The 479,685-nt window shown below is 42.3% G+C and overlaps 10 protein-coding genes and 1 non-coding gene across 19 annotated transcripts in view; 4 read left to right on the top strand and 7 right to left on the bottom strand.

Moving 5' to 3' along the window:
* Window positions 1–73,088, top strand: part of STAB2 (stabilin 2) — a 176,736-nt gene extending 103,648 nt beyond the window's left edge. Inside the window, exons 34-69 of the mRNA XM_013964034.2 lie at window positions 9–140; window positions 3,169–3,297; window positions 5,897–5,953; window positions 6,964–7,059; window positions 8,518–8,713; window positions 10,752–10,847; window positions 16,805–16,850; window positions 17,723–17,799; window positions 21,237–21,362; window positions 21,947–22,020; window positions 23,036–23,107; window positions 24,956–25,075; window positions 27,317–27,364; window positions 28,306–28,389; window positions 28,893–29,039; window positions 30,267–30,407; window positions 32,412–32,471; window positions 33,768–33,944; window positions 35,734–35,823; window positions 38,749–38,895; window positions 40,177–40,233; window positions 41,377–41,503; window positions 44,964–45,113; window positions 46,775–46,879; window positions 49,398–49,505; window positions 51,889–52,082; window positions 53,135–53,276; window positions 57,729–57,862; window positions 59,949–60,114; window positions 60,260–60,366; window positions 62,543–62,662; window positions 63,437–63,577; window positions 67,235–67,333; window positions 68,155–68,283; window positions 69,202–69,318; window positions 72,554–73,088. Of these exons, the coding sequence (XP_013819488.2) occupies window positions 9–140; window positions 3,169–3,297; window positions 5,897–5,953; window positions 6,964–7,059; window positions 8,518–8,713; window positions 10,752–10,847; window positions 16,805–16,850; window positions 17,723–17,799; window positions 21,237–21,362; window positions 21,947–22,020; window positions 23,036–23,107; window positions 24,956–25,075; window positions 27,317–27,364; window positions 28,306–28,389; window positions 28,893–29,039; window positions 30,267–30,407; window positions 32,412–32,471; window positions 33,768–33,944; window positions 35,734–35,823; window positions 38,749–38,895; window positions 40,177–40,233; window positions 41,377–41,503; window positions 44,964–45,113; window positions 46,775–46,879; window positions 49,398–49,505; window positions 51,889–52,082; window positions 53,135–53,276; window positions 57,729–57,862; window positions 59,949–60,114; window positions 60,260–60,366; window positions 62,543–62,662; window positions 63,437–63,577; window positions 67,235–67,333; window positions 68,155–68,283; window positions 69,202–69,318; window positions 72,554–72,604 (4,062 nt within the window). The 3' untranslated portion in view covers window positions 72,605–73,088. The remainder of the gene's footprint in view (window positions 1–8; window positions 141–3,168; window positions 3,298–5,896; window positions 5,954–6,963; window positions 7,060–8,517; window positions 8,714–10,751; window positions 10,848–16,804; window positions 16,851–17,722; window positions 17,800–21,236; window positions 21,363–21,946; window positions 22,021–23,035; window positions 23,108–24,955; window positions 25,076–27,316; window positions 27,365–28,305; window positions 28,390–28,892; window positions 29,040–30,266; window positions 30,408–32,411; window positions 32,472–33,767; window positions 33,945–35,733; window positions 35,824–38,748; window positions 38,896–40,176; window positions 40,234–41,376; window positions 41,504–44,963; window positions 45,114–46,774; window positions 46,880–49,397; window positions 49,506–51,888; window positions 52,083–53,134; window positions 53,277–57,728; window positions 57,863–59,948; window positions 60,115–60,259; window positions 60,367–62,542; window positions 62,663–63,436; window positions 63,578–67,234; window positions 67,334–68,154; window positions 68,284–69,201; window positions 69,319–72,553) is intronic.
* Window positions 78,999–142,407, bottom strand: NT5DC3 (5'-nucleotidase domain containing 3). The gene is made up of 14 exons (XM_018048183.1): window positions 142,109–142,407; window positions 116,281–116,465; window positions 109,932–110,006; window positions 109,392–109,447; window positions 103,822–103,912; window positions 102,736–102,870; window positions 100,593–100,653; window positions 99,754–99,856; window positions 99,514–99,615; window positions 96,779–96,860; window positions 95,544–95,630; window positions 91,348–91,488; window positions 85,864–85,928; window positions 78,999–80,821 (listed from the first exon to the last, which is right to left on the bottom strand). Exons 1-14 carry the CDS (start codon window positions 142,308–142,310, stop codon window positions 80,569–80,571), a joined length of 1,638 nt encoding a protein of 545 aa, XP_017903672.1. The 5' UTR covers window positions 142,311–142,407; the 3' UTR covers window positions 78,999–80,568.
* Window positions 144,206–226,346, bottom strand: LOC102179170 (putative tetratricopeptide repeat protein 41). The gene is given in 17 exon segments (XM_005680542.3): window positions 144,206–144,235; window positions 144,237–144,882; window positions 144,974–145,103; window positions 162,700–162,833; window positions 166,844–166,996; window positions 167,901–168,048; window positions 172,854–173,025; window positions 178,655–178,794; window positions 188,168–188,346; window positions 189,519–189,717; window positions 195,237–195,476; window positions 198,483–198,924; window positions 202,637–202,797; window positions 209,480–209,694; window positions 211,768–211,948; window positions 215,839–216,838; window positions 225,756–226,346. Coding segments are annotated over 16 exon segments (4,098 nt in total). The 5' UTR covers window positions 216,767–216,838; window positions 225,756–226,346.
* HSP90B1 (heat shock protein 90 beta family member 1) lies at window positions 226,432–244,919 on the top strand. The gene is made up of 18 exons (XM_018048184.1): window positions 226,432–226,661; window positions 227,640–227,742; window positions 228,428–228,569; window positions 229,334–229,450; window positions 230,495–230,826; window positions 235,588–235,699; window positions 235,927–236,046; window positions 237,419–237,535; window positions 239,534–239,671; window positions 239,761–239,838; window positions 239,972–240,037; window positions 240,340–240,609; window positions 240,875–241,120; window positions 241,613–241,749; window positions 243,071–243,149; window positions 243,237–243,392; window positions 243,667–243,789; window positions 244,616–244,919. The coding sequence occupies exons 1-18, from the start codon at window positions 226,613–226,615 to the stop codon at window positions 244,643–244,645; spliced, it is 2,415 nt and encodes an 804-aa protein (XP_017903673.1). The 5' UTR covers window positions 226,432–226,612; the 3' UTR covers window positions 244,646–244,919.
* On the bottom strand, window positions 249,103–262,217 carry C5H12orf73 (chromosome 5 C12orf73 homolog). Of its 4 annotated transcripts, none has more exons than XM_005680546.3 (3): window positions 262,159–262,217; window positions 255,183–255,300; window positions 249,103–249,498 (listed from the first exon to the last, which is right to left on the bottom strand). In XM_005680546.3, the coding sequence occupies exons 2-3, from the start codon at window positions 255,288–255,290 to the stop codon at window positions 249,391–249,393; spliced, it is 216 nt and encodes a 71-aa protein (XP_005680603.1). In that variant the 5' UTR covers window positions 255,291–255,300; window positions 262,159–262,217; the 3' UTR covers window positions 249,103–249,390. The 4 variants fall into 4 exon arrangements, with proteins under 4 accessions (XP_005680603.1, XP_005680602.1, XP_005680604.1 ...); XM_005680545.3 differs by having other exon boundaries at window positions 262,076–262,182; XM_005680547.3 differs by lacking the exon at window positions 262,159–262,217 and adding an exon at window positions 262,080–262,156.
* On the bottom strand, window positions 258,447–258,518 carry TRNAW-CCA. The gene has a single exon. It is a non-coding gene; the product is annotated as a tRNA-Trp (tRNA).
* On the top strand, window positions 262,324–283,487 carry TDG (thymine DNA glycosylase). Its single transcript, XM_018048185.1, has 10 exons — window positions 262,324–262,549; window positions 272,615–272,757; window positions 274,699–274,943; window positions 275,837–275,906; window positions 277,218–277,353; window positions 277,558–277,640; window positions 277,721–277,815; window positions 280,182–280,353; window positions 280,766–280,891; window positions 281,522–283,487. Exons 1-10 carry the CDS (start codon window positions 262,527–262,529, stop codon window positions 281,650–281,652), a joined length of 1,224 nt encoding a protein of 407 aa, XP_017903674.1. The 5' UTR covers window positions 262,324–262,526; the 3' UTR covers window positions 281,653–283,487.
* On the bottom strand, window positions 283,819–320,654 carry GLT8D2 (glycosyltransferase 8 domain containing 2). Of its 3 annotated transcripts, none has more exons than XM_005680550.3 (10): window positions 320,383–320,654; window positions 302,942–302,988; window positions 301,511–301,603; window positions 298,173–298,344; window positions 293,508–293,625; window positions 291,846–291,930; window positions 291,139–291,251; window positions 288,699–288,865; window positions 287,585–287,697; window positions 283,819–284,186 (listed from the first exon to the last, which is right to left on the bottom strand). In XM_005680550.3, exons 2-10 carry the CDS (start codon window positions 302,958–302,960, stop codon window positions 284,014–284,016), a joined length of 1,053 nt encoding a protein of 350 aa, XP_005680607.1. In that variant the 5' UTR covers window positions 302,961–302,988; window positions 320,383–320,654; the 3' UTR covers window positions 283,819–284,013. The 3 variants fall into 3 exon arrangements, with proteins under 3 accessions (XP_005680607.1, XP_005680608.1, XP_013819495.1); XM_005680551.3 differs by lacking the exon at window positions 320,383–320,654 and adding an exon at window positions 316,547–316,715; XM_013964041.2 differs by lacking the exon at window positions 302,942–302,988 and having other exon boundaries at window positions 320,383–320,653.
* HCFC2 (host cell factor C2) lies at window positions 335,807–386,462 on the top strand. 2 transcript variants are annotated; one of them, XM_018048188.1, is made up of 16 exons: window positions 335,807–336,036; window positions 337,721–337,869; window positions 339,266–339,426; window positions 350,388–350,596; window positions 351,344–351,428; window positions 353,506–353,612; window positions 353,721–353,909; window positions 360,302–360,469; window positions 360,989–361,041; window positions 366,596–366,773; window positions 369,624–369,827; window positions 370,375–370,448; window positions 372,332–372,469; window positions 373,966–374,151; window positions 377,990–378,275; window positions 384,399–386,462. In XM_018048188.1, exons 1-16 carry the CDS (start codon window positions 335,874–335,876, stop codon window positions 384,413–384,415), a joined length of 2,367 nt encoding a protein of 788 aa, XP_017903677.1. In that variant the 5' UTR covers window positions 335,807–335,873; the 3' UTR covers window positions 384,416–386,462. The 2 variants fall into 2 exon arrangements, with proteins under 2 accessions (XP_017903677.1, XP_017903676.1); XM_018048187.1 differs by lacking the exon at window positions 384,399–386,462 and having other exon boundaries at window positions 377,990–381,186.
* On the bottom strand, window positions 376,440–376,853 carry LOC102169908 (60S ribosomal protein L35a). The gene has a single exon (XM_005680552.3). It carries the CDS (start codon window positions 376,802–376,804, stop codon window positions 376,472–376,474), a length of 333 nt encoding a protein of 110 aa, XP_005680609.2. The 5' UTR covers window positions 376,805–376,853; the 3' UTR covers window positions 376,440–376,471.
* NFYB (nuclear transcription factor Y subunit beta) lies at window positions 392,619–411,678 on the bottom strand. 3 transcript variants are annotated; one of them, XM_018048189.1, is made up of 8 exons: window positions 411,562–411,678; window positions 408,886–408,973; window positions 401,381–401,474; window positions 399,243–399,373; window positions 397,093–397,290; window positions 395,777–395,858; window positions 395,004–395,083; window positions 392,619–394,398 (listed from the first exon to the last, which is right to left on the bottom strand). In XM_018048189.1, exons 2-8 carry the CDS (start codon window positions 408,889–408,891, stop codon window positions 394,366–394,368), a joined length of 624 nt encoding a protein of 207 aa, XP_017903678.1. In that variant the 5' UTR covers window positions 408,892–408,973; window positions 411,562–411,678; the 3' UTR covers window positions 392,619–394,365. The 3 variants fall into 3 exon arrangements, with proteins under 3 accessions (XP_017903678.1, XP_017903681.1, XP_017903680.1); XM_018048192.1 differs by lacking the exon at window positions 411,562–411,678 and adding an exon at window positions 410,728–410,899; XM_018048191.1 differs by lacking the exon at window positions 411,562–411,678 and adding an exon at window positions 410,414–410,708.

The raw sequence follows: 479,685 nt of genomic DNA on the forward strand, positions 1-479,685 counted from the left end.
TCATCCAGGAGGAAGACATACTCAGGTATCACGTGGTCTTGGAGGAGAAGCTGCTGAGGAATGACCTGCACCACGGCATGCACCGGGAGACCATGCTGGGCTTCTCCTACCTCCTCGGCTTCTTCCTCCGTGATGGCCAGGTGCGATCCTTCCCGTGAACACACAATAGGCATCCTAGCTCTGTCATCCACCATCACTTCCGCATTGGATAATCTTCACCACCACTTCCTCAGCCTTATCCACAGCGGACAGCTGTCTGTGTTCCACCATAAAGTAATGGCTGGGCCAGACTGGGAAGCTCCCTCTTGTCCACCCCATCACCAGCCCTCAGACCATCAGTGTGGTCTGACTGGTCTTGGGATTGAATCCCAACAGTTACAGGGCACTTCAGTTCTGCTTCCTAATAACAGACAGTCCCCAAGCAGGTGGCAGGGAACCTGGCAGCCAAACGTAACCCCCCAAAGTGGCATGGCCTCAGGGTGTAAGGAGCCACCTGACATGTGAAGGAAGGATCCAGCAGCCAAATGAATGAACATTATTACCACTGCTTGTTCATACAGACTGCAGACCTAGGGCCAACTGCCCCCACCCCAGTATCCTAGTATTAATCTCACACAATCTCGAAGCACTTTAAGTGTTTAGAATTTGTAAAAAGAATTGAGGCTAAATACATATTTTAAACATTTCAGTATGCAATTCTATGTACCTATCTCAAATAGCCAGTGAAACAGTCAATCTGAAAATTCAATAAGAACTTCACTACGTGACTCTGGTATAAATTCTCACAAGAAAAGGTAATCAAAACTAATGATTATTTAGGAGAAACTAAGCACTATATTCAGAGAAGGCAATGGCACCCCACTCCAGCACTCTTGCCTGGAAAATCCTGTGGACGGAGGAGCCTGGTGGGCTGCAATCCATGGAGTCGCTAGGAGTTGGACACGACTGAGTGACTTCACTTTCACTTTTCACTTTTATGCACTGGAGAAGGAAATGGCAGCCCACTCCAGTGTTCTTGCCTAGAGAATCCCAGGGACGGGGGAGCCTGTCGGGCTGCCATCTATGGGGTCGCACAGAGTCGGACACGACTGAAGCGACTTAGCAGCAGCAGCAGCAAGCACTGTATTAAAATGATGAAAATTTAGTCCCAAATTTTTAAGCGGTAATATTGTTCCCTGTAAAAAAAAGTGCATTTTTTTAAAAAAGCACAATTTTAAAAACAATATTCTCAGTGTTATCATCATTGAAACCCAGGTGAATTTTGTGTAACAGTTGCTTTTTTTTTTAACATGCTCAGGTTTGGGGTTTGTGTTTTTTTTTCTAAGTCTTTCTGGTTTTTCATTACTTAGAGAATAATCTAACACCAAATATTTCCCTCTGTTATATCTTACCTATTGGGTAATAATTTTGAGGAGATCCTTTTAAATACATTTTCTTTTTTTTCCAGGTAAGGCAACTTTTGTTGATAAGGGCCTTCTATTTTGTTTATCTTTGTTATCTTTTATTTCACCATGTAGAAATGAATATTCTGGTTAGTTGGATCAGTTTTGATCTGTCATGTTTATTTTCCATGTGTTTGAAAAGTCTCTAATCTAGAGCTTTTTTTTTTCTTTTTCAATAGAGACTTTATCTTAAATAGTTCTATCTTACAATAGAGGTTTTGCTTTTATTGATAACTCATTCACTCTCAGAACAACAGAGATGTGGGAAAATGCTGTCTAAATGAAGAGACTTGTGTTCAGATCAAAATTCTAATGCAGCTTGTAATTCTTCAAGTAAATCTCATAATAAAAATGATTCAGTTTTTTTATGCCAAATAAACAGTGTTACAACATCAGAAGTTCTGACATTTTGATATTTTAAATCAGCTCAGCCTCTTGGAATTCTGCAGATTTATTTTGTGATCACCATTTGACATCACAAGTGAGGCCCCTGCTGCTTCTCCAAACCTACACAGGCCCTGGACCACTTCTGTGGACCTCAGTCATGATTCAGCCCAACATCCCATGGAAATTCACTTGAGTCCAAGTAAATCGTCAGGGACTTTAACATTCAGTGGAAGTTCAAATTTAAACACTTAATAGAGTCACTTCACTCTTGATGCATTGGGGAGTTTGGGAGATGTTAATCGTTTTTAAAAGCTCATTAGATATGAAGTTGACATCTGTTTAGTACAACAAAGAATTTCCTCTTCTCCCAACCTCTGCCCTGCTACACCTATACACACACATATGACCCCCCAGTTTTTCAAACAGCCATTTGTTTTCAGTTATATTAGTTATACTCAGGAATGAATTAATGGCTTTACTTATTTTACACTAAACAATCATTAAGATATCCTCCCATTTTAAAAAATCAAAACCAAACAAGTTATAACTCAAAGTTGAATTTAAGTTAGAAATTTAGTTCCCATGTCTTACACGCTTACTGACACACTAGGCAAAGACAGCACAAACAAAGACAATACAAATGTACTACGAACACCAGAGAAGCCCCAAGGAAAACATGATATGGTTAATGAGACCTCTGAGCAGTCTCCACACCCTGGAAAGTGATCTGTCAGGTAGGTAGATCTATCAGGTAGAACACATTTTTGCAAACTCTAAAGCACTCAAATATTATTTTTATTCTTGTAGAATGGTAATTTAGTCTTACTGAGGGGTGGTTGCAAGTTAACCAGGAAGCAGAGATATGCTAAAAGGATGCTAAGTTTCATTCTCTATGTCTTGGCTGTGGAAGGTAGCCACACCTCTGAGGCCACCAATAACTAGCACAGCTGAGCACATCCTTGGAGACATGTTATCAATGGCATTAACATAGTGATTGTGATTCAGAATTTTTTGAACAGTGAAAACCGATCATTTAGATGATGGAGAGAAAACTTAGAGATTATCAGGAACAACCTCTTCTTTTTACAAAGGAGGAAATTGAGGTTCAAAGAGGAAAAGCAACTGGCCCAAGGTCACACAGATAGAAGGTACCAGGTCCAGAACTGTCACTCAGCTCTCCTAGGGCAGAGCTGTCTCCAGCACAATGTGCTACACCTGCCAGGTGAATATTGCAGTATCTCCTAGCCTAGTACCATGTTGACATCCTCCAATCCCTATCGTCCTTATTTCCCTTAAAATCACTGGAGTACAGATTGACAGTTAACCTTCCTGTTCACAGCTCTACGTAAATGAGGCTCCGATAAACTACACCAATGTAGCCACTGACAAGGGAGTGATCCATGGCTTGGGGAAAGTGCTGGAAATTCAGAAGAATAGATGCGACATTAACGACACCACTATCGTACGAGTAAGTTCTATCCAAGACCAGTGATGTAACTAAAGAGTGTTGACTTATTTTTTATAATTTTGAAAGCCTGGGACTCGTCTATTAGATTATCTCAATTCAGTTCAAAACACCACTTCAGGAACATCTCCAAGTGCCAAGGAACGTACTTGGTTGTGGCTCTATAGAAATAAATATGACATGACCCTTGCCCTCAATGGGCTCACAGTCTAGTGCCTTGTATGCCTTGGAAAGGCTGCGTGAAGGGTTGTGTTGAGCAGGATTTCAAAGCCATGGTCTTCCTCAAGGGGAAAATGTGTCATGCCCAGCATAGCCATAGGGAAGGAGCCCTGTACACCCACTGGCAGGGTTGGGCCCACCATCGTCTACCAGGAGAGAAAATAAGGAAATGATCATTTCAGTATAATATAGGAAAGTAATTGAGACTTTTTACTCCATGAGGTGGTATAGGTTCTCTCAGTAATAATGATAGCTGTTAACATCTGTTGGGCACTTTTTATGTGCTAAGCACTGCTCTAAACATTTTACATGTATTAACCCATGGAATCCTCACAACATCCTACAGAGTAAGCACTATCAGTCTGCCCATTTTGAAGATGGGGAAAATGAGCCCTAGGGAGATTAAGTGACACCCCCAGGTTCACAGAGCTAGCAAGTGGCAAAGGAGTTCAAGTCCAGGCAGTCTGGCCCCAGAGCGAGAGCTGTGAATGGCCAAGCTATACCATCCATAGGCGCCAAGTTAAGAACTAGTCACACTGGCCTCCTCCTGTTTTGGAACAGGCTGGCACTTTTATTTTAGTTTAGTTTAGTTTTAGTTTTTTATTTTTTTAATTTTAAAATCTTTAATTCTTACATGTGTTCCCAAACATGAACCCCCCTCCCACCTCCCTTCCCATAACATCTCTGTGGGTCATCCCCATGCACCAGCTCCAAGCATGCTGTATCCTGCGTCAGACATAGACTGGCGATTCAATTCTTACATGATAGTATACATGTTAGAATGCCATTCTCCCAAATCATCCCACCCTCTCCCTCTCCCTCTGAGTCCAAAAGTCCGTTATACACAGCTGTGTCTTTTTTCCTGTCTTGCATACAGGGTCATCATTGCCATCTTTCTAAATTCCATATATGTGTGTTAGTATACTGTATTGGTGTTTTTCTTTCTGGCTTACTTCACTCTGTATGATCGGCTCCAGTTTCATCCATCTCATCAGAACTGATTCAAATGAATTCTTTTTAATGGCTGAGTAATACTCCATTGTGTATATGTACCACAGCTTTCTTATCCATTCATCTGCTGATGGACATCTAGGTTGTTTCCATATCCTGGCTATTATAAACAGTGCTGCGATGAACATTGGGGTACATGTGTCTCTTTCAATTCTGGTTTCCTTGGTGTGTATGCCCAGCAGTGGGATTGCTGGGTCATAAGGTAGTTCTATTTGCAATTTTTTAAGGAATCTCCACACTGTTCTCCATAGTGGCTGTACTAGTTTGCATTCCCACCAACAGTGTAGGAGGGTTCCCTTTTCTCCATACCCTCTCCAGCATTTATTGCTTGCAGATTTTTGGATCGCAGCCATTCTGACTGGTGTGAAGTGGTACCTCATTGTGGTTTTGATTTGCATTTCTCTGATAATGAGTGATGTTGAGCATCTTTTCATGTGTTTGTTAGCCATCCGTATGTCTTCTTTGGAGAAATGTCTATTTAGTTCTTTGGCCCATTTTTTGATTGGGTCGTTTATTTTTCTGGAATTGAGCTGCATAAGTTGCTTGTATATTTTTGAGATTAGTTCTTTGTCAGTTGCTTCATTTGCTATTATTTTCTCCCATTCAGAAGGCTGTCTTTTCACCTTGCTTATATTTTCCTTTGTTGTGCAGAAGCTTTTAATTTTAATTAGATCCCACTTGTTTATTTTTGCTTTTATTTCCAGAATTCTGGGAGGTGGATCATAGAGGATCCTGCTGTGATTTATGTCGGAGAGTGTTTTGCCTATGTTCTCCTCTAGGAGTTTTATAGTTTCTGGTCTTACATTTAGATCTTTAATCCATTTTGAGTTTATTTTTGTGTGCGGTGTTAGAAAGTGATCTAGTTTCATTCTTTTACAAGTGGTTGACCAGTTTTCCAGGCTGGCACTTTTAAATGTCTGTCCTTCTTCACTTGTGAATCTTTGTCTCATGACAGTGGGTATTATCTCCATGCTGACCTCTCAGTTGGACAGTGTGCCCCTAGGGCTGAGGGCACTGTAGGTGATGCATTCTTTAATCTCATAGTCTGGCCCAATTCACTAAACAGTAGGTTTTCAACAAATGAGAGTTGGTGTTAGAGGAATTAGGATTTAACTGAGTTAAGATTCGCACAGTTTACAAGGTTACACGCTTCTGAAATGTATAGTGGAGAAAGTGATGCTCCAATGTCCATGACCCGAAGTAGCTGAAGTGTTTGGCTCAAAGGACATGAAAGAGGTTAGCCAGATGAGCTTCTGATTGGCAGTTCTGTAGCCTGAAACCTTCAGTCTCAAGTCTGGAAAATATTTGCAGCCTTGTTTTGATTCAAAGTAATAACCATGAAATGCTCTCTTTGCCTCTGTGTTTTACCAAGGGAAAGTGTGGAAAGTGTCCCCAGGCGCCCATCTGCCCATTTGGAACTAAACCGCTAGTAAGTATTTCTTTGATATCTTCTTTGATAAAACTGTTTCTGGATCACAGGAAGGTCTGAATTAGAAAGTGAGTCTCCAGCACACCTCATTTCACTGCCCTCCTTCCTTCACTGGGTTTTAATTTAATCTCACCTTCTTAATCTTGTATGCATCTTTCTAAAATCTTGAATCCATTTTTTTCAACCAAAGCAAAATTTTGATTAATAAATAAATAGAAACAGGAGCTCATCTCTATCAACGCCCTGTGGAAGAAGGGATTTTTCAGTTTCTGCATCTTCCATATCCCAGTAGCTGGTTGAGGACAGGAGCAGGAAATGGACTTCACAGTAACACTGTTTCAAGCCTTGAGGAGTCCCACCTTCCTGATTCCCTCTATGGTTGAAGTTAGTTATCCACATGACAGACTTGGGGTGTCATACACTTATCTCTGAATGAATGACCTGTCTATGTTTCTTTTAGCTGTTTATAGGGAAAAAGTGCTTCAGAGGATACTCCAACAATTACAAAGAATCAACACACATGCACCTTCCATGGCACAGTAGCCATTTATGACAATAACAATGCTGACTCTTCTCACTTGAATTTGCATTTACTCTTGTATAACTCTTTGTAAACAGCCTTAATCCCGCCTCAGACCAGGCAACCATCAACCAATAAGTAAAAAGAAACCAAGTCTCAGTTCAATGTCAAGTGTTGGGAAGATGCTTTTATCCGAGATACTCTATAATTCTTCCTAACTTGAACTCATCTTCTAAAGAAAAGTTCTCTTTATGGAGTATCACTTTAAGGGATAATTATCTGCATTTTGCCACCTAGTATTCTGGCAGCCAACATTTCAATGTTGCATTTTCTTTTTTATGAAGCAGCTCCAAGAAGCCAACCCCCTCCCTTTCCAGAACATTTCAATTCGAGAGACAGCAATGTATCACCCACCCCCTTGCTTTCAGAGATTGGAAAGCTTTGTCCTAACTGAAAAGCTGATATTAAGATAATTGCTGTTATTTCATAGGGCCAAGAGACGAGGAGATGTCTCTATACCATTTATTTCATGGGCAGGCGATCCCCGGTCTTTGGGTGCCAGCCAAAGTGTGTGAAAACCGTCATTGTGAGTATAACAATTTAATAAGCCTTCTAACAGTGGCAGTAATATTGAGAAATATAATCATATGCTATACTTTTCAAAGTGCCTTTGCATGGATTCTTTCTGCCATCTTGCCTTCCTTCTCAGTTTTAAATATTTATTTGTTTAGCTGCATCAGGCCTTAGTTGCAGCATATGAGAGCTTCACTGCATCATGCAGGATCTTTCATTGTGGTACATGGGCTCTCTAGTTCTGGTGCATGGGCTGAGTTGCCCCATGATATGTGGGATCTTAGTTCCCCAACCAGGGCTTAAACCCACATGCCCTGCATTACAAGGCGGATTCTTAACCAGTGGACCACCAGGGAAGTCCCCTCATTATCTCCATTACAGTTGTCACTCAAAATAGCCAGAGTAGCACTAAAACTGAGGACAGCCCTACAAGTCAGTACACTGGTGACAGCTGCAATTTGCAGTCTCATGATGAAGAAATAGAGGGACCAGGAGGCTAAGAGGATCTTCCTGTTCTCACAAGAAAGGGAAAGAGACAGGAAATGGGCAACCCCCTAAAGCAAGAACAGGGGTGCCTGGTCATCTAGAAAAGTGGAACCCCAGGGCTAGGGACCTCTCAGCTGTGGCTTTGGAATCTGCAGGAAAATTCTCTATAACATCCTGTCCTGCTCCTTTCACACAAGACACAGCCTCTGCCAATCCTAGAAGCCAGTGATTCAGCTCTTAAGTTGTGGAGCGTGCAGCTGCAGGAGACGTGTTTTAGTGCAGTCAAGAATAAAAGCAGGCCCAAACAAATAGATAATCCTGCAGGGCTTCCTGGAAATAAGACAGTCATCATAGAGCATCAGAGGTCTCACCTGCCTCCCAGCCTTCAGTACCAGATGAAATAACACAACACACAGGGGCCAGGTTTGGGGATGACCAGGGCCCCTCCCAGGTGGCTCAGTGGTAAAGAATCCGCCTGCACTGCAGGAGACATGGGTTCCATCCCTGGGCCGGGAAGATCCCTTGCAGAAGGAAATGGCAACCCACTCCAGTTTCTTGCCTGGGAAATCCCATGGACAGAGGAGTCTGGCAGACTACAGTCTATGGAGTCACAAAGAGTCGGAGACCACTTAGTGACTAAACAACAACAGGGCCCATCTGGCATCACCTACATGACTCTTTCTTCCTGCTGCCCCTCCTCCCCTCTCACTTTTCTTCACCCTCTCCTCCTGCTTGTGTTTTTCCTTCCGGTCCTTCCTAGCTCTTCAGCAGAAGCCTCCATGCTGATGCTGGCACCCCTGGAAATTGCATGCCCCCTGCCCCTTTCTTGGGGGATGCTGTCCCCGTCCCTTATAACCATTCCACATGGGGTCAAGGCTACGGGCACACATCAGTCCCGCCTGCAAGATGTCCACACTGTGGTTGGCCACATCCAAAGGACAGCTGCATGGCCCTGTCCCCACCCAGCCTGGCCCTTCTGTTTCAGACAAGAGAATGCTGTGCGGGCTACTTTGGCCCCCAGTGCCAGCCTTGCCCAGGGAAACCTGAGAACGTCTGCTTCGGAAATGGGATCTGCTTGGATGGAGCCAACGGCACAGGCTCGTGTGAGTGTGGGCGGGGCTTCAGCGGGACGGCCTGTGAGACCTGCGCTGAGGGCAAGTACGGCGTGCACTGCGACCAAGGTGCGTACCCCACCACCAGCAGCGGGCTCCCCAAGCCAGCCGGAAATGCAGGAGGAGAGAGTCTAAATACGTGCTCCCTAACCAGCTGGTGTCCAGGGCAGGCTGGAATCCACCCCCCACCACCTCGCCCCACCGCCATTACCATGTGAATGACGAGAACTTCTGTGCTGTGTAATTTGCACCGGACAGCAAGGGCAGCAACGCCAAACATTTATAGTAGTGACCAACCTGCACCTACCAGCCCACTCCCATCTGCTCACTGACATTGCCCAACCCACCCGTGTTTCTGTGTTAGTCTGTGGGCCCTGGTCTCTGTGGTTGCACTCAGTTTTGGACATTGTGTGATTGTTTGAAAAGCAGATCTGTGCACATTATCTCCTTTAATCCACACGGGAACCATATATACTGGAGTGTTCATGCCCCCTTTTTACAAATGAAGACTTAAGGCAAAGAGGGTGAATGACTTCCCCCAAGGTCACACCTGGTGAATTTGAATGCACACCCTGCTCCCTCCAAAGCCTTGTTCTTGAATCAGGCCCTTTACGTGATGGTCACTCTATAGGTCCACACAGCCAGCCACATGCCTTGTGCTGTTTTTACGAAAATTGTGATCTGTTTTAGCTAAGTCACCTGCCGTCTCTCACCCTGACTTTCTTGTGCCCAGGGGCACACACTTATGAGTGGGCTGACAGGAAAAAAGGGGTTTTCTAATCCAGGATGGGAAAACAAAGCATTTTTTCTACCTTCTATTGAGAGTCATGCATGTGATCTGGCTATCACTATTTTCTCATCAGCCAGTCCAAGCCAGACAAAAATCAATATATAATTGAGTCATTATAATTGGGCTGTATAATATGTAATTGGCATTACTGTGCTGACTTTTTCTGTGTTATATGGAAGAATTATATACCTGCATATATGCAGGATTTCCTAACCTAGGATCCACAGATGATCCTCACAGGGTCCAGCAAACCCCCAAGGCTGAATGCTTTTTTCTGAGAAAGGCATCCTCAGCTTTCATCCAGTTCCTAAAAACACTCACCACACTGCTGCATAACAAAGGAATCAGCATTTCTTTTTTTTTTTTTTTTTGGTGATTTTTTTTTTTTAACTTTCTTTTACTTTACAATACTGTATTGGTTTTGCCATACATTGACATGAATCCACCACGGGTGTACATGCCTTCCCAAACATGAACCCCCCTCCCACCTCCCTCCCCATAACATCTCTCTGGGTCATCCCTGTGCACCAGCCCCAAGCATCCTGTATCCTGCATCGGACATAGACTGGCGATTTGTTTCTTACATGATAGTAGACATGTTTCAATGCCATTCTCCCAAATCATCCCACCCTCTCCCTCTCCCTCTGAGTCCAAAAGTCCGCTCTACACATCTGTGTCTCTTTTGCTGTCTTGCATACAGGGTCATCATTGCCATCTTTCTAAATTCCATATATATGTGTTAGTATACTGTATTGGTGTTTTTCTTTCTGGCTTACTTCACTCTGTATAATCGGCTCCAGTTTCAGCATTTCTATGTAGTCAATGAAGGCAGTGCCCCACCAGGTTTATGGGATCCTAGAGGACTTCTCTCTGAAACCTACTCTTAGGGAATAAACATGGTTCCATCCCAAGTGATCCCACATAACCTTGGCTCCTCTGATAACCTGAGCCAAGGACGCTCTCACGCTGCTTGGGTCACTGCCCCGCAGTGCTACACAGTCCCCAGAGGGTGGTCTTTGTTGAAACACAACCTGTTTCACCATTTAGCCTACTTCTATACCCCTGCCCTTCCTGGGAATCCAAACCCTTCCCCCACCCACCCATTAGTGACACTAATTATCTGGAAGTGGACTGGAGAATTTAAATGCACAGAAGTATAATCAATACAGTATTGTAAAGTAAAATAAAGTAAAAATAAAAAATTTTTTTAAAAAAGATAGAAGTTTAAATGCACAGAAGTGAAACTTTGTAGTAAATGAAAAGTGAGTTGTTGAACACAGGTCAAAAATCTGACAGTGTGTGGCTGTTTCCACTTAGAGTGTACTTGTGTCCACGGGAGATGCAGTCAAGGACCCTTGGGTGACGGTGCCTGCGACTGTGATGTGGGCTGGCGAGGAGTGAAGTGTGACAGTGGTAAGAGCTAACCTTCTGGTACTTGTGATCTGTTCTCTCTTTTTTCCTCCTAAAATAGAAATGGCATCTTCGTTTCTTTCTTTGGCAATAATTCCTACTTGCAGCAAAAATAGTTTGTAAAATAAAAGCATTAAAAAGAAAATGAAAATTATTCATACTCCCAAGGCAGGGAGAAAACTATCATTAGTATTTCATATTGGCCTTCCAGCCTTTTTCCAGGTATAGACATGTGTATGGGACCATGCTCTGCACACAGTTTTGTGAGTCTCTCACTTCACATAATACATATGATCAATATCTTTTCATGTGAATAAATACATAGAGAAATATCTTTTTTAAATTTCTATATAATATCCAATTATCAGACCGTGTTAGTGGCTCAGTCGTGTCTGACTCTTTGTGACCCCATCGACTGTAGCCCACCAGGCTCCTCTGTCCATGGAATCTTCCAGGCAAGAATACTGGAGTGGGTAGCCATTCTCTTTACCATGTTCTTAAAATTAGTTTTCTTCTATAATAAACAATGCTGCAAAGGTTATTTCATTCATATATATGTATATATTCATGCATATGTGTGTATATATTCATATATATTTGGTTTATCTTATTAATCCATTTGGTTAGTTTTCTTGAGATGGAATTTCTGAGTTAGCAGTTGGTACTTTGGGGGAAAAGTTTGCTACTTATTGCCAAGAGATTATGTCAGTTTACTCCCCGCTCTCAGTAGGGTCTGAGCCGGTCCATTTTCCTGCACCCTGCCCCCTCCTACTGCACTGATGATTCCTTATGTGTCCCTATGAGAGTGATGAGAGGAGAGAAAATTTCACACAGAAAGAAGCTTTGGAAAAGCCCAAAGATGTAGGGGACCTCTGCACATCTACAGAACCACAGGATTGCAGGATGAGAGGAATATAGGGGCAAAGAGGAACGTGGAATGAGAACAGGCTAGATGTGGGCAGGAGTCAGGTCATGGAAGCCTAAGGGTGGCAGACCTTCTGCTGAAGCTTCCTGTTGGGAAGCCGTTCAAGGGTTTTGAGCAAGTCAGCAGTATGATGTGATCTGTGTTTTAGAAAGGTCATTCTGACACTGGACTGGAGAAATTACCCCCTAGAAGGAGGTATTCAGAAAGTCCCCCTCTTCTGGGGCGGGAGCTGGAGAGGAGTCACAGGTGCCTGACAGCCCAATGAGAGCTCCAGGGATATGAGTTATCAGAAGGAGTATCTTTACCCAAAACTCCAGGTGATGCTAAAAATCAGGGTAACACAGATTTCATTGAAAAGCTAAAGTTGGAAGTGTAAATGGTCTCAAGCCAAGGAGATACCCTAGAGCAGATGTAAAATGCTGGTGTGCCAAGCAAGAGTTTAGAGGGTCTGGGATAGGAAAGTAGGGAGCAATGGGGTCACATAAACAGGAAGACAGCCTGGGGGAATCCCTGAAATAGAGCAAGACAGAAGTGACAGCCAAGGATAATCAGGAGGTCATCTGTTGTATCATAGACTACCCTCGTGTGCACAGGAGGACCAACCACATTTAAAGGGACAGGGAGCAACCTGGAGGCTGCACAGGTTTTCAGGAGGCAGTTAACAAAAATCTGAACCAAGGTGGTGGCCTGACTGTGGCAGGGAAAACAAAGACACTTAATTGTCAAATGAGTTAAAATCAAGAGCACAAGGCAACTAGAGATACAGAAGAAAGGAAGAGGGAGGGAGGGCTGCACTGTGTAGATGCTGGGTCAGTTCTAGAAGAGTCCAGCTTAGGGGCATGGTGCAAGAGGTAGCATGGTTTGCAGGCGGGTAGGTTTGAGGGGCGGGAGAACACCCAGGTGGAGATTCCCAGGAGGTATTAGCTCACTCATTCATTCATCAGACACTTGGAGCTCCTGCCGGAGGACATGGCAACGAGCAGTGTGTGGTCCCTGCCCCAGCAGCCAGCAGTCTGGGGAAGATGAGGAAGGTTTCCAGACAGTCAGAGTAGAGCAGGTGTGAGTGTGTGGGTGGAAGTCTCAAGACTGAGGCCAAGGCTGGAGACATACGTGTCATTAAGCAGGCAGAGGTGTATTTGTGCCATGAGGGGAAGAAAGCGGGGCCAACGATGAACCACCAGATTCATCTTCTTCCTGCTTTCTCTACTGTGGAAAAAGACCCCAGTCCACCCCCACCTGCTCACCCAGTTTGGAGCCACCCTCTCAGCCTCCCCCTGCCCTGTCCCTAGTACCGTAGGTGAACTGTTTCAGCTCCTTCCTCCTGCTGCTCCTCTCACCAGCGCCCTTGTGATCCATCTCTTCGCCTTCTGTCACATTTTCCTCCATTTCATTCTTCACGCTGCTGCCACACAGAACCGTCTAAAGCATAGATGTCTTGGTCTGCTCAGGCTATAACAAAGTACCATAGACTGGCTTATAAACAACAGAAAGTTATTTTGTTCTGGAGGCTAGCATTCAGAATCATGGCTGGGTTCTGGTGACAGCCCTCTTCTGGGTTGCAGAGGGCTGTCTTCTCACGTGGTGGCAGAAGGGGCAAGGGAACTCTCCAGGGTCTCATTTATAAGGACATTAGTTTCATTCATGAAGATTCCACACTCATGAGCTAATCACCTGGGTCCCCACCTTCAAGTACCAACATATTGCAGATTGCATTTCAAAGTGTGGACGGGGGGAGGGGACAGAAACATCTGGACCACAGCAGTATTGCTTCCCACGCGCGCCCCAGGACTTAGTGACCTGCTGTTATTCTCCGTTGCTTGCAGGAGGAGAATTTCATTGCCTATAGGAAAAACACCTTAGGAGAGTGTTCAGTTCAGTCGCTCAGTCATGTCCAACTCTTTGCAACCCCATGGACTGCAGCACGCCAGACCTCCCTGTCCATCACCAACTCCCAGAGCTTACTCAAACTCATGTCCATCGAGTCAGTGATGCCATCCAACCGTCTCATCCTCTGTTGTCCTCTTCTCCTCCCACCTTCCATCTTTCCCAGCATCAGGGTCTTTTCCAATGAGTCAGTTCCTCACATCAGGTCGCCAAAGTATTGGCATTTCAGCTTCAGCATCAGTCCTTCCAATGAATATTCAGGACTGATTTCCTTTAGGATGGACTGGTTGGATCTCCTTGCAGTCCAAGGGACACTCAACAGTCCTCTTCAACACCACAGTTCAAAAGCATCAATTCTTTGGCTCTCAGATTTCTTTATAATCCAATTCTCACATCCATACATGACTACTGGAAAAATCATAGCTTTAACTAGATGGATCTTTGTCGGCAAAGTAATGTCTCTGCCTTTTAATATGCTGTCTAGGTTGGTCATAACTTTCCTTCCAAGGAGCAAGTGTCTTAATTTCATGGCTGCAGTTACCATCCACAGTGATTTTGGAGCCCCCAAAAAATAAAGTCTGTCACTGTTTCCATTGTTTCTCCATCTGTTTGCCATGAAGTGATGGGACTGGATGCCATGATCTTAGTTTTCTGAATGTTGAGTTTTAAGCCAACTTTTTCACTCTCTTTCACTCACTTTCTGCCATAAGGGCGGTATCATCTGCATATCTGAGGTTACTGATATTTCTCTCAGCAATCTTGATTCCAGCTTGTGCTCCATCCAGCCCAGCATTTCTCATGATGTACTCTGTCTGCATATAGGTTAAATAAGCAGGGTGACAGTATACAGCCTTGACGTACTCCTTTCCCAATCTGGAGCCAGTCTGTTGTTCCATGTCCAATTCTAACTGTTGCTTCTTGACCTGCATACAGATTTCTCAGGAGACAGGTCAGGTGGTCTGGTATTCCCATCTCTTGAAGAATTTTCCACAGTTTCTTGTGATCCACACAGTCAAAGGCTTTGGTGTAGTCAATAAAACAGAAAATAGATGTTTTTCTGGAACTCTCTTGGTTTTTCAACAACCAATGGATGTTGGCAATGTGATCTCTGGTTCCTCTGCCTTTTCTAAATCCAGCTTGAACATCTGGAAGTTCATGGTTCACATACTGTTGAAGCCTGGCTTGGAGAATTTTGAGCATTACTTTACTAGCATGTGAGATGAGTGCAATTGTGCAGTAGTTTGAGCATTCTTTGGCATTGCCTTTCTTTAGGATTTGAATGAAAACTGACCTTTTCCAGTCCTGTGGCCACTACTGAGTTTTCCAAATTTGCTGGCATATTGAGTGCAGCTCTTTCACAACATCATCTTTCAGGATTTGAAACAGCTCAAGTGGAATTCCATCACCTCCACTAGCTTTGTTCTTAGTGATGCTTCCTAAGGTCCACTTGACTTTGCATTCCAGGATGTCTGGCTCTAGGTGAGTGATCACACCATCGTGGTTATCTGGGTCATAAAGATCTTTTTTGTATAGTTCTTCTGTGTATTTTTACCACTTCTTCTTAATATCTTTTTCTTCTGTTAGGAGAGTGTAGTACAAAGCTATTTGCCAGTTGGCACTTGCCCAGTTTTCCAAAACAGTCTGTACAAGGAGCACAATCTGTACAAGGAGCTTCAGCCTAGTAATGTAAATAAATGTTCAGTCATATTCAAAAAATTGTGATATAAGAGTGCAGAGTAAAGCGCCTCTCCACCAGACTAGGTTATTCTTTGTTCGCATGCAAATCCCCCACTCCCGAGTCATGTCAGACATCGTTAATTGATCACTGCACTCTTCCCTCTGAGGTCAGATAGGGGCCCACATCCTTCTCAAAAGAGCACACCAACGTGGTCTCTATCAATTAACTGAATCAAATGTCTAGAGCAGATTCCAGAGAGGGAGCCCTAAAAGGTGGCTGGGATTTCAGAAGCAGAACAGAGAGAAAGAGATTTCCAGACTCAGGGACTAGCACACGTAAAGGCACAGAATGGCACTGCATCTACTCAGCTCATCGGAATCTATAAATGTTCCCTCTCACAGAAAACACGACCACTCTCACAGCCAGGCCTCTGTTTCAGGACCTTCTGTATAACTTGGCCAGACCTAACAAGATTTCTTTCCCAGAGGCTCTTAGCCTGAGCGACCAGCCCAGTGGGTACTTTTGCATCATCTCTAACAATTTCTTGCCAGATCCTCCCCTGCCAGGAAGTATCTGTTAGCTGGGCATCCAAGAATAAGAACATAATATTGTTCCAGGAAATTTAGGAATTAATTCAGCAAAGAGGTAGTGAGTACCTGCTGCATGCCAGGCTCTGGGCTATTTTTGCACATGCAAAACAACAACAACAGTAACTTAATTATAATTAGGTATTTGCTTATTTGGGCTTCCCTGGTGGCTCAGCAGTAACGAATACACTTTGCAGTGGTGACGGGGGTTGTGGGTTTGATCCCTGGATTGGGAATATCCCCTAGAGAAGGAAATGGCAACCCACTCCAGTATTCTTGCCTGAGAAATCCCATAGATTGAGGAGCCTGGGGGGCTATACAGTCCGTGGGGGTCACAAAAGAGTAGGACACATCTTAGTGACTAAACAACAACAACAAAATTTGCTTGTCTATATCACTCTGTAGCAAAATGATGAAAAAACAGAATAAGGAAAATAGAAAGTATAAATATTGGGTTGGCCAAAAAATTCATTTGGGACCTTCCATAAGCTCTTACAAAAACTTTACATGAACTTTTACAAAAGCTCTTACATGAACTTTGTGGCCAACCCAATAAAATAGGAAATTAAACCCCAGGGAGTAGTGTGCAGCCTCACCACCTAGCATGGACCTGGCACACAGGAGACACTCCATCGGTGTATTTGACCTTCAGATTTGTCTCTGAGCTTCCTAGAAACCAAGGTAAAAAAGAATTTACATGGTCACATAGTTCCCATGATGTGTACCAGTTAACTTGTGAGGAACTAAATCATTTCCTATCACCAAGTACTAAAAGAATATTAACTTGTGAGGAACTAAATCATTTCCTATCACCAAGTATTAAAAGAATATTCTTGAGTGAGATTTATTAAAGAAAGGCTGACAGCATTTGGTTCTCTTGTTTCAGAGATCACGAAAGACAACTGCAACGGGACCTGCCACACCAGCGCCAAGTAGGTGCCCTCTGGCCACCTTTGGGAATGATGCAAAGGGGATTTTTCCTAATAGTGTGTGTCCACCAGACCCCATCTTTAGGGAAGCAGCTTCCTGAGACCTTTTCTGAGGATTCATGATAGATTTAAGTACAAAACTAAAAATGATGCCACCATCAGTTTGCCAGATCCAGCCTTTTGAACAAGCTGTCCCCTGAGCTACCTGACATGTTGGCAGAGTGCCAGTTGTTACCCCCATTCAAGCCACAGGGACCCTTTCACAGAAGCAGAGGGAGCCTGGTGGGCCTCAATTTCATCAAATCTTACTTGCAATTCACAGCCAAGCCTTCCGTCTTCATAAGTGAACTTCATATTCATAACACCCAGAGGAGCTTAATGGGTTAATTCATTAAGAATTCAGAAGCTGGAGTTAGACTTGAATCAGCCTCTGTCATTTCCATTGATTGTATAACCCTGAGTCACTTATTTAATGCCTCTAAGCCTTGCTCTCCTCATCTGTAAAATGGGAAGAATGATAGACCTACCTGTTAGGGCTACTGGATATTGTGTAGGTTATGTGAAGTAATGTGTAAAGTATAGGTTTGAGCACATAGGATGCTCTCTGAAGATGGGCGGCTGCCCTCCGTATCCTTGGACCAATACCTCCATATTCACACTCTGTTGTTTACCTGATAAGTGACTTCAGTTTTAGCTGCCCGTGGCAGGGTTGTGCTAGGGATCAACTCTTCTCCCAAGCCTTAGGGAGAACCTCTGAGTGCCTCATGGGGCAGGAGCTAGGATCCTAGGGGGAAGTGTATTGTGAGTCCCATCCAGGCGGGAGGCAGGATGTTGTGCATTTTTCTGCAAACACCACTTGCCCTTTCTCTTGGCAGCTGTCTTCTCAATCCGGATGGCACAGCCTTGTGCAAATGTGCAGCAGGGTTCCAGGGGAATGGGACTGTCTGCACAGGTAAGTAGAGAAGGAATTTGCTAGGTGGAGGGTAACCCAAGCTATTGAGAGATCTGTGTTTCTGCAGACTAAATGGGCAGCTGCAGGAGTTCCCTGGTGGTCCTGTGGTTAAGACTTCATGCTGCCAATGCAGGGGGTGTGGATTCGATCCCTGGTCAGGGAGCTAAGATCCCACATGCCATGTGATGAGGCCAAAAATAAATAAATGGACAGCTGCTACCAAACAGTGATGGGGAACTGGATGTGGTAGGGTAGCTAATCTCATTCAGGGGCAGGACACCTACTATTCACGGATGAGATGTGTTAGTTTTGGAACGTCCGGGGCCACTGCCCTGGTTCTCTTCTCTAAGTCTTGGCCACAATTGGAATCACCTGGAGAGCTTTAAAAATCATGGATTTGGCTGACCAAGGGTGTGGCCTGGGCATGGGGACTCTGAAATGGGACACAAAGAGGCTTGAGCCCTGGTTCTTTTTCCCACTCCCCACATGGCCTTGGGTGGTCTCCAAACAACCCTTAAAGTAAACATAAAACAATGTCCCTTGTAGAGCAATTTGGGATGAAATGACCTCTCCACGTACAACAACAGAATGAGACAGCTGTCCAAAACAGCCCCGATGTTAGACTCCTTGGGTTCAAATCCATGTTCTTACAGTTTATGTTACCTGGGGACAGCTGCTTGACTGCTCTTTGCATCGTTTTGTCATCTGTAAGTTGTAGGTCATAAGAGAATCTTGCTCAATGGATTGTTGGATGGCAGCATGATCTTAATACCTGTGAACATTCCTGGCACAGAGCACTCGATAAATATGAGCTAACACTCTTATGGTGACCAATACATACTCAGTGCTAGAAAAAAAATGGAAACAGCATCATTTTCTCTTGACGCTGTGTCCACGAAGGCTTCAGTCCAGATTGTGGTGGAGCTAGACAATGATCGCACCAGTTTGCTTTCTTTTTTTAATTAATTGATTAAATTTGGGCTTGCATTAGCTTTTTCTGGTTGTGGTGAGTGGGAGGTGCACAGGTTTCTCATTGTGGTGGCTTCTCTTGTTGCAGAGCATGGGCTGTAGCACATGCGGGCTTCAGTACTTGTGGCACACGGGCTTAGTTGCCCTGCAGCACATGCAATCTTTCCAGAGCAGGGATTGGACCCATGTCCCTTGCTTTATAAAGTAGGTGGACTCTTAACCACTGGATCACCAGGGAAGTTCTCACCAATTTGCGTTCTAGACCATCTGACCCTGGGGATTGTCTCAGGTGTTCCCTGAAGTAGGATGTGTTCAACATACCAGCGGAAACAGTGGAAAGACAAATAACTGTAGTGTTTCTCTTTCCCCCTGTTTTGGGGGGAGATAGCAAAATGGGAGCTGTTATAAACAGTCCTGTCGTTAGACTCCCTGGGTTTAAATCTATGTTCTTATAGTGTATGTTACCTGGGGACAGCTGCTTGACTTCTCTTTGCATCATTTTGTCATCTGTAAGTTAATATAATGCTCAATATTTCTATAAAACTTTCATATACATTATCCAAACCTGCACATAAGCTTGTATGGGTGTGCCCCAGAATTCATACTAATTAAGTCGTTTGTCTAAAGTCACATGGTGAATGAAGGGCAAGCCAGGACTCATACGCACACCTTGGGACTCCAGATCTTGGATCCACTTTGAATTGATTTCTGTATACGTGCCTGTGTCCTCAGTTGCTTCAGTCTGTCCGACTCTGTGCAACCCTATGGACTGTAGCCCGCCAGGCTCCTCAGTCCATGGGATTCTCCAGACAAGAACACTGGAGTAGGTTGTCATGCCCTCCTCCAGGGATCATCCCCACCCGGGGATCGAACCTGTGTCTCCTGCTTTACAGGTGGATTCTTTACCGCTGAGCCATCAGAGAAGCTCTTTTGTATATATAGTGAGGTCCAAATTCATTCTTTCACATATGGATATCTAATTGTCTCAGTATCAATTTTTGAAAAGATCATTCTTCCTGTGATGGAAATAACATATTGGCACCTTTGTGGTAAATCAGTTGACCACAGATGTTTGAGTTTATTTCTAGACTCTTAATTCCATATGGATCCTTCTGCTAGTTCCACCCTGTCTTTATTACTGAAGCTTTGTAGTAAGTTTTGAAATTAGGGAGTGTGAGTCCTCCAACTCTGCTCTTTTTTTTTTAAAGATTGTTTTGACTGTTCTGGGCCCTTTGAATTTATATACGAGTTTTAGGATAATCTTGTCAGTTTATGCAAAAAATCAACTGGGATTTTCACAGATTGCCTTTAATCTGTAGATCAAACATAAGGAGTAATGCCACCTTAACAATATTAATTATCTCCATCAATGAACATGGAAGGTCTTTCTATTATTTAGGTCATCTTTTATTTCTTTCCACAATGTTTGTAGTTTTCAGAGTGTTTTATAGTTTGTTAATCGAGTCCATCTTTTGATGCTATTGTAAGTGGAATTGTTTTCTTAATTTCATTTTCAGTTTGCTCATTGCTATGGTCTAGGAGTACAATTGATTTTTGACTGTTGATCCTGTGGCCTACGATATTGTCGAATTTAATGATTCGCTCTAATTCTTTTTAGTGGGTTCTTCAGGACTTTCCATAGCACATCATGTTACCTGCAGACAGAAATGCCTTCACATCTTTTCTAATCTGAATGCCTTTTATTTCTTTCTTGCCTGATTGCCCTGACCAGAACCTTCATCCAACATAGTGTTGAACAGGAGTGGTAAGAGCAGGCCTACTTGCCTTATTCCCAATCAGGGGAGAAAGCGTCTAGTCTGCCATCACTAAGCGTGACCTTAGCTGTGGGCTTTTCATAGGTGAAAAATGTCCTTTATCAGGGTAAGGAAGTTGCCTTCTATTCCTAGTCTGTTGAGTGTTTTTATCATTAACAATATTGAATTTTGACCAGAGGCTCCGCTCCTTATACCAGGATGATTGTGTTTTTGTCTTTCATTCTGTTACTGTGCTCTATTACCTTCATTGACTTGGGGGATGTTAAACAATTGTATTCCTATATTAGTACCTCTTTCTTACAGTAAGTAATCACATTTATATATTTCTAAATTTGACCTACAAGTATTTTCTTGAGGATATTGAATCTATATTCATGAAGGATATTAGTCTATAGTTGTTTTGTGATAGTTTTACCTGGTTTTGGTATCAGAGTAATACTGGCCTCATAGAATGAATTGAGAAGTCTTCCCTCCTCTTTCAGTTTTTAGGAGAGCATGTGAAATTTTGGTATTTATTAAATGTTTGATAGAATTCACCAGTGACATCTGGTGCTTTGCATTCTTTTGAATTATCTGTGTTTAATCCAATGCCTGCCAGTTTGAAGTAACTTCTATTTCTCAGTCACTCAAGTAAAAACACATCAATTTTCCCCCTCCTCCTCTACTGCTCTGTGTCGTCTTTCTCTTCTATAGCAATCAATGCCTGTGAGATCAGCAATGGAGGTTGCTCTGCCAAGGCTATCTGCAAAAGAACCACCCCAGGAAGCCGGGTGTGTGTGTGCAAGGCAGGCTATACTGGCGATGGCATCGTGTGCATAGGTAGGTACCACCTCTCACCTGCGATTTCCAACTGCCTTTAGTTTTGACGCCTCGGTCAAGGTGCTGTCTGATCCCTCCACTTGTTTTCCATTTACTTGTTTTCCCTTGGCTGCTTAAAAGCAATCGGCTAGGAAACGCTTTCACACCAAGCAGACATCCTGCTTGCCATCAAAATGTCCTCCTAAATTGAGCATCTACTGATGATTCTTCTCTGAGCCAATTACACTGTGATGGTTACAAATGTGTTTTTTTTTAATTCCTACATCCCTTCATTCATAACATGCTGAATTAGACTCCAAAATTCTATTATTTCAAGTCCTTGGCTGCAAACACTCATATTCATTCAATAGAGGGACAGAGTCAAGCCTGCAGATACGCCTCTGCTGGCACAGTCCCGTCCCAGGGGAGGCAGTTTTGAGAAACCACAGCCAGCACCCTCCCTGTTGGGTTATTTCAGCCACAGAGTTGCCAAGAAAACTGGCTCACGCCTTGACACCTGCTCTGCTTGGTTGGATCCATCAAGATGCCTTTACTTAGAAATCAGGCTCAGTTCTCATGCCAGGTGTGGGACTTTTGTTTTAAAGAGATCAACCCCTGCTTGGAGAGCCATGGCGGCTGCCACAGGCATGCAGAGTGCACACAGACTGGACCCAACCAGGTGAGCTCTGCCTCTCTGGGGGCTACATTTTCCTAGGAGCAAATTCCTGCAGATTCAGACCCAGGCCTGAGGGAGAGGGGCTGAGAACAGGCCTCTAGGGAGCGACAGGATGAAATCAATACATTAGAGGAAATTCTGAAACAATTCCCCTAGAGATGGTTGTTTTGGAAAGAAGAGGAAGGTGGGAGGAGCAGGGAACAAAGGGTTCGTGGGGGAAAGGCCTTTCCTACAGTGGGGATTCCCTGGTAGCTCAGCTGGTAAAAAATTCACCTGTCATGCAGGAGCCCCCGGTTCAGTTCCTGGGTCAGGAAGATCCCCTGGAGAAGGGTTAGACTACCCACTCCAGTATTCTTGGGCTTCCCGAGTAGCTCAGACGGTAAAGAATCCTCCTGTAATGTGGGAGACCTGGGTTAGGAAGATCCCCTGAAGGAGGGCTTGGCAACCCACTCCAGTATTCTTGCCTAGAGAATCCCTATGGACAAGAGGAGCCTGATGGGCTACAGTCCATGGGGTCACAAAGAGTTGGACCCAACTGAGCGACTAACACAGCACAGTGCAGTGGGAAGAAGTGGGCATGTGCCAACACCGGATGGCTCCAGAAACATGAAGTTCTCCAGCCATGCTCTCCTTTCCTTCAGCTTTCTGATGCCCAGAATCTTACCATTTTTCTTGGGCTTGAGCCTCTGAAATACATGTACAACAGCAGAAGATAATGGTTTTAAGCCCTCTCTCAGTCACATACTCCCCAGCGCTGTGGCTGATGCATTGCCTCCCTAGGGAGAAGGTTAGGGGAGGCAGGAGCATGTGAGGACTCCACATAAAGAAGGGGAGGGGTTGAGGGGCGAAAAGACTCAGGTGGGGAAGCTGGAGGCTCAGGAACCCGACTCTGCCTCCCTCAGTCCCTGTCACACTGTGAGCAAGCAGGAAACGGTGCATCAGAAACTGGATGGGTGATGGAGTGAGAGCCAGCAGGACCTGTCTGTGAAATGCCCCGTTCTGCCTTCTTCCTGGACAGGCCGTCTGTAACTGTTTGCCAAAGTACACTGGAGATGGGAAGGTCTGCACCCTCATCAACGTCTGCTTGACCGTGAGTACAGCCCCCTCCCTGCATCTAGGGTGCGGTGTTGAGGCAGCCTCCATCAGAGCTGCTTCTGGGCCATTTCTTCCTCGTGTCCCAGTTGCAGAGTGGGAGACACTGCAGTCTCTGCCTCCGTCTTCATGTGGCCTCACCTCTGTGTCTGGGTTTCCTCTTCCAGTGAGGACGCTAGTGAACTTAAGACCCCCTGGTTAATCTAGGACATTGCATCTCCGAGATCCTTCATTGCATCTGCAAAGACTCTTTTTTCTAAATAAGGTCCCATTCACAGAGACCAGGGCTTAGGATGTAGACATAGCTTAGGGGGGCACATAATTCAGCCCACCCCAGAGCGGGAGGAGAAGGGGTATCTGGCCCCAGTCACAGAACGAGCGCATGGCAGAGTCAGAACTTGAGGCCCTGTCTGTCTGACTCACAGGCCACACCCTTGACCACCTCTTGTGCTTGTTCCTCCACGAGGCTCTGATCCCCAGCAGAGGCCCAGCTCATACACCTTCCCTCCTCATCCACATCTCTGCCCACCTGAGAGCCTCCTGCAAGCATGAAAACGGCACAGATACTCCATAATTAAAGCCCCTTCTCTCCAGGCGAGGTCCCTACTGTCCCCCGTGATGGTCTGTCTGTTTTACACCAACTGCCTTCTGGCCGGTGACTATTACTTTTCCATCATGGATTAGAGTTTAGCTTTCAGCTGAGAAGTGTCAAACAAGATCGATGCCTTTCTAGTTAACTCCTGGGTGCTGATAAACTTCCCATTTGGCAACTCTGGACTGATCTCTTCAGTCCAGAGATCTGCTGAGATGGACTTGCCATCTTGAGATATGGGCACACCTCAGAGACATTGTGGCTTTGGTTCCACACCACCAAAATACAGTGACTGTTACAAGAAAGCAAGTCACAAGAATTTTTGGTGTCCCAATACATATAAAATTTATATTTACACTATATTGAAATCTGTTAAGTATGCAATAACATTATGTCTTAAAAATACAATGTATGTAAGCCAACCATACTTCAATTTTAAAAAGAAGACATTAAGAGTTAAATAAATAAATAATATAGTGGGTTGCCCAGAAAGTTCATTTGGATTCACTTGTGACATCTTATGGAAAAGCCCAAACGAACTTTTTGGCAAACTCAATACACACCTTAATTTAAAAAAACACTTCATTACTAAACATTGATAACCATCATCCAACAACACAAAGTCATCACAAACCTCCAATCTGTAAAAATCACAGTACCTGCAGAGTTCAGTAAAATGAGACATGTCTGTGTAAGGCTGGGTCAGTAGGATGACTCTTACAACTTTAGGAAGATGGAACACAGATTCAGGAAAAAGGGCAAATTATGCAAACCAGTCAGTTCAGTCGCTCAGTCATGTTCAACTCTTTGCGACTCCATGGACTGCAGCACGCTAGGCTTCTCTGTCCATCACCAACTTCCGGAGCTTACTCAAACCCATGTCCATCGAGTTGGTGATGCCATCCAACCATCTCATCCTCTGTTATCCCTTTCTCCTGCCTTCAGTCGTTCCCAGCATCAGGGTCTCTTTTCCAATGAGTCAGTTCTTCGCATCAGGTGGCCAAACTATTGAAGCTTCAGCATCAGTCCTCCCAATGAATATTCAGGACTGATTTCCCTTAGGATTGATTGGTTTGATCTCCTTGCTGTCCAAGGGACTCTCAAGAGTCTTCTCCAACACCACGGTTCAAAAGAAACCAGTCAGAGTGTAAGATAAAAAGTGAATGTCAATACAGAATTGCTTTGTGAGCATTGGCAGGGCTGGCAAGCTAACTGGTCTGATTTCTATCCCCCACTCCTTGGAAATTTTACCAGAATAATGGCGGCTGTAGTGAATTTGCTGTCTGCAACCACACTGGACAAGACGAAAGGACTTGTACTTGCAAACCAAACTACATTGGGGATGGGTTTACCTGCCGTGGCAACATCCATCAGGTAATGCAAGGCATGTTTCTGTAAAGGGAACTCCACTTTCCTCCTTGTGTGAAGAATCTAAGGCACTGAGAAGGGTGCAAGAGTTTTGTTCCATATAAAACTAAAATGTGAGGGAGGTCCCTGGAGGGACCTGGAGGTCCAGTGGTTAAGACTTTGCACTTCCATCACAGGGTTTGATCCCTGGTCTGGGAACTAAGACCCCACATGCCACACAGTTCATTTCAGTCACTCAGTCGTGTCTGACTCTTTGCAACCCCATGGACTACAGCACGCCAGGCCTCCCTGTCCATCGCCAGCTCCCGGAGTTTATTCAAACTCATGTCCATTGAGTCAGTGATGCCATCCAACCGTCTCATCCTCTGTCTCCTCCTGCCTTCAATCTTTCCCAGCATCAGGGTCTTTTCCAATGAGTCAGTTCTTTGTATCAGGTGGCCAAAGTATTGGAGTTTGAGCATCAGTCCTTCAAATGAATATTCAGGACTGATTTCCTTTAGGCTGGACTGGTTGGATCTCCTTGCAGTCCAAGGGACTCTCAACAGTCTTCTTCAACAACACAGTTCAAAAGCATCAATTCTTCGGTGCTCAACTTTCCTTATAGTCCAGCTCTCACATCCATACATGACTACTGGAAAAACCATAGCTTTGACTAGATAGACCTTTGTTGGCAAAGTAATGTTTCTGCTTTTTAATATGCTGTCTAGGTTAGTCATAACTTTTCTTCCAAGGAGCAAGCGTCTTTTAATTTCATGGCTGCAGTCACCATCTGCAGTGATTTTGGAGCCCAAAAAATAGTCCATCACTGTTTCCATTGTTTCCCCATCTATTTGCCATGAAGTGATGGGGCCAGATTCCATGATGTTAGTATTCTTAATGTTGAGATTTAAGCCAACTTTTTCACTCTCATCTTTCACTTTCATCAAGAGGCTCTTTAGTTCTTCTCTTTCTGCCATAAGGGTGGTATCATCTGTGTATCTGAGGTTACTGATATTTCTCCAGGCAATCTTGATTCTAGCTTGTGCTTCATTCAGCCCAGCGTTTCTCATGATGTACTCTGCATAAAAGTTAATTAAGCAGGGAGACAATATACAACCTTGACGTACTCCTTTTCCTATTTGGAACCAGTCTGTTGTGCCATGTCCACTTCTACATGTTCCCTGTCCACACAGCATGGCCAAAATGTAAAACAAACAAACAAAACTATAAAACATGGAAACTTTATCTTCCCATGAGAATTCACTTGATCTGGCATGCAATGATTCAGATTAACTGTTCTCAAGTCAGAAAATGCCTGGGTATGAATTCAGCTCAGCCAGTTATTATGGTAATGTGGTTTTAGGTAGATTATATCACCTCTTTGTGATATACCTGTTTTCTAGCCTTTAAAAGAAAATAATGGTAGCATTCCCAGCGAGTTGTTATAAGATTTCAATAAGACAACGTGTGTAGCAGGCACAGAGTACACAGTAACTCAAACGCATGGCCATGATGTAGGCTGTTGTTGGTGTGTGTGTGTGTGTGTGTGTGTGTGTGTGTGTGTGTGTGAACATACCTGAGCATCTGTACTTGGTTCAGAGATGCTTGGATGTGATACCTGTCGATGTCTATCTATTATAAAGTGAACATCCTGTTATTTGGTTTAAAGAGGGATCAGAGCATTCTGGCTGATTCAAATATTCTTGTTAGTAGAGAAAATAAATCTGCCATAAACCTATGACAGATTTTTCTGATACTTGAACTTTCAGAAATGCTCTTAAAGCTCAGGTACTTCTACAACTGGCTGAACCTTTTCATGGTAAATCAGATGGTGACTCCAGGAAGCTTTGAGAACTCACAGTATATCCACACTGTCATTCTGAACATCAGTCGCGAGCCTACAGGTGAGACTTGTTTAAGAGGCCTGCCCTGGCAGTGCATTCGCGCATGTTCAGTCACTCAGTTATGTCAGACTGTTTGCGACCCCATGGACTGTAGCCCATAAGCAGGCTCCTCTGTTCATGGGATTTCCCAGGCAAGAATACTGAAGTAGGTTGCCATTTCCTACTCCAAGGTATCTTCCCAACCCAGGGATCAAATCCACATCTCCTGCATTGGCAGGCAAAGTCTTTACCACTGAGCCACCTGTTAAGCTCTAAAAAGATGGTAGATTCTCTCAATCTTGGAGAAATTGCCTTGTGATAACCCTCTATTGTTCTTGTGTTTGATTCACAGCCATTAAGTGGACCTTTTTGTCTTTGTTTCCAGGAGCTTCCCAAGAATCCAAAAACATCTCAGTTTTACTTCCAGTTGCTGGTAAGAATGTGTATGTATGTCAAACTAGAAGAATTGAGTCTCAAACCCCTGATATGGGTTAAAGATATGAGATTAAATCTGTAACCTCTGGAGTAGGTAAAGATAGAAGATAGTCCTGGAAACTACATTTCTGCAATACTGTCTGTGTTGGTCATCTGTGAATTTCTCAGGCCCCAGGTGGACAGCACACGAGTGGAATAAAGGTTGCCTTTGCCTGTTGCACATGTGAGAATGTATTTTATGAAAAAACTGCCATCCAACCCGTTGAGACAAGAAGCTTTACTAGGGCAATCAGCTAACTCTTTGGGTGAAAATATTAAGTTAAATCTTTCTGCTTCTCATACATCAGAATACAGTCCAGAGATATTGAAGAAAAAGAATAAAAATCTATAAGAGTAAAATCTAGAAGAAAATATAAGTAACCATAGGTCCTTAGCCTTGGCAAGAACACAGAACAGTTGAGTAAATTGTCATATTACTTACATTTGCAATCTTATTTCAACCATAGAAAACATTTAGTGTGTGAAAGAGACAGACTGGCAAAAAGTTATCTGGAAATAACAGGCATCTTTCTAGGTGGTGGGATTATGGGTAGTTATTTTCTTTTTTATACTATATTTTCAAATCTTTCATACCAGTCAACATATGTCATTCTACAACCAGATGAAAATGAACATTATTTTCATGTCTAAGGAAGTGGGTGATTCTGAATGTAAGGCTAAATGAAACACAAGTCTCCCCATTCAGTTTTTCTCTCCCCTCTGCCATCGTGTACTCTCTCTCTCTGTTATTTTCCTGAGCCCCTGCCTTTACTTATGTTAGGTATTGGGTTGGCCGAAAAGTTCATTTGGGTTTTTCCATACAACAGTACAAAAAAGCTTGAATGAACTTTTTGGCCAACCCAATACATGGCATGTGGCCCCCACTTGCCTTCCCCACAGGAACATTCTGTGCGAGACCTGATTGGCCCTGGCCCCTTCACTGTCCTGGCACCTTTATCTGCAGCCTTTGATGAGGAATCCCAGGTAAGCATGAAGCTAGAGGCAGGTAGGTAGAAGAGCTTTGGGACTGGAACACAATCTTTGGGCATTACCCTGGAACCAACACGAAAGACATTTCTAAGCAGGAGATTTAGAATCAGCTGGAGGTGGCTAGCAATGAAAGGGGTTGCCTGTCAGTGTGGGAACCCCCATCAGGAGAAGCATTCAAGGGGATTTGGGGTCACCACTAGCAGAGACTTCTAGAGGACATCCCTAAATAGGGTAGGAGGTTGGGAAAGACCAACCATTCTTAAATAATTTAAACCCTGATAGACACCCCTCCAAAAAAAAAAAAAAGGAATGCTAGATTAATGGGATAGAAATAGGTTCTTTTCTTGCAGAATTTATCAGAGGCTTTAATGTCTAACATTCACTTGGACTCTTCATGCTGGATTATCCATTAATATGTAATAATGTAGCAAGCATTTATTGAATGTTTCCAACCAGAGGGCTGCTAGCTCTGGCTGGAACCCTTGGATCTATTGCAGATTAAGGACTGGGACAAAGGGGGCCTGATGCCCCAGATTCTTCGGTATCACGTGATCGCCTGCCACCAGCTGCTTCTGGAAAACCTGAAATTGACCCCAAATGCTACTTCTCTCCAAGGGGAGTCACTTGTCATCTCCGTGTCTCAGGTAGGAGAAGCCACTTCAGGAAGGTGCTCATTTTCCTTGGGCCCTCTCTCCTTCCTCTTCCTTAGAGCAATAAGAGTAATAATAATAATAACAACTACGCATGTGGGAATGACTGCTCTATGCTGGCTACTATCCTAAGTGTCTGATGTGTGTGTGCTAAGTCACTTCAGTCGTGTCCGACTCTTTGAGACACACGGACTGTAGCCTGCCAGACTCCTCTGTCCATGCGATTTTCCAGGCAGCAATACTGGAGTGGGTTGCCATGCCCTCCTCCAGGGGATGTTCCCACCCAAGAATCAAACCTGTGTCTCCTATGACTCCTGCACTGCAGACAGATTCTTTATCCCTGAGCCACTGGGGATATGTACTAACTGATTTAATCCTCAGAATCCCATAATGTAGATATTATTATTTTCCTCAATTTAAAAATTAGGAAACTGAACTCAGGTTAAGTAGCTTTTCCAAGGTCACACAGCAAGTAAATATTAATATTAGAGCTGGAATTGAAACTCAGAGGCAAGGCAGCTTCAGGTGGTCAAGAGAACTGCTTTCAGCAGTAGCTGGGGAGGGATGAAAGCTTTTGTTCAAATCCTTGACCATACTGATGCCTTTCCCTCACCACAAAAAGAAACACATGGTGACTATGGGATTCATGACAAAGGGGAAAAGTATGTGGTGGGGTCAGAAGAGGGGTTGCTAGAGAAGACATCTGAAAGAGAAGCCGATTTTGATCAGCTTATTATTTCATATTAGAGAATCACAGTGAAATAACTGTTTTGGTTAATTATTCAGTCGCTGAGTTGTGTCTGACTCTTTGCAACCCCATGGATTGCAGTATGCCAGGCTTCCCTGTCCTTCACTGTCTCCCAGAGTTTGCTCAGACTCATGTCCTTTGAGTTGGTGATGCCATCCAACCATCTCATCCCATCACCCACTTCTCTTCCTGCCCTCCATCTTTCCCAGCATCATGGTCTTTTCCAATGAGTTGGCTCTTCGCATCAGGTGGCCAAAGTACTGGAGATTATTTGCTATTAACTTCTCCAGGTGAAAATTATATTCTTGATATATGCTTAAGTAATTTGGATCTTCAGATTTTGCTCACAGCTCTATTTGAACAGTCACTGTCATGATGATTTAATATGTTCACAGAATATTTTGCAAGAAGTGATTTTGTGTCTATTTCTCTTTGTGCTCATTTCCTCTTTTTTCTTTTTTGGTTGATTTCAGGACATGGTGTTGATAAATAATAAAGCCAGGATCATATCCAGTGATATCATCTGTACAAACGGAATCATCCACGTCATAGATAAACTGCTGTCTCCCCAAAACTTGCTTATCACCCCTAGAGATGCCTCTGGAACAATTCTGGTGGGTGAACTCATTGTCAGATTCTCAGCATGGAGTGACTCATAAGATGTAATTTATTATCTCAATTCTGCTTTTGAGGCATTGTTCAAGACAGTTAAATTTTGCTGCTTCAGTCTCAAGTTACTATTAAAAACCTCACTGGGGCTTCCTTGGCAGTTTAGTGGTTAAGACTCTGCACTTTCACAGAAGGAGATGCTGGCTTCGATCCCTAGTCAGAGAAATAAGATCCCACAAGCCACATGTCACGCTACCCCCCCAAAAAACAAAACCTCATTAATACTGTTCTTGCGTGCATGCTAAGTCACTTCAGTCATATCCGACTCTTTGCAACCCTATGAACTGTAGCCCGCCAGGCTCCTCTGTCCATTGGATTCTCCAGGCAAGAATTCTGGAGTGGGTTGCCATGCCCTCCTCCAGGGGATCTTCTCAAACCAGGAATCGAACCTGAGTCTTTTATGTCTCCTGCATTGGCAGGCAGGTTCTTTACCAGTAGAGTCACCTGAGAAGCCCATAAGAAATACTATTCCTCAGTTCAGTTCAGGCGCTCAGTCGTGTCCGATTCTTTGCAACCCCATGAATCGCAGCACACCAGGCCTCCCTGTCCATCATCAACTCCCGGAGTTCACTCAAACTCACGTCCATTGAGTCCATGATACCATCCAGCCATCTGATTCTCTGTCATCCCCTTCTCCTCCTGCCCCCAATCCCTCGCAGCATCAGAGTCTTTTCCAATGACTCAACTCTTCGCATGAGGTGGCCAAAGTGTTGGAGTTTCAGCTTTAGCATCATTCCCTCCAAAGAACACCCAGGACTGATCTCCTTTAGGATGGACTGGTTGGATCTCCTTGCAGTCCCAGGGACTCTCAAGAGTCTTCTCCAACACCACAGTTCAAAAGCATCGATTCTTTGGCTCTCAGCTTTATTCACAGTACTATTCCTAGTAAGAAGTAAATAGGTGAAAGACTATTTTAAATAGTTGAATGGATTTTGTAAATTATTCCTTAGTTTCCACAAGGGCAGGTTGTGTATAGATTTGGAAGATGGAGAAATTACATAGATGGGTGATAACAATGATGAGAGAGATGATAGATAGATGATCCACAGGTAGGTAGGCACATAGGTAGACAGACAGATAGATGGACAGATACCATTAAAACTAAGAAAGTGAAAGTGAAGTCGCTTAGTCGTGCCCGACTCTTTGTGACCCCATGGACAGTGGCCTGCACCAAGCTCCTCCGTTCATGGGATTCTCCAGGCAAGAGTACTGGAGTGGGTTGCCATTTCCTTCTCCAGGGAATCTTCCCGACCCAGGGATCGAACCCAGGTCTCCCGCATTGTAGAGAGACGCTTTACCATCTGAGCCACCAGGGAAGTAAACATCTTCTCAATGGACAGAAAAGACACTTTCAACTTTTTCGTTACTTATTAGTGTTGGGTTCTCATTGCAGACAGCCGAATCCACTGTATCTCATTTAAATAAAAAGGAGTTTCTAAGGATGTTAAGTATATCACCAAATCTCTTGGAAAGCAAGAGAGCCTAATTCAGACACTACACAGCTGGGGACAAAGCAGCCGGGGCACTTGTGAAGGGAGGACACCTGACTCCCCCACAGGGCCGTTCAGAACCAGCTCTGCCCGTGCCCTCTGTCTCCGGCCCCATCACTAGGAGACGAGTCTGCACACCACATGCCTCCAGCCCTGTGACCATCAGAAGATCTAATAACCCTGCTAGCAGCCACCACCTCCTCGTGTCGTGTCTTTCTGCCTATGTTTTGCACAAGCACTTCTGCTTGGGGGATCCCATACCACATGTGGGACTCTAGCTGCGGGGCAGTCTGGGAAAACGTAGCATAGCCATCCAGCCCCTGTGATACGGAAAGGCAGGCGTACAACCTACAGAGCCTCCTGTTATCTTCCCCTCATTTCATTCAGTTGAGCTTTTGTTAAAGTGCTTTGTGAACTGTATGAATAAAAGTTTCATTCCCATTCTTACTGTCTTTGCAGCAAAATCTTACGACAGTGGCCATGAACCACGGCTATGGCAAATTTAGCAACTTGGTTCAGGTAAAAGCCTGGGAGAAAGGTTGCCTCGGAGGGTGCAGCCTCCCTAACGGGGTTTGGTTTTTTGTCTGCTACGCAGTTTTTGTTTGGGGCACTAGCCAGCTGCTGTGCGGTTTTAAGGAAGTCTCATGTTCTGGAGAACAAAGCCATGCTCTGCCACCCCATCCCCCAAATGTTTCCTCGCTGAGTTAGAAGTTAAAGTATTTGAGGCTAGAGGGAGGGAAAGGAATTAGGATGTGCCCATTCCTAAAGTAGGGGCTTCATGTCTGGAATGATCACTCCCTTTACTGAGATGGGGAAGCTGAGAGGCAAAGATGGGAAATCTCTGCCCATTAGACAGGCAGAAATTACATTTCAAACCACATTTTTCTGACAGAGACAAGTCCCACGAATTGTGTAGAGAAACTTCTTGTTCAAAGATTTCAGAGAATAATCAGGAAGGAGCAGGTTCTTCCACGACCTCCTCCACCACCTACCCCAGCAGTCTCAGGAGGTCTCTAAGAACCCTAGGGTCCCCATAGCACAGACTGCAAACCTCTGTGCAGACCAGCAATTTCCAAAGGGGTCTGGGGCTTGGACTCTCTGGGGAGCTTTTTAGAAAAGGAGATTGCAAGGTGCTCATAATAAGACTCTCCAGTGGTGTTACAGACCAGTATCTTTGCCTACCCACCCACTCCCTAAACCTTCTAGTGCCCCCACCCCTGGGCATCGGGTCTGCTTGAACACAAGCTTTTATAGCAAGTTAAAAGGCTCTCTGTGTCTCAAAAAGAGGGACTCATAACGCACTTCATAGGGTCATTGGGAAAACTACAAGGAAAAATGTATATGATGTACAAGAAAAAATGTAGAAGATTCTCAGAGTGATTCTTTGCCAGTCACCTGGCAATTTCTTTTTTGAGTCTATGTGATCTAGAAATCCTCGAAATATATACAAGTATCTCAATATTGTGTAGGTTTCACATTGTTAAAGGAAATATGGGGAAAGTGCTACGTGGGTCTTCCAGAAATTAAAACGTTTGGACGAGAGTAGTGGCAAAAAAAGTGTGTTTCCCTATTAACAAAGCCCAGAATTGGCTTTTCTGTTTTACTTTCTAAGAAAATCAGAGTCAGAATGACAGGAGTGTGAAGAAGGCCTCCAGTTTCAGGCTGAATCTCGCTTAAACTAGCCAAAGGCCTGAGAAGCCCCATGGCGGGCGCAGAGAGGGCCCCAGGCTGGCTTTTGCTCTGGCCCTTGGGTTCCAGAGCCAGGGCTTCTTGGCTGGGCTTTGGGGCGCACCTGACCAACTCCTTGTGTTTCAGGACTCTGGCTTGCTGAGCGTCATCACAAACCCCATCCACACCCCAGTCACACTTTTCTGGCCCAGTGACCAAGCTCTCCAAGCCCTGCCCCGTGAACAACAGGATTTCCTGTTCAACCAAGACAACCAGGACAAGCTGAAGGAGTACTTGAAGTTCCATGTGATCCGAGATGCCAAGGTATTCTGTTTTCACACAGACGGGAATGGCAAGGTTGCCCTCGAGGTGATCAAATCCAGGAATTGTCTTTACCTCTCAGTCCCCGTGGTGTTGGGAGGTCTGAGCATCCCCTGCCCCCGCTGTGTCCTCCTCTGGCTGGCTGTGGGGAATTGACCACAAGAGTATAGCTCATCTGGTTCTCTTTCTGCCCCACCATTGTTTTATTTCCCCTAACTTTAACCAATACTCAAAAGCATCCTTCCCCTCTTCTACTGCAGACCAGCTCCCTCCCTTCCCTAGTTCACAAGGCAGAGTGTCTCTTGACAGTTCCCAAGTTTCTCCCAGATGGACTCTTTCTCCCCCAATTCCAGAGTTTCTAGGCAAAGGACGGATTCATCCAGCTGCGACCAGTTGTTGGCTCATGTACCGATCTACTGAGATTAGGAAAGCAGGATTCTGTAGGAACATGGCAGCTCTTGCTAAAACCCTGTCCCTCTGAATCCTCCGCCAGGACCGTTGCACCCGAGGAGTAAGACATCTAATCCAAGAGGGCCTGCTGTCCTCACTTGGGTTAATTTGTAGGTCCTGTGTTAGTTTCCTAGGCTGCCATAACCAATGACCACAAACTGGGTGACTTGAAACGGTAGAAATAAATCCCCTCAGAGTTCTGGGGACTGGAAGTCTGAGATCAAGGTGTTGACAAGGTTGTTTCTGCTGGAATTCCTGAGGGAGAGGCTGTTGCCTGCCTTCTTCCCGGCTTCTGGTGGTGTCCAGACATCCTCGGCACCCCAGGCTTGTAGCTACATCCCTCCAGTCTCTGCTTCTGTTGTCACATGGCTGGCTGTCCTCTCCCCGTGTGTTTCTGTGTCTTCACATGGCACTCTCCTCTTCTCTCTTCTTCTTAAGATGACATCAATCTTTTTGGATTAAGGGCCCACCCTACTCTGGTGGCTCAGAGGTTAAAGCGTCTGCCTCCAATGCAGGAGACCTGGGTTCTATTCTTGGGTTGGGAAGATCCCCTGGAGAAGGAAATGGCAACCCACTCCAGTATTCTTGCCTGGAGAATCCCCTGGACAGAGGAGCCTGGTGGGCTACAGTCCACGGGGTAACAAAGAGTTGGACACGACTGAGCGACTTCAACTCAACTACTCTGGTATGGGCTTCCCTGGTGGCTCAGACATTAAAGAATCTGCCTGTAATGCAGGAGATCTGGGTTCAATCCCTGGATCAAGAAGATCCCCTGGAGAAGGGAATGGCTACCCACTCCAGTATTCTTGCCTGGAGAATTCCAGGGACATAGAAGCCTGGCAGGCTACAGTCCATGGGGCCGCAGAGAGTCGGACACGACTGAGTGACTAACACTCTCTCTACTTTAATGTGACCTCATCTCAACCAATTACATCTGCAATGATCTCATTTCCAAGGAAGATCACATTTGAGGTAATGGGGACCTAGCTTCAGTGAAACTTTTGAGGGGTCACAATTCAACCCATCACGGAGCCCTAATGCAATTTCCCTAACCCTGGTCTGCCGCAGGCTTCATGCAGCAACACAGCATCTTCCATGGACTCCTGAACACAGAAGGGGAAGGAAGGGTAACTGAAACAAGCTGGAGACTTTCCTACAGAAAAAAGGCCAACTTCCTAGAGAATCCATACTTATTCTTCCTTTTGATTCTGTCTACTGTCATTTTGAAGCTGGAATTATTAGAACTCAGAAAAAAAAATCTTGCATCTAAATTTGGTTTGTTAGCAAAGCTCCTTCTTCAACCCAGATTCAGGGTGTTAATGTGATCCCATCACTCCTACAGGTCTTGGCAGTGGATCTCCCCAGATCTGCTACCTGGAAGACCCTGCAAGGTTCTGAGCTGAGTGTGAAGTGTGGAGCTGGCAGTGACATCGTGAGTATTGTCACCCAGAGCGGGGGCAGGGGCAGAGAATGCATGCCCCAACCATTGCCACTTCCAGGAGATGTTTCACGTTTTCCCACATTGGTAGCAAGTTCTTTCTCTCACTGCTTTCATGACTATATCCCCTGAATAAGTGGATATGAAACCCTGATGAATCCTGGCCAGCCCAAGCCCTCACCAGGTGTCAGGAAGCCCCCCTTACACTTGTAGAAAGTAGCTTCTGGTTGATTTTTCAGAAGATTTATTTTCCAGTGTGAGATACTTCCCTGAAACAAGAAAGAACGCAGTCATTGCTTTCCCTTCCTTCCTGGCCCCTCTGCAGCCTCCCCTCCAGCCCTCTCTTGGCAGTCAGGGCCAGCTCTGGGCCATATCTACCTAGATCAGCAAACAGAGAGAAAATTTGCAATTTTCACCTTCTTTGGCTAGTTCCTGACAATATTACCTTCCTGTAATTCCACATGATAAGTAGATTTGGTGGGATAATAGTAGCTACACCCTGTATCTTATATTTAATGGAAAATGACAGTGGCTTAAATATATAAGGGTTTAGCTCTCTTTAAAAAAAAGACTACAAGTAGCCAATCCAGAGTTAGTATGATAGCTCACTGAGGGAGCTCCTTCTGTCTTTCTGCTCTGTAGCATGTATTTCTAGTCTCACAGTCACCTCAAGGTCCAACATGACTGCTGGAGGTCCAGCCATCACACTTACTTTCTAAGCAGGAGAAAGTGAAAAAGTGATTTACCTCCAAACTGAGTCGGTTACCTTCAGGGAGCCTTCAGAGAAGTCTCAGACAACATTTTGTTTACATCTTCTGACAAGCAAGAATCCCTCTTGATGATTGGATTGGAATGGCATTAAATTTGTTCCTGAATCCAAAGAGTGTTAACATCTTTACACCCCAACTTCTGGAAAGTTATCCCAATGTACTTATACTCTTGAGATCAGCTACACTATCTCCATAGGAACTGGGCACTTATCAAAAGAAGAATGTCAACTGTTCATCCTGAGTGCTCGGAGAAGGTGATGGCACCCCACTCCAGTACTCTTGCCTGGAAAATCCCACGGACCAGGAGCCTGGTAGGCTGCTGTTCATGGAGTTGCTATGAGTCGGACATGACTGAACGACTTCACTTTCATTTTTCACTTTCATGCATTGGAGAAGGAAATGGCAACCCACTCCAGTATTCTTGCCTGGAGAATCCCCGGGACAGGGGAGCCTTGTGGGTACACAGAGTCAGACATGACTGAAGCGACTTAGCAGCATTCTGAGTGCTAATAAGGCTTTCAGAGCACTTTGCATTCAGAGTACCATTTAGTTAAACTTTATATGCAATGTAATCACTAATCCTATCCACCTGGTGAAAAGTTACCCCTCAGTGAAGTTTAGGGACTGACTCGTATAGTGCAAGAGTGAAAGTGCGAGGATTCACCTACAGTTTTCGAGTGTTCTTCCCACTGAATCACACTGTGTGCGTCCTATCAAACACTACTGAGATGTCTTTTTCTTTTCATGGAACTTTCTAAAAGCATTTTGCTTCCTATTGAGGGGTGGGGGTGGGGAATATATCCATCAATTTACTAGCTGTGTGGACTTTAGGAAGGGATGCTCAAAGATTGTTGCAAGAATTAAACAAAATAATGTATCTAGAGCATGATTTAGACAATGTCTTCTTGTTCAGTCAATAAGTTGTGTGACTCTTTGAGATCCCATGGACTGCAGCACGCTAGGCTCCTTTATCCTTCACTATTTCCCAGAATTTTCTCAAACTCATGTTCATTGTGTCAGTGATGCCATCCAACCATCTCATCCTCTGTTGCCCACTTCTCCTGCCCTCAATCTTTCCCAGCATCAGGGTATTTCCAATGAGTTGGCTCTTTGCATCAGGTGGCCAAAATATTAGAGCTTCAGCATCAGTCCTTCTAATGAATGTTCAGGGTTGATTTCCTTTAGGATTAACTGGTTTGATCCCCTTGTAGTCCAAGGGACTCTCAAGAATCTTCTCCAGCAGTACAATTCAAAAGCATCAATGCCTGCTGCTGCTGCTAAGTCGCTTCAGTCGTGTCTGACTCTGTGCGACCCCATAGACGGCAGCCCACCAGGCTCCCCCATCCCTGGGATTCTCCAGGCAAGAACACTGGAGTGGGTTGCCATTTCCTTCTCCAATGCATGAAAGTAAAAAATGAAAGTGAAGACGTTCAGTCGTGTCCGACCCTTAGTAACCCCATGGACTGCAGCCTACCAGGCTCCTGTGTCCATGGGATTCTCCAGGCAAGAGTACTGGAGTGGGGTGCCATTGCCTTCTCCTAGTGCATGTGAAAGAGAAGTTGCTGTCATTATAAGGTTAAAGCCCGTCACTGTATATTTTGGAAAGGAAGTGGTACTGGAGCTTTGCTAGGTGCTGGCACTAAATAAGAAAACTGGGTAACTGCCTGTGAAGTGGCCGTGTCAACCAAGTTTATCCTGAGCCAGGGTCAGGCCACATCTGCTCCACCTTGTCACCCCCACCACTACCATCTATACTTTGATGGAGCAGTATTGCTGAGTGGCCAGGAGTGGGGCGCTGAGACTGCCATCCTGGGCGTGAATATCCACACCACCACCTACTGGACGTGTGCCCTTGGTGAGTTGCCTAACCACTCACTGCCTCAGTTTCCTCCTCTGTAAATGAGAACACCAGCAATAGTAGCCACATTGTAGGGTGGCTGTGAGGACTGAAGGAACTTACATAGATAAAGCACAAAGAACAGTGCTTGGGAATAATAATACATTCTGAGCATTTGTGATGCAGACGCTGATATCAATACGTATCAGTTCTTTCTGACTCTGGTAGGTTCTGGCCACATTCCATGGCCTGAGAAGAGGAGAAGTCTGAGGATCACTGACTGTTCACCCTCTCTCTCTCCCTGTCTCGCAGGGCGACCTCTTCCTGAACAGCCAAACCTGCAGAATTGTGCAGCGGGAGCTCTTATTTGACTTGGGTGTGGCCTATGGTATCGACTGTCTACTGATTGACCCCACCCTGGGGGGCCGTTGCGACACTTTTACCACTTTTGATGTCTCGGTCAGTCCTGGAAACACTACTGTAGAAAGAGACCTTGGGCCAACAAACAGCCCTTGTGACCTAGCGTGGACCCTGCTGTGAAGACTCAGAGGGCTGGTCCCCAGCGGACATGGGAACCAGGGGATCAGGAGGCCACAGGACAGGGCTTTTCAGATTCACCATCAACAAGCATCTATTCAGTCCTGTACAGGCCTTGCCCATTCTCATTTATCCACCCACCCATTCATCCCCTCACCATTAAGTGAGCAGCTGTTGGGGACCAACAGTATGCCCTGTTCTGCCAGTCATTTTCAAACCCACCCATCTACTCAGTCATTCACTTATCCATTCAACAAGCAGTTTTTGAGCCTCTGCCAGAATAAACCATGTGAAACTGCCATGTTTGACAGAGTATGACTACAAAAATGGCCGTGTCATATGGTTCTAATATCTAATATATGCTGCCCATACTTCCATTCACTTGTTCATGCACTAACGCTGATTGAGCCTCTGTCCTGGGCCCTGCACTGTGTGAGGCACATGTGCATTTCACACTCGTTCATCCATGCAGTACCATTTATTGAGTATAACCTTTGAGCCTACTGTTCTGCTCAATGCCCATCTTACCCCTATCCAATGGTAGAAGCAGTGATCATCAACTCCATTCTGTCAATTTGGAAACTGAGTCTCAAAGAGATGAAGTGACTTAAATGGCAAGGTCTGTGACCAGTTGATTTCTATACCAGGTGACTTATAGGATTCGATAAATACCTAGATTACTAGAATACCAATCAGCCAAAGTAAGAGATGAAAAAACAGTTGTTAACTTCTTAACTTCCAAAGTATATATACACACATTTTTTTTTCAGGTAATCATTTTTCCTCACAAATCCCCTGAAAATCAATAGCAAGAATTAGTATCCCTATTTTATAGATTAGAAGACTAAGGATCAAAGAATGTGATTCGCAAACATTTCGAAGCTGATCTCTAAGGAAACTGACACTTCTATCCACATTCCCCATGGCTGCTGTGCTGGGTGCCGTGTGACCCTGCCCTGGTGCCCTTTCATCTGATAGGGAACTTATCACCTCAAAGAACTAAACCAAGGAGCTGAGATCCAAGACAGACCTTCAGAATTCTCTATGGCAAAATTGTAGCGCACTTGTTTTTATATTCTTAATCATAGCTTGAATCTTAACCAAGATTAAGTTCTTAGTCAAATAATCATAGCAACAACCAGGGGCATTTGCTTTGTTTCCTAATATTCTGGATTTTTAAGTGTTTCTTTTCTTGCATACTAGGGGAGTTGTGGAAACTGTATCTCTCCTCCCAGTTGCCCCAAGTGGACTAAACCAAAGGTAACTATGAACACAGTGATAATGTTTGGAGAGTGATAGGTTTGTTTCTTTATTAGACCCCAGTTTCCTTATAGGTATGGATGTGCACACATCTGTGTGCGTCTGTGGGTGTGTTATAACTGTGTGTAACTAATTCATGTCTTTCTTTCAACAGTCAGGCCAATGGGATGAGAGTGTAAACATTCTGAGCCCAGGGAAACTGTCAGCCCACTTTTAAAATCTAGAAGAGTCATGAGATTAAAGACCTAGAAGGAGTTACAAAAATAATGCTAATTATGAAAATAATAGTTGCCTTTAGTTGGTTGCTGCTTATGTCCCTGGCTCTGTGTTGGACTCTTTGTTTTGACATTATCCTCTGTTCCCATTATAATACAGGAAAATAATTACTACAGTTTATGACAAATGAGTCTCAGAGAGGGTAAGCAATCAGCCCAAGACCACACAGCTATAAGAAACAAAGCTAGGCTTAGAGCCTAAAATACAATGTAAGAGTAATGGTTAAGACAATGAAATTCGGAGTCCACAGTTATGGGGTCAAATTCCAGCGGGTGATCTTTGACAAGTCACTTAATCTATATGCTTTTGCCCCTGCACAATGGAGCTAATAATAGTTCTGTGTGTGATTATTAGGAAAGTAAGTTTTCAAATGTGCGTACAGAGCCTGGCACATAGTAAGTACTAGTTAAATATTGGTTTAAGCGCTTACTCCAAAGTCAAGCTCTTTCTACCCTACTAGTAACCCCTCTAACAGAAACACCCCTACAAAAATGAACTGTAACCCCATACCCTCTCTACTGATGATCTTGGGGGCTTGCCAGACCTCTCTCTGGATAGAAAGCTACGTCTTCCCCACTTTCTCCCCAGGTAAACTCGTCTTTTTCAAACAGCTCTAAAGGCCCCCAAGTCCTTTGTCTTAAAATGGGGCAAACACTTTTGTCCGTGGACTCCACCTCTGCCCCCTGCCCCATTCATCTGCCTCTCTATGCCCCTGAGAAAAGAATTCCCTGCACAGGGCTCTTGGCCATTTGAGGCCCATTTTCTACTTGGGCAGTACCTAGGATCTTCCACTAGACGGCAGACTAGAGCCCAAGAGTTCAAGTACAGGGATGGAATGTGGAGGGATGGTTGGATCTCTTCCTTTAGGGCCAGAAGCAGAAGTGTCTGTACGACTTGCCCTTCAAGAGGAACCTGGAAGGCTGCAGACAACTTTGCACTCTGGTGATACAGCTCCCCAAGTGCTGCAAGGGCTACTTCTGGCCAGACTGTCAGGGTAAGAGTGCCTCTTATTATCTTGTGATTCTGAAATGATTGCACAATCACTGTGGAGCCTTTGAAAGTACCAGAAGTATAAAGTGGAAGGTGGGGGTGGGGGAGCAAAGGACTATATTCTTCTTAATGATTCTACTAAGAAAAGATCCAAAAGCAGTTATTCTGAAGAGCTGTGTAGCTTTCCTTCTCCATTTTTTTTTCTTATCATATTTGGTTTTTACAGAGTTGAGATTCTGCTGTGCAAAGGTTGTAAATCATGTGTTTTCTGCTTAATGTTATAGAATAAGACATTTCCCATGGTGCTAGAAACCCTATGTTTTATTTTTGAGATGGTGCTGATTCCAGTCTATGATACTGATTAAGCACACTAGTTTAAATGCATCTAAGGACATCCACCTCGGCAGGGTGCTATATCAATGTGGTATGTGTGGGCCATTATGTCCCGAAAACTCCCCTGTTATAAGATGTGTAACATCACCCTTCCTCCCTAGCCTCGCCCTTTCAGGAAAGGGCTCCTGAAACCCCTGGGTCTAGATACAACTTCTAGCTAATAATGCAGCAGCGACAGCATGGCAAGAGCCATGGAACTTCCTGTCCACCGTGCACTGTTTTAAATGAACACATGTATTGAGTGCTACCCCCATATAGGGCTTCCCTGGTGGCTCAGTGGTGAAGAATCTTCCTGCCAGTGGAGGAGACGCAGGTTTGATCCCTGGGTCAGGACGATCCCCTGGAGAAGGAAATGGCAATCCACTCCAGTATTCTTGCCTGGGAAATCCCATGGACAGAGAAGCCTGACAGGCTAGTCTAGTCAGTCGACTTAATGACCAAAGAACAAAACAATTTCCCATATATGGCAATACATCTGAACCTCTCAACAAGCCCTAAGAAGCAGCTTCCATTGTCACTCCCATTTTACAGATGAGAAAATGGAGGTACACATTGGATAAGAAGCAAGTCCAAGTTCCCCCATTGTGTCTCCAGGAGCCATGATTTTCGGTACAATGGGCTTTCCTGGTGTCTCAGTGGTAAAGAATCCATCTGTTATACAAGAGACATAAGAATTCAGTTCAGTTCAGTCACTCAGTCATGTTCGACTCTTTGCGACCCCATGGACTGCAGCACGCCAGGCCTGCCTGTCCATCACCAACTCCCGGAGTTCACTCAAACTCATGTCCATTGAGTCAGTGATGCCATCCAGCCATCTCATCCTCTGTCATCCCCTTCTCCTCCTGCCTTCAATCTTTCCCAGCATCAGGGTCTTTTCCAGTGAGTCAGTTCTTCACATCAGGTGGCCAAAGTATTGGAGTTTCAGCTTCAACATCAGTCCTTCCAATAAATCAGTTCAGTTCAGTTCAGTCGCTCAGTCGTGTCCAACTCTTTGCGACCCCGTGAATTGCAGCACGCCAGGCCTCCCTGTCCATCACCATCTCCCGGAGTTCACTCAGACTCACGTCCATCGAGTCAGTGATGCCATCCAGCCATCTCATCCTCGGTCGTCCCCTTCTTCTCCTGCCTCCAATCCCTCCCAGCATCAGAGTCTTTTCCAATGAGTCAACTCTTCGCATGAGGTGGCCAAAGTACTGGAGTTTCAGCTTTAGCACCATTCCTTCCAAAGAAATCCCAGGGTTGATCTCTTTCCAAATGGACTGCTTGGATCTCCTTGCAGACCAAGGGACCCTCAGGAGTCTTCTCCAACACCACAGTTCAAAAGCATCAATTCTTCAGTGCTCAGCCTTCTTCACCGTCCAACTCTCACATCCATACATGACCACAGGAAAAACCATAGCCTTGACTAGGCAGACATTAGTCAGCAAAGTAATGTCTCTGCTTTTGAATATATTCAGGACTGATTCCCTTTAGGATGGAATGGTTGGATCTCCTTGCAGTCCAAGGGACTCTCAACAGTCCTCTTCAACACCACAGTTTGAAAGCATCAATTCTTTGGCTCTCAGCTTTCTTTATAGTCCAGTTCTCACATCCATACATGACTACTGGAAAAACCATAGCTTTGACTAGATGGAACTTTGTTGGTAAAGTAATGCCTCTGCTTTTAATATGCTGTCTAGGTTGGTCATAACTTTTCTTCCAAGTAGCAAGTGTCTTTTAATTTCATGGCTGCAGTCACTATCTGCAGTGGTTTTCGAGCCCCCAAAAATAAAGTCTCTCATTGTTTCTACTGTTTCCCCATCTGTTTGCCATGAAGTGATGGGACCAGATGCCATGATCTTCGTTTTCTTAATGTTGAGTTTTAAGCCAACTTTTTAACTCTCATCTTTCACTTTCATCAAGAGACTCTTAAGTTCTTCACTTTTTGCCATAAGGGTGGTGTCATCTGCATATCTGAGATGATTGATATTTCTCCCAGCAATCTTGATTCCAGCTTGTGCTTCATCCAGCCCAGCTTTCTCATGATGTACTCTGCATAGAAGTTAAATAAGCAGGGTAACAATATACAGCCTTGACATACTCCTTTTCCTATTTGGAGCCAGTCTGTTGCTCCATGTCCAGTTCTAACTGTTGCTTCCTGACCTGCATACAGACATAGAAGATGTGGGCTCAGTCTCTGGATGGGGGAAGATCCCTGGGGGAAGATGGCAATCCACTCCAGTGTTCTTGCCTGGGATATCCCATAAACAGGCTACAGTCCATGGGGTTGCAAAGAGTTGGACTCAACTTAGCAACTAAATCACCACCATACTTATTTATCATGATCCAGTTGAGAAAATTCTGGGCTGAGAGTCTACACAATTATTCAACCTTCACTCCCTTCTCCATCACTAAAGCATAGACCATTCACCAAAGTCGGTGCCATCCCATATGTTTGTTCAGTGCTTTATATTTTCAAATGCTGCCAGTTACAGTATCTCATTTGATCCTCATAGTCACAACATGGAATAGGGCAAGTGGGCATCATCCCCAGCCTCTAGAGTTAAGAGAACTGACGCTCAGAGCAAGTTCATTATTCAGCCCAGACCAGCAAGCCCAAGTCCCCGTGTGTGCTCAGTCACTTCGAATGTGTCCGACTCTTTGCAACCCCATGGACTGTGTAGCACACCAGGCTCCCATCCTGGAGATTCTCCAGGCAAGAATACTCGGATGCGTTGCCATTTCCTTCTCCAGGGGATCATCCTGACCCAGGGATCAAATCCACGTCTCTGATGTCTCCTGCATTGGCAGGCGGTTTCTTTGCCAAATCCAGGTCTCCTGACCGCCAAATACAGCACACAGTTCAATACATCACCCTTCCAGTCCTATCAGATACATTTAAACTCTCAGCCAGTGGATTACCGTAAACATCCAGTGACACTATATGGATGTGTCCCCAGGACAGCGGACCTCCTAGACTACTGGAGGACAGAACCCACAGCTGAGGTCAGGTTAGCAGCACATTTACAAAGGCACTGAGCTGCTCTGGGCCTGGGGAGACTGTTCAGTCACTGCTGTTTCATCTCTTCCAGCCTGCCCTGGAGGCCCAGATACCCCGTGTAATAACCGGGGTGTCTGCCTGGATCAGTACTCGCCCAGCAGACAGTGTAAATGCAACAGCGGCTTCAACGGGACAGCATGTGAGCTGTGCTGGCCGGGGAGATTCGGGCCTGACTGTCAGCGTACGTGGCATCCCCTCCACTGAGTTTTCACCTGTCATCAGCCGGGCGTGCATCCTTCCCTGATGCATGCCATCCACCTGACCTAGAAGCATCCGTCCTCTTTTTCCCAGCCTCCCATTTGCCTGCTATTTTTTCCTCCTTGGATATTTCCCCAATTTCCATCCACTGAAAGAGCCTCATCCATAAAATTGAAAGTCACATCCCCAGCAGCCACCCAGGCAAGCTGTAGCCAGCCAATGCTCATTCAGTCATTCGACTACCATGTATATGCTGAGTCTTTACTAGTATCAGTAGCTCACATGTATGGAGTGCCTGCCGTGTGCCAGGCAGGTATGTTGTAGCATCTCATCCTCACAACAAGCCTTCAAAGTGGGAGCTATTATTATCTCTCCTTAAAAGATGGAGAAGCTGAGGCACAAAGAGCCTAAAGCCAGGAATAGTCCTAAATTGTAGGGGTACAGGGTATGAGAAGGGGATAGCATCTCAGCTTTCAAGGAGTTGCACTCAAAGGGAAGAGACAAAAGTAGACATAAAGGTGCAAAGAGAAAGAAGCAGGTGAAGGGGATCGAGAAAGAAAGGAAATACTCCTCCAGAAAACATCTCACGAAATATTTGAGTAGAGACCTAGCAGAGATGAGGGGGCCAGGTGTGGGGCTATCAATAATAGCTCTGTCCAGTCGGATTTCCGTGATGCTGGAAATGCCGCCTAACTCTGCCATGGGGAAGCCACTAGCCATGTGTGGATATCAAGCACACAGAATCTGTGACTGAGGGGCTGATTTTTGCCAACTTTAATTAGGTTGTATTTAAATAGCCACGGATGACTGGCTGCTCTGTGGGACAGTGCAGACTGAAGGGATGACTTTCTGGGAAGAGAGGCACGTGCAAAGGCCCTGGGGAAGGACAAGTTTCAGCATGCAAGGCCCAGCCAAGCGGCCGAGGTAGCTGAGCAGAGTGGGCAAAGAAGAGAGAGAGAACGCAGAGATGGGCTCAGAAGGTGGCCAGGGGCCAGATGATAATGGGGGCTGCTTGGCCAGAGACAGATCTTCAGCATCTCATCTAACTGCAGTGGCAGCCAGTGAAGGATTGTGGAGGGTAGGGGTGTCCTAAACAGAAAGGGCCACCCCAGCTGCCCTGTGCAGAGAGTAAAAGAAGGGCCAGCTTTGGGGACGCTACTGCCCCAATCCAGGTGGGAGATGGCGGTGCCTTGGGCTAAGGTGTTGGTGCTGGAGGTGGTCAGAAGCAGAAGGAATGTTTCTTGAAGCTTTGACTTTTAAACTGACTTCTGTTAGGAGGCCCAGATAAGGTTCCCTTCCCTTTCTGTTCTATTTCATACCTCATGACACCCTCTACTTCTGTAATTTACAACACTCAACATATTTATCATTACATGTTCAATAGCCCATTACCCCTAGACTGTAAGCTCCCTGAGAATAGGGACCTTGTGTCTTATGTTTTCCGCTGTAACCTCATTGCCTGGTAGCCTGTGCCTCATGGTAGCCACTGAGTATGTTTATTTTTTGTAAGTTTGAATGAGTGACTGTGGATAAGCATGGGGCCTCCCACACTGAGCACACAGCCAGCACATGGCCAGTGAGCTGGCAGATTGGACTTCAATCCCGGATCCCTGCTAACTGACCACACTCCAACTTGCTCTACAGCTTGCGGCTGCTCGGACCATGGACAGTGCGATGACGGGATCACAGGCTCCGGGGAGTGCCTCTGCGAGACGGGGTGGACGGGCCGCTTCTGTGACTCCCAGACAGGTCTGTTGTGAGGGTGGTCGGCCGCCAGCAGCCCCTCGCTGCAGCAGACCTTGCCAAGAGCAGCCGACTGAAGGTGGGGGTCTGAGCGACATCTGAAAAAAACAGCTGAGCAGGGGTTCAGTTATCCACGAGGAAAGATGGCTATGCGGCCCCGGGGTCAGGAGGTCTGGGGACCCAGAGGAAACTAGATGAAAAGATTGAACTCAAACCCAGGAAATCAACCTGCAGTCCTGTCAGTCATAGAAGGACCCACCTCAAGCAAAGGACTGTTGGGCAGGAGTGGTCCTCAGGATCACTGCCCAGGTCTGGTTGTGTGTGGACACAGAGTTGGAGGGTTTCATGGAAAATACAGTATTCCGTGGAGGCCAGGATCTGACCCTGAACTCTGCTACGTGCTAGACAAATGGCCTCAGCAAAGCCACCCTCTCGGAATCTTGATATACTCGTCCGTAAACAGAGAGCTTCTTGCACGGCTTGTAGGGAAGGATTGTTGTGAGGGCAGGGTCATGGGTTTGGAGCACCAGTGCATGTGGGCACTCAGGAACAGTAGCTGCCAGTATCATCGTCAGTTACTGCCATCTTTGTCATGACCTCAATCCTTACTGAGCTGTCAGTTTTCTGAGTTCTCCCTTGCACCCTGAGCCCTGTGTTTCAGTCAAAAGGTCTCAGGTGTGAAGGTTGATGAGCAAGTTGTCACTTCATCGTCCCTGGGGGGCAGAAGGGCATGACCAAGCTCTTCTTATGAGTAATAGCAACCCAAAGTGCCAGAATCCTGGCAGTCCTCATAGCTTCAGTCCCTCCCCCTCCTTCCCTCCCTGCTTCTCCCCATCCTCCTCCCACTTCTTCCTCCGCTTTCCTGCCTCTCTTTCTCTCCTAACCATCCCATGGCTTCATGCTGCCTCTGGATACTGCAGCCCCTTTCAATCACCAAAGCCCCAGATTAGTGGTACCCTAAGAAGGCTCTTGAAATTCCAGATGTTCAAGCTGGATTTAGAAAAGGCAGAGGAACCAGAGTTAGAATTGCCAACATCCATTGGAGCATAGAAAAATAAAAGAATTCCAGAAAAATATCTACTTGTGCTTCATTAACTACACTAATGCCTTTGACTGTGTGGATCACAACAAACTGGAAACTTCTTAAAGAGATGGGAATACCAGACCACCTTACCTGCCTCCTGAGAAATCTGTATGCAGGTCAGGAAGCCACAGTTAGAATTCGACATGGAATATTGGACTGGTTCCAAATCGGGAAAGGAGTAAATCAAGGCTGTATAGTGTCACCCTGCTTATTTAACTTCTATGCATAGTGCATCAGGCAAAATGCTGGGCTGAATCAAGCGCAAGAGGGAATCAAGATTGCCAGGAGAAATATCAATAACCTCAGATACGCAGATGACACACCCTTATGGCAGAAAGCAAAGAAGAACTAAAGAGCCTCTTAATGGAGGTGAAAGAGGAAAGTAAAAAAGTTGGCTTAAAACTCAACATTCAAAAGATGAAGATCATGGCATCCAGTCCCATCACTTCATGGCAAAGAGATGGGGAAACAATGGAAACAGTGAGAGACTTTATTTTCTTGGGCTCCAAAATCACTGCAGATGGCAACTGCAGCCATAAAATTAAAAGACACTTGCTCCTTGGAAGAAAAGCTATGAGCAACTTAGCATGTTAAAAAGCAGAGACATTACTTTGCCAACAAAGGTCTGTATTGTCAGAGCTGTGGTTTTTCCAGTAGTCATGTGTGGATGTGAGAGTTGGACCATAAAGAAGGCTGAAGGCCGAAGAATTGATGTTTTTGAACTGTGGTGTTGGAGAAGACTCTTGAGAGCCCCTTGGACTGCAAGGAGACCAAACCAGTCAGTCTTAAAGGAAATCAATCCTGAATATTCTTTGGAAGGACTGATGCTGGAGCTGAAGCTCTAATACTTTGGCCACCTGATGTGAAGAGCTGATTCACTGGAAAAGACACTGATGCTGGGAAATACTGAAGGCAGGAGGAAAAGGCGGTGACAGAGGATGAGATGGTTGAATAGCATCACCCACTCAATAGATATGTGTTTAAGGAAACTCCAGGAGATAGTGAAGGACACGGAAGCCTGGCGTGCTGCAGTCCATGACATCACAAAGAGTTGGAGACAACATCAAAGAAGACCCTGGAATTTCTGCTCCAATTTTTAACCATCTCTTCTGGAACCCCATGCTCTCAGGGCCAAAGAGCTAGTCTGCAAAATTCATCCTTGATGGCAGACTTTGAGGTATAAAGTTTTCACTGGTTGCCCCTAAGGTTAACATCTTTGCATTTTGATCTGGATAACATGGCAGAAATAAAGTCTTAATACAAAAGAATAATTCTGGAATCTCAGAATCCCAGGCTGGGAGGGACCTTAGTAAATCACCCCGTTACCACCCATCTTGCAGCTATAAGGGGGCAACCAGATGGCATCTCAGAAGATGCCTTAGCTGGATCCCAACACCTCACATCACAGTGGGAGATGAATTATGACTTCTTTCTTTGCAGCTTTGCCTCCCGTGTGCATGCCTCCTTGTTCTGCTCACGCTACCTGTAAGACCAACAATACATGCGAATGTGACCTGAACTATGAAGGAGACGGAATAACGTGCACAGGTAAGTCCCGTCTGTGCGTGGGTGGAACAGCAGCGGGGTGCACGGCCGCATGGAACTCAGTCCGGGGACCTGGGCTCCGTCCCAGCCCTTCTGCTTCCTGCTTGGACCGCTTCAGCAATACCCACCCTCTCTGTGATGGCTTTGCTCATGCCTAACCTGCCCACTTCCCAGGCCGTGACTTTGAACTTGCTTTGCAAACTGCAATGCACTTTGTTTTACGGTGTTTTTGTAACTTTACAAATAATCCAGTTGTATGTCAAAAAATTGAGAAAATATTCTATAGTAGCTTAAGACAGTGCTTCCCTCAGATACAACTTAGCAACTAAACAGCAATTTTTAAATATAAATGTATTTATTTTAATTGGAGGTTAATTACTTTACAGTATTGTATTGGCTTTGCCATACATCAACATGAATCCGCCACGGGTGTACACGATGCATGATACTGGATGCTTGGGGCTGGTGCACTGAGACAACCCAGAGGGATAGTACGGGGAGGGAAGAGGGAGAAGGGTTCAGGATGGGGAACACGTGTAAACAGCAATTTTAAAACAACAGTGAAACCTACACTTACTCTTACCACTCAGTGAGAATCACTTTGAACACAGATATGTCTCTGTCTCTAGTAATTAGGATATAGGTTCAGCCACACAGAGATCCAAATAAACAATGGCATAAACAAGGCAGATATTTAGGTATTTATTTTTATCTTGTTTAGTACTTTGGATGGAGGTACCCAGAGCTAACATAGGGCTTCTCTGTGAAAGTCTGGGGCCCAGACTCCTTCTGTCTTGTTGCTCTGCCATCGTTCACTCACCTGGCCTGGGATGGCCTTGACCAAAAGCACATCCCACGAAGCAGAAGGAAAGAAAGTCGGGGTGGGGGGGAAGCAAACCTCATTCCCTTTAAGGACATACCTAGGGCTTCCCACATGGCATGGCGCTAGTGGTAAAGAACCCACCTGCCGATGCAGAAGACACGGTTCAGTCCCTGGGTCAGGAAGATCCCCTGGAGGAGGAAATGGTAACCCACTCCAGGATTCTTGCCTGGAGAGTCTCATGGACAGGGCAGCCAGGTGGGCTATAGTCCATGGTGTCACAAAGAGTCAGACACGACTGAAGCAACTTAGCACACACAGAAGTTGCTAAACTCCTGTCTGCCCCATCACATTGTCTAGAACCTCATTCTCTGTCACACCTGGGACAAAGGAACCTGAGAAATGGAGTCTTCAGTTGGTCAACCATGAGCTAAGCTATAAATCTCAGATAGAAAAAGCAGACAGGAGATATTAGGGGAAAACTAGCAGTCTCAGACACATGTACCTTCTGTTTTCATAAACGCTCATGAAAACATGAATGTCCCTGTTCATATAGGGACAGATACTTTCTTTACAGAACTGAGATCTTGCTATTCCCGCTACTTTATAATCTGCCACAAGGCAGTCCAGAATTGGCTCAGCATCCTCAGTGGCAGCAAAGACCCAGGTTCTGTCTGTCTGCTCTGCCAGCCTTGGGCCTTCTGTCTTCATGTTCATGCTCTCAGCCAGAAAGGCAGAGGAGAGAAATCAGAGGGCTTTCCAGCTACTCCTGGGCCTGGAGCTAATCTATTAGTCAGTTGAAATTTGGGGAATTGTGAAAACAAAGGTTAAGAGGCAACACAGAAGAGTGGGGGAAATGTGGGCTTTGGAATCAAACCACCCTGGGTTTAAAACCAACCCCTCCACGTTGTAGCTAGTTTGCCTTTGATGGTCAGTTAAGCTCTGAGTTTCAGTTTCTTCATCTGTAGAATGGGGGTAACAGTGTCTGTGTCACAGGTGCTCAGTAGTGCCTTAGCCCTACACACACACACATGCGCGTGCGCACACACACCCACACACCCACACACACACACCCAACTATGTCCTAACATTAAAAACCCAAACTCATTAGAAAACTACTATCAAAGTGGAGCCTAGAAGTTTGTGATTAAAAAGGGCAGAGGTGGACAGATATCCCCAGGCCTAGTCTATTAGGGCGGGGTCCCCAACCTCCAGAATCTTAACACCTGATGATCTAAGGTGGAACTGATGTAATAATAACAGAAATAAGGTGCATAATAAATGTAATGAGCTTGAATCACCCTGAAACCAACCCCTGGCCCCTGGGAAGATTGTCTTCCATGGAACCAGTCCCTGGTGCCAAAAAGTTTGGGGACCGCAGTATTAGGGTGTTAGCCGCAGGACACTAGCGTTGGCAGAGGTAGCACAGAGGCCACCAGGCACCAGGAGAGGAGGCACTGACGTGTTGGGTCCCATTTCCTTGCCCGGTGTGCCTGGTCCTGGGGTGACCCACACCCTGATCTGAAGCCCTTGTTACACGGAGTCTACCTTCCTCTGCTCTTGCAGTTGTGGATTTCTGCAAACAGAACAACGGCGGGTGTGCAAAGGTTGCCAAGTGCTCCCAGAAGGGCACGAAGGTCTCCTGCAGCTGTCAGAAAGGCTACCAGGGGGATGGCCACAGCTGCACGGCGATTGACCCCTGTGCAGACGGCCTCAATGGCAGGTGTCACGAGCATGCCACCTGCAAGATGACCGGCCCGGTGAGTCTCTGTCCCAGGGGAAATGGGGGGTGGGGTACCACCTGTGCCTCCCCCAGCCTGGTTTCTCCACTCAGGTCACCACTGGCCTCTTTCTAAGCCTTCTTACCACCCAAGTCTATTTCTCTATTTCTTGATAAGTCAACAAGCTAAATACAAAGTGGAACCCGATGCAGGAAAAGGACCTTACTGGAAAAACTGGTTAGGTCCACTTAAAGTCTATTGTTTAGTTAATAGTAACACATCAACACTAGTTTTTTAATTTTGACAATGAACTCTGGTTAGGTAAAATGTTAACATTAGGAAAGACTGGGTGGAGAATATAAGGGGACTCTCTGCATCTTTTCTATAAATCTAAAATTATTCAAAATACAAACCAAAAAAGTTAGTAAGAAGTGGCAGGAAAAGTGCACTCACTTACACCTTTTTAGGCAGTCAGTGCCCTGTTGCTCCTTTCTCTGATGGGAAGGGAAGATGGTGGGAGATAATGTCCATTACGGCTACAAATGTGAACTCAACAGTCAGGCAGCCTCTGAGTCTTGGCTCCTGGCCTGATTTGCTGTGCAGTCTGGGGCTGGCTGCTTAACCTCTCTGAGCCTCAGTTTCCTTAGCCACAAATTACGAGCCTTATAATAATGCAGACCTCACAGGATCGTTCATGGGGACTAAAGGAGCTCATTCATTGGCTCGACAAATGGTCATCAAGTACCTACTATGTGCTGTTGTAGCTGTCAGGGATGTAGTGATCAAAAGTTTATACATGATAGAAGGAAGAGGCATGCTCAGTTCTGAAATCAGGCCAGTGTGATAAAAGGGATCAGGAGACAGGGAGGGTCTCTCTGAGGAAGTGACGACTGAGCTGAGATGTAAAGGAGGACACTCCATCCTGAGTCTGGATGAAAGCAAGACAGAGCAGTAACTCAACTCTCACTGGACAGGAGAGGCATGTTGCTCACCCTTCTGAGCATCTCCTATGCTGGATGGTAGCCATGGAGCACGTGGGATCCTGGGGGCCCAGAGAAGAGGCTTTTTCATCTTTCCTGCTCTCCCCCTAGGGCAAGCACAAATGTGAATGTAAAAGTCATTACGTGGGAGACGGGCTGGACTGTGAGCCAGAGCAGCTACCCCTCGACCGCTGCCTGCAGGACAACGGGCAGTGCCATGCCAATGCCGACTGTGCTGACCTCCACTTTCAAGGTCAGAGTGATCTTGACCCAAAGCGCGTGATCTTCAGGGTTGGGGAAAGAAGCTCTGTAGGAGCAAAAGGGAAAAGTCTTAAACTGGGACCAAACAGCCCATGCATTGCCCAGGAAGTAGTGGGCTTCTGCATTCCAGAGACACTCCCTGTCTCCTGATCCCTTTCATCAGAGTATGCTCAGAACTGGACTGTGAGTGTTAGAACCAGGAGGGAGCTTGCAGGTCAGCTACTATACTCACTCTTCCCTGGTTGCTTAGCAACCCTTGCCACTGTGGATTGGAATTGAATCTGAGGAGCATAGTTTAAGATATTAAATAACAAAGAGATAGTGCCTGCCACAAGCAGAGCAGCAGTTTCTTAGAAGTTGTTTTAATAATAGCACATCAATCAGCATATATGCATTCACTTCCATGAATGATTTGATTGGCTTATCATAAACCCACAGGTAGAATCACGCTAAGAATCATAACACACAATAAAAAGCCAGGTAGCACTGCAGAGATGTGGGTGGTGGGGCATCTTGACCCCACTAGTGGGGTTCTGAGCCTGGGGCAAGGAGTGACCGCAGTGGTCCAGAAAGCGATTTAGAGCACCGTGCATTTTGGCCAATCAGGATTTGCTGTTTGTTTTCTAGACATGGTAATGTTAGTGGCGCAGCTTTCTGACATCTGAATAATAACTGTTGACTTAACACCTGCTATGCACTGGCTTGGTCTGTTTGGGCTGCTGCAATAAAGCCCAGGTGGCATATAAACAACAGAAATTTATTTCTCAGCTCTGGAGGCTGGAAACCTGAGATCAGGGTGCCTGCGTGGTGGGGTTCTGCTGAGGACTGTCTTCCAGGTTGCAGACTACTGACTTCTAGTGTCTGCACAAGCAGAAGGAACAGGGAGCTCTCTGGGGTCCCTTTTATAAGGGCTCTGCCCACTCATTGTGGTTCCAACCTCCTTACCTAATAATCTCCCCAAGGCCCCACCTTCTGACATCATTGTTAGCAAATCAGGTCTCACTGCTCACCACTTAAAAAATCAATATTCACAAACGCAGGTAGAAAGGAAAGGCACCAGCAATCTGGGGAGGTGGTGGACTCAGTGTCCCCTTCCCCAAACCAACTTCCAAAGATTCTGCTCGGCCATGAAAGCTTTTAAAGGGAAACAGGGATGTAATCTCAGTTAATCATTGCAATGAGGGCGGACAGAGTTGTCACTATGCCCCACTGTGTGCAGGTCGACTTCTTATGATTTTTCTTTAGATGCTCTCTTGTGCACACAGTCGGTTCATGAAATGACTGAAGGGGAAGCTAGGGAAGAGATCTGGTCATCTGTTAATTACTTATTCTTCATTTCTACTTCTTCAATCTACAGAAGAAACCAACACATTAGGCAAGGTATTATGTGATCAAAAGATTTGAAAGCTGGACTAGGGTTGGAGGTGGGTAGAACATGGGGATGTTGGGTTTAAGGTTAATGACAAGATAAGGGGACCTCCTGCAGAGAGCTCTGCCTGCCAAAAGCTGCTTGCTTACATGAGACAAATTGCTGTCATCTGTCTTACTACTTTTCTTTCCCCAGTTTTATTAATCTTAAAAAGGCCTCAACTACATTGGGAACCTCCTTTAAAAAAGAGACAGTGTCATATATTGTCATATATCCTATGTATTTCTGCTGCTTATATACCCTCTATTTCATCCCCCAAATGAGTTGGAGGTGTCTTAGGACTTAATACATATTATGGACTAAATGTTTGTGTTCCTCACAAATTCGTGTATTGAAATTCTAACCCTCAGTGTAATGATATAAGCAGTCCTCGGCAGGAAACAGCTCCCTGGGGGCTACAGTGGAGGCTTAAAAGATGCTTGAGCTGATTAAGCAGAGAGGAGCTGGCAAGGCATTTCTGCTGAGAGGACTCGTGGACAGCAGAGAATTATCAAGGGTAGCTGGAAAGGATAAGGCAATGAGGAGGTATGGTGTATTATCAAGCCTATAACCCCAAGGTAACAGGGTCTCTACTGGGAAGAGGAATGATACCAGGGAGAGAAGGGCACTCTGTAGACATGGAGAGTGAAGAAAAGGGAAGGATCCACCAGAATGTAAGGTTTCCGTCTCAAGAGGCCAATTCGATGGTGGTATTAAAGCAATCTGGGAGAAGGGGACCCAAGAACTTGGAAAGCTTGGTTGGGGACATTCTATGTTCAAGGTGATTGTGGATCTTCCAAGTTCTATCACAAGGTGATGGTAGGACTTCAAAGCAGAGATTCTGTAGGCAGTTGCTATGTAGGATGGGGTCAAGAATGATCAGCTGGAATAAGAGACGTTGATTCACGAGTCATTTGCCAGGAGGAATGTAGAATTAAGAGATACTTGGGTTTTTTCTTTAGAACACAGTTCATTTAGCCAGTCCTGCCTGTTCCCACAGCTCACAGAATCTATTCATTGCCTAGAGCATCACCCATCTTCTCCCGGGGGCTTCACCCTTCTACTTTATTATGAACACCAAGAAAATTATGGTAGTGATACTAAGTGACCAAGAGTCACATTTGGATCCACCTTCTGTTGTAGGTGAGTGGTTACCCTTAGCAAGACAAGACGGCATTGGGATAATGGCCCAGCCATCCTGGTGGGCAGGTCGCAGAGTCATCCCACACTCAGGGGGACATGCCTAGTCTCACGTAGTTCAGAGGAGGGCAAACCAGCATAGCCTTGAGGCAACCAGTTTGGCAATGTGTACAGAAAGCAATGCAATAATTCATGCCAAGACACATAGCACCATTTCAAGGGACATATCCTATAGGAATAATCTAAGAATTGAATAAAGTTAACCTGGTGGCTCAGACAGTAAAGTATCTGCCTGCAGTGCAGGAGACCTGGATTTGAACCCTGGGTCAGGAAGATCCCCTGGAGAAGGGAATGACAACCCACTTCAGTATTCTTGCCAGGAGAATTCCGTGGATAGAGGAGCCTGGCATGCTACAGTCCATGGGGTCACAAGAAGTCAGACACTACTGAGCAACTAACACTTTCACTTCACACCACCCCAGTATTACCTAACATCACAAAAAATGAGAAATAACAAATTAGTAAATGATGATCGAATATACTGTTATATCCTCTCAAAGATACAATTAAGAATTGTGTTGTCATGGCGAGGATACGAGGCTAAACACCTATCCATTCCTCCCCAAGCTGTTCTGTTGGTGAGTGTTTATGTTCCAGATCTGGCTGACAATATTATATGGCCTGTGGAATGAATATACTATTGGCTATGGTCACAGAAGAAAATCTTGTGCATTTCCTGTTGGTAAAGAATCTGCTGTCAATGTAGGAGACCCCGGTTCAATTCCTGGGTTGGGAAGATCTCCTGGAGAAAGGATAGGCTACCCACTCCAGTATTCTTGGGCTTCCCTTGTGGCTCAGATAGTAAAGAATCTGCCTGCAGTGCGGGAGACCTGGGTTCAGTCCCTGGGTTGGGAAGATCCCCAGGAGAAGGGAAAAGCTACCCACTCCAGTATTCTGGCCTGAAGAATTCCATGGGGTGACAAAAAATCAGACATAACTAAGTGATTTCACTTTCACTGGTTTGGACTCCACACTTCCCCTGCAGGGGCATAGGTTTGATCCCTAGTCAGGGAACAAAGATCCCACAGGCAGAGCAGCCAAAAAGAATAAAGAAAACCTTAATCTTAGCTCTTTTGGAGGGTAGAATGTACCCTCTTAGTGGCATCTGATAATAAACTTGACAATATAAAAATGTGACTTGGTTCTTGATCTATTTCTGATCTCTGCATTAATTGGTTTAAAAGAGATATCATATATTTTAAAGTTATGAATATTTTCTATTATCTAAGGGGAAAATGGCTAGAAAACTTTTTTAAAGGTATAATGGCAATCATGGGTGCCTTGGCAGAAATTCATTTTAACGTATTTTTTTTTCATGGCTGTGAAGTTCACAAAAAGTGTTCAACTAAAAGTATCAAGGTAAAATCATGTTGTCAGAGAAAATGTATAATATTGGGAAAGAATCCTCAGAAAGAATGTTGTAAGAAAGACTTCTAAAAACTATACATGCAGCATACTGCCGTATTTGTGACATATATGACCCTCAAATGAATAGAAAAAAGACTGAAAGGGTGAAATTACATCAAAATTAAAAGTTACAAACATAAAAATTCTGGACGGAAGTACATCAAAATGTCAGCCATGGAGTAATGATTATTTCCAGAGAGCAGGAAGGTGGGTGATTTTTATTTCTTTTCTGTCTGGCCCACATTTCCACCTTGAACAGGTGCTACTTGCATAGTTAGAAAAGAAATAAGTATTTTAAATGACATCTCAAAGGAAAGTGGCATCCCAAGAAACCCTGGGATGTGGCCAGCATTCCACTTTGAGAATCTCTGCTGGGAGAACTGCCAGCCGAGGTGTGGGGCTGAACAATTCCTCTCCTCCCGCTTCTAGATACCACCGTCGGAGTGTTCCATCTACGCTCCCCGCTCGGCCAGTACAAGCTGACCTTTGACAAAGCCAGAGAGGCCTGTGCTCAGGAAGCTGCAACCATGGCAACCTACAACCAGCTCTCCTATGCCCAGAAGGTGGGTTGCCAGTCTGTGGGTGCCATGCAGGCAGGGTCTTCTGGGTGTCACGGTGGGGTTGTTGCTTCCTCTTAACACAGGAGGCTTTGGCTGTTGCCTTCCTGGAGGGGAGAGTTCAGGGAGCTCCCGAGCATGTCCACTGGGGGTCTGTCACGTGTCAGCACAGAGTGGGTGCTTCACTGACATTATTGTCCATTCTTACAACATCCCTGGAGGTAGGTGTTCCTACTGCCATCTTACAGATAGGGCAACTGAGGTTCGGAAAGGTAACGTGCCCAAAGTCACCCAACCAAGAAGTGGCAGATCCAGGACTCAACAAGTCTGCTCCCGATCATGACATTTAACCACCAAGGCAGAGGTACTGACTGGAAGCGTGCACCTCACGGCTGGAAACCAGAAGGAGATCAGTTACCCACAAGCCTAGGGTGCCTCTGAGCCCAAAGGCAGCCAAGTGTCTCTGGAATAGCCCAGGTTCTCTATGCCTGGGGGCATTGCAAAGGGTGTACAGAGAAATTGCCCAAGCTGTCAGCCAGGTAGGAAATGAAGCTCTGGCCAAGGTAACTCTCTCAGCCTCCAACATCAGAAGCCCAGCCCATTTGGAAAGGAGCAGCCTACTAGTGAGTGCTCACGAGATCACTGCCCATCCTCGTGATTTTACTGCCCTTCCTGCAACCTCCATCATGACCAGATCTTCAGACCTGACATTTCTTGACAAGGAACAAAGCCCTTGATGCCAGGATCCAGCATCTTGGAGGGTCAGAAATTCTTGTTTCTCCTTCTTGCTTGAGCTTCCAAGGTGGCTCAGCAATAAGAATCCGCCTGCCAGTGCAGGAGCTGCAGGAGACTTGGGTTCAGTCCCTGGGGTGGGAAGATCCTCTGGAGGAGGAAATGGCAGCCTGCTCCAGTATTCTTGCTGGGATAATCCCATGGACAGAGGAGCCTGGCAGGCTACAGTCCGTGGGGTTGCAAAGAGTCGGACACGACTGAGCATGTGTACGCGTGCCTGCTTGTTCGTTGTGTGACCTCAATCAAGGCACTGAAACCCCAGTCCCACCTGGCATGTTTATAAAGGCCTAAAGGTAATAAGCCACACAAGGGCTGCCCTTGTGACTCAGCTGGCAAAGAATCCACCTACAATGTGGGAGACCTGGGTTCAGTACCTGGGTTGGGAAGATCCTAGGGAGAATGGAAAAGCTATGCACTCCAGTATTCTGGCTTAGAGAATTCCATGGACTGTGTAGTCCACAAAGTCGCAAAGAGTTGGACACAGCTGAGCAACTTTCACCTCACTTCACTTCAAAGGTAATAAGACAGAGTGACTGACGCACGTGGGAACTCAGGTTTTAAGATTAAGAGCTCTGGAGTAGAGTGCCTGGGTTTGAATCTCAGCTCTGCTACTTGCTGGCTCTATGACTTGGAGCAAGTTACTTAACCCCTTTTGCCTCTGTTTTCTCAATTATAGAGACTTTTTTTTTTAATTTTAAAATCTTTCATTCTTACATGCGTTCCCAAACATGAACCCCCCTCCCACCTCCCTCCCCATAACATCTCTCTGGGTCATCGAGACTTTTTTTTTTTTTAAGGTTCTATCTCAAAGGGTTGATGTAAGTGATAAAGGTTTTAGCACATGAAAAGTGCTTGCAAAAGGACCTGGCCCAGAATAAGCTCTCAGTAAGTGTTATGATGGTGATGCTGGCAATGATGATTCATGAGGATGATGATGGTGAGGATAGTGATGGTGATCAATAGGAGTCCCACTGACCCGTAAGCAGAAGAATTTGCACCTAGGGGTAACTAGCTAATTGTAAATCCCTTTTCAAGAGCAGAGGGAAGAAAAATGGGTATGAAGGACTTGAGCACTTACAGGGAAGAGAAGGCACCACTTTCATCCATCCAGTGGCTCAATCAACAAAAATGTAATGAACACCTACTATGTTTCAGGCACAGGGGTACAATAGGCAAAATGAGCCATAACTCCTGACTCCATGGAGTTTTCGGTCTGATGGGGGAGTCAGCCATTAGCCACAGAACTCCACGACAGATATGAAATCTCAGCCGACCAACATCCACATCTTTCTCTCTACAGGCCAAGTACCACCTCTGCTCAGCAGGTTGGCTAGACAGTGGGCGAGTAGCCTACCCCACATCCTATGCCTCCCAGAACTGCGGCTCTGGTGTCGTCGGGATAGTGGACTACGGACCAAGAAACAACAAGAGCGAGATGTGGGATGTCTTCTGCTACCGGATGAAAGGTAATGGCCCCAACCTCGCTTCAGATTCCAGGCCATGCAGCTGCTAAGCCATCCTCAGCTGGGCTGGCCAACCTCCCAGCGTGAGATGGGGTAGCCAAGACGCCTGCCTCACCAGTGTGAGACTCTATGTGTTTCTGCCTTCCAGATGTGAACTGCACCTGCAAGGTGGGCTACGTGGGAGATGGCTTCTCATGCAGTGGAAATCTGTTGCAGGTCTTAATGTCCTTCCCCTCACTCACAAACTTCCTAAAGGTCTGTACCACATCTGTTTGCTTTCACCTTGGGGTGGAGGGGTAAACTCAAAGCAGATATGAGAGAGTCTAGTCCTTGAGAGAAGGTGGAGGCTCACAGGTCCATCTAGTCCAACAAAGGTCCATCTAGTCAAAGCTATGGTTTTTCCAGTAGTCATGTATGGATGTGAGAGTTGGTCTATAAAGAAAGCTGAGCACCAAAGAATTGATGCTTTTGAACTGTGGTGTTGGAGGATACTCTTGAGAGTCTCTTGGACTGCAAGGAGCTCAAACCAGTCAATCCTAAAAGAAATCAGTCCTGAATATTCATTGGAAGGGCTGATGCTGAACCTGAAACTCCAATACTTTGGCTACCTGATGTGAAGAACTGACTCACTGGAAAAGACCCTGATGCTGGGACAGATGGAGAAGGCAATGGCAACCCACTCCAGTGTTCTTGCCTAGAGAATCCCAGGGACAGGGGAGCCTGGTGGGCTGCAGTCCATGAGGTCGCACAGAGTCAGACACAACTGAAGCGACTTAGCAGCAGCAGCAGCAGCTGGGACAGATTGAAGGTAGGAGGAGAAGGGGATGACAGAGGATGAGATGGTTAGATGGCATCACTGACTCCATGCACATGAGTATATGGAAGCTCCAGGAGTTGGTGATGGACAGGAAAGCCTGGTGTGCTGCAGTCCATGGGGTCACAAAGAGTTAAACACAACTGAGCAACTGAACTGAACTTATCAAAGAACTGAGCTTTGATATTAATAACAGCAATAATAACAATAGTTAACATTTCCTGTGCATTTTCTTCACACAAGGCATTTTCTGAGGCCTTTCAGGTTTCTTTTCACTTGCTTCACAAAACATAAGCTCCATAAGGGAAATTATTTTCTCTGCCTTGTGGCTAGCATATAGTAGGTGCTCAGTAATACTTGTTAGACAGAATAAATCCTTATGCAACCTTATGAAGTCACTTTTGCCATTAATCCCATTTTGCAGATAAAGAAACTGAGGCTTAGCAAGGTCGGGGACACAGCCAAGGAGAGGAATGGAGCATAAGTACAGGGCTTGTAGGAACAGGGCAGAAGCTAGACCAAGGACCCCAAAATAGTGAGTCTTTGTCCACAGACCAAAGGTATCCACTTAACTAGCCTAAAAACTCAGGGTTACTGTACATGTTCTAAAGATGAACACCCAAACCAATGTTTGTGCTGTGTGGGGGTGTGGCTTGTGACAGCATCTCAGAGAAAAAACTTTGTAGAACAAAACCCACTGGCTGTGTGCCCTTCAGCAAATTCTCAGCTTCTCTGGGCAGCAGCAGGGGCTCTCTGTACGATGACAGTGCTGAACTGGGTAGTGAGATTTCTTAAAATCTGTTCAGTGAATATTTATTGAGTGCTTAACAATGTGCTTGAGATATATCAGTGAACAAAACAGACAAGAAACAGAATAAAGAGAATAGTATTGAATGCTAGAAGGTGATCTAGACTGTGGGGGTGGGGAGGGAACCCACAGGGTTCCCATGTTGCCTAGAGCGATGAGAGAAGGCCTTGGTGAGAAGATAAGATGTAAACAAAGCGTGGACAGAAGAGAGGACGTTAGCCATACAGATTTCAAGGAAGAATATTCCAGGCGTAAGGAACAGCCAGGCAAAGGATGAAAGGCAGGACGTTGCTGAGCAAGCCTGAGGAACGTCAAGGAGGCCAGTGTGGCTGGGGCAGGGTGAGCAAGAGGACAGTTGGGTGCAGGGTCAGAGGAGCAAGAGGACAGCTGGGTGCAGGGTCAGAGAAGCAAGAGGACAGCTGGGTGCAGGGTCAGAGGAGCAAGAGTCCAGGTGATTTGGGCCTCATGGGCACTGTAAGGACTTTGGCTTTTCCTCTGGGTGAAGCAGGCGCCTTGCAAATTTTTGGCAAAAGGAGACTCCGGAATTCACTTAAGATTTCAAAGCCTACACAAGCTGCCTTGCTGAGAATGGCCTGTGATCTGGCTGTGTCTTAGGACCATAGGATTTATCAAGGAAAGGAAAAATCCTCCTAATATTTTCCCAAGGGGCAGTCAGGAAGATGAGCAGATGAGTGGCAGCCTGAGCTGGGGTGATCATCAGGAATACTCCCAAAGGGGTGATGCCACCCTCTCCAGCCAGTCCCTGAACACCATGCTGACTCTTCTGACCACCTCCTTCCTATCCCCAGGAAGTGCTGGCGTATTCCAACAGCTCAGCCAGAGGCCGGGCATTCCTGAAACACCTGACTGACCTGTCAATCCGAAGCACCCTCTTTGTGCCCCAGAACAGTGGGCTCAGGGAAAATGAGGTGAGCTGGGTTCCTGGTATCTGTGTTTAGTGCTTCTAGACAGTATCAGTTATCACCTCAACGATGCAATGTCACAAATGACCCCACAATGCTGTAGCTACATTAATGTGGCTCACACAGCTGCAGATCAGCTGGCAGTTCTTCTGGGCTTGGCCAGGCATGCTTACGTGTCTGAGCTGGGCTGGCCATCAGCTGATCTAGCCTGGCCTGTCTGGGACTCTGCTCCACAGGGCTCTCAGGCTCCAGCAGGTTATCTCAGGCATGTTCTTCTGGCAGAAAATGCCAGCACCTTCTAAGACTCTGTCTGGTCTCATTTGCTAACATACCACACACCCAAAAAGTCACATGGCTGAGCCCAAAGCCAGAGTGGGAGGCCCTCAGAGTTATATGGCAAAGGGCAAAGATACAGGGAGTGGTGAAGAACTGGGCCAGGGATGCAACTGATCTACCACACCGACCTCCTTCATGCCAGGGCGCACAGGGACTGGCAGCGTTTATTAAGCCCGCCCACAGGCTCTGCCAGCCCCGAGCCCTCATCCCACTGAGGGCTGAGAGAGTCAATACCTCTGCTCACTGGTTACCCACTCGAGACCCACTCCTCCCAGGACATCACTGGGAAGCTTTGCTTAGACCATTAAAATGACTTTCAAAGTGGAGGCAGAAAAGCCAAGGCCTTCAGAAGTGATTTTTTTTTCTGTGTCATCCTTATCATGAAAATGAAAAAATACTGCTTGACTTTTAAAGACCATTCTTGTGTCTCTCCTCTCCTCTCAGACCCTGTCTGGGCGAGACATAGAGCACCACCTCTCCAACATCAGCATCTTTTTTTACAATGACCTTGTCAATGGTACCATCCTGCACACGAGGCTGGGAAGCCAGCTGCTCATCACCTCCAGCCAGGACCAGCGCCAACTGGTATGAAAAGTCTTCTGGGCTTATTCGGAGAAATGGAGATAATAAATGCAAAGTTTCTAGCATAGCGTAGGCGCTTAAGAGATGGCAATGCTTATAATGTGAAAGAAAACTCTAAAGCTGCAGTAAGATGGTACCAGCTGACGACCAGAACACACCATACTGACGGTCAGGCAGCCCCTACCCGTTGAGAACTAAGCCCCTGGTGACAACCAGCCCCTGAAGCTGATAATGAGGATCTGTAAATGAAACCATTCTAAAGCTGTCTGATTCTCTGCCTTTATTTCTGTCAGATTGTCAGCCAATCCCAGGTGTTAACATGTGAGCCCTGAAGTCAAGTGACCCTAGTATGTCTGCCACCCACTAGCTCTAGGACTTTAGGTAACTTGTCTGAACTTCTCTGGGTCCCAATTTCCTCATCTGAAAGACAGGGATGTTGGTGATGTGTTGATGATGGCAGTAGCAGTGATGATGCTTATGATGGTAACAGTGATATTATTTTGATAATGGTGGTGTTGATTATTTCGATGACGATGGTGGGGATGATGGTGGTGGTTGTGATATTAGAAGTGGTGATCGTGGTGGTGGTAACATGACCATGATGTTCAAATCATAGGCTTTTAAAGTATTCTTTCAACTGAAGTCTAGTTGATTTACATGTTGTACTAGTTTTAGGAGCACAGCAAGAAGATTCAGTTTTTTATAGATATATTCAGGTATATATGTATTTTCAGATTCTTTTCCTATGTAAGTTATTACAAAATATTGACCCTCAGACCAATTGGTGGCTCAGACAATAGCACAGAGAACTATATATTTCCTGTGAAGAAGGAACCTTGGAGAAGGGAATGGCTACCCACTCCAGTATTTTTGCCTGGTGAATTCCATGGACAGAGAAGCCTGGCAGGCTACAGTCTATAGGGTCGCAAAGAGTTGGACACGACTAACACTTTTTTCACATTATGTATGTTAATCCTTTACTCATAATTTATCCCTCCTCCCACCTTTACATTTTGTTAACCATTCAGATCAGTTCAGTCACTCAGTCGTGTCCAACTCTTTGCAACCCCATGAACCACAGCATTCCAGGCTTCTCTGTCCATCACCAACTGCCGGAGTCTACCCATATCCATGTCCATTGAGTCGGTGATGCCATCCAACCATCTCATCCTCTGTCGTCCCCTTCTCCTCCTGCCCTCAATCTTTCCCAACATCAGAGTCTTTTCAAATGAGTCAGCTCTACACATCAGGTGGCCAGAGTATTGGAGTTTCAGCTTCAACATCAGTCCTTCCAATGAACACCCAGGACTGATTTCCTTTAGGATGGACTGATTGGATCTCCTTGCAGTCCAAGGGACTCTCAAGAGTCTTCTCCAACACCACAGTTCAAAAGCATCAATTCTTCAGTGCTCAGCTTTCTTCACAGTCCAACTCTCACATCCATACATGACCACTGGAAAAACCATAGCCTTGACTAGACGGACCTTTGTTGACAAAGTAATGTCTCTGCTTTTTAATATGCTGTCTAATTTTAACCATAAATTTACAGAAATAGTCTATGAGCCTATTTCTGTTTTGGAGACAATTTCGTCTTTTTCTTTTAGATTCCATATATGATACATTCAGAATTTACCTTTCTGACTTATTCAGTAAGGTAATCTAGGTCCATCCATGTTGCTGCTGCTGCTAAGTCACTTCAGTCGTGTCCGACTCTGTGTAATCCCATAGACGGCAGCCCACCAGGCTCCGCCGTCCCTGGGGTTCTCCAGGCAAGAACGCTGGAGAGGGTTGCCATTTCCTTCTCCAATGTATTAAAGTGAAAAGTGAAAGCAAAGTTGCTCAGTCGTGTCACACTCTTCGCGACCCCATGGACTGCAGCCCACCAGGCTCCTCCATCCATGTTGCTGCAAATGGCATTATTTCATTCTTTCTATGGCTGAGTAATATTCCATTGTTTATGTGTACCACATCTTCTTTATTCATTCATCTGTTGATGCTCATTTAGGTTGCTTCCAAGTCTTCACTCCTGTAATAGTGCTACCATAAACATCAGGGTGCATGTATCATTTTGAATTATGGTTTTTCTCTGGCAATTTGCCCAAGAGTGGGATTGCAAGATCATGTGGTTGCTCTAATTTTAGTATTTTGAGGAAACTCCATACTGTTCTCCATAGTTGTTGCACCAATTTATATTCCCACCAGCACTGTAGGAGGGTTCCCTTTTTTGCACACCCTCTCCAGCATTAATAATTATTTGTAGACTTTTTGATGATGGCCATTCTCACTGGTGTGAAGTGATAATTAATTGTGGTTTTGTCAGATCATACGCTTTTATGGAGATTCAGTGATTCAGGGATTTTGATGTGTGATAATGGTATCTGACATGTTCAGTTCAGTTCAGTCGCTCAGTCATGTCTGACTCTTTGTGACCCCATGAATCGCAGCACACCAGGCCTCCCTGTCCATCACCAACTCCCAGAGTTCACTCAGACTCACATCCATCGAGTCCGTGATGCCATCCAGCCATCTCATCCTCGGTCGTCCCCTTCTCCTCCTGCCCCCAATCCCTCCCAGCATCAGAGTCTTTTCCAATGAGTCAACTCTTCGCATGAGGTGGCCAAAGTACTGCAGCTTCAGCTTTATGTAGCAAGGGCTAAATGAATATTTTTTATAAACACTGTATATTTTTAAATTTTATTTAGTTATTTTTGGCTGCACTGGGTCTTCATTGCTGCACATGGGCTTCTCATTGCAGTGGCTTCTCTTGTTGCAGAGCATGGGCTCTGGGGCACACAGGCTTCAGCAATCATGGTGTATGGGCCCAGTAGTTGTGGCCTAGGGCACGGGTTCAGTAATTTTGGCACATGGGTTCAGTTGCTCCAAGGCATGTGGGATCTTCCTGGGCCAGGGATCAAACCAGTGTCCCCTGCACTGGAAGGTGAATGGACTTCTAATCATTGGACCACCAGGAATGAATGAATATGCATTCATTCACCACCTAATGAATATTTTTAATACTTAGCTAATAAATGATCTTTATTATTGAAGATCAGTAGTTTAGACCAGTACTTCTCAAACTTTAACAGGCATGTAAATCACTTATGAGTTTGTTAAAATGCATATTGTAATTCAGCAGTTGGGTTGTGGGGCCCCAGGTTCTGCATTTCTAATCAACTCCTGGGTGTCTGCCCACACCACAAGCCAGTGGATCACACTTTGATTAGCAAGGAATTAGCTCACTTAACATCCCTTTCTTGTGTGGTGTGATGTTCACAGCAGTGGGTCTGCAGTTAAGGCATGGGGTTTGCCACCTACTACCCATGTGATCTTGGTGTGTGTGGTCACGAACTATGTGATCACACCATTTTTCTTCTGACAGACACCTCATCTGTTAAACAAGCAGGCTGGATAGAATGACCTCCTGGGTTCTCAGCATCCCAGAACAGTTTGTTGGCACAAGAACTACTAATGTGCTGTGTTCTGGGCTGTCCAGAGGGCGAGCACAAGCCCCATACTGCTTGTCGGTGAGGATGGGCCTGAAACCCAGGCTCTAGGACCTCAGGGAAACTGGACAACTTTCCTCCATGGAAGGGCTGCCCACATGGAAAGAAAGAATCAGATGGTCAGAGATCTCCGATAGCCCTCTTCTCACTTCCCTAGACCAGGTTTGTCGATGGAAGAGCCATTCTGCAGTGGGACATCTTTGCCTCCAATGGGATTATTCATGTCATTTCCAAGCCTTTAAAAGCTCCCTCAGGGGTGAGTATCCAGAGTTCCTGGTAAGAAGGAGCCTCGATGTCCATTCCCCAAGTAGCAAGCTACTCCTGGAAGCCCTGTCCACCCCATCCATGGCAGCTGGCATCAGGGATGCCCAGCCCCCATCCAGTGTGTTAGTGACATAACACCCGTCACCACCAATATTTGCTGAATGGAAAGGGCAGGGTGTGCCAATGGAGAAACCACTGGAAGGGGAGTGAAAATCCTGAGCCCCTCCACTTTGTAACCATGTGAACTCAGACAAGCCCCAGAAACATCATCAAGCCCCATTTTTTCTTATCTGCAAAATGGAGGTCAAAATTCCTTCTTCCCTGGATTCTTGGGAAGACAAAGAGTTAATGTAAAATAATAAAGACAGTTCCTGGCACATGCTTTATAAGAGTTGGTCAGCTGGCTGTGGTTAGTTGGCGGTGATGTTAGTTTTCTAACTTTGTTCTAAAGTTATGAAGCACCAAAACCAGGCTGGCTTCAAAGCCCACCTCTACCACTCATGGGCTGTGTGACACTGGACAAGTGCTTACCCTCTCTGTGTCTCCATTCTCCCATGTAAAAATGGAAACAGTAGAAACTGTTCTTATCTCTTTGTGTTATTATACATTTAAATGGATTATTTTATGTAAGGGGGCTTAGAACAGACCCTGCAAGTAGTAAGGGCTAGATACATATTGACAGCTTTATCATTATTTTTATCCCAGCCGGCACAAGATGCCTCAGGCAAGCCAGAATGGGGTGGGCTCCAGGAAGCACGCCTCTTTGGGGAGGTCACCAGTTCCGATACCAGCCGCTGCCCTTTCTTTGTCTAGACGTCAGGCCACACCGGCCTGGGAACAGGAGTGTTCTTCGCCATCATCCTGGTCATCGGAGCCATTGCTTTGGCAGCGTACTCCTACTTTCGACTAAACCGGAGAACGATTGGCTTCCAGCATTTTGAGGTGAGACAGAGAAAAACAGGACCATGGGGATGGGGGTTCACTCTGAATCCCAGCCCCGGCTCTGGGCTACTCCAGCAGACTGGCTGCTTCACAGAGCTCGCTGAGTGCTTGGCACATGTTTCCTGTCTCCTGGACGGGGCCTCTGCCCTGAAGAGATCAGCAGTGGCAGCTCCAGGGCCCTCTACCTAGCTGAGTCAGAGGATGGAGGAGGGTGAAGGGCAGCCAGTAGCCCTTCACGCCACAGGTGTGGCTTGGAGCCAGATTCACCAGGGACCAGGAGGCCACTCACCTTGGAGAAATCAGAAGACAAGCTTCAAAGCTGACTCTGAGGGTGGGGACACCGTGGGGGGCCTGCGCAGCCAGAGGCCTCAGGTCACAGCCAGTGAAACACACTGGCCCTATTTGAATGGCTGAGCCCACATCCAGGAGCTCACCATGGGAGACCCTGTGGACCAGATACGGCTGCAGCCGTAGGTCAATTCCTTCTGGCAGATAACCTGTACAAGCATTGTATACATCACATTTAGCAAAAGTGCCACGCTGCACGCTTCCTTTCATATTAAGTTCAAGGACAGGCAAAACCATTCCAGGTGATGGGAGTCAGAAAAGCAGTTACCATAGGCAGGACCAGATATTGGCAGGCAGCGGGTGTAAGGGCACCTCCTGGAGGATGGAGATGCCCTGTGTGCTGATTTGGGTGCTGGTCACACATGGGTGAACATATTTAAGAAGTCATTGAGCTGAACACTTAAGATTGGTGCATGATATTACATCTAAGTCAGATCTCAATAAAAGGACAACAGAAAAGTTCCCAGAGGTGGAGGTGGGGGCGGGGCTTACCTTAGCTTCCGACTTGGCTGCAACACCCCACCTTGGGGACTTTGTGGTGCTCAGCCCTGTGCTTGTCTGTCCGAGCAGTCTGAAGAGGACATTGACGTCGCAGCTCTTGGCAAGCAGCAGCCTGAGAACATCTCGAACCCCATGTACGAGAGCACAACTTCAGCAACCCCAGAACCTTCCTACGACCCCTTCACAGTGAGTTTGTCTTTTCATCTAAAACAGGTTCAGCTGGGAGGCGGCGGGGGGCGGCAGGCAAGGCAATGATGTCTTTCAGCAGACCTGTGGAGAGCACTGTGCCAAGAAATCTCACTTCTAGGACACGTCCAGGCTACAAGCCTAGAAGCAAGTTGGGTGAAGCCCTGTGGTGGTTCTGTGTTCTGAGCTCTCCTGGGCGGATTGTGGATTGCAGAGGCGCCCATCGGTTAGATCTAGAAAAGAACTAGGGGTTGCACAACCCCAACCTTGTGCCCAGGTACGAGGTGACAAGGAGAAGAAATCTGGGGCTGAATTCTGCCACTACCCCTGACGAGGCACAAAGGAAGCCCTAAGACTGCTTCAACATTTACATTGTAGTTCGGGATTCTTCTGCCTGTTGTCAGAGCTGCTTCTTACTTTAGGAGCTACGTCTCTTTGATGAGTTTTTTTTTTTATCTAGGGGCATGGGTTCTGCTCTGGTCTTCCAAGAAAGGGCCACTTGTTTCTAGAATTAGTGACCCTTGAGCTTGGATGGTGCCACCACTGACCTCAGCACCATGGCAGGGAACCCATTCACATCAAATGTGCGAGACACACTCTGCCTATGTTACCAGGTCTGGACTGAGAAGCTAAGAGTGAGATAAAAGAAAACATATTGGTCTTTGCCCTAGAACTCATTAACTCCTCTGATTTCCTAAGTGGTAAGAGTACTAGGGACATCCTTTGTTCTGAGATTCTGGGTTGGCTCCCGTGTGCTTTCTGGATGGGGGCTGGTCACCGGAAAGACCAAACCATGATTCGAAGGCTGGGATTTTTCAGTTCCACTCTTCACTCTCCAGAGGGAGAGAAAGGCTAGAAATGTAGCTGATAGTCGATGTGAAGAAGTCTCCATAAAAACTCCCCCTTTTTAAAAATGTGTATCTATTATAGATTTGTTCATAGTTACCATGAGGTTTTGTTAGAGCAGTGCATATATAAACAAGATTATCTTAAGTTGCTGGTCTTTTAATTTCAAATACATTTCCAACATCCTGCATTTGTGCTCTCCTCTTCTCATGACTGCTGGTTTTGATATCACTTCTGTGTGATATCCATCCTTTACTGGATGTTTGCCTTTACCAGTGAGCTTTTCTAGTCATGATTTTGTTTCTAGTTGTGGCCTTGTCCACTTAAGAGTAGTTCCTTTAGCATTTGTTACAAAGGTGGTCTGGTGGTGCTGAATTCTTGGCTTTTGCTTGTCTGCAAAGCTTTTGATTTCTCTGTTAAATCTGAATGAAAGCCTTACTTGTAATTTTGGTGTTTTCGTAAGAGGTGAGCTCACATCCTTCTATTCCATCATCATCCATAAATCCCAATGGTAGGGGGTTCAGAGAGCTTCCAGGGTGGTGAACATATCCACACTGGGAGGGTGATGCACCTGAAGTCCATGGGGCAGTGGTTATACTGAATTTTTATAAGTTGGCACTGAAACATTACAGTATTCTGTTGTACCATTTTAAGCTTACAGAATGCAACACTTGTTATTTTTCTAGTGAACCAAACGCAACTATCCCATGGTTCTCAGTGCCTGTGGTAGTAGATTTAATATATTTGCAATACTGAAAAATAATCAGATCATAAATCCTATTGCTTTTTAGTCAAACCCATGTAAAGGTTTCTAGTCCAAACTGCAAGGGCAAGTTCAGTTAAGCTGCATTTATTAACAGTTGATTTCTGTAAGCCTTGTGATATGGAAATTAATCTCATTTTAAAAGCAAGGGGGGAAATTACACATTCTGTTCAGGGCTCTCCATGGCCTCTCAGCTGTCTGGCCTCTTCTCGGGGCCCCATGAGCACTGTCCATGGAATACTCACCTGAGGCAGGTGAGAGTATCCTAAGAGACAGGACTCAGTTCAACCTTCCTAATCAGACCAGGTGGCAAAAATGTTCCAGTTACAGGAATCCTAAGCTGAGGGCACCAGCCCCAAATCTGCTTTATTCTTATGCCTTTTATGTTGGAGGAGCAGGTGTTGCCTCCTTGGAGCCTGGAGCCAATCCACACATTGTGAGCATCCATTATGTGAACGGACAGAGCTGTGGTCTGATCAGAGCCACAGACAGCAGGAGGTTCAGGAGGCCGCCTCTGGACTGTTGCTTCTGATCAGACCCAGTTCAGGATGAACTGTCAACCAGAAAGGATTTTTTTTTTTGTAATCAGAGTAACAGCCATGTTTTGTGGGGTGGTTTTATTTTCCTTAGAGTAGTATCTAACTTAATTCACACACCTCCCTGTCAGGTAAATATTATTAGGCCCCTTAATAGATGAGAAAAACACTGCAGAGGTGAAATGACTTGTTCAGGGCCACATACCTTCAAACAGCCGAGACTGTACCCATGTTCAGGCCACGAGCCACAGGACAGCAGCGTGAAGCCACCCTCACTCTCACTGGATGTGTTCACAAGAGACTGCAGGAAATACAGTGTTTTTAGGCTGAAAGGGAGGAAAACGTTCTCCTTGACCCTCTGATGGTTCGTGGCTGGGCCTGAAAAGTAAACTGGTAGACAGACTCACACAAGAGCATATATATTTTATTGAACATTTATGTGTACGTGGGAGCCTTCATCAGAAAATGAAGACCCAAAGAAGGGACTGGAACAGGAAGCCTTTGCACCTAGAGGTAGTAAATGGTGAAGAAGTCACTAGGAAGATAAGGGTTAGTGAACAAGGTTTGTTTGTACAGGTTTCTTGGCCCCCAGCTCCCCAGAAGTGATGCCTCTTCTTTCCTCTAAAGAAAATTTCATGAGAGAATTTCATTACCCATTTCAGGGGAAAAGGTAGGGGGCAGAGTTAGTCAGAGCGACCTTCCTGATTCTGTCATTTAAAAAAATTCCTGCAGTTTGACATTTAACAAGCCAAGTTACTGTATTGGGGGTAGCATGTCCTAAGGGCTTTCCCCAGGGCTTCAGTGGTAAAGAATTCACCTGCCAGTACAGGAGATACAGGTTCAATCCCTGGGTCGGGAAGATCCCCTGGAGAAGGAAATGGCAAGCCACTCCAGTATTCTTGCTTAGAAAATCGCATGGACAAAGTAGCCAGGTGGGCTAGTCCATGGGGTCACAAAAGAGTTGGACATGACTTAGCAACTAAACAACCAGTGTGTCCTAAACCCGCCAAGGCCACAGACCAGTAGCCAATATTATGCTCAACCTGGAAGGATGCACCTTCTGCCTGGTTCACAGACTTCTCTTTTCCAGGACCCTGGCGACCAGCAGCTGGACAGCAGTGACCCCCTGGGGGCGCTATGAGGGCTGGACCTGCCCCATCCAGACATCACTGCTGCCACCTGGGTCCCCAGAGCCACCTCAGAAAGGCCATCAACTGTGAATCCTCAGCCCCAGTTGACTGTGGGAAACGTAAGCTCCTTTAACATTTCAAATTCTGGAGCACTCAAACAGTACCTCATCTCTTCAGTTGATCCAGGGGATGTTCTGTTTCTATGGGTGAGAGCCCATGTTAAGCCCACCCACCACCCAGGGGACTGCTCCCTCCCTGACCCTCTGCTATCTTCCCCAACCTTCAGTAGCACCTTTTACCTTTTGCCCAGCACTCTAGTGACCTTATTTCCCTGCTAGACTGTAAGCTTCCGAAGGCAGAGACCTTCCTCATTCATCTTTGTACCCTGGCACCTAGCACAGTGTGTGGCATGTGAAATGTGCTCAATTATTGGTTACAGAACAGAAATAAAGTCAGTGGAACAAATCCAGTGTCTGGGGAAACAAATCGACCATTTGCCATCAGTTCAGTCCAGTCGCTCAGTCGTGTCCGACTCTTTGTGACCCCATGAATCGCAGCACACCAGGCCTCCCTGTCCATCACCAACTCCCGGAGTTCACTCAAACTCACGTCCATCGAGTCCGTGATGCCATCCAGCCATCTCATCCTCTGTCGTCCCCTTCTCCTCCTGCCTCCAATCCCTCCCAGCATCAGAGTCTTTTCCAATGAGTCAACTCTTCACATGAGGTGGCCAAAGTATTGGAGTTTCAGCTTTAGCATCATTCCTTCCAAAGAACACCCAGGACCGATCTCCTTTAGAATGGACTGGTTGGATCTCCTTGCAGTCCAAGGGACTCTCAAGAGTCTTCTCCAACACCACAGTTCAAAGGCATCAATTCTTTTTTCAGCTTTCTTCACAGTCCAACTCTCACATCCATACATAACTGCTGGAAAAACCATAGCCTTGACTAGACGGACCTTTGTTGGCAAAGTAATGTCTGCTTTTGAATATGCTATCTAGGTTGGTCATAACTTTCCTTCCAAGGAGTAAGCGTCTTTTAATTTCATGGCTGCAATCACCATCTGCCGCAATTTTGGAGCCCCAAAAAATAAAGTCTGACACTGTTTCCCCATCTATTTCCCATGAAGTGATGGGGTCAAACTCTGAAGGTAAAATCAACTCATCAGGGCTCATTAGGGCTGTTAGTTAGCCAACATCTGCATTAAGAGTGCTTCTTTCTTAATTCTGTTTGGTTTGCTTGTTTGTGTGAATAAGACATAATAACCACAAGGAGATACCACTTCACACCCACAAGGATGGCCGTCCTTAAAAGACAGACAATAACCAGTATCCGCAAGGGTGTGGAGAAACTGGATCCCTTCTACTCTGTTGGTGGGAATGTAAAATTGTGCCCCTACTGTGGAAAACAGTCCAGAGGTTCCTCGAAAAGTTAAACATAGAATTACCACGTGATCCAGAAATTCCACTCCTAGGTACAGACCCAAGAGAAATGAATACATGTCCATACAACAACTTATAGAGGTAGCATTATTAGTATTATTCATAATAGCCAAAACATGGAAACAAACCAAATGTCTACTGACTTACGAATGAATAACCAAACTGCATCTTGCCACACAATGAAATAGCATTCCACCCCAAAACAGAAGTACTAATACATGCGACACCATGGATGAACCTTGAAAACATGATGCTCAGTGAAAGAAGTCAGACACAAAAGACCACATACTGTATGATTCCATTTATATGAAACGTCCAGAATCGGGCCAGTTTTTGTCCATGCAGGACTCTGTGCAAGGCTGGATGTCCACCAGACCCTCAAAAGGCCCAAAGTGGCCTCTCCATCACTGTGACAACCAAGTGCCTCCAGCCCACCCACCACCCTTTTGCAAGCTACCCTGGGGGTAGCACTAGCCAGGCTCGGGAACCCCCTCTGGGAAACGAAGATGGGAAAGGCTGGGATGAACAGATCTCAGAACCTCCTCCATCACCCTCACGGCCCAAACAGCTTTGTTCCAAATCATCAGGGTTTCTGCTGAGCCAAGTCCAAAGTTCAGAAGCCCCTGGAGTCTCAGAAGCTTCCTCACAACTCCAGGAAAGGGAATAAATGCCCATTTCAGGCAGAGACACGATCTACCACCTCCTCTTGGACAATGTGCCATGACGGGGCAATGACGGCACTCCAGGAACTCACTCCCCAAGGGGACCGTGAGATGGATTCACTAGTGAGTCCAACATCAAGGGGACAGAAAGGCACATGATTAAGAGGAAAAACAGCAGGCACCCGCGAGAGGAGTGAAGGAGATGAAGGTCCTGGCACAATGAGAGGTCAAGGATATTAAGTTTAAACACATTCAAACAGTTTAAAAAGGCTCTTCAAAATATAAGTATATCCAAAACCCAGCAGTGAACTGACTTCACAATATGCACTCCTAATTCAGTATTAGTATTTGCTTCCCTTAAAACACTGCTTCCAATTTTCCATTCTCCTGGTACTTTGCACACAGACAGGTGGATCACTGTCTTCTTGTTCTCAAGGAGGGAACTGTCTGTGAGAGACAGAAATTCTAGGTGGGTCAACTGCTGTCCACCTAAGGCCAAATTCACACCCATTTTCCTTCTGTGGCTTCACTACATGGTCTTCAAGCTCTGAGAACAGGCAAGTGTGCTTTCCTGAGGGTGGGGAGACCAAGGTAGTGAGGAAGGAACTATCAACCTTTTGCCCCTTTTCTCAGGGATATTCTTTTTTGGGTACATTAGAATGTGATGCCTTGGCAATGAACAGAGATCATTCTTGTCGTTTTTGAGATTGCATCCAAGTACTGCATTTTGGACTCTCTTGTTGATCATGATGGCTACTCCATTTCTTCTGAGGGATTCCTGCCCACAGTAGTAGATATAATGGTCATCTGAGTTAAATTCACCCATTCCAGTCCATTTTAGTTCGCTGATTCCTAGAATGTCGACGTTCACCTTTGCCATCTCTTAATTTCTTTGGAAGGAATGATGCTAAAGCTGAAACTCCAGTACTTTGGCCACCTCATGAGAAGAGTTGACTCATTGGAAGAGACTCTGATGCTGGGAGGGATTGGGGGCAGGAGAAAAAGGGGACGACCAAGGATGAGATGGCTGGATGGCATCACGGACTCGATGGACGTGAGTCTGAGTGAACTCCGGGAGGACAGTGATGAACACAGAGGCCTGGCGTGCTGCGATTCATGGGGTCACAAACAGACACGACTGAGCGACTGAACTGACTGAGAATGTGATGTGACTTTTGCCACTAACTGAAGCACACAAAAGCAGATGACTGGGAGTAAACTGGACAATACAATTCAAACTTTTATTTGGCAGTAAGTTCGACATCATGTAACATAAAATCAATATTTAGAATAAATAGCAAATTCACATTCAGGATAAATAACAAGTCTACCTAATTTGCATTTACCGTGCCTGAAATTAAACAGGCAACATCTGTCCTTCTACTAAATAATTAGAAAACAGTGTCCTAAGTCAGAGTTCAAGGCTGCAGTGTAGAAAAGTACAGAGCAGTGTTGTGGGTCGGTTCCAGAGAGCAGGCATGAGGTGGGGAGTCTCACACGGGAAGTTTACAGGGAACCTGTCCTTGGGATGCACGCCTGGGAAAAGGGAAGGAGGGCAGGAAGGAGCTGATGGGCCTTCAGAGTTGCTCCAGGGAGGGAGTCTGACCACACCCTCACCCGAGGCAGGACTCTTCAACAGGGGGAAGCTCCCAGAGAGGACCCACAGCTGCACACAGTGAGCCAGCAGCAACTGACCCCCACAGCAGTTGGGGGATAAAGTCCTTCAGGGTAGCCAAGCCCATCACAACGCTACTAGCACAATCACAGATGAGCACAATGAGAGGTACATTCAGTGAGTGCCGAGCTGGCCACTCAGTCACACAACTGACAATCATGCCATGTGCTGGAAACACAGTATGTTACCACTGGCCACATAAGTGAGTATGTCCAGAGAGAAGCTCGTAGGGGAAGATGCGAGCTTGCCTACAGAACTTATTTACACTGGCTGCACACAGTTGTGTTCTGTGGTTGCTTACCATCCTGCACACACACTTTTAGCAAAGTCATCATCTCATCATGGCCACCCACACAGTCTGTCGATGCAGGGGTCGGCAAACCACCACCTGAGGGCCAAATCCAGCCTGCAGCCTGTTTTCAGAGGCCAGGCTGCCCTGGACCATAGGCGAGGCCAGGCTGCACTGGACCATAGGCAGGCCCAGTCCTAGAGGAGGAGCTGCAGGAAACGGCCCGCAAAGCTGTAAGTCTTTACTGTCTGGTCCTTGACAGGGAAAGTGTGCTGAACCTTACATTAGGGAAACTTCACTCCCTTTTTCTTCCTCAATCCACTAGGGTATTAAAAGTAAGCTAAGCTAAACTTGGGGGCTTCCCTGGTGGCTCAGATGGTAAAACATCTGCCTGCAATGTGGGAGGACCCAGGTTCGATCCCTGGGTTGGGAAGATACCCTGGACAAGGAAATGGCAACCCACTCCAGTACTCTTGCCTGGAAAATTCCATGGAGAGAGGAACCTGGTGGGCTACAGTCCATGGGGTCACAAAGAGTCAGACACGACTGAGCAACTTCAGTTTTCACTTAAGCCAGGCTTGGAGCCTAGCTCCCATATGCTAACGGAAAAAAGAAAGGAAATTAGTACAAAAGGAAATCAGTACTAAGCCGGCACATCACAGCTCCCGGGCAGCTGAATGGAGCAATCAAGGAACCCTCCCTGCCTCTGGCCAGACTGAGTCTGAGAGCACATTCCAGACCAGGGCCCCCAAGTGGGTCTTTGGCAACAGATGAGCATTTGGCAGAGCAGATCCAATTCCAATGTTTAGCACACTCTACTGCTTTAGAGGCCTTTGGGGAGGAAAAGGGGCGGGGGAAGCTATTTACTTCATCCAAAGCTAAATTAGCTAGCAGGAAAGAGGACTTTGTATTTCTCCTTGGCACTAATTAAGAGGACCAATGCCTTCAAAGCAACTAGGAATTTAGTCATAGATGGGCCTGAATCAGTAACAGGTGGTTTATGTTAGCTGGCATTAGTGGAGCTGAAGGGAATTTTTAAAAGAAAAAAAAATTTTTAAGGCTATGTTAGGAGGAAAGTGGGAGCTCTAAGCCAAACTCCTAAAATATATTAAAAGCCAGGTTTCATCTACTTAAAAAAAACGATTCTGGAACAAACAGTTGTGCAGGTCCCTTCCCGGACAACTGGCTACAGCTAAGGTGAGCCTTAGGGGCACAGACAGCCCCTGGACTATGCACATCCTTCCGAGAAAATCAGTCTAACTAATGCTAAAAAGGGAAAATATTTTTCAATGTGCAAGATAATTTTATTCTGCTCACTTTCCAAACTGATCGTCTAAGTGGTAGAAAATAGACTCCCTTCCCGTACCCAAATGCGTTCATCAGCGGGCTCGCCAGAGGCTAAACCAGGAGGAACAGAATGCTGTACAGGGTGCTGAATCCCAGCTGAGTCACGACAGTGACAAATTAATACGACGAAGCACAGACAAAGAGAAGCCCTCTGTCCTTCGTACAGAGACAGCAGTTCTGACCGATTACGCTGGCCCCAGCGCGTGTTTGGTGGGTCCTCCGCAGACAGACCTCAGTACCACCACGTGCCATGGCCCACAGTTGTTCATGTCTGACTCTTTGCAACCCCATGGACTGCAGCATGCCAGGCTTCCCTATTCTTCACTATATCCTGGAGTTTGCTCAACCTTAATTGGTGATGTCATTAAAATTCCTTATTCACACCTAGAAAATGTATTTCTTGCCCCAGGCTTGGGTCTCCTAACCCAGACATACATGAAAGCAGTCAGAACAGCTGTCCTGAGTTGTTTCTGAGTAACAATTTTCTTGAGTAAACAAAACATCCTATCACTGGCACGCAGGAGATAGCCAATGAATACCTGATTAGAAAAAGTTTTAAAATACCTACTTCCTCACCAGCTTCTCCAAAGCAGAAACTATCAGCCCAACGCACCAGCATATCCTCTGAGGACCCCAACACTGAGCAGTTCTGGACACCACCTGCACCCCTGAAATGCCAGTCTCCAATACACTCTGATGCTTAAAACCCCCAGGCACTAACAAACAGCCAACAAAGTGCCTCCTGCAGCCTGAAAAAGGAATGGACACCTGTGTTCATAATAAAGGGAAAAAAGAAGGCCAACTGGGCCTATTAGGTCTAGAGTCACCTTCACTATTTTAGTTAAATACAAGAAAAGATCACAGGTGCGCCTGGTGGCTCAGTCAGGAAAGAATCCACCTGCCAATGCAGGAATGCGCGTTCGACACCTGGGTCAGGAAGATCCCCTGGAGGAGGAGGTCACAACCCACTCCAGTATTCCTGGTTGGGAAATCCCATGGACAGAGGAGCCTGGTGGGCTACAGTTCATGGGGTTGCCAAGAGTCAACTAAACAGCAACAGTCCCATTAAAACACACAGCGTCATACAACATGCTATAGAAGTCACCTAATTTCTGCACTCGGGCAGGTAGCCTGTGGCAGGCCACGCTCACATTTCCTCAACAGCTGGCCCCACACAAATCCATTAAAAACGCCAAATAAGCAAGCAGTCTCTCCTCAAGCCCCTTTCCTCCGCCCCTGTATCCTTCAGGTTTAAGGATAGGTGCCACTTGCCTTGTCCTCAGAAATGGGAACACTCACTCAGTGAGGCTACTTCCAACTTTGTTTCTCTCAACTTCAATGTCCTTGATCTGCTCCCACCTTAAACACAGACACTAAAGAAATTCCCAAAACAGACACATAAACATGGCAAGAAAGCAATCTAAAGGGAGAAGGTGGGAGACAGCTAAGCAGAGAGAGCCACCTCCCTCCCTCTGGCTGGATTCAAGCCCCTCTCCTCGGCTGATGAATCAGGAGAGAAGGTATCTGCTCACTGCCCTCCCACGAGGATGGTTTCTGATAACACACAGTTTAACAAGATTGCAAAACACCTAATGGGAGGGCGGCAGGGGGTCACCATACGGCATTAAATTATGAGGACATTTTCTTTCGTTTCATTTTTCATCCTCCAATGAGCAGGTTCAAGCAACACAGGTGTGGTGGTAGTGTCAGGGGCTATAAAGTCCTGGGATACCCACCACAAACGCACTGGGTCCTCTCGCTCGTTCACATGTAGCAGCCTCATTCTACAGTCTGCTCTTCTGGCAGGACATTAAACCAGAAGCTTTTCTCTCCTTGTCCTCCTTTTCTGAAAGAAAAGAATGAACCTGCCCACCGCTTGGGGCACCATGGTCCTTCCCCTGCATGGGGCAAGACACAGGAAATGGATACTGAGACCAATCAAGGCCAAGGACTTGCAACTTCTCCTGTTCTTTCTCACATAAGACCTCCAGGGAGGCTGAGTCTGCTGTCAAAGGAGGCACCAGTGTGCCAGAGCCCTAGTACCAGATGTCTGGGAACCAGCTGCCACCTGGGGTCCATCTCTGCCGCTGACACCATGGTACGCTATCCAAGTGCCCACTAAAGCATCAGCAGTTGACCAGTGGATGCACGTCACCGGGTCCAGCACTGGACGTGTTCAGCATTTTCCACGCACTTTCCGCAGAAGAGTTAAGAAGAGTTTCAAAACGTCACCTGCTGGAATACAGGACATCAAGAAGACTCCCCATCCCAGGAAGTCTGATGCTGGATACAGTACCTTGGGAAACAAGAAGGCTGATCACAGGGTGTTGACAGGAGGCCAGCCGCTGTCCCCACCCCACGTGCATAGGAGGGTGGGCTCTGTGAGCTGTGAGCTCCCTTCTCCACGAGCTGGGGGGTATCTTCCGTAATGTACAAAACAGGTATCACTAAGACTATCTGTATCATTTCCAAAAGGGACGCTCACATCCCTGCAGAGTCTGCCCAGCATGGGGCCATCACCGGTCCTGGTTTTTGGTGCCCAGGGGTGGTGGGGCCGCCAGCTACTTAGCCTGGGCCTCCTGCAGCAGCGGCAGCCGGGCAGCTGGGGGCTGGTCAGACCAGGCGGGCAGCTCGTGCTGCAGTGGGGTCCGCCGGGGGTAGAAGGTGTGGCTGACGTCGTAGTTCAGCAGGCAGCTCAGGGACGCCATGTAGATGTCGGCGAACCGCGACAGGCGCCGCAGGAAGTATGTGGGGTTCTGGTCTGTGCGGAACAAGCTCCCAAACTGGGCATTGAAGAAACCTTTGGTCATTTCTCTGAAGAGGCGAGAGAAGAAAAAAAGCAACAGTGTGACTCCTCCAAGGTCTGCTTTTAGTTACTGACATCAGATGACACCAAGATCGCTGTTTCACAGAGAAGAGATACACGTAGGACCTTCCCGGTGGTCCAGTGGCTAAGAATCTGCCTGCAGCTCCAGGGTATGTGGGTGCGATCCCTGGTCTGAGAAGATTCCACATACTGCTGGGCAACTAAGCCCACGTGCCACAACTACTGAGCCCATGCAATGCAACTCCTGAAGCCAGAGCGCCCCAGAGCCTGTGCTCTGCAACAAGAAAAGCCCACACCCCGCACCTAGAGAAGGCCCACGCGTAGCAACAGAGACCCAGTGCAGCCAAAAGATATTTTTAAAGATACATTATATGTTACACATATATATCTATATAACTGAATCACTTTACTGTACATCTGAAACACACTTTTAATCAATTATACTCCAACATAAAATTAAAAGTTAAAAAAATAAGCTACAAAATCCATAAAATTTTTGAATCACTATGTTGTATACCTGAAACTAATATAATATTGTACATCAACTATACATCAATAAAAAAAATTTTTAATCACTGTTTCATATGCTTCAGTTCAGTTCAGTCGCTCAGTCATGTCTGACTCTTGCAACCCCATGGACTGCAGCACGCCAGGCCTCCTTGTCCATCACCAACTCCCGGAGTCTACTCAAACTCACATCGATTGAGTCAGTGATGCCATCCCACCACCTTATGCTTGGTCGTCCCCTTCTCCTCCCACCTTCAATCTTTCCCAGCATCAGGGTCTTCTCAAATGAGTCAGTTCTTCACATCAGGTGGCCAAAGTATTGGAGTTTCAGCTTCAATATCAGTCCTTTCAATGGATATTCAGGACTGATTTCCTTTAGGATGGACTGGTTGGATTTCCTTGCAGTCCAAGGGACTCTCAAGAGTCTTTTCCAACACCACAGTTCAAAAACATCAATCTTCAGTGCTCAGTTTTCTTTATAGTCCAACCCTGACATCTATATACGACTACTGGAAAAACCACAGCTTTGACTAGACAGACCTTTGTTGGCAAAGTAATGTCTCTGCTTTTTAATATGCTGTCTAGGTTGGTCATAACCTTTCTTCCAAGGAGTAACCATCTTTTAATTTTTGGCTGCAGTGATTTTGGAGCCCCCCAAAATAAAGTCTGCCATTGTTTCTACTGTTTCCCCATCTATTTTCCATGAAGTTATGGGACCAGATGCCATGATCTTAGTTTTCTGAATATTGAGCTTTAAAGCAAACTTTTTCACTCTCCTCTTTCACTTTCATCAAGAGGCTCTTTAGTTCTTAGCTTTCTGCCATAATGGTGGTTTCATCTGCATATCTGAGGTTATTAATATTTCTCCCGGCAATCTTGATTCCAGCTTGTGCTTCATCCAGCCCAGCATTTCTCATGAATATAAGTTAAATAAGTTAATATAAGTTAAATAAGCAGGGTTACAATATACAGCCTTGACGTTCTCCTTTTCCTTTTTGGAACCTGTCTATTGTTTCATGTCCAGTTCTAACTATTGCTTCCTGACCTTTATATAGATTTCTCAAGAGGCAGGTCAGTTGGTCTGGTATTCCCATCTCTTTCAGAATTTCCCACAGTTTCTGGTGATCCACATAGTCAAAGGTTTTGGCATAGTCAATAAACTTTCAATAAATAGATATTTTTCTGGAACTCACGTGCTCTTTTGATGATCCAGTGGATGTTGGTAATTTGATCTCTGGTTCTCCTGCCTTTTCTAAAACCAGCTTGAACATCTGGAAGTTCACAGTTCACGTATTGCTGAAGCCTGGCTTGGAGAATTTTGAGCATTACTTTACTAACGTGTGAAATGAGTGCAATTGTGTAGTAGTTTGACCATTCTTTGCCTTTCTTTGGGATTGGAATGTAAACAAACCTTTTCCGGTCCTGTGGCCACTGCTGAGTTTTCCAAATTTGCTGGCATATTGAGTGTAGCACTTTCACAGCATCATCTTTCAGGATCTGAAATAGCTCAACTGGAATTCCATCACCTCCACCAGCTTTGTTCGTAGTGATGCTTTCTAAGGCCCACTTGACTTCACATTCCAGGATGTCTGGCTCTAGGTGAGTGATCACACCATCGTGATTATCTTGGTTGTGAAGATCTTTTTTGTACAGTTCTTCTGTGTATTCTTGCCACCTCTTCTTAATATCTTCTGCTTCGATTAGGTCCATACCATTTCTGTCCTTTATCGAGCCCATATTTGCATGAAATGTTCCCTTGGTATCTCTAATTTTCTTGAAGAGATCTCTAGTCTTTCCCATTCTGTTGTTTTCCTCTATTTCTTTGCAGTGATCGCTGAGGAAGGCTTTCTTATCTCTTCTTGCTATTCTTAGGAACTCTGCATTCAGATGCTTATACCTTTCCTTTTCTGCTTTGCTTTTTGCTTCTCTTCTTTTCACAGCTATTTGTAAGGCCTCCCCAGACAGCCATTTTGCTTTTTTGCATTTCTTTTCCATGGGCACGGTCTTGATCCCTGTCTCCTGTACAATGTCACGAACCTCAATCCATAGTTCATCAGGCACTCTATCTATCAGATCTAGTCCCTTAAATCTATTTCTCACTTCCACTATATAAGGGATTTGATTTAGGTCATACCTGAATGGTCTAGTGATTTTCCCTACTTTCTTCAGTGTAAGTCTGAATTTGGCAATAAGGAGTTCATGATCTGAGTCACAGTCAGCTCCCAGTCTTGTTTTTGCTGACTGTATAGAGCTACTCCATCTTTGGCTGCAAAGAATATAATCAATCTGATTTCAGTGTTGACCATCTGGTGATGTCCACGTGTAGAGTCTTCTCTTGTGTTGTTGGAAGAGGGTGTTTGCTATGACCAGTGCATTCTCTTGACAGAACTCTATTAGCCTTTGCCCTGCTTCATTCTGTACTCCAACGCCAAATTTGCCTGTTACTCCAGATGTTTCTTAACTTCCTACTTCATATGCACAGGACTCAAATGAGCCTAGAGTAGCCCTGACTTCTCATTGGGAAAACAGTCTGTTCATCCATCAAAATGGTTCTGACCACATTCCCCACTTAGGCCAGTGGACAGAACACGGCTGAAGGCTCCAGAGGCAATGTGTGAGCCCCTAAACATGCACACCCCATTTCCCAAACAAAAATGGAAGGTGAAAGAGCCACTTCTGAAGGTCCACAGAAATGGAGAATATTCTCAGAGTCTCCAAACTTCCCTCATCTACAGGACAGGATCAAGGTCCCCTTCTTGTGAGGTTATAGTGAGAACTACGTAAGGTAAGAGAAATAAGAGTGTATCAAACTCGAAAGTACTTTAAGAGCGTAAGCATTATATTACAGCGATGTAAGCACACCTCTACCATCTAATACAGAGCTTCAAGCACCTCCTTGAAGCCTGCATTATAAGCATATATGCATCATATGCCCATCACCCTCTCATCCAACATTTCATACCAATAATCACATTATAATAACCAATACACTCCCAATAACCAACACGTTGAGAGGGAGGAGGATCAATTCAGTACAGCCGTGGCTTCTGCAGCCCAGAGGAATGGACTCTGCCCACTTTCCAGGCACACCAGTCCCACCAGACTGCCCACTGCTCAGAGGTCAGAACCAGGCAGTGAGCGCTACCTCCAAACCTTAGAGAGAGCTGTGCTACCTGGGAAGGAGGCGTGGGGGGATCACAAGAGCAGAAATGGCCACATCAACACTGTCCACATACACAGCACCCTCTTCTACAGGGAAGCACAACTGTCCACAAGGCCTCTTGAGAATAATTGCTCCTTTAAAATCTTTACCGTCTAGCCTGAATTAAGTGCCAGGTGCTCTGAGCCAAGCCATGGTTCAGATGGTAAAGAATCTCCTTGCAATGCAGGAGATCCAGATTCAATCCCTGGGTCAGGAAGATCCCCTGGAGAAGGGAATGGCTACCCACTCCAGTATTTTTGACTGGAGAATTCCAAGGACAGAGGAACCTGACACACTACAGTCCAAGAGGTCGCAAAGAGTCGGACACGACTGAGCGACTAACACCTTCACTTTCACTTTTCATACACACACACACATATACTAGTCTATTACTCAGCCATAAAAAAAAATGAAACAATGTCATCTGCAGCAACATGGGCAGACCTAGACATTATCACACTAAGTGAAGTAAGTCAGACGGAGAAAGACAAATACCACATATCACTTATACGTGGAATCTAAAAATATAATACAAATGAACTTATTTACAAAACAGAAAGATTCACAGACAGAGAAAACAAATTTATGGGTACAAAAGGGAAAAGAAGAGGGGAAGAGATAAATAAGGAGTGTGAGATGAACAGACACACGCTACTATATAAAATACATACACAAAAAGGATTTACTTACTATATAGAACATGGAACTATATTTGATATCGTTATTCAACATATTCAATCTTTCCTATAACGGAGAAGAATCTGAAGCTGTATACTTGAAACTAACACAACACTGTAAATCAGCTATAGTTTAATAAAAAGCAAAAACAACTTATGCCCTTAAGACAAACACCCATCTGACAGCAGATGGGCTTCCTTCATCAATAAAGCATCATGATTTGAGTGACTGCACATACCTAACACAGCAGTGTTACAAATAAGCACCAGCACTGTAGGAGCCAAGGATTCACTGCGGTTCAGAGCCACCTCCGACACTGTTGCACCGGCCACGCTGGGCTGCTGGCTGCCCAAACGGGGAAGTTAAGTGGGACAGAAAGAGGGATGGATGTGGGGAGGGATGGACAGATAACAAACTCATGGGTGGGCAGAAGGTGGGAGGGAACTCGCTGCCGCCTCGAGGAAATGTCACTCATCACTAATGGCAGCTGGCTCGTTCTGGATCCTGGGGGTCACAGGCACCCCCGGCAGCTAAGTAAGGCTGTTTCGAGTCCCACCTCTGGCCAGCCTTGGGGAAAGTGTGTGGGCTGAGTGCATGGGGCCACGGTGAAGGATTCACTCCGTTCACAACAGACCATCTTACCTCATCTCCTTCCTCTCCTTCTTCCACTCCTGCAAAACCAGCTGTGACTCCGCATCTCTGTGAACCTGCAGGACACAAGCCAATTACTGAGAAGGTTCTGGATACAAATAAACTCATTAGGTCATGAGAATTTTCTAACGGGTGGCTCCTCTGGGAGAAATTTTATTCAGATCTAAGAGATAGGCACTTGCATGAAATAATACATTTTCAGACTTCCCAGCTGCTGCCCTTCTTCACCAAATGTAGACATAATACAATGACGCAATACAGGGATGCAAGGTCCCTGTTACACTAGAGATATTAAAGTATTATAAAGGCTTTGTATGAGCATAATACATATATGTCCACATAAAATGTATGTATTATACATGTGTAATGTATCCGTTACACTTGTTACACATATAAATACACACCTAATACACACTACCTAGCAGACCCATTTATATATATCATAAATATATGTACTATACACACACACATATATAAATAGCAGTGAGTGGAAACAGCAGATTTAACAGGGCATCCACAAATTTCAAGCATGTAGAAACGTGCATTTGGAAATTAACATGAAACTTTTTCTTTAATTTGTTCAAGGGTAACAGAATTATAATTGGCTTAATCTTTTTCCTCAATATCACTTTATTAATACCTTTCAAAGTGTTTAAGAGAAAAAAAAAACTGTTTTTGTAAAAGGCAAGAAGGCAGAACACCTCAACCAGATGGAAACTGGAGATTTCTCCAGATGGACTGAAATGTGAGCAAAAGGCAAAAAGAAAATGACAGCTGTATGCACCTTAACACATGGAATCTCACAAGTCTCTCTCCAAACCTCCTAGGGTTAAACCGAACACACGAACAGAGCCAGAGGTGCGTGTGACCGCAGGGGCCAGGCAGGGTTCCCGCAGTCCACAGTCACAGGGGCAGCCTCAGGACCCGGAGGAAAATGCCAAACGAGCAAACCATCTGCTTTTGACATGGGAGCCAAGGCCCTTCTGTTTATCACGTATGCCCAGATCAAGAGCTTGACCAAGTCACCCGCTACGGGCTGCTGCCACTCAAAACAAAACCCTGAGCTTGTAGTCTCGATTTCCTGCCTGCCACTGTTGTCTACACCAGCAGGAAGCAGCCACCTCTGAATGGCCACTGGATGTGTGTTACTGGAGTACCAGAAGACTGGTCCCTTCTGGTGGTGGCGAGGCAGGTCCTGTGAGTTTGGTTTCAGTGAGCTCTCATATTTTAAGTCAACAAATCACTCACCATCGAATTGAGGCACTACAAAATGTAAGACTAGGCCAAAACTCTGTAGGGCGCCACAGAGAATCTGTTTACATATACGTGAAAGCGAGGCCGCTCAGTTGCATCTGACTCTCTGCGACCCATGGACTGCAGCCCACCAGGCTCCCCCATCCCTGGGATTCTCCAGGCAAGAACACTGGAGTGGGGTGCCATTTCCTTCTCCAAGGTGCCACAAAGAATCTCTCTCTCTCTCTCTCTCTCTCTATATATATATATATATATATATATATATAAACATAAATATACATACACAAGTATGCACGCAAACATACCTATACAGATACACATGCATACATATAGATATACATGTATGCTGCTGCTAAGTCGCTTCAGTCGTGTCTGACTCTGTGCGACCCCACAGACGGCAGCCCACCAGGCTCCCCCGTCCCTGGGATTCTCCAGGCAAGAACACTGGAGTGGGTTGCCATTTCCTTCATACATATATACATATATGCATACATATATACACACAGGTACATATTCAGCACCTCTGTATGGCGAGCACTGTGCTAGATACTGAAGATATAAGAGAATGAGATGGAGACCCTGGCAGAGGGCACACCTAGGTAAGCAGACCAGGGCAAAACAGTGTGACCCTGCACAGAACGGGACATCAGTCTTCCCCCCACCTCTGCCCACTTCTCGGCCCACGAACAGGGCCCCTGTGTCCAGAGTGAAGAAGCAGCTTCTCCCTGAGCTTGCAGGACAGGAGAATTCTCTGACTAGCGACCAGAAGCAAGATACCCAAAGTGCATCTAGTGCTTTCTCCTTTGGGAACCTAGCGGCCATAGGCCACGTGACTGGGCCTCTCCACTCTACCCCCAGCAGGGGCCCCTACCCGAGGGTGGGCTACACAGACATGAAGAGACAGTTCGGGTCTCCAAGTCCATGGCACCTTCTCCAGCCCAGCTTCTCCAGGACAGGGCGGGGCCAGGGATGCGGGATCATCTCCAGCAAAGCCCAAGACTGCTGAAGAGACAAGCGAAGGAGGAAGGCCCCAGAGAGCTGAGCCAGGGAGCACCCCCTCAAGCAGGGGGCACCCGAGCTCTGGGTGTGTGCACCGCAACCCAGCCTCCCCTCACACTCTCCCATCCAAGGCCCACCCACGCCCACCCAGGGCTCCCTCCCACCTGCCCTTTCTTCATCGTTTATCATCTCTCCCATGTGATCAACCTCCTCCCCTGGAGTCTACCCATCAGCATTTAAAGATGCTGAAGGCTCTCCCATTAGAAGTAAAAGCAGTTTCTCCTTGAGCCACCCCTTTCTCCAGCTCGGATCCTCCTACAAGGCTAAACTTTATAAGAGAGCAATCTCAAGAGTCTGATACCTACTTTAAAATACTTCAAAGACTGGGTATGACTTAGCTATAATTAACCTTTAAGTGATACCATGCACTCAAGGGTGGGGAGCTAGCACGGGAAAAGACTAACCAGAAGCCCACACCAGAAGCTGATCCTACAGACACCTCAGCCACCTTCAGCCCCTCTCGTGGATTGGCTCACTCAGCCATTTATGGCTACAATCGATGAAAATATACTGTATGGGCTAGCCCACTCCTGCATGGGCAGAATTATTGCCATCTAGCCAGAAGTCTGATAACCTGTACCAGCGGAGACCAAATCCAGCCCACTGCCCACCTTTCTATCATCCTGAGGAACTCAAGAACGGATTTTCCTTTTGAAGTTGTTGAAAAAAATTCAAAAGAAAAATATCTTCATGATGCAAAAAAATGATATGAAATTAAAATTTCAGTGTCCACCAATAAAATGACAGGGATACAGCTACAACTGGTTGCTCACATGTTTTCCAAGGCTGCTTTCATGCTACCAGCATGGAGTTGAGACCGTACAACCTGCACGACCCACACAATGGCTAGCTGGCTTGTTGCAGAAGTCTGTCCAGCCCAGGCTAAATGTGGCTCTAACATGGTTACCCGAAAGACTTGATACCACCACACCATCCACCAGCATGACCACCATGAACAGTACCACTCAAGAGGGCACTTCAAGGCTAATGAGCAAAAATTCTTCTTTAAGCTACTTCCTTAAATCCAAAAATTAAATACTTGCAGTTAATTCATCAGACCTAGCTCCAGGTAACACTTTTGGCTACCAAAGGAAACAGGAAAAAAAATCACACCCAACTTCAAGGACCAATTTCTCTTCTCAGAAAATAGCGTCCAGAAAATGTGCTATGTGCACATTATCAGAAAAAGAGGAGCTATAGAAACATCTGACACAGGTCACTGGAATAATGTATAGTTTTCCAGGTGAAGACAGGGATCGGGGGAGAGGAGAAAGGGAACAGGAAGCACAGTGAGAAATGCCGCTCATTTGGGTAATTTTTTAATCATCAATCACCTTCCTCTATGTCCTAGAGAATCCACCCAGACAGAAAGCTGGAAAAGGACACCAAAGCTAAACCATCTACCTGCAGGCTGCATCTGTGTATCTGACCAGCTGCCCGCATCACAGAGAGACTGCACCTAAGGCGAGGGCTCTGGCTATATGCGAAAGCTCTAAACCGCCCAGTGAAACAGCACTTCAGTGCAGTGCCCCAAAGCAGGGACCACACAGCCCAGGTTCAAGTCCTTGCTCTGTTGTTTTATGACCTTGGACATGTTACCTAACCTCTCAGACACCCAGTTTCCTCATTCTAAAGTGGAAAATTGTACACAGGACAGCTGGGACGAGTGAAGAGTAATGTTGCAGAGCAAGCGCCCAGCACAATGCCCAGCACCTAGAGAGCAACTATTATTACGTGTGACCTATGCACAGACTTGAAGCTGCAGTAACTCAGAATCCATGCCGTTTATTTTTAGACAATCACCTCACAGACAAGCACAGGAAGGGAAACAGAACCAGCTCTCATCAGAGGCGAGCCAAAGAGCAGCACAGCCAAGACGAGCTGGAAGCAAGGTCCAGGGGACGTGCAGGGCCCCATGCCCTGGAAGGTGTGCGCCCTGGAGTGAGGGCCTGGCGCTCCCTGGATCCCTGCCTGAGCTCGCTGCCAGCTGGGCCAGGCAAGGCGGTTCCCTGCCTGTTTCCAAAACAGGCTGGCGGGCTGTGGGCACCAGGCCATGGCCAGAGGCTGCAGGTGTGTTAGCCAAGAGAGCAGGCATCCATGCCCCTTATCCTAAGAGTAAGCACTCACGCTGAGATGCTGATGGCCAGGACAGCTGAACCAGGTGAGAAAGCAAGGTGTCTCATGAGACTTGGCGAGGGAGAAGGGTGGGGGGTGGGAGTCACAGCTGCAACAGAGGGCATATTCCATGGGCCAGGAAATCACCAAAATGACTTTCCTCACTATCTGCCTAAAACTGGCTATGTAACTCACAGAAAGAAAGAAAACCACCACTGAACACCAGTGAGCCAGCAAACTGATTCAAAGCAGACGGAAGCTGCACGCAGAGATCTCGATTTTTGCTCTGAGACTCTTCCCAGCAAGCCATGGTGTCCGGCCTGAAGTGTTCATTCCCTTTCACAGATGGGGAAACTGAGGCCCAGAAAGAAGTCCCACAGCAGCCTAAAGGCAGCAGCAGGACTGGACCCGAACACTAGGCAGAGGTTCTCGAACCCCACTCCCCACAGAATCTCTCTCAGCGGGGCCTAGGTGGAGCAGTAAGGACTCTGGAATTCCCCATATGGGCCCCACAAAACTCTTTCTCCAAATGGCTTTGGCAGTCATTTTTAAAATTCTCTTTAGGGAAAATGGCAAGATTCTTTCAGGGGCAAAATCACCCCAATGGTTATTCTGCAGGATGACTTCTGCCTCATACTTTAGGACCACAATTGAACAGGAAAATATCTGAAATAACTCTGATCAGTGGACTAACCTCAGGCTTAAAGAAAAAGTAGGGGAGGATTTCCCTGGTGGCCCAGTGGTTAAGAATCCACCTGCCACTGCAGGGGACACAGGTTCAATCCCTGGTCCAGGACAGTCCCACGTGCTGAGGAGGAACTAGGCCCGTGTGCCACAACTAGACTGAGCCTGTGCATACTATAGCCTGTGCTCAACGAGAAAAGCCACCGCAATGAGAAGCCTGTGCACCACAGCTAGAGTAGCCCCCCTTGCCACAACTAGAGAAATTCCACACGCAGCAATGAAGACCTAGCACAGCCAAAACCAAATAAATAATTATTTAAAAAAAAAAAAAAGCAAAAGTAGGAGAGAAAAAGAATTCCAAACCTGCATCTGCTCCAATAACCCAGTCAGGGTCTGTAGCCAGGTCATAGTTTGAATGTACTGCTCCGTGTTCATGATTTTGAGCTCGGATCTTAGTTCTGGGATAATTGCACCCGTTCGCCAGCCATGCTTCAGGGTCAAGTCCTGATTGCAAAGATCACAAAAAGTCAACATTCATCACAACAGAATTGAAACCATTTCATTACCTTTCCCAGACACAACAGGCATTCATTGCATTAATTTTAATTTTAATGGTTGGTCATTAACCAAGCCAAACTCAATGAATTATACTTAATTAAAGCCAATTTAGCCCCAGGCTTTGGCAATTTCCCTCCCCTCCAAAGAAAGTTTCTGTCCCAGAAATAATTGCTTGAGTCACAGCACCCACAGAAACACAGGATCACCAATCATTAACCACAGTCTCTAAAACAACAATTAGGTCAGGGGCAGAAGAAGGGTCAATTGAAATGCTACTGAAGGTTTTTATTCAATCCACCCACAGAACACTGGAGGACACCCATGGCACCCAAAGCCTCCTGGGTTATGGGAAATTTCAGACTTGGAATGATCATTCAGTACCAACCAACATACATGATCGTATCTTCATCCCAAATATTGTACTCCTATGATACGACAATAAGCCAGAATATCTGATATAAGTTATGTCCTGGCAAATCTAAGATATACAATCACCATACTGAATGGCTGTTCATTTTCTCACTTGACAAACATTTATTAAATACTACTGTTTGCCAGGCCCTGTGCTAGAAACTGAGAATAAAATAGTGAACAAAAATAACAAACCTCTGCTCTCATGGGAAATACGGACCAAAAAAATAAGCAAGCAAATACACAATGGCAGGTGGTAAGAAACACAATGGACAAAAATCAAGCAAAATAAGGACTTGCCATCTTACATGGAGTAAGAAGGCCAGGCTAACAAAGGGACATTCAAGCAGAGGTCTGAAGGAAAGGACGGTAAAAGTACGTAAATGTATGGGAGGAGAAAATTCTGGCTGGAAAAAGGGCAAGTGCAAAGACCCCGGGGCAGGAACATGCTGGGAGCAGGGTGTGCTAAGAAACAGCAAGGCAAGGAACCTAGGGCAGAGGAGAGAGAGGGCAGAGGCAGGAGGTGCCTTCAGAGAGGGAGGAGAGGTTGGGGAAACAGAGCTCAAGCACAGCAATTGCGGGAAGCCAGGCTTTTACTCTAAGGGAGAAAGGGATACTTCTAAGGAGAGCACTTTTAAGGACAGAAGTGGTATATAGTTTACTATTTTGAAAATTCACTCTGTTACTCCCCTAAAGCTAGAATCCCTGCTCTGCAAGTCCTAAGGATGCCTATCTTCTTCCATGGTTGAATTTCTTTAAATCTTTCAATAATTCTCTTTCTCCTAAAATATATGAAACCCTACATACAGCACAGTTTTCTAAATATTCCCAGTGGTGGCAAACTTTTCAAGATGGATCTTATTTCTGACAATAGGTAAAAAGTCAACTGGAACACTCCTAAGACTAAAAGTACATGACAATGAATTAATGATAACGAAATTAATTTTCTCCAGTGCCTCAAGCTGGCTCTCAAATATATCCCAAAGGGCGCATCTAAATTTATTTCAAGAAACTGCAGCAACATTGGGAGCATCTACTTTCTCAAGGGATTCCTTTGAAGGGTAATATTCATTACCCACATAAATCTCTGACACGTTAATCAATTCTGGTCTGATCACTTTAAAACTGTGGTTTTCTAACTCTAGGATGGAGCCAAATATATTCTGTCTAACAAGACAATTTATTTTAGATCTAAGAACACACAGAGTTGAAAGTGAAAAGACTAAAAAAAGACATTCCACGCAAATAGTAACCAAAGCAAAAGTGGCTATCCTAGTATCAGGCAAAATAGATTTTGGGTCAAAAATAGTTACAAGACACAAAGAATGACATTACATCATGATAAAAGAGTCAATTCACCAAAAATATATAACAATTAAAAGCACATATGAACCAAACATCAGAGGTCCAAAATATATGACGCAACCATTAACAGAGCTGAAGGGAACAAGAGACAACTTTACAACAATAATAGGGAACATTAATAGCCCACTTTCTATAATGGATAAAATAAGCAGGCAGATCAAACAAGAAATACAGGGCCTGAACACCACCACAGATCAATCAGAACACTCCACCCAACAAAAGTAGAATACAATAGTTTTCTCAAATGCACATGGAGCATTCTCCAGCAGCAGCTGTATTTTAGGCCACAAAACAGGTCTTGATTAGTTTTAGAAGACTGAAATCATACAAAGTATCTTTTCTTATCACTAAAAATGAAACTAGACATCAATAGCAAAAGGAGAAACTGAAAAATTCAGAAATATGTGGAAATTAAAAGACACTCTTCAACAACCAACGGGTCAAAGAAGAAATCACACGGAAAATTAGAAAAATACCGTGGGACAAGTTAAAATGCAAACACAACATACCCAAGTTTATGGGATACAAAAAAAAGCAAGACTAAAATGAAAATTAACACCACCTCTAGCCATTTAGATTGAAAAAGAAAGATCTCAAAACAACAACTTAACTTTATACCTAAAAGAACTAGAAAAAGAACAAACTAAACTGAAAGCTAGCAGCACAAAAAGAAATGAAAGATTGGAGCAGAAATAAATAAAATAGAGAATATAAAAACAACAGAGAAAAATCAATAAAACTAAGAATTGCTTCTTCAAAAAAAAAAATCAACAAAGTTGACAAACCATTAAGTTTGATAAAAAACAAAAAGGCTTAAAATTACTAAAATCAGAAATATAAGTGGTGACATTACCACCAATTCTACAGATTAAAAAAAAGATTATAAAAGAGTACTGTAAACTACTGTATGCCAACAACTGGATAATCTAGATGAAATGGACAAATTCCTAGAAACACACAACCTACCAAGACTGAATCATGAAGAACTGGTAAACCTGAACAGACCTCTTACTAGGAAGAAGACTGAATCAGAAATCAAAAACCTTCCAACAGTGAAAAGTCCAGAACCGGATGGTTTCACTATTAAACATAAAAGAATGAACATCAATCCTTCTCAAACTCTCCCAGAAACTGAGGAAGATGAAACTCTTCCTAACTCATTCCATGAGGCCAGCAACACCGTGACATCAAATTTTGGCGGGGAAAGCTAAGAACAACACTGACGGCTGGGCCCCAACCCCAGAGCTTCTTTATAACTCGGCAGGTCTGGGGTGAGGCCAAGAATTTGCAGTTCGAACAAGTTCCCGGGTGATGCCAGTGTCACAGGGATGACACTGGACAAACAACTGCAACGTGAAGCTTCGCCTAGCACTAAGACCTGTCTCTGTGTAGGGGGATCTCACGGGGCCAGGTACCCACACGCCTCCTGGGTAGCACAGTTATCTCCTCAAGGCCCACAGACCACACAGCAAGAGGTATGTCTTGTGATGCCATGGCACTTGGTCGGACATCCTGGGAGGGCCAGCATCCTGAAAGGAGCACTTTAGGTTTCTACTTTACTAAGCACTTTTGTATACATTCACGTATTTCACTCTTCGTATAAATGAATTTTATTTATATATAAATACATATACATAAATTCATTCCACAAGGAACCAAGGGTGGTAGTAAGTGTGACTCATTCATTCCTGTGCCAGTTATAAATTAAGTCATAATTCAAGTCCTGAGACACTCCAGTCATTCCAAAGGGCACAAAAGCCTCATTTGCACCTAATAGCCATTTCCTAGAAATAGCTATTTTACTTTCTACATTGTGTACTCTTTCAAAATGACTATCAGGCAAAAGAAACCCAGACTGATGTTTACAAGCTTTTACAGACCATTTGTATGTTTCTGATGCTTAACAAAGGAAGGAAAAGGAAACAACATTGTCATTTATTTCCTACCTTTTTAAACGGAAAGATTTTTTTTCTGAGTAAAGATTTTTTTCTGATAACCTGAGAAAATTGTTAATTTCCATCATTTTCCCAAAATTCTTCTATTTCATGACTCTGATCCATTTGGTTTGGTAAAATATGAGACATTAAAAAAAAAAAAGCAGCAAGCAATATGGCCCAGTTCTCATTTTTATGAAAGTATGAAAATAGTCTTAAATAAGAGATAAACTCCTCAATAAGTGGGCCTAAGACTGTACCCAACAAAAAAATAGGAAATAAGTTTCTCACCGCCAGGTCACTATATATATGGTCACCAAAATACAACACTTTGGAGCCCCTCCATCCAGTAAGCTTCAAAAATTCATATAAATTGCCCTGCAATAACAGAAAAATATGGGTGTTATATTGCATTATATGACAGGTAAAAGGCCTGTATACCCCACGGCCCATGATACCTACTTTTTTTTTAAACTTAAAATATTTTTGCTTTTACAGTTTAAGTATCGAAATATTAAGATAAAAGGCATTCATGTGAAGTCTTTCAGTCCTTTCTTCTAAGTCAAATGTACTTTTCAGGAGGGGTTCATATTGTATACCTGTCTAAAGGTCTCTTTTTTACATTTAACATTCTGCCATTTATTGACTATGTCAATAAATATTCGCCTGCCATGTAATTTCAGCAGCTGAGACTACCCATGATTCTCATCAATTATCTGATAACAGACATTTACCTTGCTACCTATTTTGTAAGTAACATCATGATAAACACTCTTTAGCAAAGCTTTAGCTACCTCTTAATAGTTTTCTTCAGCTAGCTACAGCTTAATCATTTTCTTCCGCTAGCTTCCTAGATGGGGAATGGCTGTATCCAAGCTAATCTTCCAGGCCTAGAAAATACACTTAGTGCCAAATCCAGCAGTCTGTTACATATACAACAGGTATGAACCAGTTGGACAGTACATAATACAAGGAATGTACTACACGGTTCAAAAAAAACTATATAGTGCTCTTCTGTAATTTTATGTTATAATTATACAAATGTAAAATGTTTAAAGGATAAAATTTAAAAACCTAATTTCAGTAACACAAAAATGGACAGCGACTCAATCATCTACTCAACATGGGAAAGCTTTACATGAAACCAAAATATATCAAAACTATACATAAAACACAGTTCATCAGGAAATAATTACTAATTGGGGTAAGATGCCATGTGATTAAACACTTCTTAAAGAGAAACTTCTATTTCACAACTGGCATTCTAAATTTTATATCCTACAGAAAAAAATGCTTAAAAATATATTTTTTAAAGCTGCTCAATTTTGAGTTAATTCACACAGAGCACATTAAAAATATATTGACTTTAGCTTAAATTCTGCCACCACGTTATAAACAGTCAATTCAAGCAGAGCCCCCAGGACTGTGCCTGACACACAGTGAGCCTCCGTGAATGTCAGCCGTTACATCATTTATAGCTGATCACAAAGCACAGCGACTAAAAGGACAGATGGGTCACGAGATACCTGCTTGTAAATCTGGCCTTTCTGCAGCTTGTAGATTTTATCCCAGAGTAAGACACCTTTCTCATTCACCTTTCGGAAAGGTCTAACAACAGAAACAGGAAAGGTTACCATGTGTGGTAGCAATGCAGGCTGTGTGCTGGATGAAAAACTCCACGGTTACCCACCCGAAAAGAGAAGCGAGCCCCACAACCCAAACCAAACCCCACCACCACGTTCCCCAGCCTCGTGCAAACCATCCCATGCTGCAGACCACGGGATCCAGGAGGGGTTAGTGAAAAATGAACGCCAGAGTCAGATGAATTTGGAAAATACTGTGCCCTAGATACGTCCCTCTTTAAAAGTTACCGATGGTTCTGAAAAGCCCTCCTACAAAGAAACTTTCTTTAACCCAGATTTTCAAACTTATTCAACCATGCAGAACACGTTTTACCAAAAATAAAGCTTATAGAAATACTGCTTATTACATCCAGCTTTGGATTTAAAATGCAGCCAGTCTAGATACAAGACACATCAGAGAATCGAGCATATTATTTTATGATGAAAAATAGGAAAAACAGAACAAAGGCCTCATTCCTCAACCTGGATGTGCTAGTCCAAAAACACACAAGCTTTATTTGTTCTTTTTCTTTATTTAGGTAACACTTATTTGAACGGCTTTTCTGGTGAGAAAAATACAAACTCACTGCAAAAAACATCTGGAAAATGTAGACAAATACAATAAAGAAAAAGAAAATCATCCATAATTCCAGTACCCAGGTAGAAACACATGAGTTCAGTCCATATCTTTTGGTCTTTATGTATCTGTTCTCTTTCTCTTTTTTATGAATATAAAATGAGGATCATTTCTGGACACTGCTATGTATCTTCTCTTCTCCAAGGCTGTGAGCAATTTCCCATGTGATTCATACATCATTTTTTACAGTCAGGAGATATGTTCACTGCCTTTAAAAAAAAACTTCTCTTTTAATGACTGCATAATATCTTCTTATACAGATGTTCCTTAACCTTCATCATTATAAATAACAGAAGGATGAATACAGGTAGAGGATTTTTAATCCAGACATCTAGAGTGAGAGCGAGTGAGCTGTGCTGGGTTCCTCCAGGGAAATCTACTAATCTAAGGCCCATCCTGCCACTGTGCAAAAACATGACATAGGAGGGAGGTCCATGGGGAAAGGGGAGATGAGGTCCTTCCCCTGACCACCTCCCTGAGATCCAAAAAGAAAAGGCCAGAGAGCATTTTATCACTGACCAAGCAGCCATTCAGTGATTAAGGCTACAGGCACATCTATATATAACTCTAAAACCTACAGATTGAACATTCTCTTAAATTCTCAGTCTCTGCACATTGTTCCTGGTTTTGCCTTTTCTTCCAGGAGCCACTGTGACATTCAGAAAACTAGAATTTAGCATCACAAGAGGAATTTAATCCACTCAACGCTGACTACAGGACATCGAATTATCAAGCTTTAAATCACCTAGCATAGGAACCTCCCTGGCAGTCCAGTGGTTGAGATTTTTGCCTTCCGATGAAGAGGGCAGAGGTTTGAACCCTGCTCAGGAAACTAAGTTCCCACATGCCTTGCAGCCAAAAACCAAAACATAAAACAGAAGCAATATTGTAACAAATCCAAAAAAGATCTTCAAAATGGTCCACATCAAAAAGATCTTGAAAATAGAAGAAAAAAAAAAAGACACACCCCAATACAGTGTTATTGTTAAAAAATAAATCGCCTAGCAGAGCAGGGAAGACTGCATGGTTACCTATTGCAGGACAGAGAAATGTAGGTAAAAATGTTTCAAATGTAGGCCATTACTACACAGATAGGAATCATTCTTATAATCCCAATGCAGTAACTCTCAATGCCATAAACATTTGGGGACAATGACTTCCCTGGTGGCTCAGATGGTGAAGAATCTGCCTGCAATGTGGGAGACCTATGTTTGTTTCTGACTTGGAAGATCCCTAGGTGAAGGGGATGGCTACCCACTCCAGTATTCTTGCCTGGAAAACTCCATGGACAGAGGATCATGGCAGACTGGCCTACAGTCCATGGGTCACAAAGAGTTGGACATGACTGAGCAACTAATACCCTCCCAGTGAACAGGCCAGTCCTGGATGTTAAAGAGACATTGCAGGACACTTGACCCTACCCTCACCCCACCCGCCACTAAATGCTAAGAGCACAACCCAAACTCCCACGCCTCTATTTCCCAAAGCGACCATGGCAGAAAGTCTTTTATCTAAGTCTGGGTAGAGATTTACTCCATTTGATGCAAAACCTGTGTTGCAGAGAAGTTTTGCAAAATCTAGGGACACTTGCTGCACCATTTAGAGTTCTGTTTAAAGAGCTACTCACCAGGTGGTTTGCTGTTGCTGTTTTGTTACACTTCACAATGCATCCACATAGAGAGATCTAATTTACTATGCGATGTTAAGTTTGGATTATAACTAGTCGATCATTTTCTTAAAGACTGACTCATAGGACTGACTAGCCTGAGTTAAATCGAGAACTGCTTCAATAATAAGCTATCTGCTGTGTACACACTCATCCTACCTTTTTCCCAATTACTTGTTAGGAGGTTTGTTAAGTAGCAAAAGCTGTAATGTCAGATGCTTGTGATTTTCCAATTGTATTTCACCAAGACACATTATCACAATATCACCAAGATACAGTTCAGTATTCAGAGCATCAGATGAATAAAATTTGGTCTCTAAAAAGACAGACACCTACCGCCGCTTATCATTAAAGAAGTTGGGCTTCTCAGCCTGAACGATGACCACATCAAACAGGTCCCTCCAGTCTTTTCCAACAATATACCTCATCCCTTTGTCCCTAGAACAACATGGCAGCCAGGTTAGCCTAACATTAAAGGGATTAACTATTGCAATTTTTTATTTCAAATTTTCAACTATTTAAATACACAGAACATCAGAAGTGAGCCAGAAACTAGGCAGGAAACAAAGAACTTACACAAAGCTACTGGGGCTGTTGGTGATAAGAAACATCTTCTTGCCGTGATCAGCCAGCTTGGCCAACACCGCACGGGTCTGCTCAGCATAGCAGATGTACTTTTCTAAAGAGCAAGAGGAAAAAGCACACAGGGTTTCAGGGTGAAGTCAGCCAATCTGCAAGCACTTCCTAAGGCGGGCAGATGGATCCAGCACTGTCTGGGGCCTTCAAGAAGCCTGGTTCTAGTCGGTGTACTGGTGCCCAGTGAATCAGTAACCAAGACCTTGCCTCTTCAGTCTCAGTGGGAAAAACTTCAGTGGTTGTGGCTGCCAACTCCTCTATCTGAGTCAGGATTATGTCAACCACTGAGACAAAGGGGAGGGAGACATGTGAGGTGCAAGGAGGCAAGGTCCCTGCACTGCACTCAGAAGAGGTACTGCGGGGGCTCCCTGGTGGTCCAGTGGTTAGGAATCTGCCGGCCAAGGGGGACACAGGTTCGATCCCTGGTCTGGGAGCTAAAATCCCCCATGCCACAGAGCAACTCAGCCCATGTGCCACAATTACTGAGCCTGCGCTCTACAGCCTGTGAGCCACACTGAATCTTGTGTGCTTTACAGCTCTTGCTCCATAATGAGAAGACACTGCAATGAGAAGCCGTTGAACCCCAACTAGGGTAGCCTCCACTTGCCACAACTAGAGAAAGACTGAACACAGTAATGAAGACCCAGCATAGCCAAAAAAAATTTTTTTTTTTAAAGAAGAGGTACAGACCCTGCTCAGCACCCGCAGTGATAGTAAAATGCCTACATAATTATACAGCAAAAGGAAATGCTGATCTTCACACAACATCTGGTACATACCAATATCTGCTTCAATTGCTCTGTACATGATTCCTTTGGTGTGCACGTCCCGAATTGAATCCTGTCAAAAGACAGGTTTTTAATCAGTCTGAGTATAACTGAGATAGTCTGAGTGAGAGGACAAGCGAAAGGTCATTTAGGATAATGTCTGTCTGCAAAGTCTGGCAACCAAGGCACTAAATGAAATCTAAATTCTGTTCCATTTATCATGGGCAGGAAAAAACTTAAGTTTCCATGGTGACAGCAGCAGGTTCCAGTGCAATTTTCGAAAGAGTCACTTGGAGGAGGCAATTTGTGTGAACAATTCTGAATGAAGTCCCACAGGACAAACAGTCATTTATATGCTGTATGAAGACCAGGTAATTTCAGGTCACCCCGACAAAGGGAAGGACTGCTCCTTTCATCTTTGCACCCTTCTCTGGACCCCAACAACAGATTCTATGACCTAAAAAAAGAGGCAGAGACCAACAGCATAAGATCCTCCTCTCTTCAGTGCTACCAAAAGGCAAGGAACTGTCAAGGAGCTCAGAATGCAGGCAGAGCTTTGATCCAGCAGGCAGACACAAGGAAGAGCCTGGCAGAGTGGCAGCCTGATGCCTGGCAGGTGTCAAAGCACAGCCCTGCTCTTAGCGGGGCTCTGAGCCGATCTACTACATAGGTGGGCATTCCTGGAAGCACAGTGAAACTTTCTGGAGGCTATAATGAGGACTGGGCTGCAGGAAAAGCTGGGCCATAAGAAATCCCATGGAGACAGGAGCCTGGCGGGCTACAATTCACGGGGTTGCAAAAGAGTCAGACATGACTTAGCAACTAAACAAGGACTACAAAACCTCAGAAAACTGATAGGTGCTTACTGTCAGGAACAAGCACCTCCTGATTGTAAACTCAACCTCAGTTACCTTCCGGCAGAGGCCTGTTTCAACTGCACATTGGCAGAAAGCAGTGGTTAAGAGCACGCTGAAGTGCAGCTTCCTGGCCTGAAATCCAGGCTCTGCTACTTACTAACTGGATATCCCTGGGCGACTTACTCAGCCTCTCTGTGCCTCAATCTTTCTATCTGTAAAATGAAGGCGATGATACCTCATGGCATTCTTGTAAGGATTTGATTAATTAATAGGCATATAGCATTCAGAAAAATAGTGCCCAGAACACAGTAACCTCTACACGTGTGTACTCATGCACATGCAGTGGTAGTTCACGCTTCATAGTAAAAACTGAACTTTGCAGTAAACAGCTTTCCTCATGAATGCTAAGGGTTGCATAGCTCCAGTAATTCTTAAAGATCCTTAAAGATGAAGCATCTGTGTGAGCCAAAACAGAGGATGGAAACTAAATATTTAAATTTAGTTAAAACAATACCAAACTGACATTGAGAAACTGTAATTCACCCTGTATTTTCTAAAACCCATGATTTGAGGCAGTCAATATTTAAACCTAGTCATGAACACATAATAAAAACACTGTAGTATGTATATACAGATCTTTTAAAACTCTGCATGCTCAGTCACTCAGTTACGTCCGACCCACTGGGACCCCATGGACTGTAGCCCGCCAGGCGCCTCTGTCCATGGCATTTTCCAGGCAAGAATACCAGAGTAGGTTGCCATTTCCTTCTCCACGGGATTGTCCTGACCCAGGAATTGAACGCTCAAATCTTGAGCCTCCTGTGTGGGCAGGTGGATTTTTTATCACTCCACCACCTGGGAAGCCCCTTTTAAAATGATATTTAAATTATATATATAAAGATGCTTAGAAACGTGCATTAAAAATATATATTAAATAAGCAATATATAAACACATTTTTAAATACTGAAAAAAGCTCAGACAGCTTAAAGAATGCATCTATAAACACACATAAATGTGAACATAAAATACATAAATACAAGATTATTTAAATGATGTGGGTATGTATATGCACACAGAAATCTAGGTAACAAGTACCCTCTTCTTTTAACAAACAATTTGACTCATTTCCAATTCTCCTAACCCCTTTCTTAGGATTTCCAAGGTTAAACGGCAAATAAAAGAGATTCAAGACAAAGGACGACCTCAAACACTCAGCCAACAATGGAAGCCAGAGATTCTATTACTTCTGAGGCACTGGAAGAGGTGCAGCATGGTGACCCCCCCATGTCTACACAACCTTGACATCTTTGTACAGGTGCACAGGTTCATAGTCGATGTTGTTCTTCAGAAAGTACTCATTCACACAGGACAGCAGGGTCATTTCGGGCAGGGAGAAGATGTCCATGAACTGCTTCATGGTGTTTCCGGAACTCTGCAGACAGGGAGGGAGGCTTTAGCAAGGCAGCCAACACCACAGCAGACTTTACATCAACCTGGGGGATCCTGGTCATCAACATCTGGCTCCCTCCCCATAAGGAAAGAAAAATTCTAAAAATAAGTTCACCCTGTTTTTGTCCTTCATGGCAGAGCTGATGTCTCACTCTAAGTGCAAATGGGCTTTCCAAGGAAATGCCCTGACTTCCCCTCAAAAGTCTAGCCAGCCTTCCCTTTCTGTTCTCCTTTGGGTTCCATCCAATTTTCAGCTCACACTCTTTCATCACACACAGAGGAAAGGCAGTAAATTGATTTTTGCCCACGTGAATGACACAAAAAGCCTCTAACTCTCCTGAATTTGAGCACCACCACTCCCACCCCCTCAAAAGCCCACATGGGAGCTTGGAAAAGAGCCTTTCCCTGAACACTTGTGATTTATAAGACTAAGTTTACCAGGTGACTAGGCATCTTCCTTGCATTTTGGTAACACAAAGAGACTGCATCTAACATGACAAGAAGCAAAAATTCTAAGGGCAAAGAAGACCACAAAAGTTAGAAAGGCAGAGGTCTCCCTTAGGCACAGAGCAGCGTGCTGCCCTGCTCTTAATCTCAGGGGAGGCAACAGCTGCTACAGTGACGACCCCAGTGACTCCTCCAGAGAGTGGAGACACGCCTGGGGAGGTGGTGGCAAATAGGGGAGGGCTACAAGGAAGCTGCAAAGAGCCTTCAGCAGGTAGGGAAGAAGGGCCGAGAAAGAACCATGAAAGATCCCAGGAGCGACTCAAACATACTCACCTCTCTCAAATTGAGGGTCTCTCAAAACACAACCTCAATTGCCTTCTTGAGTCCTTGCGAGCAAAGAGTTTAGTAGTTTAAGATCCTAAAGCTACCAGGCCACATTTCGTAAAGGAAAAAGATAGGTTACTTTAAATAAATAATTTCTCATTACCTTCCCATAAAAGTCGCTCATCTGTTCCAAAGGCACGTGGGAACCCTCGTACATTTCAATGACCTCCTCATCGGGGACCACACTGAGGCCTCTGGGAAAATCACAGGCAAGGCAGTTAGCATCAATTAGAGACAGACAGCAGTGATATTCAGACCTCCAGTGACTGCTGAAATTTTTCAACTGAGGTGCAAGACGCTGCTGTCACAAGGAAGCAGGAGGTGGTGCCACTGGTAACTGCTACAAATAACAAGCATGATGCTGCTACTATTACTACTACTATCATCCTACTGGTAATGAGAGCAGGAAAGACAGCAGCCGACACCACACGGTCCTACTGAATGCCAGAAGTGAACTGCACACAGTCATTCACTTCATTCTCAGCAGTCTTAGGAGTGAGGCACTATTATTCTTCCCAATTTCCAGCAGAAGCCACCAAAGCACAGAAAGGTCACAGATCCTGCTCAAGGTCACCAAAGTAGAAAGTGGGGGGTCAGGACTGGCTCCTGGGCTCTGCAACCACCACATCACACTGCCTCCTTTAACGAGGCACACGGTCTCCTAATGACTTGCTTTGGGTGGGTGTGTTGTGTTTTGTTTTTTTTAAATGTTTTTACTACATTAGGGAGAGAGGCTGGTCTGTCCCCATCACTCCCCTGCCCTCCGACGCTCTACCCTAAGAAGATCAGTGCTGACGCAGAAAGAGTCAGGACCAGGCTCAGGTGGACTAACCCCCACGTCAGGATGCTGGACACCACCTCTAGCAGGGAATGATCCCAAATGCTGTATCACAGTGAGGGCCAGGTTCCCCATCTGTAAAAAGCAGAGGTAACATGCACCACCGGCCTGCTTCTGGGGGCTGCACCAGAATCTGTAAATGAATCCAGCTCATCCGAACAGAGGGAACAAACACTATGGCGTGTGAGTGGCCCAGACTCTACCCCTGCCTCTGGCACCTGTGCTGTGAGCAGGTGCTTCCCCCTGCAACTTAATGGTCTCAGACTTCTTCCCCTGAAATCGCCTCGAGAGCCCTGTGGAGGGAAATGCCTGTTCCCCGCCCCCTCTCTAGAGGAGAAGGCTCCTGAGAAGCAGACACCAGTGGTGAGGAAACCACAGAACGAGTGATGGCAATATCAAGCTCTGCTACAGTGGCTGTAAAAATAACTCAGCTCGAATTTCAGTTACTCATACAGCTTATCACATAAAATCACCTGGTCAATATTAAAGTACACATAAAACATAACTTATATTTGACCTGTAACTTTAATGAAAACATCATCTCAGCCTCTTTCCTCCATTCTCCGCTCTTATCTTACTTTTAAAAATATCCAAGGGGATTCACTGATGTTTTGCGTCCGATCTTGATTAACTTGAAACAACTACTGGCCTTTGAAAACAAAAAAGCACTTTGCTTCCCTCCCATCTTTGCTCCAGAAATCAGATAAGACACTGGGACTACACCAGCTTCTTCTAGACAGTGAGCCTGGAAAACCACTCTGGCTAAAGCAGCAGCAGTAAGCAGTACATACCTTGAAGGATCTAACACCTAGAAAGAAACTCAACACAGTGAAAAGGAACTCCGCTGGGTGAATTCCCTTTCTTTCCCCACACTAGGACCACACTTCCAGTCCTTCAGCAGCCACTGCCACCTCCAGGACACATTTCCAGGCATGTGGCCACACAAGCCACATCTTTAAGGTCCACATAACCAAGTATCAGCTCAAAAGATGCACTGAACTCGGTGGGCCACAGTCAGCTGAATTCTGCTGCAGGCAGTACCCACAACATATAGACCTGCTGGAGCCGGGCTCAGACGGCAGCCAACTGCACCTGAATGTGGCCTAAACCAGAGCTGAAGTCACAATGGAAACTACTTTACACCCTGTGTGTTCATGAGAAGTAAAGGGTAGGAGCGCAGATCTGAACGAGGCTGCCCTGGGTTCAAACCCCAGCTCCCTCAGCTGCTGAGGGACCACCTGGACAAGGAACAAGTGATTTAACCTCTTTGGGTCTTAGTGTCATTTTTTAAATGAGCAGCAAAACCAGTACCCACTTCCTGGTGCTGCTGAGATTTAAATGAGTTGCTATAAAGAGAACGGCACCCATTGCTTCGGAAGCGCCATCTAAGTTCCGCGCTATGGCTGCGGTGGGAACAACCCTAGCTTTTCACCAGATTCCTAAAGAGAACTTAAAATGTGGGTGCTAAACAGGCCTGTGGCGGGAAGTCAGTCTCTGTCTCAGCCCAGCAGTGCTCACCTGCACAGCCCACATGCAACCTGAAAGCCACCCAATGGAGGGGGATGCAAGGGCATGGGGCTCAGAGGGGAGCGAGGCTGAGGTGTGAGCACTCTTCCTCTCATTTTGCTCACTCATTATCCCTTCAGAGGGGCGAGAGGAGGAAAGGGACATTTTCCCAGGTGCCACTAGTGGTAAAGAACTCGCCTGCCAATGCAGGAGCTGTAAGAGACCCAGGCTCGATTCCTGGGTAGGGAAGACCCCCTGGAGGAGGAAATAGCAACCCACTCCAGTATCCTTGCCTGGAGAATCCCATGGACAGAGGAGTCTGGTAGGCTACAGTGCACAGGGTTGCAAAGGGTCGGACATCACTGAAGCACCTTAGCACACACGATGTTCCAAGCCTGCTCTAGTCCAAACAACCAGCCGCCCTGAGGTGGGTGTTGGAACCATGCCCATTTTAGAGAGCAATAAACCAAGGCTTTGAAACAGGTGGTCAAGAATGGGCTCACACAGGTGAGCAGTGGGGCTAGGGTTCACACTCAGGAAGTGTGACTCCAGAGCCACACACGCAGCCCTGCTCCCTTGGCTGCCACACCCCTTCTCAGCACTGAGGCCACAGGATGGTGTGGCCCAGAAGAGAGGAGAGAAAGACCATGTCAAGCTGAGAGGGTGAGGAGAGGCCTTGCCACCTGTCAGCCATGCAGAAGGGTGAGTGAGATTTCAAGAAGCAGAGAGGAAGGAAAACCTCATCCTGGAAGAATGCCAGCCTGCACAGATGTGGAGCAGTAAAAAGAAGAACTCAGAGGAAAGGTATTTATCTGCTATTTGCACAAATCTGGCATCCACTCCCTCTGAGACTGGCTGAAACTGTTAGAAAGAATAACTCCCTTTCTCCGCTTAACCTAGAGCTGAGGGTGGAAGCCTGATACTGCCAGGGCTCACCACGCAGAAGGGCCTGCTGTGAGTAAACCCAGAAAGGAGGAGTGTCAAGAGACAGAAAGAGCACTGACAACAACCATTTGGGCCTCTGGAGCCAGCTACACCTGCAACCAGATCTGTCCCTGCACTACACCATTAGTGAGTCCAAACTGAGTTTTTGTTTAAGCCAGCTTGAGTTGTGTCTCAGCCACTTGAAACCAAGACTTTTAACCAATCAACGAAGTGAAGGAGCTGTGTATGGAAGAGGAGAAAGCTAAGGGTTTAGAGAAGGTTGATGGAATATTTAAGAGACCTGGGCTCTATTTCTTAGACAATGGGGAGCCATCCAGGATTCAGAAGGGAGAAGGGGGTTGTTTAAGGCAATGCTTTAGGTAAATCAGTCTAGCAAAACGTCCAGTCTGTGGGCTGTGCTGCAAAAAACCACAGGAGCCCAGGAGAGAAGGGGTAAGTGTCTGAGTCCAAGGAAGGATGGCAGACAGATTCGAAAGATCTGCTGAAGACTGCCAGTTAACTCTCAGACATTCAGAAATGCTGCACATGGGCCAAGAGCACAGTCAGGAGCCAGACTGTCTGGGTCTGAATTCTACTTCCGTGTGGCCTTGGGCAAGTTACTAATGAACATCTTTGGGACCAATAGCAGCAGTACCTACCTTATAAGATTATTTTGAGGATCAAATGAGTTAACTCAAAACCCTTACGGCCGTATCTGTTGCACTGCAAAACTCAATATTGTTGAGTTGCTATTTATTATTGCTACTACTATAATTATTCGCATCATCACCACCACCTGTTCTCCCTCTTGAAACACCATTAAAATGACAGTAAAAGAATAAACTGCTCAAAAGGTCAAAGGAAATGAGAGCAAAGACATCAGCACATAAGACATTTCAACATGTTTTGGGAAAACAGTTGGTGAAAGGAGGCCCCTGACTTAACATCATTGAGAACAGAGCCTGCAATGGGAGCCCAAAGAGAGGAACTGATGAACCATCACAGATCCCCAGAAAGACTCAGCCTTACGAGGCACCAGGAAGCTACTGCAGGATGTGCTCCAGCAAAATGAGGGAGTAAAGTTAGAAAGAGGAAGAGATGAGAGCCAGGAAACAGAGAAAGTAGCAAATTGAAGTCCCTGGATGAGCAATCAGAGCAGATCAGAATAGGAGGCAGTAGTCAAAAAAAAAAAAAAAAATTAACTGAGAAATTATGTAAAGCATTTGAGTTGTGGGGAAATAAATGCCTGCTTGATATCTGTGAAGGAACATTTAGGGAAAAAACTAGATAGCTACATAGGAAACTAAGCAAATAAAAACTGAAGTTATTAGTAAAACCAAATGCTGCCCAAGAAAGAAAACAATGCAGTACTTGCTTAAGAATGAACACGACCTGTGGAATCATAATGCAAACAAGACGGCAAAGCAAGCAGACAGGGATCTTAATGAGGCTAGGGAAAGGAAGCTGGAGATGCGGCTGCATGTGTGCGAGGGCCAAGTCCTCAGTCCTCACAGCAGGGACAACGTCCAGAGTTCATAATTAGGAAGCAGAAGTATGAGCACATCATTTCGGAACAGAAAGAAAATACCAAATATTTATACATATGGTAAAGAACCTGCCTTCACTGTGGGAATCCTGGCTTTGATCCCTGGGTTGGGATGATCCCCTGGAGAAGGGAAAGGCTACTCACTCCAGGATTCTTGCCTGGAGAATCCCATGGACAGAGGAGCCTGGTGGGCTACAGTCCATGGGGTCACAAACAGCCGGATACGACTGAGTGACTAACACTTTCACTTTCACATACCTATCTGTACACACACACAAAAACCACAATCCTCAACAGCATCCCCAAATTTGAGAATTAGAAAAGGCAAAAGCCTTTATTTCAAAGTTACAAAGATCTCTCACTGAGCTCAGTACTTCTACTAATTCTAATAAACAAGAAGAAAAGAGACAATGTCCAAACTACTCAACTATCATGGTGGGAACGACCTGCCCCCACCATCCTTCCCCACCTCCTCTGCAGGACTCTCACTCAGGGGGCCACCATCACCTCTGGAGAGCTCACCCTCCCCAGAGTCCTCCAAAGTGGCCCCTAATGGCCTGAGCACACAGCCATCATAGCCTGGGTCACTGTGGACTGCACTCACTGGTTTTCTTGTGTGGATTCCCACCTACACTCCAAGCACCTTGAGGACACCCTCACAAGCCAAACCATTAGCATCTAACATGGTAGTGGCCCGATCAATGTTCCTGAATGACGGATGGAGCGGGCAAATGAATGAATGCTTTACAGATACACACACTGCAGGCCCCCAACACTAAACAGTCAGGGAGTCTTGAAAGCCAAAGCACTTTGGTTACTTGTGGGGGAGGGGATTAAATTTCCCCCCTCTTACTCTTACCTGTAGACAGTTCCCAGCTGGATATAATGAAAAGCATCAATCTTCATCAAGACCGCCTTCAAAAACACAAGCACATGCACAGGTAAATTAACGCACCACAAATTGCATATTTAATGAAAGTTCCAGGTGTCATTGTGAATCCTATCAACGTTAAGTCGTCATACACAAAGAAACACACTGCATGTTTTTGAAAGGTTTGCTTGCTAAATAAAACACTGTGAAGCCCATTAAGGAAATGACCAGTCTGCAAAAAAATAAAAAAAATAAAAATGACAACCAGCTCCTCCTCAAAACATTGAAATTGACATAAGTAGTATTTGGACATAAGTAGTATTGCCCAGTGGCTAAATGCATTCATTCTCTTCCAATATATAGTCTCCTGGAAAAGACTTCATCCAAAAGTGTTTTGGATAATTTAGTTCTGCAGCCCCAGAGAATATAATTTCAAATCTATTTATGCATGCAGCAAAGAAAAGCACCAAGAATACATTTTATTCCCGAACGTGCTAAACTGTAGAAAAACATGAGAATTATACCTACCCGCTGCACGTCATAATGCAGTCCACGAATTGCAAAGTTTGGGTCATACTCATACTTCCTGATTTCCACAGGATACTAAGAAGGAAGAGAGGAACTGGTTTTAGCTAACGATGTACTAAGGTCAAGGTCAAGATAGCATCCACACTTGGCCTTTGTTAGGAGGCTGAGGCACTGGTGCACCTGGGTAGGAAGCTGTGGTCAGAAGGGACGGACCGCAGCTTGCCTCCTGCTTCAGGCCAAGCGCCTCCAGGCCACAGAGCACCCTCCTCTTTATCTGCCCACACACAGGGAAGGCCTCAGCCCCCCAACCTCCACAGCCTTACCTATTCTCACCTCAGCTACAGGAATCCCTTAGCCATCAGTACAGCCTTCCTCCCCCTGGGGCCAGAGACACCCTCTCTCAGCACATGGTAGCCTGTTATGGCTCCAATGCTGGTTCAGAACACGTGGCCTGGCTCCCCTGCTATTTCCTAGTCATAAACCTGTCCCTCCTACTACACAAAAATCCCAGCCCCTTCTTTATCCACTACTTTCCTCTCTCCCCAGATCTCAGAAGTAGAATACCAGTGACCCCACTGGCAGCAGGCCCCACCATGCCCATTTGACAGAAGGGACCTCAGAGGCTTCGGATGAGACAACCTGCCCAGGCCACACAGCAGGGATGTGCAGAGGCATGGGGGTCAGGGTCTCCCGACTGCCTCTGCACTCACAGCATGGACCTACCAGCCAGAATATCCCCTCCTGAGTCCAGGGAGGCTGTGTCCCCACAATCTGCCAATCATGATGGAATCTGCTTACGTAAAGGCCTAGACAACCATCAACCAGCACGGCAGCCCCTCTGCACTGCCATCTCCTCGTGCACAGCCAAGGTCACGCGTGTGCGAGAACACCTCCTGGAATCACCAGGCTGACCCACACGCAATGAGTAATTCCAGCCAAGCGGCATGAAGCGCTGAGTCAAATGTCACATTTGGGCTCATTTATCTAACACCCTTCATGTGTGCCAAGAAATCACTCAATGCTATTTCCACTCCTGGGCGTTTCCAAGAATCCTGCACACAGTGTATGGTCCTTCATTTTTACTAATACACTTCACACGCAGACACACATACATGGAAACTCTGGTTGGGAACACCGTTAACAGTCACATCTAGTCGAGGAAGTCAAAGACGCCCCCATCAGCCAGGAAGTGACATGTCTCTCCAATGACCTACGGCTAGATTGTCTGGACTCATATAGCCTAGAAAGTGCCCACCAGCCAGAAAAGCATAACTCACCCAATGTGGCATGAAAATGACTGGTGTCCCTGACAGCAGAAGAACTATAAACAATAAAAGACCTTTACTTGGGGTTTTATTAAGACTTCTGATTTGGGCTTTGTATGGGTTTCCTTCAGTTCCTAGATTTGTTCTTATCTGAGTCCAATCTGGACAGGCTAGTGTGTGCAGGCAAAGATCAAAGTTTCCCCTTAAAATGCTACAGAACTGATCTTTACAGCTTTAAGTAAAGTTAATACTAAAATGCTGCAGAGAAACCCAGGAATTCCCTGTGCATAATTTCTAAAATTCTGTAGCCTGTCCACATGGACCCCTTCCTGGATAATCAATCATGGAGCTCTGGACAGAGCTGCGAACCTCCACATTACAGCACTGCCTGTGAGCTCCTGAGGCCCCAGTGCCTATAAATATGATGTATCTGCTTTTCAGAGGCCTCAGTTTGATGTTTAAAGTAACCTAAATTATGAGTCTAATTAGAGGAGAGCAAAAGCATATAGAAACAAAGTTTTCCAAAATCCACACAGAACATGAAGCCGAGACAAAACTACCTGCATCATGATACTCTCTTAACAGGTGAAATTCAACGAGTATGTCAAGTGTTTACTCAGCACGTACTTTGTGCCAAGGCCTGGGAACGCAGTAGTGAACAAAACTGATACCATCAGGACTTCCCTTGCAGTCCAGTGGTTAAGACTCTGAACTTCTGCTGCAGGGGGCATGGGTTGGTCCCTGGTCAGGGAACTAAGATCCTGTATGCTGTGCAGCATGGCCAAAAAAATTAAAACAACAACATTAAAAAAAAGAAAAGAAAACTGACACCATCTCTGCCCCTAAGAAGTTTCCATCCTATGGTGGGCAGGCAAAACAAATCAACACTTGTACAGTGCTTCATGGTGGTAAGTACTGCAGAAAAAATGCACTAAAAGGGTTTGGAAATCTGGGGGGGGAAAAAACTAAAGAGTGAGGCTTCAGATTACTGGGAGCCAGGCAGGACATTCCACCAGAGGAACTGGAAAGCGCAGAGGCCCAAAGGTAGGAGCATGTGTGGCGGTTCAAGGAGTAGCCAGGTGGCTGCTGCGGTTGGAGCGCAGCGAGGGCGGGTGGGAGGAAGCAAGGCAGGTGAGGAAGCCAGGGGTCCAGGAGCATTGGAGGCCTTCAGTGTCACTCCAAGCGTGATGGGAAGGCTCGGGGAGATTCTGAGTCCAAAAGTGAGATGACTAGTGTTTAAAGGTTCACTCTTGCTGCTGAATGGAGAACAGACTAAGGGGCATGAATGAAAGCAAGGAGCCTAGTCTAAGGCTACTGCACCATCGGGTGGGAGGTGATGGTGGCGTGCACCAGGGTGGAGGCAGCGCAGGAGGTGAGAAGTGGATGGAGGCAGGACACATTTCCATTGAATATCTTCTGAACGAGTGAAAGGAGAGCTCACAGCTGCAGAGACTGACTTCCTCTCATACAGTGCAGCACCCGAAGGGAGACTGAGAGTCATCCCTGGTTCAGGAAGATCCCATGTGCCCTGGAGCCACTAGACCTGGGAGCCACAATTACTGAAGCCTACACCCTAGAGTCTGTGCTCCACAACAAGAGAAGTCACTGCAATGGGAAGCCTGCGTCACAACAAAGAGTAGCCCCCCCTACCCCCCAACCCCCTCACTGCAGGGAGAGAGAGCCTGAATGCAGCAATGAAGACCACCACAGCCGAAAAGATAAGTCAATCTTTAAAAAAAACCACCCACTCTCTTTTAACAAAAGACGAGAGAATGGGTAATTATGAAGAGGCTGGAACATTTACATCTGCTTTTAGGGAAGATGCTAAATTGCAAACTTGCTGCTCTGTTACTGTGCATCTCAAAAGCAGATGTCTCTCATCTTCTCAAGTACTTTTAGTCTTTGGCAGAAAAAAAAAAAAAAATGGAACCAAATTCAGTGCTTCCAACAGCATCGTGGAAGAATCATTTTCAGATCCAGAGAAAAATTTGCATAAGCATAATTGCCTCTATTAATATGTCTGATATAATTAGTGTTAGGACATACTTCTTTTATTAAAGCAAGAGACATAATGGGAATGAAATTTCAACTATCTTAAATCAAGAAGCTTTTCGAATCAGAATGAGTATACCTTTCTTTCCCTTATTTCATCTCTCTTTGTTCTCAAATTTCATAAATTTTTAATCTTCATGAATATTTTATTTTCATCTGAACAATAAACCCATAGGATAGAAAGAAAAGGTGTTACTAATCCCACAAGGGCCAATGGGAACAGAAGACAGCATCTGTGCCTTGCAAATAGATTGAAGTTCAAATTCGAGGACTTCCCTGGTGGCCCAGTGGTTAAGACTCCGCCCTTCTAATGCAGGGGGCACAGATTTGATCCCCGGTTAGGGCACTAAGATTCTACAGGCCATGTGGTTTGGCCAAGAAATAAAAAATAAACAAATAAATGAATTTTTTTTGTAAGTTCAAATTCTGGGTCTGCCTTCTTTCTTGTCTTGTGGCTTTGAACTACTAGCTGAACTCTGTAAGTCTCAGTTTGCTCAACTGTAAAACAGAGACACTATCTGCAGGGCTGTCATGCAGATTAGCAATAATAGTAGTAACAGCTAATAACAGTAGTAATAGCTACTTTAATGAGTGTTTTCTATGTGCCAGGCACTTCACATAAATCAACTCCTTTAATTATGACAATAACATTGTGAGGAAAGTACTACTGCTGTGCCCATTTCACAGAGGACAATACTGAGGTCCAGAAGCATTAAGTTACTTAAGATTACATAAAGGATAAGTAGTAAAAGCCAGGATTAAAAATCCAGAAGTCAGGCTCCAGAGCCTGTGCTTTTGGCACCAAGTAGACAACGAACAGACGGGGTGCTGTTAGCATAATGACTTTCGTTTTATAAGTAATATCACAGTAATGATATTTTATTTAATATGTTTTATAAGTAATGTCACAGCAAACACTGCAGATGACCTAGAATTCAAACACCAGCTGCAGTGCAAGACCCCTTCAGCTCACTTTCCAGCAGGGTGTTGGGGAGATGGTGGGGCCAGCTGGCAGACAGGAGAGCAAGGGCAGGACCACCTCACTCTTACTCTGCTGCCATCCTCAAAGTCAAGGGAAAGGTCCTTAGGTTAGACCGAAGAGAAGGGAGTCTTTTGAACAAACGGAGACATGCAGCTGGGTGGAGAATAGCTAGATGAGTTTACCTCTGATCAAGTGGCCATAACTAAAGAGAGCCTGGTGGCTAAGGGAATGTTACTTTGGGCAAGCACCATTTCTGCATTGTGAATAAGGACAGATGACAGACAAAAGCTGAGGGGAATCAGGAAATACACTGCATCAAATGGCAAGGACCCAAACCTTATGGACCCTTTAACAACATTACTGAAGGTCTGCTATCCAGAACCAGGAAGCCGATGATCACCCCCTGTTCCACACTAGTCAGACCCCACCTGCAGGAACAGCTTCAGTTCGGAGCCTCATACTTGAGGGAGATAAACCAGAGCACACACAAAATGATGAAAAAGAAAAGAGGCCAAGGGGGAATGGCTGGGAAAACCAAGAATAATCCAACTGGGAAAAGAGAAGACCTGGAGGGCATAACGGTCCATTATAACACCCAGCCCGTGACTCAAATAGCCAAGTAGAAAACATCCATATTCACAATTTAGGTTTCTAGGCTACTCATGTCCACCCTTGCTCACCTCCAGCCCACCTCTGTGGATAAACTCCTTCCAGACTCCACTGAAATATCACCTTCTCGGCTATTTCCTCAGGCAGGAGGAATTCCTGCAGAGAAATTCCCTTGGGCAGAGAAAACTGCTCAAACCATCCTCCACACAGGTCTAGCTCTCTGTTCAGATGTCTGTAGGGCTCCACCAGGTGGAGACTTCGTAATTTACCTGCCCACAGGACAGACACCTCCACTAGACTGCTGGTTCTCCAAGGGCAGCCCCTGTGTCCTACTCACCTTCACTCTGCCTGCTTCATGACAGCTCAGCACAGAAGAGGCACTGAGTAAAGGATGAAGGAATGAGTGAAGGGATAAATGAAGGAAAAAGAAGGTATCAGTGGAAGACTCTCCCCATGTTCAGAACACCTCTGGGAGTGATGCCCTCCAGTCACCTCTCTTGGAATGCTGTGGGGGGTTTTCAAAGGGCCCCGGTCCAGACAACCTCTGAAGATGCTTCTCATCCTGCTTCCTGAAATGTACTCCAACTAGACTGGAGAAAACCACGTTCAGTTTAGAGTGTTTCTTTCTTCCTTCTTTTTTATAAGCTCTCAGCAATACTAAGCATCAGAAGATATTCACATATTCCTTATCTAAGAATGCAATTCAGTTCAGTGATGAGGGAAACACACTGCCCATGGTTTGAAGGATTCCTTCTAACCAGAAATCAACAGGCTGCCCCTTCATCAGACTTTGGGAGGACCTGTGTCACTTGCTCTGTGAGAGAGCATAGTGCAAATGACCATGGCTGAATCTCCACTAATGAGTAACCTGGCACAGTCTTCTATCAGAGACATCTAAAGATCTTGTTAAACATACAATTACCTTCCAGGTACAAAGTTTCAGTTAGGCAAGATAAATAAGTTCTGGAGATCTGTTGTACAGCATAGTACCTATAGCTAACAATATTGTATTCTGTACTTGAAATCTGCTAAATGCGTGGATCCTAGCTAAGCACTGCACCACACACACATGCGTACACCCAACAATAACAATGAAGGGAGCAGGAGGAAACTTAGGTAAGTGACGGACACTTATGACCTTGATGGTGGTTTATACACTTATCCCAAAACTCAATGAGCTTTATATATGTGTGTGTGTATATACATATGTATATGTATATATATGTAAATATATATAGCTTTTTACATGTCAATCATAACTCAAAAAAGCATTTAAAAAAAAAAACTATTTTCCAGACAGTCATTTGGAATGGAACCACATCTACTCATACATTCAGCAACAATTCTACTGTGCCAGGCCTGAGATCAGGTCAAGCTCAAATCCCCACGGGGGGCGGCGGGGGGGGGGCGCGGGGGAGACTGGAAGTCCCTGTGCTCTTACCCGGTGCTCGTTGATGAGAAGGTCCCGAGCAGCATTAAATATCAGTGTGTGAAGGTGTTTTGAATAAAACACCAAGGTGTAGTCATAGTCAAAGCCATAGATTTCAATGTCTGACAGGCTCATCTCATTGTTCGAGAAGATGGCATCTGGATTTAACAAGTTGTTCATAATTGAAGGAACCAGTTCTAGAAGTAAAGGGGGGAAAAAGACGTTACACCCTATGGTAAACAAAGGTTAGCAATACGTAAACAAGATGAGTAAATTAAAGCACAAGAGTAATTAGCTTTACCTTGAAAACATGATGCTAAGTGAAAGAAGCCAGTCACAAAGAGCTGCATATGGTCGGATTCGATTTAAATGAAATGTCTAGAATAGGCAAACCCCTTGAGACAGAAACTAGATTAAGTGGTTGCCTAGAACCGGCAGGATGGAGAGAAAGAGTGAATGCTAATGGGCATAGAATTTCTTTGGGGGGTGATGAAAATGTTTTAAAGTTGATTGTGGTGATGGCTGAGCAGTGGTTTTGGTGATACTAAAACCCACTGAATGGGAAACTAAGTGAGTGAATTGTATGGTAGGTACATAACATCCCAATAAGACTGTTATAAAAAATAATTTGCTTCAACATCACAAAAAGATTTGTTTTTGTTTATAAAAGAATATATGCCAGTTACAGATTTTAGAAGATAGAGAACCATGTAGATAATTAAGTACCACCCATCATACATCATCCAGGAAAAAACATTGTATGTATTTCCTACCGATATTGTTCTATGTATATACTGTACATAGTTGACCTCACATTGTACACACATCTCTGTATTCCACTCTAATATTCTATCATAATGTATTCTATTATTACAGAGTTTCTGAGAATATAACTTTAAATCATCATATATGATTGATATATTGCTCCAAATCAGCCTTTTACTCATACACATTTATGACTTTTCCTATTTAAGAAATAAAACAAAAGCAAAAAAAACACAAACCCACAGTAATAAGTACCTTCAGATGTTCACCTTTGCCTTTCTGGTGATTTCCTCCAGACAGATTATCAGAAATGTAATTAACCCCGGGATACCATCAGAGTTCCCTGGAGTCAATGTTAGTCTCGAGTTCCTGTTTTAAGCAGTTCTATTTGTAAGGATTGTTATTTCATGACTTGTATTCTTTCTTGCAGATTTTTCAAAAACTCATCTTACTATACAACTTTCATAAGTTCACCACACCCTTTAAAAAATCTAAGATGCAATATGGGAGGTCAGTGATTTTATTTTCCAACATCTTGAAACATTTTGCCATTTTACCACTGCAGGAATCATTTCACCACTGTGAGTAGAGGGTGAGAGGTGTGGCTGGGTGTGTACTCAGTCGCTTAGTCATGTCTGACTCTTTGCAACCTCCTGGACAATACGGCAGGCTTCTTTGTCCATGGGATTTTGCAGGCAAGAATACTGGAGTGGGGTGCCATTTCCTTCTCTAGGGGATCTTCCCGACCCAGAGATTGAACTTGTGTCTCCTACATTGACAGGAGGATTCCTTACAAGTGAGTCACCTGGAAAGCCTATTTCATCATTCAGTTCAGTTCGGTCGCTCAGTCGTGTTCGATTCTTTGCGACAGAATGAATCACAGCACACCAGGCCTCCCTGTCCATCACCAACTCCCAGAGTTCTCTCAGACTCACGTCCATCGAGTCAGTGATGCCATCCAGCCATCTCATCCTCTGTCGTCCCCTTCTCCTCCTGCCCCCAATGCCTCCCAGCATCAGAGTCTTTTCCAATGAGTCAACTCTTTGCATGAGGTGGCCAAAGTATTGGAGTTTCAGCTTCAGCATCATTCCCTCCATTGAAATCCCAGGGCTGATCTCCTTCAAAATGGACTGGTTGGATCTCCTTGCAGTCCAAGGGACTCTCAAGAGTCTTCTCCAATGAGTCAACTCTTTGCATGAGGTGGCCAAAGTATTGGAGTTTCAGCTTCAGCATCATTCCCTCCATTGAAATCCCAGGGCTGATCTCCTTCAAAATGGACTGGTTGGATCTCCTTGCAGTCCAAGGGACTCTCAAGAGTCTTCTCCAACACCACAGTTCAAAAGCATCAATTCTTCAGCACTCAGCTTTCTTCACAGTCCAACTCTCACATCCATACATGACCACAGGAAAAACCATAGCCTTGACTAGACGGACCTTTGTTGGCAAAGTAATGTCTCTGCTTTTCAATATGCTATCTAGGCTGGTCATAACTTTTCTTCCAAGGAGTAAGCATCTTTTAATTTCATGGCTGCAATCACCATCTGCCGTGATTTTGGAGCCCCCAAAAATAAAGTCTGACACTGTTTCCACTGTTTCTCCATCTATTTCCCATGAAATGATGGGACCAGATGCTATGATCTTCGTTTTCTGAATGTTGAGCTTTAAGCCAACTTTTTCACTCTCCTCTTTCATTTTCATCAAGAGGCTCTTTAGTTCTTCTTCACTTTCTGCCATAAGGGTGGTGTCATCTGCATATCTGAGGTTATTGATGTTTCTCCTGGCAATCTTGATTCCAGCTTGTGCTTCTTCCAGCCCAGTGTTTCTCATGATGTACTCTGCATAGAAGTTAAATAAGCAGGGTGACAATATGCAGCCTTGACGTACTCCTTTTCCTATTTGGAACCAGTCTGTTGTTCCATGTCCAGTTCTAACTGTTGCTTCCTGACCTGCATATAGGTTTCTCAAGAGGCAGGTCAGGTGGTCTGGTATTCCCATCTCTTTCAGAATTTTCCACGGTTTATTGTGATCCACACAGTCATTATCTCTCAATTATTCCCAATCATGATTTTTAATCTGCCTGCCAATGCAGAAGACATGCATTCGATCCCTGGGTTGGGAAGATCCCCTGGAGAAAGAAATGGCAACCCACCCCAGTATTCTAGACTGGAAAATTCCATGGACAGAGGAGCCTGAGGGCCCGTCCATGGGGTCGCAGTGTCAGACACAACTGAGCAACTGAGCGTGCACATACACAAGAAAGCAAGAGAATGACAGGAACTTGGCCAAGATATTGCAAAAGCAAAAGAAATTTTCACTACAACATCACCCTTCAGTTTCCTCATCGCCCTGCCTGAGGTATCGCATCATTTTCAGGAAAGTATATCAAAGAAGTCTGAAGATAACATCTTTGCAGTCATTTCCTTAGCTTTCATGAAACACAGTTGAGAATTCACTCTATGGGATTCTATTTTCCACGCAGAGTGGCAAAAAGCGTAAACCTGTCAGAAGAAGGCATTTCACAATTATCAGATGAGTCAAAAGATGAACACAAAGATATAAAAAGCAACTCTCTAGAGTCTAGCAATGATGGAGAAATTAATCACATAAGTGAAACAGACTATGAGTTTTCAATAACCACGTCCCACATGAAATTTAGGATCGGGGGCTGCATACTATATTTTTAAAGACAGGGAAATATGATATTGTCATCCTGTCATTTCACAAGTAGTCATTTAACACAAAGAACCTCCTCATGCAACATTCTGTGACAAGAACACAGACCATCCCATTTTGCTAAAAGGATATGGGACAGCATTCTCTCACTTTTTACAATGCTTATGCACCAAAAATTTACCTGAAGCAGTTCATCAATAGACAAATGCTGAAGACAGGTGCCTTCATGGAAATAGGTACAAAACCACCAACACATACACACAGAAAGTGAACTGTCCACATCTTATGAATGAAATTGAATGGGTGTATTCTACTACTCTTTACATTATTAAGAACCACCTCTGACTCCATCGTAAGAGCTAATACTTATTAAGATCTTATATTTATTAAGATCTTAACCACGTATTAGGGGCTTCCCTGGTAGCTCAGATGGCAAAGAATCTGCCTGCAATGCGGGAGACCTGGGTTCGATCCCTGGGTTGGGAAGGTTCCTTGGAGAAGGTGATGGCAACCCACTCCAATATTCTTGCCTGGAGGATCCCACGAATAGAGGTGCCTGGCGGGCTATAGTCCAAGAGATCGCAAAGAGTTGGACATGACTGAGCGACTTAACTTTCTTTTTCTTTCTTACCATGTATTACATACTCAGAAGCACTTTGTATCACCTCATTTAGTCCTTATGACAACCTTAGCAAGCAAAAGCTCTATCATCCCCATGTAATGTATGAAAACATTGGTGACACACAGAAATTATACAATTTACTGAAGGACACACAGCCACTAAATGGCAGAGGTAGGATGTGAACCTGGGAAGTCTGGTTCAGAATCTACACACTTGATGCTCTTCTGCAAGATTAGGGGAGTCAACAAGCATTTGAGAAGCAAGTATTTATTTTCTAAATAAAACAGAGTCAACTTTTCTTCGTGTTAATGCTTACCATAGAGTCTACAGTGTTCCCTCCTTCCCTCTGCTCACCTTTTTCTCACATTATCCACTTCTAAAGAAATATCCTGAAATATCCAAAAGTACTTACTTTCACAGGGTGACAACTCTAATTAGGGGACCATATGAGCCACAATGACATACTCTGAGCATTTCAGAAAGCTCCTTAACACCTGCGGGGTTGGATCCCTTTGAGAACCTAATAGAACCCGTTGAATTCTCTCCCCTCAGAAAAACACAAACCTTGTGGAAAACTTCAGGGAGCTTGACCCCGAAGCCTTTTCATGGTCACCAAGCAAGATGCCACATTACACTAACTTTAAAACCAAGCCTTCACATCCCCACACAGCACATCCAGGCCAAAGACAGCAAATGAAGGAATGAATGAATGAATGAATGAGTTTCTCTCCCACTGACAACTAGATATGACTGAGTCTACTGAAAATCACAGTCAAGAGTCACCAACGATTTCATTTCTTCATTAGTTTCTTTTGTCAAAATCAATGAGACAATAACCTTGGTCTTATTCTTCTTTTTTACATGTAAGATTCATCTGGAGATAGGGAACACATTTTAAGAAACTTGAAGGCAGACAGTTCACAGGAACTAGTCCTGAGAAAGGGAGAAGCCAGTGGCTCTTCAGCATCCAACACTGAAGAGCATCTGGCCTCACATTATCAACAGGTCACTGCCCAGGATGTCACTTTCCAAATAGGACTGCATGGCACTGTCCAAACGAAGTCAGTGAAACAGGATCACTCACAGAATGACCAAAAGCTCCTCTTTCACAAATGACCTTTCCAAGGGAAGTTCTCACAGCCTGCTGCCATTAGAAGTTTCTATTTAGAACTGGTGCTGGCAGGAAAGCCTCTCTCCCTTTCTGCTACCTGAGAAGAGTATGTGAGGTCCTCAAGGAAACACGACTATGCTGGAACACGGTGCTGACAGTCAGCACATCTCCAGGGGCTGCCCAGGAATGAGTTCTCCACTGGCGGGAAAGCCCGGGGTGTATCCATCACATGAACATCACCAGAAAGCATGCGTGTTTAATTAGTCATCACTTGAAATAAACACCAGGAACACCAGTAGCTTAAAAGGAGCTCAACACCCCATGCAACCACTTCAAGAAAGTGCTAAGAATTAATGCAAGTCATTACAAGGCAAAAGAAAAGAATGCCAACCACTCAGACAGAGAAAAACGGTCTGTCTAAACTGTGGACTCCAAATATAAACAGAAGGGCCCTTGACTAGTCAGTTATGTACTTGCCCAAAGCAGAGACAAAAGTGGGTACGAATTGAGAGAGCAAATTTCCTTTGCACTCAATGGATGATGAGAGCAAGATGCCACAATGAGGACAAAGATGTGGAGAGACAGTTCTGTCACTCTGCCCAAAGCCCCAACCATAGCCAAGTTCCAAGGCAGCCACCCTGAACCAGGAGGTGACCGCCTTTCCTCGGGCAAGGCAGCAAGCTGGACAACCCCTGCACACTCACAGGTTACCCACTTGCTGATCCCATGGAGCACCGGGACACCCAGTGGACCACCTACAAGAGTCATCTGCAAGCTTTCTGAGACTCTGTCTTTGCTTATTTTTATGGTGGTAAAAAAAAAAAGGCATAACATAAAATTTACAATTTTAACCATTTCAGTGTACAGCACAGTGGCACTAAGGTGATTCACATCACCACCACCCATCTCCAGAACTCTTTCATTTTGCAAAACTGAAACTCCACACCCGCTCAACACTAACTCCGCATTCCTCCCCCAGCCCCTGGCAATCACCGTTCTACATTCTGTCTCTAGGAATGTGACTCATATAAGGAGAATCATAGAGCAGCTGTCTTCTGGGGCTGGCTTATTTTATTTAGCATAATATCTATCTTCAAGATTCATTCATGTTGGGGCATGGGTCAGAAGTCTACTCCTTTTTAAGCCTAGGTAATATTCCATTTTATGTATATCTACATTTTGTTTATTCATTCACCCACTGAAGGACATTTAGACTGCTTCCACCCATTGGCTATTGTGAATAATGCTGCTATGCACATGTGTGGACAAATATCTCTTTGAGCCCCTGCTTTCACTTCTTGAGGGTATATATCCAGAAGTGGAATTGCTGGCATATGGTAAACTGGATTGTAATTTTCTGAGGAACCATCATACTGTCTGCCACAGCCGCTGCAGCATTTTCTGTTGTTTGGGGTCCTGGTTTTCTCGTTTGCAAGATCACCACAGAAGAATTCCTTCCTTGCCTTAATTTTATCTTTACTACTGACAGAGAAAATGAATGAAATCACAACTTAGGTACAGAAGTCAGACACTTTCCACCTATTTAAGGAAATATTGTTAAACTGTATAAATATCTAAGTTTGGGAAATACAGTCTTTGCCAAGTACTTCGTGACGGCACTTTTCTGAACCCTGTGATGTTCAGAAATTCTTAAAAGGTCTCCAGCCTAATGAGTAGTGCATGGGAACAGTGCTGAGTAGAAATCTATGGCCTGAGTCACGTCAAGAAATACTCATAATGTCCTCAGAAAGGCAATATGACTGTCCCTCAGCCCTTGAGGACACAACCCTGGGAAGCTCTGAAGGGATCCATTCCCTGTCCTCAGCACCGTCCCAGGAACAAGTCAGATAAAATCAGGAGGATGGGCATAAGGGATGAGCTGAACCAACTGAGGTCCTCGAGGGAGCCTGTGGTGGGCAGTGACAGGGTGCCCTGGCCTTCTGTGCCACCCGGTGTGGCTGGGCCACCTCGTGCTCACTCACATTCTCTCCTTCCAGGCACTTGGGGATTACAACCCTCTCTTCACCCCTTATTCTGGCCACCAACTTCTGCTCTGGCCATCGGGCTGTGGGCAGACGTAAGACACATCACTTCCAGACCACAGCACGCTCCCTCCCGCACTCTATCTATCACAGAATCATGCGTGAGGCTTCCATGACACATACAGCAGGGGATGGAGGAGACCGACAAGCTCAGCAGGCGAGGTCACCACATGGAGCACAGCTGCCCTGGAGAGGAGCCTGAGGCTCCAGAGAACAGTGCAGGAGAGAGAAATAAACTGTGGCTATAGCTGCCTATATTAAGCCACTGAGATGTCCGGCGTCACTGGTCACTGCAGCACGACTGAGTGTAACCTGACTGACACACCTTCTATTTCTCCAGTATGCTCAATTTTCCTGAGAAACTACCCCAAGCCCAGCATTCGGACTGTGTGGTCCCGGGGAGGTTCTGTTTCTAAGAGGAAACATGTGATCCAGACCTGGTCAAAGAGAACCCCAGAGTTACCAACACGGATTCATCTGGGACAGCCACAGAACACCCTCTGGCCAAACATCTTCCTATGTACCCTAAAGCCACAGGCAGCCAACTGAGTCCAATCAAGGAAATTTCTGGATCTATAAGGGAATTTCAAGAAAGAAACATTCGTTTTCCCCAAACATGGACCTAAGAGGATATAAATCTGGAGATATGAGGAGGTCACCTCTAGGAACCTAAAAAAGAGGCCAGTAGGGAAGAAAGCAAGGTCAAGAGACGGAGAGAAGCCACCCGACCACATTATCTGAACTTGGAACAAGTCACTCTTGAAGCTGAACCAACCCACAAAATATGTTTCCAAGTTTCCCTTGTAATTAAATCAGTTTGACCCAGGCTTTTTTTTAAATATTGCCTGTAGCTGAAGGATTCCTAACTAAAGGTTCATTTCAAGGATATTCAGGTTCTCAAACTTCTTACTGCCTACAAATTTCAACTTTTAACGTGGCATCAAAGGCAGTCCCCACTTAGACTTTTATCCGTCTTCCCAATCTGAAATCCTCCTTCATATGCCCTATTTTCAACAAGATGGACCATCTACTAATCTGTGTTTTCCAGAACATACTGTAACTGAATAGCAGCTTGAATAATATTCTCTCTCTTTGCCTAACTAAACAAACACTGCTATGCTGTATGGGAAGGATGTTAAGTAAGATTCTCTTTCATGCTATGCTGTGAAACTAACACCATGTGAATGAGTTATGGTTTTTTAAACCATTAAAATGGTAGGAAAAATATATGGATTACTATCTATTTCATCTAAGAACAGAATATAACTTCCCAATGTAAAAGCAATAGAATAAATCACAAAAGAAAAATACCAACAGATTTACAGTATAAAAATTTTAAACATCTGGGTATCAAAAACAGGGAAGGGTTATATTAGACAAAAAGACAAACAGCAAAAGACTAACATCCTTACGGTAAAAAGAAGTCATACAAATCCAAAAAATAGAAAGATAAGAGTCTCTCTCTTACAGGAAGGGAAATTATGGAGATGCAGACATAAAGAACAGACTTATGGACATGGGCAGTGGGGAGGAAGGAGAGGGTAAGACAAATGGAGAGAGTCGCATGGAAGCGTATACAGTAACACACGTAAAATAGACAGTCAGTGGAAATCTGCTATATGACTCAGGAAACTCAAATCAGGGCTCTGTTACAGTCTACAAGGGTGGCGGTGGGGGGGAGGTCCAAGTGGGAAGGGACATATGTATACCCATGGCTAATTCATGTTGGTGCATGGCAGAAAACAAACCAAACTGTAAAGCAATTATGCTTCAGTTAAAAATGAATAAATTTTTTAAAATGGAAATTAAATGGCTTATAAACATAAATGCTCAACCATTCCAATTATGTTTTAAAGAGCAAATTTAAACAATTGGATAGTTATAAGCTGCTCTCTCTGAAAAGGGATTACAAATGGTTTTAGTGTCTTTACTTCAACATTTTTTTTCCTAAAATAAGCATGTGTTACTTGGTTAAGAAACAAAACTAGGACGCAACTTTTCTCTGATAAGACTGCAGTGGTATTTCTGTTGCTGCTGCTGTTGTTATTTGTATGTGGTTTCTTTTTGTTTTTAATGACAGAACACAGAGTGGGTATTGGTGCTAAGTCTAGGTAGCCTCACTCCTCGCTGTTTAAGGATATAAGCTGGTTCGACCTTTCTGGAAAGAAGGTTGGTGATAAGCACCAAGAACCTTTTAAAAATATTCATACCCTTTGACCTAGTAATTCTCCTTCTAGGGATGCATGCTAAGGACATATTCATACTGACCAAGATTTATATGAAAGATTTCACTGCAGTTATATTAAAAAGCAAAACTTGGAAGAAAACACGCTCTACTTGGAGGTCCAAACATACACATCTCAGATACCCGAACTCAGAAACCAAACATGGCAACACGAAAATGTTCAAAGAGAAAAGCTGAAAAGCATTTGAAAATCCTTGAAGTTCAGTTTTTTGGTAATGCAAAATCCACAATCCCAGAGACATTAAGATGACATTTTTCTTTAACTAATTACTTTTTCTTTAACTAATTACTTTTTCTTTTTGGAATATGCCCTAGACATCAAGCTGGTCTCCTAAAAAAAAATTTAACAAAAAGGAATATAAAGATATGAAGTCTCTTAGGAAGAAAAGGAAAAAGCAAAATGGGAAAAAGAAACAACTTTTTTCATGGAGAATTTTAGAGCTTCAAAAAACAGAAGAAAAGTCTCCATTTTTCCCCATTTACAGTCAGTCTTCCAAATCCTTAGGTTCCACCTTCACAAATTCAACCAAATGCACATAGAAAATATCCCCAAAAGAAAAAATTCCAGAAAGTCCCAAACAGCAAAACTTGAATTTGCCACATGTCAGAAATTATTTGCATAGCCTTTACACTGTATTCACAACTATTTACACAGCATTTACATTGTTTTTACAACTATTGACATAGGATTTATATTTATTAAGTATTACAAATAATCCAGAGATGATCTAATGCATATGTTACAACATGCCAGGTACCATATGGACTTCCCTGGTGGCTCAGTGGTAAAGAATCCGCCTGCCAAGCAGAAGACCCAGGTTCAATCCCTGGGTCAGGAAGAGCCGCTGGAAGAGGAAATGACAACCCTCTCCAGTATTCTTGCCTAGAGAATCCCATGGACAGAGGAGCCTAGCAGGCCAAGTCCATGGGGTCACAGAAGAGTCGGACATGACTTAGCAGCTACACAACAGGCACCGTATGAAGCAGATACATGGACCCCCACTTAACATGAGACACTAGTTATTATCCTCACTTTACAGCAGGAAAATGAAGATGAAACAAGATTACCAGCTTGGGGTCATAATTCATTGCTTGCAACATATCTCTATGCTTCTCCATCGACAAAAGTGAGGGCAAATTTTAAATATTTGTTTTCTCAAATATTAACTTCAGTTTATATTTCATAATACTCCTACATTTCATGAATATTCATAAATGTTCAAAATTAATTACAAATTAGTTGGTATTTACTTAACACAGCTTCAAATTCTTTTAACGTTCACAGGTAGACTGAAAACAAGGGTTCAAATTTTCTTTTTTTTTTTGCATTTTTTTTAATTTTTATTTTTACTTTATTTTACTTTACAATACTGTATTGGTTTTCCCATACATTGACATGAATCCACCACGGGTGTACATGCCTTCCCAAACATGAACCCCCCTCCCACCTCCCTCCCCATAACATCTCTCTGGGTCATTCCCATGCACCAGCCCCAAGCATGCTGTATCCTGCATCGGACATAGACTGGCAATTCGTTTCTTACATGATAGGATACATGTTTCAGTGCCATTCTACCAAATCATCCCACCCTCTCCCTCTCCCTCTGAGTCCAAAAGTCCGCTCTACACATCTGTGTCTCTTTTGCTGTCTTGCATACAGGGTCATCGTTGCCTGTATGTCATCTTTCTAAATTCCATATATATGTGTTAGTAGACTGTATTGGTGTTTTTCTTTCTGGCTTACTTCACTCTGTATAATTGGCTCCAGTTTCATCCATCTCATTAGAACTGATTCAAATGTATTCTTTTTAATGGCTGAGTAATACTCCATCGTGTATATGTACCACAGCTTTCTTATCCATTCATCTGCTGATGGACATCTAGGTTGTTTCCATGTCCTGGCTATTATAAACAGTGCTGTGATGAACACTGGGGTACATGTGTCTCTTTCAATTCTGGTTTCCTCGGTGTGTATGCCCAGTCAAAATTTCTTTTAAAACTATACATACAGATTGAAAACACATTTTAAAAAGTGAAGGGACTTTTTGTTTCTAATGTGAAGCAGTATTTACATCTCCCCCAAATGTTTCCACAAATGAACTCAAGGTTCCATACCCAAATTACAAACACTTAAACTTCTCATCTACAAATGCCAATTAAAAATAACAAGAAAAAGGCAACCCCCACGATAGGTGATTTTCTCTTAGCAAACCACGACATTACAACTTCCTTCTGACAAGTAAGACTTGGATAAGGGCCAGTCAGTTCTGCCACTGACATCTTCACATTCTCTGAAAAATGTTAATTTGTTCTGGTACAACTAATATGTTAGGGAGCAATATGACCATAACAGAAGTTTCACAAGTATCTTTAGAATATGGTTTCCTGTCAACAAATGTTGCTTGATATGTGTTCACTTAACGTGCTTTCTGTTGATACTTTGGCTCCCTGATGCAAAGAACTGACTCGTTTGAAAAGACCCTGATGCTGGGAAAGACTGAAGGCAGGAGGAGAAGGGGACAACAGAGGATGAGATGGTTGGATGGCATCACTGACTCAATGGACATGAGTTTGAGTAAACTCCAGGGAAGCCTGGCGTGCTGCAGTCCATAGGGTCGCAAAGAGTCAGACATGACTGAGCAACCGAACTGAACTATTGATAATTACAGTCAGAGGAATAAAACTGCATGGCAAGTATGACCTGCAATCAGACAATTCATAGGAGCACAATACTATTAGACTTTAGAGATTTTAAAACAACCATTTTTACACAGATGGACAACAGGCATGTAAAAAGATGCTCAACATCACTAATACTGGAGAAATACAAACCAAAACTACAATGAGATACCACCTCACACTGGTCAGAATGACCATCATCAAAAAGTCTACAAGTAACAAATGCTGGAGACGGTGTGGAGAAAAGGGAGCCCTCCTATCCTGTTGGTGGGAATGTAAGCTGGTGCTGTAACTATGGAAAACGGTATGAAGGTTCCTTAGAAAACTAAAAAAAGATTTACGTTATGATCCAGCAAACTCACTCATGGGCATATATCCAGAAAAAAACAGAAACTATAATTCAAAAAGATACATGCACCCCTCTGTTCATAGCAGCACTATTCACAAGAGCCAAGACATGGAGGCAACCTAAATGTCCACAGACAGGCGAATGGATGAGTAAGATGTGGTGCCTCTATATAAAGAAATACTACTTGGCCATAAAAAAGAACAAAATAATACCATTTGCAGCAACTTGGATGCAACGAGAGATTACTAAGTGAAGTAAGAAAGACAAATACCATATGATATCACTTACACATAGAACCTAAAATACAACACAAACAAAGCTATCCACAAAACAGAAACAGACTCACACAGAGAACAGACTGTGGCTACACAGAGAACAGACTGTGGCTGCGCAGAGAGGGGCGGGGGGTGAGGAAGGGATGGAGTGGGAGGTTGGGATTAGCAGATGGTTACAGTAACAAGGTCCAGCAGTAAGGACAGGGAACTGTATTAAATATCCTATGATAAACAATACTGGAAAAGAATATTTTAGAAAAAGAATGTATATATGTATAACTGAATCATTTTTTTTGCACAGCAGAAATCAATATAACCTTGTAAAACAACGACACTTCGAGTTAAAAAATGTTTAATAAAATAAAAAATAAAAACAACTATCTTTTGCCAGAAACTGTTTTCTCCAGTATCTCCACTGGCCATTCAGTTGCGCATCACTTTGACTTCTGCGACAGCCCAATAAAAGACGCCAACACGAAACAAAGTGTCCTGGGCATCCTTTCCACCATGAAGGTGAACTTCCGCGGGGTTCCCTGCCCAGCAAGCCCTAACCCTTAGCTAACAAATGTCCCTTCCCCACCTCTAAACACACACATTCTGGGCTCTTCCGGGACTCTGCCCCATCCCTCCAGCCACAGCTATTCAGGCTAAAACACTTGACTTGTGCTGGGCCACGTCTAGGGTCCCATCTCCAGGAGTGGGGGGTACTTGCCGCAAGCCAGGCTAAACCAGAGTCCTTCCCTTATTTCTCTGTCTTTATGATACAGCTTTTTTTTTTTTGGCCCCGCAGCCTATGAGATGTTAGTCCCCTGATCAGGGATTGAACCTGGGTCCTTGACAGTGGAGCAGAGAGTACCAACCACTAGACCGTCAGGGAATTCCCTGTCTTTATTATATACCTTTACTGAGTCACAAATGAAATATAATAAATTGCACACAGAGCATACAGTGTGATGAGGCTTGACACACATACACAACAATGAAGCCATCATCAAAATAAAGATAATAAGTATATATCTGACATCCCCAAACATTTCCCCTCACCTTTCTGAATCCCACTTCTCCCTCGGTCCCCTGCTATTCTTCTTCTGGTCAGATTCGCTTGCATTTTCTAGAACTTCATATACATGGGATCACCCAGAACGTAACATGTTTGTAAACTGGTTCTCTCACTTACTAAGCACTCAGGAATTTTCTAATAAGCATTTACTCCACAATCGCTATGTGCCAGACACTGTACAGGGCACTGTGTAGGGAATATTAAAAGATAATAATAACGCACAAGCTCTGTAGTAAGCAACATCCCAGGCAGAGGTGGGAGACCAGGAAATATCACGCTGATGGGTAGAGATGAGAGGAACTTAACATGAGGCTGGGCAGGCCCGCAGAGGAGGGCAGTTCAGAAGTCCTTCTACTGCATCTATTCATCTCAAAAGCAGCTTTCATTTTTCCATGAATTTAGGTATTTTGCACTATCTCCAGGGAAAAGTAATTCATGACAAATAGAACGAATCATCTGAATAATTAATAATACACATGACATTTATACTACTCCCACCACAATTTACACCTTATTACTTTGTAAGTAATACCCGTAATTCTGATGGCTCCATAGATATCCATCATGCTTCCTAAAGTCCCAAATATAAAATTATATGCAATGGTACTTGAAATAAAATTATATAGAGTAATGATTTAATGACAACACAATCTTCAAAGTCATTTAATTTTTAAAAAACTGTTCAAAAGAAAAGTACATTTGTTTCAAGGGAAAATATTAGAAAAAGAATATTAATCGTATAAAAAGATCAAACACTAGGCAAGCTATCATGAAATTTTCATCAAAGCACAGAGGAAATAGAAGAAAGTAACTATCAGGGCCTTCCATACGCCATGCATTGCTTCTCTCCAGTCAAACCACACGCGGCCTCTTGCGCTCAGGACCAAGGATCAACAAGGGATGTCAAGAAACTCGAGTACGTGTGAACAAGCGTCCCAGATAATCAAGGCTAAGGGGAGGGCTAGGGCGATGCATGATCACCATCTTCCCATTTAGGCAGCGATCATATGGAAGGGGAACTGGAGTTACATACTCTCTGTGACTCAGGCCATCCAAAATAAATACTGGCAGCATTGGGGTCACATGGCAAACTCGAGCAGATGCCAGGTGGCCACCAGCGAGGGCGATGGAAAAGGGATTTCTTCTCAAAGCAGAGGCCTGGACTCCGTGACCTCCAGAAGGCCTCTGGCTCTCTCCTTTCTTAGGAACTCTTCCTACCTGAAGATGTGAAAATGACGCAACACGTTTCTCTCGTAAGCCCTTTTGCTACTTTTTCCTGTAGCCAAGGATCATCAGTATCACACACCTAAACAAAAGATTTCTTAAGACTGTATCGTGCTGGTATAAGGAGGGAGGTGGGAGGGGGGTCCAGGACTGGGAACACGTGTACACCCGTGGCGGATTCATGTTCATGTATGGCAAAACCAATACAGTATTGTAAAGTAAAATAAAGGAAAATAAAAAAATTAAAAAACTGTATCATGCTATTATTCTAAGATACAAGAAAGGTATAAAAATAAAACAAACCACACCCACGTCCCCCGACCGCCTTGTGCTGTGTGTGCTCAGTCCCTCAGTCGTGTCCAGCTCTTTGCAACCCCGTGGACTGTGGCCCGCCAGGCTCCTCTGTCCACGGGATTCTGTAGGCGAGAATACTGGAGTGGGTGGCCATTCCCTTCTCCAGGGGGTCTTCCTGACCCAGGGATCAAACCCGCGTCAAGACATGATTTACCTTTTTCCGTTCATTCACTCATTAGAGTACAGTTCCCAGAGGCTTAACAGACCTGTGACACTGCAGCAGACTGAAGGCAGAACACACAGATATTCCAGCTGTCTTCTGGTAGGCCCCCATGCAGCTCAGGAAATAAACCCGCTAAGCCCTCGCTGCATTCTCCTCCTGCCAAGGCGGTAACCACTACCCTGAATTAGGTGCTTATCATCCTTCTTCCATTTCTTTAGACTTTGACCACGTACATGTGTACCCCTACAAGTATCTTTTATGTATTTCCAAACCTTTTATAATTAGTACTCATCTGCAACTTGCTGTTTTTTCACTCAGTCTTATTTTGGGGAGACCCATCCATATTGATAAATAAGCACAGCTTTAGTTCAGGAGTCACACTGTGGGCTGTGGAGCCAGAAAGTCTCTGTTGTACCTGCACGACTCTGATATCGCAACACGAAAAGAGCCAAAAGATACATATAGGGAAACAAATGGGTGTGGCTGTGTTCTGATAAAACATAATACACAAAAACAGGAGGCGAGATTTGGTCTGTGAACTGTAATTTGCAGTTCTTCCCATAGTTAACATTATTTCCGTTCGATGCCATTTCAGTAGTTGTCTGATAGTCACACTTGCTGGTTTTCTTTGGTTCACATTTGCCCAAGATGTCTTATCCCATCTCATTAAACGTGAACCTCTTCTACATCTTTTTTCAGGATGGATCTCTTGCAAACAGCATCTAGCTAGATTGTGTTTCTCACATCCGATCTGTTCATCTGAGTTTATCATGATCACCGATATATTTGGAATTACGTCCACTAACATCTTTCATGATACTTGCTGCTTTTTCTCAGTTTCTGTCACCTCTTCTCCTGCTCTCTTTTGGACTGATTTCTGTATTGTCAATATGTGTTTAAATTTACTCAGCGGTCAGTCAATTCCTTTGTTCTTCCTTGGGACCTGGTGTGAAAGTCTATTCATCCAGAAGAGTTTATATTTGCTTCCATCAGGAATTCCAGGAGGCTATCACCCTGGGACCACTTTTAGTTAATTTCTTATCTTGAGGTTACACAAGCAGACCACCCAAGCAGAATAAATTCAAACTCAAACCCATGTGAGGACTAGCGTATGAGTACAAGGTCATGGGCAGACTTTCAGGACACCCTCACCCACACAGGAGCAAGTGTAGAGCAGAAAGCAAGACTGACACATTTCCCTATTGTCTCCGCATGGAAGGCAGCTCCCTGTAGGTCCCAGATTTACTGAACAGTTTCAGACTGTGTATGTCCTCCCAGCAGGACAGAACTCACAGGCATCTCAGTGTATACGTGTGTGTATACACACTCCCTCTTAGCCGGCACAGCCAATAAATCCCAACAAGTGCTCCCAAGACCATAACACCTTTAGCACTGCTCATCAATCTTCATCTTTAGTCCCTGTGATTTCTCTTCAGTTTCTCAGAGCTCAACTGTACATGCAAATAATGTTCTTTGTATTTTTCATTTGAGTGTCAGTGCCCCGTACCATGGGCTTCCCTAGCGGCTCAGTGGTAAAGAACCCACCTGCCAAAGCAGGAGATACAGGTTCGATCCCTGGGTTGGGAAGATCCCCTGGAGAAGGAAATGGCAACCCACTCCAGTATTCCTGCCTGGGAAATCTCATTGACAGAGGAGCCTGGCAGACTATAGTCCACGGGGTCACAAAAGTCAGACACAACTGAGCAACTGAACAACAGCAACATCCTGTACCAAAAGGGTTCTGAGACTGTCAACAACATCTAGTCTACCAAACTGCTGAAAGCCAAAATCCAAAAGAACTTTAAAACGCAGAGCATGTCTGTGTTTGCGCTTGTCTTCAAGAGCTCAACTAAAGATTGGTTTCCAAACCCAGCTTGTAAAAATATAGATTCCCTGGCTCCACACCATCTGAAACAGAATGCCTGGGGCTAGGGCCTCGAAATGTCCATTTTTAACTGAGCTCCCAAATGATTCTGGTATGCCCATCAAGTCTGAGAATTACTGAAACAACAAATATGTTTAATTCTACCTACCTTTGAAGACTGACAATAAAGTTATCTTTTTATCTCTGTTTTGTACTTTATCTCCTTTCACCTCCTAAAGTATTCTTTAGAACCTCTATTTTGGACCATTTCCTCCAAAAAGGGGGTTCTACAGTCAAATTCACTTGGGAAGTACTAAACCTTCATCCTCCTTCTTGGAGAGTTATGTATTTTAAAGGCTCTGATTCACTAGCTCTGATAAGCTTATGTGTAAAGAAGTTCCTTTAACATACATTTTGCACATTTCTTTAATCACATCTCTCGACGGTGGAACCCAGTCTGAGAATCACTGGCCTAATGTTTCAATTATCTTACAGGTATCTCTTTAACCCACTGCAGTTCCTCCAGGGAAGGATTTGCATTTTGTGCTTATTCTATACACACTAAGGTTGCACCATTGAGCTACACCCAGTCCTCACTAAACATCAACCAAGAACTCTGAATAAATCCTTTGACACCCTTTAAGAGCTTACAAATAGAGGAAAACAACAGAATGGAAAAAACTAGAGATCTCTTCAAGAAAATTAGAGATACCAAGGGAACATTTCATGCAAAGATGGGCTCGATAAAGGACAGAAATGGTATGGACCTAACAGAAGCAGAAGATTTTAAGAAGAGGTGGCAAGAATACACAGAAGAACTGTACAGAAAAGATCTTCAAGACCCAGATAATCACGATGGTGTGATCACTCACCTAGAACCAGACATCCTGGAATGTGAAGTCAATTGGGCCTTAGAAAGCATCACTATGAACAAAGGTAGTGGAGGTGATGGAATTCCAGTTGAGCTATTTCAAATCCTGAAAGATGATGTTGTTAAAGTGCAGCACTCAATATGCCAGCAAATTTGGAAATCTCAGCAGTGGTCTCAGGACTGGAAAAGGTCAGTTTTCATTTCAATCCCAAAGAAAGGCAATGCCAAAGAATGCGCAAACTACCACACAATTGCACTCATCTCACATGCTAGTAAAGTAATGCTCAAAATTCTCCAAGCCAGACTTCAGCAATACATGAACCGTGAACTTCCAGATGTTCAAGTTGTTTTTAGAAAAGGCAGAGGAACCAGAGATCAAATTGCCAACATCTGCTGGATCATCGAAAAAGCAAGGGAGCTCCAGAAAAACATCTCTTTTGGCTTTATTGACTATGCCAAAGCCTTTGACTGTGTGGGTCACAACGAACTGTGGAAAATTCTGAAACAGATGGGAATACCAGACCACCTGACCTGCCTCTTGAGAAATCTGTATGCAGGTCAGGAAGCAACAGTTAGAACTAGACATGGAACAACAGACAGGTTTCAAATAGGAATAGGAGTACATCAAGGTTGTATATTGTCACTGAGCCTATTTAACTTGTATGCAGAGTACATCACGAGAAACGCTGGGCTGGATGAAGCACAAGCTGGAATCAAGATTACCAGGAGAAATATCAATAACCTCAGATATGCAGATGACACCACCCTTATGGCCGAAAGTGAAGAACAACTAAAGAGCCTCTTGATGAAAGTGAAGGAGAAGAGTGAAAAAGTTGGCTTAAAGCTCAACATTCAGAAAACTAGGATCATGGCACCTGGTCCCATCACTTCATGGAAAATAGATGGGAAACAGTGAAAACAGTGGCAGACTATTTTTTTGGGCTCCACAATGACTGCAGCTGATGACTGCAGCCATGAAATTAAAAGACATTTACTTCTTGGAAGGAAAGTTATGACCAACCTAGATAGCATATTCAAAAGCAGAGACATTACTTTGCCAACAAAGGTCCCTTTAGTCAAGGCTATGGTTTTTCCAATAGTCATGTATGGATGTGAGAGTTGGACTGTGAAGAAAGCTGAGTGCCAAAGAATTGATGCTTTTGTACTGTGGTGTTGGAGAAGACTCTTGAGATTCCCTTGGACTGCAAGGGGATCCAACCAGTCCATTCTGAAGGAGATCAGTCCTGGGTGTTCATTGGAAGGACTGATGCTAAATCTGAAACTCCAATACTTTGGCCACCTCATGCGAAGAGTTGACTCATTGGAAAAGACCCTGATGCTGGGAGGGATTGGGGGAGGAGAAGGGGACGACAGAGGATGAGATGGCTGGATGGCATCACTGACTCGATGGACATGAGTTTGGGTAAATTCCGAGAGTTGGTGATGGACAGGGAGGCCTGGCGTGCTGCGATTCATGGGGTTGCAAAGAGTCAGACACTACTGAACGAACGACTGAACTGAACTGAAGAGCTTCTTGTAACACTTTGTACTAATCTCCACGCTTCTTTCCACAACTTAATATCCTTCGTAGCCCTGGCCAAGTAGCCAAACATTCTTAAAAGAACCAAGCTCTGAGATGACCTCTGCAGGGGGAAAATCCACCAGGCTACCCAAGTGTACAGCTGGAGTAACTTCTCTTGAAGGCACAGGAACGTTCCATCCTGTACCTAACAGGACAGGATAATTATCTGATCAGCACACAGGGAAGCCCAGGCTTGAGTTCAAAAAGTCACACACAATGTATAAATAAGAGAAAATAACAGACCACACACAAGTATATTCATATCTTTGAATTATAGTCACACAGTGATTTCTCAGACTTTCACCATTTTAGGACAAGGTTTCTCAGTCTTGGCACTATTGAAACCTGAAGCTTGATGATTCCTGGGGGAGGGTGTACTATACTTTGTAGGATGTTTAGCAGCATCTCTGGCCTCCAACCCTCCCTCCCCCTCCCCCCCCACCCTGGCCGGAGGCCAACATCACCCTCTTTCTCCCAGTTGCGACTATTAGAAACGTCTCCTGATACTGTCAAACATCCACTGGGAGTCAAAATCCCCCCTCCCTTGCTGCAGATGAGAGCCATAATTCTATAGGAAATTTTTGCTAAAGGTAACCAAAAAGGAAATAGACTAGCATTTCTTTTCCTAAGAAAGAACCTTTTCTTCGGGCTGAGTTTGACTTCAGATACATAACTATTACATGTCCAGAAATCTCAAGTTTGAAAAAAAAGAGGAACAAATTCCAAGTGAGGGACATTCTACAAGGTATGTGACCACTATTCCTCAAAACTGTCAAGGTCATGGTAAACAGAGAAACTGAGCCGCTGTCACAGCCAAGAGGGGCCCAAGGAGACATGATAAGTAAATGCAGTGTGCTATTCTGGATGGGATCCTGGAGGAGAAAAGGAGACTAGGTTAAACATTGAGGAATTCTCAACTAAACAGGGACTTTGCTTAACACTGATACATACTGACCATGGAGCAGTATTGGTTAACTGTGACAAATGTACCCATTTTATACCCAACTCAGGTGTGGATTTTTTCCCCAGGCCACCAATGCCTGGACACAACAGGGTGTCCTACAAGACAGCTCACTTCTGACACCTCCTGCAGAGAGCATCACACCCTACAGGTTAAAGGCTCAGCCCTCAAGACCACCCCAGCCTAACTTCAATCACGTGCTGGTGGTCACCTGCGCCTCTGACAGGCCAGCGATAGACTGGAGGGTCCACTGACTACCTCCTCAGGTTCAAGTAATTGACTAGAGCGGCTCACAGACCTCGGGGAAACCTTTTACTTTCTAGATCGCTGGTTTACTGTAAAGGGATACAACCCAGACAGAGCCCGATGGAAGAGATGCATAGGGCAAAGTTGGTAGACAGCACGAGGAATTTCCATGTCCTCAGTGGGTGTCCCACTCTCCCCACATGAATCTCCATGGCAGTCCTGTAGGACTGAGCCCTTAACTTGGAGGGTCCGATGCTCTCCCCAGCAGTGGTCAGGAGGAAGTGTCAGTGTGGAAGGACACTCAGATGTGTCCAAGAATTGGTGGCCGGGGGGAAAACGCACATCTGAATTGGGTGCAGAACCTTTTAGACACATTTGTCACCCAGAAGCCCTCAGAACCCGTCCTTCTGGGTTTTTATGGAGACATTTTTGGAGTCGTCTTCATTATGCAGGCATTTATGGAGTCTTTGTTACATGGGCAATGATTGAATCATTGGCCACTGGTGATCCATTCAATCTCCAGCCCCCTCTCCCTCCCCGAGGAGTGGGGGAACCAGAGGACACAAGTGCTAAGTCTCCAATCACAGGGCTGGGTCCCCCTGGCAACCAGGCTCCCCTCCTTGGTTGCCTAGGAGTACTCCAAAAGCCACCTAATTAATATAACAAAGGATACCTTTATCCATCAGGGTACTTGGGAAATTCCAAGAGTTTAGAAGCTCTGTGCCATATTTCTGATTTTAAAAAATCACAATATCACCATCCCATAGTCATGGGGTTTACAGAAACATGCGATTTTCTTGTAAATCTAAAACTGATCTAAACAATAGTCTTTTTTAATTTGGAGGATGGGAGAGAAAGAGTAAGGGTAAAAATCATCTCCTCCCCGAGCAGGCTTCATTCTGGGAGTCTCTTCAAAGAGAAGACACCTGAAAGGATTGTTCCAATTAAGGCAAGAGATCAAACACCAGAAAGCAATAATCAGGAAGGGAGAAAATAAAATTTTGTCCTCTAGTAAACTGGGGGGATGGGGGGGCAGGGGGTAGGTTTTTGTACGAACATCAGTATCTCCTCTGAGTCTTTACTTCTATACACACACAGTGTCAAGCATTTGCTGCATATCCCCTGGAGCCGGTTATTTATTAATATCTTCCCCAAGCTGGACCGACACTTATCTGTTTACCAACCTCCCCATCCGTGCAAATCAGGTCCTTCTCCCTTGGCCCTGGCAGGTGCTCAGCCCCTAAGGGCCCCTTCCACTCAGTCGTGTCCATCTATGAAATCAATAGCTTTTAAGCCCACTGAAAGCGAAAAGTGAAAGTGAAGTTGCTCAGACGTGTCCGACTCTTTGTGACCCCATGGATTGTAGCCCACGGAATTTTCCAGGTAAGAGTACTGGAGTGGGTTGCCATTTCCTTCTCCAGGGGATCTTCCTGACCCAGGGATCAAACCCAGGTCTCCCGCACTGCAGGCAGAGGCTTTATCTCTGAGCCACCAGGAAGCCCTAAGCCCACTGGTAACTGCTTAATAAAAGTCTAGTGAATGCAAATACTTGGTGAATGAACGCAGGTTGGGCACATGTACAGACTTCAGCTAAAGTGGTGGTGCAGACCCAGACAGGGTGAAGGAAGAAAGTCCCTGTGTCCGCTGTGGTGAGACACGGACCACGTGGACACGTGCTGGGAGGTGAGGACAGGACCCCGAACACTGATTCACAGACCTGTAACACTGAAAAAGCTCACATATTATTTACTCCAGGGGCTTCATTCTACAGAAAGACGACTAAAGAGATTAGATGGCTTGTTCAAGGCCACATGTGGTGCTCCGCTAAGCAAAAGGAGACATAGACCCTAGTGCTACTAGTCCATCTCCACAGTTTACTAAGCATGACTAAGACTGAGTTATTTACTAACTAGCCAAAAGAGCTACTATCCCCTGAGTGTCTGCCAAGCCTACTCTAAAAATCCTCGCTTTATCCCCACTCCAGTATTCCTGGGCTTCTCAGCTGGTAAAGAATCTGCCTGCTTTGCAGGAGACCTGGATTCAATCCCTGGGTTGAGAAGATCCCCTGGAGAAGGCAACGGCTACCCCTTCTAGTATTCTGGCTTGGAGAATTCCATGGACTGTATAGTCCATGGGGTCGCAAAGAGTCAGACACAACTGAGCAACTTTCACTGGCAAATGAGAGCTGGAGGGTTGAATGATAAAGATCAGATTCAGGCCAGAGTTGGGCTTTGGTGTGGGATAATCCCACGGGGTTTGGAGTAGGTCAGCTTGAGGAGATTTTGAGATGTGTTAGCTCTGGTGTTAAGTTCCTTTTCTCTGACCTCAGTTTTCCCAAGCAGATTCTTTACCAGATGAGCCATGAGGGAGGCCCAAGATACTGGAGGGGTAGCCTATCCCTTCTCCAGCAGATCTTCCCGACCCAGGAATCAAACCGGGGTCTCCTGCATTGCAGGTGGATTATTTACCAGCTGAGCTGCCAGGGAATTTCATTCACCGGGCACTATTCTAAATACCTTTCATGATGGACGCACTCATTCCTCACCACAACCCTCTGATGTGGGTACAACCAGCATCCATCCCCATTTTACAGATAAGGAAACTGGAGCTTTGTGATGTTCCCAGAGTCACAATCTACAGCAGCAAACCTTGTCTGTAAAATTGGAATGGCAAAAATTTTGCCTGTAGTGTCATATAACGGAGAAGGCAATGGCAACCCACGCCAGTACTCTTGCCTGGAAAATCCCATGGTCAGAGGAGCCTGGTAGGCTGCAGTCCATGGGGTCGCTAAGAGTCGGACACGACTGAGTGACCTCACTTTCACTTTTCCTTTCATGCATTGGAGAAGGAAATGGCAACCCACTCCAGTGTTCTTGCCTGGAGAATCCCAGGGACGGGGGAGCCTGGTGGGCTGCTGTCTGTGGGGTCGCACAGGGTCAGACATGACTGAAGTGACTTAGCAGCAGCAGCAGCAGTGTCATATAAAACACACAACTGCCATTCAACCAAACATTTAGAGAAATGAAAACATCTGTTCACACAAAAACCTGTACATAAAGATTTACAGGAGCTTTATTTACCTGTCATGGTCAAAAACTAGGAGCAACATTGTAGTGAACTGTTCTGTATCTTGACCCATGCTGAATACACGAACCTGCACGTGATAAAACTGTGTAGAACTAAATACACGCTCATAAGTATGAGTAAAACTAGGAGATTCTGAATAAGATCTGTGGGTTGTATCAATGCCAATATACTGGTTGTGATACTGTGCTGTTGTTTTGCAAAATGTTGCCAGTGGGAGAAAGAGGTTAAAGGTTATGCTAGATCTCCCTGTATCAATTCTTACAACTGCACAGGATACAATTATCACAACTGAAAACTTCAATTAAGAAGTCTTGCCTACCCATCACGTTTGATGGTCTTTTTATATTCCTTTCACTTAAGATCTGCAATTCTCAATGTCTCAAAGCCAGTCTTCTTGCCACACACACCACTTCAAAAATCGATGCAAAATTAAACTCTGAGCAAAGGAAAACTAAGACAACAAACCCTATTTCACAGAATTTTGCACTTCCGGTCACTTTGAGTTCCCTCAGAAAATTATTCTAACTGGTGAAAATAAGCCTCTTGTGTTCTTTCATGACTTCTGGACAAAAGATGGAAAATGTGATTCTAAAAAATGTTCTCTCCACTAAATATTTTCTGCCTCTCTCTGCCATCTCCATCAGCACACATTCCCCCCCCAACACACACACACACACAAAATATGAGTACAAAAATTTCTATTCTAAGTCCTCGCTGAAAAAGCAGCACGCATGAATTATCACTGGCCCTTTACACCAATTCCCAAATGATGAGCTGCTACTGGAAGGCAGGCGGGAAACAGGACAATGGGTGTGGGGCTGAGACAGACTCGAGGTGGAGACCACACCTTGGCCAGGCTTCTTGAACTTGAGTCTGGCCTCTCTCATCTATAGGATGAGGATGTGGCAGCTCCTTCCTAGGTATGGGGAAGAATTCCAAGACACAATTTATGTGTCTGATATTAGTATCTACTGGGTCCTCTTTCTAGCCTCCCTGTTTCCCTTACCAACAATCAAATCAAGCTCATTTTCTGGCCACAAAGAGGTCACGCCCTGGAATCCCCTCCTCGCTGAGGTTAGTAGATAACTCGGGACACTCCCAACCTGGACCCCTCTTATTACAAGTACAGCAAATCTTACCCTATCCTCTAAAACAAAGAAGGAAGATAAACCAGCCTCCGGACCCTCGGCACCTGCCCAGCAGCCGGAATCCAGGGTAACCCGCCGCCTGCCGGACTCCGGCGGTTACTATTATTGCTGTTTATTAATAACAATACGTGGCGTGGCGGTGACCGTCTCCCAAAAGATGTCCGTGGAACCCCCCAGGAGGGTCCAAAGCGCTTTCGATGTGGAATTCTGGCCAAACAATCTCAGGAATGTATAAAGAGGCTTTCCCGACAGGAGAAAGGCAAGAGTTGTAAAGTTTCTCTGCAGGCGCATTTTTCCGCGTTTCCAGGAATCGCACTGCAGAGGCGTCGTCGCCCGCGGTTGGGGTTGGGGACGACCGAGGGTGAGGAAGGGGAGGGAGGTCCGGCGGTCCTCAGCGGACCTCGCGGGTCCGAGGGTGCCGGCTTCCCGGATGGCCGCGTGGGACGCGACCTGGCGCCCCAGCCCGGCGGAGAGGGGCCCTACACGTCCAGAAGGCTCGGGAGCCGCAACCCCACTCACCTTCCGTGCTCCTCTTCGCCTCCCTGTAGCGCTCCCATAGATAGCGCTTCATGTCCGGGGCGGTCCCAGGTGCTGTGCACAAGGGCCGTGCGGGGCCAGCAGGCGACCGCCCCCGGACCGCAGTCCGGCAGCCATCCCGCAGGGCCGTCACTGCCCTTGCACCGGCTCCACGAGCCGCCGCTGTTACCGCCGCCGTGGCCATGCCTGCCGCCGCCCGGCCGCGAGTGGCGCCCCGGGGCCGGTGCTCTGCCTGTGCTCTGCCCAGCGGGCGGGCGGTCCCTGCGTCTGAGCACGTGGCGGCGCAGCCCGCCCCATCGGCCGCCGCGGGGGCGGTGCCTTAGGTGGGGCGGAGTCCTGAAGGGGCGGGTCGGAGTTCTGGGGGCGGGGCCTTGGTGGGGCGGAGTCCTGGAGGGGCGGGCTGAGGCGGGGCCTGGAGCAGGACCTATTTCGCCCGGCAGGGCAGCAGCTTCCAGACAGCCGAGACCACGAGCGAAACATGCTACAGTCACTTCTTGATCGTGTGACGCGCAGAGGTGGCTGTGCGGTAGCGTGAACGTCCCATCAGCCGAGGTCACATGAAATGGAGTGACTCTTTGCTGGCCCTCGACCACGAGTCGGGATCCCGGCACCTCACGCCGACCCCGCAGCACCTTCTGTGACTGTCCCCCGACCCTGGCTGTACAGACAGCGCGCCTCTGGCCCTGACTCCAGGAAGCGACCTCTCTGCATTAATGACCTCCACGGCCTGGACCTCCCCTGGATTTCGGGGACGGGTCTGGGAGGTCCCGCGTCCCTGGCTTGGATCCTTCCGGTCCCACCGAGGAGCCAGTATCTGGGCCCAGGTCCCACACGTAGGCCGATGTGCCTGACAGGCACCCCCCACCCCCACCCCACTGCATAGCCTGGCAGGGCAGTGCCCAGCCGCCACAAGATTCCTGGCTCATGAGGGAAGCCCTCGGGACACCAGTCCCTCTGCTCCAGCCCACGCGTACACGGCGCGGTGGACGCGTCTTCTCTCAGACCTACAAGGCTGCACCTATTCTGTGCGTTATGGTTCCACCAAAGCCAAACAAACAGTAAACCTCACGACACGACGTTTCAGTGTCGAATGAATCAGACTTGGCCCCTGGGGGAAAGTCTGATGCGGCCCACCCAGAACCCAGCTGAGAATCCCTGGACTGCGAGGGCTCGCCGAGCTACCCTGGGTTTCAGTGCAGTGCAAAGCAGACCACACCACCACCTGTGACACAGGTGGGGCACGATTTAAGACAAATAACCCAAAGCATTCCTGTATGCTTAAGCTGTGGGCTGAGGGGATCAGATGTTTTCATGGAAAAAGGTGGGCTATGGGTTAGATCATAACAGACAGTAATTACTATTTACTGAAGGCTTGCAATGTGCATTTTCTCATGCAGTCCTCTCAGAAATCCTAAAAAGTTGGCCCTATAATTTCTCCCATCTTTTAAGTGATGAAACTGAGGTTAAGTGTGATAGTGCTGTTAAAGTCGCACAGCTAAGCCCATTCTTTCACTTGGATTCCTAATGTAATAGGTAGGATTTCGCTGGGTGATAAGCAAGAAGGAAGTCAATAATTAATCCTCAGCAGTTAACAGGTAATATCTTACAAATCACTGATAAAATGAGAGGCAATTAAAATGTTTAACACAGATATGGTATCAAATCTGTGGACTCTAGTACTTTAAACTAACTTTATGGTTTTAGTTTATTCCAATTTATGTCTTCCCTTATGTTAAAGAGATGCGGTGATAGCAATTGTAAATTTTGTGTACATAAAACATTAATTCATAAATTCATAGACAAATGATAGTAAAAGTAACACAATTAGAACTTTAGTAACATTATCTCCATATATTTTTAGATATGGAACCCTGTGGTATCAACAGTTTTCTACTTACCACAGAAACATGAATGACTTAAAAAGTGTTCTTTTTAGCTACCGTCAGTTACAATATTTCAAGGGGTTAAAAAATAAAAATAAAATCCCCAGACCTTGATTATCACCAGAATATATCTCATCAAAGAATTCTAAATAATGACAAGTAGAAAAAAGTTACATAGAAGAGCCCATGAAAATCTTTATTTTTTATCAGTATCATATGAGGTCTTCCATCAACTTTGTTTCAAACTGAGATCTTCTCTGCAAAAAACACTTGCGAGAAACTGAACTGTAATCTGGGCTATGAAAAAGCCACTTCTCTGAGATGAGCTCAGATACAGGTTTCCAGGGATTATTTGCGCTAAGAGACTCTACCAGGGGATGCTGGTAATTTGCATTAATTAGGCCCTTTTCACTCTCACTTTTAGCTGACAAAATCCGTTGCCGTGAAAGCTTTACTATACCATCCATTTTACCCAAAGGTAAAGTTTTAGAGGAATAATCTTTCTTTTTCTTCACTGCTTCTTTTTCCGGGCCATTCCATATTTCAACATTACTCTGTGTCTTCCATCGAGTCTTTTCCACAGCCGAAATGGAAACAATGGGTCTCAAGGGCTTTTTTCCTTGTCCTGAAGCGTGTTTTGATTTATCTGAAATTGTCTGAGCCACCAAGTCCAAGCTTTTAGCCCCCTGTAGCTTATCTGCTTTGGTGCACATTGCTGAACTCACCGTGTCTGAACTCTGAGCACTGTAATAGCTTAATTTAAGCAAGTGCTCCAAAAATGAGGCGCCATGCCTAAGACCTTCAGAAGACTGCTGGCTCATACCTTGAGGCCAACATCTCCTACCCCGAGTCCGCTCAATTTCCCTCAGAAGGCTGCAAAGGAATGAAAGTTGTCAAGAGGTCATTTACAGGGCAAGAATAACCCGAAGTATACCTCTTGTTGAGACACAGAACAGAAACTCACTGTAGGATTCCAGGGATCGATGAATGAGAATATCCGAGGTAGGTGGCCCTTAAATCAAGTGATTTGTACAAATAGCCTATTGCCTCCATCATGACTTGATGACAGGAGTCACTTATCAATAACTGACCTGCTGGATATTTGAAAATGAGAATGTTAGAATTTTTAAAAATGACTCCTGGCTTCAGACATTTAAAAGAGAATAAAAAGTATTCTAAAACGTGGCATTGGGACATTACCGATAGTAGTATTTTTGCCAAAAACATTTAACCTGAGTCTAATATCAGAAAACAATCAGATACAAATTCAAGACATTGGGACAGGGAGGGGAGGGTAGAAACTGACCTAGGTTCTTCAAAGATATCAATGTCAATGAAAGGCAAAACAAGTCCTACTAAAATGTTCTTAACTAAAGAAGGCAACCAAATGCTGAAGATCCTCACCAGAATTCTGGATCAAAAAGTAAACAGCTATAAAGAACATTTAATGGGACACTCTGGAATATTTGCATATGAACTGTACGTAAGATAATAGTCTTGTGTAATGGTTTAATTTCCTGTGTTTGAGAATCCCCAGTGGCTCAGCGGGTAAAGAATCTGCCTGCAATACAGCAGACATAGGAGATTCAGGTTTGATCCCTGGGTCAGGAAGATTCCCTGGAGAAGGAAATGGCACCCCACACCAGTATCCTTGCCTTAAAGTCCTATGGACAGAGGAGTCTGGCAGGCTACAGTCCGAAGGGTCTTGGAAGAATAGGACAGGACTGAGCCACTAAGCAAGCAAGAACTTCCTTGGTAGCTCAGACGGGAAAGGATCCACCAGCATGCGGGAGACCTGGGTTTGATCCCTGGGCTGGGAAGATCCCCTGGAAAAGGGAACGGCAACCCACTGCAGTATTCTGGCCTGGAGAATTCCATGGACAGAGGAGCCTGGTGGGCTACAGTCCGTGGGATCACAAAGAGTCAGACACAACTGAGTGACTTTCACTTATGTAGGGGAATGTCCTATTCTCAGAAGACACATGCTGAAGTATTTAGAAATAAAAATGCCACATCTGCAACTAACTTTCAAATAATCCAGCAAATACATATATATTTGTGTGTATGTGAAAGGAAGAACACAAATGTGACCAGAATGTTAACAATTAGTGATCACAGATGAGTATGTAGGTGTTCATTATACAGTGCCCTCTGCCATTGTCAACAATTAATATAATTCTCTAAAATACGTGAAAAGTAAAAAAAAAAAAATTAGTCAATTGCAAGTGGCACTCATTTATTCATTTTACCCAATTACAAGACTGCTTTTAAGGGGCTAAATTGATATTGCTGATTACAATCATAATGTAAGGCCAGTGCCTGTAGGGCATCAATCTGGATACTTGATAAGAGGCTGAAAGTGAAAGTGTTAGTCACTTAGTCATGTCTGACTCTTTGAGACCCCATGGACTGTAGCCTGCCAGGCTCTTCTATCCAAATAATTCTCCAAGCAAGAATACTGGAATGGATAGCCGTTCCCTTCTCCAGGGGATCTCCCTGACCCAGAGATCAAACCCGGGTCTCCTGCATTGCAGACAGATTCTTTACTGTCTGAGTCACCAGGGAAACCTGATACAAGACTGTTGAGTATTTAAGGGTAAAAAATACTGAAAGATGGCCTAGCCAGCATCCCTGTATTAATATTAATAACAATAAACACTGCAATTTATGTAATTACCATCTATCCGGTGTGTGTAATCCTATAAGGTACAAACTATCATCACTTGTCTTTTTGTGTCATTATTAATATTTACTCTCTTTAACAGGACACATATCCACAGGATTCAAAGATGAAAACGTATAAAGATGTGAAATAAAAAGCATCTCTCCCATCTTGGTTCCCATCTGTGCAATCTTCTCCAAAAACCGGTGTTCTTTCAAAGAATATTTTGTGCATGTCACTGGCTTTTAAAGATGGGAAAACTGAAAGAGGTCTAGTCATTCGCTCCAGCTTGTGGTTGAACAGTCTTGGGGTAGCCTCATCCACCAGCCCATGCCCCTGACTCTGTGGGAGGCCCCCTCTCCCCCGCTCCTGAACTGACCTTCTGCATATCTGCGCTGTGACACTGTCTGCAGAGAGGCTCTTTCTGTAGCTCTGCTGCAGGGGTCATAGCACAGATCTCACAGTGCTTCTGCTGCTAATAGGGAGTTTCCGCTGTTGGCTCCGCTTAGCAATCAATGGCTATTTTTCTTCTTTGGGAATTATTTTCATGACCCTCTATGAGGTTCTCAGTTGCCCCCACAAAGCTCAGCAGAAAGCACTTGCAAATTACTCTGCTCAGGATGACCACGTTGTATTGGTCATCCTGTGTGTGAGGGCTAAATCGCTTCAATCCTGTCCGACTCTTTGAGACCCTATGGACCATAGCCTGCCAGGTTCCTCTGTTCATGGGATTCTCCAGGCAAGAACACTGGAGTGGGGAGCCATGCCCTTCTCCAGGCAGTCTTCCCAACCCAGGGATCAAACCTGCATCTCTTCCGTCTCCTGAATTGGCAGGCAGGTTCTGTACCACTAGCGCCACCTGGGTAGAAAAGCACAGAGCTAGAATGTCTCACGTGCTGGCAGCTGAGCAAGAACTCATTCCTGGAGTTCCTGCGGATGCTGATAACCAGGCGCGCAGACTGTTCCTTCTCCCCGAAGGCCCTTTAAGAGGTTCTAACTTGCTGGGAGGTTGAAACTGTCCCCCAAACCAGCTGCTGATGCCCCTAACACACTCTTCATGCCTGTGCTCCCCACACTCCCTTTTGGCCACACACCTTGGCTCCTCAGGCCCCTTTACCCTCATGACCCATCTGGACCTGTATCGACAGCTTTGACCTCAGAACTTTCTTAAACGCAACCTATCTCTTTCTGGCAGCAAGCAGAGTAGTTGCCAGGAGAGGATATTCTTAGCTCAGGCCAAACCGCAGTTCACCCCATCTTCCCTCAGGGGTGGTACCAACTGGACAGCAACTATCCAGCTTGCTCAGTCCTTTCAAGCCAAGTAAGAAAAAAGACCAGGATGAGTTCATTTGCATACAAAAGAGGTCACTGAACCTCCTGCCCACTTCAAATTTCCATTCTGGGGACCTCCCTGGTGGTCCAGTGGCTAAGACTCCAGGCTCTCAATGCAGAGGGACTAGGTTCGATCCCTGGCCAGGGAACTAGATTCCACATGCCACACTAAGAGTTTGCATGCCACTGCAAAGATGGAAGACCCCGAGTGTTGCAACTAAGACTCGGCACAGCCAAATTAACTAATTCATTAATTTTAAAAAATTTTCATTCTGGATGGGGAGGGAACCTAACTTTCATTGCAGACTCTGTTGGTCGTTTTACATACAGCATCTTGTTAAGTCTTCAGAATAACCCTGTGGGCAGAGATGGTCATCCTCTTTCTGCCATTAGAAAATTGAGACTCAGAGCTCATGTCCACAAGCCCAGAAAATAGCAGAACTGGGATTTAAACCCAGGTCCCAAGATCCAATGACCATAACTTCTAGAAATGGGAAAAGAGAACATTCTTCTCCCTCTCACATTGGTTCCTTAGGAGATTTTCTGTAAAACCGCAACCAGGAAGGAAGCATCCATTACCTTTTCCACTGTGTACCTCCCAGCCACATCTGTCCTGTTTCCAAGGGAGAGTGAATTGGGGATGGGAGTGAGGGGCAAGGTCCTAGGACCTAGCTTCCTTGAAAATCTGTTCTTGTATTTTAAACGATAAATTTTCCTAGTTCCCTCACCTTTTTTTCAGTGCTTAATAGCAAAAAATAAAGTAGTATCTTTATTATTTTGGTATTTCCTCTGGAAATACATCTTTAGTATTTTCTCTGGAAAAAGAAAGTAAGATACTTTCTCCAAAGGCAGTCCTCTGTCCTTTTAAGTAATCTTCTAAGGTACAACTTCTTCTAACCTTTAGTCTACTGAAATTTAAGCCTGTTCCTCTTGCTTCATATAATATTTGCTGTCACCTAATAGGCAGATTTTTATACTGCCAGTCCTGTGTTCATTTCCTCCCCAGGGCACACAACTATAATTTAGGTTGCTGTCACCAGGTAACAAGCAAAATTGCAGGTGTTGGTGGAGAGCCTCAGGAAGTTTCCCTGAATGAGTACAGACTATAGACCCTGCCCACAAATGAGCTTCCACACTGTGCTTGGAGCGAATAGTTATGAAGTGGAAATAATCACAGCTTATATTCTCCATCCAGAAGATAGGTTGCCGACATGTAATGAGAAAGGGGAATTATGCAGGATTTCAAGGTTCTCTGTTTAAACTTTCCTTTTGTTTCATAAGTATGACTAGGCACAGTTGGGCCCATGTAAGTATGACTAAAGTTTGTTAGAAGTCTTTCCATTTGAGAAATGAAGCTTGTTTGACTCCTCCTTTCAATAAATGTATGTCTATAAACAGACTAGGGAGGGGGGAAATTGTCGATCATTGTCCCAAATGAAGCAATAAAAGCTTGCAATGGGATGTTTCCTTGCACTGTATTTCCACCCTATAGAAAACAATAAAAGGTTATGGGGATGTGGGGATGGGGGAGGGGACTGGATCTTTCCCTTTACCCCCTCCATTAAGGCCACTGGCTAGTCTGCTCAGAGGGACCTGGAAGCAGATGGCGGGCAGCGCCCTCTGTCTTCTGCCCCAAATACAGTGGGAACTCACTCTACCAATTCAAGGGGCTAGGCCTCTGCAGACCCCATCTGTGGGGAGAAGGAACAGATGCATTGTTCTCTCTTACACAGCTTTTGTTCCTACCACTCTGCCAAAATTGATGGTTCCCTATGACCATTCTGCTGCTAAACGCAATGGTGTGTCTTAGATCTGGTGGTCAGTTCTCAGCCCCCTCCTTTCTTGGCATCCATGATTTTACTGATTCTCCGCTACCTCTAGAGCCATTCCTCATCTCTCGCTACAACACTTTCCTCAGCCCCTTTCTTTCTTTTCCACTTTATTTTTTAATTGAAGGATAATTGCTTTACAGAATTTTGTGGTTTTCTCATTCCAGGGAGCCTAGCCTGCCCCCCTGAAGGCCTGGGGTCTTCTGCTGTCATCTAAAGGTTGTTTTGTAGAAGCTGTTCCATATGTTGAGTTTTTGATGTATCTGTGGGGAGGCTGGTGATCTCTGTCTTACTCCTCTGCCATTTTCTTCCATCTCTTTGGCCCATCTCCTAAGTTCTGTCTCCTGCCACCTTCTTGTCTTATCCTCTTCTTGGCTCTTTCAACTCTTCTACAGGGTTTGGCCATCATCTGTGTACTAAGGACTTCCAAAGGTTTTTCTCCATTTCAGTCTGATGGTTTCTAAGCACCACATTCTGCCTACTGAACATCTCTACTTAGATAAGAGATTCAAGTTCAACAGGCCCCAAATTAGCTCATCATGGCTCCCATTCCACCTCTCAACTTTGTGCTTCCTGCCTTGGAATGCCGACAGCTCCAGCCACCCAGCTGCACTGGCCGTGGATATAGCCATAAACTGGAGAAGGCCTCTGACTAGTCCCTTTCCCTCACCTGCTATATCAAATCAGGCACTGAGCCCTGTAGGATTCACCTACTAAATCACAAATACACTCTTTTCTATTTGTCTTGGCCCTCTCTTAGTGAACACAGGAGAGTTTCCATTCTCCTCTTGACCAATTCCATCCTCTGTTCAGCCTCGAGAGCGCTGGATCTAAAACGCAAAATCTAGGGACTTCCCTGGTGGTCCAGTGACTAAGACTCCAGACTCCCAATGCAAGGGGCTGGGGTTCAATCTCTGGTCAGGGAAATAGATCCCACATGCCACAACTAAGACCCAGCACAGCCAAATAAATAAAAATAAATAAATATTTTTTTAAAAATAGATAAGATTCTTCCCAATAAGACCACAAACTCCCAGAGCCCCAAAATATAGAAAGAGTTCAGAATTTCAGGTCAGGTGCCTGGGTTCCAAGTAATAAATCTACTGCTTACTAACTGCAAAGTTTTGGAATGTCACTTGGTCTTTCTGAGCCTCAGTGATTCTACAATAATATCTAACTGATAGGATGCTCTGATAAGCTGTACTGGGATAAGTCATATGAAATATCTTCTATTTCCTCAGCTTTAAAATTGCTGAGTCATATCTAGAGTCCATTTCAGGTTTAAAAGTTTACGCTTATGAGGGATATTTGACATTCTCTTACAACCAAAAGCATTTACAAATATACAACCAATGTATTGTATAGTCTATAATATGTTATTGTACTCTATAAAAATAATGTTAAAAATCATTCAACATACATAACATGTAAAAAAGAAGCTCTGCTAACAGACATAAACTGGATTGCTGGATTAACCAAGGGCCCTCTATTTCCTCTGCAGAACTTTCCACGTGATGCCCAGGACACATTAAAAGCCTGCATCTACAGGGCTCATCTCCACTGTGCTAGCATGCTTCTGCTCCTAACTGTGCAATTCTAACATGACCAAGACCCAACTGCTTTTGTTAAGTCAGTTCAGTTCAGTTGCTCAGTCATGTCCAACTCTTTGCAATTCCATGGACTGCAGCACACCAGGCTTCTCTGTCCATCAGAAACTCCCAGAGCTTGCTCAAACTCATTTCCATTGAGTCAATGATGCCATCCAACCATCTCATCCTCTGTCCTCCCCTTCTCCTCCTGCCTTTATTCTTTCCCAGCATTACATCTTTTCCAATGAGTCAGTTCTTCACATCAGGTGGCCAAAGTACTGAAGTTTCAGCTTTAGAATCAGTCCTTCCGATGAATACTTAGGATTGATTTCCTTTACGATTGACTGGTTGGATCTCCTTGCACTCCAAGGGACTCTCAAGAGTCTTTTCCAACACCACAGTTCAAAAGCATCAGTTCTTTGGAGCTCAGTTTTCTTTATGGCCCAACTCTCACATCCATACATGACTACTGGAAAAGCCATACCTTTGACTAGATGGACCTTTGTTGGCAAAGTAATGCCTCTGCTTTTTTTTTTTTTTTAATTGAAGGATAATTGCTTTACAGAATGTTGCTGTTTTGTCAAACCTCAACATGAATCAGCCATAGATATACATATATCCTCTCCCTTTTGAACCTCCCTCCCATCTCCCTCCCCATCCCACCCCTCTAGGTTGATACAGAGCCCCTGTTTGAGTTTCCTGAGCCATATAGCAAATTCCCATTGGCTATCTATTTTACATATGGTAATGTAAGTTTCCATGTTATTCTTCCCATACATCTTACCCTCTCCTTCCCTATCCCCATGTCCATAAATCTATTCTCTGTTTCTCCACTCCTGCCCTGTAAATAAATTATTCAGTACCATTTTTCTAGATTCCATATATGTGTGTTAGAATACAGTATTTATCTTTCTCTTTCTGACTCACTTCACTCTGTATAATAGGTTCTAGGTTCATCCACCTTATTATAACCAACTCAAATGTGTTCCTTTTTATGGCTGAGTAATATTGCATTGAGTCTATATACCACAACTTCTTTATCCATTCATCTGTTGATGGACATCTAGTTTGCTTCCATGTTCTAGCTATTGTAAATAGTGCTGCAGTGAACAATGGGATACGTGTGTCTCTTTCAATTTTGGTTTCCTCAGGGTATATGCCTAGGAGTGGGATTGCTGGGTCATATGGCAGTTTTATTCCTAGTTTTTTAAGGAATCTCTATGCTGTCTTCCATAGTGGCTGTATCAGTTTACATTCCCACCAACAGTGCAAGAGCATTCCCTTTTCTCCACACCCTCTCCAGCATTTATTGTTTGTAGACTTTTTGATGATGGCCATTCTGACTGGTGTGAGGTGATATCTCATTGTAGTTTTGATTTGCCTTTCTCTGTTAAAGAACGATGTTGAGCATCTTTTCATGTGTTAGCCATCTGTATGTCTTCTTTGGAGAAATGTCTGTTTAGGTCTTTTTCCCACTTTTTGATTGGGTTGTTTGTTTTTCTGGCATTCAGTTGTATGAGCTGCTTGTATATTTTGGAAATTAATCCTTTTTGTTTCATTTACTATTATTTTCTCCCATTCTGAGAGTTGTCTTTTCACCTTGCTTATAGTTCCCTTTGCTATGCAAAAGCTTTTAAGTTTAATCAGGTCCCACTTGTTTATTTTTGTTTTTATTTCCGTTACTCTAGGAGGTGGGTTGTAGAGGATCTTGCTTTGATTTATGTCATGGAGTGTTCTGCCTATGTTTTCCTCTAACAGTTTTATAGTTTCTGGTCTTACATTTAGGTCTTTAATCCATTTTGAGTTTATCTTTGTGTATGGTATTAGGAAGTATTCTAATTTCATTCTTTTACATGTAGCTGTCCAGTTTTCCCAGCACCATTTATTGAAGAGGCTCTCTTTGCCCCATTGTGTATTTTTGACTCCTTTGTCAAAAATAGCCCATAAATGCAGGAGCTTATTTCTGGGCTTTCTATCTCGTTCCATTGGTCTATATTTCTGCTTTTGTGCCAGTACCACACTGTCTTGATGACTGTAACTTTGTAGTATAACCTGAAGTCAGGAAGCTTGATTCCGCCAGCTTCCTTCCCAAGACTGCTTTGGCTATTCAGGGTCTTTTGTGTTTCTATATGAATTGTGAAATTTTTTGTTCTAGTTCTGTGAAAAATGCCATTGGTAATTTGATAGGGATCACACTGAATCTGCAGATTGCATTTGGTAGTACACTCATTTTCACAATATTGATTCTTCCTACCCAGGAACATGGGCTATCTCTCCATCTGTTTATGTCATCTTTGATTTCTTTCATTAGTATCTTATAATTTTCTGTGTACAGTTCTTTTGTCTCCTTAGGTAAGTTTATTCCTAGATATTTAATTATTTTTGTTGCAATGGTGAATGAAATTGATTCCTTAATTGCTCTTTCTGGTTTTTCATTGTTAGTATATAGAAATGCAAGTGATTTCTGTGTATTGATTTTGTATCCTGCAACTTTGCTAATTCACTGATTAGCTCTAGCAATTTTCTGATATTATCTTTAAGGTTTTCTATGTACAGTATCGTGTCAGCTGCAAACAGTGAGAGCTTTACTTCCTCTTTTCCAATCTGGATTCCTTTTATTTCTTCTCTGACTGCTGTAGCTAGGACTTCCAGAACTATGTTGAATAATAGTGGCAAAAGTGGACACCCTTCTCCTGTTCCTGATCTTAGTGGGAATGCTTTCAGTTTTTCACGATTGAGAATAATGTTTGCTGTAGGCTTATCAAATATGGCCTTTACTCAGTTGAGATAGGTTCCTTCTATACCCATTTTTTGAAGATATCATAAATGGGTGCTGAATTTTGTCAAAGGCTTTTTCTGCATCTATTGAGATGATCATATGGTTTTTATCTTTCAACTTGTTAATATGGTGTATCACATTGATTGATTTGTATATATTGAAAAATCCTTGCATCCCTGGAATAAACCCAAATTGACCATGGTATATGAGCTTTTTGATGTGTTGCTGAATTCTGTTTGCTAAAACTTTGTTGCATCTATGTTCATCAGTGATACTGGCCTGTAGTTCTCTTTTTCTGTCTTGTGTTTGTCTGGTTTTGGTATCAGGGTGATGATGGCTTCATAGTTTGGAAGTGTTCCTCCTTCTGCAATTTTTTGAAAGAGATTTTGAAGGATAGGCATTAGCTCTTCTCTAATTGTTTAATAGAATTCTCCTGTGAAGCAATCTGGTCCTGTACTTTTGTTTAGGGGGAGATTTTTGATCACAGCTTCAATTTCAGAGTTGTTCATAATTTATATTTCTTCCTGCTTCAGTCTTGAAAGATTGAACTTTTCTAAGAATCTGTCCATTTCTTCCAGGTTATCTATTTTATTGCCATCTAATTGTTCATAATAGTCTCATAATCCTTTGTATTTCTGCATTGTCTGTTGTAACCTCTCTTTTTTCATTTCTAATTTTGTTGCTTTGATTCTTCTCTCTTTTTTTCTTGATGAGTCTGGCTAAGGATTTGTCGATTTTGTTTATCTTCTCAAAGAACCAGCTTTTAGAGTTTTATTCATCTTTACTATTGTTTCTTTCATTTCTTTTTTATTTATTTCTGCTAGGATCTTTATGATCTCTTTCCTTCTACTAATTTTGCTTTTTAATATGCTGTCTAGGTTGGTCATAGCTTTTCTTCCAAGGAGCAAGCATCTTTTAGTTTCATGGCTGCCGTCACCACCTACAGTGATTTTGGAGCCCCAGAAAAGAACGTCTATCACCTTTTCCATTGTTTCCCATCTATTTGCCATGAAGTGATGGGACCAGAAACCATGATCTTAGTTTTCTGAATGTTGAGTGTTAAGCCAGCTTTTTCACTCTCCTGTTTCACCTTCATCAAGAGGCTCTTGAGTTCCTCTTCACTTTCTGCCATAAGGGTGGTATCACCCTTATTTGTTAGTCTAATTTTGGTAATTGACCTAAGTATGGTACACACTAGTAACATAAGAGTGTGAAGTGAAAGAGGGCTGTTTTCTATGAAAAATAGTATGAATGTTTTGGAATTATGAACAAGAAAATCATAAAAGATTGAAGGCAGAAAAAGTCAACCATTGAAAGAATCCTGCCCAGAAGTATCACAACTGCCTGAAGTTCTCATCCTCCAGAAACTAAAACTAAAAACTGTGAATGAGGCATTTTGAGAGATATGACATTCAATTCCAATCAGAGGACCCATTAAAAACAGAGATCTAACTTCGAATTTTAAAGTTGATGCAAACAATTACATGTATATGTTTAAGTTAAAATGAAAATGTAAAGTTTGTCTGTATCACTTTCCTGACATTTCTGATTCAGGGACCTCCTGCTAGCAAGAAGGGGACTCTGGCTGAGCCAAGAGTTTTAAAATCAAATGAGGAAAAGAGGACTGACTCACCCCACTGAAAGTCACCCACTAGCGCCTTTGTTTAGGTTCTTCCAAGTGTGACTGAGATACTTGGCATTTCTTCTGTAAAAGATTCCCAGGGAGAGGGGAGTAACAGAATGTTCATCTACCATACCTCATCCAAATTACACAATTCCATATACAACACTCAGCACAACAGAATGGAACATGAAAGCCACAGTTGTTTTTTCCTCCCACTGAAATGATTTCTCAATAGGTGGATTTAAACATTTATAAGAGAAGAAGAATTAAAGATTGGTCTGTGTCAAAGGTGGCAGAGAACAAAATCACAAAAATCCTCTTTCCATGTCTGGGATTGTCTTAACTTTCTAGGATTAGCAGTTTTAGGAGATTAAGGTTTGTTCTTGAAACTGGATCAAAGTGGAGAGGAGAAGAGCTATAAAAGAAATATTGAACATAAAAAGGTTTCATTTTTGAAGAAGTGCTTCATGAAAATGTGATCAGAAGAAGCAATAAACCTCAGGATTATCACCCTCTCAGGAACCCATCATTTTACTATGTCATTTGCATGCTTAGTCACTCAGTCTTGTCCAACTTTCTGCAGCCCCATGGACTGTAGCCCACCAGGCTCCTCTGTCCATGGGATTTCCCAGACAAGAATACTGGAGTGGTTGCCATTTCCTCCTCCAGGGAGTCTTCCCAACCCAGGAATTGAACCTGTGTCTCTCACGTCTCCTACATTGGCAGGTGGGTTCCTTACCACGACTGCCACCTGGGAAGCCAAATTTCTTTTTCAATATGTGCTCAGTATAATCTCATGCATAAAATTGTTGTGAGCATAATTAAAACATGAATGATCATTGCTGGACGCCCACTATTTTTATACCCCTTGAAAGGTTATACTGTAGCCTATTCATTGATTAAATGTAATAAAAGACTAAGGAAGATGCAGGTGCCAAAACTTTCAAGCTAGTAATTATCATCATTAATCTATAATCCAAACTGATATCTAAAATGTCCTCTAAAGATTATTGTTCTCAATAGGCTAAAATACAATTACAGTCACTTCTTTTAATGTTGTTATCCTGGAGCAGAGCCATCACTTCTATCGGAAAGCCAGGCAAATTGTGTAAGCCCCCCAGAAAGAACCTGTTTATCCACTTTCCTCACACTTCCTGCACTAATACATCATAGTGATAGACCTACACAGCTAGCACTCTTTCTGATGCTTTGAAGATACAAAGAATAAATGACAAGACTCTTGCCTCTGGCAGTTCACAGTCTGTTTGAAAGGTCAAAATACTCACAGAAATAGAAATGAGGTCAAAAATGGGTTCTTTGAGCTCCTTCATGACACTGGACATACAAGACAATTTGACCATCTTGTGTGAGAAATCTCTGGTGATGACGATGCTGGAGGAATGCAGGACTCTAGGTTCCTAACACTCCCTGGCTTTGCAAAAACCTTGCAGCTCTTAAGGCAATATCCCAAGTCACTGACCCAGCCCTCAGGGCCTGTGACACCTCTCTGATATCCCCCTAGTGCACCCTCTCTCCTCTCTATTAGTGTCTGCATCCCAGCCCCATTGGTCCTTTTTGTTCCTTCCCAATTTGCAAATTCTGTCCTCACTGTCTAGATGACTCCTTTCCCTTCCACCACTTAACAAGCAAGTCCTCCTCCTCCAGATTCAGTTAAAGCATCACTTCCTAAGAAGCACCCTCTACCCATGCCCCTCCATCTAACAGACTGAGGTCCCCCGTTAGCACTTGTACTTTGCCATGATAGCACTTTGCCAAATTGTAGTTCAACCATTGTGTGTTTAGCTATCCAACTGCCATCTCTATTGTGGCACTTTCCACAATTGCATCCAAACAGTCTTGTATTTATTAATAGTTGTCTGACAGCTTGTTGGCCTCATTGTGAACTCAGTGAAGATACTGTGGGTCTACCTGTCCTTCTCACTGCTCTGTCTCCAGGAATTAAAACAGAGATTGTCACCTAACAATCTCACTGGCCAATCTCACAGGCTCTCTGAGCTTTTTCAACTAGGCTTAACTTTTGGGCTTCTATGTTCATCTCTATAGAGTCTGATTCTTCCAATCAGGAAGAATCCTGCTAAGTAAGTTTAGCCCTCCTCCAACCTGATCACCCTTGGTATCTAGGCAGATTTCTCACCTTCCACCACCAGCCAGGTGATGTCTGAAGCCAAGCCTGGCTTGATGCTTGGATAGAGGAGCCTGCTGGGCTATAGTCCATGGGGTCTCAAAGAGTCGGACACAACTGAAGCGACTTGGCATGCAAGCAAGCATCATATACCATAGTTTCTTTTTTCCTCAATGGAACAACTCTTAAAGAGGATTGCTTTGATGACTAATATTTGGTAACACTTTTACTGCAGAGGCCTCAAGACTTCTTTAAAAATGACTAGTGATGAGTCCCAGCTACATGTGGCTCTGGCTTCCTTCATATTTTATGGAGCCCCTTGGGCATACTCCCTGTAGATAGGCTTTTTCCATTAAAGGTAGCTCAAGGGGATTACTGGGGCTTCCCTGGTGGCTCCAGATGGTAAAGTATCTGCCTGCAATGCAGGAGATCCAGGTTTGATCCCTGGGTTGGGAAGAACTTATGGAGAAGGGAATAGCTACCCAGTCCAGTATTCTTACCTAGAGAATTCCACGGACAGAAGAGCCTGGTGGACTATGGTCCAAAGGGTCACAAAGAGTCAGACACAACTGGGTGACTAACACTTTCACTTTCTCAAGGGGATCACACTATGCCACCCCAAAGTAGGCCATGCTGACATGGGACTTATTATGAGCTGAGTTATTTGAGTTCCTAGGATCCCTTCTGTGCCTGAAACCAGAGCCTGTCACAAGGACTCAAGTGTTGTAAGTCCCCTCCCTGGGGCAACAGGAAGCCAGCACCATACCCAGGCAGACATTGTCACAAACTGGCACATCGTCTATTCTCCTAAGGGTCTATTTATGCTTCCAAAGAGTTATCTGCCCTCCCGTGAGTGCCCTTTCCCCACCTCCCTCTCCCCTAAGTTAGTACACAGATCGCAAGTTCAAGCCACCCCTTGGAGTTGCTCATTCCTGAGTGCGTGTGCAAGTATGATGCACACACAAATAAACTTCTGTTTGATTTTTCTCCTGTTAGTGAATCTTTTAGCTTCCCTGGTGGCTGAGCTGGTAAAGAATCTTCCTGCAGTGCGGGAGACCGGGGTCCGATCCCTGGGTTGGAAAGATCCACTGAAGAAGGGAACGACTACCCACTCCAATATTCTGGCCTGGAGAATTCCATGGACTCTACAGTCCATGGGGTCGCAAAGAGTCAGACACAACTGAGCAACTTTCAGTTCACTTAACCTCAATCAATCTTTTCTGAGGCTAATTTTACAGGGCCCCAGCAGGAGAACCTAGGAGGGTAAAGGAAAAAAAAAATTTTTTTTCTCTTTTAGAGTTTTGGTGACAAAGGTGGAATTCTATCATCCAGGACTCCTTACTAGGTCCAAAAAGCTGCAGCTAAGAGATCCTGGGCCTCTGACAAAAGCCTGCTGAAGATAATATTTCTTATCAAAGTAGGCTCTCAAATTTTTGCCCACAGAGTCAGGTGGAATTGGGGTGGCGAAAGTCAGTCTTTTCAATTTAATTTTCAAGTTCAGCCAGGGACCCTGAGAGGATGGAGGAAATTTTTTCTACCTCCATGTAGGAAAACCAAAAATATGTCAAAGAGCAAATGATTCCAAGGTCTCTATAAACAGTCTATTTCCCTCCCAAGGTCTTCTTCTTCTTGTACTGAAGATACCCATCAGCTCTCACCACCAGGGACTGAAACAAAAGCCCAAGAATCCTGCCTTGACAGCTGACCTAACCACCCACAGTGTTCCTGTAAGCCTGGAGTGCACCTTCTGCAAAATGAATCAACTTCAGTCAACAGTGGGAGAGAAAAATAATAAAATTATGGCGAGAAAGTGCTCCTTACAGAAAAATATTTTCTTGGAACCACATGAACCACACTGAAAATGGACTGCAAAACTGAAACATACCATGAAGACTTATTTAAGACATCACCAAATAGGACAACTGCCATTACAGAGGCCCTGCTGCTGCTGCTGCTGCTCAGTCACTTCAGTCGTGTCTGACTCTGTGCGACCCCATAGATGGCAGCCCACCAGGCTCCCCCGTCCCTGGGATTCTCCAGGCAAGAATACTGGAGTGGGTTGCCATTTCCTTCTCCAATGCAGGAAAGGAAAAGTGAAAGTGAAGTCGCTCAGTCATGTCGGACTCTTAGCGACCCCATGGACTGCAGCCCACCAGGCTCCTCTGTCCATGGGATTTTCCAGGCGAGAGTACTGGAGTGGGGTGCCATAGCCTTCTCCACAGAGGCTCTGTTATCAGAAAGCAAATGAATACATTATACTTTCATCATAGACAAGTCACCAAAACTGAGAACAAAATATAGGTAACTAGATCAGGTAAACTAGTTCCTTTTCCACTAACATGCTCTAGATTGGCATCTGCATTTTCTCTTTACAAACATAAATCTTTCTTTCATGTACTCAGCATGGAAACCCTTACCTAAAAGAAAGAGTATACACACACGGGCACACTCATTCCTAAATCTACAGAGTGAAAACAGAAAATATTCTTTCCCTGCAGATATCAAGAATTTTAAGTCTTTTTTGTCAGCAAATGACTAGGCTGAAAGCAATCCTGTTTTACTGTAATATAGATGCCAATCGTACCTGCTGGGGAAAGTGGTTGGTTTAGATCAGGGTTTCTTTGTCTCAGCACTATTCACACCTTGGACTGGATAATGTTCACTGTGGGGGTGCTTTCCTGGGCACGTATGTTTAGCAACTACTCAGGCCTCCACTGACTAAATGACTAGCACTCTCCACCCCCAGCCATGACATCAAACATTTCTCCAGCTTTTTTGTCCTGAGGGTCAAAATCAGCCTGGGTTGAAAACAACTTTTTAAAGCTGAAGTAGACTGTCCTGTGGTGATGAGATTTCAGGAGCTCTGATAGTATTTCAGAATTTTTCTAGTTGTGGCATTTACAGAAACTGCAATTTTTAGTGTAGCCTGCTGGAAGAAATCAACAAAGCTGCCCAAGGGCGAAGAGATATCTATTTGACCATCATTGAACCCTCCTTCTATGTGAACCTACTCCTTGGAGGCACAAAGGTTGACAAGTGCTATCTGTGGGAATCACATCCCTGACTCCCCCCAGCACACCCTCCTGCGGTGGCCTCTTTCCAGCTAACTACCAACCAGTATTTGCAGCCTCCAATTCAACTCTCATTCTCCTCCATTCTCAGGTTTGGTGGTGATGCTGTAGGAAGATGACAGAATTCAGTGTGTGACTATTTCCAAAACATGGGAATGGGCTACTGAATCCAATAAGTACTGAGGCAGTAAAAGATGTGGTCCTGTTACCCTCATCTCTGGCAACAGCATAGCCCACCAGGAAAACAGGCCCTTTGTCTCAGAGGCTCTCAGTTCTTCAATAGTAGCCCTTAAAATGTAAGCAAATTCCACCTAACTGAGCTAGTAGGGCCTCCCACATGGTGCTAGCGGTTAAGAAACCATCCCTGGGTCAGGAAGGCCCCCTGGAGAATATGGCAACCCACTCCAGTATTCTTGCCTGGAGAATCCCATGGACGGAGGAGCCTGGTGGGCTATACAGTTCATGGGGTCATTTGTTGATGTTGGCAATTTGATCTCTGGTTCCTCTGCCTTTTCTAAATCCAGCTGGAACACCTAGAGGTTCACAGCTCATGTACTGTTGAAGCCTGGCTTGGAGAATTTTGAGCATTACTTTACTAGCATGTGAGATGAGCGCAATTGTGTGGTAGTTTGTACATTTTTTGGCATTGCCTTTCTTAAGGATTAAAATGAAAACTGACCTCTTCCAATCCTGTGGCCACTGCTGAGTTTTCCAAATTTGCTGGCATATTGAGTGCACCACTTTCACATCATCATCTTTTAGGATTTGAAATAGCTCAACTGGAATTTCATCACCTCCACTAGCTTTGTTTGTAGTGATGCTTCCTAAGGCCCCCTTGACTTCACATTCCAGGATGTCTGGCTCTAGGTGAGTGATCACACCATTGTGACTATCTGAGTTATGAAGATCTTTTTTGTATAGTTCTATGTATTCTTGCCACCTCTTCTTAATATCTTCTGCTTCTGTTAGGTCCATACCATTTCTGTCCCTTATTGTGCACATCTTTGCATGAATGGGATTAGTGCCATTATAAAAGAGACCTCCAGAGAGCTCTCAGGCTCTTTCTCCCACTATGTGAGGGCATGCCAAGAAAACAGCTGTCTCTGAACCAGTAGATAGGCCCTTGTGCTCAGTTGCTCAATCCTGTCCAACTGTTTGCAACCTCATGGAAAGCAGCCCACCAGGCTCCTCTGTCCATGGAATTTTCCAGGCAAGAATAGTGAAGTGGGTTGCCATTTCCTACTCCAGAGACTCTTCCCCACCCAGGGATCAAACCCACATCACCTGCATTGGCAGACAGATTCTTTACTACTGTGCCACCTGAGAAGCCCAAGATAGGCACTCACCAGACATTTAATCTGCTGACACCTTGATCTTGGACTTCCCAGGCTCCAGAACTATGAGAGATAAAATTCTGTTGTTTAACCCACCCAGTCTATTCTGTTATAGCAACAGACTAAGACACTTATCTAATGAGGGAAAGTAAATAAGCAGCAAAAAAAAAAAAAAAAAAAAGAGAGAGAGAGAGAGAAAGTTGAAAATAATATAGAACAGGAGTTGCTAACTTCAAAGATGAAGACTGTTTAAAAATAAGCAAAGTATGCAAGTGAGATGGAGGGAAAAGTCATCTGCTTCTAATAGAAATATGTCAAAGCAATTACCTAATTTACACAAGGTATCACTTAGGCTAATGCTCAGTTGATGCCTGACGAGTGGGGAGTTGGCCAGAGTGCCTGCATTTTCCTTTATTTTTATCACTTGTTTATAATATTCAATTGCTTGCTTCCTTTGGAATCTAGAAAAGAGAAAATTAATCAAAGTTTTGCATTGAAGAAGCATGGCGTTCATCCATGTATCCAACAAACATTCATGGAATGCTGGTGCTGGGGCCCAGGTGCAAAGATAATGAAGACTAACCCTTGCCCTCAGAGAGTGTCCCTAGGTAGAAGGAGAGATTGGAGAGTGAAACATAGGACCAACCACTTGTTAAGGGTATTGAGTGTGAACCTAGGAGTTTGGGACTTCAATATTGAAGCTTTTTCATTAAGACTGACGTGGTTCAGGGACTTCCCTGGTGGTCCAGTGGCTAAGTCTCTGTGCTCCTAATGCAGAAGCCCAGGTTCGACCTCTGGTCAGGGAACTAGATCCCACGTGCTGCAACTACAGATCTTGCATGCTGCAAATAAGACCCAGCACAGCTAAATAAATAATAAATTTTTTTTAAAAGAGTGATATAATTAAATTTGCATGTTAGAAACTTCACCTGGGTGCAAGTGAAGTAGCAGATGACAATTTATGCAGTGAGACCAGTTGGTCCAAAGAATGATGAGGGTCTGAGCTAGTGCAGCAGCCACAGATGTGACAGGAGACCTGCTAAGTCTTGGCATCACATGGAAGGTAGTAGGCCTGGTGCCAGGAGCCCTGGCATCCTCTTGGGCAGTAGGATGAAGAGGTTAGGAGCTAGAGCTCTGAAGTCAGGCAGGCTTGGCAGTGACACAGTGGTTAGGCATCAAGGTTCCTAAACCTTGGTTTTCTCATGTTCACAATGAGGTTAACAGACCTGTGGTGAGGATTAAGTGAGAAAATGTATGGAATGGGTTTAGCATGGTGACTGATTATAATAAATATCACCAAGATGAATCATTAAAATGCTGCCCTGGGGTCTGCACTGGGTAACATGGGAGAAGATGCATTTTGTCACAGAGACGGGGTGGATGTGTTCACTGTTGATAACATTCACTATGAACTGCCCTAATATGCTGGCTACCCAAAGGGAGAGGGCCAGTGGATGCACATGTGAGCAGCTGATGATGGAGGTCTGAAGAGGCAGAGACAAGACAAGAAGCCATCGCCTTACTGAATATTGGCTGCAGCCCTAGGCACAGGCAAGGCTGGGCACTGTGACTGAGACATGCAGAGTTCAAGAACTGAACCCAAGAGAACACTGCCATCTGATCGAGAGTTGGGAGAGAAAGAGAAAACCTACGAAAGAACCCGAGAAGGTGTCATCAGAGAAGATGGCCATGATGGAGGGTAGCTCAGAAACCAGGAGAGCACAGTTTCAGGAATGAATGATGCTGTCAAACGCTCCCAGAGCAGAGGACCATCAAGGTCAAAGTGCAAAGACACAGAACTAGGATGTTACTGATGACATTCATAAGGATGGACAAAACAGAGCTGGGTGGAGGGAGAAAGTGAATGACATCAACAGGAAGTGAGGCAGTGGAAACACTTGTCTGTGGAGGGGACACAATGAAAAGACGGCTGCTGGTGAATGGATTCAAAGCTGAGAGACAGCAATGACACCGACTTCACTGAGAATACATCCCTGTTTCTCTTGTGACCCTTTGTTCATCCTTCTCCTTCCTGGGGTACAGGGGCTTACTTTTAACTTTGTGATTTGACCTCATGTATCCATCCCTACCTATCCCCACTCCCCAAGGCCCTCAGGACCCTTGGATTATTTCTGTAGGGCATGAGAGCTGTTTCAGGAGCCCCTAGCCACCAAGAGAAAGGATCTCCATATGTCTGAGAGGTGAGCTGAGTCCCACAGCAAAATATTTCCCGACCTTAACCAATGTGGAAAATGAGGTCACCTAAGGACAACCTTCAGCAAGGAAAAAGGCTTCTCAGTCGTTTCAGAAGGTTGACCAGGGACAAGAGCATCCGGAAAGAAGGATACCAAGTATGGCCGGCTCCTCCGACACAGGGGCCACGCGCGTGGAACAGCAGCGGGGTTCAGGGTCCCGTGAGTCACGAGCCACCAGCCCTGGATTCGAGGTGGGGCAGCCCAGGCCTAGCAATGACTCAGTCAGTATGCTACGTGTTTAGATTTCTCTTTTACGAGGCAATGGTTCTACTGTCAAGCCTTTTGCTTCTCTAAAGAAAGGCCTGTTCTCTGCTCACAGTGCTGGTCTTAAGAGGAACAAAAGGAGGTTTATGTGGTGTCAAGTGCCTCAAAAATTCCCTGCTAGGGAGCAAAATAATAATACTAAGAACTCAATTTATCAACTCGTTCAGTGTGCTCAGCACTTCACACAAAGAGGATCTCTCAGTTCTCAGCATCGTCCTGCGAGGAAGATACTGTCACTGCTCTCATTTTACCAACAAGGAAATGAATGAGACACCAACATGTTAAGTATGTGCCCAGGTTCTCACTGTTACCAGGCAGTAGAAACAAAATTTGAACCCAGGCAACTGAACCCCAGAGCCCAACATTTCAGCACTGCTGTAGAGCACTGGTAACTTGACTCTTAGAAGCACCTTTATTGGAGCTATTCTTTTTTTTGCTTATTGGAGTATAATTGCTTTACAATGTTGTGTTAGTTTCTGCTGACAAGAAAGTGAATCAGTTATGTGTATACATCTCTCCCCTCCCCCTTGAGCCTCCCTCCCCCTCACCCCAATTCTACCCCTCTAAGTCATCACAGAGCTCCGAGCCCAGCTTGCTGTGCTGTCCAGCATTTTCCCATTAGGGACTACTCTTTGAAAGGTAAATACTCTTCGAAAGGGCTTCCCAGGTGGCTCAGTGGTAAAGAATCCACCTGCCAATGCAGGAGATGTAGCAGACATGAGTTCAATCCCCGAGTCAGGAAGATCCCCTGGAGAAGGGAATGGCTACTCACTCCAGTATTCCTGCCTGGGAAATCCCATGGACAGAGGAACCTGGCAGGCTATACAGTCCCTGGGGTCACAGAGAGTCAGATACGATTGTGCATGCACACCACTCTTGGAAAGCGTTAATACTGATCTGCAGTTCAATGCCAGAGATGACTCATGTCATATTCTTCTTGGGAGCAAAAGCCAGAAGAGGTCCTCTCCCTGGTGTAAATAACATGCTCTCCAGGATGGTGGACAGTGAAAAGTGAAAGGCAAGGCAGGGAATAGGGAGGAGAGGGAGGGGCTGCAAAAAAGCAAAACCTCAAAACTTTATAATTTCACTTAGAACATCCCTGACCCTTCAGTCAGCTCACCTGGCTGCAAAACAGTGCAGGCCAGGCTGAAGGAAGGGCGTGATGGACTCCCTGTGGATTCACAGAGAACCTTCACTCACACCAGCCTGTCAAAGGAAGAAGCAGTCTTGCCTGGCAGATCCTAACAGGAATTAGACCCAGAGGGTGATACGTACAACCTGCTTTAAAACACAGGTGCTGAGAGTGTCTCCTGACCAAACTCTACGCAGGCCCTCCCGAGCAATTCCCAACTAGACCTCAACTTCTGGGCTTCTGCGTTCATCTCTGCCTTGGCCAGCTTCAGTGGGGATCCTGCTCAGTCAGTCCAGCCCTGCTTGATATCTGATTACTGTCCTTCTCCAGTCCCCCCCCCTCACTGTCCCACAGTGACCTCTGCCCCCATGGCCTGCCTTAGCAAGAATCCTGTTAGATCAGTTTACCCAGTCTACCCCCACCCCACCCTGATGTCTCCTCTCAGTAACTGTCCATCCAGCAGGCGTGATGCTACAGACCCACAGTCCACAGAGGCCTCAAGCACAACCCCTTTCCTCACAAGACCCAGGAGTGATGCCGGGAGTGTGACGCCGTACTCCTTTTTACTTTTCCTCCTGCCAAAACCTCTACATGGTTTGTGAGCTAAGAGCGCCTTTCAAATTCATGATGGTCAGTGTCCTGCAAATAGTTCAGGGCGAAATCTCAGGCCTGGTGAGTCTCTCATTTTCTGGACAAGGCTGGAGCCAAAGAAGTGAGATACCCCTATGAGTGAGTACAGATCTCCCTGCCAAACGTGGGCGCTTTTTTAGGGGGGAGGGGGGTGGAGACACACAACTTGAAACATTTCATAAAAACTTACCTTTCACTGTGTCTCAGTGGGAAAAACAGTAAATCTGCTAAAAATTCCATAATTTCTCCAACTAGGATGCTTTTCTCGCCAAACAAATTTCTCCTGATATGTAAGCATTCCTGAAGTTTCATTTTTGCAAGACAAGTGTTTCCAGCAGCAAATCTGAAAACAAAATGCACACGTGTGCGCCTTACTGGGCACGATACATGTTGGCTACCTTCGTTGTGCTTCCAAAAACAAATCTCATAAACGTCCTTTGTATTCAAGACACAAAACAGCACAGTAGTTTATTTTAGCAGAGATTTGAGGCTTTCAAAGTGATTGATAAGATGCGCATACATCTTCATGAGAAACTGGGACACTATTTTTCTCCTTCTTCTCGAGCCTCCCTTCCACCACCACCCCAATCCCATCAGTCCAGGTCATCACAGAGCACCGAGCTGAGCTCCCTGTGCAAAACTGCAGGTTCCCGCTAGCTATCTATTTCACACCTGGTAGTGTATACATACATGGATGCACTCTCTCGACTCATCCCACCCTCTCCTTCCCAAACCGTGTCCACAAGTCCATTCTCCACATCTGCATCTCCACTGCTGCCCTGCAAACAGGTTCCTCTCTACCATCTTCTAGATTCCATATATGTGCGTTAACATTCGACATTTGGTTTTTCTCTTTCTGACTTACTTCACTTTGTATGACAGACTCTAGGTTCATCCACATCTCTACTATAGACCTTTCGGGTTGGACAGTTTGTTGTAGAGGGTCCTGTGCAGTATATAATGTTTAGTAGCATTCCTGGCCTGTACCCACTAGCTGCCAGTAGCAATGCCCCCAGTCATGACAAGCTAACATGTCTCCAGACCTTTGCCAAAGGTTCCACAGGGGACAAAATTGCCCATAGTTGAAAACTACTGAACCAGAGGATAGAAATGCTAAAATTCAGCCTTTCTTAACTCAATCAGCCAGGTGGGACATGGATTGGCAAGTATGGATTAAGTAGATTAATTGTAACAATAACAGCTAGTACAGAAAACTAAGACGTTTTTCAAGAAAAACACACGCTTACGTTAAAACACCTTCGGTGTACTTCATGGTAGCCTGGTCACAGGGATTGCTGTCCAGTGAGCTGGACATTTCGGTAGCACATTGCAAAATATGGTTTTCTTTTAAGTACTCCTCAGATGCTGACTTTGCCAGGTTGTTCAGCACTCTGCCTGCAGGGAATACATTTTGGCAAAGAAATGATGCTCAAGGCTTTTTCCTACAGAAGAGTTAAGAAGTCACTAGGCAGAGCATTTGGTAGCATTTCTTCATCGCTGCCAATAGTTGGGGTTTTTTCTTAATAAATCAATTACTGACCGACATTGCATGGGACTTGGTTTTCAAGTAACAAATTTTGTATGTGGGCAGCAGTTATGGGGCCAAGGAACAAAGACAATAGATTGAAACCAAATTCAAGTCTATTTTACAAATGAACAGGTCAGAAATAGAGAATACGGATGTAGTGAGACCAACTATCATGTGGTAACCGAGTTCTACAAAAGGCAGCTGGTACAGCCTTGAATAAGGAACAACGAAACATTAATGCCTTATGACAGAAACACATGAATACGCCACATAAACCTAGTTAATAAATAACGCGCTGTACCTAGATACACATCAAATGTACCCTTTGCAGAGGCCTAAGATTTTGCGAGTTATTTTGAGTTAGATATGCTAACAATAAGAGACTTCTAAAAAGTAGAAAGTTTTATGGTTTTCCAAAGTGAAAATGAAAGTCACTCAGTCATGTCCAACTCTTTGCAACCCCATGAACTATACAGTCCATGGAATTCTCCAGGCCAGAATACTGGAGTGGGTAGCCATTCCCTTCTCCAGGCAATCTTCCCAACCCAGAGATCAAACCCAGGTCTCCCACATTGCATGCAGATTCTTTACCAGCTGAGTCACCAGGGAAGTCCACGATTTTCCAAGCCACACTCTATTATACTGAAATGAAGTCGCTCGGTCATGTCCGACTCTTTGCGACCCCTTGGACTGTAGCCTACCAGGTTCCTCCATCCATGGAATTTTCCAGGTAAGAGTACTGGAGTGGGTTGCCATTTCCTTCTCCAGGGGACCTTCCCGACCCAGGGATCGAACCCAGGTCTCCCACATTGCAGATAGATGCTTTACTGCTTTACCATCTGAGCCACCAGGGAAGCCCACAGTCTATTATGGAGAGAGATAAAACTATAATTATGCTTCTAGAAGGTGTTATTAGAGTATTGATAGCAGTAAACAAGGCAGATTTAACTCCCTATACTATGGAATTCAGCTTTAACCATAAAAGATTACCATTAAATTATCAAAAAAGCATCCCATCATCGATAGCACCTGATTCGTTGCCCAACTGGCTCTAGGAGGCCAGTCCCAGAACCCACAGAAGTATTGCTGGTTTCCACATGGGTTTCCTCTGCTCACCACGGTCCCAGCATGCCTGCAACCAGGCCTGCCTGCATTAGGATGATGACTTAGAAGCCAGCCTCTACATGTGGAGCATTCCGTTCAGTCATGTCCGACTCTTTGTGACCCCATGAATCGCAGCACGCCAGGCCTCCCTGTCCATCACCAACTCCCGGAGTTCACTCAGACTCATGTCCATCAAGTCGGTGATGCCATCCAGCCATCTCATCCTCTGTCGTCCCCTTTTCCTCCTGCTCCCAATCCCTCCCAGCATCAGAGTCTTTTCCAATGAGTCAACTCTTCGCATGAGGTGGCCAAAGTACTGGAGTTTCAGCTTTAGCATTAGAGCTTTATAAAGGCCAACACTAGAAGAGATTCTGCACAGCAACGAGTTGTGCAGACAGGCCTTAGGGCCAGACAGGCCTGGATAAGCAGTCAGATAGGCCTCTCAGACTCGTGGCACCAGAGGTGCCAGCGCTGGGAGCTGACGTACTTTATTTCATCTCTCTGACCTTCAGTTTCCTCATCTCTAAAATGGGAGTAACTGTATATACCACAGGAGGTATACCAGAAGACAAAAGAGATCATGAACATGAAGTGCTTTGTACCTAGTGAGCATGAAACGAATGTTAACTATTACTGTCAAGGTGGATTTACAGGTGAAAGGGTAAAGGGAAGGGATTTACAGGTGAAGGGATTTACAGGCAGAGAGGGTAACTAACTCTCCCAAGGTGACCTTAAATCTTACAGCAGACTGTAAAGATAGCGGTAATTCTCCATGCCAACCTGTCCCCAGCTCTCTCCTTGGTAATGCCACTCTGCACCTCCTCCCATCCAGAGGTCAGAGTCTCTTTCTTGGCCCCAGACTGAAGCCTAGCAACTTGTTGTGACCAATTACATGCAGAGTAAGAGGGTGCTGTGCCAGTTCTCAGTTTAGGCGTAAACGTGTGCTCTCACTCTCAGAATTCTGCAGGCCCCCAGGGGAGCAGGACTGGACTATTTCCTGAACGATGAGCAGCTAGCTCATGCCCAGAACTCTGTTGCCACCAGACATCAGGGTGAGGTGTTCTGAGAGTTGGAGCCCACTGGCCCTGCCAGCTGGGTTGCTTGCATGAGCCCAGCCCAGATGAGGGGGATCCCCTTGGTGGCCCATAGACATGGGCAACAACAAGTGGTTGTTGGTTTTTGACCTGCTGAGTTTCAGGGTGGTTTGCTATACAACAGAAGCTAATTGATATAGCTATTTAAATATGACATAAATCTAGAGTCCTTATTTCTTGTCTGATTGTAAACCTTTCCCAGCATCAGGGTCTTTTCAAATGAGTCAGCTCTTCGCATCAGGTGGCCAAAATATTGGAGTTTCAGCTTCAACATCAGTCCTTCCAATGAACATCCAGTACTGATTTCCTTTAGCATGGACTGGTTGGATCTCCTTGCAGTCCAAGGGACTCTCAAGAGTCTTCTCCAACACCACAATTCAAAAGCATCAATTCTTCTGCGCTCAGCTTTCTTTATAGTCTGACTCTCACATCCATACAAGACCACTGGAAAACCATAGCCTTGACTAGATGGACCTTCGTGAACAAAGTAATGTCTCTGCTTTTGAATATGCTGTCTAGGTTGGTCATAACTTTCCTTCCAAGGAGTAAGTGTCTTTTAATTTCATGGCTGCAGTCACCAGCTGCAGTCATTTTGGAGCCCAAAAAAATAGTCTGTTTTCACTGTTTCCCATCTATTTTCCATGAAGTGATGGGACCAGGTGCCATGATCCTAGTTTTCTGAATGTTGAGCTTTAAGCCAACTTTTTCACTCTTCTCCTTCACTTTCATCAAGAGGCTCTTTAGTTCTTCTTCACTTTCTGCCATAAGGGTGGTGTCATCTGCATATCTGAGGTTATTGATATTTCTCCCAGCAATCTTGATTCCAGCTTGTGCTTCATCCAGCCCAGCATTTCTCGTGATGTACTCTGCATATAAGTTAAATAAGCTTGGTGACAATATACAACCTTGATGTACTCCTTTTCCTATTTGAAACCTGTCTGTTGTTCCATGTCCAGTTCTAACTGTTGCTTTCTGACCTGCATACAGATTTCTCAAGAGGCAGGTCAGGTGGTCTGGTATTCCCATCTCTTTCAGAATTTTCCACAGTTCATTGTGACCCACACAGTCAAAGGCTTTGGCATAGTCAATAAAGCAGAAATAGATGTTTTTCTGGAACTCTCTTGCTTTTTCAATGATCCAGCAGATGCTGACAATTTGATCTCTGGTTCCTCTGCCTTTTCTAAATCCAGCTGGAACATCTTGAAATTCATGGTTCACATATTGCTAAAGCCTGGCTTGGATAATTTTAAGGATTACTTTGCTAGCATGTGAGATGAGTGCAATTGTGCGGTAGTTTGAGCATTCTTTGGCATTGCCTTTCTTTGGGATTGGAATGAAAACGGACCTTTTCCATTCCTGTGGACACTGCTGAGATTTCCAAATTTGCTGGCATATTGAGTGCTGCACTTTCACAGCATCATCTTTTAGGATTTGAAATAGCTCAACTGGAATTCCATCACCTCCACTAGCCTTGTTAGTAGTGATACTTCCTAAGGCCCACTTGACATTACATTCCAGGATGTCTGGCTCTAAGTGAGTGATCACACCATCATGATTATCTGGGTCATGAAGATCTTTTTTGTACTCTTCTGTGTATTCTCACCGCCTCTTCTTAATATCTTCTGCTTCTGTTAAGTCCATACGATTTCTGTCCTTTATTGACCCCATCTTTGTGTGAAATGTTTCCTTAGTATCTCTAATTTTCTTGAAGAGATCTCTATTCTTTCCCATTCTATTGTTTTCCCCTATTTCTTTGCATTGATTATTGAGGAAGACTTATCTCTCCTTGCTATTCTTTAGAACTCTGCATTCAAATGGGTATATTTTTTGTTTTCTCCTTTGTTTTTTACTTCTCTTCTTTTCACAGCTATTTGTAAGGCCTCCTCAGACAGCCGTTTTGCTTTTTTGCATTTCTTTTTCTTGGGGATGGTCTTGATCCCTGTCTCCTCTACAATGTCACAAACCTCCATCCATAGTTCATCAGGCACTCTATCAAATCTAGTCCCTTAAATCTATTCCTCACTTCCACTGTATAATCATAAGGGATTTGATTTAGGTCATACCTGAATGGTGTAATGGTTTCCCCTACTTTCTTCAAGTCTGAGAGTCAAAAAATAAAAACAAACTTAACAAGTAAATAAAAGCAATGAGCCTAAAAATAAAAATAATGGATAAATAAATGAGAGCGAACGACAGAAGTGGAGAGGCAGGATTTGAAGCCAGAAAGGCTGGCTTCACAGCCAGTGGTCCCCTTACTGCTCAAAGCAGTACGAGGTGTGTCACAACAGCCTCCCACATGCTAAAAGGATGGTCTGTCAAAGGAGGTGTGCTCAGGGTTAACCCTCACATGCCCACCAAAAAAATCAAGCAAACAAAGCTCACATGCCCGGTTCCCTGTCTTCATGGTTGGTAAGAGCCCAGGAGTCTGACTCTGAACCACAAGAAGTGATGCCCTCTCCATGCGCCCACCCTACCTTTTTGCTTCACCAAGTCCTGGTTGTCTTTTAAATTTCTGGATGAAAATTCCATCAGGTTGAACCACGCTTTCTGGAAATACTGGAAGCCTTCCTGAGTCATCCCTATTTCCAGACAGAGCTCCCCAATAGCATTCTGTACTCTGGGAAGCATTGTGGTCATGGACTGACTCTACACATAAGGAAAGAGAACACATTCATGAGGGGACACAGCATTAGACCAGGCAGAGCCATCAGATACCCGCCGGAGAAAGCTCATTGCATAATGAACTCGCAAAAGATGGCACACTTCACAGCAGGTCTCGGGGAATTTTAAATACTTACAGAATGATTGTTACAGTCACACGTTTATGGGGAGACACTGCAAACCAAAACTAATCTTTGGAACATGTTTCCACAAGTTGTTAGTTAATGGTAATTTTTTTTGAAGGTGAGACTAACATGCTGATGTCTCACATCTATTAAAGCTCACGGAGGAGGGGTTTAAAATCCAGTCGAACACCTAAAATCACCATCTGTGTGACTCTTGAATTCAACTGTGACCAGAGATCTGCTAACTTTATGGGGGTTTGTTTGGTTTGGGTTTTTTTTTTTTTTTTTTTGCTGAATTGGATCTTAGTTGCCGCATGTAGAGTCTTTCATTGCAGCACATGGACTCTAGTTGTGGTGCGTGGTCTTAGCTGCTCTGGGCAAGTGGAATCTTACCTTCTTGACCAGGAATCAAACCCACATCCCCTGCATTGCAAGGTGGATTCTTAACCACTGGACCACTAGGGAAGTCCCTGCTAACTTCATGTTTGATACATTTTTGCTTAAATACTGAACTTCAATTCTCTTTCCTGGTTTAGCATGTTTGTTTCAGGGATACTTAAACTTCATTACCTTAAATCACATCTCTATCAAAACCTTATCAATACAGAAGAATACACTAGTTGGTTATAATCTTTTAAAAGAGAGCTAGTGATGAGTTATCTTATTATTAATATCTCATTTCAGAAAACTTAATATTAACAAGAGTATCTGTGAATATGTTTGGCAATTAATAGGCCCTATTCAAATAGACAGCAGTACCATTATCAATGGTTATGTAATACTTCATGCTGTACTGAAATGTACTGACTGACTGAGCCTGTCTCCATCATGGGAATTCTTTCTGCTCTCCCGCACCTACTGAATGTTACCTTCTGCAGCTTGACCCAGAGCTTTCCAGTAAGTGTCCTGCAAACAGGTTATAGCTACTCTGAAATGATGACCTCAGTCCTGAAGGCAGCTGGGAGTGGTGTGGAGTCCATGGGCTTATAGACCTGTAGTCTTTTATACTCCCTCATGGCTATCCTTCAAAAAGCCCCCCTTCTCAGCAGCTATCCTAGATCTCAGCCCTAGTGCTCACACTGTCCATCCTCCACTTCAAGATGGCCTGCATGCTGACTTTACTGAGATCAAGACTACTCTGAAAGATTGCCCTCAGATATTGATTAAGATTATGACTGGGTACAAGTAACAGAAATCCCATATTAACAGTGGCTTGATTTCTCTCTAGTGCAACCATCAGGAAGTGGATGACACACCATAATGTCAGAGACATGGTTTCTCTTATCTCTGTTTGACCTTGCCTGACCTCCATTCCCAAGGATGCCTCTTGATCTAAAATGGCTGCTCCATCTCCAGCCATCACATCCACAATCCAAACAGCAGCAAGGAGAAAAGAGGAAAGGGAAGGCACACCCTTCACTTCATGGAGACTTCTCAGAAGTTATCCTCAGCACCTCGATTTAAATCCTATCAGCCAAAACTTAGGCAGGTACTCGTACCTTGCTTCAACAGATGATAGAAGATGTAGTCTTCTTTCCAGTCGTTTGATGAGCAGGGTGGGGACATAACTTACAATGAAAGGGGGACCAGATATTGGGAAATTACAGTCTCTGGTATGCCTCACTTCCCTTTTCTTTTTAATTTAAAATTAGCAGTGCTTTCACCCATTTTCTTCCTTCCTGTCTATTCCAGAGGAAGGGATACCCAATCTCCTTACCAAAGGCTTGCTCCTTCCCTAGCTCTTGGGAGTCATGTCCTCCTCACCACGTCCCCACCAGCATCTCCAATCCACCCCTCTCCCTGGGTCATTTCCTGCTCCACAGAAATAGATATATCCTGGATCAAACCTAACTTGAACCTGGTAATAGCCTGATTGTTCATCTTTTACTGACACTTCTCAAACGGGTATCAATGCATGCACATTCCCATTTCATTATCACACATTCACCTCCTAAGCTCTGCAGATTGGCTCTTCCCACTACACCCCCCTTCCATCTCAGGAGTTACCACTGACTGTCAATCGCCAGGCCCAGGGTCCTTCTTTCAGTCCTCATTTGTCCAGACCTCTAAGCAACAACTGATGCTATTAGCCACTCCCACTTTGATTTAGGGGAACTAGGCTGTCCTGATTCTCTTCCAATATCTCACCCCTATACAGGTTCTTTCCCTTTGCTCCTTTTAAGGGTAATTTCCCAATAACCAAGTCCTACTGTCAATCAGAGATCCTGTTTCCTTTTGTGGTTTCAGCATCCACATGTATGTAGACATCTCTCCAGTCTCTTTCCAGATTTCCAATCCTGCATTTCCCAGCTGGCTTGACACTCCACCTGGATATCTTTCCTGAACTGCAGACTCAGCAGTGTAAATGTTAAAAATTCATCATCATCCCTCCAAAACCAGGTTCCTCTTTGAATTCCCCCAAGTCCATCAACCAGACTCAGATCCTCAGGGTTTCCTTGGCTTCTCTCCATGTCATGGCCATGTTTTCAATCAGTTTGAGTGGGGCAGAACCCCCTAGCCCAGGGACGATGACAGCTCCCAACCCATTACCAGGCCAGGGTGATCCTTTCTCCCTGACCACATTGCCAGAAATACTAATTGGTCAAATGCAGCTATATACTGTCAGCATCTTCTTTATGAAGACATGTCTTTTATTTCCCTCTTGCTCCAGACCATCTGCTCCTTGAGGGCAGAGACCCCGTGGCCCAAGAACTGAGCCTTATGGTTTGTGGGTATTCAGTAAACATTTGTTGATCTGCACAGTGATTGTGAAGCATTCTTGGGCCATGGTCTGTACTGGCTTCCACCTATGGAGCCCTGACCAAGCGAAACTCTCACCATACATGACTTCAGTGGATATCTGCAGAAACCCTAGGAAACGGGGATTATTACTTCTCTCTTACAGGCAGGGAAGCTGAGGCTCAATGAGGTTACATCAATCACCCGAGTTCACATGACTGGCAAACAGGAGAACAAGGGTGTCCAACACAGACCCGCCTGTCTCCAAAGCTCTGCTCTGCACTTTTTCTTAACAACTGGGCCTCTGATGCACAAACAGAGGCCCCTTCACACAAGCATCCTTTAGTTTTCTTGTGGCCCAGTGGACCTACTGTTAAGTACTAAAGAGAGGGTCATGAGACTTAGTTTTTTAGTAAGCATACTTACTACTTTAAATCAGGGTTTCTCAGCTTCAGCACGATTGATTTCTGTGCCATATAATACTTTGCTCTGGGTGGGTGCAGGGTCAGGGGCAGGGCTGGTCTGGGCAGTGTAAAACATATAGAGCATCCCTGGCCTCTACTCACTAGATGCCATTAGCAACCGCCCCTCCCAGGTTGTGACAACCAAAAATGTCTTTAACATCGCCAGTCTTCCTTCAGGAACAAAACTGTCTCCCAGGTGAAAACCCCTGCATCAAAATTTTAAAATAACCTAATGGAAAGAAATTACAAAAGTGGTGTGGTACAGAATGTATATAGCACAAATAACAAGCTCTTTCCCCTCAAAAATATTCAGCACATGTTTCAAAGAAGTTGTTATTGCCAAAAATAGTTTTAGAACTTCTCTTTTGGAAATGTCTTCAGAGCCTAAAAATAATTGTTTTAGTCTCCATGGTAGTTAGTCCTAAAGCACTGTTGCAAAAATATTTTGAGAATAAAATCATAAGATTGATGCCTCCGAAAGGAGTGCTCTGAAGTGGGAAATCCTCTCTGAATGTCTCAGCTTTGTCACACTTCCTGAGCAGCCACCGCCTCCCTTCACCCTACCTACTCCATAGGTTACGCTTCATAACTGATGGAAATGCTGGCAGTGACTTCTAGCTAGACTAGGAGCTCTATGAGGGTAGAAACCTCACCCGCTGCTATCACCCCAACTCCCAGGACAGAGCTCAGCCTGGGCAAGACCCTCAGTGAAGGTTTGGTGAGTGGATGTCTGAGTGACTAGGTGAACAAATAAATGAATGGCCAAGTGAGAGAATGAGTGAGTAAATAAATGAATGGCTAAGTCGACAGATGACTGAATGAATGAGGGAATGAGCGAGTGAGTGAGTGAGTGAGTGGATGAATTAGCAAATGGCTCAGTGAACAAGTAAGGCAATGGCTGGATGAATGAGTAAAGGGGGACTGAGTGAGAAAATGAGCGAGTGGGTGAGTGGGTGACTGAGTGAATGAATGACTAAGTGACTGACTGAGAGAATGGCTGAACTCAGGCCCCCAGTGATGACCTAGTAACATAATTGGTGCTTTCCAAGAAGACACGTCAGGGATGAAAACTTGGACCTCATGAGGAAAAACATTTGGTACAGGGGGAATTCCATAATCATACGATATCAGAGAATCACTGGACTCTACTCTGTCAAAATGCACGAGAAGCCGAGATAGCTCAAATCAAACGCATTGTCTGTAACCTAGGCCTCAGTTACTTTTTAACCCAGGGATGGTAATAAACGGAGCTTAAGACCTCATTATGTGCACACGTTGTGCGAAGCGCTTTGTGCACCTGCTCACTTCACCCTGTTAACAGCTCTTGAGACAGATCTCAGAACCCTCAACAATGAAGAACTCTGAGTCAGAGGTTCACATTCTTGCCAAAGTTGCACAGCATTAAGTGCCAAAGCACTTTAAATTTGGGTCAGTCTGTAAATAGCCCAGGCTCCTGCACTACTCCAATGCTACCTTCTAAGGACACAAAGTATTGCAAATTCAAGTTGGCTCATTGATTCATTTGTCACATTTACTAAGCACTGAAGAGGTTGTAATACAGCATGGAAGATAAATAAGCACAGCCTCTGTAATAAAGGGACTTGCAGATCTAGGGTCTTACACGTCTCTTTAGATGGAATTCCTTTTAGAAAGATGTATGTTGATGGGACACAAACAGACCTTTATGAGAAGGTGAAGGCCTTTGTTTTCGAGCAAAAATAGCTTTGACTTGGGTTATACTACCCTTGGTCCAAAAATTACTAGAATTGGTAAATAGTTTTTAAAGGGCCATTAAATGTCATCCTAAGAACAGTTATAGTTTTAGGTTATGAGTGAAAGTTTCATTGTATTCAACAAGCCCAAAAGTTTCTGTTTTGGGAAATGTAAATCAATAATAGGAACAAGATAATCAACCTTCCCCAACATCTTTCTGAAAACTATAACCAACTCTTTAACTAGTATTTTATTAGTTTATTTCAATCCACTACTCACTTTACCCCTTGTTTTTCAACATTCCTCTTCTCCTCCAAAATGACACCTATTGGTATTCATTCATTCAATCATACCTCCCATCTACTTATTGCTTGTCATCACTAATACACAGTTTGGGGCATGGATTAAAATCAAAGATTCCTCACTGACCAACATAAGTAATCAGTATTTATTATTCATTAGTTCCTCTCCTTCTGGATGAAACTGTAAATGAACAAAGGTAAATGATACCTGAAAATATCTAAAATAAACTGAATAACAATTGAGGATTTAAAAAATTATTTCCCAATTTACCTGCAGTAACATGTTCTCAATGTTCAAGAATAACTCTTCTGCTTCCCTGGTCTTGCCCAGAAGCTTCAGAAATCTTGCAATAAAGAATATTAATCGGCATTTGTCAGCAGCAGTAACCTTAAAAAGCCTGCATTCCAACACTAGAATGGAAAGAAAAGTCAATAATCCTAAAGCATATTTGGAGAGGAACAAAGAGTGCCTATCATTTAATCTTGATAAAAGAGTTAAACATTAAATACTTATCTCTGTTTCACTGTTTCTCTCTCAAAGGATCAGCACACCTGCTTTTATTAATATTAAGGTTTACATATATTACTGAGTATCTTAAACTACGGCAACAAAAACAAGTCAAGGCCTTTGACTAACTTCCATAAGTAAATTTTGAAAACCAAGCAGTCAAAAAAGAGTATCTCTATAGCTCAATCCGTATGTTGTTGTCATTTGTATTTGGGAGTGATTTTCAGGCAATAAATAAAAGGCATTTAAATTTCTTACACAATTCTGCCCTCTGTTGCAAATGTCTTGAATTACTGGCTTTAGCAGAAAGAACAAAATACTAGAAGAACAAAATAGGGAGCATACGTGTGTGTGTGCGCGCGCGCGTCGTGTCTAACCCTTTTGTGACCTCCTGGACTGTAGGCTGCCAGGCTCCTCTGTCCACGGAACTTTCCAGGCAAGAATACTGGTGGGTTGCCATTTCCTATTCCACACCATATCATATACAAATGAAAAAAATACAGAATTTTTGAACTTGAAGACTCACATACATGGTAGCACAGAGTCATCATTTTCAGAAATTCTCTTTCCAAATGTGCCAGTATCTAAATGCTACATTTGTCCATTTGTTACATTTCAAACTGGTGTGCTTAATGTGTCTGGAACAAATAAATTCTTTTTTGCAAACAGACAGATCTTTTATTAAACAGTCAGTGGATAGTACACTCCCAAGACCTGGGACGGGCCAACCCCAAAGGAGAGGCTAAAACAAATATATTCTTATTCCTCATCTGTTCCTCTGGACAAACTGTTGGCCACCCAGACCTTGGGTATCCTCTTGCTTTCTTTCTGCCAACTTTTTGGTGGATTCTCATTCATGCACAGAATAAATGTTAAGTGAGCATCAACATGTCAGGCATCATTCCAGGCTCTGAACACCAAGCACAGCAGACACAGGTGTAGGCCTCAGCGTTGGGAGGCCTCCAGGAGCCTCTGAACCACAGCTCTGGTACCTCGGGCTGGGGAGCAAAACTAAACAGGACCAGGGGAGACAGAGTGCTGAGGGCCAGAGTCCAAGACGCCTGTCTGCAGTGGTCTTCTGAGCAAAGCAGCCTGAGGTGGGTAAGAGAACTGAGGGGTCGAGCTAAGAGACGGGGGAACCCTAAGAACCAGAAGTAGCTGCTCAGAGCAGACAGAAAAGGGCAGTGTGGGGGCTTCCCTGGCGACTTGCTCAGGGGTAGAGAATCCACCTGCCAGTGCAGCAGACATGGGTCTGACCCCTGATCTGGGAAAATCCCACGTCATGGAGCAACTGAGCCTGGGAGCCACAGCCACCGAGCCTGTGCTCCAGAGCCTGTGCTCTGCAACAAGAGAAGCCGCCTCAAGGAGGAGGCACGCGCTGCAACTAGGGCGCGGCCCCTGCTCACCAAAACTAGAGCAAAGCGGTGCGGCAACAAGGACCCAGCACGGTCAATAAAAAAGAAAGTTATAAGTCACCCGCCTCCATCCACTAAAATAAGACCATTTTTAAAACAGGAAAAAAAAAAGAAAAGAGTAGTGTGGACACAACTAAGGGATGAGACCCTGCCCACAAGTGGGGCTCTCACACATTCCAGGGGGTTACTGAGTCCAGGTTCCCGTCAGGAGCTCGGGTTGGGAAGGAGGGTGTCCACCACTAAGCGACTATTCGGCATCTCCATCGTGCTTGGTGCTATTCCAGGCACTGGAGATACAGCAGTGAGCAGGAGAGAGGAGAGCCCTACTCTCCAGGAGCTGCTATTCCAGCAGCTGAAAGGGTGAGAGTCAGGGGAGAGGGGAACAGAGATCCAGGATTAAAAAAGGAAACAAGGCAAACTCTGGCAGCTGTGATAGTTATGCCAAGAATTAAAGCACGCTAACAGAGAATGACCACGTACAATGCTCAACCAGAAGGCCACCCCGAGACGTGACCCTGCGGCTGAGGTCTAAAGAACCAGAAAGAACCGGCACTGCAGTGAGTGGGAGGAACATTCCAGGCAGAGGGAACAGCTGATGCCAAGGCCCAACGGCAGAATGTACTTGAAGGACAGAAAGAAGGCCAAGGAGGCTGGCATCCTGAGGCCCAGGGGAAGAATCACACAAAATGATGCTACCCAGGCATGTGGGGGCCAGGCTGTACCAGGCAGTGTAGGCTAAAGTGAGGTATTTAGATTTTAGTATAAGTTTAACAGCAGGCCAATGGAATTTTCTTAATCTGCCATGTGACATGATCTGGTTTACGTTCCTAAAAACTCATCTTGATGACTATGAAGACAATTGATTTTGTAGGAACAACAGTGAAAGTAGGGATGGGGGGGTTGGGAGGTCCGAGGGGGAGGGGATGTAAGTATATAAATAGCTGATTCTCATCACTGCAGAGACTAACAACATTGTAAAGGAATTATATTCCAATAAAAAACAAAAAATGGAAGTAGGAAGACCAGTTAGGAGACTGTTACAACAGGCCAAGGGAGAGGTGATAGTGACCAAGGCTCACTAGAGTGATCTCATTGTAGACCTGAGGTTAGCATGACCCCTCTAACTTCAACATCATCCTGAGAGTCCCAGCTAGTGCAGTAAGACAGGAAAAGGAAATACAAGATATACACGTTGGGAAGGAAGAAATAAAAGTCTTTCTTTACAAATGATATGATTATCCATGTAGAAAAACCCAAAAAATAAATTTAAATGCTCCCGAAACATATACATTACTATATTAAAATAGACAGCCAGTGGGAATTTGCTGTATGATGCAAGAAACACAAACCTGGTGTTTTGTGACAACTGAGAGGTGTGGAACAGGGTGGGAGGTGGGACGGAGATTCAAGAGGGAGGGGACATATTTATACTCATGGCTGATTCCTGTTGATGTATAGCAGAAACCAACACAATATTGTAACTATCCTCCAATTTAAAAAAAGAAAACAACAAGAAGTAAGTTAATACTTCAGTCAGTTCAGTTCAGTCGCTCAGTCATGTCCAACTCTTTGCGACCCCGTGAATCGCAGCACGCCAGGCCTCCCTGTCCATCACCAACTCCTGGAGTTCACTCAAACTCACATCCATCGAGTCGGTGATGCCATCCAGCCATCTCATCCTCTGTCGTCCCCTTCTCCTCCTGCCCCCAATCCCTCCCAGCATCAGGGTCTTTTCCAATGAGTCAACTCTTCACATGAGGTGGCCAAAGTACTGAAGTTTTAGCTTTAGCATCAGTCCTTCCAAAGAACACCCAGAACTGATCTCCTTTAGAATGGACTGGTTGGATCTCCTTGCAGTCCAAGGGACTCTCAAGAGTCTTCTCCAACACCACAGTTCAAAAGCATCAATTCTTCAGCACTCAGCTTTCTTCACAGTCCAACTCTCACATCCATACTTAGTTGTTGTTTAAAAAAACTTCTGGAGCTAGAAAGCAATTATAGCAAGGTTATAGGATACAAGGTTAATATTCAAAAGTCATTGCTCTCTTATGAAACAGCAATGAACAACTGGAATTAGACATTTAAAACATAATAGCACACCAAAAATGAAGTACTTAGGTATAAATCTAACAAAATATGTATATGATATATATGTATAATACTACTAAATTCTGATGAAAGATATTAAAGAAAATCTAAATAAATAGATGCAGCTTCCCTAATAGCTCAGTTGGTAAAGAATCTACCTGCAATGCAGGAGACTCCAGTTTGATTCCTGGGTTGGGACGATGACCTGGAGAAGGGAAAAAGCTACTCACTCCAGTATTCTGGCCTGGAGAACTCCCTGGACGGTATAGTCCATGGAGTCACAAAGAGTTGGACAGGACTAAGCAACTTTCACTTTCATTTGGGCTTCCCTGGTGGCTCAGACAGTAAAGCATCTGCCTGCAGTGCAGGAGACCCAGGTTCGATCCCTGGGTTGGGAAGATCCCCTGGAGAAGGAAATGGCAATCCATTCCAGTACTCTTGCCTGGAAAATCCCATGGACGGAGGAGCCTGGTAGGCTACAGTCCATGGGGTTGCAAAGAGTCGGACACAACTGAGAGAAAAACAGATACCACCATGTTGATGGATTGGAATACTCAACACTGTTAAGATATTTGACCAATAGATTCAATGCAATCCCATTAAAAATCTTCTATAGACGTCCAACCAACTTTTGACAAAGGAGCAGAAACATTTCAATAGAGATAATTTAATCAACAAATGGTGCTGGAAAGTTTGAACATCCATGTGTAAAAAGAAATTAATCTAGACACAGACATTATACTTTTCACCAAAAATTACTCAAAATGGATAACAGACCTAAATATAAAATGAAATATTAGAAAACATTTAGAAGGAAATGCTGAAGAAAAGCTATGTGACCTTGGATTTGGTGATGACCTTAAACACAACATGAAAAGCACAATTCATAAAAAAACATTGTTAGACTTTATTAAAATTTAAAACTTCTCTGTGAAAAGTACAATTAAGAGACTGAAAAAACAAGCCACATATTTGTGGATAAAATATGTTTTAATAAAATATATATCTGATAAAAGATTTCTATCCAAAATATACAAAACACTCAAACTCAACAATAAGACATGTAAAGATGTTCAACATTGTCATTGCTGCTGCTGCTGCTGCTGCTAAGTTGCTTCAGTCGTGTCCAACTCTGTGCAGCCCCATAGACGGCAGCCCACCAGGCTTCCCCATCCCTGGAATTCTCCAGGCAAGAACACTGGAGTGGGTTGCCATTTCCTTCTTCAATGCATGAAAGTGAAAAGTGAGAGTGAAGTCGCTCAGTCATGTCCAACTCTAGCGACCCCACAGACTGCAGCCTACCAGGCTCCTCCGTCCATGGGATTTGCCAGGCAAGAGTACTGGAGTGGGGTGCCATTGCCTTCTCCGAACATTGTCATTAGGTAATTGCAAATTAAAACAACAATGGAAGGTATCACCACATACTTATTAGAATGTCTAAAATTTAAAAATTGACATACCAAATACTAGCAAGGATACAGAAAAGCAGAAACTCATTCATTGCTAGTGAGTCTGGCAGTTTCTTACAAAGGTAAACACAGTCTTATCATGCAATCCAGCAATCATGTTTCTAGGTATTTACACAACTGATTTAAAAACTTGCATGCAAATGAAAAAAAAATAAAAATGAAAAAAAAAAATAAAAACTTGCATGCAAATGTTTATAGCAAATGTTTGTCCTTCAATAAGTGAACAGGTAAACCGTGGTACATTTGTACCCTGGAATATTATTCAGCATTAAAAAGAAATGAAGTGTCAAGCCATGAAAGGAAACTTAAATGCATATTTGAATCACAATTGTGAGCAGGATTCCTGACAGCTTAGAGAAAGGCAGTGGTGGTAGAGGTGGACATGTTTGAGAAACATTTAGGAATAAAAAACGCCAGGACTCAGTAATAAAATGCATGTGGGGAGAGGAAAAGGAGAGGTAAGTATCAAGGATTACTCCAACGTGGCAAATTGAGAGACAGCCCCTGGAACAGATCCTGTTTTAGAGAGATGTTCATGAGTTCAGTTTTAGATGCGTTGGGTTTGAGGAGCTTTGAAGGCATCAGCCAAGTGGAATTAAGTAGGTAGCTAGATAGATGGATTTGGGACTCAGAGGATAAGCATAGCTGGGCAAGTAAATCTGTGACTCACATGCATATGAACAATCACGAAAGCCATGGACACAGATAATATTCCTCTGGTGAAAACAACGATGAGAGGAAAAGAGCTTTAAGGAATTCTAACAGTTGGGAGCCAGGAAGTAGAGGAGGAACTAACAAAAGAAATAGAAAAGCTGCAGCCAGAGAGATGGAAGATGAACTAGGGGATATATTACCAATAAAACCAAGACCAGAATGTTTACTAGAGGAGGGCCAGGTCAAAAGTGTCCACTGATGCTAACAAGTCAAGTCAGACAAGGACCGAAAACATTCTTTGGATGACCTGTTCATGATTTTCCGTATTTTTATTGAAGTGTTCATTATTTTCTTATTGATTTTAAAAGCATTTTTACATATTAGAAACATTAATCCTTTGCCTGTTGTATATGTTACAAATATTTTTCCCAGTTAGCACTTGTAGTTGTGTTTCTGCTTTTCTCAGAGTTGATTTGTGTTACTTTACACATAGAAACTTCATGTGTTTATGTTGGCAGATTTATCAATTATCTTCTCTTTCATGAGTTACCCTTTTGCTTTCTTGCTTAGACTCATCTACATTTTCTTATAGTGTATAGTTTTCTTAATATAAAACCTCACTTTCTTATATTTAATTCTAATCCTCCTGGAGTTTTTTGGTGCAATGTTTCAGATAACAACTTTTTACCAAATAGTGTATCATTATCACAGCACTATTTATTCCATAATCCATCTAATTTGAAAAGCTTCAATCATTTACTATATTTTTTACATCTGCAACTGAATCTGAGCTTTCTATTTTGTTCCCCTGAGCTAATTTTGCTCCAGGTAGTATTTTAAAAACTATTATTGCTTCATAATACGTTTAAATAACTTGACATGCAAATTGCCCTCATTATTTTAAGCTCTTATTCTTGTATATTTTTTCTCCAAAAACTGTAGAATCACTTTGAAAATTCAGAAATGACTTCATCCCGTTAGGATTTTAGATAAAATCATCTTATGTCTATATGCCTGAGTCAGGAAGATCCCCTGGAGGAGGAAATGGTCATTCCAGTATTCTTGCCTGGAAAATCCCAAGGATAGAGGAGCTTGGTGGGCTACAGTCCACAGGGTTGCAAAGAGTCGGACATGACTGAGCGTGCACACACACACACATCTTCTGTCTATAAATCAATCGAGGAAGAATTGATGATAGCTTTATAACACTGAGTTGTCCTATCCTAGAATATGGTATAGCTCCCTACAGACTGAAATCTTATTTTCTGTAATTCTGAAGCTTTTTTATAAAAATAAAGATTTGCAGATTTCTTATTGAATTTATTCTTAGATATTTCATATTTTCTATGGCCATAGCAAATTGTATCTTTTATACTTTAAATTTTTCTGTAGAGCTATTTTGGCCCACAAAATATTTAGAGATTCTGAAGGTATCAAGGGCAAAGCTTCACACATTAGTCTTGAAAAGCTGATGTTCTCCCATTTACTACAAACTTCTGACAAGATCCAGTAATGTAATGCATTTACCCTTTGCCCTAAAACCCGCCCCTTAAATTTGAAAACATGATGACTCTCCTCACCCTACCCCAGCCACCACCTGGAGAGCATCCAGCCATCTAGTGGTCAAGATGGAGCCAGGCTGGGACTCATCCTTCTGCCGTGTCTTCTCGCCTTTGGCACTGTCCAAAAATGTGACGGCAGCCAGAAACGGGTTTTCTTTACTTTGATGTGACTCAGGACTCCAGCCAAAACCGAAAGTATCATGTCGAAGTTCAGTTCAGTTCAGTTCAGTCGCTCAGTCGTGTCCAACTCTTTGCGACCCCATGAATCGCAGCACGCCAGGCCTCCCTGTCCATCATGTCGAAGAGAACCTATAAAAACTGACCTGACTATAAAAGTTGTCTTTTTGAGTCAAAGACCTCTCTTCCAGCCTATCAATCAGCGATGCAGCTTTTCCAGCCAGCGCCGCGGGGTAGCGGGACCAGGAAGCATCAGCCAAGAAGCGAGTCCCAAACAGGACTGCACATCGTTCCACCAACCCAAGAAATCAGGTGTCTTGTTCTCGTCGCAGCCACCAGGGGGAGCCAAACCACGCGAAAGGGAGGAATAACGAAGAAGCCGGGCTGGCGCTCCTTAATGGACCGACAGCCTGGTGGAGGCAGGAGAGATGTCTTCCGCTCCCAATCAAATTAAAGCCACTGGGCACTCTAAAACTCTCACTTTGTAAGGAACCTACCAGAGGCAGGTCGGGGTCAAAAGTATAAGTAGTCTATTTACCTTCCACATGGAGGATGAGTGGATCAGACAAATTTCAAAATTATATAAATCATACATGGTCATAAGAATAACATCTGGATGTCTAAGGACAAAAAAGGATAAGAGTATCGCCCCAATCCTGGTGCTCAGGGGTAAGGATTCCACCTGCAATGCAGGACCCGCAGGTTTGATCCTTGGGTTGAGAAGATTCCCTAGAGGAGGGCATGGCAACCCACTCCAGTATTCTTGCCTGGAGAATCCCACCCACTGAGGAGCCTGGCAGGCTACAGTCCATGGGGTCACACAGAGTCAGACATGGCTGAAGCGATTTAGCAGGCATGCACGCAACTCCCCAATCCATTCCTAGCTATCTGAGACCTACCTCACCCTCTCTAAGGCTCAGTTCCCTTAACTTCAAGAAAAATATTAATAGTATTATAAAGGTCTTATAAGAATTAAAATAATATATACAATATATTAAACTTATAGCCTGGCATATGAGAAATGCTCAAAATTTGTTCTTATGATCACTAGATGATAAACCCCACGGGGTTTTTTTAGAGCAGGTATTAGTTCTTTTGAACTCGTTTTGAACTAGTTTGCCTTGTTCGCTGCTATGTCAGCAGTGCCCTGTGAGTCCATGTCCCAGGGAAGGCACACAGTTACTATTTGCTGAAAGGATGAATGAAGGTTATTACTGTTTAAGAGTGAGAAAGAGTGAGAGAGAGAGAGAGAGAGAGAGAGAGACAAGAGCAGCCTACTGTGGAGAGCAAAATAAAAAAAGAAGAAAATTAACCAAAGTGTTGTCTAAACCCAAGTCAATAGACAGAAAGTCAAAGAAGAACTGTCCCAGTGTGGACTGAGGCCACACTTGACAGCAACTGCATGTTTCCAGCACTGAGAGATGGAGGGATTAGTGGTAACATCAGTAGACAGAGGGACTACAGAATAAAGGGCAAGCTTGAGGCAGGTCAATCTGAAACAATTTAGGCTTTGCATCTCTTTAATTTGCAGGTCATTCAGGAAAGCCATTGGTCAAGCAACAAAATTATTAGCAGCTCTCGGGAAATGGGGCATGGACCCTGATACTACAAAAGGTCAAAACTCCAAACACAGATAAAAAAGGAAGGTGTCAGGGGTGTGGCTGAAGCCATGAGAAAGTAGAGAGAATACGACTAATGCTTGGAGAAACAGCCACCACAAGATGACAAAAAGGAGCCATTTCAAATTTCATACTAACGCTGCCTATCTTCAGAACTGTGGGTTTAAGTGGTGGGGAGAAGGCTCCGGGGTCTGGTGAACTGATCAGGATGATGTGTGAAAACAGAACAGTAACCCTGGGCCACACTATAGCCCAGCAGAACAGACCATGGAGACATTGGTACTCACTGTACCTGAAAGCGTACATCTCTTCTTCATTTTCTGGCACTGATCTGCTTTGATCTTGGCCGCTGTGAGCAAGTAGGCTTCAGTAGCATCATATCCCATTTCTGATAATACATTCCAGTAGTGGATGAGGTGCAGCCTTGTCCAGAAGCTCGGGCTTTGGGTCTTTGTTATAAAGTCGGTGATACTTGTAACACAACGTATTAGTGGAAGTTGTTTTAGTATTTCATGCCTTGAAGGCAGCTGTTCTGTTTACCATATCCCATTAGCCTCTCTGTAAACTTCTTCGCTAATATGACTTTAGTAGGTCACCAGATAAACATGAGCCTATCACTATTCACCAGCTGAAGCCAATGCCGGTCCTCTGGCCCCTCCTCAGGCCAGGCTCCCTGAATCTGCCAGCAGAGCCAGCCCCTCCCTCTTCTGAGCTCACCTAGATCTGTGTGAAGCCTTTCCCACCATGGATAGCAATTCTCTGGCTCCACACCTTCCCTTCTAGAAGGAGAGCCATAGCTCCTTTACTCCTGAATTCCCAGGGCCTGGAACAGTCTGGGAGACAGCAGGGGTCAGTGAGAGATGTCTGCTGAATGAATGACAAGGAGACAGGGGAGGGAGGGAAGGAAGTGGGGTGGAGGGGAAGAGAAGGAAAGAAACAAGGGAAGGAGGCAGGAGGGCCCAGCAGGAGAGCACGGTCTAGGCTTCATCCTTGCTCAACTCCAGGTCCTCCTCTCCTCGGAAGCCTCTGAACTTTGAGGGGAACCCAGGGGAGTTGAGAGAGGAAAAGAACCCTCTGCAGAGCCAGATGGGGCAACCCCAGGGATCCATAGGCCATAGAAGCAGGTCAAATGATGGTCCCATCCGAATGAATGAACTGGTGTTGAATGAATATATGTGAATGGATGTGTCTTGCTCAAGGGCATCATGGCACCTTAGTGCTGCTGCTGCTGCTTAGTCACTTCAGTCGTGTCCAACTCTGTGTGACCCCATAGACGGCAGCCCACCAGGCTCCCCCGTCCCTGGGATTCATGTACACCCATGATGGATTCATGTCAATGTATGGCAAAACCAATACAGTATTGTAAAGTAAAATAAAGTAAAAAAAAAAAAAAAAGAGTACTAGAGTGGGTTGCCATTTCCTTCTCCAATGCATGAGAGTGAAAAGTGAAAGTGAAGTCGCTCAGTCATGTCCGACTCTTCGCAACCCCATGGACTGCAGCCTACCAGGCTCCTCTGCCCATGGGGTTTTCCAGGCAAGAGTACTGGAGTGGGTTGCCATTGCCTTCTCCGTACCTTAGTGCAGGGCTTAGCAAAAAGAAGAGTGAAATCTGCCAAATGTAACATCAAAACAACGAGACTCACCTGGGACTTGAGAGAAAGCTGCTCAGATCCTCCCAGCAGCCGCTCATCTTCAAGTGCCAGGGCAGCTCCTGATACACTCTCCAGAAATCAGTTTGCCTTTGGAAGTATTTGACCAAGATTCGGTGGAAATGTGTTTTCTTGTGATTCACTGGGTCCTGGAAGCTATATGGACTGCTCTCTCTGACGGGAGTGACGACACCTATTCACAAATCAGTTACAGTCACTCTGCTGTACAGCAGAAATTAACACATTATTTATGAAGTAAATCAACTATACTTCAATTTTTTTAACAACATAAAAATCAGTTACAGTAGAATGCATCTGACTTTTTAAGACTGTGAAAACACTACAGCAAACAGGTAACAGTTCAGTGGCCATATTCAGACAATAAAAGTCAAAGTATCTGGAAAAAGAAAAACTGAAACATCACAAATGTATCCTCTTATAAGGCAATTAAGAATTTACCAAAGAATTAGTTACAGTTATGATCACTGACCTAGATTTTGAGAAACTCTGTGAGCATGTTGACTTTTCATGTTGAGTCTTCCCCCTCCCCCAAGGAAATATTTGTAACCTACTTTGCAGTTTTAAATGTACACCATGGTTACTGCTTAAATGAGCACTTTGAAATATTAGAGGGTATGCATTTTTGGAGAAGTTAATCTCCTGCCTGCAGCTCACATAGGGCAAGGGGTAGCCAAGCAAATTAACTGCAAATTAGATGTTTGAGTCAAGATTATGATACTGAGTTTCCAAAGAGAAAGGGTTCCAATAGACCATACCCGCCCCCCCCCCAAACAAGCTTCTCAAAAACAAAAGGGTTTTGTTTAGTTCAGTCTTGGTGATATATAGCCTTGAAAACTGAAGCAGAAGTATTTTTAATTTTCCGCTTGACACTTTTTCCTGCAAGATAAATGAGACATACAGCTGGATGACACACCAAGCCCAGCTCTTCAGAAGAAATATAACCAAAAAAAGAAGCCCATTGTTCAAGTTATCATCCTGCATTTCTTCTGAAATGAATTCTAGGTCTTCTACCCACTTGGAGAGATGCCATGCTAGCTGGCCTAAAATGTGCTGATGTGCCTAGATGGCATGTGCGATGCTTAAAAGACCCCTGGAAGATAACTCCCCGCCCACACAGGGTGTGGAAAAGGCATTTTTGTGGGTAGGAAATTGGGAAAGTGGCGTGGAGAATGAGAGAAAATGAAAACTAGGACAAATGCCACCCTGAGTCCAAGATTTGGAGTGTTAAACGCAATGCATAAAGTGTGCAAAATGTTTTCCTATCAAACATTGTATTTTATTTTACTCTTTTACAAAATAATCTCTTGAGGAGGATGTGGAAACCCCTGTGCTGGTGAATTTTACATGTTCACTGACAGGGCGAAGGGGAGTCCAGATAGCTGGTGAAACTTTATCTCTGGGTTTGTACTGTGAGGGTGTTTCTGGAAGAGATTAGTGTTTGAATCAGTAGACTGAATAAAAAAGATTGCCAGTCTTCACACCAAAGCAACTGGGATGTGGGCCTGCACAATTTGCTCTCTCTAGAATATCTCCTGCCCTCAGATCTCAGCAGTGCTGGTTCTCAGACCTTTATTCTCTGACCGGGACTTATACCACTGACTCCTCTGGTTCTCAGGCCTTTGGACTTGGACTCCAACTGTATGTACCGGGGGCTTTCCTGGGCCTCTAGCTTGTAGACGACAGATAACAGGAATTCTCAGCCTCCATAATAGCATGAGCCAAGCCTTCCTAACAAATCTCTTTCTATAACTCTACCTATCTATCTATCTCCTGCTGGTGCTGTTTCTCTGGAGAGCCCTGCTAGGGACTTCCCTCATGGTTCAGTGGTTAAGACTCTGTGCTTCCACTGCAGGGCACACAGATTCGATCCCTGATCAGGGAATGAAGATCCCGCATGCTGTGAAGCATGGCAAAAAAAAGAGAGAGAGAGAGAGACAACCCTTGCTAATACAATCCCCATATAATAAACAAAACCTGTTTGAAATCAGAGAGACCAAGTGGCTTGTCCCTGGTCAGCACATGATCTGGGTGAAATAAAATTCATATTTTATGGCAAGACAAGGAAAATTTAAACACAAAAGTTCTCTACCCTCAGGCTTCCTCTCTCCCTGCTCTGTGCATAGTGTGTCTGCATTATGCACCCACCAGACCTCCCCCATCGGCAGGAAAACTGCTCAACCATGAACAGCAACATTCTCCTGGCAACAAGACAACTCCTTAAAAGATAACATTCCTTCTTGATTTTGTAAAGGGGTCACACGGCCCACCACAATGGTGCTTAGATCTGGATTATGTAAACTGTCAATAATATGTCATTTGATACCACTCCAATATTCTTGCCTGGAGAATCCCATGGACAGAGGAGCCTGATAGGCTATGGTCCATAGGGTCGCAAAGAGATGGACACGGCTGAAGCAACTTAGCGCAGCACCCATTCACGCATATATGTGGAATCTAGAAAAATGATACAGATGAGCCTATTTGCAGGGCAGGAAGAGAGATACAGATGTACAGAGCAGACATGTAGACACAGCGGGGGAAGTGGATGGCGGGACGAATTGGGAGAGTAGCACTGACATGCTAACATACACACTCACGCCTGTGCTCAGTCGCTCAGCTGTGTCCGACTCTCCGTGACCCTATCAACTGAAGCCCGCCAGGTTCCTCTGTCCACGAGATTTTACGGGCAAGAATACTAGAGTGGATTGCCGTTCGCTCCTCCAGAGGATCTGCCTGACTGAAGGATTAAACCCGCATCTCCTGCGTCTCCAGCATTGGCAGGTGGTTTTTTACCACTGAGCCACTTGGGAAGCCCATCCTGGGCAGCCCGTATACACATTACCATGTGTGAAACAGACAGCTAGTGGGAAGCTGCTCCACAACACAGGGAGCTCAGCTCAGTGCTCTGCGATGACCTACAGAGGTGGGATGGGGGTGGGCGAGAGGGAAGTTCAAGAGGGAAGGGATATATGCATATGTATAGCTGATTCATTTTGTTGTACGGCAGTTCAGTCATGTCCAACTCTTTATGGCCCCATGCACTGCAGCACGCCAGGCTTCCCTCTCCTTCACCATCTCCTTAAGCTTGCTCAAACTCATGTCCATTAAGTCAGTGATGCCACACAACCATCTCATCCTCTGACATCCCCTTCTCCTCTTGCCTTCAACCTTTCCCACCATCAGGGTCTTTTCCAATGAGTCACTTCCTCCCATCAAGTGGCCAAAATATTGGAGCTTCAGATTGTAAAGAAATTATACTCTAATTTTTAAAAAAATACATCATTTGATGTATAACACTCTGTTTCAAAACACTTATATAACTGTGCCTGGTGATGGACTGGGAAGTCAGGTGTGCTACAGTCCATGGGATCACAAAGAGTCGGACAGGACTGAGTGACTGAACTGAACTGAACAGGTGGAACAGTTCTCAGAGTCTTCTGAGATGCTCTTTCTGGGTTTTAATCCTCAAATTTGACTTGAATAAAAATTTTCAATCCTTTCTTAGACAGACTGATTAATTTTTCATTGACACTTCTAAATGTAGAAGGATTCAAATCTTCTGACTTTATGCCAGTGCTCCTCCAATTACATGTGGGATGTGAGGAATGGCTTGACCATGGGATCATCTGTGTTACAAAGTTCAGTGTAGTTCTCACAGACAGACTAACTGGCTGACATTTACATAGTGCTGTTGTCTCTTACGGGCCTCCCAGGTGGCACAGTGGTCAAGAATCTGCCTGCCAATTCAGGAGACCTGAGAGACACAGGTTCAACTGGGTCCAGAAGATCCCCCAGAGAAGGAAATGGCAACTCGTTCCAGGATTCTTGCCTGGAAAATCCCATGGACAGAGGAGCCTGGTGGGCTGTATAGTTCATGCATTCACAAAGAGTCCGACACAGCTGAGGCTAGATTTCACTGTGTGGATGAACAACCCCCCAAGTCTCAGTGGCTTAAAAGAGCAAAGATTAACCATGTCCATCACATGTTGGCTGGAACCCCAAATCCAGGTGGATCTCCTCACCCCAGGATGGTTGGAGCAGTCGCCATCTTGAACATGGCCAGTCAGCACTTACAACTCACGGGCAGAATTAGCCACAAGCACCACCCAATAAGAGGCAGAGTATTAATTTCAAACAAAAGCAGCCTGCAGGTATATGTGCCTAAGAGACCAGTTTGCCTCAAAATGACTGACATGACGTCTGGACAAAAGACGTTAAAATGTGGCCCTTCACCAAAATATCACAGCAGACAAATGCTGTAGCCCCAGGCTTTGGGATATTTTTCATCCTTTAGGAATAGGCTTGCTTCTTATGCCAAGGCTGCATGGAACTGAATTATTAAAACTACAGTTCCTGGTGCTTCTAACAAAAACTAGTATTCTCAGCCTGATTCTGAAGCAAGAAAACTTGCAGTTTTAACCACAGTGAATAGTGCCAGCAGTGCTTTATTTGGGGGCTCATCTTACAGGGAAGGAGTACAGCATGAACCCACAATTTTACCAGTAACACCATGACCCTTCAGTCCCTAGACCTCCAAGAATGTTACTGTTCTTGGTCAAATGGAGAGATTGAGAGCCTTGTAAACCATCATAAAATGGAATGAATAGAAAAGCTGATGCTACATCCAAGAACATCCCCATTCCTCACCCTGCTCTTCTCTGCGTTATGTAACTTAAGAGATGGTAGGAATGATGTCAATGTGGGAGGGGAAAAATAAAAAGGATTCATGTGGTTTAAAAAAAAAAAAAGTAAAAGAGAACACAGTAAACTGAAAAGGAAATTTAAGCTTAGAGTCTTGCCAGAGGCTGTCATTTAAAGGGTTTTAAAGTCCTGAGACGTGAGGTCCCCTGTGTGAGTGATGCCCAGAGAGTGCTCTAACTCCAGGTAAGGTTCTGTGACTGCTGTTTCTCCAATTCAGATCTGCAGTTCTTTTCAGGAAGGGATAAGAATTTGATTTCAGAACTAAGGCAGAGACTGCTAATTCCTACCCCAAATCCATTTCCCTCCTTTTTCTTAGTGACAGATTCCCACTTTGGTTTAGGGGAGCAATACACCCAGCTGAAACTTCTATCCCCAGATTCCCCTGTAACTGTGTGCTGTGCTTAGTCGCTCAGTTGTGTCCAATTCTTTGTGACCCCATGTAACTAGCTATGGCCAAATGACGAAGTCCTGGGTCAAAGAGACTTAAGTGAAAATGTTGGTGGAAAACTTCTAGGAAAACTCCTTAAAAGAAATGCAAGCCCTTCTCCCACACCAGCCCCTGTCCTTCCTATTGCTTGAAATATGATGGCTGGAGCTCCAGCAGCCATATTATGTCCAGTAGTCACGAACATGAGGTAACCTTGAGAATGCAAACCAGCATAACAGATCGGGGACAGGGAAGGAGCTGGGCTCCAGATGACTCTGAAGAGCCAACAGCATAGGCTTGGACTGCCGACCTCCAGAAGTCTTTCAAATGAGAGAATCGGTCAGTTCAGTTCAGTCGTTCAGTCGTGTCCGATAAACCCTGGTATATTAAGCAATTGAAATCATGGCTCTGTTACAGCCACATACAAATCTTAATTTATGCAACTATTTTAATGCATATTTATAGGCTCATTTCTACTCAAGAAATCCCAGCTATAACTTTCCCTTGGGTGCGACTCTCACCTCCCCTTAGCCAGCAGGTGTCTGCACAGATTCGAGCCTTACCCAGCAGCTTCTGTTCCACGGCGCTTCGCAGGGACTGGTGCCGGAAGTACAGGAGGCCGTTGGGTTTCTCCTGGAGCCAGTGTCTGGTGGCATTGCGGAAGGCAGCCCAGTGCAACGTGGTCACTTTGTAATGCCCCTTGTAGCCCAGCATGTCCAGAAGCTGGTATATCTCGTCCTCGGCCAGCCCAAAGTGCGAGACGCTCAACAAACACAGGGTGTCAGACACCCAGCCGTCCAACCCTGTGCAGACAGCACACTGATGAAGGTGACAAAGGAGGGCTCACACATGCCAGATCATTCTACATGTTGTGTGTGATCAGCCAGCTCATTTCTTTCCATCATCCCCTAGGTGGATACTATAGCTGCCCCATCGTACAAATAAGAAAAATGAAGCACAGAGAGGTTAAGTAACTTACCCCATGTCACACAGAAACCAGGGCAGAACTGGGATTTGAATGTAGACGGTATGGCTACAGAATCCATGTTCTTGACCATTAAATTATCACCTACATTTTCACAACGAATCCATCCGTGTCAGCTATGGTTACCAACTGGCAAGCTTGCCAGTTCTGACACAGCATTTCTCCTGAGCAGTCTTTATTTAAAGATTTCCAACATCAGATTTGCATGTACGGGCATGAGACGCTTTTCTGTCTGGCTGCTGCCTACTGCACATTCATACACACCATACAAGCCAGCCACCAATTACTCACCTGACCCTCTAGATGTTTCCACCGTAGGAGGATCTCCCACTGGATCAACCAACTCTAAAGAGATCCTTAAGACCACGGAGAAAAATGAGAGCAAGGTCTACCATTCGAAATGGATTTCTTATGCTATTAAACAGGACTGCGGAATGAGGCCCCAGATGCCTGCATCGTTTCAGCAGAGGCAGTTGTTCAGACTGATGTGCACAAGCTTCCTCTGAGGTTTGCCCCAGTTCAACTAAGCTCTCCTGGACCTGTGGTTGAACTCAGTGGGCCTGAGTCAGGGTCAGCGGACAGCACTGGGAGGGGGAAAATTGCCTATAAAAGGAGCAGTCCCTATGGGGTGTGGGGTGGGGAGGACCCGGGCTTTCCTGCACAATCCTGGAGACATGGGTCTAGCCAAAGGCACAGCTGTGGGCAGTTTTGTCTGGATGATTCTTCCTGGGGTACAGAGACCTTGTTTTCACCTCCGTGCAGGTCAGGGAGGGCACACTAAACTTGAAGTTAACTTTCTCTGCAGAAATGCAAGCTCTAGACCAAAAAAAAGGGGGGGCAGATAATATGCCGCAGCAACAAACAATGTGCCTTTCATTCCCAGTATCTTCTGCTTCTCTCTCAGAGCTCCACCTCCCCATCCCTGCTCTGTTCTAATTCACTTGAAAGACAGCTGTCACAGCAGAAATGAAGAGAGAAAAACTCAAGTTTCAAGAGACTTTTGAGGCTCACAGTAGAGCCCATGCCTTGTGAGAATAAACTTGGGTTTTTGAAAGCCTGATTGTTGAATATTGAACCACAGATTCCTGGACAACTCTTGGACTATTTTTTTTTTTTTAACCACAAAGAGCCTCAGACAATTACAGGAAGATGTAAAGAGGACATTTTTTTCCCACCCAGGAAGAAAAGAGATTTTGCTGAATTCAGAAAAGTTAAAAAAGAGACAGATCACCTATTCCATTTTTCTAGATGATTCTCTCTGCCTCTCTTTTAACACCTTCCTGAGTTCAGCAAAATTTGCAAAACAGAGACACAGTCATAGAGAACAAATGTGTGGATACCAAGAGGGAAAGGGAGGTAGGTAGGAGGAATTGGGAGACTGGGATTGACATAAATACATTATTGATACTATGTATATGTAGATGACTAATGAGAACCTACTGTTTGGCACAGGGAACTCAGTGCTCTGTGGTGACCTGAATGGGAAGAAAATCCAAAAGGGAGAGAATATATGTATGGCTGATTCATTTGGTTGTACAGTAGAAACTATCACAACATTGTAAAGCAACTATACTCCAATAAAAATTGATTTAAAAAAGAAAGAGAGAGAGAGAGAGAAGAAAGCAATAAAGTTGCTCAAGCAGGTTTATGAGCAGGGGCCAGAGCCCTCCCCGTGAAGCAAATCAGCTTGGAGCAGAGAGAAACCGGCCTCTGGATGCATCTGAGACCAGCCTCTGGATGCATCTGAGACCTGATGGGAGGGAGGACCTGAGCTTCCAAAAGCCTGGAAGGCGGCAGCTCTACAGATTTCCCAGTGCCACAGGAAGAGGTGGAAAGGAGAAATGGCTATGGGAACACTGGGGGAGACCTACAGGCCCCAGACCTCCGAGTGGCGCAGTGCGTGGCCACATTCTCTGTCGGGCATGTGGATACCCACAAGACTGGAGGCTCAAGCAGAGGGAAGGAGTGAGCCGACGATGCCCATGAGGATGAGGGCACGTGGCAGCAGATGGTGGCATACATGGAACCACCCCAGAACAGATGGGAACACAGGCATCCCCGAGGATGCCAAAAACAGGGCACATCAGTGTTGATGGACCATCTGGAGCCACGACCACCTCAGTGGAAGACAGCGGGGACAGGTGACAACCAAGGTCACCCAGCACCAAGGCCTTCAGATCTGAGCTCACCTCAGCAGGGTCACAGCAAGGACACAAACCCTCACACAGCTGAAAAAATCCTGAATCGACTGAAAATACACTAAACGGATGAGCTTAACCAGAATTAACCTAGTTTCTGCCATCAGTGGGACTGTAGGCTCAAAAGAAAGATTAAACTGAATCATAGAAATAATAAAGGCTCATTCCTTAGACCTCTGAGAAATGTGACTAAAATCTATGCTTAATGTATTTCTCCTTATGATCAACACACAGAGCTCCCTGGGTGGGGCTGCCAGATTTAGCAAATAAAAATATAGAGCCTCTAGCTACATCTGAATTCAGGTAAACAATAAATCCATTTTTGGCATAAGTATATTCCAAGAAATATTTGGGATATACTTATATACAAGATTATTTGTTACTTATCTGTAGTTTAAATAATTTTTAGTATATTTCCCATGCAATATCTGGGATATACTACAAGATTATTTGTTGCTACCTGAAATTCAAATTTAACTGGGCAAACTGTACTTTCTCTGACAATCCTCTCCCTCAACCTTCCTGCCTGGAGACGAAGGCAGGTGTGGGGCGGGGGCGGGGGTGGGGGTGTGGGGGGTGATCTTCCTCCCTATGGACTCAGGTGGTTAATACTGCTTAATGCCTACCTTCTCCTGAAGCCACAGTGTCAGAATTTGCCTTTTTTTGTTTCAAAGCCCAACTATAGTCTTCAACCCAGCGTTTCAGAATCAACCCCCAGAGCTCCTGAATCGAGGCCGCCCCCAAGTACTCCTTCAGGCACTGGAACTCGTTTCGGTAGATTCTGCACTCTTGGTATTCATTTGCCAGGATTGTGAGCTTTAAAGGACTCAGGTTGGTTTTTTTCCTCAAGCTGTATCTGCTCTGTCGGAAGGGGTCTCTATTGGAAAAAGAGAGATGCTCTCTAAAGATGCGTAGTTGGACTTCTTTGTCCACTGTGCTGACGAGCTCCACTGTCCTCACATCAGGGCGGGCACACAGCGACTTGTAGGAGAGGCTGGAGGAGATGGTGCTCATGATCAGCTTGCAGTGAGGAGATAGCGAGCCTGGCAGCCAGGAGATGTCTTTCACCTGATGAAAAGAGTCAAAGACGGTTGAAAACTTCACAGCTTTAAAACTACTTTGCTGGTGCAGGTGGTGGAGAAAAAGGAACCCTCTTATGCTGGAGGAACCCCTCTCCACTATGGAGAATAGTATGGAGGTTCTTTAAAAATAAAAAAATAGAGCTACCACATGATCCTGCCCTCCCACTACTGAGCATGTATCTAGAGAAAAACATAATTCAAAAAGATATACACCCCCCCAGTGTTCACAGCAGCACTATTTACAATAGCCAAGACATGGAAGCAACCTAAATGTCCATCAACAAATACAAGGATAAAGAAGGCGTGGTACATATGTACAGCGGAATATTAGTCAGTCAGAGAAAGAGTGAAAAACAGTCATTCGCAGCAACATGGATGGATCTAGAGACGGTCATACGAGTGAAGTAAATCAGAGAGAAAAAGAAACAAAATATTACATCACCACTAACTGGAATCTAAAAAAAGATACAAATAGACTGATTCATAAAACAGAAACAGACAAGATATAGAAAATAAACACAGTTACCAAGGAGGAAGGAGGGAGGGATAAATTAGGAGTTTGGGGTTAAAATATACACACTACTACATATACAATGGAAAACTAACAAGGACCTACTGTATGGCACAGGGAACTATACTCAGTATCTTGTAATAACCTAAAATGGAAGAGAATGCAAAAAAGAATATACATATATATATGTATAACTGAATCACTTTGTTGTACACCTGAAACACATTGTAAATCAACTATATTTCAATTTTTTTAATTTTTAATAGATTCAATGGAATATAGTAAGAAAGTATAGGGTAAGGATTGGGGTTACAGTTATTAACAGCAACCTGGATAGCAAGCAATATGGTGCTAAGACAATACCAGTTCACACTCCATATTGACTGACTCACCTCTCCATTAGGGATCTGATAGCACAAATGCAGACTCTGAAAAGAGGCTCCTACAAGTAAGTACTTTAACAAAATCACAGACTTCTGAAGAATGACCTACAGTGATGGCCAGAGTGCAAACTGAAACATTCAACTGAAAAAGAAGATACTTCCTTGTGCTGAGAACTGTCACTTTGGGTAGCAATACTATCATAAATTAAATGGTTTCATTTTGGAATAAAAGAAACGCCTAATAAAATCTTTCTGGACTCCTTTAATAAACAGCTTTTTCCATCCCTCTTTGCCTAATAATAGCAACAGTCATACCCTGACTGCTTACTCTGAGCCAGGCACTGTGTTAAGTGTGGACCAACTGCACTAGTTACTTACATTTTTAAAATTTTCTGTATCTTACGTTGTTTCCACATCTCTCGGGGGAACTTACAGATCCAGGGAAATTGCTCCTCCCAAGGCCATCCAATTCCTGGGAGCAGTGGACAGCTTGCATGAAACATACCTTCTGTGTGCAGACAAGCCAACCCATGACCACACCCTGACCCATCTTCTTATTCAACTTTCGCTCACAAAGCCAGTACTTCCTCTGCCCTAAATCATCCAACGGTCAGGTGCCAGACAGTGAGGGAAAGCCCCTATGCCCCAAAGTCCACTAGAATTATTCAAACTAGCAATCCAAGACTGTGTCCTCTGCCCTGCCTTGCCTTTCCCATGAAAACCCCCAAAATAATTTTGTTGTATATTCTGATCTGCCTTATCTATATTGATTTTTCCACATATCAAATCCCATTGAGTGGTCGCTATCTTTAGTTTTTCTTCTGTTTGAAGGGATACTGGATCAATGACACCTCTAATGCTTTTTAGTGTCAGTCATTGCTTTGGCCCCTGGCTCCTGTCTTCTGCCTTCTGACACCCTAATATTTCCCCCCGGAGCCCTGCGTGACAAGGCATGTCTTCTCTCCAAAAGTATAAATCATAAATAATTCTTTCAATGCCATTGGTTTCTCCATGCCATCACTCAGTTATCCCCCTATAAATTAAATCCCAGGTATAATTTTATTTCATTAACTCATTCAGTCCCCCAACAACCCTCCAGAAAGGCCAAGGAGGAAACTGAAGCACAGAGGGCCTAAACATTTTATCAAATTCATTATGAGGGTAAGCAGCAGAGCTGGGATTCAAACTAAGGGTCTGGCTGCAGGGGCTGGCCCCTCACCACTGCACTGATGCCTCAGAGAACTGCCTGACAGTCCCTCCTCCTGCAGAGCTCTCCCTGTGCCCCTCTTCCGGAAGCCTTTTCCAAAGGTCCAATGTTTTTGTTAGAGGCCTTCACAATACTAAATACTGATCCCTGCCAGCACTTAGCACAGTTGTCATTTTATATTTATTTATGTGATGATATTACTAACATCTGCCATTCCCTGCTAGAATGAAAGCTCTATTTCTTAGGGACTATGTCTGTCTGCTTACAGTGCTTTTCCCATGGTAAGCGGTCAATAATTATTTGTTGGATGTATGGTGGTCACCATGTATTGAATTAAAAAGCAGATTACAAAATAATATGGTATATAACTTCATTTATATAAGCATATGTATGTGTATACAGCCATCCATAGAAAAAAGAAGGTTTAACAATGGTGAGGCTGTGAGGATATTTAATTTTCTATTTTCTTCTTCTTTGTTATATGTTCTATGAGAAATATACATGAATCACATAATTTATAATTATGCATGTATAAGTTTTAGAGAAAATGCTTCACAAAGTAATGACCAATACTAAAAAGCATTGGAGGTGCCATTGATCCAATATCATTTCAATCAGAAGAAAAACTAAAGATAGCAAACAATTGATAGAATTTGATACATGAAAAATTAAGTATAGATAAGGCAAATCAAAATATATAACCTAAAGAATATAATAGGGACCCAATAAATGTCTGATTGAAGTATAAAATAGCAGGGCAGAACTGTGCAGCAGTAACGGCCAGTTTCTAGAACCAGGCTTCCCATGCTGAAATTCCAAGTCCACCATCTCCTTAGGACCTTCAGCCACTTGTCTAATATCTCCAAGTCCAATCCCAGTTATATAAATAGGGATGATGATCCCAGTCTATCAAGGATTGTTGTGAGAATTCAATGTAAATATCTCTAAAGTTTCTAGAATAGTGCCTGGAACATTGTGTTACGTAAGTATTTGTTTTGTAAAGTATTCAGAAGTAACTAGAAGCAGCATTGGCTATAACTATAGATATGCAATCCAAGGGAATGATATTATGTACATTCTAAATTAAGCCATTTCCCAACAAGGACCTACTGTATAGCACATAGAACTCCACTCAATGTTATGTGGCAGCCTGGAGGAGAGGGGGCTTTAGAGGAGAGCCATATACATGGGGGTTTAGAGGAGAGCCATGTACATGGGGATTTAGAGGAGAGCCATGTACATGGGGGTTTACAGGAGAGCCATATACATGGGGTTTAGAGGAGAGCCATGTACATGGGGGTTTACAGGAGAGCCATATACATGGGGTTTAGAGGAGAGCCATGTACATGGGGGTTTACAGGAGAGCCATATACATGGGGTTTAGAGGAGAGCCATATACATGGGGGTTTAGAGGAGAGCCATATACATGGCTCCATGTATATACATGGCTGAGTCCCTTCTCTGTTCACCTGAAATTATCACAACATTGTTCATTGGCTATACCCCAAAACAAAATAAAAAGTTCAAAAAAATTAATTAAGGGGTTTTCTTTTTATTAAATAATAATAAAATAGATATTATTTTGAAAAGAGATTACCTTCTCTCCTGAAATCCCATAAATGCCAGCCAATTCTTCAATTCCGTCCAGTACAAGTATACATGGCTTTACATTGATGGAAGCAATGAACATGTCTACAAGAAGTGAAAAGGCCGAGATATTTGCATCTTCATTGAGAATATCAGTTTCAAGCTGGGTACCTGCAACATAGAAATGTGCTCAAATCAGGTGAAAATGTTTCCATCGCTGCTAAAATATGTTAATGGGTTGGGGAAGCAGAAGGGGTTGGGAACAATGAGTGCTACTCACAGCTGCATGACACATGCAGATGGCGTAGGATGGCGTGTGCATGCTCAGTCACTCAGTCTTGTCTGACTCTCTGCGACTCCATGGACTGTAACCCACCAAGGTCCTCTGTCCACGGGATTTTCCAGGCAAGAATGCCGGAGTGGGTTGCCATTACCTTCTCCAGGGGATCTTCTCGACCCAGGGATCGAACTCAAGTATCCTGTGTCTCTTGAATTGGCTGGCTCTTTACCAATGAGCCATCTGGGAAGGCCATATGTGTGATTAGCAGTTTCAAAATATTCAGCCCTAAAGGGGTAAAGATATTTACCACCACATGTCTCCTATATATTTTCAGGATTTTATATAAAAAATATTATGTATGATCCAAAGCGCTACTCTCACTTTCCAAAATGCAAAAATTGATCATGTTACAAAGAACTGGATGGGAAGAAAGAGAAGTCAGGCTATGTGATCTGCGAAGCTTCTGCATCCCCTTAAGATCAGTTCCTGTTTGGGGGTCACAGCCACCACTCTGGGGGTCCAGCTGTGTGCACGCACACACACACACACACACACAACATCTCCTACCCACCACCTAGTTTCTTTGGTCCTGGCTCATTTTAAACCTAACACAACTGATCCTAAATTACTCTACCCTTAGTAATGGACCCCAGACCTTGGATTCTAGAAATTACTAGGGAGAATTAAGTTATGAATCAGCAAAGACTAAGGAAGTAATTTGAGAGGACCAACTTGCAGGATGTGATTAAGTGACACACTAGCAGCAACCCAAAATGGTAATCACCTACCTAATATTCTAAGAGCACTTTGTGACAATTTCTGCCTTGCTTTTAATTTTCAAAACTAATATTTTTCAAATAAATTAAGATCTGTTAGGATCTAGAAATCAAGTTATGCAAAGAAACTGGACTGGAGTAAGTTTCTTAAGTATATGAAGATTAATCTATTTAAGAATCCACCTGCCAATGCAGGGGACACAGGTTCGATCCCTGATCCAGGAAGATCCCACATGCCTTGGAGCAGCTAAGCCCATGTGCCCCAACTACTGAGGCTGTGCTCTAGAGCCTTTGAGCCGCAATACTGAGCCCATATGCTGCAACTACTAAAGCCCACGTGCCTGGAGCCTGTGCTCTGCAACAAGAGAAGCCACCGCAATAAGTCCATACGTGGCAACTAGAGAATAGCCCCTGCTCTCCACAACTAGAGAAATCCCTGGGGCAGCAACGAAGACTCAGCACAGCCAAAAATTAATTAATTTTTTAAAGATTTGCTCTATTTTGTCCAAGCAGGGAAAGTAACTGTATTACACAGAAGCATAACTGTGCTAACATCAAGAAAGACCTCTTGGGGAAAAACAATGAGATGTTGATGAAGCCCTCAGCACAGCATCTGGCACCCAGAAAGTCTTTGATAAAAGGAGCTCCTTGTTAGTCAGGGCTGCTGCCAGGGTCCGGAGTAATACAGTGAGGAAACATGAGAAGCGGAAAGGCAGAGGCTCTTCTCTGACCTTCTATGAAGCCTGTCATGAAGGGGACGTCAGCTGCCTAGCAGGCAAGGGCACTTGGGTCAGAGATTTGGCCATGGGTGGCCAGTTCTCCTCTGCTAGATCACTATATCCTGGCCAGCAGGGGTGGGGACGGAGGAGCAGAAATGTCAGCTTCACCCAGGGGAGTTTTAGCATCCCCGTGATGGGGAGGGAGGGCAGGGCTCACAGCCCACACAGGCGCTGCAGCAGCAGACAGCTAAGTTGGGTACGAGAAAATGCTCTCTGCCTGAATCTTCATGTGACCTCTCAGGCCTGGCTGTGCTCTCAGCAGTGGCTCCTTCTCTTTCCACATCCACCTCCCCCAGGTCCAGCTTCCGAGCCAAGGCGGTGATGCTAAACGATGCTGGAGGCAGCCAGCCATGCTCATCCTGGCTTCCCCCAGGCTTCTGTGTAGCATGCATGCATGCTCAGTCGTGTTTGACTCTTTGTGACCCCACGGACTGTAGCCAGCCAGGCTCCCCTGTCCACGGGATTTTCCAGGCAAGAATACTAGAGTGGGTTGCCATTTCCTTCTCCAGGGGATCTTCCTGACCCAGGGATTGAACTCACATCTCCTGCGCTGCAGGCAGATTCTTTACCGTGGAGACACTGAAGAACAGCTACCAACTCTCTTGCTTTCCATCCTCGCTCCCCTTAGTCTAGACAATGAATAGGACTTTCTTGTTTCCCTCAGCTGCCCCCTACTCCCTGCTTCTTTCTCCAGCTCAGTGAGGAATAATAACAAAAGCAATAACAGCAAACTGTGCCAAGGACCCATTTAAGTTCTTTACATGTATCATCTGTTAACCCTGACACAGCTTTCTGTAGGTACTATTATTCCCATCCCCATTTTAGAGGTGAGAAACTGAGGCACAGATTGCTTAAGTGAACTGCCTAAGATCACACAGCTAGTAAATAGCAGAGCCAGAACTGAAAATCTGGGCGGGCCAAGTCCAGAACCACTGCCATCCCATTAACAAGGAGAGGTGTTGCCTGACTGTCAAGTGTTCACAGGCTGCTAATGAATTTATTCTGCTTTGTCAGCTTAAAGATTTGTTTGTTTGAAAGACAGCAACTGTTTTTATTAGGCGCTTTCCATACCTAAAAAGACATTCAAGAAAATAGCAATTTATCTGGGGAATAAAATCATAATTGCATGTGTACAGTTGAGCATCTAATCATCAGCCTTGCCAGAATAAACACCTTTGGGATGAGCCTGAGGGGTACTAGTCGCTCTTTCTTAGAATCAGACACACCTGCTGCTACTGACTTTGACTTTACTCACTTCGAACACTCTGAGAAATGTAGCCACTAAAAACTCACGCCCACGTGTTCACTTTATTTACTCACAGAAACGCCTACACACACACACGCAGAAGGAAGCTCACATATTTGTCCCTTCATCCAGAGATGATCTACACTCATCAAAACTCACCCAGGGCCCCGACGCTCGCTCAGTACCCAGAGGCTCATGTGGGTACAAGCCCCGGGTGAGAAGGGATGAAGTCTCCAAAGCAGGAAGGGTCAGACACATACAAACATGCAAATACACAGAAGGCACCTAATGATGATGATAATATCTAATATCTGCTGGTGCTGTGGTTTCTCTGGTAGCTCAGCCAGTAAAGAATCTGCCTGCAAAGCAGGAGACCCGGGTTCAACTCCTGGGTTGGAAAGATCCCCTGGAGAAGGGATAGGCTACCCACTCCAGTACTCTTGAGTTTCCCTGGTGACTCAGATGGTAAAGAATCCACCTGCAGTGCGGGAGACGTGGGTTCGATCCCTGCAATGGGAAGAGCCCCTGGAGGAGGGCATGGCAACCCACTCTAGTATTCTTGTCTGGAGAATCCCCATAGACAGAGGAGCCTGGCAGGCTACAGTCCATGGGGTCACAGAGTCAGACTGACCGAGAAACTAGGCACAGCACAGCACTATATGCCAAGCATTGTGTTAAGTGTCTTTATTTCTCAGACTTTATCTTAGTTCGTCCTCTCAACTACCTACAAGACATCTTTTTCCTTCCTATCCATATTTTACAGATGGGAAAACTGAGCCAGAGAGAGTTAAAATAACTTGCCCAGGTCTCACAGCTAATAGAAGCCGTCGGGTTCCCCAGCTGCTCCTAGAACAGAGGTGGATCCCATAGGATTGTTCTCTCTGCCCATGTAAGCCTTGCATCTTCAATATCTCCTGACCAAAGCAGAACTCTTGATTACCCTCAAAACCTGCTGCCCCATCAATGTTGTCCCATTTCAGTGAACCACCCTGACCATCCACCTAGTTTCCTTAAGCTGCAAACTAAGAGAATCCGTAATGTCTCCCTATCCTTCAATTCTCACATTCAGTTCCTCAGTGTGTTCCCATCCCTCCCCTTGCTACTCCCCTCCCCCAGGCTATCACCTCTTCCCACTTGGACCACTGTGATGGCCTCTAACAAGTGTCACTGCCACTATGCTGACTTGTCCACACCTATTTCTACACAGGAGACGATTTTGAGCTTTGATAAATACCAACCAAATCATGCCAGTCCCCTGCTCAAAATCCTCCACTGGCCTCCCACTGCACACAGTAGAATCTAACCCAAGTTCCTGTTCTACAAAACTCAGATACAAAGTAGCCCATCCTCTATCTTATCCTGATTCGTCTGGTAGCACTCCCCACATCCCCCACCAGAGTCTGGACACACTGCCTTCTTTCCTTTTCTGACTCACTCCACTTTGTTTCCAGCTTAGGGACCTTAGCTGTCCCTTCTGTCTGGAATGTTCTGATCTCTGCATGGCTGGCTCCTTCTTGTCTCTGAGATCTCCTGAGAGCGTAGCAGAGATGGCGGCCTGTCCTGTGAAAGTTTATGCTCCCCCTCTTAAAGATGGTGGGGGTAGCTTTCCATTCCTACCTGACTCGCAGTGTGGCCATGGGAGCCCAGGGCGGCTGACTTCTTGCCAAAAGAATGGGAGTGGAAGTGACTCGTGTCACAACCTGGCTGAGACTTTTAGGGAAAGGTGTGCCTTTTCCACTCGATTTCCTCTTCCTCTAGCCAAAGGCAGATGACTCTGAGACCCTAGAAGATGACACAGCCTCAAGATGGAAAGAGCCCGCGGCCCCAAACCACCACGTGGGGAAAAGCCACTCATTCTCTAACGAGGAACCCTGAGCTGAACTGTTGCATGAGCTAGAGATGGCACGGATGGTAAAGAATCTGCCTGCAGTGCAGGAGACCTGGGTTCAATCCCTGGGCAGGGAAGATTCCTTGGAGAAGGGACTGGCAACCCACTCCAGTATTCTTGCCTAGAGAATCCCATGGACAGAGGAGCCTGGCAGGCTACAGTCCATGGAAGTCTCAAAGAATACATGAATGAGTGACTAACACAAACACGAGCTAAAATAAACTTCGAGAAGCCACTGAAATGGGATATATAAACAGCAGCCAGAGTTATTCCAACTAATACAGAGATACAGTTCCTGACCACTCAACCTCAACAGCCAGCCCATCATCTCAGCACATCACTCTGCGTGGCATTCATTATTATTTGAAACATCTCTTGATTACTGGTCATCTGCCTTTCTCAACAGAACATTAGACCTATGGGAGTCATGATCTTACTTGCCAGACTCAGTGCTATGTCCCCAGAACCCAAACCAATGACAGGCACAGAACAGGCACCCAATAAATACTTTATAATGAATGAGTGAATAAACATGCTTAGTAGAGAGCTACTGAACTGAACGGGAGGAGCAATGGCTGAAAACAAAGAACTATGGCAGCCTCTTGATGAAAGTGAAAGAGGAGAGTGAAAAAGTTGGCTTAAAGCTCAACATTCAGAAAACTAATATCATGGCATCTGGCCCCATCACTTCAAGGCAAATAGATGGGGAAACAGTGGAAACAGTGGCAGACTTTTTTCAGGGGGGGCTCCAAAATCACTGCAGATGGTGGCTGCAGCCATGAAATTAAAAGCCACTTACGCCTTGGAAAGAAAATTATGACCAACCTAGACAACATATTAAAAAGCAGAGACATTACTTTGCCAACAAAGGTCCATCTAGTGAAGGCTATGGTTTTTCCAGTGGTCATGTATAGGTGTGAGAGTTGGACTATAAAGAAAGTTGAGCATTTAAGAATTGATGCTTTTGAGCTGTGGTGTTGGGGAAGACTCTTGAGAGTCCCTTGGACTGCAAGGAGATCCAACCAGTTCATCCTAAAGGAAATCAGTCCTGAATATTAAGTGGAAGGACTGATGTTGAAGCTGAAACTCTAATACTTTGGCTATCTGATGTGAAGAACTGACACATTTGAAAAGACTCTGATGCTTAGAAAGATTGAAGGTGGGAGAAGGGGGCAACAGAGGATGAGATGGTTGGATGGCGTCACCAACTCAATGGACATGAGTTTGAGTAAACTCTGGGAGTTGGTGTTGGATAGGGAGGCCCGGCGTGCTACAGTCCATGGGGCTGCAAAGAGTCAGACATGACTGAGCAACTGAACTGAACTGAACTGAACCTGAGCAATAGCTGAGAGGCACGTCCTGCCTTGGAGCCCTTGCAACCGTTCCCATTGACTGGAATGTTCTCCCTGAGATAATCTGCCTGGCTCTCTCTTTAAAGTATATATTCAAATACCCCTTTTTCAGTGAAGCTTGCCCAGATGATACCTTTAAAGTCCTGAAATCCTTTATTCTTTCTCTGATTTATTTTTCTTCATAGAACTTAACCGCCTCCAAACATTCTATAATTTTTAGTCATTAACTCTTTGTCCCCTTTGCTCTCCAATAACAGGGAAACCCCATGAGGCTAACGTATTCTGTCCATTTTTTTTCACGGTTGTACCCCCACTGGCATATAAGGCACTCAGTTCACCTTTGGGGAAGGAAAGACGAAAGAAAGGAAGAAAAGAAACAATTCTGAGAGCAGAAGAGGTGGGCGGATACACAGGCAAGACTATATAAAGGTTTAGATTGGAATAAGAGAAAAATAGCCTTATGGGCAGAAGACGGAATGATCACTTTTAAACAAAATTTTTCTGAATGAATTTCAAAGTCTGATTCTATTACCATAGTGTTTGTACTGCAATTCTGTGATGAAGTAATGGATCACAGACATGATGTCACTGCTTTCACAGGTGCTGCCCACGAAATGAGGGATCAGCAACATGTTCGGGTATTTCTTCTTGAAATAGTTCACCCAGTTGGCAAGCAGAGTGGACTTGCCACAGCCACGTTCTCCAGACAACAGCAAAATAGACTTGTAAGCTGGAAGAGGATTTATTCTGAAAAACAAACGGGGGAAACGTAGTCAAGGATAACTACCAAAAAAGAGGGAGGGAGGGAAACTTTTCCTGCATACATTTGTCTCTAAGAGATATGAAATTCTAGTCTCTCTGGGAGGGAGCTTAATGAGGGAGGGCATATATGCATACATATTGCATGTGTGTTCAGTCATGTCCAGCTCTTTGAAACTCCACGAACTGTAGCTCACCAGGCTCCTCTGTCCATGGGATTTCCCAGGCAAGAATACTGGAGCGGGCTGCCATTTCTTTCTCCAGGGATGTATACATACAGCTGATTCATTTCATTGTACAGCAGAAACTAACACAACATTGTAAATCAATTATATTCCAATCTTTTAAAAGTTAAAAGAAATTCCAGTCTCTCCACTGTGAACTCACTTGCTTCCAAACAAGTCATTCTCTCTCTGGGTTCGGCTCTGTCTTATATAAAATTAGGAGAGTGGAAAGATGGTAATCTTGGAAGGCTCCTCCAACTACCATAGACTCTAGGGTTGTCCAACATGAACCTGGAGTTATGTCAAGGGCCCAACCTGCCCAAAGATCCTGGAAGGGAGACTCTGCACCATCAGGAGAGAGAATAAAAAATCAAAACACTCATACGCCAAGGATTCCCATAATCCTGATGACCATGACATTAGAAATGCAACAAAATGACTGCAGTTGTCAGTGACTCACTGAGCAGTAGCCAGCTGCTCCATGGGGGTGTTCTGGCTTGTAATAATGAATAAATATGACTTCTCTGAACTGGCATGAGCACAGTATAACTTGTCTTTCTGCACAGTCTTAGCCACTGGACCACCAGGGAAGTCCCCCAAGCACCATGTTGTTTTAACCAAATAAACTGTCTTCCTCTTGGCTTGGGTTCCAGGAACCATAAGAATGTTGGTAGCTCTGCAGTCACAGTGGGTGCTGAGACTGGGGCAGAGACGGTGGAGCACAGCCCTGAGCCACTGTGGGTTTATCTCAAATCCTGAAACCCTCACAGAATAAATGATACCTGTGCTAAGAACTGGACAATGAGGATAGAAGAAATAAAACAGTCCAAGGAACCTCCCTATTTCTAGGGTTGAAACTGGGAAGGACACCACAGACAACCCCAGGTCTTTCTTCATGCCCCAGCCTCTTCATGCCTGTGGGTGGTGAAGAGAATACGTCACCTCCCAGAAAAGGAAAAGATATGGGGGTCTGAATGAAGAGGACACTGAAAAAAAGTGAAGGAGTGCAAACTTTGGGTGAAGTTAAGTGAAAGTCGCTCGGGCGTGCCCAACTCTTTGTGACCCCATGGACATGGAATTCTCCAGGCCAGAATACTGGAGTGGGTAGCCTTTCCCTTCTCCAGGGGATCTTCCCAACCCAGGGATCGAACCCAGGTCTCCCGCACTGCGGGCAGATTCTTAACCAGCTGAGCCACAAGGGAAGCCCAAGAATACTCGAATGGTTAGCCTATCCCCTCTCCAGGGGATCTTCCCTTCCAAGGAATCAAACCAGGGTCTCCTGCATTGCACGTGGATTCTTTGCCTGAATGAAGAGAACACTGAAAAAAGTGAAGGAGTGCAAACTTTGGGTAAGATAACTCAATTCCTTACACACAAACACAAAGCCATGGCCCATAGTCAGCCATTAACAAGCGTTGGCTGAATATCTTAAAGTAATTAATAACGAGCTGATGATGTATGTGGAAGTTTTTTGTAAATTATGCAATACTGCACAGATGCATTAGTCATGTTTCCTAATCCAACTTTTTCTCCTTAAAATCATTACATCATTGTTAGGAATGACTGAGACAAACTTTGGACTATGGGATTAAAACAGAAGGCAAGCCCTCTGTCCTCCAGGGTTTATAATCTTCTTGAGGAGACTGGAAGAAAGAAACTGAAACAGTCAGGAAAATTTCACAGCTGCAGAGTGAGTTCTGATGAAGAGATTCTAACCCAGGAGTGGCTTTTTTAGGAAGCCAGGGGTAGAAAAGGGGAGGGAAGGAAGATATTCCAAACTGGAGGAGTCTATTCACTAAAGTCAGATTGCTTTGCTTAGGATTTCTTGACGTCGTACCTGAGAACAGAGTCTAAGCTGGAGCATGCTGCAGGACTGTTAAAATCAGATTCCATATCCTTTAAGGCAAATCTTTCCAAGATTTCAAAGATCCTGCTAGACTCCTTGGAAATAACAAATACTTCCTTGCACTTCTCAGTGAACTCTTCATGATAGAAACGTTCAAAGTTGTGCTTAAAGTCTTTAGAGACAAAAAGATACACTTTAATGTCTTAGATTTGTAGTTTAGCATTTTCCATTTCACATGGTTATTTTGAATGCCCAGGAAAGTGCTCTGGGTCCCTATCACCATCTTTCTACGTTAGCACAATATTTCATAACCCACTCTACATTGTAATGCAAGGAAGCTACAGGCAAGCAATGCTACTTGTATCTGAAATCCTGCTTAGGATTCCAAGTTATTTCATGACCTCACAATGAACAGGGCAAAAGAAAAAAAAAAAAAACTGGATTTGCTACATATATCCTCTTGTATTTTTAGATTGTTAGCTAAGTATAAGTTACCTAATTCAATCTCATGGCATATGTGTTTCTACCCAGGGCAATGGCTGGGGGAGGGAGTGGGGTGTATTTTTAGGATAAGATGTCCTAATACAATGATAACCACGAGTACAGTTTCAACTCTGCCATTGGGCAAGTCCCTTAAACTCTCAGGTAAAATAAGTGGCAGCCAGACAACTGGATCTCTGAGATTCCTTCTAGCTTCAATTTACTGTTTCTAAGCTCACTGTTAAAGCCAAGGCATTCTGGACTGCCAAATGTACCCCCATCTCCAGAGATACCTACATCTTCCAGAGTTTGGGAGGGGGTTGTTTTTTAAACGATGTGAGGCAGGAGAATGAACATCTCTGGTTTAACCTGGTAAGGTCTCAAGACATCTTATACTTCCATAGTTAACTGGGCTGCTCTCCGGTTCAGGTTAGGGCAAGAACAGACCTAGAGGACCAACAGTTTGGCCAAGGTCAGCTTCAAATTTCAAGATCTTAAGACAGAATTGGAGACGATCCCACAACCTAATGGGTCCCTTTAGCTCACCACGAACCTCACTCACCAGTCTCAGGTAACTCCAAGGACCTCAGTAGTGCTTCTAAAAGTCAAGAGTGTGAACTGATAGCTCAACATTGCCTTATGATAACCGTCAGCTACCCAAATGGCCTATTTTTACCCCAGCTATGCGATTTTGGAACAATGTGGGCGATTAAAGGGTACTGAAGATCCAAAACAAAAATAATTTAGCCTTCTTTTCTAAAGATTTTTAAATAATTCATACATTCTGTACCTTCTACTGCAGACATGTAGTCCATATATTACATATTCAAAACTAAAGTCTAAAACAAACTAATCTTTCAATAGTAATCAAGACTAAGAAGAAAACTATAGAGAAACAATTTGTCTCTCACCCAAATACACAAAAAGGTTTGATTCTTAAACATGTTAATAAACATTAACTGACGGATGCATTTCACACTGAGACTAGTCAAACGTGAATCTAAGTGAGCTCCGGGAGTTGGTGAAGGACAGGGAGGCCTGGCGTGCTGCGATTCATGGGGTCACAAAGAGTTGGGACACAACTGAGCTACTGAACTGAACTGAACTGAACTATACTTCAGACTTTAGTAAAATATACACTATATTCTCCCAGGACTCATTTTTTCATGATTCATCCCCATTAGCATAATATATGTCAGGCACTGTTTTCGGGTGCTTGCTGCTGCTGCTGCTGCTGCTAAGTCACTTCAGATGTGTCCAACTCTATATGACCCCAGAGACAGCAGCCCACCAGGCTCCTCCATCCCTGGGATTCTCCAGGCAAGAACACTGGGGTGGCTTGCCATTTCCTTCTCCAATGCATGAAAAGTGAAGAGTGAAAGTGAAGTCACTCAGTCGTGTCCGACTCTTAGCGACCCCATGGACTGCAGCCCATCAGGCTCCTCCATCCATGGGATTTTCCAGGCAAGAGTGCTGGAGCGGGGTGCCATTGCCTTCTCCATTTCGGGTGCTTAACATATGTTATTGCTCTCAAGGTGATTAATGCTAACCAGAAATCAGAAGAAGAAACCTAGGCTTACCAATATTATGTCATTTTCCCAAGGTTACATAGCTAAAAACTGAAAAATCTTGGATCTGAGAACATGTCTGTCTTTGGACATTCTAAAACTCCAAGGCTGTAGTGAATACTCAAGATATTTTGGACCGCTCAACACCCTATTGAGCCACAGACTATCATTTCAGGTCCCACCTTGTCTCAACTCTCAATTCATGTTAATGTAGTGGGTCCGTCTCCCTGCACCTCCAGAGGTGGTATAGGACCCAGGATTAGCCAAATCAGAGAATCTCATCATATCAATCACAATACCAGCGATTGAGTCAGATACAAGCATATAGTCCAAGTCCTGCTAATCAGGAACAGAAAGACTTAATGGTAGGACTTTGAGTCATTTACTGCTGGACTTGAACCTGGAGCTGCTACAGCCATCTTCCCTCCATAATGGAGAAGCCAAAGAATTGAGGCAGCATGAGGACAGCAGAGCCATCAGAGAAACAGTGAGAAACAAGGGCCTGGAATCCTCCTTTGAGCAAGTGGATGCAGCTTGAGCTGAACACAGACCTATCTCTAGGCTTTCAAGCTATATAAACTAATAAATTCTCTTTCTCTTGAAGCCAATTTAAGTCATTTGCAACCCAGAGTAATGAGCGATACAATATTCTTTTCTAGGACCCCAAAATGATTTGGTCTGTAGATGGAATCTAGTTTGACCAGCACGGTGGGATTTCACATCTCACCTCCAAAAATGAATGTGAATGACTTTAGGTGGGTCAACTCCCTCCTATTCAGTTGACCACAGATCTGCTCCCTATCATATTACAAGGACTCTACCTGCCTGGTCCCTAAAGCACCTGAGAATGCCCTCATTCCACATTCCCACACTACTTGGGCCCTTACAATGGTAATTCATAATCTTTTTTGTGTCATTAAACCTTTTTGATCAAAGACAGTGTCTTCCTTTGACTGATGTCTTCCTACGGCCCCCAAACACACATATGCATTAAAACATTCTATTTTTCATATAATTTCAGGGCATCGCAGATCCCTCCCAAAGTCTATTCTAGGTGAAGAATCTCCACCCTATTCTGATGTTGTTCTTCCCTTTTTAATCTATACGTGTCTACAAGACACTGCTTTCAAAATAACTATAATCATTTCAATATGATGTCAGGCAGTGCTTTTCAAACTTTGATGCATGTGCAACCCACCTGTCATCTTTATTAAAATGCAAATTCTAATTCAATAGACCCAGAATGCATTTCTAGCAAGTTCCTAGGTGATGCTGAGACTACCAGTCCACGGATTACTGACTCTGAATAGTAAGGGTGAAAGCAAACGAGCATTGTTTTGAAGTCAAAAGGACCTGTGTTCAAATCCTAGAATGATCCCTCACTGGTGAAGTGACATTAGGTAAGTCACTTAACTGCTACACAGCTTTCATTGGTTCATCTGTAAAACAGCGATTATAGCATCTACCTTGCAGGTCTAAATCTTAAAGATTAAAAGTGATAACATGCAAAAATCACTTGACAATAAAAGTTCTCTTCCCTTCAGTTTAGGGTTTCTCAACCTTGGCAATATTGACATTTGAAATTGAAAATTTCTTTATTATGAGGGGCAGTTCTGTGCACTGGAGGATGTGTAACAGTGACCCTGACTTCCACCTGGTAGATATCAGTAGCACACCCCTAACTGTGACACCAAAAATGTCTTCAGATGTAGCCAGAAGTCCCTTTAGGGTAAAGTCATCCTTGGTCTAGAACCTCTGCTCTGGATCTTCACATTAACTGCCAAATATTTTAGGTCTCCCCTGAGCTCCTTGACTTCCTAAATCGTCTTCCATGACCTACTATTTACTCTTAGTTTAAAAAATCTTCACATGAAGTGAATGTTACAGGAATATGCTAACAATTTTAAATGCATAAATAACATTTTTCAACCACTTTAAAATTCCTTTCACAAGGAAGACACACAAAACACATGAACCTATGACAATAGACTTAGCTATCTCCATATTTACTAACCTGTATTTTCTGTCATTACAGTGGCTGGGCAAAGTTTCTCTATCACGACCAACCAGTCCTTGAGAATCAGCTCACCCAATTCATGGAGATCTCTATACAACCTGACAGGGAGCCCTTTGCTAATAATCTTGGCCTTCAGCATTCCGATCTTTAATCTCTCCTCATCATCAGTCAGACAACCTGAAGACAGCATCTCCTCCTTTTCCTCATCCCAAGTCTTCAGCGGCATGGTTCCGCTCCTAAAGTAAAAATACTGAAATTGAGACTCATTCAGAAATGCTGCTTGGATGACCTCTAACTCCATCAGACTGCAGGTGGGATACTCCAGGACCCAAGGATAACCGTTTTTTGCAGCAACATAGAGATTCTGTTCCACTCTGGATAAACTTGACAAGTCAGTTGCCTTGGAGAAGATGACAGGTGAGTAGTTATGGAGAAAGTCCCCGTAAGTCTGACCCAGCAAGCAGATGAAAAAAGGAAAGCAGCTGTTCACGTAGTCGAGACAGAGCTTCAGGTGTTGCGACTGGAGACAAAATTGCTGTCTAAACAGATTGGAGAGTGAGGGTATCTGAGCCTCCAACACTGACGACCTCAGGTCCACAGCTTTGAAATATGTGCCCCGGGTATTGCAGAGTTCATTCAGCTGAGGGAAGATGTAGCTTGCCAAAAAGTCTCTCTCTTCTTCAAAATCACCCAGAGTCGAGCAGATGTAAGGCTGAATGGGTTTCTGTGGCTTTAAAAGGAATTGGGCAGACCTGCCTTCACTCTCATTTGCCTTCATTTCACTTTGCTCAGAGATGATATAACCCTTAAACGGAACAATTTTTGTTCTGGTGCAGCCACCAACCTCCTCTGCTTCTACAACTTTCTCTTCATTATGTTTGCTATAAACAGATTGAAATCTTTCCCCAGAATGTCTTCTTCTCATAGATACTGTAACGTGAGTGATGGCAAACAATGCACAGATCAAACTTGAAAAACAATCGAGTTTAAGTCAGGACTGAAAAAGAATAAACAAAAATTCTTTTTAGGATTCCAGGAAGTTCATTGATCCTCTGTTTCCCCAAAGCTTTTGCTGAAGAGCTGAGATCCACAGATGCTAAGTGGGCACTGAATACAGTTCTCCCTGTTTGCCTCAGCACCCCCCATCCTACCTTTCCAGTGTTCCTGTTGCCACCTGCTCCTTCTGGCCCTCCCTGTTAATTTGGAGTCTATGCAAGGGAACTTGCTAAAGAGTGTGAAAAGGAAGGCAAATGCGGAAAAGGAGCCTAGCATACCTAGCAACAGAATAAGCCAAGACCCATGACTGTGACCAGAAGCAAGAATGAGAATTGTTATGAAGTTGAGGCCAGGAAAGAGGAATAAGTAAAAATAGCAATATAATAAAGCCCAAGACCAATAATGCACCTGGCCATCTGAGACACAAGGAAGTCTGGATCTAAGAACTTTATGGAGTACTGTGATTATTTCTATCTCAAGTTGTGCGGGCTCTTACGACATTCCATTCACCTACATGCGTTGGGAATTCAATTCCACTGAGCTAATGGAAAAACACACACCCTCCAACAATGAGGTAGATATGCTTGCATCTTGCTCAGAAGCAAAAGATTAAATGAAAAGTATCTAGTTTTATGAGCTTTTTCCTGATGCAACTCATTTCCTTACCAAATGTTGCTTCACTGTTTGTTGCTTTCACCTATAGAGAAACATACCGTGTTATCAGGAATAGGGCAATTTTCCATCAAGATCACCTGACAAGAATATAATAATGCATTATCTTTTGAAAAAGTGTTAACCCTTTTGCATTTAATTGTAACAATCATACAATAGATAATATTACCACTCTGCTTCACTGATGAAGAAACAAAAGTTCAGACAAGATAAGAAACATGTCCAAAGTCACTTGGCTAGTAAGTGAAGAGCCAGGATCTAAAAACAAGTCAGCCTGACTCCAGGACACATGCATTATACTGCCTCCATATTATATGGATAAAATTCTAGGTCTTGAAGATACCATAGATCAATGCGTAGAAAACACCTATACAATAAATGATACTGTAATAAATAGGTGACAATTTGAAACAATTAATCTCACACAAACAAAATCTAAAAGATAACTGAAGAGGCATCATGAGCACTTTATTAAAAGACTTGTTGCCTGCCATGTAGGAGGCTAGAATTAGATTATCAGTACTTGAAAATATCCACTTTTTCCTATTTCCAAGTGATCAGAGGTAATTTATATCTTGGTCTCTACCAGGCAGGTCCCAAACAGCCAGCATAAGGACTGGCTCAGAGTAGGTGACAGGTGAATATTTGTTGAACAAAAGAATTTAGTATAATTTTTAAATGAAAAGAAAACATAATTAAATATTAATGAAACTGGGAAAAGATTTCCAAAACTTTTAAGCTATAGAAGAAATCACAAAAGATGTACAAATAATAACCACATTTTTAAAAGACGTAAAGGCAAACAATGGACTGTAAAAAAATTTGCCACAAATAAATTTATCCTTATTCTAAGAAAAATACTGACATCCTAGTAGATATACAAGCAAAAGATATAAATAAGTTAAAAAAATACAAGAATATATCTAAAAGCATATTTAATCCTTCTAGAATTCAAAGAAATCTAAAATGATACAGATATTTGATATCTGTATCAAATTATCAATTATCTATATATTATTATACAGATAATCAATGATAACAGATATTTGAAAGTACGGCTATCGAAACCATGGAGTCGCAAAGAGCTGGACACAGCTTAGTGACTGAACAACAATAACAATCTAAATATTGGTGAAATTCTTATGGATTTGTAAACTGGTAATTCTGGAAAGCTATTAGAAGGTATGTTTGGAAAGTAAATGGCAACGTACTTCAAAATATATTACTACTTTCTGGGAATCACTCCAAGGAACTAATCAAAATAGTGAAAAACTATAACTGTTAGGTATTAATTGCATTGTTTATGATAGAAAAAAATAGAAAAAGAAAGAAAGACTCAATGGACTTCACAAATGACATAACTAAGAGGGTAAAAGTACAGTCACTGATGGCAAGCAATATATATATATATATTAAAAAGAAAATTATGGGCTTCTGCTTCCAGCCATGATAAATAACAGGGATAAGACTTACCTACCTCTCTTCAAAATATTTGAAAACTGGACAAAATATATGAATTAGCTATTTTCAGATATTATACATCAGGCAGTACAAAGTGTGTGATCCTAGAGAAAAGTAAACTAAGGGAGTTATCATCAGAAAAAGTAGACTTCAGAACAAGTGTCACTAGTAATAGAAAGTGACACCACATAATGACAAAGTAGTCCACGAAGAAAGCATAATAATCCTAAGTGTGCATGTACCTAACAACAGAGTTTTAAAACACACAAAGCAAAACTGGTAGAAATGACAGGAGAAATAGATAAACCCATAATACAAGTTAGAGAGTTTAAAACTTGTCTCTTCAGTAACCAATAGTTTAACTAGTCAGATAATCAGCAAAGATGTAGAAGATCTGAAAAACACTATCAAGCAAATTGATTTTGAACATTTCACCCAAAAGCAGCAGAATACAGATTCTTCTCGCGTGCACATAGAACAATCACCAAAATGAACCAGCTTCTAGGCCAAAGTTCAACAAACTACAGCCTAAAGGCCAAGGCCTACCTGTTTCCTGTTTTTATAAAGAACATTTTACTGGAACTCAGCCACTTTCACTTATAGTATTTAATATTACAACAGCAGAGCTGAGTAGTCATGATAGAGATTATTTGGCCCACAAAGCCTGAAATATTTTCTATCTGACGTTTTAAGCAATAAGTTTGCTGAAGTCCATCCTAGGTTATAAACCATCCAAGGTCATAAACCAATACTCTTAACAAATCTGAAAGAACTAACTACATATAAAATCTGTTCTCTAATCACAATGGAATTAAATGTGAAACTGATGACAGAAAGATACCTGAAAAATTGACAAATTTTGGAAATTAAATAATACATTTCTGAATAACTCATGAGTCAAAGAGAAAAGCAAAAAAAAAAAAAAAAAAAAACAGCGAATGGTGACAGAAAATAGACCATTAGTTGCCTGATGGAGGGTGAGGAGAAAATAACTGGGAAGGGAACTCTTTATGGCACCAGCAATGTTTTCTATCATAATCATAGTGGTAGTTAGGTGTAGGCATTCATCAAAACTTAGCAACTGACCACTTAAAATGGGTGCATTTTATATAAATTAGACCAAAAATAGAGCTGATTCCTTAAAAATCAGAGAACTAGGACTTCCCTGGTGGTCCAGTAGCTAAGACTTCATCTTTCCAGTGCAGATGGCCCAAATTTGATTCCTGGTCAAGGAACTAAGATCCCTGTGGTATGGCCAAGTAATAATATTAATAACTCCACAACTGCTAAAAAAGAACCTTCCCAGTTTTTTTAGAAATAGAGGCTTAATGGGGACAGGAGTAGGGAGGTGGACAGAAGTAGAAGTTACCTTGGAGTAGAAAGATAAAAGTAGGATATGATTTTTTTATTTTACTTTAAAACAATATAAGCAAAAAAAATTAACTACAAACTTTTAATGATTACTATAAAGTGCAAAACCCTTATCACACATCACATAGATAGTAGCCATAAAAATAATGCCTTAAAAACCAAACAGTGCTGCTATATTTTAAATGCATAACCAATAAAGATCTACCATATAGCACAGGGAACTCTGCTCAATCTTACCTGGCAGCCTGTGTGGGTGGGGAGTTTGGGGGAGAATGGACACATGTATATGCATGACTGAGTCCCTTCACTGTCCATTTGAAACTATCACATTATTGTTAATTGGTTATACCCCAATACAAAATAAAAAAATTAAAAAAAATTTTAATAGCAAACAGCATTGAATAAATTCTATTAGATACATTCCTCTTTTTATGGAAAAGGTAGACTAATATGTGCTTATCAGAGAGCTATTTAAGACAAACTTGGACCAAACTGACTTTCTCTTGGCATAATCAGAAAGACTAAAACAGAACTGAAAGAGCCCAACAACTGCGCCAGAGAACCAAAGCTACTTAATATCTGTCCCTGGCCTACTTGATAGCAGCAAGTGGCATTAGAGTGGCGCCTTCCACATTGCTGGGGATACAGAGGTTGAGTGTGGGCTCTGGAGTGACATAAACTCCCCCAAGATCTCACTCTGACGGTAGCTCTTGCAGCTGTGAGTCTGAAAACAATGACCACATCCGATATAGCAGGATTAAATGAGACTCTGCATACTAGTCACCTAATAAAACATTTTTTTTTAATTTGTTTTCTTTTAACATCGCAAAGATGAACTTATTAAGAAAGCACATTCCCTAGTAAGCGCTGAGGACTCCTGTTCCAGTGCCCTAGGTGAACATTACTGCCCTGGGTGTCCTGTTGATCCTGAGGCCTGGTGTCTAGCTTTTCCTTCCACTCTATGAACTGCTTCACCATCTCTTCAATAAATTCCCTGTTCTTATTTCCAAAAAGAAATGAAGAGACAAAGAGGGAGGGAGAGAGGGAATGGAGGAAGGAAGGAAGGAAGAACAGCCTTGCCAACAGATTTCTTAAGCAAATCATCGTTTAGTTTACATTTTAGAATCCGCAAGGTATATATAAAGTCCTCAGTCAATGTTTGCTATTCCTACTGCTGTTGTCAGTGTTAACATTACCTCTACAGCAAATGTTTGACTTCAAATTTTGTGATAAAGTAGCCTCAAAGTAGTATCAATCTATTTATCACTGCAAGAGACTATTTACAAACTGGTGAAAATTTCCTCTGCTTTTTATTTTTTCCAGAAATTTCTCTTAATATGCTTAGGCTTAGAAATTTCTATATATAAATAACATGCCCCACCCCCACCCTTCATGATCACAGCATCTAACTTTAGTAATTTTAGTTTGACAGCCCCAAGCTGCAATTTTTCTTTTTTTAAAGCTTTTTATTCTTAAAACATAATTTGGTGGGAATGTAAACTGGTATAGCTTTCCTAGAGTGTAATTTATCAGTATCAAAATCCTTTAAACACAACTCATTTATTATCAAGCATCTCAATTTTAAGAATTTATTATATTTGTCTATAAGGATTTAATTTCAATTTAATTCTTCTCACTAAGTCGTGGCAGACTCTTTGCGACCCCTTTAAAAATGGATGCTCAATCTTACTTAAGGAGGTCTCCCCCATTCCTACTATGTACTCACAGCCTTTCTTATTTTCTCCTAAGCTGGATTTTTTTTTCATATGGTATAAGATAGGAATCAACTTTATTTTTCTTTACATGGATAACCAGTCAAGGCCAGCATCATTTATAAAACAAACCATCCTTTCTCCTCTAAACTGAAACATCTATTTTATCATGTATTAAATTGAAACAATCTATCTCTGGATTCTCTCTTTACCTACATTGTTCTGTTTGTCTATTCAAACATGTAGTGGATACATATCATCCTTTTTCATTGTGCAGCATCTGAATCCTCTTCCTACTTGGGGGGAAATCCCCACTTCTGGCTCTTGCCCCTCCTCCCCCTTTCATGAGCCCATTACTCACAAAAGAAGCTGAAGATGCCAGCTAGAACCTTTCTCAGCTTCTCTTGCAGCTAGGGTATGGTAACAGCCAGCTTGTAACATGGCCCCAGTGACTCCTAGTATTCACCTCTTTACATAATCGCCTCTTTCACTAAGTAGAGTTAATTGTAGAAATGACAGTGTGTGATTTCTGAGGTTAGTTATGAGTTATTACAGCTCCTACCTTGTTTCTGATGTGGATCACTCACTCTGGGGAAAGCCAGCTACCATACTGTGAGCACACTCAAGCAGCCCAAGGGAGAGGGCCAAGCAGTGAGGAACTGAAAACTCCGGTAAATATGTGAGTGAGTCATCACGGAGCAGGTTCTCCAGCCCCAGCCAAGCCTTTGATGTCAGCAGCAGATGCTGACATCTTGATTGCAGCTTCATGAGACCCAGAATCAGGACTACCAAGCTAAGCACTCCTATATTCCCCACAATAGATACTGTGCAAGATAATACATGTTTATTTCTTTAAACTACAGTTTTGGGGTAATTTGTTACACAGCAATAATACCCTATAGGGTATGGCACCAGATTCAACTTCTCCATTCATTTTATATTTTTAATTAAGATTTTACAGTTTTCTTCATGTTGAAGATATGTCTTTCAAGTTTATTCCTAAGTATTTTACGGTTTTGGTCTCTAATATGAATGAAGGTGTTAGAATTTCCATTTCTGTGTTTTCTGCAAGATTAGGGTAAGTCTATTGATGCTTATTTTCCCCCTAGCTAGGGCCTCTTGAATTTTCAGATAGGCAATTATTTCACCAGTGGGAAGGAATTTTAAAGTGAAAGCCCACAACTGTTCTAAAATTAATGCTAACTATGAATTGCAGCCCTCTAGGCTCCTCTGTCTATGCGATTCTCCAGGCAAGAGAGAGTCCTGGAGTGGGTTGCCATCCCGACCCAGGAATTGAACCCAGGTCTCCCACATTGCAGGCAGACATTTTACCGACTGAGCTACGCAGGAAGCCCACTTCATTTTTTTGTCTCAGACACTTTTACACAGTGTGGGACAATACTGACAACTGGGGGCATCTCTGTCTGGTTCCTGCTTCCTACTGAAATGGGTTTTAGTGTTCTTTGTTTTAGATTTTTTTGTTGTTGTTCTTTAAATTAATAGTTGCAATTAGGGTTTTTTGGATTGAGGTATAATTTACATATGACGAAATTCACTCTTTTCAAAGTTTACAGTTTGATGAGTTCCAACCACAACGAAAATCAAGATCAAGAGCATTTCCATCAACACCCCTCAAAATTCCCTCCCATTCTTTTGCATTCTCTTATATCTTTGCTTCAGTTTAAATAAAATGCATGCACTGATGATGTGAATATTTCTTCAAGTTCTGCACAAAGACCATATCTATATTGCTCTCCCTTATACTGCCAGCACTTTGCATAATCCTAGGGACATACCAGGTCTCCAACATTGCTGAATTAATAAATGAAAGAGTGAACCAAAAAATGAACCGAGAAATTCACCCTGGAGCTCAGCTCCTCACATCAGTGCTCTCAGATGCCACCTGCTATCGTGTCTTCATCTCCCCAGTCTGCATTCTCCCTGACTCAGCACTAGACGACCCCTGTCAACCAGGTGAGCTATCCATTGTTCCTAATGACACCCCTGCGCCTGTCTGGTTTTTCTCTCCCAAGTTCAACCACAAAGGAATGTGCTATCTAGTGAAGTTAACTGCGCTCAAGAAAAAGCTTAACAACAGCAACAGTAACAATAACACAAACAACAATGGTAGCCTTTCCAGTAGTATTCGTGGACACTGTCAAAAGGGAAAAACTAAAATTAGGAAGGAAAGGACTCAGATTCAAAGGTCAGGAGCTTAATAACAATCTGAAGTGTAAGTTCTGGAGAAGCTAGTCCAAGATAAGACCTGAGGATCAATCATGGGTCAAGTGGCAGGAGAGGTGGAGACCACAGGGGAGAAACAGAGAGGCTGGAAACAGGGTAAGCTGCCCATCCCTTGGACAGGGTGCACAGCCATGAATCATGTCTTAAAGGGACAGAGTTGAGCCTGACAACAACCAACCATCTTTTTCCGCCAGTCTGTCTTGTGTTCTGTCTTGTGCATTCATTGTTTGCAAAAACATGTGCCCACAAGCAATGGATCTATTTTGGAGGGCCCATCTCACTCTCAGTTTCCTCCAGGTGCAGCACAAGTGACCCACCACTGACCAGTTAAGATGGAGTTTGCAATTTCAGAACTGATTGCTTACTTGTTCAGAACTAGAGAAAAAGGTGAAGCAATGTTATGAAAGGCAGAAAAGTCAAGGCACTCAGCTTTTTCTAAAAACAAAAAATAAGAGTTGAAACACACAAAAACGCAAATATTGAGATTTCTGAATGTACTTCATACCCTAGTATACCCTTAAAAAAAAAAAAAGATGAAAGCACAGAAGCATGACAAAAGCTTTGTAAGCTAAACTTTTCTTACTAACAACAAAGACAGGTAATTTAGGCAGATGTAAATGAAGCATCACCACAATGGGTAAGTGCTGACCACAGATTTAAGACTGGCAAACCTAAATAGGGGAAGTTATAAATAAATATGACAGCCTGTCATTGAAAACTTGCCTTCAGGAATTAGCATGATTATCTGAAAGCAAATTTGAAGTTCAATTACCCTGTAGGAAGCAGTAAGGAAGGCAGTGTTTTTGTCAGAAACTGGGGTATGAGTCAGGGTGGGGGTTATGTAAAGACTAGGTTAAAGGGACAGAGAAAATATTTTCCAAGGCGCAAGCTTAGGGTGAGGGACTTCCCTCACACGAGACACCTGGCCTTTCCGTACTTCTACGAAGTTACAAAGCTGTACTCCCTCTCTCATTTGCAGCCCCACAGGTTTTGCTTTCAAAGATCTGCAGGTGTATCCTCCTGCACGTCAAACTGAAAGTGTTTCTTCTTTTTTGTGCTAGACTGGACTTTACTACCATGCTCGCCACCTGACTTACAGCAGGGACTCTGGGACCACCGGGTCACCGCCTTTGAACTTCATGAGGGAGTCGGGGCATTAAAGTTGCTCGCAATTTCCCTCAAGGGAAGGTGGAGGGAGCCCCGCTACTCTCTTCTGGAAATCGAATCTGGAGGCCTGGGATTCCGGCCGTGAAAGGAGCAGACGCAATAGGGATTCCGGCTGCCCAAGTGACGCACAGGAAGGCAGATTCGGAAAAGGCTTGCGAACGAGCGCGAGGCTGGGGCCAGACTCAGAGAGGCCGCCCCCCAGAACACGGAGGGGTCTCGGCCAAGGCCTTGGGGGCTTTCTAGGCCCGCTTCTAAAGGATGTACACTGGAGAGTCTGGAATACGTACAGACCTCTACGGCAATGGGAACGAGGGGTAACTTCCAAAACACGCGGCGCAGAGTTCCTGCAAAGACACGGGAGGAGAAATGCAGAAGGAAGAGCCAAACTACGCAGCTGATCAAAGACTACGATTCCCAGCAGGCGCTACGGAGTTTCCTCTCTAGTACGTTGCATGCTGGGAACTGTAGTTCCTCATCATCCGAATGGAAAAGTGCTTCGGGGTATTTCCAAATTCTCACGTGTGTCTCTTTACCGAGAAGCACTGCCAAATAGAAAGCTGACTGTGAAAAGTCGCTCTGGAATCATTCCTAACGTGACCCCACGCGTGGACACGGAAAAGGTGGAGAACTCGTTGCCATGGCTACCGCTTCCCCTGGTCACGGAATAAACGCTCTCTAGGATCCGGAAGTGGTTCCCCGCGACCTCTCCGCAAGTGGGTATAAGTTCTGCGCTGACGTTCACTGGACGGTTTCCCTTAGAGGCCAGAACCACCCAAGCAAAGGGGCGGTCCCGAGTGAGAGGGGCCCGCGGAACCATTTGATTGGAGAAAAAGGGCCAGGACTGGCCAATCGGGAGGAGCCACGCTTCGGGCATCGGGCACCGCACCTGGACAGCTCCGATTGGTGAACTGCGGTCCCCCCAACGAGTCCCCATTGGGTACAACGGGTGCGTGGTGCGGCACGATTGGTGGGTTCGTGTTTCCCGTCCCCCGCCCGCGAGAAGTGGGGGTGAAAAGCGGCCGGACCTGCTCGGGGGGTAGTGGGCGGATCGCGCGGCTTGAGGTGTAAGCCTCGGAACTCCGGCGTAGGAGGGGGGCGGAGGCGGCTCCTGAGCTCAAAGGGGACTTGAGACTCACCGGCCGTGCGCCATGAGGGTCCTGTGGGTGCTGGGCCTCTGCTGCGTCCTGCTGACCTTCGGTGAGTGATCCTGGAGGAGCGGGCACCCCGGGACGCCCCCCCCCCCCTCAAGCGCGGCTTCTTCTCGAAGGTTCTGGGGGCGTTGAGCCTGGGAGGAGGGGATAACAGGGTTAGGGTTTGAGCAGATGGGGTGTCCATCGCTCTTCCTCGAAAGAGGTTTGGCGGATTTCCTTTTCTGTCACCTTCTGGAAGCATAAAAGGGGCCCGGAGTCGTTTAAATCCCTTAAGATCTGGTATCCGCTCCTAGCAGTCTCAGCTTCCTCGGGGTGGGGCCTCCCTCGGGCTCGCGCCCCCTAAGAGCATCGCTTGTGCCTTTTCCGGAGGACTTTTGTCAGACGCCGCAACCTTTGATCATCAGAGTTTGAGGGCACCCCCCCCACCCCTAGTCTCCTCGCCAACGCGTTTCCTTTCTTAGCTGCTGGGCTTGGAGCGTGGGGCCCTGGGGCAGCAGACCGGCAGTGTCAGCGATTTGATTCACTTTTACTCTAGCTCCTTAAGGTCCTAAAATCTCTTATCATGTTCCCTTTCTCAGGCCCCTGGGGCCAATTTCAGTTCTCCTCGCTAGAGGTTCCACAAACCCATTTTGCTTTCTGACCTGTGATATTGAAGGCCTAAGTTTTGGCATGGTCAATTTGGAGGCCTTGTCTCGGCCTGCGCGCAACACGTGTGAATGTAGAAAAGACCTGGTATCAAGTCGGCTAAACAGTATTTATAAAGGATCCTGGGGCTACCCTTTTAGAGGTGATGGACGCTTCCATCTCCTGAGGTACCTCAGTGTCTGAACTGAAATAAGAAATATGCCGACTTGGGTTTACATCGGTTATTTAAACTAGTGGATCCGTTCTTCCATCGCCGGCTCCAGTATTTACCAAGTGAATTTTGCAACCCCTATCCTGGCCCTGTTCCATCTTGCCACTTCATGAGAAGTACATGAAGCAACGATGTGTGAAAGTTTTCTGATGTTAAATCTTCCTTCAGGGTCAGTGCGGGCTGACGATGAAGTGGATGTGGATGGGACAGTGGAAGAAGATCTGGGTAAAAGTAGAGAAGGCTCAAGGACAGATGATGAAGTAGTACAGAGGTTTGTGTTCTTCTGAAGCTATACATATAACCCCTTGGGAACCTGGAAGGAAGTAGCTTCTTTGTATCTCTTCTCCAAAGGCCCAGAAGTACTCTGAATTTAAATAGGTGAAAAATAAAGCCCTTAGGGGTAGCAACTGTGTGCATACATAGTATCTCCTGACTTTGCCCCTAAGAATGACTGGTCAGAATAAGATGAATTAATCCCCTTGAAAACTATTTTGATAACTATTTCAGAACACTAGCAGGATAGCCTTGCTAAGATCTTAAAAAAGACTGGTTGTATACTCAGTAAGTGTGTACACTTTGTAATTTAAAAAATTTATGTCTGTTGAGCAATGTTTTCATTCAGCCTTTTAGGGCTTAAAACTTTGTAGACCCTTAGAAGCCAGAGTCTCCCCGGCATGTGTCCCATGTGAGGGGAATAGAAATGTGTGTGACTTTGCTTTATAGCAGAGGAAAGTTGGGTTCACTTTTCTGACAGTTTTAAGCATAGAGTATTTCCAGCTTGGTATTAAAAGTAACCTATCATTGTGGAAAAATAATAGTGAGATGGTAGGCTGGTAATATAAAGGTTTCCTTTTTATCCTTTCAACCCTTAAGACCATTGTGCTTTCATCACAGATGCTGTATTTTTGGAAGGAACTAAGTAATGCAGTATTAGTTGATCAAATTTTTTTCCTCAGAGAGGAAGAAGCTATTCAGTTGGATGGATTAAATGCATCCCAAATAAGAGAACTCAGAGAGAAATCAGAAAAGTTTGCCTTCCAAGCTGAAGTTAACAGAATGATGAAACTCATCATCAATTCATTGTATAAAAATAAAGAGGTAAGCAGCCCGTGGTTATGATGTTATTTTGTTTCTGTATGGGAGCTAACTTGATGACTTTCACAGTTAATGTGCTTTGTTGCTGTTTAATTGTGTAGTCCCTAAGCCATGTGTGACTCTTTGTGACCTACCAGGCTCCTCTGTCCATGGGATTTCCCAGGCAAAAATGCTGGAGTGGGTTGCCATTTCCTTCTCCAGGGAATCTTCCTGACCCAGGAATCAAACCTGTAACTCCTGCCTTGGAGGCAGATTTCTTTACCACTGAACTACCAGGAAAGCCAATAGTTAATATTCTTACGTAATAGTAATTCCAAACAAATAGTTGTCAAAGTTTAAAGACCCAGCATGTGCACGAATGGCTACTAGATACCTATTTGTATTTGTGGGAAGGGGGAGAGACATTTTTCCATCTTTCTCCCTTTCCCCTCCAGTTGTGTTCATGGCCTGCTGAATAGTTGTGAGTCTTAAGGACATTCATACAAACTGAGCCTCAAGTATTGAATACATTAATAAGGTCACTAAGAAGGGAAATAGAGTAGTAACTACTCTAACCAGTTCAAGTGTTCCATATAGTTGTTCCAGTTCTTTGTGTAAAAAACTGTATCTCCTTTTACCAAGAGAGTAAAGCCACCCTTGTACCATAATAAGTCTAGTCCTTAAAGAGAGTTTTTTCAGAGTACAGAGGAGAAATGAATTTGACGTTAAGTTTGATGTCATGTATTTTGAGGCTAATCGAAGTGTGTATTAATCTGGCTTCCATTTAGATTTTCCTGCGAGAACTGATTTCAAATGCTTCTGATGCTTTAGATAAGATAAGACTAATATCACTGACTGATGAAACTGCTCTTGCTGGAAATGAGGAGTTGACAGTTAAAATTAAGGTAAGCTTAGAACAATTTTAAAGTAGAAAGAACTCTTAGAGATAGGGAATCCATTGTCAGTCAAGGTAGACTAGGTTAGGGGCAGTAACGGTTAACTACCAGACTGTCAGGGACTTAAATCAGGGGTCAGTCAAATATGGCCTGTGGGCCAAATCCAACCTGCTGCCTGTTTTTATAGATAAAGTTTTATTGGAACATAGCCATGCCCATTTGTGAAATATCTGTGACTGCTTTTGACAGAGACCATACGGCCTGCAAAGCCTAAGATACTCTCTGGTTCTTTTCCAGAAAAAATTTGCCAACCCCTGGCTTAAGTCATTAATCACAGGCTGCCTTGGGGCCTCTGCTTTGCATCATCCTCACCCTAGGACACAAGCTGATGGAGCAGCTGCCATCTGGAGTGTAGCTGGTTGTCATGGTGCAAAGAAAGCTTGGTGGGTCTCACACCAGTTAAAGGCTCCAGCCTGAAAGCCATGCTTTTGATTCCCACTTGTAACTCATTAGCCAGAACTTGTCACATGGCCTTAACCAACTATCAGTGAGGGAAATACATTCTGGTAATATTTCTGGAAGGCAGAGAGCTGGGAATATTTAGTGAAGAACATTGATTCCCACAGATTACAAAGACAGAAAAGACAGAAATCATTTAAGTTTCAGATCCTTTTATCTTCTATCAGTGAAATAGAGAAAACATAAAATTTTATTTTTCTTGATTTTTTTTTTTTCCCCTTAAATAACTTGTTCTGTTTAGGTCTATCTCTGCCCATTGACATTTAGACTGGTCCTTGCCCTCTTACATTGATCGATACTTTATCAAATACACTAAACTTAAAATTCTTCTCTGTAAAGAAAGATGTTTGTACTTAAGGTGTATGCTTTTTGAAAAGACCATAAAACACTTCTGAAGGAGGGAAGGAGTTCAGGTTTTTTTCTGTATTGGGATTGATGTGCTTCAAAGCTGATAGCTTCTCAGCATATAGCTGAGTGTTTCCTTTCCATATTGTGAGTATTAAGCAAGTATAATTGTCTTGTTCTTGGTTTTAGTGTGATAAGGAGAAGAACCTGCTCCACGTCACAGACACTGGTGTAGGAATGACCCGGGAGGAGTTAGTGAAAAACCTTGGCACCATAGCCAAGTCTGGGACAAGTGAGTTTTTAAACAAAATGACTGAGGCACAAGAAGATGGCCAGTCAACGTCAGAACTGATCGGTCAGTTTGGTGTTGGTTTCTATTCTGCCTTCCTTGTGGCAGATAAAGTTATTGTCACATCGAAACACAACAATGACACTCAGCACATCTGGGAGTCCGACTCCAATGAATTTTCTGTAATCGCTGACCCCAGAGGAAACACTCTCGGACGGGGAACAACCATTACGTGAGTATTACTCACTCCTAATGAGAATTAATAGCCATAGCCAGGCTCTGGACTCTCCCATTCTAGCTCTCTGAGCCAATGGCCTATTCTGAGCCTTAATTTCTTTGCCTGTAAAAATGAGGAATGTGAGACCAGTTCTCATCACATTAAGTGTTTTGAGACCTTGGTAAGGACCAGACCCAGAGTTATGGTGGCTGCTGTCAATGGAGGGCATCAAGTAGGAAGGGTTAGCTCTTCCGGCTGAAGGCACATCAGAGGACTCAGCCAGGTGGCTTCTCCGTTTTCCAGGGAAGCAGGACTCAGAAAAGTGGTGGCAGTCTGAGGAGCATTGTGGATAAGGGCATGGCAATACAATGTGTTGACAAGATTCAAGGGATGCATTTCAGGCAGTGGCAGTTACTCATTGAAATTGTAATGAAGTTTTTAAAGTTTTCTGAAGGTGGTGTGGAGGATGGCAGGGCCAGTTGAGAAGAGACTCTCAGTAACCTGGGTAACTGTTGAAAATATTCAAGATTGTAACTAGGGTTGGGGGCGGTTTAGAGAGAACAGGTACAGATAAAGGACTTGAAAGAGAGTAATGAAAATTCTCTGGAAGAAAATATCTCACTGGAGGATAGTTAGATCTTGCCTGGTGGCTCAGATGGTAAAGAATCTGCCTGCAATGCCGAGACCCTTGTTCATTCCCTGGGTTGGGAAGATCCTCTGGAGAGGGAATGGCTACCCATTCCAGTATTCTTGCCTAGAGAATCCCATGGACCAAGGAGCCAGGCAGGCTGCAGTCCATGAGGTTGCAAAGGGTCAGACATGAGTGAGGAGAGTTACAAGTCATCGAATTTGAAGTGGAATTTAAGTCGCCACCTTTGTGGGACCAGGGGCACTGCATTGAGTTACAAGGGCTTCTCTTATTGTGGAGCACAGGCTCTCAAGCACGTGGGCTCAGTGGTTGCCATGCATGGGCTTCTCTTGTTGCAGTGCATGGGCTTTCTAGTTACTTAGTTGCCCCAAGGCGTTTGGGATCTGATCTGAGTTCCCCGGTTCAGTTCAGTCGCTCAGTCGTGTCTGACCCTCTGCGACCCCATGAATCGCAGCACTCCAGGCCTCCCTGTCCATCACCAACTCCCGGAGTTCACTCAGACTGACATCCATCGAGTCGGTGATGCCATCCAGCCATCTCATCCTCTGTCGTCCCCTTTTCCTCCTGCCCCCAACCAGGGTTCAAACCCGTATCCCCTGCAGTAGAAGCTTGGAGTCTTAATCACTGGGCCTCCAGGGAAATCCCAAGCCAGTAACTATTGTTGGTGTAAACAAGGCAAATCTTAGGCCCAGTATCTCCCGGTGCTTACAGCACTGTGAAGTGTGAAGCAGACAGGAGACAGGACAGCTTTCTTGCTTTTGGTTTTTTTTCTCATTATAGAGATAAAGAAATTCCAATTAGAAGTCAGTTGACTTACCCAGTTCTGCCAACAGCCCTGCTTTTTCCTTTTTTTCTTAATTCAGTTTAAAATTGTCTCAGTATAACTGATTTTTAAATATGCAGGTCGGAAACAAACATATATCTTATCATTTCAACGTTTTCTTCATCCCAGAAGACATTTTTTGCCTTCACTGTCACAAATTTTCCTTTAATAAAAACTAGACAACTGCATTTTAGTATTTTTACTAATTTTTCATTCTAAACTTACTTTTCCCTCCCTTTGTTATTAACATTCACATATCCTGATCTCTTAAGGAGGCATCACTGATGGTTATACCCAAGTGCCCTCTCTGTTAGGTGGTAGGAGAATACAGGTAAATCACATCTCTTAACTAGAAAGATAGAAAATGATGTCCCAAGAGGTGTTCATGTCTTGTGTTGCTAAGAGACAGGTGAGATGTATAGATACAAGTTCCACACGAGCAAACATTTTGTTGATACTCCATTCCCCGTGGCTAATGTATGACTGGCAGATATTTGTATGAATGGATAAGGGTCATCAGGACAGTTTTCATGAAGTAGTATGGATGGTTGGTCAGTAAATGAAACTTTACAACAAGTTCTCCTTTCCTTGGGCAAAATTGCCTTTTTTCTTCAAGGCCTACCCCACCAATTCACTCAGTGGATACTTGCTATTAACTTGCTATTAGCAGTCTATTAACTGCTAGAGTTTAGGGCTGCAGTGGAGAGTAAGACAGTGGCTGTTCCTCCTTTCACATGGCTCATTCAACTAAGAAAGAAAACACATGAAATAATTTCAGAAGAGCAAATGCCAGAAAGGAAGCTAAGGGAAAACCCCCTTATCAGAAGGTCTTTCTGAAATGGTTTTGAGTTAGGGTCAGACGTTCTAGGCAGCAAGCACTGCACATTGGACAGTTTCAGAGGCACATTTGAGGAACTGAAGGTCTAGAATGGCCAAAGGGGAAAGAGCAAAGGCAAAGAAGTAGCAAGGTCAAGATCTTGCCCTACCTACAAGTTACTTCATCTTAATATTGGACCAGTAAAGTGGAGGCTGTCAGACAATTGTTCCCTCCCTACTCCTGTTCTTACCCTTAATGAGCCACCACTTAGGGGAGATTTAGTGAAGCATAAATGAGATCATGAAATCAGCATCTTGTAAATGCTAACATAAAATGGCTTCTGCCCCTCCTCCTATCATGAAGGGCGTATTCTACATTTCTCCCTAAAGCTAGTCACTGCTTCTTATCTGTTGTCTCTCACGCCATCTCCTCAGAGATGAGAGAATTAATTACTAGTGCGTCTTTTAAAGTCAGCCTTTGCTGAACACCTTCCTCTTTGCCATCAAAGTGTAAATGTATTGAAGTCTCTCTAGGAGAAGGAGGGGGCAGGCAGGTGATGCACCATTCTGCTGTCAGGCACGTGCTCTCCCGTTTTCTTTCCTACTGTTGGGTGTTTCGAAAAAGCATACTTGCCTTTGCTGCTACTTCACCTTCTGTTCCCCCCTCAGCCCATGGTATTTTGACTTTATCCACCACTTTTCCATGGAAATAAATTACCAGTATTCCTTGTTGCTAAATCCAGTGGCTTCAGGCTTATTTTAGTTGCTGTGATCCCCAGCAATAGCTTCTCTTTCTCTCTTTTGTTTTTTTTGGAGTTTTTCTTTTGTGTTTTCTACAGAATTTGCATTTTACTGCTCACTCCTTAAGACAATCCACTCAGTACCCAGCATCATTTTTTTTTTTTAATTTCCTTTGCCTGTTTCTTAAATGTTGATGGTCTCTTTTCTTCAGAAGTTCACTTTTAGCCCTCTATATGTCCTGTGTCCATCATGCAGTCTTAACCACTGTTGTGGATTCAGACTCTGGCTCCTTCTCCGGCTTCTCTAATCTATATTTTTAGCCAAGATCAGGAGTCAGCAGACTTTTAATTAAAGAGTCAGCTAGTAAATATTTTCAGCTCATGAACATGTCAGAACTCTCCTATCCATAGTTTGAAAGCAGTCATAGACAGTATATGATGAGGTTGTGTCCTGATGAAATTTCTTGTTGCTGGAAACTCCTATACGCTTTTTGAGGCAAGGAGGGGACCATGGATTCTCCTTTTTTTTTTTTTTTAATTCTCCATTTTTATTGGGAGCACAAATATCAAGATATGGGCTACCCACTGTGTTTGAGAGTATGATGTGGCTGTTATTTTTGGTGGGTGGAGGAGATGTTTGCAGAAAGGGTGGTAAGGAAGAAGAGGAAGCAGTGCTGCAGTTTTCGGTACTAAAATTATAATCTCAGTCAGTGCTGTTCCTGATAGAACTTTCTGTGGTAGACATGGTCGTTCATTACTCCGTCCAGTATGGCAGCTACTTACCACATGTGACTGTTGACTTGGAATGTGGCGATTTAACTAAAGAACTGACTTTAACTGTTATGACTATAACTGACTATAACTGACTTTTAACTATTAACAAATAATCACATGTAACAGGTGGGTGGCTCCTGTTTTGTCTAGTGCAAATAAACAGTAGTTCAGATTAATGTTCTAGCTATTATTTTAAAATAAATTCATTTATTTATTTTTGACTGTGCTGGGTCTTTGTTGCTGCGCAGGCTTTTCTGTAGTTGCGGTGAACAGGGTCTACTAGTCATGGTGCGTGGGCTTCTCATTGCTGTGGCTTCTCTTGTTGTAGAACATGGGCTCTAGGACACGTGGGCTCAGTAGTTGCAGCGCCCAGGCTCTGGAGCACCGGATCAATAGTAGTGATGTACAGGCTTAGTTGTTCCACGGCATGTGGGATCTTCCTGGATCAGGGATCAAAACCATGACTGTTGCGTTGGCATGTGAATTCTTTACTGCGGAGCCATCAGAGATGCCCTCTAGCTTTTTCTTAAGGAACGTGTTTTTATTAGGGGTTAACTGTCTATAGTATGTAATCAGTTGATTTCCAGGGAAGCTAGTAGAATGTGTATGATTCTACTTTTCTCCAGAATATTGCAGCAACTTCCCACCTTCAGCTAGCTTAAGATTTCTGTTCTTCAGATGAAAAAAAATCCAGCACATTGAGGAGGTTGGAAACCTTTTCATTTTTTGCTTATAATGAAGAATGTTTTCCACATGAGGGAGGGAGTGCAAAAAAGATTCTTCCTTTTACTATACCCATATTTGGTATATTTAGCTCACAAACCTTTATTGGTGATAAGAGTTCTTAACATGAATAATGGGGACTTTGTGGGTTATGCACAGTTGGCTATTATAGTCAAATGAATATTTACACAAATTTATAATCAGCACTTTCAAATAATGGCGTGTCTCTAAATGTCTTATTTTCCTTGCAGCCTTGTTTTAAAAGAAGAAGCATCTGATTACCTTGAATTGGATACAATTAAAAACCTCGTGAAAAAATATTCACAGTTCATAAACTTTCCTATTTATGTATGGAGCAGCAAGGTAAATTTATATGAATAAAGTTTATATATCTATATTACCTTGGACATATTTAAATATTTAACACATAAAGAATGAAGATTAAATGTGGTTCTTCTAATGCAGGATACTTAGTATTTTCTTACTGAAGACTATTTTTTTGAGCTGTAATTTTGTTTCATATCCTATAGAATAAAATCAAGAATTATGAAACATTAGCTTAACCATCATTCTATTTTCTACATAAACAGACTGAAACGGTTGAGGAACCTGCCGAAGAAGAAGAAGCAGCAAAAGAAGATAAAGAAGAATCTGATGATGAAGCTGCCGTAGAAGAAGAAGAAGACGAAAAGAAACCAAAAACTAAAAAAGTAAGCCCGGTTCATCCTCCTACTTAAAATATTGTTTAGGTTATAAGGTACCCGATTCCTAGGAAAAGGGGTAAGATTTCTTGTTGCAGGAGAGGGGTTTGGGTTTGAGGAAGGTGGCCAAAAGATACAGACTTCCAGTTATAAATGAGCGCTAGGGATGTAAGATAGTGTGGTGGAGCCAACACTGGTCTGTGATGTATGGAAAAGCTGTCAAGAGTCTTAATTCTGGAGAGTTCTCATTATAAGGAGATTTTTTTTCTTTTGGTCCATTTCTTAAAATTGTTTATTCTTTTATTCTCATCTATATGAGATGATGGAGGTTAGCTTACTATGGTCATCATTTTCACAATATGTGTAAACCTTTATGTTGTACACCTGCAACTCGTATAGTAATGATCTCAATTGTATCTCGATAAAACCGAGGCAGGGGAGCGGGGAGAACAAAGGTGGAAAATGTTTTTTAGATTATGTTAGAAAAAACACAGAAACCCAGGTATGCACAGAGTGATGGAAGCTTCAGTTCTTCATGATCTTATTTTTTCAAGGAGTCTGCAGGCCCAGCTTTTAAAATCCAAGCTGTTTGTGTGTGTTTTCTCTCCCTAGAAAATTTTAAGTAGCAAATGCAAATCATTTTTATGAATAGTTCTCTGACTTCTATATATTGCCCAGGACTGGTGGCTTATGATAAAAGTTTTGAATTTTAAAATCTTGAAATCTTTTTGCATCTTTTGTCACCTAGATATGAACTATTAAATTGATTCTCTGGTCTGTTCAGGTAGCAGAGTAGGTAGAAGTAATGGTGAATTTTGAGAAATATATAAGATGTTGGATTTCTGTACATCATGAAATAGAAATACATAATATGTATATCCTTATAACCTCAAAACATATATTCAAGAAATAACATTTTAGCTAGTTAAAAATAACTGAAAAAAATCTTAATTGGATTGTTACCAATTATTATGATAACCATTTGCCTTTGTTGTATTAAATATCAGTCTTAAATATTTAGAAAGATACTTAAAAACATTTTTTTTTGTTTTGTTTCTACTTTTAAATATTTATTTATTTATTTGGCTGTTATGGGTCTCAGTTGTGGAGCCCAGGCTTAGTTACTTCATGGCATGTGGGATCTTCCCAGACCAGGATCAAACCAGTGTTCCTTGAATTGCAAGGCAGATTCTTAACCACTGGACCACCAGAGAAGCCCTTTAAAAAAAATTTTGATCCATTTGGCAGGAACTATATTATAATAGAGATACCCTATATTAATATTATTTTGAAATGTTCTAAAGCTGTAGTTATTGTAGTATAACTATTGATACCATTGGTGTACCTGTTAGGAGAAACTAATCAAATACTGTAACTTCAGGTTGAAAAAACTGTCTGGGATTGGGAACTGATGAATGATATCAAACCCATATGGCAGAGACCATCGAAAGAAGTAGAGGAGGATGAATACAAAGCTTTCTACAAATCATTTTCAAAGGTAAATGTTATTTTAAAATAATGTGATAAGAAAACATCCCTATATCAAAAATAGGTTTAAAAACAGGTTTATAACTATTTCAGCACAACCAGTTTCCTTTTTAATCCTGTGTGTTTTATATTATGCACTAAAAACTTTACTCTGAGATGAAATTTATAGGCTTCCAGACTGGCACCCCACTCCAGTACTCTTGCCTGGAAAATCCCATGGACGGAGGAGCCTGGTAGGCTGCAGTCCATGGGGTCGCTAGGAGTCGGACACGACTGAGCGACTTCACTTTCACTTTTCACTTTCATACATTGGAGAAGGAAATGGCAGCCTACTCCCGTGTTCTTGCCTGGAGAATACCAGGAATGGGGGAGCCTGATGGGCCGCTGTCTCGGGGGTCGCACAGAGTCGGACATGACTGAAGCAACCTGGCAGCAGCAGCAGCAGACTAGATCACCAAGGGTCTATGCTACAAAAATGATTAAGAACCACTTACGTCAGTAGATGCTTGACTTTCGCTACAGAACCTATAAGGCATAAAATCATGCTATTGAATGGCTTTTATCATAATCTTAAAGGCTTGTTTACAACGTCAAACATTTATTTTGAGGCCATGCCTAGAAATGATGACTGAATCTGTTGCCCTGCCTTTTTTTTTTAAACTGATCATTTCTTATAACTCTTAGAATCTAAAACTAGCTTTGACCAAGATGGTTTCAAGTTAATGTTTTCTCAAACAGCATTTTGTACAAATAGAACAATTTAATGAACTTAGCATGGCTAGAGAAAACTCTGTCCTTCATGCAGTGTTAACCACTGTTGTAGATTCAGGCTCCAGCTCCTTCTCGGGGTTCTCTAATCTATATTTTTAGCCTAGATCAGGAATCAGCAGACCTTTAGTTAAAGAGTCAGCTAGTAAATATTTTCAGCTCATGAACTATAGGATCTGTGACATGTCAGAACTCTCCTATCCGTAGTTTGAAAGCAGCCATAGACAGTATATGATGAGGTTGTGTCCTGATGAAATTTCTTGTGAGTGGCAACCAGAGTTTGCCAACCCCTGGTCTAGATCTCGCTACTGGACTCTGATTGTTCTTTATTCTTTATTCCATCTGCTGATTTGTTACTTAACCTTTGTTTCCCTTACGATAACATCCAACTACTCTTTAAGCTTTACCTCTAAAACCTTTGCCTTGCTTCTGCCTCCTTTTTCATTCTCATGTAACCTAAAATCCTAGCGTATATAGAGGTACTTTCATCTTAACAGCTATATTAGAAATATGTGAGCACTGTGTGATTATAAGTCTTTTAGAGGCTACATTAAAAAAAAAATTGAAACAGGCCAAGTTAACTTTTAATAGTATATATATTTTTTAACCCAGTATATCCAATAGTATTTCAACAGGTAATCAATACAAAAAATTGATCCTTTTTGGTTTTTTGTTTGATAGGGATTTTTTGTGGGATATTTGTTGGTGCTACATTATCAAAGTCTGATGTATGTCTTACACTGACCAACACATCTCAGTGTGGACTAGCTACATTTCAGGTGCTCAGTATGGATAATACAGGAATTTTCTGTCTTTACATACCTCTAGGATCCACTGCTGCAGTCCAAGTTTCTTAGAAGAAATCTGTTGCTGAGTACTTTTTTATTTGAACAGTACACTCACGAAATTTCTTATGTCATTTTGTCATTTAGACAAGATGGTGGTTTTCCTGCCCTATCCTAACACGTGTGTAGAACCTAGACTCAGCCATCCTTCCCAGGGGTAGGCAATAGAGAAACGTTATTGACAGCCACATCAGAAGAGCCGTGTCCAGCCAGTTAGAAGTGCAGTCTTAACTGTTTCTTCTTCCCTCTTTGCCTTCCTCTCCCCTTCACTTTTTTGGTAAAGGAACTTTTTTGTTAGTTGACTATTAAACTGCACGTGTACCACACCCTATGTTGCTTACTTTGCACTGCCTTTTCCTTGTGGCTTTTGAATGACCAAGATACCAACTTTCTAGGAAAGCGATGACCCCATGGCATATATCCACTTTACTGCTGAAGGGGAAGTTACCTTCAAGTCAATTTTATTCGTACCCACATCTGCCCCACGTGGTCTGTTTGATGAATATGGATCCAAGAAGAGCGATTACATTAAGGTGAGTTTTTAAATAGTACAAACTGAGTTTAAAATTTGGAAGCATGATTTCCAGAAAGTGACCTTTGGTTTTTTTGGTCTCCACTTTAGCTGTATGTGCGCCGAGTATTCATCACAGACGATTTCCATGATATGATGCCCAAGTACCTGAATTTTGTCAAGGGTGTTGTAAGTATCTGGAGGTTATTCGGGGAAGAGGGGAGTAGAGTGGGGGTCTGAAAGTGGGGTTTTTTTTGGTCGGTTGGTTGGTTTTGTTTTTCTCTGATGTTTGTATTGCCCGCTGAACTTTTGCTGTCTGCAGGTGGACTCGGATGATCTCCCCTTGAATGTTTCCCGTGAGACTCTTCAGCAACATAAACTGCTTAAGGTGAGTGCCTTAAAAATGTTCAAACATAGAAGTTGAAAGAGCTGTCCAGTGAGCACCCATATATATGTACCATCTGGTCTTAAGTTAGAATATAAACATGAAAGCAATCTTGTAACTGTTGCCACTGACAACTTAAGTTTCCATTCAGTCTGACACAGGAATACTTGGCCATCCCCTGCCCCCTTGATAAATACCAGTGTCTTTGTATCTTTCTCCACTACTCCCCTGCTACCTTACATAGTGTAGGTTCTCAAAAGTTTGTGGTGAAGTTCTCTAATGAGTTATTCTATCGTTTTGTTTAGGTGATTAGAAAGAAGCTTGTCCGTAAAACTCTGGACATGATCAAAAAGATTGCTGATGAAAAATACAATGATACTTTTTGGAAAGAATTTGGTACCAACATCAAGCTTGGTGTGATAGAAGATCACTCAAATCGAACACGTCTTGCCAAACTTCTTAGATTCCAATCTTCTCATCATCCAAGTGACATGACTAGTCTAGACCAGTATGTGGAAAGAATGAAGGAGAAGCAGGACAAAATCTACTTCATGGCTGGGGCCAGCAGGAAAGAGGTGAGAAAACTTCGACTGATCTGCTATGTAGCTAGGGATTGATTTATAGCCAACTCTTGAGAGAGAAAAAAAGGAAAATTTGTAAAATGAAAGAGTTCTGAGACCTGGTCAGTCACTGACAGGAAAAAAGTCATTTATATTCTCTGCATCTCAATTCCCCACCCATAAAACGGGATTGTTGATACTCTGTAAACGTACCTACTTGGATGAAGAAAACATACTAAGGCCAAACTGGAAATTTGTGTTACTTCTTTCAATTTTGTAGGCCGAATCTTCTCCCTTTGTTGAGCGACTTCTGAAAAAGGGCTATGAAGTGATTTATCTCACAGAACCTGTGGACGAATACTGCATTCAGGCTCTTCCCGAGTTCGATGGGAAGAGGTTCCAGAATGTTGCCAAAGAAGGAGTGAAGTTTGATGAAAGTGAGAAAAGTAAGGAGAGTCGTGAAGCAGTTGAGAAAGAATTTGAGCCTCTGCTAAACTGGATGAAAGATAAAGCCCTCAAGGACAAGGTATTCTAGAAATTAGAAACACTGAAAATTTTAGCATCTGTGTATTGTTCTGTTAGCAAATTAAACTTTGTAACTGGTTACTTTTGTAGTCATTAAAAGTTACACAGAACACTTAATACTGTTACATTATTGGGAGGACAAGCTTAAAATTGAGCTGAAGAATTACAGGGATATGTGATTATTCTGTATGTAGGTACTTTTTTTTCCTTTGTAACTGAAAGTTTTTCATAATTTAATATTGTTTTTACAATAGCTTAAAATTTTACAGGTTAAACTTAAGTTTTTGTTTTTGAAAGTTTGTGTTTAAGTATTTGTGACTAAGAAATTCAGTTATGAAATGATAGTTTTCCTAAGAATCTAATGAGAGGTACTTTTCTGATCTGCCTGTTTGTGATCTTAAGTGATGAGTCCGTAAGGAGTTGAAATGCAATTACTTGACAACCTTTACTGTTGATATTTAGAGATAACTAACTTTCGCTTTCTCCTCCAAAGATCGAGAAGGCTGTGGTGTCTCAGCGCCTGACAGAATCTCCATGTGCTCTGGTAGCCAGCCAGTACGGGTGGTCTGGCAACATGGAAAGGATCATGAAAGCCCAGGCATACCAGACAGGCAAGGACATCTCAACCAAGTAAGCATCCTCAGGGAAGACCCTGCCAGGATGTAAGCTCTCGCCCAGCCTCCTATTAGAAGATAACACAGCTTCTGCACAAAGAACTAATGGGTTTTAAGTGTCTACCACCCTCCATTATAGAGAAGTTGACAATATGATCAGATTACTAAAGAAAAGGTTTTGCACTTGTGGTTTATATTTAGTATTTTATATATAGATGGAAATTTTCTTATCTGTTACATATAATGTCTTTCAGCATTAGATTTTCTGCTTGGCCTAGTATCTGGACTGCCTTTTCAAATAATAGTTAAAGATGAAGTTAATGACAGTTATATTTCTTAAATGAGTTAAATCCTTTTTAATTACCCCTTCTACCACCAAGTAGTCTCCACTAAATACAGGGTAGAAGATGCACAACCAGCAATTGAACTCAAGGACCAAGTACTGGAGGTACACTAGGTCTTTGGTACCCTTTATTTTTAAGAAATATGTATTTCAGGTTTATATTTGAATGTAACAACAATAGTTTTGAAAATGACTTCTTCCTTGCTTTTATTCTCTCTTCTACCTGGACTATCTTCTTACTAGCTACCTATTGTCACACTTTTTTTCCCCAAGCATAGCTTAAGGATTCTTCTCCTAAGTGTAGTTTACATTGTCATAATTCTATCCAATAAACATTTGAGCACCTAATGTGTCTATATACTGATGCTCTGCAGTAAACATCACTACTCTTTTTTGCAGTGTTCAGACTAGTCAGGATAGAGAAATCAAGGCATAATTCTGTAAGTCCTGTGTGTATGATAGGTATGCCAAGATGTAGGGAGAAGGGTTCCTTCTGTCCTCAGCCTGCAGCTGTAGGAAGGAGGGCAGTCATGGAGGACAGCTAGGACGCTAACAATGATGAAAGTACACCCAAAATGTATTGCCGCCAAGCTTAGTGAAAAGATGCCATTTTTCTTGGAACCATATTGGTTGAGGCATCATGGAGAAGGTGTTACTTGAGCAGCACCCAGAGCCTGTTCTGTTCCAGAACTCTGGGGAGACACAGCTGCAGTTATGATAGTGAATACATTAAGAGGGGATGAACAGGACATTAAATCAGTTCATCCACTCATCAAAAGACACTTGGGATTCATTAGTAAATAAAGCAGTTCTTCATTGTACTATTTGATCTAACCATGTACATTGCCCTTTAAAAGGGAAAGCATGATTTAACAATATATAAGCGTGTCTTGATTTTTAAAAAGTTATCTGTAATTATATGTTATACTAGAATATGGGAAATGTATGGACCCTCAAATTTGATTCGTTAACGTTCATTTTTACTCTGTAACAGTTATTATGCCAGCCAGAAGAAAACATTTGAAATTAACCCCAGACACCCACTGATTAGAGACATGCTTCGAAGAGTTAAGGTGAGCAATATCACGGCCTTACTCCTTTTAATTTGACTTCTTTGGACCCTTTAGTATTAATAAAGTGTGTGACTCCTTTCATTTCAGGAAGATGAAGATGACAAAACTGTTTTGGATCTTGCTGTAGTTTTGTTTGAAACAGCAACACTGCGGTCAGGGTATCTTTTACCAGACACTAAAGCATATGGAGACAGAATAGAAAGAATGCTTCGCCTCAGCTTAAACATCGACCCTGATGCAAAGGTTTGATGTAACTTACTGAATGTTTGAGTCCCGGTATCAGGCACTGTGCCAAAAATGAATAGAAATTTCCCCTTTTGCATCCATTTTCTTTCCTTGCCTGTCTCCCTTTGTTAGCGTGACTGTTAACTCTAATTATAGGGTTTCCTCTATAGTTTTGTAGTTAACAGAATTAACCGAAGTGAAGTTAATTATGATCTTACACATTTAAATGAACAAAATGAACACAGAGCCAAGGTGTTGGATGCATTGATGGGCTCATAAATGTTGCCCTTAGGTTGAAGAAGAACCCGAAGAAGAACCCGAGGAAACAACAGAGGACACCGCAGAAGACACAGAGCAGGACGAAGAGGAAGAGATGGACGCAGGAACAGATGAGGAAGAGCAGGAAACAGCAGAGGTAGAGCAAACGAAGAGGGGCCTTGCATCTGTAGTTCTTCAAAGTCAGAGCTATGGCCAGAGTCAGGAAATAGGCAAAGTAAAAAGCTGGGACAAATCACTTTTTTATTTAAAGCGTGTATTTTGATCCTCCCCACTGCCTTTACTTCCTTAGTTTAGCCATTCATTCTTTCTATTTTTGAACAGGGAAGGAGCCTAGGGAGGCAGGGACTGGCAGCTGCAACATTATTTAATCTTTTTATTGGCTGTGCTGGGGTTTTGCTGCTGTGCAGACTGTCTCTAGCTGTGGAGAGCAGGCGCTTATTCACCTCATCACAGTGGCTCCTCTTGTTGCACAGCAGGGGCTTCAGTAGTTGCAGCACATGGGCTTAGTAGCTAGGGCTTCTGGGCTCCAAAGCACAGACTCAACAGTTGCAGCTCAGCTGCTCTGTGGCATGTGGGATACTCCCAGCTCAGGAATCAAACCCGTGTCTCCTGCATTGGCAAATGGATTCTTTATTCCTGAACCACCTGGGGAAGCCCAGGCCATCCATTCTTGAGGTGTTTTTAAGCAGATTACTCCTTAGTCCACGGTGCTTCCATGTTCTTTGCCAGTTGCTTCTGCCTTACAGTAACATTAATCTATTTAAAATTTTTGATTGTTCAGGGACTATTGATCTTATTGGATTCTAGGTTATTTTGCAGATTAGCAAGCTGAGATTCTAGCCTATAGATCAGATAATGGAAACAGGCTGGATCTGTTTCCATTTTTTCCATACATGAACCTTCAGTGAGCAAAGGTTTGTTGTGCTAGTTTTTAATGTATTCTGATTTTTCTGTTTTCACAGAAATCTACAGCTGAAAAAGATGAACTGTAAATTATACCCTTGCCATTTGGATCCTGTGTGGAGAGGGAATGTGAAGTTTATTTCTTTTGGGAGAGACTTGTTTTGGATGTGTCCCCCTCCCCTACGCCCTCAGCCCCCTTCTCCTCCGCACTGTAAAATGTTGGGATTGTGGTCACAGGAAGAAGTGGGTTTTTTAGTTGAATTTTTTTTAACATTCCTCATGAATGTAAATTTGTACTATTTAACTGACTATTCTTGGTGTAAAATCTTGTCATGTGTATAAAAATAAAAAAGGTCCCAAATATCCAATGTCTTGCTTGTCTTTTTATAATTAATTGTGTAGAGCTCCCTGATAGTTGATTTTTCTTCCAGTTTTTTGGTGATATACAGCATAATGTCTTGACTTACGTACATCAGGAAATGATACAAGTAGTGAACATCCATCTTCTCATATAGATACAAAATAAAGTAGTTCTTAGATCCTATGTCCTGAGTTTTCTTCTTAGAAAAGTAATGCATACTTTAAAAAAGTGGCTTTTAAAATTACTCTTAAAAATCACTCATAGAAAGAAGGGACATACTCTTCTTTACAGAATTCCAAACAGTACATGTAGATGCTCCCCCTTACAGGAAATGGAGCTGAATCTTTTCCTTTTTGAAGGTAGGCTGAATTTAATGACTGTCTTCTAGAGTGTGGGAAGCGGGAAACAGTAACGCTAGAGCAGAGAACCTCAGCAGATGCTACCCTAATAACCAAGTGATTTCCTATCAGCCAGTGATGCCATGTACCCACTGACGTGTGAAGGAGGGTACTTCACCTCTGGTATTCTTCAAAAACAGCCTAACCTAGAATATGTGAGAAGTACTCCTTCAAACTTTTTAAGGTCAAAACCAAGGAAAGAAGCCTCGCAGGAGGAAACCAAGGAGATATGGCAACTAAATGTCATAGTAACCTGGATGGATGAAAGCTGGGGAAATCCAGAATCAGACCTAGTTCTGGCATGTGTGATCTATACCACGGTCATGTTACATGAGGGCATTCACGGAAATGGAGAGGGATTTGGGAACTCTGCTGTCTTGGCAGTTTTCCTATAAATCTAAACTTACTCCAAAAGAATCCAAACCCTAGAAATACTAACCTCTCACTAAGCACACATGGTCAATGTCATTTGTATTATCAGTTCAGTTGCTCAGTTGTGTCCGATTCTTTGCGACCCCATGAATCGCAGCACGCCAGGCCTCCCTGTCCATCACCAACTCCCAGAGTTCACTCAGACTCACATCCATCGAGTCAGTGATACCATCCAGCCATCTCATCCTCTGTCGTCCCCTTCTGCCCCCAATCCCTCCCAGCATCAAAGTCTTTTCCAATGAGTCAACTCTTCGCATCAGGTGGCCAGAGTACTGGAGTTTCAGCTTTAGCATCATTCCTTCCAAAGAAATCCCAGGGCTGATCTTCAGAATGGACTAGTTGGATCTTGCACTCCAAGGGACTCTCAAGAGTCTTCTCCAACCCCACAGTTCAAAAGCATCAGTTCTTTGGCACTCAGCTTTCTTCACAGTCCAACTCTCACATCCATACATGACTACTGGAAAAACCATAGCCTTGACTAGACGGACATTTGTTGACAAAGTAATGTCTGCTTTGGAATATGCTATCTAGGTTGGTCATAACTTTACTTCCAAGGAGTAAGTGTCTTAATTTCATGGCTGCAGTCACCAGCTGCAGTGATTTTGGAGCCCAAAAAAATAAAGTCTGACACTGTTTCCACTGTTTCCCCATCTATTTCCCATGAAGTGATGGGACCAGATGCCATGATCTTAGTTTTCTGAATGTTGAGCTTTAAGCCAACTTTTTCACTCTCCTCTTTCACTTTCATCAAGAGGCTTTTTAGTTCCTCTTCACTTTCTGCCATAAGGGTGGTGTCATCTGTATATCTGAGGTTATTGATATTTCTCCTGGCAATCTTGATTCCAGCTTGTGCTTCTTCCAGCCCAGCGTTTCTTATGATGTACTCTGCATAGAAGTTAAATAAGCAGGGTGACAATATACAGCCGTGACGTACTCCTTTTCCTATTTGGAACTGGTCTGTTGTTTCATGTCCAGTTGTAACTGTTGCTTCCTGACCTGCATATAGATTTCTCAAGAAGTCTGGTATTCCCATCTCTTTCGGAATTTTCCACAGTTTATTGTGATCCACACAGTCAAAGGCTTTGGCATAGTCAATAAAGCAGAGATAGATGTTTTTCTGGAACTCTCTTGCTTTTTTGATGATCCAGTGGATCTTGGCAATTTGATCTCTGGTTCCTCTGCCTTTTCTAAATCCAGCTTGAACATCTGGAAGTTCATGGTTCATGTATTGTTGAAGCCTGGCTTGGAGAATTTTGAGCATTACTTTACTAGCATGTGAGATGAGTGCAATTGTGTGGTAGTTTGAGCATTCTTTGGCATTGCCTTTCTTTGGGATTGGAATGAAAACTGACCTTTTCCAGTCCTGTGGCCACTGCTAAGTTTTCCAAATTTGCTGGCATACTGAGTGCAGCACTTTCATAGCATCATCTTTCAGGATTTGAAATAGCTCAGCTGCAATGCTATCACCTCCACTAGCTTTGTTCATAGTGATGCTTTCTAAGACCCACTTGCCCTCACATTCCAGGATGTCTGGTTCTAGGTGAGTGATCACCACACCATTGTGATTATCTGTGTCGTGAAGATCTTTTTTGTACAGTTCTTCTGTGTATTCTTGCCACCTCTTCTTAATATCTTCTGCTTCTATTAGGTCCATACCATTTCTGTCCTTTATCGAGCCCATCTTTGCATGAAATGTTCCCTTGGTATCTCTAATTTTCTTGAAGAGATCTCCAGTCTTTCCCATTCTGTTGTTTTCCTTGATTTCTTTGCATTGATCACTGAGGAAGGCTTTCATATCTCTTCTTGCTATTCTTTGGAACTCTGCATTCAGATGCTTATATCTTTCCTTTTCTCCTTTGCTTTTTGCTTCTCTTCTTTTCACAGCTATCTGTAAGGCCTCCCCAGACAGCCATTTTGCTTTTTTGCATTTCTTTTCCGTGGGGATGGTCTTGATCCCTGTCTCCTGTACATTGTCACAAACTTCAGTCCATAGTTCATCAGACACTCTATCTATCAGATCTAGACCCTTAAATCTATTTCTCACTTCTACTATATAATCACAAGGGATTTGATTTAGGTCATACCTGAATGGTCTAGTGGTTTTCCCTACTGTCTTCAATTTAAGTCTGAATTTGGCAATAAGGATTTCATGATCTGAGCCACAGTCAGCTCCTGGTCTTGTTTTTGTTGACTGTATAGAGCTTCTCCAACTTTGGCTGCAAAGATTTCGGTGCTGACCATCTGGTGATGTTTATATATAGAGTCTTGTGTTGTTGGAAGAGGGTGTTTGCTATGACCAGTGCATTTTCTTGGCAAAACTCTATTAGTCTTTGCCCTGCTTCATTCCGCATTCCAAGGCCAAATTTGCCTGTTACTCCAGGTGTTTCTTGACTTCCTACTTTTGCATTCCAGTCCCCTCTAATGAAAAGGACATCTTTTTTGGGTGTTAGTTCTAAAAGGTCTTGTAGGTCTTCACAGAACCATTCAACTTCAGCTTCTTCAGCGTTACTGATTGGGGCATATACTTGGATTACTATGATATTGAATGGTTTGCCTTGGAAACGAACAGAGATCATTCTGTCGTTTTTGAGATTGCATCCAAGAACTGCATTTCGGACTCTTTTGTTGACCATGATGGCTACTCCATTTCTTATAAGGGATTCCTGTCTGCAGTAGTAGATATAATGGTCATTTGAGTTAAATTCACCCATTTCAGTCCATTTTAGTTCGCTGATTCCTAGAATGTCAACGTTCACTCTTGCCATCTGTTGTTTGACCACTTTCAATTTGCCTTGATTCATGGACCTAAGGAGAAATGGCTGCGCTTTGCTGGAGCAGCCGTGAAGAGATACCCCACGTAAGAGAAACCCAAGTAAGATGGTAGGTGTTGTAAGAGGGCATCAGAGGGCAGACACACTGAAACCATACTCACAGAAAACTAGTCAATCTAATCACACTAGGACCACAGCCTTGTCTAACTCAATGAAACTAAGCCATGCCCGTGGGGCCACCCAAGATGGGTGGGTCATGGTGGAGAGGCCTGACAGAATGTGGTCCAGTGGAGAAAGGAATGGCAAACCACTTCAGTATTCTTGCCTTGAGAACCCCATGAACAGTAGGACAAGGCAAAATGATAGGATACTGAAAGAGAAACTCCCCAGGTCAGTAGGTGCCCAACATGCTACTGGAGATCAGTGGAGAAATAACTCCAGAAAGAATGAAGGGATGGAGCCAAAGCAAAAACAATACCCAGCTGTGGATGTGACTGGTGATAGAAGCAAGGTCCGATGCTGTGAAGAGCAATATTGCATAGGAACCTGGAATGTCAGGTCCATGAATCAAGGCAAATTGGAAGTGGTCAGACTTTTATTATAGTTAATTTATAATCCACATTTGCCATTATAGTCAAGCTTATTCAGAGAAATAAGCCAAAGTTACAAGGGCAAGAGACTGAAACTACACTCTGGGTATCTATCAAACTACAGAAGCTGATGATATAAACTGGCAGTTTTCAAGATTACCTGGTCAAACCATAACTAAATCAGTTAACATCTACTGAGCACTTCTCTTGCAGTTTGTATTAGGTGCTTAAACACAAACAATTTCACTCATTAAATTCTAAAAATATATATTTAATTCTCATTCACAGAGTTCTTGGCAGAGTTGAATTTTGATGTTCCTGTTGTCGTTCTTTCAGTCCCAAAAGCTCTGTTTTAAGTTCTCCAGGTTTGGGTGGAATTTCAGGTATTGTCTATAAAATACAAAAATGAAATATACAGAGAGCCGTGCTTTTTTACACTGTGAATGTGACCTGAAAAACATCAAAGAAAGTAAAAAGTAAAAAAGAACAAAAGCTCCCTGCCACTCAATGATAAATATGAGGACCTGCTATTGATCTAAGTTACTTTCTAGTCCTCTGTTTACAGCTATCACCATGGCTACAGCTTAAGTACTAAAGGACTCACAGAAAGTTTGCATCAATATCAATTGACAGTCCACAAATTTGAACAAGGTTTCCCACATTGGGAAATTCTTTCCTGCACTATTTACTGACTTCTCTTACATGCCTAGTCAGAAAACAAGTATTAGGAATCAATTCATTTGTTAAGAAACAGTGCCTACTATGTGCAAAGCATAAAGCAGTAGGGAAAAAAAATTACAACACTGCCTTCAAGAAAGGTGACTTCTCAAAAATTTGTAACAGCTTTAGTAAGATAACAATTCACAAAGCATGGTATGGTTTAAATATTGGTGTGGTATGGTTTAAATACCACCTATTTAAATATTCAATACCTTTGGTATAGCCACAAAGTTGCACATCCACCACTCTAATAAATTTAGAGAACATTTCATCACCCCAAAAAGAAACCCCAAACCCGTTAGCAGTCATCCCCATTTCCACACAACCCTCGCACCACCATCACCATCACCAAGCCACTGCCCTGTCTATAGGCATGCCTCTTCTGAACATTTCATATAAATGTATCACACAACATGCAGTCTTTCATGACTAGTTTTTTTCACTTAGCATGTTTCCAAGATTCATCCATATTGTCACCTATATCAATACTTCCTTTTAGGACCAAAAAATACTCCATTGTATTTATTTATCCACTCACCATGTATCCATTTATTCACATGGATACAAACAAATGGATCCATTTATTTATCCACTCACCAATTAATGGATATTTATTTGGATTGTTTCCACTGTTTGGCTAAAGTGACAATTCAACTTCGATTAAAAGAAAGCACTTATTTACATACTAAATACATAACCAATTTTAATATGATTTTGGCATTAAAAGTTAGCAATGTTGGCACAGGACCTAAATAGCAGTTTTTGTATATATGGCTATTTTTGGAGACAGCCAAAATAAATGCTTTAACAAGGAACTTTGCTCAATAGTATATGGAAAGGAGTTTGGGGGAGAATGGATACATGTAGATATATGGCTGAGTCCCTCTGCTGTCTACCTGAAACTATCACATTGTTAACTGGCTACACTCCAAAACAAAATTAATTAAGATGTCAAAAAAAGAAAATATCATAGTAAGTGGTGTAGAGAAAGGCTTTCAATATTTTAATTCAGAAACGTAAAATTCAAAATGTCTAAAGTGCACTTTACTTAAAATGATTCAGGATGAAAAAAAATTATGATCAACAACAATAAAAAAAAATAGTGCTTTAAAATGAGTCCAGAGACTGTCTTTTGACCTACTATGACTCCAATATTAAACAGATGATAAGTTAAGAAAAACAGAACAAGTAAAAGTAATGCCATGGGAGAAGGAAATGCAAAAGGGAAGCCTGAGGAGAAAACATTCAATTCCAGGAGAGAACATCTGCCTCGAGTCTTTGAATCTGCTCCTGGACTGGACGACTAGGAAAAGGTGCCCTTAAGGCAGCAGTCCCAAACCTTCCTGGCACCAGGGACTGATTCTGTAGAAGACAATTTTTCCACAGCTCAGGGGTGGGGGGTGGGGGGTGGGGGGAGATGATTTCAGGATGATTCAAGCACATTACATTTATTGTGCACCTAATTTCTTAATCGAATGCTGTTGCTGATCTGACGGGAGGTACCGGTACAAAGCCTGGAGCTCAGGGACAACTGCCTTAGAGCTTCTGCCTTAAGACAGCACTGAGCACAAGCCCCAGGCAGCCCTCCTGGTCTCCTCTGCTCTGAAATGCACCCCGACTTCTAGCTGTATAGGCTGAAAGACTCCTGCAAAGGCTGGTGATAGTTACAATAGTGACAATACCTGCTGGAACAATACCAACAGACACAGATAAAAGAACATAAATCCCTTAAGTGTTAGTAAAGCCAACAGCCTCCTACACACAGCCTGCCAGCCCTGGTCATCAAGTCCCTACAGAGGTCCCCCACTGCCGATGTCACCACCCAGTCAGGATGAGGTGGCCTGGGACACGTCAATATGCCCCTTCTAGAGATTCCTGTCCCATGCCACCTCCTCCCAAGGTCCAGGCAGCTGCTGGTAACAATCCTTGAACGTTCTTGCTGATGAGATGGGAGAATGAGGTGTCAACTCCCAGGCATTCCTCTCTTTGTGAAACCTGTTTGATGTCTATTCCTGCACAAGCTAAAGACCAAACAAACTGCTTTTCTGTGGAAGGTTCTTACCCCTTCCTGTCTCTACTAACTATCCTTGATGATTCCCTAAAATTCAAGAGAAGCAGTCTAAAGTGGTAAGAAAGAGCTACTGCCACATTGTTTGCACAAAACCTAGATACCAACTAAATGTCCGCAGAGAATTGAGTAAATAATATATGGAATATCTATACTATGAAATACTATTCAATGACCAGAAAGAAAAAAGCTATTAATATAAACAAATCTAAAAAAAAATAAAAATAAAAAATAAACAAATCTATCCAAACAGTCGTTAACCAAAACAAGGACTCCACAGAGAAACATGTATATGAGTTTCTATTTGTATGAGGAAAAAGCACCCCATAAACTCTGTGTGTGTGTGTAAAAATCTGGACGACTATACCAGCCAACAAATGGTAGTTACACTGGGCAGCAGACCGGAGAAAGGGGGTCGTCAGTGGGGGGATTTTTCACTTTTAGTCTTTGTGTGCTGTACGAAGTTGCTTTCAGTCGTGTCCAACTCTCTGCAACTCTATGTACTGTTGCCCACCAGGCTCCTCTGTCCATGGGATTCTCCAGGTAAGAATACTGGAGTAGGTTGCCATGCCCTCTTCTAGGGAATCCTCCCAACCCAGGTCTCCTGTGTCTCGTGCACGGCAGGTGGATTCTTTACCACTGAGCCACCAGGGAAGCCCACTCACATCCATAGCATAAAACACCAAGCACACTCCTGTAATTATTTGCACTGTACTTCCTTGCCTCCATCTTCCCAGGACTGTAACTCCTCAGAAGTATCTCCAGTTGCCAGTTCTAATCCAAAGAACGCTTATTAAATTCTTCCCTCCTTTGAAGGCCTACATTCACTCCTTCATTCAAGAAATATTTACTGGGCATCTACTACACTCTAAGATCTTTTCTAGATGATTGAGACAGGAGAGCAAACCAGACAGGCAGTCTCCCCACCCTGGAAATTATACTCTACTGGAAGAAACAAAGAACAAGTAAAGAGACAAATGAATAAGATTACTGCAAATTGTGACAAGTGCTCTATCCGAAACGAAGGACTAAGACGGAAGAGCACAAGAGGAATTTTGGGGGGGGGGGGCATACAAAGAACACTCATTGCTGGAGGAGATCAGATCTGAGCAGAGACTTTAAAGTTCTGAAGAAGTAAACCAAAACAAAATCTGGGGGGTGGGGGGGGGGGAAGCATTCCGAGAAGAAAAAGAGCATGACCCTGAGGTGGGGACAGGCTTGATGAATTGGAGAAACAGCAAGGAAGTGTGTGTGGCTGCAACAGAGGGAACAAAGAAGAAAGAGGAGAAGATAAGGTCAGTGGCAGGCAAGTGACAGACCCAGTAAAACCTCAAAACTGCATAAGACTGTTTTAAGAGCAGGCCATGTACTGCTCTAATGGCAACAAGATGCCACTGTAAGGTTTTAGGCCCCAGGCAGATGCAATCCTAATTTCAACATCACTTTTGCAGAGTTCCAAAAATAGCAAGGAGAGATAAGAAAGCCTTCCTAAGTGATCAACACAAAAAAATAGAGGAAAACAATAGAATGGGAAAGACTAGAGATTTCTTCAAGAAAATTAAGAGATACCAAGGGAACATTTCATGCAAAGATGGGCATAATAAAGGACAGAAATGGTAGGGACCTAACAGAAGCAGAAGATATTAAGAAGAGGTGGCAATAATACACAAAAGAACTATACAAAAAAGATCTTAATGACTTACATAACCACGATAGTGTGCTCACTCACCTAGAGCCACACATCCTGGAGTCCGAAGTCAAGTGGGCCTTAGGAAGCATCAGTACAAACAAAGCTAGTGGAGGTGATGGAATTCCAGCTGAGCTATTTCAAATCCTAAAAGATGACGCTGTGAAAGTGCTGCACTCAATATGCCAGCAAATTTGGAAAACTTAGCAGGGGCCACAGGACTGGAAAAGGTCAGTTTTCATTCCAATCCCAAAGAAAGGCAATGCCAAAGAGTGTTTACCGCACAATTGCACTCATCTCACATGCTAGAAAAGTAATGCTCAAAATTCTCCAAACAAGGCTTCAACAGTACATGAACCAAGACCTTCCAGATATTCAAGCTGGATTTAGAAAAGGCAGAGGAACCAGAGATCAAATTGTCAACATCCACTGGATCATAGAAAAAGCAAGTGAGTTCCAGAAAAACATCTATTTCTGCTTTATTGACTATGCCAAAACCTTTGACTGTGTGGATCACAACAATCTGTGGTAAATTCTTCAAGAGATGGGAATACCAGGCCATCTGACCTGCCTCCTAAAAAATCTGTATGCAGGTCAAGAAGCAACAGTTAGAACCAGGCAGGGAACAATGGACTGGTTCCAAATTGGGAAAGGAATATGTCAAGGCAGGATATTGTCACCCTGCTTATTTAACTCATATGCAGAGTACATTATGTGAAATGCAGGGCTGAAGCACAACTGGAATCAAGACTGCCGGGAGAAACATCAATAACCTCAGATACGCTGACAACACCACAGCAGAAAGCAAAGAGGAACTAAAGACCTCTGGATGAAAGTGAAAGAGGAGAGTGAAAAAGCTGGCTTAAAACTCAACATTCAAACAACTCAGATTATGACATCCGGTCCCATCACTTCATGGCAAATAGATGGGGAAACAATGGAAACAGTGAGAGACTTTATTTTCTTGGGCTCCAAAATCACTGCAGATAGTGACTGCAGCCATGAAATTAAAAGACATTTGCTCCTTGAAGAAAAGCTATGAGCAACCTAGCCAGCATATTAAAAAGTAGAGACATACCTTTGCTGAGAAAGGTCCGTCTAGTCAAAGCTATGATTTTTCCAGGAACCATGTATGGATGTGAAAGTTGGATGATAAAGAAAGCTGAGCACCAAAGAACTGATGATTTGAACTGTGGTGCTGGAGAAGACTCTTAAGAGTCCCTTGGATTGCAAGGAGATCAGTCAATCCTAAAGGAAATCAGTCCTGAATATTCACTGGAAGGACTGATGTTGAAGCTGAAACTGCAATACACTGGCCACCTGATGCAAAGAACTCACTGATTGGAAAAGACCCTAATGCTGGGAAAGATTGAAGGTAGGCGAAGGGGATGACAGAGGGTGAGATGGTTGGATGGCATCACCACTTGATGGACATGAGTTTGAGCAAGCTCCTGGAGTTAGTGACGGACAGGGAAGACTGGCGTGCAGCAGTCCATGGGGTCGCAAAGAGTTGGACATGACTGAGCGACTGAACTGAACTTTACCGCTGTTAAAATGAAGTGGTCCAGGAATGAGGGGCAAGGATTCTCCAGCACTCACCAGGTCTGGTCGGTAGTACCTATGCACCACCTCGGCGCCGGCGCACATGGCCAGGAGGCTGGCGGCGAACATTTTCAGGTAAGACGTCCAAGACACACCAGCGGGCATCTTCGGCTAGCTGGACGGGGAGGGAAAGCAGCCGGTGTTTGAAGGTCCTGAGTAAGCCGTGAGAGGAAACGAGCCCGACTGCAGCGCAGCGGCGGAGTCAAAACACCTGGGACCTCAATTATGAAGAGGGCGCTGGGCGCACGAACGCCCCCTAGAGGCGGACGATCAGCCCGCCACGGGGTCGAAGTGTGAGCACCCGGCCTTCGGGGTTCAAAGGCGGCTCTAGCCGAACTAGCGGAAGGCCGCAGCGGGTGGTTCGGCACCAGAGGGTTTACCGCGCCCCTGGAACTCCAGGGAGGAGAAGGACTACAGACCGCACTGCCCAGCCTACAGGTGCGCCCCTGGGGAGACTATACCGCCTGCTGCACGGGCGCTCGGCAGCGGGTCAGAGGACAGCGGAAGGACGCTGGGGAGCCGGACCGAAAGTGCGGGGGATAAGGCCTGCGCCGGACCGGAAAGCAGTGTCACTGCCGGCGCGGGAACGTAACCCGGACGGAAGTGGGGCTTTAGGCCAGAGCATGCGCCTTTTTTTTTTTCCCCAAAGCCATTACCCAAAACCCTTCTGGACCCCAGGATCTGGGCGCCCTCATTATTTTCTATAGAACTGAATTTTCCTTGCAGATGTCGAGTCTTGAGCTGAGCTCTGGCTGGATTGTTGCATCTTGTGTGCTTTCCCACGCACAAAGGAGGTTGCTCCCGTTTCCACCTTTCACGAGTGGGTGGAGAATCACATACTGAGCTATGCGTGCTTAGGTGAGGCCACTCTGGAGCAAATGAAATTAAAAGCATTCTCTGTTGTTCCCTATGAAGGAAAGTTACACGGCTCAAAATAGCCTGGAGTTAAAACTTCCCTCCGGGTCCTCCCCACTATTCTATGCAAAACAGAACTCTCTCACCGGAAGGGAAAAAAAAATGGACATTAAGGTTGATTACACCCAGCTCCCAGCCGGTCCCAGCCTCTGGCTAATCTCCAGAATTCCTTGCCCCAGCCGGTTGAGAGAGAACTAGCCGGAACGACCTTGGAGACGAACAGGCCCCCTTAAGACAGTTAATGTCTACATATATGACTATGTATACTTACTCATTTCTTGGGTTAGTGCTGCTGCTGCTAAGTCACTTCAGTCGTGTCCGACTCTGTGCGACCCCATAGATGGCAGCCCACCAGGCTCCCCCGTCCCTGGGATTCTCCAGGCAAGAACACTGGAGTGGGTTGCCATTTCCTTCTCCAATGCATGAAAGTGAAAGGTGAAAGTGAAGTCGCTCAGTCGTGTCCGACTCTTAGCGACCCCCTCGACTGCAGCCGACCAGGCTCCTTTGTCCATGGGATTGGGTTAGTGCAGCAGCTCACTAATCTCACCTCATTAAAGGTGATCTGTTCCTGTAAAGTGCCCCTCTCGTTCTTTTTCCAAACCTTACCTTCTTGAACTCCCTTACCCTACCCATCGTTTGTTACCTGAAACAGCCACACCGACAGCTATGACATTGTGCCGTGGTGCCACTGGAAAAATGGAAGAATGAAATCAACGTTTAGCCTATGTGTTTTTAAGATTGTGTTTTGCCGACAAAGTAAACAAACTTATGGTTACCAAAAGGGAAAAGGGGTGGGAAGGACGGATAAATTGGGAGTTTGGGATTAACAGACACTACTATACATAAAATAGATAAACAACAGGGACCTACTGTATACCCCGGGGAACTATATTTAGTATCTTGTAATAACCTATAATGGGAAGGATTCTAAAAAAGAATATATATTCTTACATATATTTGAGTTTATCTGAATCAGTTTGCTGTACATCTGAAACTAACACAACATTATAAATCAAGTAAATTTCAAGTAAAACAAAAGATTGTGTTTTGTTTCATTAAGCAGAAGGTTAATGAAAGACAATCCAAAGAATTAACCTTCTATGTATAATATGTATCGTGATATGGTCACATTTTTAAAAACAAGTTTATGGTGGTATATTTGACATTCCGTAAACTGCATATATTTAAAGTGTACAATTTCGATGAGATCTGACATATTTGTACACCTGAGAAACCATTACTAGGATCAAGATTATGAACACATCCATCAGCTTTAAAAGTTTCTTTGCACCTCTAATTCTGCCCACACAACCTCATTTCCTAGGAAACAACTGATCTTATTTTCTGTCACTATAGATTTGTTTGCACTTTCCAGAATGTTAAAGAAATGGAGTCATACAGAATGTACTATTTTTGGTCTGGCTTATTTCATGCAGCACAATTATTTTGAGATTCATCCACACTGTTTCATGTATCAGTTGACTCTTTTGTATTGCTGAGTATGTTTATACGATGATTGGCTTATCCATTCACCTTTGGTGGACATGTGGGTTGTTTCCAGTTTGGCGCTAATATGAATAAAAACTGCTCTGAACAGTGAAGAGTGCCAGAAAAACAAGTACAGATCTATGAATATATGCTTCTGCTTTTTGCATACATTCCTAGGTGTAGAATGGCTGCAGCCAATGTGGGTATGTAGCTTAACTTTTTAAGAAATTGCCAAACTGTTTTCCAAAGTAGTTATATGATTGTACATTCCCATCAACCGTGTATGAGAGTTCTAGTTTCTCCACATACTCTTCAACACAGTGTAGCACTCTTCAGATTTTAGATATTCTAATAGGTGGGTAATGGTATCTCATGAATAACCATGTTGAGAACCATTTGGGGAAGTATAAGTTCAAGTCTTTTGCACATTTTAAAGTTGGGTTCTTTAAATTATGAGTTTTGAATCTCCTTTATACATTATGGATCACTTCAGTTCAGTTGCTCAGTCCTGTCTGACTTTGAAACCCCATGGACTGCAGCACGCCAGGCTTCCCTGTCCAACACCAACTCCCAGAGCTTGCTCAAACTCACGTCCATCAAGTCGGTGATGCCATCCAACCATCTTATTCTCTGTTGTCCCCTTCTCCTCCTGCCTTCAATCTTTCCCAACATCAGGGTCTTCTCCATTGAGTCAGTTCTTTGCATCAAATGGCCAAAATATTATAGTGAAAGTGAAGTCGCTCAGTCGTGTCTGACTCTTTGCGACCCCGTGGACTGTAGCCTACCAGGCTCCTCTGCCCATGAGATTCTCCAGGCAAGAATACTGGAGTGGATTGCCATTTCCTTCTCCAGGGAATCTTCCCAACCCAGGGATCGAACCTGGGTCTCCTGCTTTGGAGTCAGACGCTTTAACCTCTGAGCCACCAGGGAAGCCAAAATATTATAGTATTATAAACTAACAGTGTACTTATAGTGTTGGAGTTATAAGATGGATCTGATCTACAAATACTTTTTCCTAGTCTATATTTTGACTTTTCTTAATAACCTTTTGAAAAACAGAAGTTTTTAATTTTAATGAAGTCCCATTTCCATTTTTCTCTTTAATGGGTCATGTTTTGCTGTTATATCTAAGAAATTCAACCCAAGGTCATACATTTTCTCTTGTATTTTCTCCTAGAAGTTGTATAGATTTGGGATTTCAGTTAGGTCTATGATCCGTTTTGAGCAAAACATTTTGTCTGGTGTGAGGTGTGGGCCCAAGTTTTGTTCTGTTTGCATGTGTGTGCTTAGTCACTCAAGTCCTGTCCAACTCTTTGCGACCCCATGGACTGTAGCCCACCAGGCTCCTCTGTCTGTGAGATTTTCTAGGCAAGAATACTGGAGTGTGTTGCCATGCCCTCCTCCAGGGGATCTTCCCGACCCAGGGTTGAAACCAGAATCTCTTGCACTGTGGGCAGATTCTTTACCACTGAGCCATCTTGGGAAGCCTGTATGCATATGGCTATCCAATTGTTCTAGCACCATTTGTTGAAAAGATGCTAATGCTTTCTCCACTGAATTGCCTTTGTACCTTTGTGGAAAATCTGCTGATTAATTGTCTATGTATGTGTCTTTCTGGATATTTTCCATTGATATACTTTTATCTATTGTGATACCACACTATCTTGATTCCTGTTGCCTTATAATAAAAACCAGGTACTGTAGTCCTCCAGTTTTTTCTTTCTTTTTGCTATATTCACTATTTAGTTCTATTTTTTTAGATTACACACATAAGTGATATTATACAGTTCTTTCTTTATAAAAAACGTTTTGGTTATTCTAAATCTTTGAGTTTCTGTATGACTTAGAATCATCTCATCAATTTCTACAATAAAGGCTGTTAACGATTTTGACTGTCATACTATTGAATCTGTAATCATTTTGACAATATTGTCTTCTGATCTATGAACACAATGTATCTCTCCACTTATTTGGGTCTTACTTATCTCAGCAATATTTTTGTAATTTTGGGGTAACGTTTTTACCAGATTTATCCCTAAGTATTTCATATTTTTTGGTATTATTGTGAATGGTGTTTTTCTGATGATCTGTTGGTAGTATATGGAGTACAACTGATTGTCCTATATTGATCTATCCTACAACTTTAACAAAGCAGATTTCTCTCAATAATGTGAGTGGGCCTTATTCAATCAGTTGATGGCTTGAACAGAAGAAGAAGGAATTCTCAAGCAGATGGCCTTCAGATTTGAACTGGAGCATTGGCTCTTCCTGTTCTCCAGTCTGATAGCCTTCAAATTTGAGCTGTGACTGTTATGCCCAAGTCGCGAAATCTCCCAATGACCACCAGGGAGCTGATATCCGATGCAAAAGCAAGAGAGTTTTTATTACCAAGCTCGAGCTGGGGCTCCCACTGATACCGACACTGCGGCTATAGGGAGGAGCCCCGGGTTTTGGATTACATTGCTTATATAGGGAGTATACATGGAAAAAAATGATTTCTAGGTAGGGGAAGGTCTGATTGGTCACTTTCTTTTGAAGGGTTGTGTGTTGGTTCTTGACTGGTCCCTATCGTCTAGGTAGACCACAAGTTCCTGAGCGTTAAGTCAGGAGATTTTGGTCTGGGGTCCGATTGGCTTGTGGGCGGTGGGGTGAGGTCAAGGGATTTCCAAAGGCTCTTGGATTTCCAAAGGCTCTTTTCCCGGAACCTTACTAAATGGAGTTTTTCTGTTAACAAAATGGAGTAGCTTAGATTCTTCAGTGACATCTGTTCAAGAGTTTCCTCCTGATAATTATAAGGATTAATACACACAAAGCACTTAAAGCAGTACACAGTACAGTCAGTAAATGTATGCTGCTGTTAAGTTCTACCATCATCATTACCACTGTTATCAATATAACTGCTGTCTTTAGTATCCACTCACCCTCCAAGACCCGCCCTATTCCACAGCGACACTGGCACATTTAATCTTCCTCTTTAACACCTGTCAACGGGATCAACTAATAATTTGTAAACCTCAGTTCCAAGTAAAAATGCAGGCCCCTGTTAATGAATAATTTCAAGATGGCAGTAGCAGAACAGTTAAGTCAATTATGGGGCCCTATTCAACTACTCGGGCCTCCCTAGTGGCTCAGTGGTAAAGAATCCACCTGCTAATGCTAATGGATTCAATCCCTGGCTCAGGAGGATCTCCTGGAGAAGGAAATGGCAACCCACTCTAGTGTTCTTGCCTGGAAAATCTCGTGGATAGAGGAGCCTGGCCGGCTACAGTCCATGGGGTCATAAAAGAGTGGGACACAACTTAGCAGCTAGATGACAATAAATTCAACCACACAGATGACACATCCATAAAGCTAGCCCTGCCTGCCAGCATCAGAGATGATCTCCTATCCAAGATGATTAATTCCTACTTCTTGAGCTTCCCATTAAAAACCTGCACTTCTACTTAATTTCCACAATATTCTCACCTAATTCAGGCATTTAAAAATATATTCAGGATGCGGAACTTCCTGGTGGTTTACAGGTTAGCACTCGCATTCCCACTGCAGGGGATATACGGTCCATCCCCATGGGAGAGATAAGATTCCACATGCTGTGGCAGCCAAAAAAAATATAAGAATACCTTAAGAGATGTTGCTTTAAACCTTATCCAGAGCAGTTAGCAAACCCAGAGAGAAAAAGAGGATGGTCTGTTGCTACTTCAGTCACTCAACAGATAGTCACTGAATACAGCCCATAACTCAGGTTCTGAGTGATATCTACCAATAAGCAGAATATTCATGTAAGTTCTGAAGAGTTTAAAAATGTTCGAAGTTTCACTTAAGCAATTCATAATACAAATCAATATTTCTGTATTTACTCATGAAAGTCCTTTTCTGAATCCTAGAATGAAGACAGAAACAGTAGAGCTTCCACCATTTTCCAGCTCGTATATTAATCAATGAGTGACCAAAAAAACCTGCTGTAAACCACTGAGATTTTGGACTCATCTAGTACGACAGCATAACCTATGGAAAGCTAATACAGCAGCCATGTCTCCCATCATGTAAACTAGAGAAACAGCAAAGCCTATTTTCATGCAGAGTTAATGAAGTCCTTATACAAAAACCAGTGATAACTTGAGAACTAATGAAAGAAACACGAGGGGCAAAGTCATCAAGAAATGAAGGGTTAGCCCAGAAGGTTGAAAGGAGGAAGTCATACATGAATGCCATCTACTCTTAGACTTCGAACTTTCATATTTCCATACATTAAAAGTAAAGCAGAGAACAGCTTATGTAAAGTTTCACATTTTACGAAACCCTTTTACAATCACCGTCATTTCACATATTGAGGCCCAATATGGTACAGTGCCCAGGAGTCCCAAGTTTTCTGACTGTAAAGTGTCTTCCTTTAATTACTTGGTAATTAATGCAAAGCACTGTTTTTAATCACAATAGAATGTTGCGTGGAAAGGCCCGGATAGCTTTAACAAGCATAAAATCCGCACCTACACAGCGCCGAGGACTTCACCAACCCGCAAGCACCGCCCTACACGGCCATCACCGAACAGTCAGCAGGACAAAAGCTTACGTCAGCAGAGTGCTTCCCCTCCCAGCCTCTTCATCCTCCACCCTTCCCGAAAGGCCAACTGGCAAGCAGAAGAACCAACGAGAGGAGCGCGAACATGACTGGACGGCCGGGCATCACGTGATAACCACAGGGCGTGGGATTTGGCTCTGAGCAGACGGAAGCACAGCGCTGAGGATGGGGCTGGCCTAGTGTGGGAGGGGGAATTGGAAGCTTGGGGGAGGAGCCTGTGCACCAGCCACTGTCCGAGTTCTGCCAGCAATCGAGTCCGAGTGTCTGGTTATTACTGTACCGCCACTCGTGCGCCGCGGTACTACAGAGTCGCTGGGTTGCCGGGTCCGAGTAGCTGCGCGCGCGAGCGGCAGCAGGGAATGGAAACAGAAAACACGGGCAGGTAAGGCCGGGGCGGAACACCGCCCCTCCCCCCGCGCCCCTTGCCGTGGGGCAGGCCGCGGGCGCGCGCGCGCACACACGCACGCACGCACGCACGCACGCACACACACACGCACGCACGCAGGGGTTCCTTAACGGTGTGGCCCTTGTAGCAAGGTCCGGGCCGCGCATGCGCACTGGCGGCCCGCCAGGCCACTTTTTACCGAGGTCCTTCCGGACACTTCAGTTCAGTTCAGTCGCTCAGCTGTGTCCGACTCTTTGCGACCCCGTGAATCGCAGCACGCCAGGCCTCCCTGTCCATCACCAACTCGCGGAGTTCACTCAGACTCACGTCCATCGAGTCAGTGATGCCATCCAGCCATCTCATCCTCTGTCGTCCCCTTCTCCCCCTGCCCCCAATCCCTCCCAGCATCAGTCTTTTCCAATGAGCCAACTCTTCGCATGAGGTGGCCAAAGTACTGGAGTTTCAACTTCAGCATCATTCCCTCCAAAGAAATCCCAGGGTTGATCTCCTTCAGAATGGACTGGTTGGATCTCCTTGCAGTCCAAGGGACTCTCAAGAGTCTTCTCCAACACCACAGTTCAAAAGCATCAATTCTTCGGCGCTCAGCCTTCTTCACAGTCCAACTCTCACATCCATACATGACCACAGGAAAAACCATAGCCTTGACTAGACGGACCTTAGTCGGCAAAGTAATGTCTCTACTTTCCAGACACTTAGCTGACATTAAAATACAGTCTTAAGCAACCAGCAGTCTCCAATTAATGTTTCTTTCCGGTTACCTTTCTCCTCTACATTTCCCTTCACCCTCTATTATCATGCACAGCTGTAAGGATGAAGTGTTATATGTATCAGTGTGTGTGTGTGTGTGTGTACAGCTGTAAAGAGGAAATGTCACATGTATCAGTGTGTGTGTGTGTGTGTACAGCCGTAAGGAGGAAATGTCACATGTATCTGTGTGTGTGTGTGTGTGTCAGTCGCTCAAGTCCGACTCTTTGTGACCCCACGGACTGTAGCCCACCAGGCTTCTCTGTCCGTGGAATTCTCCAGGCAAGAATACTGGAGTGGATTGCCATTCCCTTCTCCAGAGGAACTTCCGAACCCAGGAATCAAGCTCTGGTTTCCTGCATGGCGGGCAGATTCTTTACCGTTTGAGCTACAGGGAAGTCTCTCTGTATCACTCTAGGAGTTTTCATCTCAGAGTTATAGGTTTACTGTGGCTTTCTTCCTCAATGGTGTACCTAAGGGGCACGAGGTGGATAACGTTGCCATTCTAGAGCTCTTGAATTCTGAAACTAGCAATAACACTTCCAATAAGTTATCTAAAATTGTGTTCTAGTGGTCTTGGCGACGATCTTAAGTATTTACTTGTCATGTGCCCTTTGGGGAATGTGAGGTGCGTGGGGAGTTTTGCAAAAGCAGAGATTTCGAAATTGGAACCTCTGATGGAAAGCCAAATGAAAAACTAAGTATAATAACAGAGTCTTTTAAAAGAAAAAAAAGTTTACATCGGAATACAATACTGTTAGACCTCATTAAGAATTATCCTGAATTGGGGCTCTAAACTTGGGGAAGACACTGAAGTTCTCTGGGCCTGTTGATGTCTGTAAAATAGGGCGTCGTGGAATCTGGTTCTGACATGAGTCAGTGTTAGGTGGAAAGGGAGTGCTTTAGTAACCAACAGAGATTGTCTTAAGAGTTTAGGGAAGGAGGTAAAGTGCAGACTTCATCCTGACATTATGAATCAAATCCTGAAATAAAGAACTCCATTTCTTTGCCTAAAGAACTTTACAAATAAAACTTGTGGAAATTGCTCCTGTCTTTATGATCTTCATTCCAATCAGAATTGAAACCTGGGTAAACGCCTACCATCAAATAGATTGCAGTCATCTCTCTTGTATCCATAGATTTGTTCCAGGCCCTTCGGAGACACCAAAATCTGTATGCTCAAGTACCTTAAGAAAAAATGGCAGAGTCCAGTTGGCCATTGTGTAGGTTCTAGAATGCACACAGGGAGTGTCTTACAGCAAAGTAATAGGTTTCTCTGGTACAATGTTTAGCTCAAAACTGTCTGACTTCTATTTGGTCTTAACTGAATCCATTGGATTATAGACCATTTTTTATTCTGACTTGTAACATTTTCACTTTGGGAAGTATGGGTAACTCTGTGTTAATACTCTGAGGAGTATTTTGTTGGGGATTCTGAAATGACTCAGGCCCCTGGTAATCCTGAGAAAGTAGTGCTTTGTCATCCTTGTCTTTGTGCTCATCATGAAATGTTCGTTATAGTTAATTTCCTTTTTATTTTGGAAGAGATTAATGTCAAAAAACCACATATTATAGATGTAGGCCCTTTTTTTAAGAATGAGAAGAGAGTTCAAGAGTCTTAAAAAGTACTAACCAGAGAGAAGAAAAGGAAGACGAGGACCTGTGTATGTTTCTAATGAGCTCAAGCATGAAAAAGAGACTTACCAAAGATGGGAAGTAGGATGCTGAATCAATAACTGGAAAGGTGTGAAACAGACCACTGAGAATATAGACAGGAAAGATTAACCCTCAAATGAGATTGGAACTTTCTAGAAATGTTAAAGAGACTAAGAACTTGTTTTCATTAGTGTAGACAACAAGAAGGACAAGAAAGTTTTGGGTTTTCTTCCTAGTTCACTGACATGTTGTTAGATGACAGAGAACATAAGCACTTAGTTCTGATTTTGCTTTTTCATGTTAAGAAAATTGAGTGTAGATGGAAAATGGCAAATGGATGTCTGTAAGAGAGATTTAAAGCTCAAGATCAATGAGGGCATTTAAGAGAAGTTTCAGCTGCTCTAGCAGAAATCATGTTTCCTGGCCCAAATCAGTTGTATTTCAAGTGAGAGGCAAGATTACAACATTCTTTAAGAATCTGTAGAAAACAGGCGAGGGGCCTAAAGCCCAAATATAAACACATGGGTCCCTTTTATTTTCCAAATGTAGACTCTGCCATGGAATTTACTTTGATTCTCAATAAAATTTTTATTTCTCAGTGGTTATTGAGCATATTTAAAAGGATACGGATCATTAGGCAAAAGTTTGTGTTGAATAAAGCAAGACCTACCCAGCTAGGTTCTTTCCCTTTTTGATAATGATACTAGGTTAGATAGCATCAGAAGGAGATGACAGGAGTACCTAAAATATTTAATCATCTCCCGTTCCTTTGTTTTTGTTATGACAAATGTATTATATACCAGGCACTGTTTGGGGATTTTGTTTGCTTTTTTGTTTTGGTCACATGGCTTATGGGATCTTAGTTCCGCAGCCTGTGCCATCGGCAGTGGAAGCTGAGTCCAGACCACTGGACCACCAGGGAATTCCCTGCCAGTCTCTGTTTTAAGTGTTCTACATGTGTTGACTAATTTAATCCTCACAATCAATAAATTAGGTTTCTTCCTATTTTACAGATGTGGAAGCAAGGATGTGAAAAGGTTAAGGAACCTGTCTACAGGGCTAGTTAGTGGCAGAGCTGATGTTTGAATCCAGGCAGTGTAACTTTAAAGTCTAATTCCACTGCCTCTTGTGGGAAGATGAGGATGGAATGGTGGTGGTCATATTCAGTTCAGTTCAGTCTCTCAGTCGTGTCCAAGCCTTTGCGACCCCATGAACTGCAGCACACCAGGCCTGCCTGTCCATCACCAACTCCCAGAGTTCACCCAAACCCACGTCCATTGAGTCGGTGATGCCATCCAATCATCTCATCCTCTGTCATCTTCTCCTCCTGCCCTCAATCTTTCCCAGCATCAGGATCTTTTCAGATGAGTCAGCTCTTCGCATCAGGTCGCCAAAGTACTGGAGTTTCAGCTTCAACATCAGTCCTTCCAGTGAACACCGAGGACTGATCTCCTTGCAGTCCAAGGGACTCTCAAGAGTCTTCTCCAACACCACAGTTCAAAAGCATCAATTCTTCAGTGCTCAGCTTTCTTTATAGTCCAAATCTCACATCCATACATGACTACTGGAAAAACCATAGCCTTGACTAGATGGACCTTTGTTGACAAAGTAATATCTCTGCTTTTTATATGCTGTCTAGGTTGGTCATAACTTTCCTTCCAAGGAGTAAGCGTCTTTTAATTTCATGGCTGCAGTCACCATCTGCAGTGATTTTTGAGTCCCCCAAAATAAAGTCAGCCACTGTTTCCCCATCTATTTGCCATGAAGTGATGGGACCAGATGGCATGATCTTAGTTTTCTGAATGTTGAGCTTTAAGCCAACTTTTTCACTCTCCTCTTTCACTTTCATCAAGAGGCTTTTTAGTTCCTCTTCACTTTCTGCCATAAGGGTGGTGTCATTTGCATATCTGAGGTTATTGCTATTTGTCCTGGCAATCTTGATTCCAGCTTGTGCTTCTTCTAGCCCAGCGTTTCTCATGATGCACTCTGCATAGAAGTTAAATAAGCAGGGTGACAATATACAGCCTCGACGTACTCCTTTTCCTGTTTGGAACCAGTCTGTTGTGCCATGTCCAGTTCTAACTGTTGCTTCCTGACCTGCATACAGGTTTCTCAAGAGGCAGGTCAGGTGGTCTGGTATGCCCATCTCTTTCAAAATTTTCTACAGTTTATTGTGATCCACACAGTCAAAGGCTTTGGCATAGTCAATAAAGCAGAGATAGATGTTTTTCTGGAACTCTCTTGCATTTTCGATGATCCAGCAGATGTTGGCAATGGTGGTCATGTTGGGTGAAATCAAAACTGCTTTGCTACTGAGAGTCAAAGGGAGATGGAAGAGAGGTCTATACTGATGTGCCATGTAGTCCTCCTGCCCCAGCTTTTCACAGTTTAACAGCTTTGAGGTGCTAATGGCATGATGATAAAATATTTGAGTGATGCAGCTGTGTGAGGGGTTTGTGGAATTGATAGACTGAGTCAGAATCCAGGTTAGTCCCAACTGACTAGAATGTGAAGCATCTTTTAATGTGAGATGAGGGAGCAGCAGTGAAGGGCAGTTTTCACTGATGGTAAACTCAGTACGAATCAACAGTAAAATGTGGATGCCAGCAAAGCTAATGTAATGGATTTTGTTATGTGTCTCCAGAATGAAGAATTTGATCACTCTGCTCAGTTTCAGGTCAGTGAGGCTATGGAGCATTTTTATTTTATCTCAAGCTGCAGAAAAATGATCATAGTGAGGAAACTTGAAATTATGCTGTATGCAGAAGAGTTCAATAAATTGGGGGTTCTGGCTCATTCTGTTTTTGAGTTCACAGTATCTAAATAGACTCTGCACAGCAAGTACCCCGTAATGCATGGTGAATACACACATTCCCACTTAGCAATATTGAATGTAGACTTTAGATAGTTCAGTTCAGTTCAGTCGCTCAGTCATGTCTGACTCTTTGCTACCCCATGGGCTGCAGCACACCAGGCTTCCCTGTCCATCAGCAAGTCCCGGAGTTTACTCAAACTCATTGAGTCAGTGATGCCATCCAACCATCTCATCCTCTGTCGTCCCCTTCTCCTCCCCCCTTCAATCTTTCTCAGCATCAGAGTCTTTTCCAGTGAGTCAGTTCTTTGCATCAGGTGGCCAAAGTATTGGATTTTCAGCTTCAGCATCAGTCCTTCCAGTGAATATTCTGGACTGATTTCCTTTAGGATGGACTGGTTGGATCTCCTTGCAGTCCAAGGGACTCTCAAGAGTCTTCTCCAACACCACAGTTCAAAAGCATCAATTCTTTGGCGCGCAGCTTTCTTTGTGTTCTTTTAGATAGCTAGGATAGTATTTCATCATAATTTATGTAATAGTCCCTTTTGGTTGTGCAGTTGGTTTATTCAACATTGATATTTTATAAATGTTCAGTGTTATATATGCTTGTTTAAATGAAGGTAATAAAATGTTGCTGTGTTGGTTGTGTCTATCCAGAATTCTTATGTTGAAATCTCTAAGCCCCAGTGTGGACATTGGGAGAAGGGGTTTTTTGGAGGTGATGAGGCCATGAGGCCCAAGCCCACCTAAACGGGAGTAGTGTCTCTGTGAAAGAGGTCCCAGAGAGACCCCTCACCCCTTCTGCCATGTGAGGACACGGCAAGAAGGCAACCTAAAATGAGCCAGAAAGCAGGTACTCTCCAGACACTGAGTCTGCCAGCACTTTGAACTTGAACTTTCCAACTCCCAGAACTGTGAGACACAGATATTTGTTGTTTATAAGCTACTCAATCTGTGGTGCTTTGTATAGCAACCTGAAGGGACTAAGACAAATATATTTAGAGAAAAAGCAACTTACATCTTTTTTTGTTTTAATTTCATTATACATTAAAAATAAATTTTATTATTTTAACAAGCTTTTAAATGTTCAACTTAATGACTTTTATTTTATTATTTTTTAAAAATATAAATTTATTTTGATTGGAGGTTAATTACTTTACAATATTGTATTAGTTTTGCCATACATCAACATCAGTCCGCCACGGGTATACACATGTTCCCCATCCTGAACCCCCCTCCCTGTTGAACTTACATCTTCAACTTACATCTTTAGAACAGTGGAAAATGACTGAGGATTAAAGAAGTTAGTCATCTTAGAGAAACTTCCAAGTGTTAGTTTTTTTAAATACAGCAAAATCCGAATTAACTGGACTCCTTACTTAATCGACTGTGTGTGTTTGTGTGTATTTTGAGAAAGACAGTTCAAAAATGCACACTTTATCAAATTTCAGACAGTGGTAGAAAACCAGTCCTTTGAGCATTGTTCAAGTGAAGAGGGTGTTCAGTGGAGGCTAGGAGAGAGTAGAGGGTTAACTGCAGGCAAAGGGGAGAGGTGCAAAACCATCATCATGAGAACAGACATAGATGATAGGGGACAAAAGGCAACAGGGAAGTAAAATCATTTGTCATGCTCCTGAGTTGGATATCAGGGAATTACAGAAAATTAAAATGTTTCAGGGCCTCTTCTGAGTCTGGACAGATTTGGTCCTGTTTCCTGCACTTTCTCCTTTTATGTGGAAATCACAGAAATCTCACCCTCATTTTCATGGGGAGGGAATGGAGGTCCTAAGACGATGCATGACTTAACTAACTGCGCTTCTTTTGCTGTCTCTCATACAGAGAAAATTATTGTTATAAACACTGCAGAATTCTGATACAAAGGGGCAGTTATCCTATGTTTATATATACAGCAAATGTATTTAGGAATTATATCCACATTAAGTTTGAAATAGGTTCATGCTGCTTCCAAACTTAACCTTTATTAGATAATAGGAAATGAAATTATCCAGAATTGTAGTTCATGAAGGTTTTCGTACAGGTGGAATGCTGTCTTCTGCCAAGTAGTAAGAATGTTGTAGTCCACCCTCTTTCCTTTTGTTCCACTATTGTTAGGAAGCTGTTAAGATTATCAAGCTAAATCAAATGCTCAGGTAGAGTATATTTCCTCAGAACTTACACATTCTATTATCCAGAGCCTTCTCTGTTTCCTTTCTAATTCATCTTATGATAAACTGACAGGGATAATTTTAGAACAATTAAGGGACACATCTATATTATAGACAAGTTTCTGAATTTTTCTTTTCTAAATTGATACACATCTCTAAAATAAGACCGCATTTTCTCTTATTTTTTACTTTTTCTTCAGCCAGTTGACATCTAAAACTTTGATTTTCAGTTTTTGAACCTCAGAATTTAATGATCTGATAGTATGCTAATGGAGCCACATTTTGGAAATTTTTTAAGTTCACAACCCTTTTGTAATGTGAATGTTGTTGCCCTGATTTATATATTTTTAGGAGTGGATCTTTGTGAAGTGCTGAAAATGGGACAAATGGGTGAAACTGAGAGCCGTAACAGTAAACATGGGGAAGAGTGAGACACCGTCTTGATGACGCTGTGACAAATTAAGGACAGACCTTCCTACATGCTTTTGGCGGCTCACTCACTGTGACCACAGGAGTGTTCTTTCATATATTCAAGCTGAATGGGGCTGTTGGCGTCTCAGGAACCTGTTACTGGCCACAATCAAAAATCACATTATATTTCACTAGAATTTCCAGAGGGCAGCCTCACGAGACCTCTCGACTAACTCAGCTATCTCCAGCTCCTCATTAGAATATCTGAGTCTTTAACATGGAACAACTAGTTCATCCAAAAGTGCTGTGAGTGTTACTAAAGAAAAGTGTGAAAAAAAAGGACATTTGACTTCGTGCCAGGCAAGGTTTAAGACCTTTACTTCTTTTCAATTTTACATCTTAATTTCTAGTCCTTTTCTACATGCTTTCTCTATGTGCAGCCTTGGCTCACAATGCCATTTTGTATTCTTTTCCACTTTATATTAAACATTCTCTGTGCTTTTAAATATTAATAAACTTAATTTTTGTAACTGCATAGTATTCTCATGTTGATGTACTGTAGTGTACTAAGTCACTGTATTGTCTTTATTTTTTGTGTAATTTGAAAACTATATTTAAAGAAATAAAACTCTTAAGATAGTTTAATATCTTTCTCACTAATCCTTCACCTTTTCTCTACCGTCTTACCCCTTAAAGATAGCTTGAAGCTAAAATGCTTCTCTTACGCATGTAAGAATTAAAGATTTTAAAATTAAAAAAAAATTTAAAAATAAAATAAAATGCTTCTCCCGTGGTTTGTCCATTGAGTTGGGCCTCAGTTTTTCTTTCAGTATCCAGTGCTCTAGCCAAGCTACCCCACTAATAGTCTGTGACCCTGTGTCTGCATGGGCCATTTAAGTTTATCCTGGAAATGTTTTGGTTTGCCTTTTTAAAAAACAAAACAAAAAACATTTAATGAAGATATGATTTACATGTGAAGCTCACCCATTTACAATGTACTAGTTTGCTTTTTTTTTTTAAGTTTGCCTTTTTAACCTCTGCTTTCTGAGCACCCTGTTTTCTTTCTCCACACGTAACAGAAAGAGAAAACCATTAAGTAGAGTAGCTTGTCAGAGAAAACATGGCTTTTCTCTCTGAATGGTAGACGTCGTTACTCATTTTATTGCCTGGTACTTTTCTTCCTTCTGCATATTTAATGGCATTTTTTTGGCATCAGCTGTCACTCGAGTTTCGTACAACATGTGTTTACTTCCCTAGCTTTGTGCTGATAGCAACAGCTTGAGGTAGTAGTTTATAGCCCCCAGAAATACTTTTTAGCAGTATTGTTTAGCTGTATTGTGAAGGCCTGTGTTCCTTACATTGAACAAAACACTTTGAACAGCATTTAAATCGTGTTCAGAAGAGAAGTTTAGAGTGGTCTTTCCCATAAATTCACAGATATTTATAGAAATATCTATTTCTAACCCTCATTTAATGGCAAAAAATCCAGCGACCATTAAAAAACAGATTGGGGGGTAGGGTCGGGAGATGGTGGTCAAAGGGCACAAACCTCAAGTTATAAGATTAACAGGTTATGGGGATCTAAAATGTACTGGATGGTGATTCTACTTAATGATCCTGAAGGATGTACCTGAAAGTTGCTGAGAGAGCAGATTTGAAAATTTTTCTCACCACAAAAAAGAAATGGTAATTAGGTGCCCTGGTGGAAATGTTGGCTAAGGCTTTGATGGTAATCATTTTGTAGTATATGTGTGTCAGGTCAGCACTGTTGTACACATTAAACTTAAACAATGTTGCAATGTATCAACTATATCTCAATAAAGCTGAACATAAAAAGGTTACATTGCAGAGGATTTCTGTGACAGGAGAATTAGATACTGAAGGTAGGAATACAAATTATTTTTGTGGATTTTTTAACTCTGTATGGGTTGGTGGGACTTTGAGCTCTGCTAGAAAATTCCCATGATCTCATTTCAGGGAAAGTAGAGGCTTGCCTAACAGGACTGGTAAGTTTTACTGATGACACATCAGTGTGAGAGTTAATTATAGTTGGTTAGTAGGCACCAGGTGAAGATTGGGTAAACGTACATATGGGAATAATCTTCCTCCTCTCTTTGCTCCTGTTGTCAACTCTAAATAAATTCTATAGTGTGGTTAGAAATAATTGAATCCTGGGGGTTTTTAAGAGCAGATTATTTGAACTCAAGTTTGGGTAATTCTGTCTTCCTGTCTTATCCTTGATTGTTCTTTCAGCTACTCTCTTCAGCAAGCTCAAGCTTTTTATACATTTCCACTCCAACAAATGATGACTGAAGTTCCTAATATGGCAGTTACGAATGCACAAGAAATGCCAACTGAAGTTCCAGCCCCAACACCTGCTCAGGAACCCACGCAAGGTAGTTTTCGCCAGGATAGTTTAGAAAATTACCATGGCATTAGCCAACTTATTTAAGAAAGGGTTTAATGATGAATTTTAACTCTGTTTTTGTGTTAAAAAATTTAATCTACTTTTTAAGTGCTTACTGTGTTTCAGGAACTCTGATACTTTTGGGGGGATAAAAGAACATAGCTTCTGCCCTCAAATCATCTCATAGGAGAACATAAAATTGAATATGAAACTCCTCAGCACACCAAGTGGTGAAGAGGAACACGGGATGCTGTGGGGCTGGCACCTAACTCGGACTGAGGCTCAGAGGCAGCTTCTTGGAGCTCTGAAGTTCAAGGGTGAGGGAGCGGTACAGGAAGAATGGGAGGAGGAAAATTCTAGGCCGAGGGAGCGGCGTGCATCAAACTATAGACCTGAGGAAGCATGACATGGTTGAAAAACCATAATTCTCTGTCATTGGAGACTGGAGTGGAGCAAAGAAGTAGTGAGAGAGGAGTCTAGATAGGGGGCAAGCTAGGCTTGTTTAACCTAAAGAACATATGTTCTATTCTGAAGGCAATAGGAAGCTAGAGACTGAATGGAAACAGTGACTTAATAAATGGATTGACATTTGAATATTCTAGAGAATAGACTACAACAGAGATATGTAAAATATATATCTAATAATGTAAATAAAGTAAGATGGTAGAGAGCAGGGCAGAACTTGGAGGTATGGCCATGTTAGTGGATTTCATGGAGGGGGATGAGGAAGATAGAGGGGTCTGGAAGTCAATTCCAGGCAGTTGGATGAAGGAGGTACCATTCACCAAGACAGAGAGTTAGAAGAGAAGAGGACAGATTCAGCAGTGGATTGAGGGGAGAGGGTAATGATTTCCCCCCATGCGTCAGTGTGGTGTGAGGAGAGTGCTGAGTTTCAGTTTATGGTTGCAGAGCACGTGCAAATCCACTGCGATGAAGGTCCCCCTGCTTCAACTCTTCTGTTTTTCTGGGCAGGAAGGACTAGGACAGCCTCAAGTTGATGGAGGTGGATCCCTTGGCACAGGCAGTGGCTGAAGCAATGTGAGGAGAAAAGAGGATGGATGGGAGGCTCAGATGAGAAAACGCCAAATAATAGTGGAATAGGGTGGGGGCCTGGGAGATGAAGAGCCATATTAGGGGAGTTGTGGATAAAAAGGCAAGGCTTCTTGTTGGATAATTTTATGTCACTGGTTCTTGTCCACGGGTAATTTTCCCCTGAGGGGTTTATGGCATTGTCTGGAGACACTTGGTCATCATGACTGACAGGATGCTACTGGCATCTAGTGAGTAGAGGCCACTGTTGCTAAATTATTCCGTCTAAGATGTCAGCAGGGCCAAGGTTGAGAAACTGTTTAAGGTCCTGAGATCAGAGTTCTAGTCTTACCTTTAGACAAACACTGCCAGCCCAGAGAGTTCATCCCTGGCATCTCTCAATTCACCTCTTTGACTGTGTGAAGAACAGAATATACACTCAGTTCAGGGGAAAGAAGCCTGCAAACCGTTTGAAGTTTTCTTCTGCTGGAAATTACGGGGAAACTGAGTTAAAATGTTTCCTTTCCTCCCTGTTTTTCTATTTGTTCTTTCATCTGTTTGTTTAATTATTTATGTATTTACATTTAGAATTCTTATAAATGGTATATAGCTACTTTGTGTCCCTGGAGAAGCCATGATGCCAGGTAAGAGAGTGGAAAATCAATCTGATTGTTAAGGATCTCTCATCCCAAGAACTGCCAGCAGAGAAAGGAAGGTGGGGTTGGGACCGCATAGACCCAGTTCTCTGGTGAAGGAAGGGGGAGACGTTACAGAGGAGAGTGATGTCGTGAAATAGAAGAGAAAGCTAAGGATGTTGATGGGTGACTTTTCTGGGAAAGCTGCATACAGTTTGTAAGTTAAGGTTTTCTGCAGCTATATCCTGGAAATCATTGTGTTTCAGAGACTCCTCCAAAAGGAAGGAAAAGAAAACCCAGAACAACAGAACCGAAAACGCCAGTGGAGCCCCCAAAACCTGCTGAGGCCAAAAAGTCTGGCAAGTCCACAAAGTCAAAAGAAAAGCAAGAAAAAATTACAGATACATTTAAAGTGAAAAGAAAAGTGGACCGTTTCAATGGTGTTTCAGAAGCTGAACTTCTGACCAAGACTCTACCAGACATTTTGACCTTCAATCTGGACATTGTAATTGTAAGGATTTTGTCCTCTGGGTTTATAAGTAGCACTGGTGGATTAACGTGACTTAACCATATCCTTGCAAAGAGCATTTTTCCGAAAAGAACCATTTCTGAGAATCCTTTTGGTGGTAAATGGTGTCACCTTCTTCAGGTTGTATCATATGGGTGTGTTTAAGAAGGTGGGCTCTAGGGCAAGGCTGTCTGGTCTCAGATGTTGCCGTGTGGGTGTATGTCCATGGACAAGCCTTCCTGAACACTTAATTTGCTCGTTGATGAAGCAGGCGTATTGATAGGATGGAGTGGGTCCTCTGGCAATTACACGAAATGATCCACATGAATCACTTAGGTTGCATGACACTATGGTTTCTCCATGAATGATAACACTGATTTTGAACTTTGATTTTTGTAACTGTAAGAAACACCAGCATGTAGACAACTGTGTAGGTGATGTAGAGGCAGCTGCTTTTGGGGAGCTGAGAAACAGACTTAAAGCTGGACATGAGCTCTGGTTGACTGACTGTTCCAGGACAGTTGGGAGTGAGGGTGCTGGGGATATAAGGGACTCAAACTGGTTTTTAAAAGCAACTGCAAGGAGTTCCCCATTGGCCTAGTGGTTAGGATTCCAGGCCTTCACTATCAGGGCCCAGGGTTTGTCTCTGGTCAGGGAACATTCCCCAAGTCACACAACGCAGCCACAGAGGAAAAAAAAAATCAGCAAAACTTTAATATAAAGGAAATCTCTTTCCTCAAAATGCAATACTTTGTTCAGGTCAAGAGTAGATAATTGATAAAGCTTATGATGCTGGGTTAAATTTTTATTTTAATCAATTCACCACTCCTCCACAGAACCCCTAAGACCTAAGCCTACTTTTCAAGACTAAAATATATAAACATTTTGTTTTGTAGATTGGCATAAATCCAGGACTGATGGCTGCTTACAAAGGGCATCACTACCCTGGGCCTGGAAACCATTTTTGTAAGTGGTTAACCTTCTTTTACTATTTTACTTTTAAACTAGATGTCCTTGTTAATAGTTTGGGTTTGTCGGTTTTTTTTAAACCAAAATGTGTTTTTAAAAAGAAACTGGTTGCGTAAGTACACATACATCTTTTCAATGTGTGTGTACACAAAAATGAAAGGTGTGAAATCCTCTGACACTTAACATTTTGGTTTATAAGAGTGGAGGGATATGGAAAGAAATACTTTCTCTTTTGTTTATTTTCAGTGAGTTTTACTATCTTTTTTAAAACAATTTTTCTTTTTTTAATTGTTGTCTACAGAATATTAACAGTAATCATGCCAATGCAGACACAAAACTTGATACCTTTCCAGATTTCTGCTCATCTTATTTCCTAGGAGAAATGAAATGCATTGGCCATGAAGTTGTAATAGTTAAGAAATGCTCTGATTGTAGACATTCTCTACAGATAATTTCCATCTAGCAGAAATTAGTATTAAAGACCCTCATACTTGTAGAGTGAGCTTTAAAACCAAGTATAACTCCTGTTGTATTATCTTATATATAAATCATCTAACACTGCCTAACAGACAATCAGGAGTGCAACAGATTATCAGGAAACACCAGCTGATTATCTTAGTGCACCATTTAAAAACTTCTAGGACAGGGGACTTCCCTGGCGGTCCAGTGACTCAGCACTTACACTGCAGGGGCCATGGGTTCCGTCCCTGGTCAGGGAACTAAGATCCTACATGTATGCAGTGCAGCCAAGAAAAAAGAAAAGAAAAACACTTTTAGGACAAATGATAGTAATATATTTTTAGAACTAATAACATGTTGTCTCCCTTATTTGAAAAAAAAAATTTCTAGAGATATTTCACTTTTTATTTTCTCCTCTGTCAGTATGTCTGAAGCCCTGAGTCACTGGTGTATATTTTATCTGTTTGGGGTTTTCCAGGGACAGGTGGTGTTACTTCCAGTTGTTAAAAAGCTAAACAGTTTCAGAGTTTAGTATGCTGTCTAGCTATATACTCAACAAGCATTTCCTCCGACCCCCTATTAAAAGGACATAAATAATAGTGATATCTCATAAGATAGCTATGATGATTAAATGAAATAATCCATATGAAGGACTTAGCATAGTACCCAGCACATAATAGCTGCTTGGTATGGTATTTGACCTATGTTATAGTTTTTAAAGTATACTAAGTCTTTTTTTCTTTTTTTTAATTTCAAGAATAGACCCACATAATTCATGGGGCAGAAAAACCTTTGACCTTCTACGGAAATAAACTGAACTTTTTCTAAATTAAACTCTCTTGTTCACAGGGAAGTGCCTATTTATGTCAGGGCTGAGTGAGGTCCAACTGAGTCACATGGACGATCACACTCTACCAGGGAAATATGGTATTGGATTTACCAATATGGTGGAAAGGACAACACCAGGCAGCAAGGATCTTTCCAGGTGATTATGGAACATTTGGTTTGATAGGTTGGAACCTTGGCCATACTTGTGCCTTACACACTCCAGGAGCATCTTAGGTATCTAACTAGTTCAAGCTGAGCATAGCAGTTTTATGATTTTCTCTTTTATTGAAAGCTGTCTGCATTTAGCACATTATAAATACTGCCATATTTATATTTTGACTACTTTTTAATTCAATTTTAGTAAAGAATTTCGTGAAGGAGGACGTATTCTAGTGCAGAAATTACAGAAATATCAGCCACGAATAGCAGTGTTTAATGGAAAATGTAAGATTTACTTTTAAATTTTATCTTTTTTCTTCGATTAACATTATGGGCAATGTAAATATATTTGTATTTCATTTTAGGTATTTACGAAATTTTTAGTAAGGAAGTTTTTGGAGTAAAGGTTAAGAACTTAGAGTTTGGACTTCAACCCCATAAGATCCCAGATACAGAAACTGTAAGTCCTTAAAACTGCATTTGCAAATCAGATAAATATAAATTTTTTTCTAGCTGGTTTTCCCTTTTTATTTATTCTGTTCATTTGTAATTTTTTCCATTAAAAAAAGAACACTGTATTTTGTGGAATAATATCTGCATAGTAACTTGAACTAATTTCAGATTAATTCAGATGCTTTTACAGTTGTATTAGAAAAAGGAAACATTTGTCAGATAAATGCCTTTATAACTTTACGTTAGTTACATTATTTGGCCAAAATATTGAGAGGAGGTTGCTCACATGCTGCATTCAGAATACATTTAACGGGATGTTCTTGCCAAATGCTAGTGGGTTAGTCCCTTATTCAGTTGTGAAACAAATATAGACACAATCCTGATCAGTGAAGCTGCTTATCACCCTTTGTTGGTGTACCTCAGCCCAGTCTCATGTTAGAGCCATATAAACAGGACAGCCCAGTCGCAGACAGGCATCCTGCCAACCTGACTGGCATTTGGTGCTGTTGTCCTTATGCATAAGGGCATCATACAGTGACATGCTGGTTTTAAAACTCTATATAAATTTCTGTGGAGTTTCTGCAGACATTTGGTTCAAATTTTGCTTCTTAAATATAATTTTTTGTTTACAACTTCTGAAATAAAAATACACATGCACAGACTTCTGTGCTGTAGATGAATTTTTAAATGATAAGCCAGTGTGCCAACAAGTTTCTGTGGAGACCTCAGAATACAGTTTCTGCCGCCAGTATATATTTTAACTTCATTTATAATTTCTTCTGTTTTTAACTAGTAAATGTGTAATTGATAAAGTAGGTTGTAGCACTGATCACTCTTTAAAATAAAGGCATACCCTTGTCTCCTTGGGTAAAATTGCAGAGATGATAGAGTCCTTCCTGTAGAAGGAGCATTATTGTCCCTGAAATGCCAGAGGAGCCTTGGTATATCTCTTGGGACGTGTGATCACAGTAGTGCGATAGTAAGTGAATCTGAATCATATCGAGATAGGTAGCTTTGGCTCCTGCAATGATCTGTGAGTGCATTTGTCTTATAAAATTTAGTCTTTATCATGAAATATTCATAGGTATTGATGATGTTAGTGATCCAGCTTTGAAAAACATCTGCTTTTTCAAGTTTCTGGATCACTTTAATTGAAGGCTGTCTTGAGATTGGAAAAATGTGCTATTACAAAAACCTGGTAGCATTTGTACCTCTGAATCAGGCTTTTCTAAATACTGCATAAGCAAAACAAAATAAGTCAATAATAGTTTGGGTTTTTTTTTTTCTATAATACATGGTATAGAGGCCAATTTAAAAATTAAAAATTATAAAAAATTGCAACGGGGAAGTCCATAATTGAGCAGTCTCACTCTTTTATATATGATGTATATTTTGATATACTCTATGAAGGACAGTTTGTCACCATCATCCAGAATGATAAATGTAAATACCCTGCTTTCTAGCTATTCCATTTCTAGAAATTTATCCAACAAATACAGTCACATGTATTCAAATTTAAATATGTACAAGACTTTTCACTACAGTTGATAATATTAAAAGATTGGAAACAGCCTAAATGCCCATAGGTAGACGCTTACTACACAGCTATAAAAAAGGAAGCTTATTCTGATATAGATACCTGATACAGAGTTATCTCTGAGAGACATTGTTGAGTGAAAAAGCAGGGTGCAGGACAGGGAGTAGAGCATGTTACCATTTGTATGTTTTTTTTTTTTTAATTTGATTCTAAATTCATGGAATATCTCTGGAACTAACAATGTAGATTGCCTTTGGGAAGGAGAACTAGGTGGATAGAAACAGAATTAGGAGGAAAGACTTTTCATTGTATAATTATATGCCCTTTTGTACAAACACTGAGGGGGAAAAGACTCATTGGTTTTGATTTATTGACTTTGTAATAAGTAAATATTAGAAATTTGAACTCAGACACAACTGCTGTTACTGATTTTGCATATATTGATATGTGGTAAGTATCAAGTTATTGACCCAAAGGAAAAGAAGGTCTCTAATCTCAATACGGAGAAGGCGATAGCACCCCGCTCCAGTACTCTTGCCTGGAAAATCCCATGGATGGAGGAGTCTGGTAGGCTGCATTCCATGGGGTCGCTGAGGGTTGGATACGACTGAGTGACTTCCCTTTCACTTTTCACTTTCATGCATTGGAGAAGGGAATGGCACCCCACTCCTGTGTTCTTGCCTGGAGAATCCCAGGGACAGGGGAGCCTGGTGGGCTGCCGTCTATGGGGTTGCACGGAGTCGGACACAACTGAAGTGACTTAGCAGCCAATCTCAGTATGAGTGGATTCAATGGAATTATAAGGTTTCTGTAACTGTGAAATGTTGCGATTCCAGCTCTGCTATGTGATGCCATCATCCAGTGCAAGATGTGCGCAGTTTCCTCGCGCCCAGGACAAAGTGCATTACTACATTAAGCTGAAGGACTTAAGAGATCAGTTGAAAGGCATTGAACGAAACACAGACGTTCAAGAAGTGCAATATACATTTGACCTACAGCTCGCCCAAGGTGCGTTACCATTAGTCAGTCCTGTTGTTCGTGTCATGTGTATCTACCTTATAGAAAGTATGTTGTGAATTTAAAAGCAGTAGAAAAGAAGACGATTTATCGGCAGCCAGAGTGTTCTGATAACAAGTATTAGTCACTTTTAAAATCTCCTTTTACCAAGGGCTTCCAGTCTAATCCGAGTGTTCCTACATATCCTGAGAAGCAGGAGTGTAGGTCACCTAAAATTAAATCTCATAGGCTTTTACAGTTCTTAGGAGTTTATATTGTTTATGTTAAAAAGAGTTTAATATGAAAGTTGTTTCCGTGGATGTGAAATTCAACAAAAAGATTTATTCTTGATAATTGCCGAATAAAGCTATCTTCAAAATTGTTACGCAAAATCAGTTTTAAATCCCTCTTACCCTCCTCACAGAGGATGCAAAGAAGATGGCTGTGAAGGAAGAAAAATACGACCCGGGTTATGAAGCAGCGTATGGCGGTGCTTACAATGAAAACCCCTGCCCTGGTGAACCTTGTGGATTCTCTTCAAATGGGCTGGGTATGTCCCCTCCCCCTTGTTTGTCCCTTTCAAAGACTTGGCCAGGATTGGGGGAAAGAGGGTTTTGTTTTTTTGTTTCTTTAAGAGAGAGTTAATTACTGAAGAATGGGAATGGAAATACAAAAATCTATTTAGTGACTGGGGGACTTCCCTGGTAGTCCAGTGGTTAGAATATCGCCTTACACTACAGAGGGCCTGAGTTCGAGCCCTGGTTGGGGAGCTAAGATCCCACATGCCTTGCAGCTAGGAAACCAAAATAGAAGCAATATTGTAACAAATTTAATAAAGACTTTAAAAATGGTCCACATTAAAAAAAATCTTTAAAAAGTCTATTTAGTGATTGAGAGTGAAAATTCAATGGTTATTTGATGTTCAACTACACAGGCTTTTACAACTCATTTTCTTGAAGTTACTGACTCGGAGTCCTCCTTGGTGCATTTCCCTCCTTGAATAACAAGAATTTATCAGTCCTGTATCTTAGAATAGAAATTTAAGTTGTATTCAAGAAGCTTGCTTAGCTATTTTAGTAGCAACTCTGCTACAATAAACTGTTAAAATCTCCTAATTATATCACTTAAAGCTTTTAAATAGAGTAATGTTCTTCTCCTCCCTCCCACACCCCCATCCCAGCTGCTGACAATGGAGAATCAACTTTCAGTGACATTCCAAATGGACAGTGGATGACCCAGTCGTTTACAGACGAGATCCCTTCATTTAGTAATCACTGTGGGACGCAAGAACAAGAAGGAAACCACGTTTAAGGATGGTGTTTTTCAGCCCTGCTTAAATGCTGCAATTTTAATGCAGTTGTCAAGTGGCCCTCGGTTTGCTAGCTGAAGCATTTTATTCGTATTTTATTCAGGTGTTGTGATCAAGGTACAGTGGAGTCAACTGTACGGACCTAAGTAGTTTGGAAGGAAAAGGGTTTTTCTGTATATGAGTTTTTGTATTTGAATTAACCATCATTCCAGCTTTTTTATAAAACTGTATTTCATTTATGAAGAAATTAATTTTCTTTGGGGCGTCACTTTTAACCTGTAATTTAAAAATGCAAGAGTCTGCATCTTTACACTTGACTATGAACTGTGCATAAACTTAGATGCACCATTCTCCCTTTTCATGCCTAAGAAGGGCATGCTGCTAATAAGATTCCTGCTGGTAAAGAGACACGTGTGCTGATTTTCATCTATGAGCTTAACCCTTGATGGAGTCTCATCTGGTAGTTTTTCACAGTGTTTAATAGGCTTCCTGACTTGTGGTCACACTCAGGCCTCCTTGCTTTACCAGTGGTGAGCATTTGTGAGGTTGTTTTGCCCTAGAAATATAGAGTATGGCCTTGCAGCAGCAAGGTTAACCCGGCCTTACCTTGCAGGGCATGAGCCCTGCCTTTGGTCCTCTCACCCCCATCTGCTGATCCTCTAGTAGGAAGAAACTATTCTGCTGAGATGGTAAGTTCCAGAGAATGCAGAAAACCTTATTAAACTTTCCTACTTCATCTGTGTTTTACTTGAGAGACATAACATTTGATAGGAAGGAGACTGAACTTCTCTCTCAGTATCTATCACCATTCTAATTTTATCCTCCTTGACTTTTAGCATGTAACATAGAAATGATGAGAAATGAACTTTCAGGTTGAGTAACAAGAGGCTGGAGGTTGTTTGATAATCTTATTTAAACTGGTGCTTTATGTACATGAGATGTACTAAAATAAATAATACAGAATTTTTCTTGCTAGATAAATCAAGTAAGCCAGTAATTTTTTAAAAATTATCTGCATCATTGCTGTTTGTTACTGTGGACTAAGTGAACCTCATGTCAAGGTTAGTTTGAAATAATGTACTTTTGTGATTTTCTAATGCTTATTCCATGGTGCTACAAATAGTCCAGACTACTAGGCCTGGTGGATATCAAAGCTGGGTATTCAGAAATGCCACTTGCATTTACTCCTGATCACAGCTGAATATTCTGATTTTATTCCTACCCAGGGAGCATGTTGTTTCTCAATATGAAAATATTTATGAAGTTTTTTTTTCCTAAAAGATTATATAGCCTGTTCTTTTTATAATAAGAGATACAAATTCTTGTGAATTTTAACATGGTTTTTAGCTGTAGCCATGATGGATTTTATTTTTCCCTTAGTCTAGGTCAAGCCATGTAAAAGTCATTCATGTTATTTAAATCATGTACTGTATTGCTGTTTACATGGATGTTTTGTGCAGGTGCTTTTATGTGCCTTGCATCAGGGATTAGGAACAATTTAATTATTTTTTCATGGGATTATGTAAAGCATGTAACTAGGTATTGCTTTGGTTTTTAATGATTGTAGTCTTTACATAGATTGGTTTTTGTTTTTTGAATGGAGAAAATATCCTTTAAATTATGGTGGATACTCACTAGAGAATGGGTTTTAAGGATTTTTCCAAGCATACAATAATGGTGTTTTCATTAAATATGACAGATGAATAGTACATGTTGATATACACTATACATGAGAATATGAGACTTTTTCATTAAATAATATTGAAAAAGTTTTAAAATTCATTTGAAAGTCTGATTGTTTTTTACAATAAAAAATATTGAGAATGATTATCCTTAAGTTGCAGTGTTTTCTGTAGCAAGACTCTGGTATTATTTCCCTTGTTAATCTGAGATCAGTTTACTGCTATTATATTTAGCATGTAGAATAATAGATTATGAAAATCATTAAAAGTCTATGAATATTTTATTTTTTAGACATTCCCATTTTAAATGTAACATTGTTCTACAGAAGACAACATTGGCAACTCATTAAAAAAATAGCTACATGTAAAAAATACATTTAGAAATTTTTAAAATTTATGGCTGTAATTTTCATTCAGAGTTAATAAGCAAATTGCTGAAACCTAGCTCGGTTTATTTCTTTGCAATAATATATTTCACTCACATAATCTATAATTGTCACTTGTATTTAAGGAACTAAATCAATACCTATAGGGTTCAAGGTACTATTTGTACACAGTAGGGTTTTTTGTTTCTGTAGATCATTTGTATCAGGTTCTGTTCACAAAGAACAGTGGTATAATAGGCTACAAATGGACAGTTCCGCATATTTGTACAGGAAATATTTTAGATGTCGAATTTTATCAGCTGTTGGGGTGGTGGAGTTTAAATATCCCTGCCGGGTCAGGAACAAACCAGCTCTCCCATAAATCATTGTGGACGCTCGGGAAGTCCCACGGTTTATGTCTTCCATTCCAGTGGAGGAGTTTTGCCTCCTGCAGAAAATGCTCTGAATATCTGGTATCTGGATTCCAGCCTTGATTGTTTAGGGGACAATAATAGGTTCATTAGAAAAGTAAAATTTCATATTAAAAATTGAATACAAGTTCATTCTAAAGGAAAAAAAAATGGATAAATTAATGGGTATACAATGAAGAATTTACCCCAACCCTGATTTTCAAAGAAACAACTGTTAAAAGAGTTTCTTGTGAAATTCTTCCAGTAATGTTCTACCGGTATACCTATGTGTGTATTTTTGTACCTTGCCTTTTTTTCAAAGATGAATATTTTTATGATAAAAGGTACAATTCACAAAGAAAATAGACGTCATAAACTGTTAAACACCTAACAACAAAGAAAGATACATAAAGCAAAAATCAGAAGAAATATAAGGGAAAAGAAAAAAATGTATAATCATGGTGAGACACATTAACATTTCTCTGAGAATATTTTATCAAGTACAGAAAAAATAGCATCTTGAATGATGTCACTAATAATTTAATAGATTTCTATGTATATATATCCTACATAAATATATTTAAAATTTTCTATCTCATACATTGTTATTAGATTTCAATAGGACTGTACCTTGCCTTTTGAAAATTACTATCTTGGAAAACTTTCCACAGCAGCACATGTGAATTCACTGAATCATTTTTAATAATTGCATAGAATGGATATGATTATTTACTGAGTTCCTTATTAAGGACATTTAGGTTCTGTCCCTTCACAAGCAGAAGTTGTTAAAAGATTGCTAAGTTGTTAAAAGATTGCTAAGTTGTTACAAAGATTGCTACAGTAAACAGCCTTCTATGCATGTCTATACAGATGTATCTGTAGGATAAAATCTTGTAGTTGGAATTGCTAGATTGAAGGGTCTGTGATTTTTAAATTTTGATGAGGGATTGTCAAATTATCCCCCAAAGAATTTACATCATTTCCCTCCTGCCCAGAGTTTACAGGAGTTCTTTCTCTGCCTTTCTGTCCTTAATATGGCAGCATTTTCTTTTAAGCAGTCTCATTTTTATCCTATAAAATGTGACTGAGAATAAGATCTGCTTTTATCAAACAACTGTCTCTATTTGAATATTTTTCCCCTCATAAGCAACTGCTTAGAGACTACGCATAACCCTGATATTGTTGTTATGCAGGATATTTTTAGGGTGTATATTCCAGAAGTACATTAAGATCTTGTGAATGTAACTTTTTTTTTTTTAAATATCCTCTGTTGTGTTACATTTTCTTTCTATGAAAGGGAATGTGATATTTTCAAACAACTAAAAGTCCATTGAGGCAAAAGAGGATGAATAGCTAGAATATTATAGTTTTAACATATGATGTAAGAGGGAAAATCCTACACCTTTCTTCTGTTATTCATAAACATAGTTGTGTAGGTAGTTGCGGAAGAGGAGCTAGGTGTTCGGGCGATAGTAGCATCATTGGAATAATTATCATGTAGAAGAATCTACGCAGGAAATGCTCATTTGGAGAGTGGAGCCTTTACGTGGGGTCATCTCCAGGAAGCAGAAGAGCAAGTCTCAGCCCCACATGAAGGACTCTGTAGGGACCTGCAGCTTTGCTTTTCACTAAGTTTCGTAAATTTTTAAAACCTTAAGCCTTAACTGTTTAGACCCAAACTTAATAGCCATTAATGTTAATACTGCTTACTGCTTTAAAACACTCTAAAATGGAATCATTTTTCAGATGATTTCTGTGTAGCTTTACTTTGCAGACCATCCCCAGTTCCAAAACCTTCAGCGCAGATGCAGGCTCTGTTCTATAAGAAAAAATGACTCCTCTCCCTTAGAAGGTTCTGTCCCTTCCTGCTTGTCAGTAAATTAGATAGTTCGTAAAATGTAATTCTGAGTCTCTGTTCCAAGATCATTAACTTCCCTAACCCAGTCTAAGCTCCACATCACTGTTCCTACACATATTTTATAGCTATTCTACTTTGATGGGATTTTCTCCACACTCATCACTTGACCTAACAATAAGCCCGGCATTATAAAGCAAATCAAATGAAATATTAGTGTCCTCAGTGTCCCCATATCACTCTTCTGTGCATACAGATGTTCAGGAAAATCAGGGGTGATACTAGTGAGGAGACAGGAACTATTTATGCGGCATCATAAAGAGGAGATGGTCATGCAGTTTCCACAGTTCTGACCTTCCCTCTACAAGGGACAGTAGGAGACATGCCATCTTGCAGGATTGTTGAGAGAAGTGACGTTCATAGCAACCCCCAGAGCCCCACCCAGGGCTTGGCAGTGTATGCCCACAATCCATTGTCTCCAGTTCTAAACTAATCAATCCCCAAATGTTTGAAAGCAAAAGGATTTTTAATAATTTCTTTGGCAGCAACATCTAAAACCCCCTCAGTGTATTGCACAATGTAAGTATATGCACATTACCTTTTAAAATTTCAGAACGTTTCTAAGTTTCTAAACGGGTCTGGCCCAGTGGGTTTGGCAAATGGGTTGGGGCCATACATTTGAAAGAAAGTGAATGTCTTCTGTGTCAGGCTCTGTTCTAAGCAGTTTACACATATTAAGTAATTTAATCCTTGTAAAAACTTAATAAGGTTATATTAGCTTCCATTTACAAGTGAAGCAACTAAGGCACAGAGGACTTCAGTAACTTGCCTAAGGTCTTAGATAATAGCAAAGTTGGGATTCCAGTCCATACCCCAGAGCCTGTACTCCTGTAGTGGAGTGAATAAAAGACTTGAGGGACTCACATAGTATACAGTCAGCAAGCAGTTTTTTCCTAAAAGATAAACTACAGAACTTGCCTTGTGGTCCAGTGGTTAAAAATCTGCCTGGCAATGCAAGGGTCACAGGTTCGATCCCTGGTCAGGAAACTACGATCCCACATGCCTCAGGGTAATAACTAAACTCACTGACTGTGATGACTGAGCCTGTGCTCTAGAGTTCATGCTCTGCAACAAGGTAAGCCACGAAAATGAGAGGCCCACACGTCACAACTAGAGAACGCCTGTGCCCTGCAACAAACACCCAGCACAGCCAAAAAAATAAGATAAATTGCCAGCTATCTAAATTCGTCAACTATTATGCTAATTCATTTGGTTCTGTCCACTATAGGTTACTGCAAGAGAGCAGTAAAGGCATGTGGAAAAGTTCTGCCAGTGAACATTGTATCTCAACAAAAGTCCATGTTTATTGAGCACATACTATATGCTAAGCATGATTCCAGTTGCTTTTCCTGAAGTGCTTTTCCTAGAAACATCTCTCAGGTTATTTTTTTAATCAGCTGCAGTTGCAGAATCTGAGCAGTGAAGGTTAAATAATGTATCCCAGGCGAGATCCCAGGTCACCTGGAGGATTTGAATTGAGGAAGCTGGTATAATAGCACAGTCTTCTCACCTTGGTCCTCACAGCATCTATAAAATGTACCTTGGTGTTCTAAAATACGTACCCAGGTGCCTTATGTGCCATAGGGGGTTGATGGTGGAGTATTTCCCGTGAAACACAATCAGCATTGGGGAGGTGGCTACCCCTCCTCCCAGCGAGCTGCTGTAGAGATTTTCCCTAAGAAACAGAATAGAAAAGCAACAGTTGGCCTGGAGTCCCACAGACTCAGATGAAGTAGAATCTAATCATTTTAAAAGGTTTGGCACAATGGTAAAGAATCCGCCTGCCAAAAAGGAGACATGGGTTCTACCCCTGGGTCAGGAAGATCCCCTGGAGAAGGAAAGGGCAACCCACTCCAGTATTCTTCCCTGGGAAATCTCATGGACAGAGCAACCTGGTGGGCTACAGACCATTGGGGTTGCAAAGAGTCAGGCATGACTTAGCAGCTGAGCATGCACAAGACAATCCCTTACTGAATAATAAGCCTATGGTCTTTGATTTTTCTCCAACTTTTTATTTTGAAAGTTGTTAAACCTACCCAAAATTGTAAGAATACCATGAACTCCTATATGCTTTACCTTGATTCACAGAATGTCAATATTTTGCTGTTTTACTTCTCAGGCTTTTTTATAGCAAACATTGAAGATCCCAAATTCTAATCCTACATTATTTAGAATGACTTTACTTACAAATTGAAGGTTATGATAAGGTTAAAAATATCCAGATTTAAAAGATGGACAGGATATACACTGCCATGATAACAGTGGTTGTTATTTTTATTATCACTTAAAATTTCAATAATGAAAAATGATTTAATAAATTCAACCTTTAAAAAGTTAACTTTATAAAATAATTATTAAATCTGTGTAAGGAGAAGCTCTGCTAAGATAAATGATTTGTAGTTGAAAAGGTTCACTGGCATTCTGGGAGAAGATTTAAAATCACATTATTTAACAACATATTAGAAAATGTTTATATTAATAAGGGATTGCACAGGATCTCACTGTCTCTGACATATCATTTGAGAATAGCTTTTTCATCCACTGATCCCTTTTTTCTCAACAGTGCCTCTGTAAGAAAATCTGACCTCAGATTTCTAACCCCTGAGCTATGCATAGAAAATTAATGGAATAATGTTGTTCCTGAGCATGGAAAAAATGATAGAGGCCCACACATACTCCACATTTTTTTGCATCCATTTCTCCAACTGCTTGGTGATCCGCTGGTGCTTCCATTCTGTCATGTTGGCAACAATCACACCAGGATTGAAAGAGCAAGTGCTGGGGCTGATGCCAAGGTCTTTTATCGTCTTCTTCCGGTAGTCCAGATAGCCCATATATGTGTTCTATAAAGGAAAAGGATACACATGCTTTTGAGCAAGGAATCTTTTGTTTCTGGAAAATAACCACTTTCTTAAAACCATTAGGCAGTACCTGGGCTTCCTCCTGGGCACTGGCCACTTCCAGTGCTTTCCCAGTTTTCTCTTGGTTCCCCAAACTCTGAATGCTGGGTGCCCCTAGTCTCATGTCTGGCATCTGCTCATTTCTCCAGCACGAACTCCCTCAACAGTGTCATCTGGCTCTAAATCTGGGACATCTGGGACCTCTCTGGGTTTCCAGCTCCACTATATCAGCCAACTTGTCTATCTAGTTGCTTAGTAAAGCAGGTCTCCTTAGAGCCCCAAACTGATCCCAGTCCTATCCCAAACCTGCTCTGCTACAACCTGCCCTACCTTGGTGGCCACTCCATCCTTCCAGTTAGAAAACTTAGGGTCACGAGGTCATCCTAGACTCCTCCTCACTCACTTTCCATATAGATCTCAGCAACCCTGTGGTCCCATCTTCCAAAATATATTCAGAAGCCAACAACTTCTTTTTTCTTCCTTTTTTTTTTTTTTTTTTGGCCGCACCATATGGCTTGTGGGATATTGCCATGTGACTTGTGGGATCTTAGTTTCCTCACCAGGGATCGAACCCAGTACCTTAGCAGTGAGAGCGAGGGGTCCTGACCACTGCACTGCCAGGGGATTCCCCAGAAGGCAACCACTTCTTACCGTCTCTACCACCTTCCTGGTCCAGACCATCATTACCACTCACTGGGTTTCTGCCAGCCCCTCCCAACCTGTGCCCTGCTTCCACCCCTCTCAACCTGCTCTGTCTCAGTGTTACTCATCTGCTCAAAGCCCATCCAGTGGCTTCCCCTCTCATTCAGAGTAGATCCCAAACTCCCTAAAATGCCTGCCATGCCCTCCACCATCTGCCCTGTCCCCATTACCTCTCCACCTTCTGCTACTCTCCCCTGTGACCCCTCTGCCACCCTGACCTCCTTGTTCCTTTAATATGCCAAACACTCCCCTGCCTCCACATTTGCTGTTACCGCTCCTGGAACGGTTCCCCTAAACATACTTGCCTTAAGTCTTTCAGGTGTAGGCTCAGAAACACAGTCTTCACAAAGACTTCCCTGATCACCCAACTTAAATTTCAACCCCACCTCCTCTTATCCTCTGTTCAATATTTCACTTGTTTGCTGACCATCTCTTCCCACTAGAATGGAAGCTACACAAAGGGACACATTTTAGTTTTGTTACTGTGTTACTAGCACCGAAATCAGTGTCAGGCACATAGCAAGCACTTCATAGCTGGTTGTTGAGTGAATGTAACATGAGGCAAAACACACTATTTCACCCACAGAGGCTGCCATAATCTGCCTCGTGGGATGCTCAAAAGACCTGGACATAATGGAAATATCTGGGCACTTTCCTACGTGCAGACACCGTTCTAAGAACTTAACACACTTTAGCTCACTATTGCATGCAGTAGCTTACATGTATTAACTGAGTTAACTCTCCCAATTACCCTACCAGGAAGTTCTATTATTACCACTATTTGACAAATGAAGGAGAAAACGACTGGTAAAGTAACTTGCCCAAGGTCACAAAACTACTGAGTGATGGAGCCAAGATTTTGACAGGCAGGTCTGGGTCCAGGGCCTAGCCCTTAAAATGTGTCACACTTCAATGTCACACATATGTCATTATTTCTTGGAACGTTTTTTTGAAGAACAGCATTCAATTTGTAATAGCACCTTTTATTTTAAAGCCATTCTTTTGATTTCAGTGTTACATTTGGGTATGACTTCCTTCATTTCTACAAGGGTAAGGAACTCTTTACCTTGGAACAGAGTCAATATTTTCCTCTACTGAAAGGGGCTGGGGGGAGAGACAGTAAAAACTCTGAAAATAGAACCAAAGTTTCAGTGAGTCTCCTTTAAAGAAAACACCAGTCTCTGCCATAGAGTGTGGCTACGAGTGACTTAAGTAACAACCATCATTTCTGGAACATTTAGTGGACACTTTGACATCATGTTATTTCATCACAACCCACAAACATGACCAAGTAGGTGCTATGGTTGCCATGTTCCAGGTAAGGAAAGGAGGACTTGCAGAAGAAAGTAACTTGACCCAGAGTCATTGGGAGCAGAACAGGGCCACCCAGACCCCTGGCTGTGTGCTGCCCATCAGTCCTGCCCGACTGGCCGGCTTCTCAAAGGTAACGATGACACTTGCTCTGAGATGCTAGGAGGAGGAGTGAAAGTAGGATTCCCAAGATGGGTGCCCACCTGCAGCCCCACGAGTCTGTGTATGTCCTGGGAGGAGGGCAGGTCGCAGTCGTCGGAGAAAGCTGCTGCATGGCCCAGGGCCAAGGTGGTATCGTACAGCTCTTGTATGTCCCCTGAATTAACAAACACCAGGAATTACAATAGTATAGCATTCATTCCAGGGCTAGAGAGAGCTTAGAGCATAAACAATCCCCGATTTTGCTGTGGAGGAAAAGTATGTAATCTGTGGTTTCAAGTGGTTTGGCATTTTGCTTGATAAGAATTGCTCATATCATATGAAAAGCCACTTGATAATAAGCTCCTATCCGCATTGGTCAGATTTCTTTATTTCTGTGGCTTTGTAGGCACTTCACCAATGCTCGTCTTATTTTGCATGTGGGAAAGAGAGAAGACAGCGTTTAACACTACAGTTTAGCTTGCTTCTAATAACATCATCAGTGAGGCTTTATCCCTCTGTGTTTCAGGGTTGCAGGGTACCTATTACAGACTTTGACAGGGAGTGGCTCTCAGAGAGTCAACTGGATTGTCCCAGAAAGTGAATATCAACCTTTTTTTTTCAAAATATTCTTTGATTTTTTTATACTACTACCAAATTTAATAAGCCATGAAAATCACTGAGCCACTAGATATTTCAAAATTGAACAGAGATGGGCATTCTACTTATCAGCTGCTCCTTTTCTGAGTATTCTTGGCATCGGCGAGTATACCTTGGACGATTACATCATCATCCAAATAGATGACTTTCTCGTGTTGGTGGATAAGCAGAGGGAGATAAAATCGTACAAAGTTCAGCTGTTGAAACAAGAAAAGAAGTGATGGTGAGGAAGAGACAGAAGTTCCAGTGTCTAATAGGGGTGCTCATGGGTCAGCTTTGACCATGACCATGGCTCAGCTCTAGGTTTGGAGCAGAATAAAACGGAAACTGCAGAGAGGCCTGCCTGAGCTTCCTAGTGCCTAGTTTACCTGGGGCCCTGGAACTGAAATCAGCACCCATCAGAGGTTCTTCTAGATCCAACCTCCGCCCCCCACTGCTGAGACTGTCACTATTTTCATCACTGTGAACTGCTACAGTGGAAGCCACAGAAGCTATTAATCTTTCTGGCCACAAATTGCCTGCCTTTCTCTATACTCAGTAATTTGACACTGGTCAACTGAAACAGCCTTAAACACACACACACACACACATGCATCATCCCTCACATCATCACATCACACACACAGGCTCAATGTCTTAGCTCCTTGAACCAGAGAAAAGCCAGAGATGCATGGGCTAAGGATGGGTGTCTTAACATTTTAATGTGCTGTGCTCAGTTGCTTAGTTGTGTCCAACTCTTTGCAACACTGTGGACCATAGCCTGCCAGGCTCCTCTGTTCATAGGATTCTCCAGTCAAGAATACTGGAGTGGGTTGCCATTTCTTCCTCCAGGGGATCTTTCTGACCCAGGGATCGAACTCAGGACTCTTGCATCTCCTGCACTGGCCAGCAGATTCTTTACCACTAGCACCATGCGGGAAGCTATAATAATGTATAATGCAAAGTGCGAACTCAGTGAGCACTCTTGATAATAAACATCTAGAATTTGGAAAAGATCATATCATTAGAAGGCTTAGAATTTAGTAAATTTTCAAGGATGTATTTAAGTAATAATCATACATAGAAGGAAGCTGAATTTTCTGTAAACCTTCCATCAAAACACCACTTTCTATGCAGGAAAAGATCATATCATTAGAAGGCTTAGAATTTAGTAAATTTTCAAGGATGTATTTAAGTAATAATCATACATAGAAGGAAGCTGAATTTTCTGTAAACCTTCCATCAAAACACCACTTTTTATGCAGGAAAGTGTCGTTCTTGTAAGAATTCTTGCAGTGAAACACTTTAAGATTGCTAGTGCCAGGGAAAAAGTTGGTGTTGCCTGAAAATATTAGTCAATACTGTGAAGTAAATACCCAATCTTGTTAAACTTTTCCCTTAGTTGCTAGGATACTCTGAGCTAAATGTAATGTCCAGTCACAGTACACACAATTGCCAATGGGTGGGGAATATATTTTTCTGGTCTCATAACTTGGCACCCCAACCACCCCTTAGGTATATTTACACATATAAAAGGATCCTACATTTTCTTATGCTTCAATTCTTCTTTCATTATGTAGCTTCATTATGTAAACTTCATAATGTAGCTTCATTATACAAACCATCTTACATCCTTTCTGCAACAGATGCCTTATAAATGATCAAAGCAGAGTTTGGTGGAGATCTAACACTGCGAGGCTTCAGAAACATTTCATGTGCACCCCAGTGGCTGGCCCTCCACCCTGAATAAGCGTCTCACCAAGAACCATCCCCTACGTGTGTAATCCCTACTCACAGGCTGGAGCAGCTCAGGCCTTGAGGAGTCCGGTCTAATCTTTCCTTTAAGGACCACAGGGTTGAACTCCACGATTTTAAAGTTTATTTCTCTCAGTTTAGAATGTTCGATCCATTTCCTAAAGAGATAACAAAAACAAAGAATGACATCTAGCACGCACCCCCAACCTTGCCTCAATTACACCTATTGCCTTGGAGTCAATGTCTTGCCTCTTTAGAAAATGAAAAATACAGCATGTGTAACCTTAGTCAATTCTAGTCTATAAATCCTTCTCATTTTTCCCCCATCTGGTTCAGCTTTGAATCTTTTTTTTTTTATTCACATAACTCCTTTTGCAAAGGAAATGAAGCAAAATAGTAATAACCAAATATCTCCCCAGAGCCTCATAATATCTCCGCAGGAAACTGGAAGAACAATAAGCGTTTCTTCTTTAAAAAAAAAAAAATAATATTTATTTATTTAGACTGCACTGGTCTTGGTTGCAGCACGCGGGTTTGGTTGCTCAACAGCATGTGGGATTTTAGTTCCCCAGCCAGGGATCAAACCCATGTCCCCTGCACTGGAAGGCCAGTTCTTAGCCACTGGACCACCAGGGAAGTCCCAGTGTTCCTTCTCTCTTATAAAGCAGCATCTGTAGTTGTTGGTGTTCTCTTTGCCATGGGGTAAGAGCCCTGTAAGGAGGCAGGGCATCCTCTGACTGAATCGTGTTTACTCTGCTGTTTGGACTCCAAGGATGACCTAAATTTACCTTTACCTTTCAACCATCTGTCTTTGCTCCCTACCTTCATCTCCTCTTCTCCACCCTCTCCGCTTATGTGTGCTCGGTCTTACAGAAATTCTGCCTATCTTTTATCCAGTTTGTAATACGATTCTTCATAGAAATCATTTCAAAATTAAATTTCCAATTTTATTTTTCATGTGGGCCACACATTTTAAAACCACACATGGTAACATTTTTGCTGATTAAAAATCAACAAGAGGAGTTTCCCTAGTGACTCAGTGGTAAAAGAATCCACCTGCCAAGGCAAGAGACACAGGTTCGATCCCTGGTCCAGGAAGATCCACATGCCGAGGAGCATCTAAGCCCTTGTGCCACAACTACAGAGCCAGTGCTCTAGAGCCAGGGAACTGCAGCTACTGAGCCCAAGTGCCGCAACTGCTGAAGCCTGCGCGACCTAGAGCCCATGTTCCACAATAAGAGAAGACACTGCAATGAGAAGCCCATGCACCGCAACAAAGAGCAGTTTCCACTCCCCGCAACCGGAGAAAAGTCCACACAATGCAATGAAGACCCAGCACAGCCAAAAATAAACAAATAAAATTATTTTTAAAAATCGACAGAAGGATTCACTCTTCGAAACAAAATTTAGACCTGCAAAATTTGAAACATAGAAATCAGTCATTTATACAATGTTGTATATCAAACATATCTCAATAAAGCTAGGGAGGAAAAAATCATGTAAACAAGAAAAAGAGACAACCAACAGAAAAATAGGCCAGACACTTGAACATGTGCATCGAAATGGTAAGGAAACATGTGGGGAAAAAGGGCTCATCCTCATTAGAAATCAAGGAACCTCAAATTAAAACCGCAATTCAATACCCCTGAACACCATCAGAATGGCAGTTAGAAAGATTGACCACGCTGAGCACTGGTGTTATAGGGGCGTGTTTACCAAAGGATCCCACAAAGATGATCATTAAGCTGTACATGGGGTTTATACAATTCTCTGTTTGTGTGTTATATGTCAAAAAAAAGAATTTTAAAAAATATTTTAAAATGGGGTGGTGGAGATGACAACCAAGAGCTGAGAAACAGTCCCTGCTTAAACATCATGAAACCCTGCAGTTCCTGCCTCCCTCTGGTTCAAGTACAAACCCTCACTCCTATTACACATACCATCCTTCTGGTTTGATTATCTGGTGTTCATACCCACAGATAATTAAAGAGCTGTTACCAACAGGCTAAGGAACAATCTGCAACAGTAAGTGATGAGAAGAGTTTGGTGATCTGGTTTGGGGTTTGGTTATCTGTTTTTCACGCGTGCATGCTTGTGCTCAGTCGCTTCAGTCATGTCCGACTCTTCATGACCCCGTGGACAGTAGCCCGTGACAGGCTCCTCTGTCCATGGGATTCTCCAAGCAAGAATACTGGAATGGATTGCCATGTCCTCCTCCAGGGGATCTTCCTGACTCAGGGATCAAACCTACTGCATTGCAGCGTTTCAGTCAAATGTCTCCTGCTTTGCAAGCGATTCTGAACCCACTGAGCCACCTGGGAAGCCTGGTTTTCATACCCACAGATAATTAAAGAGCTGTTAACAATGTGCTAAGTGAACAATCTGAAATAATAAATGATATAAAGAATAAAAAATGAGACAAAAAAACCCATAGCAGCCAAAGACCATTTAGATAAAGAGCAATTGTGTTTTATATCTTAGTACTTCCTCTGGTGCTGTTAAAAAAAAATCTGATTATAAAAATCAAACATGAATACATTCTCCTTATAAATGATGGAAACAACACTTGAAATACCTTGAACTTCTCTTCATCACTGTTCTCTCCACTTCTTTCATCCTTCTTAAAAATAATTACTTTTTAGAGCTGGGAGTATTTCTGGGTCTTTTTTTTTCTTCTTACAGAAATACATACATGTACACGTACACATTTATATTTTGGGGCTTTTCATTACATTGCTTCAGATTGAATGCTGTGTCCTCCACATATTTGTATGCTGAAACCTAATCCCAAGTGTGGTGGTATTTGGAGATGTGGCTTTTCGGAGATGATTAGGTCTTGAGGGTGGAACCCCCATGAGTGGGGTTAGTACTCCTATAAAAGAGACCCTGGTGAACCTCTCCTATCCCTTCTCCATGTGAGACACAGCAAGAAGGCAGCCTGCTATGAGCCAGGAGGTGAGCCCTTACCAGACATGAGTCTGCTGGCCCCTAGACCTTGGGCTTCTCAGTCTCCAGAACCTGAGAAGTAAAGTTCTCCTGTTTTTAAGCCAAACCATCCAGACTGTGGCATTTGGTTACAGCAACTCAAATGAATTAAGACATTCATAAAGTGGGTCAATATATGAGGAGTACTGCAACTTGTATTTTCCACTTAATAATATGCCTTGGGGCTCTTCCATGCCTTCTTTCTTTGTTAATAGCTGGATCATATTCCATAGTTCATTTAAATATTCTTCCATTGAGGGACATTTAAGCACTTGGCAATATTTTTTATTATTTCACATAATTCTGAAATTAACATTGTTGTACGTATATTTTGGTAGTGTATACTAGAATTTCTGTAGTACATATTCCCAGTTGTTGGAATGGAATGGTAAGTCAAAATATATACACAATGCCATTCTATTAGATATTTCCACACTGTCCTCTCAAAATGCTTTAGTAATTTATGAAGTGTGCATTGTGCAAACAAGGAATAAGCATGTCCATCTTCCTGCACAGGATGGTGCTGTCCTATTTAGATTTACCGTCCTGATGAGTAGACAACTATATGTCATTGTTTTAATTTGCATTTCCTGCTAGGAGCATGGACCATCTTCTCGTGTTTGCTGGCCATTCATAGCTTTTTGTTCCGTGCATTGTCTGCATTCTGTGCTCATTTTTCTACTATATGCTTGTCTTTTTAAATTTTTTGGGTAAGAATTCTTTATACATTTTGGATAGTAATCCTTCTTCTACAATACATGTGGAAGACAGTTTTCCTAATCAGTTGTGTCATCAGTTTCACTCAGTGTTTCTCATCAGTTAACATTTTTTTAATATTAGCAGTCAAATCTGTCCATTTTTTCCCCCTGAGGTCTGGGAGTCACTCTCCATACCAAAATTATACAACTATCTTGCAATTTAGTAATACATTTAGAATTTTATCTCCTGTTTATTTCTTCTAAATCCAACTCCAATTTATGGTTTAGTATGATGTGTAATAGGAAAGAAGTCACTTTGCAGTTTATGAATTATAACTAATGATGATTCTGAGCCATATTAGACGATTACATTAATAGCCTATCAGGTTAAGAAAGCAGAGAAAAGAGAAACTTTGAGAAAGAAAGACTCATGTAAATGGCTTAAGGATTGAGTTTCCTTCGTGCATTAAATAATTCGCTTTTGTAGAACAATGCACTGCCCTATCAGATTAATGAGGCTTTGCTGAAATTTCCTTAGCCAGGCAACACATTTGTCAGGCCATCAGGTAAACCTCAGGTTATCCTCTCATTAATTTGAAGAACACTTATCAAACCCAAGAAAGAAGAGAATCCATATAAGGAAAGATAGGAACAATTAACAGGAAGTAGAGGGACTTCCCTGATGGTGCAGTAGACAAGAATCCAGCTGCCAATGCAGGGGACACAATTTCGATCTCTGGTCTGGGAAGATTCCACATGTCTCAGAGCAACTAACTCTGTGTGCCACAACCACTGAGCCTACGTGCTGTGACTACTGAGCCTGCACAGCTAGAGCCTGTGCTCAGCCACAAGAGAAGTCACCACAATAGAAAGTAGCCGCTGCTCGCAGCAACTACATAAAGCCCATGAGCAACAGTGAAGACCCAGCACAACCAAAAATAACTATATTAAAAATAAAAAGTTGATTAAAAAAGAAAAAAAAAGGAAGTAGAAAACTCCAGAGTCTACAGTACACATATTACCGAATTCGGGACAGAGTGTTCCGGAGCCCAACTACATAAAACAAGATGTTGGCATCGGTGTTGCTGTAGATGCTGTTGATGGCAGCCATGGCAGCGCCCATCCTGCCTGCTGCTGCACAGATCACCACCGGAATTTCATCCTCCATCTCCTCCGGGGTCTCAGAGTCATCATCTGGAAACATCAGAACCAGAGTCTTGGAACATGAAGGAATTTCACAGTCCGGTTTGTCTTTCCCTCTCCAGGGGGAAGACACACTGTGGGGAAGGGACTGTCCATCATTCTCCAATATCCAACCTTTCCCTCTCTCAGAACATTGGAAATTTACCTGGCACACAGCCAACCACTATTTTTCTAGACTCCCTTGCAGCTTTAAGTGACCAAGTGTTGAGAGATGCTGGGGTCAGTATATGTGCAACTATTGGGTTTGCCTTTAAAAAGAATGTGAGGATTTCCCTGGTGGTCCACTGGTTAAGTGGTTGAGTGAAACTATTCTGTATTCTATGATAGCAGATAAATGTCATTATAAATTTCTCAAAACCCATAGAATGAATAACACCAGGGGTAAACCCTAATGTGGACACTGGTGGGGATTCCCCAAAAGTTCAGTGCTTAGGACTCAGAGCTTCCACTGCAAGGGGTTCGATGCCTGGTCAGGGAACAAAGATCCTGCATGCCTCGTAGTATGACCAAAAAAAGAAGAAGAAAGAAATTAACTACGGACACTGGTGATAATGATGTGTTAATGTAAGTCCAATGACTGTAACACGTGTACCACTCTGGTGCAAGATGTTAATAGCGGGGGAGGCTGTGTGTATGTGTGTGTATGTATGTATTTGTGTGTGTGTGTGTGTGTGTGTGTGTGTGTGTGTGGTGAAAGGAGGAATGGAAGAAGTCTCTGTACCTTCTGCTCAGTTTTGCTGTGAACCTAAAACTGCCCTAAAAAGTAAAGTCTATTAAAAAATCAACACGCACTTCTCAAAAAAATCCAGCCCAAATGGAAGAGGATCCAGTAAATGGTGATCATTTTCTGCAGCCCTCTCAGCCTCCATTTCCAAGGCAGACCTCCTGCCAGGTGGGTGTATGTCTCTCAAACCCTTCTTAATGTACACCTAAAGCATGTAAACTACACACAGTATAAATATTACATGAAATTTTATGTATTATTTTAAAACCAAAATGAAATCATACTTTCATAGTCTCCATAACTTGCTTTTTTCATATCACATACCACAGATATCCATCTTTTGATGCCAACATTGTGTTCTTTTGGGCAGTATTTCATAGCACCGATTGCTTTTTAAAATTTTAACACTGAATGGGATAAAAATGTGCTATTGGATAAATTTATGTGGTCCAAACACCATATGGCCAATTAATTAGTCAGGATATGTGCTTTCTAACAGTTCTTTTAACAGCTATTATAAAAGCAACTCATTTCTTTCCATGGAGAAAGGAGTTTGCAGTGGGATAAGCCAGCTGAATGTGTTGGCCTGTGGGCAGGAAGTTAAATGTGTGGAGTAAAGAGCTCAAACAACATTTGACCTTATATGACCTTCTCTCTTTCTCGAAGAAATTTACTGAGTCATTCTTTCCATACTATTGTGGACTGAATTGTATATCCCTAAAATGTATAATGCTGAAGCCCTAACCCCCTGATATTAAGTTAAATGAGGCCACTGTGCGTGTTCAGTCACTCATATCCAACTCTTTGCGACCCCAAGGACTGTAGTCCGCCAGGCTCCTCTGCCCACGGAATTTTCCAGGCAAGTATACAGGAGTAGGGTGCCATTTCCTCCTGCAGGGGATCTTCCTGACCCAGTGATTTCTTGCATCTCCTGTATTGGCAGGCAGATTCTTTACCACTAGCATCACCTGGAAAGCCCTAAATGAGGCTGTTTTTGCTGATTAAAAATTGACAAATGGGGCTTCCCTGGTGGGTCAGTGATAAAGAATCCATCTGCCAATGAAAGAGACGCAGGCTTGATTCTTGGTCCAAGAAGATCCCACATGTTGCGGTGCAACTAAGCCTGTGCGCCACAACTATTGAGCTTGTGCTCTAGAGCCCTCAAACTGCAACTACTGAAGCCAGCACAGGGCCCTCACTCTGCAACAAGAGAAGCCACCGCACTTAATGAAAAGTAGCCCTTGCTCTCTGAAACTAGAGAAAAGCCTTCACGGCAACCAAGACCCAGCACAGCCAAAAATAAATTAATTAATTTTGAAAAGATAGATTGAGGGGAAAAAACAAAAACCAAACAAACAAACTTGGGGCCAGGAGTGTGTTGTAACACACCCTCTGTGTGGTTCTTATAAGTGTTAAAGTTTGAGTAGGAGTAATAGCTCTAGAACACAACTAAAATGTTAGTCTTGGTGGGTTTTCTACAAACAAGTCCTTGGAAAGTGACCAAATTTTTGCTTGTCTCTGAACCTACCTATCAAAAGGACTCAAACTGTGTCTTTAAGTATTTTGTCTCATTCATCCCTTTATTTAGCTGTCCTGGGTCTTAGTTGGGGCATGCAGAATCTAAATTTTATTATTATTATTTATTGGAGTATAACTGCTTTTCAATGTTAGCTTCTGCTGTACAATAAAGCAAATCAGCTCTATGTACACATGAGTCCCCTCTTGGACCTCCCTCCCACCGCCTCCCCCACCCCACTCATTTAGGTCATCATCAGTTATGGCATGCACACTCTTAGTTGTGGCACATAGGATCTAGTTCCCTGACCAGGAATTGAACCCAGGCCCCCTGCATTTGGAAGCTCAGAGTCTTAGCCACTGGACCAGGGAAGTTTCAGTCAGGTATCTCTTCTTGGTGGACTACATGCCTGCTTACCTGCTTCATTCTTTTCCATATTTATTTTTATTATGGTAAAATATGCAACATAAAATTTACCATCTTGGACTTCCCTGATGGTCCAGTGGCTGACTCTGTTCTCCCAATGCAGGGGGCCGGGGGTTTGATCCCTGGTCAAGGAACTTGATCTCACATTCCTCAACTAAGAATTCACATGTTGCAATTAAGATCTGGTGTAGCCAAATAAATATATTATGAAAAATCTTACCATCTTAACCACTTTCAAATGTACAGTTGAATGGTATTAAATACATTCACAACTGTTGTACAACCATCAGTATCATCCATCCCCATAACACTTTTCATCTTGCAGAACAGAAACTCTATACCCAGTAAACAATAATTCCCTCCCTCGCTCACTCAGCTCCTGGCAGTCATCACTGTGCCTTCTGTCATCATGAATTTGACTATTCTGTCTCATATTAGTGGAATCACACAGTATCCATCTTTTTGTGGTTGGCTTGCATCACTTATCATACCTGCTTCATTCCTGAGCATGGTCCCCTTATGAACTTTCTTATACAGAATCCCACAGAGGGTCACAATCAGAAGGAACAGCAACACCTGGTTAACTGAAATAAAGACAGAAACACGTTCAAGTCTAACCTGTCAAACTGAAATCGTGGATTAAGTTTACAATAGCCAGTGTGAACACATGTGCTCCCTGACATTTCTGACTTTCACAGAAGTAGAGGTCTAGAACCTTTCTCTAAGCAGACAGCATGTGGAATAAAGGGTTAATCTGTGATACTGGTGATACTCAAGGATACCAGGTGTAGTTTAAGAAGAGACAGGGCTCTTCCCAGGCAGTCTGATGTACAGGTTGCTTAACCTCTCTGAGCCTCAGTTTGCTCATCTGCTAAATGGGGATTGTAACAATAATCATTACCTTTCAGGGGTGTTTTGAGAGTTAACAAAGCTAATGAAGGCCCAATAAAGGCTTTAAAACTCTTATGTATTATCATTTACTATTTTTGTGCATCAAGATATTCATTTATTGGCTTCATACTGATCTATTTTATGGCCCCTAGGCATTTATCTTCACATTCGTAAAAGGAAGGAGTTGGACAGTCTTCATGGATGCCTTTCAGAGCTACATCCTAAAGCTCAGTTGTTTTGCCTTACTGACATCCACTGTCTCCTCTCTGCCTTTCTGGGTTATCAGATTCAGACAAAGACAAGCAGATACTATACTCAGTTTAAAATAGAAATATAGAAAAGCAGAAGACGAGACAAAATTTAGAGTTAGTCAATACAACTGATTAACATTCCCATCCCACAGCCAGTTTGGGGAAGCAGCCCAATGCCTCTACCATCTGACCCTTTTTTAGTATAAGTATGTCCCATGCAGTATTGAGGACATACTTACACTAAAAAATTATTCATAGTTTATTAGAAATTCAAGTCTAACTGGATATTTTATCTTTTTATCTGCTACATTGGGCAGCTCTACTCTGAGGGTAACAGTAACACAATTAGGTTATTATTTTCCCACTAGATTCACAAACAACTGGATATAAAATCAGAGGCAAATGCAGGTTTTGATGGTGTCATAAGATTAAATAATTTGAGATGACTCTTTAAGAATAAGAAGACAAATTACAAATTAGACAGAAACATGAATATTTATTTAAAATGAGAAAATAAACCATATTTGCAACTTTTATAGAACCATCAGACCACTCTCATGAAAAATCTACCCCTGAACAAAACACTTAACTTTCTACAGAAATCATCCTCCTATGATGATGCTAAGAATTGCCTTTGGAAAAACTATCCATGAAAATCAAAGAAGATTTCAAAACTAAATAAATAAATAAAAGAAAAAGACACAGAAGAAGACCCAGCATCAAAACAGTCCTCCAAAATATCTATTTTAAATCATAACTTTCCAAAGTTTGTAATCTTACTTTTTCGTAACAAAGCCATGTGGGTTCACGTAGATAAAAACTGTGACCTGTGGATTAAAGAATAAAATTTTGCTTAATAGATAATCAACCCAAAAGTCATAATATAATTATTAAGGACTGTGTCTTTGACTGTTTGGTGTATGGCAAATTTTATAATCATTCTTAACTGTTCTGAATTTAGAATTTTGGAAACTATTTTGTAAATGTAGATCTCACCTCTTCAGATTGATTTCTCTGGTTGTACAAAATGCGCAAAAGGCCCCCAATGGTAATCTTTTACCTTCTTCAAGAAGCTGTGGTAATATACACAATGCATTACTCAGCTATTAAAAAGAATGCATTTGAATCAGTTCTAATGAGGTGAATGAAACTGGAGCCTATTATACAGAGTGAAGTAAGTCAGAAAGAAAAAGAGCAATCAGTATATTAATGCATATATTGGAATTTAGAAAGATGGTAACAATAACCCTATATGTGAGACAGCAAAAGAGACACAGATGTAAAGAACAGACTGTTGGACTCTGTGGGAGAAGGCAAGGGTGGGATGATTTGAGAGAATAGCATTGAAGCATGTATATTACCATATGTGAAATAGATTGCCATTCCAGGTTCAATGCATGAGACAGGGTGCTCAGGGCCAGTTTACTGGTATGACCCTGAGGGATGGGATGGGGAGGGAGGTGGGAGGGGGGTTCAGGATTGGGGACACATGTACACCCATGGCTGATTCATGTCAATGTATGGCAAAAACCACCTCAATATTGTAAAGTAATTAGCCTCCAATAAAAATAAACAAATTTATAAAAAAAGAACAGCCATGTGAGTCCCCTGGGTTAGCAGGTCAGATGGCACTAACTAAAAGAAATGTCACGTATGAGAGATTCCTTGATATAAACTATCAATCCCATGCCTTTTCCCCTGCTATCATAACTTCCTTCCTTTGATAAGGATGCTCCTACATCTTTAGGAATCCCTTAAGAAAACAGAACCATCCTCAGAGGAGTACACTTTACACCCCCATTCAATCATTCATTCAGTAAACATTTACTGAGATCCTACTAAAAGTCCAGCACAGTGCTATGTCCTGGGGATGCAGTAATGAACAAACTAGCCTTGGTCCCTAACATCATGAAGCTATTTTCAGTGGGAAAAACAGATATTAAAATGTAACAAACAAACTAATTATTAGTAGATTATGAATAAAATAATTAGACATAAAGGAAATTAGACATAGAGCTGCTAGAATACCTCTAGATGAATAGAGGTAGGGAAGCATCTTGAAGACAAATCAGGAAAAGCCGAGGAGATGACATTTGATCAGGAGAAAGAGCAGGAGCCAGTGGAGAGAATGCAGAGGAGCATACCAGGCGAAGGGAGCAGCAAGTGCAAAGGCCCTGGGGCTGAGGATCCTAAGTACCACAAGAGGCTCAGTGTAGCTGGAACATAGTGGGCTAAGGGAGAGACTGACCAGAAGAGGCTGAAGACAAACTGCGGGGGTCAGTAAGGGAGTACGGGTTTTATTTTAAGTGCATGTAGCCCCCTTCATCCACCTTTGTCTTCCTTAAATCCCTAAAGTAATGTTTTTCAAACATTCCCACAGAGATTCTGATGATAAAGGAGAGCAGACACTCAAAGTCATCCACAGTGAGTTGAAAATACCTAACAAGTTTCTCGTTTTACCTTTACATTCATGTAAACTGTTACAAAAATATCTGAAAAAAAAATAGTTCCTTTCATTGTCAGAAGAGTTCTTTTTGGGGAGAAAACTCTTCATTATGAAATCCAGATTTTCTATGCATAGATGAATGGATAGAGGTAAGAGAAGAAGAAAGCTAAGAGTAAATGATGAGCTGGAATCCTGTGGTTTGGCAGTAGCCCGAAAAGAACAGCATGTAAAGTGGAGAAAGATCCTGGGACAGGAGCTGCCAATCACACATTAGAACTTATTAAATAGCACGTTTCTAAATAACCAACAGGTTACTGAAGAAATCAAAAGGGAAATCAAAAAATTTCTAGAAACAAATGACAATGAAAACAGAACAACTCAAAACCTATGGGATGCAGCAAAAGCAGTTCTAAGAGGGAAGTTTATAGCAACACAATCCTACCTCATGAAACAAGAAAAACATCAAATAGACAACCCAACTTTACACCTAAAACAACTGGAAAAAGAAGAACAAAAAACCCCCAAAATTAGTGGAAGGAAAATCATAAAGATCCAAGCAGAAATAAATGAAAATGAAGAAATAATAGTAAAGATTAATAAAACTAAAAGCTGGTTCTTTGAGAAGATAAACAAAATCGACAAACCCTTAGCCAGACTCATCAAGAACAAAAGAGAGAGGAAACAAATCAACAAAATTAGAAATGAAAAAGAAGAGATTACAACAGGCAATGCAGAAATTTAAAGGATTATAAGAGACTATTATGAACAATTATATGACAATAAAATGGAAAACCTGGAAGAAATGGACAGATTCTTGTATAAGTTCAATCTTCCAAGACTGAACCAGGAAGAAATAGAAATTATGAACAACCCAATTACAAGCACTGAAATTGAAGCTGTGATCAAAAATCTCCCCAAAAGCAAAAGCACAGGACCAGATGGCTTCACCGGAGAACCCTATCAAACATTTAGAGAAGGGCTAATGCCTATCCTTCTAAATCTCTTTCAAAAAATTGCAGAGGAACACTTCCAAACTCATTCTATGAGGCCACCATCACCCTGATACTAAAACCAGACAAAGACAACACAAAATAAGAAAACTACAGGCCAATATCACTGATAAACATAGATGCAAAAATCCTCAACAAAATTTTAGCAAACAGAATTCAGCAACACATCAAAAAGCTCATACACCATGATCAAGTTGGGTTTATTCCAGGGATGCAAGGATTCTTCAATATACACAAATCAATCAATGTGATACACCATATTAATAAACTGAAAGATAAAAACCATATGATCATCTCAATAGATGCAGAAAAAGCCTTTGACAAAATTCAGCACACATTTATGATTAAAACTCTGCAAAAAATGGGCATAGAAGGAACCTACCTCAACATAGTAAAGGCCATATATGATAAGCCTATAGCAAACATTATTCGCAATGGTGAAAAACTGAAAGCATTCTCCCTAACATCAGGAACAAGACAAGGGTGTCCAATTTTACCACTATTATTCAACATAATTCTGGAAGTCCTAGCTACAGCAATCAGAGAAGAAAAAGAAATAAAAGGAATCTAGATCAGAAAAGAAGAAGTAAAGCTCTCACTGTTTGCAGATGATATGATACTGTACATAGAAAACCCTAAAGAGAGTATCAGAAAATTGCTAGATCTAGTCAGTGAATTCAGCAAAGTTGCAGAATACAAAATCAATACACATAAATCACTTGCATTTCTATACACTAACAATGAAAAATCAGAAAGAGAAATGAAGGAATCAGTTGCATTCACCATTACAACAAAAATAATTAAATATCTAGGAATAAATTTACCTAAGGAGACAAAAGAACTGTATACAGAAAATTGTAAGACACTGATAAAAGAAATCAAAGATGACATAAACAGAGAGATATTCAATGTTCCTGGGTGGGAAGAATAAATATTGTGAAAATGACTATACTACCAAATGCAATCTACAGATTCAACGTGATCCCTATCAAATTACCAATGGCATTTTTCACAGAACTAAAACAAAAAATTTTACAATTCATATGGAAACACAAAAGACCCCAAATAGCCAAAGCAGTTTTGAGAAAGAAGAATGGAGCTGGAGGAATCAACCTTCCTAACTTCAGATTATATATACTACATAGCTACAGTCATCAAAACAGTATGGTACTGGCACACACAAAAAAATATAGACCAATTGAACAAGATAGAAAGCCCAGAAATAAATCCATGCACCTGTGGGTACCTTATTTTTGACAAGGGAGGCAAGAATATACAATGGGGCAAAGAGAGCCTCTTCAATAAATGGTGCTGGGAAAACTGGACAGCTACATGTAAAAGAATGAAATTAGAACACTTCCTAACACAATAGACAAAAATAAACTCAAAATGGATTAAAGACCTAAATGTAAGACCAGAAACTATAAAACTCTTAGAGGAAAACATAGGCAAAACAGCCAATGACATAAATCAAAGCAAGATCCTCTATGACCCACCTCCTAGAGTAATGGAAATAAAACAAAAGTAAACAAGTGGGACCTCATTAAACTTAAAAGCTTTTGCACAGCAAATGACACTATAAGCAAGGTGAAAAAACAACCCTCAGAATGGGAGGAAACAATAGCAAATGAAACAACTGACAAAGGATTAATTTCCAAAATATACAAGCAGCTCATACAACTGAATGCCAGAAAAACAAACAACCCAATCAAAAAGTGGGAAGAAGACCTAAACAGACATTTCTCCAAAGAGGACAGAGAGATGGCTAACAAACACATGAAAAGATGCTCAACATCGTTCATTATTAGAGAAATGCAAATCAAAACCACAATGAGATGTCACCTCACACCAGTCAGAATGGCCATCATCAAAAAGTCTACAGACAATAAATGCTGGAGAGGGTGTGGAGAAAAGGGAACACTCTTGCACTGTTGGTGGGAGTGTAAACTGATACAGCCACTATGGAAGACAGTATGGAGATTCTTTTAAAAACCAGGAATAAAACCACCATATGAGCCAGCAATCCCACTCCTAGGCATGTACCCTGAGGAAACTAAAATTGAAAACAACACATGTATCCCATTGTTCATTGCAGCAGTATTTACAATAGCTAGGACATGGAAGCAAACTAGATGTCCACTGACAGATGAATGGATGAAGAAGTTGTGGTACATATACACAATGGAATATTACTCAGCCATAAAAAGGAACGCATTTGAGTCAGTTCTGATGAGGTGGATGAATCTAGAACCTGTTATACAGAGAGAAGTGAGTCAGAAAAAGAAAGATAAATTTTGTATTCTAACACACATATACGGAATCTGGAAAAATAGTACTGAAGAATTTATTTACAGGCAGCAATGAAGAAACAGACATAGAGAAAAGACTTATGGACATGGGGAGAGGAGAGGAAAGGGTGAGATGAATGGAAAGAGTAACATGGAAACTTACGTTACCATATGTAAAATAGGTTGCCAAAGGGAATTTGCTGTATGGCTCAGGAAACTCAAACAGGGGCTCTGTATCAACCGAGAGGGCTGGGCTGAGGAGGGAGATGGGAGGGAGTTTCAAAAGGGAGGGGATATATGTATACCTATGCCTGATTCATGTTGACGTTTGACAGAATACAAAAAAATTCTATAAAGCAATTATCCTTCAGTAAAAAATAAATTAACAGCAACAAAAAGAATTTCTTTCCCTGTACAGATGGGCTCTCAGGACTTTCAAAGAACTGGAATTTCCAATACTCAGTCTGCAGCCTCTGCCATGCTCTGCACCTTCTAAGCCCCACCCTGCCTCCACACTGCTTTTCCCATGAATCTAAAGACACACGTTGTTGTATTTGAGAGGAATCAAGGGAAGAGGGCACATTCTTTATTTTGAACATGGAGGGTGGGAGAGAGAAGCAACTGATCTATAAAGCTCTGTGGGTACTGGGCAGGAGAATGGAAGCCGTCAAGGACTGGTATAAAGTTTGGAGGGAATATTGCATCGGGGAAAGGAGAGTTAATTTCCTCTGAATCTCCAAATAGATGGTAGATGGCTAGAATCTTAACCTTTTTTGACACAAATATCTTGGAAGTTTGGTGAGTCCTACAGATCTCTTCTCAGAATAATATCTTTAAAAGCTTAAAAGGTATATTGTGTTATAAAGAAAATCAATGATAAAATTTTAAAGCAAGCCATCAGAATATTTGGAGAAAAAGACCAATTTGTGATCTACCAATAAACACACTTCTTCATTAAATAACAAAGAATATTAGCAGGTAGAATACTTACTGTAACTTGAGGTAGTGATGAACTTTAAAAAATGTGAGATATTTGTAACAACCATAATGTAATATGAAAACATCTGATTTATACTGATAATGAAGTCACAGGTACCACAATTTCTGTGGTTTGTTGCCTATATTCACAAGGGAAGGAAATGCTCAATTTCAGTGAGAGGTTAGTGAAATTAAAGATTCATTTTTTCCCATCTAAGTGCCTGAAAAATGAAATGCACCTATGGACACTTTAAGCATCTGCGCATCTCAGGTTAAATATTACAGAATCTCTGGGGCTGATTCAATGGTAGCTAGGTTAAGATGTCAGAGAAAACTGACGTTTTTAATGTTTCACCATCTAGTAAAATTGCTTCTTTGGGAAGATTTGCCAGGTTTGTGCTGTAGCTTTTTGCAGCCCCAGACTCACAGAGTGTGTGTGTATGTGTGTGGGGGGGAGGTGGGGGGGGCAGGGAATGGGCATGGGATGGGGAGAAACTTGGGGGTGGGCTGTTGCGCACTGCAGAATGAGAAATTGTCCCAGGCAAACAGTGGGAGAGGAGCAGGTTGACTCTCAAGGTGACTGACAGGGATGAGGAGCACAGATGAAAAAGAAAGCCCTCAAAGGAAGGCTGGAGGCATGCCAGAGACTGATCTGGGATAAGATTTGCCTGTTTTTCATAGCTGTACACTTCCAGGAGTAATTACAATATCCATCTTTTCACAACTTCATATATACCAGTGTTGAAACACCTGCCTGTCCACTGAACATTATAGAAAATAAAAAAGGGCCCAGGACACAAAGCAGAAGGAGACTTTTCACTTGGTAATCTTATAGGACTTACTAAATAACCAATATGGCTCTCGACACCAATCAATTAAAATGGGCAACACTGATGTCCCACTGGTCTGTTCTGACTGATTAACAGAAGCTTTGGCACCCATAGAATGTTGAATGACATAAATGCATTATCTACTCAGTCAAATAAAATAGTTAAGTACAAGAGAAGCTAAACATACATGCACACATGCGCACACACACACACAGCAGAGTAGCTGTCACAGCAATCATCCCCATCTTCTCCCAGAACAACTTCTTACTTCTTTTGCTTGAGACAAATGCATAGCAAATTCCAAGCCATCTATCAGCTAGATATATTACAGGAACAATTTCTTTTAACAGGAGAGGCAACTACCTCTTCAAAGAATAAAGAATTGGCCTTATAAGAACTATTCTGCCAAGACACTTGAAATATGTTGACAAGGTCATTTCTTTGTAGTGTCCTAGATTTCCATAAATTTCCTATTGTGAACTTCCATAATTAGAAAGAGCGCTTCACTCAGAGAAACAAAACCGGTGACATATAATAAAAATTCAGTATACTTGCTTTTTTTAAAAAAAAAAAAAAGGCTTCCTTCTTGTGACATGTCAGTGATTAAAGGCATATCAGGTCAGCTTCAAAATTTGATTTGTCGATTTTTTTTAAATGTTTAAATTTTTACTTACAGTAGAATTCGCTTTTCTGATTGTATCATTCTGTGATTCTTAACACATGCAGAAACTCTTGTGATAATCCCAGCAAATGGGATAAACAACAATTTCAGCACCTCCAGGGAATTCCCCTGCACTGCCCTCCCGCAGACGGACTCGGCCTGACACCTAGCCCCAGTAACCCCTGATCTAGGCTCTGTCCCTGTGGTTTTGCCATGTCCAGAATATCATATGAATGGAATCACACAGTTCAGTGTTTCAAGACTCTTCTTTAGTTAGTTTTGGCTGTGCTGGGTCTTTGTTGCTGAGTGGGCTTTTCTCTAGCTGTGGCAATGGGAGGCTACTCTCGAGTGGCTGTGCGGGCTTCTCAAGGCAGCGGCTTCTCTGGCTGCGGAACACAGGCTTTAGGGGACGAGGGCTCAGTAGCTGCCACTCTCAGGCTCTAGAGCACAGAGTCAGTAATTGCGGCGTACTGGCTTAGCTGCTCCACAGCATGTGGAATCTTCCCAGACCAGAGATCAAACTTGTGTCCCCCACATTGACAGATGAATTCCCATCCACTGTATCACCAGGGAAGCCCCTGAAACTCTTCTTTCACTTATAAGAGACATTTGGGATTCATACTTGCTGTTGTATGTATCCATAATTTGTTCCTTTTGATTTTTTTGGCCACACTCTGTGGCATGAGGGATCTCAGTTCCCTGACCAGGGATTGAACTCACACCCCCTGCATTGAAAGTACAGGGTCCTAACCACTGGACCACCAAGAAAGTCCCTTTCTTCTTTTTGAGTTTTGAGAGTTCTTTACATATTCTGGATACAAGTCTTTTCTTAGATATGTGATTTGCAAATACTTTCCTCCAGCAGATGGCTCTTCTTTTCAATCTTCTAATAACAAATTTTCCAAAGCAAAAGCTTTTAATATTGATGATGTCCATTTCATCAATCTTTTTTCTTTTTCATATCATGCTTTCAATGTCATATCTGAGAACTTTTAGTCTAACTCAAGGTCATGATGAGTTTCCCCTGCATTTCCTTCTGAGAGTTTTGTAGTTTTACATTTCCATTTTGAGTCCTTTTTTTAATATGGCCTGAGGTATAGGTGAAAGTTCATTTTTAGTCATATAAATGTCCAGTTGCTCTGGGACCATTTGTTGAGAAGACTACACTTTCCCTTGAATTGATTTTTTTCTTTAATGTTTAATTTGTCAAGGAGTTTGAATTTAAAGGATGACATGTGTTCTAAAGAAGGTTTCTTATTCTCTCCTATGCATTTTACAAGAATTATAGATCTGCATAGCAATCAGTGGCTAAAAAGTAACTTACATCATCAAATAAAGATTCAGCAACATTTACAAGTAGCACCAGACTTAAGGAGATAGGAAAAGGGCTGATGCATCATTAAAAAGTTTCAACCAAACATTTCCCCAAATCCATTCTATCTTTGCACAATATTCTGGAATATTTTATCTGTGCTCTGAAAATTCGAGAGAGCTAACAAACTCTCTTCTCTCAAAATATTCCTCTTATAACTCTGCTTCCTGGTTGTCCCAGTTCACCATTTATCTATATGCTTATCATAATATCTTATATGTTCATTAGAAGAAGCAGTGGGCATTAAGAGAAGCAGAAGATAGCAGGATAAGTTTGATGAAAAAAAAACATGAAGTATAATCATTAGAATTTTAGATTTTAAAATTCATTTTAGCTTGGAAACCTAAAATTAAACTTTGTCACAAATTCAATCATTTCTTTGTGGCATTTTCCAGGAGCTGAAAACTGATTTCCTTTATCTTAAAAAAAAAAAAAAAGAAGAAGAGAAAGAAAAATAGCTAATTTGCCATAAATAACAATTTGTCTTGAAAACTAACTCGATGTTTATTTTAAAATTAAATTGATGCTTCTTAATTCTTCTCCTTCTAAGGAACTTCTGAACTTGACATTTGACCAGAGGTAACAGTCGGCAAACAAAGATTATTAACCTTTAGGAATTAGTAAAACGACAGAGACACTCCGAGGGGTGAAACCAGGAAAGGCAAGGTGTCATAGTACTCCAGGGATTCCTTATGAACCAAAGCGTTGTGAGGACTTGTTGGCAGTGATCTGGGGAAACGCTTCGCCGCGGATTGGATTCGAGCCTTTAATTCACTGTCAACAACAGGCTACAATGCTGCTTTCATTTTCCCGGGGTTCAGACTGCACACCCAGGAGCTCTGAGTGCATTGGCAATGGCCTTTTTCCTTTTCTCCTCATGAACTTGAGGAAGAATTGAGTCAAAAAGCACCTTATTTATGATTCTTCTGAGACTGGTTTCAGGTACTTTTTATCCACCTACTATTCTAGATGATATGTGTTAAGCTAACATTTTGAGGTGAGTTAAACTAACTTTTTGAGGAGATGTCAACCTAACATGGTCTTTGACCACATGTCTGTTCCATCGCAAAAACCATCTAGTACCATGGGAGAGAATGAGAGGGAGGCCAGAAGGCTCTGGGCTCTGAATTCCTGAGGCCAGCTCCTCCCTGGATATCCCAGTCAGCCAACCCAATAAATTCCTGTATTTTCCTTAAACAGCTTTGAAATGATGTTCCATTTCTTGCAAACAAGGATCCTTACAAATGCATTCCTTGTAACCAAGACAGTGTGCACATATACAGAGAAGCTTGCAGGGGCCAGATGATAATAACAGGTACAATTTACAGAGCTTAATTTGCACTCAGATCTATGTTGACCATTTAGGTACATTGTTATCTTCTTTAATTCTTATGAACAAACTCAGATGGATATATTACTAATTCCATTTTTTTAAATGAGGAAATTGTGACTCAGAGAGAGTAACTTGCTCAAAATCACACAGCTAGTATTTAAATGGTGGGACAGGGATTTGAAATTAGGGCTTTCTGACTTCAAAGCTGATGCTTTTTAACCACTCTTTAGGACTCTTGAAGAGCTATTTTGGCTACCCCAGAAGCAGGGGAGGTGGGCTCCAGGTAACAGATGTCACTGTGTGTTGATAAAATTCACAGCTCCCAGGAAAGTTGGTCCACTTTCCCCTGAGTACTCAGTTACTCTAACTATTAAGGTCATACCAAAGAGTAAGTATCGATGCATCTGAAAAGGGTGCTATCTTTTCCTGTCCAGCATGTTGTCAACTCTAAACTCTGTTTAAGATAAAATAAGAGGCTTCAGAAACCTGATATGGCATGTTTAACTGCAAGGTACAGCAGTGGTGAGCCAAGGAAGGGAATTCCTGAAACAAATTCTTACAGGAAAACTTCTACGGTGATTTTGAAATGCAAGGCTGAGAGGAGTTCTTGAGAAGGTTTCCAAGAAAAAACCTGTTTTGTTTACTTTTTTAAAAGAACATGAGATTGTTATAGAGATTCAGTATGCCTGATTGGCATCTTTCTCCCTGTCTTTACAATTTCATCTCATCTCTGATGATGGCACATTCCATTTAAGCTGCTGTAAAGTTGTGTTTCCAATACTTGCAGACAAAAGCGTTCTAATTAAGTAGGTACCCAAGAGATGCTTGCATCTTCTAGAGAGGAGCTGATGGCATGGATTTGGCAGAGGGAGCAGAAGTGTAAAGGGATAGAAGAACAATGGGAGAGATCAGGGACGAGAGCTAGAGGGAAAGGCTGTAGGATACTTAAGAAGACACAGAGTAAGAAGCAGAGATCTGGGGCCAAAAGAAACTGGGGCAGAGGCTGAGAGAGCTCTTCTGAGCTAACATGGCTCCTGCCTGCGAGGAAATGCATCACAAGACTCATTCCTGCATGGACGAGGACCCGGTGCACGGCCGTGCAGACCTCCTGCCAGCTCTCTCCCACTCTACACACATCCTGTGTATAGCCTATGGAAACCCACACTTGCCTGCTTTCCCACCCACTGTGTGATCGCTCATTCTCAGACTCTTCAGCTATTCCCTCATCTCCAGAACTTCTAAATGGTGGAACACCTCAGGATTTAATTTTTTATTTCTTCTCTCTTAAACTCTTGCCTTAGACAGTCTCACCCTGTTTCCTGGATTGGATGCATGCGTGCTCAGTAGCTCAGTTATGTCCGAAACTGAGGACATATAAACCTTGCAACCCTGTGAACTATAAACTCACCAGGTTCCTCTGTCCAAGGGATTCCCCAGGCAAGAATACTGGAGTGGGTTGCCATTTCCTTCTCCAGAGGATCTTCCCAACTCAGGAACTGAAACTGCGTCTCCTATGTCTCCTGCATTGGCAGGTGGATTCTTTACCACCTCACACCTGGGAAGCTGCTCCTGGCTTGAGATACCATTTACATGCTGATTACTCCCAAATCACTGTCTGCAGTCCATTTCTCTCATGTGGACTCCAGACTCCTAAAGCTAAGTGTCTGTGGGCATCTCCACTTGGAGGCATCCTCATGTCGAAATCTTAGCTCCTGATGTTTCCCCACCACCATCTTTCCCAACTCCATTCTTATAATTGCTCCATGAAAATAAGCTTGGTTTTGTCCTTGACTCTTCTTTTTCTCCTTTCCTACAGATGGACTGACAACAAAGCCTGTCAGTTCCACCTTCAAAATACATCCAGAATCTTTACCACCTGTACTGCCTTTGCCCTGGTCTGATCAGCATCATCCTTTGACAGGATGATGCTGTCTTTGTCCCCCTTTAGTTGAATATTTTTTATATTAGATTTCTGTTCAGAATTCTCCAAGGCCTCTCTATTTCTCTTAGAGTAGAAGCTGAAGTCCATACAGTGTCCTATAAGATCTCACCCGATCACACTGCCCTCCTTGCCAGATACTCTCCTACCTCAGAGCCCTTTACACTCCTGGCACCTGGAATGATGTTCCCTTCACCCAGAACGCTCCTCCCAGATATCCACGTGGCTCACTTCTTCACTTTGCTCAGACTCAGGCAAAACCCCCTAACCCCAGTAATATGTATTACTTCTTAGCTCCCCAGTCAGGGACTGATCACCCCCTGCATTGGGAGCACAGAGTCTTAACCACTGGACTGCCAGGAAAGCCTGTATTCTTCTCAGCAATGACAACCATCCAACATACTGCCCATTTTTCACCAGTTTATTGTCTTTCCCCTCCAACAGTAGGGGATTCCCTCGTAGCTCAGTTGGTAAAGAATCTGCCTGCATTGCAGGAGATCTGAGTTTGAATCCTGGGTCAGAAAGATCCCCTGGAGAAGGAAATGGCAACCCACTCCAGTATTCTTGCCTGGAGAATCCCATGGACAGAGGAGCCTGGCAGGCTACAGTCCATGGGGTTGCAAAAGTTGGACACCGACTTAGCGACTAAACCACCAACATCCAAAAATAGGCTACAAGTTTCATAGATGTAGGGTATTTTGTCTGTTTTTGTTCATTGCCATATGCCCAGCACAAGTGCCGAGAGATATAAACTCTCAAAAATATTTACAGACTGGAGGGATGAACAAGTGGCCCTCTCCTCCAGAAAGCTGCACAAGAACATCAAACATCATCTGTTCCTCACCTGAAATCAGCACCTGCCCCACAGAAGCTCCCCTGGTGTTCTCTGAGCATCCTCCTCTGCTTCCTCCCAATCCCTCATCCAACCAACCTCTGATTCTGACAGTTTCACCTAGTGTTTCTTAACCCCTCTTCTTTCTATCCTGCCTCATCTCACTCATTAACTCTGTAGGAACTTCCAGCCTGGACTTTCTACCTCTGGAATCTCTGCTCCCTCCCCTTCCCCAATCTATCACTGGTACAGCGGTCACAGTGACTATCTTTATTGTTTAATAATTATATTAAATTAATTGGAAACATACACTCAGCTTTAATATCCTTATTTTTTGTTTGATTTTCCTTTTCCTTATTATCTGAAATATTTCAAGTCTACAAAAAGCTGAATGAATTTTCATTTACCCTACACCAGATTTACCAATTGATAACATGTTGCCATATTTCCTTTCTCTCTTTCTCCCCACTTCCTGCCTCCCTCCTTACACACACACACACACATACACACACACACACACACACGCATACATGCACACACATGGCTCTTCAGCCCTAAATACTTCATCATGCATTTCTTAAGGATAAGGACATCCTCCTGTATAATCACAATGCCATTATCACATCTAAGAAAAATAAGTGAAAGGCCAAGAAGCAGACCCAAACCCTCTGCTTTTATTCTTGGCCTTTCTCTTACCTTCACAACAAGGATGCCCAGAACTGTATCGTCTGCACCTCTGTAAGCTTTCCTAGGCTGAATGACTTCTGTTTTGTGTTTTCCCTATAGTAACAGTCGAGCCTTGAACATTCAGAGCCCATAGGCCTGACTACAGGACGGCAAGAAAGAGGCAGCTAGGGTGTCACCTCACAGTCGGTGTTGGAAAGAGGGAATCCTTAGGAAAGTCCCTGAATGGTGGCAAGGAGGATCTTGCATGGAGAGTTGTTTACCAGATGCCAGAGTTTGGGGCTGCGGCCAAATCTGGAAAGAATGTTTTGAGACCTGGCAGTTGCTAAGGGGATTAGCTCTGCCTTGGAAGAAAAGGCAAAACTGGGAAGAACTCCAGAAAAGTATTCCAAAAATCAGAGCCCATAAGTTTTATTTTACATGCCAACTCTAATCAGTTGGTAGGAGTTTTCAGAATTGATAAATGGAGATGGCGTCTAAAGCCATCACCAGACTCAGTAAAAGAAAGAGAGAGAGAGAAAATAAGGAAGAAAGAAAGAAAGAGAGGACTGTGATTGATTAATCATGTCTGCCATGGGTTTAGGTAAAGTGTAATGGGAAAGGACCTGGGATCAAAAGGAAGAAAAAAGTGAGGCCTCCTAAAATGTACTTTTGAATGACTTAAATCCAGCAGAGCATATACCTGAGTGGAAACAACACAGGCTTTGTGACTTTGAATACTGGTTCTGCCTCATTTCTTACTGCGTAATCTTGGGCAATTTACAAAACCCAATCTGTGAAATGGGACTATTTGGCAGATTAGATGAAATAATACATTACAAAGATAATTACTTACATAGTAATTTCCATGAACCAGACATTGGTCTAAGACCTTTGCATGTAAATTAATTAAATTGATTCCCACAACAACCCTATAAGGTTATTCTTCCTAGTTTATCCCAGGAAACTGAATCTCAGAGAGGTTAAGAGAACTGCCAAGAAGATCTGTGATTTCACAGAATTCTATAAGACTCGACTCTGAAGTTCACAGGTACATAAAACACAGTCAGTAGGGCACTTCAGCTTAAACCAGGCAGGCTACAGAGTCATCAACAGGACAGGAGCAAGGGGTTCACTTGAAGAGAAGAAAAGGGACAAAACCAGGGCTCAAGAATTTGACCTTCAACAAGACACCTCTGGCCTTTTTATGTTTTGCTGGAGCATGAAGGTCTTACTCCAGATCCACCAAAATACACAGGATAGGGAAGTCTTCATTTTGCAGAGGACCCATCCCGCTTCTTCCTGCACTGGATTCAAGCATTCTTTTACGACATGGCCTTAGATCAGGTGTTGACAAACTACAGCCAGATCCTGCCCATCACTGTTTCTTTCTAAATAATGTTTTGTGGGAACATAGCCAGGCTTATTCTTTGATGTTGATATTTGATGTTTTTTCCATGGCTGATTCCACACTACTTCTGCAGAACAGAGCCATCATGATGGAGACCACCTGGCCTGCAAAGCCCCTTATATGGCCCTTTGCAATGACTGTTTGCTGATTCCTGCTGCCCACCTTAGACCAGACTTTGTACATATCAATATGTCACGTATGACCAATCATCTTGGGTGTTCGCCAGGGGAGGTAGCAAGTGGGACATCCATAAGAGGAACCAAGATAAAAACAAGTGTGGACAGAAGAGGATATTGCAAGGCTTCCCTGGAAATGCAGGGGTTAACGCTCCAAGTGTCCATTGCAGGGGGCACAGGTTCAATACCTGGTCGAGGAACTAAGATCCCACATGCCATGTGGCAAGGCCCAAAAATAAAAATTAAATTAAAAAACAGTATATTTCAGAGCAATAACATGTTAAGCTATGTGATGTGATAAAATGGCTTGGCATCAACTGGGAACTGCAGTGTTAAACAAGCAAGCAGATTTCTCCAGAACTTCTTAGGACTTTTAAAATGCCGTCATGACTTGAGCGTGCTGAGAGGAGGATATGGCTCACAGAACATATTTTCCTTATGGGACTGTCTTCTTTGGAACATTCTTTGGCAGACGCTGAAATAAAAGAAGTCTTTAGAATCAAGCTCCCTGGGAAGTAGGAATGAAACGGTGAGGGCTGTGGCTTGGTGAGCGTGTCTTTCTCTCATCAAGGGAAGAGGCAAGAGAACTAAAGAGAGGCAGAGGGGACAAAAGAAGGAGAGGTGTTTGAAGAGAAGGAAGAATGTTGGGCCCTGGAGAGACAATTTGGGTGGATGTGAGGAACATCTGGTGACTGGACTATTGGGGGGAACCGTGTCTCCAAAGCGGGGCTATGGCCCAGTGCAGGGTGTGTGGTCACTTTCACCACCCCCAGCATCATCATCAGCACCTCTAGAGAAGCTTCCCTCCCTCCCTGAGGGCTCACTGCTCTGCGGATCCTGCGTTATGTCCTTCCAGACACAAGAAAGTAAAAGTGTTAGTCACTTGTCACTTGACAAAGCCTTGGTGTTTCCCTGATGGCTCAGCTGGTAAAGAATCTGCCAGCAATGCAGGAGACCTGGATTTGATGCCTGGGTTGGGAAGATCCCCTGGAGAAGGGAATGACTGCCAACTGCAGTATTCTTGCCTGGAGAATCCCATGGACAGAGTAGCCTGGCGGGCTACAGTCCATGAAGTCGCAAAGAGTCAGACATGACTGAGCGATCGCCAGTGCAGGAGACTCTGGAGACATGGGTTCAATCCCTGGGTCAGGAAGATACCCTGGAATATATTCTTGCCTGGGAAATTCTACAAACAGAGGAGCATGGACAGTGCGTGGGACCACAGAGAGTCGGACACAACTGAGAGACTGAGCACACATCACATTCACACATATGATGTCGCTTAATTCCTATTTTACAAATAAGAAGAGTCACCCAGAGTCAAAGCTGCTAAGTGGCAGTGCAAAGACTTATCTCTGTGAGTCAGACCCCAGAGCCCGTGTTCTCACCACTGCCCTGCACAGCTCTGAGTTAGATAGAGACCCAGAATTCCATCACGCAGCATGCAAAAGCATTCCGTGTATGGATGCAACACCAAAACATTTGGAGGAAAAGACAAACAAACCAGTGTCGCTTGGGATATTTGGCTGCACAGGGCCAAACAGCTAGGGACTGCCTTTTCCACAGCACATTCAGATGTTTGGATATCATATTTTCTTTTTCTCTTTTTCCTCTTATATTAAGTATCCCTTCTTAACTTGTGTCATAAATTACACATCAATCTTTATCAGGCTTAGCCAATGTATTATTCTTGCTCATAAAGTGAACATAAGAGGACATTTTTTGAACATTAAAAAGCATTTTTCAGCCTGAACACTATGACTACTGTATTTACAATAAGCCCTTATTTAGATTTCATATGATTGCTAGTTCTTTGCGGGGGAAGGGGGTGGGGTGCTTGGAGCCCTCAGAACAGCTTCCTAGGATGGACTCCGAAAACAAGATTCATAACTCAATTAAATCTTTTGTGGCTCAGAAACATACCTGCTTTAAATGCTAGCATTTATCAAGTGCTAGCTAACCGATGATTTCCACACTGAAAATATGAGGAAAACAGTAAATCAACACTCTTTGGCGGGTAGGGAGATGGAGATAAATCCAGGTCTGGAAAAGCAATGCAGGATGTGAAAAACTTGCACACTATTTTGGATTTGCAGCGATGGCAAAAAAATGAAGATTCCGCTGCCATGCTACAAACATCAGCTGGGGGCGCCTGAAGGCGGTTTGCGTGGGACAGTCCACCTCAGATCTACTTTCCTGCATCTACAGCAAAATAAAGGACAGCTGCCAGAAGGCCAGAGTGAAATAGACAGACTGTCACCCTGTTGTAAATTTCTGTTTACCTGGTGAGCGGTGAGGTCAGGGTTCTGGGTTCCTCCGTCCAAAGAGCTGCAGGGCAGAGTGTTCAAATCGTGGCTGGCCCCAGGGTACTGCCCTTCATGGTGCTTCAGCTGCTTCTAAGATCCCATTGGAAATCTCAAAGGGCTGGAGAGCCTCGAGGCCAATATTCCGTTTCCAAGAGAGTCCTGCTCCCCCACTGCACCTCCCTTGCTTGCGTCGACTTTGGAGTGGGTCGGGTTTCTTCCACCCCTGCTCCAAGCAGCTGGGAATCCAGGCTCTGTGCTGGCCGAGTGAGGAGGCGTCTGAAACCACTTCCAGATGTGCTTGGCTGGCTGGCTCCGATGGGCCAGACTTCCTTTTGCAGCCTCCTCCGGCAGCCCACAAATCATTTTGAAAACAAGCCTGCTCTGGAGGTAAAGATGCAAAACTGGAAAAAAGCAAATGCTTGGAGGATGAATTTCCACCACACATTGGATCTCAGGTAGATGTTGAGAGGGCAGAAGTGAAGAAGTTAAGTGCATACCAATTTTAAGACTGTCTTCATGGCCACTAGGGTCACCTGAAATGCCCTTGTCATTAGAATGCATTCATCTCCAAGTCAAAACCCAGATAACAACTGTCGTATCCTCTGCCAAGGCAATGATAGTGACAGAAAGTTTCTAGATGGTGTGTTTTGTGCCTGAACATGGAAAGGAATCAGGCAGTGCGTCAGCCCCACCCAGTTCTATGCTGTTCTGTGTTCCTGCCGTTTATTCTCAGAAACCCAGGAAACCATGCCAGCACTTAGCCTGGGATCATGGAATGTATTCAGCAGTGGCTTCTCTCCCTAGTTCCTACAAGGAAATGAGTCTGCCTCTGCTCACCGCCTCCATCTAAAATGATATTGCCCAACAGAAATATAATGCAAGCCACATTGCCATTTAAAAATTTCCAGTAGTCGCTTTAAGAAAAATATTGTGTCCACAAGTCTCTTCTCTATGTCAGCGTCTCCACTGCTGTCCTGCAAACAGGTTCATCAGTGCCATCTTTCTAGATTACATGTATGTGCGTTAATACAGTGGGGGAAGGTGGAGGAGGGACAAACTGAAAGAGTAAGAATGAAAAATATACATTACCATGTGTAAAATGGATAGCCAAAGGGAATTGCTGTATTAAACAGGGAGCTCTAACCTGGTACTCTGTGGCAACCTAGAGGGGTGGGATAGGATGGGAGGTGGGAAGGGTGTTCAGGAGGGAGGGGACATATGAATACCTATGGCTGATTCATGTTGATGTGTAGCAGAAACTAACACAATATTGCAAAGCCACGATCTTCCAATAATTAACAAATAAAAACTCTTGGTTTAAAAAAAGTATAGTGAAGTAAGACAGAGAAAAACAAATATTGTATGATAACGGGTATATGTGGAATCTAGAAAAATGGTACTGATGGACCTATTTGCAGTGCAGGGACAGAGATGCCGACGGATAAAACAGACTTGTGGATGTAGTGGGGGAAGGAAAGGGTGGGACGAATTGAGAGAAGAGCCCTGACACATATACACTAGCGTGTGTAAGACAGATAGCTGGTGGGAAGCTGCCCTATGGCACAGGGAGCTCAGCCTGCTGCTCTATGATGACCCAGAGGGGCGGCATGTGATGGGGGACTGGAAGGGAGGTCTAAGAGGGACGGATCTATGTGTACATATAGCTGACTCACACTGTTGCAAAGCAGGAACTAACGTAACATGTAATGCAGTTATCCTCCAATTTAAAAATAAAGCATTTTAAAAATCCTTCACACAAAGAAGAAAAACACAAAGAGGCCAAATTAATTTTAATGATAAATTTTATTGAACTCAATATATTAGAAATATTATTTCAATATTTAATTGGCAGAAAACTTATTAACAAGACATTTTACACTTTTTGTTTTGCATGAAGCCTTTAAAATCTGGTGTGTCTTTTACATTTGCAACATATCTCAATTCCAAGACTAAATTTCATCAGAAACAACTTATATGTATTTAGATTTTATAAAATTTATGATTTAAAAAATAGATTTGCAGGCTCAGGTTGCTCCAAACACACTTCAAACTTTTCCAGTAACTGGATCATGAACCAGTTTTTCAACTGAAATTGATTAAGACTAGGTACAATTTAAAATTCAGTTCCTCAGTGGCACTAGTCACATATTAAGTTCTCATAGCCAGTGTTGCTAGAGGCTACTATAATGAACACTGTGGCTCTGAAGGATTTAGTGGGGGCTGGTTTCAGACTTGAACTTGCAGAGTCAGAGTATCTAGACCAGATCTATTTGTATAGAACTTCGAACATTAACAAAGCATTTTCATATCTTCTATTTTGTTTTATTTGTATAACATTCTTGTTAGGTAAGTTGAACAGATATCTTTTGCCCCAGTCTGCAAATGAGCAAGCTGAGTCTTTGAGCAAGTTAAAGTCCAAGTTCCCACAGCAATATAGTAATGAAGCAGGGACTGGAATTTCTGTTCAGCACTTTGCAACTGTTTCTTACTTGAGAAGTGTTTCAAATACTAGGATTTGGGGCAGCAACTTTGGTGTTAAATTGTATCCGTAATTATTTCTTCACTTGGTCATCCTTCAAGTGAATTACTGGGCAGTCCAGTGGTTGGGACTCAGCATCTTCACTGCCAAAGGCTCGGGGAACTAAGATCCTGCAGACAGCATGGCATGGCCAAAAATTAAAACAAAAGCCAACAAGGTCATCCTTCAGAAGCACTGTGGAGAATGACTGGCAGCCGTGTGTCATTCTCTTGTATACCCTATACTTGGGCCTCCCTGGTGGCTCAGCGGTAAAGAATCTGCCTGCCAATGCAGGAAACACAGGACCCGGGTTCAATCCCTGGGTTGGGAAGATCCCCTGGAGTAGAAAATGGCAATCTGTTCTAGTATTTTTGCCTGGAAAATTCCATGGACTGAGGAGCCTGGTGGGCTACAGCCCATGAGGTTGCAAAGGAGTCAGACAAGAGTTAGTAAGTAAACAACAGCAAAGAGCCTTAACATCACCAGCAAGTGTGCCACCTTTTTTTGGAGCAGACTCGACTTCACACTGTTCCTCTTCTCTTTACTTCCAGGAACCTCTTTTAAACCACAACTCTCGATGTTTCAGCTAACAGGTGTGGTTGTAAGATATTTATCTTCGGTTGCAGCAAAGATACATTTTATATATTGATCACCTGCAGGAAGTCAGAAGATTCTGGGTGATAGCTTGGGGTACTGTGGGCTAAGTACTCTTGTTCCAACCCTCACTGCAACTACATGAACAAAATACCAACATTTCCTGGGTCAGGGCTGGCCACTGCCATTTCAGAAGCTCCAAGCTCCACACCTGCCCAGTCCAGTTTTCTCCAAAGGCTGGGTTTTCCTCTCCTTCCCATCTCTCATCCACTTAGCAAAATGCCTGACCCAGTGGAAGAGGTGGTGAATAAGGAGGTTCAGAGAGTATGAGAACAAAGCACCCAAGAAGGGGACTCAGAAACAAAATAATGATCATGTTGTTTCATAGACCCTGCTTGCTGATCATACTAACTTCCATATGGAGCCAAATCTCTCTATCATTGTTCTTGGTACACTTTCTCCCTGATCCCTTACTGCCTCCAACTGCAGATTCTCCTTTATTTCTGCTGGGCCATGTTCTGAGGATGCAAGAGGCTTATTATCTATGACATGGATTTCCACACTGGACGCATAGATTCTCCCCTGTGGAAGAAATAAGAATAGAAAGAGATGCAGGATATAGGAGCACCCTGAGAAGTGCAGTGGTTACCAGCCCGGGCTCTGGAGACTGACAGAGATCCCAGTGTCAGCTCAGGTGTTATACTTACACAGTCCTGAAAAGCCCACTTTCAGTTTCCTCATCTATTAAATGAAGAAGCTTCTTGTGAGGGTTAAAAAACATCATGCATGTAAAGCACTAAGGGCTAGGGTTAGGGTAGAAGCTATTATTAGTGTTGTTGCAGGAAGACACTTCAAAGTATGAACAAAAGAAAGACATTGTAACAGTGAGTGAGTGGCGACTCTTTGTTTTACAGTCCACATTTGTTATACACTGTTGCCAACATTGATAGCCTGGTACTACTTAGTAACCTCTCTGCTTCTTCCCTTCAAATATAAAAGTTTTGGGAAAACAGAATTATAAACTTGGCTAAAAATGGCAGAAGGGAGTGTAACAAACCTACATGGAATGTGTTGTTCAATAAAGTTCTTGGGGAAAATGAAAAATGTGTCTTTCATTTTTACTTAAAAACTGAAGGAACTTTTTGGCCAACTAATAGAAACACTCATTTGAAGTGGTGATTGTCCAGTGAAAAGTACTCACACCTCCTCCAAGGTCCTGCGGCTAGAGCAGCATGTGAGCTGAAGTTGGCTGTCTGGGACTTCCTAGAAAGCTACTGTTTTCCTGGCAAAGAGCTGTTTGGTGCCTTTTGCCCTTTCCTCCTGTCTGAAATCCAACCTTGGAGCCTGGAGGTGGAGTAGCCATCTCAACACCCTGTGGCTGGAAGGACCACCCTGTGCTGCTGCCTATGGTCCTGCTGGCTGTGCGCAGAGACCACCATGTTGAATCAGTCAGGGTCCCAACAGGACACACACAGCTCACTCCAATGGGCTGATGGTGGAGACTTGGAAAACAGGCACTATTTGAAAAGGTGTAGTCGGTGTTAGGAAACATAGTTAAGAGTCAAGGCTGTAGCCTGGGGTTAGCAATGCAGGGAGCATTTCCAGTTCTGTGGGCAGGAGAAGGGAGTGGTTACCAGGACCAAGAGAAAACAGCTGCGGGGAAGGGCTGCCTGAGAGGAGCAGCCTCTGTTCACCCCAAGAAAGGGATGAGGAGGTTGATTACCCCAACCTTACAATTTTCTGTGAGTAGTGCCTTCCATTGGCCAAACCCAACCGGATGCCAGAGACCTGGAGAGTTGAGGTGATACAATACATTTAGGTCAGTCTCAGGGCACTGAGCAAGTTAAAGAGGAGTGCAGACCCAAATGAGCAAATGGAAAATATCTGTGACCTGGCATTGCGTGATTCAGTGGCCCTGAATGTGACAATTAAGAAGGACAGAGCAAGAGTGTATGGATGTGAGAGCTGGACCGTAAAGAAGGCTGAGCACTGAAGAATTGATGCTTTTGAACTGTGGTGTTGGAGAAGGCTCTTGAGAGTCCCTTGGACTGCAAGGAGACCCAACCAGTCCATCCTAAAGGAGATCAGTCCTGGGTGTTCATTGGAAGGACTGATGCTGAAGCTGAAGCTCCAATACTTTGGCCACCTGATGCAAAGAACTGACTCATTGGAAAGACCCTGATGCTGGGAAAGATTGAAGGCAGGAGGAGAAAGGGTCGACAGAGAATGAGATGGTTGGATGGCATCACTGACTCAGTGGACATGAGCTTCAGCAAGCTCTGGGAGTTGGTGATGGACAGGGAAGCCTGGCATGGTGCAGTCCATGGGGTTGCAAAGAGTCGGACAGGACTGAGGAACTAAACAGAACTGAACTGAGCAAGAATGGGGCTTCCCTGGTGGCTCAGCAGTAAATAATCCACCTGCCAATGCAGGAGACTTGGGAGACACGGGATCGATTCCTGGGTTGGAAAGATCCCTGGAGAAGGAAAGGGCAATCCACTCCAATATTCTTGCCTGGGAAATCCCATGGACCGAGAAGCCAGGCAGGCTGCAGTCCACAGGTTCTGCAAAGGGTTGGACATGACTTAGCTACTAAACAAGAACAACAAGAAAGAGCACAGGAGGAGCTTCAGTCCTGATGGCTCTGGGAGTCACCATAGCAGCCTGAGCTATTTATGGAGCATATAACCACGTGAGGAAGACAAACCTGGATCAGTTAAGTTGCTCTGGTCAGGTTTCAGTTACTTGCTTGAATGCAGCCCTATGCAATCTATATGCATTTTCCATTTGTGCTGTCATTAGTCAACACAACTCCAATTATCTGAGTTATTATTATTCCATGTTTATTTCTTATTGGTTGAAAGCCAAATGTTTATCAGTTTTTACCCAATGGGCCTGCCTTGGTTGAATGTTTTACTTTGTATATAAGTAGGTAAGATAAAGTCTGTAAAAGCTGATAAACATGACTGGAAGGAAAGGGAGCATTGGGCAGTAGCAGTAACTTACAGCCCTGGGACAGGCTAACGAGCTCTATTTATGGCCTCGGTCTCCCGGGGCTGGGCTCCAAGATCAACTGCATGGGGGCAGGAAATATGACTCTGAGGGCTTCAATTCCCTCTCCCTGGCTGATGGGGGCTCAGTGATGGGTCATCTCCTTGTCTGGAGCTCAGACGCTCTGTCTCTTCTCTGCCACTCCCTTAGCTGTGACAATTGTGCCCATGCTTGACTCTTAGCATGCTGGGGTCCCCTTCTCCCCATGAGATGAGTGCTTTCCCTCCTTGGCTTCTGTGCCAGTTCCCTGCTCTGGTCGTAGGTGTAGGCTCTCCCTAGCCTGGAGTCCTGCGTTGGTCCTGCCAGTGCCCTCCCTCTCCAGGCCTTGGCTGCTGCTCTAGCCATGGCTGGAGGCCTGTGATCCGGGAGCAGACCTCTCAAACACCATCTGCCTCCTCCATGGTGGGAACAGAGCCTGCCCACGTTCTCTGCTGTTGAGCTCTGCCCACCTGCTGGCGCTCCTCAAAACCCAGCTCAGACTGCTGCCAATAAGCCCTTGGCTCGAGTCCTCGATTGAGATTAAGGTGTCCCTTGGACATGGCAATTTTACACTCTTAACTGAAAATACTGCACTGTCTGCCGCCTCTTAGCACCAGCCCCTCCCTCCATCCTAGAGCTCAGGATGAGTAGAGACAGTAGTAATGTAATGAAAATGATAGAAATGAAACAATCTATTCTGTACTGTGTGCTAACCACATGCCAGGCACTGCTTAGGCACAGCACTTCCCTTGTTGTGCACGGTGTCAGCATATATTTCAGGCACCATATAAAAAACTACACATTTCAGTATAGTTTAATAACATCAGTCCCCCTACAACACAGTTCAAAACTGTTACCACAGTATACCAACTGTGAGTAACTGGATAAGTATAAACTTTGCTGTTAGCTTTTCAGTCTACAAAATTATTATGCTGATAACAGCATGATTTTGTGACCAATCATGTCACTTCTCTTACAATCTATAAGTGATTGGTCAGTGGACTGTTGTTATTCAGTTTATGTACAGATAGCAAAGCATGTAGTTGTATTGCTTCCTTAATTCCCAGTGATAAACTCATGTGACATCTATAAAAACAGATAATAGAATTGGCCAACAAAAAAAGCTAGCAAAAGAGATAAAAATGGGGACTTCTCTGGCCGTCTAGGGGTTAAGAATCCACCTGCCAATGCAAGAGATGCAGGTTCGAGCCTTGGTCCGGGAACTCATATTCTGCAGGCTTCGGGGCAACCAAGCCCCCTGTGCCACAGCGTGCAACATCTGAAAGCCGCAACTACTGAGCCCACCCACCTGCAGCCTGTGCTCCACAACAAGAGAAGCCACTGCAGTGAGAAGCCCACGCACCCCAACTAGAGAGTAGCCCCATCTAATCACTAGAGAAAGCCTGCAAGCAGCAACGAAGCCCCAACAAAGCCAAAGCAAACAACCAACAGATGATAACGGTGGGAGTGAAACTCACATCAAAGGTAAACAGAGGTAGAGAAGAAATAGCCGGCTGCGGGATGATACTATCACTATTCAATGCTGGCTATGCAGCCAGAAAATTTGAGTAAAGGGGATTTTACGAACATAAATAAGGAAAGTCGTTGTGATAAGGGTGGAAATGTTCCAGAGGGATTGACACAGGCAAAAAAAATCACATTAAAGAAACTCTCTAAGGTATTTCATGATGCTGAAAGTGTTAAGGATAGAATATGGGATGCTGATCCAAACTTAGAAAGGAATATGATCATTTTCTAAGGCACAGAATAGATGCTTACTCCCTACAGTATGTTATATTACAAGAAGGCAAGCACTGCTCAGTTTCATACCAACAACAACAACAAAAACTTAGATAAGTTTTATACCAAAAAACTTCAACTCTTGGCTAAATTTTGTACCAAAAAAAAAGCCACAAAACCAACCCAAAACATTTAATTTTCATCTTCAATGGGTCCACTGTTTAAAATTACAGTAAAAAAAATAAATATGAACTCTACTATTTTTTTGTTTCTTTAGACAGTTAAAACCAACATCAAGAGAACTTTAAATATTTTGACAATTTTTAAAGATGAAGAACATAACTGTAGCTTTTCCCCACTGAGAATTAAGACCTCTTTGATAGAAGTGATAGTGATAGTCACTCAGCCATGTCCAACTCTTTGCTACTCACGGACTGTAGCTCACCAGGTTCCTCTGTTGATGGAATTCTACAGACGAGAATACTGGAGTGGGTAGCCCTTCCCTTCTCCAGAGGATCTTCCTAACCCACGGATCCAACCTGGGTCTCCTGGTTGGAGATTGGCCTCCTGGTTGCAGGCAGATTCTTTACTGTCTGAGCCACCAGGGAGGCCTAAGATCTCTATGCAGGTTTTCAACTTCTGTGGTCATTTTCACGGAACTACACTCTCCTACAAAGCAAGCACAGCCTGTACTTTACATGTATTATCTCATTTGATATTCAAAATAACGTTAAGAAATAGATACTATCATCATCCCCATTTTTTAGACAGAGAATTTGAAGCTCAAAGAAAATAATTCAACTGAGACCACATACCTATTATTATTATTCTTTCAATCTTAAAGTCTTTTTAGAATTCCAAATATATAGGTTTATTTCTCTTTGCACTTTGAAGATGTGCTGGGTCTTCATTGCTGCACTCGCGCCTTCTCTAGTTGTGGTGATCAGGAGCTAGCGGTGCTTGGGCTTCTCTTACTGCAGAACACAGACTCTGCTGCAGCACTAGGGATCAGTAGCTGTGGCGCACCAGTGTAGTTGTAGCATGTGGAATCTTCCCAGACCAGGACTGAACCTGTGTCCCTTGCACTGGCAGGCGGATTCTTAACCATTGGACCACTAGTGAAGTCCCCAGCTAATGAAATGTTAATATACCAAAAGCCCAAGTTCTGGCCAATGAAACCTAACGGCAGGTGTGCTGGGTGGTTTCTGAGTAAGGCGCTTTTCCTCCTTGTAAAATGAGAGTTCTAGTTCCTTGTCCTGGATGTCTTCCTATTTCATGCCTTTGGGCATTGGTTGTGTGGGGACCCAAAGTCCAAAGCTACAACAACCTTCTTTAAACCACAAAGGAAAGGTTGAGAGAAATTCAGTGCTGCTACCTGGAACTGTAACACTGTTGAACTGCTAAAATAACCTTAGACTTACCTACCCCAGATTTCTTCTGCAAGATAATTGTCATATCATTTAGCCACACTGCGTTGGATATTATGCTACTTGTAAAAGACAGCATTTCCAAATGACATACTCTTTTGCTATGAGTTAAATGCTTGTGTTTAAAAGGCTCCAAATTCACTGCAGTTGGTGACTGTAGCCATGATATTAAAAGATGCTTGCTTTTTGGAAGAAAAGCTATTACAAACCTAGACAGCATGTTACAAAGCAGAGACATTACTTTGCCAACAAAGGTCCATGTAGTCAAAGCTATCATTTTTTCCAGGGAACATTTCATGCAAAGATGGGCTCAATAAAGGACAGAAATGGTATGGACCTAACAGAAGCAGAAGATATTAAGAAGAGGTGGCAAGAAGAATACACAGAAGAACTATGCAAAAAAAGATCTTCAAGACCCAGATAATCACGATGGTACTATCACTCACCCAGAGCCAGACATCCTGGAATATGAACTCAAGAGTGCCTTAGGAAGCATCACTACAAATTCTATCACCACTAGTGGAGGTGATAGAATTCTAGCTGAGCTATTTCAGATCCTAAAAGATGTTGCTGTGAAAGTGCTGCACTCAATATACGAGCAAATTTGGAAAACTCAGCAGTGGCCACAGGACTGGAAAAGGTCAGTTTTCATTCCAATCCCAAAGAAAGGCAATGCCAAAAAATGTTCAAACTACTGCACAATTGCGCTCATCTCACACGCTAATAAAGTAATGCTCAAAATCCTCCAAGCCAGGCTTCAACTGTACATGAACCGTGAATTTCCAGATATTCAAGCTGGTTTTAGAAAAGGCAGAGGAACCAGAGATCAAATTGCCAACATCTGTTGGATTATCAAAAAAGCAAGAGAGCTCCAGAAAAACATCTATTTCTGCTTTACTGACTATGCCAAAACCTTTGACTGTGGTGGATCAGCACAAACTAGAAAATTTCTTGAAGCAATGGAAATACCAGACCACCTGATCTACCTCTTGAGAAATCTGTGTGCAGGTCAGGAAGCAAAGTTAGAACTGGACATGGAACTACAGACTGGTTCCAAATAAGGAAAGGAGTATGTCAAGGCTGTAATGCTGGGCTGGATGAAGCACAAGCTGGAATCAAGATTGTCGGGGGAAATATCAATAACCTCAGATATGCAGATGACACCACCCTTATGGCAGAAAGTGAAGAAGAACTAAAGAGCCTCATGATGAAAGTGAAAGAGGAGAGTAAAAAAGTTGGCTTAAAGCTCAACATTCAGAAAACTAAGATCATGGCATCTGGTCCCATCAGTCCTGTTCAGTTCAGTTCAGTCGCTCAGTCATGTCTGACTCTTTGCAACCCCATGAATTGCAGCATGCCAGGCCTCCCTGTCCATCACCAACTCCTGGAGTTTATTCAAACTCACATCCATCGATTCAGTGATGCCATCCAGCCATTTCATACTGTCATCCCCTTCTCCTCCTGCTCCCAATCCCTCCCAGCATCAGAGTCTTTTCCAATAAGCCAGCTCTTCTCATGAGGTGGCCAAAGTACTGGAGTTTCAGCTTTAGCATCATTCCTTCCAAAGAACACCCAGGACTGATCTCCTTTAGAATGGACTGGTTGGATCTCCTTGCAGTCCAAGGGACTCTCAAGAGTCTTCTCCAACACCACAGTTCAAAAGCATCAATTCTTCGGCTCTCAGCTTTCTTCACAGTCACTTCATGGCAAATAGATAGGGAAACAGTGGAAACAGTGACAGACTACTTTTTTGGACTCCAAAATCACTGCAGATGGTGACTGCAACCATGAAATTAAAAGATGCTTACACCTTGGAAGAAAAGTTATGACCAACCTAGACAGCAGAGAGATTACTTTGCCAACAAAGTAATCTAGTCAAGGCTATGGTTTTTCCAGTAGTCATGTATGGATGTGAGATTTGAACCATAAAGAAAGCTGAGCGCTGAAGAATTGATGCTTTTGAACTGTGGTGTTGGAGAAGACTCTTGAGGGTCCCTTGGACAGCAAGGAGATCAAACCAGTCCATCCTAAAGGAAATCAGTCCTGAATATTCACTGGAAGGATAGGTGTTGAAGCTGAAGCTCCAATACTTTAGCCACCTGATGCAAAGAACTGACTTACTGGAAAAGACCCTGATGCTGGGAAAGATTGAAGGCAGAAGGAGAAGGGGGAAATAAAGGATGAGATGGTTGGATGACATCACCAGCTCGATGGACATGAGTTTTAGCAAGCTCTGGAAGTCGGTGATGGACAGGGAAGCCTGGCATGCTGCAGTCCACGGGGTCGCAAAGAGTTGGATACAACTGAGGGACTGAACTGAACAGAAATGTTTGTATCCCCATCCAAATTCAAATGTTGAAATCCTCACACCCCAAAGTGATGGTGTTAGGATGTAGAACCTCTGCTCTTGATCTAAGGTCATGAAAGTGGGGCCCTCATGAATGGAATTAATGCCCTTATAAGAGATCCCAGAGAGCTCCCTCATACTTTTCACCAGATAGAAAAGAGTGAGAGGTCAGCAGTGTGAAACTTGCAAGAGAGTCTTCATCAGAATCTGACCATGCTGGCACCCAGATCTTCCAGCCTCAAGAACTGTGAGAAATAAATGTGGGTTGTTTAGAAACCATCCAGCCTGTAGTGCTACAGTAGCCTAAACTGTCTAAGACATCTCTAACCTTTTCATCTGGATTCTTCCTCAGGACCACAATCATGTTCAAGTTTCATCCCTGGAAAAGAATAAGAACAGCTTGCTCTGTACGCAGCCATTCCTCCCCTCCAGCCACTGTTTTTTCTTTCCTTTCAGGGGCACGTCTGTGTAAGAAGTAAAGTATACATGTTATCTGTGCAGCCTCACTTGTTATTCATTCTTCGATCTTCTGTGGCTTCCCTCCTCCCACTCCACTAAGTATTTTAATCTAGGCCATTAATAACCTCCTGGTCTGCAAATTCAGCAGATGCTGCTTCTTGGTCTTTTTCTTATCTGACCTCTCTATGGCTCTTGGCTTTGATAACCACTTCCGCTCTGTGAAAGCCCCTTTGCCTGCGGCTTCTTTGACATCGCCCTCACCCAGTTCCCTTTTGACTTCTCCGGCTATTTGTTCCCCATTTCGTTCGTGAGAGCCTCCTTCCGTCTTTATCACTTAGAAGTTGGTTTCTTTAGGGTGCTATTCTGCCTCACTCTTCCCTTTCTACACTCTTGTCCTAGATGGCAACTTGCATTCATAAAGTTTCAAAGATTGAAGGTAGCTTTCTTGAAAACTGGGGACCTATTCTAGACTTCTCACGTAAGCAGAGCTGAGCTGAGTCGTAGGTACGCTGTTAAAATATCTTTCATAGTGGATTAAGCATCTTGTCACATATTGAAATGTGTCCCCCAAAAAGGTATGTGAAGTTCTAACGCCCAATAAGCTGTGATTGTGACATTTGAACACAAGGTCTTTGCAGCTGTAAACAGGTTAAGATGAGGTCAGCAGGTGGGCCCTAATGTGATATGACTAATGACCTTCTAAGAAAAGGAAAAGAGACACAGACCAGGGAGGACACCATATGAGGATGGAGGCAGAAGTTGGAGTGATGCGGCTACAAACCAAGGAAGGTCTATGATTGAGAGTCACCACCAGAAGTTAGAAAGGCAAGGAAGAATCCTTCCCTACAGGTTTCAGAGGGATCATGTCCCTGCTGATACCTTAATTTTTGATTTCTAGACCCTAGAAGTGTGAGACAGCACCTTTCTGTGGTTTTAATCCACATGGTTTGTGGTACTTCATTACAGCAGTCTTAGGAAACTAATACAGACCTGTCCCACCATCCTGAAGCTCCGTATCTAAGCAAGCAGTTATCACTTGTAATCTCTTTTGTCTTAACATTTTGCCTTCATCTTTCTCTTAGTTCAGAGGTTTCCAGACTTTCAAAAATCATACACCAGTTTGTATTTTTTAAAATCTGAGTATCAACATTGGGTTTGCAACTTTTAATTTTACCCTTAGTCTTTTGCTATAAGGACATTAAAACAAAAGCAAAACAAACTACCATTCACTTACAAGCATCATTTATAAAAGCTAGGACATTTTAACACTAAACTCTCAGAATAAAGTACAGTTCTTTAAACAAAATATTTAATGTTTTATGAAAAACCCATTGCTCTATCCCAACTTTTCCAGTATTGTTTCAGATAAAAAATATATAACCAAAACAGTTAAAAGCCCATGGTATGTATGTAACAACAACAACAAATCAGTACATAAATATTCATAGCTTGCTTTATTTGTTTCCAGCCATCTTCCTATTCCAAGGTCTCTTTGACCATATTATGAGGTTCAGGCATTAATCAGCGAGAGTAAAAACTTGAGAAACAGGAGCTGTAAAGAATAGTAAGAATTCCTTCTTAAAAGGAAGAGAATGACCTCTCAAAAGGAAGTTTAGATGAATGAGAAGGTGGGAGAGGCATGGTTAGGTTTGAGAGAGTTGGGAACAGGAGATGAGCTAGGCATATGAAAGAAACTAAAAATAAGAGAAGGAAAACGAAATTTTAGGAAATTTGGTCTACACTATGTGTATTCCCTCTTTGATATCTTAAGAATGTGAGGTAGGGATTTAAATTGCTTTAATTCCCCACCCCCACCCCCACCACCCCAGCTCCCCTTCCCCCCCAGGCTCCCCCCTCCCCGGCCCAAGACTTTGAGTGTGATTCTTTATAGGACCAGATCACAAGGCAGCCCAGACTTAAAAGGGTTACTTATGACTGCATTCCGGAGAAGGCAATGGCACCCCACTCCAGTACTCTTGCCTGGAAAATCCCATGGAGGGAGGAGCCTGGTAGGCTGCAGTCCACGGGGTCGCTAAGAGTCGGACACGACTGAGCGACTTCACTATGACTTTTCACTTTCATGCACTGGAGAAGGAAATGGCAACCCACTCTGATGTTCTTGCCTGGAGAATCCCAGGGAAAAGGGAGCCTGGTGGGCTGCCGTCTATGGGGTCGCACAGAGTCGGACACGACTGAAGTGACTTAGCAGCATGACTGCATTCAGAGGAAGTATTGTATAGTGGTTAGGGGTTGGGGCTCTGGAATCAGAAGTTGTGCCTTTGAATCCTGGCCCTAATTCTTCTCTGCTGTGAGCCCACGAGAAAATTACTTTTCTGTGCCTCATTTCTCCATTCACTAAAAGGAGAAAACAGCACCCACTTCACTGGATTGTTGGGAGAATCATGAGTTAACACATATAAGGCAAGGAGGACAGTGCTTGTCAATGAAATACCCTCAAACGTCTGACAACAATAAAACAGAAATCTATACATAATCTCCCACCTGCTTAAACAAAACAACTTCCGCGGCTCACCGTTCCTAAACTTCTTGGCATGGCACCCTCCAAATCTGATCTGCCCTATTTGTCTTGGCAAGCTTAGCTCCGGTCTTCCCTCCAGAGTTAGCTGCAGGCGGCACGCGGCGCTCGCAGACCCTCGGTCATGGTCCAGATTCCCTCCCTCCCCCAGACCGGCTCCCCCTATCCCCAAAGCCCGATCACCCCCGCCCGCCTCTCCCTACCCCTTATCACCCCCGCCCGGGTCGCCCCATGCCCCCGCCTTCGTGGGCATCCTCGCCGCCCTCGCGGCGCCTGAGCACGCATGTCGCGCCGTCTGCGGAGACCAACTCCCCTCTCCTCTCGCCCCGCTCCCGGCACTTCAAAACCTCTAAGCGAGCTTTTCTCTTGCTGTGCTGTCATTGTTTAAAGGGTCTGACTCGCCTGCACATCCTAGATGCTCAATTAAAGTGACCGTAAAGGGAAACGCTCTATCTTCTCCTGCAAACACAAAACTGGAGGTACTGGGTGGGGAGGGGAGACTGGTCAGCAGGAAATTTCTTTCCATCCAAAAATCCGCTGCCCCGGGTGCCAAGACCAGCCACGTCGCCTGGGGGTAGGGGCGGTACTCCCTTCCAGTACCTCGCCCCCCACCCTGCCCCGCCCCGCTCCGTTCCGCTCCTCACAGCCTTCCAGCCTTGCCCTGGACCCCCGCGGTCACGTGACCATCATCCCCACCTTGGGGTACCGTCCCCCGCCCCAAGCGCACAGCTGGAGGCCGGTCCCCGCCCTCCCCCGGGAGTAGCGGCGCCGGAGCGGGCGCGGTGCATTGTGGGCAGAGGGGCGGGGGTTGGGAAGATGGCGGCTCCCAGCCTCCTCAACTGGAGGCGGGTTTCCTCCTTCACGGGGCCGGTCCCCCGCGCCCGGCACGGACACCGAGCGGTGGCCATCCGGGAGCTGATGATCATCTTTGGAGGGGGCAACGAGGGCATCGCGGATGAGCTGCACGTCTACAACACCGGTAGGCGCGGCGGCGGTTCTTCGGCCCCTCCTGCGGGAGCCGCGGAGGGGGAGGGGAGACGAGGCGGCGGCCGCGGCCCTGACAGCTGTCACCGCCGGGTCACTGCCTTCTCCGACCGGCGGCGAAGAGTGCGGCTCGGCTGGGTGGCCCCGCTCCCGCAGCGTCTCGGGCCGTAGCGCCGTTTCCCCGGGTTGCACTGGGGCGGAACCGGCCCCGGAGCGGGGCGCGCCGGCCCTCAGGCAGACGGTCGTGGACGCCCCCCTCCCGGCCCGCGCCAACGCTGCTGGCGGACGTAGGCGAGAAAGACTGTTTCCACCCGCCTGGGCCTCTTCCCGAAGTCTCGCCCGCTCCGGTGCCCCGAGATCCCTCCCTGTCAAAACCCAACTCCAAACGAGCGCTCCTCGGGGCCTTTCCTGTCTTTGCTTTCCTTCCTTCGTAGGAAGAGAATATAGGGGAAATGAAGAGGGAAAAGGAAAGGCCTTCTGGTACTTTCACCCCCAGTTGAGCCCCGTATCTGGCAGGTGGCAGTCAAGATATTTACCCCATTCTCAGCGCTCTTAACTGGCGGGGAAGTGGTTCGTGGGTGAGACCGGCGCCCGGGTCTGCGCAGTTCGGTGTGTGTGCCCAAGCTCAGCCGTTCGGCGCTCGGCGATCTGGGAGGGCCGTCGGCTTCAGCACCGCTGCGGATGAGAAATGCCTCGGGCCGCGGAGGCCCTTGCCCTTGAGTACCTCTGTGGAATATAAGGGAGGTTGGAATTTCATTTTTTTCCCACTTGTAAATACACCAACTGTCATAAGAAAGCTGTTTTCTTGGTGTAACGTTAATTAATGAGTTTCAGATCAGCGTCGCGGTCCTTAACTTTTCTCTGGCCGAATAGCTTAATTGTAGCTGTCACTTAGAAATGAATAAAATGGTGGAGTAGGAGAAATTTTTTATTTTCTCACCTTCTCCTCCTTCTGGCACCCCAACTTAAAAAGTTAGAAAGTTAATCGGTACTTCGGTAGAATGTGAAAATCTTGGCTTTGAAGTTAAGTTAGACCGAGTTTGAATTTTGCTCTGCCAGTTGCTTAGGATCCGCGCTAAAGTTAACCTAAGTGTCAGATTTTTTACTTGTAAAATGGAGAGGATGATACTCCCCAGGTAGGGTTTTTGTTGAGAAATGAAATGATATATAGATCAAGGTTTTTCAGCAGCATGTCTATTGACATTTGAACCGGATAATTTTTGGTTTTAGGGGGCTTTACTGTGCATTGGGCTTCCCTGGTGGCTCAGACGGTAAAGAATTGGCCTGAAATGCGGAGACGTGGGTTCGGGCACTGGGTTGAGAAGGTCCCCTGGAGGAGGGCATGGCAACCCACTCCAGTATTCTTGCCTGAAGAATCCCCATGCAAGAGGAGCCTGGCGGGCTACAGCCCATGGTGTAACAGAGTCAGACACGACTGAGCGACTAAGCACACGGATACTGTGTATTGTAAGATGTTTGGCAGTCCTAATCCTCTACCCACTAGCTGCTAGTAGTACTCTCGCCCTTCCACTATGACAGCTAAAAATTTTTTATTTGTCCCTGACCGGGCAAAATCATTTCCAGTTAAGAACCACTGATATAAACGATCCTTATAAAAGTACATACTCATAGTTTATGATAACTATTATAATTGGTTTTCATTTTATTTTGGCTACTAGTTACAAATCAGTGGTTCCTACCAGCTGTTAGAGGAGACATCCCTCCAGGTTGCGCTGCCCATGGATTTGTCTGTGATGGTACCAGAATATTAGTATTTGGGGGAATGGTTGAATATGGAAGATACAGCAATGAGTTATATGAGTTACAAGTAAGTGTATTTCAAATTTATTATCTCAGACTGAAATGGTAATAATGATATTGCTCTTAATTCTTTGAAAGATTGCAAAATATTTCATTAACATGCTGAAGATAAGTGTGAGCTCCACATTTTATAGCTTCAAGGAAAACATTTCCACTTCACTGAAAAGCCATAGTTTCTAATGTAATTCTTTTTCCAATACCCAGTGCAACATTTGTAACATTAAGATGTCTGTTGCTTAGCATCAGTTGTACAAGTTATATTTGGGCTTTTGTATCTTAGTAGTCTTTCTTAAGCTTTAGCCTGCAACAGAAGCAGGGGGCGGGTTTGTGAAAACAGATTGCTGAGCCCCGCCCTCAGAGTTTCTGAATCAGTATTGTCTACAGAGAATTTGCATTCCTACTAAATTCACACCTGCTGCTGATCCCCCGGACCATACCTTTTGGAAAACTTCTGCCTTAGTTATAAAAATTGTTCCTTTAACATTAATAATCCCCATCCCCCACCCCCACCCCCTGCCCACCCCGGCAATGCATACAGAAGAGGTAACAGTTTCAGATAGCCTTCCAATTTGACTCTCCAATGAACCCGGCTCAGAGCCCACTGTGACAGCCCTGACTAATTTTTATTCCTAAACTGTGCTTATATTCCCAAGGCTGTGATCATGAGGGTGTTTGGTAGTTGGCAGATGTAGATGGATTATGCCTGTTAATAAGCAGTTCATTTCAAAAAATTTCAATCCATGACTAGAGAGTAAGTTTTGGAGTTTGGTTTGTTACATTGGAGTTTGGTTTGATCTTTACATTGGACTTCCGTAGCAGGCCAGTGGTTAAGACCCTGCATTTCCACTGCAGGGAGCACAGGTTCTGTCCCTGGTTGGGGAACTAAGATCCCACATGCCCTGTGGTGTGGCCAAGAAAAAAAAGTTGTTTTTTTTATGATCTTTATGTTTATTTAAAGATTAAAATATATACCATTCATGGATTAACTAATTTCAAAAGGTGAGAGTGCATAAATTACATGTAATCTTAAAGTTGTAAATAATTTTGAATTCCTCATTTGGAAAATATTGGGTTGGCCAAAAGTTTGAGTTTCCCCATGATATGTTGCTGAAAAACTCTAACAAACTTTTTGGCTAACCCAATATTTTATGATTACTAGTGTTAATGATTATTAGCTTAGTTTGCCATTGTGGAAAGCTGTGAATATGGAAGACTAGACTGATTTTCTGTTGGAACACTCATTTTAATTTCAGAATTTATTTAGTTATTTGTCATTTGTCCCCAAAGTAGTTTATTGAAGCCTTCTGATTGGATTCAGATTAAAATGTATTGGTATGATATTTTAGTATTTTAACAGGAATGTTTTGTGATTTTGTCTGAGTGTATTTATGTTCTTTTTTTAGGCAAGTCGTTGGTTATGGAAAAAAGTGAAACCCCATCCCCCTTCTTCTGGTTTACCTCCTTGTCCTCGACTGGGACATAGCTTCTCTTTATATGGTAACAAATGCTATTTGTTTGGTGGCTTGGCAAATGAAAGTGAAGATTCAAACAATAATGTTCCCAGGTATGCCAACACTTTTTCAGATCAAATGTTTATTTTATGGTTTAGATTAAGAACATGTAATTTCTTCCATCTTTAATTATTAAAAGCAATGAAGCTTATCCCTTTGCATTTGAACCTAACAGTGAACAAATTTGTGTCCTTTTGTGATTTTTCCTTAGTCCCTGGAGTATATCAATTTTCAAAACTGTGCCTTTTTTAACCAAATCATCTTACTAAATTGGTATTAATATATGTTGAGCCATAATGTGTTTTAGTTGTTGTAAGTGATAATGAAAGGTAACAAATGGTTATTTACAAATTATATTTCTCAGGGAATTTGGTGACAAAAATCTGAATAGCAAATGAATTTCCATTTTTCACATAGGAAGCTGTTAAGAGTGGTTCACACAAGCAAATACCTTTAGAACCAATCCTCTTCTTTTTTCAAACAGAATTAATCACTGCCTCTTTTCTTTTTGCATAATGTTTTGATCACATGGTCATTATAGCATTCAGGATTGGAGGTTTAGAGTCCACAAGACTGTTTTCTGATTCACTGCTTACCATGTATGTGTCCTTTGGTGGAAGTAATCTAAGCCTGTTTTCTGGGAGTGATTAAATACATACCTTCCAGTGTCATTGTGATTGCTAAATAAGATCATTGGCATAATTTTCAAAGCACTTTCAAGTTGCCATCAGCAATATCAGTAGTTGTCATCACCATTATAATGTGTCTTTTTACCTACATGAGATTAATCTTAGAGCCTTACCTTTTTTTTCCCTACAAACTTGAAAAAAATAACATATGCTGAAACACGTAGAAAATTTGGAAACTAGAGAAAAAGAGGAAAATTATGTATTCCCCATACTAATCCAGATACTTTTAGTACATGTCTTTTTTCATTTTTCCATTAAACAGGTTTGTTTTGAGATAATGACTTGTGAAATTCAAGGAATCAGACAATGTACAAAGTTCTTTTTCACAGGATCCCTGTTCCCCAACATAGGAAGGCACACATAATTCAATTTGATGTGTATGTTTGGGACCTTTTTCGTATAACACATTGTATTAGTCAGTTTTTGTTGTGTTAAGGGTAAGCTTCTCAAGTTTATGCTGCTTGAGAGAATAACTAGATACATGTGATGCTTTTTAAAGCCTTGATTAAAGCCAGCACATTCATTTCTGTTGACATTCCATTGTTCAAAGCAAGCTGTAAGGCCAAGACCTGAGTGGGTGATGCAAGGATACATGTTTTGCTTTCTGGGAGAACGGACTTGGGAATGTTAATCTGATTCTACTCTTTTTTTTTATATATATAAGTGAGAGCTTTCCTTTTGCTTTATGACTTTGGGTGTTTACTTGAGTTTTTTTGTTTGTTTGTTTACCTTTAATAATATATCTTTACATGGCAGTAGATATGGATTGCCCTGTTATTAACAGTGGAAAAGTAGTCTGAGTTATACAAATTATCTAACCATTCCCCTACAGGTGGATACTTAAATATTTCCATTTTGCTATTATAGTTTTTGCATAATATGAATTTTTTTCTGGGATTGATACTTATAAATGGAATTGGGAAGGAGATGGTGATGATCAAGGATACATTTTAACTTTGTTCAGTTCAGTTCAGTTCAGTCGTTCAGTCATGTCCGCCTCTTTGCGACCCCATGAACCACAGCACTCCAGGCCTCCTTGTCCATCACCAACTCTGGGAGTTTACCCAAACTCATGTCCATTGAGTTGGTGATGCCATCCAACCATCTCATCCTCTGTCGTCCCCTTCTCCTCCTGCCTTCAAGCTTTTCCAACATCTGGGTCTTTTCAAATGAGTCAGCTCTTTGCATCAGGTGGTCAAAATATTGGAGTTTCAGCTTCAACATCATTCCTTCCAATAAACACCCAGGACTGATTTCCTTTAGGAAGGGCTGGTTGGATCCCCTTGTAGTCCAAGGGACTCTCAAGCATCTTCTCCAACACCACAGTTCAAAAGCATCAGTTCTCTGTGCTCAGCTTTCTTCATAGTCCAACTCTCACATCCATACATGACCACTGGAAAAACCATAGCCTTGACTAGATGGACCTTTGTTGACAAAGTAATGTCTCTGCTTTTGAATATGCTATCTAGGTTGGTCATAACTTTCCTTCCAAGGGGTAAGTGTCTTTTAATTTCATGGCTGTAGTCACCATCTGTGGTGATTTTGGAGCCCAAAAAAATAAAGTCAGCCACTGTTTCCCTATCTATTTCCCATGAACTGATGGGACCAAATGCCATGATCTTGGTTTTCTGAATGTTGAGCTTTAAGCCAACTTTTTCACTCTCCTCTTTCACTTTCATCAAGAGGCTCTTTAGTTCTTCTTCGCTTTCTGCCATAAGGGTGGTGTCATCTGCGTATCTGAGGTTATTGATATTTGTCCCGGCAATCTTGATTCCAGCTTGTGCTTCATCCAGCCCAGTGTTTCTCATGATGTACTCTCCATATAAGTTAAATAAGCAGGGTGACAATATACAGCCTTGACGTACTCCTTTTCCTATTTGGAACCAGTCTGTTGTTCCATGTAGAGTTCTAATTGTTTCTTCCTGACCTGCATATAGGTTTCTCAAGAGGCAGGTCAGGTGGCCTGGTATTTCCATCGCTTGAAGATTTTCCACAGTTTGTTGTGATCCCACAGTCAAAGGCTTTGGCATAGTCAATAAAGCAGAAATAGATGTTTTTCTGGAACTCTCTTGCTTTTTCCATGATCCAGCAGATGTTGGCAATTTGATCTCTGATTCCTCTGCCTTTTCTAAAACCAGCTTGAACATCTGGAAGTTCACGGTTCATGTATTGTTGAAGCCTAGGTTGGAGAATTTTGAGCATTACTTTACTAGCGTATGAGATGAATACAGTTGCACAGTAGTTTGAGCATTCTTTGGCATTGCCTTTCTTTGGGATTGGAATGAAAACTGATCTTTTCCAGTCCTGGGGCCCCTGCTGAATTTTCCAAATTTGCTGACACATTGAGTGCAGCACTTTGACACCATCATCCTTCAGAATTTGAAATAGCTCAACTGGAATTCTATCACCTCCACCAGCTTTGTTCATAGTGATGCTTCCTAAGGCCCACTTGACTTCACATTCCAAGATGTCTGGCTCTAGGTGAGTGATCACACCCTCGTGATTATCTGGGTCGTGAAGATAATATCTGGCTGCAAATAATAGTCAGTCTGATTTTGGTGTTGACCATCTGGTGATGCCCATGTGTTGAGTCTTCTCTTGTGTTGTTGGAAGAGGGTGTTTGCTATGACCAGTATATTCTCTTGGCAAAGTTCTATTAGCCTTTGCCCTGCTTTATTCTGTACTCCAAGGCCAAATTTGTCTGTTACTGATATTTCTTGACTCCTACTTTTGCATTCCAGTCCCCGATAATGAAAAGGACATCTCTTTTGGGTGTTAGTTCTAGTTAGGTACTCCTGAATCAACGTCCAAAGAGATGGAACAATTTTATACTCCTAATGGCAGCATACAAGAGTGCCTTACACCCCTGGCAATACTGGATCATCTCACTCTTCTTAGTTCTTGTCAACATAATTGGTGAAATATATTTCATAGGTTTATTTTGATTTATTTTTAAACTATAAATGAGCTTAATTAACAGTGCTTATTGAATAGTTACAATTCCTACTCTGAAATTGTTTAGGTCCACATTTATTTTTGTTTAAAAATTGATAATATACCATAACATTCATCTTTTTTATATGTACAATTCATAGATTTTTAGTAATTTATAGTGTTGTGTAACCATCACCACCATCCAATTCTAGAATATTTCCATCATTCCAAAAAGAAACTTTTTTTTATTGGAGGATAATTGCTTTACAGTGTTGTGATAGTCTCTATGAGCTTCCCTGGTGGTTCAGACAATGATTTCTGCTGTATATCAGCTCGAATCAGTCATAATTATATATATATCTCCCCTCTCTCTGTAGCCTCCCTTGCTCCACATTCCACTCATCTAGGTCATCGCAGAGCGCCTGCTGGGCTCTCTGTGTTACATAGCAGTTTCCCACCTATGTCAGTGCCACTCTCGCAATTTCTCCTAGCCTCTCCTCCCCTCTCTGTGTCCACAAGTCCATTCTCTATATCTGCGTTTCCATTTCTTCTCTGTAAATAGGTTCACCAGTACTGCTTTCCTAGATTCCATATACATGAGTTACTATAAGAAACTTCTTATCCATTTGCAGTCAGTCCTCATTCCCATACTAATACCCACGTAACTACCAGACTACTTTCTGTCTCTTAGATTAGCTTTTTCTGAACATTTCATATACATGTGATTTTGTGCATTTATCTTCTTTCACTTAGCGTAATATTGAGGTTCAACCATACTGTAGCATGTAGCAAATGTTTTTTCCTTTTTATTGTTGAACAATACTCCATTGTACTGGTATGTCACATTTTATTTATCTGTCATCAGTTGATGATTTGGATTGTTTCCAATTTGGGGCTCTTATAATAATGCTGTTATCATCTGCCTACAAGTCTTTCTATGGATATGTATTCATTGCTCTCGATTAGATACCTAGTAATAGAACTGATGAGTCATGTGGGAAATTTATATTTAACTTTTAAGCACTACTGGACTGTTTTCCAGTGACTACCATTTTACCTTCCCACCAGCAATGTATAAGGGTTCCAAATTTTCCACATCAAATGCTAACATTTGTTATTGTCTGTCTTTTTGACTGTAGCCAACCTAGTGGGTATAAGGTCATGTCTTATTATGGTTTTGGTTTGCATTTCCCTATTGACCAATAATGATGTTGAGTTTCTTTTCATGAGCTTTTTAGCCATTTATATATCTTCTTTGGTGAAATTTCTTTTCAAATCTTTGTTCATTTTAAAATGAAATTGTTTCATATAGATGGCCAGTAGGCACAAGAAAAGGTGCTGAACCTTGCTAATTATTAGAGAAATGCAAATCAGGATAACAATTAGGTACCACCTCACACTGGTCAGAATGACCATCATTAAAATTCTACAAATAACAAATGCTCAAGAGGGTATGGAGAAAAGGAAACTCTCCTACACTGTTGATGGGAATATGAATTGGTATAGCCACTATGGAAAACAGTATGGAAGTTTATAAAAAAACTAAAAGTTGTCATATGATCCAACAGTCCCACTCCTGGGCATTTTTCCAGAAAAAAACTATAATTCAAAAAGATACATTGCACACCTATGTTCATAGCAGCACAGTTCACAATACCCAAGGCATGGAAACAACCTAAATGTCCATAGACAGATGGATGGATAAAGAAGATGTGGTACGTATATACAATGGAATATCACTTGGCCATAAAAAAGAAGGAAATACTGCTATTTGCAATAACATGGATAGACCTAGAGATGATCATACTCAGTGAAGTAAGTCAAAAAGAGAAAGACAAATACCATATAATATCACTTAATATGTGGAATCTAATATATGATACAAATAAACTTGTTTATGAAACAGAAATCGACTCACAGACATAGAGAACAGGCTTGTGGTTGCCATGGGGGAGGGATGGATTGAGAGTTTCAGATTAGCAGGTGCAAACTGTCATATAGAGCTGGGTAAACAACAAGGTTCTGCTGTGTAGCACAGGGAGCTATATTCAGTATCCTGTGATAAACCATCATAGAAAGCAGTATAAAAAAGAATGTATATAGATATGTGTAACTGAGTCACTTTGCTGTACAACAGAAATTAATGTAACGTTGTAAATCAACTATACTTCAATACAGTAAATTTTAAAAATAAAATTTAGTTGCTTGTATTCTTATTATTGACTTGTAAGACTTCTTTATATATTCTAGATACAAGTTTGTTTTTTAAAAAATCAAATAAATGATTTGCAAATATGGATTATGCTTTTAGCATCCTTTTTAAGAACTGCCTATCTCAAGGTCATAAAGATTTGTTCCTCTATTTTGTTCTAAAAGTTCTATAGTTTTGTCCTTTACATTTATATCTATGGTTCTTTTTGAGGTAATTTTTATGCCTAAAGTAACTGAGTAAATTCGTCCTTTTACATACGGATATTCAATTTTCCCAGCACTATTCGTTGTAAAGATTATCCTTTTCTCATTATATTGTTCTGGCATCTTTGTTGACTGTCAATTGACCATAACTGTAAGAGTTTGTTTCTAGACTTCTAATTCTGTTGGACTGATCTATATTTCTGGTCTTATGCTCATACCACATTGTCTTAGTTACTGTAGCTTTGTAGTAAGTTTCGAAATAGGAAGATCTGAGTTTTGAAATTTTACTCTTTTTTCATGAATGTTTTCGCTATTCTGAATCCTTTGCATTTCTGTGTAAATTTTAGGATCATCTTGCCAGTTTCTGCAGAAAGTTCTCCTAAGATTTTGATAGGGAATGTGTTGACTGGATATATCAATATTTGGAGAGTTTCTGTCTTATTAGTATTGAGTCTTCTAGTCTATAAACATGGAATGGCTCTACATTTATTTAGATCTTCTTTAGGTTGTTGGTCAGCAATGTTTTCAGATTTCCAATGTACTAATTTTGCTCTTGTTTTGTTAAATTTATTTTTAATCTTTTATTCTTTTTGATGACATTGTGACTAGATTTGGCTTCTTAATTTCATTTTTGGATTGTTCATTGCTAGCATATAGAAATAAAGTTAGTCTCTCTCTATTGATCTTGACCAGTATATTGATCTTGTATCCAGTGACAAGATTTTATTATTCTAATCATATTTTCATGGATTACAGTTTTTCTTTTTATTGCTGTTTTTTGTATGTTCTATATATTTATATATTCTAAATAATATTTTCCAAGTCTTTTGTTTGCTTCCCCCCTTTTAAGAGTTTTCCTTTTTCCTTTATCAAGTATGATGATATATATTTTTTAATGGCTTTCTGGCTCTGTGTCTTGGTTATTAAGAAGACTTTCCTATCCCAAAACTATAAAAATAATTTTTCTATCATGTATTCTAGTACATTCACAGTTTTGCTTTTTATGTTTAAAATGTTAATGCACTTGCAATATATTTTTGTAGGTTTTTACTTTTTCTTCTGAATGAATTTTCTGTTCTCCCACAACCATTTGTTAAATAAGCCAGTCTTCTTCCACCTCCCCACTGTTTTGAAGTCCCATGTCTGTCATATCTTAATTCTCTTAGCAATGGGTCTTTTTCTAGTCTCTCCACCCCAGGGGTTACAAACTACTCTTTGTATGGAAAATTTGGCTTACTGCCTGTTTTTGCTAGTAAGTTTCATTGGAACATAGCCATTCCTGTTTATATACATGTTGTCTCTGGCTGCTTATTAAAAGAACAGAGTAGAATTGAACTTATGACATATAAAGTCTAAAATATTTACTATCTAGCTCTTTATAGAAAAATATTATCAGCTTTTATTCTAAACTCTATTCATTTTCATTAATATACTTAATATTTACCTATCATTAAGTGATGTTTGCTTTAAGTTTCCATTATATGCCTTTGGTCAGATTAAGGAAGCTGTTTTTAAAAAAAGTATTGAAGAAGGCAGTGGCACCCAGTCCAGTACTCTTGCCTGGCAAATCCCATGGACAGAGGAGCCTGGTGGATTGCAGTCCATGGAGTCTCTAACAGTCGGACACGACTGAGCGACTTCCCTTTCACTTTTCACTTTCATGCATTGGAGAAGGAAATGGTAACCCACTCCAGTACTCTTGCCTGGAAAATCCCAGGGACGGGGGAGCCTGGTGGGCTGCCATCCATGGGGTCACACAGAGTCGGACATGACTGAAGCGACTTAGCAGCAGCATATAAAGTATGTTGTTGTTCAGTCACTGAATCATGTCCCATTCTATACTTGTTTATGAAATATCATGTCACGTGCCTTGTGCTCAGTTGTGTCCAACTCTTTGACCCCACAGACTGTAACCTCCCAGGCTCCTCTGTGGATGGGATTATGAAGTATAGTTGTATCATATCTATAAGTTTTAGGTGTACAATATAGTGATTCACTATTTTTTGAGGTTATACTCCATTTACAGTTGTTACAAAATATTGGCTATATTCTCTGTGTTGTTCAATATGTTCTTGTGGCTTATTTTATACCTAATAGTTTGTGCCTCTTCATCCCCTCCCTCTCTGCCTCCTCCCTTCCCTCTCGCCACTGGTAACCATTACTTTGTCCTTTATATCTGTGAGTCTGATTCTTTTTTGTTATACTTAGTAATTTGTTGTATTTTTTTAAGTTCCTGTATATAAGGAAGTTTTCTTAAATCTGTAGTTTGATAATTCAGTTTTTTTTCGTTTTAACCAAAATGTATGTTGAGCATAATTTAAAATTTTTTTCAAATGGAAAATTTTATTATCACTAATATCTAGTTTTATTATGCTCAATTAAAAATATGGTCTATGAAGTTTCTTCTTTTTAGTGATTATTTTTGTGGTCTATTTCACAGTCATTTTTTGTAACTATTCCATAGTTGTTCATAGGATCATGAATTCTTGACTGTTTGGGTAAAAGGTTCTTTATTAAATCAGTGTCTTAAATTATTATTCAAAACTGTTTTATGCTGTAGATCTTGGTCATATCAACTTCTTTTTTTATATCAACTTCTGAATGACATGTTAAAATCTCCCAGTGTGATTGTGAATTTGTGTTTTATTCCTTATATATAATTTCAACCTGTATATATTATTTTGTTACAGACTTACCTTTCGTAAACAGAACTAACAGTTAATTAGTATGAACTGTTTACAGCATACTGGCTGGCATTCATTCTGACCTGTTTAAATCTATGCCATATCAGTTGTTAAATAGTTTTATTATCATCCTTGCTATGCTTCCCTTGTGGCTCAGCTGGTAAAGAATCCACCTGCGATGTGGGAGACCTGGGTTTGATCCCTGGGTTGGGAAGATCCCTAGGAGAAGGGAAAGGCTACCCACTACAGTATTCTGGCCTGGAGAATTTCATGGACTGTATAGTCCTTGGGGTCACAAAGAGTTGGACATGTCTGAGCAGCTTTCACTTTCACTTGTTAATTGCTTATAGTTGGATTTGGGGTTCTTTTGATTCCCCTACACATTCCCTATGTTGAAGAGACTTTGTCTTATAATAGGGAAGTTTTTTCCCTGCCCATGGCATTTTATGTCTTCTATAAACTCTGCTTGTTGTTGCTTCTCCATACCCCTTTCTCTTCCTTTGTAGATTTGTAAAAGTTGTGATGAGGGTGAATATTTGTATAAGTGTATTCATGTAATTTTTATTTCCTGTTCTGTGAACTGCCTATTTATACCTTTTACCTATGTCTATTGTGTGATTGGTCATTATCTTGATTTCTTGATTTTATAGGTCTTTATATTAAGAAAATTTGATCTCTTTTCTGTGATGTATACTAATTGTTTTCAGTTTTTCTTTTCTCTTAACACTGTTTATAGTTGGTTTTTTCCTATCCTATCTCTATAGATTATGCTTTTTTTTCCCATTTTCCTTTTTTTTCCTGATTCATTCTTTCCTTCTAATGATTTGAAAATTATACATGCTATTTCTGTGCTTCCTTTGTTGCTTGGAAATTATCACACACATTTAAACCAAAGATACCTTTTCATCTTTAGAGATAGATTATCTTTATCTGTAGCCTTTTTCTGCTTACTCCCTTTTTTCTGTTTTGTAGCATTGTGAATCTTATTCCAAATGACAATAATGTTAAGAAATTAATTTTTTGATTAGTCTTTCTCAGTGATTATTTAGACCTCACAACCACAGTTATCAACATCAATTTAAATTTAATTATAAATTACTAGTTTATTTGTACAACCATTTCTTTTATTCCGTGTATTCTTTCTTGGATTTCTTTTTATTTTTCATGGATGATCTAGAATCATTTTTTCACAGAACAAATTATATGGCTAAACTTTGAAGTTTTATATGTTCTGAAATGTTTAATTTTGCCTTCATACTTGAGTAATAATTTGATTACTCAATTTATTGAGAAACAGATTCCTATGAAAATCATTTTGCTGAAAACATAGAAAACATCCATGTCACAGATGAGAAGTCTGATGCCAATTTCTAGAGTAGAAAAGCTATGTAGAACATTGCTATGACATTATAGAGTGAAAATTTATAAAGAAAAAAAAGTTGCAAAGCAACATTTTTAGTATACCTTGCTTATACGTATGTAGCTATCCATAGACGGAGAGGTCTTAAAGGGTATTTACTCTTGTCAGTAGTGATTGTCCCAGTTATCTAGTACCGTATAATAAATTACCCCAAAAGTTAGTGATGGAAACTAGCAACCATTGTATTGTGTCCATGGATTCTGTCCTTTGAAAATTCATATGGGAGACAGCAGTGATGGCTAGGCCCTCAGATGGGAAGGCTTGAATGGTTACTCCCATGTCTGGTGCCTCAGCTGGGATGGCTGAAGGATGGACTCAGCGAGGACTGTCATCCTGTGTGCCTGCGTGTGTCCTGTTCAGATGGTGGTTTTCTGACAGTTGAACTTTCATGGAGGTTCAGGATTCCGAATGCAAGTGGTCACTAGTGAAGCTGCATTGGCCTTCTGTGACTCAGCCCCAGAAATCACATAGTGTCATTTCACTGTACTCTATTAGTTAAAGCAGTCACAACCTACCCAGCACCTAGGGGAGTGGACATAAACCCTACTTGCTGTAGGGAAAAAGGTCAGGGAATTTGAGGCTATGTTTTGAAACCATCACAGTATTGTCATGGACACGAGTGTTGGCTGCATGGTGGCAGGTTTTTTAAATCTCTTCTGTTCACTGATGATCCCCACCAGAGTGCCTGGTACATAGTAATGTTTGATAAATAGCATTGAATGAATGAGTTATGGGGTTTCTGCTCTCCTAATATTTTTCTGTACTGTATGACTTTTTCACAGTAAGCATATATAATTTTTATAAATAGAAATAAAAAGCAAATAAAAGGTATATATTATATTAATGTTTTAATTTATTTCATTATATCCTAGATATTTAAATGACTTCTATGAGTTGGAGCTACAGCATGGTTCTGGTGTTGTGGGTTGGAGCATTCCGGTGACTAAAGGGATTGTGCCTTCTCCAAGAGAATCCCACACAGCTGTTATATATTGCAAAAGAGATTCTGGAAGCCCTAAAATGTATGTTTTTGGTGGAATGTGTGGTGCTCGCCTGGATGATCTATGGCAACTTGACTTAGGTGAGCTTAAGTTGATTCAGGCTTAGAAATTCAGTATGATTGATAAAGGCAAACATAAAAATTGCCTTGAAAAATATTTTTATTGCAGTATTGAGTTGTACTTAGATTTAATATGAATGATTGCTGATGAGTCAAGTTGAACAAATGAATGTTTGATTTATGATGGTGACACTCCTGGGCTCCCTGTAAGTAGGATCACCATATTTTCTGGTTTGCCTTTAATGGTCCTGTTTTATGCTTATTGTCCCATGTAATTATCAGTAGTACCTCCTTTCACTCTGTCAAGTGTCCCGGTTGAGGATGATTGAATTTATGTGGTTACCCTGTCTATAGTAAATGTGGCATTAGGAATGTTACAGCTGGTCGATAAAAAAAACCCTTGCATAGCTATTTTAAGGTGCTGTAGGAATGAATATTTGGAAGATACATGTGCTGTCACTTCTGAGTGTCTTCTGCACAATGTGCTCTTACTTAAAATGTTAAAAACCTTAATCTAGTCTTAATTCAAAATTGTTTGCACCCTAAATACACCTCTCCTTTGCAAATACTAACATTCAAGTGTAAATAGATTGCTGCGATTGACAATTTGTGTCAGCTGAAAATGTTTATTTTAAGATAAAATTCAAATAATGGTTTTGAAACATTTTAGCTTCATTTTGGTAGGTCCCTTTTTTAAAAAATTTCTGGAAGTTGAGGTAATTCTCTATTATTAGATTAAGTTGCTAATATACTTGTTTTTATTTTTAGAAACTATGTCATGGTCAAAACCAGAAACTAAAGGGACAGTGCCACTTCCACGAAGCCTTCATACAGCCAGTGTTATAGGAAATAAGTATGGTGTTATTTTGTATTTTGGTCTTTTTTTCTTTTTAACAAACTTAAGAAAGACACATACAAAGAAGAGTGATGCTGCTAGTTTCTTGAAGATGATTTGATAATGCTTGATTGCACTTACTGAAACCAAAATAATACGTGCACAGGAGCCAAAATATCATGCATTTTCTTCTCATACTCCTTCTGCTTCTTTGCATTCCTTACATCATGCACAGAGTAGGTATTACATAAGGGTAAGGCAGGGTGATGTCAAACTTATCTGTCCTCCATCAATAGATTTGACACACGTAACTCATTGTTTCTTCTTACACATTTTTGGTAGTGCTTGATTCATACTCAGGTGTATATTTAGCTTCTGTGTTCAATGATTATACTTTGGATGGCATTATGGATAGAAGGTGGACTCTGTAACCAGATTGCCTGAATTCAGGTCTCAGCTTGGATACTTGTACTGTCTGTTCAGGGGCAAAGAAACTTAATCTCTCTGTACTTCAGATTACTCAATTATCAGTCAGTTCAGTTCAGTCGCTCAGTCGTGTCCGACTCTTTGTGACCCCATGGACTGCAGCACGCCGAGCTTCCCTGTCCATCACCAGCTCCCGGAGTTTACTCAAACTCATGTTCATTGAGTCAGTAATGGCATCCAACCGTCTCATCCTCTGTCATCCCCTTCTCCTCCCACCTTCAATCCTTCCCAGCATCAGGGTCTTTTCAAATGAGTCAGCTCTTTGCATCAGGTGGCCAAAGTATTGGAATTTAAGCTTCAGCATCAGTCCTTCCAATGAATATTCAGGACTGATTTCCTTTAGGATGGACTGGTTGGATCTCCTTGCAGTCCAAGGGACTCTCAAGAGTCTTCCCCAACACCACAGTTTAAAGCATCAATTCTTTGGTGCTCAGCTTTCTTTATAGTCCAACTCTCACATCCATACATGACTACTGGAAAAGCCATAGCCTTGACTAGACAGACCTTTGTTGGCAAAGTAATGTCTCTGCTTTTTAATATGCTGTCTAGGTTGGTCATAACTTTCCTTCCAAGGAGTAAGTGTCTTTTAATTTCATGGCTGCATTCACCATCTGCAGTGATTTTGGAGCCTCAAAAAATAAAGTCTGCCACTGTTTCCACTGTTTCCTCATCTATTTGCCATGAAGTGATGGGACTGGATGCCATGATCTTTGTTTTCTGAATATTGAGCTTTAAACCAACTCAAGTATAAAATGGGGATAACAGTAAAACCTCCTTCACAAGGCTCCCATGAGGACTGAATGAATCAGTACATGGAAAATGCTTCCAACAGTGCCTGGTGCATAAAGAGCACTTCTTCAAGGTTAACTGTCATCAACAAGTTCCCTTTTTTATGCAACACTGAGCCAGGATTAGGAATATTGTTTTAAGTAGAATTGGAGTAAGTACTTATCTCTGTAGAGACTTTATCTTAACGGTAATCTTTTAGGAGACAACAGTTAAAATTTAGAACCTCATTAGTTCTTCTCAAAAATAACCATAAGCAAAATCTAATAAGATATTCATTTTTTTAAACAGCAGAACTCTTTTATAAAATGCGGTTTTCTACTGGAACTATAATATAGAAAACAGATTTTAAAAAACAGAGCTTCTCTGGTTGGCGTGAGGCTACATGGCCTAAGCTCTGCCTGATGAGCCTTACCTTTTCAGTTACCACTGGGCATGTCTCAAGAACCTTTAGGGCTCTGAGGAACATATTTAATGTTTTTCATTTGATGATATCAGTGACCAAAGTTATATGAAACTGAATTCTCTTTGGTTACTATACACATCAATTCTAAATTTGACTTTCAATGTCATGCTTCTGGCTGAGGTACCCCTTAGTATATTGCATACAATATTGATTTTTAAATGTGTTATAATTGAAATATTTCCTACTTTAAATAACTGGCCAGAGAGAAATAATTTTGATTCTGTATGGCTTCATAACATTATAAACTCTAGAATGAAGACCACTTTATTCATTATCGTATTTGCATTTCCTTGACAGTGATAAGTGATTTTAAAAAGAAAACCAGCTCCTTTATGTTTTCCTTTTGTTGTTGTTCAGGATGTACATCTTTGGTGGATGGGTTCCACATAAAGGGGAGAATATTGAGACTTCACCTCATGATTGTGAATGGAGGTGTACCAGTTCATTTTCTTACCTGAATCTTGGTAAGTCTTTTAAGAATTATTTACTAAAATAAAATTTATTAATAAAGTAATTTTTATTATTTTGTCATTTAAGAGAAGTTGATCAGTCATGGATATTTCTATGTTTAGATACAGCAGAATGGACCACCCTAGTATCAGATTCTCAGGAAGATAAAAAAAATTCAAGACCAAGACCAAGAGCTGGACACTGTGCTGTTGCAATTGGCACTCGATTATATTTTTGGAGTGGAAGAGACGGCTACAAAAAAGCACTGAATAGTCAAGTTTGCTGCAAGGATCTTTGGTATCTTGATACTGGTAGGTAAGAGTATTTAACAAACAAAGTTTTTCTTTAGATAAATAATCAAGTAATGTCTGTCTTTTGAGCTTGCTGTCATGTCACTACCTCTCTTTTTCATAACTAAAAATGAATGGAAGAAATGATATGTATAGGTATTTTCCATTCTAGAGGAGTTTCTTAATTTCCCTCTCCATGAGTTTAGAGTGAATTTAGTGACTCCCTTCCCAAGAGTAGAGTATGGAAAGGGAAAACTAGTAGCTTTGCAGTGTAGAAACCTGGCAAGCATCACCTTAAGTAATCAAGGTCAGTATCACTAGAGATAAGTTGTGTTTGTATCACTTAGTCCCTGCCTCCCATATCATGTGGTAAGAAGATACTTCACCTCTGTGGTACTCTTCCCCAAAATGTGTAATACCATTCTAAATATGAAAACATATCAGACAAATCCAGACTGAGGGACATTCTAGATGTTTTACAGGATATGTGAACAGTATTCTTCAAAAGTTTAAAGTGATGAAAAACAAGGAAAGACTAAGAAATAGTCACAGATTAGAGTAGACTAAGGAGATATGATGACTAAATATAAGGTGATATCCTGGAACAAAAACCATTTATTAAAAAAGTGGTAAAACCTGAATAGTCTGTAGTTTGGTTAATAAATAGTGGTGTTGTTTAGTTGCTCAGTTGTGTCCAGCTCTTTTGCAACTGCATGGACTGTGTAGCCTGCCAGGTTCCTCTGTCCATGGGATTTCCCAGGCAACAATACTGGAGTGGGATGCCATTTCCTTCTCTAGGGGATCTTCCTGACCCAGGGATTGAACCCATGTCTTCTGCATTGGCATGTAGATTCTTTACCACTGAACCACAAGGGAAGCCTTGATAAATACTGTTAGTCCAGAGTTCATTTCTTAGTGTTAAGTGAATTAGCATTAGAAAATACTGAGTAAAAAAAAAAGAAAGAAAGAAAATACTGAGTAAAAGGGATATGGGAACTCTGCAATTCTTCTATAAATCTAAAATTATTCCAAAATAAAAAAGTTTTTTTTAAGAAGTATTATAATAAAAAAATTTTTAGTATAGAACTCAGGTCCATTTTTCCATAAATATTTATTGATTTATTGGTTGACAGCTGTGAATAGGAACTGTTCTAAATGCTGAGAATAAATCAGTGAATAAGACTGATAATGTCTGTCCTGTCAAAGAACTTATATTCTATAAGAGAGTGTGAGGACAGAAGGTTGATGGGCAGTAATCAGACAAATAAACAAAATAAATTTAGTTTTGGATGAGTATCTGAAGACAGTAAAATAGAACAATAAGATAGTATTGGGAGGTACTAGGAATGGGGTGAAGTGGGGTGGCTACTAGAGAATGGGTTGTCGGGAAAGGGTGAACTGGCATTTGAGATGTAATCCAAATGAAGAGGGCATGACAACCCATTCCAGTATTCTTGCCTGGAGAATCCTATGGACAGAGGAGCCTGGTGGTCTACAGTCCATAGGGTTGCAAAGAGTCGGATACAACTGAAGCGACTTAGCACAGCACAGCACCAAATGATGAGAGAGTGCTATGCATGTAAAAAGCCAGGTGGTGGGGCGGGGAGGGGACACTATAGGAAGAATGAAAAGCAAGTATGAGGGCCCTGAGATGGGAATACTTGGCATGTTTGTCAACAGATCTGAGCTGAGTAAAAGAGTGTAGGCATGGAGATTAGAGCTATGACCACAGGACAGATCATATAGGACCTGGAACATCATGGTAAAGATTACATTGTTTTTAAAATACAATGGTAGAGAGATTTATTAGTTTGGAGGAGAGATGTGTCATGATCTGATCTGATCTGTATTTTGGAATCATCAATGAACTTGAGTGGAAAATAAATTGTAGGGGGCAAAAGTAGACACAGAGCGACAAAAAGAGGCTTTTGCAGTCATCAAAGAAATCTTCGACTCTAGAGGTGGAAAGAGTGGATAAGTTTGAAATGTATTTTACAGTTCTTGTTAACAGAACTGACTGATGAGTTGGGTGTGGCAGTTGACAGAAAGAGAAAAAAAGGATGAAGTTTTTACCTTGAATAATATGGTGTTATTTCCATTTACTGAGATGGGAAAGATTGTGGAGAAAACAGGCTTGTGGAGAAAATGAAAAGTTCCATTTAAACCTTGCTAAGTTTGAAATAAGGAGATCAGTTAAGCAGTTGAGGGAATAAAGAAATCTGGAAGGCAGTAGAAAAATCAGATCTAGAGACATAATATGTGTTGTTTCATGAGAAAAGCAATTATAAAACATACCTATGATTCCAGTTTTTCTTTAAGTGTATAAACAGGAAAATCTGGAAGGATATACTGTGTACCAAAGTAATAATAGCTAAGAGGTGAGATTATACATTTTTTAAAAAGGTTTTCTTTCTTATCTGTATATTCTACAGTAGTATGTGTTGCTTTTATAATATAGAAAGTTTAATTTTAAAATTAAGATTAAAAAATTTTTCAAGATACTTGAAAAAGTAATAAATGGAACAATTAAGTTAGAGACTAAATGCTTTCTGTGCAAAAAGTAGAAAAATGAGCATATTAGGTTAGGAGTTAGGAAAAAAATACAGAAAACTGAACTTATGATTCATCTTTGAAGTTGGGAATTATGAGCTGAAGTCTAAGGGTAAGATTCTAATCAGTCTCTGAGATTAAAAGAAAAATATGCACATATAAATTTTTTCCAGTAGCAGCTATGTTACTTTAACAAGATTATCTAAGAGATCTGAGACTTCTAAAAGATTAAAAATCACTGTCTCTGAATGGCCAGTTTTTCATAAACTTTTCCATAAAAGGCTATAGACAGGAATATCTGTCTAAAAGTAATCATGGCCACTATCATGAAGATAAAATTTAGATTTTGCTTTTTCTCTTGCTAACTTGGCATCAGTGTGGGTGGGGGAAGGATATAAAGGTTCTTCATCTTGCCTTTTTTTTAAAACTTTTAGTTAAGTTTTGTGCACTTGAGAACATGTAAAGATTAGGATTCTTCCATAAGGCGTTTTAAAAAATGAAAAACAGCAGTCTTGCTCCCACTTTCCTCCCATCTTACTTGCTTCACAAGCATGTGCTTTCAGCTCTGTTAAACAGTTCCTATGGTATTTAGCTTCCTATCTCCATATAACATGAATATGTTACTCTTTTTTCAGTTCAGTCATAAAATGCTCATTTTTCAAACTGTGGAAGTCATGGAAGTCAAGGATTTCTCGCTTCTTCCCACCACTCCTTACCTCTCTCCTATGCGCCTTCTCTAACCCCTACTCACTCAGTCTGACTGATTATGATTACACCATCATTTTGTTAGGTGAGAGTTCAGTGTTTTACATTCAGTTCAGTTCAGTTCAGTTGCTCAGTCGTGTCTGACTCTTTGAGACCTCATGAACTGCAGCACGCCAGGCCTTCCTGTCCATCACCAACTCCCAGAGTCCACCTAAACCCATGTCCGTTGAGTTGATGATGCCATCCCACCATCTCATCCTCTGTCGTCCCTTTCTCCTCCTGCCCTCAATCTTTCCCAGCATCAGGGTCTTTTCAAATGAGTCAGCTCTTCCCATCAGGTGGCCAAAGTATTGGAGTTTCAGCTTCAACATCAGTCCTTCCAGTGAACACCCAGGACTGGTCTCCTTTAGGATGGACTGGTTGGATCACCTTGCAGTCCAAGGGACTCTCAAGAGTCTTCTCCAACACCACAGTTCAAAAGCATCAATTCTTGGGCACTCAGCTCTCTTTATAGTCCAACTCTCACATACATACATGACCACTGGAAAAACCATAGCCTTGACTAGATGGACCTTTAACCATATAAACATATTCACAGGTAAGCTATGTAGAATACCTAGAGAGGTGATTATCTCTCTTGTACATCTTCTTCATTTGCTTTGGATTAGTAATGGTCACCTTGTTTTAGATTTGTATATATTTACCACTAATTCAGTCTATGCTCTCTTGTTTAAATCTTCTCTCATTATGGTTAGAAGCATCAGATATTCTATCAGACTTCCTCATCTTGGAGAAATTTCTCCTCCTCCAGTCTGGGATGTAAAGGGTATATTGGAACTCTGCCTTCTACAGAGTGAGCACACCTATCCTCTTAGAGTCTCCCTTCGTCCTCTTCCTGAGGATGTCTTTGGCCTCTCACCTGTGCTGGTTTCCCTGCTTCCTGGATCTCTTATTTTCCCTTTTCTTAGTTTACTTCCTCATTTTTTGTAGAACACATCCCAGGGAAAGGGTGCATAGGTGATATATTTATTTTGAGATTTTGCATTGTTTGAGAATACATTCAGTATTCCTTCCCATCAAATTGGCAGTTTGAGTGGAAATAGAATTGTATATTGGAAGTCATTATCCTCCAGAATTTTGGAAGCTGGGGAAAATGTTTTTTGAAAGGTGTTATATTGTATTCAAACTTCTGACGTTTTTGTTGAGAAATCTAAACCACTTCTGATTTTGGTCCTTTAAATGTGAGCTTCCCCCTCATGCTTAATAGCTTTTAGGGTTTTTTCCTTGTCTCTACTGTTCTTAAATTTTATGATGTATGTTGTGTGTCTTGTTGTGTGTCTTTTTTAAATTCCTTATGTTGAGTACTCAGTGAGTCCATTCAGTCTGGAAGCTCATGTTCTTCAGTTGTGGGAATTTTCTTGATTTATTTCACTGATTTACACCCTGCTGTTTTCTCTATTTTTCTTCATGTAACTTCTGTTATGTGGGTGGTGTATCTTCTGGACTTGTCTATTTGTCTGCTTTTTCTCAGGTATGGGTTGCCCTACTTTGAGAAACATAAATAAACTGAGTTGTGAATAGGATCATGGAGGAATTTACATGTGAGTAGTTGAAAGAACTTGGCTTAATTATCCTCTAACATAGGGTCATAAAACTTTTTTTGGTAAAGACACAGAGTGTAGATATTTTAAGTTTTGTGGACCATATGATCTGTACTACAACTACTCAACTCTACTGGTGTAATATAAAAGGAGTCATGTTATTTAGTTGTTTAATCCTGTCTGACTCTTTTGCACCCTCATGGACTGTAGCCCTCCAGTCTCCTCTGTCCTTGGGATTTCCTAGGCAAGAATACTGGAGTGAACTGTCATTTCCTTCTCTAGGGGATCTTCCCTACCAAGGGATAGAGATCTTCCCTACCCTTTCCCTTACCTTCTGTTCAAACCCACAGGGAAGCCCAAAAGCTGGACTCATAGACAATGCATAAACAAATGAACATAGGTGTATTTCAGTAAAACTTTATTTACAAAAGTAAGCACAAACTGGATCTGGCCCATGAGCCATAGTTTGCTTTTGCTGACCCTTATTCTAAAAGATACAAAGAAATAGATATTAGACTTGTTATATAAAGATTTGTTATATAAAGATTTGTTATATAAAGATTTGTTATATAAAGATTTGTTATATAAAGATTAAATTATAACTTACAGATTTCAGCTCACGGAACTGAAACTGTTAGGTGTTCAGTCGTGTCCAACTCTTTGTGACTGCATGAACTGTGGCCCACCAGGCTTCTCTGTCCATGGAATTCTCCAGGCAAGAATACTGGAGTGGGTTGCCATTTCCTTCCCCAGGGGAATCTTCCCAACCCAGGAATCAAACCTGGATCTTCTGCTGCAGGAAGAATCTGTAGGCAGATTCTTTGCCCTCTGAGCCACCAGGGAATTTCAACTCACTAGAAGAATAGATTTTCCTTATGTAACTGTCTAGAGATGGAATAAACTGCTCTGGGATTTGTGAGTTCCCTAATTTTGTAGGTAAGCAAAAAGAAAACTGGGATATTGTAGAAATAATTTTAGGTACTTTTCTCCAGTTCTAAGAGTCCATGATCGTAACTTGTTTTAGAAATGTTGGTAATATTTTATGCCAAAATAATTACCTGTTTTGAGTAGTACAAGTTTTGATAAGAAGGTATTAACTTCAAATAAGTTATATTTTTCAAAATATCAGCTCTAAATCATATTTGCTAACACTAACAGTATTTCTAACATGTATTCTCTTGGCTTAAAATTGGTTCATAAAATTAAAAGCTCCTGAAGAGGTAAAATAGTATAGCTGTAACTGTCAAGTACTTGGTTCCCCCGCCTCCTCGAGGATTAATTTTTTTTTTTTAATTTGGTGACTCAGCTTAGACCTGGATTATTTTGTTTGTAGTTTTATTTGCATAAGTAATTAGATAAATACATTGAATCAGAACTCTAAATTATTTTCATTTGACCTGCTATAGCTTTGCTTATCTGAGTAAATTTTTTCCCTCTTAGTAAACAGATGAAATATTCATTGCTGATATTTTCAGAATTCCAGGTCTCTACAAACTATATAGAGAAACTGTTGATACATTTGAAACTTAAATACTTAATACCAATTTTGTTCTTTAGAGAAACCACCAGCACCATCACAAGTACAACTGATCAAAGCCACTACCAATTCTTTTCACGTCAAATGGGATGAAGTGCCTACAGTTGAGGGCTATCTTTTGCAGTTGAACACAGACTTGCCATACCAAGCTGCCTCATCAGATTCTTCAGCATCACCAAATATGCAAGGTAGTATAATTTTTACACTTAGAGCATATATGCTCATATGCTTTATGAAAAAAAGATAACTATAGAAAAGCCTGTGATTAGATCTGGTTTAAGAAATGTTATGCTATGATGTTTCCTACCTGGTAAATCAAATGTTTCAACTCTGGAACTTGACTGTATTACCATCGTGATATAGTAGAACACATAGATGTGTAGGGTAGAATGTTTTTTTTGTAGTTCATTTTGATGTGCTTTCTTAATTTGATATGATACTTGTTTAATTATTTTTTATAAATATTTCAGCTTTCAAAAATATTTGAACTAACAGGCACTTGGAAAGTAAAAGCAAATTTAATTTTACATGTTCTTCCAAAAAGGATTTAAATCAGCTATTAAGCAGACTATTAAGAAAACAGATAAACTTTGATAGTTACTACCTTTTAAACCTTTAATATGTAACTTTTAAAAGTATTTGACTGTGACATATTTTCTTGGAAGTTTATTTATAGCATATCAGTCTGAACTTTTCTATTTCTACAGGAGTCAGGATGGACCCTCACAGACAAGGCAGTAATAGCATCATTCCTAACAGTGTAAGTTGAAAAAATGTATAATGGTAAATGAATGTTTATGGTTATACTGCCAGTTTTTATTAATATTTTATATTACCTTAGGATAGGGAGTCTCAACCATGGCTATACATCACATTCACCTCTGAGATTAAAAACAAATAAACACAGGTTCCCATGCCTTTCCCTAGATCCAGTGAAACAGAATCTTTAAGATGATGACCAGGTAACTGTTTTTTAAGGAAAGCTCTGCATATCATTGTGACAGTAGCCTGAATTAAGAACCCTTGGCTAGGAGATTGAAGTCTCATTGTACATAGTATCAGAGGCTAGTATACACACAAGCATACACACCATATATATTTTAAAAAATAAATTTAGGTGGTACTACAAGGTTTATAATAAAGAGCAACGGTTCCCTACTCTGTTCCTATTTGCTCTTGATCCTGCCTCTCTAGAAACTACTACTTTCAAATATTTTATCTTTCTTCTGTATCTACCTTTGTGCGTATAAATAAAATCCTTGTGCTGCCACTTCCTGACTTTCTAGTTTTAGATCAATTGTTTTCAATAATGGAAGATGAAGTTTTTTTGGTCTCTTAAAATATTGCCATTTCCTCCCCTTTCTCTTCCCATGCACTTATAATATTTTTAGTTGAATCATTATGTGGTATTTACATTGTGATGATGACATACTCAGAGCTGAGCCCTGTAATGTGCTATGAACATTGTTCCTTCTTCATGTAATTTTTTGTTTTTCTTGGCATTGTTAACTGCCTTACTTTTTCATTTGCTTGATTTTCTTCTTGCCTATCATTAATTCATACTCTGATTTTCCAATAAAATAATAAAACTCAAAATATTCGAACATATAGTTTCTTTTTTCTTTCTTTACCACCCCTCTGCCCCAGTAACCATCCCTACTGAAACCTCTGCCTTGATGCTCTAGTTTGTGCTAATTCTTCTCTAAGTCTGCTGCTCAGCTGTAATCTTAAAACTTCCATTTGTTTCTTTTTTAAAAAACAAGTTTTATTTATTTTTTAATTTTTTTTGGCTGTGCTGGGTCTTCCTTGCTGCATGTAGCCTTTCTCTAGTTGTGGCTAGTAAGGGCTGCTCTCTAATTGTTGTGCATGGGCTCTTTTTCCCCTCCCCTTTTTTCTTATTTTATTGGAGGAAAATTTCTTTACAATGTGTTGGTTTCTGCTGTACAACAGTGTGAATTAGTCATAAAGAATTTGCCTGCCAATGTAGGGGACATGGGTTCAATCCTTGGTCTGGGAAGATTCCACATGCTGCAAGGCAGTTAAGCCTGTGCAGCACAGCTGCCAAAGCCTGTGCAGCACAGCTGCCAAAGCCTGTGCTCCCCAGAGCTAGTGCTCCTCAACAAGAGAAGCCCCCGCAGTCGCTGTGGCACATGGGCTTGGTTACTCCACAGCATGTAGAGTCTGCCCAGACCAGAGGCTGAATCCATGGCGCCTGCAGACAACTTCCTAACCACTGGGCCACCAGGGAAGTCCCCATTTGTTTTTTATTGTAAGCTTCTTTTATCTCTTTTCTGTGTTAGGGCCTGTTTCTTGATCTCATGTCATTCTCTTTTTTTGATATTCTCCAATAGTTTCCTGAGAAAGGGAGTATGAGAGGTAAACTTTTTAAGATCTTCCATATCTGAAAATGCCTCTCACTCTGTTTACATTTGGTTGGTAGTATGGCTGGGTTATAGAATTCTATATTGGAAATGTTTTCCTGAGAAACTGAAAGGCATTTTCCTACTGTCTTGTAGCATTCAGTGATGCTGTTAAGAAGTTGGATGCCACTTGGATTCCTGATCATTTACATGAGACCTAATTGTTTCGTTTTAATCCCTAGTTCTCAGAAATTTCAACAAGCATGTACCTTAGAGTGTATGTCTTTGCTTTATTCACTGTGCTGTCCATTCAGTGGACTGTGTCATTCTGGGAACTCAGGGCTTTCACTACTGATTATTTCTTCTTTCCACATTCTCTTTTTTTTTTGTTACTCCTGTTATTGAATGATGGTACTCCTGCACTAATCCTCTGATTTAACTTTTTATTTTCTATCTTTTCTTCTGATTAGTCTGCTTTCTGAAAAGTTTCTTCATTTGTATTATAAATTTCTTATTCAGTTTTTAAATATATTCAGCCACATAGTTACTCTCTAAAAGCCTGATCCTACTCTTTCTTTCTTTTATGGCATTTTATTTTTGCTTCAAAAATATAATATATCTCTTATCTCTTCAAGAATTATGCTTTTTAAAAAAAAAGGTGAGTTATATTCTTCTCTCAGCATCATTTCTTTTTTTCAAGCTCCTTTTAAAAAAATTTGGTCTTGGACTTCCATATTAGAGCCTGTCAACAAATGTCTGGTGATGCTTGGTATCCTTTCATGTTTAAAGTGAGGCATTAAAAAGGAGCTTGGAGGCTGTCTTAGTCCATTTGGCCTGCTCTAGCAAAATACCATAGCCTAGATGGCTTATAAACAAGAAAAATTTATTTCCTGCATTTCTGGAGTCTGGAAGTCCAAGATCAGGGTGCCTGTATGGTCGAGTTCTGGTAAGGAACCTCTGAAGGGTTGCAGACTGCTAACTGATCATTGTATCCTCACATGGTGGAAGGAACAACTGATCTTTCTTGGCCACTTTTATAAGGGCACTAGTCACAGCCCAAACATGCTGCTTTCTGATACCATTACCTTGGGGGTTAGATTTCAACATGTAATTGTGGAGAACACAAATACTCAGACCATAGTGGCTCTATGCATATAGCATGTTTGATTAGTAGACCTTAATGAGGGTTTCTGGGTGAGAATCCACAAATACTAATATCTTTTCTCTTGGACCAATGGGTTTCCTCTGAGACTTCTCCAGCCTCTTGCTTATGGGTTTTAAGCCTGGAGCTTAATGCAGGGTAAGCGGTATCTCTCTGTTCAGTATACAGACTTTCACTTAATCCCATTTTCAGTAGGTTGCCTATTCTCCAACCTCACCAGAGAGATACTGTACCACAGTCCAGAGCCTCCCATTTCAATCTTTGTGCCTACCTTCCTTCTTCAGTTGGAATGGAGGTGTAGAATTTGTTTGCCTTTGTATACTGGAAGAGCAGAGCTGGGGCTACAACCACTTTTTTTTTAGTTTTAAATTTATTTTTTAATTGAAGGATAATTGCTTTATAAAATTCTGTTGGTTTCTCCCAAACATCAACATGAATCAGCCATAGGTATGCATATGTCACCTCCCTCTTGAATCTTCTTCCCACCTCCCTCCCCATACAACCACTGTTTATATAGTCTTCTATATGATGGTCCTCTGGTGTTTATTTGCATTCTGTACTTCAGCCTCCAAAGAACCTGATGCCTCCAATTTCCAAGCCTTTCTGGGCTCTTTAGCAAAAATGGTTCACCTGTCCATGACTTCCCACCTACAGGCTCTTAGCTTCAGCCTTTTCTGCTCTATAAAGGCATGCCTCATTTTTTGCACTTCACTGTACTATGCTCGCAGATAGTATGACATGGGGAGTTCATAGTGAAATAAACTTGAGGTCAAATTCTTGCTTTGCTGCTTGCTGGCTACTTGATCATGGGTATGGTATCTAAGATCTCTGAGTCTCATTATTTTCCATCTATAAGCTAGGGTGATATTATCCAATTTATAGAATTCTTGTGAAACTTAAGTGAGATTCAGACTTTATAAATATGTATCATGGAGCCTATCAGGTAGTATAATGGTCCCTAATGGTTGTGGATATCACCATCGTCATTTATTAGCACTAGCATAATCACCGTCAATTAGAATGGAGGCCGAGTGTGTATTGGGCTTCCCTGGTAGCTCAGCTGGTAAAGAATCTGCCTGCAAAGCAGGAGACCCTGGTTCAATTTGTGAGTCGGGAAGACCCCCTGGAGAAAGGAATGGCTACTCCAGTGTTCTGCCTGGAGAAGCCCCAAGGCCAGAGGGGCCTGCCGTCCATGCAGTTGCAAAGAGTCAGACATGACTGAGCACAGCACAGAGGGCATATTATGAACAAGTATCCTTTGAGCCATGAGAAATTATAATTGACTATGGTTATAATTGACATTAAAGATGGAGACAGAAAAGTAACAAAAAACAGGTAACTAAAAAGAGGCAGGCAATATTGGGGTATTTGAATGAAGCCAGATCACCTTTATGGTTCAGCAGACCTATAGTTATTGCTATATAATAACTGATATTTACATTGGTGATTTGAATTACCACAAGGTTTAAATGTGTTTATTATAGTATCTTTAAGAAAATAAACAGGTGATTAGGAAGATTGCTATCTAAAATGTTTAATGGTGAAGAATATTGATATGTGTATGTATTAAATCTTGATGCCTATATGGAAAACTCAGTCATACAAAATAATTCATATGCTTGAAGGTTTCATGTAACAGATTTGTCTTTTAGGATTCAAAAGATCTTTAGTAAGGGCTTCCCAGGTGGTGCTATAGTTGTGAAGAATCTGCTTGTCAGTGCAGGAGACATAAGAGACACTGATCCCCAGGTGGGGAAGATCCCCTGGAGGAGGGCATGGCAACCCACTCCAGTATTCTTGCCTGGAGAATCCCATGGACAAGGGAGCCAGGAAGGCTACAGTCCATGGGGTTGCAAAGAGTTGGCAATGACTAGAGTGACTTAGCACACACAAAATCTTTAGTATACATGTCTAATCTTGTTAAGAAAATTTGACCAGAATGTTAAACTCAGTACCTTGGGTATTGTCACCTATTCAGTTCAGTTCAGTTGCTCAGTCATGTCCGACTCTTTGAGACCCCATGGACTGCAGCACGTTAGGCCTCCCTGTCCATCACCAACTCCCGGAGCTTACTCAAACTCATGTCCATCGAGTCGGTGATGCCATCCAACTGTCTCATCCTCTGTCATCCTTCTCCTCCTACTTTCAGTCTTTACCAGCATCAGCATCTTTTCCAAGGAGTCAGTGCTTTGCATCAGGTGGCCAAAGTATGAGAGTTTCAGCTTCAGCATCAGTCCTTCCGATGAATATTCAGCACTGATCTCCTTTTGGATTGACTGGTTTGATCTCCTTGCAGTCCAGGGGACTCTCAAGAGTCTTCTCCAACACCACAGTTCAAAAGCATCAATTCTTTGGCGCTCAGCCTTCTTTATGGTCCAACTCTCACAACCATACATGACTACTGGGAAAAACATAGCTTTGACTAGAGGAACCTTTGTCGGCAAAGTAATGTCTCTGCTTTTTAATATGCTGACTAGGTTGGTCTAGCTTGTCCATATTTACTTGAATACTAGCTACCACTTGTAAAATATAAATTTTATTCCCTCGAAATTTACTGTTCCTTTTCCCTTCAGAACTGATCTTTTGAGAATGGATATTAAGTGAAAAGAAATTGTTTTCTTAAGCTGTTATAAAATTTAAAGAATAATATAAGGCTATAATTTAAGCTGTTTTATATTTTGGATAATTTATTTTCAAAAGCATTTAAGTTGTAAATTATTTTGCTTGTTTTTACATATATTTCTATTTAATTGAACATTACTTGCTGCAATAAATTATTTTCTTTCTTGTAGATCAGTGATATAGTGAACAGTGTAAAATCTGAACATACAGCCATGAAAGGAACTTCAGTGAAAAACAAACCAGATCTCAAAGCATCAAATGATTCTAATGCCTCTTTGCATTCATCTTTGTCAGCTAATGCTTCTAATCATAATAGTTGTGTGGTGGATATGCTAAGGAAAAATGAAGGTATAAAGATGGCATTTTACATAAAGCTAAAGCTTTTTATAATAATGATAGAGAATTTTAGAGTCTTTGAAAAAGTAAATGTTACATAGTTTGGATCCAGTTTCAAAAGATGATATATACTTCATGATACCAAGCAAGAACTTACCTAAATAGTGAAGATTAGTTATTGACTACAGAATTTAAATGAGGCAAGCTCTCGTATGCCATTTGAGGTTGGCCAGTGTGTTCAATGTCACTGTTCCATTATTCTATTGTCCTAGTGCTTATAACTATCTGTAATTATTTATTTTGGGTCAGGATTTTGTCTGTCTTATTCATATGTATTTCCTCAGCACCCAGATCCATGCTTGGCAAATTGTAGTCACTTAATAAATAAATGAATAAATAAATATTTGCTTAGCAAATAACTGTATTATCCTCAGAAAGATAGTTCATTTATGAGAACTGTTGATTAGCCTGTTGAATGCATGGAACAGCTTATAATTTGATGGCTTGTATTTAAAAGATTTTAATTTTAATATTCTGGTATCATTTGTGATGTATTAAATGTTACCTCTGATTTCAGTATCTAAACTTTTATAAATCTTATTCTGATATATCCCTGGCATAGTAATAGGTGGCCTCATTTTTAATTTGAAAAAATTGTGACAGTTAATAAAAAGCTAATCCCTCTTCAGTAAATAACAAGACAAATATTCTTTTTATTTCCATTTTTCTTTAAGAATCCATGGTAGATAAAAATATTCAAGAAAAATAGTTTCCTATAGTTTTTCTGATTTCATTACTTGTGGAAGAGGAGAGACTTTGTTTTGTTGATTTGCTGATGTAAATGAATCATTTGGTCAGAATTACAAAAGCTTGGTACTAGACATCAATTTAAATTTTTATAGTGATTTTCTATGTCCATCATGTAAAGAAGTTTACACTCTTGAAAACAAATATGAGCTTTGAGATTTTAGGATCCTAATGTACTCTAAATCCTACTTATAAGGCAGTTTGGATAAAATTAATATTAGGCAAATGGGGAAACGAGTGGTTATACAATGACAGCATCTGGCACATCGTAGATATTCAAATATGTAAATGAATGGCTAGCTAGTCTCAGGTTAACAAGAGGAGATTGGGCTTTTCCTCTGTAGGTTGGAGTAACTGGTATTTTTCAAAAGTGAAAGAGTGGCACGATTAGTTTTTGTTTTTTATTTTGGAAAGGACATTCTAGCCTCACCATCAGGAAGAGCTATTATAGGAGATGATTGGGAGACTTGTTAGAAGGTTCTTTTAGGACTTAAAGAGATGCATAGAGACTAAAGCAGTGGGTGAGATGGAGAAGAGAAAATACATTAGTTCAGAGACTCTTAGAAAGTAGCACCTATTAGACTAGGAAACTGGTTGTATATGAGAAATGAAAACAAGTTGAACATGACTCCCAGTTTTCTGGGTTGGATATTCAGTGGATGATGATACTCTTCATCAGGATAAGAAATACAGAAGCAAGAACAGATTTGGGAATAAGATAGGTTCAACCTTGAACTTGCTGTTTTTGAGACACTTGAGGAACATATTGGTAAAGATTTCTAATGGGCAGTTGGATACCATAGGTCTGGAGTCTAGAAGGCAGTTCTTGGCTGGAAATATTAATTTCAAAGTTAAGAATGTCTAATATCCACAAGAACAAGGACCTTCTCTGACTTGTTCACTGCTGGATTCTCAGGACCTGACACTGTGCCTAGGATATACATAGTTGAGAGATGTATGATTTGTAAATGGTAGCTAAAGCAGCAGGGAAATATGCAATGGGAGACAAGATAGGGCTTGGAAAATACCTGCATTTAGAGTCATCTGAACAAGAGAAGTCAGCTAAAGAGATTGAAAAGGCTTCCCAAGAAGGTTAGGCAAAGAACCAAAAAAAATGGTATCATACTTTTTACCTCTGTAGTGGGTATTACCATTTATAACTATAATTTATAATGGTATCATATTTTTTACCTCTGTAGTGGGTATTACCATTTATAACTATACATTTATGATGCATACATGAGTGCATACAAGTCATAGACAGAAACAACTTCAAAGAAAAGTATGTGGTCAGCATTGTTTATATTACACAGAGGTCAAGTAAATGAAAATTGATCAGTATCCCTTAGAGCTAACTATCCCTGGACATTTGTCAGAGCCATTTCCTTAGAGTGGTGTGCTCAATCAGATTGGGGTGGTCAAGAAAGTAGACTGCTCTGAAGGAAAGTAGCGAGGGAAGATGGTGACTGGAGAAGACTTGATAATGTGTATAGATTGAGGGCCAAAACTTGCACAGAAGAATTTGAAAACCTTGAAGAGAAAGGAATGATTGATAAGAGAGGATCCCAAAATATAGGGGAAGGAATGGGACCAAGAGCACAAGAGAATAGATTAAACTTACCTTAGGGGAGAAGTCATCTTCTGAAATGGAAGAGAAGACAGAGGGGCTGGGCACAGTCATAAAAACATTTCTAGTTTAGGACAAGAGAAGGCAGAAAATGGGTGGCATTCATGCCTGATGACTATTTCTTTCCTTAAAATGGAAGGCAAGGCCATTTGATCTATGGTTGAGTAGAATTTAAGAACAGTGATTCAGGGTTTAGAATGGAGGAAGGAACTGAGAAGTTGGACATCCATGGATATGATGCATTTTATTTTTCTAAATGTTGATATTTTATGCCTAATGGTTAAGTCATATGGCTGACATTTGTGGTGTTCACGTTTAATGATTTTAAAATTGAGAATGCTTAGAACTGGGTGACAAGAACTCTAAGATACAGCAGTTACTTGCAGATATTCATTTGTTAATAGTTAATCTTTTCCATTTAATTTTAGGTCCTCACACTTCAGCAAATATAGGTGTTCTAAGTAGTTGCCTGGACTTAAGAACAGTAATCCCTGAAACTTCTGTATCCAGTACTGTTTCCAGCGCACAAACTATGGTAACCCAGCAGACCATTAAAACTGAATCATCCAGTACAAATGGGGCAGTTGTTAAAGATGAAACTTCACTAACAGCATTCAGTACCAAAGCTGAAGGTTTGAAATGTGTTTCACATACTGTATTTTGACCCATTTTTATATAGAAATTCAGCAAACGTATTTGTTTTAGATGGGAATTGCATTTCATCTTGGATTGAATTGAATATAAAAAGATAAAGGCATTTCATTTAAAATCATTATATAGTATATTCTCTGCTGCACTGTAATACAATCAGACTTTATCTTTCCTACCATGAGTTTATTCAGCAAAACTTTTTTTCCTTAGAAAAGATTAGTTCTCTGCTATGGAGTAACAGTTTTTATAGCTTGATCAATTTCTGATTTTGTAAATTCTTATTTTATGATTTTGCAATAGGAATTGTATTTCATGTTTGACAAACATTCTCTGAAGTTCCAGCTAGTCAGCAAATCCTTGAAAACATGAGCTTTGTGAATTAGTTCAAGTTAGAGGGTCCATATTTCTAATTGTTGTGATTTTTTTTTCTCCCTCTGGCTATTTTTGCATATTTATAAGTTATATTTTAATGTGTCTGTTTGCTCAGTGATTATATAAGTCTTATCTGATGAATTGTTTAATTTTTAGTTGATGAAACATGTGCACTGCCTGCAACTAAGATAAGCCGTGTGGAGGCACATGCTGCCACGATGCCGTTTTCTGTAAGTATATGCCCTGGAGATGAGATGTGCTTACAGATGGCTGAATACACTTTAAATGCTGAGCAACTTCAGCCTAAATTCAGGAAAAGGCTCTTGGGTATCCTCTTAGTAATTACTTGACACAGATTGAAAAATGGAGGCTTAAAGAGAAAAGTGTTCACAGTGTAATCTTAAGTGGAAAAAGTTGGATAAAAAAATAATATATATAGTGCATTCCTAGTTTTATTAAAAACACACAGTACATACATTCACACTCTCACATGAATCCACACAAATCTACACTACCTTGCTAGATGATTTTCTTCAGGTTGTGGGGCCAAAGATAATTTTTACTTTTTCTTTATGTTTTCAGTCTTTTTCTATAATGTTAACTTTCATAATCAGAAATGTGTGTATATACATAGATATATGTACATATGTAAATTAATTAACAATTTAAAGAATAAAAAGACATGTTATAGAACATAAAACTTGAATGGTTTTATTGCTAGCTGCTTAATAGAACAACAGAATATTGCAATCTTGAGTCAGACACACCTGTAGGATATCCTAATAATCTCTAACATTGGATTTTTTGGTGGAAGGCCAGAATTAGTCTGCCTGGTATCAAACTTAAATGCCAGGAATGTGCCTCACAAATATTATACTAAGACTGTCTCAAGTGGATGAATAGGAGGATAATACATATATGTGGTTTTGTATATTTTTAAATTATCAGTCATTTCAACTTTATTGCTATGAGCAAGAGTTTTTATTTAACCTAACATTTACCATTTAGAACCTTCAAGAATAGTTTGTAGTTTTAGTTTGCTTTCAGTGATGATTCTGTGGATTTTGATCATGTCTTTACCTTCATTAGCTTTCACCTTTCCAGAATGTTAAGCGCTAGTGTTCTAATAACTCTTCTCAAAGAAGAATTATTAAAATGATTTTTTTTCTCTTGAATCTGTTTTACAGTGCATCAGTTGGAATGGTATCTATAGTTGCAATTGGAGCCAGTTGTTTTATAAAAGTTGTTGAAGAGCGTTTTAACAAGTTTAAAGCTATTTCTCTTAAAAACCTTTAAGACTCTCCTGGTTAGCTCACTTTATCATGTGTGATAGCCTCAATAACAAGTACTGTGAATTATAAGCATGTACCTCTGCTGTTATGTATTTAAGACAGATTAAATAACTGAAGTACATATTTGTTTCGAGCTTCTGGAAACAGGGTCTCATTTATAAAGAAGATGGGCTTAAAAAGGACAAGTACAATTCACTTATCACTAAAAGTAGTTTAAGGTACAGGAAGTTTATTTGTTAAAGCAAGATAAAAATGTCAAACTGTTTAATCTGCTCCTCTTTAGTGTATGCTAAATTATATTCAAATTGCATTTTAGTTTTGAACATTTTTTCTCCTTTTAGGTTTGGAGAATCACAGGTATTTCAAGTGCAAAGATCACTGAATTTCTGCTAGTTGTTTTTGAATCTAGAAATAAGCCAGCTTGCAATGAATTTTTCCTTATTCGCTCCTTTTGGAGCGAGTTGTAATGTCACACTAAAGGGATTATTACATTTTCTGAGAGAGTCTCTGAAATGACAATGTTCTATAAAACAGCTGGCATTTTAACGTATCACTGATTGGAAAGCATGCTAACTCCAGTAGGTTGATAGCACAGAGCTACTGACTTGGAGAATGCCTGTCACTCCCTGTGTTTGAATTGGCATCCCTGTCTCACTTGTCAGTTGACCTAATCTGTTAAGAGTTTATTTACTTATGAGCTATTAATGTTGTGGCGTTTACCCATATACCTACTTGTAGATCACTGCATGGAGTTATTAAATCTTGGCATTTCTTGTATGTTCAGTAAGAGTCTTCATAAATTTTTCTTTCTCTGAAATTAGAAAGAGACTCCTTCAAATCCGGTGGCCATGGTGAAAGCAGGAGAACGACAGTGGTGTGACGTAGGAATTTTTAAAAATAATACAGCTTTGGTGAGCCAGTTTTATTTGCTGCCAAAAGGGAAGCAAAGCATTTCAAAGGTAGCTATTGACGTGTTTTCTACACTGTTAAGTATAAGCCTCAAACATGCAACTTTAAGAAGTAATCCTGATTCAGGACATTTGAATGAGTGAAATTGGGATCTGTTTACTACCTATAATTAAGAGTTTGTATTAGTTATTGTATTCTTTTTTAAGGCTCCGTTTATAGAATATATCACAAGCAGGTTATTTTAAAAAGTCTTATACACTCACTGGGCTGGATTTTGAGTCATAAATGATACAGTCTGGCCAGTACAGATGAAGATTTCTTGAAGTATCTCTAATGTTGTTACCTGGAGTGTTTAGAACGGAACTTTTTTTTAACTTAGAACTTTTGTTAGTCCCAATTTCATAATTTAAGAAATGTAAAGTCCTTAACACTATTGAATACAGTGAGGACCTTATATATAGAGAGACATTAACCTTCTAAGAATTATGAAATAGATAACAGCTCCAAAGCATACTGAACTAATTTTTTCTGGAATGGGAATTGCAGAGAGGGAATTGCCAACAAAATGGATATTCAGGTTTGAATCTCCCAGAGATCTTACAAATGGAGAATGTAACATTTATCATTATATTTTGGTTTCTCTAATACTACTTTCTGGTGTCCCACTTTTACATATTGAATCCTCCAATTCTTAACAAAAACAGACATCCTTATTAATATTGTGTTAGTATTATGCCTAACAAAATTTCTGGCTGTAGTTTGATTTCATATATATGGAACTACCTGTATCTAAGGGCCTGGTAGCTATCTGTCTTTCCCCAAAGAAGGAAACATATAGTAAACTTGAGTTTGAGTTATCAGTTTCAGCACTTGACAGTGTGACCTTGGACAAATCACTTGTTTAACCTCGCTGAGACTGTTTCCTCATCTGTGAAATGAAGTAACTCCCTTAAAAATGGGACGAAACGTTGGCACTATCTCACAGTGATGTAGTGATGTAAAAACTGTTTGAAAGTTGTAGGTGTTATGAGCTTCCTACCTAGAGTATGCAATCCGGTTATTTAATTTAACATTTATTCAGTATCTGCTGAATGTTAATTTTTAAAATGCTCTGTGCTGGCATGCTAGTTGTTCCTTTTTGATCAAGCTTGCTTGCCTATGTCCAAAACGTATCATTCCTGGCTAGACTGACAGTAAATCTTCTGAGATTTTTATTCCAGGTTAAATTTACATGGAGATAGTTGTTACTTTGTTAATACTGGTTAGTTTTTTTCTCTTTTCTCTGTATTCTTGATGTGCAGAATACCTTCATATTTCTTTTTATAACCAGTGACTCTCAACTGGAAAGGCACTTTTCCTCTGGATGAGAATCACCAATTTATGGGCTTATTTACCTTTGTTTTGAGGGGGTTCATTCCATATATGAAAGAGGAAAATAATGTGCACTACAACCCTAAAACTTAATTCATTCTTTAAAAGTTTTGTTATTCAATGAAAAATAATTAATTACATCTTTCCTTTGACTTTTGCATATATTACATTTTAGATAGGAAATGCAGACGTACCTGACTACAGTTTACTTAAGAAACAAGATCTTGTTCCAGGCACAGGATACAGATTCAGGGTTGCTGCCATCAATGGTTGTGGAATAGGCCCTTTCAGCAAAATCAGTGAATTTAAAACTTGTATTCCCGGTTTTCCTGGAGCTCCTTCTGCAGTCAGAATTTCAAAGGTGAGACATCAGGTCAAGACTTAATGATTTAAATTATTGAAACTTTGTACATGAAGTAAAACTATCAGTTTAAAGATTCCTTTTAGTGTCTGATGAAATGAGAGATATCTAAAAGGGGTGGATTAAATTTTTAAAAAACATTTTTTGCTAATCACTCATAATATATATTTATTTAAAATATTTTAATTGGCTGTGCTGAGTCTTTTTTTTAAATTATTTATTTATGTTTGGCTGTGTTAGGCCTTTGTTGCTGCATGGGCTTTTCTCTAGTTATGGTGAGTGGGGGCTACTCTCCCATTACGGTGAGCAGGCTTCTCATCATGATCGCGTCTCTTTTGGTGGAGCACGGGCTCTAGGGCCCAGGGTCTTCAGTAATTATGGCACATGGGCTCAGTAGTTGCGGCTCGTGGGCTCTAGAGTGCTCAGTAGTTGTGTGTGCTGAGTCTTAGTTGCAACAGGTGGGATCTAGTTCCCTGACCAGGGTTCAACCTGGGCCCCCTCCATTGGGAGTACAGAGTCTTAGCCACTGGACTACCAGAGAAGTCCTCATTTGTGATATTTTAAAAATTTATTTATTTTTAATTGGAGGGTAATTGCTTTACAATGTTGTGTTGGTATCTGCTATACATCATCATGAATCAGCCATAGGTATACACATGTCCCCTCCCTCCTGAACCTCTCTCCACTGCCCCCCACCCCCTTAGATTATCACAGAGCTCCAGGCTGATTTCCCTGTAACCTCCCATTAGCTATTGGTTTTACACATGGTAATGTATATATTTCAGTGCTGCTTTCTCAATTAGTCCCACACTCTCCTTCCCCTGCTCTATCCATAAGTCTGTTTTCTATGTCTGAGTCTCTCCTCCTGCCCTACAAATAGGTTCATCAGTACAGTTTTTCTAGATTCCATCAGTTCAGTTCAGTCACTCAGTTATATCCGACTCTTTGTGACCCCACAGATTGTAGCACACCAGGCCTCCCTGTCCATCACGAACTCCTGGAGCCTACTCAAACTCATGTCCATCGAGTTGGTGATGCCATCCAACCATCTCATCCTCTGTTGTCCCCTTCTTCTCCCACCTTCAATCTTTCCCAGCATCAGGGTCTTTTCAAATGAGTCAGTTCTTTGCATCTGGTGGCCAAAGTATTGGAGTTTCAGCTTCAGCATCAGTCCTTCCAATGAATATTCAGGACTGATTTCTTTTAGATATGTGTTAATATATGATATTTGTTTTTCTGTTTCTGACTAACTTCACTCTGTATAACAGGTTCTAGGTTTATCTACCTTACTAGAACTGACTCAAATTCATTCCTTTTTATGGCTTAATAATATTCCATTGTACATATATATCATAACTTCTTTTATCCATTCATCTGTCAATGAACAACATCTAGGGTTCTTCCATGCCCTGGCTATTGTCAGTAGTGCTGCAGTGAACATTAGGGTACATGTGTCTTTTTCAATTATGATTTTCTCAGGGTATTGCCCAGTAGTGGGATTTAAAAATGCTCAACATTGCATATTATTCAGTTCAGTTCAGTTGCTCAGTCGTGTCCGACTCTTTGTGACCCCATGAATCACAGCACACCAGGCCTCCCTGTCCATCACCAACTCACAGAGTTCACTCAAACTCCTGTCCATTGAGTTGGTGATGCCATCCAGCCATCTCATCCTCTGTCGTCCCCTTCTCCTCCTGCCCCCAATCCCTCCCAGCATCAAGGTCTTTTCTAAAGTCAACTCTTTGCATGAGGTGGCCAAAGTCTAGGAGTTTCAGCTTTAGCATCAGTCATTCCAATGAACACCCAGGACTGATCTCCTTTAGAATGGACTGGTTGGATCTCCTTGCAGTCCAAGGGACTCTCAAGGGTCTTCTCCAACACCACAGTTCAAAAGCATTAATTCTTCAGCTCTCAGCTTTCTTCACAGTCCAACTCTTCACATCCATACATGACCACTGGAAAAACCGTAGCCTTGACTAGACGGACCTTTGTTGGCAAAGTAATGTCTCTGCTTTTGAATATGCTATCTAGGTTGGTCATAACTTTCCTTCTAAGGAGTAAGTGTCTTTTAATTTCATGGCTGCAGTCACCATCTGCAGTGATTTTGGAGCCCCCCAAAATAAAGTCTGACACTGTTTCCACTGTTTCCCCATCTATTTCCCATGAAGTGATGGGACCAGATGCCATGATCTTAGTTTTCTCAATGTTGAGCTTTAAGCCAACTTTTTCACTCTCCTCTTTCACTTTCATCAAGAGGCTCTTTTTTTTTTTTTTTTTTTTTTTTTTTACAAATCCACACTTTTATTTATTTTCAAGAAGTTTAAATTTTCAAAGGGTACAGCATCACACGAATTCTGTGTCCAATGGCCTTAGCAGGAAGGTTGCTTCGGAATTTGGCACGAACCATGCCACTGTTTCCATGAGCTCGAGTGATCTTTCCCCAGATTACTCTGGTTTTGTTAGGTTTTCCACCAGGAGTTACTGTGTCGTTCTTTGCTTTGTACACATAAGCACATCTCTTGCCTAAATAGAATTCAGTTTCATCTCGAGCATATACATCTTCAATTTTCAGGAGAGCAGTGTGTTCCCTTTGGTTCCGTAGACCCCGTTTATAGCCAGCAAAAATTGCCTTGGACCACAGCCTTCCAGACATATTTGTCGTTTTAGAAGTCCTGTTCCCAGCAGGCCTTCACAGGGTCCAACATGGCTGAAAGAGCCAAGAGGCTCTTTATTTAGTTCCTCTTCACCTTCTGCCATAAGGGTGGTGTCATCTGCATATCTGAGGTTATTGATATTTCTCCCGGCAATCTTGATTCCAGCTTGTGCTTCATCCAGCCCAGTGTTTCTCATGATGTACTCTGCATAGAAGTTAAATAAGCAGGGTAACAATATACAGCCTTGACGTACTCCTTTTCCTATTTGCTTATTATCAGAGAAATACAAATCAAAACTACAATGATGTATCACCTCACACTGGTCAGAATGGCCATCATCAAAAAATCTACAAATAATAAATGCTGGAGACAATGTGCAGAAAAGGGAACCCTCTTGCACTCTTGGTCAGAATGTAAATTTATACAGCCACTTGGAGAACAATATAGAGATTTCTTAAAAAAAAACTAGGAATAAAACTACTGTATGATCCAGCAATTCCACTACTGGGCATGATACTTTTAAGGACACAAATTTCAAGCAGAATTACAGCATCCAGATTTTGGAAAGTCAGGGAGATCTGTGTATGCTTCTTATATTAATTTTGTTCTTGTTATAGAAACGAAAAGTATTATGCTAGAGAATTTTAATGTGTGTGTTCAGTCGCTCAGTCATGTCTGACTCTTTGCCACCCCATGGACTGTAGCCTGCCAGGCTCCCCTGTCCATGAACTTTCCCAGGCATGAATACTGGAGTGGGTTGCCATTTCCTACCCTTCCTAGTTGGGAAGGGGATCTTCCCAGCTCAAGGATCAATGTTGTGTCTCTTACATCTCTGCTATTGGCAGGCAGATTTTCACCACTGTGCCACCTGACATTTAATTGGATTATATTTTATCCTAAGGTCATATCTCTGTTTAGAGAAGAAAAGTTCTGCTTTCAGATAAGAAGGATCTCGTTCTTTGGGTGTACAGGCAGACATTTAAGCCTAGTTATGTTTTTTAAAAGGGCATAAATTAAACATTACGGATCCAGGTAAGGTAAATTTTTAAAAATCAACAACAAAAGTTGTAACATCTGATAGTTACTTTAGTGAAAACATCTTGTGTTCTAAAGATAATATAGTAAGTGCTACTAGAGAAAACTTCAGAACCTTTATCTGTTTTTGTTTTTCTGCTCTCTTCAAGAATGTCGAGGGCATCCATCTTTCCTGGGAACCTCCAACTTCACCTTCTGGAAATATTTTGGAATATTCAGCCTACTTGGCTATCCGCACAGCACAAATACAGGATAATCCAAGTCAACTTGTGTTTATGAGGATTTATTGTGGTCTTAAGACATCATGTATAGTAACTGCTGGGCAGCTTGCAAATGCACATATTGATTATACATCCAGGCCTGCCATTGTGTTCAGGATATCAGCAAAGAATGAAAAGGGATATGGACCAGCTACACAAGTTCGATGGCTTCAAGGTAACAATAAAAAAGCACCTTTAAATTGATTTTCTTTTTTCTTTTTTTTTTTTTTTAACTGAAGCTATTGTGATGATTATTTATTAGTAACTGGTTTTGGAGATTTGTCATTTAAAAGAGTATTCTCTGACTGTATTTCTAGCAGTTATGAATTTGAGTTTGTAAGTTGTTCTTAAAATGTATTTGCTTAATTCTAGATCCAAATAAAAATAGAAAAGAAGCAAAGCCTCTCTGAAAATCAGTATATGAATTCTTCCCTATAGTTATAGCTCTATTATAAAGAAAAATAGTAAAATTAAGATAAAAGCTAAAGGCTTTATTACCCCAATATCTTTTATAAAGGCCATGTAACTCAGTCATCCTAGAGTTATTGAGATGATTCTAGTAACTGGCTGTTGTACACTGTGCTGTCTTATATGGTAAATGTTCCCTACACTGAAAAGGTCCAGTTTTTGAGTACTCCGTCTCACGTTATTCTATATGAGCAGTGGTCCTCTAGCAACTATCTTCTATTGGATAATATTTGTAATACTGATTTTAGGAGCCATTTGATTCATTTCTTTGTTTACCTACAGTTAGCACAGAGCTTAAGAAATTAAAAAAAAAAAAAAAGAAGCAAGTTCAGAAACTCTGCTTTGGAATTTTTATCATTTTCCAAGAATCATAGCAACATACAAAAAGATTAATGGGTTTTCTTGATTCATACCAGGTTGATAAATTGGAATATATTTTTGGCCAAAGCACTTACCTGGCCCTCAGTTTCCTGATTAATAGATGAGGGAGTTAAAAAGAAGTTTACCTTTAAGGTCCCTTTCAGCACTTAAATTCAGTATGTTCATTAGAAGTGAAGTTTATCACTAAATATTTTAACATCTGTCTTAATGGATCTAATTTTGCTTTTGCTGAAATTAAAATGTTCATAATTTAAAATTCAGCGTTTTTTGTCCTCCTTATCACAGAAAGAAAGAAGCACCTTAACAGGACATGAGTTTTGAAATAGTGTTTTAAACATTTGTAAGATTTTTGTAAATGCTCTAAATGTTTTATTTTTGCATTGTTTTTACCTTGAAATTGTATAAACTTTTTTACAACTGAAATATAAGCATTAGACAGCTTACTCAGGTTCCATTACAACCTTAAAGATACATATAGGCATTATGGAGAGTCTGCTACAGGTGACTTGTTTTAAACCTTTTAGGAATTTCATGGTTCCACTGCCTATTCGAATCCAGAATAAATATATAGAGCAATAATTGCAGAAAAGACATTTCAGACTAAGCTGCAGTAACTGCAGGAGCACAGGTCTGTCCTTTTTATACCATGTAACCTTTTGCCAGTTGAGGTTGACTGAGTAGCTATGTCCTCAAACTTCATGTATAATACTCCCAGCAAAGATGGATTTAATTGTGCAGAACTGATATGTATGTATGTTCCAGTTACTAATTTAAAGTGTATAGAATATTTTAATATATAATTTTTGTAAAGAACTGGGATTTTTATACTACAGTATTTGTAATTAATGTGTCTTCACTAATTAAGTTTCTCTTGAAGAAAATATGCAAACTGTTAGACACGTATTGAGAGATTTCCAAACTCTAAAGGTAAAATAAATGCACTACTGTGGTGTTGTTAGAATACCTTTTTTGTGGCTATATGAATCCTTGATCTCTAAATGTGTACTTTACAAACAGTGTTTACAAGGAGCTTCTCTGGTTTGTTAGCCCAGCACCTGCCTTGGTGAGAGCCTCATTCTGTATTTGTTTAATTCATATGCATTGCTTTTTGGCATATGCTTGCTTTTTGCACTAGTAGAATTTTAACTTACCTCATTATTATGTTTGTAATCATTTGTATAGCTTCCATAATATGTGTGATATAGGCTAAAGAAGTACTTAACCAAAGTTAAAATAAATGGTAAGCAATTTTGCACATATTAAATGCTAGGGTTTGTTGTATATGTGTGTATGTTTAGTTATAAAAAAAGTAACAATGGAAAGTTACAGTAAGTATATATTTCAAGCCCAGTCATTTTATAATCTACTTGCTTTATTAGGAAAAGGTCTGGCTTTTAACCCCTTATTCTCATTTAGGATTAACAGTTTGTTAATCAAACTGCATTAACAGTTTGCATCTTGAAGCACTTCTCTTAATGACAAAGAATAAGTTGACTTTAAACAAAGAATAGAATATTTGAGTGTTTCTAACTATTTAGTATTTTGTTTTTTAGTTTACTTTGCTTAAATGCCTCTTCTGTTCCAGACTAGCAGGTGAATATGAACCTGTGGTTCTAAAATATGTCTTATTTTCTAGAGAGAAAGGCAGTCTTTGTATACCAAGGTATTTACTTTGAGAATTAGCCCAAATTCTTAACATTTTTTTACAATTGTACATTAACTTCTAGTCACATTTATCCCTTTGATAAATGGTTGGTGACTGAAAGATGCCATAGAGAAATCTCTGTGGCTTTGACATTAATAGTTAATAACAGATCATTGAGCTGTATGTTTATGAAGAGAATGGATGGAGATAAATAATAGGAGAAGTGCATTTAGCTTCTTATGATTTGCACATTTTCTAAGTGAAGATCCTCTGGTGTTGCAGTGACTGCAGTGACTGCAGTGATAACATGCAGATATCTTTCGTAAGAGGATTTACACTGAGTTAAATTACTTTCTTTACTCCTCCTAACTGAATAAGCAATTCAGATGTACAAGTCTTTGTGCCACAATCCTCCTGGACTCTGCAGCTTTGGTTCACATAGTAGTAAAAAGATTTTTCTGTTGCACGCTCTTAGAATTATGTTTTCTAAAATATTGTACTGACTTCATTTTAGTTTAGTAAACTTTGGCAACTTAACTAGAAGTAGGGTATTGTAAACTCACTTTTACTCGCATTAAAAAAAAAAAAAAAACCAGAAATAACCTGATTGCATGTATGAGCCCCTGCTCCCTCTAACCCAGTCGCATAAATATAATCATCTGTAAGAAAGTCAAACTGTTGATCCATTATTTCAAAGACTTGTAGACTAGCAGAGTTTTGTTGCAGAGATATGGTCTATATAACTGGAGATATTTTTTAAAATTGCAGCATTTGTAGCATAAAAATAACTTGTAACATTGGATATGAAGAGATTATTCGTATTTAAAAGTATTGTAGTCATCTGATCTTAAATGAAGTAGGTTACAAAATAGACTTGGTCCTTGACCATTGAAGGTGTAAGTAACTGACAGTTATGTTTTCCAAGGCTAATTTTAGGCAGTTTTATGGACTGTGTACCAGTGACATGTAAAATAAAGCACCTTCTCTACTGTAACCAGTTACAGGTGTTATTTATTTTGAATTATGTGGAAGAAAAATTAGTGATGGCATAGTAAATCTATAGAAATGTTGATTTTGTATAAATCACTTAAAATAATATAGGCAATCTTGTAAATAATGCTGCTGTTAGTCGTTTAGTCGCTAAGTCGTGTCCAACTCTTTGTGACCCCGTGGACTGCAGCACACCTTTTCCTGCACTATCTCCCAGAGTTTGCTCCAACTCATGTCCATTCTGATGATGATGCCAGCCAACCATGTTATCCTCTGTCGCCCCCTTCTCCTTCTGCCCTCAGTCTTTCCCAGCATCAGGGTCTTTTCCAGTGAGGCAGCTTTTTGCATCAGGTGGTCAAAGTATTGGAACTTCAGCATCAGCATCCTTCCAGGGAATATTCAGGGTTGATTTCCTTTAGGATTGACTGGTTTGGTCTTGCTGTCCAAGGGACTCTCAAGAGTCTTCTCTAGCACCACAATTCAAAAGCATCGGTTTTTTGGCACATAAAGAATGAAATGTGTCTAAAAACTTGTTTACGAGTTAGTGGATTGTGTTTGGGAGTCATTTTCTGATAAAAATATAAAGCTTCTCTAACCTTTATTGTAGCTAAACTAGTATGCTTGAAAGTAAAAAGGCAAATGGCTCCAAGAAACAGATTAACCTAGTTGTCCATTTCTTTTTTTTTCCTTTGGTCTTGTTTACTTTTAATATTTTTTTCTTCGTGCTTTTCCTTTTAATTCATAGCTCTTCTGTCCTAGCTGCTCCATCAAAATGGCTGTAGCAAAGGTCAGGGATAACATCTTATTTCCCAAATCCAGTGAATTGTTTCATTGTACTTAATCTTATCATTGAAACTTTAACTACTTTAAACTTGACACTTTCACCTTTTTTTAGCTTCTGTCAAACTGTGCCCTCTGTCTTCTTATGTATCTCCTCTGTCTGCAGTCCTGTTTTCCACTCCCACCTGTCTCCAGAGATTCATGTAAATGTTGCCAATCTGATGAAGCCTTTCCTGACATAATTTATTTCTAGGGAGACTTGCCTCCTTTCTCCTGTGCCCCCACTGCCCTTTGTTCAGTCTTGTCATAGCAGCCTAAAAGCTGTTATGCCCTTAATTTGTCAGCATTGTTCCTCGCCCTCTGCCAGGTGGTAGGTCTCTAGGGCGGAGACCGGCTCTTTATCTCTCTTCCGTATCAGCCATTTAGCTGGTACTTAAATATTTTAACAAATGATTAAGGAAAATTGTCACCTTTATGTCTCTTTCCATACTTCCCCTCCTCTTCTCAAATTGCATCAAAGTGCAAGGGAGGCTTTCAAAGGGAAAGAGATTTTAGCAGATTTAATAAGCTTTTGGAGGAAATAGCTTATTTCCTCCAAAGGAGGTCCAAAGGAAAGGTCCACCTTTGTCTTACTCTACCCTGCTGTTACTTAGGTTCCTAAGAGAAGTTCTGAGATAAGTAAGAGATATGTTACTATGTATTTATTAGGCTAAAAAGGATTTAATAGGGGTGTGTATAGATATCAAGAGGGATTCTTTGATCTAAAAAGATATGAGCATTTAGTGAAATTGGTTGGCATTACTGGATAATGATTTTTAATGATCAGGATTTCTAATGATTTTGGATGATAAGGAAAATGAGCTAAAAATATTTCCAGAGTCAGTCTCTCTGATTTCCACACAGGAAAGCCATGGACAGTTGTCTAGAAGAAGCTACCTATTTAATACGTAAGCACAGGGAGCTGCTGAAGGACACAGAGCCCCAGCATTAGTACTGCACTGGAGTCTGTCAGGCCACTGTGGCCACCTCTAAGCTTACAGGACAGAGGATTTTTACTTGAAAATAAGATGACAGTGGCACACCTTCCTTCCAGGTTTCTCAGTTATCCTTGGGAGTTCTTATATAGTTATGCATTTCTATAAGTCAGAAAAGACTTTTTAAAAATCAAGCCTGGAAAAACATGAACTGCAGCATTCTGGGAGGAACAATTAATTCTAAAAACTGAACGATGAAAGAAAAAGCTATACCAGCCTCCTTATCCAAAATAGATTTTTGTATCTTCTATTTCTATATCTGTATAGCGTGGCAGCTAATGTTTATTTTTTAACAAAGAGTAATCTGTCCACTAGCAATTCATGTTCCAGCAAATGTCCAGCTCTGACCAAGGGAATTATCCATTCCTCCTCCTCTCTGAGAAGACAGAATGGAAGTTCCTTAAGAGCTTGAGGAAATCCCCTCCCTATTTCTCTGTTTCTTATTGAAGAAGGAGGGCAAAGCTACAGGTATAATAATTATATCTGGTTTAACAAAGGTGTGGGTGTGCCACTTAAGGCAGCATAGCATATAAGAGAGTGGGTGAGACCCTGTAGGTCTTGTCAACTGCTTGGTCCAAAATCATCCTGCAGCCAGCTGCAGTGTAGCACTTCCTGGTGGCAGTGTCCATTCCAGTTCACATATGGGTAAGATTTTGGGTCTTGCAGCAAGCAGCCTAGGATTTTAAAAATAGCATAGTGATGTCTGGAACTTTTTGAATGATTGGAACCCGGGTGGGGAGACAGGACCTAAAGGATACTCTCTGTCTGCTCTCCGTTTCCTGGGAGTGTGCTGCCAGCCATTTGCTTCCAGGCTTAGTCCACCTCTTGTACCAGCTCCCTAACCCAAGATAACTTTGGCCTGTGTTGCTGGGTACAAAGCATAGATCCAGTGTTTCAAGATTTTTTTTCTTTCAGATTTCTAGATTGAATACCAAAATGTATAGTTAATCCCCTCAATAAGATTAAATTGCACTTTAACTGTGCCTTGTTTAATCTGCAGAATGTCACTGCTGGTGATGACCCTGGCAGAGATATGATTGCAAAATTGTTATGACAGCTTGGGCACCTGTTATTGACCAGTGTGGAGAGACTAGCTGCCATGCACTTTATTCTTCAATTGCTTAATACGTAAATGCACTGTTAAAGGAATGTGCCAAAGGGAATTTGTACTTTTGAAAGTCAACAGAATTCAGTAGAGTCAATGTCTTCTCAGTTTATTTTGGGATTTGCATCACTTATCATTTTATTCTCCACTTATACAAATAATTATACCCAGTGAACAAAGTAACCAGTTAACCAGAATCATGCCAGTGGCTGAACCAACTTGGCAGAGCAGCACTGTAATACTGCCATCTCATTAGATCCCAGCTTTCTGGGAATGTAATTAACTTCTGTGAAGAATAGCTTGTATTTATTCCTTTCTTCCTATTACTATGTAGTTCTTCCCCACCAGTTACAATAATTGGCTGATTTGCAATGCAGAACAGTGGCTGAAATATCAGATATTCCCTCTCTTTGTTGGTGAAATTGTATCACATAACCTTTTATTTTTTTCTTTTAAAATGCTTGTTGAGAATAAAATGATCACACATGTCTTCAGCTTAAGAACTAGAATACCCTGAGATGTATACAGCTCCCCCTTTGCCTTCCTTCCACACATACCACGAGGTAAACATTATTGTGGATTATTTGGTAACAATTCTCTTGTTTTTATTTATGGCTTTGCATTCTATGTTATGTATCCCTAATAATATATTATTTAGATTTACTTGTTTCTGAACTTATATGTAAATGGTATCATGCTTTATATATTCTTCTGTGACTTTTTCTGACATTGTTTTTTGAGATTCCTATCCATGTTTATGCATGTAAGTGTATTTCATTTGTTTTCACTACTGTATAGTATTCCATTGTATAACTGTACCACAATTTATTTATCTGTTCCCCTGTTCATGGAGGTTTGGATTGTTTTCAGTTTTGGCTATTCTGAATGACACTGCTATGAGCATTCTACCAATTACAGTGGAAGCTCTGTGTGGGCAAGGGTTTTGTCTTGCTTCATCTGATTTTTTCTAACACATTCACAGTGTCTGGAACAAGGCTGGTACATGGTGGATGCTTAATAAATATCTGAGGAATGAGTGAATCCTTGCACATGTCACCTGGTGCACATGTGCAAGAGTTCTCTAGGGCAGTTGTTTTCAAATATGGTCCAGGGATTCTTGAGGACCCTGACACCCCTTCAGAGGGGAGTCTGTGAGGGCAAAATGATTTTCATAAGAGTGCTAAAACGTTATTTGTCCGCTTCACTCTCATTTTTCACATTTAAATGTTTTTCAGATATATGACGACATCACTCTGACAGCTTATCAAGGGTGTACCTGTGTATTTTTGTTTTGAAAATGTCTGTTTAACTTCTAATATGGTAAATTTTGATAAGTATAAGCCACATGAACAACAAGCTCTTTGAGGTCCTCAATAATTTTTAAGGCTGTATAGAGGTTCTGGAGTAAAAATTTGAGAACTGATGCTCCAAAAAGCAGGTTTCACTTCGTCATGCTGAACTGTTTTCTACAGCATTTGTACCAGTAGGCTCCCACTGGCAGTGGTTGAGTGGCATTGCAAATGTTTAGGTCTTAGCAAACACTTAATCTTGACTATCTTTTATATTTGCCAGTTGAGTGGCGATTATATAGTATCTTACTATGCGTTTAATTTGCATTTCCCTGATTACTAATGAAATTGAATGTTTTTTCATATATAAACGTGTTTCTTCTTTGTAAAATACCTGTTCATGTCTTTTACCCATTTTTCTGTTGATGTCTTTTATTTCATTGATTTATATAATTTCTTTATATATTCTGAATCCCAGTCCTTTGTCACTTAAATATGTTGTATGTATTTTCTCCCAGTTTATGTATTATCTTTTGTAATTGTATTGAACTTATTAATTAGCTTGGAGAAAATTGGTATCTTTTCAATAATGAGTCTTCCCATCCAAAACCGTTGTGTATTTCTCCATTTATTTAATATCTCTCAATAAACTTTTAACTATTTTTCTCCATAAAGGCCTTCACGTCTTATATTAGTTTTTTTTTTTAATATATTTTTTAATGCTGTGGTAAATTTCTTAAAATTACGCTTTCTTATCTACGTGGTTCTTACTGATTACAGATCTATTGTAGCTGCATGTTGATTCTGCATCTAGCAACCATGCTAAAATTTTATTAGTTCTTATTTAGATGTCTTTTGAGTTTTTTTATATAATGACATCATGTGAAATGGTGGCAGTTTTCTTCCTTTTCCTGAACTTTCTCCCTTTAAAAAATTTTGTTACGTTCTGTACTTGCTAGGACCTGTAGTACAATGTTGAAAAGGACTGATGATGAACATCCTGTCTCAGTCCGTTTAAAGGGAATGCTTTTAACATTTCAGTTTTCTAGGTTTTATGTTTTTTCCACAAATGGCCTGTCCTCAGATTAAGGAGATTCTTTTCTATTTTTAGTTTGCTAATAGTTTTTTTTTTTTTTTAATATGTATTTACCTTCATCAAGTCTTTGTTGCAGCTTGCAGGATCTTTCTTGCCTCATGCAAGATCTTTTGCAGCACAGACTCTGTATTTGTGGTGTGTGGGCTTAATTGCCCTGTGGCATATGGGGTCGTAGTTCCCCAACCAGGGATCAAACTCGCATCCCCTGCATTGCAAGGTGGATTCTTAAACTAGGGAGGTCCCTGCTAATAGTTTAATGAATGAATGTTGAATCTTATTGAATGCTTTTTTCTCATTTATTTAAAGGGATGAATTGTTTTAATGTTACTGTATTAAATTGATAGTTGACTTTTTAATATTGAACCCATCTTTAATTCCTAGGATAAACCCAATTTGGTCCTGGTGTGTGTGTGTTAATACATTGTTGGACTCAACTTGCAAATATTTTCTTTAGAATTTTTGCCTCTACATTCATGAGTGAAATCAGCTTATAATTTTCCTTTTATGTCCTGCATTGTCTGTTTTGGTGTCAAGGTTATACTAATCTTACTAAATGAGTTTTTTAACAGTCTGGAAGAGTTTAAGATTGGAACTAGTCTTAAAGCCAGTGGTCATTAAGAGCGTGTAAATTGTTGATCCATTTCTTTGAGGATTATAGCATCATTAAGATATATTATTTTCGAGTCAGTTTTATTAAATTTAATAAGTTCTTCTAGTGATTGCTCCATTTCATCTTAGTTTAAAACTTCTTGATATTGTTATCCATATTATCTTTATACCATTTGTTTCCACAGTATATGTAGTTATGACTGTTTCTCATTCCTGTCATTTATGCCTTCTCATTTTTTCTTCATCATTAATCCTTCCAGAGGTTTGACTGGTTAACCCACTAGTCATTTAAAAAATGTATTTCCAAATGCTTGGGTGGATTACAGTTGTCTTAATTTTTGTATCTAATGACATTTTGCCAGAGAATATGAGCTATAAGATCTGAAATTTGAGACTAGCTTTATGACTTATCTTGTGATCAGTTTTCATACATGTCCCATGTGTACACTGATAAGTGTATATTCCTCAGTTGAATATAGTGTCCATTAGATCAAATTTGTTAGTTGTGCTGTGCAGATCTTCTTTACTGATTTATCTTATACTTGGTTTCTTATTTACTGAAGAGCCTCAAGATTTCATTATTAGCAGATTTCTCAGTTTCTCTTGAAGTGGTGTTTGCTTTCTGTTTGGGCTTTATTTTTAGATGAATGCATGAGTGCTTAGTCACTCAGTCATATCTGACTGTTTGCAACCCCATAGACTATAGCCCACCAGGCTCCTCTGTCCATGGGGTTCTCCAGGCAAGAATACTGGAGTGGGTGCCATTCCCTTCTCCAGGGGACCTTCCTGACCCAGGGATTGAACCCACGTCTCTTATGTCTCCTGCATTGGCAAGCAATTTCTTTACCACTAGCACCACCTGGGAAGCCCAACTTAGAACTTTTCCATCTCCCTGGTGAACTGAACTTTTTATAATTATGTAGTGACTCTGTGAATGCTGTTTGCTTTTATCTTTTTGTTGTTACCTGTACTTTCTATAGCAATATTTTGGTTAGTGTTTATCTGAGTATCTTAGATATTTCTTTAGCCTCACATTTTGATACACAAGACCACAGAAAACTTCGAATAGTTTGATACACTTACATCTATTGTGATTACAAATATAATTTGGACTTATTCCTATTTCTATTTTTATGCTCTCATATCATCTTTTTAAAATTTGTCTCCTTCTCATCTTTCATTTTCATTTACTTTTTCCCCTCCTGTTTTTATTATTTTTTATGAGTTCTATTTGTTTTACAAATGTACTTGTTCTGTTTCTGTATAATCTTTGCTCCTTATTCATATTTTTCATGCTTCTATTCCTTTATATCAATACATCATTAATTTTTCTTGTGTTGACACCAATATTCATTGTGGGTGAGTGTACTGTCTGTTGTATACATTTGTCTTGTTTTTCATTTATGCTGCCATTTCCCCTTGTTTTGTGATATATTAAACTTGTTTTCCTTGGAAAAAATGCGAATTACATGAAATAAGGACTGAAGTTGAGATCTCCAGGAGAATTTGTCTGTTCTGCCAAACACCTAGGGGCCACTGAGACCAATTTCAATTATGATCTTGAAGGTTCTCTGATTTCAGATCACGAACCTTGAGGGCTCACCAGTAATGATGAATTGGTGGGTGATAGTGATTTAGCCCCCTGCCACCCAGCACCAAACAGCCAGGTTCCTCCTGCCCACTTCTCAAGTGGTAGCTCAGCTAGATTCTGGCCTGAGTGAGCCTCAGGCTTTCCATCTAGTCCCCTAGCTACTGGCAGCTTCCAGTCTCCAGAGTTGACAGAACTCTCGTGGCAAAGGCAGGCTGTTGTGCCAGCTTCCCTTACAGGCTTCCTGTTTGCAATTCAGTTTTGGCATTTTGCAGATGCCTTCTACTTTCATGTCAAATCAGTGATAAACATTTTTTAAAAATATATTATTTAATACTACTTTAGATTGTTTCTTATATTTTTTCAGCATTTGGTTTTTTAAAGCAGGGGTTACTGAAGGTATCTAGACTGCCTTACTCTCAGAAAGGAAGTAGAAATTAAAATTTGCTTTACTTTGCCCTAATATAAGTAGGAAATATAATAGGTTGTAGTCTATATTCAGAATTACAGGATGCCTTGTTCTCTCCATTGTACTGTCCTATGAGATAGCACTTTTATGGTATGGAATTGTATAGAAAACTATTTTTTTAGTCACACTCTTCCTCCACAGTAAAGAATGGCTCTGCCATTTCCTTAAATGGCTATTAGCCCCAATATTACTTGTGTTGATTAGTGACTGCTTTGGTCTAGAAAAAAGGATTTGTTTTCTTATAAACCTAATATTGGGCATTATATATGCATGAATGGGCCCTTTGACATACCTGTCCTGGCTGAAAGGCACTATTGTTTCAACCAGTTTATTGTTTAGTAGCTAAGTTGTATCCAATTCTTTTTGCGACCCTCTGGACTATAGCCCATGAGGCTTCTCTATACATGGGGTTTCCCAGGCAAGAATACTGGAATGGATTTCCATTTCCTTCTCCAGGGGATCTTCCCGACCCAGGGATCAAATCCGCATTTCCTGGCTGGCATGCGGATTCCTTACCACTGAGCCACCGATTACCCAATGCTTAAAGGTTCAGGACTGTCTTTTCAGGTGCTTTGAAATTGAGCCCTGGAAAAGAGGTGTAAAAGTAAGACACAGAATTGTTACCATTTGTCTTAAGAGTACACTCAAGGAAGACCTAAATTATGCCTTTTTAAAAGAGGTAAAAACTTATGCTGTAATGTGAGAGTTTTTTTAACCTTTTATTTTTTTGGAAGATGGATCATTACCTATCAACTTGTAATTTCTGCCCCTAAAACCAATACATAGCCATTAGGTCTCTATAGACACAGCCAGCACTTACTTTACTGACTTTATTTGGCATGCTTGGTGGCATTAAACTTGGCAAAGGAGTTCTTCTAGTACATTGCCTTGCACAGGTGTCTATTTGATATGCAGTGCAAAAGGAAACTGTCTTTGGAGTAAGGTCAGGGAAAGCTGTAACTGTATCAATAGGCAAGCTTGTTTCTCAAAATGTGACGCCCAGAAGCCAGCGATATGAATCTATCCCATTGCCGTCTATGGTCCATGATTTGAAAGGATTCTGCCTTCTGGTTTTAAAATTCTTAAAATCAGGTATATAAAGCAGCACAGTCTTGAAAGAAACATCCAGGATTCTGTAGCAGCCAGCATATCGGCTATTACAATCCAGTCTTAGGTGGCGCTGTTTTCTGTGATGATTAGAACAGCTTTTACAAAAATTTTAAAGGCTTTCTTAATGAAGTTTAAACTAAGATCTGAAGGATGAGTAGGCCTTAGCCAGGCAGAGGAAGAGAAAGAATGTTCTAGACAGAGGGAAGTTTATGTGTTTACAGCCATGGCAGGGTGGTGGGAAGAATCAAGGAATGGGTCACAAGGAGTCAGCAGGCCAGGATGGCAGAACAGAATGAAGCAAGAGGAAGCTCAGCTTGGTGAAATTAAACAAAGTAACATTTTCAGCTCTAAAAGAAGCACAAATTAAAACTGAGTATTTTTTAGACAGTATAGTACAGCTCTTTGAAAGACAGAGTTAGTAGAGTTGTTTTTTACTCAAGAGCACATCGTATGACTTTTAAGTTTAATGCTGTGTATGTATATGTAAATTATTACATAAACTAATATATAAATAGTCAAATTCAGGGAGACCAAAAATATACATTTAAAATTGACTGGCTTTGGGAATTGACTGGCAGTGTTTAGGACTTGGTGCTTTCACTGTCAGGGGCCTGGGCCTTATCCCTGGTTGGGAAACTAAGATCCTGCAAGCCGTGTGTGTGGCCAAAAATATAATAAATTAAAAAAAAATTTGTTTTCAGTAAAATAGACTAGGCTTTTGGTAGAAATCTCATCCAGTAACATTTAAGTGACTCAGAAGCATAATTTCAAATAATTGTCTTGTTTTAGACCGCTGATAACAAGTTTCCCTAAGAGAAAATATATTTTCCCAGAAAATTTTACACTGCAAGATTTCATTCTTGGTGAATGGTAGAAACTATTTAAAAAAACTTTCTTTAAATTTTTCATGCCTAATTGATACTGCTGTGAAATCCTTTTAGTTGGGCCTTCGTAATAGCTGTGTTCAGTTAGCATTATTAAAGGTTAAGTGGTATTCCTGTGACCCAGTAAGGCAATCCAGAAAACTTGAAGAAAGGAAAATACTGCATAGGTAGTATACAGTAAGAAGAAAAGAAATAACCAAGCATATGACACTAGGAAGGTAGCATTAAAAAAACTCTAGAGCATCTCCATTATAGTGAGGTAGTGAGGGTATATAGAAGCTACTAAGTCCTTTCTTCTGTGACTTAGTCACTGATATCTATGTCTCTCTTCAGTTCAGTTCAGTTCAGTTCAGTCGCTCAGTCGTGTCCAACTCTTTGCGACCCCATGAATCACAGCATAAAGCAGTATGTATACAATTATTTTAAAAACTCACTTGTAGGTTAATGTAACAGCTTATGTGGGCTTCCCTGGTGGCTCAGACGGCAAACAATCTGCCTACAGTGCAGGAGGATTCAACCCAGGTTCAATCGCTGGGTTGGGAAAATCCCCTGGAGAAGGAGCTTATATAGGTAAGAAGTTCCAGGGAGGGAGAAAACATGACATTCAATTACATGCAACATAGCCAGGTGAGAAGGCAACACTGTCTCTCACATGCATCAGAGGGGACTATGGACCTGACACCTGTAGGTGGCCAATGTTCTTTCAGAGTCTGAAGCCCGTATAACCCAAAGTTGACCAATTTTACCTTTTCAAGTTTCAGTACTAATAGCAAATTATTAAATTTAGAATTTCATTTTGGTATATATTGATGTAAAATTTAAAGTTGTTTAATTCCTTTCTTATCTTGATTCTTAAACAGCCCAATCTTTAAACTTTAGAGAAAGAAGCTGATAACCAAAGATCAAGTGCTTTTATCAGTTATATAATGACATACTGCCTGGATCAAATATAAGATATTTAAAAAACACAATTATATATGCATCAAAAGCCTTAATTTTGCATATCTATTAAACCAACAATTCTGCTAATAGAATTAACTTGAAGAAAACAGTCATGGATGTACACAAGATTCAGTGAAGTGTTGTTTATAACTGAAAAGATGTAAATAGTCAAAATGTCCAACAGAGAATTAAATAAATTATGTTTCAGCTATACAACAAAATAATAAAGAAATTAAAGTAGAAGACTTACGTAATGACCTGGGAAAGATGTTCACAATATATTGTTAAAAAAGCATGTTACAAAACAGTATGCAAGTATGAGCCCATTTTATAAAAATATACATATTTAGCAAAGTAAAAGGACAAATATTTACCAAAATATTAACATTGGTTACCTTTAACATTGTAGGATGATGGTTGATTTTGCTTAACCACCCTTTTTTGCCTATTAGAATTTTCTGTAATGAAGATTATTCTTTAAATGGGAAGATAAAGAGGGAGTTATTAACGTCAGATTATCCCAGTTGTGCCCTCAAAAGCTCCTTCTGGCAAAGAAAATGTTTCTGTCCAGCCCATATCTGGGAAATTGCTTCTCCCTTGTAAATTTGAGTATTCTTCCAAGATGACAGTCATTCCAAGTGTCTTTTAGGCAAACTATACAAGAGCAATTGTTGATTAAAAAATTATTACCAAAAAGAACAGGTGAGAAAATACAAATCTCCTCACTTTAAAAAAGCAACAACCCAAGTGCAGTGCTATTAAATTATACAAAGTTACATTATCTAAATTTAGTTTATTGCAAAGATCAAGACAGCACACTAGAAGTTGGCAGCTTCTCTTTCATACCATTCACAGCACTCACTCTGCTCTTCATTTCATTCACTCACCCATGCAAAAAAGGTCTGTACACACACAATGATGTCTGACATTTCCTGGTTCCCACAGTATAATAGGAAACTTGACATTTCAATTAAAAAGGTAAAATGGGGACATTTACCATCAGACTAAAATTCCTCTTCTGGAAGAGGGTATTATGTAGTATTTGCAGATATGCTTTGGAAAAATCATATACAAAATGAAAGGGGCACCATTTCTAGAGCACTAGGACTACAATAAACTTATGAATTCCAATGCTCATAATAATATAACTTGAAAACAAATCTTATCTTAACAAAAGCTCCAATAAACTAAAACTATCTTAACAGGCACAAGGAACAGTGTAAACACTGTTAACGGGCACCAAGTTGAATAGGGCAGACAATAGTTGCTTCTGCATTCACACTTAATCTCTCAATTACATTAAAAAAAAATGGTACTGTTTAAGCTATGAATGTTTTACAAAAAAAGTTAATTTTTAATAAATATGGCAAATGCTAAAAATCTAGCTAGGTTATCATGCAAGATATTATATAACCAAGACAAACTCAAATTTATAATAAAGGCAACTTGCATTCAAAATGAACTCTACCCTTATATTTTATTAAAAGGGCAAACATCATGAATTAACCCAGCTGCTTACTTGAATTACAAAAGTAACATGATTCAATATGAAAATAAGAAACTGTCTACAAATCTCTGACAGTAATAAATTGCAATATACAATGCATACAGGAGTCATACAGAGCAACAAACTCTCGTACAAAACAAAAATATTTTAATACCTTTAAAATCCAAATTTTTCTTTAAAATCATTCATGAAAAAGATTCTCAAGTCAGAATTAACACCTCAATTAGTCAAGCATTGGGAAGCTACATTACAGCTATTTAATATACAAAGAGACATATTTTCACCAGTCAGTTCCTTCTAATGTCTCTGTTCCAGAATCTGTATACAGACTTGGTTCTCTATACTCTCCGTTCCATCATTTCTTCAGATCATGAAAACTGAATTTGCTGAACACCAGAAATCTAAGATTTGAAAATTTAAATTGAGCATAATTAAAGAAAAAATAGTTTAAAAGTAGCATGTATACTATAACATTCCAAGAATAAAAACAGAAGGCAATGAAACATAAGACTAGTTCCCATCCCAAATCTCCATTCTCTCTACCTAAGGGAGCTACTTCAACAATCTCTTGTATATCTTTATAGAAATCTATGTGAATACACTCATTCCCTCAATATCCACGGCAGACTGGTTCCAGAACGCCCTGTAGATGCCAAAATGCAGATGCTCAAGTCCTTTAGTCAGCTTTCAGTATCCACGGGTTCTGCATCTGTAAATTCCATCTGCGGATTCAACCAACGACGGATTGGAGACGGCATATGATCCACAGCTGGTTGAATCCATGGTGTGGAACCCATGGATATGAAGGACAGACTAAATGAACATCTGTGTACATATCTGTAACCATAAGAGAATACTATACACAGGTATATTTTGAGAAAACAGTTTTTAACAAGCCTCTTTATCCAGTTCTTAATAATTATGTTGATGTTAACTACCTGTGATTAAAAAAAAAAATCAATGAATATAAATTTAAGTAATTTAAAATACAAAAAAAGTACGGTACCTGTTGATATGATGTTGTGTAAACCATAACATTTTGTTGCTGACCATCTGCAGTTATTAAGCCAGCTGGTAACTGGTTAGCTAAAAGACAAACAAACAAATGCCAAAGTAGGTAAAGAAGTGCATCTGCTTTCTTGACCTGAATCTTAAGACTGGGTGATTTTCCATTTAAAAAAATTTTCCCCAAAAGCACATTTTTTTTCTATAGCATTTTTTCAATTTTATGAAGTGTACTAACTGCCCATGTGCATAAAAGATGGATTAAGTTTCTGATTCATAAATACACCTAAACTCTAGGCTTAGGCTTGGCTGAGAACAACACTTACATAACTAAGCAGTATGTATTTTAAATATGAGAAATATAAAAATATATACCTATAAATTTTACATGAGAAATATAGTCACCATAGACCTTTTATTTCACCAATGCCTAATGTCTCAATTTTTAAGAAACCTTCAGTTCAAATTTATTTAAATCACAAGATTTAATATTATAAACAATTCTCAATATTCCTATCTCATGAATCTTAAATAAAAAATTAGGGACTATGGAAATCAGAACTATCGGTAAAAGATTATAATCTCTACAGAATTAAAATTTATACACTTATCCCTCACGGACTTCAAATATAAGGGCATAAACTAGTAAGAACTATTCAAAATAGTGCTATGTCAAAACACACAGTGCTAATATTCCAAAAGTTCCACTAAAGACATATCCTGTTAATCACTGCCAACAATTTAGTTGCATAAATGTATCATAACACTACTTACTAAATGCCTCCTCTGTAAGCTCTTCGCTTAGTCCATCTGTAGCTGTGACTGCTCCACCAATTCCTTTTTCTCCTTTCATAGCCTGGGGAAGGAAATGAAACAGTAATCACTTGTACTCAAAACAACAACAGCAGCAACAAAAACCTACTTCCTAAATGAAAATGCTTGCTTAGTTCCTAGAATTAGAAGCTTCTATTATTATAGAACTATTTATTAACACTTCTGGTTAATAACATATGGAGAGGTCCTTCAAAATACTAACTGCTATATATGCAGTAGTCATCACAAGACAGTGTTAGTAATGACCTAGAAAATCTAAAATATTTATGAGTAAAAAGAAGTTATTCTAATTCGACACTACGTCAAAAGGAAAAGTCTAATTACAGATAAAGTAGTCTGCAAAATATTATAAATACTCAGCTTGCAAATCTACTACAAGTGATCCCAGTATCATTTAACTATATACACATCTCTTGGCCAACGGGGCAGCACAGAGGCAGACAGCTGGGAGTTTAAAATTCCTCAATCAGAATTACAGTTTGGATCGAAGACCGCTTAAGTGTCTGTCTACTCTCAGGTTCTAATTATCTAATGATGCTGAAGATCTGGAAAAGTTCTGTAAAGAATTAACATATTCTCTTCCTACTCCAGTCATTTTGTACAGATATCACAAAGTTAATGGGATTCTAACACTAAAGACATTAAGGAAATATGAGTAGTATGAATCTGACACCCAAGTTGGAGTGTAGGATTTAAAAATATGCTGATCTCAATTCATTTTCACAAATTCATACCATAGGCAAAGAAAAACCAAACATGAGATGTAGAAAAATTTAATTAATATAAGAAAATGATATAGTTGTAGTTCCCTATCTTTTTATCTAAACGCCCCAAGCTCTGAGATACTACCTCTTTTAAATTAATAACAATAACAGCATGTGCTATTAATGACATTATTAACCATTCAGTATGTGCCAGGCCAAGGGTTGTACATGGATTGTTTTACTTTGTCTTAAGTCCTATTATTAGCCTCACTTTACAGACCAGGAAACAAGGCCTAAAGTACTTAAATAGTCTGCCCAGGGTCATGGAGTTCAGCATCCAGGTGGTGTAAATCCAGAGTCCATGCTCTTTTAGTCATTACACAATTATGCTGCCATTAGTAATAAACAAAGGGAAGAAGAAAGGACTTGCTATTTAAGTTCAATAATATAAGTGATTACATACTTCTGAGAAATGATTCACATGTTTAAAAAGTTAAAGGGAATAGTGTACCTTAATTTTCTTAAAAGCATAAGAGGAGACACTTTACTCACCTCTCTGAACTTTTGAAGGTATAGTTTCAGAGGTTCTACGTAACTGTCGAAGCCTAAGGTAGACATGGCAAAAAGAATGTCTTCTCCGTTGATTGTCTTCCGCTTCTCTTGGTGGCATCTTTCACTTGCTTCAGATGTTATGAAGCTGATGAACTCGCTCACACATTCTTGAACACATTCTTTGGCATCTTTTGCAATCTGAGGAGAAAAATCGAAGGTAAATCTGCAGGGAATATAATCACCACTTTCCTAACAACCTGCAAAAATAAAAAGCTATTCAGAAGAATATAAATTTCAGTTACTGACTGTTAACCTGCTAATAACACTGAATAATGTATGTTATCAAAATTCGAACCCCCAGAGTGAGACTGAAAACTCAAATATACAAGGAGAGAGGCTTTGACAGCTATTCACAAAAAACAGAATTTAGGTACAAAAGCAACCACTAGATGACTCTATTACTCAATAAAGATGAAAATTCTTACTAACCAAGTGCCCAAGAAAATCAATCCTGTTATGTCTGGAGTGTCCTGTGGGCTAGACTCAAGTCCTGCTTCTCTGCCTTGGCGTTTCCACCAGTGAGGACACCAGAAAGTTTTTAAAAACAAATAAGTTTGTGTAAGGCTTACAAGGGAGTGAAATAATGACATCTAGTGACATTTTTATTAATAAAGACACAGTGTCAGGAATAGGTTTTGAGTTTATGAAAAAGCCTACCAAAAGAAGCACACACCTGTCATCTTATTATAAAAACAATTCTTCACTCAGCGATCTAGGGTTTCAAAGTGAAACTGTAATAGACTAAACCATGTAATTCCAAAGTCACGTCTAACAGGAATGACCAAATCCTTGCTGAAACACACTGTCTTTCACCTCCACACCTATTTTACATCCTGGAGAAAAGTAACAAGAGTTACTGCATAAATGCAGTTAAGCAAGATAATATAATGTGAGCTGTATACAGGACTTTAGATTTTCTAGCAGCTATGCTAAAAAAAAAAAAAAAAGATGAAATTAATTTTAATATATTTTGTTTAACCTAATAAATCCAAAATATTATCATTTAAACATAGAATCTATTTAAAAGTTGAAGTATACTTCAATAAAAAACATTAAAAAAAATTGAGATATCTTTATTCTTTTTTTCATACTATGCCTTCAAAATCTGGGGTATGTTTTATATTTACAGCACATCTCAAGTCAGACCAGCCAACATTTCAAGTGCTCAGTAACCACAGGTGGCTAGTGGCCACAGTACCCTGTGGCGCAGGCCTGCTTAAGCAGCAGTTAGTAGCACTTGTGCTTCTTTCCCCTTAACACAGGAGGACCACTCAAATTGCAACATCTAGGCTTAACAATATAGTTTAATAATATACTTCCTTGTAAGCTTTATTACTTTCATAAGTATTTTCTAAGCTATAATAAAATGAGAGAAAGCTTATTATGCAATGTGAAACAATATAAAAAGTGTGGACTTCAGTTCAGACCAAGTGATAAGCAGAGTGACAATAAGTTTTTAAAGCTGTTATCAGTTAACTATATGGTTGTTTCTCTATAAGACAAAACAACTTAGAAATATCATGCCAAGGACTTCCCTGGTGATCCAGTGGTTCAGACTCTAGGCTTCTATCATAGGGAATACGGGTTCAAACCCTGGTGGGGAACTAAGATCTCACATGCCATGCGGCATGACCAAAAATAAATAAAAATTTTAAAAAATCATGCCAGCTGAATTTAAATGTATATTAATATTTACAATTATAGACAGAGTTTCCAGATATATAGACTTGGGGGGAATATCCATTAGTCCAACATGATTCAATTTTGATGCAACAGTTTAGAAGTTACAACTTCACAGATCCCAAACCTGATAGTTCTAACAATGTACCTATTTTTAAAACGATTCTTAATTCTGTTTGATCTGCTTCCAGCAAGTGGGGGAGAGGGAGCTTTGGGGGATATAAGAGAACTGAAATTGGAACACTGCTCAGTAACCAAGCGCGTACCACTGAACTAAGTATTCTGCTGAAAGGCTGAATGACTGAAATCAATAGCTCACTACATTCATGAACTATGTGTTCACGTAGTTTTACCTTCCCCCTCTTCACCCCTGAAAAATAAAGCCTAGTTACATTTCTCCTCTGCATTACCTTTCCCGTTTGAGGTATGGCGTTTTTCATTATTCTTGCAACATTTGCGATTGGAAGGTATATATCTTGTTCTCTAAAACTTTCTTTTGAACCATTTGTGTCTTCATGATCATTCATGCTGTCCTCAGTATCTAAAGGAAAATAACAGTTTATAGGTTCTCATAATTTTTACTTCAAGATAGAGAAGACTACCTGAGACAACCTAGGATACATTCTGATTCATCTCCTAATTATTTTTCAGGATTAAAATGGCAGGCCTTTACACAAGTTTCCCAGGGCTGAATATCCTCATTAATTTCAAACCCACTGCCTAGAATACTTTTATCCTCAACTCTGCCTATTAACTCTCCAAAAAGCTCAAATACGTCTCTACTGCACCTTCAGAGGCGATCTCTCTCACAAAATATCACATGTGCTTCTTTGTCTCTTCTCTAACACATTTTGTAATTCTTACTTCTTATTCTCCTCTTAGCTTTTGGCTGAGGCCAGGGATCAGCTTTATGTTCTTCCATTTGGTAAAGCAGCTTCAACAGAGGAGGTTGTTGAACAAATAAATACTTGTTACATAACTGAGCTATAAAACATAAGAGACTGATCTGTGGCTCCATGCATATAGCTAGATTAAGAGGATGTATGTTTATCCAAAGCCAAGTTTATACAGAACAGAAAAACTGGACGTGAATATTACTGACCCAGCTGGATTATTACTAAGGTAGTAATAGTTTTGAACAAAGCAATAGCAGTAATATAATGTTCTTACAAAAAGTAAATTTTCAAATTATATAGATGTAGATATAACTGAAGCGTTCACAGTACAAGAATCCTTTTATGATTAAATGCAGTATCCTGAAAGTAAACTTCCCCTTCTTTTATATATGTTACATAAGAAAGGTACTTAAGTTGATTCAATTTTAAAATGATGTTATCAAAATTAACTTGAATTGTTTAAAAATGAAGTAAATAATCAATCACCAACCCTCAACTGCCTTCATCTTAGTATTTTTTAATTCTACACATCAGAATGCCACAAAAGCAAATTATTTCTGACAGGCCAACATAATGCTGCCATTCTAATACACAGTTAATACTTAATATTGAATAAAAAATAAAACTACATATGTTCATAAGTACTGGAAATATAATAGCTAGCACCCACCCACTAAAGAACTAGTTTACTCTATCAATTGAATAAGAATTTTCCATATACAATCATTCAGAAAACTGAATGGCATCTAGTCTCATCACTTCTTGGGAAATAGATGGGGAAACAGTGTCAGACTTTATTTTTTGGGCTCCAAAATCACTGCAGATGGTGACTGCAGCCATGAAATTAAAAGACACTTACTCCTTGGAAGGAAAGTTATGACCAACCTACATAGCATACTCAAAAGCAGAGACATTACTTTGCCAACAAAGGTCCATCTAGTCAAGACTATGGTTTTTCCAGCGGTCATGTACGGATGTGAAAGTTGGACTGTGAAGAAAGTGAGCACCAAAGAATTGATGCTTTTGAACTGTGGTGTTGGAGAAGACTCTTGAGAGTCCCCTGGACTGCAAGGAGATCCAACCAGTCCATTCTAAAGGAGATCAGTCCTGGGTGTTCTTTGGAAGGACTGATGCTAAAGCTGAAACTCCAAGACTTTGGCCACCTCATGCGAAGAGCTGACTCGGAAAAGACTCTGATGCTGGGAGGGATTGGGGGCAGGAGGAGAAGGGGACGACAGAGGATGAGGTGGCTGGATGGCATCACCGACTTGATGGATGTGAGTTTGGGTGAACTCCGGGAATTGGTGATGGACAGGGAGGCCTGCGTGCTGCGATTCATGGGGTCGCAAAGAGTCGGACACGACTGAGTGACTGAACTGAACTGAAGTAGGGAATCAGTAACAAATTAAAGAAACCGTATCAGCTTTAAAAAGGCATAGTTTTACAGAATTCTTTTCTAAAACCCATCATTCTTTTGAAAAATATTTCTAATAAAAATAAGCAAGTACAGCTTTTAGACAAACACTGAACTGTGACAAAAGATTTCAAATTTTCCTGTAAATACAAAAGTAACCTAGAACATCACGTCAATAAAATTTCCACTTTCTCATTTTTCCTACTTGTGAATGTGTTTCTAATTGTGGCTTTCTTACCATCATGAGGCTGTATAACATAATGACTCCCTCCAATATAGTCTGCAGAAATCCCTAGTTGAGAAGCATCTGTGGTAGAACTGTCACCATCCATCTACAAGGAAAAAAAGCTTTTCAATAATCTTCAATAAAACTTATCTAAAAAACTACATAATAGATTCAGTGCTCATAAACTGTTATAGGATGAGTCAATTACATTTTACATAGCTTTAAGCTATGGAATGTTTACTAAAAGAAACATTTACTAAAATATTTACTAAAAGAAAACATTTCCACTTCTTGTTTTGGAAACCTTTTAATAATTTGCCAACGATTCAAGAGTCTCCTACCTACCCTCCATTAAGTGATAAGCCTACAAAGAAATGAATCTAAAACACACGTCTTTCTTTTCATTTGCATAATTCTCAAATACCGTACAGGCAAGCATGACTTACAACCTAATTTATCACTGGAATAACAAGAAGAACCAAAATCAGCTTGTCAGTGAGTCACCTGGAAGTCACCTATATCCAGCATGTTCAGCTCTCCTGCTAAAGCCAGGTGTATTCCTACACAAGCATTTTTGCTCTTGCTGCAGACTTTCTTTGGTATCTCAGAAGTTCTACAGAGACAATGTCCTGGTTCAGACTATTGTTTGGTATAAGAATCATGGATTCCTTGCACCATTCTGTACCCATGCAGCCCAAAAGTACACCCACATTTTGAACAAGCTCATCACCTCTAACTGAAAGGTTAATTTTCTCTCCTCCCTACCCCCTACTCCGAGACGTTTGACTTGTACAGAAAAAAAGAAAAGAAGGGGTCAGGGAGATTGGAGATCTGCATATAAAAATATGAAAGTGTTATAACCACAGACAAAAATGAGTGTTAAAATGAGTATTTTAAAAGAACCCTGGGAGTTCCCTGGAGGTCTAGTGGTTAGGATTCGGCACTTTCACTGCTATGGCCCTGGTTCAATCCCTGGTCAGGGAACTGAGATTCCTCAAGCCATGCAGTGCTTATTTATTGGAGAAGGAAATGGCAACCCACTCCAGTATTCTTGCCTGGAGAATCCCATGGACAGAGGAGCTTGGTGGGCTAAAGTCCACGGTATGCCTTAGTCCCTTTACTGTTCACCTGAAACTATCACAACATTGTTGACTGGCTACATCCCAGTACAAAATAAGAAGTTCAAACAAAACAAAATAAAAAAGAACCCGGCTTAATTTTGCTCAGAAGTAAAAGAAGGAGAATTTGGAAGGAAAAAATACTAAAACCATAAGCCCTGAACTGTCTCCATTCCAACATGGCAAATCCTGGAAGTCTTTCTGCTTTGCAAATAATACTATTGAAAACAATAAGGGATTGGCTATTTGTGGGTAGAAATTTTTTGAATGTATTATCTGAATAAAAAATATAGCAAAATTAAGTCTAATTTATATATGTTTTTCAAGAAGAGACACTTAATTCTAAACGTTCATCAAGGTCCATGACCTAGCACAAACTTGATGTTATTAACTGCAATATTTGAGTCCTTATGCAATATACCTCTTTTCCATCTCTGTTGGATTTTTATTTATTAGATAATACTAAAATACCAGGTTAGTTTCCAAGTCTTCAGCAACATGGCTTTTGATGCATCTGTTGAGGGGCAAAGAAAAGAATTCACCTACTTTTAATAATTTGTAGAAGTACAGGGTACCTATTTATGATGCTCCTTAGTGCCCTCTAAGAGGAGGTAAACAATAATCAGTGAGCTTGGATTTAGAGTCTCACTGATCCCTGAAAACAAACATCCTTACCAGTTAAATGTATTTCTATATAAAATGGAAATAATAATTTTACCTTCCCCACCTTAAAACAGCTAATATATGCATGAAATATTACCCAATTATAAAATGCTATTTTGATCCTAAAATGCTAAAAAGATACTAGGAGAATAGCCTTTAATAGATATGATGATGGATTTATTACCCATGAAAAAGTTCAATTAGGATAGCTGTGAATTGATTGGTTTTTACAATGCCCTACAAGATCAAGGTACCAGAGACAAGATCAAAGTGGTTGTTTAAGAGTGTACAACTGGAAACAAATCCAGTTTGTTTTTTTAGGAAGGTGGGGGGGGGGGGTGGATGAAGCAGTAACAAATCTTTTGCTAAATCAATGTCTACAAGATAGCCTAGATTTTTAATTAGCTGATGAGCAAGACTGTTGAAATAACCATGGTCTAAGAGATTAATTAATTTATAAATGCAATGTAAAAAAGTATTAAAGGCAAAAAGTTTAAGTCACATTATATTGTCTTGAACTGGAATTAGCAGCAAGATCATCACCAGAATTAATAGCATTAGCTTCTAAACCTGTCTTCTAAAAAATATTTCTACAAATATTTCATAGAGTTGTTGGAATTAAAAAAAGAACAGAAACCTGCTAAGGATGGACTTTGGCACACAGTGTACATAGGAGACGTCACATCTCGCCATCCCTCCTTTGAAAATGAGCCACACGTCATCCACTTAGCTGTGTGTGTCTTTGGTTCTGCAAGCCTTAGCTTTTCTGTCATTTTACCACTCCTGTCTTCCTCTCCTCTATTTTTCTACCATTAAAATCCTGCCTGATACTTTAATCCCAGTGTTCATCCATCTTCCTGAATCTGATTTACCCTATTCTGTAAGCCAGAAATTAGTGTTCCCATCTTTGAATCCCCAAGGCTCTTACCATTCCACATATTAGCCTCATCTTTGATGCCTATAATATGCTAGCTATTCTCTTATTTATATGTATAAAAAATGAGGGGGGTAACTTGCTAGATACATCCCAAAGGTTTCTTCTAGCTCTAAAACTTCCTATTAAAATTTCAAAATAGTTTGTAGAGCATAAGTAAGCCAGTGAACAAATATTTACCAAGTAAGCACCTAGTATTTATCAGGTCTGTACCATGTGCTGACGACCTAACAGGTCAACAACAAAGACAAGGTCTCTGTCCTGTCTTGTAGAGAAGACAAATATTACGTAAACTGGGGGCAAGGAGAAGGGGTGGGGAGCACAGCCCATTAGCATTTCCAAGGCACAGGCTCTGGAATCAGATCATCTGATTTGAATTCCCTGCTAATAACTGGCAAGTGGGGATGAGCATAGTACAATAAAGAGTACTCAGTAAATGTTATAATTATAAATCATTAACTAATTGCTAGTGCCCAATGCTAAGGAAAACAAAGATGTTTCATGATACACTTTCGGAGCTGACTCCATAAGGGACCTCAATCAAGGAAGGGCATCTTAAGAAGATGACATTTACACTGAGACTGACAGATGAACAGCAATCAGGCAAACAAAGATAGGACAAGAATGTTCCAAGCAAAGGAAACCGAGACACAGTACTGGTGGCCTGGAATGAGCTAAGTAGAGGCTAGTCAAGCAGTGCCTTGTGGACAAGAGTAAATCAAATTAGAGTTTTAACAGAAGAATGCCAGCCCAGTTTCTTTTTTAAAAGATCACTCTGGTTACAGTCCCATGTAGACAATGAACTGGAAGGGGAGCAAGAATGGGGTCAGAAGACCAGCAAGAACCATATGCTGCGTTTAGGGCAAGAGTTCAGCCAAGATGACGAACTTTCCCAGTATTGACAGGAAACAGCACTGGAGAGCAGAAGCAGAGACTACAAAGCTTTTTCATTGGTAAAATCAACAGACTTGGTGACTGAGTAAGAGCTGGAGGAAAAACCAAGGATAACGCTGGGATTCTTACAGCTGGGGAGACAGATGGCTTTCCCTGGAGAATGCAAAAGGAAGGGGAGGGGAGTGCTGGGTAATGAAGAGAGCCCAGCTGAAGCTGGTGACCAGGGATGTCTAGTGGAACCGATAGGTCCACCTGTGATACTTATAAGCCTGGTAAGAACAGAGAAGCTAAAGTGGTGGATTCCATCCAGACAGCAAACAGGAAAGAACACAAGGGATACTGACTGACAAGAATGATCAATCATTAGATCCAAGGGAAATGAGAAATACCAACAAGGAGTTAAATCCCATTAAATTAACTATCCTAAGTATTTAGCTGAACTGATAATATTGTTCTCTAAAATCTTAAGTGCAATAAATGGTCAGCTGATTAAGTAGTAAATTTTATTCTGTAATTTTTTGATGTGGCAGTATTTTAACTATACTAATAATCTGTTGATCAAATTGCCAACATCCGCTGGATCATGGAAAAAGCAAGAGAGTTCCAGAAAAACATCTATCTCTGCTTTATTGACTATGCTAAAGCCTTTGACTGTGTGGATCACAATAAACTGTGGAAAATTCTGAAAGAGATGGGAATACCAGACCACCTGACCTGCCTCTTGAGAAATCTATATGCAGGTCAGGAAGCAACAGTTAGAACTGGACATGGAACAACAGACTGGTTCCAAATAGGAAAAGGAGTACATCAAGGCTGTATATTGTCACCCTGCTTATTTAACTTATATGCAGAGTACATCATGAGAAACGCTGGGCTGGAAGAAGCGCAAGCTGGAATCAAGATTGTCGGGGAAATATCAATAACCTCAGATATGCAGGTGACACCACCCTTATGGCAGAAAGTGAAGAGGAACTAAAAAGCCTCTTGATGATAATGAAAGAGGAGAGTGAAAAAGTTGGCTTAAAGCTCAGCATTCAGAAAACTAAGATTATGGCATCTGGTCCCATCACTTCATGGGAAATAGATGGGGAAACAGTGTCAGACTTTATTTTTTGGGCTCCAAAATCAGTGGAGATGGTGACTGTAGCCATGAAATTAAAAGACACTTACTCCTTGGAAGGAAAGTTATGACCGACCTAGATAGCATATTCAAAAGCAGAGACATTACTTTGCCAACAAAGGTCCATCTAGTCAAGGCTATGGTTTTTCCAGTGGTCATGTATGGATGTGAGAGTTGGACTATAAAGAAAGCTGAGCACCAACGAATTGATACTTTTGAACTGTGGTGTTGGAGAAGACTCTCTTGAGAGTCCCTTGGACTGCAAGGAGATCCAACCAGTCCATTCTAAAGGAGATCAGTCCTGGGTGTTCTTTGGAAGGACAGATGCCAAAGCTGAAAGTCCAAGACTTTGGCCAACTCATGCGAAGAGTTGACTCATTGGAAAAGACTCTGATGCTGGGAGGGATTGGGGGCAAGAGGAGAAGGGGATGACAGAGGATGAGATGGCTGGATGGCATCGCTGACTCGATGGACATGAGTTTGGGTGAACTCTGGGAGTTGGTGATGGACAGGGAGGCCTGGCGTGCTGCAATTCATGGGGTTGCAAAGAGTTGGACATGACTGAGCGACTGAACTGAACTGAATAATCTGTTGCAGAAATGTGTAAATAGTGCCCTTTTTAATATATTTAACACTTACTGAACACTTTCTAAATATCTTATGCAATGTTCATGACCCACTGAAACACTTGAGAAAACAGAAGTTATATGAGGCTAACGACTTGCCAAAGGTGGCTCCCTAAATGGGAGTGAAGTCTGGAATCTCATATGCCAAGTACTGTACAGTATTTGTTCTTGATGGGTTTTCAAATAGTCCTTAAGCCTATATCTTTAATTTCCCCTTTAAATTCTGAGTCTACTGACTGTATACTGAAAACATTCAAAGATGCTCCTCAAGCAAAGACAATATTACCTTTCCCATTTTCAAAATGAAGTTACTATGAAAAGTGAAGTACTGTATAAAAAGCACTTAGCGAAACGCATGATACACAGTAAGAACTCAACAAATGTAACCTAGTATTATTACTGTCTCTTCAAATACAGTTCTCATCTTCTTCCCAGGCATAAGTGTTTTTTCTTTCACACAACCCCTTTCACTTGTTCTCTGGATCAATTCCTTATCTCTTTGTAGATAAGGCATAATACAATGATTCCTCATCTCTGATACCAGCTTCTTCATTCTCCCTTAAACATTCTTAATCCCCCTCATTAAACACATTGAAGGACACAGACACCTACAACCTTAATTCTGTTACACACTCTGGTTCGTTCTCACCCTGACAGTCCTTACACACCCTCTTCATTCCAACTGAAACTCCATAACATGTGCGTTTCCATCCCAACATAATAGTGAAACTGCTCACAAAAGTTGCCAGAGATTTTGCCTTCAACCTACTTGATTATTCTACTATTCTTTGTAGTGCTGGCTTCTGCTAATCCCACATTTATGCTTGGAATTCTCCTTCATTTCCAAAGCAGTATTCTTTCCCCTGCCCTCCCCATCCCACTTAACTGTTAATTTTAACCAACAATCATTTTCTCTTTCTTCCCTTATTTTCTTAATAAACTCATTACACATCACTTCTATGCTCATAAATCCTACATCTACAACCATATCGTGACTGCCACTCATGCAAGCCAGGCCTGTAGGATATGTTTGATTATCCTGCCACTGGAAACTTAAGATACTGGAAAATGAAATTCACCTTCCCCATCCCTTGCAGGGAGGCAGTGGAGGGGAGCTCCTTTTGAACTGTTCCATTAAGAACAATGCCATCTCTCTACTCCTCCAGGCTAATTATACAGTGTCATCTTAGGCTCTTCCATCTCCTCCAAGCTCTACCTAATCTGTGACCTCTTTTTAAATGTTTTCTGGATATGCCCTTCCTTTTCTCTTTCTACTGGACTACAATCCAACCTACTTGGGTACATAATGTTTTAAGACTAATGTCACTGAAACATTGCTTTTATAGCTCTTGAACCTATGATGGTTCTAAAAGTCTTCCATGTCAAATCCAAACCTAGTTTTCATGGCTTTACATAAGTGATTCCCTTGTTAAACCTAACTAAACTAAACCAGTTGAAAACTGATTTTCACCTCTCTTCAGGGCTAAAAAACCTTATTTATGGATCACCAGGTACAGTTCTTTTGTTTAAGGAGTAAGGTAATCCTGTCTCAAGGAAATTGTGACATGCCTCCTGTCACAGACATAGTATCCCATTCAAAAGTAAAGTATTCAGATAGGCCAAGTGGTATCTCTTCACTAGGTTACCCTGTGAGATCCCCACCTGCACCGTGCAGATCCACTTCCCTGCCACCAACAGAAGTCACTCAGCCCTGCCTTCAGGGTTCAACTTCCGGTGACAGCATCTACCTATCCAACCCTACCCATCCTTCAAGGCTCAGTTCCAGCCCTACTAGTTCCTTCTGTGACACTCCCAACTACCAAGCCCACCACACCTCTCTTCTTTTCACTTGTGCTACCCTTAGAACCAGCATTTTCTGTTCCACACATAACTTGCCTCTAAATACAATTTGACTAAAGCCCTGCCAGCTAAACAGACAGCCACCTGAGATGGGACAACTTTTAACCCTGTGGCCCAGAGGAAATACTTAATACATGCAGGTCACTGAGAAGAAGGAAGCAACAGGAATGGGGAGAGGTACTGTCTGGCCTGGAAAGGCACTCATTCTAGCAGGAATCTCCAGTATAAACCACTTAGAATTTTGTTTTCAGTTAATTACAGTTCAAATCTAATTAACAACCAGCATGATAAAACATACTTACTGTCATGAAATACGCTGAGAACCGTGTTGTCAGTGGTACTCAAGAACACCTGCCTAAAAAAGGTGTCTAATCTCTGCCCAATTTCAACCTGGAAGATAAACATCTATTAGTAGTTAAAAAAAAAAAAAAAGGTATAGCCCATAGGCTTTCTTCCTAGTAAAAGTTTTAAAGGCATGTATAATTTTACCTACTATTATTTAATGTAATATATGGCAATAAAATGATGCAAAATGCAAGCACCCAATAAATGTTTGTTAAATTGGAAGATATATTTTGGAAAACTTACAAAAAAGTTAATGCCATTGGGAAGAGATATTGCTTTTCCAACATATATTTAGTCATGTTCATCATAAATATTCATCACAACACACCAAATTATATAATATGCAAGAAAAAAAAAATCACATCACGTATCTAAGCTATTTAAAACACCAACACCCAGACTTATCAACTTAATTTTTTGGTGAGGGTTTTCTTTGTTAGGGTCCAAAAGCTCAAAGTGGGAGACAAATTTACCTCAGAATATAATGCTTTTAAACATTTCATATTATAATGAGAAGACAAATGTTGCGCAGAGAACACAAATGTTGCCCAGAGAACAACAGAATCAATTAAGACCTTTATTTATCATTTTAAGGCACCACCATTTTGGACTAAAATTGCATCTGGATAGCACTTCATTCTCACTGTAAGGCATAAATAGCTGAATTAACTGGCATCAACTACAATGTTACAATCTTCCTTTCTCATTTGCTTTTCCTTTTCTCAAGTAAAACAAGTAAATGGAGAGTGGAGGGGACAAAAACATACCCTTTCAGTGTTAATTTTTAAAGGAATAAAAAATATGGATATGCATTCAAGCATGAAATCTAGTAAATAGCAGAAAAAATCGTAACCACTGAATTGAATTTTAAAATGCCATTACAAGGGTCTAGGCAGCAAGACTGGCTGGCACTGTCTACTCTGCTATAATCTTAAAAGCAATTTCTAATTTCTTTTCAGAAAACGTCCTCTTTCTAACCCATAGTTGCCCAGAAAATTCCTTCCTTGTAGCTTTAAGTGTTATTTTTCAAAGGGAGTCTGGAGGGGGGTGGAGGGAGAATCTTCAGAATACTTAAAATGTAGGAGCTGTATATATTTATGTATTTTGCTGGGGAAGGGGGTGCACACCTCACTACAGTCACTCACCCAAATAGTTGAGTCAGTATATATTTAGACTTGGTATATTAAAAACACTATCACCGCATATGGTATATATTTTCTTAAAGGCAGGTTATGATATATGTGAAAGCTCAAGGGAATGCATACATCTGTTTAATGTTTAAAGAAATGCAAATTTGTATCCAAGAAAAGCAGCAGACTCTTCCTCCACCCTCCAGTCTCTGGCATCGAGACCCGAGTTTTGCATCAATGCAATCCCTAAATTAAACTACAGGAGCAGTGTGAGGAAGGAATAATTGCCTTTTGAGGTACTGGGATTAAACTTTTTATTTTACAAATAAAATTCCTATTTGTTAACGCCACTTACATTGATCAGGTTACCTCATCACTTCATATTGTTGATTAGTTTCCATATCAGAGAGCGGAAACCATCCTGGCAATTCGTGGCACGAACGGTGGAGTCCACGCAGGTTAAGAGGGATGCTATTCTTTTTTTTTAAGTCTTACATTACCTAACCTTGCTTAAATCATCTCATTAAAGTACTCTGGGCAAGATTATGACTTGTGGGTGCCCCGTAATTCTTTGTTCTCGGAGACTACTACTCCTAAGGCCCGGCACATCCTCCCCGCCTCCCACCCAAGATTAAAACCTTAGCCCAGTCCGGAAAGCTTCCTTCCCACCTTCGGGGCAAGTCCAGGGACCGCAAGCCGCCAGATGGCTGCATTCTTTACGCGTAAACCAGACTGCGGGGAAACGAAATCCACTCCTTCCTCCCGGGGACCTGGCTTCCTCCCCTACGAAGGTAAGCGGGTTGCCCCCGGGCCCCCGGCCCGCTCGGCCGACCTGTCAGTCCCGCCCGCGCCGCGCGGTCTTCCCTGGCGCGCATCCCCCCGACTCGTCCGGCCCAGGCCCGGGCCCGGGCCCGCGCCCAACGCCCGCCGCGCGGCGCCCGGGGTGCCGGGGCAGCAGACAAAGCTGCCCGGCCCCGCCGTGCCCCCGCGGGCGGGCGGACAGGCGGAAGGGGGGCGCCCCCGGGAATCCCCGCGAGGGGGCCAGGCCCGGGGCTGGGGGCAGGATCTGGGCCGGGGGTCCGGGCCGCGTCCCCCGCCCCCAAGGCCGGCTCTCCGCACAAAATGGAGCCGGTCGGGACACCGCCGAGAGCGGGCCCGACGGTGCCCCGGTCCCCCCTCCTCGGCTTCGGGCCCGGAGCTCGGCGGCGGCGAGCAAGAGGCGGCCTGGCCCGCGTCCCGCCGCTCCTCGGCCAGGCGCACAAAGAGCCGAGGAGCGGCCCCGCGCCCGCTCCCCGGCCGGGCCCGCAGCGGGACAGGCCTCGCAGGCGCCCGCCCGGCCCCGGCCCCGGCCCAGGCGGGAGGGCGGGTGGGCAGGAGGGAGGCGAGTGCCCCCGGCCGCGGCGGCGTTGGCGGCGGGGACGGCGCCGGGAGGAGACGGACATTTCATTCGAGCTAAAGTGGAGTCGGTTTAGGAGCGATCATTGGCCGAAGCGAGACACAAACCTCCAATGCAGCCCTGGTTGGCTCCCGTCTCCAATCGGCTGTTTGGTTGGACAGAAAATGGCTGCGAAGGAACCAGTCCCAGCGCGGAGCTCCGCTTCCAGGACTCGGCCTCCCCTCCCTCCGCTGCGGGCCGCTTCCCTCGGCGCGACACCCTCCCTCCGCGCCTCCCGCGCGCCCTCCCGGCGCGGCCACGCCCCGGCCCCGGCCCCGCCTCCGACCCCGCCCCGCGCGCCCGGCGGCCGAAGCTCCGCCAGCCTGCTGCGGCGGGCCGGTCCTGCGAGGCTATCCAAGCCGTCCGGTGGCCTCCTAGTTCGGCTGGGGCTTCCAGGGACTAGGGCCCGAGCGAGATGCTGCTGAGGTCTGTGCCGAGTTGCTTCCCGCGGTGTTTTCCCCAGGCTTTGAGAAGGCTGATTTCTCAGCCCGCCCTCTCTTTTCAATCCCCTCCCTCCCCCACGTGGAAACGTCTCACCCGCCTGAGTGCAGCCTGCCTGCGCCTCGATTTTTAAGAAGGGTAAACCAAGGTTAGAAGCCGCGGGCCAGGGCGACATCCGAGCGACAGGGTGGATCTGTGGATCTGTGCGTCGATTGCCTCCTGGTGCTGAAAGTACCTCGTGTTCGCCTTGTGTCGCTGTAAATGTTGCCACAAGCACAGCGGTCCTTCTCAGTCGACCACCGAGCTCCGGTGTTAGTTTTTCAGATTTCATCTAAAGATACAATCCTCTCCTTCAGGTTTAACAAGTTGTCAGACTAGTGAGCCTTCACCCCAGCTTAAAATATTGCATATCCCTTAAAATATTGCAACACCAACGTGTGGCTTTTCCCAACCAGATGACATTTGGGCTTCAAGAATCCATGGCCCGTTCTTGCTTTGGTGCAAGCTCCCTCGCTGTCTTTCCCTGAGTGCCGTCTGGGTCGGTCTTCCCTGGACCGTCACCATCACAGATGGGCGGCGAGCCAGACACCACTCGCTGCAAAGCGCGCAGGGTTTTTGCAACCAGAGCCGGGAATCGCGTTCCCTTTACTTCCTCTAAACAAGTGGCTCCGTGCCACATAAAACTTTCCAGCTTTAATCATTTAAAAATATATAGCTATGTTTTATTTATAAAGCTCCTACTGTTGGGCTGCATATTTTCACATTTCTGGAGCAAATAAGGAAGCAAAAACAAATGAAAGACTCCAAATTATTCCAAGAGGAGTAAGTAAGCAATACCACCCTAGGATCAGACAATCTGGCTCGAATTCCAACTCCCTCTCTTACTGGCATGTGACCCTAGCCAAATTTCTTTATCTCTGGGTAAGTACTGTAACTACCTCTGAGATAGGAGTAATAGTAGCCACTTCTTAGGATTGCTTGGAATTTACTTAAAGTAAATGCACATAGAAAGCCCTTAAAAAAAATAATAATAACAAACTTGGCCCATTAACTTAAGATCTTTGTATCACATGAATTTCAATCTCCATCAAACTTTTTATTTATTTTTAAAGTTTTTATTATTAATGTGGACCATTTTTAAAGTCTTTATTGAATTTGTTACAATATTGCTTCTGTTTTATGTTTGGGTTTTGGGCCCTGAGGCATGTGGGATCTTAGCTCCCCTACCAGGAATCAAAACCACACCATCTGCATTGAAAGGCGAAGTCTCAAACATTAGACCACAATGGAAGTCCCCTCCAACAAACTTTTTTAAACTGTTATTTGCTAAAAAGGAGTAAAGTTGGCCTATGTTTTAACCCCTCCCTTTCTTTATGATTATCCATAAAGTGGAATTTTAGGAGTGAAATCATGTACTCAAAGGTAGAAAATATAAAAAAGGAAGAATAGAACTGGAAGTATGATGAATCCACACACTGGATGATGACTCAAAAGATGCAAAGATGACTGACTACTTTCCCTGAATTCCTATGGTATTATTTCAGTGCCACTGATCTAATCTACATACTTAATTCAGAGTCACCAGATTATCCAGCTCCTTCTGTCCACAAGCACTGTGCTAGGAGTGATGGGGCTACAAAGGTGAATAAAGCACTGTCTTTCCCCTGGGAGCTACCACTAGGAGACAGGAGACCCAGGCCGCACCCCCTCTGCAGTTGAATGCCAGTTACCCAGTCTTGACCACCTGTGTGCTCTGTGCCTCTAAAACCTGTATTCCAGAAGCCTCCAATCAACATCCACCATGTTTCATGGTCACACGGTGAAAGAGAGGGATGTGGATCACAATTTAATGCCTAAGAAAAGACCTTCTCTGGACTAATCTTGACTTTGTATTACAGGCCAAAGGACAGGTAATTTGACTTCATTCCTTTTCTAGTCCATGGGCATCCCTGGTGGCTCAGACGGTAAAGAATCCGCCTGCTATGAGGGAGACCTGGGTTCGATCCCTGGCTTGGGAAGATCCCCTGGAGGAGGGCATGGCAATCCACTCCAGTATTCTTGCCTGGAGAATCCGCTTGAACAGAGAAGCCTGGTAGGCTACAGTTCATGGGGTCGCAAAGAGTCAGACATGACTGAGTGACTAAGCGTGCACATACTTTACTAGTTCGTACACCACAGCTGCCCCTTATTTATACCACCATATATGAGTCATAATTTGGCAAACATTAAAACAGAATCCCTGGCTCAATGAAGATTCCTCAGTTGGATTTTACTTTATTGCTTTAATGAGACCTAATAAATCCCCATGATGACAGTATCTATTGTATTACTAGTATTGTCTCTGTTTCCAGCTTCCTGGTCTACTCTTGCCCTGTCCTCTCCATCCATTCTTAGCACTGAGGGCCTGGAAGGGTCCAGCTTCGGCTTCCATCTCCCACCTCTGATATCACTCTAGGCCCACTCCCACCTCACCACCTTCTAGACACACTGGCCTCAGCTCTGCTACACACACACACACACACACACACACACACACACACACACACACACACACACATATAGGCTCTAGCCTTGGGGTCTTAACTGCCTCCTTTTCATCTTTGAGGCCTCATCTCTTCAAGAAGGTTTTCCCTCACCATTGACCTCTTTTAAAACCCCACTCAGTTACTCTGTATAATCATAGAGAGCCATCCAGTCATATCATAATAATATTACTTTCATTCCAATATGCTTAGCCTCATTGGATTACCTTGGTTGTTTGTTGTCTATCAATATATCCAAAATGGGAACACTTCTCCTTCCATCTGCTCTCACCAAGGCAGCTGCAGTGACCTCCTAACTTGTCCCCCTGCTTCTACTCTGGCTTACACAGCAGCCAGAGTGATCCCACCAAAATGGATGTCAGATTCTGTCACTCCTCTGCTCAAAACATCCTCCAGTACCTCCCCATTTTCCCCAGAGTAAACGACAAAAGACTCTACAGTGGCCTTGCAAGCAGAGAGTGACAAGTTTGTACATTTCAAGTTGAACAAAGGAAAAGACTAATTGCTCTTTGGCCATTAAACAAGCAACACCCAGAATCTTTTTTAATCAATCAGTGACAACCTCCCAATCATGGCTGCTGCTGACTTCAGGAAGTTAGCCAATCAGCAACAGGCATACTTCACTAATCCTCTTCCTTCTTCAGCTAAAGGCCAATTCATCTCTGATCAGTCTAGCTTCTAAAAGTTCCAGTCTCTGAACCCTGCACTTCCTGAACACTATATATAAGACCTTAGACTTCTCTGTTCAAAGATGCTCTGCCTTATAATACAGCTGTCCTTTGCTTAGCCAGAAATATATTCATCACTTTTTATTTCTGTCAGATATGAAGATCGGGCTTCCCTGATAGCTCAGTTGGTAAAGAATCTACCTGCAATGAAGAAGACCCCAGTTCGATTCCTGGGTTGGGAAGATCCCCTGGAGAAGGAATAGGCTACCCTCTCCAGTATTCTTGGACTTCCCTTGTGGCTTAGCTGGTAAAGAATCTGCCTGTAATGTGGGAGACCATTGGGTTCGATCCCTGGGTTGGGAAGATCCCCTGGAGAAGGAAAAGACTACCCACTGTAGTATTCTGGCCTGGAGAATTCCATGGACTGTATAGTCCATGGGGTTGCAAAGAGTCAGACACAACAGAGCAACTTTCACTTTTCATGAAGATTGGACCAGATTTCCTCTCTACTCCCCCTCTAACTTTTATATCCTATTTTCTCCTTTGCTCACTCCACTTCCTTTTATCTTTATTTATGGCAGGAGCACTCCTACCTCAGGGCCTTTGCATTTGCTATTCCATCTGCCTAGCACATGTTTCCCTCTGATAACCACACAGCTCACTCTCTCACCTCCTTCTATTTCTTTGTGACACCAGCCTTTTCTCTTATCTAGAAACTGTAATACCAGGGCCTTCCCTGGAGGTCCAGTGTTTAAGACTCTGCACTTGCAATGCAAGAGGCATGTGTTTGATCCCAGGTCAGGGAACCAAGATCCCGCATGCCCTGGGGATGCAGCTAAAATAAATAAATATTAAAGATGCAATTCCAGTTCCCTTCCCCCACTCTCTCTTATCTGCTTTATTATTTTTTTCAGTAACACTTCATCACCTCTGACATCCTATAGAGCTTCCTTATTTATTTTGTTTGTGTTTTGTCTGTCTCTTCCTGCTAGAATGTAAGCTCTATGAGGACAAAGAGGTTTGCTTATTTTGTGCATCCCAAGCACATAGTAGGTGTTCAAAAATACTTGTTGAGTGACTGGATTTTTAACATTTCACTGTATTACAATATAGACTCCTTGCGTGCAAAGACCTTGTGTTTACTTCTGTATAGTCAGGGTCTGGAAGAGTGTCTGCACATAGTAGATGCTCCAGAGATATGTATGGGATGAGTGAATGAGCAGACGTTGGATAACACTACATGGATGGCTAATATGGTTCGATTTTTTATTTTTCAGCTTTGCAATGGTGCAAAAGCAATAGACAGTAAAAATTGTTCTTCAGATTTTGAGACTTTTGTTTTGTTTTGGCTGTGCAGCTTACAGGATCTTGAATTCCCTGATCAGGGATCAAACCCATGCCCTCTGCAATGGAAGCATGGCTCTCTAGATCCATGAACCTAGAACTAGTGGTTCTAGATCTAGAACCACTAGACTACCAGGGAATCCACCAAATGTTGAGTTTTGATCATTTTTCAGGCTGATGGTATTCATATTCTCAGGATGCTGGGCAGTGGCAGTGAGCCACAGCTTCCAGTCAACCACAAGATCATGAGGGTAAAAACCAGTACATTCACAACCCCTCTGTCCCCACACAGCCATTCTGCTTTTCACTTTCAGTACAGTATTCAATAAATTACATGAGATATTTAACACTTTATTGTAACATAGGCTCTGTGTTAGATAATTTTTCCCAACTATAGGCTGATGTAAGGGCTTCCTGGGTGCTCTTCACCAGGTGTGCTGGTGGTAAGAACCCACCTGCCAAAGCAGGAGCCGTAGAAGACACGGGTTCAATCCCTGGGTCAAGAAGATCCCCTGGAGGAGGGCATGACAACCCACTCCAGTATTCTTGTCTGGAGAATCCCATGGACAGAGGAGCCTGATGGGCTACACAGTTCATAGGGTCACACAGAGTCGGACACGATTGAGGCAACTTACCATGCACACATGATGGCTGATGTATTCTGGGCATGTTTAAGGTAGGTTAGGCTAAGCTGTGATGTTCAGTAGGTAAGGTGTACTAAATGCATTTCAACTTACAATATTTTCAGCTTCCTATGGGTTTATCTGGATATAATGATGTAACCCCATATAAATCAAGGAAGATCTGCATTTTAATTGATAAAATAAATGACCCTGAAATTACCAAAGCCATATGTATCATTTCTCTCCAGAGAAACAGAGCTAATAATCATATTTTAAATTCCTCAAGTTACTATGAAGTGTTCATCAAATATTCAAAACATATTCATCACTAGTTCTGCATGGATTAGATAAAGTAATATATGAAGATGATTAAAACATCCTTGATCCATCTGAAAAAGATCTTTCTCTGTTCTAGGGCTGCCCAGGCCAAGGACCAGTGGGGAAATTGACAGAAAGGAAAGCCAGAGAACAACTTTTTGTCATTTTGTTTGCTTTCACTTAAATTGTTGTCTTCTCTGAACCAGTGACCCTGTCTGCAGTCTCTTTTTGACCTATTTACTATGACAGGTTCAGATTAATCTTCCTGAAACCCAAGTATTACCATTTTAAAAGTATTACCTTTTAAAAATCATGACAGTAGTTCCCACTTTCAGCATGTTTACTGCAATTGGGTAATCTAGTCATTCACACATGTTTTCTCATTTTAGTCACACCATGACCTTGTGAAGTAGGTATTATTATTCCCATTTAAAAGAACTGAAAGCAAGCTCAGAATTTAAGAAACCCAGACATGACACAGCTAATAAGTGGGGGAGAAAAGGCTAACACCTCCTTTTAGTCTCACCACATTGCAAGTTCATTCTGACCCCAATCTCCCTTATAAAAATCCTATTTATAAGATCTGAATAGACGATCCTCTATGAAGATGTTTAGATGGGCAATAAGCACGTGAGAAGATGTGCAGCACCATTAATTATAAAGGAAATGCAAATGAAAACCACAGTGTGAGTCTACTTCACAACCATTAGTTTGGCTATCATAAAAAAACAGCTAATGACAAATGTTGTTGAGGATGTGGGGAAATCCTCATACACAGAGCCTCACACACTGCTGGTGGGCATGTAAAAGGTGCAGCTGTGGTGGAACTGTTTGGACAGTTCCTCAAACAGTTAAACATAGAGTTAACATTCAACGCAACAATCAACCCCACTCCTAAGTGTATACCTAGGAAAAATAGAAAGAAAAACAAATCTGCACAAAAACTTGTACCTGAAGCTTCATAGCAGTATTATTCATATAGCCAAAATGTGGAGATAACTCAAATGTCCATCAACTGATCAATGGATAAACAGATGAGGTGTATGAATATTATTCAGCCGTAAAAATGAATAAAGTTCTGACACATGCTACAACCTGGATGAGCCTTGGAAACATCTATGCAGAAGAAGGCAGACCCAGAAGACCATAGAGTATGTGATTTCATTCATAGTAAATGTACAGAAGAGGCAAATCCATAGAGACAGAAAGTCAGCTGGTTGTTTAGAACTCCAGGAGGGGATGGGAGAATAAGGGGTGACAGTTACAGGACTTGAGGTTTCTTTTGGGGTGATGAAAATGTTCTAAAATTGATTGCGGTGACAGTTGCACAAATCTGTCAGTATACTAAAAACCATGGAATTGTACACTTTAAATGGTTAAATAGTATGGTAGGTAAACAGCATCCCAGTAAAGCTGTTATTAAAAAAAATCCTACCCACTGTTAATATCTTTATGTGTGAAGTGCATACAGATTGATAAGAAAAACACATATCTCCAACAGAAAAACAAGCAAAGGGCATAAAGTAGAAAACTCACAAAAGAGAAATACAAATAGCTAATAAACATGTGGTGCCTGGGGGAGGGGAGTTTCCCCTCAAATCAAATGAAGAAGTGAAAAAGCTGGCTTAACACTCCACATTTCAAAAACTAAGATCATGGCATCTGGTCCCATCACTTCATGGCAAATAGATGGGAAAACAATGGAAACAGTGACAGACCTTATTTTCTTGGGCATCCATCACTGCAGATGGTGACTGTAGCCATGAAATTAAAAGATGCTTGCTCCTTGGAAGAAAAGCTATGATAAACCTAGACAGCATATTAAAAAGCAGAGACTTTACTTTGCCAACAAAGGTCTGTCTAGTCAAAGGTATGGTTTTTCCAGTGGTCATGTATGGATGTAAGGGTTGGACCATAAAGAAGGCTGAGCACCAAAAATTTCATGCTTTCTAAATTGTGGTGTTGGAGAAGACTCTTGAGAGTCCCTTGGGCTGCAAGATCAAACCAGTCAATTCTAAAAGAAATCAATCCTGAATATTCATTCATTGGAAGGACTGATGCTGAAGCTGAAGCTGAAGCTGAAGCTCCAATATTTTGGCCACCTGATGCAAAGAGCTGACTCATTAGAAACCACCCTGATGCTGGGAAAGATATAAGGCAGGAGGAGAAGGGGCCAACAGAGGATGAGATGACTGGATGGCATCACCAACTCAATGGACATGAGTCTGAGCAAGCTCCAGGAGTTGGTAAAGGCCAGGGAAAACCTGGTGTGCTGCAGTCCATGGGGTCTCAAAGAGTCAGACATGACTGAGTGACTGAACAACAATCAAATAAGCTAAGAATTGTACAACAAAGATGAAGATGTGGTGAGATAAGTGTTCCCATACACTGATGATAGGAAACGTTCTAGAAAGCAATTAGTGAGTGTGCGTCAGCAGACTTTAAGATGCTTTTACCCTTCTAGTCAATAAATGAATCATAAGGAAATAATTTGTAATGCAAGTAATAGTATATTACCTAATAAAATAATTTTGTAATGCAGGTTAGATTATATTATCTAATATAATAATTAGGTAATTAGAGATTCAGAAGAGCTCTGTCAGTAGTAGAAAAGCTATATGGTAGGCAGACTCTAAAGTGGCCCCCGTCCTACTGTATAGCATAGGGAACTAGATCAATATCTGTGATAAATTATAGTACCAAAGAATGAAACATAAAATGGCCTGCAATGATCCCTACTTCCTGGTATTCATACCTTTGTGCAGTTCCCTCCCCTGTTTACTTCCCTGATGGTCCAGTGATTAAGACTCCAAGCTTCCAGTGCAGGGGATAAATATTGATCCCTGGTCAGGGACCTAGGATCCCACATGCAGCCTGGTGTAGCCAAAAAATGTATAAATTAACCTCCCCTAGCTTGTAGGCTGGATTTATTGATTTGCTTCCAGTGAATAGAGTGTAACAGGTAAAATTAGATTACAAAAAGACTGAATTCCATCCTTTCTCTCTCTCTAATAGATTCAGAGATACGTAGATAGACATATAAATAGTAAATATAGAGAGGTTTGTATATAGATGAAAAGTAAAAGTGGAAGTGTTAGTCACTTAGTCATGTCTGACTCTTTGTAACCCCATGGACTGTATAGCCCACCAGGTTCCTCTGTCCGTGGAATTCTGCAGGCAAGAATACTGAAGTAGATTGCCATTTCTTTCTCCAGGGGTCTTCCTGACCCAGAGATCGAACTCGGGTCTCCTGCATTGCAAGCACATTCTTTACCGTCTGAACCACCAGGGAAGCCCATTGTATATCAATATTAATAGCTATATTTATCTATCTACCTAGAGAGAGAAAGAGAAAACTTATGTCTATAGCTGACAGCCAGCAAGAAACTGAATTCTGCCAATGGCTGTGGAAGCTTGGAAGTGAGTCTTCCCCCAGTTGAAGTTTGAGATGACTGAAGCCCACCAGCTATCTTGGTTGCCACCTTGAGAGTGAGTGAGTGAGTGAAGTCGCTCAGTCATGTCCAACTCTTTGTGAGCACATGGACTGTAGCCCACCAGGCTCCTCCATCCATGGAATTTTCCAGGCAAGAGTACTGGAGTGGGTTGCCATTTCCTTCTCCAGCCACCTTGAAAAGCCTGAGCCAAAGCCACTGCTAGATTCCCACCCCATAGAAACTGTGAGATAGAAAATGTTTACTGTTTTATGCTTTTGAGTTGTAGGGTATTAATTTGTCACACAGTAATAGATAACTAATACAGCCTCATTGTCTAACAGACTGAAAATGTTTAAAGTAGGTGAAATAGTATGTTATACTGCTGTTAAACATCTGTTAAAGAATTTTTAGTAACACAGGAAGATGTTCAGATTACAATGTTGAGAAATAAACTCCGAAAAGATACACAATATGATTCTAAATTGGAAGGTCTATGTTTGCATGAATACTTACAGGGAAAACCTGCAAGTGAATATGTTAACAGTCAACAGTTTTCTCTGACACAGAATAGTTGTTCCTCACATGCGTGTGGATTTCAGTTAGGGAATCATTCAGTTCATTTCTACTGAATATCTATAATGTGCCCACCAGCCCTGAGAACATCTTGCTCTCGTAGGGAACAAGACCAAGTCACTGCTCTCCTGAAACATGCTTGATGAGATAGCTCACGGAGAGATAGAGAGATGGAGAGTAGTGGATAGACTGTCAGATACATTTTAGAAATAAAACATTTTGGTGCCAAAAATGTGTATGAAGAAATAGAATTTTCTCTTGGGTGGTTGGCCTGAGTAGCAGGGGAGGATTCTAGAGCTGGGCTGCTTGGTATGCAGTCGTGGTATAATAACCATCAGCTGAGTGACCTTGGAGGCACAGACTACATAATCTCTGTATGCCCCAGTCTTCTTATCTGCAGGGTGATGGCTTTCTCATCCATTTTAGAGATAGCAATATAACTCTTAGATTGAGTTGGGGGGGCATGAGTTAGTATAAAGAACTTAAAAGAGAGCCTGACGCGTTGAAGGTTGGTCAAAATCATTAGCCATTATTATTTTATCTATTTATTTTTGGCTGTGCTGGGTCTTCGATGCTGCAAGTGCTTTTCTCTAGTTGCAGAGATCGGGGCCTGCTCTTCATCGAAGGGCGCGGGCTTCTCATTGCGGTGGCTTCTCCTGTTGTGGAACACAGGCTCTAGGACCCACGAGGCTCAGTAGTTGTGGCATGTGGGCTCAGTAGTGACAGTTCCCAGGCTCTAGAGCACAGGCTCAATTAGTTGTGGCACACTGGTTTAGCTGCTCCGAGTCATGTGGGATCCTCCTGGGCCAGGGATCAAACTCATGTCTCCTGCATTGGCAGGCAGATTCTTTACCCCTGAGACACCAGGGAAGCCCAGTCATTGTTGTTATAATTATTGAGATGAGGATGACTGAGAATGAAATCAAAATTAAGAATAACTATGAGTACGTAATATAATTGACAGTTATTAATGTTCTTTTTTACAGTGGAATCAGGCCATCTTTAAAGGTTATCTAGTCTGCTCAGTAATGGGAGTAATTTATATGCTATGTGATCATTAACACCCATGTCTCTGTAGATTTGAGGTGCTTGGGGGAAGGAATAAAAGGGCAGTGAATTTTAATAGGCATGTTAGGGAGTGGGCCTACAAGAGAGGTGTGATGAGGCAGGCTGAGCCCTGGAGGGGAAGGACCTGCTGGAGGAGGTAACCTGAGGGGGAGGAAATGGGGAACCACAGACCTCCCTCCCACCTCTTGGTGCAGGACAGCTCCTGAGGATTTTCAGTGGCCCTAGGCATCGAAAAGATTATGGTGCCATGTTGCTCACATCTAATTCAAAATTAAAAGGAGACTTTATTGCAAAATACATGAATATAAGTCCCGCAGAGTTTTAGCTTTCTCCCAAATGGGCACTCTGGGATGTTTTTCAATATTAAACTCTTTCCAAATAATATTTCCCCTCATTTTCTGATATCCTTGTTTGGCTGGTCCTTAAGCACATTCTTGATATGCATAATGGTTCATTCCACCTGGGAAGTTTGGGCTACTGACCTCCTCTGCATGCATGCTCAGTCATGTCTGACTCTCTGCAACCCCATGGATTCTAGCCTGCCAGGCTCCTCCGTCCATGGGATTCTCCAGGCAGGAATACTGGTGTGGGTTCCTCCTCCAGAGGATTTTCCCTACCGAGGGATCAAACCTTGGTTCCTGCATTGGCAAGCAGATTCTTTACCGCTGAGCCACCAGGGTAGCCCACTGACCTCTCACTCATTGACATTTGCCTGGCTACTGCTTACATATCCTCCAGAATTTAGTGTAGATATCACCCCCTCTAGGAAGCCTTCCTGATCCTCCAAGTCCAAGCCTTAGAATTATATTCATCTCAATATGCCCTCCTGTGAGTGTAGATTCTGCGAGAGCCCAAGCACGTCCACCTTGTTCATCACTGCACCCTATGACAGTGCCTGGCTCAGAGGTGAATGGCAGTTTACTAAATGAACAGATTATCTAATGAGTGACCTCACCCCCCAACTCCCTCACTGCCTACAAGCCCCTGGACAAAGCTAACAGGCCAGCTCTGTGCAGGTTACTCTGATGGGACTCCAGGACCCTTGAAGTTTTCCTGCCTCAGAGCCAGAGACCCTTCCACCACCATGCCTTTGACTTGACTCTGACCCAGTCCAGGGAGAACCCAACGCAATCAAAGGATACACAATTATGAGCTAAGACTGAACCAGCATAACTGAATTTTCTGCACGTAGAGTGATAAGGTTTTCTTTCTTTCTTTCTTTTTTTTTAAGGCATTTGTGACTATAATCTGGGAAATCACCGAGTTTTATGAAATGTAAAGGGAAGGATGCTTAGCGGCTCCTCCCAACTTGGCACCTCCCTCATCTTCATTATCCTTCTGGGAAATAGGGTTTTCCTGGCTGCAAAGACTCCTCCCACTTGTGTTTGCTGATAATCAAACTTACAGATTCATTTGCACAATTGTGACATTCTAGGCCTTCTAGCTCCAAGATTGCAAACTCCTACCCAGCCAGTCTGGTCTCTGGAGGCAGCGCACATACTTTTATGTCACTTAAACACCTGATTCGAAGAACTGACTCATTTGAAAAGACCCTGATGCTGGGAAAGATTGAAGGTGGGAGGAGAAGGGGACGACTGAGGATGAGATGGTTGGAGTTGGTGATGGACAGGGAGGCCTGGTGTGCTGCAGTGCATGGGGTCTCAAAGAGTTGGACGGGACTGAGCGACTGAACTGAACTGACAGGTACAGAATTTGGATCTTGGAGCTGGGAGGGAGGAATTTAAGTCATTTGGGAACAATGGCTTCTTTCACTTGCCCCAGGCCCCACCAATCCCTGGCTTCTACCAGACTATTCCTTACCTTTTGTGACCTGCCTGACCTCTGAAGACAGGTCTTGGTGTTGGCAACTGATGCTAGTTCAGCCTTCAACCTATCCCGAGTAAGAGTGCTTGACTTTAAGGAGAGCAAATGTCTACCTCTGTCTGGTGTCAAAGCTGGGAGGAACTGGCCTGGCAACTGCCTGGCCCCCAGCCCCATGAAGACAGCCAACACACACACACACACAGAAGCCAAGAAAGGTCTCAGCTGGGTTCTAGTTTCTGGTTCACCAATCTGTCTAACTTTTTGCCAACTTAGTACCGGTCATCAACTTAGTACTGGCTGGTTCTTTTTTTCTTATTTTTTCTCTTTATTTCTTTTTTTTTTTTTTCATTGAAGTATAGTTGATTTACAATATTGTGTTTCAGGTATACAGAAAACTGATTTGATTATACACACATGTATATATATACATTCATTTTTTTCTGATTCTTTCCATTATAGATTATTACACGATATTGAATGTAGTTCTCTGTGCTATACAGAAAATCCTTGTTGTTTGTCTATTTTGTGTATGGTAGTGTGTATCTGCTAATTTCATACTCCCAACTTATCCCTCCGCTTCTCCTTCCCCTATGGTAATCATGCTTTTTTTCTATGTCTGTGAGTCTTTCTGTTTTGCAAATAAGTTCATTCATACAATTTTTTAGATTCCTCATATGTGTGTGTGTTCAGTCGTGTCTGAGTCTTTGTGACCCCATGGATGGTAGCCCACCAGGCTCTCCATGGAATCTTCCAGGCAAGAATACTGAAGTGTGTTGCCATTCCCTACTCTAGAGGATCTTCCCAACCCAGGGATCGAACCTGCGTCTCTTGTGTCTCCTGTACTGGCAGGCAGATCTTAATCACTGGGAAGCCTAGACACCTGGGAAGCCCAGATTCCTCACATACATGATATCGTATAATATTTGTCTGTCTCTGTTTGACTTACTTCACTTAGTACTAGCCGCTTTTTGTCCCTTGAAGTTAAGTCCTGAGTAACACACCCTGTGTCTAGTATGATCTCAGAGGTAATAACCACAGAGGGGATGTTGATTTTGTTCTTTGTGATACTGCCTGCCAGCTCCTTTCATCTGAGTTAATATATACAGTCACCTCTCTACCACCCCAGGTGATAGGTAATGCAAAAGAAATCACCACAAAGCTTATAATTAGGGAGATATCGTATCCAGGAGAGAGCCATGGGACAGGGCAAGCACAGAGAAAGAAACAGCCAGAGGAATAAAAAAGAGAGAAACACTGGGAACTGGACTTTCACTTTTCAAGTTTTCAACTGAAAAAAAAAAAGTTTATGGCACTAGTATCAAAGTTTAATGGGTCTAGTGTGATCATTTGGAAAACTATTTGGTACAATCTCTCACCTTATATCTTACACTAAATTGATCCTCCTATTCACAGCTCTCCCATCTGACAACTACCCCCCACCACTCCACCAACAACAGAGCAGGAATCATGTGCTCACCTTTGTCCTGTCGATTATTCTAAGGATCTTAGCGCTGTAATCGTGGCAGGCACTTGGGAAAACTGCTGTGTCGATGTGCTGAATAGAGCAGATGTGGCCTGTGCATATAGCATGCATGTCTCTGCCGAGCGCACCTTTCCATCCTTCTTCAGGTAACATTGCTCTCCTTTCGTGACAAGTGCTTGTCCCCCACTCCAGCCATGTGGTCTGAGTGGGTGTGGCCAGTCAGGTGCTGTGGGTGCTGGACACAAGCTCCGCAGGCCATGGTGCCTCAGCTCCATAGCCATAGCAAGTAGCTCGGGGAGTGGGTTCCACCCAAGTCAGGACAGACAGGACCCTTTCGTGGGGTTTTGAAATACAGCTGTAGGGGAAGAAGAGGCAAAGAACTTTCCTTTCCTCACAGGTGGTGAAGCTGTGACATGACTGAGAGTTCTCAGCAGGCACCTCTCTTGAAGTATAGAAAATACTCGTCCACATAAGAAATGCAGAGAAAATAGAATATGAGTTCAGTTCCTGAAATCCATGCTTTCCTGAGGCTGAATAGTTATGTTTCTATTTGGAGAACTACTCCAGGATCCAATAAATTATCCCACCTTTCTTTTTGTTCTTCTTACATTAGTTTGAATTCAGTTTCTATTGCTATAAGCAAAGAATCTTCAACAGACTCACAGACTTAGACAACAAACTTATGGTTGCAGGGACAGGGGGTGAACAGATAAATTGGGATTTGGGGATTGACTTGTACACACCGCTATATTGAAAATAAAATGCCTTTCCATGAAAAAATAAAATAAAAAATAAAAAAACAAAGGATCTCCATCAGTTTATAAATTGTCTGCGACCTATTTTTGATCTGCCCAAGGAGCATCAGAGAACCTAAGGGAAAAACCTGTAGATTGGGAACAAACTTTTAGAACCAATAGTCTTCAAGAGGGCAGCAGAAAAGGGTAAGAGAGAAAAAAGCTCTAAACAGGAATATATTTGGTTGGCCAAAGAGTTCGTTCAGATTTTTCCATCAGATATGGAAAATCCAAAAGGAAATTTTTGGCCAACCCAATATTTTGTGACTCCTTATAATAATAACAGCTATTGCTACCTATGAGGTAAGGATTATCTCCATTCTACAGATGAGAAAGCAGGCTCAGCAAGGTCAAACAACCTGTAAGTGACTGGCTTTAAACTCAGGTCTGTGTGATTTCCAAGCTTCATCTCATTTCTCCAGACTAGAGTATGTTCCTGGCATGAAAAGCAAACCTGCCTTTTGTTGTTCAGTCACTAAGTCACATCCAACTCTGTGACCCCATGAACTGCAGTACAGCCAGGCTTCCCTGTCCTTCACTATCTCCCCGAGTTCCTTCCTTTAGTCTCACCTATTTTTAGGAAAATATTTGAGATGAAGACATTGGAGACTGGACACTGGAAATTTCTGCCGCATGTCCCTTGTTAGCGGTTAGTCAGATAGTCATGCTTCCCTTCTTAGACATCCATAGGAAGGGCAGAATCTACTCACTCATTCATTCCTGGTACACTGAAAGAAGTTCAGATTGTTTATCTGTCAGAAGCCAGAACTGGGAAAGGTCATTCGAATAGAAACATCACAAGTCTACCTGAAGGCAAAATGATAAAAAAAATTCTTATAGCTTTCAGGCTTGCTGTGTTTATAAATAAACACAGTGGAGTGTCAGTCGCTCAGTCTTGTCCGACTCTTTGTGTTCCCATGGACTGTAGACCACCAGGCTCCTCTGTCCTTGGGATTCTCCCTGGAGTGGGTTGTCATTCCCTTCTGCAGGGGATCTTCCTGACCTGGGGATCAAACCCAGATCTCCTACATGGCAGGCGGATTCTTAAGTATCTGAGATAAAGGGAAGCCCTGCAGATGATAAAGCTCTGCAGTTTATAAAGGCATTTTGAAACGGAACCAAACAAGCCGTTCCTGTGTTGCCTGTACTGTCTGCGTACACGTGCGTTGTACTTTCTCGCTGTAATGGCAGTTGAGTAACTGTGATGCAAAACAAAACCGTTACCAGCTGGCCCTTTTGAGAAAAATCACCTCTGGCCCAGGACAATGCTCCAAATGGAAGTGAGGAAACAGCAGAATAGTTTTTAGGTCACTTAAGCTCCAAGCCCAACTGCCCCTGGGTTCTACCCCTCAGAGAACATCCTGACACTCCACAGGCAGCCTAATCACATCTAAATCCACAGTATATACTCTTCCCACCCCACCTTCCTTGTTCCTGCCCTGATCCTCACCGTGGTTTTTCTTTCGTTTTGATTTTCCATCCCATGCATAAATTCTCCCTCTGTCTCCTATTCCCTAAATTACATGCACAGCTCTATTTCCTATTCCTATTCTATACTCATCCTAATTCCACTGGGGTTCCAATTGGGGGATGCAAGCTCTATTCCTGAGTTTGGCCAATGGGGAAGGAAATTAAAGGCAGAAAGAGAGTGGGTTTGGGGTGTTTATTTTCCTGATTACTTTCTAGCTGGAAGCAGTGGATTTGCTATGTCTCTCTACCAAAGGCCACAATCCTGTCTGGGCAGCCCTCTCCCTTCAACTCCTCTCCATAGATTCTTTTTTTTTTTTTTTTTAATTCATTTATTTTTGGCTGCGCTGGGACTTCGTTGCTGTGCTCAGGCTTCAGTAGTTGTTACAGACCCTAGAGGACAGGCTCAGTAGCTGTGGCACACGATTTAATTCCTCCCCAGCATGTGGAATCTTCTCGGATCAGGAATCGAACTCATTTCCCCTGCATTGTCAGTCTGATTCTTAACCACTACACCACCAGGGAAGTCTCTCTCCATAGATTCTGAAACTACTCCCTCCCATTGCTCCTTCATTGCTCATGATTTCCTGGTCTTGCTAACCCTGGGGGACCCACAGTGTCTCCTGTTGCTGCTGCTGCTAAGTCGCTTCACTCGTGTCCGACTCTGTGTGACCCCATAGACGGCAGCCCACCAGGCTCCCTGTCCCTGGGATTCTCCAGGCAAGAACACTGGAGTGGGTTGCCATCTCCTTCTCCAATGCATGAAGGTGAAAAGTGAAAGTGAAGTCGCTCAGTCGTGTCCGACTCCTAGCGACCCCATGGACTGCAGCCCACCAGGCTCCTCCACCCATGGGATTTTCCAGGCAAGAGTGCTGGAGTGGTTTGCCATTGCCTGCTCCACAGTGTCTCCTATTGATTTACAAATCCTGATCACATCTTTGGCCATTGGATATCTTTGGAAGAATGTCTATTGAGACCCTTTGCCCATTTTTCAGTTGGGTTATTTATCTTGTATATCATTGCGTTGCAATAGTTCTTTGTCTACTCTGGTTATAAACCTCTTGCTAGATGTATATGTTTTGCAAATATTCTCTCCCATTCTGTGAGTGATCTTTTCATTTTCCTGATGGTGTCCTTTGAAGCACAGAAGTTTTGTTTTAATATTATTAAAATTATTCTCTATTTTTTCTTTTTCTCTAGTGCTTTTGGTGTTATATCCTTTAAGAAGGCTTTGTCTAACCCAAGATTCCAAAAGTTTGCTCTTATGTTTTCTTATAAAAATAGGTTTTACATTTAGGTCTGTGATCAATTTTGAGTTCATTTTTGTGCACTGTATAAGGAAGGAATCCAGTTCCATTCTTTTAAATATCCATATGGATATTTAGCTTTTTCAGGACCATTTGTTGAAAAGAGAAAAGTACTATTTCCCCATTAAATTAATTGATTTTCAGCAAAAGTCTTAGCACCTTTGTTAAAAATTAATTAACCATAAATCTAAGGGTTTGTTTCTCGATGTTGATCTATATGTCTTTCTTAATCCCAGTGTTACACTACCTTAGTAATACATTTTTAATGTATTTTGCAAAGGTATCAAATCACAATGGACTGAAAAAGAAAAACTTTTTTGTTGGGTTATTTTTCCCCGACACCAAAAAGAAATGTGCCAACACCAGCTGTTGCTGTTCAGTCGCTCAGTCGTGTCCGACTCTCTGCGACTCCATGGACTGCAGCATACACAGGCTTCCCTGTCCTTCACTGTCTCCCGGAGCTTGCTCAAACCCATGTCCATTGAGTCGGTGATGCCATCCAACCATCTCATCCTCTGTTGTCCCCTTCTCCTTTTGCCTTCAATCTTTCCCAGCACCAGCTGGGGGTCCTATAATTCAATTCAGTTCTGACAATATCTACCTGGAAATAGTGTCAGGTCCCGCAGGAGAAGAGCTGACACCTACAGGATACACCCCCTGCATCCCACTTCAAGACACCAGTCACAAGTCCAGCTGTCACCTGTGCTTCCAACCACTGGCTAAAGATTAGAGGGTCCTACAACACCCTCCTTGGGTTCAATTAATTTGCTGGACTGACTTACAGAACTCAGAAAAGAACTCAGAAATATTTACTTATGTTTGCCAATTTATCATAAAGGGTATCATAAAGGAAATGGATGAACAGCCAAATGAAGAGATGCATAGGGTAAGGTATGTAGAAAGGAGCTTGGAGCTCCCATACCCTTTCCTGTGTATCAGTCTCCCCAAAGCTCAAAGTGCTCATCCACTGGAAACTCTTTGAACCCCATCCTTTCAGGTTTTAATGGACACTTCATTACATAGGCACAATTGATTGAATCATTGGTCATTGGTGATTGAACTCAATCTCTAGCCCCTCTGCTTTCTTGGCAGGTCAGGGGGAAGAGCAGGGAGGACTGAAAGTTCCAACTCTCTAAACACCTGGTTGGTTCCCTTGGAAACCACCCCCCATCCTTAGGAGCTTTTTAAAAGTTGCTTCACTGACATAAACTCAGGTGTAGTTGAAAAAGTTTATATAAATATGAAGATACCTTTATCCCCTTAATAGGAAATTCCCAGAACTTTCAGAAAACCAAATGTCTTTCTTACTATAAATCACAATATCACAAAACCAACTGGTCCTTCACCCCAAAGAGCTTGAGACGCCCTGGCAGGTGAATTCGCCCTACCTCCTCCCAGTTGATCTAAATTTCAAGGCGAATAACCTCCCAATGTGGTGTGAAGCAGGGGCTATTTCTTTCAGAAAAACATTGAGTTGTATGCATTGCAACAGTCTGTTTACCTGTCTTCTTGTCTTGACTATGAATTTTCAGAAGGCTAAGACATCTTTTGTTATCCTTGTCATATGAGCTATAAACACTCCATATGTGTTCAGTTCAGTTCAGTTGCTCAGTCGTGTCTGACTCTTTGCGACCCCATGAATTGCAGCGCGCCAGGCCTCCCTGTCCATCACGAACTCCCGGAGTTCACTCAAACTCACGTCCATCAAGTCGGTGATGCCATCCAGCCATCTCATCCTCTGTCATCCCCTTCTCCTCCTGCTTTCAATCTTTCCCAACATCAGAGTCTTGTCCAATGAGTCAGTTCTTCTCATCAGGTGGCCAGAGTATTGGGAGTTTCAGCTTCAGCATCAGTCCTTCCAATGAATGTTCAGGGTTGATTTCCTTTAGGATTGACTGGTTAGATCTCCTTGCAGTCCAATGGACTCTCAAGAGTCTTCTCCAACACCACAGTTCAAAAGCATCAATTCTTCGGCACTCAGCTTTCTTCACAGTCCAACTCTCACATCCATACATGACCACTGGAAAAACCATAACCTTAACTAGACAGACCTTTGTTGACAAAGTAATGTCTCTGCTTTTGAATATGCTGTCTAGGTTGGTCATAACTTTCCTACCAAGGAGTAAGTATCTTTCAATTTCATGGCTGCAATCACTATCTCCAGTGATTTTGAAGCCCCAAAAAATAAAGTCTGACACTGTTTCCACTGTTTCCCCATCTATTTCCCAAGAAGTGATGGGACCAAATGCCATGATCTTCGTTTTCTGAATGTTGAGCCAACTTTTTCACTCCCCTCTTTCACTTTCATCAAGAGGCTTTTTTTAGTTCCTCTTCACTTTCTGCCATAAGGGTGGTGTCATCTGCATATCTGAGGTTATTGATATTTCTCCCGGCAATCTTGATTCCAGCTTGTGCTTCTTCCAGCCCAGTGGTTCTCATGATGTACTCTGCATAGAAGTTAAATAAGCAGGGTGACAGTATACAGCCTTGATGTACTCCTTTTCCTATTTGGAACCAGTCTGTTGTTCCATGTCCAGTTCTAACTGTTGCTTCCTGACCTGCATATAGGTTTCTCAAGAGGCAAGTCAGGTGGTCTGGTTTTCCCATCTCTTTCAGAATTTTCCACAGTTTATTGTGATCCACACAGTCAAAGGTTTTGGCATAGTCAATAAAGCAGAAATAGATGTTTTTCTGGAACTCTCTTGCTTTTTCCATGATCCAGCGTATGTTGGCAATTTGATCTCTGGTTCCTCTGCCTTTTCTAAAACCAGCTTAAACATCTGGAAGTTCACAGTTTAAGTATTGCTGAAGCCTGGCTTGGAGAATTTTGAGCATTACTTTACTAGCATGTGAGATGAGTGCAATTGTGTGGTAGTTTGAGCATTCTTTGGCATTGCCTTTCTTTTAGTTTAAGTGAATATACGCAAATGAATATATAAATAAAATAAGGTTTTTTTCCATGGGCGAACTAAAAAGGCAGGTTCAATTTGTGAGTCGTGAGTACAACTTGGTTTATGGACATCAAAATACTCTAGAAGTGTTTCTTAAGTGTCCGTAGAAATGCCATGCTACCACAGAGAAGGGGAAAGGATACCATGCTCAAATGAGTTTGGAAAGTTTGCATTCAAAATGAAGTTAAAATGTGTTTGTTTTTTTTTTCTAATTGCAGGACTTCGTAAAGCTTGTGCTCTGTAATATGCACTGTGATTTTCATGAGGAGACAGTTTCGTTGCCATGTTCACCCTCTTTGGAAAAGCTTTTCTCTGGGACTTCTGTGCTGTGTCCACACTTCAGGAAATGCTTGTTGGGTCTCTAGATTGGAATTTAAGAGATGAGGAAACCATCCCTTGCTTTTGGTATAGTTCAATAAACATTTATTGAGTGCCTACTATGTACCAGGCATTAGGATTACAAATATGAACAAAACAGACAATGTTTCCTGTCTTCAAAAAATGATCCAGCAAGGGAGATGGCACCTAATTCTTATGATTTCAGGGTGGAATGTGCAGTGAAGAAATTGTGTTTGGGGGAGAGATGGAATATAGAAGACGATGCTGTTAACTCTCTCAGGGCAGGATGCAGTATTAGGAAACCATCAGAGAGGATGCAGACAATGAAACCGATTCTGAAAAGTAAAGAAGCCATTACTCACTGGTTAGACAAATGGGAAAGGACTATCAACCTGTCTGCCAAGGCATCACTCAGCTGGACTAGTGAGATAACAGCTCCCCTACTCTCCGGGATCCCCAGGACACACTGACCGATGCCAGAGACGCTGTTGACTTGGTCTATAATGAGCTGTAGTTGTACAACATGGTGACTCACTCCATATACCTATCATACCTTGTTCTCCATTTCAACTCATCCTCACCATCCCACACCACCACACTGCTTACAAAACTCTGGCCTAGCACAGTTCTTGACTACTTCACATCACAACTGTAGAAAACTTCACTTGTGTACAGCTATAGTAAAGAATCCGTCTGCAAAGTAGGAAACTGGGATTCGATTCCTGGGTTGGGCAGAGTCCCTGGAGAAGGGAATGGCTATCCACTCCAGTATTTTTGCCTGGAGAATCCCATGAATAAAGGAACCTGGCAGGCTACATATAGTCCATGGGGTTGCAAAGAGTCAGACATGACTAAGTGACTAAAAACTCTTTTAACTGGGGCTTCCCTGGTGGCTCAGATGGTAAAGAATCAGCCTGCAATGTAGGAGACCAGGGTTTGACCCTGGGTTGGGAAGATCCCTTGGAGAAGGTAAAGGCTATCCATTCCTTTAATTGTAATGATGCAAATAGCAACACAAACATTAACAAGATTAAATGCAGTGTATTTATCTCATCCTCTTCTTGTTGTCTTGTCACTGATATCAGGCTGTGTTTCTGGCTCTGAGTCTTATTTGCTTGGGCCATTTTCAAATTTCCTAAATTACATAGGATCAAACAGATCGACTCTTGAATTTCAGACACCTCCAAGTATATATAGGCAGTGCAGGGACCAATAGAGGCAATTCAATAAGTGGCACTTTATTTATTCACTAAGGAAGAAGAAACTAATGCTGGTAAAACAGCCTTTGGAGCTGGCTATCTGCTTATCAACAGAGGCCATCTAGTCAAGGCTATGGTTTTTCCAGTAGTCATGTATGGATGTGAGAGTTGGACTATAAAGAAACCTGAACACCAAAGAATTAATGCTTTTGTACTGTGGTGTTGGAGAATACTCTTGAGAGTCCCTTGGACTGCAAGGAGATCCAACCAGTCCATCCTAAAGGAAATCGGTCCTGAATGTTCATTGGAAGGACTGATATTGAAGCTGAAACTCCAGTACTTTGGCCACCTGATGCAAAGAGTTGACTCATTTGAAAAGACCCTGATGCTGGGAAAGACTGGAGGTGGGAGAAGGGGATGACAGAGGGTGAGATGGTTGGATGGCATTACCGACTCAATGGGCATGAGTTTGAGTAGGCTCCAGGAGTTGGTGATGGACAGGGAGGCCTGGTGTGCTGCAGTCCACGGGGTCTCAAAGAGTCGGACACAACTGAGTGACTGAACTGAACTGAACTGAACTGATCTGCTTATCTATGAGACCACAAAACCAAAATCCTTCAGGTTTGCTGCCAATAAATGTTTTTAAACATATGCTTTGAAGGAAAAATTGATTTAGAAGTTCAAAGTTCTACTGCTCTTTTGATCTTTGAGTCAGTCTATGCTTATCCTTTTACTTTTTGATACATTGCAGACTTCTTATTAAATCATGCTTGGAATGCATGCTTATCCTGTGTTCAAAGTTATCTTTAGGGAGGGTTCATAGCTAATAATTCTCTAGCAGGTGAGGGCCCAGGACAAATTACACTCTGTTCCTTCTTCCCAGCACCAAACATTTATGGCAGATTAAGTGATATTAAAATAAATGCAAAGAACAGACAGAAGTGGAAAAATAAGATGCACAACAAGATGACTGACAGCATGAGGGATCCCAAGGTCCCATAAACAGTGTCAGAGGATCCATATTGGAGAACTTCATAGGCCATTGGTGTTCAATCACTAAGTCATGTCTAACTCTCTGCTACCCCATGGACTGCAGCACCCCAGGCTTCCCTGTCCTTCACTATCTCCTGGAGTTTGTTCAGACTCATGTTCATTGAGTCGGTGATGTCATCCAACCGTCTCATCCTCTGCTGCCCCCTTCTCCTACCCTCAATCTTTCCTGGCAACAGTGTCTTTTCCAGTGAGTTGGCCCTTCACATCAGAGGGCCAAAGTATTGGAGCTTCAGCTTCAGCATCAGTCCTTCCAATGAATAGTCAGGGTTGATTTCCTTTAGGATTGAGTGGTTTGACCTCCTTGTTGTCTAAGCAATTCTCAAGAGTCTTCTCCAGCACAGTTTGAAGCTGACTATGTGCAGATCTTTTTATGTTTTCTATTGACTAAACTATTCTTACACCCAGTTAGTTGGTCACTACACACAAACGAAATGCAGGAATCTCATTGGCTAGAACTTTGTAAAATCCTCTAGCATACATTATGGACGGAGGTTCATGACATTGTATAGGAGACAGGAATCAAGACCATCCCCAAGAAAAAGAAATGCAAAAAAGCAAAATAGCTGTCTGAGGAGGGCTTACAAATAGCTGTGAAAAGGGAAGCCAAAAGCAAAGGAGAAAAGGAAAGATAGACCCATTTGAATGCAGAGTTCCAAAGAATAGCAAGGAGAGATAAGAAAGCCTTCCTCAGCAATCAAGGCAAAGAAATAGAGGAAAATAATAGAATGGGAAAGACTAGAGATCTCTTCAACAAAATCAGAGATACCAAGGGAACATATCATGCAAAGATGGGCTCAGTAAAGGACAGAAATGGTATGGACCTAATAGAAGCAGAAGATATTAAGAAGAAGTGGCAAGAATACACAGAAGAACTGTACAAAAAAGATCTTCACGACCCACATGATCACAAAGGTGTGATCACTCACATTCACCTAGAGCCAGACATCCTGGAATGTGAAGTCAAGTGGGCCTTAGAAAGCATCACTACGAACAAAGCTAGTGGAGGTGATGGAATTCCAGGTGAGCTATTTCCAATCCTGAAAGATGATGCTGTGAAAGTGCTGTACTCAGTATGCCAGCAAATTTGGAAAACTCAGCAGTGGCCACAGAACTGGAAAAGGTGAATCTTCATTCCAATCCCAAAGAAAGGCAATGCCAAAGAATGCTCAAACTACCGCACAATTGCACTCATCTCACATGCTAGTAAAGTAATGCTCAAAATTCTCCAAGCCAGGCTTCAGCAATACGTGAACTGTGAACTTCCAGATGTTCAAGCTGGTTTTAGAAAAGGCAGAGGAACCAGAGATCAAATTGCCAACATACGCTGGATCATGGAAAAAGCAAGAGAGTTCCAGAAAAACATCTATTTCTGCTTTATTGACTATGCCAAAACCTTTGACTGTGTGGATCACAATAAACTGTGGAAAATTCTGAAAGAGATGGGAAAACCAGACCACCTGACCTGCCTCTTGAGAAACCTGTATGCAGGTCAGGAAGCAACAGTTAGAACTGGACATGGAACAACAGATTGGTTCCAAATAGGAAAAGGAGTATGTCAAGGCTGTATATTGTCACCCTGCTTATTTAACTTATATGCACGATACATTATGAGAAATGCCAGGCTGGAAGAAGCACAAGCTGGAATCAAGATTGCCGGGAGAAATATCAATAACCTCAGATATGCAGATGACACCACCCTCATGGCAGAAAGTGAAGAACTAAAGAACCCCATGATGAAAATGAAAGAGGAGAGTGAAAAAGTTGGCTTAAAGCTCAACATTCAGAAAACGAAGATCATGGCATCTGGTCCCATCAATTCATGGCAAATAGATGAGGAAACAGTGGAAACAGTATCAGACTTTATTTTGGGGGGCTCGAAAATCACTGCAGATAGTGGCTACAGCCATGAAATTAAAAGACGCTTACTCCTTGGAGGGAAAGTTATGACCAACCTAGACAGCATATTCAAAAGCAGACAGATTACTTTGTCAACAAAGGGCCATCTAGTCAAGGCTATGGTTTTTCCAGTGGTCATGTATGGGTGTGAGTGTTGGACTGTGAAGAAAGCTGAGCGCTGAAGAACTGATGCTTTTGAACTGCGGTGTTGGAGAAGACTCTCGAGAGTCCCTTGGACTGCAAGGTGATCCAACCAGTCCATCCTAAAGGAGATCAGTCCTGGGTGTTCATTGGAAGGACTGATGTTGAAGCTGAAACTCCAGTATTTGGCCACCTGATGCGAAGAGCTGACTCATTTGAAAAGACTCTGATGCTGGGAAAGATTGAGGGTGGGAGGAGAAGGGGACGACAGAGGATGAGATGGTTGGCTGGCATCACCGACTCAATGAACATGGGTTTGGGTCGACTCCAGGAGTTGGTGATGGACAGGGAGGCCTGACGTGCTGTGGTTCATGGGGTCGCAAAGAGTCGGACACGACTGAGTGACTGAACTGAACTAGCATACACTCAGCTGTCTCAGTGGGGATTGGGGGAAAATTTTGAGTTGATTGCCCTGCCCAACTGAATGCATTTCTTAGGCTCAGAGTCTGAATTCTGACTCTACAGTGGCCAACCAATCCTGTGAGCTACGGAGAAGTGGGAAAGCCAAAATGCATTCCTTGGGAGCAAACTAAAACTCACCTCTCAAGGAAGAATACACTGGGATCTTCATTCTGCCACTAAAGATCCCCCATGCTGCAACTAAGACCTAATAAATAAATATTTTTTTAAAAAAATACACTGGGATCCACTCCAGAAGATGAGTTGCAGATATACAAAAGAGGCAGATAGAGACAATGGGGAGGGATATTGAAAGTTGACAAAACCAAGACAGGAGGATCAGACTGATACAAACACCTAAGAATTTCTGCCCCAGATCTCAGGTGTTTTATACACTGGGCAGGAGAGGCCCAGGGCATAGGGCCTGTAAGATATTTGGGACTTTTGAAAATATTTGGGATCTTGCAAAAAGTACTGCTCTATAATACAAAGAGAAAAATGTCAGAATGTAAGTTAATGAAGGTTGCTGTGCTGTGCTTAGTCACTCAGTCGTGTCCGACTCTGTGATACCATGGAACTGTAGCCTGCCAGGCTCCTCTGTCCATCGGATTCTCCAGGCAAGAATACTGGAGTGGGTTGCCACGCTTCACTCCAGGGGATCTTCCTGACCCAGGGACTGAACCGGCATTTCTTATGTCTCCTGCACTGGGAGGCAGGTTCTTTACCACTAGTGCCACTTGGGAAGCCCCTACTATTTAAAAGCATGAACTGTGAAGCCACATTGCCTGTGGTCAGATCCTGGCCCCTCATTTACTTTGTGACTTCTGGCCAACACCACCTGAGTTGTTGTTTATAGTCTCCCTGAGCTTCTATTTTCTCATGTTCTGTAATCCCATATATAAGATGGGGATAGTTATACTACTAACTTTAAAGACTGTTGAAAAGGTTAGATGAGCAAAACAGTTAGACACATGCTTGGCATACTCTAAGGATGTGTACTGATTGTTATTGTTATTATCATTGCTTTCTTACTTGGAAAGAATTCCAAAATGTGAAATTGTAGCCAAATTAAATGAACTTCTCATGAGTTTCTCAAATTAAATGAAATTAAAGTAATTTCAGGGCTTCCCTGATAGCTCAGTTGGTAAAGAGTCCACCTGCAATGCAGGAGAAAGTGAAGTTGCTCAGTCATGTCTGACTCTTTGCGACCCTGTGGACTGTAGACTACCAGGCTTCTCTGTCCATGGAATTTTCCAGGCAAGAATACTGGAGTGGGTTGCCATTTCCTTCTCCAGGAGATCTTCCTGATCCAGGGATTGAACCCGGGTCTCCCGCATTGTAGGCAGACGCTTTACTGTCTGAGCCACCAGGGAAGTCAGCAGGAGACCTGGGACTGTATAGTCCATGCAGTTGCAAAGAGTCGGACACTACTGAGTGACTTTCACAGGAAAGTAATTTCAAAAGCAAAATTATAAGAACTCTTTCCAAAAGATTTCTTAAAACACTGTATCAAGCCAATACAAATATAAAGAAAATAGTGTCAACCATGACCAACTCGTGGCCAATCTTGTTTATCTACATCCCTACCCACTGCCCTGCCCCCAAGCCAGGATTATTTTCAAAAACATTCTAGACATGCTTCCTATCATTTTGTTTGTAAATATTTCAACATTTACTTTGAAAAGACAAGGACTCTTAAAAAAACATAACCACCAAAACACAAAATATAACCCCCCAAACCCAGTAAATATAAACAATAAAATTGTAATACCATCAAATATCTAGCCAGAAGTTCAAATATGTGTGTTTATTTATAGAGCTGGGTTTTTTTAAAGAGTTGTTTGAATTAAGGTCCAAATAAAGTCCAGTCATTGTAAATGAATGATGCCTCTTAAATGCCTTTCGATCTTCTTACTGACAATTTTTCTTGTTGAATAACCAGGTGTTTGTCCCATGGAATTTGTCATAGTCTGGATTTGCTACTTTGTACCTTTCAGAGTCCCTTCACACTCCTCCTAGTATTTCCTCTGAGTTCTTTGGCAGTCAGACCAAGTTACCTGATTAGATTCTTATGTAATCAGCATTTTTTAGAAACCTCAGTCAGAGGACGTCTATCAGGAGGCACACAGTATCTGCCTGTATTTCTTTTTGAGACATTTGCAACCACTGATGATGATTGCCTAGATCCATTAATTCATTCAGTGCTGTAAAATGGTGATATTATAATTCTATCATTCCTTCTTTTAATAATTGGAATACTATAAAAAAGAAATGTTCCTTCGTCAATTAATTGGTTACCCCAAAGCATGCTGCTGCTGCTGCTAAGTCACTTCAGTCATGTCTGACTCTGTGCGACCCCATAGACAGCAGCCCACCAGGCTCCCCCGTCCCTGGGATCCTCCAGGCAAGAACACTGGAGTGGGTTGCCATTTCCTTCTCCAATGCATGAAAGTGAAAAGTGAAAGTGAAGTCGCTCAGTCGTGTCCGACTCTTCAGGACCCCATGGACTGCAGCCTACCAGGCTTCTCCAACCATGGGATTTTCCAGGCAAGAGTACTGGAGTGGGGTGCCATTGCCTTCTCCACCCCAAAGCATAGTTTGTATAAAAGAGGCAAGGTAAATGTTTGATTCTTTCTCTTTATTAACAGTTTTCAGAATAATTACTTAGTTCTTTAGCATCTTCCAGTAGAGGGTTCTTTGGTATTTTGGTCACAGTTATTTCTTCATAGTATGGTTATATTACAATTAAATGTACATTTAACTTCTTTTTTTTTTAAACTTGCTTTCACTGTTAAATATTTTATTTAACATAATTTTTCTAATTATATAAAAGATATCTTGAATCTGAAAAAGAAGGTACATTCAACGACTAGCTTGTATTTCTATTCTTTATAATCAGTTTCTTTTTCTCCCTATAGATAACTGTTCATTTTAATGGTATATTTTCCCGTTGTCCTTTTCTCTGCCAAATAAGTAAATATACATAAAGATTTGTATCTCCCTCTTTTTAGATAAACATTGGCATATTAAACCCTCTTTTCTCTATCTTGAGCAAATAACATAGCAAAAATTTTTAAAGTATATTTAATATATGATGTGGTGCTATTTTAATGTTTGCTATAATAAGCAAGCAGGCCTACACAAGCTTTAAAAAAAAAAAAAAAAAAAGCCCGCTGCTTTTATCTTTCCAGCCAGATAAGATCCATCTCTAAACCAGGCCAGTTTGAGGTGCATAGAGTGATTGAAACCAGCCGGCTGAACGAGGGAAGCTTCGTGGAAAGGATCCCGGTGCAGAGTTCTATCCTGAACACCAGACCTCTGTGTAGGGCTTGGGCTTTCAGAAGGTAAGATGAATGATCTCATTAGGTGGACCGTATTAGCTGTTTGACTCTTAACAAATACAGCACCTTAGAATGCGAGTCACAAAAACAGCACCTTAGCATGAACACTTTCTGTGCTGTTTTGTAGTTTGCGCCTCAAAACATCCCTTTGTATCGGGAGAGGTGGACTCTAGACCCAGAAGCGCACCGGGCAGCAGGGGGCGGGGGCGGGGCCGCAGGTGAGTTGTGGGTGGGGCTGGGGCGGGGTCTGACTGATTTAGGGGGCGTGGCCGGACTCCCTCCGGGCGAGGAAGGTGGAAAGCTGGCTAGGCTGGGTGGCTTGGAGTGAGCGTCTGCTAGCCCACCGAGCTCAGCCTGAGCAGCTGAGGCTCTTCCTGTGGGGTGATTCTTCCGTCTAAGCCCAGTCACCCCTCTTCTCTCTCGCGGCCCCCAGAACCGGGTGTACCAGGCAGCCGGGAAGGAAGAGAGGCCGGTGGAGTGAAGGAGCGAAAAGTGTCTAGAATAATCTGGGATGCTCGTCCTCTCTTCCGCACAGTCTCAGGCTGCATCTCTGACCAGGTCTCGCTGGGAGGTCTGTCTTCTATTACACTCAACGTCTGCCCTCTCGGTTCCTGACTTATTTGCTCAGACTAACTTTGGTGTTCATTAGAAAGTGTATTTCCCCCTGCATTGACAGCGGCCCCGTTACTGGGATGGAAAGAGGAGGAACATAATAATCTAACCTCCAAAGAAGGCTCCACCGGGGATTCTCAAGTCTCTTGACTCAGAAAAAGGGCAGGCATGAATGATCGTAGGTAGAAGCACGTTGATGAGGGCATATACCCACGTAGAATTCTGTGTGGCTGTGAAAAAGAAAGACGGGTAGATCTATAGGTGCCTATATGAAAGAATGTGTATAACATATTGATGACTACAAAATAAATCAAGTTGCAAAATTATGTGCATGTTTGTAAATGTATTGGAAAAGTGCATAGTAATGTTATCAGAGATTTCTTCTTTAGGAAGTGAAGTTGAAGAATAATTCTATCCCCGACAATGCTTTCTGCTGCAAGTAAAGAACACCTCAATTCAGTGGCTCACACAATAAGAAAATGTATTGCCTTTAAAACAAGAAGTCCATGGGGAGGGGGACCCTGGGGTTGATCCCTTCAGCAGGTCAGAACACCATTCGACACCTAGGTTCTTTCCATCTCTCTGCTTTGCCATTCTCTGGGAGCAGGCTTTGTTTTCTGGCAGCTCCCCTCAAGGGGCTTACTTGCAGCAGTCTCAGGAGAAGCATCCATACTTAGAATCCTCAGCAGAGAAGGCCAAAGGCACCCAGTGAAAGTCAATTTTGATCAAACTTCACCTGTCAGGGGAGTCTCCTGTCTCCCAGGAACAAGTCTGTCTTAGCACCGCAGCCAAACTTCATCACTGGCTGGAAGCTGCCCTGGGAAGCACAGCCTCAGGTGCTCAGACTGTCAGTCAGTTAGGGTCCCTGTAGGTGGAGAGCTGAAAAAGCATTCTCTTTTTTTAGGAATAAATGCCCCAACAGACTTTTCCTGTGTGTTACAAGGATCACATGTCCGTGTGTAAACCAGCTGAGACCACTATGATTGATAAAGATAGACCAATAAGGACCATGCCTTCAAGATGGTCAAATGCCCATCTCCTCAGAAGCATGTGTCTGTTGGGTGGAAGATGGGAAACTGCAAAAATATTCTTCCTGTTCAGTTCCGTCACTCAGTTAGGAAGAAGAAAGTGAGCACATATTACTTGTATAATGATAGAATAGGAAAGTTAAGAGAATGGGGTTTAGCATCAAAAAGAAAAATATTTGATTCCGTTTTTGTGACTTATAATCTATAGTCTTGGGCAAGTAACTTAACATCTTCGGGTCATTATTATTAAAAAGTTGAAAGTGATTGTCATGTTTTAAAAAATATAGAATACATTAAAGAGATATAGGTTTCTTTTGTCCTAGGGAACAAATTATTTCATATCTAAAGATTCAGAAACATATGTGTTATATACCACTTTAGGTTTAGTTATTGTTTTAATATTTCAAAGAACTGGAAAAATACACTTCTTCTATAAGCACAAAGGAAAAAAGTCACAATGATTTATTTTTAACAAGCTGAGTAAAAGGTCCTTATAGTTCCTTTCAATTTATTTGCTGTTTAGAATGATAGAATAATATATTTCCCAGAAGGTTATAAGTTATGAAGTTCTGTGGCTGTTTTGAAAATGATCAGTTTAGTTCTGTTTAGTCATATAGTTAAATATAATCTTGGCTCTTAATAATTTAAAATTATATGAAAGCCCAGTATCTTAATATCACTTTAAGATATGCCAAGAAAACTAGGAAGCTGGGGAATCTTGATTTATTAGTAGGTTTGGGTTTAGATATTTTCCAAAAGATACTGGGTCTTGCAGAAATGAAGTGGTCTTTAGAATGTAAAGTAAGAATTCAGATACATCCCCAAACTCTGATGAGATCTTAGTAGCATCACTTTGCTGCTTTTTAGTTTTCTTGTTCAACAGCTTGTTAAACTAAGCTGTTTAAAGATTTCACCATATCAGTTATCTATTGCTGCATAAAAAGCCCCTGAAATTTAATGACTTAAAACAAGAATCCTTTAATTTCCTCAACATTTCTTTGGATTATTCATTTAGACTGAGCTCAACTAGATGGATGTTCTGCTGGTTGTCTAGGCTCATACCTGTGGTGACAGTCAACTGGTTGAGAGCTGACTGATCTCTGAGGCCTCAGCTGGGATACTCATCCTCCAGGAGGCTAGCTCAGGCTTCCTCACATGTCATTCTCAGGGAGCAAAATAGGGCAAGCCCAGTGTTCTAGCACTTTTAATTCTCTGCTTGTATCATGTGCTGAGTTGTACGTGCACGCTCAGTTGTGTCCGACTCTTTTCGACGCCATGGGCTGCAGCCTGCCAGGCTCCTCTGTCCATGGGATTCTCCAGGCAAGAATACTGGAGTGGGTTGCCATTTCCTTCTCCAGGAGATATTCCTGACTCAGGGATTGAACCCACGTCTCCTGTGTCTCTTGCATTGATAGGTGCATTTTTTACCACTGAGCCACCTGGAAAACACCTGCTTGTATCATATCTCCTAATATTCCATTGGTCAAAGCAAGTCCCATGGCTATACCACATGTCAGTGTGGGAGGGGTCTACCTAAGAGACTGGATCTGGGAAACAGTGATAGAGTGGGAGCCATTATTGTAACAATCTGCCCAAGGAACAGCACATAAATCAGTCAGCAAATAGAGAATTACTGCAGATTCTAAATTCTAAATGAGTTATAGTCATAAAACTTGAGGGTAAGTAAAGCAAGTTACTCAGAGTACATTTAAAACTGCACAATACCTGGAGAAAAGAGTGGTTTTGAATTCAAAGCGAAATTTATTAATATAGCAAAATTGTCATTCATTTGACATCTGCTTGGCTAGAAATACCCTCCCCAGATGAAAGGTGATGTGGACAGTCCCACTCAGAATCTAGGCTCATCTTGACCACCTATCTTAGGAGCTTCTCTGCTCCCTTCATTTCTTTTCCTTGCACCTGAAATCAATTGTCTTTATACATTTAAAAGTGTTTGTATGTTTTAACTATACATACATTTGTTTATTGTCCTTTCCTCCAGTACAGTATATAGAAAGCTCCATGATGACAAGAACGATGTCTGTTTCACTTCTAATCTGTACCCAGCATCTAGCATGGGACTTGACATGTAACAGGACCTAATAAATGTTTCTTGAGAAGTGAATGAAATGATGGACTTCTCTGGTGGTACGGTGAGTAGGAATCTACCTGCCAGTGCAGATGACAAGGGTTTGATCCATGGTCTGGGAAGATTCCACATACCACGACGCAACTTAGCCCATGCACTACAACGACTGAGCCGCTCTCTAGAGCTTGTGAGCTGCAACTACTGAGCCCATGAGTGAGCGCGTGCATCCTCAAGCCTGTGCTCTGCAGCAAGAGAAGCCGCTTCAGTGAAAAACCCAAGCACCGCAATGAAGAGTAGCCCCTGCTCATCACAACTAGAGAAAGCCTGCGCAAAGCAACTGAGATGCAGCACGGTCAAAAATAAAAATAAATACATTTAAAAGTTTTGGGGACTTCTCCCATAGTACAGTGGGTAAGAATCTGCCTGCCAACGCAGGAGACACGAGTTTGATCCCTTGTCCGGGAAGAAGCGACACGCACAGGAGCAACGACCCATGCACCACAACTCCTGAGCCCACATTCCCCAACTACTGAAGCCTGTTCTCCACATGAAGAGTAGCCCCCGCTCTCCAAAGCTAAAGAAAGTCCATGTGCAGCAACAAAGACTCAACACAGCCAAAAATAAATAAATGAATGTATTTTAAAAGGTTTTGAAAAGCAAATGAAATGAAAATCCACACGAATGCAACACATACCTCCTGATGTGTCCCAGAAACATGCATCTTCTGTTCTGAAACTACAGTGACCTTTCCCATCTCTTAATGGGTGATTCATCCTGTCAATAATTTGCCAGGGGAGGGCAGTAGCTCCTGACTTTAAACTCTGGTCTCCCTATACCTCTTCTGTGAACCAATTCTTCTCTGAACTCTGGCAGAATCAAGTCCCATGGATTCTACCTGAGCTCAGCCTGAGCTCTGCCTCCCACCCTCCCTTCTACCATTTCCTTTGGGGGCTTTGTCACTTCTGATCAGGATTCCCAACTTAGCCTCCAAACTGGGCTCCTTGCCAGCCGTCCTGCCCAATCCCACCTCACCTTCTTGTCAGCTGCCAGATGTCATCATAAAAATACCTGAAAAACTAATTCTTGGGTGAAAAACCTCCCCCAAACCTAGAGAGAAATCAAGTCCGAACATTTTGGCGTGAAGTTCAAGGTGCTCACAGTCTGCCCTGAGGTCCCTCTCCTGGCTCCTCTCTCATCACCGGCCCTCCTTCCTCCCATGCAACCCCTGCCCCAGCCGTGGGGAATGTTCCAGTGTTGAATAAATGTACCTACCCTGCCAGAATGGCTGTAACTTGATGCCAGCTGTCTCCTTGACCTGGCATTTATTTCTTCACTTCTCCCCCACCTCATGATCTCCTTTATCGCTGCTCAGACCTGACTCAGAATTAAATTCTCAGGAAGTCTGTCCAGCCTCCACTGTTCACGTCTCTGTTAAAACTCTCGAATGTGATATTGTAAGTCTGCAATCCCAGTTCCTACTGTTTCCAACAAGCAAGGAGATTTGTTGAATAAAATGATTGAAGGAAGGAGGAAAACAAGAAATTAAACATAAAAAAAAAGTGTGTTCCACAGATGGCACCCCATCCTTCACCTCTTTCTTCCTTCTGCCTCTCTATTAGGCTGGATAAGTTACTCTGGGAGGCCTTTTGTGGAGAATATCTGTGGTAATTGTCTGCCTGACATCCCTTCCTTCTTTTGCAAACAGCATCCTTCTTCCTTGTAGAAAAACCTTCCCATTTAGTGTGTGTGTGTGTGTGTGTGTGTGTGTGTGTGTGAATGGCTTAGTTGTGTCTGACTTTTGTGATCCCCATGGACTGTAGCCCACCAGGTTCCTCTCTCCATAGAATTCTCCAGGCAAGAATACGGGAATGGGTAGCCATTCTCTTCTTCAGGGGATCTTCTCAACCAAAGGGTTGACCCTGGGTCACCTGCATTGCAGGCAGATTATTTTATCATCTGAGCCACCATGGTTTTGCTCATATCCGGCTCCCAAGGGACTCTGTGTCCTCAGACATAATGATTGGCTTAGGATTGGGCACATGACCCAAATGAGACCATTCAAAATCCTCCTTGAAAAAAAAGTCTTCCTTGAGACTTTTCTGCCAATGGGATTTGGGGAAATGCTCTCCTGCCTCTGAAGAGACTAAGCTGGTAGGAGGTAAGTTGGAGCTGCCAGTGATCATTATATTATCCAGTAGAGAAGACCTGTTTAACAGAAAGGGAGTCTTGATAACATCATTTGAGCTCCTGGATCAAGATGTGCCTGAAACCAACAGCCTTTCCTTCCCATGGGTAAATGAGTTGTCTTTTCATTTAATCTATTTACTTTGGTGTTTATGCCAATTGCACCTGAAAGAATCCCCAATGATTTTATTTTTTGAATAAAAATGCTTCATTATTATCTCACCTTTACTCTGAGAAAGTGTGGATTAGACATGAAAAGTAAGGCACTGCTCTCACAATATCAGCTAGGAGGTAAAATCTTTGGGTGAGGAAACTATGGGTCTCTAGCCTCTCTTGGTTCAGTTTCTGTGAGTCAGAGCAGAGTCCTGGGTCAGAGCAGCTTCATTCTTGTCTGGTTGTGCAAGAAATCAGGCAAACCCATTTCCAAATGTAAATACCAAAATTCGTTCCTTTGGCCAAGTTTAGCTTCTTTTGGCTTAGTTCTCTTTTGGATTGTAAACTTTCTTACTGTTGCAGATACTATCCGTATGGCCACTTTAAAATGTCTGGGTTAAGAAGCCTGGTGCTTGGTACTTCCCTGGTGGACCAGTGGCTAAGATTCTGAGTTCCCAGTGAAGGGGGCTAAGGTTGGATTCCTGGTCAGGGGACTAGCTCTCACGTGCTGCAACCAAGAGTTCACATGCCACAACTAAAGATCCTGAAACAGCACTGCCAAATAAATTAATTAAAGGAAGAATAAGAAACCTGATGTTCCTTCTCCAAGTACTAAAGCCATGGGCCTTTCCGCCTTGTTCCCCCTGCTCCCAGTGATTTTCAAAAACCATAAAGTTTATTCTTATTAATGTTCAGAAAAATCTAAAATGAGCACTTACTCCTAGGTCCTTCTGTCAAAGTCCGTCTCAAGCACAGAAGGTGTATCATGGCTGCTGAATAGAAATAATAGGAAACTTGAGAAAGGCCTCACACATTTTTGGGGAACCAGTTGGTGCTTGTGGGTGCATACTCAGTGGCTCAGTTGTGTCAGACTCTGGAATCCCATGGACTGCAGCCTGCCAGGCTCCTCTGTCCATGGAATTTTCTAGGCAAGAATACTGGAGTGGGTTGCCATTTCCTACTTTAAGATCTCTCCATATACAGGGCTTCAAAGGGTTGTTGTTGTTGTTTTTTTTTTTCCCCAAATGGAGAATCCTTCTTTAGAGGTTCTTAGTAAAATTATAGGCCATTTTTGGAAAGAGAAACTGTAAAAGAGGCAGGAGTGACAAGACTCAACTAGTACAAAAATCTGCTTTTAAACCATTGTTGGCAGCTCAACCCCTGGGGTGATGCTCAGAAAGGAGCACAGGTGACATGCCCGCCAAATACAATCAGCTGGACCCTTTCACTTGAGGACAGCTTGTCTAAAAGGGTCCATGAAAAGCTGGCATTAGAAAGGAGTGTCCAGGAGGCCAGGAACACGAGCTATATATGGCTTGCTCATTGACCTTCTTTTCTTTTGCTCTGTAGCAACCTTGAGATCACTGCCGAGTGAGCCCCTTCAAGGGGTTCTCGTTGAGATCAGGTGCAAGTCTTCCATCTCATAGTTACCGATAAACATGCTAGGAGACTTCCTTGGCGGTCCAGCGGTTAAGACTCCTGGCTTCCAATGCAGGGTGCGTGGGTTCAGTCTGGTGGGGGAACTAAGATCCCGCATGCTGCACAGTGCAGCCAAAATAAAAAAATAAACAAGGCTGGCACTAATCTCCCTGAAACTTATCTTGGGTCCATGCTTATGAAGCAATACACAAACTTGGCAGCTTACAACCATGTGCCATATACCACCTCACAGACTGGTATCGAGGGGTCAGCCAGGCTGAGTTCTCATCTGAAGGATCAACAGAAAAACCTGCTTCCAAGCTCATTTTTCTTTTTTTAAATTAACAGGTTTTTTTTAAAAATTATGTGTTTATTCATTTTGCTGCATCAGATCTTATTCTCTTCACGTGGGGTCCCTCGTTGTGGTGCGCGGTGGTGCACGGACTCTAGCTGTGTCCCAAGGGCTCAGTTGCTGCAGCGTACAGGCTTTACTGCTCTGCAGCATGCGGGATCTTAGTTCCCCAACCAGGGACTGAACCCACAGTCCCTGCATTGGAAGGCAGATTCTTAGCCCCTGGCCAGGGAAGTCCCCTGAACTTTTTAAAAGGAGTTTCTTTTAAAATATGGTTTGCATTCATGATTCAAAATTCAAGAGATACCAAAAGATATGTGCAGCCGAAGTCACACCCACCTCTGTCTCCACTTCCCTAGTCCTCCCTCACTGGAAACAACTATTGTTACTACTTTGTAAATCCTTACACAGACAAAATCTATACTTATAAGTACATATATAGATTCTTTTTCTCTTTTCTCTTTTTAAAAACAAGAAACAGAATGGTAGTATGCTCTTCATGTGGCTATATACCTTGCTCTGGCTTATTATACTTAAAAATGATTTTGGAGACTGTGCATATTAGCACATAAAAACTTTCTCATTCTTTTTCTGGAGGCCAAGCATTTCATTCTATGGATATGTCGTAATTTATTTGGACTTCCCCTGTGGCTCAGCAGTAAGGAATCTGTTTGCAGTGCAGGAGACGTAGGTTCAACCCCTGGGTTGGGAAGATCCCTAGGAGAAGGAAACAGCAGCCCATCGCAGTATTCTTGCCTGGGAAATCCCAGGGACAGAGGAGCCTGGTGGGCTACAGTCTAGAGGGAGTTGCAAAAGAGTGAGACATGACCAAGCAACTAAACAACAACATAATTTATTTAAATGGTCCCGTCTTGCTGGATGCTATAACTGAATGTTTGTATTTCTCCCAAATTCATGTTACATCCTAATGCCCAGTGTGATGGTATTAGGAACGAGGCCTCTGAGTGGTAATTAGGTCATGATAATGGAGCCCTCCTTAATGGGATTAATGTGTTTATAAAGATTAAGATATGTTTACAAGACTCCACCTAGATCCCTCTCCCCTTCTACCAGGTGAGGACACTGCAAGAAGATGGCCCTCTACAAACAAGGAAGTGTGCTCACATGAGACATCAAATTTATTGGTGCCTTGATCTTGGAGTTCCAGCCTCCAGAAATGTGAGGAATAAATTCATGTTTTTCAATCAACTCTCCATCCGTTTTCCCCTACTATCTTATGTGTCCTGTCTTAGGACACAGCCAGTGTTACCAGTTTCATTTGTGAATTGCCAGAGAAGGTTCATGAATATGCAAGCATGGACATGTAAGAATAGATAGATAAACAGATGTTAGATCAGTTGATTGATCTATCAGTATCTTTTTTTACACATTATTACATAAAAGGAAATGCTAACCCACTCCAGTATTCATGCCTGGGAAATGCCATGGACAGAGGACCGTGGCACGCTACAGTCCATGGGGTTGCGGAGGGTCAGACACAGCTTAGTTAGCAACTAAACAACCACCACACACCATATTCATATGTACACCCTGCAGTACAATGGCTTTTTAAGAAAACTGAACAATATAGAGCAATCTAGAAAAAATTGAATGCTTTTAAGAATGTGTTATTCAGTAAGCTGATTATGTGAACATTTAAGATGCACGTGGGGACATGTCAAGAATTTTGAGTTTCGGTTCTTTCTTCTTTACAACTGTGAGGAAATGAAGTTACAATCTTGCTGCCATTCCAGCCAATCATGGAGAGGCTTCCCTGGTGGCTCAGATGGTAAAAATCTGCCTGTAATGTGGGAGACCTGTGTTCGATCGCTGGGTCAGGAAGATCCCCTGGAGAAGGAAATGGCAACCCACTCCAGCCTTCTTGCTGGGAGAATTTTATGGACGGAGGAGCCTGGCAAGCTACAGTCCACAGAGTTGCAGAGTCAGACATGACTGAGGAACTAATGCTTGATGGAGAGGCGTCACAAAAGCACAAAGGACTGGGATGAATTTGCCTACAGGATTCTTAAATGGGGTGACGTGTGAGGCTGCAGACCGAGCGTTTCTAAGACGACGGGCACTTCCAGACTGGTTTTGAATGCACGTTCACATACAGTATTGTGTTAGTCAGGGTTCTCCAGAGACAGAACCAACAGAATGTGTATGTTTATATACAGAAAAAGATTTAAGAAACTTATAAGGAGCTGGCTCCCATGGTTATGTAGGCTGATAAGTCCAAAATCAGCTGCGTGGGTGAGCAGTCTCAAGACCCAGAATTGCTGACGATGCAGGTGAAGTCTGAAGTTTTTGCAAAAAGGAAAATGTTCTGAAGCTAGATGGTTGCACAACAATATGCATGTACTTGACACCACCAAACTATATACCTAAAAAATGGTAAATGTTATGTGTGTTTTACTGTGATTAAAAAATAAATTACATCACTTAAAAAACAACCTTTTATTGTCTCACTATTTATGTGAGTCAAATTTAGGAGCATGAGACTTCCTGATGGTCCAGTGGTTAAGACTCTGTGTTTCCACTACAGGGGGCACAGGTTCGATCCCTGGTTGGGAAATTAAGATCCCAAATGCTGCAGTGTCGCCCTCCAAAAGAAGAGATTTAGGAACAACTTAGCTGGGTGATTCTGGTACAAGGTCTCAAAGTTGCAGTCAGATGTTGGCTGGGGCTGCAGTCATCAAAGTCATCTGAAGGCTTAACTGGGGTTGGAGGATCTGCTTCCAAGATCCTTCCGTGTGACTTACCTGGCTGCTGGCTGATGGCCTTGGGTCCACGCTATTGGCAGGAAGCCTTAACTTCTCACCACATGAACCTCTCCCTAGGGCTGCTTAAGCATTGTCATAACATGGCAGCCAGTGTCCTCCAGAACCAGCCATCCCATTCTCGTGAGAAGCACATGTCATTTATGATTTAGCCACAGATGACTCATTTATGCAGCATCCTCTTTGTCAGAAGTGAGTCACTGAGTACTGTTATGCTCAGGGATAATAGTCTCCACCTTTTGAAGGGACTAGCGTTAAATAATTTGTAAACATGCTGTAAAATCACTCTGGCATTCAAACTGAAGTAGGAAGACATTCTAATAAAAACCACTTAATGTCTCTAAGCGTTTGTTTGCTCAAATGACATAAAGGTTCTGTTTGCGCAAATGTCTGTGACCAAAGTGACGAAGTACATGACTGGTTTGGTCTGGGTCTCCTTGAACTTCACAGTATGTGTTCAGTTCAGTTCAGTTCAGTTCAGTCGCTCAGTCGTGTCCGACTCTTTGCGACCCCATGAATCGCAGCACGCCAGGCCTCCCTGTCCATCGCCAACTCCCGGAGTTCACTCAGACTCATTACTCTACCAAAAAAAAAGATGGATTCTGTTCCCCAGGGGAAGTGGGGTGGGGTGCTAGGTAGTCAAAGGTGGCCAGATATCCACAGTACACGCCACATTAACTCAGAAAGTGTTAACAAGAGCATACTCCAACAAAGGCATTGCCCTCTGACCTGAGTTAATACTAATTTACCTCGTATTCATGAAGCCAGTTAAAGAAGTCAGCTTTTTCTTTCTTTTTAATTTTTAAAAATTGTGATCTGGGAATTCCCTGGCAGGCCAGTGGTTAAGACTCCTCACTTCCATTGTAGGGGGCACAGGTTCAGTCCTTAGATGGGAAATTAAAATCCCACTTGCCTCTTGGCACAGCCAAGAAAAAAACAAAAGACACAGAAGAGAAAATTCACCATTCTAACCATTTTCAAGTGTCCATCTGAGTGGAATTCGGTACATTCACATTGTTGTGCAACCACCACCATCACACAGCCACAGAACTCTCTTCATTTCCTCAAACTGAAATTCTGGGCTCATTGGACACCAAGTCCCCATTTCTCCCTGCCCACAGTCCCTGGTAACCACCATCTGCTCTGTGTCTCCATGAATTTGCCTGCTTTAAGCATCTCATATAATGGAATCATGCATATTTGTTCTTTCGTGTCTGACTCACTTAGCACAATGTCCTCTCAGTTCATCTATGTTGTAGTGTGTGTCAAAATTTCCTTCCTTCTTAAGGCTGAACAATGTCCCATTGCAGGCTTCCCAGGTGGCACTAGTGGTAGAGAACCTGCCTGCTGATACAGGAGACATCTAGTATTCTTGCCTGGAGAATCCCATGGACAGAGAAGCTTGGCAGGCTACAACCCATAGGGTCGCAAAAAGCTGGACATGACTGAGCCACTTAGCATGCAGGCACTGCCCCAGGGCAGGTATAGACCACATTCTGTTTCTCCATTTACCCTTCAGTGAACACCTGGATTGGCTCCACCTTTTGGCTCTTGTGAATAATGCGTCTATGAACACAGATGTGGAGTCCCCGCATTTTATCAGTCTTCAGCAATCAAAGACTTTATTCAAGGATTTAGGTCCTAGTCTCTAGCCCTTGCAGGTGTGTCAGAGGGAAAGGGCACCGGATGTGCAGGCAGAAGATGGAGGTTGACGTCTCCAACCCGCCTCACATCAGCTACACGCTCTTGAGTGACTTGCCTTACCTCTCTGAACCTCATTGGGTTTCCTGGAGACTCAAAGGAAATAATAAAAATCGAATGACTGTGCAGCCACTATGGAAAACAGTATAAAGTTCCCTCAAAAAAGTAAAAATAGAACTACCATAAGTTCCAGCAAGTTCACTCCTGGATTTTATCCAAAGAAAACACTAATTAGAAAAGATATGTGCACTCTTATGTTATTGCAGTATTCTTTACAATAGCCAAGATATGGAAGTGACTTAAATGTCCATTGATAGGTGAACAGATAAAGAAGAATACTGTTGCTGTTGTTCAGTCACTAAGTCGTGTCTGACTCTTTTGCAACCCCATGTACTACAGCCCTCTAGACACTTCTGTCCATGGGATTTCCCAGGCAAGAATGCTGGAGTAGGTTGCCATTTCCTTCTCCAGAGATCTTCCTGACCCAGGTGTCAAACCCACATCTCCTGCAATGGCAGATGAAATCTTTATCACTGAGCCATCAGAGAAGCCCAAAGAATTACTCAGCCATGAGAAGGAATGAAATCTTATTATTTGTGATCAACCTAGAGGATATTATGCTAAGTGAGGTGAGTCAGACAGGAAAAGACAAATGCTGTATGATTTTACTTAAATATATAATCTAAAAAATAACAAGTGTGCAAACAACAAAGTAGAAACAGCATCATAGATATGGAGAACAAACAGGTAATTGCCAGAGGGGAGGGGCCTGAGGGAGAAGGAAAATAGGTGAGGCAGACTGAGGCACAAACTTCTAGTTGCAAAATAAATGAGTCACACATATAAAATGCACAGTGTGGGGAATATAGCCAATAATAATGCAATATCTCTGAGTGGTAACATAACATATCAGGTTTATCTTGGCGATCATTTTGAAATGTATAGAAATATTGGATAACTATGGGCTTCCCCGGTGGCTTAGCAATAGAGAATCTGCCTGCAAGGCAGGAGTCACAGAAGATGCAGGTTCAATCCCTGGGTCGGGAAAATCTCCCAGAAGAAGGGTATGGAAACCCACTTCAGTATTCTTGCCTGGAGAATCCCATGGACAGAGGAGCCTGGCAGGCTACAGTCCATGGGGTTGCAAAAGAGTCAGACACAACTGAAGCGACTTATCATGCATGCACATGTGTAACAGGTCGTGTAACAGGAACTAAGAGAATGCTTTAGATCAATTATACTTCAAAACCAAACAAACTCATTGAACAAAGAGATCAGGGTACTTCCCCAGTGTTCCAATGGTTAAGACTCCATATTTCCAATGCAGGGGGTGTGGGTGTGATCCCTGGTCAGAGAACTAAGATCCCACATGATATGTGGAGTGGCTGCGGGGAAAAAAGAATCAGATTTGTCCGATTTGTATTTACCAGAGACAGAGGGCTCGGGGGTTGACAGAAAGGGGAATTGATGAAGACAATCAGAAAGTACAAAATTCCAGACTTTCAGTTATAAGATAAATATGTACTAGAGATGTAATGTCTGTGTGTGCGCACTTAATCAATCAGTTCTGGCCAACTCTTTGCGACCCCATGAACTGTAGCCCACCAGGCTCCTCTGTCCATGGGATTCTTCCGGCAAGAATACCGGAATGGGTTGCCATTTCCTTCTCCAGGATATCTCCCCAACCCAGGGATCGAACTCCGGTCTCCTGCACTGCAGGAGGATTCTTTACCATCTGAGCCACCAGGAAAGCCCAGGGATGAGATGTATAACATAAATATAATTAACACTGCTAGGTGTTTTATATGAAAGTTATCAAGAGATTAGTAAATTCTGAGTTCTCAGCACAAGGGAAATTTTTTTTCCTAATACTTGAATTTTGGTTCTGTATGAGATGACAGATGTTCACTAAACGTATTGTGATCATTTCATGATCTATGTATGTAAATTATTAGGCCGTACATCTTGAACTTATACAGTTCTGTATGTCAGCTATATCTCAATAAAACTGGAAGAAGGCTATAAAACAAAACAGGCAGGGACCAGATGCTAACTCATATGCCCAAAGCTCCCTCTGCTACCAGCTCCACTGGGAGAATTTATTGAGATAGACTTGCACTTTTTGTAACATGTGCCAATGCAGCCTTTTATACATAGCAACACTGACTCAGACAGGTTGAAATAAATATATCTATGATGATTAATTCACCTTTTAGGAACCGTGAGTTTGTGCATTACTATAAATAGAGGAATATTTTGGTGCATAAAAAAACTGAGGGGATATTTGGTAAGTCATCATAATAAGAATGGGCTTCCCTGGTAGCTCAGCTGGTAAAGAATCCTGCAATGCAGGAGACCCAGGTTTGATCCCTGGGTTGGGAAGATCCCCTGGAGAAGGGAATGGCATCCCACTCCACTATTCTTGCCTGGAGAATTCCATGGACATAGGAGCCTGGCAGGCTACAGTCCACAGGGTTGCGAAGAATCAGACACGACTGAGCAATTTTCACTCACTAATGAGCATGACATTCCAGTAAAATATATAAACGCCACATGGAATATGAATAAAAATTGTCAATAAGCATTGGGATAAAATTAAAGATTTAAAAACATGAGCTTCACTTCGATGAAATGTTGATTCATGTTACTCTGAAAAGTTTTATTCACGGAAAGTTTAAAAATGAAGGAAGGACTTTCCTGGTGTTCCAGAGGTTAGGACTCTGCACTTTCCCTGCAGGGGGAGCCATTTTGATCCCTAGTCAGGGAAGTTCTGCAGGCGGAGTGGTGAGGACAAACTCCAAACATTTCCCAGGGAAGAGTCCTTTTCATGCATAGGGCTGAGTGGATTGCACTATCACAGTGCTTAAAGAGACTAGAGGGTAAGAGCAGAGGCCTGGGAGCTAGGAGAACTAGATTGGCATCAGGATTCTCATCTGTAGAATAGGAAGAATAATAGTCCCTTCCGTGTGAGGCTCTCATGAGATAACATTGAGCTACTGTGTGAAAAGGACTAAACTGGATGCCCAAGAAATTATTGATATATGATAAGATGATTCAAACATAAGACTGTCAGCCACTTCTGCTAGCTTTTATTTATTTATATTTTTAATGGGAAAGCCATGGAAAAGACCCTGGTGCTGGGAAAGATTGAGAGCAGGAGAAGAGGGTGACAGAATGCGATGGTGAGATGGCATCACTGACTCAACGGACAGGAGTTTGAGCAAACTTCAGAAGATAGTGAAGGACAGGGAAGCCTGGTGTGCTGCAGTCCATGGGGTCACAAAGAGTCAGACAAAACTGAGTGACTAAACAACTCATTTTAGTGAAATGTGTGGTTTAAATACAGAAAGAAAAAGACAGCCACAATTGGAATTTTGCTGACAAAATAGTAGTCTTAGCATAAGTTGAACAAGCATAATTTTTTTTAAAAATCTCTGAAACAATCACTCCATCTGAACAAAGGAAATAGACTTGGTTCACAGAGGGAGGAAGCTTTCCTTCGCCTTTAGAAGGTTGTGGGCTTAGTTATATTTAGTTACTATTATGATGGGCAGCAAACATGAGGCTGTTAATTAGGATTCACTTTGGCTTGGGACAGTGCCTGTTTTTAACACCCAGTGTTTTCCAAGAGCATTTTGATTCTGGGTTTGTCCCCAAAAAAGCAGGTAACAAGCTTGCCCACAAACCCAGATAAAAAGCAAGAGCCTGCAGCATTATCACACAGCTGGTGACCAGACAAGTTCCCTGAATCTAGCTGGGATGGAAGTTCCTCAAGAGCAGGAAACTTGTATTAGACGCCCTGTAACCCTAGAACAGAGTCGGATATGGGTTGGATGCTTCACATATGGTAATTAACCAGAAGAAAGAAAAACAAAGCACTGCACTAACTGAGAACAGTGACCCCCTTTCCCGCCCCCAGCTTGATGTGGCACAATGTGGTTTTGGTGTTTAAAAAATCACTCTCAGGGAGCGGTGGAACTTTCATTCATTACTCCTGGGAGTACAAACAAGGACTGCTTTTCTGGAAAAGCAATTTGGCCATGTGTAAGGAGAGCCTTAAGGCCGTAAACACAAAGATATTCATGGCAACATTATTCATATTTTAAAATAAGCAAGAAACTAAATGTCTAATGAAGAGAACCGAGGAGGCCTAGTACTTTAGTTCTACTGGAAGCACTATTATGCTGCTGATTACTAAAGATATGTTTCCTCTCTTACACCTCTTGATATTGATTTCTGTAATGTCCTGGGTACTGTTCTGGACTGTTGGGATGTAACAAAGGGGAAAAAACATGCAAAGAAGTTATTCTGCTGGGTTATACATTTTAGGGGCTTCCCTAGTGGCTCAGTGGTAAAGACTTCGCCTGTCAATGCAGGAGACATGGGTTCGACTCCTGGGTTGGGAAGATGGGAATGACAACCTACTCCGGTAATTTTGCCTGGAGAAACCCATGGACGAGGAGCTTGGCTGGCTACAGTCCATGGGGTCTCAAAGAGTGGAACAAGACCGAGGGACTATGCAACAACAACAGTACATTTTAGGAGGAGAGAGGAGATAGCCTGAGACCAAGAAAATAGGGCAAGTTACTCAGCGCTATAGGAACACAAGAATAAGGTAAGGTGTGGGGGTGGGCTGAACAGGCTTCTGTGTAAAATACAATGGCAGTGTAAGTCTCATTCTTTGGCAAACTCTGAAGTGTTGATGGAAGCCAGGCAGTTATCTGGCGGACTACATAATAAGACGGAAAATGCTAGCATTAAGTGAAAAGCTGGGTGCAAAACTATGCATTGTGTGTGCGGCAGGGGAAAGCTGAAAAGAAGTAATCAGTTAGGTTCAGTCCCTCAGTCATGTCCAACTCTTTGTGACCCCACGGACTACAGCACACCAGGCCTTCCTGTCCGCCACCAACTCCCAGAGTTTACTCAAACTCATGCCCGTTGAGTCAGTGATGCCATCCAACCATCTCATCCTCTGTCATCCCCTTCTCCTCCTGCCTTCAATCTTTCCAAGCATCAGGGTCTTTTCAAATGAGTCAGTTCTTCGTATCAGGTGGCCAAAGTATTGGAGTTTCAGCTGCAGCATCAGTCCTTCCAATGAATATTCAGGACTGATTTCCTTTAGGATGGACTGGTTGGATCTCCTTGCAGTCCAAGGGACTCTCAAGAGACTTCAGAAGAAGTAATAAATGCAGCAAAAGCAGTTTGAAGGGGAAGATTTTGGATGATGCTTTTTCTTCTTCCCACTTAGCATTTTCCTAATCAACTTTGGTGGTGTCATCTGTATATCTGAGGTTATTGATATTCCTCCTGGCAATCTTGATTCCAGCTTGTGCTTCTTCCAGCCCAGCGTTTCTCATGATGTACTCTCCATATAAGTTAAATAAGCAGGGTGACAATATACAGCCTTGACATACTCCTTTTCCTATTTGGAACCAGTCTGGTGTACCATGTCCAGTTCTAACTGTTGCTTCCTGACCTGCATATAGGTTTCTCAAGAGGCAGGTCAGGTGGTCTGGTATTCCCATCTCTTTCAGAATTTTCCACAGTTTATTGTGATCCACACAGTCAAAGGCTTTGTCTTGATGAAAATGAAAGAGGAGAGTGAAAAAGTTGGCTTAAAGCTCAACATTCAGAAAACGAAGATCATGGCATCTGGTCCCATCACTTCTTGGGAAATAGATGGGGAAACAGTGGAAACAGTGACAGACTTTATTTTTTTGGGCTCCAAATTCACTGCAGATGGTGACTACAGCCATGAAATTAAAAGATGCTTACTCCTTGGAAGAAAAGTTATGACCAACCTAGACAGCATATTCAAAAGCAGAGACATTACTTTGCCAACAAAGGTCCATCTAGTCAAGGCTATGGTTTTTCCAGTGGTCATGTATGGATGTGAGAGTCAGACTGTGAAGAAAGCTGAGAGCCGAAGAATTGATGCTTTTGAACTGTGGTGTTGGAGAAGACTCTTGAGAGTCCCTTGGAGACTCTCAAGGAGATCCAACCAGTCCATTCTGAAGGAGATCAGCCCTGGGATTTCTTTGGAAGGAATGATGCTAAAGCTGCAACTCCAGTAGTTTGGCCACCTCATGCGAAGAGTTGACTCATTGGGAAAGACTGATGCTGGGAGGGATTGGGGGCAGGAGGAAAAGGGGACGACAGAGGATGAGATGGTTGGATGGCAACACCGACTCGATGGACGTGAGTTTGAGTGAACTCCGGGAGTTGGTGATGGACAGGGAAGCCTGGCGTGCTGCGATTCATGGGGTCGCAAAGAGTCGGACACAACTGAGCGACTGACCTGAACTGAATCATCTTTGGCGAACGGATTTTAATGTTGCTGCTGCTGCTGCTAAGTCGTTTCAGTCGTGTCCGACTCTGTGCGACCCCATAGACGGCAGCCCACCAGGCTCCCCCGTCCCTGGGATTCTCCAGGCAAGAACACTGGAGTGGGTTGCCATTTCCTTCTCCAATGCATGAAAGTGAAAAGTGAAAGTGAAGTCGCTCAGTCGTGTCCAACTCTTCGCGACCCCATGGACTGCAGCCTACCAGGTTCCTCCGTCCATGGGATTTTCCAGGCAAGAGTACTGGAGTGGGGTGCCATCGCCTTCTCCGATTTTAATATTAAACAAACAAAAAACTACGTCTTGAAAGAGGTCTCTCCGGCGGCGGCCGGCAGGGGGCGCGCGGCCCCCGCTAGGCGTCGCTCGGCCTCGAGTTCCCACAGGGCCCCGCGCTCCATGGGCTGCGCCTAGAGCAAGGAGGCGCGGGCGGCCGAGCGGAAGGCCAAGCGCAAGAGTGACCGGGACGGTCGCACGGCAGGTACGACCGAGGGCAGAGGCGCGGCCCCGGGACCCTCCAGACGGCCGGCGCTGGCCCGCTGTGGTTGGGCCCCCGCGCTCCAGGCTCCTCGGCCGGGCTGCCTTTGGCCGTCGTCGCGGGCCTGACGGGCGCCAAGCTGGAGAATCCAGAAACTGGCAAGGCCTGCCCGGCTGCGGGCGCCGGCGATGCCCCGCGGCGGAGAGAGGCCACCCCCCGCCCGCCCCCCACACCCGCTCACCGAGAGACTCGGAGGTGGCGGCTGGCGGAGGGCCGCCCGGCTTTGTCGCTTTCAAGGGGGTCGGAGGCAGGTGCCAGCAGACCGGACCTGCGAAGAGCGTTCAGAGTCCACGTTATGGAGAATTACTGGCCTTTTTTTTTTTTTTTTTGCTCGCGGGGTGTGGAAGGTGCACCCTTGTTACAAGCACCGCGTTCCCAAAGAAGGAGGAGAGGGGAAGGGACCAAGCCACTTACTACCCCCGGGTAATTACCCTCGCCTCTCAGGGCTTCCGTTGTAGCGCAGTCGGTAAAGAATCTGCCTGCAGTGCAGAAGCCCTGGGCTCGATCCAGTGTCCTTTCCTGGAAGATCTCACGGACAGAGGAGCCTGGTGGGCTGCAGCCCATGGGGTCACAAAGAGTCGGGCACGACTGAGCGACTAACACTTCCTTACTTACTCAGGAATCCAGAACCCTGGGCTGAGAGTGACAGACTCAAAGCGCCAGAGGGGATTTTACACCAGTTTTAACTGGAGATTCTGATTGGGTAGGTCTTGTGTGAGGCACATGTACCATCTGTCCCCCACACCCTCTTGGCATCTATCCCCAATCTTATCAGACAGATCTTGCCCCACTCCCTTGAATTTTCAGCAGGTTTCTGGTGCATCACCCCACTTTATCCTTTCAATTACTCTTTGAGGTGAGAAAGGTTCTTGTATTTCCTTGGCTTTGCAGGTAATGGCCACAATGGCTAACAGTTACTAAGCACTGTTTCAAACACTTGACGTGGACAATCTTGTGTCATTTTACCAGCGATACATCCCCCCGCCCCTCGTTTCACAGATACAGAAACTGAGGCACCTAGAGGTTACAAAACCCGCCCAAAGTTCCACAACTGATTAATGATAGAACATGGGTGGTAGAACATGGCTGAGGCAATTTGATTCCAAAGCCCAGGTCTTCACCATTGTACTCCGCCTCTCACCTCTGAATTTCGCAAGTGTAAAAAGTGAGACTCACAAAAGTAACTTGCCCGATTAAAAAAGAAAAAAAATTTTTTTTTTTAAACCGAGGTGTAGTTGATTTACAGTGTTGTGTGAATTGTAACCTGCCCAGCTGATGGGGTTGTTAAATGCTGTAGGGTCTGCCTCTTTCAGAGACTTAACATTTAGTTAGGGCAGCATATGGTGATGGAGAAGGCAATGGCACCCCACTCCAGTACTCTTGCCTGGAAAATCTCATGGATGGAGGAGCCTGGTAGGCTGCAGTCCATGGGGTCCCGAAGAGTTGGACACGACTGAGCGACTTCACTTTCACTTTTCACTTTCATGCATTGGAGAAGGAAATGGCAACCCACTCCAGTGTTTTTGCCTGGAGAATCCCAGGGACGGGGGAGCCTGGTGGGCTGCCGTCTATGGGGTCGCACAGAGTCGGACACGACTGAAGCGACTTAGCAGCAGCAGCAGCAGCATATGGTGAAGGTCTAAGAGGAATGTTAGAAGCAGCCATGTGGGGAAGGCGACTCCCTTGGAAGTTAAGGATTTTGCAGGGGTATCTCAAAGAGAAAGATTGTTCTTGCTCTGGGAGCAGCTGATAAGACTAGCCTGGAGGTGGTAAAGACTTGAAGTGGGGGAAGGGAAGAATGAGAGAAAGTGGAGTGGGGGAGTTGCTGCTCAAGGTCACACAGGTTAGGGTTAGGTTTAGGTGACCATTTGAGCTTTTTCTCATCTACACAATGAAGGAGTTTGAGTCTGTGTGTCCCAAGTTTGCCTTCCATGTACCAGTTTCAGAATTTTTCCCCATATTCATGTACTATGATCTATTTTTCTTTAATTATGTCACCTTCTGAAGTGCTTTTTAATTGAAGTATACTATATGTACAGAAAAATGCAATTATTTTTGCAAACTGAACAACCTTATCCAGCCAGCACCCAGCTAAAGAAACAAGCTTTCCAATACCTCAGAAACCCCCTCATGCCTCTTACTCTCACACCACCACACCAAGGGCAACCACTTTGCTGATTTCTTCTTCTTCTTTTTTTTTTTTTTTTGCCTCACCTCAAGGCTTGAGGGATCTTAGTTCTGCCACGAGAGATTAAAGCCAGACTGTCAGCAATGGAAGCATGGAGTCCTAACCACTGGACTGCCAGAGAATTCCCTTTGCTTATTTCTAATAGCATAAAAATTTCACCTTTGCATTTACTTTTCAAAATACGTTTAGCATTTTTTAAGCATTAATCTATAGAAGCACTGCTTTGTTCTGCACATTTTTCTATCAGGGAAGAACTATCAGGGAAGCCCACATTTTTCTATACACATACATATATGCATCCTGTTGAACTTTAATAAAAATGTTCTTCCATGTATCACCTATAAACATTCTAGAAGTTACCTTTCTCTTTTTTTTTTGAAGTTACCTTTCTTGAGTCTCACCAGTGATCTGCAAATTTAGTGAAATGTTAGATCATATGTTCTCAAAGTTCCCTCCCACTATAAAATTATATGGCTAGGTTTCAAGAAACTAATTTCTCAAATGAGTAACCAGAATCTAAAGTGAAGCATCTCACAGTCATGAGTTGCCCAAGTTGTAATGATGAAGACTGTCTGGGTTGGATGACTCTTCAAGCAGATATCTATTTCTTATCCGGCTCTAGGGACACCAGAGTAAATAAGGCATGATCTCAGCCCTTGAGCCTACAGTCTAGTGCAGAGGAGTAATGCAGAAAAATGCTGTGTCATCATGTGTCATCATAAAAGTGGACAGGTACAAGATACTTGAAAAAGATGGTAGAAAGACTTAACTTCTGGGAGCTTAAATTTTAATCTGTATTTCTGCCATGACACATAGCCCATTCTATTTTAGTTGACTTGTAAACATTTCTTTTTCCTGCTGAGTATTTGAGGATCTGAAGCATATCTTGTTTATTATTCCATTTCCCACAGTCCTTGGCATTGCAACTTAAAGATAGCTGGGAGTCAGTAAATGTGTCCATACTGCAAAGGACAATTTTTTTAAGGATTTATTTATTTATTTTTGGTGGGGTGGGAGTGAGGGGCTGTGCTGGGTCTTCATTGTTGTGTGGACTTTAGTTGTGGTGAGCAGCAGTTACTCTCTAGTTGGGGTGCGCAGGCTTCTCATTGCCATGGCTTCTCTTATTGCATAGCATGGGCTCTAGGGTGCTGCAGACTTCAGTAGTTGCAGCTTGTGGCCCCTGGAGCACAGCCTTTATAGTTGTGGCACATGGGTTTATTTGCTCCGCAGCATTTGGTATCTTCCAGGATCAGGGATCAAAACCGTGTCTCCTGTATTGGCAGGCAGGTTCTTTACCATGTGGCCACCAGGGAAGCTCAAGGGATTTTTTTTTTTTTTAGTGAGGAATTTTTCATAAGCTGGTGTTACTAATGCTGACCAGCATCTTCAGAGAGGCATGGAGACAGAGTTTCTGTGGTCCTGAGACCACCTGTGAGAGAATTAAGCATGTAAGAATTAGTTACGTGAGGCAGTGTTTCTCCAAGTGTTATCCTACCACCACCTGCAGGAGAATCCATACACTAAGGGACGTAGAGATTCAAAGCTCTTTCTCCTGGTCTCCACCCTGGGCCTTCTAAATCAGTCTCAGGGTATTGGGCCAGGAATCGTCACTTTTGGAGGCTTGATTCTGTTAGAACCTAGATCTGAGAATGCAGCAGCGAGGTGTCTGGGCCAGGGTCAGACCATCTTCTCCTGAAATAGGCTCTTGTCCTCGGCAGTGGGGCTAGGTGTGGGTGAAGGCAGCCCCTGCGGATCACTGAGGCTGAGAGAGTGAGTCAGAAGGAGGAAGAGGAAACTGAAAGCTGTGAGCCAAAGATCATCTTGGCTGACATGCTAGGAATCTGCAATTAGAAGCTAACGTGGCCTGATTTACTAGATAATTGACGAGAAAACTTGTTTTTCGCCTACATTAGCTAGATAATTTTTGAAAATTTATTTATTTTTTGGCCGTGCCTCGAAGCATGTGTGGTTCTAGTTCCTGAACCAGGGGTTGAACCTGTGCCCCCTAATAGGAAGCACAGAGTCTTAACCACTGGACCACCTGAAAAGTCCCAACCAGATAATTTAAATAAAATCTTTGCCCATTATTTGGATCTTCATACTTGAATAGTCACTTCTTTGTACTAATGTGTACTGAGTATTTAAAGCTTTTAAATGGTTTAGTGTTTTGTACAACGTGAATTTCAGATTTGCAGTTGGATCAAGTTCTTTTATATTTTTTGGGTGCTGGGTCTTTGTTGCTGCACGGGGGCTTTCTGTAGTTGTGGTGAGCAGGGACTACTCTTGGTTGCAGTGTGGGGCTTCTCGTAGCAGTGGCTTCTCTTGTTGCAGAGCGCAGGCTCTAGGTGCACAGGCTTCAGAAGTTGTGGCTCCTGGGCTCTCGAGCACAGGCTCAGTAATTGTGGCGCAGGGGCATAGTGGGTCTGAGACACATGACATGTTCCCAAACCAGGGATTGAACCCATGTCCCCTACATTGACAGGTGGATTCTCAACCACTGTACCACCAGGGAAGTCATAGATTAAGTTCTTGAAAGAAGGCCTTAATCTGTATGTCCCCACCTTGTTAACCTTCATAGAACATCTCTGAGTATTTCATGGATGTTCCTTATATCTTGGTTTTCAGTTCTGCAGCTTGGAGAAACTAGACCACATGTATACAGCTAAAAATCACCATCAAAATCACCTTTTGTTTTTAGAAATGAACACATTGTTACCTATTGGATCAAGTGATAGTTCAGTGGGTTTCAGCTTTCAAGTGTGCTGAAACTTCCATATGGGTGTGCTACCAACTGTTGATCAATATGTAAAAATTATTTTTTGCTACAGTTCAGTGTGTGTGTGCCCATGTGTGTGTGCACTCATGTGTGTAAGGTGTATATACATACATGAAGACCAATACACTTCAGATGTCAAGTGTCTGTTAGATGAAAAACTGAACTGAGCAGGTGGTGGCAAGTGGTATAAATGGAGAAATAACTTATTATGAGAAGAATTAAAAGGCCAGGTTGAGAGGTTTAAGACCCAAATATCTATAGGGACAGCAAGTAATACAAATGGATGAAACAGGCAGGTGGTAAACAATAAGGAGTGGTGGGGACTGCAGCCGACTGAGGGGAGAATGCTCTAAAGGGGGCAGTGTCTACTCAGGTCCCCTTCCATTGGGTGCAAAGACGAGAATAGTGTTGCCAGAACTTCTGACTTCTCAAAAGAAACTAAAAATCCATATTTATTATTTTTGTGACTTCCAGTTTGTAAATGTCAGCAATAATTCAGTTAAATAAAACAAAAACAGTTAAATAAGGGCCAAACAAGATATGGTGGTATGATTGCAGGTAATTATGGCCCGTGAATGTGTAAAATAATGTCAAGTTGGCACACATTGAAAAAAAAATGTGCCTTTTGAATATATGAAAAGGCGTTACCTTCCAAGGGGTAAGTGTCTTTTAATTTCATGGCTGCAGTCATCATCTGCAGTGATTTTGGAGCCCCAAAAAATCAAGTCTGACACTGTTTCCACTGTTTCCCCATCTGTTTGCCATGAAGGGATGGGACCAGATGCCATGATCTTAGTTTTCTGAATGTTGAGTTTAAGGCAACTTTTCCACTCTCTACTTTCATCATGAGGCTCTTCAGTTCCTCTTCACTTTCTGCCATAAGGGTGGTGTCATCTGCATATCTGAGGTTATTGATATTTCTCCTGGCAGTCTGGATTCCAGCTTGTGCTTCCTCCAGCCCAGCGTTTCTCATGATGTACTCTGCATAGAAGTTAAATAAGCAGGGTGACAATATACAGCCTTGACATACTCCTTTTCCTATTTGGAACCAGTCTGTTGTTCCATGTCCAGTTCTAACTGTTGCTTCCTGACCTACATACAGGTTTCTCAAGAGGCAGGTCAGGTGGTCTGGTATTCCCATCTCTTTCAGAATTTTCCACAGTTTATTGTGATCCACACAGTCAAAGGCTTTGGCATAGTCAATAAAGCAGAAATAGATGTTTTTCTGGAACTCTCTTGCTTTTTCCATGATCCAGCGGATGTTGGCAATTTGAACTCTGGTTGCTCTGCCTTTTCTAAAACCAGCTTGAATATCAGGAAATTCACGGTTCACATATTGTTGAAGCCCGGCTTGGAGAATTTTGAGCATTACTTTACTAGCGTGTTAGATGAGTGCAATTGTGTGGTAGTTTGAGCATTGTTTGGCATTGTCTGTCTTTGGGATTGGAATGAAAACTGACCTTTTCCAGTCCTGTGGCCACTGCTGAATTCTCCAAATTTGCTGGCATATTGAGTGCAGCACTTTCATAGCATCATCTTTTAGGATTTGAAATAGCTCAACTGTGATTCCATCACCTTCACTAGCTTTGTTCTTAGTGATGCTTCCTAAGGCCCACTTGACTTCACATTCCAGGATGTCTGGTTCTAGGTGAGTGACTACACCATCGTGATCATGTGGGTCATGAAGATCTTTTTTGTACAGTTCTTCTGTGTATTCTTGCCATCTCTTATTAATATCTTCTGCTTCTGTTAGGTCCATTCCATTTCTGTCCTGTATTGAGCCCATCTTTGCATGAAATGTTCCCTTGGTATCTCTAATTTTCTTGAAGAGATCTCTAGTCTTTCCCATTCTATTGTTTTCGTCTATTTCTTTGCACTTCTCAAATTGCGCTGCCCTAATTCGACTGCTTTTTCAAGTGTGTCCAGCACCCTGAAGAGGTGTAGCCACTGTAAGCATATTGAAGTTTTCACCCTGCCCCCTGCCATATCCAGTTAATAATTATTTCATTGAGTGCTTTATCACAAAGATCTGTTTTGAGGTGGGCACAGCACTGTTGGTCATCATGTTTGTTCATCAAGTTTGGTTTAGGTTTACAGAAGTAATCTTACCTAACTGAGCAAGAGTTAGATTTTTTTTTTTTTTTTTTGCCTTTTATGTATGCAGTAAGATCAAGGAAGAAGGTGGGGGTAGAAGGAACTGAAACTCAATAAGCAGCTCTCCACCCCTGAGGCAGGTTTGTCAGAAATATAATACTAGGCTAAATAGTCCTGCTGTTGGGAGGGCAGGAAGCATGGTTTGTTTCCTTGTACCCATCCACAGCAAGCAGGGCTCTGTGGTATCTTCCAGGGTTTGGTTTTATCTGCTGGACTGGTAATTCTCAGGATTTCGATAGGCTGATCTGGCTGGAAGAGAGGGAATTCCAGGTCAAAGCAGAATGTAAGAGAAACTGAACTGGGATTTGGCCTTCAGTCAAACACTGGGACTAAGCTAAGAGGCAGCTGAACGTAGGGACAAGCAGGAGGGAAGCATGAGCAGGTGTGTGTCTGGCGGCTTGTTTTAGGGTACAGCCGTTGGAACAGGCTTGCTAAGTAGTGTTAATTGTATTTATTCAAACAACAACAGCAAAACAAAACCCAGTCAACTTCTCTGGCTATGGGTGTGAGCAGAGGAGTATGGGAGGGGCAGGTGGTAGATTTTAAAGGAATTTGCGTGTGAGATCTTTTCTTTCTTTGGCTGCTCTGGGTCTTCGTTGCTATTGCGTGGGCTTTTATTAGTTGCAGCACAAGGGCTCTCTTAGTTCCCCTGACTGGGGATCGAACCCACATCCCCTGGATTGAAAGGCAGATTCTTAACCACTTGACCACTAGGGAAGTCCTTTTCTTTTTGCATGGGCACTGATTAATGATCATTCATACTGGATAAGGTCAATGCTGAAACTCCAGGTGAATTTTTTTTTTAAGAGCTAAGAACTTTTGGGTTTCTCTTATTTTGGGTATGGGGTATCTCTTCACGGCTGCTCCAGCAAAGTGCAGCCGATGTGCCTTACCTTGGAGGAGGGGTATCTCCTCACTGCCACCCTTCCTGACCTTCAATGTGGGATAGCTGCTCTAGGCCCTCCTGCGCCCGAGCAGCCACCGCTCCTTGGACATAGGGTCAATCTAATCACACTAGGACCACAGCCTTTTCTAACTCAATGAAACTAAGCCATGCTCGTGGGGCAACCCAAGACAGGAGGGTCATGGTGGAGAGGTCTGACAGAATGTGGTCCACTGGAGAAGGAAATGGGAAACCACTTCAGTATTCTTGCCTTGAGAACCCCGTGAACAGTATGAAGAGGCAAAATGATAGGATACTGAAAGAGGAACTCCCCAGGTCAGTAGGTGCCCAATATGCTACTGGAGATCAGTGGAGAAATAACTCCAGAAAGAATGAAGGGAGGGAGCCAAAGCAAAAACAATACCCAGCTGTGGATGTGACTGGTGATAGAAGCAAGGTCCAATGCTGTAAAAAGCAATATTGCATAGGAACCTGGAATGTCAGGTCCATGAATCAAGGCAAATTGGAAGTGGGCAAACAAGAGATGGCAAGAGTGAACATCAACATTCTAGGAATCAGAGAACTAAAATGGACTGGAATGGGTGAGTTTAACTCAGATGACCATTATATCTACTACTGCGGGTGGAAATCCCTCAGAAAATGGAGTAGCCATCATGGTCAACAAAAGAGTCTGAAATGCAGTACTTGGATGCAGTCTCAAAAACGACAGAATGATCTCTGTTCATTTCCAAGGCAAACCATTCAATATCATGGTAATCCAAGTCTATGCCCCAACCAGTAACGCTGAAGAAGCTGAAGTTGAACAGTTCTATGAAGACCTACAAGACCTTTTAGAACTACACCCCAAAAAGATGTCCTTTTCATTATAGGGGACTGGAATGTAAAAGTAGGAAGTCAAGAAACACCTGGAGTAACAGGCAAATTTGGCCTTGGAAGGTGGAATAAAGCAGGGCAAAGACTAATAGAGTTTTGCCAAGAAAATGCACTGGTCCTGGCAAATACCCTCTTCCAACAACACAAGAGAAGACTACACATGGACATCACCAGATGGTCAACACCAAAATCAGATTGATTATATTCTTTGCAGCCAAAGATGGAGAAGCTCTATACAGTCAACAAAAACAAGACCAGGAGCTGACTGTGGCTCAGATCATGAACTCCTTATTGCCAAATTCAGACTTAAATTGAAGAAAGTAGGGAAGACCACTAGACCATTCAGGTATGACCTAAATCATATCCCTTATGATTATACAGTGGAAGTGAGAAATAGATTTAAGGGACTAGATCTGATAGATAGAGTACCTGATGAACTATGGAATGAGGTTCATGACATTGTACAGGAGACAGGGATCAAGACCATCCCCATGGAAAAGAAATGCAAAAAAGCAAAATGGCTGTCTGGGGAGGCCTTACAAATAGCTGTGAAAAGAAGAGAAGTGAAAAGCAAAGGAGAAAAGGAAAGATATACCCATTTGAATACAGAATTCCAAAGAATAGCAAGAAGAGATAAGAAAGCCTTCTTCAGCGATCAATGCAAAGAAATAGAGGAAAAGAACAGGATGGGAAAGACTAGAGATTTCTTCAAGAAAATCTGAGATACCAAGGGAATATTTCATGCAAAGATGGGCTCGACAAAGGAGAGAAATGGTATGGACCTAACAGAAGCAGAAGATATTAAGAAAACGTGGCAAGAATAGACAGAAGAAGTGTACAAAAAACATCTTCACAACCCAGATAATCACGATGCTGTGATCACTCGTCTAGAGCCAGACATCCTGGAATGTGAAGTCAAGTGGGCCTTAGAAAGCATCACTACAAACAAAGCTAGTGGGGGTGATAGAATCTCAGTTGAGCTATTTTCAATCCTGAAAGATGATGCTGTGAAAGTGCTGCACTCAATATGCCAGCAAATTTGGAGAATTCAGCAGTGGCCACAGGACTGGAAAAGGTCAGTTTTCATTCCAATCCCAAAGAAAGGCAATGCCAAACAGTGCTCAAACTACCGCACAACTGCACTCTTCTCACACGCTGGTAAAGTAATGCTCAAAATTCTCCAAACCAGGCTTCAGCAATACTTGAACCGTGAACTTCCAGATGTTCAAGTTGGTTTTAGAAAAGGCAGAGGAACCAGAGATCAAATTGTCAACATCTTCTGGATCATGGAAAAAACAAGAGAGTTCCAGAAAAACATCTATTTCTGCTTTATTGACTATGCCAAAGCCTTTGACTGTGTGGATCACAATAAACTGTGGAAAATTCTGAAAGAGATGGGAATACCAGACCACCTGACCTGCCTCTTGAGAAATCTGTATGCAGGTCAGGAAGCAACAGTTAGAACTGGACATGGAACAACAGACTTGTTCCAAATAGGAAAAGGAGTATGTCAAGGCTGTATATTGTCACCCTGCTTATTTAACTTCTATGCAGAGTACATCATGAGAAACGCTGGGCTGGAAGAAACACAAGCTGGAATCAAGATTGCCAGGAGAAATATCAATAACCTCAGATATGCAGATGACACCACCTTTATGGCAGAAAGTGAAGAGGAACTAAAAAGCCTCTTGATGAAAGTGAAAGAGGAGAGTGAAAAAGTTGGCTTAAAGCTCAACGTTAAGAAAATGAAGATCATGGCATTTGGTCCCATCACTTCATGGGAAATAGATGGGGAAACAGTGGAAACAGTGTCAGACTTGATTTTGGGGGGCTCCAAAATCACTGCAGATGGTGACTGCAGCCATGAAATTAAAAGACGCTTACTCCTTGGAAGAAAAGTTATGACCAACCTAGATAGTATATTCAAAAGCAGAGACATTACTTTGCCAACTAAGGTCCATCTAGTCAAGTCTATGGTTTTTCCTGTGGTCGTGTATGGATGTGAGAGTTGGACTGTGGAGAAGGCTGAGTGCCAAAGAATTGTTGCTTTTGAACTGTGGTGTTGGAGAAGACTCTTGAGAGTCCCCTGTACTGCAAGGAGAGCCAACCAGTCAATTCTGAAGGAGATCAGCCCTGGGTGTTCTTTGGAAGGAATGATGCTAAAGCTGAAACTCCAGTAGTTTGGCCACCTCATGCGAAGAGTTGACTCATTGGAAAAGACTCTGATGCTGGGAGGGAATGGGGGCAGGAGGAGAAGGGTTTGACAGAGGATGAGATGGCTGGATGGCATCACCGACTCGATGGACGTGAGTTTGAGTGAACTCCGGGAGATGGTGATGGACAGGGAGGCCTGGCGTGCTGCAATTCATGGGGTCGCAAAGAGTCAGACACGACTGAGCAACTGAACTGAACTGAACTGAAGAACTTTTGACCGGTTTACGACTCTTTTAAAGCCCTCCTGTCTTGCATTTGACAGAGTTTTGTTTTTCTGTTTTGTTTTTTTTGTTCCTTGGCCTTGACAGTTACCCTCACTTATTTTATTCTTGACTGTTTGATTTCTTCTCCCTGGAATACCCTTCATTTTCTTTTTCGGGCAAACTCTCGTTACCCATCAAGACCAAGTCCAAGTGACAGTTTTCTGATTCCCCAAATAGAGTTAGTATTGCCTTTTGTGAACACCTGGGCCCCTTCGCATTTCTGTCATAGGACATATAGTGTACTATGTACTATATTCTACTAGACTGAGTTCTCAGGGCAAGGCTCTCTGGTTCAGAGTTAAATTTCCTGTTTTGGATAGTGTATGACACATAGTCAGTGCTCAGTAAATGGTTGAATAAAGTGAGTCAAGTTTTCCTCTCCTATCTAATTCCCCCCCTCCACCTTTGATCAATTCAAGAATCACTTTCGCCCCTTGGAAACCTCCTCTATCTAGTTCTCTTGCTTCTGACTCTTTGAAATCTTACAAATGAGACAGCTCAGACAGGTAAAACTGCCCTTGTCATGAGGGAGAAGGCATGGTTTTTCCAGCATTCCATATGGGATATTGTAGTTCCAAATAGTGTAGTTTTTTGAAAGAGAGGGTAACTTCTAAGGTGGGCTTCCTGGTGGCTCAGATGGTAAAGAATCTGCCTGTAATGTGGGAGACCTGGGTTCGATTCCTGGATTGGGAAGATACCCTAGGGAAGGGAATGGCAACCAACTCCAGTATTCTTGCCTGGAGAAGTCCAAGGACAGAGGAGCCTGGTGGGCTATTGTCCATCGGGGTCACAAAGAGTGGGAAACGAGTGAGCAACTCACACACACACACAGCTCCTAAGGTCATCTTGTAAACTGGATTGTATCTACTCACTCAATCCCTACTAGCCATCTTCTAGATGTTAGGCATTATTGTCGGGGCTGGGAATATGAGCAAATGTGCACATCTGAGGTGGTTTTCTGAGGTGATATATAACGTCTGAGACTTTTTATGAAAAGTAGTGATATTTGTGAATGCTCATTCTGAGCCAGGCACTGTGCTGAGTGCTTTACATGTACTAACTCATTCAGTTATTGCAACAACCAAATGAAAAAGATGGGCACAGAGAGGTATAGAGGGCATACAACAAGTAGGCAGTGGAGCCAGGGAGGAAGCTGGTGATCTCTCGCCTCACTCAATAGATTGATGAGCCAGGTTTAACCTAATGAGAATCTCCATCGCTCATTCCCACGTAAGAGTTGAAAGTGAAATATTTTGTTCCCATGAAAACAAGCAATTGAATTAAAATAAAACTTTCTGGAGGATTGCCAGTACCTGGAAGGGGAAGAGGAGCATATTCAGGACAGTTTACCCTTATGTTTAAGGACAGGTAGACTAAAAATGAGTCATATAAATCTTGAATACGATAAAAAATGTCCTGCTTAGGTGGTGAATGCTGAATACTTGTGGGCTCACTGATCCTGCCTACAAAGCAGAGTAGAATCCCTTCGTCACTTCACATCCATAAGATCAGTCTGTTCCCTGGAATGTATACTTGAATTGGAAGATAGTGATAAATAACACTTAGCTTCTAAGGTTGATCTCAATATAGAACCATCATTACAGAGAGCTGTTGTTATATTTGACGAGTACTTATTTAGACTGTGGCTCCACAAATCACTTGAAGGGGAGTGGAAAGAGAATCAGAGCTGAGAGGAGTTCTAGTTCTGTTTTACCATCAATGAACTGTGTGATTTGAGACAAGTTCCATGGCACTTCTGGGCCTTGATTTCCTCATTTGCAAAATAAAGTGAATGGATACAGCCTAAATCCTTTCCAGCTCTCAAAATTCTGAGGAGCTGTCTCCTAGAAAAAAAGGTAGGGACGTCCTTGGTGGTCCAGTTGTTAGGACTCCATACTTCTACTGCGGAGGGCCCAGGTCCAATACCTGGTGGGGGAACTAAGATCCCACAAGCCTTGCAGCGTGGCCAAGAAAAAAGTAAATGCATAGAACATGTAATAATTTCATACAAAAATACCTAGCATTTTATAGGATTCCACAATAAACAAGGTAATTTCACATCTATTATCTCAGACATGTCTGTTTTCCTGTCTTGGCTCCTGGAATGCATGCCTGAATAACTACTAAGATTTTAACCCGTTCACTTCATTTTATGTGAACAAGTCAGCAACTCCTGAGATAGCAGGAAAGAACTTGCTTTAAAGTAATAACTGTATAAAATCCAAAATAATGTCTTAATTGCATTTGGAAAAGATTTGAGTAGAGGGATTTGCATAAATTCAAGTACATTTCTGGAAGCAGTTCTCTGAAAGGAATGATCCTTTAATTCATGTCCCTGTTCTGTGCATATGATCTCTGTTGCAGTCTTGTTTTCTTTTTTTGTAATGACAACTACTTGGTAAATGAGTATATCTTCTGGGATATCTTTTAAAATTTTATTTAAAAAATTAATCTATAAGTAAAATTGACATTTTGGTTGTCAGTTTTATAGGTTTTTTAAATATATATATATATTTATTGATTTGGCTTCTTTGATCTTCCTTGTAGCATGCTGGATCTTTAGTTTTGGTAGTGAACTCTTAGTTGTGGCATGTGGGATCTAGTTTGCTGTCATATCCAAGAAACTATCCAAGGTCACAAGTATTTACTTCTTTTTTTTTTTTTTCTAAGAATTTTATAGTTTTTATTCTTTCATTTAGTTCCATGATGTATTTTGAGTTAATCTTTGCATATGGTATGAGGAAGGGGTCCAAATTCATTCTTTTGTAAGTAGATATACAATTGTCAGCCATTTGTTGAAAAGACTATTTTTGCCCTTTGAGTTGTCTTGACACTGTATTCAAAAATCAACATACTGATTTGTTTCTGGAGTCTCAATTCTCTTACATCAGTCTGTTGCCTGTGCATATGCTGGTACCGCACTGTCTTGATTACTGTTGATTTGTAGTGAGTTGGAAAATTAAGAAGTGTGAGTCCTACTTTGTTCCTGTTTTTCCAGGTTTTGGCAATTCTGAGTCCTTTGCATTTCCATGTGAATTTTAGGATCAGCTTGTCAATTTATGCAAAAAGACAGCCTAGGATTTTGAAAAGGATTGTATTGAATCTGTAGATTAATTTGGGAAATACTACCGTCTTAACCATATTATGTCTTCCGGTCAATGAATTTGAGATGTCTTTCCATTTATTTAGTTCTTTCTTTCAATAATATTCTGTAGTTTTCAATGTATAGGTCTTGCGCTGCTTCTGTTAAACCTTTTCCTAAGTATTTCATTCTTTTTTATGCTACTGTTAATAAAAATGCTTGCCTAATTTAATTTGCAGATTGCTCATTGCTAGTGTACAGAAATGTAATTGATTTTTGTATATTAACTTTGTATCTTATAACTTGCTGAATTTTTTCATTCATTCTAAGAGAGGTGTATGTATGTATCTGTATTCCTAAGGATTTTCTACATATAGTATTGTGCTATCTGTGAACACTTAGTCTCACTACTTCCTTTCAAATGTGGATAACCTTACTTTTATTTATTGCCTAGTTGTCCTAACTAAAACTTCCAGTTCAGTGTTGAATAGAAGTGGCAAGAGCAGACATCTTTAACTTGTTCCTGATCTTAGGGGGAAAGCATTCAGTTTTTCACCATTAAGTATGATGGTAGCTGTGAATTTTTCATAGTAGATTTTATCAGGTTAGTAGTGCTAAGTCACTTCAGTCATGTCTGATTCTTTGCGACCCTATGGACTATGGCCCACCAGGCTCCTCTGTCCAAGGAATTCTCCAGGCAAGAATACTGGAGTGGGTTGCCATTTCCTTCTCCAAAAAGGTTCAGTTCAGTTCAGTCGCTCAGTCGTGTCCGACTCTGCGACCCCATGAATCGCAGCACACCAGGCCTCCCTGTCCATCACCAACTCCCGGAGTTCACTCAGATTCACGTCCATCGAGTCAGTGATGCCATCCAGCCATCTCATCCTCTGTCGTCCCCTTCTCCTCCTGCCCGCAATCCCTCCCAACATCAAAATCTTTTCCAGTGAGTCAACTCTTCGCATGAGGTAACCAAAGTACTGGAGTTTCAGCTTTAGCATCATTCCTTCCAAAGAAATCCCAGGGCTGATCTCCTTCAGAATGGACTGGTTGGATCACCTTGCAGTCCAAGGAACTCTCAAGAGTCTTCTCCAACACCACAGTTCAAAAGCATCAATTCTTCGGCACTCAGCCTTCTTCACAGTCCAACTCTCACATCCATACATGACTACTGGAAAAACCATAGCCTTGACTAGACGAACCTTAGTTGGCAAAGTAATGTCTCTGCTTTTGAATATGCTATCTAGGTTGGTCATAACTTTCCTTCCAAGGAGTAAGCATCTTTCAATTTCATGGCTGTAGTCACCATCTGCAGTGATTTTGGAGCCCCCCAAAATCAAGTCTGACACTGTTTCCACTGTTTCCCCATCTATTTCCCATGAAGTGATGAGACTGCTAAATCACTTCAGTTGTGTCCGACTCTGTGCAACCCCAGAGACAGCAGCCCACCAGGCTCCCCCATCCCTAGGATTCTCCAGGCAAGAACACTGGAGTGGGTTGCCATTTCCTTCTCCAATGCATGAAAGTGAAAAGTGAAAGTGAAATCACTCAGTCGTGTCCGACTCTTTGCGACTCCATGGACTGCAGCCCACCAGGCTCCTCCGTCCATGGGATTTTCCAGGCAAGAGTACTGGAGTGGGTTGCCATTGCCTTCTCCTCAGGTTAGTAGAGTTCCCTTCTATTTCTAGTTTGTTGAGTGTTTTTTTATCATTAAAGGGTGTTAGATTTTTGGGTGGATGTTTTTTCTTCATTTATTGAGATTATCATGTAGTTCTTGTCCCTTATTCTGTTAACATGAGATAGTACATTGATTGGTTTTTCATATATTAAATCAACCTGTGTAAAGTTTCAGTTCAGTTCAGTCGCTCAGTCGTGTCCGACTCTTTGTGATCCCATAAATCGTAGCACGCCAGGCCTCCCTGTCCATCACCAACTCCCGGAGTTCACTCAGACTCGCGTCCATCGAGTCCATGATGCCATCCAGCCATCTCATCCTCTGTCATCCCCTTCTCCTCCTGCCCCCAATCCCTCCCATCATCAGAGTCTTTTCCAATGAGTCAACTCTTCGCATGAGGTGGCCAAAGTACTGGAGTTTCAGCTTTAGCATCATTCCTTCCAAAGAAATCCCAGGGCTGATCTCCTTCAGAATGGACTGGTTGGATCTCCTTGCAGTCCAAGGGACTTTATCCCGGGATAAATTCATTCACTTCATTGTGGTATATAATCTTTTGTATATGTTGCTGGATTTGGTTTTCTCATATTTTGTAGAGGATTTTTGGATTTTCTATCTATAGGAGATATTAGTCTGTGTTTTTTCTTTTTTTCTTTCTTGGCCACACTGTGCAGCTTGTGGGATCTTACTTCTCCATCCAGAGATTGAACTTGGGCCTCGGCAGTGAAAGCCTGGGATTCTAACCACTGGACCACTAGGGAATTCCCTGGTCTGTGGTTTTCTTTTCTTGTGATGTCCTTGTCTGGTTTTGGTATCAGAGCAGTAATGGTTTCATAAAATGTGTTGGGAACTATTCTGTCTTCTGAATTTTTTGAAGAGTTTGTGAAGAATTGATATTAATTCTGCTGTAGATGTTTGCTAGAATTCACTAGTGAGGGCACCTGAGCCTGAGGTTTTCTTTGTAGGAGCTTTGACTACTAATTCTATTTGTTATAGGTCTGTTCAGATTTCCATTTGTTCAAAAGTCGGTTTGGGTAGTCATGTCTTTCTTAGAATTTTTCGCTTTCATGTTGGGTATCTAATTGTTTGGCATACGATTGATCATGTGGTTTTTGTTTTTAACTGTTAATATGGCAGATTACATCAATTGATTTCTTTAACGTTGAACCAACCTTGCATTCTCAAGATAAGCCTCACTAGCTCATGGTATATTATTATTTATCATTGGATTTTATTTGCCATTATTTTGTTTAGGAATTTTTTGTCTTTGTTTATGAGGCATATTGGTCCACAGTTTTCTTGTGCTGGCTTTGTCTAGTTTGACTATCAGGGTAATAGTGGTTTCACAAAATGGGTTGGAAAATGGTTCTTCCTCTTGTACTTTCTGAACAAGGTTGTGTAAATTGGTATCTTGTGTAAATTGGTATCTTTATTAATTTTTTTCTCTTGATATTCTACATATGTGAAAATGTTGCTGCATCAGAAGAACTTCAAAATACTCCTGCTTTCTACAGTTTTCTCTTCAGCCCTTGAAAGAAAGTCTGTTCAAACACAATGCAACCTTATCTCTTATTTCTAAACCTATTATGAGAGAACTGGAAAGACTGAGACTTTCTTTAAAAGTCTAATGTTGGTTATATTGGCTAAACATTTTAGTGTACTATTATTTCTCCATTTTTTGGCTATTTTTAATATTCAATAGGTAACATAAAGGAATGAAAAATGTGAAATATTTTCTGTATGTATTGTATATATAAATACATTTGAAGCATGTTTAGTGAAATCCTGTGAATGAATGGTCTGGTGTAGGACAGAGAACGTCTTAGGTTATAAGTGATATTTAGTAGGTGTGTGTGAGGGATCAGTTTAGTCATTTCCACAGATCCCTTTTATATCTTCAGTTCAGTTCAGTTCAGTCGCTCAGTCGTGTCTGACTCTTTGTGACCCCCTGAACCGCAGCACGCCAGGCCTCCCTGTCCATCACCAACTCCTGGAGTTTACCCAAACCCATGTCCATTGTGTCGGTGATGCCATCCAGCCATCTCATCCTCTGTCGTCCCCTTCTCCTCCTGCCTTCAGTCTTTCCCAGCATCAGGGTCTTTTCAAATGAGTCAGCTCTCTGCATCAGGAGGCCAAAGTATTGGAGTCTCAGCTTCAACATCAGTCCCTCCAATGAAAACCAAGGACTGATCTCCTTTAGGATGCACTGGTTGGATCTCCTTGCAGTCCAAGGGACTCTCAAGAGTCTTCTCCAACACCACAGTTCAAAAGCATCAATTCTTCGGCACTCAGCTTTCTTTATAGTCCAACTCTCATATCCATACATGACTGTTGGAGAAACCATAGCCTTGGCTAGACTGACCTTTGTTGGCAAAGTAATGTCTCTGCTTTTTAATATGCTATCTAGATTGGTCATAACTTTCCTTCCAGGGAGTAAACATCTTTTGATTTCATGGCTGCAGTCACCATCTGCAGTGATGTTGGAGCCCCCAAAAATAAAGTCAGCCACTGCTTCCCCTGTCTTCCCATCTATTTGCCATGAAGTGATGGGACCAGATGCCACTATCTTGGTTTTCTGAATGTTGAGCTTTAAGCCAGCTTTTTCACTCTCCTCTTTCATTTTCATCACGAGGCTCTTTAGTTCTTCTTCACTTTCGGCCATAATGGTGGTGTCATCTGCATATCTGAGGTTATTGATATTTCTCCCAGCAATCTTGATTCCAGCTTGTGTTTCCTCCAGCCCAGAGTTTCTCATGATGTACTCTGCATATAAGTTAAATAAGCAGGGTGACAATATACAGCCTTGACATACTCCTTTTCCTATTTGGAACCAGTCTGTTGTTCCATGTCCAGTTCTGACTGTTGCTTCCTGACCTGCATACAGGTTTCTCAAGAGGCAGGTGGTCTGGTATTCCCATCTCTTTCAGAATTTTCCACAGTTTATTGTGATCCACACAGTCAAAGGCTTTGGCATAGTCAATAAAGCAGAAATAGATGTTTTTCTGGAATTCTCTTGCTTTTTCCATGATCTAGCAGATGTTGGCAATTTGATCTCTGGTTCCTCTGCCTTTTCTAAAACCAGCTCAAACATCTGGAAGTTCACGGTTCAAGTATTGCTGAAGCCTGGCTTGGAGAATTTTGAGCATTACTTTACTAGTGTGTGAGATGAGTGCAATTGTGCAGTAGTTTGAGCATTGTTTGGCATTGCCTTTCTTTGGGATTGGAATGAAAACTGACCTTTTCCCATCCTGTGGCCACTGCTGAGTTTTCCAAATTTGCTGGCATACTGAGTGCAGCACTTTCACAGCATCATCTTTTAGGATTGGAAATAGCTCACCTGGAATTCCATCACCTCCACTAGCTTTGTTCGTAGTGATGCTTCCTAAGGCCCACCTGACTTCACATTCCAGGATGTCTGGCTCTAGGTGAATGTGAGTGATCACACCTTTGTGATTATGTGGGTCGTGAAGATCTTTTTTGTACAGTTCTTCTGTGTATTCTTGCCACCTCTTCTTAATATCTTCTGCTTTTGTTAGGTCTCTACCATTTCTATCCTTTATCGAGCCCATCTTTGCATGATATGTTCCCTTGGTATGTCCAGTTTTCTTT

The sequence above is a fragment of the Capra hircus genome, chromosome 5, assembly GCF_001704415.2.
Source record: "Capra hircus breed San Clemente chromosome 5, ASM170441v1, whole genome shotgun sequence".
Classification (NCBI taxonomy): Eukaryota; Metazoa; Chordata; class Mammalia; order Artiodactyla; family Bovidae; genus Capra; species Capra hircus.

Bases quoted from the DNA above. Each gene is read 5' to 3' on its own strand.
- NT5DC3 (XM_018048183.1), bottom strand. From the start codon at position 142,310: ATGGCCACGGCGGCGGTAACAGCGGCGGCTCGTGGAGCCGGTGCAAGG. The intron at 102,871-103,821 runs GTAATGAGAAAT...CCCTGTCTGCAG, and splicing joins TGAGCGACTTTTATGGGAAG to AGTTCCGGAAACACCATGAA. The intron at 95,631-96,778 runs GTATCTCGTGAC...CTGTTATTGCAG, and splicing joins AAGGCCAGATTTACAAGCAG to GGCAATTTATATGAATTTTT.
- HSP90B1 (XM_018048184.1), top strand. From the start codon at position 226,613: ATGAGGGTCCTGTGGGTGCTGGGCCTCTGCTGCGTCCTGCTGACCTTC. The intron at 228,570-229,333 runs GTAAGCAGCCCG...GCTTCCATTTAG, and splicing joins CATTGTATAAAAATAAAGAG to ATTTTCCTGCGAGAACTGAT. The intron at 241,121-241,612 runs GTATTCTAGAAA...TCTCCTCCAAAG, and splicing joins ATAAAGCCCTCAAGGACAAG to ATCGAGAAGGCTGTGGTGTC.
- C5H12orf73 (XM_005680546.3), bottom strand. From the start codon at position 255,290: ATGCCCGCTGGTGTGTCTTGGACGTCTTACCTGAAAATGTTCGCCGCC. The intron at 249,499-255,182 runs GTGAGTGCTGGA...TGTATTTTATAG, and splicing joins GGTACTACCGACCAGACCTG to ACAATACCTGAAATTCCACC.
- TDG (XM_018048185.1), top strand. From the start codon at position 262,527: ATGGAAACAGAAAACACGGGCAG. The intron at 277,354-277,557 runs GTGATTATGGAA...ATTCAATTTTAG, and splicing joins GGCAGCAAGGATCTTTCCAG to TAAAGAATTTCGTGAAGGAG. The intron at 280,354-280,765 runs GTGCGTTACCAT...CCCTCCTCACAG, and splicing joins TGACCTACAGCTCGCCCAAG to AGGATGCAAAGAAGATGGCT.
- GLT8D2 (XM_005680550.3), bottom strand. The intron at 298,345-301,510 runs GTATGATAAGTG...TGATGTTTCCAG, and splicing joins CATGCTCAGGAATGAAGCAG to ATGATGACTCTGAGACCCCG. The intron at 293,626-298,172 runs GTAATATGTGTA...TTATCTCTTTAG, and splicing joins AACACTCTGTCCCGAATTCG to GAAATGGATCGAACATTCTA.
- HCFC2 (XM_018048187.1), top strand. From the start codon at position 335,874: ATGGCGGCTCCCAGCCTCCTCAACTGGAGGCGGGTTTCCTCCTTCACG. The intron at 336,037-337,720 runs GTAGGCGCGGCG...TTTGGCTACTAG, and splicing joins GCTGCACGTCTACAACACCG to TTACAAATCAGTGGTTCCTA. The intron at 360,470-360,988 runs GTAGTATAATTT...CTATTTCTACAG, and splicing joins AGCATCACCAAATATGCAAG to GAGTCAGGATGGACCCTCAC.
- LOC102169908 (XM_005680552.3), bottom strand. From the start codon at position 376,804: ATGTCTGGAAGGCTGTGGTCCAAGGCAATTTTTGCTGGCTATAAACGG.
- NFYB (XM_018048189.1), bottom strand. The intron at 397,291-399,242 runs GTAATGCAGAGG...TTTTCTCCTCAG, and splicing joins CCATACCTCAAACGGGAAAG to ATTGCAAAAGATGCCAAAGA. The intron at 394,399-395,003 runs GTACCGTACTTT...TTCAAATCTTAG, and splicing joins ACACAACATCATATCAACAG to ATTTCTGGTGTTCAGCAAAT.